We start from the raw sequence: 501,129 nt of genomic DNA on the forward strand, positions 1-501,129 counted from the left end.
ACTGGACCCTTAACGATCACGTTAATAATGACGAACATTTAGAAAGATTTGAAGTAGAAGGAAATGCCTTACGGCCCTTACCTACAATCGGTTTGCCGATGCTGAATACAAGATTCTTCAATCAAGTAGACACTATTATCAAAGAATTCTTGACTCCTATAATGCTCAGAAAGCAAAGAGAGAAGATGAATCAATCTGTATGTTACGACATTAACCAAATTACAGAATGGCATCATTTGATGGAGGTTAGGTATCATTCAAAATCTGTTAGAATTGAAGTAGAAAAAACTCTTAAATTAATTACATCTTTTGCATTTATAGGTGGAAACTGATGATAAAGAAATAGGTGTGGGAATTAGAAAACAAGAACGAGACACAAGGCAGGTTCTTTTCTGATCGTTAATATCAAATTTACCAACAGAAACAATTCTTGAAGTATGGAATATACGAGCAACTGACACACAGGGAATTGGGCATTATACAATTCTGCTTGACAAAGGTACACATCTATGTACCTGTCTTCTTTTAATTAATAAGGGGTTGGTATGTCGGCACTTTTTTCGAGTTGGCACCTACTCTAGAATTGCCACCTTCCATATAAGTATAATTCTGAGTCGGTGGTACCTTAATCCTGATGTTGAGCTGAGTGATCTTTTGCAACAATATCCCTTTATTCCAATATGTGATAAGACACAGTCAGAAGATGATATACCATTTCAAAGTCATGCTACCTTCCAACATTTCTTTTCCATTCGGATTGATTCATATGGTCCTCAATCGTCCCAATCATCTCAATTACCTGTAAAATCTAAAGCCATATATGCAGAATTATCTGGATTATCGAAGAAGGCTATTGACTATGCCACTAAAGCTGATATGCAGCATGAATTGTTAAATGTTTTCAAGGCCTTTATTTATGACGTACAGGGTAGACTGGAAGTCTTAACCGATATTAATAATCCTATCATTGTCAAGCATAAAGGACGACCTCCGAAGAGGCTAATATCAAATGTTGAAAAGAACTTACATAGAGAAAAGCGGGTACTAAAAGATATTGTCAATGTAGTAGAAGAACACTGTATTTCAAGTCATATAGAAGACTCAGCAAGCGGTACAAAAGGTCAGAAATGTAGCAAGTGTAAGCAATATGGACATTACGTGAAGACATGTTCAAATGTTATTTAGGCGCATTTATTGCGCATTTATCGTCAATGCATTTGTAGTATCGTAAACGCGTGCATGTTATTTTATTGGTGTTATAATAAAGATATAAAAAAATTAGTCTGTACATTTAATGTCACGTGAAATAAGATTTATATTGAATCACGTGACCCATATTCATACACTACGTGTACAACTAGAAACTGCCATCTATTTATTACATTAAATGATTTATAGAAATAAAAACAAAGTATAATATATATAATAGTAATTATTTACATTTAATTATATAATATTAAAGGGTAATTTTAACCACCAATCATATCATTCACATAATTTATGATTATATTTATTTTATTTTATTTTATTTTTTAAATGTTGAATCATATACCATTTTATTAAAATATATTTGGATTACATAATAATCACAAATATTCTATGAATGATACTTCCAGCTTCAGACTAGTCCGATCAAACATTAAATGATTATATTTATTAATTGTATGATTAATAAAAAAATATTACAATTTTAAATATAATTTATAATGAAATAATATGTTATAAAGCTATTAAAGTTAAATATAATATACAAGTAGAATTAAACATTACCAACTAAACAACATTCAATTAATAATAAAAGTTAACAAACAGAAAAAAAAAAAATTTGCAAGTTAATACTATTATGAAAAATATAATTTTTTTTACAAATATTATATTTAAATTTATAAAAGTTAATATATAAATAGGTTAATTTTATTAAACAACTTTTAATTAAAAATGTTAGCCATAATTCAAAAAAGTGCTATAACATAAAATTTTTATATGCCATAATTAATTAAGGCTATAAAAATCTTATAGTTGTAATTCAAAATTTTTCAAAAAATAATTAAGGCTAACATCTTTACTTTTAATTAATAAAAAAAGTCAATTTATTTGACCAAAGTAGTAAAATTGCACTCTAAATTAATAAATAGAAAATAAAAAATTTGCAAGTTAATATTATAAAAAATATGATTTTTTCTTCAGTATCAGATTTATACTTAAAAAAATTAATAAGCAAGTAGTTTTAACTTTACTAAACAACTTTTAATTAATAAAAAATATTAATTTTATTTGATTAAAATAGTAAAATTACATTCTAAAATTAGAAAACAGAAAAATAAAAAATTTAAAAATTAGTACAGCCAGCTTTCTTTAAATGTATTTTTTCTAAATATATATATTATATATTTTTTTTTTAAATGCAATTTCAAGTATATAAAGATTATATAAAATTTTTCTTTCTAAATGCATAACTTTTTTTAAATACACATTTTTTTCAAATTTTCATATTTTAAAAATAATATATTTAAAGAGAATTAACTGTATAATTATAGTAAAAATGTAATTTTTTTTTACAAATATTAAATTACACTTAATATATAAATAGATTTAACCTTGCTAAACAATTTTTAGTTAATAAAAAAGTCAATTTTATTTGATTAAAATAGTAAAATTATACTTTAAAATTAATAAATAAAATTAATAAATTCAGTTAATTGTTATAAAAAATATATATTTTTAATATAAATATTATATCTAATTTTATAAAATTTAAAATATAATTTGTTTACTTAAATATAAAAAGTAATTTTAAAATAGTATATTAAAAAAATTTAATAAAAGATATTATAGTCAATTTCTTCTATAGTCACTTTTATTATAGTTATATTCTACTATATAGTCATATTAGTTAAATATTCAAACCACTTTATTATTAAAATCTATCCTATATAATCACAATTTATCTATAGTTACTATCACACCTATCCTCAAAAATCTTATTAAAAAGAATTGTTTATAATCACAATTATGTAAAGAATATATTAAATAACTTGGTATCTAATAATTGTAAAAGGATGTATTATATTTTGTTAGAATTGTCTCACTGAGACAAATCAAATAGTAGTAATTTTATCTTTCTACAATTACTAGCTGATGAGTTATTCAATAAAATATTAAAAATCAGTATTATAATATTTTTTGTAAAGTTCTAATTGGTCCAGTTCTAATCCAGTAATTTGGACTAAAAATTAGGATTGGTATAGTTTGGATTGATGCTTCAACTTGGACTGAAATATTTGGTCTGATCTGATTTAGTCCTGAATTATAAATTTAACCCAGACTGAATTAAATGGGTTAAGACCAGACTAGACCAAGTAATTGTTTTCACAATAGTTTTATATTAAAACTATTGTAATTGTTTAATTATTAAATAAAAAAATGTTGCAAAATGTTTTTTTTTAATATATTATTATAAAAAAAATGTTTTTGCAGCATTTCTATAATTAATTTAATGAAAAAATATTGCAAAATATTTTTTTAAAGTAATTTTAATTAAAAAATGTTGTGAAATATTTTTTTAAAATAATTTTAATAAAAAATGTTATGAAACATTTTTTTAAAGTAATTTTAATTAAAAAATATTTTTGCAATATTATTTTAATTAATTTAACAAAAAAAATTGTAAAACATTTTTCAAAATAATTATAATTAAAAAATGTTTTTACAATATTTTTTATTATAAAACTGGACTGGACTGAATTAAATAACTGGTCTGGTCCAATCTAGTCCTAGATTATCTTTTAACATAATCTGGATTAGACTAAAATAAAGCAAGTTTTTTAGTCTGGTCTTGAATTACTCTCCAAACCAGATCAATCTGAACTATTTAAAGTTTTAATTTTTTGATTTATATTTATTGCACTTATTAAATTGTTTAGTACCTAGTGATTATAAAAAGATGATTAATAATAGCTTGTTAGAATCGTCTTATAATGATGAATCTGATGGTAGTAAATTCATTCTTTATGATTAATATTAATGGAGTTATTATTCAAAAAGACAAAAATTATTTTATATTTTTTAATTTCAGAAATTGATCTAGTAATTAAATTTCGATACATTTTATACCATTAGAATCATCTTATTATAACAAATCAAATAGTGGTAAAATCATCTTTTTATGTTTAATATTGGTGAAGTTACTACTTAAAAACCATTTAATATTTTCAATTTTAAAAATTAATCTAATAATTAGATTTTGATATACTTTATATCATTAGAATCATCTCATTAAAATGAATCAAATAGTAGTAAGACCATTTCTATTAATATTGGTAGAGTTATGAAATAATAAAGTTCTTAAGTATAATTTTAATTAAAATTATATTAATTTTTGGTTAGAATTATAATATATATATATATATATAATTTTTTATATAATTACATCTCTTTATAGTTATTTAATATAGACTGTTACATATTTAAAAAGAGTTAATTGTATTAAAAGATATTTAGCAAAATATTTGTATATTTGAAAAAAAAATTGCCAAAGTTTACTAGTAATAACTAATAACTGTTGCTATACTAATATTATAATATACTTTTAATTAAAATTACTAAAAAATCTAATAAAATACTAATTAGTATTATATTATAAATTTATTACTAATATTTATCATTACTAATATTATTTAAAAAAAAATTTTTGTATATATATTTATTATATAAAAATTGTAAAATGTAATATAAAATTAATAAGATAAAAATCATTGAAGATGAAAATGAAATTAAATATTAAACATTTAAATTTTACTAATTACCTTTTTTATTAAAATAAAAAAAAAATACTAATTTAATTATATAAATGCAAAATAAACTAAATTATAATACCTAATAATATTAATCATCAAATTACTCATCATACTTATGAATGAGTATTCTACATATATACTGTTAAGTAAATAACTATTTAAAATAACTATTTAAAATAATTCATCATAATGTAATACATATTGTTTTCTATAACAGTTATGTCATGACATTTTTATATTTTTCTCTGTAAATCAAATAATTAAAGTTTTAATCTGATTACCTTATATTTAATTTTATAATCTTTATAACTAGTATCCTTTGATTAAACATCCTATTTAGATCATAAGATCCAAGCATATTATAAATAAATCTTGAACTGATTAGTTGTAAGAATTATTGTATTTACTTTTTTCATTATATAAGTATTTTGAAAAAGTTAGTCCTATTTATAATACAGGTATTGAGATATGATGTTGGCAAATATGTTTTATATTAGATATTTTTTTACAAATATAATATCAGATAGAGATCTTTATTTAATAATATTATATATATTTATATTTCTAATATAAGCTATTTGTAAATTAATAAAAAATAATAAAATAAATAAAAAACTTAAAGTAAAAAATAAGAGAAAAAATATCTAGAATTTTTCAATATTTTTTTATTAATTAATAAAATAAAAAAGTATAGCTTTTTTAAATATTTTTATATTAAAAATATTTTATAAGTATTTATCAATTAAAAGATTTAATATTATTATAGGTTGGTATTTATCAGTAAGTAAATAATACTAATTATTTATTTGCAATAATAAATGTAGCTTTATTTTTTAAAAATTAATTTTGCTTTTAAAATAATTTGAATATTATTCCTTTAGTTTTAAGATTTGATTTATTATATAATACTATGTGAATTTTAATTAATAGTTACATTAATTTGTTAATTTAACATATTTGATTTATTACATCAGGAAATTTGTTTAGGCGTAATTTAGTGTAATATTTCGAAGGTGGTGTAAAATTTCGAAATATTACACTAAAAACGTAATATTACAAAAGTTTACGCTCTTAAATTTGAATAATTATAGTAATTTAAGAATATCTCGCTATCTGCTGATCCAATCAAGACGATCTATAGCTCATTGGAATCAGCTCATCAAGACGAATCGAATGGTAGTAAAATCGTATCTTTACGTTCGATAGATGATTTTCTATTAATTTAAAACTTTACTGCATACTATAGAGCGTTCTATCAACTGTAGAAATGCGATTTTACTACCATTCGATCCGTCTTGATGAGCTGATTCCAATGAGCTATAGATCGTCTTGATTGGATCAGTAGATAGCGAGATATTCTTAAATTACTATAATTATTCAAATTTAAGAGCGTAAACTTTTGTAATATTACGTTTTTAGTGTAATATTTCGAAATTTTACACCACCTTCGAAATATTACACTAAATTACGCCTAAACAAATTTCCTGATGTATTACCTTTGAAGCTAACAGAATTAATTATCAAATTCATTTTAAAGCATTTTCTATACTTGAAATTCTGAAATAGTTTTAAAGGAATTGAATAAAATTAGAGAGTTCAGGTGTAAGTGGAGAATATTCTATTATCTTTTTTAAAGGATATAAAGTATTTATTAAAAATATTGCCTAAGTAATTATATGGGATAATTATAGTTAATCAAGAAAGTAAATGTTTTACTTGTAATTTGCAAGTACTTTTATTAATAAAACTATAAGATTAAAATGAATACTATACCATTCCGAAATTAAACAACCCCGAAAATAAGCAACCCTGGCCTGCATTATGGCGGAATTATGACTACTTTTATCCGGAATTAAGTTCAAAAAATGGTTGTTTAATTTCGGAATGATATGAATGATATGGTAGGTAAAAAATATTTCAAAAAAGTAGAGATACTTGCGTATTAATTTTTGTAAGTTTAGCGTGAAATTATAGGTGGTTTTAATAATATTAAGATGTATTTTTGTCTTTTTTTTTACTTTTTAAGGTCTAACTTGAATGCTTTAGTTAACAAAAAACTTAAAAGTTATTTAGCAAGTATTGATATTATTTTTCATAAAACTAGTTTAAATATAAGAGTTATAAATTTTTTTTTGTAATAATACTAGAATGCATTATTTTAGTAAAAAATTTCAGTGTCAATACAATATAGTAGCATTTAACAACAGTTAATAGAATGTTATTTTTTAATCCTGTCATTAATTCAAATAAGCTTTTTCTTAATAAAGTGACCCTTTTTAGTTTTATTATCTTTAACTGGCTATATTACTAATATGTACAAAATTACATCATATTTTTTATTTTTTAAATATTAAAGTATATAAAAATGTATAAAAATTTCACTTTTTTTAAAAAAGTTTAAAGGTAGAAAGAAAATATTTTTTGACGCGAAGATAACTGTTACACGAAAATATGAGATGATAATTTTTGAACCAATCAATATTTGGGGGGGGTATAGATATTATCCTAGACCCGGGGCCTAGGTTAAGGACACTCTTTTCCATATACTTCTGAAATTTCATTTTATTATGTTAATATATTTGATTTTTTTTAAAAAAAAAAAATTGGTAAAAAAAAAATTGTTTAGTGGCCAAGAAAAGTTTTGTAATGTGGTCGATGAAAGAGAAATTACAGGTTTTTCTGAAGATCAGATAATTCTAATGTTTGTTTTACACGTAAGAGATAAATACCAAATATTTATTATTTACTGGTAAACTACAATTTCGTTAATGATAGGTCCCACGGTACATTTAGGGCGAGTGCCAGTAAAAAGAACCAAATTATAAAAAAAAAAAATTTTTATTTAAATAATGAATATTCTGAATTAATTGCTCAAATTTGTATTGATTGGTTACTATGCTAAAAATTAGAGTTTTCACCCTTTTTCTAGCACTCACCCATTTTATTATAAATCCTAAATTTCAATAAAATTTTCCGTAGATATCTAGCATTTTGTTTGTAAAAATCAATCAATCTTATAAACAAATATTCTATTTGGAAAAAATGGACAGAAAATGAACCAATCAAAAAGATTTCGCGATAATATTTAATAATTTTTTGTCATACGTTTCACCAGCGTTAATAATGTCCACAATGCTTCGAGATATCGAGATATCTAAGTAAAGAGCACATTTTGGAACCTTCGTGTTAGGATTTCGAGAAAAATTTAAAAGTTTACATTATATTACAAATTCCACAATCTATATTTGAAATTGGAAGATTTATATCCGTGAAGGACATAACCTGATACAAAATAATGTTCCGTCACTTTAAAAAACAGGATAAATTAAGCAAAAGAATTTAAAAATCAATTAAAAATTTATATGACAATCCAAAACTGTTCATTCATATGCCAAGACAAACACCACACGAGCACATGTGAAGATGATCACTACTAAAATTAATTAACTAACTATCAAAGAAATGAGATGATGTTAATTTCAAATTGTATTCTCAATAGAAATTATGAGATAAGCATTTATTAGTAATTCAAATTCTAAACATTCTCCGAATTTTTAAAATTTATATGCTCAAATTAATAAATGCACGTACAAATAATTTACATAGGTAATACATCTGTATAATGTCATTCATTAACGTAGTTAATATACTCGGATTCTAAAAGTCGGTTGCATTAGTGATTCTTGGCATACTCTAAATAAATATTATCAGAAAAAAACTGGAAACAATTTTTTTATTGGGTATTTGTATAAATCATCATGTATCATGTACGAACCCCAATTTCGATTACTGTTTCGATTAATCAATTTAATTTTTTGGCTGCGTTTACTGCGTTTATGTATAACTACGTGCTTTTTTTTGAAGCATCGTTGAGGAAATATTTTAGATCAAAAAAAAAATAATAATAATAATAAATGACAAAAATAAATGAATCTTATAAACGAAAAATTAAGAAAAACGGGTAATGCCCAGAGTAAAAAAATTTTAGTCTCATATATAATTATGTTTATTAAATACGTATAATACGAGGTGAAAAATAGCAAATAACGTTATAAAAAAAATACAAACATAAGCCGTAATTTAATCATAGATGTAGACACATATAGATTCATTCTTATATTTATACTTTATATTCATATTCATATTAATTATTTTTTTGGAAAATTAATGACTTTTACTTCCTTTTCTAATAAAATATCTTGTGCAGATTCGAGAACAAATTTTACTTCGATCTGATGCCAAACAACAAGAAGACTTTGACATACAGACCATCTGACGGTGTCATTATTGGGAATATTTATTTTCATTTCTATATAATATTCTTGTTCAGAATCTGCAGCTAAATTAACCATATCACCATCAACTTCCTCCAAAGAAAGATCAACACTTTCTTTTGGTCTAACTAAAGATCCAGCATTCTGTAATTCTGTATGTTGTTTTAGTCCAACACTAACTTTCTTAATTTTAACACGTGAATTTCGAATTATAATCTTAATTGGAACATTAATAGTTTCACCTCTAGTGAATATTTCACGTTCAATTTTTATATCATAACCAACTCCATATTTTTCCTTTTCAGAATTCCATAAAATCATATCGGATTTATAAGGAATTTTTCCATACCTTGTAATTGGAATTGTAAATTTTATAACTTTTTTCTTTCCTTGTAATTTTAAAAGATTGGATTTACGATGAATAACGACAACAACGCGATAATAGATTCTGGCAGATCCATCGTCATATTTAATTGTAGTTGAAGGAGGTAAATTATTTTCAAGTTTAAAAGAAAAAGGTAATTCCAAATTCTTTATAATTTCATAATTATCTTTTCCTTTATCTCCATCATTTCGTTCTGCTTCCCATATATCGAAGGAATAACGAGTGAATTCATGTTGTTCTGATTGAACAACAGATGCTGTATATCCACGACCACTAGGTTGATATTCTGTCCATAAAATTTCTTCTTTACCAGAAAATACTAATTCAATCCTTTTTGCTACTAATGGTTTTGAGGATGGGTAATTGAGTTTTAATATTCCCGCGACCTTAGATGATTCAAGTCCTAAAAGTCCTTGTTGGAATGAATTTTGTCTTGGTGAAAAACTTAAACTTACTTTATCTGAATCGTTGGATGACATTTTATTCCAGGAAAAAAAAGGGGGGAAGAATTTCAACGAATACTTAAATGAAAGAATGAATGTGAAAAAGAATGGTCGTTACTTTAGCAGCAACTCAACTAAATTTCTTTAAAAGAAGGTAAAAAAAGAAGAAGAAAGATGTATTTATTTATATATATAATATTTTTTTTTTCTGATCAATTTATATAGTGATTTCAATTTGAAATTGCGGAAGTATTAGGAGTGTTCTGTTTCATCTTTTAATGAAATTTTTTAGGGGGTCAAAGAAAGTTTTTGATTGTTTTTTTTTTTGTTTATCAAATAAGGTTTTGTAATACGTAAAATATGTATATGATAACAGGTTTTTTCCGATCAACAATTCAACAATGTTAATAATGCCCAACCTTGATTTATTGGGCATTAAGTAATAAACGGTCATTGTCATTTGTCAACGTAGTGTCTCGTAATGTGTTAAAATTTTAAATAATAGGTTAAAAAAAGTTAACATACCTCAAGGTAAATTGGATTTACACGTCTATTTTATATCTGTAATGAAAATACAAATAAGCTTATATTCGTTTGGATTATTATATTTTCCGAATATTCTCCGAACATATTAATAACATACGTCATAACAAAGTTAATTTTTTAAATTATTGTTTACAAAACAAAATTATTCTTTTCTTAAAAGAAAGGTAATTAAAAAAAAAAAATTGGGAATTGAATATTGAAAAGAAAAATCGAAAAATCAAAAATTAAAAATTTTATAAAAAAAAAAATTATATAATTAAGAATGGGCGTAATTTTGATAGGTAACACATCAAATACACGTTGTCCGTCAATTGGATAATAAAACGGTAACACGAAATGTCCTTGATATTTTATTTATAAAAGCATCAAAAAAATAACAATTAGGGATTCCATTTCTTAGTTATAACACTTTCTAATAGCATTTTTTTTCGCTCTATTATTCTAAGTTCACCAATACGCTCAATAGCTCAATAGATATAATTCAAAAAAGTAAAATATTAGTTTTTTTTATCGGAGTTTATTTGGTCAAATATCATAATCTTAGAGATTTTAAGTTGTTTTGATAATCAATAAAGGGGAGGGGTTTTATATTTTAGCTAATTGGCATCTTATCTTAATGAAACTCTAATTTACTCTATTCAAAAATAGTTACACTAAATTTAATGAATCAACTAAAAAAAATTATTTTTTTTTCAAATTCCTGAGAAAAAGTTTAATAAAAAGGGAATTAAAGTTGAAAATTTTCTAAATATTGGCTCATATACAAAAACAATATGAACAATCGTTAACATCGTATTTGTGTTTATGTACATCCTGAGTAATTGAATTATACTATAATTGTTCGTATACATGATGATGATCTTGAAATTTGAGTTTGTTGTCTAATATTATTCTTTCATTGGTTTGTTGATTTTACTTAACAAGAAATATCAAAAATTTCAATCTTTCATCTTGTAATTCTGATCTTTTTTAATTTGTCAGCATTAATATTATAATATTTATAATATTCCAATTTAGTAGTATCATAATATGCCATGCATAACTTGTTTAATCATTCGCCTTGATGAATATTCAGATCTCCTCTTAAAAAATATACTTAGCTAAACTTCGATCTCAGCTTTTTTTTTTTAAGCAATAAAATATTCTGGGTTAAACCCAATTTTACCTGATTTAAAAATAAAGTTTGTATACATTGTCAAAATTAGCCTAATTTTTACCGTTCTTATACTAATTATAGCGATCATTTATATTTTACATTATTTAGAATTTTACCTTTCTTATACTAATTATAGTGGTCAACTGGTCATTTAATTTGGTGAAGGTGGCTGAATTATATTTAATACATAATTTCAAAAGGGTTTATTGTGTTAACTATTATAACTGTTGTAATTACTTGAATATATATTTAGATTGGTTCGCGAATGGTTCAATTAAAAGTAATTGTGTAATTGTGTAATCCAATTTAATTTATTATATTTATTGCACGGTTTTAAAGTCTATTTTGAAATTAAAGAAACGTGCAAACTCCGACATTCTTCTTGTATAAAAACTCTGATTTTAAAAAACTCATGAAAAAAAGGGGAATTATTTTTAAGAGTTTATTTATATGGAAATGAATTATTAATAAATTTATGTTGAACGCAAAAATTGCTTTAAATAGTCATATAAAATTGATACGATAAAAGACATCTCTTATCTATGTCAGATGAAAATCACTCCATATTTTATCTCAGTAATTAATATGGCTATAAAAATAAAATTTAATCCCATTAAATTCCTCTTATTGAAAAAAATTTAATGAATACATATTTTATTGAATTTGCTAAAAACAGGGTATGTGGTTTAAATTTTTTGAAATTCCCCTGAAATAAACAGTAGTGTATGGCCGATACGTAGATTGACTAGATTGTGAATAACCATGTTACACAGGCATTTCCATTGCCACTTTTCCGTTTATCGAAAGAATGGCAAGAATGAATGATCAATGTTCATAAACTTCCAGTCATTTTAATAAGAAAATCGTATTGTCAATTAAGCGAGTTTACTTTATTACATCTAAAGTGAGTACGACAAAAATGGGATAATGCTTAGTAGTAGATATGTTGTTTAAATCCCTTCAGTTATAATGTTAATCAGAAAATCAATTCAATTATGAACCACAAAGTAGTTTAAGAGGAAAAAGAAGAAAGAGAAGAAATCGAAGAATTCCGGTAACGGACATTCCAAGAAAACACAAGGTTCGCTATTCTAATAACAGAAATAACATTTTAGCGGAACTAATCTCTGTCACAGTCAGGAAATAAAAGGACTAGTGTACCCGTTAAGTGTTCTCTCTTTCTCTACTATTGTCTAAAATACCCGGGTATATATTTCCATCCTGTCAGTACTAGAAGAATTAATATATGAAAATTTTTTAAAATTTGATTTATAATAGTTGTTAAATATGATGATTTTGTGGAAATTAACTAAATCCACATATTAATATTTGATATATTGAAACGGGTATTTTTGGGGATTGGGGTACGTCGAAAAGGAGGAAGTCTTTTAATCAGTGCTATGGGTAACTGTTATATTCTTTTTTAGGTTAGTTTACCCTCTTATATTTTATTCTTTTGTATTATTTATTGACTTCTTTTTAATTTCAGGGTTAGGCCGTGCCTATTGATGACTCATTAAAGGAGCAGGCGAGGCGGTCGCTTTTCGGCTATATATTAGTTGATAGTGTATTGTTAGTAGTTACTTTCATAAGGATTTCGCAACCTATTGTGTGCGATCTTTGTTTAGAGATACCAAAAGTTCGGTTATCAACCCGATCATACCCGGATTTTACCGATTCGGGTTCAATCCAAGACCGATCGGTTAGCCGTCGGTTCTATATATAAAAAAAAACCGATAAAAAAAACAGATCGGTTAATTGTATATGTTTAATATTTTGATATTTTTTATTTTTTTAATTAAGAAAATATTTATTTAAAAAAATATGATTTTAATTTTTATTGTTTATATGTATTTATTTATTTTACAAAATGAAAGAAAATAAAAATCTAAAAATAGTAAAACCTATTAAACACTAAGTTTCTATAATCCTTTAAACTCCTTCCTAGCCCATATACTAATGTTGACTATACTTATAAGTTCAATAATTGGATTTTATTGGATTAATAAAATTATTAGGTCCAATAGTTCAATTAGTGACGAAGTCTTTATAATCCAATTGATCCAATCCCCATCATTACCTTTGGTTATATAAGAATTATTTACTCATATTTGAATTATTTGAATTATCAACGCGTTTATCACGTGATTTTTTCGCAAAGTCACATAATTGATATATTGCAAAGAAAAATTACGTAAATTAATACCCCAAGCCTTTTAAATTTTTACCAAAACTTTACGTAGTCTCAACATATCAGTCACAATTCGTACTTAGCACAAAATCAAATTCCTCTCGTCTGAATTGTGGCATTCTTCATCGCCTGTTAATATAGATCCAATCATTCTTAAAACGATATCATATGTGATTTAGATCAATTTTTAGCGCTAACAAATGATTTTGCTTCCCATACAAATTTCATCTTTTATACAGATGGCTTAGTTAGAGCTTTGAGATCATGCGAATGCTCTATGGACTATGGATGGATTTAATGTAGTAATAATGCTCCCAAATATAATCTACTTTAAAGGAACTACTATATTTTTTTCCTTCTTCGACAAAAGCTGAAATGATGGCTATATGTACCGCGTTACGGTTCCTTCGAGCAGTCACGTACGCATCTCTATGGATGGATTTAATGCAGTAATAATGCTCCCAAATATAATCTACTTTAAAAGGAACTGCCATATTTTTCCTTCTTCAACAAAAGCTGAAACGATGGCTATATGTACGTTACTGACGACAGTCGTGTACGCATCTTTACTGACTCAACTAACTGTATCGATACTTACAACAATTATCAAAATACTCGACGCTCGCAAATTAAAAAAGAAAATCTTTCTTATAATTAATTTTAATTTTCACCTTTTTTCAAGAGAAACATTTACTACTTTACCTCCATGAAATCAAAGCACACTCTTATTTAATTGATCCGATTATTATCAATCCAAAATTTTTCACTAGCAAGTCTCTGGGGTTTGTTGCCTGGAATCATCTCCATATTACAGTAGACTAAAACGTTAGGAAATGGGCCAACATTTTGATACAAGCCAAAATATTCAACGGTTTCCTTAACAATTTCTTCATCACATCCTCTCATAGCATCAACTCAATCGAGATCTATTGATTGGAATTTAATATACATTTCAATCATAATCTTTCCCACATGTGAAACGTTTATCTCGCAGAATTCGCTTAAAATGAAAAATGCAATTTATCTACTCCACAGCTGATGCCCTACAGCATAATTACCTTGATTGTATCCCACTGGTCCTATTCAATGCTCGAATTGTCAGACACCAATCAACATATAACTTTATGTCCTGCATATAAAGCTAACAGTTAAAACGTAAACACAAAGATTTACTCACACATGTTACTTGAAACACAATAGAAAAGATAGAATTAATTCAAACAATTTGCACATTTAGATACTATAGAATATTTAAACTCAAATTTAGATCTGATCTTTCTTTTGATTCATCACCTAATTCCATTGCCAGACCATTTCCTGAATGCCATTTTTCCGAATATATCTTTTTCTGAAGTCAATTAACTGAATACTAATTTCTGTAAACATGACATAGCGCCTTTATCTTTACTAGATTTATTAAAAACATTTACAATTAAACGAATCATACAATTAAAGAAATAAAAGAAATAATAAAAAATTAACTAACTAAAAATAAAGCTATATAGTCTCCTAAAAAGCTGTTAACGTAAATTACAAATCAAAATATAATTATTAGTACACTAACACTTCCTAGATCATCCCCGTGATATATTTCAAACATAGTAGATGCCAGTAGAAAATAGACCCTTGCCTACATCGGGACCTGATCCCAAATGGCGATTCTTTTAGCGAATTGGGGAAATCCCGAAAGAAACGAAATATCTGCAACTCAACGCTGATCCTGTAATTCCCGAAGGTCTGAACTATGTTGATTAGATAACGAATCGTGCACCCATTATTAAAATCGATACCCAATCTGAATACTAATTTCCAAACTGGACCCTTCCTGAATATACAATCCGAATCCTTATTTCCCGAATCCCAATTTCCTAAAATACTATTTTCTGAATCCTGAATCCCGATATTCTGAATTCCAATATTCCACATAAATTGCTATTTTTAAAACTTTTTTCCAGATAATAACATTTGTAGAATTGCTATAATAATAATTTTTAAATTTAGAAACTTCGGAAAATTATAGATAATTATCAATACGTAAAATTATATTTTATAAATAAAGTGTTTTGTTAGTAATTTTTCTATATTTATTGCGAAATTAACAAATGTTTAGTAGTAATTGCTAACTTCAATTTAGGGATTGGAATCGATTTTGCCAAAATCGAATTAATCAAAAATCTATTTAACTCAACTATCGAATAAAAAATCAAAACTATAGTGCCGGCCAGAATTACAAAATTATAAATCACATGACTTGCACAGAAGTTTTAATTCTGACCGGAATTATAAACCTGGCCAGAGCCACCGATCACTAATTATTTGTACGATAAACGTTTTATTTTAATGCAAAATTATAAAAGTTTAATAATTAAATGATTTATGATAAATTTATGATCATTGGGAATTTTCCTGCCACAAATTCCAATCGATTAGAAATTGAAAATCAAATTTTAGATGCGATTAGTCAAAAATCGATTCTAATTATGGAAATCGATTCCTTCAATTTCCAAAATGTTATGGCACTTTAATAATATCATTGTCATCTGATCTCCTTGAATAGATAGATATATTGAATTATGATGCAATATTTATAAAGAATATGTAATAAAATTTAAAAAAATACAGTTTATTGTTATGTTTCAGGAAATTGTCCATTCAAGATATTTCTGTAACCTAATTTAGCATATTTATTTTACAATTATACAGGCAGATGGCAGCTTCGTAACACAGTTTTTCTCTCGTTTAATAAAGATGGCTGAGGCTACGTGGCAAAATCGTTCTCAGAATTTCAAACCTCGAGAACGATCTTTGAATACTAATTTACTATCATATCAAATCACGTGATAATAATTCAACGAATGACGCCATAATATTTCACAACCTCATTTTTAACTCGCATATATCAGATGGACATCAAATTTTTTACATGGTATTCACAGATGAAATTTTTTTTAATAATATAGACGTATTAGATTTTTTCCTTTTAATTCTTTTTTTATTCTCATGTTACTTAATTTTATTTCACTCTATCCCTGGTGTGTGCTATATTCGTTCTCATAGTTCGTTATAGCTTTTCCTTTCCTCATTCTTCCACCAGAGGAATGCTGATGTTCAGTTTTCTATTATGTACTGCGACAGAATTTATATGTATATCTTCTAATAGTCTGTGCTGGCATTGTTTTTCTCTGTGAAATAAAAATAAAATAAAAATTACGTAATCAGCGAATTGTATAAGCACTTTAACATCTCATATAGATAACTTGACGCATTTACCCAGCATTACATATTAATCCTAAAAATATTAAAGATGCCCCTATGACCCCTACATGGAACAAGTAATATAGGTCCAATTGATCGAGATATTAGAAAATGGAAAGAAACGCTTAGTAACAGCTATATATTCTCTCCAGACTAGTCCAGAATAAAACCTTTTGACTCTATTTTCATATTTTTCCACTTCCGACATTGACTGGTCATACACCTATCATAATATACTTAATACGGTTACGATACATTTCGCCGAAATCCATTTCACCGAAACCATCTCGCCGAACCGAAGGGATGTTTCGCCAAAAGGACATTTTACCGAAAGTGCATTTTATTGAATCCATTTCACCGAATCATCCACTTCGCCAAGTTCCATTCACAGAATTCCATTTCGCCAAAGGGACATTTCGCCGAAAATGGTAGCAATTAAAAAAATATTCATCGCGCAATGAAGATAAAAAACAAATTATTTTTAGAGAACTTTTTTTTTCTAGGATATTATCACTTTAACATTCAAGTAACTGATATTAATTGTTAAACAATATATAAATAACTTTATTTTCTTGAAAACATTTATTTACGAAAAGTACGTAAAAAAAAGATTAATGTATTATAAACCAACGAGATAAATTTAATAAAATCATCTAATTCAAAAATTTTTGACTAGAAAAGATTTTATTTAATATAAAAACAATAAAATAACCAAATGGAATAAAGAATTTTTCGACTTGGTGACATTTTACAACGCAATTACCCTTCAGTTTAACCTATCACCGATATATTGTGCCCAATTTGTAAATCCGTAAAAGATTCAAATACGCGCTTCAGTTTTTGTCCAGCACTCCTACCTTAACTCAATCAGATTTAACAAGTTTGTTCACAAATGTTACCGACTCATCACATCTCATCCATCTATTTAGTCCCACACGAATTAAAACAATAGTGACACAATTCATGTCTTCTATTCTTAACAAATACTTAATGACGCGTTCCAAAAATGAGAACGAGAAAACAATGTTAAGCAAAAACATAAAAAGCATTACATACGAAAGGTAAAACAAATAACCTAACAAAAGAAGACAAGTACAACGTACGCCATCACAAAATATGATCATAGATAATGCAATTCGACTTACATCATATACTATTACTACAAATTTTTACATTCGAGAGGTTGGATGTCACATATATTTACTTATCCTGACATTTTTATTTAATGATAATTATATAGATTTTTCTTTTTCCTCTTTTTTTTCTTTTAATGTATCTTTTTATTTTCTTATTTTACTTGGACTCCTTTAAATATAGTACATATTTTGGCTGAGCCTATTCGACTTCAAAAATAAAAGGTAGGGCTGTTCCATGGAGGGATATGGTAGTATATTATTCTAGTGTTAGAATACAGATCTTTATTTTGTACTCCGCTCAGTCCGCTGACTTGTCTATATATAAAAAATATAAAAAACAAGAAAAATTATGTAAATTTAAAGGACTGATAAAAGAGCGAGCACTCCGGTTTAATTATTTCGGATGGTCGATATAATAAGGAGAACCTTGTCCTTACTTTATATCTATTTATCTATTCCTAATTTCATAAAATAAAGAAATAAAAATAATAGAATAATCATAACTAATATAATAAAGTTGGCCAATAATGGGCGAGATAGTGAATTTCCTATTCCGGGAGCTGGTAAAGGGTTTATTGACAAATGATTTTGCTGGGAAAAAAAACGAAATCGAAAAAATAGGCGCCGGATAGTGCACCGGGGTTATGAGTGAATGGGACAAAAAGTAAAAGCGGGGTAGATGTGGGTAAGAAGCAATAATCTTTGATATATTTTTTTTATTCAAATTTGCAATCGATTTCACGGTTCAAAACCGCAGGTTTGAACCGAACCGACCGTTGGCCCCTAAACCTTTCTTTATTATAAAAATAAGAATTAAAAATAAACAATTCAATTATGAACTATTTGTCTTGTTCGCGGTACCCCCATTATTTTACATTATATTAATTTCAAATTTAGACTAGAATTACTTTTTAATCGGATATCGGTTATCAGTTTATATTGACGAGACGCTTGACCATTCAATTTATAAAACGTTTATACATAAATTTATTTAATTTTTCTTTTTAAAAAAAAAATAAAAAAAAAAGTCAAAAGAATACATTTATGCATATATCTATCAAACATGAATTGCAAGAAAAATTTAATGTTTAAATGATGATAAAAAAAAAAATTCTAATTTTTTTTTTATTAATGCTAATATTATGCTAATTCCTCTAGTAATAATTAAGGTAAATAATTTTTTGTAATTAAAATGAATTTATATATAAATTAATTAATTCAAATTTAATAATGATGAGAATAAAACTGTAATAATGGATCCAACAGTGAAAGGAATGATAGGTGATGATGGACTTGCGCTTACAGATGGTGGAAGTGATTTACCCGGAGTAGAACCTTTATTAGTACTATTACCATTTTTACCAACTAATTCTAAGTAAGGGTTATTATCACCAATACATTGAGGTACAGTCATAATCTTCAAATTTGGTACTTTAACAGCTCTATCAATAATTTGAACTGCAGCGTCAACAGTTTGTGGATAAAGATCATGTTCGAGAACAATGAACCCGGTTTTCAATTTAGGGAAAGTTTGCATCCAAGTTTCAAAGGTATTTAGAACAAAGTCGACTGTCTTAGGAGGATTGGAAGTTAAAGTCCAATCATTACTATCGAATTCTGGAACCCAAAGGACGGCTACAAAAATAATAAAAAATATGTTTATATTTGATAAGATTTTCAGTATATGATATATTATATATTCAAATATTTTTAACATACTTTTCAAACCAACAGCACGAGCAACAGCACGAACACGATTATCAGTATCACCATATGGAGGTCGCATATATAGAGGAGTAACACCAACAACATCTTTAATAGCCTGGATAAAGAAATGGGAATTATATTAAATGTTAAAATTCAAAAATTATATTAAAAATTTTGATACATAACAAGAAAAAATGTGAACCTTCATAGTCCATTTTAATTCAGCAACGATGGCTTCATTTGGAAGGGAGGTAAGTGCCGGATGAGACCAAGTGTGTACTGCGATATTATGACCTAAATTTTTTATTATAATTATTTAAATTTTTTTTTAGTTATTCGATTAAGTAAAAATTTTAGAAAGAACAGGGGAGATAACCATACCAGAATCAAAAGCAGATTTGAGAATTTGAGGATTGTTAATAACACGGCTTCCTACTACGAAAAATGTAGCTTTAATCTTATGCTCATTCAATTTGCTTAATAACTTGGGTGTTGACTCTGATGGCCCGTCGTCATATGTTAGCCCCCAATCACCAACATTTGGACAAAATGCAACATCATCTTCTGCAGTGAATTTTTGACAAGTCCAAGATCCCTGATCTGGTTGAATTACAGTTGGAGGGCCACACTGAGCCTGTTGAGTATTAATTTTACCACCATTTGAAATTGGAAGATTTGGAACTTTTGATAGATCTATTTCTTTTAACCATGCTTGGACTTGAGGGCTGCTAGTGTCTGGTATTTTATCAGCAGTTGGATAGTCATTAATTGAAATTGGAGGGGGTGCAGCCGGCGAACTCGGGGAAGCAGCTTGGGGGGAGGCTTTTACCACACAAAAAGTAGCAAAAGCGATTGTAATAATAGGAAATATCTTCATTTCGAATGAAGTATATTAATTTATAGAATTGTATATATTGAAAATAATTAATAAAGATGAAATAAGTATTTTTTTTCTTCTAGAATGATTTTATTGTGTTGCCTTCGAGGGTGAAGAAGAGTGTTAAAGGAGAGAGTTGAAACAAGACCAAGTATAGGTCTTAAAGAGATATATAATGAATTTGAATAAGGGGAACTAAAAATTTGAATGCATAAAAGGAGAAAAAAAAAACCACAGGTTCTTTTTTGTTTTTTTTATTTATTTATATTTTGTTTATTTCTCAAATAATTTAAAAAAAAAGAAATGGTAAAATCAGGTTGTTTGTACCTTATATAAAATCATTTGAAAAAATGTGCAGTGTAAATATATCGAACCAATCCAAATATGGATTTCTGTTAGGACCCGAACTTTTTATGTTGCACTTACAATTATTTCTTAACAACTTTATTATTGGAAGAAAATCAATGCAAATTTACTTGATTAAAGCATTAAATCATGGGCGTAAATTTTAATTGGCGAGCTTGCATTCAAAAATAAGATAATTGGAAAAATCGAAAGAAAAGTTAAAATTAACTTGCTCCTAACCTAATATATTTATGGCTAATAAATTATGAATTAATTATTATTATTACACACAATTGCGCTCACTGAAACCTTTGTCGATTAAATTTGTAATTTTGAACACAAAGATTTTTTTAAAAAAAGAAACCTTTTTTTTTTGTTTGATAAAAAAAATATTCCATGTATTTCTTTAATTGGGAAAATAGTAACGATAGTAAACGTAATATTAACATAAAATATAAATATTTATGATTTGTGCTATAAAAACTATTTTTTACACATGTTTAATTCCACGCTATATATATATATAACCAATTAATTATAATTTACTGTGTAAATTATATGGTTCGGCTGATATGTATTACAAAAAAATATATAACCAGAGAACTTTTTATATTACTTCTTTCCCGGAGAAGACTTATTTAAAATTCGGGTTTTTGCATATAAATAAATAGATGTACCAACAATTAATGCATATTTTAAGGTAATTAATTTCGGCATTTCAGATTCGGTTATTCTCGGGGCTAATCTTTAATGCATATATTAAACAAATGTACTCCTTAGATTAATCGTGCATTATGTATGCATTTATATATATATCATAAATAGAGAAATAACCATTTTAGATTTTTGGGAAAAAAATTGTATATTTTGATCCTGAAACATATATAAAGTTTTGAAGAGAGTTTTAGATTTTTTTTACAAATGTGGGTTTAAAACATTATCAAAATGAGAATATTTTTAGTAATTGAGTTAATTTGTAACTAAATTACAAACTTATTAGTAAAGACGTTTAAGGACTGTAAGGTGTAACCGAATAAAAGTAAATAAATATAAATGCATGATTCATGATTACGTATTTTTCAATCATAAAATCAAATTATTATTTAAACTATTGATTCTTTGACTAGAGAACGTTTTAGTTCTATTTAACAATTGATGGATATTAATATGAAATGGTTTGAAATTATCACATATGATGGAAGTATTATATATTAGATTGAATGATTTGTAATTGTCCAAAGAATTTATTAAATCATTTTACGAGTTATATATATAATCGTTTCTAAGAAATTTTTTGACGACTAAATTTTTATTGTATATATTATATATACGGTAAATATAAAAATACAGAGTTTTCTGAGTTTTTTTAATGTGTATGTGTTATGCTATATATATATATACATTTATTACTAATCATGTCTGTGAAGTCTGCGAATCAGTATTGTTATTTAATGAATAAGAAGGAAGAGTAGATGTTTGATTTGTAGGTAAATTTGGTTCATAAGAAGGAGGAGAAGAATCATATCGAGGTTGTAGAGTTTCAGAATCTAGATATCTTGAAATTTCTTCTTGGTGTAAAAGTTCAGCGACTAAACAAGATTCTTCTTCTTCACTCATCATATTTTTAATTTTTACTGGAACTTCTAAATTAATATTATGTCTACTAAAAATACCAAAATTAACTTTAATTTTAACCTTATGAGTAACTTCAATATGAAAACTTTCTTCTGACCAATTAAAAATACTAAGACAATCATCAGGTATTGTAAAATTAATATCCATAATACATTCATTATATTGAGTTTCTTTTGAAATTGGAATTTGTTTACCCTTTATAATCTTTTTCCCCACATTTTTACGCTTCTTCTTAATCTCTGATTTAATTGTGACGGCAGTATATTCTTTTAAACTTATTACAATATCTTCTAATGAAACTCGAGCATCGAAAAATGTTAATTTCACTCTAACAATAATTGGATAACGAGGACCAAAAACTCTATCATTTAAAGAAATTTCATATCCAATCCCTTTCTTTGGTTTATCATTTTTCCATGTTATAGGATTAGGTATTGAAGGTGGTAAACTATACCGATCGACTATATAAGCGCATTGTATAACTTTTGTTGAACCTTGAAAAGTTTTAATATTTGGTTTACGCGATATTATAGCTCTAAGACTATATTCAATCTTTCCTCGATCTTTATTTACTGATAAACTTGAAGGTATATCATTAGGTAGAGGAATTTCAAAAGGTAAAATCATATTCCTTATTTCTTTATAATCATTATTATCACTTTTCCATAATTCAGTAGTAATATTACATATTGAATTTGTTCCATAATTTAAAAATTTTGGTCCAGTATCATGTAATTGAATAAATTCTGCTCCTGAAAATGATAATTTTATCTGTTTTATATACATTGGATCATTTGAAGGAAAACTAAGATGTAAAAAACCAACGATTGATGTATTATTAGTAATACCAAGAAATCCTTCCTGAAATGATTTTCGTCCCTCTTGATAAGAAAAATATATTGATGGTGTAAATTCTTTATATAAAGAACGCGGGGGTCCCTTGGGTAAACTAGGCATTCTGTTTTTTTGAAAAAAAAATGATGTTTTTAAATAGAAAATTTTGTTTATATGAAAAATATATATGTGTGTGTATAATTATAATAAATTTTTTATGTGAAAAAAAAAATAAATAAATCTTTTGTGAAAAATAAATGTTTATATGTAATAAATATTTTTTTGTGAAAAAAAAACTAGGTAAAAAAAAATAAATCTTGTAAAAAAGATAAATCTTGTAAATAAATCTTGTAAAAAAAAAAATCTTTTTTGTGAAAGATCTTGTTTTTTTTGTGGAAAAAAAAAATGGATTTTATTATAAAAAAAATTTTGGTATAAATATTTAAAAATATATATATATATTTATTTATATTCTCAACTGATTAAGAAAAATGATGTTTTATATGTAAATTTTCCCCATAATTGAATTTAAGGAAAAAAAAAAAATCATTTTTGAAATTGACAGTTTTCAACCCGTTTAAATACGGGCATATCGTTTATCAAGATTTCATGCAGTACACCCCATTAATCTAATCATAAATTGTCCATATCCGGTATTCATAAAAGCCCCCAACATCCCTTCAAACGTATCATGGGTATCGATGATTTGATTATTGATAATGCCAAGATTTTTCACGGGACATTTTCGTAAATAACATCACCAATCATAAATACATTTTTACGGCTTTATTGAGGCCCGGTCCCAAATAAAAAAAAATATAAAAGAGTGAGAAATGAACGGGAATGAGATTTTTCATGAAAATTATTATATTTTTTAAATATAAACAAATCTTAAGACTGGGCGAGTTTTTTTTTTAAAAAAAAAAATTTTTAGTATTTGCTTGCTTTTTTTGGTATTTAATATAAAAGCGAAAATTTTGGCTTAAAAAGTTGAATTATAATGTTTTAATCAATGCAAATTACAAAGGATGTACTGAATATTACAATAAAACATCATGTGAAAGTGAAAGGAAAAAAAGGATATTATTATTTAATGAAACTTACTCATTTGGTGCTTTTTCTCTTCTTTTTTTTGGTAACTCAAAAAAAAAAAAATTTTTAATTTCATTATGTAAATCAATAAATATTAATTTCATATCTAAAAACAGGTTTCATTGTTGAAAGAATTTTTAATTCAAATTTTTCTGATTGGATAAAAAATTTTTAACAAGTCTTAAAGAAACCCATCCATAAAAACCCCTTTCTTTTTTTTTTCCTTACCACATGATTTTTTTGTTGCTCAAAAGGAATTACGCCCGTAGCTTTTCAGCGTAAAATTTACTGATTTAATCCTGATTGTCTCACGAACTTATCTTTTTGTTCCACAGGGAGGAATCTACTCCCCGTTATCCATATATATGCGAATTATGCGTAGGCTTAGGGTTAGCCGTTAGTGTTGCAACAATGAATTATTTTTATAGTCTCATTTGTCTCCCATTATAAAAGGGTACTGTAACGCATTGAATGCTGGTCAAAAATGATTTTTAAGCAAACCTTGTTCTTAATACATATATATTACGATTCTTTTCACCTACTATTTAGATTCATAGTGAAAATCATGTCTTTTAGATATATTAGATCATTGAGCCTTCAATCTATTTGCTTTACTGTTTCATCTGTCATCCGTAATGTTTAATTTGTTAATTAACGATAGTAACATTAACTAATATATATCTTTAATAAATTATACATATTTATTCAATTTATCCGGATCGTAATTTTGAAAACTATATCATACATATTTATTCAATTTATCCGGGTCGTAATTTTGAAAATTATACATATTTATATATATTTATTCATGTCGAGCAAATCAACATAACCGAATTTCCCATCAGTTAATTCTCCTGAAACACACAATTTCCTGAATCTCTATTTCCTGAACCCTAATTTCCTGAAAATCTAATTTCTTAAAATCTCAATTCTCTGTATTCTCTGTAAAAAAAGTAGATCCGTTTTCATATACCACTCTTTTTTCCGTAAAAGACCCATATTTCCGGAATTAATAACTTTATATCACGAAATTTATCGAATTATTTACATTTTCCGTGAATGGATCCGTGAAAGGCACATTTTTTACGAAGTTTTTAAGAAATAACGGATAAAATTTTTTATAGGGAAAATTCCAAATGAATCCCAAACCGGGGAAGCGATATTTCGCATATGCGAAAAAAATATTAAATCCAATAATTTTATAATTATTATAATTAAAAATCCATGGTCGTCTTTGTCTAAACTATTTCGGTTTCATCAAATGAGACTAAATATTTCGGTTTCGTCAAATGAGACTGAATATTTCAGCATCATTAATTCGGGATGGCAACCTATTGTAACACTTTTAAAAACCATATAGTATGCGTATTTTTGCCTGCTTTACAAATTTAATTAGTATATCAAAAAGGGTTTAGAATACTGTTTTCGGCTTTTATATGAGGATACGATATTTCGCGGGTACGATAAAAAACAAAACCCATTTTTATAATAAAATTTATAATTTTATATAACTAGAATTAAAATTACTACATAGTTTAGTAATGACGAAACCTAGGCAGGCATCACTATCCTGAATGGATAATTTCTGAAATATAAAAATAAAATTTATCACGGTATGACCTTTTATTTCTTTAATAAAAACATTTAAAAGATATTCAGTAAACATTTAAAAGATATTAAACATTTAAAAGATATTGCATAATACGTAAAATCAAATAAATGGATTGTAATCAATAAATATACAGTATATTAAATCTTTATATTTATTATTATTATTTGATCCAAAATATAAAATCTTTTATAATAAATCTTTTATTAATATAAATTGTAAAGCAAAAGCTTTTAGGATTTCATTAATAATTGTATAATAGTGGACGGAACTCTCTTTACGTCTCCATAGAACCCATATAACAAATTTTCTTGATATACTGAAATGTTTATTTTTTAAAGTGTTAACTTCTTAAGACATTCCAATTATATGTATGATTGTTGTATAAGTTTTAAATTAAGTTTTTTAATTATTATAATTATTATATATTCATTATATGCTATTCAAAAATTGTATCACTCATTTATTTGAAGACGGTGAAGACGTATTGTTTATTGATCTGTATAAATACCAAAAGTTTCTAAATTTCGAAATTTAAGAATTATGACACATACTGTATTTACGTGTTTTTTTTTATTCCGTGTTATTTCCGCATATTCACGGAATTTTTATAGTCTAAAACATGGAAAATTATAAATGTATCATATTCATGGAGTTTTTACAGAAATTATGGACAAAGTTTTAAAATGATTTCTTATTTAGTAGCCCTTTTAGCCGTGTAAAAAAAGTCGATCCGTTTTTATATTCCATCTTTTTTCTTGTAAAAGGCTCACAATTTATACAATTAAAATAATATTAGGATGGATATTGGAATTCGGGTATAGGTGTCGTCAAAATTGATTACGGCATATGAAGCTTATACCGTAATACCATTCTACCACAATAAATTATTGAATGCCAATCTTGATATTTTATGGCCAAAATTCCCATTTTTGCCGTAATGCCATAATTATAAATACGACATTTCAACGACACCTATAAATTCGGGATATTGAGATTTTTGAATTTGAGATTTTAAAAAAAAACTTTATTGAGATTTAGCTCCTGAATGAAAAGGGTCGCCCAATACTATGAATCTAGTTTTACAGTTTTTAAAAAAAAAATTAAATAATATTTTATTTAAATAATGTAAGAAATAAGATAAAATGGTATAACAGTTTATTTTTTTTTTTTGCGATAGGACTAAATATTTTCTACTATAGCAACTACTCAATTTTGTTGAGATTTAAAGTTTTTAAATTGAGATTTTAAAACTTTAAATTAGATTTTCAGGGTTCGGGAAATAGGGATTTCGGGAAATCGTGTTTCGGGAAATTAGGAATTAGGGATTCAGGGAATTGATTATGTTTCAGGGAATTTGGAAATTGAAATTCAGGTAATTCCTCATATATATTATAGGATGATTAAAACAATAATCATTATGTTTGAAGGGTTTGAACTTTGAAGGGTTTGAAGGGTTTGATTGGGCCCGTTTCATAAGGTTTCATGCAATTAAGTAATTTTATAAATACTGTATGTTTAATACTTTTTTTTTTTTTTAATACACTCCCGTTACGATCCAATAATTGCTAAACGTACACAGTGAAATTCGATATATCGGAATCTCGATATAACGGATCATAATTGGGTCTGGTCATAACGTATAATTAATTTTAAAATTAATTTACCCTCGATATAACGGAATTCTTGATATAACGGAATTCTTGATATAATGGGAATTCTTGATATAACGGAATTCCTGATATAACGGATTTTTGACAAATTTTACTAATGGAACGGATGGTTCCATTATATCGAATTTCACTGTGTATTTGTAATGAGATAACCAACATTTATATATGTACATCGTTGTATTGTTGTGACGTATGACATAAATTTGGCCAAAATTATCCTAAATTCACCAGAATTAAAAAATTAAAATTTTTTTAAAGCGGAGCTACGGACAAAGAGAGATTTTTAAGCAGTTTTATAAAAGTAAAATTGATCTTTTACTTTATTTAAAAAAAAAATATATAAAAATATAAAAATATATATATATATTGGTAACTATGATAAAGAAATCGTGTACATTAGAAAAATAAAAGGATCAACAGAATCAACTCATCGCTTAATAAAAAAATCCCCCAAAAATTTGATTGTTAATGATTTTGTAACATAAACCCCTACAGGCCAGGCCCTTGTATTTAACTATAAAAACAATTTTTTTTTTAAATCTAAACCATCTTTTGAAAGATATATCGTCATCTGTTCCGAATTCGGATAATTATTATTCAAATGATTCCGGATAAATTATCCGATCCGATCGGATAAATGGTTGTTAACAGATTGTAAATAATAACAATACGCTAACTGTTAATACGCTCTAAATAATAATAACAATAAGTTCTAAATAACAATACGCTCTAAAAACAGTTACTGAACTAATAATGGTGCAAAACAAAAAAATCATATGATCTTATTTCATTTAATATGTAGGCATATTTTTAGCCGTCGAATTTTATATATGTGAAAAAAAAAAACTTTAAAAAAAATTTCGGTATATAGAATATCCAAAAATGGACAAATTAATTTTACCAAAAAAGTTTTAGTCCTTTTGGCGCTTTCTATATGACGGCAAAAATACTACATTTTTTTTTCTGCGATACAAATCTCGGGACGTGTCACTGTTACCGCAGCACATGATCAATTCTCCAACCCCTCATACTAGTTAATACTACTCCTTGCTACCTCAATTTACCTATATATGTAAATATTATTTATTTATTTTATTTATTTATTTATTTGGAAAGTTTGAGGAAAATCAATAATTTTAATAATTTTAATAATTTTAATTATTTTTCGATCCTTTTTAAAAAAACTTGAATGATTGTCGATAATCAAAATAAAAAAAAAAACTTCCTTCCTGTTACGTATTGTTTAAGGAAATAGTAGATTTTAAAATCATTCGTTACCCCCTAAATAAACTTTAAATCACTTCAATCAAATATTTTCCCCTAATTCCCACCTCCTTTAATGGAGTAGTACGATGACGAAATGAAAAAAAAAACAGCTAATAATCACGTGATTTTAATGATCAGTTATAAAGTTATAAACAAAATAAAATAAAATAATAATCAGTAATCAGGTATAAATGATTTCCTTTCTCCCCAAAAATTATATTTTTTTTGACCTATAACAAGTTAATTACTTTTATTTTTTATTTTCATTTAAACCATTTTAAATAAATGATTTTATAAAAAGATCACGTGAAGTAAAATGTCGTATATCAAATTCAATTATCGGCACATCAAAAAAGTGTAGAATGAAAATGTGAAACATTATTGACGGGAAATTTCTATATCTGTATAGTTTATAATACTCCCTTTTACTTCAAAATAGATTTTCATAGTCCATGCGTTTTATATACGTTATATATAATAATGTATATACATACATATGATTATTAAAACTCATGTCAATTCAGGAGATATCAAGGATTTTCAAACTTTCAAAAAGTCCGGAAAAATCAAGTTTTCATCATATTTTTGACGCGTAAATTCACAAATTTATATAAATATTTATTGATATATTTATTATACATCATAAAATTACTAAAAAATCGAAGATTGCATCATATGAAATTTTTTAAAAAAAATGAAAAAAGGTAAAAATTGGGCAATTCTTGAATTAAATAACGTAATTCATGGTCGCAGTAAAAAAAAGGCGTCGATCATTAATTCATTAATTAGAAAAAAAAGAATTTTTGGTTTAAAAAGGGTAGTAAAAAATAAAATTATTATAATTATATAATTAGTTTAAAGATAATTAATTTATGGCAAAAAAAAGTTTTAGAACGTAATACAAAATAAATTTTACTTTCCCAATCATTATTTCAAAAAGTATTGTTTCAACCAATATATGGGAATTAAAAAGATAAGTCTTACCTATTTTTTCTTTTTGTCCTTCCCATAATTATTATTATTTTTCAAAATATTAATGTAAAAATATTAATAATGTATCATTTTTTAATTCTTCTTTTTTTTTCTTACAATTTTTAAAATTCAATATAAAATAGGTTCGGGGAAATAATTTATGATGACCATACAATTATTTAAATAACGTTACAAAAATTAAAATTGGATAATCAATCTCGCATAAGGAATAAAAAGTCATTTGTTCAGCTCTTAGATTACACAGAAAAATAAAGAGAATTGATTTCATTGGTGTCTTTAATTAAATTTTTATTTATCTTTTTTTAAAAAAAATTTCCATGTAATTTTTTTTTTTAACTCTAAATGCGTTCATCGTTGTTTGGGTTTGTTGCGTTGTTTCGAACACAATATTAAAAAAAATAAATATTTTTTTTTTTTGACATTTTTTACACAAAAAATTAATTGGTGTTCATTTCTTTACCATATGGGTTTCATAACATAATAATAGACTTTAATCGAATTGGTTAACTGTAAAATAACCGTTTAATCTTGCTAAAACTAAATTAGGAAAAAAAAAAGAAAAAGGAATCTAAACGCAAAGCAGGAGAATATATATAAAAAAATTACTTGTTCGTTTTTCTTTGATCAGAACGAAAAACAAAAAAAAAATAATAATTATTATTATTTTAGCTAATAAAAATTCAATTACACGATTGTTTGTACACATGTAGTAATAATCCAATGTTTGAATGCCAAAACACCAATGGAAAGTGGCGCTTATTTAAAAAGTGAAGATCACTTCTGGAAAATGATAGCAAAAGTTTATAATAAAATATATATGATGATAACATTGGAATAAAATATGACGATTACGCCATTTGTACTTTTATACAAGACTTTATTCTAAAAATAAAGATTTTTAACATATATAGATATCAACATTATTAATGCTTTTTTTGGCTTTTCGGAGTACTAATGATAATGATTCGTTGTGTTTCACTCCGATTAATTATTGAAAATTTCATGCCACTCGGCCGGAATGATAATTGAAAGCGGCATGATTGAAAGGAAGAAACAAGAAAAAAAAAGAAATTTTTTTTTTTTTTAAAGAAAATTATTTTATACATTTTTTATGTAAATAACTTTAAACCATTTAACTTTTAAATGTCGTTTGTCAATCGTTTTGTTATATTAAAAAAGGTGCTTATAAACCGCGGCAGGGAGTTACTTTTACCGTATTGAATTTTCCCAATTTATTAATTTTCAAGTATATTTTACTTTTTTATTATTTATTAATGTTGATATTTCAAACTATCAACTATCAACACCTTGCATATTTTATTGTTGATCCTTCTTTTTTATTTACAGTATATGTATATTTATTTATTTATACATTACGTATTGTATTATAATTTATTGATTCTTTATAATTGCCATATAAATTTTTATTTTAAAACATTTTTCATTCATTATAAAAATTTATGTACTCTATTATAAAAAAAAAAATTATTTCGGCCTAATAGATCCGCATTTACTTACCTCAAACATATAAATATGGCCCATTCTTCTAACTTTGATTCTTCACAAAATTTCGAAAAATAAATTTTCTTTTTAAGTTTCGGAACTTTTGTTTATTTATTACGAGATATTATTTTAACGTCTCTCTCTCACAAAAAAAAAAAAAAAAATTTAAAATTTAAAATATATTTCTTTTATTTCTTTTTACTCTTAAAATTTTTAAAATGGATACAGATTGGTGCATCATGTGTGATTCTCATTGCAATATTCCCGTAAGTATTAGCAAAAGAAAGTTGGTTTTTGGTTTTTTGTGTGCATCTTTTTGATTTCTCAAAATATTTAAATTTTTTTTATTTTTCTTTTATTTTAGGGAGCAATTTATTGTTCAAAGGAATGTGAACTTCAAGATCGTTTAAGTGCATATCCATCATTGACTTCCAGCTCGTCAATTTCAACTCAATATTCTTCTGGAGTTAATACAAAATTTGAAAGAACTACATCAGTTAAATTTCCAACAAAATCGGCTTCGATTCAATTTCCAAAAGTTCAACAACTTCAACAACAGCCAACATTGTTTTATCATCGCGGTCCAATGCCTCGTTATAAGCACACTTCTTCAAAAGCGTGTGCCAGTGCTAGTAACGTACGCGATAGAAAAGTGACCAAATCTTTATATGTTCAATAATTAATTTTTTTTTTTCATTTTTTCATAAAAATCATCACTTTTTTTTACATTTTATTTTTTTTTTAAAAAAAAAAAACTTCATCCATTACATCATTGTTTTTAATATTTCATCCAAAAATTTTTTTTTCTAACGCATTATTTTTTAATATTTTTTTTTTTCTCTCTGTTTTGGGAGTGAACTTTTTTATTTGTCCATTTTATTATTTAATTATGTTTGGTTGGAAGGCGAGTTTTTTAGGTTTATTTATTTATTTTTTTTTTCTTTTAAAAAAAGAAAAAAAAAAAAAAAAGTAAAATTATTTGTACATAAATCAATTTGCTTTATTTGAACAATTTAGAAAAAACGAGACAAACAACTTTTATTAGCTCTCTGAACTTTTTAAAAAAAAAAGCGAAGAAATTATACATTTTTTAAAAAAGACATTTTTTTTTAATGAATATTTTTTATTTACTAAAAAAAAAAAATTTTCCCTTTAATTATTATTATTATACATAGAAAATAAAAATATTCATTGTACATAGAATTGATTTAACTATATTTTTTTTCTTTTTCTTTTTTTTTTTGTTATTTTTCTTATTAGTCAGATTTCTCCCCCCCTCACTATTTTTTTTTTATCTTCTTAGCATTTAAAAAATTTTTATATATAATAATTATATATACGGGCATATTTAAAAAAAAAAAGCAAAATAATTAAATGCTTAATAAAAAATGAGAATTTTTTTTAATAATAATAGTATATTTTGATCTCATGAGTTTTGGGGGCTGTCATTTGGCTGTTATTTTTTTTTTAATTTAATAATAATAATAAATTTATTATGATAAAATTATTTAAAATTATTTTATTTTATAAACTTTAAAAATTTCTAAAATAATAATTATTATTTTCGTGGCGCAATAATTGTAACAAAAACAATTTTAATAATCTTTTGATAATATTTATTATTGTTTTTTACTCTTTTTTACTCTTTTTTTTTTACCGATTTATATTTTATTAACCAAGAATTACGTAAATCGTTATAAAAGAATCGTACTATTATTTATATTACCTGCAAAAAACTTGTTATATTAATTTTTGAGCGAGTCATACGCGCTTTTTTCCTTTATACTTTTGCGTATCAAAGGGTAAACAAAAAAAAACTTTTTTTCCCTTACACAAGGTTTCCCATAAATTTGGCAATCCTTTTTTTATTTTCAAAACTATAATTGTCAAAATTTTTTAAGTAAAAAAAAATCAGGTTTTTATTATATATTGACATATTAGGATGGGTAATACCATACTTATACATTTATACGGTTAATATGAAATATGAAAATTCATTTTATTATATATACAGATATGAAACAGATCGATAATAAAAAAGGCTAATTTTGGTTTCAAAATAAAAAAAAAACAATGAAATATATGTCGATGATGACCCGGATGGCCTGATTTTTAATCATGTGATGTATTTATTTTTTTTTATAATGCCACGTTTTAGTTTAACAAATGTTTTTGAATAATTGCTGATGTAATTACCTTAATTTAGAAAGTTCCTGCCCAAGTTAATTTATAAAATATATTATTATTGTCTCTATTCATCTTATTCAATCTACTATTCAATCTATTCAATCTATTTCATGCCAATAATGCACTCCACAATGTATGATTAGTTATAGAGGAAAACCGATAAAGCGACCAACTCGTGAAAAAAAATGGGACCGAATATGCGATGAGTCATAATATCAATCTCAAAATAAATATTCTCAATATGTTATGACTCACATTCCTTATAATGTCATAATTTCATAATCTTAATGAAAATTATATCCAAATTAATATAAACGATCCTCTTTATTTATCTTAGGTTCTAAATACGCCTTAATGCAGTAAAATGTTGTAGTTTATAGCGGTTTTTTTTTTTTATACATACATTTAATATAAGCATTTGATACGGTTAAGGGGTGGCAAAAACCTGTTTGGCGTACAGAACTATTTTCATTTACGAGTTTATAATATCATCAAAAATAAATTTTAATTTCCTTATTATGGTATTTTTTTTTTTTAAATATACAAATTTATTTTATATTTGTTTGTTTTGGGGGAGTAATTGCAGGAGAACTTCTGTTGTGTTGGATGTTGGATGATTTTTATTTTAACATATTTAAACAAACTTTGGCATATTTTTTTTAAAAAGAGATATTTAAATTTTTTTTTTTCTTACATGATTTACTCCCGCCAATTGTGGCCCCTTCACCAGAATAACAACAATGATCGATAACAGATGCAAAATAATTCTATTACTTTTTTTTTTTATTTTACCGATCTTTTAAAATAATTTTGTTCAAAAAATAGTTATTAAGTTAACTTATTAAGCCATATAATATAAATGAACGAATTACGATTTAGGTTAAGTGTGATCTTTCATATCAGCGAATCAATTTTGGATAGATGAAAAAAAAAATTATATTATTTTTTATATATATTTTTAAAAAAACCATCGATTAAAAAAAAAATTTAAAGTTTTTTGATTTTTTTTTGACTATTGTTTTCTACTGTGTAATTTTAATTTATTTGACTACTTGAACAGAATTACAGATTACATATTAGTACATACTACATACAATACGTACATAAAAAAAACATTAAATATATTTTTATCCCGTCTCACAAAAAAAAAAATGTAAAAAAAAATATTGTAAAAAAAAATAAAAATTGTAAAAAAAATAAAATTTGTAAAAAAAAAAAATTGTAAAAAAAAAATTTGTAAAAAAAAACATTGTAAATAAAAAAACATTGTAAATAAAAAAAACATTGTAAATAAAAAACATTGTAAATAAAAAAGCATTGTAAATAAAAAACATTGTAAATAAAAAATACATTGTAAATAAAAAAAATGTAAAAAAGAAATATTATAAAAAAAAAATATAATATTAAAAATATCGTAAAATAAAAATATTGTGTAAAAAAAAAAATATTTTTTAAAAAAAATAATACTTATATTACATTGTAAATAAAAATATTGTAAAAAAAAAGTTTTTTTTGATTCCATTTTAGATTTTATACGGTTACTAATTATATCTTATTTATTTTATTTATCTTATTTATCTTTTACTTATCTTATTGAAATGGACATATATATTTTTTTTCTTCTTTTTTTTCTTTCTTTCTTCTTTTCCTGTGTTTCATTACCCCGAAAATAATTATCCTTATAAAGAATCTACCCATGTTCATAAAAAAATAATTATGAACACGTTTTTTATATTGCACACACTATACGCACTATACACACTACACATAAATGTTTATATTTATATTTATATAATATACATTATTTTTTTTATTATAATAAGTTTAAACTTTTTAAGGGAAATTAAATTTCAACACATGATATTTCTTTGATTGTTGTTATTAAGGTTTTTTCTTTTGTTTTTCTTTCAGAAGAAAGAAAAAAGAACATTGTTAAAAAAAAAATAGTTTATAAATAGGCAATATAATAACAATATGATTAAATAGTGTTGATTTAAACTAAAATAAATATAGTAGTATATCTCTTTTTCTGCTATAAACCCTAAAACGGCCGTTTACGGTCCAAAATTTTGCCTGCAATTTTTTTAGCCTAAATGCTTTAAATGCTGCTAAATGTTGTTAATTATCCTTTATTTAAAAATTCTAAAAATCAAAAAAAGGTTAGTATAAATTCTTGTCCAATCATATTGGGATTCATCACAGTGTTAATCAAATGACGAAATGTCGTGAGACCATCACAAATCTTGTTGATTTAACATCTTTTTTCATGCATTAAATAAAAAAGAGAATTATTGAGAATAAAATACAACATGATATTTTTTTTTTTTTTTGAGTCGTACAAAATAATACGTGGGAAAATGTCACCTGGTTGATGCGTTTTAGAATTAATGCATCAAAATGTTCTGAATTTCAACTGTTTATTATATTTGATTTTTAATACTACAAAGAAAATGAACATCTTTTACATCTTTTTCAAATCAATTAATGCTTTTATATTTTTTATTACTGGTTCAATCATCATGTGTTCATGTTTGAAATACAAATGATATTCAGAAGTTATTTTACTAAAAAAAAAATAAATAAAATAACGTAAAGATAAATGCATCGTTACATTTTATACATAAAAATCATGGTAAATACTTTTTTTGATTTGCTCGATTTCAATATCAAATTACATAAAAAGTTTATCAAGAAAGATATTATTTTAGAAGAAACGATAAGCTATTATATAAATATCGTGATACGTTAAATGCAGATTACATAACTTGATAACGGAAGATGCATACTTTAAGAGAACAAACTTTCCATAAGTTCATATGCTTATCTAATTATTTTATTATTTATTAACCTAGTATGAATTTCATTTATTCCGAATATTTGAAATTTGAATAAAAAAGTACTGGAATATTGAAAATTATCGAAAGCGAATCAATTTTTTTTAAAAAAAAATTAAAGTTAGATATGATGCAAATAATTTTGATTTAATCTGATTACATGTTATTGGTTTATCTTGACTGGTTATCTATTGGTTGTTTAAAAATATACCTCAACTTTAACATGTTTATACCGGTATTAACCTTTAACAAACCCTTTTTATTTTTTTTTTAAATATGGGGACTAATTTTTTTTTTAAAAAAAAAATATTAAAGTATTAACCTGTTTTAAATATTGATAATGAATTTTCAGAATTATGTTTTTTTTAAAATTAAATATTATAATTACTGATTTACATATTATTGGTATTTCTTTAACAAACCCTTTTATTTTTTAAATATATAGTAACTAATTTTTTTTTTAAAAAAAAAATATATTTATAATAATTAAAGTATCCTGTTTTTATATAAAATATTGATAATAAATAAGATTTAATTCTAAATTTTCAGAATCATGTTTTTTAAAATTAAAGTAATAAACTAAATTATAATTACTGATATTTTTTGACAAGTTAACATCTTTTTTAAATAATTTTTTTTAAAAAAAAAATATTAATAATAATTGAAGTATTAACCTGTTTTTATATAAAATATCAATAATAAATATGATTTTAATTCTAAATTTTCAGAATCATATTTTAAATTGAAGTAATAAAATACAATATCTTCCATATTACTAGTATTATAATTACTGATCTTTTTGACAAATTAACAAACTCTTTTTATTTTTTAAATATATATTAACTAATTTTTTTTGGGTTAGTTACATAATTCAGTAAAGTTCTTTTAAATGAATAAATAAATATTTTTGGGAAGAAAAAGTTTGAGGTTAAAAAATATATATTAATAATAATTAAAATTTTAATCTGTTTTTATATAGAACTGAATACTGTTAATAAATAAGATTTTAATTCTAAATTTTCAGAATTAAATTTTCAAAATTAAAGTAATAATAAAACTTTTTATAATATTAAATTTAATAATAATACAAAATTATATAAAAATATACCATTATATTATTTATATAATAATTAATAATTAATGGTTATTTTACTATATATCATAAGTTAAAAGAAATTTAATTAATTGATTTTAAACTGAATAATTAGATAAAATTTAATAAATAATTTTACTTTAAATCTATAGTTAGAAAAATTATTATTATATTAAATAATAATAAGTTAATTTAAACTTTTAATTACCGTATACTGCATATTGTGGACTATAGTACCTCCCATGTATAGTATCCCTTTTGAAAAATTTCATAGAATTGTATAATACCCAGAGGATATTTTACAATTATCTCGTGATCCAGTAATCAGATTTGAGCCATCTTTTTTTTGTTTGATAACTCTCATTGAGCTCTTCAAATAAAAAAAAGATCACTCAAATTGGACCAGTAGATCATGAGATATTTGTAAAAAACAGAATTTTTAAGTTTTGTTTAATACTCAGGGGTATAGGGTCAAACCTCTGATTTTTGCAAGATATCCAGGTACTGTAGTCTGCTATATACGGTATATATTGCAATCTACAGTACTCTGAGTATCTTGCAAATTTTAAAGGTTTAGTTCTGTACTCCCTCTACTATTACATGAATTTTTACTATTAATAAAAGGTGTTTAAACTTATAAAATAATTAGGATATTGTTACACATCACACCTAAAATATTTGCTGGATTATTTAAATAATAAAATTAATGGAGAATATGACTTCTTTTTTAAGGGATACTATACATAAGAAAGTACTATAACCTGCAATATATGGTAAATTAAAATTTTTAATTTAATAAACAATTCAATCAACTTTACTTTCAGTTAAATTTAAATTAATTAATTAATTTATAATTTATATATTACAATATTTTTTATAAATATATTTTTCTTAAAATTGTATATAATTTTTTAAAAATAATGCATTAAAAAATATTTATATTTATTTATAAAGAATAAATAATTGTAAATTATATGGTGGCTGTCACCTATAAACAACAATAGTCCGAAATTTTGAAATTTATTTATTTATATTGTGTAACTTATGTTTTAAAGTACTTTGTTAAAATATTAATTGCCGCGTGAGCGGCAAAATTTTTTTTTTGCCATATTACATGGAATTCTTGTGGATTTCCATGGAATTTTTGTAAAATCCATAAAAATTACATGAAAACTAGTCCGAAATTTTATATTTTTATTATTGCTACTTATTAAAATTATCCAACTTTAGCCCATAATATTAATTAAAATTCTTATTAAATTCTATAAAATAATCTGATAGAAATGTTCAGTACATGTTGCTATATCATTTTATCGGTTTAGTTTTTTCTTTTTACTATTCAATTTACAATTTATAAAAATTTGAAGTCACTTAATATTAGTGTGGTTTATAGGTGACAGCCACCATATAAATTTGAAATTGAATTAAAAAACTGTATTATAAAAAAATACAAGAATGCAAGTTTACTTTCATTATATAAAATCAATATAAAAAAGTGAATTCCAATATTGTAACTCACTTTTGTTATATAGAATCAAATAGTTTTAAGTTAACAGGTCATTCAGATTATATTAATATTATAATCTGAATTAATGCTAAATTGTAATTACTAAACCTGAATTAAAAAACTCAGGTCAATCTATTAGGTTATCTGAATTTAGTCAACCTATTTAAAACTTTATAATTTTTTATATGTTTATAATAATAATAATATTGTTTATATTTAACTTTATTTATTTAAAAGTATTATTAAGAATTAAATTTATTTTAAAAGAATATATATAATAAACTAATATTACTAACAGCTATTTAATTAGTTGTAATAAGTATTATAAAGTATAAAATATTATATTATTATTATATAATTATTAATCAAATAAATTTTACTACATTACATATTGGCTAATAAAAGAAGTCTCTAAAAGTTTGGGAAATATTTTTGTAATCAGTTAAGAGAGATTATCATAAAAATTATCAGCCAATAAATTAAACTACGCCTACTTCTGATGTTTATATTTACCACTTTACATTTATTGTAATAATTGTATATATTCATGTCAATATTCTAGAAATTTATTTCACTTTCAACTATTTTTATTAAAAGAAGCAATGGTTAAGTACCCATTTGTTATAAATAATATAAAAGATAAATAGCTTTGGATAATTATATGAAAACTATTAATGAAGCAAATAGTGAAAAATTAGGAATTTATTAGTTACTACTGAAAGCAACAGTAAAAATTAAAATAGCAATATTTTATGAAATAAAAAATAAATTAAAACAATATGCTAAATATATGAGTTCTTATAGAGTAAGAATTAAATACATAAAAAGTAAATTCTTTTGGATTTTTAATGGTCATATACATTAATATAATTAAAAATCTGGTAATTACAAGTGTATATTTCATGATGAAGAGGCTTATAATATTTTAAGTTAGATTTTTAATAATACTAATTGAAAGGTAAAATATTTTAGTTATTTATAAAAAACATTTGTATTAATTTATGTACTATCTCAAGATAAAAATGATCCCAATTTTCTTTAATATTCTGATGATATTAATATAATAATAAAAGCAGATCTACTTTAAGAATTTGATTCAAATTTACAAAAAAAAAAAACAAAACAAAAGTCCATTCAAGTTACTGTAAAATGGAAAGAGAAAATTAGTTTAGATGTATAAAATATAGTAAATTCTATAGATTATATATTAATATCTTTTATAGTATCATAAAAAAGAGTAATTTAATGTACAATATTGTAGATGCACATAAATATATTATAATAAAATTATATTTCCTAGCATATTAGTAAATTAGTAAAATATTTAAATTAAAAAATATATCTATATTTTTTTAATATAAATATTATATTATATTACCTCCATTAATTTCTAACTAATTTATTATATTCATAATTTTTTAGTTTTGGAAGATTGCATAAAATATCATTACAATAATAATAAAGAATTCTATTTTCATGTATATCATATTGTTTCCATCTTTTATTATAAATATCATTGTTAAATGTAATATATATTATATAAAATACAAATTCAAATATTTTGATAGATCATAGTATTTGGGATAATGGATTAGGAGAAACAATAAATTAGATGTAATTTACATAATAATATATATAATAAAAGGAGGGTTAAATATGATTCTATATACTGTTGTGAAAAGAAGTTTAAATATATAAAAAAGGAAATGTTTTTTTAAGTTTTAGAGAATCAGATTATATAATATTAATAGTTTTATGAGAATAATTAAAGCCTAATTTCTCCAATTAGCCAATATGATTATTTTAATTTTAACCATTTTAACCTATTTTTATCATTAGTATGTAATAGGTGAAAGATTAAAAAAAAAAATATAATTATACTTATCTTATATTATTCATTAATTTTAAATGCATTTTGTAAACTCATATATGCTTTAAATAGAATCATTAATGAAACTTAATTATATTTGAATATTTTTTTAATATTTCTGAACCAATTTCAAATACTAAAATAGTTTCTAAGATTATACTAGTATTTGGGCAAAAAAGGCTATTAAATTCATATATCCTTTACTGTAAATTCTAAAGAAAAGATCTTTAAAATGGATTTTATCTAATTAGCAATAGTATTTACTGAAGCTAGTATATGTAGTTCTTTTATAATGAGAAAAGTGCATATCTTTATTTATATTATTAAAATAATTCAATTAAAATTTATCTGTAATACTTAAAAAAAATATAATAAAAGTACCAGAATGGTAATTGTTTAGAATAGCTATTATGAGTTTTTTTAATGTAATAAATAGTAATATGATGTATCCCCTGCTATTAAATTTTATAATAAATGTATGCTTAACTTTTTTTTTAAAAAAAAAAGGAATAGGCATTAAAACAAAAGTATTTGAATTATACTTGTAGCCGAAACCTTTTCACGTGATTTTCAGCCACGTCTTTAAATCAAAATTAAGTTAAAAAATGATAAAAATTAATCTTTACATCCAGCCAAAACTATAATATAAAGTCTTTGAAGTTTCGGATGGATTTCTGGATAGTTTTTAACAATTTATTATAATTAAATTACTGAAAGTCCGAAACCCTGTCCAGCTTCATAGAGGTTTCAGCTACATGTATAATTTGAATTATATAAAATAATAGCCAAAAGAGGATAATTTACAAAATAATTTCTTATTATAATAAATTAAATAGTATAAAACTAATTTTAACTTAGAGTGGTTTAATCTAGATGATTTAACCTACTAGTAAATTTTATATAATTATATAATTTTGCCCAAATTTTTTAAAAAAATTTATACATTCATTATACTCTATAATATCCAAATAAATAAAATCTATATAAAGTGAAATGAATAATAACAAAAATAATTTTTTTTTTATAAAAAAAAAAAAGATTGATGTAAAATATAAATTCTGGAAGGTGATTCACCCAGGTTATTTAACCCAGGGGCAAGTTAATTAAATAATAGTAATTTTAAATATTTAGTATTAATATTAATTAGAAAATGAAATTCCATTTAATATATTTATAATTATAAAAGTAATGTAAGGAACAATACAAATTTTTACAAATTTAAAATTAGTTTTTTTAATTGTACTTTTAAATAATAAAAATATAATAATAAAGTTTTCGGCAGTTTTCAGTTATTTAATAATATTGTAAATAAAATAATAATAATGTTCGCATCTGCAGGAGGTTTTAACGGCTTAACCTTAATTACGTTTTTGTAATTACGCGAAACCTAACTAATAAATAAGATTCATGGGCATTAAAGAAAAATGTAAACTGAAATAATTCAAAATAATAAAAATTCTATTGGATAGTATTTTATATTAATATTATTTCAATACAATTTATTTTAAATTGATTTTTTAAAAATACATCTTGTATTCAACCGATATTTTTTTTAATTATAGATTTAATATATTTAGCAATTCTTTTAATTCTACTTATGTTTAAGGCAATTATCTATTAAAAGAGCATTAATATTTAACGGTTATACCCGTTTGGTATTATCAATTATCACATGATGCCAGAAAGAAATCAGCTAATATGCGGCGCATAAGGAGTTTTACCTCTCAGAGTTACCTGCTAGAATTAATTTATACATAACTTTCGGTATCATGCTGATTAAATAAATTAGTTATTGCAAATAGTTTGTCGATATAAAATATTTGCTTAATCTTACAAAAGGATTTGTTTCAAGTTAAATATAATTTATCTTACAAAAGGATTTGTTTCAAGTTAAATATAATTTTTGTTCTCATTATCGAAAGTGGTAAATGATTCCATACCTCTACGTTATCTTTTTAATGATAATTCAGCTATTGATGCTTCATTTACATACATTTACATATAAAAAGTCCAATTGCAAATAAGAAATCACATCTTTGAATGGAGACGGTCATATAATTCTAAGCCGTAAAAAATCACAACAGATCGAAAATATAGAATACTTATATTTAGTACGACCGCATGATTTCAAAATTCCAGAAATTACTAGCATGGTGAAATAAAAGATTTTGATTTGTCATAATGATTGCCAAGCTTTTAATGTTGACAAGATGATGAATATACAAATATGGCGAATAATAAATTTTTACTCATCAGATATTCAGATTTACGATAAAATAAATGAATATGATAATCATTACCAAAGCGAAGATATGAAAATTAAAGCTTTTTGACACGAGTAATCTGCGTAGGTCAATCCCATAATTTTAAAATTTTATACAAGTAATTATAGAATGCTATGACTAATACTCATACTTACCTGGCGCGGCATCTCTGTTATCAATGAAGGCAAAGATGCGGGTGGTGGCTGCTGGCATTGCACTGCGCCAGAGGCTATTGCTCCGAACACTCATAAAAGTGTCTCGAGCGCACAATTTATGATTGTTGGGTGATCATGGTTCGCCGGGATTACCCTTAAATTCTATTTAAATAAGCGGGTTGGGTGATAAGTGATAAAAGGAAAGTGATGAAAAATAAAATAAATATCATAAATATATATATTTGTAAATAATGCAAATAAATTCATTGTTTGTACAAATTCTTTTTTGTGAAATTTCTCCTTGTGGCCCTTGTGGTCCTTTGTTAATTTAAATATAAATTCCATTGAAATTGAAATTATCCTTTAATTTTCTCATTCTTCGTTTTCATTAGTTTTACTATAAAGTAATATGAACTAATACAAGTCTTGATTCACGTCATTTTTGTCACAATCTAACTCCTAGTCAATCAGGTGATAATCATTTTCATGTGTCATTATTTATTCATTCATTTTCAAAACTAGTTGCTTAAATAAAATTTTTCTCGTTTTTTAGTGAATTCACACGATCTTTCAAATGACGAGCACTAATAATTTATGTAAAAGTAATTCTGAGAGCGGTCTATTCGAGGAAAACTCTTGCGGGAGTTCAAGTTCTGTAGAATATGAAGGAATGAAGTATAGGTGGGAGCAATTTAGAAACACGACTGAAAGTAATGATAATTTTGCGGAAGAATTTATAAACGAAGCAGAATCTGAAAAACCGTCTCAAGAACCTAATATTGAGAGTAATGATGATAACGTATCAGAAGATAAAATGTGTCGTATATGTTTTGCTGGAGCCGAAGAAGAAAGTAGTCTTGGTCGTCTAATTTCGCCGTGTCTATGTAAAGGAACTATGAGGGTAACTATAATGATAATTTTATTTTACACGTTTTTTTAAGTATTTATTTTAATGCATTGACTTATATTATATCAATTAAAAGTATGTTCATGTGGAATGTTTAAATCAATGGAGATTAAGAAGTCAAAAAAAATCCAGTTTTTTTCAGTGTGATGAGTGTAAATACAAATATGCGTTCCGAAGAACAACAATAGCTAAATTTGCTACTAATGAATGTAAGTGAAAAAAGTTACAAATTTATTTATTAATTCTTGAATGGGCAAATTCTCACTAATTAAATTTGTTATAAATACTATTATTTTGAATTGTCCAATAAGTTGTTCTTACACTTGTTACATTATCATTCTTTGTATTTTGTGTTTTCATGGGAGGTTTTCTTGCAAAATTTCTCCTTTATCTTTATCCTATCTCGGGCGATTTCGAAGATGATAATGATATTGAAGAAGATGAAGAGCCATTATTTAAAGAACCTATAACAATAGCAACAATATTTACTATTGACTATCTTCATGTCACGTTAGGGTTTATGCTTGTGGGTATTATAGGATTTATACAATTATTATTTTCTATAATGTGGTTTGGTCCAATTCCTTCATGGAATACGTTTAGGTTCGGACCAACCGGAGGTAGTGTTGGAAGAGGACGAAATGATGGACTAGCGGGTATTTTTATAGGTGTTATTGTAGTAGTAGGCGTTCTTAAAGCTGTATGGGGAATGTATAAATTGGTTAGAGGAGCAAGTAGAAAATTATTGGAAAGAGTCGAATTAACAATTCTTGAAGTGAACGAATCGTAATTGCAATTTTAGCTATCTTTGCCTAAATTATGATCCTAAGTTATTTATTTATTTTTCATAAGTAAATTTCTTTATTTACACTTCAAAACAATAATAATTGCAATTTTTGTTAAGTAATTTGATAAATATTTTACTACATTCCTTTTTTTTGGAGAATCTAAAGAATAAATTTATTTTTAGTGATTAGAATAGTAGATAATCATGAGCATGTGATATTTGATCGCCGTATCACGAGCATATCAATATAAAAAAAAAAAGCATTTTTTTAGCTTTTCATTTATTTTTTTTTTAAGTTTAAAAATGGCAACCACAAATGATAAAGAAAACTTTGTTAATTCATTAATAATTAAATATGTAGATGCATTAGATATTGAAAGAGCATTTCAATTAGAATCTGAAGGTTTTAACATTATTCAAATATTATTTTTAATAAAATAATGAATAAGGCCTTTTTTTTTCATAATTTAAAAATTTTAACATAGGATATCCACCGGAAGAAGCAGCAACGTTAGAAACATTAAAATATCGACAAAAAGTGGCACCTAAATTATTCTTAGGCGTATACCTTCCATCTTCTTCTTTATCACCCTCACCACAATTAATTGGTTACATTGTATCAACATCGACATTATCTGAAACATTAACTCATGAATCAATGACTTTACATGAAAATGAAGGCAAAACTGTTTGTATACACTCTGTTTGTGTAGATAAACGTTATAGAAGATATGGTGTTGCTACTAAATTATTAAAAGAATATATAAGTTTATTAAAGAAATCTGATAACGAAGTAAAATATAAAAGATGTGCTTTATTAGCTCATGAATATTTAATACCCTTATATCAAAATGTTGGATTTAAATTAATCGGAGAAAGTGAAATTGTTCATGGTAAGAAAATAAAAATATATATTATATTTCTTTTCATGGAAAAAAAATTGTTAAAAAAAATAATTACAATAATTTTTTTTATTATTATTATTAAGGACCTGAGAAATGGTTTGATTTAGTTATGGAATTTTAGGAATTAATAATTATTTCTAAGTATTAAATACTTTTGTTTAAAAAATAACATCTCTTTTGTTTTTTTTAATCTGTTTTTTGTCCCTCTTTTTCTCCGATTAAAGTTAACCAATTCATGTATTCAATTTTAACAATATCTTTAACGGATGAATTATCCCTTATATAAAAATATCTAGCTAAACGAGACTCAATAATTATTTTAAATATGCCTAAAGGTCTAATTATTTTTTCTAATAAAATATACCAAAATATTGCAAAAGTTAAACCAAATATATTACCAACTATTACTTGTTTTGTTGTATGATAAATTAAATATACCCTAAAATTGATGATAATTGATGATTTTTTTAAGTTCCCTGTTTGTGAAAAATTCAAGACAGAAAAAAAAATAAATTACCTTGAATATGAAACTAAACATGAAAATATTATTAGTCCAAGAATTATTGGAAATTTCCGAGAATTATTATGGAAAGTAATTCTATCATATTGGTAATAATAAAAAAATTAAATGAATGAATAATTATCAAATCTTTTTATTTAAATCAACTTACTTGTAATACAAATAAATACTAGCAAAAGTAGCAAAATAAGAAATAAATTGAGCATGAGAAGATGGCATTCCATATCCTGAGCCAAGTTTATCTATATATACATATATTAATAAAGTATTTCTTTAAAAATCCATCATTTGTCTTTAATTATACATGCCATTAGGTCTTTTTTCCTTTATCCATTTTTTCAATCCAAAATTTAACATTTCACAAAATAATTGACCAAAAAACATATTAATCATCATCAATTCTCTTCTAGCAACAATAATACTAACATAACTTATTAAAATAATTAAAGGTGATAAAGTTATATACGCATAAGTATATGAAAGTGGGTCTTTTGGATTAAATTCTACATGTGTTAATGAAAGTGATGATAGTGATTGTTCTGACAATGGTTCTTCTAAATGATTATGATGCGACATATTGACTCAAAAGATAAAGAAAGATTAAGGGAACAGAATTTGGGCCTTTATATAAATTAATTTGTTGTTGTACAAGTAAATTCATTCACGTGCCAAACTAATCCGTTCATTTTATAAAGTTAATCTTCACGTGATTCACTTAAAAAATAGCGTCCTTAATATTTATATATCTAAGAAAAAACGTATATATACATCCATCATTTTAATATCATTATTCTTGACTAAATATCCTATAAGACCTAATTGTCCTAGAATTATCATTGTCTATATCATCACCTAAATCCGTCGAGCTAAAACTTCTCTTCATACCTTTAACTCGATTTCCCCCAAATCTAACCGCTTCTAGCCTTCTCGATATATCTTCATCGGGTATAAGAGATAAACCCGATGCAGATACAGATACAAAAGATGAAGATTCATGAACTCCTATGTTATTAATATTATTTGTAGTATCAGCTTGAGAATTAGACATACTAGAAATTTCTCTGTTGTCTACATTATTGATATTTATCCCATCAACATTAAAAGGATTTAAATTATGATAAACATTTTCATCGTATGTATAAATCATATGATTTCTTGTGTTAGAGTTACCACTATCATGTGTAGATACTCTAGAGCATGAAACTGGCATGTAATTTTCATCAGCAGTTGAGTATGAACTCGTGTCTTCTGATGTACGAAATATTGGTGCAATTGGATATTCTCTTTCTTCACTATTGTCCGTATTTTGATCTATTTGATTTGATGCATTTAACGCAGCCTCAATTTCCCTATGTGGTTGATTCCCATATTCCATATGAGACCCAGAAATTTTTCCTTCAATTTTGATATATCTCTCAATTTCTCCACATAAATAAAACGGTTGAGGTTGGTATACATCTTCTGTATCTAAATCACTAAAATGGGCATTAAATTTACATTTTAACGAATTAATGAGACATACCACTCTCTCAAAAGATTTTCGATTAATTCTGATATCTACTGGATTATTGATTTCATAACGATCATTTTTAAACCTTGGTATAGTTAACCATGATTCAGATACAAATTCATCATCTGATGTAGTTAAATTAATGACTTTTAAATTTTCTGGTGCAAACAAGAATCTAATAGTATCATTCTTACAATTTCGAGGCCAACATTCTTTCAAATCTTCCGAATTAATTGACCAGTGATTTTCCTCTGATGAAGGATCTTCATTAAGTGGAATCAATACTTCGTTGATTTCAGATGTTTTATGAGATATATTATTACAAAAGATATTATGTTTTGATTGAATCGAACGCATTCTCCTATAAACTTCAAATATCACCAGGTCTTCTTCAGAAAGACTATCTGATTCTTCAATTATAATCCGTAATGAACTCACATCCACTGTTGTCCTAGAAAAAATATCTCGAATGCTTGTCGAAAATATAGTATACATTTTTGGACTTTCCATTTGAAAGCTGTCAAATAATTTGCGATATAAAGTAACCAAAATACTTAAAGCAGGGGTGTTTTTTGTTTTAATAACAAGTCTATCCCGGTGCACAACAAAAGTTAACTCGCCATTGCATTTAGACAGTTCTTGCATCAGTTTATAGAAGATAGGCAGCTTATTTTCTGCAACTTTTGCAGAGAAGGTTTGAATAGGCATATTTGAAACGCGTAGAAAGTTATAGTTATGTACTAGGGTAACCAAAAACGGGCCAAGTTATTGATATCGAATCAAGAGATTATTCAACTTCCGCGTTTAGTGAAATATTCAAACATTAATCATGATAATCATGTGATATAACAATAACATATGATATAACACTGATTGATATTTTGTCACATGGCCGTTTCATGAGGTTGGCCCGAATTTTACTAATTCTGGTGGGATTAAACCAAAGGATTGTTTGTTCTAAAGACAGAATTTGGATCTACATTTTCGGGGAGCACAAGTTATGTAATATTATAACAAACAATTGTATTATTTCTTTATTCGTAAATTGTAATATTGCAGAAATTGCATTGTCTTTAAATTTAATTTCCTATTATTCTGGAGATTATTTTATTAATACATCGATTTTTATGGAAGTAAAATTAATAAGGTTTTTTCCGTACAAATTTAAACAAATCTAGCTGTAACACCAATATACTATTTTCAAAGATAAAAATTATGTTATTATAATATTGTTAAGACTTAAGACAATATTAAAAGAATTGATACTTTTTTAAGATTATCTCGTAAAAACCAATAATAATTACACATCGTGACAACATGAAACCAATAAAAAGCGAGTAAAGGAGAAAAAGCGAAAAAATAATAAATAGAACAATGTAAATTATAAAATGTGATAATATTATTGTTCGTGCATACAATGAATTTCTGGCGTTACGTACGTAAATCATTATGGTGAACAAGCTACTTTAGAAAAATAAATAGGGGCGACTAGCTTCAAAGTAACTTAATCACAATATTACAATATATATTGTTCAATGTTGTTTATTATATATATATATTTACCCAATTATCTCATTATAGAATATCAGCTAAAGATATAATACTTACCTTAATGTAACCCTATAAAGAATACAAAATGTTCAAAAAAAATATATATATAAACAAATAATACCCTACATACTTGCATATAACTATAATTTTATGATTTATATAAAGAGAACATTATTCTGTAACGAATAAATATCTTTCTCTCTAAACTCTCTTTTTTTCAATTTTCTTAATTATTCGTAATACATAATACACAAACTGTGCTGACCACGTTTATCTTATAATCTTTGTGCATTTATTTTTCGATTTCAAAAGAAATAAAGAAATTTAACATTACCTTCTTCAAAGAAATAACCATGATTGTTTCAATCCCAGCAGGTAAATATTTAAAAATATTTGTATCATTTGATCAAATTGAACGAGAAAAAAATCTAATTCTTTAACTTTGTATTAGATTACGATCTTTTATATATCGTATATCATTTCCGTCCACTCATACAATTATCATTACTTTTCATTCTCATAACATTCTTCTCATGGTATTTTCGTAAGTATCAATCTTTTCTAAAAAATGAGTTTCGTTTCTACGCCACAATGAATTTATTTGAGTTTTCTCCTTCTTTCCTAGAATTGATAATAATGGAAGTTTTGCCAATAATTTCTTCGTCGAAACATATCATGATTAAACTAAAAGCACAAACAATACCCCAAAGACAAATCGATTTTATAAATAATCACCCAGATGAAAATATATTTCGATTTGATAATATTATCAGAAATTTATGGCCGATTTCGTTAGTAACATAACCATTACTATAAAAACTATTTTATTTTATTAATGTAATACATCATTTTTATATATTTTATATATTTTATATTTTTTTTGTATATATTCTTTTTATTTTATTTTTTATTTTTCTCTATTTTTTATTTGAGTATATAATATTATTATAAATAAGCAAATAAATATGTAAATTAAATGATTAATTTTTTTGATTAAATAAATTTTGATAATTTTTTGATCAAAAAAATTTAAAAAATGGTAAATTTATTTGAAATTAGTTAATTTATAAACTCTTGTGAAAGATATTTTATTTTATTTTATTTGAATTTTGAAAAACGGAGCGAAAAATGAATGTTTATCGAAATTTCTTTTTATTAACAATCTATTTGGTATTAACCATTAGTCCAACTACTTTAAACGAAAAAACGATCATACATTGTAATTATAAAACCTAAAAAATAATGCCGTTTCTACTAACATTGATAACACGATTTCCCAAACTATTTCTTCAATTATTCAAGATGATGATTTATATCAAAGTCATTTATCCTGGATAACATCATCTCAACAAACTGGAGATCCGAGGTTATGTTGGTTTGTTTGAACCAAAATTTGTCGATGAGATTTTGAGTAAAAGAAACGATGTTGAATTAATTATTCCGGATAGGGAAGTACAAGTTACTTATGATTTACGTGGTGATAATGATAATTTTAGCTGTAGTTTAGAGAAAAAAATTGGTACAAAGAAGCAAGAAAATCCAACATGGGTGAGTTCCATTTATTTTTTTTTCGTAATTATATAAATTATATAATTCAAATATATTTTTAGAATTTGGGTAAAATTGACCAGCGTAGACTGCCTCATACATGTTTCTAGCTACAGGAGGCAGTGGGGTGAACATTTATGTAATCGATATGGGAGTACTTTCAATTCCGTTTATCTTTTGATATAATTACAATGTTTTCTATAATTTTTTTTTTTTTGTAGTGCGAATAAATATTAATCAGAAGGAAGAGCTTCGTGGGGCATAAACGTTCGAAAAAATGCTTCAGATGTCGATGAATACGGGTATATTTGAATATTTGAATATAGTGAATGTATTCTTTTGAATAACTTAGACAATTTTTTTTTTCTTTTTTTTATGTTACGACTTACGTGTACGCAGACATGGAACTCATGTTGCTGGAATTGTATGTTAAAAAAAATTTTTTTTTCTATTGATTAATCTTGTTCTCATAAAATTTATTTTTCTACATTTAAAGATTGCCGGTAACGCTTATTATAATTTAACAAAAAAAAACCAATAATCTTATTTGTTAGGTGTGATTTAAATTATTAATTAATAAACGTTCATGGAGTTGCCAAGCTTGTTAGAGTTATTGCTGTTAAAATACTTGGCAAGGAAAGAAGAGGGGCCTGGAGCGATGTATAACAGGGTTGAATTGGGTAGCTCAACAACATAAAGCCGATTCAAGAAAACGAACAATTGTCAAGTAAAATACTTTAATTGATATTTCTTCTAATGATTAGTATCAAACGTTATTATCAAATTTTTATTATTGTAGTCTCTCGTTAACGGGAAAATATTTTCCACTAGCAAATGCAGCTATAAGGGCCTTTATTGACCTTGGAATTCATGTGACAGTAGCAGCAGGAAATTATTTTGGAGAAAATTCATGTTATTCTTCAATCTTCACCGGCTTCAACACAGGAAGTTATTACTACTGGTGCTACCGGCATTGACGATTTAATTCCGATTTTTAGTAATAGTGGTCTGTGCGTAGAGACCTATTTGCCTCAGGTAATATATAAATAACTAATATTCGTGTGTGTTATAACTTCAAATTGGTTTGGTATTAATGGAACTAAGACAATGTCAGGTACAAGTATGGTTTCGCCACATGTAGCTGGTGTTATAGCTTTAATTATCAGTCAACGAGGTAATATGGCACCCGCCAAAATGAAGGAATTACTTAAATCAATGGCAACCTATGGTGCATTAAAAAATGTTGAACTAACAGCTTCTAATATAATTCTATATGTAAATAAATCAATCTAATATCATTATATAATATATATTAATTTATTTCAAGTTAAAAATTTTTTAAGTAGATTCTCTTAGTAGTAACTTTTAACCAACCAAGAACTTATGCAAATGATCGATTATAACGTAAAAAGTATCATAAGAAAAACGTATTAACCTTTGAAAAAATGTCCATAGATCCCATGACACAAATGAAAATAGTTCATACCAATAAGGAAACCGCCAAATCATCTGTCGTTCGAGTAAATAAGTTAACAATGAATTCTTGCTATTTATTTATATAAATTTATTACGTATTATTATTTATTATATATTTATTATATTTGAAAGCCCTATAAATAAATTTTATACTTAAAAATATATTTAAATAATTTATACTTAAATTATATTTAATTTATACATAATAAATTTGCCCATTTAAGTATATTTTTATATATTTAATTTATACTAATAAATTTTGCTCATTTCAGCATGTTTTAATAAAAATTTTTTATAGGGAAGTCAGCAAATTTTTTTATAGGAAAGAAATTTGATTATGATTCATATTGGCGTGAATTTACATAGTGGTCAATAACTTTTTAAGTTAGACGTGAAAATTAGATCGTATTGATCGTAACAATGCATAAAAAAATGCATAAATTAAAAAAGCTATTCTATTTTATCACCAAAATTTGTGAAGTACGCCAAAAATCAGATTATCTTATTGTTAAATCTCCCAATACTCGCCTTTTAATGATGTCATTTTGATTTCATTAAGTGATATATAAAATTCGGTAATAAAAAAATATTTGCATTCATATTGCATTTTCAAACAACACAATGCTCGAGTCTCTCGTTGCTAACGTGTTGAACCGTTTTCTTGGAGCTTATGTCTCCAATCTTGAAGTTAACCAACTTAATATTGCAATATGGACAGGCATGTCTACAAATGTGGTCTTGCATTGAAGGTTGTTAATTTACGTTATATATTTATATTAATTTTTTTAAACGTCTTCCTTTAAAAAAGGTGACGTCGTATTAAGAAATTTACAACTAAAGAAAGAAGCTCTTGACAAGTTTAATTTACCTATTGATGTCTTAGAAGGTGTGATTTTTTTGAAAAAATTAATAAAATTTAAATAAATTTAAGAATTTATCATGAAAATTTTTTAATGTGAAATATTTTAGGATACCTTGGGGAACTAACACTTAATATCCCTTGGTCGAATTTAAAGAATAAACCTGTTAAAGTTTTCATAAATAATGTTTATCTCTTAGCGGTTCCAAAAGCCGAATCAGAGGTTAAGATCAAAATTTTTGATTTAAAATATTTTAAATTTTGCTATTGATAAATTATTGTCGTTAATAGTATGATACTGAAGAAGATGAGAACCGGGCTCAACAAGTTAAACAAGAAAAATTAGCAAATGCTGAATTGTTAAATACTCAAATAACTGAATCGACAGGTGATTAAATTAACATATATGATTAAAAATTTTATTTAAAGATCTTATAATTGATATAACACTTCTTTTTATATACAAAAGAGGATGATCAAAAGAATCAATCTTTTATAAATCAGCTCGTTACAAAAGTTGTAGATAACCTTCAGATTTCAATTAACAATATTCACATTCGTTATGAAGATAAACTGAGTGATCCTGGTGTACGTTTAATATTAAATTTACTTGGATTTTTATTTTTGATTAAACTTTAGATTTGCTATATATTTCTCTCTTTTAGCATCCATTTGCCATAGGATTGACTCTATCTGAATTTTCGGCAGTATCCACTGACGGTAATTGGAAGCCTACATTTATTGAAGGAGAGACTAGTACTATTCATAAGGTAAAAAAATGAATAACTGAAGACTAAATTTTTTTTATGATTACTTAAATTTTCTTCGTGTTTTCATAAGTTAATAACGTTAGGGTCTCTATCCATGTATTGGAACACGGATTCGAAATCTTTGGCCGGTCACAATAATGAAGCTATCAAAATATTTAACAACCTGGTAATGTTTATTAATTATTGCTGTAATTTTTGTTCTGAATTGCTCTTATTAAATAATGTTTAACTTTATTATAAAATAATAGATCGCGTCCGAAAAAAATATACCAGAGCATCAATATATACTTAAACCCGTCTCTGGTACCGGACGTGTAAGTGCTTTTAATAATTCTGGTTTTCATAGTAATAATGATTATTCATTCTCATGATTCGCAATTGTTCTTTTATTTCGCGTTTTATAGATTATATTAAATAAAAATTTTGATGTAAATAAACCAAAAACTATCGTGACATTATTATTTGATGAACTTGGATTCGTCTTAGACGATGAACAATATAGGGATGCTTTATTAATGGTTGACTTATTCCATTTTTATCTACGGCAACAACAAGTAAGATGCATTACGTGTTTAAGTCGTTATTTATTAAAAGGTACATAACAAATAACATTCATAATAACATTTATAGTACCGAAAATTTCGACCTCCAAAAGAAATAACTCCTAAACAAGATCCTAAAGCTTGGCTGAGATTTGCGGGTGAATGTATTCTGTCAGAAATTCGTGAGCGCAATAAGAAATTTACCTGGGAGTATTTTGCTGAACGTCGTGATGATAGGCATTCATACGTTAAATTATATAAAGACAAACAACTTGATAAAATAACACCGGAGGTTTGCGATTAAGTTTTAAGTATTATGTAAGATACGTATATTTTTTTACCGATTGTTAAACATAATTTATAGGATCAAAATGCGTTGAATTCTCTCGAACGGAAACTCAGTTATGAAGATATTCGATTTTACAGATCAATAGCAAAATCACAATTAAGGAAGGAAAAGGCATTAATTGGTGAGTATATAATATTCTTAAAAATGTTAGAATTGTATACGAAATTCTCTAATTTCATTAAAATTATTATAGCCAGAAAACAAAAAGAAAACGCATCGCAACAATCATCACAACGTGGTTGGTTAGGTGGTTGGTTGTGGGGTGGATCACAATCTGATGTAAGAAACTGTTTCATTTCATCTTAATCATATTATGTTTACTTTTATTTATTACATTTAATTTCCCTTAGGCAGGTGAAGAAGAATCAATATTAACTGACGAACAGCGACAAGAATTATATCAAGCAATTGATTATGATGAATCAACTGCGGTGCAAAATGCCGTGGATTTCCCTAAAGAGGTTTTTATATATTTGTAATTTTACCGTAAATTTATTTACTTTATGTTCATTCCCTTTTTTTTTAATACTAATTAATAGTGGATAAAACTTTCACTCAAAACAAAACTTAAAACTGGATCTTTTACTCTGAAAAAAGATCCTCATGGTAAAAAAACCAATATTCTCTGCGTCAAGTTTGATACAGTAACAGCGAATTTCATCCAACGTCCGGAATCATTTCAAGCTGAAAGCGCTTTGGGTAGTTTAACAGTATTTGATGGGTCTACCGAAGGAACATTATATCCTCAAATAGTTAGAGTAAAAGATTATACTACTGAAGCTTCTCAAAAAGATTTGACGAGGAATAATCGTGCGAGTGATATTGGATATGATGAATCACAGGATCCATTTTTTCAATTAGTTTTTGAACAAAATCCTTTGGATGGTAGAGCAGATAATGGTGTTTCAATGAAAATGAGACATTTGGAGATTATTTATAATGTAAATGCTGTTGAAGCAGTTATTGACTTTTTTAGACCTCCAGAACAGCAATTGGAAACAATTTCAGCTTTAATAGTAAGTTTCTAATTGAATGTTTTATTTGTAAAAGTGAATTTTTAAATATATGATTGATATTAAAATTCTTCATCTGGGTATATAGGAAGCTGCAGGGGATACCTTTGAAGGAATTAAAGCTATCACTAGAGCTGGATTAGAACATGCGTTGGAGGAACATAAGACTATAGACGTAAAAATTGATATGAACGCGCCAATTTTTATAGTTCCGGAAAGTTGTACTAAATCAGATGCTCAAGTAATAGTATTAGATTCCGGTCATATCAGTGTAGAAAGCAACTTGGTTAGCAAGCAACAAATCGCTGAAGTTCAGGCAAAAGCAAGTAAAAGTTATAGCGAGAAAGACTATGAAAAGTTACAGTCTTTGATGTACGATCGTTTCACAGTGCAACTTTCTTCGACTCAGGTAAAAAAAAAAATTTTTTTTTTTTTACCCAATAAACTTTTTAAATAAGTTGTTAATTTAATTTATTTTTTTATTAGCTCTTAGTTGGACAATCTGTTGAGCGCTGCTTAGCTCAGATTCGAGACTCTGAAGCCAATTATGGCCTTCACGTTATTGATCGTATCAATATGCAATTTAATGTTGAAATGTCAATAATACGGCATGCATCTAATCTTACAAAATTCAGAGTTACAGGACACTTACCTTTACTAAAAGCTAATTTTTCAGATAGAAAATATAAGATCATGATGAATATAATTGAAAAAGTTACACCAAAGAGTACGAATGAAAGTACTGAAAGCATCCAATTTCCTTCTGATAAATTTTCGTTTAATGATGTAGTTGAAGATGTCTTAAAAGACAAACCAAAGGGGAAGAAAGCTACATTAAGTAAAAATATGGCAAACAAAGCTTTAGCATGGAAACAGAGAGATACTATAGTAGAAAAACTTGGTTTAAAAACTTCACAAGATTTAGTAATAGATAGTGCTAGTGAAGGGGAAGAAGAGAATGACGAGTCTCATGAAGATAAACAAGAAGAATTCTTTGACGCACAAGATACAGACGTATATTGAAGAATTTTTATTATTAATAATTATATGATGCTATTTTATACTTTATTTTATTTGATTACTAATTGCCTTTTTTTTATTATTATTATTTTTCAAGGACTCGAATAATGCGAAAGTCAATCAACGAATATTTGAATTTGTTTTTCGCGTGGATAAATTTACGGCTACTTTAAAAAAAGCAGATCCAGATCCGAATAAACCAGAAGTTGCGTTGGTTGATATGGTCTTGGAACATTTTGGGCTGAATTATGTTCTTCGACCATTCGATATGTCTGCTGAAGTTGTACTTAGGTCTCTTAGTATTGAGGATAAAATTTCAGTCAACGCTTCAGAATTTAAACATATAGTTTCTTCTGAGGGTTATGGCAATGCTCAGTCTGAAGATTCTAAAGATCTTGTTCACATTAAATATTTTAAAGTTAATCCAAAATCACCAGAATATATGTCAAAATTCGAAGGAATTGACCAGGGTGTTGACATTGAATTGTCTACGATCACTGTTATTATCTCACGTGAAAGTATTTTGACATTATATAGTTTTATATTGGACACTTTCACGTCACCGCCTACATCAACCCCTACACCAACACCACAAGCCGTTGATGTTCAACCTGGTACAGAATCAGAAGAAGTCCGAACACCACAATCAAAGCCTTCCACTATTAGAGTAAAGGCTAAACTTAATAGTATAAGGTTTATACTAAATAATGATGGCGTTAGACTTGCAACGGGGTTATTATCACTTGCGGATGTTGCTGTTCATTTAAGACAAAATACTATTCGTGTGGGAGCTCGGTTAGGCAATTTCTCACTTTCAGATGATATGGCTAGTGTAGATAGACCTGAATCATTGCGTCAATTGCTTACTATTCAAGGAGAAGATTTAGCCGTTTTTAAATATGAGACATTTGACGAAAAAATGCCAGGTTTTCCTGGTTATAATTCGTCAGTTTACTTACGAACTGGTTCTGCAAGATTAACTTTCCTAGAAGAACCTATTAGATTTTTGCTTGAATTTGGCAGTAAATTTGCTCAAATGAAAGGTCTTTACGATTCTGCTAGGAACGCTGCTGTTCAACAAGCGACACAATTACAAGAGAGTGTTTCGAAATTTCATTTCGATATTGTAATTCGAGCTCCAATTATTCTTTTCACTAATGATACTAAGTCAAAGGACAATGTAATAGCAAATCTTGGTGTATTTTCTGCTTCAAATCAGTTCATATCTAATGAGTCAGGAAAAGGGGAACTTACTCAGATTAAAGCTGAACTTCAAAAGATTAGGGTAACCTCAGAGTTTGTTTTACCTGATGGAAAGAACCAAACTTTACAAATAATTGACGATGTTGATATAAATTTCAAAATTTCATACTCTGAACATGTTAAAGGTTCAGTTAGACCAGATATGGAGGTTAGAAAGAATTATATTTTTGTATTAATACTGTCTTTTATTATAGAATTTTAATTGTAAATACTTTTTAATAGATTATTGGAACGATGTCCGATGTTAAGATGTCTTTAACAGAAAAACAATATAAATATTTATTTGATCTATCAAATACTATCCCTCGGGCTTTTAGTTCTATTGAATCTACAAATGAAAGTACTTCCAATTCCCTAACAAGTCCATCTCAATACTCTAAAGATTCAAGTGCATCAGGAACAAGTTCATCGCAAAAGGACGAAGAAGTAGTTGAGCCTTGGACAACGATCGATCTTATATTCGATGTGAATCAAATATATTTAGAAATTTTTTCCAGAGATGATTCTCAAACGAAATCATTATCAGATACAAGTTTATCGAAATTTTGCCTAAATAAAACTAAGGTTAAATACAAGATGTTATCAGATAAGTCTATGGAGGCAGAACTCAGTCTTCAATCTGCCACTTTGAATGATACTAGAACAAATGTCCAAAATGTATATAGAGAGATATTACCAGCTGTTAACAAAGAAACTGCACAATTTTCTGTTACCGTTTCAATATCTGGTGTTACTGAAAGAAGCATTGTTGCTATCGTCACTGTTGATAGTCCACGGATAATACTTACTCTTGATCATTTGTTTGCTACCCGTAATTATTTTATGAGCGCATTCGAAGGCTCAAAAACAAACCAAGCTGTATCCCAATCTCAACAAGAATCGAAGTCTATTAAGAGTCCACAATCAAATGTTCCATCATTACCACCTCGTCCGACAACTGCGCAACCTCAAGTTACTACCAGTTTAAATTATCGTGTGAACGTTACTTCCGCAGAAATTATCCTATTAGCTAACCCTGATTTGGCTAATACTGAAGCAATTGTCCTTTCTGCTAATCAGATAGTTGTTACGCAACAACAAGTTTTGGCACTTACAGTTGAAAAAATTGGCATGTTTTTATGTAGAATGGATAAGAGAGCTGATTCTCTTATACGATTTATTGACAACTTTAATTTTGCTATGACCATGGATACTAGAACTTCTAGACCGGGCCAACAACTTACGAACATTAATGTTGATATTGGACCCCTTACATTGAGACTTTCATATAGAGACGTTTTACTAATAACATCAATAGTAAATAAAGTTTCAGAACTCTCATCACAATCATCAGCTCCACCTCCTGAAAAAGAAACTATATCTGGACCAGAAATTGATGCAAATGTCCCGCTTGATAACGCGGTATCTAAAAATTTTAATTATGATTCATTAACTGCAGCTAAAAAAGGTGGTAATTCAAAGAAGAGCCCTAGTGTTTTACAGACTTTAATGATGACTCGAGAAACTGTAAGTAGCTGTATTTTGGAATTCCGTTTAATTATTATATTTATTTAAATACCCGCTTATATATATATATATATATTTTTTATTACAGCTTAAAGCAACCTTTCATGGTACTCGATTAGTTGTTATTGGCGACGAACATAACATACCTATGATTGATGCAAGTGCGAATCAATTTTCTGTAGACGTAACAGACTGGTCATCACAGGTTTGATGCATTTACTTTTTTCATTTTTAACTATTTTATTATTTTAGCTTTATCCTGATTCTTTTTTTAATCTTCAGATGAGTGTTGATGCCACAGTTTCAACTTACATAAATTATTTCAATTTGACCAATTCTCATTGGGAGCCGTTAGTCGAGCCATGGAATTATAGTTTACACGTAAGTTATATTTTGGTAATTTGAAATCCTATATATATTTGATTGATTGTACATTTGAGTTGATGTAATTTTGTGTTTAGGCATCAAAAAATTTAAATCCAGAAAGTATGGTGATTGATATATCCTCTCAGAAACGTTTAGAGATAAACATTTCACATATTTTTTTGGAAACGATTTTTACAACTCTTTCCATAGTAAATCATGAAAGCGAGGTAGATTTCTATTTATTCATTTTTAAGTATTAATTTCATTTAATTAAGCTTAATTTTATTGGCTTTAGCATGTATTGAGTGCCACGAGAGGTTCGCGAACCCCATATAAATTAAGAAATAGAACTGGGTATAATATGCACGTTTGGTCTATTTCTTCGGATGATGCTACAGATACTGAAATTAAAAAAATGGACGATGAACAAGACCTGAATTGGAGGTTTGACGACTGGCGTAAAACGCGTGAAGTAAGAAAGAATATTATTTATTATCATTTAATTAAAAAATGTTATTAAAATTTTAAATAATTATAATTATTATAATTGTAGACTATTAGCTTTGCAAAAAATATGCTAGGCGTCCAATTTGAAGGTGCAATATGGGAATGCATTAAGGAAATCCCTGTCGATAGGGAAGGAGAGACAATGTACATATTACGACCAAAAGTCAACAAGATATCCCACCGTTTGGTGATCGATGTAAAATTAAAAGATAATATAAAAGTAGTAACTTTCCGATCAGTTCTCGTTATCGAAAATCGTACGCTTTTAACAATTGAAATGTTAATTGTTGACGAACATGGCAAAAATGTTGGCAAAGTTTATCAAATAGGTAAACTTAATAATTATATGTAGTATTGTATTTTATTAGAGTTACTGATTTATATTTTATATTTTATTATTTTTCGATTAAAAAACTAATGTTTAGCACCTGGTGAAGATTGTCCTGTTCCTATAGAACATGCTTATCATAATCGGCTTAAGATCAGACCTGAAGGTAAAAGAATAGAACGGAATATCTTATTGATTTAAGTGATTTGTGATTAATGTCTTATTTACATTGTGCTTAGGCGGGTTTGGTTACAATTGGAGCGTCGAGAGTTTATACTGGCAAGATTTCGTAAAACGTAATCCTATGAAATCTATTACATGTGAATCTATAGAAAATGATGTCCCATTCCGTTTCCAAGTATTTTCTAGATACAAAAAGAATGATCCTCTCGTCAAGTAAATATACATAGTCATGTATTCTTGAAATATTTAGAATAATAATATATTTATCTATTTTACAGAGAGTATCCTTGTATGGCTATCCGGTTAAGTGCGCCGATACAAGTTGAAAATCTGTTACCCTATGATTTCACATTTAGAATTGTTGATAAGACTACAAATCAAAATTGGCCTGACAATTATTTACGCAAAGGAGCAATAACTTCTCTACATACCATTGAGTTAAATCACATATTATTACTTAACATTGACATACAAGACTCAGGTATATTGTACTTTTAGTATTAAGAAAAAAATTAATTATAGTTATTTTGCTAACATTTTTCATCTTTTATTTAGGTTACAAAGCTAGCGAGTTTTCTATAATTAGCTCTCCAAATTCCGATTATTCAGTTGAGAATATGTTGACACTTGAAGATTCAGAAGGTTTAAAATTAACCCTTCGAATTCATTACACGTTAGTAATTGTTTATAATCAATATCTTTATTGTAATTTGTTGGAAAGGCTTTCTGATTTGTAAACGTTTTTATCAGAGAAATTCCTGATTCCGGAGGAGCGTTCAAATTTAGTATATATAGTCCATATGTTATGATAAACAAAACAGGTCTCGATATGGTTTTCAAGTCAAAATCACTTTTAGCGTCTGCTAAAATTGCTGCTGGTCAAGGTTAGTTGTGTATAATATGTTATATATACATACACACAACAATTTTTAATATTAGTAATTCATGAACTATTCCATATATTATAGGTTCGTTATCCAAGAAGAAAAATGTGGTACGTTTTATTACAATTTTTTTGCCGCCTTATTTTGTAAATAAGCTTGTTAAATTCTTGTCATTATTTGTTTTAGGTTGCTCCGTATATGTTTTCTTATCCAAGCGATGAATTACGAAATCGTGCTTTATTAAAAGTGGGAGATTCTGACTGGAGCGAAGTAATTATATATAAAAAAAAAAAGTTTATCAAAATAATCGAATCTCATTACTGATTTAAATTTTGTTTTGCAGCCTTTAAGTTTTGAAGCTGTTGGTACATTTATGGAAATTTCTATACCTTCTGCAACAAAATCTGAAGAAATTCATTTGGGTGTCAGCATTCAAGGAGGCAACCAAAAAGTAAGTTTTAGAATTAAAAATGATAATTTATTAGGTGGGACTATATTTTATAACAATGAAATTTATATTATTTTATAGTACAAACTGACTAAAATTGTGACTTTCACACCGCGGTTTATTCTCAAAAACAACTTGAGTGAGGACATCAATTTCCGTGAGCCAGAATCAACTAATGTTATAACCATTAAATCCAAAGATCGTGCTCCACTTCATTTCTTAAAAAAAGGAAATGTCAAACAGCTTATGCTATGTCATCCGGGATTAAATAATCCTTGGTATTTAAATTTTAAATTGTTGGTTTGTTTTACCTATAATTATATAAATAACTTCTCAAAAACACTTTCAATAGGTCTGCTCCGTTTAATATTGATGAAGTTGGAAGAGTTCATGTAAAGGTTGGAAAATCGGATGAAGTAACTGATTTAATTAGAACTGAAATTTTACTTGAAGATGCTACAGTTTTTGTAATATTAAACAAAGAGGAAGGGAAGTGGCCATACCGTATTGAAAATTATTCAGATGTTGATGTTGATTTCTATCAGCAGGTTGGTTTATTTTTCAAAATTTTAACTATAAATCTATGAAATGATCGGAACTAAAACTCTATATATTGTAGGATCCGAACCGTCGTGATTTCTTTGGCTCAAGTACACCTCAATCAAATATATCAAATGTAAAAAAATATCATCTTCCTTCTGGAAATGCTACTCGTTATTCGTGGGATATGCCAGCACAAAAAGAAAAACGTTTGGTCTTAAACGTTAAAAATGTTGAACGGGTGGTTAATATACAAGAAATAGGTTCATTAATGCCATTCAAATATCCGGTAATTTTAATTATCAAATAATTAACAACGTTAAAAACCGTTTATTTTATTTACGTTATTGTTTCAATTTACTTATAATATGGTTAATTATTTAGGTTGACGGAGGACATCGCGTAATTTCTATAGAAGTAGCAGCTGATGGTCCAACTCAAGTCTTGTTGCTTTCTAATTATAATCAATCAGAAAGTATATTCAGACCAAGGGCTCCATCAATCTCATCAGTATCCAAAGATGATTCTAACGCCGGTCGAGAAGCTTTTGAAGTGGTTTGTGTTAATAATAATCTAATTGAACCAATTTGATATGTTCTATCTATTTACTTATTTTAAAATTTGTTTTAATCGTCAATATTTAGATTGATGTAGACTCAGTCACTACACTAAGTTTCCAGATCAGGTTAGAAGGTATTGGTATTTCCGTGATTAATAAACGGATGCAGGTATATAATCTATCAAATTATAATATATCAATATATGTAATTATATTACTGATAAACTTTATTTTCAAGGAATTGATATATGCTTCAATGCGCGGGTTGGAGTTTAAATATAATGATTCTACGTTATATCAATCTGTCAACTTTCTTATTAAATGGTTACAGGTTAATATGAGTTTCATGCTTATTGTAAAAATTCAATGTCGTAAAGATATTTATCAATTATTTTCCTTCCTTCCTTCCTTTCAAAAGATTGATAATCAGCTATATGGCGGATTATATCCAATAATTTTATACCCATCGGTCATTCCGAAAGATGCAAAAGAGACAGATGCTCATCCGGCTTTTCATGTTTCGCTTATTAAGGCAAAGGATGAATGTAAGTTCCTAACATTATTCTTTTTGTAATCTACCATACTATCTCTCTAATAATTTGCATTAATTGTTATTAGCGCATGGTGTCATCTACTTTAAATACTTTTCCTTGTTGTTGCAAGAAATGACCTTCGAAATTGATGAAGATTTTCTCTTTGCGTTACTTGAATTTACAAAATTTGCAGGTTCAAGCACTAATGATGAAAAAGAAGCGTAAGTAATGATATTTATATAAAGCTACAATTATTTATTTTCTTTATATTTAAATGATAATTCATTACAGACAACTTATTGATGGAACGCTTGATATTCCTGAGCCAAAATCAACCGAAGGAGATAATCAATGGTACTTTGAGGTCTTGCATATACATCCGATGAAAATTAATATTTCATTTGTTAGAACAGAACGCATAAATGTTGAAAATAAGTATGTAATTTTTTTATTTAGTTTGATCTCTTCTTTATGGATAATGAGCACTTTTTAAATATGATAAATTGTTTTAAAGGCCCCCACCACGTAATCCTATCATGTTCTTTATCAATGTTTTGACGATGGCAATTGGAAACATTAACGTAAATATCTGAGAGTTTTCTTTTTTAGCTTTAAAAAAAATATATATTAATTGCTCGATTTTACATAATTAGGATGCGCCAATCAAACTTAATGCTCTCGCCATGGAAAATGCGCGTGTCAGTCTTCCCGTATTAATTAATCGTATCAATCGTCACTACGGTGAAGCTTTTATCTACCAAGTAATGTATTAAAGCTTTTTTTAGATTAAAAATATTGTGACGAAAAATTCTAAAACTAAATACTATTATACAGGTGCATAAAATCATTGGCTCCGCCGACTTTTTGGGTAACCCTGTTGGCCTATTCAGTAATATTAGCTCTGGAGTTGTTGATATTTTCTATGAACCATACCAAGGATTTGTGTTGAATCGACCCCAAGATCTTGGAATTGGGCTTGCAAGAGTAATTATTATATGAATTAAAAAAAAACCATTAAGATAGCAGAATAATGAAATCGTATTTTTTTAGGGTGCAACGAGCTTCTTCAAAAAGACAGTGTATGGTTTTAGCGACAGTTTTTCCAAGGTTACAGGAAGTATAGGAAAAGGTTCGTATTCTAAAGATAGTTTTTTTTATTATGACTATCTAAGATACTTAATTTTAGTTAAATTACAATCATTTTAGGCCTCTCTGCTGCTACTTTGGATAAAGCTTATCAAGATCGACGAAGAATGGCTCAATTTAGAAATCGACCTAAACATGCATTATATGGTGTCACTCAAGGAGTTAATTCTTTAGCAACAAGTATTACAAGTGGTATTGAAGGAGTAGTAGTAAGTTGATCCAGATAAATTCGATCCTTCCTTATTTCAATTGACACTAATTTAATATTCCAATTAGCGTAAACCTATAGAAGGCGTTGAAAAAGAAGGTGCAGCAGGGTTGCTCAAAGGTGTAGGAAAAGGACTTGTTGGGTAATTATTTAGAATTGCTTGTATTCAAATACATATACACATAATATTTTATTAATTTTAATTTTAATTTTTTATTTAAGTTTCGTGACAAAACCCGTTGTGGGTGTGTTTGATTTTGCAAGTAATGTAACAGAAGGTATGTCATAATCGAGATGATTGTTTTTTTACATTATTGATAACTTATTCGTTAATGTATATAAAGGAATTCGAAATACCACCACTGTCTTTGATGAAAATGATATTGCACCAGTGCGATTACCACGATATGTTGGGCGGGATGGAATATTAAAAGTATATATATTTTCACACTTTATATTATTATTATTTTTTTTATGTGAATATCTGCTAAAACTAAGTATCGTAATACAGCCATATGATCAAAGAGAAGCTTTAGGACAATCTTGGTTGAAAGGATTGGAGAATGGAAAATTTTTTAATGAAGAATATACTGCTCATCTTGGTAATTTACATTATTGACAATTTGCTATTTTATGTTGTTTATATTAATCATGATTTTTATAAATAGATCTTCAAGGAGACGAACGTGTTGTAGTTCTTACACGGTCTCGTATTATGCTTGTAAAAAGTAAAAGACTAAAAGTAGAATGGGAAGTTTCATTTTCAGGTAAGAATATGCAAATCTTACAATTATAGAATAACAAATTATTTAACTTTCTAATATATAATTTTTAGATCTCCAAACTATTTCATTACAACCTCAAGGTATTTTACTTAATTTGAAAAAAGCGCCAGGACCATTTATTCCAATTCCTGATCCTGAAAGTAAAAACTGGTTCGAAAGAAAAATCGAAATGGTAATCAATGAATACAATGCAGAAAAAAAGGCTCTTGAGTAAATAATTTATTTAAATAAATAAAAAATATACATTAGTTATATAATAAAATTTTTTATTTCTATTTATAATTATAATGAATTTTAAATAGAATATATACAGATATAAACTGAATAAATATCTATATTTAATGATCAATTTAAATTTACAATAAATATCTGAATTGAATTGTTATAAAATTTTTTATTTAAAAGAGTAATTTAATACTAGCTAATTCAAATTAGCTTAATTAGCAAATGATTTTGTACACTATTTAATCCTCTATATCCTGCAAAGTATCACTTAATTTTATTATTTATTACATAAAATTCTTAATCCGAGACATGAGTATTAAGGTGAGGTGTTCATATGAAATATATCTCAATTAGACTTGTTATCTACCATATCTATACAAAAAAAATATCAAAGAATCAGTAAAAGGTTAATAAATTTCAAGTAATCTTATATTTAATAACATACTTCTGGAATTCCCATTCTCTGTTATCTAAAGGACACACTTGCCGGGTCTTTAACCAACGAGAAATGCAATGAAAATGAAATGCATGGTTACAAATTCCCCAAGCTCTATTAAAATAAAAAAGAAAAAAGAATTCAATAACATAATCAATTATTATAAAAATACAACATACAAAATCCACATACACTGTGCATTCTTCACTGGTCGCAGACGCTTGATTTGCTTGACATTCAATGCCTTTAAATTATTAGGATAATTAGCCATAGCAGCAAACCTTCATTAACACAAAAAATTGAAACAAAAATTTACATACAAAGATCCATGATATGATTTCGACAAATAGCACAGTTATCAACTACAATATCTTTAGGAAAGGAGAAAAAAAATTATATTCATACTCATATCGTATTTCTGTTGTATTATGAATACTTACCCCAGGCCCACAAAGCAACGGCATTCCACTGAATCGAGTAAAGTTAAAAAATCATTTAGTTGCAAAAAAGTAAAATATAAAAGTCCTTTTAGACTTTAATAATAGAATCCTTATGTGGAATAACAAACTCCGAATAAGTAAAGAGTAATGGACTATACCTTCTTTACTTCAAACCGTTTCTTTCCTGTATCTTTAGCTTTTCCACTAGATCTAGAACCAGCTGGTTGATCAATATCCATTGGAGTGCTCATTTTTTTTACGAATTAGTTTAAAAGTGCTGGTCAAAAGTCAGTCTTGTATTTAAATATTTCTTACGGTGAGTCACATGGTTTACTTCTCAATTTCCTTTGTAGGCAAATTGTGTAATCACATAATCGGAATTAATTGAACAATCACGTGACTCTGGGAAAGTCGATCTAAACACTATCGCGACATATGATATCTGATATTTTGTATTGTATTCTTTATCTCCGGTTTTAGCGTAAGCTTTTTTTTTCATTCCTCTTCTTTGAGTAAATAATTTCGCACAGAATAATCATTTCTTCTTCAGTGATTTCTTCTTGTTCAAAGCAATTCCTGCTTGCTAATTTTCATTTACAACTATAACTACCTGTTTAGATAGTCCTATCTTCCTCCTAGAATAAAGCCAATATAAACACAGAATTATAAGAATAATAAGTAAAAATTTTCTTAAAAATCTTTTGAAACCTAACTAAATATAAAGGTAGATAATCTATTATCAATAACTTGAAATACTTCATATTCCTCTATTTCAAAAGTTAAGCAATATCTTTGAAGTTGGCTGTAGAATGAATATTCTTCAGGGTCTAATAACTTCTTAACTCAAATAACATCATATTCGATGAGTATCCAAATCTCGAACGACTTTATGAACTTAGTCTTTTCTTCTTAATTCATATTCATTGTCATCGGGAAAGAACTGTTTGAATTGATCAATTAGAATATTCAGTTCCTTATTGTACCATCAATTGACTAATATCTCTCATTATATATTATTTATTGACTTGTGTCTTCACTATAATCCATACTTGTCTATTGTTTCATCTCACTTAGTTGACTCGTTTCAAAGAATTGGAAAGTTGAAGTTTCTTTGGAAAGAGACTGAGACTGGTAATTTGATAAATTGCACTAGGTTGTGTTAATATTTACTGCAAATTGATATATTCTGAAATCATAAATGTAATTGTAATTGTCTTTGACCATTGCAATTTGCAAGTACTTTATTAAGAATCATCTAACTAAATTTACTTTAAATATCGAAATCAGGCAATTTTAATTTTTTTTTTTAGTATGAATCATATTAATAAGAGAGTCTTTTTTTTCGAGAAATCTTGGCACCTCATAATTCAACTATTTTCATTAATCAGTCTGTTGAATTCTTCGAGCCTCATTCTCACCTGTTCTTTAAGGAAGATTAACTGACTTCTGCACCTGGAAGAAATCTTTTTTCAAATCAGCACTCTCTTGAACTAAACCAATTCTAAATGTCAAATAGCCATTCTTTTTTCATGGTCTCAAATCTAGAATATGATTCAGATGTAGACTATTAGTTCGCACTCAACTTCTCATAGATAAACTGATCCATGGCCGAAGGTGAGTCAGAGAAGAGCAAAAGGTTTTTTGGTTAAACATAGTATGAGAAACTTGGAATAATACCGAAAAAGATTATTTGGAGCAGATTAATGAGTTAAAAAGTAAAGGACCGGGTGAATTATCCGACGAGCAAAAAGAGAAATATAATTATGATAATTTAGAAACGGAAAGAGATGAATTAGAGAAAAGAGAACTTTGGAGCAGAAGTTTTAAATTTAAATAATAAATTAAAAATGAAAAGCCAAGAAATCACTCAAAAGGAAAACGAGATTGTCCGACCGAAAAGAGTTTAGCCTTTAGTGAACTCCGACAAGAAAATAAAAATTAAGAGGATTATAGTAAGAAAGTTAACCAATTGGACGAGGAACAATTAACCAGCAATAAATTAGAGTAGAATAAGAAATTACGAGAGAGAATAGAAGAGAATTATAAAAAATATATGGTAGACTATCAAGAAGCTGGCGGATCTTTTAGCTACCGATTCAGTGTTGGATTTGGACAATGTCCAATTCAAAAATTACATTCAATTGGACAATTGGGTGTATGTCCAGATCCAATTGGATAATGTTCACATTAAGTTCAAAAAGAATATAAAATTATTAAAGTTGATTTAGATTTAATTTTAGGGAAGTGGAAATTTGATAAAGAGTGGGAAGAAGTTTGTGGAGAAGTTTGAGCCGTGAATTAACCAATTTAGAGAAAGAAAAATTTAAAGGACTTCTTGATGTGAAGCGAAAAGTTGGGAGTAATATTAAATATTAACCATCTGGTCGAAAAGTGTAAAAGATAAGGACGCTTTACTAATGGTTGTCATTCCATTTCTATCTACGGCAACAAGTAAGATGAATTACGTGTAAGTCGTTATTTATCAAAAGAAACATAACAAATAACATTTACAACACTTAACAAGTTTATTACTGCCATTCATATATCTGGTAATTCTGATTAACAACTTTATTTTATTTGCGTTATCATTATGGTCCCAATTTGACTGTCATAGAAGTCGACCCGAGTCAGTCATTATCGGTTACAAGTACTTATTATTAAAGTAGATGATAATTTAATAAAATCCTACAATTACTGAATAAAATGCAAGGTTGCGAATATTTTTAGGAACCCTAATTATAAAAAACTATTTTATTAATTATTAATTTATAAATTTGTCAGACTAAGCTGTTTTAACTAAATTTCATATACCACAAATCATAGCGGCATTATTTTGTCCCCCCGTTTTTGTTATAAATTTTGGCTGTGTCAGTTAAATTTTATTTTAGTAAAAATATCATATAAGTATAAAATTAGCATAGATTCTTGGATTATAAAGCAGTTTTTAGACCCTAACTCTGATACCATATTGTATATTGAGTATTGACCTACAAAATAGAAGATCCGCCATTAAGTGTTGTATCACAAATTTTATATAAATAGACTTTTTTTCCTAATTTTATCTCTTGGCTTATACAGGCAACGAGCTTTTCCGGTTTTGCCTCGGGAGTTTATAATATTGGGCAATTATCATATAATATTATAATATCTGATATTGTAGATATAACATTTGTTGAACAGGTTAATTATCAAGCAAAAAACATAAACGAAAGAGATTCAATGTCTCAATCTAAATTATCAATATTTTAAGAGACACACAATTCTTAAAGAATTTTTCTTCATTGTAGCTAACGTTGACAAATTAGTACTAGGTTTTACTATTACAGTGAAACAAACAGAAAACCCGATTTTTTTCATTCATTTATATTTAAATTTTGTTTCATGATTTTTAGGAATTAATTTTTGTTGAAACGCAATTATTACATCACGTAGAAGTTAATTATCGGATGATTGCCATTTTTTTTAATAATAATATTATTGCGCCTGATATTAAAGCATAGGTTTGGTACTGGTTTGGTTCAAAAAATTATTTATAAATAAAGAAAAAAGAAAAAAGAAAACTTTGACGTCAGCAAAATATATATTAGTCTCGTGATAAGCTGCCAAATTTGTTCAATATTGTTTGTTATATGGGTTATTACACTTTGAGTAAATGAAAGCGAATTAGCGGGACATACTACACAAGCTTCATCTACTCTACGCTTAATATTCTTACGAATACCTTAGTAACGAATAGTTGTATAAGTTTTTACAATATGGATAATGACTCTAATGATGCAACTACCTCAACGACACCAGTTTCTAGAGGTCAACAGAGGTCTGCAGTATTCACTTCAGTTTTATCTTCTGGGCCAGCGTCTTCTCTTGCAACAACGTCCGTAAGGGCAACTGCATCAAATTCAAGACAAGTCAGGCAGAATTGGTGGGGATATATTGTTGAGAACTTTAGATCTATATCTAGAACCTCAAAGGTTTTATTAATTCTGAATTTAACAATGGTTCTAATTCAGGTATGTAAATATCTTGTACAAAAATGCTATAAGTATTAATGGATTGGGTTAATAATACAAATATATATATTTTTAAAATGAAATTAGGTTGTTGTAACTATAACAGTGCTTGTAATTTCACGTCATCAAGAATGCGATAAACCACTAAGGCTGTTTCTTATCCTATACATTGCTCGTGTGATAGTAGCTTGTCCAGTCAATGTATATTTGTATTTAAATCCTAGAGAAAATAGACGTGGTGGGCAAAATCCAAATGAAAATGAAAATCAAAGAAGGGATGGATGGGTTGACCGGTAAGTAATTTTATATTTATGTATTTTTTTTTTGTTTAATATTTATTCTGATAATATTTATTCTAATATTATTTTAATAAACGTGAAAATTGTAGACTAAAATCTTTTTTAGACCTTTTTGCTACTTTATGGTTTATTATTGGCAATTACCTACTTTTCACTACCGTTAAATGTCAAAGCACTTCACCGCCAGTGTTTTACCTTTCTTTGACATGGGTTATTGTTGGTTATATTATTATTACCATTCCAATATTACTGTGTCTGGCTGTTATATTCTGTCTACCATGTGTATTAGTGGCAATGAGAATGTTAAACGTTAGCGAAGCTACTGGAATGAGTGGCGCAAAAGATGATATTATTCAAAAGATCCCTTTAGTAAAATATAAAGCATCTGTAGAAGAATCAACCGATACTGTTATAACAATGCCTCCACAAACCTCAAGTATGACACCAAGTAATGATGAAACACAGCCACCAAGACAAGATCAACCACGTAAAAAATCTCGGTTTAAACAACTTTTTGGTAGCAATCGCAAGGGATCTTCAACTTCTTCGGCTCCAACAGTTTCACCTCCTTTTCCTATTCCAAACTCCGACGATGCAGTTTGCTCAATTTGTTTAGAACCTTATGAAGATGGTGTTGAATTAAGACGTTTATGGTGTTCACATCATTTTCATAAAGAGTGTGTAGATGAATGGCTTAAGTTAAATAAAAAATGTCCGATGTGTCGCGAGGATGTAGAAGAGATGGCTGCAGAACATAGTAGTAAGAAAGGGAAAACTACTATCACAAACACTAATAATAATAACACTGCTGGTGAAGGTAGCAGTACCAACACTACTGGTCAAGTAAATATCAAACCTTAATAAAAGGAAGTCGAAATAAACAAATGTTAATTTTTTTACAACATTGAATAATAATATAATAATCTACATTTTATTATATCCATTTTATCTGATTTATAATCAAAAGAATACTAATTTACTTTTATTGTAATTATCATATCATTATATCTTATGCACATATCTTATGCACATACACATTTGTAAAGTAATTAAAATGTAATATTTTTTTTTTTGTGATAAATAAAAAATAATGACAAAAGAACGATACGATAGATTGTATCATATAATATTAAAATTTTCGTGTTTATTATTTAAATGATTTTCTTATACATTGAAACTATTTACTTTATAACGAAATACAAGGTAATTTTATAATTACAAAGTAAGCTAAAATTACTTGGCGTTTTCAAATCTTGCAGCAACAGTTTTCCAGTTAACAACTTCCCAAACAGCTTTCAGATAGTCAGGTCTGGCATTCTTATATTGCAAGTAATACGCCTATAAGGAATTTTAAAATAAAAAAAAAATCGTAACGCTTCAAAAAATATAAAAAAATATGCAATTTATATATAAACATATATAAACATACATGCTCCCAAACGTCAATTCCAAGAAGAGGCACGTGAGCTATTTGTGGATGGAGTTTATTAGTTGCTTTAAGATATAAATAAGTATTCAGAAAATAGAATAAATTTCTTACTTGTTAATGGATCTTGGTTTGGAAGGGTTACGATTTCCACACGTTTTGTCGTTTTGTTATAACCCTAAATAAAAAAACCGTAAGTTAGCTTTAAAAAAACGAAAATATTATATCTTTAACAAATACTTACCAACCAACCCCATCCAGAACCTATTAAGGTATAAATGTCTAGTTAATTTTATTCATTAAACTCAAAAACTCAAAATAATGAATGAATCAAACCTTGAACAGCAGCAGTTAAAGTATTAAATTTGCTGATGAAGTTCTCGAGAGAATCAAATTCTTTTTTAATGGCACTAAGAAGTTCGCCTAAAAAAAAAAGATTCTTATTATTTAGAAATTTTAATAAACTCATAACGTAAAGTCGTAAACTAAATATACCATTTGGAGGTTCGCCACCACCTTCCTTCTTGGGAGCAAGATTCGCCCAAAATAGAGAATGATTGATGTGTCCTAATGAAACAAATAAGTTAACAGAGAAAGAAAAATATCAAGTCAAACTTAAACTTTACCTCCACCGTTGAATTTCAACGCAGGTTGTAACGCTATCTGAGAAATAACATCTTTGTCTTTTAAGGCTTGCTCAAATTTTTCTTCGGCCACGTTCAACCCATTAACGTACGCTTGATGATGCTTTTCATGATGAACTTTCATTATATCCGCTGAAATAATAGGTTCGAGAGCCTAAATTTCATAACAATTTGTCATGGAAGTAGAGAAGTAAGACGCGAAAAAGTCTAGTTTTCTCTTTTACATATTTTACATATCCATTCACGTCAAAAAAAACTGTTTACGTTATAGTCATAAGGAAGGTCCGGAAGCGTGTACTTTGACCTCTTAACAGTAAAACTAGTACTACTTCGAGCTAAGGTCGAAGTATAGATATTCTGTACAGCGCGTGCCGGAAATGCTAGACGGAGCATTTTCGTTATTTTCGTTTAATAAATTGTTTAATTGCGAACAATTAACGATATGTTATAATTCTAAAATGATAAATATTACATCATTATTAGGTTTAAGATAATCCACCAATCAAATATCATTTAAAATTATCAAAGAATATCAATCTTGATCGATCTTAAGATGAATTTAGACTTTGGATCGTATCCCGTTCGTTTAACATGTTCACCAGAAAAAGGTCGTTATTTTCTTGCAAAGTCAGATATTAAAGTTGGAGAAGTTGTTTTAAAGGTTCATTATAATTTATAAAGTCGTTGCCTTTATGCTTTGCGCGTTAATTACTCCAAATATAACAAAGAATTTTTTTTTTATCGTAAAGTGCTTGCCTCTTGCAACTGCGCCTTTCGATAATCACAAAAAACGGTATTGTTATACATGTAATTTATATAATTCCTCTTCAGCATTTTCATACCATTGTGTGTCATGTGATCAAGCTTACTTTTGTAGTTTAGAATGTTACAAAAATGATTCAAATGTATTAGCAAAACATGAATTGATCTGTAATATATCAAGAAAAATTGCTACATGGAGGGCTGATAAACATATGAAAAGTGTAATTAGATTATTAGTACAAATATTGCTTGAATATTTGTGTGAAGAAAAAAATGATGATAATGAACCTAAAAATGATATACTCAGAAATTATTTCAAAGATTTTTTGTTGCTTAAATCACATTATTCGGATTGGTCAACCAATTTAAAACAAGATTGGATGAAACATAAAAAATTTTTATTATCAATATTTAAGTCATCAAATTTGATTCAAGAAAATATTGAATTTGAAGAATTTTTACACATGATTTCGAGAATCGAAAGCAATGGATTTGGAATGTACTATCAATCTAAAGGAAGAGAAATTTTATTTGGAAGAGGTAAGATGATTTTGTTTTATAAAGAAATTTCGGTAACGTATATTTTATTTATTTTATTTTATTTTTTAACTTTTTAAGCTATATATCCATTTGCGTCATTCTTTAATCATTCTTGTGACGCGAATTGCGATGCCCTTCAGCCGAATTATAAAGGTGAAAATAATCAAGTGGATAATGCAAATTCCGAAGGATGTATTGCTATTGAATCAGTACAAACAGACATCAACTTGAATACATTAATTAAAAAAAAGGAAATATTTCGTAAAGTGGAATTTATAGCACTTCACAATATCAAAGAAGGTAATGTAAAATATAAAATACAAGTGACAAATTGAAATTTAATAAATATACGTTAAATTTACTCTTAAACGTCAATTAGGTGAAGAATTAACTATATCGTATATAGAAGATACTCATTCCCCGTTACAAGCGAGAAGACAAAAACTTATGAATGATTATTATTTTTTGTGCAAATGTGATAGATGTAAATCTGAAGAGACTAAAATAAATGGGAAAAGATTTAAGGGCTTGAAGAAATATCGTGGAAATAAAGAATTTCAATGAGTCTTATCAGGTCTTTCTATAATATCTTCAAGTCTTTCCCCAAGTTTAACTATATTTCCTCGAATAACACGAGGATCATTGTTAAACATTTTTCTTAATTCGGTTATCACTACTGGGTTGGTGTCAAAATGCATAAGCCAAAAACTATTCAAAATGTAAAAATAAATTAATAGTTTTATAAAAACGTATTAAAACCAAAAAAAATTCCTTAACGTACTGTCCACGAGTATGGTATACTTGGTGTCTGCGTATTCTCTTTGCTAATGGCATTTCGCCCCAGTTCTCAAAACCTCTTACAACTCCACCTCGTTCAAGAACATGTTTTGCTGAATTTCGGACAAGATCTTTAAAGTTTGCCTTTTATCATATTAATGTTTATAATTAGGTTTATAATTAGGTTTATGAGGAGTGACTTTAATGGAGTAAAAAGTTATATTTTACCTCCATTAATCCCGCTCTAGTTATACAAAGAAGTTCATAAAACATCTTTCAATATTTAAGTGATATAATTTGAGTGAAAAATAAAAAATTTTATCGAGTGGCTTAGGAAAATTGATTATGCTGTGCAACCTACATATAGCAATTTATGTTATCGGATTTTTTTTTTTGACAATCCTAAATCCTTAATATAATGACAACTGCAACAAATCAACTTCTCCCACTTGGTATGTGTTATCTTTTCAGGTTCCAAATATTAATTGAAAAAGAAATGAATTGACGTTATTAACGTTTAAAATTTTATATTTTGTTCTAATTACGGGAATACGTTTTTAAGAATTGATCGACAAATGTATTGGCTCTAAAATTTGGGTCATTATGAAGAGTGAAAGAGAATTCACAGGAACTCTGTTGGGCTTTGACGATTATGTCAGTATCCTTTTGATTTGTTCGCATCATAATTTAAATAGAGATATATATTTATTAATTTTTATGTGACAAAAATTTTGATCAATATGTCTTTAACTTTGATTTATGCGAATTAGATATGGTGTTGGAAGATGTTACAGAATAGTAAGTTGTAAAATTATTGTATGTCTCTCCAAATATTTAATTAATTGATTTTTCTTTTTATTTCTTAATAGTGAAAATACGCCAGAGGGCCGTAAAACCACAAAACTTGACAAGATCCTACTGAACGGGAACAATATAACTATGGTGAATACAATTATTATTTTACTTCATTTTTGGGCTTTTCTTATTTGGTTTAATTTTTTTTATTTTTTATTTAAAAAGCTTATACCCGGTGGTGAAGGACCGGAAAGTTAGGAAAAACGTCAAATATATCATTTGATATTTAGAAACATAGATGTAAATGCACTTTTAAGATTTTATATAATATTGAACTGCATAATTATTTCTTTTATACTGATGACATGGTTCGCAGTATTAAAAATGTACGCCATAAAAATTCCACGTCAGATTTGATAAATTTATAATAAAATAAAAAATACCATTTGATCATATGACTTTCTTAAATGTTTTAAACTCGCCAACTAAGTACTAACCATATATTACTATGATCACGTGCTCGAGCCTTTTATAAAAGATTATGCCAAATTAGTATCTGCGAGATTATCGCTTACATTTTTTAACATAAATAAAATGTTACTGTTCGAATCAGATAAGAAACAAATGAAGCAAAAACTTCATGTTCGATATACTGAGTTTCAGGCTATCGTTCTGTGTGGTTATGGTAACAGGTACCTGTTTTATTCCACCAAGTTATTCGAGTAATTTTTGTTGGCCTTAACGAAAAAATGTATTATAGACTTTATCCACTTACTGAGGATAACAATATACCTAAGGCTTTGCTTCCTTTAGCCAATAAACCAATGTTACACTATGTTTTGGACTGGTTAGAAAGAGCTGGAATTACCGGTATGTAAATTTCCATAAAATACCTTTAATCATTCGATTATATTAATATTTTGCGTTAATTTTCAACAAGAATAGATGTAATAATTATTTCGGAATCAAGCGGGGAACATAAAATTGGACATTATATTAAAGTTGTCTATGAAGGAAAATTGAAACCAATTTTAGAAGTGGTTAAAGAAGATGTAGGGACTGCTGATGCGTTGAGAACGATTAAAGATAAAATTAAGGTCTTTATTTTAATATCGTTGTTTGCTTGCATTATTGTTGCGATAAATTAACTTTTATTAATTATATTCTTTATTAGAATGATTTCGTCGTGATTAGTTGCGATTTGATTCTTGATTTACCTCCTCACCAATTCTTGGATCTTCATCGTACTCGAGATCCTACTTTTACAGCACTTTATTATGAACCAAATAAATCAGAGGGTAGTGGAGGAAGTGGTAATAATTATAAGGACGATAGTAAGTTTTTTCTTTTTTTTCAAATTATCTTTATTATATTTGTTTAAATAGAAATTAATAATTTCTTATTGAAATTCAAAGAATCTAAACAATTTGTTGGAGTTGATATTAATCAATCACGTCTAATTTATGTCGCGTCTGAAGTTGATTTAGACCAAGAATTTTCCTTGCGTATGTCACTATTGTGGAAGTGCGTACGTGTATTTCATTTTATGAAAAATAAGGATGATTAGCTGATGACTAACTGATAGTAACTTAATAGGTTTCCGCGTGTAAATATTCATACTACTTTACAAGATTCTCACCTTTACATTTTTAAACGATGGGTAATCGATCTAATTGCGCAGAAAAAAGCAATTTCTAGTGTTCGAGAACATTTAGTCCCGTTACTTGTAAAATGTCAATATCAAAAAAATTTATTAGAGAAAGAAGGAATAGATAAATGTATGTACTCGATGTTGCAACTAAATTATAAGTTAATTGAATTTAATTTTAATTGTTTTATTAATGGTCTTTAGTTATATTTGATTAAAGTGGCCAAATTACAAGAAAATCACCAGAAAATTGCTCTTGAATACTCTGCTACATGGGATGAAAAAGATAAGGAACCAGTTTACTGTCAGGTTTATATATATAATACTGGATTTTGTGGACGTGGAAACACTGTACCAAAATATTGTGATTTGAATCGCCATGTATGTTGAATTCTTAACAAATTTTTAGAGTGTCGAGATCTTCAATTTCTAATGTAATTAAACTTTATATCTAAAGATGACGAAAGTTAGCACCGAATCGCGCGTTTCTCCATCGGCAGAAGTGAATGCAAAGACTCAAGTAAGTTAAAAGTTTTTGCATATTTTTAAGACTAACCAGTAAGTTGCTAATGATTTATTTAAAGGTTGGTTCAGATTCACTTGTTGGTAACGATACTAAAATTGATGAGCGAACCTCTATTAAACGGGCAACTATCGGTTCACATTGCATTATTGGTAAAAATGTAAAGATTTCAAATTCTATACTAATGGATGATATTATCATAGAGGATAAGTAAGTATATTAGTTTTATTAATTAATATTAGTCTTATTAATTATAAAGTTATTTCTTGAAAAGTTTCTAATTTCTAAATCAATCTTATTAATAGTGTTAGATTAGACGGATGTGTTGTTTGTAATAATGCTAAAATAATGGAAAAGTCCGTGTTGAAAGATTGTGAAGTTGGTGGTGGTTATGTAGTAGTAGCAGAAAGTACGTATCATTTTAATTTTTTTATTCTATGATTTACTACATTATTTGCTGATATAATTATACACATGTTTTAGCACAAGCAAAGAACGAACAACTTGTCGAATTCCGAGATTTGAGTTAAAAATTTAATCACGTGATACAATTTAAATTTATAAATTAACGATCAATCAATAAAAATAATTGTGAAATAATTTTATTTACGTTGTTGCTAAAAATAAAAATTCTATCACGAGTGGCGTATATAGTCGATCGAGATCGTCGCGCCAAATTTCTTGGGGTTTGATCTTGGCTCCCAGTCTTATGTTGACTTAAACTAGTATATTAATGGATTCCCATTTTGATCATAGAGTATTATGTTACCTAAATTTTTGTGTTTGAAACTCTTTATATCTCTTTATTTAAAAATTGTTATACCTGACAAAAAACCGAACATTATTTCCAAGTTTTTTTTTCTGCATTAGATGTTAAAAGTTTTAATATAACAAATTTTTCAAAGAAAAAAAAATATCGTTAAAGAAAAAAATAAAGAATAATGGAACACCAGTATCCAGAGAAGGGGAATTATGACCATTCTCAGCAACAACAGTATCCTCCCAATTCCTCATTAACGACTGTTCCATATCCAGGACCAGAACAACAAGGTCCTCCTCCAACAATTATACCGGCAGAAAACCAGCAATCTTCTTATACGTATGCTGATACCTATTCTCAGCAACAACAACAGCAATATATTCCTGCTCCTACAATGCCAGAAGCTAATCAAAATAATAATGAACAATCGATTTCGTATCCGCCATCCTATAATAGTAACCAGTACAATCTACCACCTGAGGCATCATATAATAATCAATATAATCCACCACCCGAGGCATCTTACCAGTATAATCCATCATCTGAAGTATCTTATAATAACCAGTATAATCTACAACCTGAAGCATCTTATAATAATAACCAGTATAATCTACAACCTGAAGCATCTTATAATAATAACCAGTATAATCCATCACCTGAGGCACCTTATTCTTATAACAATAATCAGTATAATTCGCAATCTGAGGCGACATATAATAATAATCAGTATAATCCGCCACTTGAGGCGTCTTATAATAATAACCAGTATATTCCACAACCCGAACCATCTTATAAAAATAGCACGTATAGCTCACCACCACCACTGGAACCGTCTTATAATACTTCATATAACTTACCACCACCGCAACCACCGCAACCACCGCAACAGACATCTTATAGTAATAATTCGTACAGTTCAGCCCCTGAACCATCGTATACTGTACCATCAAATCAACCACCAAATCAACCACAATCTTATAATAATAATGTTTATTCTAGTTCTTCTTCAAATGCTTCCCCATATTTAACGAAACCATATTCTCGTACTCAAAATTATAATAACGCACAGCCATCAAACGTCTCTCCGTCTTCAGCACAACCTTCAAATTATGACGATAAATCACCAAGACCTCCAAAAAATTATTCACCATCAAAACCTATAACAGGACCTGATTATTCATCATCATATACGGTTGCTCCAAATCAATCGAGACCAGTACAGGATCGTTTACCACCCAGTTATGGAGGAACAAAACGTCCGCGTCGAAATGATTGTGCGGATTGTGCGGATTGTTTTTCAATATGTGGTTGTATAAGGTGTACTTGTACTGTAATTACTTTTATTTTCGCCGCACTTTTTATAGCTGCAGGTATTTTCTTAATTAGTTATTCAAAAATTTTACCAGGAAAATGTCAAGGTATTTGTGACCCTACAAATGGAGGTATACAAAATCCCAGCAATTTGCCAGGCAATGTTGACAATTCACTCGATAAAATTAACAATGAAATTAGTAATGGTACTCAACAATGTTCTAGTTTATGTAAGGATAGTGTTTTTAAAATTCTATTTTATGGTGGGATAGGGTTTATAGGTCTTGGTTCTATAATAGCTTTAACTCAAATTTTATGTATGTGTTGTAGAGTTGGTTCAAGTGGTGGAAGAGGTACAGGTTGTTGTTATTGTTGCTGAGAATAACTAATTGTTTATATGTCAAATTCGATTCCAAAAAGTTATATCTATTTTTGTTTATTTAAAAATTTATTTTTTTTTAAAAAAAAAATTATATTTCATTTATATAATGAAACAAAATATTTGAAAGGAAAAACTACAATCTGTAATTTTATTTATATTATATATAATAATATATGTATACTATCATAATATTTTGTAAAAAAGCAACTATTGTATTGATCTGTTTAATTTTAGAATTAGGCCTAAAATTTTGCATAATGCTAAAATTCCAATAATAATTAAAATGTATCAAATCATAATAAAATTGTTATTATTGATTTGTATCATAAAGTTAAAAAAGTAATTGACTAATAAAAGAAAAATTTAAATAATTAGTATGGCTAAGTATATACAAAGTTATTATTTGAATATACACAAGTGATCATTTGAATATACAAAATGTATATTCAAATAACAATAAAAGTGGTCATTTGATTAAATAAAAGTTGTTATCTGATTATCATTTTATCATTTGAATATAAAAAGTATATACAAATCACACTAAATAAGATGACCTTTTTGGGTTGTAATTTTTTAATTGTAACTATTTAGTACTGTAATTTAAAAAGGCGGATTTACAAAGATTTTTCATAATATTAATTATATAACCATTCACAAATAAATTTTGAATTGTAATAACTGATTACGTAAAAGGTTTGACCAGCAGAAAATCATGGCAGTATTTTCACGAGGAAACCATGTGATAAAATATAATTAAACGAAGTTTTTGGGATGATCAAATTGTTTATTGCAGTTTTTCTTCGAAAAGAATGGATAAAAATACGATTGATTCAAACGATACTGAACCCAAGGAAGTTTGTCTCTCATTTACAGGTAAAATTCTTAAATTTTATATTAAAATAAGTTCAAACTAATATTAATTTTCATTTCTAAAAAAAAGGTGGAAAGGATAGTACATTAACATTACACTTAATATCCGCACAACCATCAAAATATAAAGTAACATCCTTGATTACATTCACTCCTCCTGCAACCACAAGACCATTTTTAGCACATTCACAACATTTAATATCACTTCAGGCAAAAGCACTTTCACTTCCTCATTCATTTTTACCAGTAACACCACCATATTTGGAATCATATCGTTCTTTAATTATTTCTCGAAATGTACCATATTTAGCTACAGGTGATATATTAGATGTATGTAATCAATTTATGGATCGTGTGGTAGAAAATACTAATGTTAAATTACTTCGCCCATTATGGGAAAGAGACCGAAATGAATTAATGAACATAATATTTTTAAATAATTTTGAAATATTAATTACTTGCGTTAATTTAAACAAAATCAATGAAAATGTGGCTAGAAAAATGGTTGGCAGTATGTTGACAAGAGAACTATATGAAAATATTATTTTAAAACAAAATAATGTTGATGCATGTGGTGAAATGGGTGAATATCATAGTATGGTACTTAACGCACCTTTATTTAAAAAGAAAATTATTATAAAAAAAGGCGAACAAAAATTATCCGATGATGGAAATTTTTTATATTTTACAATTGATGACTGCGAAATAATTGATAAATAGAGGCACTGTGTTACCGTATAACATGTGACTTGTACAATCAATAAAAGAATAAATTTTAATTGCGTTTTTATACTTTATCTGTTAGAATTTTCATCATGTCATTTTATTTTGCTATAGTAGGCACAAAAGATAATCCTATTTACGAAGTAGAATTCGGTACTTCTGGAACAAAAGCTGCTGGTCTTGACCCGAATGCAAAGGTGATACTTTCGTGGAAATTCTTTATTAACAAAATCTTCGTTTAACTCTATATCAAATTCTTTTTCGTGCAAAATTATTTACTTAGTAGAAAGATGAACATCGTCATTTAAATCAATTTATTATTCATTCTGCTTTGGATCTTGTAGAAGAGTTACAATGGAATACTAATGCCATGTATGATATATAATTATTTATTAAAAATTTTTACACGTTACGAATATTTAAATTTATTTTTTATAGGTATCTTAAATCTGTAGATAAATTTAATGAATGGCATATTTCTGCTTTCATTTCGGCTGGAAGTATCCTTTTAAATTATTATAATGTCGTAATTCTATGAATCATGTTAGTTTATATATTTCTAAATGGTTAAATATATAGATATCAAGTTTATGTTATTACATGAATCTAAAAATGAAGATAGCATTAGAAATTTTTTTAATGAATGCCACGAGTCGTACATAAAGGTACATATTTGGTAATTTAAAAATTTATTATTTAAATATTGTTATGTTAACTTATATGTTTTTTTTTAATTATTATTTAAATAACAAAAAGATATTAATGAATCCATTCTATGAGATTAATTCTCCTATCACCTCAATTGGGTTTGATACCAAAGTTCGTTATGCTGCTAAAAGATATTTGTAAAAATCCAAGGATTTAATGTAATTTTAATATTTCATTTGATTTTTATTAAATATTATTTAATATATTTTTTTAAAAAAAATTTTGTTTCTCCATTTTTCCCAAATTATAATTCAGGTGAGAATATGAAAATTTTACTTACCTCTAAAGAAATAAAAAAACTATTAAAAAGATTAACAAATGATTGAAAGACTAAATAAAATGTCATTCAATACTTATGGTGCTAAAGTAAGGACAATAGGGTAATTTCGCTTAAGCAATTAATTAATTTATGCTAGAAGATAAAAAATTTTTTTTTTTAAAAAAAAAAGATTAGAGTTTAATACGAAACTCACCTATCTTAGAGATCATCGTAAGCTATTATTTTACGTTTATGTCCTTGTGCTCTTGGATCTAACGGTGATTGCGAAGGTGGAACTGGAACTAAAAATATGAACTTTTAATTTAACCTTATAGATTTCAATAAATATAATTTGATGATAATACCTGTACTGTTAATTGTTGTGGCATATTGAGATGAACCATTCATATATGGAGCTGTTTGAAATGAATATTGAATTCCGTATGCAATTTGTTTAATGTCATTCTGCTTAGCAGTTGCACCATCTATAAAGGAAAATAAATATATCAGGCAATGTGTATTATAACTATTTGTCTTATGTTAACTATATAAAAAAACCTGCATCACTCCAAGGAACATTTCCGAACCCGTTTATATTTCTTTCTGGTCTTTTGGCACGATTTACTAAAAATCCACATATAATTTAGCATTCAATGTTTAATAAAGAAACTTAATTGCTATTATTATTAATTAAATACCTTGTATATAGCCTGAACCTAACAATGTTCCGTCCATCTTACGACGAGCTTCAGTCGCGTTTTCTTCGGTATCAAAATCAATGAAAGCGATACTGTGCGTATATTTAAAAATAAATAAATAAAAAACCGAAACAAAAAAATAAATGATGTAGGACTCACCCCTTTTCAGAAACCATATTAATATTTTCTATATCACCGAATCGTTCAAAAGCCATATGTAATGCACGTTCAGTAACATCCTTAAGTTCGCCGACGTATATTTTTTTGGTGTAAAACTCGGTGTCAATATATTTACTTGCTACTTTATATTGCTACAATATCAAAAAGGTTAATTAGCTACAATTATAATAAAGATGGTTTAAACAACGAAGAAAAACATACATCTTCATAATTATTATTTGACCATCTCCTTCCTTCTGTTTCATTGTTTCTATCCAACGACCGACGACGTCTTCTGCTGTTACTTCGCTTTCGCTCATACTCCTCCTCACTATCTGAAGAACGACGCGACCAAGTCCTAGACCGTTTCCGATCTCTATACCTATTACCATCATCATAACGATAATGATCCTCTCGGTCACTATCTGAGTATCTGTTGTAACTAGATCTCCTCGGAACATATCGATCATAATGAAGTTGGCGACCGTGGTCATTTCTTGGATGATAATGACTTGAGCGGGAATCATAATAGTCATCAGATGAACGTTTCCGCGAGGAACGTCTGCTACTACTACTATATCGCCGTGATTCAGATTTATAACGATCATAGTCACTGTAATCGCTATGATCATGATCATCTTCACGTTGTCTACTATCACGTCTTAGCATGCGACCGAACTCGTCTACTTCAACCTTTTCACTGTAATATTAAATTAGATTTATAAGAAAATTAGCAATCGAATAGGTTAACATAAGGAAATCATTTTTAATCTTTTGTAAAGCGATCAAAACAGTGGTAAACTGACTTATCATTTTCTTCGGTTTTTTTTTTATTTTTTGTTTCTGAACCATTATCTTGTTTATTTGTAGTGGTAAAACTTTCTTCTTTATCAGGTTTACCAGATTGTTGTGAGCCATTTCCTTCAGCCTAGCAAGCAATTGCAATATAAGAACGTTAAAAATTGGATCAGGAATACACAAGGATTAGAAAATTGACTGTAATTAATAATAATGACGAAAGAAAACATACGACCACCATTTTTATGTACGGCAATACTCCCGAAAAAATAGGTTTGGGCTGGTGGGCGTTAACTTTCAAAATAGAGTTGTAAAAAAAAATAAAAGTAATATAAATACTGAAAAAAAAATTTTTTTAAAAAAAAAAATCTACGTTTCACAAGAAAATGTTAAAGAAACATGTGCCTGATTTTTTAAAGTATTCAATTTTTAACACGTAATTTTAAACGTAATTTGACGTAATAAAACTAGAATTAGGAATAGTTCTTGACATTCACGCATAAATACTAATTCAGGTTCAAAATTTTTTTTCCATTTATTCATTTATTTCTAATTTTTGACGAGACTTTTTTTTACATTCACAAACATGACTCTTTACTATTTTTTGGTTTTCGTTTTATTAGTTGTTGAGGTATATTTTTTATTCTTTATGTTGTTTATTATATATATATATATTTAACTAAGCAAGTTTTTCTTTCGTGCCTAAGTGTTTGGCATTTGTAGTTTTAATCGTAAGTGTTAAGCCGATTAAATTAAGGTTATTTATCTTAAATTATCTTTTGAGAAGTACTTACCTCATTATTTTAACAAGCTACCTTTTCCACGCGTGTGGAGACGCGCTGTTTTGCGATGGGTGTCGAAGTCAGATTTGGTAAAACTCGGACATATTTTAGTCAATTCCGCGCATATTAAAGTTATGTATTAACATTTCTTATTTATAAGGTTGCTAGGTCCCAAATCGCAATAAAATTCACTTTTATGTAAGTTAATAAAACGTTTTTTTTTATATTTGATCTGTTAACTTATCACATTATTATTTTTCAACAGCGCTGTTTTGATCTTATTTATAGGTAAGTGACAGAATCATAATTTTAAATGATTCTTGAATTAATATATACATACTATCGTTATTTAGATGCCGCCAACCGCACGTTTAGTGTCCAGAATCAAGAAAAAACTGATATAAATGATACTAGAGCAGAAGTTGCACATCATGCTAAAAAATTCTATAATCAACGTAATATGTAAGTTACCTTGTATTTGAAAAATAATATATAGATTTAATGATCTTAATGATATATTTATAATTTAATAGGTACTTGACAGGATTCACGCTTTTTTTGTCGTTGTAAGTATTACTGTGAATTTTTTCGCGATCCAGGTTCAATTTTAAGTTACATTAATATCTTACTTTGATTAACACTTGATAAACAGGATTCTTAATAGAACATATGTATTGGTTGTAGAATTGTTGGCGGCTGAAGATAATCTCGAAGTCATCAAAAAACAGGTCAGGTTAAACATATGATGAAGTAAAAGTCTATAGTTCGTATTTTTATTAATCTCTTTAAACGTTATTAAAATATTTTTATAGGCTTCCAATCAGTCAAAAGAGCAATTACGTTTCGGAGAAATCGAGGAACGAATGAGGAACGAAATTGAAGCTTTATCGAAGGAATTGGAGGAGGAAAAAAAGAAAGAAAGAGATTTTGAAACTTTAAAGAAGCAAGCAAATCAACAAGCTGATGAATATAATAGACTAGCTGACGAATACAATAGTCTTGAGAGACAAGGAAGTTCTGAAAGCAAAAAAACTAGTTAAATATGAATCTTATTGGGCAAATTAAAATTATTGCTAACTATATGAAGATAGAGATAATAACCCCTATTTCATCGTTGTATACTCAATATCACGCAGTATTTGTATCTATTTCAAATTCAAATGATAAATAATATCAGTACAAAATTTGAACATTATTATGAAATTTTTTTTTGCATTATACATACATTTAGTGTTTCAATAAAAATTTAGGTTGAATAATTAGCAATAACTATTATTAAGGAAGAAAAAAATGTTTTTAAATAAATTTTCCTCTTTTTATAAACTATCTCATTTAATCTTAACCGTTCATAATATCCTGGTATGACATGATCCTACTCAGTTTCACCTCCAATTAAAAATTATATTCGGCCTTATATTATTTGTTGATAAAAAAAATTAAGCACGACTAAAACTACTACTACAAAATGATTTTCTACAAATATTCATTCGACTTCAAGTCTATTGATTCCAAATAAACGAACTTTATGCAATTGGGGTAATTTTGCTATAATTACCACTGCCAAAAATGTAAAATTGACCAAAAAAGTAATTGCATCATAATGTGTATAATGTGTACTAAGTAAAAATCTAAAGAGGAAAAAAATTAATAAATTCAGATTTAAACTTAACAAAATTAATATATTTAACTTGCTTACATACAATCCAATTGGTAAAGCTGTAAGGTATTTTTTAGCGGGAGTAAATTGTGCTCCATTATCGATTTGTTCCCATAATGTTAATCCATCATAGGCTCCCGAATTAAAATCGAATGGAACTCCTTTTACCCAATGAAACATCACAAAACTGCCCTAAACCCAAAAATTAAAATAAAATTAGTTACAAAATTGAGGGGAAAAGTTTTCGTAAGAGAATAATATTTACGAGCATATATGACAGATTGGTTAATGTCCAACTAGTTTCAGAAGATACTCCAGGAACACTACTAAGCAAAATCTTGACGCAAATAATCAGAATAATATGAACTAACCAAGCACCTAAATGATAAGAAATTAGACAATTCAATCGAAATGAATAAGTAAGGATCCTTCAATTTATAAAAAAAATGCAATAAGAATCAATCGATAATTTAATGAGGAAAGAATAAAACTTGTTCATTATAATTTTTTTTTTCTACCTTTATAGTACACCCAATTAGAATTTAAGTTTGGTAGGGCAAATTGGTCTTCATCGTAAGTAGTTGGTTTTTCAGTAGTAATAAAACTTCTTGATCTACTTCTCGCCATATTCTTGGAAAAAAAAAATAACGAATATTTCTTACAATAAATATTTATAAGAAAAAAAAAAGTTTAAAAGACACGTAAAGAAAAAAAAATAAAGTTACGATAAGCCTATTTTAATAAGTAGAAAAAGCTTAAATATTCAGGAACTTCCTATTAGAATAACTATGATCGGTTTGGAAAAAGCCCGAACAAAAAATATTACTGAATGAACATTACCCAGGATTGTTGATATTTATCCTAATACGCAAATGTATCATTCTTTGATCAGGTGAAAATATGCAACTCTAATAAGATAAGGTTGCCGCATTCAACATTGTCACATTTGTACAATTGCTTAAGTAGACATTGATCGGCACACATCTTTTACACGTCTTTTTTCAAATGAGTAGTTACGAACCAACCGATATCCGTCAACGCGCTGCTAAAACAATTGAAATACAAGAACCTTTACTTGATGGTGGGGATAGTAATGTTCAACAACGTATAAAAAGGCCAAGGCCTTCACTTATTTTAAGAATATTAATTGCAATAAAATGGATTATTATTGTTTTTATTATTTCTTGGTATTTTGACGCATTGCAAGGTATCAATCAAGTATTAGAAAAAGATACTTTGAAAAGGTTAGAAATCCAGTTTCTTTCATATTCATTTTTAATGATTTTTTTTTAAAAAAATTTTTTTCTTTACTTTTTTTTTAGAAAAATATTTTATATATCATTATTGGCACTATTAAGCATGTTATTGATTTTTATATATCTACAATATTATATTCCATTTACAAAAAAAGCTTCACCACCAAAATATTCATCATGGAATACTGATGATACTTTAAAGAAATTTATTCCCATAGCTACTTTTATGGGTTTAATAGGTGTTGTTGGTTTATTGTTTAGTTTTTGGCATATTTGGGGATTTTTTGGTACCCCTTTAGTAATATTTTCTGCATTAAAAAGTATTATTCATATTATAAATATTCTTTGAGTAAAATAATATTTGGTAATTAATATAATATATATTCATATCTATTGATTGCATATTAAGTTACAATTATATGTATTATATTCAACACTCGAATCCCACATTTTTGAGCGAAACTTTTTTATAATAATATTTCAAATCAAAATTTTTCGTCAAGCTTTGTGGGTATACTTAAATCAATTACAAAGCATGAAACGCGTCAATAAGTCGTGTATTCAGTTATCAAAATTGATATATTTATTAATCACCTTAAATATAAAATGTAATATCCTTTATTCCTTTAATGTTTATAAATTATTTTATAAATAAATATATACAATTAATTGTTAATTTTGAGGATCAAATATGTATTGTGTATGGTGTATTAAATATAAATTTTGCAAGATTAAATGTATATTAGTATTATATACATATATTATATATACATTATTCTTCACTGAACAGTTAAAATATGCTTTTTTGCCTCGGAAAATTATACATTTTTTCTCTCTCATAACTTTCTATTATTTTATTAATCGACATCGCATTATCCTGCGCTTTTTACTAAAGCAATAATATATTAATAACAAAAAAGAAACACATTAAATTTGAAGCTAAAATTATTCATTGCTTCATATTTTCTCATGAAGAAAGATTGTTTTCATAAAATATTATGCATTGAATTGTGCACAATTATTAGTAATAAATATTTGATTCATTTAGATGGGCTGGCCAGTAGCAGTTGTCATGGCTTTGTTAGCCTTTGCTTGTGCTACAGCCGCAAGCTTTTGTTGATGGCCGGCGGAAACGACAGGCTTCCTGACCGACCTAATTTCATCGGACGCGAAGCCAGGAATACGTATATTCCAGTTTCGTTCTAATAAAAAGAGGTAAATTAGAAAAAAAGTGATTTATCCTAATTTTATTATAATCAAAGTATTACTTACCCAGATGAAGTTGAAGATCTTTTACCTCCAACGTGTCCGATTTGCGATGTTTAGCTAACAAACACGCAAATGAGGCCACTGACGAAATAAATTCGTCTGCAATTTCGAGAAGCATCTATCAATTATACATATTAATTATATTAATTTAATATTAAGTATATAATGATATATTATATATTATAAATAACTCACCTCTTCAACTTCAGGCTCTAATCTCTCTTTTGGATCTATTTGATCCACTAACTGCTGAACTTTTCGTTTTGGCAAAAGATGTCGAGCCCCTGCACTTTCCGCATCAACATCCATCGCAGCGGACGCGGGTGTTTCAGGAAAGCTCGCACTGCTACCAAAAACGCTTGCAGGAGCTTTGCCTGCCTGACCTTGAGGTATTTTTCCAACAGCTTGACTATTTAATAGTGTCGATGAAAGAATATTCGTACTAATGGCCGGAGCTATCGGAGGAACTTGTCGAGGAGCAACATTTGATGTCGATATTATAGCCGAAGATTCCGCATCAATTTCCATCATATCTTCATTTGATCCTTGTGATGGATGTTGCTGCAACTGCTGTTGCTGTGTTAAAGGAGATTGTGGTGGCATCGGTCGTTGTCCAAGTTGATGTTGCATACCCGGAGATATCATTGAACCATCCTGAAGCTGACCAGTAGCCATACTCGTAGAAGGATAGATAGGTGATTGCATTTGTACCGATGTCGTAATAGGCATCCGATTTTGCCCTAACGTATTCATTGTATTCATCGGCATCGTCCTTGGTGATGATACATTTGTTGGAGATCTGATTGCTTGGGAATTCATAAATGATTGCGAAGACATATGGGGAACTGCCCCTTGAAATTTTTGTGGCATAGTTCTTAGAATATTTATTTCTTGTTTAACCGCAATATTAGGATTCTTTTCGGCTATTAATTGGTGTGAATTATGGATATTTTGATATTCTAAAGGTCTAGTCTGTACAATTTGTTGTCTATTTTGATGATGATGTGCTTGCTGTTGCTGCTGCTGTTGTTGCTGTTGTTGCTGTTGTTGTTGTTGTTGTTGTTGTTGTTGTTGTTGTTGTTGTTGTTGTTGGTGCTGTTGCTGTTGCTGCTGCTGCTGCTGCTGCTGCTGTTGCTGTTGTTGTTGTTGTTGTTGTATTGTATGTTGTTGAGGTCTTTGCACTGATAACATTGGAGTTGTCGATGACATTGCGGTTGTAACAGCAATAGGACGAGTTACTGTGTGTGGAGAAGAAATAGACGTTGAGGTAGAAGATGTCTGATCTTGCGTCATCGATAAATTGTAACTTGTTGCAGGTTGGTTATTTTGATTGTTTATATTGATTTGTTGTATCGCGCTCATCGTATCCTCATACTTTTTAAACATTTTCATACCTTCTTCAGTTTCAACACCCAATTGGTGAGCCTGATTAAGATAATCAGTAGCCATTTGATTTAAATATTGAGGTAATTTCGAATCTTCAGAATTACTTTTTTCGAAAGGTGCTGTTTTAGTACGTCCACCTCCAGTACTAGCTTTTCTTGTAGTAGTCGCTCCTTTTTTTTTAGCATTTCCTCTAATTACTGCTGCTCCACGTCCCGCTCCTACAGCTGTACCTACAGACATATTTGGTTGTATTTGAGGAGATAAAGACGTTTGCTGTTGTGAAGAAGGTTGTATAGAAGGCTGCTGTTGTATTGAATTTTGTATAGGTGTTTGTGGTTGTTGCTGTATTGAAGGCGATTGTACAGGTTGTTGCATTTGATGTTGTGGCGATTGTTGCATTGAACCTTGTGGTGTCTGTTGCATCTGTGGTCTTGATTGTTGTGAAATTTGTTGTCCTTTCATCTGAAGTTGTTGGTTTTGTAAAGATAACAGTAGTTAAACTTGTTGATTATTTTTGAAGAGTAATCTTGTAGACAGATTTGAAAGGTTTTTTTACGTTAATGGTTAAAGAAAAAAATAATCTTTGTGAAATGCTCTCCTTTTTAAAGTCACGTGATAATCGCTGTTTGTGAACGGAAAATGAAAAAAGTTATTACTTTTTGAAGAACAAAAACCTATGCTTAGGGTCCCGTCTTCCTTGATTCGACTGAACACTATTAAAATTGATTAAAAATGTAAATAAATCATTCTTAAAATGTTTACAATATAACGAGATCATGTGATGAATATAATTTTTTTAGTTAAAACTTTTTATTACTAATATTAATTTTTATTATAGAAAGTTAAATGTACTAATAAAAAATTTTTTTTTAATACAAAAATAAGTTAACCTATAATTGTAGAAACTGTGTATTAATTTTCTTTCTTATTTTGATATCATATCATTTTAATTGTTAATATACTGTACAAATAAGATATTACACAAAGTAAAATCCTCCAAAAAAAAGTTTATTAATGTTTAAAATCCCAAATCCTAATTTCACAATCTTCACTTCCCGAAACAATCATCGTATCACCTAATGCAACACAATTAACTGCACCTCCATGTCCAACTAAAGTATGCATGCATTTCCCTGAATCTTTATCCCAAATTTTTACAGATTTATCATGAGCGCCACTAGCCACTCTAAGCTTATCGGCTGCTAAAGACCATACACCTTCAACATGTCCAAATAATGTATTTATACATTTTCCTGTTTCAAGTGACCACATTTTAATCGTATTATCTAAAGACCCCGAAATAACAATGGGTTCGTCAATTTTATCTGGATCATTGCATTTTGAACGTTCTTTATGTGATGTGTTGGCAGAAGACGAATTAAATACTGAACATAATACGGTAGGTTGAATGCATTGGATTGAAGCGACATGAGTTTCTTGACTATCAAAAACTTTAGTACAGGTTTTGGTGATCAAATCCCAAATACGTATCGTTTGGTCATCAGAACATGATAATAATTGTGATTTCTGATAAATCACAACACAATTAACCCATGCCGTATGTCCCCTCAAGGTTGTACATTTACTTGTAGAGAAATTCCAAACCTTGATTGTATGATCAGCAGAACCACTAGCAACAATACGATTGTCAAAGTGAAGCGAAACAACTCCATCTGTATGACCTTCAAGTGTGTTAAGACATTGACCTGTATGATAATTCCATAACTTTAAAGTGTGATCCATTGAACCGGTAATAAGCTTTACATTATCAAACTGTAATGCTTGTACACAACGTGTATGTCCTTTCAAAACATGAATTAACTCTCCAGTATCAAGATTCCAAACACGAACAGTCTTATCAAGGGATCCAGTGATAAGACGATTATATTCCTCATTAAATTGAAGACATAATATTCCATCAGTGTGTCCTTTTATTGATCTAACAGTATATCGACCCTTCCGCCAATTGCGTTCAACAACAAGACGTTCACTATAAACTTCTTTCCATGGTCGAGTTTTATGAGGTTCCAACGTTATAAAAGGTATATCAGGATATAAAGGTATTGTTTTGTCCTCAGATATACGAACACGTTTTACTTCTCTTATCTCATCCTGTGAATCGTATGATGGTGTATTCGGTGTTGAAGGATTAGTATTTGAAGGGGAGGATACAGGTGAAGTATGATGTTGTAAATATTTCATTGAATTATGTGCGTCAGCAGCAGAAATACACGTTGTAACTACAGGTGAATCAATGGATGTTTCATTTAATGCAGATCGTTTCCCGTTTCTTTTCTGTTTCTGATCCAAGAGAGGTAAACCCCAACCACACTTGTAACATTTTTTGTCTATGTGTTGTTCACATAATTTATGCCAAACTACATCATCATCTGCCATACGTTTCCATGTTTTGGATACTTGAGCAGCTTGACATAACGAGATTGCATCAAGATAAGAAAGGATTTTAACAGAAATTTCGCTCGGAAGAGCTACAATAAAATCAATACGAATTAAATCCTTTATATAATTAGAAACAAAGGATAATTGAGTAAGACAACATTGAGTCAATATTCCTTGTAATATTACACAACGGTTCTGTGGAGGTGCCTCAGAAAATGTTTTAAATATATGTGCAATTGAATCTTGTTCTGAAAGGGATAATTTTGAAATTTGCTATAATTTTTTTAAAAAAAAATTATTCAAATAATAATTAAAATTAGAGGTGAATAAAATAATTTATCAAATAAAAATTTTATAAAAAAGCGGGAATAATACCTTTTGTAATTCTTCATTAGCAAGTTCGTCAGCCATTCTTTCTTTTACGAGATCAGGACGATGACGGTAACAATAATAATTTCTAGGTCGTTCTTGTTTATTATATGCGTTTTTTATTAGAGAAGGATCGAGTTCAAGTTGTTTATTATAAGAAGAATCTTTAACTTGAAGTCTAGCAAAGTCTAAATCTGCGGTAAATTCTTGATTTTCTTGCATAGTTAAAAAATATATATATATGGTTACTTTTTATATAAAAAAATAATGAACAATAAAGACTATGACTATTGATAAAAATAAAAATAAACAAAACTGTATTATTCTTAAAAAGAAAAAATAAATAGCGAATTAAAAAATTTGAGAATAACAAATAGTTGATCAATATAGTACGTGAGCCAATAGGTAAGTTACCTAATATAAAAAATTAGGTAATAGAATATCTTGCGTCAGAAACATACCACTTTAGATCATTACATTCCTATACTATATAAAAAAAGAAAATTCCTCATAATAGAAACTCCTAACCATTTAAACCCATTTATCAGATTATGATAATTATGCATGCTATTGCACCATTTTGATGCCATCTTTATAATGGGAAAAAATAACCATATTTATTATTTTAATGAGAGAAAAATAATTATTTTCTCATAATTTTAAATATTGTAAATATTGCAATTTCCCGCGAAATCCTTAACATATTACAAGATATGAATATATTGAAAATTTGTAGATAGATATCATTCTATCAAGCCTTTTTTCTATTTCCAATAAAATGATAAAACTGTAAATAGATGCCCGTCACAATATTAAAAAGGGAAAGCTTTCAAAGTATTAGCCACTTTAAAAAAAAAAGCCGTAAATCCGGTCATATGTTATTCAAATATTCAAATCCAGATTCTTCCATAGTTCCATATCACCTCAGAGACAAAGAAAACGTAAATTTATTTATTTTATCCTAATTTGTTTAATCTAAAATGTGATGGCTTAACTCAATGTAGATCATTCAGGTTATCACACTAATTAATTAAGGAGATTTTGATAAGAAATTGTAACTGAAACAATAACAAAAAATCTTATGACCATCCCAACACTGCCAATTATCAGATCTTTTTTTTTTAAGATTATAATAATGAATACCGACACATTTTGTTTAATAAATATGTGAATGTGCTAAAATATTACGTTAGTATATAATATTACTTCATTATCCAAGCTTGGCGTAGTATATTCTTGAGAAGATCCGAATAGGTCCACCCAATACCACGTGCGGACAAACTAACTAAGCTATCTTCGATATCACGTCCGGGGCGTCCGGGTCCTGTTATGTTCGGTTTCATATTTAAATCAAACAAATAAAATGGCTTCCCTTGTGCTATCCTACGACAATCAATGCGAATCGGAGCTAATGATTTTATAATCTGGCCAGCTCGTTCACAATCTCGCACAACCTTTTGATAGGTAGGATCTTGTAATTCCACACTATTTAATAGTTCACTATTTTCCACCACAGCCACAACACCAGAATAAGGAGCAACACCATTGTGATGATTAAACCGTTTTACTGGTGGTAAGTGCCAATGATTATCAAAATTGGTACTTTTAAAATTAATATCATATGTACCAGGAGGCATGATAACAACAGTTATTTCATCTCCTTCCAAATATTGTTCAAGAATTAACGAATCTCCAAATTCATTAGTTTTAGAGGATAAAAGCTCTTCAGCATGTGCTTTGAGCTGTTCCATAGTATCGACTTTTTTAACACCTTGGCTTCCTCGTCCACGTATAGGTTTAAGAACAAGAGGGAAATTAATATTCTCTTTATGTAAAATCTCCACGGTTAAGTCATTTAATCCGTAAATACCATTCCGATTTTTGTATCCAATAAGAATTGAATTTGGAACTGGAAGTTCATGACTTCTAATTAAATTATTAGTTACCCATTTGTTGTCATATTTTTGCGCTGCCTCAGGTAATTGGCCAATAATTTTAACATTATATCTAAAATTCAGTGGATGAGCATCAAATAAGACGGTATTCGCCCAAACTGTCTTTGCTCCTTTTGAAATAGCGGTATTTATTCCTTCCTCTGTATCAGGGAAAACCCAATCCATATCTGATGAAGGATAAGGATTATCTACTGGAGTGACCATAGGTATGCTATTAGATTTTAATGAATAAGCAATATCTGCTCCGCTATCGCTATAACCTCCAGGTTTCAATGGTTTCCGAGATCCATCAATTATAGGAGGTTTCAATGCTTGATATAATATGGCAACCGGAGTAAATTCCTTAAATTCAGGGTTATATATAAAGTTAAACTGATATTTAAATTCTAAGTATTTCTTTTCGATTTCTATTAGATTTTGATTTAATCTAATACCTGTACTTATTTGATGTTTGAGGTTAGGAGTTTTCCGATCGTTTTTATTATTATCTATTAAATTTCTAACCGAAATATTGGCATCACTATTTATCCAAACTCTATGCATTTTTCGATTTCCTATAAATGCATCTTGACCATACAAAATCCTATAATTATCTAATATAAGGATTTGATTCTTCTCATCAGGAATGACCTTAATTTGGAATTCTGGGTTCATATGATAATTTTGATGTAGAAATTTTATGGCCTCACGAGACCAATCTGGCACAAATACTTTTGAATCATAACGAAAATGTACTCGAATACTATCATCTGACATTCTCTCGTAAACAGGAAAACTCGAAAAGGATTCTCCGTTTTGACAAAAAGAAATACATCCAGGTCTCATTAAAATCTCGGCTAACTTTGGTCTTTCATCCAATATTGATTCTAGAACCTTCTTACTATCAACAAGTACGAGTTCTCCTCCTTTCACATTATCCTCAACATATTGAAGTAAAACCATTTTAGGAGGGCTCATTTTTGTACTTTGAAAAGCTTCATCCGTATGTGGAAAAATCACTTCCTCAATAACATTATTTTCAACATGAGCATGAATTGTTCCTAGAGCCTGAGAGACAGTAATGAGAGTTGAAATATCAGAATCCCAGACTTGCAAAAAAGATATGCCCTTATCCTCTATCGCGCTTTTAATATTTAATACAGAATCATTGAGCTTATCTAAAGAATGGCAATAAATTAGTGGAATTTGCTCCATTTTTACATTTTTTATGAAGAAAAAAAAAGTCACCAAAAAATTAAAAAAAAAATTAAATGATAATCATCGCTTATCTCACATGATGATCGGAGACATTTAAAAATCAATTGTAAATCTTACCTAATCACTTACGAAATTAAAGTTCGTTTGATAGTTTATTCCTTCCCAAAAAGAAGTCGTCAGTTTTGAAACGTCACATTGTGACTACTGGGGGGTGATGATTGTCTTTAATGTCTTAATTACCACCGAAAAAATTTAATGTTGCATTTCGAGCCGAAGAACCAAATTTGTCTTTACAATATGCGGTCAATATACCAAATTAACGTAATGAATAATTACGTAATTCTGAATTAATTTACGCAATTAATTTATAAGAGTATGGCGTCTACTATCGAGTTGACGTAATATTTTGCATAATATCTTCCACCCATTAGCCAACGTCTTTTAATTAAATTTTTTTTTTTTTTTTTTGACTTACCATATAAATCTCAGTAAATCGGAAGTTTTCAACTTGAACTCTTATCTTATTATGCAATCATGCCGATCTTGGTAGACCGTTATTTTTTGCCAGTAAAAGGGAAGATAAAAATATGTATAAAATAATTATTACTTTTTATATAAAAAACGTAAAAATTTGGCATAATAATACAGTTATTTAATGGGAGGGCAAGTCACACCTACAGGGTGAACGATATTTTTACCCAATAATTATAATTTATGAATATAAATATAATAATTTTTAAGGGGCGGAAAATGTAAAAAAAATCTTTTTTTTTTTTGAGAAATAAAGATGAATGCAACGAATCATATTAGATATAATAACTTCATAACCAATCAAATATATTCCTGCTAAGGAAAAGCCGGGGGTGATTTTAATTTGTAAAAGTAGATTTTATATCCGGGTTAAACTTTTTATGGATACAAAGTTACAAACAAAATAGTCCCGGTAATTTGAAAAAAATTTTCTTTTTTGAGAAATTAAACCGTGATTTACACAATTAACATTAATTTACATTTTACATGATTTACATTATTGTACCACCACGCGTTCGAAATCGTCTGTGCATATTAAATATTCTATCTTTCAACGCGCGTTAAAAAATTGATAAAAGTAATATCAAGTAATTTATTTATAAATTGAGTAAATATCTAAAACCTTAAAATATAAATAAGTAAAAATTCTTAGATATAAAAACTTAAGATTACTTACAATATCTAATCTTGGGGGAGATTAACTAAAATTATTAATTAATTACTAATTATTATTAATTTGAAATCTATTTTACATTACATTACCATAAAAAAATTGTGGGGTAATGATATTTATATGATATTTAATGATCGAAAATAAAATTGGGAACTTAATCCTAAATTTATATTAACTTTAAAAAGATATAAATTTATCTTTATATAGAATTATAGTTATGCATCATTATTTATAAATATAAATATACCCGTTTTTGATTCGTAACTTCTTTTTCACATGATTAGCACAACATATTTTATATATGTAAGTGTGTATATCATATATAAATGCATTTGATTGAAGGGTTTGATTTTTCCGATTTTTCCGATTGAGAATTTTATTTAAAAAATTGTATTCTTTTCTTTTTCGTTATTATTTTCAAATATTGAATCTTTTTGGTACAAGTTATATGCTATTTCTTTAGCAAGAAAATTTATATTTAAAATTACCTTATCCTTATTTTTCAAAGATGGATTCTCCACAATTTCGTTATTTAAATAAAAAAGAATTATCTTATATTTACGAAGGAAATTCTAATAATGTAACACTTTCATCACTTTTAACACTCTCTCATCCTTTTAAATATTCTCAAATAATTCAATCAATTAAATTTAGTTTAAATAGAATTCAACAATATTATCCAATGACGAGATCATATATTTCAATGAAGAATGATAAATGGTGTTTCTGTGAAAAATCATTTATAATTCCTTCTGATTCTTCTTCTTCTTCTCCTATTCCTCAAAATTTTCCTCCTAAACAAATTTCTTCGATCGTAAAATCTGATATATTACAAAATGAAATACCTTTTAATTGGATAAAAATATCCTCTTCAAATGATACTATTTTAAATACATTAGAAAATTTATGTTCACAAGAAATGACAAATGATTTTATAGTAGAAAATAATTTGTGTAGATTCACTTTAGTTACAAGTGAAAATTTTACAAATCCTTCAAATTCACAAATTATTGATACTACAAAAGAAGTTGGTTTTGTATTTTGTTTCCTTCATACGGCATTCGATGGTAAAAATATATTTACCATTACACATGATTTTATTAAAGAATTTAAAAGAATTCTTTCAAATTCTCAAATTAATATGACCTCCGATTTAATTATTGAACAAGAATTAAAAGAAGGTCAAATAAATAATTTAATTTTACCAAAATATCAAACTTTTTATTCAAATTTAATATTTTTTAAGGAAATATTAATTTTAATTGGTTGGTTAATTTATATGAAACCACATAACCTTCCATTTTCAACGTCATCATCATCACAAATTCAATCTCAATTACAATCTGAGAAATCGGAGAAATTTTATCAAAGTAATCAAACAGAAATTAAAACGATTACATATTTTCATACATTAACAAAACAAGAAACTTCAAATTTAATTAAATTTTGTAAAAATCATAAATTTTCTATCACTTCATTATTATCAACTTGTATATCAGAAATAATTTCAACAAAGAATGGTTATAATACAGTATTAGGAGGATTAGCTGTTGATTTAAGACAATTTTTAAATATTTCTAAAAAAATCAATGGAGCATTTAATTCTTCTATATTAATAAGACATCCAAAAGTTGAACATTTATTAAAAGATGAAAATTTCGATAAAAAATTTTATATGAAATATTTAATTAATAGAATTATAATCACTAATGATTCTATACAAAATTCGATGAAATCCGGTTTTATTTTTCATAATTTAAAATTTTTAATTAATGAACCTATTAAGAATAATAATAATAATAATAATAATAATATAATTATTAATGAAGGAGAGGAAATCAAAAATAATTCAATAATCCCTTTAGGTTACGTGTTGTCTAATCTTGGGATTTGTAATCAAAATATTTTTGATAATGATTCTACGGATAACAACATTATTACTGATTGGAATAATGTTTTTTTATCTTCTACTGCAAAATCATCCAGGGGTAGTAATATTGAAGTAACCACCTTAACTTTGAATGATAAAATGTATATTTCTTTTTGTGCTTGTTCTAAATTTATTTCAGATGAGGATTTAAGAGATTTTGCAAATAATGTGCTTGATTTAATAAGGTTCATATGTGAATATATTTCAGAAAAAAATATTGTAAAATAGTTATACGAAATTTTATTATTATTAGTTTTTATCATGTGATTAATTATTTTTGACCAATCAGAGTACATAATAAAGAGTTATAGTGTTTAAAAAAAAAAAATTACCCAAACATTTCGTGTAGTCAAAAAAATGATCACTGGGTCATGTATCTCCCAAAAAATGTCTTTCTCGAAAAATATCCTTCAAGTGAAGTGACAAAAGGTTAGTGTAAGATTAGTTTCTATCAATCGTAATATAAGCACAATTGTGTGTACAACGATCTTTCCTTAAAAATTTTTCGAGATTTCGTTGAAGGAATTTCTTGTGCGATAATAAAATTTCAAACTTTAGCTTTAACACGATTTATCAAATCATTTAAATCATTTTGATAAGGTTTTGGCAATAGTTACATACAAATTTAAAGATTTAGAAATTTGAAAATGAAATGATATCATGAAATAATTATTTTATTAAATTTTTTATTTATAGAATGCTATTCCGCATGTTATAATTTTGGCGTATAGCAGGGATTACACTTAGAAAGGCTTCCTTAAATGATCTCACTGACGCGTAAGTTTAACCTCTGTCAATTTCTACACAAAAAAATTTTAATTCGTTGTATTCCAAATATTTTTATCAAAATACACCAACATTTGACAGAGGATATATCAAAATTAGAGAGATATTTAAGTATAAAGAACTAATAGATATAAAGATTTAAAGATAATGCAATAGTGATATAGATGACATAGATGAGGTTTATTTATTTTATATTTGTTTGTGAATTCAAGTATATAATACATTTTTATTAACAAAATTATCTAAATTTAAATCTATCAGGATAATCCATAATAAATTTAATGAATTCATCATGTAAATTAGGCCATTGCATTTTAATATAATATAGAATATTATCTTTTTCATTATGTCTATTAGTTATAAGAGGGTGTAATAAAGTAATTACAGTTTTTAATGTTGGTTCAAATCCATTTGATATAATATCAACTTTAAATACTTTGATAGCTTCATCAAAAGCTTTAAAACGACATAAAGCTTCTATATAAGAATTAAAATGATTTAAATTTAATATATACTTATCATTTGAATCATTTATAAATAATTTCCAATGTTTTTTTAAAGTTGTAATGTCACCATAAATTCCAATTTGATCCAATAAAACTGAAATAGCAGATGATAAAACTTCACCAGAATATTTTTCATTTAATTCTTCCCATAATTCTAAAGTATTAGATAATTTACCCAATATTCCATATGAGAGCATTAATACAGGAAAATTCCTTATTTTAAAATCTTCATCAGTAAATTTCATCAATTCATTTATCCATTTATATATACCATCTTTATCTTTCTTTTTATTATAATAAATTAATAAAAGTCTAAGATAATATGAATATTCTCGAATATTTATAAATTTAATTAATTCCAATAATTTTTCTGATTTATTTATCATTTCATTTTTCCAATATGATCGCATTAATAAAATAAAAGCATGAGCGGGTGGAATTATTTTTAATTCCATCATTTCTTGTAAAATTCTTTCCGCATATTTCAATCCATCATTCCAAAGAAATCCCACCATTAAAAAATATCCAATATCTGAATTAATTTTAATATCTGATTTTTTTATCATATTAAAAATTGAAGAAATTATAGAATTTTCTATTTTTGATTCAAATAATCCTTTAAATAATTCAAAAAGGATTATAGGATTTGATTTTATATTTTTTGTTGGTATTTCATGATAATATTTTATTGCAATTTTAACTTTTCCTTCTTTAAAAGAATCTTCTATTAATTGTAAATTCTTAAAACCATTTTGATCTAATTCTTTTTCAGCATAAACTGATATCATATCTCTATAAAAAAATGTCAAATTATTAATATTATTCCTCCTTTGTTGTAATATTAATAAATTTTTAAAAATATCATCATTAAATTTTATTCCACCATCTTTAAAAATTTTATAAATTCCTATTATAATATTTTCATTATAATCATTATATTCTTCAATAGTTTGTTTAATTAATAAATCATTAAAAAGATTTAAACAAATATTTTCATTTTTAATTCCAGATGATATCATTCCTTTTAAAAATGGTTTAATTAAAGAATTTTTTTTTTCAGATCTTATTTTTGAATAAAAATTTGTTATCAAATCTTTTAATAAATCATCATTTAATATTATATTATTAATACGATATAAATTTATATTATTCCATAATAATAAAGAAATTTTATAATTATTATAAAATTTTTTATAATCTTTTTCATAATCTTCAAATAATTCAATAAAAACGTGAACTAAATCTATTATTATTTTATCTTTTTGATCAATAAATTTTATTAATTTCATTGCTGTTTCCACTTTTTCATCTTTTATTAAAGAACTTAAAATATTTCTACTACCACCTGGTATTAAATCAACATCATAATCTCGATAAAATTGTTTACTTGTAACATATAATGATAAGATTTTATTTTTTTCTTCTTCAATTATTGCTTTCTCAATTCCATCTTTTAATTTTATTAATATAATTTTTAATCCTTCTTGTCGTAATCGTTTTCTTTGTTTCATTTGTTGATGTAATGATTCTTTTCTATTTATTATATTAATATTTGTTATTATTGATCTCGTTATTAATGAATTTTTCTTCTTTATAATGTATAATGATCCTTTTGTATTGTAAAACTTTTGTGAAAAAGTTTTAACAAAACCTTTAACTAAAATATAAGAGAATGAATTCATTTGAAGAAAATAATGATTGAAGAAAATTGAAGAAAATAGTGATTGAAAAAATGAAAAAAAAAATGAAAAAAAACACGATCGATCTTCATAAATAACGAGTTAGGAAGATCTATTCCTTTTTTGTTATAGTCTCATATTTTTATTTAAATAATAAACATAAACAATGATTTACAATCTTACAATATTTAGAACGATACATTCGATACAATAAAAAAAAAAATACAATAATAATTTAATAATACAATAAATTAAAATGAAATTTTAAGAATTCAATGAAGCAATAGCATCAACTTCAATTTTAACGTCTAATGGTAACCTAGCCACTTCAACGCATGCTCTAGCTGGACGCGCTTCTCCAATAACCTAGTAAAAAAAAAAATTCATTTTACGTTATAAAAGAAAGATAACTTCAATTTTTTAAAGTCAATGGTGTATCCAACAGATTTTTCAATCGTTTATCCAATGACCACATCTGATATAATATTTTAATACGAACCTCTCCATATGCTTTATTCATCACATCAAAGTCATTCATATCTTTGATATAAACCGTTGTTTTAATTAAATTTTGATACGAACATCCTGCCGCTTCTAATACTTTTCCTAAATTTTTCAAAGTTTGAATCTAGGAGAGAAAGTATATATATATATATATATATATTTAAAAACTATCAAAAACATATAAAAAAAAAATTACCACGTAAATCTGAAAATTTACCGTTTGTTCCCTAATATCTTCGCTAACAATTTTGCGTGTTTCTGGATCAAGGGGAATTTGTCCAGATACATAAACAAATCCATTTGTTACGACAGCTTGAGCTAGACCAAACTCATAGTTAGTTAGTTATATCATTTGATAAAATAACTAAAGTAAATTATTATTAAAATAGTTAAATTACAATAAGGTCCAGCGGGGCTAGGAGCTTTATTAGTAGAAACGTAATTAATATTTGTGCTCATTTTAATAGTGCGAGATTAAATTTCTTGAAATTTTTTTTCGTTCCTTTCTTTTTTTATGATTTTTTTTTTATAATGAATTTCTTATTATGTTTGTTACCATCTCTCATTGAGTGAATGAAATGGGTAACGCTAAATTCGGCTTCGTAAATAATCATTTTACATTATCATGTTTGTTTATTTTATTGATTCAATAACCTTCTTGTTACGGAAAAATTAAACCTCGATATGAATCTTTTTTAATATTTATTATCTATCTAAATTCAATTTGCATCTAAGTAAATTTGGTCCGATTACTTTTTACATAATTATTGAATAAGCAGCTTTGATATATAATTTTGTCCAAAAAAAAAATGGCGTTATAAAAACGCCAATAATTAATACTTTTATGTTAAAAAACTTGTAACTGCCCAACTTTATTCGAAATTCATTTTTATTTATTTATTTTATTTATAACTAATTAAAATCTAATCAAAATAACACACACACACAAATATTCAGAGAAAAATAAAATAATATAGACAGGTGTAGAAATAGAAATTTGTAATTAACAATTAAAAGGAAAAAAAAATTTTTTTTTTTTCTATAGACTTCTTTCACTTGGTGAAGATATTTCATTTTCGGAACTTCTAGACGAGCGAATAGTTTCCGATGCAGTAATATATCCGCTTGTTGAAAATTGACTCATACAAGTGAAGTAAACATCATTATCGGTCGAGATTTCATCCGATTGTTTTGATTTCTGGGTTTTACTATAACTGAGTGGAAAAGGAACATATCCTCCATACTATTTATCAATTAGTAAAAAAAAAATTTATTAGTTACTGTGTATGAGAGTTTTGTATATCAAAGTTGCTTACCTTAATGAAAGGATGATTCTATTTAAAAAGAAAGCGATAAAATTAAATAAATAAATATGTATTTTAAATATAAAAATATAATAAAAAAATTAAAGCGATTCTTAACTAATGCTTCTTCGACAGGTAGTCTTTCGTAACTATCTTTATTTAACAAAGAACGAACAAGGTCTTTGGCTGTCTCACTGACTCTATCCCATCTCGGAGAATCCATAGAAATTCTTCCAACTCGGATCTTTGCGGCTATTTCACCTTGTCTATCACCAGTGAAAGGATAACTTCCACTTAAACAAGCATATAAGATCACACCAGTACTCCACATATCAACAGCTTTGTTATACGATCGTTTATTGCTCGATTCGAGAACTTCGGGAGCAACTATTTTAAGGAAAGTTAAGTATATTCATAAAAACATATTATTGTATGAATTGAAAAAAAAAAAATTATTTACCATATAAGATGGTTCCACATCTGGTTTGCATAGTAGAGTAGTCTATATTAAGCAATTTTGATAGGCCAAAATCAGACACTTTAATTCTTAACCCTTTTTTGCTTGGCATTAAAATATTTTCAGGTTTTAAATCCCGATGAACGATTTTTCGATCGTGAAGATACTAAAAAAAGGATTATAAGATTAATATAACGTTCATACTTTAATTTACCCTACACTCAAACATTACCTTGATCGCACTTAATAATTGCACAAAAACCATACGAATTTCTTCTTCAGACAATAATCGACTTTTGAATAGATCGAAGAATTCTCCATCCTCTACACTATTAATTTTAAATGTTACGTTTGATTATTGAGATTAATATAAATAGTACTTAAAATATTACCACTTACTATTCAATAACAAGATAGATCTTTTCGGGTTCATCAAAATATTCAAAGATCTTTATCAAGTTCTCCTAAAAAAAAAATTATATAAATTTATATTTAATGACCCTTCATTTATCAATGATCAATATATATAATTATTACTTACATGTGCTAAACCATTTAATATTTGAATTTCAGATTGAATCATCTTAATCTGTGTTTGAACTTCTTTACTAAATTTGGGTTTTTCTAATACTTTAACCGCATAATTGCTTCCGTCACATAAACGTTTCGCAATGTGAACAGAGGAAAAATGACCTCTTCCAAGTAAACGACCAAGCCTATATACTTTATCAAATTTCTTAATATATTTATTTTTATATATATATAAAAATAAACTTAAGTATTATAAAAGATTGTAATGTATTTTATTTGAATAAATAATAACTTACTCCATTAGTCCTGAGATTAACAACGTCAAGTTCATCTATACAAAAAAAAATTAAAAATATTATAAGTAATAAATTATGAAAGTTAGGAATAAGTATAATACTTACAAGTGTAAAGACCACTTGCTACTCTTGACCCGGGAAATGATATCTCAGAACGGTTTCTAATCACTGCAGTAGAAGAATGTTTATCGTCACGTTTTATTAAGACTCCATCTACCATCGTACCCGAGTTGCTAATATACCGATATGGAAGAAATGTTTATAATGATACCGATCAGGAAACCAAAAAACGCTATATAAAATATTATACCTAATATCTTCAAGAATAATCTTTGTTGATGTTACGTCAGTAGAATCAGTAAAATTTTCCTAAAATCGAAAAGAAAAATAAACTAAAACATAAATAAATCATTATTTCGTCATTTATAAAATTTTATTGTTAAATTTTTATATTACTTACAATTCTTATAAGGCAATGACTATCGTTTATGTGTGGGTCAATTGGTAGTTGCTAAAAGTAAAAAATCATTTAGAAACATAATAACATGAATGATTTTATAATAAATAAAATAAATTTATGTTACATGGTGAGTTGGAGCACTATCAGGGAATTTGCCGAGACAGTTAAAAGTTTCGGTAAGAAAGATATAAGGTAAATGTAAACTATCCAAGTTGTTCACTGGTTTAAGTATTGCCCAAGTATTTTGTGGATAACTTATAATTCCCGGGTCGCGGTTCTCAAGAACAAGCGTGGTCGGACGTTTCGGCTTCCTCGTGGCATTTCTCGAAAGTGCCTTCGGTGTTTTCGAAAATTTTGGCATTTCTGATAAATAATAAAATATTAGGTTATAAATACGCGTCATTATTTGAAAAGAAAAATAAAATTAAGTACCTTTTTAACACAGTATATCAACAAAAAAAAATAAAATAAAATAAAATAAAATAAAAATAAAAATAAATAAAAAAAAAGGGGGGTCAATACAAAATATTATAGAGGATGAGAGAAAAAGAAGAAATTCAGATAAACCATCGAAAAGATTGTAACTAAGCGGGTTATTTTATATTCACTCTTCAAGTGGAATCTATGATAACAAAAATATCATCAGAACCGTGGGAATCAAAATCAACTCAAATCAACAATCACCAAAACTGCTATATAAGGAATGAGTCACTATACTCTCTCTCATAGGTACGAGATCACTAAAAAGACAATGGACAATCAGCAATTTACTTTTATGTAAATGCTAAATAATATGGTATCTTTCTTTATCAGGAATCCTAACAGTTTGTTTATACAGATAAGTCCGATAACAAAAAAAATGTTCTCTTGGAAGTTGGAATTTTTTCTCCTTTTATAATGATTATTTTATAAAAATTTTTCATTAAGATGACTTTCTAATCGTAATACTTGATTTGTTTGACTTACCTCTTTATTAAATATGACATTTTATCGGCAAACAAATTTGTTATCAGATACCGTTGTTTGAATTCAAATACCGATTGTTCAAAAGTATATTGTACTAAATTCTTATTTTGGTAAGTATACAAAAAATAAGGAAAATCACGAATTTCCTATCTTATAAAGAAATAAGGAAAGTCATTGGTACAGTATTACATAAACTATTCCTATCTCATCCACAATCATATTTTTATGGAGTAATGAAAAAAAGCGAGCGAAAAAAAATTCAACCGATAATTCCGGTAATTTCTTGAGTAATTGTTTATAATCATATAATCGTAAATATCATTAAATATTAATAAATTTAGAAAATCATTTTTCTGTTAAATTCCATAAAAAATAGTTGATAAACCTGTAATTGTCAACTTTTAAAGTTTATTTGTGATGCTTATCTTGAAAATTCATCGTTTGTCATGAGTCATTTCACCGATGATCTGATTATCTATGATCGATAACTGAAAAAGATACCGATATGATACCGTATTTTGTATGTGTGTTTGTGTTTCATACGTAATTTCAACTAAATGTTTAAATGGTTATTATATTATAATTTTTTATTTTAATGTAAATTGCAACTTGGTTGATCTTTTTTTAATTTTTAATTTTCGTCCCTGATATTCTCTTTTGACCAGCCTTTTTTTTTCTCTCACCAACATCTAGATTACTATTAATCTTTTTTGGGTTTAACCGGGGACATCGGATTTTCTTTTTTGTTATATCATTTGTCGTTTGTTTTGTAAATATTACCCCATAATATATATAATTAACACATGTCGATCCAGGAAAACACCCCTTATATTACTTAACGTCAAATATACAATAGTATAATGAGTCAAAAAAAAGTAATAGAAATCATGGAATTTGGGGAAAAAATCATGCGAAAGTTGTAGACAAATGGATCATGAGAACAAAAAAAAAATCCTTTTAAAGAACAACGGTGATATAATATACGAAAATTTTCCGTGTTACATTCCCAAGTTTGGTTTAGTTGATTTTTAATCAGAAAAAATCATTTTTCTCATACAACCATTTCCTATATAGATTCAATAAAGATTATCATTATTATATTCATTTTTAAAATAGTGTCAATCACTTTTTTTTTTTGACATTGGCGATTCTTTTTATAGTGAGTAAAGGTGAGAATTTTTTTTTATCTTTGAATATGATTGATAGATAAAAAAACAATCATTATAGAAGTATTTATATATTTAAATTTAACCTTATTTATATGTTATTATTTATATTTTAAGTTTAGTTTAAAGCAAATAAATAACATCATAACTGAAATAAGTTTTTTTGTAAATATTATTTATATGTAAATAGGAAATGTAATATAAGTAATAAAGAATCAAATATTGTAATTTTAGTCTAATTTGGTAATTGGGTTTATATTAACTATAATTAATCAAATGATATTTAAATCAGAATAATATTATAAAATTATATTTTAAAAATATTACTTATTGTTATTACATATGAATGATAATTGGTTTTTACATAATATAACAGATAGATATTAACTAATCTTTACTAAAATTTAGCAACTAAATTAATTTTTTTGCAATATACTTTTATTTTACAATTTACATCATTTATATACTTTGAAAATAATTACATTTTATAAAATTTTATAAAACTAAAATTAAGTTAATTTTAACCTTTAATCTTGATTTTTCAAATATTAAAATAGTTAAATTAGATGTTAAATGATCATCTATAATTATTAAAAAAATAATAAAAAGTATTTTGAAAATATTTTAATATTCAATAATTAGAATTTAATAATTTATAATTCATTTAAAAGTTTTAATTAAAATAGATCAAATAATAATAAAATTATATCAATGGTATCAATATTGTATTTTACTTTAAATTTTAGATATTTTTTTTATTTAGATTTCAATATTTTTTATATTATTAAATTGAATTTTTCTAATTATTATCAAAGGTAATGATCACTAATAACTTGAAATTATGATAATTGGCCAGTATTAAAAAAATATAGTGCTGGTAAAAATTGATAATTTTAGCCAATAGTGATGATCATTCCTGGCAATTTAAAATAAAAATCTACTAAATTTGATTTATTAAAAAGAATTTAAAATATTTAAATTTTTATAATTTAATATTATATTATCAAATATATTCTAGTAATATTTAAACAATAAAAATGTAATTTAACTAAATATCATATCCCTTAAACTGTAGAAACTAAAATTAATTTTAAAAATTTTTGAATTTTTAAAATATCTTAAGATCTAGTAATCATAGAAAGATGAAATTATATTTATTAGATTCCTCTTATTAAGGCGCATTTAATGGTAATAAAATCATAACTCTAAAATTGATAAATAAAAAGTTATATTAATTTATAAATTTTTAGTTTAGATTTTATAAGTTATCTTGTCATATAATATTTGTAGAAAGATAATTTTATTTCTATCAGATTCTTCTCATTAAGGCACATTAAATAGTGGTAATTTTATATTTCTAAGGTTAATGGATAAAAAAATATTTCAATTTAAAAATTTAACTACTATTTGTTATAATTTGTTGATCATTTACTTTTAAAAAATCATTAATCAAATTGAACTTCTTTTTGATTTTTACTTAGAAAATACTATAGAATTTATTACAAAAATATTGGTTTACATAATAAAATATTTTAAGGTATTTAAAAGTGTCTTTAATTAAAAAATAAAATTGCAGGCAAATTTGGTTGCAAAATAGTTTAAGGGATAATTGACTAATTTTAATATTAGTAATATTATTTTACAATTATTTAAATATATATATATTGTTAAATTTAATAAAATTTGAAATTTGGAATTGGGATTTAGAATTTGGAATTTAAATTAATTAAAATTTGAAATTTGGAATTTAGTACTATATAAAAATTTGTAATTTATTAAAATTTGAAATTGGCAATTTTCAATTTAGATGACAAGAATCCCAAATATTTAATATATATTGTAAGTTATAATGGATTTTTAATCAAAATCATCTTTTTTTACTAAAATTCAAAAAAACATTTTTTACAAATATTTTGATATTTAGTAATACAATTTTAATGAATATTTTTTTTAATTCAATAAAAATTACAAAAAAAAATTTGACTATTAAATGCTAAAATATTTGCAAAAAATAATTTTTTAAGTTTCAAAAAATAGGCTAATTTACTAAAAATATGATTTATGATTTTAAAAGATATTCAGAATTCTGAATAATATATATATATTTGAAATTAATAATTTTAATTTTATATATAGCATTATTTATTAAGAAATAAAAATCAAATATTAAATAATAATTAATACAAATTTGCATATATAAATTTTTTATAAATTATATTATATGTTATAATAAAATTATATAATTTATTTATAAATATTATAATTTGATTGATTATTAAATTTGATAAGAGAAAGTAAAGTAAATTTATATTAAACTGAATATTATATAATATATGTAATTCTCTTAATATAAAAATAAATTTTTAAATAATTACTAATCATTACAAAATAATTACTAACTATTATAAAACAAATAAAACAATTACTAATCATTATAAAAATAATTACTAATCATTATAAAATGATTACCAATCATTATAAAAAATAAATACCAATTATGGTCCGGTGCAAAAAGATTTGTACATCACTAAAAAAGGACAAGATTTACGCCAAAGAAAAATTTTGTAAAACTAAACATAACGGGCTGAGATTTACATATTTATTAGTAAATAATTGCCCGAATTTGCTGATAAAAATTTTTTTTATTGTATGATACTTCCTTCTTCCTTAAAATGAAGTGGCATACCACTAACAGACAACGAAAAACTAATGATAATAAAGTATGCATAATTATCTTCCAAAGGCTAATTTTACAAAAGAAAGTCATCTGAAGCTTAAATTACGCAAGTAAGTTGCTGAAACACTAATTGTACCAAGGGTACAGTTGGGAGCATTGCATTAGACTGGAATAAGTACAGTGATTGCACATTTACACCACATAAAACACTTTGGATGGCCTAATCCAACTTCAAGCATGAAAAACTGGAAGTCAATATTGTTTTTCAAATGAATTACAAAAACTAGAACTATTGGAACTGGTTTAAATGCACAAGAAAATGGTACTATTTTCTTGCATTAAAATAGCAAAACAATATGATCATGAAGTTTTTATATGTCACCTATTATTATGAACTACAGCCAATTGAAAGTGTTTAAGCAGTTGTAAAAGGTGAAATTGTAAGATCCTAAATTATTTCCTGTTTGAAATACACTTTTAAATGCATTAAAAAATGAAGTCAACTTAAAGATTATAATGAATTTTAGAAAAAAGTGCTTAAAATACCAAGGCATATTTTAGTATATTTTGAGGCTAACGAAAATGTCCAATTAATTAATAAAGAATCTAATAATTATAGTGAATCCAATGGTGATGCACAATTTGGTGTAATAATGATATTATAATATTTCTGAATATATACTAATAAGATTTATATTAAAAAAAATGAAATTTAATTTATTAAAAAATTTTTTATTGACATTTATTTTGATGTACAAATCTTTTTGCACCGGACCATATTATAAAATGATTATCAATAGCCATTTATAACTAAATAATATAATTATATTATTTAATTATAAATAGTTTAAATTATAATAAAATAACCTAAATACAGTTAAACCTTTATATAATCACACTCCATATAGTCATATCATATAAAATTCCTCTATATAATTACTAAGGGTGCAAACTTAATGACGTAATGTAATTCTTAATTAAGTCACATCATAGACGTAACTAGGACGTAACTTTAAGAAAAGCATAAGTTTGCATCAAAGTGATTTAATTACTAATTATTTTATAATAAAATGTATAGACGTAATATTATATGACGTAACTTAAGTTAAGTTACGTCATAGACGTAATTAGGATGTAACCCTAAGGAAGAGTTAAGTTTGTATCTCTAATAATTACACCTTTGGGAAGTACCAATATATATAATTAGTATATAAAAAAACCTTTATATAATCACATCATAGTAAAACCTTTAGTCACTAATTTTTGCAGAACTGATTAGGTAACTATATAAAGGTCTGATTGTATAATTAAATAACCTAAATATAATTAAATAAATTAGATATAACTAAATAAACTAAATATAACTAAATAATTTAAATATAATTAAATAATCTAAAGTAATAACCTAAATGTAATTAAATAATCTAATTAAATAATTTAAGTATGCCAATTTTTATACTTTTTTTATTTTTTTTACTAGTATATTTCTTACCTTTGAAATTGCTTTTCTTTACCTTTTCATATTTATTATTTATAATTATGTAATTAGATAACCTAAATACATCTATGACAAATATATCTGTTTTTATTATATATTATACATTAATAAATATTTTCAATTATAGTTTGTGCTAATAAATGCTTATATTTATTCATTTATTAAATAAATATCCGCTTATTGGTAATTATCTGTAGCCATTAAAGTTTCAGATTGTTAAACACTATTAACCTTTCTTTATATCCTTTTTTATTGCTAAAAAGTTAATTGTATTATCACATAAAAAAAATATTGGTATAATAATTTGATGTAAATTTACATTTAAATTTAATTAGTATTATGATATAATTCAGGCTGATTTTTAAAACATATAATTTAAGAAATTAAATTAACATAATAATAACCTGACAATACTTAATACTCTCCTGCCTAATATTATCATAATACTAATAGATCATAGTATTTTTTTTTATTTATATTGTATTTTTTATATAGATTTTTTATTGTCTTTTTAAATATTCTACTAATAATATATTTTTCACTTTTTTAAATGTTTCAAAAAATGAAGTATTTAATCTCTTAAATTTATTATATATACTATATATTGTTTTATTTTATTCTTATTTAATTCAGTTATTTTATCTTTTATTTTTATAATAAAAAGATATATAATACTATATCATTCATATGGGCTGATTTGTCTACCTTTAATTAAAATATTAATTTTATTACATTTTTATTATATAAAATACTATATAATATACAGTAAATTGGAAATGAGTATTAAAAAATTTTTATTTAATGTTATTATACCATAATTTGGTAAATATAAAGCTCCTAACGGTTCGGGCTAAACCGGGGAACCGATCCGAAACTGGCTTAAAATTCGGTTCGGTTCGGTTCGGGTATTAGAACCGAAAAACCGGCAATTCGGTTCAGTTTAATCTGATTTTTATAAAAATGCGAAAAATCGAATAGCCATCCATCTAGTGATCGTACAAAGTTGAGCCATATATCATTGGATTCGTCTCGACGAGACGCGTCGAATGGTGGTAAGATCATGTCTCTAGCATCGATAGATCACACGTTAACCCACGCTAAATGATTTATCAATAATTGGAATTATCAAGCTATCTATCAATGCTAGAGACATGATCTTAGCGTCATTCGACGCGTCTCAGTGAGACGAATCCAATGAATATAAATTCGTCCGTGTACGACCACTGGATGGCGAATAATGTCAAGTTTCGCATTTTTTTAAAATTTTCGAGCGTTAAAAATTAAAAATTCCAATACATGAATTTATTCGCCGTCCAATGGTCGTACAAATATGAATTAGGACTTATTGGATTCGTCTCAATGAGACGAGTCGAATGGTGGTAAGAATACGTCTCTAGCATCGATAGATAGCTTAATAATACCAATTTTTTATAAATTACTTAGCATGAATTAACTTACGATCTATTGATGCTAGAGACATGATCACACCACCATTCGACTCATCTCATCGAGACGAATCCAATGAGTCCTAATTCATATTTGTATGACCATTGGACGGTGAATAAATTCATGTATCAGAATTTTTAATTTTTAACGCTCAAAAATTTTAAAAAAATGCGAAACTTGACATTATTCGCCATCCAGTGGTCGTACACGGACGAATTTATATTCATTGGATTCGTCTCACTGAGACGCGTCGAATGACGCTAAGATCATGTCTCTAGAATCGATAGATAGCTTGATAATTCCAATTATTGATAAATCATTTAGAGCGGGTTAACGTGTGATCTATCGATGCTAGAGACATGATCTTACCACCATTCGACGCGTCTCGTCGAGACGAATCCAATGATATATGGCTCGACTTTGTACGATCACTACATGGACGGCTATTCGATTTTTCGCATTTTTATAAAAATCAGATTAAACTGAACTGAACCGCCGGTTTTTCGGTTCGGTTCTTACGGATTTCGGCTCTAATCCGAACCGTCTATAATCCAGACCAAACCGACCCATTCGGAGCTTTAGGTAAATATTTCTTTTAAATTAATATAATTCTTAGCACTTACTATATATGTTAAAAATTTGTATCTCAACTTAAAACGTAAATATCTCCAGATCTAGTGATCCAATTGGCAAGCTCTTTTTTCGTTCATATAGACCAGATCAAAGGCTTTCCAATGAGCCTAAATTTATAAAAAATGGATCAGTAGATCCCAAGATATTTGCATTTAAGCATGTTAAAAAAGTTCATACCTCAACTTTAAACGCAAATATCTCTGGATCTAATGATTCAATCGGCAAGCTCTTTTTTCGCCTATAAAGTCCAGAACAAGGGCTTTCCAACGAGCCTAAAATTATAGAAAACGGATCAGTGAATCTTGATATATTTGCGTTTAAAGATGGTAATACAAATTCTGACATAAAATAATTATTTTTATTGTTTGAAAATATTTATTATGATACCATCTTTTATATGATATTTTTATTATACTTTTATAAACATTTATAGCTACTAAGGCTATATAAATTTTTATTTTACTTTATATTTTATTAAAATATACTTACTTTTTAATAATATATGTTAAAAATTCCATATATATGAGAAATGGGTTTTTTATTAGTGAAATGGGTTTTTTCACAGCTCTTTTACATTTAATAATTTAAGCTTCGCAAATGTAAATTTTTGTTCAACTTATTATTTAGTCAAATGATCATCAATCAGATGATTTTTTGGTATTACAAAACAATTTTAAGTAACAAAAATTGTGAAAATCAATCAATAATTCTTTTTAATGCAAAGTAGACAAATCAGCCCATATGTTAATTTGGAATTATATAAGTACAAAATTTTTCACCAAAAATATAATACTTTAGCATATTTCTACATAATGATAGTCATATATGTTAGCAATTTTAATTTTAAGAGAATTTCTTAAAAGATTTTGCATTAATGAGAAGATTTGTTATAAAATAATCTTATTCTATATATAAGTTTAATATAAATATAGTATACTATAATATAAAAGCTTTTATTTATACTTACTCTTGACTTCTACTTAATAATCTAATACTTACTTCCTCATTATATCTTTCATATAATTTAATAATTATTACAGTTATAGTTGAAATTTATATACTTTTATAATTATATTACCTATATAACTATAGTTGGATATCATATTTTTTATAATATTTTTATATTCCTTTTATGTTATTTTAAATTTCAACCATAATTTATATACTAATGCAATTTATTTTTTTTGCAATTATTCCAGTTTATTAAATATAGTGAAATTGTTTGAAACTATACAAATTTATAATTTATTTGTTTATTTGAAATAATTGATTTAACAAATTTAGTCTTGTTTACTATTTATAGTAATAAGCATATTAGGCATTAATAATGTGATTGATAGACTTATTGAGCTACTAAAATAATACATAGCAATTGAACTCTTTACTTGAAATAATGTAGCAAACAACCCTAAAAATTAAGTAAAAGTTTAATCTTTTTAATAAATATATAAACAAAAAAAATTTACCAAGTAAATAAATATATAAAAAAATAAAAAATGGTATATAGAAGAATTTGGTAAATATACAAATGAAGGAAGAGTTTAAATTTTTAACAAATATACAAATAAAAAAAAATTATCAAGTAAAATAAGGGCACTGTCAGATATTCTTTGCTGAAACTTGGAGTTTACAATCGATATTGATTAGATATTGCAATGATATCATTACGATATCATTACGATATTTTGATAAAAAATAGATTCGACGTCGTTAAGTTAGTCGTAACTATATTTATTCGACATTGATTAGTTCGATATCTCTGCGATATCGCAGCGATCATTATGCGATGTAAATATTATCACGTAATCACATCGTAGTGATGTCGTATTAACATTGAATTAATATTACAAAAATATTTGACATTTATTTGATATCGTAACCATGTCGTATTAACATTGAATTAATATTACAAAAATATTTGACATTTATTTGATATCGTAACCATGTCGTATTAACATTGAATTAATATTACAAAATATTTGACATTTTATTTGATATCGTAACCACATCGTAGTGATATCATATTAACATCGAATTAATATTGCAAAAATATTTTACATCTATTTGATATCGTAACCACATCGTAGTGATGTCGTATTAACATTGAATTAATATTACAAAATATTTGACATTTTATTTGATATCGTAATCACATCGTATTGATATCATATTAACATCGAATTAATATTCAAAAATATTTTATCTATTTGATATCGTAACCACATCGTAGTGATGTCGTATTAATATTGAATTAATATTACAAAATATTTGACATTTTATTTGATATCGTAACCACATCGTAGTGATATCATATTAACATCGAATTAATATTGCAAAATATTTGACATTTTATTTGATATCGTAACCACATCGTAGCCATATCGTAGTGATATCATATTAACATCGAATTAATATTGCAAAAATATTAAAAATATTTTACATCTATTTGATATCGTAGCCACATCGTAGTGATGTCGTATTAACATTGAATTAATATTACAATTTTATTTGATATCGTAACTACATCATAATAATATCATATTAATATCGAATTAATATTACAAAAAATGTTTTACATTTATTTAATATCGTAACTACATCGTAATGATATTATATTAACACCGAATTAACATCACAAAAATATTTTTATTGTAATATATGTTTATTATTTATTATACATTAATAATAATAATTTTTTATTAGTGGATTATTATGGGTGAGTGGAGTACGTTTCTTTTCTTCCTTTTTTTTTATTCTTTTCTTCTCTTTTTTATTCTTTTCTTCTCGTATGTGAGTGGATGGATACGTCATTTTCAATTTTAAAATATATATATATATATATATAAAAAATAAAAAAAACAATCATGATTAATAAAATGTACTCTTTGTAAAATATATTTAAAATTTAATACATAACCTTGGGATAATAGTTAGAGCAGGTAATTCCGGGATTTTGTAAAGAATAATAAAAATGATAATATTTTTAAGTTAGTTCTTTCTTTAAATTTTTTTGAAAGTGTTTTGTTTCTTAAAATCATAATATTGTAAAAAAATGCTGGTTGCTACGACTGACGGACAACGACAAATTGTCAGGCTACCCCCGGACAAAGTAATTGGAAGGCGGAAAATGCCATAAATATCCAGCCCTATTTTACAACATTTTCTTCCAGGCTAAAGCAAATATTACAAAAGAAATTGCAAATATATTTAACAAGCAATAGATACATGGCCGTTGAAAAATATATTCACACTTCATATTGTAATACCACAGTCTAACAAAGAAATTGCAAATATATTTAACAAGCAATAGATACATGGCCGTTGAAAAATATATTCACATTTATACCACAGTCTAACAAAAAAATACTCAAACCACAACATATTGTAAAAAAAATATGAAAAATACGCGTATATCCTATTTTCATACCTTGCTTAACAGCTCCACTATTTATTTAAAAAACGGCTTTTTTCTCTTTTGTATGTGGGTAGGTGGGTACATTTTTCCTTTCTTTTATTCTTTTCTTTCGTATGTGAGTGGCGGGTACATTTTCTTTTCTTTATTCTTACTTTTATTCTTGCTTTTCGTATGTGGGTGTCTTACTATGTTGAATATATAAACTAAAGTGTCCCAAAGTATTGTTAATATTGTAAAAAGATAATTAAAGTATACTTTAAAAAGAGACGAACTAAAATACCGTAAAGTATTAATATAAAAGACAAGAGAAAAGCGTATTTTTGAAAATAAACAAAAAAAATCTCATTAATAAACGCGAATTTTAGCTATTTTTAGATATCACATGCATGATATCACATGCATGTAATTAAAGTGATTTTAATTGGTTAATTTTAATTTATTATTACATCATGCATATGATTTTATTGGTTAAAATTTTATACGATACAAATTAAAATAATTATTTTATTATATTTATATAATTAATATAATTATATGGCTGTAAAATAAAAATTATTTTTTATCCAAATTCTATTTGTAGTATCAATGATTTGGTAGTTGCACCTTTTACGAGATTACGATTATGAATAAAATGTACTTTTTGAACGTTATCTATTACAGTAATTGGAAAAATACGTCTCCATTTATCTCCTGTTCTTGGAGACGGTAAAGTGGACATTTTAATACTGAATGTTCAACCATAGTATCTTCAAACCAATCTACAACAATAAATGCATAATATTTGTTATTGTTACCCTTATTCGTTGAAAGATACCTTTCGATTATTGCATAAGATTCTTCGCTGATCTTCTTCATAAATTGTGATAAAATCATCGAGATGTAGGTGAACTTTTGAAAGGATACCATTTTCTTCTTCAATCATATATGATGCAAATTTGTACCAACTAATTGAAGAGTTTATAAGTGCCGCCGCCAAACTTCATATCCACATAAGATAAAAACAATTCAGTTTTAAAATTATGTAAAGTTAAAAGAAGTTTATCACGTTCCTGCTTTGGCATTCTTTTTTTTAATGAAATATTGGAAATAAAGTTTACTGGAGATATAACTAAATTAAAAGATTAGTAAATATAAATATCAAACATGTACTATTATATGCAATAAAATACTTACTTTTTGTGTATCATCATCGTAAAATGCCTAAGAAGCTTGTTCTAGTTAAACGGTTCAAAGAATATTTATCTTCTGTAAACATACCAATTTAAAAATAATTGTCCAAAATTTGAATTTGTAAATCCAGTACAAGATCTATTAAATCTTGGATCAATACCACCATCTGCTAAATGTCGAATTGCAAATAAAGTATTGTAACGCTTTAATAAATCTAAATCTATGTTTTTGCAATTAGTTTTTGGTACCATCCCCTTAAAAATACGATGGACCATTTCTTTTATACCAACTTGGGTATTAATAAGTGTTCCAAAGGTTTTACGTACATCAAAAGATGCATATTAACGTGTATGTTTCGTAAATTAACAAAATTTACAAAAACCTATAAAAAGTAAAATATTGTTAATTATTTGAAATTATTCCACATTTCAATATCAAATTTGTAACTATACCTTTCGAAGGATTGAAAACTCTTCTTCAAGACATTGTTGCAATTCCTCATAGCTATCTGATGTAAATTTCTTGTTAAAAACCGCTTTCATAGTTTTTGCAACATGTATCCAACAAGATATAATAATTTTTGGAACTGAACTAACTCGAAATGCATCAATTCTTTATTAATTGCACGGCTGTTTCATTACGTTTCGATACTTCGATTCTTTTAAAAACTGGTTTAACAAAAATGGCATAATCATAGCTAATCTAAGTAAATCCGACATCATAAAACTATTGTAGTGAGTAATCGGATTTGTAAGCGACTATCTTTTTGGAATTTCAAAATTTTTCCAAATTTCGATAAAATTATCTTCTCCCTTCGTGAAAATAATTCACAAGTTAATTTTAGTAGCGTATCTTTTCCTGCACAGTACGTGATAAACATCCGCGGCGTCTGTAAATGTCTTTCCTTTTTAATTTATCTAAAATACTAGGTAATGATCGTAAACCATATTCCGTACGAAAGTTGATCTCTTCTTGGCATTATAGTCTCATGAAATTTTTAAGATTTCTTCGTCTGTAATATGATGATAACGTAATGTTGTTACGATATCCTGATTGTGAGCACTCAATGATTCTTTAGTAGTTTTACAAGTACGACAACCCTTATTTGCATTACGTCTAAATTTATTTTTTAAACAATTTTAATATTGTCATAAAATTATATTATTATATTATTAACTAAGTTGAAAAAATACCTTAGTTACTCCTGTCATATCGTTACCTTGAGGTAAATCTGCCGTAACAATGCCTAAACCAGCAATTATCCATGCATCTTGTCCTTGGACAGTCATCACCTTTCCTTTCTCTAATTCCTTCATTTCTGAAATGAATGGTATCATAAATTCGTCAAATTTTCCTCCAAATGGGATAAACCCAATAACAAAATGGTTCTTTATTAGCTTTCTTTGATGTGCTGGCATATTTCCAAACTGTACATAAACACCACCTAGAGAATGGTATACATTTCTAAATGTACCAAAATCATCGTAATAAAGATCTAAAAACAGCTTATAGATTGGCATAGATGATGATGGTGGATTTCTAATAGAAATGTAATCAGATGGATGTAGGTATGAAAGCTTTACATTACGAACGTGCCAACGGTCATTACATTTATAAATTATTTCACTAATCCGCAATGAACCATCAGGAATATTTTGATGTTCGAAACATCATCAATATAGTTACTTTTTCTAAAATTTGAGAAGTCATTATAATTAAAAATGGTTCGTCTTGTAACCATACTTCACGGTAATAGAATGACGTTGTCTTGGTAACCCTTTTAAATTTCCGGGTAAATCACTATATTCCAAAATTTTTTGAATTCGTAAAATCGATAATATCCATCATGATTTTTTAAAATTGATCTTAATCTTCCAAGTTTTTTTTGACCATTATCATCATGATAGTAAACAAAATCACCAGATCGGTACAATACTATTTATTAAAAATAAATAACTTTAATAAATATTATCAATGATAATAAATTATAATTGTATCAAAGTGTATTAATTTATAACCTTCTGATATTAATATTTCGTGTTGTCCAAAAAGTGGGGATTCCCCCCATAAATTTCCATGCCAAAATTCTGATTTTTCTTCAGAATTAATGCCGGGTCCAAAATACATATGCTTCATTAGCATCGGATTATTAAGAACACGCCATATAATTTCACTAATTGAGAGTTGATACGAAAGTTTTGATCCTCGTGAGGTTGATGGAGTTTTTTTGGTGAAATTTTAATAGACTTTGTTATTATTGGTAGGAGAGGAAGACGTTTTCTCCATGATTGGAATCTTCGGATATTTTTTACCAGCATGGGTAGGTTCAAATTGAGAATTGTGAATGATATCGACAAGATCTTCATATGCTTTCGTAGAAACATTATGTTTCTGAAGCCAGCAAAATAATGCCGTAGTTGTATAATTATCAAAGTACGGTGCAAATTGACCATTGCGAACGGTATCTTGTCTTCATCTAACGCTTCAACGATTTGATGTATTTCTTCCTCTTCGTTATTACGTTCCTCTTCATCGTTATTACGTTCCTCTTCATCGTTATTACGTTCCTCTTCATCGTTATTACGTTCCTCTTCATCGTAATTACGTTCCTCTTCATCGTTATTACGTTCCTCTTCCACTTGATTATTATTATCATCATTATTACCTTCATCCTCCTCCTCTTCGTCATTGTTTTCATTATTATCTTCCTCCTCTTCCTCCTCTTCATAATTGTATTCGTTATCACTTTCTTCTTCCTTTTCAGTATCAGATGAATTGACATTATCTTGCGAAAATATCATCTCATCATTGTAGTCTTGAGGATTAATTGATCCATATGCATTATCGTCATCATTAATGTCTTGAAAACTTAAATCATCTTTATGATTATACTGAAAGTCCATGTCATCGTTATCATTATCAGGTGAACGTACAGGCGAACGAATTGCCACTCTCTCGTCAGAATCTGTTGTCTCATTAGGTTTGCTGTAAGAAAACCGATTTCGAATTCGAATTGGCTCTATTGGCTTGTTGTGACTATATCGTCTTCTCATTTTTATAACAATTTAAAATAATTCAAATTTAATTAGAACATAATTACCAGTGGTACCACTACCACAGTATCTGTTATAAATTCAATTAGAACTAAATTTATTAAATACTATTAGTGTGTCGGCAAAAAAAAAATGCAATTAAGTAATCAATTCGGTTAAATTACTGCCGATTTGGCTACACAAAATTTAGGGTCAATTATACCGGTTAATGACAATTGGTATGACAAATAATATTATCGAAAATAGTCATTTATTGAATCAGAAAATAAAATAAAATATATAATAATATAAAACATAATAATAAAATAAAATAAAACATATAATAATATAAACATAATAATAATTAAATAAAATAAAACATATAATAAAATAAAACATATAATAATAAAATAAAATAAAACATAATATTAAAATAAAATAAAACATAATAATAAAATAAAATAAAATATATTAAAATAATAAAATAAAAAATAAAAAATCAATGACGTCGGTGAGCAGCGCGCTCGGTGAGTAGGGGAGATCGAGAACGAGAGCGCCTCCTGCTCTCGGTGAGAGATCGAGAACGAGAGCGCCTGCGCTCTCGGTGGTAGTAGGGGATCGGGAGCGAGAGCGCCTGCGCTCTCTATACTCGTATGTCCTACGATCCATCCTATTTCTCCGGGCGGCCCGACTAATGCTTAAAACAAAGCAAGTATTAATATAAATGCAATGAATTAATGAAAAAATCAGTTAAATAATAAATACTTACGCTCCACTCTCCAAAACTCGTCAGAGAGTTCCTGGTGGAATCTCTCGTCATGCAAAGTCGGGGTACGAGTGGGATATCCTTCAGGATTTCTGTTTATTAATCTCTCTAAATTCTCGTACCCCGACTTTAGCGCATTCCATTTCTCTCTACATTGTTTTTTAGTTGGCCTGAATATGTGGTTGTTTCGTATATCACGAGCAATTCCACGCCATAATTGGTTTTGGTTATGTAACCTCGTTGTGGTGAATAAGGGCTGATAGGCCCGACGACGCTGAATTAAGGTCAAAGCAGCGTCATCGGGCCATTGAATGTATACTGGAAGATTTGCGTTTAAGTTTAATGCTGCCATTATTAAATATTATTAGTTTGATGGGGAAAATGTCAAGAAAAGGCTCTATATTTATAATAAATTTATTATGATTTCTTTGAGTTTATTTTTACGATCTTGTCTAAATTTTTTAGTTCTAATGCAATCATCCTTAATTAATTTATTTAACATTGAATACACACATAATTTTTTTTTGATTTCTTTGAGTTTATTTTTACGATCTTGTCTAAATTTTTTAGTTCTAATGCAATCATCCTTAATTAATTTATTTAACAATGAATACACACATAATTTTTTTTTGATTTCTTTGAGTTTATTTTTACGATCTTGTATCAGTTCTAATGCAATCATCTTTAATTAATTTATTTAACATTGAATACACACATATTTTTTTGATTTCTTTGAGTTTATTTTTACGATCTTGCCTAAATTTTTTAGTTCTAATGCAATCATCTTTAATTAATTTATTTAACATTGAATACACTCAATTTTTTGATTTATCAATTTATTTTAAAAATATAATTATAGTAATACTGCATTAATTAATATATATAAATAAAAATAAATAAACAAATTCTATTAATAAAAAATGAGTTAAAATGTTATCTTTATACTTTATAATTATAAAATATAATATTTTAAATCACGCATGTCCTTCCTTGATTATATTTCATATTACACTGCGATGATATATTACAATTATACTGAATTTTAAGCTAACCTTAATTTACACCGTAACGAACTTAATTCGATCTTAATTTACTCCGTTTTAGGAATATTATCGAACAATTAAACAAATGATTAGTTGCACATGACTTGTATTATTTGAATAGTTGATACTTTATATACCGATATTTGATTACACCAATATGTATTAAAACTCTTTCCTATCAGTAATTTCACAATTTCAATCAATATATCAGTATTTTTCAAATATCGTTGTAAGTCTACTACTGTAGATCCCATCTATTTTTTATGTAATCAATCCAGAGGCTTACACTAAATAGATATGGCTTAGTTAGATAGGATCATCACATGGTTCATTGGCTCAGTTATTTTTCCGTCAAGCATCCAGGATCTTATAAATTTTTTTTTCTTTTTTTTCGCACGTCATCGTATCACACATAAAAATGGAAATTCAAAACGTAATATTCCATTAATTTCTTCTCACTCCTTTTCTTCTACCGATCATTTTTCTTCTCACTCCTTTTCTTCTACCGATCATTTTTCTTCTCACTCCTTTTCTTCTACCGATCATTTTTCTTCTCACTCCTTTTCTTCTACCGATCATTTTTCTTCTCACTCCTTTTCTTCTACCGATCATTTTTCTTCTCACCTTTCCATTATTTTTCTTCTCATTCCACGTATAGCCTGAAAAATATAATAAATTTGAAACCGTAAAATCGATTTGAGGTAATCTTCCATGTAAAAAAAAATTTCACTGAATGAAATTCGATATTGTAATAATTTATTTATATTAATTAAATTTAATTTTCGATCTTCTAGAAATCATAATTTTTAGTTTTCCCATCTCCTGATATTTTTAACTGATCCTGCATTCTACACGATACACAATGATATTAAGATCACGTATATTTTCCAATTAAATACTACAATCATAATTACAATAGCTAAAATCTCAAAATTATATCATGATAACCTCGCCCTTTTTTTTGTTCATTCAATATTTATCATCTACTTTTTTGAGCAAGAAAGTTGCTCTACATTTTTTATTCATTCATATTTTCTCGATAAATATCACCTACTTTTAAACAAAAAGGTTGTTCCACTTTTTTTTCGCTCATATTTTTTTTTATATTATGACGACTAAACGTAAATTACCTAATAAATCGTCTGATGATAATCAAGAAATGGAAGTTGAAGGAGGTATGTAGATATAACTCTTTTGTAAATTTATAGTAAGTTTTGCTTATATAGTTATATGTAAGAAGAATAATTAATAAATACCAAAAATATGTATAATAGGATCGAAAAGAAAACAAATTACGAAAAAAAGAAGAGATATTGACATTGAGAAAGCCAATCAGTTGATGAAAAAAAGTAAAAATAGTAATAAAGAAGCTGCCGAATCTGCTGATAAAGAAGTTATAGTAGTAAATGAAAAAAGAAGTAATGATGATGATGATGATGATGATGATGATGATGATGATAATGATGATGATGAGAGTAAGACGGAAGATCATAAAAAACCCGAAGTATTTCAATCAAAGTCAAATTTAGAAATAGTTGCTTGGCTCGTCGACCATCCGGAAATTTTAAGATTGGCACTAGAAATGAACAATACGGATGTTGCTATCTCATCATCCAGTAAAATTACGGACGTAAGTATTAAATTAACATGATTTTATTATGTCTAAATCTTTTAAATAATGTATTTTTAATATTTTAGGATAAAATTCGTCTATGGGACGAAAGTGTCAAGTGTCTTTTTTTACGTGCAAGAAGTCCGCGTGGTGAAGTTTTTGATGAGTTGATAACAAAAATTTTCAAAATAAAAATACATTCGAACGAAGCTAAAAGCTACCTCGAAAAAACCCGAAAATTTTTTATCAATTTCAGAAATAAGTTTAACCAAATTATTTTAACTTCTGTAGAAGAATTTAAAGAAATAAGAAAAAACAGGTATTTATTTAATTGTTTCGTAGCTAACCAAATAGTGCTGTTTGTATTAATTATTAATTTAATTATAGAGCATCTACTGGAAGTTTATCTCAAAAGGAACTTATAGATTACGTTGATGAAGAATTTGTCCAAAAGATTTTAAGCCGACAGCTTGTAGCTGTTAATATTTCAGAATTAACAAGAAATGGAGGATTCAATACCTTGGTTGATTTCGTAAGAGAAACCTTTAAGGTTTCATGGAACGGAAAAAATTTGTCCGCCGTTAAAGAATTAGATAATATGACCAAAAAATTAACGATCCCTTCTAGGAGCGGAAATAAGATCGTTGATTCTTTATCGGTAAGTTATTTTATTTATACTGTACTGATACTTCATATCCTTTAATCATAGTTATTAATAATAATATTAAATTATACATAGTTATAAATCTTAGCAAACGCTCTAATTTTTTTATAAAATTATGCATTTTATAACGATATTACATTGAATAAATTTAGTAAATTTTACAAGCAAATGATAATATGAAACATCATTATTCTAAACATTATACCATAATGTCGAGTGATAATAATATAAAATAAAATGGATGTATAAAACTATAAAATGTTTGTCTAAGATATAACATTTTCAAGTTTAAAAAGTAATTGTTGTTTTGTTAAAAATGGAATGGTTATTATATGACGTTTCTTCTTTAGTATATACGGCCTAAATATCTCTATATATTTGACGTTCTTATACAGATCAAAAAGAATACATTTGCGTAACATTTGCGTAAAGTAAGAACTTTAAAGTTTAAGCCAATTCTGACTGGTAATTTACAAAATAACAAACACATTTCTTAAAAAAAAATTCTGAATCAGAATACTTTTCCGGTTTCCATCTTCGATTCTGCAAAAAATTGAAAAGTTCAGGTGATAATTTAAGAAATATCCACCTATAAAGAGACTAAACAATTATCAGGTTGATCAAGTTCGTGTAATACCAAATTTAATAAATTGTCTGATTAAATGATCGCGTATATTAAATGATCGCGTATATTATAAGGCTATAAGGCCTATTAATTCCTAAAAAGTCAATTTAACCACTATTTTATTTAACCGCTATTTATTTGTACGTTTTTTTTTTTTGAAAAAAAAAAACTTTCTTTCTGAAAGTAGAGTCTTCCTCCTATACCGTTTGCCGTCGTGCATAGTGTGTTATAGGAAAAGGCGGACTTGAATTATATAGGTGTAAGCTTATGTTATATAGGCGTAAAGCTTATATAATTAACGCAACGAAAATCCTTTAATCGAAAGGTTAAAATAGGCATGATGGGATATTCTCATATATCAGGAGCTCTGTCTGTTCGAAGTGTCGTTTTATATATAATTAAGTAGGCTTAAGTCGTAAGTAACTTTTTTATAACATTGATTATTGGAGAATTAAGTGGCAAAAATAATTTTTAGTTTGTAAGACTTTTAACTCCATACCAACTTGTGTGTGTTTGGCGTGTAATTAATTCCCTAACCCTTAGACCCACTCGTGGGTTAGGTAGGTTGCTTTGCACTTCTTGCAGCCTACCTTATAATGGGTTTTAGGTCCACGTTTGCCCATTTAAAATTTATTAAACAGGATGTCATTCGTCCAAACACATTGCAACGTTTGTTGATGAAGCTATAGTTGTCTAATAAAAGTTCGCTTTGCCAGGCAATTTATGGTGGATTCAATGGATCAAATTACAAACAACAATAATGCAGTCATATGAGAATTCCAGGCCAAAGAATAAGGGTGAATTGTCAAAGTTGAGAATATATTTGTATTTTTTTTTTAAAGCCGTCATTCTCATGAACTTTTTCATTGTATCCCTAAATTCAATGATTTTGGTAATGATGAAACTGCAGTTGTTTATAGGGGTTTCCCGCCAAACTTCTGAGGTGAATTTATGTCTGGTGTTTTCGAATATACTTATCCTTTTTGCAATAGAGTCGTAGCGAGTCTTCTTAAAGCGTACCTGTGACACCCCATCCAACTTGGGCAGTGTCGCTGAATCTAAAGCAAGGTACCCGGTTAATCCTCAACTTTGGGTTGATGAGTTATGATTCTGGAGTATTAAGGCATAATGTTTTGACTTACATCACCAATTTAACTCATAATTCTAATTTATTGAATTAGTTTATTATAGATTTATTGATATTTTTTTTATCTGTTATATAATATTTAAACTAATGTATACTTTATCTGTAATTAAAATTGTTATTGTAATAAATAACCGGTAACTTAAATCTATTGAAATTAACTTTTAAATTAGATTACAAATTATTAAAATATTATAAAACGATATTTGATTGATTTGATATTTTTATAGATAATATCATTTTGATATTATTTTGATACTGAATTAATATTAAAATAATATTATATTGATATTGCATTTATTAAAAAAAATCATTATTGTTATAACAATATCAAAATGATATCGTTTCGTTATTTGTCAATATCGATTAGATAATTATAAAGTGATATCTTTACGATATCATATTGATATTGAATTAATGTTAGAACGATATCATATTAATATCGTATTTACTTTCTATTTTTCATTATTGTTATAACAATATCGAAATATCGATATGATATCGATTTGATGTTTCGTCAATATCGTTATGATGTCGATTAGATAATTATAAAGTGATATCTTTACGATATCATATTGATATTGAATTAATGTTGGAACGATATCATATTAATATCGTATTTACTTTCTATTTTTCATTATTGTTATAACAATATCGAAATATCGATATGATATCGATTTGATGTTTCGTCAATATCGTTATGATGTCGATTAGATAATTATAAAGTGATATCTTTACGATATCATATTGATATTGAATTAATGTTGGAACGATATCATATTTATATCGTATTTACTTCCCATTTTTCAAAAAATTCATTGTTGTTATAACAATATCGAAATGATATCGATCTGATATTTTTTCAAACAAATATCTTTACGATATCATTTCGATATATTGAATTAATATTGAAATGATATCATTGCGATATCATAATGATATCATTTGCAAATCGATATCGCCACGATATTTATTTAACATCATTATTATATCAATTCGGTATTGTTTAAAAATTCAAGGTTTCTGTAAAGTTACCTAATATCACTTTAATATAAAAGCTTACCTCCCCTCCCCTAGGTAAAATATGTTATATATAATTCCTTATATAATATTATATGTAACCTAAGATCTTTATTTACCCCCTTCTCCCTAAAATATTAAGTAATATCTGACAGCACCCTAAATATACAAAAAAATAAAATGGTTATATTTTAAGAAGATTATATTAATAATAATGAGTCATAATGAGTTATAATATAATTAATTATACTATGGATTAGATTTATTATTAATAATTATAAATAATTATTAGTAAAAAGAATTTTTTAAAAGTTTTTAATGTATAAAAGGATTCCAAAGTTTTCGATAAACACACAAATGAAAAAAATCATCAAACAGAATAAATATTTCAAATATTAAAAGTATTATTATATTGGCATTAATAAATATTTTAAATATCAAACATATTATTAGAAACCTTTTAAAATCTAAAAATTATTATGGCATTTTTAGAAATTTACACTATTTATGATTATATTATGTGGCAAGTTCATAAAAAGTATCATACTGTTATTTACATTATACGCATTATTTTTTGTCTAGTTCAAAAAAATGATAAAGAAATGTTGAATAATTCTGGTAAAATATTTAAAAGAAATTATATTATTATTCATTTTAGTTGAATTATTTGTATGAAAATGATTATAAATTATTTCAAAATTTTTATTACTTATATTAATTTATTTTCATTCTTCATCAAAGCAAAAATTGATGAAAATTCTAACCCTAATAATCCAGCCTCGACGTTGGATGATGATAATCTTGAAGATCTTTCACCTACATTAATATATGATCCTAATATAGATTACGAAAGACTTGTGTGTGATTCTATTTATGAGGAGCTCAAAGGTGATCCATATATTGAAGAAATGATGAAGATAATTAGACAACAAGAAGATTATGAAGAAGATTATGAAGAATCGTAGTCAAGTAGGTGAGAGAGTAATAAAAAGAAATTTTTCAACAACATGCATATAAACTTCAAAATAATTTAACAATAATATATCTATATTAATACTTAACGCTTCACATAAAAAAAAACAGATTAGTTAAAAAACTTATATATTAAAAAATTTAAGGGGCAATTTGTAAATGATATATAGTAAAATGTAAATCTAAAAATAACTATTATTATATAAAAATATATTACAATATATATAGTAATAACAACCAGTGTTTATTTTTCACTGTGCGGCATATGCGCAGCGCACATGATCAGAATTTTGTGCACACTTTTTTTAGAAAGAATATGTGGTATGTGCACAAAAAAATTTGAAATATACTTATATAATTGGGTGTATATATGTATTACAGTACCTATTATAGTAGTATAGCTATACCACTTTGCCACATAGTAAGACTCAATAAATTGTGTGCCATCTGCACAATAACTTTTTATCAAAAAATTAATACTGATAACAACTATATATGATAATAGTATTTTTTAGTAACACCTGATATTATAGAATGTAAATAGATTGCTTCTTAAAAAGTAAGATATTTTAATTTAATAAAATAAAATTAGTGCTATTTGAAAGTTCAAAAGTTATACTTTTAATATATCATAAAAAAATTATATTTTCTCAAAATCTTTAAATTAATAACAAATTGTGAACAAATTTGAAACATATTAAAAATTTTTATTTAATGCTAATTTTTAGTAGTACAAGATTTGTAATTAGTAATTGATGATACTGATAACTATTATGATTTATATATAATATATATAATAACTATTATATATTAAATATATAAAATTTTGATAATACAGAATTTAAACACTCTGAATTAGTCCCAATTTTTGTAGCTATTTTAATATGCTTAAGAGTCTTTCTTTGTATTATTATTTTTTTTTTTTGATTTCCATTTTTTTTGTAAACCATCTTATTCTGACTTTTTTTGTAAATTGTTATAATTTGTAATTCATAATATTTGATATTTTTAAGTTCTATCTTTTTAAGGTTATTTTTCATTTTATTATTACTCTTTTTAATATATGATTTCACATCAAAGAGAAGATAATGGAATTCACTATAACTACTTTTAAATTTTTCATTATATCTGTTTATAACTCTTTCTTGCCACTTTTCAATAATCTCATAAATATCATTAATAATATTTCATGTGGATTCTTCAAGACATTTTTCTACTTTATCTTTATTGATATTTAAAGTTAAGTTCAGCAAAAATAATTGATTTAATACAAATAGAAAGAACTTGCATTTTAATATTCTGCCATCAATTTCAGTTTCACCTTTATCTTCACTTCTGTTTCAATCACCACCACACTTACCTATTGTTTTATTCTTCTCTAAAGCAATAAAAACAATTATTAATATTTTATATATTTATGAAAAAAGTTACTTTTTATCAAGTTGTATCTTTTTTCTAATCCTTCTTTAAAAAATAAAGATTTATAAGCATGGGTAAAAAAGCAGTTCCTATTTGTATACTACTTTCTTTATAGAATTAAAACAAGTTTGATAATAATGTAAAAAGAGAATTAACAATATATTTGAATAAACTATTTCAATAAGAGAATTCCAACAAGCTATTAATTATCTTTTTACAATTACTGAATGGTAAATTATTGTACAAAACAGATTTTGATCAATTAGAAAAAAACTGAAAAATGGAATTAAACTGAACCATTTGGAACATTAAATATTACATGAAAAAATATGAAAAAAAGACCATGCCTTATTTGTGAATTTTCTACTGCTTCTACTACAGGATGCTATTCCAAACATTTTGCTAAATTCTACTATGTACTGAATTATTGGATAAGGCAGAAGTATGGGGTGATGTAGTTTACTTTAGTAAATATCTGGTTAAGACCCTTCATCCCAAAAGACTACTGAATTATTTGCCAAGGAGTGAGCAAAAAATATTATTCCATTTATTAGTTGATTATTATATAAAATTTTGGCAGACACAAGGATAGAAATATTTTTTAATAATATATACTGATAAATGAAACCTTCTGCAAAATTATATACAGTAAAAGGCTTCACCTACCTGATTTATAATCAAATAGTATTAGTACATATCAAATAAGTCCTGAATATCTTCTATGATTTGCATGATATTCACTAGTAAGATTATCTAATATTAATTCATGAGAGTTTACTGTAACCATATCAAATATCTTCATCATTTTTCCAATAAGTTTCTTCACCCATTTGATATGAAGGTAATCTAGGAGTATCTTTACTATCAAATGAACCTACTAGGTGATAATATCTATGATTCTTGTCTATAGTCTTAAATTTCAATCCATAGGTTACATGTAGTGTTGAGTTCAGTAAACCAAGTTTTGCCTGATTTGTTTTCAATCCTGATTTTTTAGCTCTGCACAATGCATCTGTATTATCAAATACCTGAGCCATTTTGAAACTAAATTCTAGAAATGTGATATCGATTCAGGAAGATTCAGGAGAATTTAAATGCATCTTAATATCCTTAGGTTTATATCTAGCTCTATCATCAATTTCTTTAGCTGGTGTGCAAATCCTTAAAAATTCTAGGCAAATTCGATGCCTCTCAAGTAGAGTTCCACAACAGATAATCACATTTTGACAGTTGTACGCTCATTTAATTAATATAAAAGAGCATTTTTTTTTAGGGATATCCTAAGAGCATAATACAGTATATAATTTAATAAATAAACTTTCTCTTCAAAAATGAAAGTGAGGAGAAATTAGGAACAGATTAAAATATCATCCAACAGATGAAAATTTCAATCCATCTAAGATTTCACCCCATTTATTTTATGTTCAATTAATTAAATATTGCATAGTCTGATCACCTTACATTGAATGCAGTTCCTAAATTATAAATTATGAAATATAAATGTTTCTTTCCAAAAATAAATGAGAAGAGATTGATCATCCGTCGGATGTCAGATTGGAACTCTACTCTCAAGTCTCAGCTCAGGTTGCAGTTGTAAGCTTATTCTTTCTGTAATCTTTATGGGAAATAGCCTCAACAGCTGTTTCATTATTAGTACCGCATCCCGTAATTGCTTATAAGCTCTGAACCATTTCATATGATTATAATTCCCATATTTTAAGATGAAATCTTCGGTCAATGGTGAAATCTCATACTGAGCAATTTGTAATGTGATGTCGGTCTATAGACTGTATCTCTTCTAAAGTCTTCTTTGGCTTATTCTTCAATAATTCAGCAGTCTCATGATTGATTATAGAAGCATTAAATATATCTGGTATCTCCTCTGCTTTAACGATAGAGGAATTTACTTTCACCATTAAATTATTGTGCCAATTTTTCATTTGTTTTGTAACTTCTCCAGCCCAACGCAAAATATTGCATTACCGTAATTCCCATTTTCCAATTCATCTATAACCCCTTCTTATGTAACCTTCCTTTTTATAATCAACTCTTCCATATCTTCTCCTTTACTGAGTCAACAATTTTTGGAACAAGCCAAAGTTTAATCTTAAGTGTGATATACTAACGGGTTAATGATTACAATTTGTTTTAATAAATTGTAGAATTTAAAAAATCACAGCAATAAGTAAAATACATGAAATCTAGCTATTAAACTTGACAAGAAGTGCGCATCCCACAATGCACATCCCACAATGGGGACCCATCCTTCGACTTAAAAAGCTTTATAAACTGATGAGAAAAAAATTCATTTGATATTGATATTATCAGATACAAATATTCTATCATTACACGTCAATTGTATAATTCAGCGCATTATGAAGTTGATATGTTCGAATGATGAAATTGTCAAAAATATACTCGCGTTTTATTTGAAAAAAATAAAATAAAATAAACCATAAAAAAAAAGATGAATTCAAATAAGGTTCATCTTATTGTTCACGGTAAAAAAACAATTGCGAAATTTAGATACCTCCCCTATTAAACGATCATTTCCTAGTTATTCTAAATTCAACGAGTATCTACTCCCTTCTACTGAAACATGATCAGCTCCATAGGTACTTTCTAAGTATCTACGTAAAGAATTTGAACCATCAATACATTCTTCAATAACTTGAAATTCGAATCGTTTAGTATTAGTGATCCTTCGAGCTGAATCAAACCCTCTACAAAATGAATTTAATGCTCCCTCATTTGTAAGAAGCGGAGGTTTCACATTGAAAATGACAATTCCAGAATTATTAGCAGTAATAGAAACAAAATTTTCTAATTCTGCTAATATTTCTTCAGATTCCAAAGTTTTACGTAATGCTTTAGCAATTGCGCCAGCGAATAAACCAGCGAATAAACTACCTCCTACGCCAGAAGCAATAATCCCTCCAATACCCAAACCAGCAGCGCCAACTGATTGTAAAATCGCTACAAGGCTACCAGCAGCAACAGTTCCGCGATGTAAGGACATCATCCATGCTGCGATAGATCCAGCTGCAATACCAGCTTCACCGAATCCTATTGCACCTACTATTCCGCCAACTATTGCTGGACCTGCCAAAAGACCAGCTAGTGCAAAACCTCCCGTCAACAAAGCAGTCTTGTGTTCAGAAAAAAATTTCTTGGCCTTATCTCCAAAGTCTTGTTGTGGTTGATTAGCCTGAGCTATAAAGTTATCTTTCTTTAGGGAGTCGATAATAACTCCTTTGCATTTATCAACGTCAGAAATATCTGATAGTCTTGTCATTTTCTTTATAAACCTTTAACGAAAGAGATATGAATAGCAAAAGTAGTACTCAAAAGTATGTAGATATAAAAGGATTGTTTAATACCTATAGTGAATAAATTGTAAAAAAATTTCGATGCAAAATCTTATTTCTCGAATATAGATTCTGTTTCACATCCTATAAATTGAGATGATTTTCTTATTCTGGAAATTTCTGTTTTCCTGAAATCTATGTAGTACAATCAACGTTTGATTGATAAACCCGTACCGTGTACGCCACGTACTACCGGACTCGCGGAATTATATCTTTATATAATCAAAGCTAATAAGTTCAACTAGACTTTTTATGTACAAAGCAGAGTTGTTTTACGTATATACAAAAAAGCTTTCAATGTGGCTGGCATTAGAAGTTTAGCCACTCTAGTGTTTCGAGCGAAACTAGTTTTGCCTAAATAATCTACAAAAATCATTTCCAAATTTTGGTTTCGGAAGTTTCGGATAGTTTTTGGCTTATATTAACTTGGGACGAAACGGATTTTGAAAAATAGTTTCGCCCGAAACTATAAACCACTTTAATACTTAAAAACGTAAAATTATTTTGGGGAAAAAAAATTTCGATCAGAACAAAATTCTGATTTGAATTGATTATGATTAAAAAATTCACAATAAAGGGATTTGTCATATGGAAAACGCCCAATGTTTTTAAGCGTGTGCAACATCAATTAATCAACGAAGTCCATTTATAAGTCTATATTTTTTTTTGATTTTTTCAACATTGCAAATGGTAAATTAAAATAATTAACAACCGAATTTCGCAATCTATCTCAGGAACTTCAAAGAGTTCAAAGTTCAAACCTTACCACCATAAATTTTGCAAAATCTTCAGAACAATGTATTCAAAGATATCAAACTTCGTAAATAGAATTCGTAAATATATATGATTTTAATCAGTTATTAGATAATTATTATCTTATTCATTTAAGGATACATGAGTTATTTATTGTACGACTATTTAATTCTAATCAAAATGTGAATCTAGAACCTCTCTCAATTGGTTCCGACATATTCAGAGCATTCTGTATATTTTTTTATAATCAACAAATTGACGTTCTCTTGAACTTTTACTGTATGCTAATAAACGGAAATGTTGAAACCATCGAGAACGATTGGAAAGATACTTTAGAGTTATATTAATATATACTATGAATCAAAGTCTGGTTGAAATTTTGTCACTTGTGTCAGTTCTTCTCGTTCTTTATTTATTCTGGGGACATTTAGTGCTGGTATACATTCAAACCTTTATATAACGATATGTCGGGATATATAAGAAATTTTTAATTTAGGAAATATCGTTATATCAAAGTTATACCGATAATATGTCCTCATATATAGAGTGGGAAAATAAAATTTTATCGGTATATCAAGTTTTTAATAGTATATCAGTACATATATCGAATATCGGTATATCGAGGTTAGACTGTATGTTACATTTGTCACATTTGAGAAAACACCACTGGTGATAAATAGTATACAAGGTCTATATGACCCTCTTACTCAGTCCCAGGTATATAAAAAACATAAGATTTCTCTCTCTAAATGCACACCTTCTCTAAATGCATATTTTTCAAATTTTCATTATGGTCCTAAGGGGGTGCATTTAGAGAGTGTTGACTGTAAAATAATTATTAATCATTACTAATTAAAAATAAATTTTTTTTATTAAAATATATTAAATGGTAATATACTGTATAGTTTTATAAATTGTATTTATAAGCAGATCCAATTTTTAATTCTAAAAATAAGTCAAAAATAATATTTAAAATCATTTTTGGTGTTTTAATTAATTTGTAAAGTAGATAAAATTACACATTGTACATTTTTAAAAAATTTTATATATTAAAAATTTCTTTTTTACAAATTTTTATTACAGGATACAAGATTTAAGCATCATACAGGATGGTGAAATATACATTTACTCTAAAAATATATTATTTAAAATATCTTAATAAGATGAATTTAATATTAAAGTTACAATTCATTTCTTTAGTTATTTTAAATATTCTTGAAATTTCAATATTTGTTATATGGAATGAGATGGGATTCAATATGGCAAAAGTAATATATATATATATATTGTAACCAACTTTTACAATAACCATCTAGATTTATTAGCAGGCTAAATAAAATGATCAAATCATTTCTACCAATAATAATATTTTACCTACCAAAAGACATTAGATCAGTTTTGTAACTTTTCCGGCGTCATGCAAAATATTGCATTACCGTAATTCCATTTTCCAATTCATCTATAATCTCTTCTTATGTAACCTTCCTTTTTATATCAACTCTTCCATATCTTCTCCTCTACTGAGTCAATAATTTCTGGAACAAGCCAAAATTTAACCTTAAGTGTGATGTACTAACGGGTCAATGATAAAATTTTGTTTTAATAAATTGTAAAATTTAAAAAACTGTTTTTTTTTTGTTTTTTTTTTACTTTAGAAAGACAGTCACAACGGTTAAATTAAATAAATCACAGCGGTAAGTAAAATACATGAATCTATCTATTTAAACTTGACAAGAAGTGCGCATCCCACAATGCACATCCCACAATGGGAACCCATCCTTCGAACTTGAAAAACTTTATAAACTGACGAGAAAAAAATTCATTTGATATTAATAGTACGTGATATTATCAGCAGATATAAATATACTATCGTTACACGTCAATTGTATAATTCAGCGCATTATGAAGTTGATATGTTCGATTTATGAAATTGTTAAAAATATTCTCGCGTTTTTGAAAAAAATGAAATAAATAAATAAATCATAAAATCTCGCGTTTTATTTGAAAAAAATAAAATAAATCATAAAATCTCGAGTTTTATTTGAAAAAGAATAAAATAAAATAAATCATAAAAAAAAAGATGCGATCTTATTGTTCACGGTAAAAAAAAAAACAATTGCAGAGTTTAGATATCTCCCCTATTAAATAATCATTTCCTAGTTATTTATTCTAAATTCAACGAGTATCTACTCCCTTCTACTGAAACATGATCAGTTCCATAGGTACTTTCTAAGTATCTACGTAAAGAATTTGAACCATCAATACATTCTTCAACAACTTGAAATTCGAATCGTTTAGTATTAGTGATCCTTCGAGCTGAATCAAACCCTCTACAAAATGAATTTAATGCTCCATTATTTGTAAGAAGCGGAGATTTCACATTGAAAATGACAATTCCAAAATTAGTAGCAGTAATAGAAACAAAATTTTCTAATTCTGCTAATGTTTCTTCAGATTCTAAAGTTTTAAGTAATGCTTTAGCAATTGCGCCAGCGAATAAACTACCACCTACGCCAGAAGCAATAATCCCTCCAATACCCAAACCAGCAGCGCCAACTGATTGTAAAATCGCTACAAGGCTACCAGCAGCAACAGTTCCGCGATGTAAGGACATCATCCATGCTGCGATAGATCCAGCTGCAATACCAACTTCACCGAATCCTATTACACCTACTATTCCGCCAACTATTGCTGGACCTGCCAAAAGACCAGCTAGCGCAAAACCTCCCGTCAACAAAGCAGTCTTGTGTTCAGAAAAAAAATTCTTGGCCTTATCTCCAAAGTCTTGTTGTTGCGGTTGATTAGCCTGAGCTATAAATTTATCTTTCTTTAGAGAGTCGATAATAACTCCTTTGCATTTATTAACGTCAGAAATATCTGATAGTCCTGTCATTTTCTTTATAAAAGTTTTATGAAAGAGATATGAATAGCAAAAGTAGTACTCAAAAGTATGTAGATATAAAGGATTTTTAACGAAAGTGATATGAATAGCAAAAGTAGTACTCAAAAGTATGTAGTTGTAAAAGGATTGTTTTAATACCTAAAAAACAATGATAGTGAATAAATTGTAAAAAGAAAAAACTTGACAAATTTATAATTTTGATATTTCTTGTATATAGATTAGCTCATTGCTGTTTCACATCCTATAAATTGAGAAATGAAACTGATGATTTTCTTATTCTGGAAATTTCTGTTTTCCCGAAATCTATGTAGTACGATCAACGTTTGATTCGGCTGTCTTGATATAGCAGAACTCATGTTTCATACGCCACGTACTACCGGACTCGCGTAGTTATATCTTTATATAATCAAAGCTACTAGACTTTTTATGTACAAAACAGAGTTGTTCTACGTATAAATACAAAAAAGCTTTCAATGTGGATGACATTAGAAGTTTAGCCACTCTAATGTTTCGGGCGAAACTAAATAATCTACAAAAGTCATTTCCAAATTTTGGTTTCGGAAGTTTTGGATAGTTTTCGGCTTATATTGGGAGAAACTTGGGCGAAACGGATTTTGAAAAATAGTTTCGCCCGAAACTATAAGCCACTCTAATAAGAGGGTAAAATTATTTTGGGGAAAAAAATTTTCTATCCGATCAAAATTCTGATTTTGGATTGGTTACGATCAAAAAATTCTGAACAAAGGGAGTAAATTAGCTTTAGTTTTTAGTACAGAAATATAGATGATGTAATCAATTAAAATTAATTAATTGCATGTATATAAATCTGATATAATAAATTAAGTAGCAATTTGGTACAATAAATAGGGATTTGTCATGTGGAAAACGCTTAAGCGTGTACGTGCAACATCAATTAATCAATGAAGTCAAGTCTAGTCTTAAGTCTTAATAACCGAATTTCGCAAATCTATCTCAGGAACTTCAAATAGTTCAAACCTTACCACCATGAAATTCGCGACTCAGTTTCAAAATCTTCAGAACAATGTATTCGAAGATATCAAAATTCGTAAATATAATTCGTAATATATTTATTCATGTTATATGATTTTAATCAGTTATTAGATAATTATTATCTTATTCTTTTAGGGATACATGGGCTATTGTACGACTATTTAACTCTAATCAAAATGTGAAACTCGACATATTCTCAGAACATTAGAGCATTCTGTATATTTTTTAAGTTTATAATCAACAAATTGACGTTCTCTTGAACTTTTACAGTATGCTAATAAACGGAAATGTTGAAACCCATCGGGAACGATTGGAAAGATACTTTAGAGTTATATTAACATATATGAATCAAAGTCTGGTTGAAAAATTTGTCACTTGTGTCACATAATCTCGTTCTTTATTTAGTGCTGGTATATGTCATATTTGAGAAAACACTCTGGTGATAAATAGTATACAAGACCCTCATAGTTCCAGGTATATAGAAAACACTAAATGCACACCCTCTCTAAATGCATATTTTCAAATTTTCATTATGTGCATTTAGAGATAGTTGACTGTAAAATAATTATTAATCATTATAAAATAATTACTAATTAATAAAATTTACTAATTTATCTAAATTTTTTTTATTAAAATATATTAAATGGTAATATAGTTTTATAAATTGTATTTATAAGATCCAATTTTTGATTCTAAAATAAGGTAAATTTATGTTACATAATTTAACAATAAGTCAAAAATAATATTAAAAACCATTTTTGATGTTTTAATTAATTTGTAAAGTAGATAAAATTACACATATTGTACATTTTTTAAAAAATTTTATATATTAAACTTTTCTTTCTTACAAATTTTTATTACAGAATATAAGATTTAAGCATCATACAGGATGGTAAAATATACATTTAATCTAAAAATATATTATTAAAATATCTTAATAAGATGAATTTAATAAGTTACAATTCATTTCTTTAGGTTATTTTAAATATTCTTGAAATCTCAATATTTGTTAAATGGAATGAGATGGAATTCAATATGGCAAATGTAATATATATATACATTGTAACCAACTTTTACAATAACATCAAGATTTATTAGCAGAAAATTAGGAAATCATATATATCCTGCAGGAGTGCAGGCATCAAATCATTTCTACCAATAATAATTCATTTGTTTTGTAACTTCTCCAGCATCATGCAAAATATTGCATTACCATAATTCCATTTTCCCGATTCATCTATAATCTCTTCTTATGTAACCTTCCTTTTTATAATTAACTCTTCCATTTCTTCTCCTTTACTGAGTCAACAATTTCTGGAACACGCCAAAATTTAATCTTAAGTGTAACGTACTAACGGGTTAATGACTACATTTTGTTTTAATAAATTGTAAAATTTAAAAAACTGTTTTTTTTTTTTTTTTACTTTAGAAAGACAGTCACAACGGTTAAATTAAATAAATCACAGCGGTAAGTAAAATACATGAATCTATCTATTTAAACTTGACAAGAAGTGTGCATCCCACAATGCACATCCCACAATGGGGAGTTGAGGACCCATCCTTCACTTTATAAACTGACGAGAAAAAAAAATTCATTTGATATTAATAGCACGTGATATTATCAGATACAAATATACTATCGTCACACGTCAATTGTATAATTCAACGCATTATGAGGTTGATAATTATGTTCAATTTATGAAATTGTCAAGGAATAAACCTACTAGTTTAGGACAAAATATTCTCGCGTTTTATTTGATCGCGTTTTATTTGAAAAAATAATAAAATAAATTATAAAATCTCGCGCTTTATTTGAAAAAAAATGAAATAAAATAAATCATAAAAAAAAGATGCGATCTTATTGTTCACGGTAAAAAAAAAAACAATTGCAGAGTTTAGATATCTCCCCTATTAAACGATCATTTCCTAGTTATTTATTCTAAATTCAACGAGTATCAACTACTCCCTTCTACTGAAACATGATCAGCTTCATAGGTGCTTTTTAAGTAACTACGTAAAGAATTTGAACCATAAATACATTTTTCAACAACTTGAAATTCGAATCGTTTAGTATTAGTGATCTTTCGAGCTGAATCAAACCACCCTCTACAAAATGAATTTAATGCTCCATTATTTGTAAGAAGCGGATTGAAAATGACAATTCCAGGATTAGAAACAAAATTTTCTAATTTCGCTAATGCTTCTTTAGATTCCAAAGTTTTAAGTAATGCTCCAGCGAATAAACCAGTGAATAAACTACTACCTACGCTAGAAACAATAATCCCTCCAGTACCCAAACCAGCAGCGCCAACTGATTGTAAAATCGCTACAAGGCTACCAGCAGCAACAGTCCCGTGATGTAAGGACATCATCCATGCTGCGGTAGATCCAGCTGTAATACCAGTTCCACCAAATCCTATTGCATATACTATACCGCCAACTATTGCTGGACCTGCCAAAAAACCAGCTAGTGTACCTCCTCCCGTCAACAAAGCAGTCTTGTGTTCAGAAAAAAAATTCTTGGCAAAGTCTTGTTGTTGTGCCTGAGCTATAAATTTATCTTTCTTTAGGGAGTCGATAATAACTCCTTTGCATTTATCAACGTCAAAAATATCTGATAGTCCTGTCATTTTCTTTATATAAGTTTAATTAAAGAGATATGAATAGCAAAAGTAGTATGTAGATATAAAGGATTTTTATAAAAGTTTAATGAAAGAGATATGAATAGCAAAAGTAGTACTCAAAAGTATGTAGATATAAAGGATTTTTATAAAAAGTTTAACGAAAGTGATATGAATAGCAAAAGTAGTACTCAAAAGTACAGTATGTAGATGTAAAAGGATTGGTTTAATACCTAAAAAACAATGATAGTGAATAAATTGTAAAAAGAAAAAACCTGACAAATTTATAATTTTGATGCAAAACTTTGTTTCTCGTATATAGATTAGCTTATTGCTGTTTCACATCCTATAAATTGAGAAATGAAACTGATGATTTTCTTATTCTGGAATTCCTGAAATCTATATATGTAGTACGATCAACGTTTGATTCGGCTGTCTTTGATGAAAATCTCTCATGTTTTCATACTCACGTACTACCGAACTCGCGGAGTTATATCTTTACAATCAAAGCTACTAGACTTTTTATGTATAAAACAGAGTTGTTCTACGTATAAATGCAAAAAAGCTTTCAATGTGGATGACATTAGAAGTTTGGCCACTCTAGCGTTTCGTGCGAAACTAAATAATCTACAAAAGTCAAGTTTCGGATAGTTTTCGGCTTATATTGGGAGAAACTTAGGCGAAACAGATTTTAAAAATAGTTTCACCCGAAACTATAAGCCATTCTAATAAGAACGTAAAATTATTTTGAGTAAAAAAATTTTCGATCTGATCAAAATTCTGACTTGATTAAAAAATTCTGAACAAAGGTACAATAAATAGGGATTTGTCATGTGGAAAACGCTTAAACGTGTACGTGCAGCATCAATTAATCAACGAAGTCCATTTATAATTCTATATTTTTTTTTTTAATTTTTTCAGCACTGCAAGTGATAAATTAAAATAAAGTCTAGTTTTAACAACCGAATTTCGCAAATCTATCTCAGGAACTTCAAGTAGTTCAAACCTTACCAGTTACTACCATGAATTTCGCGACTCAGTTTCAAAATCTTCAGAACAATGTATTCGAAGATATCAAATTCGTAAATAGAATTCGTAAATATATTTATTCATGTTATATGATTTTAATCAGTTATTAGATTATTCATTTAGGTTATCTTATTCATTAGGGATACATGGGCTATTGTACGACTATTTAACTCTAATCAAAACGTGAAACTCGACATATTCTCAGAACATTAGAGCATTCTGTATATTTTTTAAGTTTATAATCAACAAATTGACGTTCTCTTGAATTTTTACGGTATGCTAATAAACGAAAATGTTGAAACCCATCGGGAACGATTGGAAAGATACTTTAGAGTTATATTAATATATATAAATCAAAGTCTGGTTGAAAATTTGTCTATTCTGGGGACAAAATTTAGTGCTGGTATTTGTCAAATTTGAGAAAACATCACTGGTGATAAATAGTATACAAGGTCAATGAGATATTGAATGACCCTCTTACTCAGTCCCAGGTATATGTAGAACATATAAGATTTCTCTCTCTAAATGCACATTCTCTCTAAATGCACATTTTTCAAATTTTCATTTGGTCCCGGGGGGCATTCCCTATAAAAAATTTTTCAAAAAAATGATCACGTGTCTGAGTTTCTTCGGAATAAAAATAGAAAAATGATATTTATCGGAGTTTTTTCCAGAAATTTTTTTTATAGGTTGACTGCATATTTCATATTATATACATAGTAATAAAACTTGTAATTTCGATCGATTTTTAGATGTGTGAAACAAGCAGTACAATACTGTAATTTATTCGATTGTATAGGTTTTACATTTAGAGAAAAATATATAATGCGTGCACTTAAAGAGAGTGCACTTAGAGAGAATTAACTGTATCAGAAAGAAGCTGGTCGGGCAGGTCAGCCAATAAAATAAAATGAATATGTAGGATCATATACAGTAAATTTCATAAGTTACGCGACACTCGGCAAATTTTGATGCGTGATAAAATATATCATAACAAAAGATATAAGATTATACTTAGTCAATTACTTTATTTAAAAAAAAATTATTTAAATAATTTATAATTTCTATAATTTGTGATTGGTTTAATCAAAAAGAATTAATATGTTAAAATTTAAATAGAATTCTGAATAAAAAATAGTTGAGATAGATTAGATAGATTCTAATAAAAAGTTAAAGATTTTTTTAATAGATTATTTTGAAAAATAATAACTTTTTACTACTTTAGATATAATAAACTAAAATTTTGAAAAGGTTCTAATTTTCCTTCTTAAATATAAAAAAAACAAAGAAACTTATTGAATATTTTATAGTGTTTAGGGAAGTGATAATAATAAGTTTTTTTATCCTAAAGAATATTCAATAGATTGCTTTATAATAAGTTTTGATATAAAAAAATTACACCACACTGAATTGGTTTAATAAGGAAAATAGAGAAACATTATCTTACAAGGCTTTCTATGTAAGAAGATCTGACCATTAAGAAAGATATGACAAACATTTGAACAGGATTTAAAATACATAAAGGATACCTTAAATATGATAGTAGTGAAGCATTTTGGAATTTCAAAAGAATAGTTATTTGCAATATTTGCAGTGTAAAAGTTATTTGCGGTATTTATCTCGTTGAATAGCAAATTTGAGCGTTTTTATAAGCCTTGTAGTGAATGATTGATGACAATTTTTGTAATAGTTTTACGTGTTCTACTTGACACAATACCAATGTGGTAAAACATAGAACCTAATACAGTCAGATCTCGATATACCGATATTCGATATACCAATATATATATTATAAACTCGATATAACGATAAAATTTACTTTCCCACAATTTTCATAATGGGACCCAACATATCGTTATATCGGAGTTTGAATAATTCGATACCTTAATATTAATCTGACTACTACGTAATAATTAGGTACAGTATCTCTTTTTAGATCTCTTTAACCAAATTCCTTGATTACACGGGAAGAAAGTAGTTAATCCAAAATCTGTTACAAGTGTAACTTCTTATGACTATGGGTTTCATTAATTGACATGAATGAATGTAATATGTAATAATGTTACGCGCTCAATAGATAGAAAAAGTAATAAGTAATACCTTTGCCGTTTAATCGTTTAAATTTATTTAATTTACAAATGGACTAAATGGACTAAATGGACTAAACGACTAAAAAAAAAGAAAGAAATACGTATATACTGTGTATATATATATATATATTATATACAAACTAAATATTATTTGGGATAATTTTGATGATTATTATTAACATTATCAGAACATTCATGACTGGATCTTGGTACTTGAGCTTGATTCGCCTCCACATAATATTGCTGTTCCCCGTATATTGCATTATTAAAATTATAAGAATTATGTTGATTCTGATCCATCGATTGTTGCTGTTGTTTTTGCTGCTGCTGCTGTTGTTGTTGTTCATTTTGTTGAGGTTGATGAGCTAATGGTGGTGGCATTGGAACTGAAGGGGAATATAATTCCTTTTCATCATTTTCATTAACGACATTTCTTCCACTAATGTTAATTCCTCTTCCTTTTGATGCATAATAATCTGATTTCAATTTTGCATAAGCACGGGACTTTATCTTTTTTCTTCTGATGACACACAAACAAAAGGCCAAACTCGCTAATAATGTTACCAATGCGCTAACGCCGAGAGCAATTAAAAGTTTATTTGGACCTCTCGCTCCTGATGCTTCTGATGGTGTTTTTGTTAAAGAACTTGATTGTCTATAAATAAAAAAATTCAATTAAAATTTTTTTTTTTATTAAAAAAAAATAAGAAATAATTTTTATACTTTGGTTCTTTGAATTCTGTTCCATATTTTTTACAATCATTTTTATAATCATCCAATGGAGATACGGTCGCATTAACGGTTGGGCTAGACAAACATGTCGTACAATTTAATAATAAATCATAAAATTCTTTATTACACCAACATTTCGCTTCATCAGAGTCTATATAAAAGATTATATTATGTATTAAATATGTTATTGCACAAAAAAAAAAGAAATTCAAGAACTTTCATTTCACTTACTTCCAACAAAATAACTAACGTTTTGAATTGTATCAGTATCATTTAATTTGGGAGGCATAGGTAATGTCTCACCACAAGGTTTTAATAAATCATTAATTTTGATACAAGGATTAGCAGAAGAATGACAAATTGCGGCATTATTTGTTTGAGCCATGATCAAATTATTTGAGGGGAGGATTATCGTTAGAATTAAAATTAAGAAAATTGCAAACTTTTCTAATAAAAGAGACATTTTGTGATAATAATTTCATTAAAAGTAATTTTAAAATTATTATTATTATATATATGTAATATATATAATGAACAAAGAAAGAGAAAGAGATTCTCTTTAAAAAGAATTCAAAAAAAAAAAATTTCAAATGAAATAACTTTTATATACTGTATAATCAATCTAGTTAAATCTAGTTTATTGAATAATTGTTTGATAACAATAGTAACGCAAAATTTTTTTATTTAGTAATTTATACTAAAAATAAACTTGATTTCCTCAAGATTGCCTTTAAGATTTTACTATCAGCAATTTCACAATGACATAATTATCATGAAAGTTCTAAATTTGGTAAAATCATTACAAATTTATAAATGAGATGACCATAATTAATAGATACCATAACTTGTTATGGTTTGACCAAAAATGAAAACTTGTTCAACTTCTGTTAGTAAATACACTGAAATCGTTCTTTTTTAATGCATTCAATAGTCATTTAGTATTCATCCATTACCGCATGGTAAAATTTTTAAAACAATGATGTTTTAAAATATTGTAACACTGTTTGTATGTAAAAAAAAAAAAAAAGGAGACTCCGACACTCATTGTTAAGGATAAGCTTTTAAAAAATTCTTTCTGATTGGTCATTTTTGTAAATAACTAAAATAAACGCCAAATTAACTTGATTCAGAAATGACTGACGCGATAGTGTGTAAATTTATTATTTTCTAAAATTAATTTTCTAACAGATAAAGTTGATCATAAAATTTAAACTAACTTGAATAGTTAGTTACATTGGCCCGGGGAATATAGTTAGTTACATTGGCGGGGAATATATAAGAGTATTGAAATGTTAATACTATTTAAAATTTCTATTTAAACTATAGATGACTTCATATTTATAAAAGTTAAACCAAATATATTACAAAAGTTATTAATGAACTAAGCAAAATAATTGAATTTCCTAACCGATCAGGATCAGGATGAATTAATGATATTCCATTACCAATTTTACCAAACAGTGGTGGTCTAATAATGGGAAAAGTAAAGTATTTAATGAAAATTCTAAATTTTATTTAAAGAGTTTAAGAAAATTTTACTTACGGTTTTGTACCAAATGGAACTCCTAATTGTTGACAAGTTTGTTCATATTTGGAAAGTGGCTCAACAAAAATTTTATTCTTTGGAGAAGAATAACATTCTATACACTCTTTTAAGTCATTATAATATTCAATATTACATTGACACGGTGCTAGCTTAGGATCTAAGTTTATTAAGGAATAATATAAATTAATTAATTATTAAATTTAAAAGTAAATTAATTAATTAATTAATTAATTATATTTGTACTTACCATCAATTTTAAACGTTCTAGGATAAGTACCACTCAATACGTGATCAGGTTCGTCAATTCGACCATCACAAGAAATCAGTGAATAATTGGCATTAAAACAATTACATAAGAAAGGTTGATTCGGTATTGGTTTTTGTGTTTCTGTTGGTTTTGGTGGTGGTGATGGTAATGGAGGTAGTGGCTGTCCTTGTGGCGGAATTGGTGGTAATGGTGGCGGTGGAAGTGGTGATGATGTTTGTGAAGGTAGTGTTGATGTTGTTGATATCGGTCTATAGAGTTTAAATATTAGAATTAATTTTGATTATTAAAATTTTGATTATTAAAAATTATATGTCACTTACGGTGGAGCTTTACCAAAATATTTTCCACAAGTTACTTTAAAACTATCAAGGGATTCTACTGTAATACTAGTTCCGAGACCTTCAAAACATGTCGTACATCTTGCGAGTAAATTATAAAATGGAACATTACATGCACAATCAAATAAATAACCATCTACATTATTATTTTTTTTTTTAACCATAAAATAATTAATTATATTATGCATAAAATGTAAATAAATAAATATATATATATATATATATATATATAAGAAAAAAAAAGAGTTAAACCATTTTAAAAATGATTAATGACCATAAATTTGATATTGAAAATCAATTGTGCCATCTAATGCTTCAGGAGGTACTGAAATGATGGATCCATGACATGGTTTTAACGTAGAATTTGCAAGTAAACATGGATCATTTGCACTTCCGCATGCTGAATCTTTTATACTATAAACATTATTCGTAAGGAATTGTATCACAAAAAATAATAAAATTGATATATTTAATAATTTCATATCCTTAAAAAAAAAACAAATTCTTTAAAATAATTTTAAGAGAGATTTCATATATATATATAAATAATAAAGAATTTAAAGAAAAAAAAATAAAAAAAAACGTGCAAGTAAAATGTGATATATATGTAAAAAAAAAATTTCATGTTTCAGAATTGTTAAAGGTACTATACCAAAAAAATGAATACAAAGATTTCCTGTATATCAATCCAAATAACGACAAATTTGTGGTTTTGGTAATTTTTATTGAAATTATAATTTAATTATTATTTACTTTGTACGAATGCAAATCAAGATTTATGTCGGAAATGTTTCCAATTATAATTTTCCAAATTTAATAAAAATTAAAACAACATTGTTATTATTATGACTGATCGGGGAATATTTAAGTAGCACGAAAAAAAAGGAGTGCTTCAGATTTTTATAATTACTGCGCTTTTATTGTTTTTATTCGAATAATTAGGTTTGAAAGGTTTGAAAGGTTTGAATAAAAAATGTCAAAAAAAAAAAATGAAATTCTACTTATGGAAAATAAAAACTTTATTTCATTTAATTTGACAATTACGTAAAATAGGCGATCCAAATTTAATATATGTATTGTGGATTGTGGATTTCTTTTTTTTACTTTTAACGGAAATATCGTAATGTGAAAAGAATTTAAGGTCATCTATTGTTAGATTAAAATGTCAAGCACTTATCTTTGACGGTTACATTAATAATATAATTATTATACGATAAATTAGAGAAATCCCTTATGCTCTCGGATTTTACCAAAATTTATAAATTTTAGTAATTTGATTAATTTGATCATATTCTCCAAATATTTGCACAATAAAAGTAATAAGTAACCATGTGAAAGTTTTCTACCGGGATAAAAGTGGAACTTTCTTCCGGTTTTTCGATTACTTGGTAGCCGGGTATGCCCGCCGGACAAGTCCGTGACTTCGTGTACAAACATTTTTTGTGTATGCAAAAATGGAAAAATGTTTGGATGAAGAAATCCTCGTTTTATTACGGTTTTCATGTGATTAAAACTTGGATTTACGTAGGAATATTTTACTCAATTATTTTGTCTAAGTCATATTATTACTTATTGTTTTTTTTTAAAGAGTTTTTGTTATAATAAAAGAATAAATTTTCTACAAACTCCCCAATAAAAATAACTCCTACCCACTCAACACTGCGCAAAGTATTGTCCATTCTAAAGAAATGTGAAATGAGGAGGATATTTTTATACAATTATCGATTATGATCGCAAGATGAATCATATTCTCGATAATAAAAAATGAGGTAAATCTCATTTTTATAATTAATTAATTAAAAATAATAATAATATAATAATATGTATATATATTCAAGTATATTTTATAACTATTCGAAAATTCTATAATGAAAAAAAGTTTTTTTTTTCTATGAAAAAATCTTTTTTAATAATTCTTTCTAAAATTATATTGTTGTTGCATTTCATTATTATTAACTCTACCATTTTCAATTGAAATTTCAGTTAAATCATCATTTTCAATTGATTGAGTCGGAGATTGAGTCTGAGATTGAGTCTGAGAATGTTGTTGTTGATATACTTGTAATCGAGATATTATACTCGAATCATCAGTTAAATCAACTTGTGAAGCTGATCTATCAGAAACATTTTTAATTTTAAGTGATTGTCTTCTTTTAAAGCAACATTTATACATAAAAATGCCCAATATAATTAACGCAGGTATACCAAGAACTACACCCAATATTATATAAGATGACAAGCTAGTTGAACTATTAGAATAATTTGGTATATTAATATTTATTTGAGGGTCGTTTGATGCATCTGTAGGATTATTTGTTGGAGTTGTTGGTTGTTCTTTTCCTGGAGAACCTCCTGTGAATGGAACCCCAAAAGTGGCACATACATCTTTATATCTTCCCAAGTCATCTACTTTTATATTTCCGTTATTACAAGCTGAACAGGCTCCTAATTGATCATATGTTGCTTGGTTACAATAACATTTGGCTTCGAGGGCTAAATATTAAATTATCATCATTTTTTTAAAAAATAAATCTTTTAATGAAAAAAAAAAAACATTTAAAAAATTGTTTAAATTCTTACCACCAAACTGAACAATAACGGTTTCTCCCGGATTAGGCCGTTTGAGGGAAGTATTACATGGTGATAATGAAGCATCTACTTGTAAACATGCTTGACAATCCGCTTGTGCGGAAACGTTTAAAGAATGTATTGATAACAGTACAAGTAATATTATTATTATTCCTCGGGCTGACCACATTTTTTTTTTTCGATAGTTAATGTATCGATATAATAATACTTCGAAAATTGCACACTTTATATATATTTATAATTTTTTTTTTTTTTTTTTAGTTGTTACTTTTTTTAGATCAGATATTCATTCACACCGAGATTGTTTCAATAAAATGTCTCTCAAATTTCAATACCAATAAATTAATGAAATCATTATTTATTATTGTTGCGGTTTGTGTTTGTATTCATGCAGTGGTACGAAATTCACTATGATCCTTTTGGTCTTGAAATACATGTTAATACATCATGCATAGCATCTTATTATCCAAATAGCTTTATAACGAATTAAATAACCAATATTAATTTATAATCTATAATCATGAATTCTAATTCGCATGAACTGATTATAAAACTGAAAGTCAAAAATAAAAATTATCCGGAAAAGATATTTAATAATACTTAATAAAATTTTTACCGTAAAGTTTCATCAGGATTTTTTATAGTTAGGCTAAAAATAACATTTTGTATTTTAATATCCATGTAAGGCAAGGGTATACCTTAATAAACTTGCATATCAGTTGTTTTACTACATTCTTGAAATCGATTTAAACATCATATTATACAAAATATTTTTTTTTTTTTTTAATTATAATGCTAGTTATTAACAAATTGAAAAAAATACAATAAATTTTCTTGGTTTACTATTTTTATACGGATTTATAATATTAAATAATAAAAATTAATTATTAATGTTTTATTGGTTTATTAAATAGTTATTATATAAAATAACAATTAGGAAAAAAAAAATTATGAATTTAATCTTAAAAATTAAATTTAATTTTTTTTTTCTATTTTGAGATATTCTAGAAAGAGTATTTTTAAATCTAAAAACTTTAAATATGATTAAGGTAAAATTGTATCAATATGTAGTTTAGTTATACATATATTAATAAGGAACCATTCAACATCACTTAAAAAAAAAAGATTAAAGAAATTATATTTAAAAATACAAAAAAAAATATTACTAAATTTCACTATTTTAAAATTTTTTTTTAATAAATCATATTACAGTTAATTTTTTAATAAATAATGTTGAATTTCAAAAAAATTTAGTGAAAAAGATTCTTTTAAAAATATAAATATTGTGTATATTTATTTAATATTTATAAATTATAATTAATATTACAATTATTAACCAATGCTAGTAAATGCCATATTTTTCCAATATTAAGCATTCCCTTTTTGCAAAGATTTTGTGTGAAAAGTTTGGAAAATACTTAATTTTGACAGTTTTAGAAAATTGTCTTTAAATATCTTTAAATCAATTTAAAATTTGTTTAAAAAATTTTGTAAAAAATAAGTTTTGGTAGTTAAATTCTTTTATTTGTATATTTTTTCAATAATAATGTAATTTAATAAGTAGTTAAAGAGGTGCTTATTTTCAGTTTATACACTCTAACCTTGATATACCAATATTTAATATACTGATATACTAATAAAATTTTATTTTTCCACTATATGTGAAGACATATAAATATTAGTATAACTTTAATATAATGATATTTTCTAAAAATTTTATATATGTCCTGACATATCATTATATAAAGGTTTGACTGTACTTGATATTGTATAAAAAAGGGATGCTAAATTTTGGAAGGTGTTTAATATTAGAAGTCATATAGTAGCCAATTCTATCTAATAATTGTATACTAAGGGTGATTTTAATGCTAATCGGCAGTAAAATTCATCACATTATGTGATACGGTAAATTTTACCATATTTTTAATTTATTGAAAAATTCTGTAATTTTAGTATTATAAAATTTTACAATAAATACAATTATTTTATTAAACATGTGTAAAACCTTTTTTTTGAAATTTTATTATAAATAAATAAAATTGCATTTAAATTGATAAAACCTTATATTTACTACATTTTTTTCATGTATTAAAAACCTATATTCATTACATTATTTTTGTATTTACTACAATTACCCTACTGATTACTATAATAAACTAATTATACCAAAATATATATATTAATCAATATTGATTTAGACATTTTTTTGATAATACTTAGGTCTCTCACATAATAAATACTTGTATTGTTGTCTTAATATTTCATTTGTATCCTATACATTATTATTGATTTTACTTGTAATTTCATGCATAACCCTTTTATCATTTAATATCTCTATAGCACTTTTGATTCTTTTTTACATGAAGCACCTCAAGTTTTAGTAACATGAAGTTCTATAATTTCATCAATTAAACATTATTGTAAAGGAATTATATTATCTTGATCATTACTTCTTATTTTTAAATTATTATTATTTTGATTATTACTTTTCATTTTTAAATTATTATTATAGCTTTTTTTAGACGAAATAAAATTTTTCAACAATTGAATCAACTCATTATCACTTTTAGTTTTTAAAGCAACTTTAATTGCTATTTTAGCAGTTAAAAATACTATTTCAAATCAGTTTCTTTGAGGAATTATTTACTAAGAATTTTTCTTATGACTAGATTTTTAAATATGTTTTAAACTTTAAAGAGTGAAATTCACTTTATAAGGTATTGTATTATTGATAGGTGATATGTGATATTTCTAAATTAAGCATATCTGCAGACAATTGTTACTGTGAAGGAAGTGAATATGCTAGGCATAATATATTAATAAAATCTACAAAGAATAGATATTGTATTAAATAAAATGGTATTCTGCAACAAACAAATAATTTTATAAGAGCCTGATTGGCCATTTGTACTTTTGAATTAGCTATTTTAAGTGAATCATAATGTTTGTCAATTCATTGTTAATTATCATGATTGCTCTTTATTTTTTTTGAGGATCTTTCATTATCATTGATTAAATTATTTAAATGACCCAAATTTCCTCGATTTTGAATAATGTTTATATATTTTTTTTGATTTGATAATCAACTTTAATACACCGAAGACCAATATAAGTCTCAAGTATACTTCTCAGTAGAATTAAAAAGTCAATGTCAAAATATTACGGCATAGCCAAAAACAATTACATCAGTACAAATATTTACTAATAAAACATATAATTACGGCGAATTATGGTATTTTAATTACGTCTGTCATAATTTAAAAATTCAATTCTGCTAATAAGTATAGTCTTAAGTTCATCTATTTTTACATTAGCCTTCTTTTTCCAATCATATACTTTACACTTAGCATCACAATGACCTTGAACTCATGCGCCAATTACTATAAAAAAGGTCCAAACATCATTTTTCAGTCTTTTTAGCTTCCTTTTTTTTTAGATATCTCTGCATTATTTGTATCATCTTTATTATCAGTATTTGGCACTAAAAGTTCTGCTGCTGCCTGTTTAGCTATCATTTTACCTTTTAAAATGGTTTAAATGGTTATTCACAAAATTTATTCATTGTATTCTTTATTCATAAAATATGTATTTATGGTAAGACGAATTTTTATTGGTGTTAATAAATGTCTTGATTTAGATATTAATATTTAATGCCATTTTTGAATTAGCGTAATCAGGTGATTATCAATCAATTATAAAAAAAAACTACATGAAAATAACTGAAACAATACCAAAACTTATTAAAATAAATAAGAAATAATCTTATACAATAATATAATTAGGTTTTATTTAATTTAAGTATCTTTTATTTGCTCAAATATCCTGAAGTACTGATCATTTACAAAAAAAAAAACTGAAATAATTGGTAATTGTTTCATTAGCCAGATAATACTGATGTTTTGATATTTTATTCACAAACGTTCAATTCAGTTTGCGATTGGTTAAAATGGGGTGGTTCAATACAATACATTGATATTTTCTAAAAAGTCAGAATAATAGGATGGGAAGAGTATTTGAAATTGTTAACAGCTTTATAAAGGAAGGAGCGAAGTTTGAAAAAGAAATAATAATTCAAATTAAGTCCAAGAATCTATATCGGTACTCCGGTAATGAAAGTATTCTATAATTTATCAAATATATTGATCTCAAATAAATGAATATTTAATTTGGATCTCAGTTATAATATCTTAAAAATCCCTTACCCATCTAAATATCGCGAATACCAGTTGTCTACAAAAAACATAAAATAATTAGTAATCATTTCGTTAATAAAGAAATGAATCAAAAAAAATGAACTTTACTTGCTCAAATATTCTGAATACCGATCGTCTATAAAGATAAAAAAAAAAACAATTAGTATTAAATTATTTCATTAAAGAATATTCAAAGAAATCCCCTCATCAATTACCATAAAATTAAGTATCTCAAAGTACCGATTGCCTACAAAAAAAAAAAAAATAAACAAAACAATTAGTAATTGTTTTGTTAACAAAAGAAATATAAATTATTTTAAAAAAAAATCCTTATCTAGTCAAGTATCCTGAAATATTAATCGTCTACAAAAAAGAAAATAAATGAAACAATTAATAATTATTTCGTTAACAAAGAATTTTTTAAAAAGAACTCACATCTGTTCAAATATCCTTGTCCAAAGACTTGAAAATTCAGCCGTCTAAAAAAAGAAATATCAGAACTTAGTAAATGTTCTATTAAAATAAACAACTAAGATAAAATAATAAATACCTTACTGAAATTTCTACATGCTTGTTCAGACTGTCTAAAAAATGGAAGGAAACGAATGTTAGTAACCTTTACTAAAAAAAACAAATTAAATTAAAAAAATACTTACAAAGGAGTTTGAAGAAACCAACTAAAAAAAAATGAAACATCAATAAACGTTTTATTAATGTTTCGTTAAAAATTATAAAAAATTCAAAGTTTTACCTTCAAAAACCTATATAACTGGCCTGAAACTTGTATAACAAAATTTTTGAAATTTAAAACAGGTTCTAGGCTTGTTTTAAAAGCTGTGATAATGGAGGTTCAGAAATTTGTTAATAGGAAGAATATTATGTGATTTTAATCAATAAATAGATTTATACAGTGCAGAACCTCTATAATAGGAACTTAAAAAAATTTAAATAAAATTTGATTTTATAGTTGGATTTTAATTTTATAAAAAAATTAAACTCTATTTATTAAAAGGAATTGATTTATAAAATAAAAAAAAGTCTCAATTTTTTCAGAATATGTAAGCATCACATGATACATATATTAACCAATCAGAAATTAGGATTTTATAAATTATATAATATAAAATTTATATAATATATTTATTTATTGTATTTCATTATAAACTGATGAATTAGGTATACGATGATGAGATTTGTATTTTATTATATGTATTTTTTGATCAAATTAAAGTAAAATTACTTAGTTTTTAAATTTTTTCATTTATAAATTCATCTGAACTGTCTTTTAAATATTTACTTGATGGTATATAATTATCATTTATAACATTAAATTGACCTATATTTAAATAACCTTATTCATTAAATTTTTTTTTGCAGTTTTAGAATTTTTTTTCTTCTTGACATATTTAAAAAAAAATCTGTACATTAAATGTGGCTAAAAAAACCTGTAATACAAAAATTTAAACTAGTCACAATTTTGACTAAATTTAATCAATATATTTAAATTACAGATTTTTAAATAGCTAAAACTTAACCAAAATTTAATTTAGAAAAAAAATAACCAATAATTTTTAAAGCTAATGGTCATATCTATAAAAATTATCGGTTAAATTTTTTACTTTAATATAAAAAAATTTTTTTTTTAGAAATTTATAATCAATCAATGGTTCTGCACTATAGTAAAATCAGTTGATTTTCAGATGCAGTATTGTAGTTATTTGTGCTTCTAATTACAGTCAACTCCCTCTATAGTTACTCCCGTTATAGTCACATTCTACTATATAGTCACACCAGTTGAATGTTCAAAACACTTTATTATTAAAATCTATCCTATATAGTCACAATCTATCTATAGTCATTATCACACCTATCCTCAAAAATCTTATATTAAAAAAAACCGTTTATAATCACAGTTATATAAAGAATATATTAAATAACTTGGCATCTAATAATTGTACAAAGATGTATCATAGCTTGTTAGAATTGTCTCACTGAGACGAATCGAATGATGGTAGTTTTATCCTTTTCCTTTGCTAGTGTTTACGGCCAGACCACCCATTGCCTCTTATGAGACTAATCTCGGGTCGTGTCCTATCATCTTCAATGGGCAACCATTATACCGAGTACTTAATTCCTCAGGTAACAGCATCACTATAGAAGACATCCCCCATCGGGCCATTATAGGCTGATCTGAAGCTAGGTACACGCCGCCTACTCATCCTATACCCATTGCACTGATACCGATACTCAATTTATTTAACGACCTTTAGAGAAGCATCTACTTTCATGGAGGACTTTCGACAGGTAACATCAACCATCTAGTACCCTTCCATACCACCATTTTAGGTACTAAGTCTCACTCAAAGGCCACTACAGCCCGCGATTACCTAGTACCGATAGTACAGTTGTTTACCCCAAGTGGTATACTTTGTAGCGACCACTCGGACAGGAAATGCAGGCTTCTGTCCAGGATCACCCCTTATGGTGGGTATCAACCACTAGGGATCACCAACGGACCCCAAGAAGTGGGGAATCGAACCCCATAACCATGCTACCTGTTCTGCGCACGAACACCTTGGTTGGCTTAAGACCTAACAGAAGGTCAAACTACTACTAAGACATTGCACCCTCAGCTTTACCATCTAGGACGACCATCTAGCCATTACTGACCCCAAGTGGTATCGTGAGCCGACCACCTAAACATGCCCCCAGCTCATGAGTAGCTGACCTCAGGACAGGACTGCGCACATACCAATGGCCTCATAGTGAACGTTATAAGGACACCATAACCCTTAGTTGAAATGTGCGGCCTAACCGTACACACTAATTCACCATGATGCAGTCCAACTACACTAATCCCTGTACCTTCACGCTATTGGTTGTAGCATCCGCAGTAAAATTCTTTTTATTTCCGTGGTCATGGGAATCGAACCTGCGACCTCACCATACTCAGGCTTAATGAGGGTCTCAGCGACTAACCTACCGAGATAGGGTGATCAACCCTAGTTTTATCCTTTTCCTTTGGTAGTATTTATGGCAGCACCACCCATCAGCTTCTTATGGACTAATCTCTATCGTGTCCCCTATCATCTTCACTGGGCAACCATTATACCGAGTGAATTCCTCAGGTAACAGCACCACTTTAAGGACATCCCCCATCGGGCCATTTTAGGCTGATCTGGAAGCAGACACGCCGCCTACTCATCCTATATCCATTGCATGATACTGATACTCAATTTATTTTACGACCTTTAGAGAGCATCTACTTTCATGGAGGACTTTCGACAGGTAACATCAACTATCTAGTACCATTCCATACCACCATTTTAGGTACTAAGTCTCACTCAAAGGCCACTACAGCCCGCGATTACCTAGCACCGATAGTCCAGTTGTTTACCCCAAGTGGTATACTTTCGTAATGACCTATTCTGGATATAAGGAGTATTACTGTTCGAATCAGCCCCCATGCGGTATCAACCACCTTGAGGATTACCAACCAGGATACAAGAAGTGGGGAATCGAACCCCATAACCATGCTACCTGTTCTGTGCACGAACACCTTGGTTGGCCTAAGACCTAACAGAAGGTCTAACTACCACTAAGACATTGCACCCTCAGTTTTACCATCTAGGACGACTATCTAGCCATTACTGACCCTAAGTGGTATCGTGGAGTGACCACCCAGACAGGAAGTCCCCCCAAGGTATAGTAGTGACCTCAAGGACAGGACTGCGCACATGCCAATGGCCTCATAGAGAACGTTAGAAGGACACCATGACCCTTAGTTGAAATGTGCGGCCTAACCGTACACACTAATTCACTATGATGCAGTCCAACTACACTAATCCCTGTATCTTCACGCTATTGGTTGTAGCGTCCGCAGTAAAATTCTTTTTATTTCTGTGGTCATGGGAATCGAACCTGCGACCTCACCATACTCAGGCTTAATGAGGGTCTCAGTGACTAACCACCGAGATAGGGTGACCAACCCTTAGTTTTATCCTTTTCCTTTGCTAGTGTTTACGGCCAAACCACCCATTCACTTCTTATGAAGGCTTAATCTCGGGCTACCGTTGTCCTTATCATCTTCACCTAAGGCAACTATTATACCGCAGTCTTAATTCCTCAGGTAACAGCACCACTATGCGGGAAGACATCCTCTATCGGGCCATTATAGGCTGATCTGAAGCTAGGTACACGCCGCCTACTCATCCTATACCCATTGCACGATACTGATACTCAATTTATTTTTTAACGACCTTTAGAGAGCATCTACTTTCATGGATGGACTTTCGATAAAAACAACATCAACCATCTAAGCACTTTCCATACCACCATTTTAAGTACTAAGTCTCACTCAAAGGCCACTACAGCCCGCGATTACCCAGCACCGATAGTACAGTTGTTTACCCCAAGTGGTATGCTTTGTAATGACCAACTCGGACAGGAAGTAGCAGCTTCTGTCCAGGATCGCCCCTTATGGTGGGTATCACACCAGGGGATTACCAATAGGGGACCGAAGTGGGGAATTGACCTATAACCATGCTTCCTGTTCTGTGCGCGAACATCTTGGTTGGTCAAGGCCTATGAAGGTCAATGCAAGCTAAAACGTTGCACCTCCGCTTTACCATCGAGGACGACCATCTAGCCATTACTGACCCCAAGTGGTATCGTGGAGTGACCACCCAGACAGGAAGTCCCCACAAGGTATAGTAGTGACCTCAAGGACAGGACTGCGCACATCCAATGGCCTCATGAGAACGCAAGGACACCACTTGACCCCTAATTAAATGTGCGGCCTAACCGTACATACTAATTCACCATGATGCAAAAAGGTTCCCAACTACACTAATCCCCTGTACCTTCACGCTATTGGTTGTAGCGTCCGCAGTAAAATTCTTTTTATTTCCGTGGTCATGGGAATCGAACCTGCGACCTCACCATACTCGAGGCTTAATGAGGGTCTCAGTGACTAACCACCGAGATAGGGTGACCAACCCTAGTTTTATCCTTTTCCTGTGCAAACAGTCTTATGACTTTATCTTTTATTTATATTTCAACATCGAAAAATAATCAAACATTATTATAAAAATAAGAAAATAAACTAATAAAAAATAAAAAGAGTAGCTTCACAACTCATACAAGTAAAGAAATCTAAACTAAAATAAATTAAAGCAAAGAGAAACTAAACTATTACAGAATCGCATACCCCAACTTTACCCGAAGGCAAATCAGTGCGAATCAACTATCCAACATCCAAAATATCAGTCCGTTACCAGAAAGAGATCCTAAGAGGTTGAACTGTTAAGCGGCGCAGAAAATCCAAGTGCGAGATCCATGATCCACTCCGACTATGTAAGAGGAGGACCAAGCAGATCCAGGAATCCCGGTAACTGTCGCTGTTAAGAGTTGCGATTTGGTGGGAGAAGTAGCAATAGGAGAAGAATTTATAGATTTTACTACTCAGCAAGCTAGTCGAATTAATCTTTAACCGAAGTTTTATGTGTAAATTCTGGCTGACATAAAATGTTGTAAAAGTTTGTAATTCAATAGAGTAAATTCATCAATCGCTAAAGCGCTGTATATAAATTTCCGATACAGAATAATAAAATTTGTATTCATAAAAAAGTAGGAAGAGAAAATAGAAAAGCTTAAAATAAGCGTAAAAGAAGTGAGAAGAAGAATGATTAAAAGTAAATATTAAAAAAAAAAAAATCAGCGCAATTAGCGCATTAAAAAAACAGGGTGAAGCAAAATCGGCGGGTAGAACAGGTGTTCGAAAATTAGAAGGAGCAGGGTAAGGATGTGAATCAAACCAAGGTGCACAAACATCCAATAACATTAAGATATCACAAGGTTTAACACGACCTAGTTTGAAAGAAAACCGTGTATCACTATTCCAAAGATGTGAAAATGTCGAAGAGGAAGCCGATTTGGTGATAATAGATTGGATGGCATCTCGAAGATACTTCTTCGATACCGAGGAAGTGTTGTGCTTGGAAATTAATAACCAGAGGAAATTGTGAGAAGGTACATAAATGGAAGCACTATACGAGAGTATCCTTCGGACCATATCAATAATGGAACGACTAAAGCCAAGAGTTTTAAAATCTTGATAATCAATAACAGGGCAGTTCAGACCAACAAAAGGACCAGAGGTGGGTTTGTCAGTAATAAAATGACTTCCAACTACAGAAGAGGGATTCAAAACCACTTTTTGGATAGAACCTGTAAATTTAGAAGATACAAACGCAACTGAAGAGTGATGTGAACGTTCGTTCAAACAGAAGGAAACATCAGGGCGCGAAGATACGAGATTACGTATATTCTGGACAATTGAGTAATCAGTAGTAGACATAGTCAAATGATAGGAGGTAGGAGGAATGACTATAGCATGATCCTTAGTGGCCATCTACATGGAAGAGTCAAGAAGATCGGGCTGAATAACATGTCGTGAAAATTTGCTCCGGTCTGATAAAAGGTCTTTGTGGCGTTCTTGACGGGCAAGTTGTTTCTTCGAAGGGTGGGAAATGGATTTGTGAGCAGAGTATGAGATAAGAGTTCGTGCAGAAAGTGTACCACTGTCATCCTTAAGAACATGATGAAAAGCATAAGATTTGCGGTAGGAAAAGTCCTAGGCGTCGGGAAGTTACATCTTTATAAAAACCATCAGCGTGTCTTTTGCAGACACTACATAGCAGTAAAGTGAAAAAAAGGAGAAGGAGGAGGAGGAGGAGTGTGAACAAGTTTTTTGTCATGAATATGACAAGCATGACGAAAGCGAGACATAACATAGGCGGCAGGAGTCTTGCAAAACGGTCAACCAAAATAAAGGCCAAGGTAAAAGCAAGATTGATGATATCGAAATTGAATAAAGGTACGAGTACGTCTATTATTACGATGAGAAGATGACCAACGGGCAAGAGAGGTAACACGTTGTGTTAATAAAAGCTGGCGTAATCTATTAAAATATTTACGTCGAGCATGCGAGGGAATACGGTTTTGTCGGTAAAAGAAAAAGGTTAAAAATTTTGATAAAATAAATTTCAAATTAGGAGAAGGACGATCAGATGTAAATTGAAATGGCTCAGTAGTTGAAAGGAGAGGAGAATTGGTATGAATCGAATAACAATTATCCGAATCAGGAGTGGGGTCCAAAAGGAAGTAACAGTTGCCTCGTCGAATAGAATATAAACGATTAGAGCCAATATTTCGAGCAGGACGTATCCATCCATCCAGGATGGTACGTATTGTGAAAGTGTAAGATAAACACTGTACATTATCATGAAGGGGGGCTGAAGCAGAAGTTGCAGATGAAGATCCCGCAGGTATACTATTTAGAGAAAGGACCGGAGGAGGAACGTTATTGTCATTATCAGCGGTATCTACTAGAGCTGAAATATGGGGAGTTATGAGAGAGGAGTCTAGGAATTCATTTTGAAAGGGACTTTTAGGTTGGGAAGGACGTGATAAAGGTGGAACCAATAAACGTATTGTAGAAGAGGATAAAACCAAACGCGCAAAAGACAATTTTGTCTTAATTTTCTGTGCGCGTTTAAAGGATGCAGGGGAAATCATAGAGGATACGCGTTTACAAAGAAATTTAGGAGTACACCGTGGAGGGCGTAAACTATTAGTGCATCGCATAGAAGGGGTACATAAATCTAAGATGAAATTAGGATCAGCCTCGTGTTTAGAAGCCCAAATAGCTAATGGAAGAGGAGGTAGATCATCATTCATTGGATCATCATGTGATGGATGATCGTCAACAGGGGGGATAGCGAAATCCTTTTTTGAATCCGCAGTAGACGAAAGAGAGGTCAAACGTAAGTGTAAAAGGCGTTTTTGTTCAGAAAGAGAGTCGTCTAGTAGGCGAAGGGGGCCAAAAGCGAGGTAAGCACGTGACTTGGCAGAAGAGTTGTCAGGAAGAGAGTTGAAACGAGCAAAAAGAACTTCTTGTTTAAGGGCGCACTTAGCGCAAAGGTCCTCAACTTCGCGAAGTTTAGAAAGAACTTCATCCCAACTCAAAGTTGAGAAGTCGTGAGAAGAGGCCATAGGCCTAGATAAAAATAGGAAGGATAAAAATAAAAGAAAAGGTAATAAAAAACTTTAGAAAAAATTATTTTTATTATATGTAAATAATGTCGTGAGGGCAACGGGAGAGAGTTAGTTTTATCCTTTTCAGTTTTATCCTTTTCCGATCACTGGCTGACGAGTTATTCAACAAAATGTTAAACATCAGCATTATAATATTTCTTGATTTACGTTTACTGCGCCATTTAACATTTTGCTAGATTTCTCGGTACCTAGTGATTGTAAAAAGACGATTTATAGCTCGTTGGAATCGCCTCATCGAGACGAATCGAATAATGGTAAGCTCATCTCTCTGTGATCAATATTAACGGAGTTATTACTTAAAAACCATTTAATATTTTTTAATTTCAGAAATTGATCTAGTGATTGGATTTCAATGTATCTTATACCATTAGATTCGTCTCATCAAGACGAATCGAATGGTAGTAGTAAGATCGTCTTTCTAGGATCAATATTGACAGAGTTATTACACAAAAACCATTAATATTTTTTTAATTTCGGAAATTAATCTAGTGATTGGATTTCGACGTATTTTATACCATTAGAACCGTCTTATCAAGACGAATCGAATGGCGGTAAGATCATCTCTCTATGATTAATATTGGCGAAGTTACGATACAATAAAGTTTTAAGTATAATTCTGGCTAAAATTATGTTAATTTTTGGCCGGAATTATGGTATACAAATATAAGAAATTTTTTATATAGTCACATCTCTTTATAATCACCAAATATGGACTGTTCCAAATGTGTGACTATAAAGAGAGTTGACTGTATCAATTTTGTAGTATCATGCAAGTTAACTATTGGTTTATCTGTGTAATATGCAAAATTTATAATTAATTACATATTTTTTGTAATTATTTACGCATTTCTGTAATTAATTACGTATTTCATAAAATTGGACAAATATTTTGAAATATTTACAGCAATTAAGAAATACATAATTCCTTATTATGAAATTAATTTCAGCTACAACTATAATAGTTCTATGTAATCAGTATAATGTATGATCAACTACTTTTTAAGTTTCATAACAACTATTTGATGAGCATTTGGGGTCTTTGCAATAGAAAAGTACAAAACTCAAAAAATATCAAAAATTGAATTAATATTAAATTTGCATTTATTTCAGTAAAAAAAAACATAATTAGCATATAAAGTAAAATTAAAATTTTTTTTTGAGTTTCATACCTTTCTATTGCAAAGACCCCATTTATATGATTTATGCCAAATGGTAAAGTTATTTGGATCTCTATCTTTATCATAAGTTCCATCTACTATTAAGATATATTACTGGTAGAAATTTCACTTTTATATGAAACTTTACCTTAAGATTTGCTTAAATTTTATTGGTTAATTAATTAAAATGGAAAAAAACATAATAATATAACATAAAATTTTCTTTTATAGTAGGATCTTTAAAGAGTTTTATATATAAACCTTACCTTAGATTATAGTATAACCTATTTTAATAGTAAATGGAATCCTATTGCAAGTAATAAAAAAAAATATAAAATTTAAAAAGCTATTACCAAATTATTTAGCAAATAAAATTATAAAATAAAATATAAATTTTAAAATAATTTTAAAAGTAATTTAATTTTTTTTATTATTAAAAAATATTAAAATTTAAAAATAAATTTAAAAATAATAATTATAATTAAGATTATTTTAATGCTTACTGAAAATGATTTTTATTGTATGATTGTATCACATAATTTATAATTATTTTATTAAATTCATTTTTGAAAAAAATACAATTTTTAACATATCATTATGTAATCAAAAAAATTAAAAAATAATAAAAAGTACAATATATTTATATAAAAACATGTAAAATTTCTTCTTTTTCTAATATATATATGTTATTTAAATTATTTTAGAATGCCATAATTATAATTTGAGATGTCATAATTCATTTAATTTACTATATATAATTTACTATGTAAAGTGCTAAAATAATTTGAGATGCTGTAATTGAATTTGGGATTTTACTTATAATTACAGCAGCCTAAAATAATTTGAACAATATATATATTCTAATGATAAATATTTTATTATGATTATTGAATAAAAAATAATCAACAAATCAAGTTTCATTAGAAGTAATAAATTACAAGAAAAATGTTTAGAAAAGACTTTCACTCACCATAGTACAATAGTTTTTATATAGATTTTTTAAAACCCTTTAATACTATACATGTATAAAAATAAATTTTGAATTAAAAAATTAATTTTAATTTAATTGTATTAGATTTAAAATTTATACTTTATCTTATATATATTATATAATTTTAAATTTTTCTAATTATTATAAGTGATAATTACTAGTATTACTGAAATTATAATAATTGACTAGCATTAAAAAATATAGTACCAGTAAAATTTAATAATTCTAGTCGATGGTGATGATCACTTCTGATGATTTAAAGTAAAAATCTTTTAAAATTACACTAATTTTCTTTTAAAAAAAGTAATTTTTTAATTATTTATAATTTTAAAAAATAAATAATTCTTAATAAATATAATAGAAAAATATTTAATATTATTAAATTAATTTTAAATATTTTTATAAAGAAAATAACAAGTTGTAAAAATATGAAAACAAGTTAATATTCAAAGTTTACTGATAGCAATAATTACTATATCAGTATTATGATATACTTTCAACTAGAATTAAAAATCTAATAAAAAACTGGTTAGTATTATATTATAATTTTACTACTAATGATCATCACTATTGGTGATTTCAATTTATAATTTTATAATTAAAATATTTAATAAAAAATCAATTTTATAATAAAAAATTGTTTAATTTTAAAACTATATAATATGTAAATATTTTTTAAATAATATAATAATTACCAATTTGTAATATTTATAAAGTATTATTAAATTTACTGTATCAGTTTTGATAAAATAATAATTATTAGTATTAATAGTCTAATTTATAATAATAAATTTCTATTAATTAAAAAAACTTGATAAAAAAAAGGATTATAGTTATTTTTTATTTTTTATTTTTTTTATTAATCGCTACATATTTATTAAGTAAAGTAAAGAAAGTATAATTGTAAATATAAAAGCAACTAAACTAAACTTTTAGGACAAAATAAATTACTTATTATTCTATTTGAAACCTTATATATATATATAAGACTATAATAAATTACCAGATTTCTTTAAAATGCTTAGTAATTTTCATATTGCATGAAAGTTTATAAATTTCTGATAAAATCATTCAAAAAATTTTTTTTATTTAAAAGCTAGTTTATTGTAGAATGACTCATCTAATTCCAAGTAGATATACCAGATCCAATCATTTATGCTTTTAAATTATCTAATATTTTTTTGATGATTTTTCTATTAATTAATTTAAATTAATAAAAATTAAAAATTAAAATCCATTAATCCTATTAGTTTCTTTAATAGACCAATTTATATAAATCCAAAAAAATTAGGTAATATAAATAATATTAAATTTTCAGCTTAGATAATCAACATTTCAGTATTCCAGTTCTTTTAAAAAAAAAACTAAGAGTAAAAACACCAAAATTTTAGGAAAAAAAAACTAAAAAATAAAAAGAAAAGTTATAATCCTTAGAAAATCTAAAGGAAAAAATCAAGTAAAAAAAAGAAAGAAATCCCAAATTGCCATTTATTATTACTACCTTTTAAATATCAACTGATAATAAAGAAGAAGCCTACTTTCCAAATGATTATTCCTACTTTAACTGGTACTTCATAAAAAGATTTTTGTAACGCTTTCAAAAATAAAGAAACTAATGGAAAACTTTACACTAGTGTAGAATTCAAAGTCCAGCCATCCAGTATGTAATTATTACAACTTTTAGAAATTCAGTGAAAGAAAAGTTTCACAGAAGTAAAAATATTTTTAATAAGAACTGTTTCAAATTAAGTAACTTTACCAAAATTAAGAGAGTTTAAGGTTTATTTAAATTTTAAAAGAATTCTCTTGAAGTCTTTAAAAACTACTAAAAGCACTTTACAACTATTTGAATAAAAAAAGTTAAACTTTTTCTTTAGTAACTTCTACTGGAAAATGGCCAAATAATTGGCTGTTATTTTTTAATTTAAAAGATAAATATATATTATATTTATAATTAACTTATATTTTTATGCATTTTTTTATTATAAATAAGTAAATACATTATATTATAATATAAGTTGTAAAAACTATTTGAAATTTAAAATTATAATAGTTTGTTACTATAAAATATAGTTTAATATAAAATTTATTAAGCTTTATTGATAATATAATAGTAATAATACAATATATTATTTATTTTAAATTATTTATAATAATAATTTAAATGCATTTTTATAATTTTACATATTATAGATAAACCATTTTCCAATTTTACAAAAAAAAGAAACAAAAATAATTTTATTTCTTAATTGACATAATTAATTTAGCAAAATGTTGGAATTTTACATCAAAGGTATTAAAGGGTACTTTATTAAGCTTTTGAGTTTAATAATAACTTTTAAACTAGAATCTAAATACAATATAAAATTCATAAGAAAATATCCATGTAATTCATACAATCAATATTTCATTTATTAACTAAAGATTTTAATTCTGGTACAATATCTTCATGTATTAATAAAGCATCAATAAATCCTTTTGCGGGTCCATTGATTAATTTAGGTTCACTCTCATTTTTTACCTTATCATCAATCTTTTTTGATCCATTCTGAATTACTTTACTATCAATATTATCACTATCAGCATTATCCCTATCTTGTTTAAATATAGATAAAACAAATTTGGTAAAGTCTTCAATTTCAACTTTTGTTCCACCTACTCCTTCCATACCCCCTATTCTCTCTTCCGAAATGATAGCATCCATCATAAGAATATCATTAGTGCCATCAACATTATTATTGATGCCAACAATTTCATCAATACTAACATCAACTCCACCTACATTCTGAGTATCTTTTTTAATCATCATTAAAATGGATAAAGTCATAATGCCTATAGAATAACTTTGTGTGTACATATCAATCTTTTTTTCTAATATTGACGGTAAAAAATCCATAAAAAATATTTTTATAAGTGTTTTAGGATGTAAATATTCATTCCAAGTATAATATATTGGTAATGTTAACAAAGATGCCCCTAACTCGGCTAAAAAAAATGGAAAGGTTATCGTTTTAAGTTAATGCGATCAGAAGAAAAATTAGCAATAATATGAAAGCAAGATTTTGTAATTACCCGCACGTATTCCCATTCCTTTCTTACCGGCAGACAACACCTCCTGTAGAATTATATATATATAATAATATTAATTTAAGATCATTTTTTATTTGATTAAAATAAAAACTTAAAATTCTTCACACACCTCAACAATAAGATCAACAAAGGTCCTAGGGCCGTTAATTTCTAAACAATTCCTAAATAACTCAATATCTAAATGATGTGGTCCCAACCAAGAAGATGGATTTATAATAAATTCATCAAACAAATTATTAGCCGCTCCACCATTTCCTGTGATATATTCATACTCTGTATTAATATCATTATTAAAATAATTTTCTGATAAAAATATTTCATAAATTAAAGAAGGTTTATGTCTTCCTCCGTATATTATCGATTTAAACATCATTTTAAATCTATAATATAACTTTTCTGCTGGATGTTTTGTATTTCTCCAATCTAAAATTACAAAAAAAGAGGAATTAGAAAATAAAACACAATATAGAGTATAAAAAAAAAATAAAAAGAATTATTACTTGGAACCATCATTATTTTTGCTATCTTATTACGTATAATATTTTCCGTATCTTCTATACTTGGTAAGCTGCCATTTTCTGATATAATATCAAATATTGATAATAATTTATTTCCAATCAATTTTATAATTGAATTTGGAAATGCTTCTTCTAGTATTAATCTGTTTAATACTTTAAATGAAATTGAAGATTTTCTAAAAAAAAAAAATCTCACTTTTCACTTTTTTTTTTAAAAAAAAACAGGTCCTTAATAAAATTAAACTTATATTTACCCTTTAAACAAAATATCATCACATAGCGATTGACATACACCAATTAAGGCATATGACATGTGTGGTTTAACAAAATGTGTGAATAATGGTTCAAGATTTATCATTGCAATTTCTATGTCTTCCGTTACTACTTTTTTTAATGCTTCTTTAAATATTGTTGGTGATAATTCTATCAAACTTCTTGGACTAATCCTAATTAGGAAAATAATATATTAAAATTATAAATAACAATAATAGTAATAAAATTGAAATGAAATCGAATGTAAAAAAAAAATTTTTTATTACCGAATCAAATCTTCGGGGATTTCTTGACTTGCATCAGATAATGTCGAAACCAATCTTGTTATTATGCTTTTTTCCTGATCAAGTGAATCTATATCATATGTACTTCCTGATTGTATAAGCCATTTATAACAAAATCCTTCATCATCATGAAGAACATCTTTAATATTTTTATGAAACTATAAAATGAAAAAGAAAAAAATTTCTTTTTAATAAAATTTTGTAAATCAAATTGAAAATTCAAAGTTTTTGATTTTTTTACCTCATATCTATCAATCACACTAATTAGAAATAAGAATATTGTCCCGAAATTTTCATAATCATGAAGGAGGGACTCTAAAAAAGTAAAAGATTAATAAATAAATATATGAAAAATCTATAATGAATTATTTATACATACCCTTTGAATCTGCCTTGCTTACCCATGTATTACATAATCTTTCTAAAGATGAAATAAATTCTGAAGGATGCCGATATAAATGAATAATATCAAGCAATGTAGGAACATCCATAAGAGATCGACAAAGTGTAGCTAATGGAGCCACTTCTAGTTTTGTACTCCATTCACTCATTAACTATAAAAAAATAAGTCGAATTAAGAAAATATATGTTTTTTTAAAACCTTTTAATCTTTTAATAATATCGTACCTTAAATATCGTCTCAACTCGAGATTCTTGATGTAAAAAACTTGTTGTGGCGGTTGATACTAAATGATCAATAATTTGTCTACTTGGATCATCTAATATATTTCCTGCTGTTAATCCAACTGTATCTCCCCCATCTATTTCATATTCAAGTTCTAAAAACCTATTAACAAATTCTTTTCTTACTAACTTTCTATTTAAACATACTCTCAATATATCAACTGTTATATCTGCAGCTCTAAATTAAACAAATACGATAAAATAACAATTAATGCATACATATATATATAATTTATTTGAAGATATTAAATTCTTACTGGAATATGTCATCTTCCACAAGTTGATTACATGCATTAATTAAACCTTTAAACCCAAATAATTGATTTATAACACATTCATGACAATCATACTACAAAAATTCATTTCTCATTATTATTGAATAAAGACAAAATTTTTTTGAGAAGCCACATTTTACTACTTTACCTTATTTTCTTCAGAATATAATAAATTACCATTTTTAAATTTATTAGATTTTTTTAATTCTAACTTTTCAATTAATGAAGGTAATTTAACTAATACAAAACTTTTCCATAATAATGTGTGTTGTACCCTTCCTGTTGATGTTTTATCACATTCTTCAGCTAATCCTGTTAATGCTGACATCCATAATTCTACATAAAATTCATGATCACAAGAAACCTATGTTTAGTATTAATTTTTCGAATTATGTTAAAAAGTTGAATTATTATATTGATTGAAAAATAACTTTTTTTTAATAAAGAAGAAATGTAGATACCTGAATATGTTGCAATTTCTCTAAATATTCGACTGCCATATCATCTGTCATAACGGGTCTAGTTTGTACCTTTAAAAAAAATATACTTTTTTTTTTAAAAAAAACATTCACATTCTCAATATGAATAACTAACATAATTTGAAAATAAAAGTCTATAAAAATTCATCAAAAAAAATTTACCAAATTATATGCAAAAAACATTATAGATATTGATGGTATAGCAGGTGAATTTATCACTCCATTTGATTGATTATACTTCATCTTTTTTACTTTGCACGAAAAAGATAAATTGAATTCATCAATATTTTTTGTTTAAATAATAATTTACTTCCGTGACACAAAATGTAGATCAAACTGTATTGGGAAAAATAAGTTGTACAAAAAAGTAATATATAATAAAAGGATTAGGATTTAGGACTGATAATTCTCTATATTTACAAACATATTAAGTATTTTATTTTATTTCTTTTAATTAAAAATCAATACGTAATGACTGTGTCAGGTCACTTCAGTTAATTAAAGAATTATGATATTAATTCAAGGATCATAATTTAAAATTTTGTTTTTTGAGAACCTTTTCATATTTAAAGAGAATAGAGAGAGGGATGGGATCTCTCCGTCTCTCGTATGTAATAACACTATAGTATTTGTAGTTATGGTTAGGGTACTGTCAAGATATTACCTAATATCACTTTAATATAAGAGCTTACCCCCAGATATGTTATATATATAATTCCTTATATAATATTATATATAACCTAAGATCCCCTTTCCCCCTAAAATATTAGGTAATATCTGACAGTACCCTTATAGTAATAATAGATTTTACATTTAATTGTTAAGATCGCATTGCTAACGGTAACTTTGGAGAATTACTTTTACCATGTAAAATACATGGACTGTAAAACCACATACATTAACATGAAATGTGGCAAATGTGGCTTGAGTCATCCAATTGGTCCAACTTGTGAACCACGATTAACCGGATATTTACTGGATTGTAAATTAAGTAAATTAAAAGAACTTTCTTTTTAACAAACCGAAATTAAAATATTCCAAATATGTATTTTTATTAAGGAGGATAAAATTTTAAATTAATTAATCATTAATATCTGCATATATAATTATTAAAAATTTACGAAGCACAGAAATGGTCTGATATTAAGTTATAAGTTAAGGAAGGTGATAGAATAATAGAATAATAAAACAAATGTAGTACAAACTTTTATTATGAGTTGAAACTTAGGAAAAGTATAGTTTCAAGTTATAAGGACTTTATTAAATAAATCCTTTATTTGGAATTAACGGACTTTATTAAAATTAATGAATGAATAAATAATAGGTTCAAGTTAATTTAAATGTATGAACTTCATTCTTTATTTAGAGAAATGGGCCCGAATTAATAATAATAAATATTGGGAGGGGAATTTCTATTATTTATTTATTCATATTACATGTCAAAATAATTTTTTGATGCATTATGTTGCTCCCGATCATAAACAATTCAAACCTAACTAGGTTAGAGTATTCGAGATAATTAACCAATTTAAGTTAGGAATGCATTTAAATGAATTTGTTCCAACCATACTCATTTTTCGGCCTTAAATATTGACCGTCAAACAGCTTAAGGTAGACCGTAAGCATATCAACCAACAAACAACCATGGAAACTTGACAAAATCCACGGTGAAATATTTATTCACAGTCAAAGACTATCTTGATTTCGTATGGGCTTAGCGAAATGAAAGATTTATCATTATCAGTATTGTCACTTTTTCCGTGTGGTTTACATCTTACTTTCGAAGCCACTGTGCTTGTCCACTAAATAAAATTGCATTTGCAAATTGCAATCCAATTGCTCACTCGAAAGATCCGGGAGTAACGGAACACGTGGGATGAATTGTTTGGGTTTTCCCCCTCTTTTTTAATCAATTTTTGTCGTACAAGTCATGTGATAATGGCAAAAGAGATGGTACAACGGGTACGGTACATACGGTACGTCGGTACGATATTTTTTGTTTACAGAATACAGATTCATCGTTTGTTTATCTTTGAAGAATTTTCCATGCGTATACCAATAATTTTATTTATGAACTTAACCATTGTTTTTCTTGTGTTGCCATTATTGTAATCTCACATACAGCTCTAAATGACCTTGTTATACGATATGAATGTTATTATTGATAATAATAATAATTTAATAATTAATAAATAATCAGTCGGAGTCCATTTACCGAATGGTGTAGATCAGTATATAAGATATTTATAATATGGTTAAATTTGATTGAACTTTATTTATATATTTTAAAATAAACGCTGCGCATCATATCGTTGTTATCGTTGTTATTATTATTATTTGTTCAAAACTTGATCGGTGATTAGGAATTGAACTTTTAGGATAAATCGATCTATGCCTGTTTTGCCTTTTACGGATAATAGAAGATCTTTTTAGTTAAAAAAGGAGGCTTTTTTATACCGTATTATCTGCGTGGCTTTTTCTTTTTTAAATTTTATTTTAATTTATTTTGTATTACATATTCAAATTTGTTTCGCGTTTAAATTGTTACGTATCCGATTGTGGCCGTGCAATAAATTTTGTTTTGTAAATAGATCCGCTCATGCTTGGTGATAAGCCAAAAATATTATATACATTGAAACAGGAAAGTATATATATATATATATTACATTTGAGAATTTTTTTTTAAAAAAAAAAACTAAATTGAACTTTTCCTTCTATTTTTTTTTAACGATATAAAAAAATAAATAAAAATACAAAAAATAATAAAATTTTTTAAAAGAAATAAGCCATTTCTATCTTATTCTAAGAATAAATAAAAATATAATCAGTTTTTTAAGTAAATTATTTAATTATTTACTTGAAAACGAGAATAAAATAATCTTTTTTGTGTAAACGGTCCTAACTAAAAGAGTAGCGAATATTAGTTTTTGAAAAATGACAATGACATTAAAGAAATATAATGTAATTATATATTTTATAATATTATTAAACTTAGTAGTAAATGTGGTAATTGCACAAGAGAATGGAGCAAGTCCAACAGTTAGTGGTGAAGCTAAAACAATACCATCATCAACTGAAGGTACTGAAAATGCTGTAGAAAGTTGCATAAAAGACACTACATGTATTAGCGCTAATGATACTTTAAAATTATGTAATGGACTTATTAAAACTCCTGATAAATACATTGAGGAGAATATTCGATCTGGTGTTTACAAAGTAGAAGGTAAGTTAAAATCAAATTTATTGATTTTTTTTTCTTTCTTTCGTATTAATAATTCTTACCTTTCCTTAGAACGCAGTTTAGCTAAATGTATGTGTAATCAACCATATTATGATACGTTATCGAAATGTTTAGAATGTTTTGTTAATGCTACAGGAACAGAATTTAAAGTTTCACCTGAAGAAGAATATAAGAAACAATGTGAAAAAATCGGTGTCACTTTCACTCAAACCATGTAAGTATTTTCCTTTTAAAATGTTTACTTTAAAAAAGGCGAACTTAACATACTTTCTTTGTGCAGGCAAATATCATCCGGAATTTCACCAAAATATAAATGGGGATTAGTAGGTGGTATAGCTCTAGTGGTTCTTGGTTTAATAGGATTTGCTACATTTAAACATTACAAAAAGAAAAAATTGACAGAAAAAATTTCTGCCGAAGGAGGTGGTAAATTAAGTACAAGTAATGATAAATATCCTCCTCCCCAGTCACCCTCAGTTCATTTTAGATATCAATATGGTGAATATGCACCACCAGCTGACACTCCTTATTATCCTCCTCCACCCGGTGGTCAGGATGGTCAATATCCACCACCACCACCACCACCACAACAACAACACCATGGAGTCCAAGGTGGTCAAGGTGAACAATATCCTCCTCCACCACAACAACATGAAGGTGGTCAGGGTGGTCAATCTGATAGTTATTATGAAGGTCGTTTCTAGTTTAGATTCCTTATCAACTATTGATTTAAAAATTTTTATTTTCATATATATAAATAGATGTATTGTTGATTTATTATTAATAAAACCATTTATTATACAGCCAAATAAATAGCTTATTGATAACATAGTTATGTTAAAAAAATTCGCAGTTCGGTGATATTCTAACTTGGTATAGTACTCTTCTTCTCCTTTTTCTATCTTATTTTAATACTACGCCAAGGCCCAATGGGTAACCGGTTACGTCATTCTTGGCTACATAATCGGACTCATCGGAGTTTCAAAAAAAAAACTTAATATAAATATAAACCCATTTGCAAACATTTTTTATTACTGGATAAATTTAGTTTAAAATGAGTCGTCCACCGCAGCCACCAGCTAAACAAGTACCTAACTCTACCCAAGCCTTGGTTGGACAATTATTAAGTCACCGAAAATTTTTTGTAATATATATGTATTTCTAAATAATAATAATAAAAAGAAGCATTTTTAATAAACTTTTCTCTTTTTTGTAACGTAGGAAAAAGAAAATTCTCAAGTAAAACATTTAGATAATACTTCGATTTCTTCTAATTCTACTGTATTCTTGAGATTATGTGATGATATGGAATACATAATTGATAGTGCTTGCACTAAAATTATGATCGGTAAAGTCCTTTTTTTCTTAATAAAAAAAAATAAGTAAATAAAATCATTTATTTTGAAATAAATTTCCCTCTTTTTTTTAGAGGAATGTAAAAATTTGAAATTGACTGTAAATGATAAAATTCTTACTTCTATTATCGAAGTGTGGAAATCCGATAATGTCAATATTAGTGTAAGCAGAAATTACGTATATTTTTTTTTTATTATTTAAATTTATGATTTCTAATTTTTTACTTAAAATTATTAAATAAATAAATTTATAGTTAAATTCTCAGGTACAAACTATCCAAATTGATCATTGTAAAAATATCAATTTAAATTATAGTAATCCAAATCATTTTTATTCTGCTGTTTGGACTACTACATCTCAATTCTCTTTAAAAATTTTTGAAGATGGGCAAGGTAATTAAATGCTAATTATATCATTACCTGTTTTATTTTTTTTAAAAAAAAATTTTTATATTTTTTATCCATTTTGTCAATCATTATTAACTTTATTATATATATATATATATTTATTTACTTGATTCTTTTTTCAAAAGAAAAATATACTTTTAATAATGAAAAGGACAATTCTTCAGAAGAAGAAAATGAGGAAAAAGAAAATGATTCTTTAAAAGATGAATTAAAACAAAATATTATTAGATTAATTGATAATCAATTAGTTACTGAAGAATTGGTTCGTGCTGAAAATTGGTTTCCTATTACTCGTAGGGAATGGGGAGAATGGAAAACTAAAGCTAATGCTAATGCAGAAAAACTAAGACAAAGTAAAGAAGCTGAAATAAAAAATAATGATGAAGCAACTAACTAATCTATAGATTTTATTTATTTTTTTTTATTTGTTAATAAAAATTTAAAAAATTTTATAAATAATTAAATGTTTATTAATTAAAAATTTTTGTTAACTGAAATTATTATACTTTTTTTTTGTTACTTGCAGCATATTTAATACTTTATTAAAATAAAAAAAATAGAAAATTACAAATACTGAATAAATTACATAGAGTGAATTTATTTACCGCACCCTGCGTTATAACGCATCCTTCCTTTTTTGTAAATTGTTTATGTTGATCTTTAGTTTATATACTGCACCCCCCTTAAAATGGCAAATAATAAACATAAAAATATATATAAATTTGTAACGCAGGGTGCGGTAAATACATTATTTCAATTACATAATATCCTAATTTATTAAATACTAAACTACTCATTATCTTATGGAGAAGATTTTATATATGCATTGTTAGATGAAAACTCTAACTTGAAGAGTAAGGTAATTGTGTAAAGCAACCTTTCTTAGAGAGATTTTTTCCATTTGGTCAACACCAGTAAATGTTTCACAAAATTTACTGTAACTGCAAAATGAAATCTTAGAACCAAAAAAAAAATCATAAGAAGTAGAATAATAAAATTTAGAATAAAACAATAAAAAAGAAAAAAAAGAAAAATAAAGTTAATAATAAAGCCTTTCTATACATTCTAAAAGACTTAATAGTCTATGCTTTTGAGCATTAGAATTAATGCAGTTTCCTTAATATTGATTTAATTTTTATCAGAATGGCCAGTTTTTCTTTGTTAATGTCATCCAAAACCTTATCTTTATTAATTCTAGGCATCTTGACCTTTTTATGCTTTTTATTCACCTTTTTATTAGTAGTTTTATTTTTGCAAAATATTGAGATTTATATTTTGATTCTACTTCTATTACAATTTACTTTTTGGTGATCAATTACAGTCTTTGTTTAAGTTAGGGAAAAGCATCTTTTTCAAACATTAATATAATTTTTGTCTAAACTAATATTCATATTAATAATCTTATCCATAGCTACCTATAATTTGTAACATGTAATTAGTTTTCTTTTTTCCTTTTTTTAGATAATGTAAATGTTTTACAATCAGCAAATGCAATAAATAACAGGATGGATTGTTAGAATTTAGTATAAGAATGATAATAGAATTAGAAAGAATATTTATTGATACAGTTTGAAATCTTTCTCACTTTTTTCTTTGTTAAAAGTTCAGTTTGCAAAATACTATCTAACCAGTAATTCTCCTAATAAAACTGTCCAAACTCCATTATTTCAAAATTTTATAACCTGTTTGTTAAAGTCTATTGATACTGTAATAATATAACTGTTGCATATTTCTTCTAACAATTATATAAGTTCAAGTCTTTAGATTATTTAGAATCAGATAAAGGGAACATTATAAACTGTTAAAATTATTTTACTTTAAACTATATTTTTATTATGATAATTATTTACTTTAACCAAAAAGAAAAAATTAACAAATAGAAAAAAAAATTTAAGAATTAATACTACTATTATAAAAAAAGTGATTTTTTTTTTACAAATATTATACAGTTATACTTAGAGTTATTATTGAAATATATTTGCTGGTGCAAATAGGATTGAATTGAATTTGGATCTAAAATAATTCAAATTCAATTTAAACTAAAAATATAATTATGGCCAAAATTACAAATTTATAATAATTTTATAAATTAATTTATATAATCAGTCATTTTATAATTATTAAAAAATTATTTAATAATCACTTAACATTTATAATATTATTTATTAAATATAATTTAAGTATTACTACTGATAGGTTTTGTAAAAATTACCTTTAATAAATAGTATAAAATAGTATAATATAATTGACTACTTTTTTATAAAACATTAAAACTTTAGTTTTATAATTACTTTATAATCTATATAAGGTAGAATTAATTAATATATACCTTTTCCTTTCCGCCTCCATTTTTATTTGTTCCTCTACTTGGAATTTTTTTAAATCCTCTAATTCTTTTTTTATTTGTACTTTTTCCGTTAAATAACTACTAATTCTTTCATTTAATCTATCTAAACTAATTGGATGATAATTGCCACAATCATAGATTAAATGTTTCAATAGTCTTTCTCTAGAAACTTCCCGAATTTCCTTATTAGTGGTGGCTGAACGACCTTTTACTGGTGGATTATCAACATGAATTAACTTATTACATTCTCTAATTAATTCGGTTAATTTCTCATTTTCTTGACTAATTTTTTCTTTATCCTCTTCACACCTTCTTTCATCCTCAAAATCAGTAAAGCGTGTTCTTACAATAGTGGTATAATTATAAATATCTTCGTTAAAAATAACCTGCTTTAATAGATTGTAAGTTTCTATTTCTTCCTCGGTAATTCTTCCTCCAATTACTAAAAAAATTTGATTTAATCCTTCTCTTACTTCGTAGCAGGCTTTGGCTACTTTGTTTAAGACATCTTTTGATTTTAGTTTGGTATCCCCAATTCCTACTGTATCAATTACTCGGTATTTGATTCCTTGATACCCAAACATTTCTAATTCTAATTCTTTTGTTTCGCTAACACTATCTTCAATTTCCCTAAATTTGTTTGTTCCACTAATTACATTAGCAAGAGCAGACTTGCCATTGCCAGTGCGGCCGATTAATAAGATATTTCTTACTTCCGACATAATATTATATTTTAAAACTCGTTTACTAATATTTATTTTTTTAAATAAATGGTAAAGACAAGAAGAAAGCTGATATTTTTTAATTAGCAGATAAAGGATCCATATAAGTACAAAAAAAAGAAATTGCATTCGTAAGCATTTATTTCATCCGTTATCGTAGACTGATATTTTTGTTAAGAGTAACAATAATACATGATTATGCATTATTGAGCGGAGTAAAAAAATACGGTGTAAATGAAAATTTTTGTAGTAAAGCTTAAATTTATACAAAAGTTAATTTATGATGTTATAGATCAAAAACTTCATTAATTAGTGAAAATGGTCTAATCATTCGGTCCTGTGACCGATATAGGCACAGTCCCACATCTTACCGTTTGATATAAATAAGCTTTATATTTAAACTTTCTATAAATTTCATTTTATGCCACTTTTATAAGCTTTATTTAGACTTTTCCTATAATGATTTTCATTTGTACCATTTTTTTTACTCCACCTTATTCATCAATTATGTATAATCATATATTATTGTCATTAACAAAAATATAAGTCTAGACTGAGCGATAATATATATTTAATGAGATGATGAAACGATTCACGTGATTTTGTGATTTCCGCTATAGAAGATAATATGCAAGATTTGGATATAATTACATTAAGTAATCATCACTACATATAGTATAATGCGTAGCGAGTGACATAAACGCGTAATAACACGATATAAAATGTGTTTAAAATGCCGAAATGGTTTCAATCGTATTATCATTGGATGATTGGAAGTGTTAGAAGAAGCAGCTTCAACAATGCATGTTATACATGTTACTATGTTAGTAAATCGAAAATGATTTCAAGCTATACTATGTTTTGAAAAAAATTATTGAATATCAACTAGATGATTCATTATATTCAATATTATTTAAATGATTTTTAATTTAAAGAATTCTTAAGGATGAATGGAATAGATGAAATTGAAATATTATCCCATCTCAATCTTTAATTAATTATGGTTCGCTTAAAATGAAAAATATGGAGAATTTATAGTATAAAAGATGATACTTATCATCATTTAATCGAACAAGAAATAGAAATTTTAAAATTAATAATTAGTAATACTTCAAAACCTTTTAATTTTGATACTATATCGTAAATCATATTCTATACTGTCTTTTCTATATCAATCAATTTCAAGATTTCAATAACAGAAGAGGCTCCGTCATCGCGATACACCATCAATAGATGTATTGATTATCACAATTATGTAGGAATGTTGAAAAAATTGGTTATTGAATAAGAGAATTAATGAGAAATCATTATACACAAGGAGTTTTTTAAAACATTATGTAGTGATTCATCAAATTGATTTAGAAAATTGTCAATTAAATAATGGATAGACAATCATTGAAGAAGCCAAAAGGAAATCCTTGGATTTTTATATCCCTTTTGATGTTTATGAAAATTATTATTATAAAATATCAGGAACAGGGCATAATGGGAAAATTTCATGGATAATTGAGATTGATATTTTTTATAATAATTCGATGTTATCATTATGGGATTTCTGTAGAAAAATTGGTAAAAACTGAATTAATTATACTAATTCTTACATGCATTATTTATTACGATTGTAATAAATATTAACTTTATTAATTTATGTGAGGATTTACTAAGCTAGGAAATATAGAAATTCAATAATTGCTCTATATATTCGTAAAAACGTGAATAACCCTAGCCTTTTTCCCCTTTCTCATTTATTTTACCCTCGTCTTCCTATTCTACTTTCATTTTCCTTTTTTCTTTATCCAAATATTAAAAACTTTTATATAATATAATAAATCGCACAACTCAACGTTGTGAAATAACTTCACGTCAACTTGTATAATTTATTAAATTTAATCAATTGATTTCTACTTATTAGCACTTATTCATTCAACCAATAAATCCAATAAATCTATTTGTTTTGTTTCAGCAATTATAGATTTTAATTTTTTACACTTTTAACACAAGAATTTGATTTTAAACAAAACTATTTTTTTTAAGACTTGACTCTAACTAATTAATATTCCATTAGTTACATCATTGTTTTGTTACTTTTATTCTTCAATCTTAATATTTCTGAATTCTATGAATGTTCCAATGACTTAATTGCTTCTAAAGCTTGAGCACAACTCTCTATGGTATTACAAATATTTTTTATATCTGATACATCTGAAGTATTTCAATAGAATACTTAATTCCTTAAGTCTTGTTGATAGAGTCGAAACACATTTTCGTACCACATCTTGCTGATGTTTATCATTTTGTTCCAAAGTTATATTATTAGTGTTGTTATATGAAAACTGAACTTTTTTCCAAGTTGTTGAATCATAGACTGAATTGTTGTATACAAAAAAAAGAAAAAGAGAAATATTAAGAAAAACAAGGAATATAGTTAAAAGGAAGAAAGAGACAATATAATATTTTTTGATGAAATTCATTTTTTAGTCGCTTACTCGCGTTGAACTAATATTTTTAATCATCAAAAGATTCATATTTTAATTCTAATTATCATATATTTATTTGTATTCTAATCTTTATTAATCAATAAGGGAAAACAATATCATACCTCAATCTCCTTAACATCAATTTGATGCTTCTTTTCATTAATTGTATCATTCATAGCTGAAGAAGAATCAACTTGTAATGTCGTCAAATTATGTCTCGAAGAATAATATTCTGATTCATCTATATAATAATTTTGACAAATGATACAATATTTTCTTTTATCACGGGATTAATCAAAGGTACCTAAAACAAACGCAAAAACAATAATATTAATAATGTTATAAATAACAACATATTATGAGTGTATATATATATATATAAGTATAGCTTACACTGTAACAGGATCAATTAAAGCCCATTCCTCGTAATAAATTTTGACCAATTAAATGTGAAGTACGTTGTGATTGATCACGTTGAATTTTTAATTGTTGAAGCTCATCATTTTCATCATCCTTCATCAAATTGTGAAGATGGCTGCTCCATTGATCATAGTTGGAAGTGGATAAATGTTAGGTTGTTTTGTTTGTGATTTTAATTTCCCCGGTTCTTTATCACACAAAACGCAAAACCATATTGTACTGTCTTTAGAACGAAATAAAGGAACCTAAATTAAAGAATTTATATTAATAATTATTAACAAGAAAATATAAATAATATTAAATAATTAAGTACATGGCAATTTGGTGTAGAACAGACTGTATCGGTCAGGACCTGATAATATTTCACGTGAGAAAAGTATGAGCAGGCAAATATAACTAAATACTAACGAATAAATAAGAAAAAAAAAAAACTTACCAACCAGATAAAATATATTTATCCATAAGGTTTGAAACGTGTTCTATTCCAGAATCCATGCTCGCATGCTAGTAGGAATATTAAGTATTGAATCTAGAAAATTGTTCATATAATGTGAATTCGGTTACACTAATTCGAGTTACACTAGATTTGATCAGTTGATCCAACAATTTCATGTGACCTTTATAAATATTTCATCTACAAAAATTTAATAAATTAATAAATTGACTTTAAAGAGAGAGGATGATGTCATTATCATTAATCATTATGATAGTATTAAGAAAAGGATAATATATGGATTAAAATTATTATGCTTTGCTTCGCTCTAAACTTTTTTATTTACTAAATAATATTGACATTAATAAATGTTGTATGTTATATTATTATATACTGATAAATGTATAGATGATTAATTATTATATAATAATAATAATATAAATTTTAAGAAAGTTTTCTGATCTGCTATTCTGAATATCATGATTCAAATTTCAAATATAGAATCACTTCTAACATTATTTCTTATATAAGTTAAATATTCTTTAGTTCTCTAAAATAAATTGATTTAATTTATTAAGTTATTATCAAATCAAGTCAAATCAAGTTAAATATGAATCATCAAATCTTACAAGCAAAAAAATAATTATTAGTAAATTTATATTAAAATTTATGTTTTTTAGTAAGTTATATAATATATTATTTAAGTTTTAAATTTTATTTTAAATGAATTTAAATTGATTTAATAAAAGCAATTAATAATTTTAAAAAAGTTTGGTGCATTTTTTTTGAAAACCACTGTAATATAACTGATATTAAAAAGTTCAATCTAATTAAAAATTGAATTTTTGCTTTTTAATACAATTGTACACTTATAAATTACAATTATATAACAAGGATATTATAAATAGCTTTAAGGTACTAAAATTTTAATATATTTTAATAATTAAGAAATTTTAACTAATATTCTGAAAAGGTCAGGTTAAACTTAGATTATTGATTCAATTCATATTTAAAAGTCAGATTAGAATCATATAATTTAATAACCTATAACCTATATGAATTTAATCTAACCCATCAAGTCAAGTTATATCTTTACTTTAACCTAACAACTCAAATTTTTTTATTATATTTTTAATTAAAAATTTAAATTTTTTTTATATTAAATATAACTTAATAGATTGAACCTAAATTATTTGAATCAAACTATAATTAAGTTAAGTTAAATTCAGGTTATTATTTTTATATTTAAGTTGAGTTTGGATATATTTTAAAATCTAATCTAACTCATTTTTTTTGGAATACTAATTTTAATTTATAATATTTGATTTTACAAGTACAATATTAAAATTGCTTCTTCAAAATTATATTAAAATTTTTAACTTTTAACAAATAACAGGAAATAATAAACTTTCAATTAATATTAAAAAAGCTATTAAATATATGGTATTAATCTGAGATAAAGTTTTTTTAAAATTATATTTAACTGCTAAATAAAATGTGAATTTTGTTAAATAATACAAATTTTTATAATAAAATTAAAGAAATAAGCATAAAAAATAGAAAAGAATAAATATAGAGAAAATTCAAGATTTAATTAATAAGTTTGAATATATACACTTTCTTATTACTAAAGAATATATTAGATTAAACTAAAAGAATAAAATTGCCAGTATACCCCTATCTAAAGAAGTTGCTATTTTTAAAGAAAATAATACTATGTTTGACAATGAAAGTGATAAAAATATTATTTTAGTAATAAATTTTAATGTCTTAATTTATTTAATAAATTTTTAACTATATAGAGCAAAATAATAGTCAAAATATTTTTGATGAAATTTTTTTTCTAAAAACAATCAAATTTAAATTTATTTGTTATAAATAAAAGTAATAAACTCAAGTCAAATGACATTTATAATGATAATATTATGAAAAAGATGATGATAATATTATTAATATTGAATTTTAATAAGTTTGATTTTTATAATCATAAAAATGATTAAAATTTTATTAAATATCAAATTGATAAGAATAGTCTTTACAAATGATATATGATAATATTATAATACTTGTATTATACTTGATTAAATAATAGTCATTAAGTAGAGTTCTAAATGGGACAGAACAGGTTATAAGTTAATTGATAAACCTGACCTGAAATTTTTTTTCAGATCAGATTAGGTCAAGTTATTTCAGATTATTTATTTAACCTGACTTAAACTGTAATCAGGATTTTTATTAAAATATTAAAAAAAAAAGATGCAAAACATTATTTTTTAAAAGAGTAAATTTATTCATCGCACGTGCGATGCATCGCCACTTTCCTTTTTTGTAAATTATTTATGTTGATCAACCTGCTTATACATCGCCACTCCCCTTAAAATGGCAATGATAAACATAAAAATTTGCATCGCACGTGCGATAAATAAATTATTTCTTTTTAAAATATTGCAATTCACTTTTTATATTAAAATCATATAAAAAAATGAATCGCAATATTGCAACTAATTTTTTTTATATTGATTTTATACAATAAAAGTAAATTATGATATTAAGATTTACTTTTCATATTAATTTTATATAATATTACTTTTTATATATAGAATCAATATAAAAAAGTGAATTCCAATATTGCAACTCACTTTTATTATATAAAATTAATATAAAAAGTAAATCATAATACTACACTTTTGGTAGAACTCTTTCCGCTAAATGTTTGGACCATATTTTTTGAAAAATTTTATTTTATTTTTTTTTTCTTTTTCGCTTATCATTTATACACTTTTTATTTGTTTTATATACTTCAAGCAAAGTTTTGACAGCAAGAAAACCCATAGTGGTTTATTTAGTATTAAAAAAAAAAAACTTTATTTTTTTTCATTTCTTTTTATCTTTTCATTTTCTTTTTATTTGTGATGTTCCTGGATTCAAGACCAAAGTTACCTGCCAAAATTAGGGAGTTTCAGCATGTCAAAATTGTCGAAATTTAAAAATATTACATTTCACGTAATAACTCAGTATCCAATGATCGTAGAAAGATGCATTATAACTCATTGGAATCGTCTTATAATGACAAGTCAAATGGTAGTTAGATCATCTTTTTACGATTACTAGATGTTGAGATATTGAGCAAAATGTCAAAAATTGGCATTTAGTATTTTGTGATACTACGCCATTTGACGTTTCACTCAATAACTTGGCATCCAACGATTGTAGAAAAATGCACTATGCTTAGTTGTAATCGCTCATAACGACGATGAATGGTAATTAAATCAGTGTTGGGTTTTAGACTTGTCCAATTGGTTTTTTAAATTGGACAGTTTTGGACAGTCCAAAACTATCCAAAAGTTTTATGGGTTTTGGACTGTCTAAAACTGTCCAAAACTGTCTAAAACCTATATTTAATAAGACTAAGATTATCTTTTTTTTATAACTTCGTAATATTTTTTTCTTTATACTCTGCTTATAAGTTATAACCTTACTACATTTACACTTTAAAGTTTAAACTTAATAATATTTTAACTTATGCCATGTGGAGTGCTGACTGTATACTGTTCTTTCTACATATGTAACAATTTTGAAAAAAACTAATTCAGGAGGCAAAGACCGTCAATGTATTTGTAATTGTTGTGCTGAGGTTTTAATAAGGTTGCTTGCTGAAATCAAGTAGTTTAGGCCAAGGCCGAAACTTTTTTAAAACCGAAAGTTTAGGCAATTAAAAGTAAATTTGCCGAAATTATACAATGCCGAAACTTTTACCGAAAGGCCAAAATTTGGCCGAAATTATTGGCCAACATTAATACTATAGTTCTGGCCGGAATAATGATCGACGTGTAAATTTCCTTTTATGGAAATTTGTGTAACATTTGTGTGACACATTTCTCCGATTTTACTGGGAAACAAGATTTCCTTTTTTGGAAATTTGTGTAACGTCACGTGACACAATATCATAATTTCGGCCGAATTTTAATTTTGGCCAAAATTAAGACCGAGTTTCGGCCTAATTTCGGCATTTTCGGCATTTGATTTGATTGGCCGAAACCTTTCGGAATTTCCTTTTTAGTTTCGGCAGGCAACCTTAGGTTTTAAAAGATGATGCCAAACCTATAGTATATAGAAAAGAGAGAATTAAAAAGCATTTAACAAATTGTGAATATTTTTGGAACAAATATAAAGAAGAAGCAAAGAAAATACTTGGAAATTGTGATATTGATGAAGAAATGCCACCATCTAAACATATACGTATTGATGGTAAGCATATGTATTTTTTTTTAAGATTTTTAAAAAATATGTTTATTAATTAATTATTTGATTGTATTTACAGATGATAGTGCATCTATTTCAAGTTTTCGTACAAATTTTACGTATTTATCATTTAATTTAAGTCACTGGTCATCTGAATCTTATTATCAATGATCAATCATGCTGTATGTGATCTCAATAAATCCAAAACTCCTAAATTCCATGATCTTTTAATTAGAATGACAGTATCTAATAGCTGGTCGTTTCAATGGGTTAATAATTCTTCAACATATGCTCTTTTTCATTGGTTAAATCTGAAGTTAAAGTTGTCAAATCGAAAGTAACTAGCTGGTCCAATATTAAATCAAGCTATTAAAAGTATTGAACAATTACGCAAAGAAAAGTTAAACTAGATACATGAACAAGCTGGTATTACTCTTTCATTCGATGGTTGGAAAAATATTGTAAATCAAGAATTACTTGGAATTATGATTATATTACCTTCTGGTGAAACTTTGATATGGAAAGCAGTAGATATAAGTAATCAAAGAGGACGTGCAATTGATGTTATACCAAAAATAGAAGAAATATTAAAAGATTTAAAGGAACAATCAATTAAAGTAGCCGCATTTGTGAGTAATAGCGCTGCGGCATATGCTTCAGCATGGTAAAATGATTGTGTATTTATTATATATTAATTAATTTATTTATTTTTTTTAATTTATTTAATGAATTTTTATTTTATTTAGACAGCAGCTTCGTCTCAAATACCCTCAATATGTGTTTTTGCCATGCTTTGTACATCAATGCAATTTAGCTGTTGGAGAGATTTTTAAAGAATCTAGTATTTTGAAAAATGCATCTACTAATGCCATATATTTTATTGGAAAATTACGAAATATTCAACGAGAACTTTACTCAAAATATTATGCAATAATAACTAGCGATACAAAATAGAATTCTTATTATGAATGTTATTTAAGTTTAATTCGGATTAAACAGGCATTGAGGGTAAGTGAAATTTATTAATTTTAAATATTAAAAAATTAAATACTAATTTATTATTCTTTAATAGAATTTAGTTACTCGTTATGACTTATGAGCCTCCTGAAGAAACTTTATCAAGATCTACTGAATTATACCTTCCAACTGATATCTGCCAAATAATTATGGGTGATTTATTTTAGTCCCGTATTTCACAACTTGCAATATTGATGAAACCTTACTGTGGAACACTTGATAAATTGCAAACAGATAAGGCTCGATTGCATGATGTTGCTTTATCTTTTAGATATTTTATTAAATTTTGGGAGTAAAATACAGATCGATTCTTGTCTAAAGGCATAATTTCATGTCTTGAAAAACGTTAGAATGACTGAAAACAACCTATACTACTACTTTCTCTTGTACTTCATGTCTTCATCCCAAATATCATCTTGACAAATTTAATCCTGACTTAAAAACAATCAATTTTGTAATAATAGGAACTTGGCTTGATTATTATTATAAAGCTTGGATATCTGAAAAGCCAACAAAACTACTTGTACAATTTGAATCTTATTGAGTTAAAAAACCACCTTTTAATAATGAAACATATGAGCAATTTAGTGATGATGTTTTGGCATATTGGTATCATTGTTCTACAATGTGCAAGGAATTAGGATTTATAGCAACAAAAATTTTCAGTATTTGTGTAAAGCTCAGGCTCTATAGAACGATTATTCGCATTTATGAGATTTTTGCATACTTCTTGAAGAAACAAATTAAAGGCAATATTATTTTATTTTTTATATATTATTGATATTTACTAATTATTTTTTTTTATTTATTTAGCATGAAAGAGTTGTAGCTATGGCTCAACTTCAAGCAGATATTCATCAAACTGAAAATGAAAAAAAAAATAAACGTGAATCTGAAAAAATAAAGGTAAATATTGCGCCACCAATTATTGAATCAGGTGAACAAGAAACTGGTATGGTCCGGTGCAAAAAGATTCGTACCTCACCAAAAAAGGAAAGGATTTACGCCAAGGAGAAATCCTGTATAACTAAACATATCGGTCTGAAATTCACACGTTTGTTAGAATATAACCATTCGAATCTGCTGCTTAAAAAATTTTTATTATACAATGCTTCCTTCTTTCTCAAAACGAAGTGGCGCACCACTAACAGACAATGAAAAATTAATGATAATAAATACGCATAATTATCTCTCTAAGCGGTTAACTTTCCAGAAGAAAGCCATCCGAAGTCCACATTACGCAAGCGAGTTGCAGGCCTGGGTGTTGCAGAAAGTACAGTTAAGGCGTTGCGTGGCAGACTGGAATAAGCGCAATGACGGTACATTTACACCACATAAAACACTTGGACGGCCTAAATTTCAAACTGATGATGATGTTTCAGAACTTTTGCGTACAAAAATTTTGAATTCCAACAAAACTGCAGAGCAAGTTTCCACACCTGTTCTATGTCAGTTTCTTTCTGAAAATGGATATACATTTTCTAAGTGGAAGTTGCTTTGGGTACTTCATCATTTGGGCTATTATTATGGCCAAGGAGAGCGAAGAAATATTCTTCATGAGTCACCAAATAATGTTGCATTCCGTTGTCGCTATCTCAGGTTTCGTTTTGCCAATTTGGAAGGCCAAAATGATGTTCCACATCGTCCAGAAGTTTTCCTTGATGAATCATATTGCCATTTACATCATATTTCACGCAATACATGGGTTCCTCATCAAGGGGTTGTCTTATCACCTGGGCATGGTCCACTGGTAGTAATTTTTGGAGCGATTATTGTATTCTGAAATGGGTCCAGTAACAAATTACATGGTGAACTGGTTCCAAACTCTGTTCATATTTGGGATCCAAGAATTAAACCACCAGGAAACCGGGGACGAAAAAGAAGCAATGCTGAAGAATGGAATGATGTTCCCAATGTTGTCAAAGATGCCAATATTGTTCCGAATCAGATGGATTACCATGGGAATTTTAATGCAGAAATTTTTGAAGATCTTTTTTCGACACTGTGTGAAACACTTCATGAAAAATACGGACCGGTAAATATCCACATGGATGGGGCAAGTTATCATAAACGTCGGGTTGAAAATATTCCAACTTCAAGCACAAAAAAACAAGAAATAGTGGAGTGGCTAACTGCTCACAATATTTCTTTTTCTAATGAATTACGAAAACCTGAACTATTGGAACTGGTTCAGATGCATAAGGAAAAGATATCATTTACATGTGTTGAAATAGCAAAACAATATGGCCATGAAGTTTTTTATACGCCACCATATTACTGCGAACTCCAGCCAATTGAAGGTGTTTAGGCAGTTGTAAAAGGTGAAGTTGCAAGGTCGGGACCGCATCCAAACTTATTATCAATTCGAAATACACTTCTGGACGCATTTAAAAATAAAATTAATTCAAAGGTTATACTCGGATTGTGGAGAAAAACGCTTAAAAATGCTAAGGCATATTTTGAGGCTGATGAAAATGCAAATTTAATTGGTGAAGAATCAGATGATTATAGTGACACCGATGATGATGTATGATTTAATGTAAACAATGATATTATAATATTTCCGAATATGTACTGATAAGATTTACATAAAAAAAAATAAAGTTCACTTAATAAAAAAATTTTTTATTACCATTTTTTTTGGTGTACGAATCTTTTTGCACCGGACCATAATACAAAATAAAATAAAACTGAAAGAATACTTGAGGATTTACAAGAAACATCTAATTACGCTAACAATGAGCAGATTGGACTGAACGTCCGAATGAAGGATCCCGATATTAATGGAAGAAGAAAGAAGCGAGAATCTGAATGTTACAGAGGAATCATTAAATTGTAGTGATAATGATCTATTAAATTCATATATCCACCCTGCTATTAATGCTGATGTAAAGTGGAACTTACAAGATCTTTTTATTAAAGAATTGGAAAAGCTAGAATTTATATCTATATCTTCAGAATTTTAAAATTTAGTAACGCTAATATAAATTTGTAATTAATATTTATTTTATATAATGTTTACCAGAATTAGTTATAATTTTAGCTCGAATTAATTTAATAATCACGTGATCTGTCCAAAACTTGTCCAATGAAAAAAGGTTTTAGTTTTAGACAGGTTTTGGACAGGGGTTTGAACAGATGTCTAAAATATCAAATTATCCAATTGCCCAACACTAGTTTTTTACGATCACTGGATACCAAGATAATATGCGAAACGTCAAATGGCGTAGTATTGCAAAATATAAAATGCTAATTTTTGACGTTTTGCTCAATATCTCGGCATCTGGTGATCATAAAAAGATGATCTAACCACCATTTGACTCGTTGTTATGAGACTATTCCAACGAGTTATGGTGCATCTTTCTATGATCATTGGATACCAAATTATTAAGTGAAATGTAATATTTTTAGAGTTTGACAATTTTAACATATTGAAACTATTTCAGCATTTCAGCATTTTGACAGGTTTTAGTTTCGACATTTCAACAATAGCCTATAGAGTTTCGGCAGGCAACTTTACTCAAGACGGTCTGGAGAAGTGTATCGCCCAGAATAAGCAAGCTTAGAATAACGACAAGATAAGAACACTTTTAAGCTACTTTTATTAAGTGGAATATGAAACTTTGAACATGGAAAAAGCAACCAACAAACTCCTTATTAATGAAAATTTTGTGGAATTTTTATTAAACAATACTCTTTATATCAACGAGCTCTCATTTTTTGAAATACTTCGAACCATGGCTATCAAGATGATACTCTACAATACAAGAAACACCTGTTTAGAGTTTACTTTTGGGATACTTTCGCCTAGTCACTTGGAATGCTTTTGAACGTGACCTTTAGCAAGCATATTTTACCGCCTTATCGTGAAAATAACATAGCCATCAACACTGATTAAGCAACAACAAAAATTACCAATCAAAACACCTTCTAAAGACTTCTGAATTAGATCATGTACTTTATTTAACGCGTTTTTTACTACATTTCAAAATCTTTCAATGGCACAACAAACAATTACCAATTACGACATACCCTTCTCCTTTTATTCATATTCAAAATAGTTAACTAATTACAGCTTTCTCAACGATTTTAACAGTCTCATTTTCGGCTTAACGTTTACCTGATACTGTGAAACAAATTGTGGATTTATTTTTAAACAGATACGCGTACGTAACCAGCCTACATCTTTAGTTGTTTCTTCGCTCCAAGTGTATACTTTTCGTCAAAATGACAAAATACTAATTAAATTTATTTTGATAGATGTAATTAATTCATAGTAATTTTATAATAAATAGTGAATTGATCTGTTTGCCAAAATATGATGTAATTAATTAGCGAAGAAGTATACTTCAGGAAGAAGAGGGATCACAACAAACTTACCAGGTAGGCCAGGATTCTTGTGTTTTTCTAATTTTTTATATAGATTTTTATAATTTCTTACAGTTTAGTTTTTTGTTTTTCTTTATTATTTATATAATTTTTTGGATAGAGCTTTCAGTCAATGACTACAAATTGTTATGATATGGAAAAAGCTACTAGTGTTTGAATCTTTTAGCTGTGTGTCTAAACATCCTATAGTAGATATCTCAGCTTGTTACAATTTTTTAACCTCCTTCTGCAAATGGAATTTAACTCACTCTTGACTAGCATTATCCTATAAGCGTATGGACTCTTTTATCTATTGCAAGTTGGTCTTAAAATATGATCGTGCGTTAGTGGGATCTTATGATTTGAATAGATGGAATTGCCCAACACCAGAACTAGTTAATTTATGGGAAAAGGGATGATCTGGATTGGCTATTTTCTATTATTTTATAAGAATCTCAAAAATTATTATTTTTTTCTTTTTTTTATTTTTATCTGTAATGTAGTGGGTCCCGTAATTGCCTTGTGAAAAAAGAGGGCATTTATGCTAAGATAGGACGTTTCAAATACTTCTTACCTTTTGAGTGAAGCGTATTACTTGACAGTGCATACGTGAGGTGCTTCAGATATGACGAGTAATTTGGTAATTAATAATATTAGTTTAGATTTAAGGTTTTATTTACTTTTGTAATTACTTTAACATTTATTTTAATAAACTATCAAATGTATTGCGATAAAAAAAAAAAATAATAATAATACCACACTTTTATTATATAAAATTAATAGTTTAGGTTAATAAGTTATTCAGGTTATATTGATGTTACAACCTGAACTGATGCTAAATTGCAATTGCTAAATCTGAACTGATAAATTCAGGTTAATTTGTCAAGTTACCTGAATTTGGTCACCTGTTTGGAACTCTATCATTGAGTAACAAAAATATAGAAAGTATTTTATAAGTTCATAAATTATAATAAATAATAAAGAATTGAATATAATTAGTTTTATTTATTATTTTTTTATTGGTTTATATTTAATAATAATAGTGCAATAATGCATTTATTATGTAATTATATAATTTTTTTGATATAGTAATAAAATTTTATTTTTATTTGTTATACACTATAATAAATTTTTTTGCTATAATAAATTTTGATTTTTAGCTTATAAAATTCATTATAGTAAGGTGAACTGTATATATTATATAATATACTAATTTATAATTTGGAGGTAAAGAGTATTAAATTTCATTTAAGGTATTTAGGATGAAAATAAATTCAAATATATTTATATTTAAAATTAGTTTTATTGGTTATTGCAGTATTTCTAATAATTTAAGTTATTAAATATTGGTCTATAATAAATATTTTTATTTATTCATCCAATAACTATTTATTATAAATTGCAATATTACTATTGTAAATATGAAATAACCCATTTTTATACATTTTTTAAAGAAAAATAAAATTTATTTATAAAAGAATAAAAAAAACAGAGAATAACTATATTTAACTAAGGACTATATAATTCCTAGTTTTCCCCCAGTTAATATTAGCAACACTCTCTAAAAAACAAAAAAATATATACTGTATAATGTTTTAACCTAAAGTCTATAAATTAGTACATTTTATAAATTATATATATATGTTTAACCAATAAAAATGGACCATATTTCAAGACCATATTTCAGTACAAAATCTAGTAAAAAAAAGTTTCTTTTAAATATAAAAGAAAAAAGAATTAGAATTTGTTATCTGTCTTTTACTAAATTTTAGTTCACTTATCATTCCATTATTTTAATTTTTATAGGAATTATTATTATTTTATTATTTTCATTCATAAAAAATAGTAGTTTCTCCCTCAACCCATTTTTCTGCTTAGTCAATAATTAGTTTTTAAGAAATGCGACATTTATCACGATTATTAAAACTAAAAGGATTTTGTTCTAATTGAAGTACTTTTTTAGTTTGAACTTCAATTTTAGCCTCCATTTCAGCTAACCTCTGTTCGGATTTCCTCTTTTCCTCTTCATACCTTTTCCTTTCCGCCTCCGTTTTTATTTGTTCCTCTGCTTGGAATTTTTTTAAATCCTCTAATTCTTTTTTTATTTGTTCTTTTTCCGTTAAATAACTACTAATTCTTTCATTTAATCTATCTAAACTAATTGGACGATAATTGCCACAATCATAGATTAAATGTTTCAATAGTCTTTCTCTAGAAACTTCCCGAATTTCCTTATTAGTGGCGGCTGAGCGACCTTTTACTGGTGGATTATCAACATGAATTAACTTATTACATATTCTAATTAATTCGGCCAATTTCTCATTTTCTTGACTGATTTTTTCTTTATCCTCTTCACACCTTCTTTCATCCTCAAAATCAGTAAAGCGTGTTCTTACAATAGTGGTATAACTATAAATATCTTCGTTAAAAATAATCTGCTTTAATAGATTGTAAGTTTCTAATTCTTCTTCGGTAATCCTTCCTCCAATTACAAAAAAAATTTGATTTAATCCTTCTCTTACTTCGTAGCAGGCTTTGGCTACTCTGTTTAAGACATCTTTTGATTTTAGTTTGGTATCCCCAATTCCTACTGTATCAATTACTCGATATTTGATTCCTTGATACCCAAACGTTTCTAATTCTAATTCTTTTGTTTCGCTAACACTATCTTCAATTTCCCTAAATTTGTTTGTTCCACTAATTACATTAGCAAGAGCAGACTTGCCATTGCCAGTGCGGCCGATTAATAAAATATTTCTTACTCCTGACATAATGTTATATTTTAAAACTCGTTTAATAATATTTATTTTTTTTAAATAAATGGTAAAGGCAAGAAGAAAGCTGATATTTTTTAATTAGCAGATAAAGGATCCTATAAATACAAAAAAAAGAAATTGTATTCGTAAGCATTTATTTCATCCGTTATCGGATTTTCATAGACTGATATTTTTGTCAAGAGTAACAATAATACATGATTATGCATTATTGAGCGGAGTAAAAAATACGGTGTAAATGAAAATTTTTATAGTAAAGCTTATACAAAAGTGGATTAAAAATAACATAAAAACGAAATCTACATAAAAGTTAAACAAAGCTGTTATAAATTAATGTTCGATCCAAAACTTCAAATCATTCGGTCCTGTGACCGATATAGAACATATAGTCCCACATAAAGTGTTACCATTTGATATAAATAAGCCTTATATTTAAACTTTCTATAAATTTCCACTTTTATAAGCTTTATTTAGACTTTTCCTATAAAGATTTTCATTTGTACCATTCTTTTTTACTCCACCTTATTATATCAATTATGCATAATCATATATTATTGTCATTTAACAAAAATATCGGTCTAGAATGAGCGATAATATATTTGTCGGCTGTAATGAGATGCTGAAACGATTCACGTGATTTTGTGATTTCCGCTATAGATGATATGCAAGATTTAGATTTATTGAAAGTGGAGACAATTCAAATATATGATAATCGTAAAACATTGTTATAAATATGTTAAGTACATATAGTATAATGCGTAGCGAGTGACAAAAACGCGTAATAACACGATATAAAATGTGTTTAAAATGCAGAAATGACTTCAATCGTATTATCATTGGAAGAGTTAGAAGCAGCAGCTTCAACAATGCATGTTATGCATGTTAGTAAATCGAAAATGGTTTCAAGTAGCTATACTATGTTTTCGAAATAAATTACTGAATATCAACTAGATGATTCATTATATTCAATATTATTTAAATGATTTTTAATTTAAAGAATTCTTAAGGATGAATGGAATAGATGAAATTGAAATATTATCCCATCTCAACCTTTAATTAATTATGATTCGCTTAAAATGAAAAATATGGAGAATTTATAGTATGAAAGATGATACTTATCATCATTTAATCGAACAAGAAATAGAAATTTAAAATTAATAATTAGTAATACTTCAATTCGTCACCTCCTATTAAATGAATTACATCGCGATACACCATTAATAGATGTATTGATTATCACAATTATGTAGGAATGTTGAAAAAATTGGTTATTGAATAACAAAATTTGAGAGAATTAATGAGAAATCATTATACAAAAGACATTGTTGAATTTTTTAAAGCATTATGTAGTGATTCATCAAATTGATTTAGAAAATTGTCAATTAAATAATGGATAGACAATCATTGAAGTCATTAAAAAATTGATAACACCAAAAGGGAAATTCTTTGATTTTTATATCCCTTTTGATATTTATGAAATTATTATTTTAAAATATCAGGAACGGGGCATAATTGGAAAATTTCATGGATAATTGAGATTAATACTTGATAGTTTTTTTTTTTATAATAATTCGATGTTATCATTATGGGATTTCTGTAATAGAAAAATTGGTAAAAACTGAAGTATAATTAAATATCCTAATTTTCTTACATGGAATACATGCATTAGAAATTTAGAATAAATAAAAAACTTAACTAAATTTTATATTAAGATTATTATTTATTACGATTGTAATAAATATTAATTTTATTAAGCTAAGAAATATAGACAATTCAATAATCGCTCTATATATTCGTAAAAACGTGAATAACTCTAGCCTTTTCCGCTTTCTCATTTATTTTACCCTCGTCTTCCTATTCCACTTTCATTTTCCTTTTTTCTTTATTCAAATATTAAAAACTTTTTACATAATATAATAAATCGCACAACTCATTGTGAAATAACTTCACGTCAACTTGTATAATTTATTAAATTTAATCAATTGATTTCTACTTATCAGATTGTCAATACTTATTCATTCAATCAATAAATCCAATAAATCTATTTGTTTTCAGCAATTATAGATTTTAATTTTTTAAAATTTTACACTTTTAACACAAGAATTTGATTTTAAACAAAACTATTTTTTTAAGACTTGACTCTAACTAGTTAATATTCCATTAATTGCATCATTGTTTTGTTACTTCTGTTCTTCAATCTTAATATTTCTGAATTTTATGAATGTTCCAATGACTTAATTGCTCCTAAAGCTTGAGCACAACTCTCTATGGTATTACAAATATTTTTTATTTCTGATACATCTGAAGTATTTTTCAATAGAATACTTAATTCCTCAAGTTTTGTTGATAGAGTCGAAACACATTTTCGTACCACATCATGCTGATGTTTGTTATTATCAGTATCATTTTGTTCCAAAGTTATATTATTAGTGTTGTTATATGATAACTGAACTTTTTTTCCAAGTTGTTGAATCGTAGACTGAATTGTTATATACAAAAAAAAAAGAAAAAAAGAGAATTATTAAGAAAAACAAGGAATATATATAAAAAGGAAGAAAGAGACAACATAATATTATTTGATGAAATTTTCTTGAAATTCATTTTTTAGTCGCTTACTCGCGTTGAGCTAATATTTTTAATCATCAAAAGATTCATATTTTAATTCTAAATTATCATATATTTATTTGTAATCTAATCTTTATTAAAAAATAAGGGAAAAAAATATCATACCTCAATCTCTTTAACATCAATTTGATGCTTTTTTTCATTAATTGTATCATTCTTAGCTGAAGATTGTAATGTCGTCAAACTATGTCTCGAAGAATCAAATTCTGATTCATTTAAATAATAATTTTGACAAATGACACAATATTTTCTTTTATCACGGGACCTAATCAAAGGTACCTTAAACAAATCGCAAAAATAATAATATTAATAATGTTACATATATATGAGCGTATATTATATATAAAAAAGTATAGCTTACACCGTAACATGTCTCATTTGGACAAATTTGATCAATTAAAGCCCATCCTTGTAATAAATTTTGACCAATTAAATGTGAAGCACGTTGTGATTGATCACGTTGAATTTTTAATTGTTGAAGCTCATCATTTTTATCATCCTTCATGTTATCAAGATCAAATTGTGAAGATGATGGCTGCTGAATTGAACCTACTTTATTATTAAATTTGTCATTATCATCAGTTCCATTAATCGTAGTTGGAAGTGGAGAAATGTTAGGTTGTTTTGTTTGTGATTTTAATTTCCCCGGTTCTTTATCACACAAAACGCAAAACCATATTGTACTGTCTTTAGAACGAAATAAAGGAACCTAAATTAAAGAATTTTATATTAATAATTATTAACAAGAAAATATAAATAATATTAAAATAATTAAGTACATTGCAATTTGGTGTAGAACAGACTGTGTCGGTCAAGACCTGATAATATTTCACACGAGAAAAAGTATGAATTAGTAACTGAGCAGGCAAATATAACTAAATACTAACGAATAAATAAGAAAAAAAAAACTTACCCAACCAGATAAAAGATATTTACCCATAAGGTTTGAAACGTGTTCTATTCCAGAATCCATGATTGCATGCTGTAGAAATATTAAGTATTGAAATTCGAAGACTAGGGCAATCTAGAAAATGTTCATATAATGTGAATTCGGTTACACTAATTCGAGTTACACTAGATTTGATCAGTTGATCCAACAATTTCATGTGACCTTTATAAAAATATTCATCTACAAAACTTAATAAATTAATTTTTAACAATCACCCTTCTGAATATTTACCTTTTAAAGAGAGAGGACGATATCATTATCATTAATCATTATGATAGAAGAGGATAATATATGGATTAAAATTATTATGCTTTGCTTCGCTCTAAACTTTTTTATTTATTAAATAATATTGACAATAATAAATGGTGTGAAATTATTATATACTGATAAATGGGTATAATGGTGGTATAAATGATTAATTATTATATAATATAAATTTTGAGAATCTGCTATCATGATTCAGATATAGAATCACTTCTAACATTAATAAATGTTTGTGAGTTATATTATTATATACTGATTATAATGGTATAAATGATTAATTATTATATGATATAAATTTTGAGAAAGTTTCCCGATCTGCTGTTCCGAATATCATGATTCAGATATAGAATCACTTCTAACATTATTTCTTACATAAGTTAAATATTCTTTAGTTCTAATAAATTTAGGTACGGAATCAATTGCTGTTAATCTGTAAATAACATCTTGAATTTTATCAAATAAATGACTAGTTATAGGATCTTTTCTATCAACATTATCAGCTATTGAAGTCATATATTGAGTCATTGGTTGACTTAAATTAAAATCAATATTAAGTTCATGACGAGAATTAGAAGCCAAAAAATCATTATAAATTCTAAAAGCATCTACAATTAAATCTTCTTGTTTAATTGGATCCCCATTCTCATTAATATTTGTACTATATTTAGTTTTAAAATTTTGAACTTCTAATAAGAATAATAAATTTTCTTCACATAAAATAGATTTTGAAAAGTCCATAAAAAGTGAGCATAAATTTTTATCATCTAAAATTTGTTGAAGTTTTCTAAAACTTGAAGGATGCTCTTTATTATTATTATTATTAACTTGATTTTCTTTTAATTCATTTTCTCCTAATTTATTAAATGTTTCTTGATTTTCCGTTTTAGAATTAAAACAATTATTTACATTTTCAGCTTCTGACAAAATTGATAAAGTTGAAGTTCTAGAGATATCATACTTCCATAAAGCAATTTGTTTACCTTTTTCCAAAATAGTATAATTATTAAATTTTGAATATTTTAATTTTGAATTATCATTCTTAGAATCATTCTTAGAATCTTTCACTTCTACATTATTATTATTATTATCATCAATAGTTTTTATAAGACCTCGACGTATAAATTCAGTTATGATTTTCTTTGCTTCTTTTTTTGAAATTAAAGTTGTAAAATCGCATAACCAATTATAAGCAGATAATCCAGAAAATGTACGATGTGTTTTATTATTAAATTGACGTTCTTGAAGTTCAATTCCAAGATTACGATCAATTGAAGAAGTAGTTTCATTTATAACATTTGGTTTTGAACCAGCAAACCTCCTAAAAACTGATTCAACATTTTGTTTTGATAATGTAATTGAATCAGTTTCATGATTTCTTTCAACAGCAAATAATCTAATTTTAGTAGGTTGAGAAGAAAATATTTTTAATAAATTAGGAACAACTTTTAGATTATTTATTGATATGAATCTTTCTAAAATATAAATTCCTTTTGGAGTAAGACCATAAATACTTTTATCTTTAAATGATCGATTATTAGGATCCGATAAATTTTCAAATAATCTTGCATCCATAAATGTTTGGCACGCAGCTTTTGCTGTACCTTTTGACATTGTAAATTTTGTGATAGTAGCGGTAGTTACAATTTTTGAAGGATCCTTTTGATCTGGCATACGATGTGTTCGAGTTAATTTTAATGATCCTAAATTTGCTATAGCTGCTTCTGTTGTAAATGAATTTGGATAATTTCCAGATGAATTTTGATGTGATTCCAATGGTATTGAAATAATCAATGTTGAAAACATATCATATAAATCCTAAAATATGATCAAATCTAAAATATAATTCAATCCATTTTTACGGGTTTTTTCATATTGAATAAGTAAAAAAAGAAAACACACCTTGACGAAAGGTCTCCCTGACTTTGTAGTTTCCATCACATGAGATGAACGCATTCGTTGAACTTGAGGCACTTTAGGTTTAGACTTAGAAAACGACATAATTGTATAAAAAAATTTTTATTTTTTTTTCTTTTCTAAAAAAAAAAAGAAAGAAAGAAAAAGAAATGAAAAAAGAAAAAGAAAAAAAAAACTAAAAAAATTGAGGAGATAAATATGTAAATATATTTATACTTTTTATTTTTATACACTTTATATTGTGTGTAAGAAAAAAAAGTTTATTTTAAATAAAGTAGCTTAACGTGTCTCGCAAAATTCCTTTTATATTTATTTAATTTATTTTATGTAATGTAAACAGATTTTCAAAGGAAATTCTTATCAGTTAGTGTTACTATCATGCTCAAACAATTACTTCTCCTTGTAAACATAATTAAAAAATTGATCTTTTTCGTTACCTTTTAAAGGCAAGTGGTAATTTCGGTATACCAAGTTTGTAATTACACAACTTCCGATGATAATCAATAAGCATACTATATATATATAATCTTTGTAAATTAAGAATAATTATGGTTCGATTTTTAATATATATTCATAGATGCATTTATAACAATAAATTATTATTCTTACTTAACAATGAAACTATAAAAAGAAAGATTTTTTTTTGAATTAAAATTATTCATATTATATACTCTCGAAAATCGCTGTCAAAGCCAAAGTAGCTAAGCTTAATATAAAGAAAAAGAAAAAAAACGCGGTAAAATAAACGGTAATAAAATAATAATAATAATAATATAAACATTTAAAAAAAATCTAATTAAAATCGGTTAGCGTCTCGTATGAATCAATTTAACCATTCCTTATAAAGGAAGTAATGTTTTAAATTTATAATTTAAAGAAACAACATGCATATTTTTTTAAAGTCGTAATATGTCATAATCTACGAAACAAAATCATGGTGAGTAAGCATTAAAAGACTTGCACTGAGCTTGAGCACTTAAAATTTTTTCCGGGTCGGCGCAGAGTATTTATTTCTCTCATGAGATTAACATACTGTACATATACGATATCCCGGATTGCCGAAAATCTGATTTCATGTTAGTAATCGAAAAAAAAAAAAAAATTTTCCTTATTAACAAAATTATGGAAACTATAGTTCCCCAGAATTGCCCTTGAAATTAAAATTTATATTTATACGTCGTGTAACAATTTGGATGATTGGTGGCCGAAAAATAAAATAAAATTATAAATTTTTTAATAACGTATTGAGAAACGATTTTTTTAAAAAAATATGTCGAATTTCGTCATTTAATACATTTATTAAATTACGTAAATATCATTATATTCCTTTTTTTGATTTCAGGAAAATAATATAATATTTTCTGGTTATTTCATTTAAGGTAATGTAACACTGATTTCTCAACCAATGAGCATAAGAACGCTTGATCATCTATAGGCATGAGTATCTTGTGATTGCGTAATTGATATTCGAATTAGCGCATGATAAATAAATAATAATAAATAAGGAATTTTGATTTTATGGGCCATTTACAGTACTCGTATCGTCATATAAAATTTTGTACAATTTTATTTCTATATCACGTCATATGATGTTAAAACGAATTCATTTGTTGGAGTAGCCGACATAAAATTAACTGACACCATTTTTTGCTGACATCAATTTTACCAATATGCAACTTCATTTCACCAAAGTGACGCTACTCCAAAGAATTGAAAGAATTAAATGTATGATAATTTCGATATAATGCTAAAGGTTTAATTTTGATATCTTTAATTTATATTGGTCAATTATGATTAATTCTAATAATTACATAAAAAAAAAAAGTAAAGGAAATTAATTGAAAGATAAAAATATTTCATCATTTCTCACGGAGAAAAAGACGTAATATATATATATATATTATTTTTACATTATATTAAAGATTAAAGGTATACGTTTTAAAAACTTTGATAACTTTTAAATCGAAAAAAATTTTAAAATTAAATTATTAAATATCTTAAGTTCCTTTTAAAAAAAATATTATATTACGAATACATTATTAAAATCTTTTTGGTTCAGCTTCCTATAGGATGAATCCTAGTTTTATGACGGGTTTCTCTTACTTATAATTCTTTTACGTCGTGAATTTTTCGAATTTTTTTCATGTTCATTTTGCGATCGTTTTCGAAATGGGTTTGTTCTTGACGGAACAAAATTTAATGGATATGGACTTGTTTCGCGTTTTACATGACTAATCAAAATGTTAAGACTTTTATAATGTTGAGGTGCTAAAGAAAAAAAAACCATGCAAAATGAGTGATTATCGAAGTAACCGAAGAAGGAGAACTGGAGATGTCAGTATGAATTTAACTTACAGATTCTTATATTTAATTCAGATTCGTCCTTTAAATTACTTGCCAATACGATACTAATGTTAATTAATATCAAACAGAAAATACTATCAATATTAAATCTCATAGTTCACTATTTGCAATAAAAAAAAAAGAAACATATTTTAATATATTATATATATATAATCTTTTTTATATCCATTTAAAAAGAAGCCTCTAAAATGGAATTCACATGGGATCATTTATGTCGATCATTACGTGGCTATGGCTTAGTTTTAGGAATGTGTAGCCGTGAATTGATAACACGTATAATGTGTCGTGGCACTATTCACAAAAATAATGAAATTTTTGTGGCGGAGGATAACTATTAACAATGAAACCATCACGTAGTATGTATGCTATGATTCAGTGAAACTAGACCAATCGGATTACTTAACTCCTTATTAAGGAGGATCTCAGCATCCCGTAATTAAATTTATCAGTTAATATGGTCGATTAAAATGAGCGGTAAGATTTTTTATGGCGATTTTTAAAGTTAATCCGTAATTGGGTAATCATACACCATCAATTAATAGAATTAATGATCCTTTATGTAAAAACAAAAGATTTATCGCTTTTTTTATTATAACGCATATAAGAATTGAAAGAATTGAAATATTTAATTATACCTATAGATTTATATTATAGAATCACAAAATTTTTACGTTCGTGCAACTTGATTCAGCTTTTTACGAGCGAAATGAAAAATATATTGAATTTTTCCTCATATTATTTAATGGGATGTTTTTATGATCCTTTCGAAACGGAAGAATAAAATATAACGGATTTGAGATTTGTTTTTCTTATCAAGAAAAATGGTGGAATTATATAAGTATGTTGAAGTGTGCTAAAAAAAAGACGTAATAATATATGGAAATTATCGAAATAGTCGAAGAAAGAATATTAACATATATAAAAAATTATTTAATCCATCTTTTAAATTAATTATTAATGCTTAATTATAATTATAATCATCATTGAGCATTTTATACGATAAAAATATATTGTATTAATCATATAAACAAATAAAAATTAACCATTTAATATTGACATAAATTTAATCAAAGAAATCCTATAATGTAGGCGCAACAAGTATTTTATTTCTTAAAATTGATTTCACTGAATTAACAAAAATGTACACATCTGAATCGATTGTAATTGATTAACTTGTAATAAAGACGAACAGATTTTATTACATAATTCAAGAATTATAAATATGAAAAATTTTAAAATAATAAATATAATAAAAAATAAAAAAAAATATAATAAAATATAATAAAAAGGTTTTTTTTTTTTTGGGAAGGGGGAAGCTATTCACAAAAAATCATCTACAAATTTATAAAGAGAGAATAGGAAAGGGAAAGGAGGAATGTACTAATTAAAATTCTTTATTCTACTACAAATCTAATATTTTCAGAAATATTTAAGAAAAATTTTTTTTTGAAAAATCCGCTTTCTTCATCTCGTGTTGCTTCTTTAGTAGTCCTTCTTCTTGTGTTCCTTCTTGTAGTAGTCGTCCTTTACATAAGGATTATAGTAAGGATCGTAGTATTTTCCACCTTGTTTGTATGGATCATAATAATCGTCGTGTTTCTTGTAATCATTCGCTTCGGCTGAGGCGTCTCGCTTGTAGCTGCTCTTGTGGTGCTTGCTGTATTTATCGTAATCATCGTAGCTATCATAATCGTCGTATTTGTTGTAACCACTGGCGTCTGCTACGGCTGAGGCGTCTCGCTTGTAACTGCTCTTGTGGTGCTTGCTGTATTTATCGTAATCATCGTAGCTATCATAATCGTCGTATTTGTTGTAACCACTGGCGTCTGCTACGGCTGAGGCGTCTCGCTTGTAGCTGCTCTTATGGTGCTTGCTGTATTTATCGTAATCATCGTAGCTATCATAATCGTCGTATTTGTTGTAACCACTGGCGTCTGCTACGGCTGAGGCGTCTCGCTTGTAGCTGCTCTTGTGGTGCTTGCTGTATTTATCGTAATCATCGTAGCTATCATAATCGTCGTATTTGTTGTAACCACTGGCGTCTGCTACGGCTGAGGCGTCTCGCTTGTAGCTGCTCTTGTGGTGCTTGCTGTATTTATCGTAATCATCGTAGCTATCATAATCGTCGTATTTGTTGTAACCACTGGCGTCTGCTACGGCTGAGGCGTCTCGCTTGTAGCTGCTCTTGTGGTGCTTGCTGTATTTATCGTAATCATCGTAGCTATCATAATCGTCGTATTTGTTGTAACCACTGGCGTCTGCTACGGCTGAGGCGTCTCGCTTGTAACTGCTCTTGTGGTGCTTCTTGTGGTATTTATCGTATTTATTATAATAATCGTCATAATCCTTGTAATCATGGGCTTCGGCTTCGGCGTCTCGCTTGTAGCTACTCTTGTGGTGCTTGCTGTATTTATCGTAATCATCGTAGCTATCATAATCGTCGTATTTGTTGTAACCACTGGCGTCTGCTACGGCTGAGGCGTCTCGCTTGTAGCTACTCTTGTGGTGCTTCTTGTGGTATTTATCGTATTTATTATAATAATCGTCATAATCCTTGTAATCATGGGCTTCGGCTACGGCGTCTCGCTTGTAGCTACTTTTGTGGTGCTTCTTGTGGTATTTATCGTATTTATTATAATAATCGTCATATTCCTTGTAATCATGGGCTTCTGCTAACGCGTCACGTTTTTGAACTAAATTTATTTTTTTAAACAAAAATACATATTCGCATATATTAATTATAAGAATAAAAATATAAATATAAACATATTTCAAATCAAATAAAAAATTCTCTTAATTTTACCAGGGCTGCCATTAGTAACAGTGCTGCCAACGGCAAGCAATGCCAACATTATAAGACTGAACTTCATCTTTATTTTTTTTTCTTTCGAATTATTATATTTATTATATTTTTTTGAATTCGAATGAACTGAAGAAACAAATTGGTAGGGAAGATACGTGGGGTTTTTATACAAAATTTTCAAAAAAAAACTTACTAAGAAAAAAATATTTAAGTTTATTTTTTTTTTCCCCCCCCCATTCAAGGAACGCCTGATTTCTCAAAAATGAATTTTCCGCGGTATATTTTCATTTTGACGGATAATAAAAAAAGTAAAGCCACTTTAAAACAAATTGGTAAGTTTTACTTTTTTGAATCAAAGCCTCCATTTGTCAAAAAAAAAAACAAAAACATTATACGATTCCCGATACACACGTTCAATCTTAAGATCCATAAGCCTCAATAATTATTAAATTTACCGAATTTACTAAGATTGCATTTAAGTAATTAACCTTAAATCAGCATTAACCTGTTCATCAAAAGTATTTGATAAGCTTAATAACAAGTCAATTATGGCTTGGATTAGGCTTAGATTTACATTAATTAGATTCATCGAAAATTGATTGACTGCAGATATAACCTTATTTGTAGTGAATTTAATAAAGCGGCTTAAATGACGCGAAATTTCAAAAGAGGACTAAGATAACCAAAATAATAATTGTATTACGAATTTCGATCAATGAGAAAATAAAATTATGATAATTTTCCACAATTTTCAAGATAAAATCAAGATGTTGAGAAATAAATTATGAATTTGAATAATTGTGTTTATTTTTAGCCACATCTTACGATCTGCGCTCGATTTTGTATTTGTGGCTTTTAAAACATCCCGTACAATAAATAAGTAATATTGTTTATTAATATATTAATATTATTTTAATCCTAACCGAATCTCATTCTTTCGATTAGAAAATTCTATAATTAAAATTTTTTCTTTTGGGGAATTTGTAATCATAGTAAATTTTGAAATTTTTTCTTTTGGGAATCTGTAATCATATTAAATTATAATTGGGGCTTGCTTTATTTGGGGCTATGAAAGAACAATTATAGTAATTTGATAATTAATGTAAATTTAGAAATTTTAGCTCGTTGAATGATTGAAAATTTCCGTGAGGCTTTGAGTTCTATTTTTAGAAATGCGATTGGCATGACGTTTACATAATGGTGTAACCTATGATTTTCCTATTGTTAAACCTCTCAACGAGGGAAGTTATACACGATAGAAAATAAGATATTAATTATATTTTACAGAAGATTATACATACAATGAAATGCAATGAAAAACAATCAAAAATGCTAAAATCTTAATATTTTATTATTTCATTACGTAAAAATTCGTTTATAAGATTTATCATGTGATAAATCGAGCGACAATCGCGATCTTTTGCGTTTCATACGCAGAATTTCAAACACAGCCTCATATTTTCATAAAAAAGCCACATATTTTCATTGTGTTAATGAATTTTTTTTTTTTGCCTTGGTAATACCAGAATTTTAATTAATATAACGTGATAAATCATGCGTATGAGTTTTTTTTGGCTGGGGGAAGAAATTTCTTTAATTTAACCCTAAATAATAATATAGATTAATTCACGATTTAAATCTTGTAATTATATCTTAACGAATGAAAGTACTTTATTGAAGTAAGAATAATCATATTTTCTTTTGTTTTACTTTATGAGAATGTAAAATTTTTGATACTTGTTTAATCGATCAAAGTTTTTAGAAATCCAAAATGATTTTTCGAAGGACGCGTTTAAAAGGCATTTATTGATATAAATCGTCATCTTTAATGAACAAATAGATCTTTTTTTATGAACAAATCAATTTAGATAACCCTGCCGATGATTGGATGAGAATGTGTTACGTAATTATCAGTATACGACGTAATTATATACGTAATAAGTAATACGTCATTCAATAATTAGCTCTTAAACTTACACAGTGAATTAATTCATTAATATTAGATATTTTACGAAAGTGGTCTTTAGAATAATTACTAAGCATTATTTCAATCATGTACAAATCCATAGCGCAGTGTTGGGTTTTGGACTTGTCCAATTGGTTTTTTTAATTGGACAATTTTGGACTGTCCAAAACCAGTTTTGGACATAGTTTGGACATAGTTTTGGACAGTTTAAAACTGCTCAAGAGTCCTAATATTTATTAACTGAAACTAAAAATAAAATGAAAATATAATGTTAAAATGTTAAAAAAGTAAATATTTAATATAATTAAATAATAAAAATTAATGTAAAATCAAAATAATATTAAAAATTAACATTTAAAGATTTTTGAAGTAATTTAATAATTGAACTAAAATTAAAATTAGCCAAAATTAGTCATAATTCTGGCCAAAATTAAATTTTTTGTCATGTGATCTGTCCAAAACCTGTCCAATGAAAAAAAGGTTTTGGTTTTGGACAAGTTTTGGACAGGTTTTGGACAAATGTCCAAAACGTTCAATTGTCCAATTACCCAACACTGCATAGCGGATGTCTTAATATAATTATCTTAATAATTCAATTAAAGAATTTATCGATGAGATAAATCACTAAATACACCGTTAATTGTAGTTATTTATTGAACATTTTAATGAATGGACAAACGATTCAAATTTCATAAATTTTGGGTCATTTGGCAAAATTGATGTCAAGAACTTGCCGGTACAGTACATTGAAAATAAACACATGAAATTTGGCCAATCAATTCAACACCATTGCACTCTCGTTTTTACTGGTAAAACATTCGCGTATCAAATACACAGAGCAAATCACGTGTATATTTTATTTTTTTCTATTTGCCAACAACCCGACAACCAGGCAAGTTAACTTGCCAACTTATGGAATTTTGCTGTGATTCATAAAATGGAATGATTTATGACACTATTTAAATTTTAAGAGGAGAACAATTGTATCAAATATCAATTCACGCTACATTACATGTTCATCCTGAAATTTCTCAATTTTTGGTGAATATTCTTTATTATATAATTAAGATTTGTATCATTTTTGTAATTCGGTCTTCTAGCGTGTACTTGAGTCTCGGCTTTTGTCTCATATTTTAAAAATTATAGAATTCTTATATCATGTTAGACGGTAACTACCTTTTGAATGTCTTTTTCATCCAATGGGATTCTGATTCTTAATAATTTATTATTATAAAATCGTGATGATGTTTAAAAGTTACAAAACATAATTTATTATTATTATTAAACATCAGACTACTAATTTACAATTAAAAATCAAAAAGAAAATAAATAATTCATTAGTAGATATTCTTGAATCTTAAAAATTATCATTTTTTATTCTCGTGATCTGATATTATTTTGACTCCGAGTGCAATAATCTATATAAGGTATATTAGTTTATTGGTTCTCTACCAATAAAAAATGGGTTTTTTAATTTTTTAATTTTTGAACCTATAATTACAAAAGTCAAATAAGTATTGTTTTTATACCGCATTAACAAAAATCAGTGTAACACGCAGCATAGCATTAAAATAGCATTAAAATTATTAAAATTGCATATAATTCTATGCAATATCAATTATTTTCATATATTTTTTTTTTTAAAAAAAAATAAAATTATTTATTGAATAATTTAGATTTAAATAAAAGTTTCTGCTTTCTAATTATTTACAGATATGATTGAACCAGTAAGTGATAAAGAATAAATGACTTGAAACGTACTAAATTCTGAATTTTTAATCGACGGAAAATCTTTCACATCAAATATTTGAAATAAAATGTACAACAACGTACAATGCATAGTAAAAATTTATGAATGCATTTAAAATGTAAATAAAACTTCCTTTCTAGAACGATAACATCATTTTTTAATGGTCCACAAAAAACACACAAAAACAAATGGCTATCGGTAACTTTTGGGCAGAATTATAGCATTAAATGAGGCGAGAATTCATAATCACGTGAAAGCAAGAATATTGTACAAGAAAATACAGATAACTTTATTCCCATTGATTGATTGGCAATCAGGTTCATTTAATGGGAAACTGATGGTAAAGTTTTGATTAAAGCGAATAAATACCAAATAAAGTTCGTTTCGGATTATCAAAATGTTCACTGTACGTTCAATTTTCCATTAGTCTAACGATTCAATTAACTAGTATGATAAAATTAAATTAAATTATCTATATTGTATTATTGTATTAAATACCGCAGTTGATTTCAGGAAAAAGGTACAAGACAACGTAAACAGCAACGGCAACAAGAAGAACACCTCGCAAATATTCTTGAAGAATTCAGTAATTCACAATCTTAGGATATTAATTATCTATAATAATTGTTACAAATAAAATTTAATTACCTCTTCTTACTCTTCTGCAGGAAACGAATATTATTATTTATTTATTTTCAATAAAAATTTGATCTTTTTAATTAAAAGAAATATTCGTAATAAGGGTACGTGTATTTGCGAGATTAGACCTTGTGGATTTTGTAAATAAATACACTAACAACATGTATTACAGTACATATTACGATATTATATAATAATATTTTTTTTAAAAAATTATTTACAATTTAAAGAAAAAAAATTTTTTACAAATTTACAATCACAACAAATTATCACCCAAGAATTTACAACGTTATGATTTACTCATAATATTATGGAATCTGATATAACATCCATAGCATCGTAAAATTGACCGGATCTTGAATCATTGATATCGTATGTACTGAACGAACTGATTTCGATATCTTTAATAATTAAAAAAGAATCATTAATCGTTATAATTTATTAAATGAAATATAACATCTTATTATTTACCCTTTAAAAGTCTTATAAAAGATTTATTTTCTTGACTAAGATAGATCATTGTTAAGAGTATAAATAATGTTACGGTTGAAAGAAAATATCTGGTCTTTAATTTAAACATTTTTTTTTTCGAAAGAAATGAAATAAATGAGATGATTTCTTAAATTTCTCTATTTTAAATAAAACTACTGTCGGTGTGCACGTTTAATTTATAAGGCTTGTGCACAAAGCCATTTTAAGAAAATCCCACACACACAAGCCTTAAAACCGGTGCATCTTTTTTATCTAAGCCTCTATGAAAAATCATTATATCATTATCACTAATATTTAGTGCAATCATAATATTGTAATATTAATCATATCATATGAAAAATCGTTAATCACTTTTTTACCGGTGAAATGTAACTTTAGTTCCGGTGTTATTTTGTGCAAATTTTTAGGTATCATTTAGCCATAAATAATTTTTAACGGATTTGAAATTCCAGTATTTCATGTTTAGTGAATGGTGCCTATTAAAATCAATTATAATTTTTAATGAATTCCTTTTTAAGGACGAAATTATCCTAATAGATTTAAAGTAAAACTTTCCATCAACGTATTATGATGTATTTCAAATTATCTTAACTATTTCTAAAAAAAAGTTTCGGATTTTGGACGGTTTCTCCAATTCCGGCATTTTGAAATCTGCAAATCAGATTCTTTATATTCTCTAATGCAAATCATGTGATTAATTAAGTGTTAATTTTGATTTTTGATTATCTGTTATCAAATCTTTTTTGTTCGCGTAATGTCGACAGGTAATTAAGTAAAAATTATTCTTATTATAATTTTATATTAACCTTTTCTCGTTTTAGATAAGCTTTATGTTTTGGTTGTTGGTTCCGGAGGTCGCGAACATGCTATTGCTTGGAATTTATCTCGTTCTTCTCGGGTAGAACGAATTTATGTAGCGCCAGGTTTGTAGACTGTATTTTTTAACGGTGTTTGTTTCTTTTAGAAAATCTGTTAATAAATTATCCTTTAATGCTTCTCAGGAAATGGAGGCACAGAAAGTGGTATTGACAAAGTATCTAATATCAACATTGGCGTTAGCGACTTTTTTTCCCTGACAAAATTTGCGCAGGAAAATAACGTATGAATTTTATTTTATTTTTTTTTTCTTGTTTTGTGATGAAGTTTGTAATTGATCATTTTATTTTACAGATCAATTTGGTTATACCAGGTCCTGAACAACCACTTGTTGATGGCATCGAGTCAGCCTTTAAGAAGAGTAAGTTTAATTGACATTATAATACTTTGATTAAATAATCTAAACAAAATAAAAACTCTCGGGTTATCATCAATTTTTTGAAATAGTTGGAATTCCATGTTTTGGACCTTCATCTAAGGCTGCTATGATGGAAGGATCGAAGACATTTGCAAAGGATTTTATGAAAAGACATCAAATTCCAACGGCAACTTATGAGGTTATTTTAGATCAAATGATCCTTTTATGCGTCATTAATTAAATTGTATTCTCATGTTAATTTATTTGTAGAATTTTTCAGATTACGGAAAGGCAAAGGCTTATTTGGAATCAGTATCTCATAAAGTTGTCTTAAAGGTAAAAAAAAAATGGTTCTTCAACCTAAAAATATTCATTAATATATAAAGTTTTTTTTTTTCGTTCTCAAGGCTTCGGGTCTTGCTGGTGGTAAGGGAGTCCTAATTCCTGCCGATAAACAAGAAGCATTGTTTGCATTGAAAGAAATAATGGTTGATAAAGTATTTGGATCAGCGGGTAATGAAGTAGTTATTGAGGAATTTCTTGAAGGTCAAGAATTAAGTATATTAGCATTCTCGGATGGTTATACAATTGTCCCTCTTCCTCCTGCTCAGGATCATAAACGTATTTTTGATGGTGATCAAGTGATTATTCCCGTTTTATCTTCAAAAAATTTGTATATAAATATCTTTTAATTCTTTTTTTTCGTGGAATTATTTTTGTAGGGGCCAAATACTGGTGGAATGGGATGTTATTGTCCAACTCCTATCGCTATTCCTGAACTTATTGCTCAAATTAAAAATGAGATCCTACAGCCTACTATAGATGGCATGCGACGTGATGGTATATCTTTATTTTGGTAATACCTAGAATTTTATGAGAATTCATTTATGAATAAAAATTTTTTTTTTTTAGGTTTCCCATTTGTTGGTATGCTTTTTACTGGGCTCATGATAACAAGTTCCGGGCCTAAAGTGTTGGAATATAACGTACGATTTGGAGATCCAGAGACTGAAGTTGTCTTACCACTTTTAAGTGATAAATCGGATTTGGCAGAAATTATATTGGTAATATTGATTCTTTTAACAATCAATTAAATTATTAGATTTTAACCTGTACTCTAATCATAGGCTTGTGTTGAGAGACGATTAGACTCAGTAAATATTGAAATTAAGCCGGGTTTTGCGGCTACTGTAGTTATTGCCTCTGACGGATATCCCGGAAGTTATCTCAAAGGAAAAGAAATTACTTTTAATGATGTTCCTTCTGGTAAAAAAATAATTTTCTCTAGTGCAGTTCATTTTTGTCAATAATAATATAAAAAAAAAAAAGAATTCATCATTTAATTATTCAGATACGATAATTTTTCATGCTGGTACGAGCATTAAAGAAGGGAAACTTGTCACATCTGGTGGTCGCGTACTTGCAGTGACGGGTGTGGCGTCTACATTAAGAAATGCTGTTGATAAAGCATATGAATGTGTAAAGTCTATCAGTTTTGATAAAATGTATTTTAGAAAAGATATCGCTCACCGGTATAGAAATTTAGATTGATTCTATCCCATTTATGGTTTACGTACATATACTTATAATTTTTTAATTAGTGCCTTTGCGTATTTATCCCAGCAACCTGCCAAGGATAATGTAATGACGTACGCGTCTGCCGGCGTTTCTATTGATTCTGGCAATCTTCTTGTTAAAAATATCAAATCATATGTGAAAAGTACTCAACGTCCAGGTTCTGATTGTGAAATAGGAGGCTTCGGTGGATTGTTTGATTTGAAAGCCGCTGGATTTAATGACCCAATTTTGGTATCTACTACCGATGGGGTGGGAACTAAGTTAAAAATAGCTCAGGCAATGAATTTACATGATACTATCGGTAAGTAGTTTTTGGATGTGTAGATAAATAATAATTATTAATATTATTAATTCTATTATTTTAATCATTTAGGCATTGATCTTGTCGCTATGAACGTAAATGATCTTATCGTGCAGGGCGCGGAACCATTACTTTTCCTTGATTATTATGCATGCGGTAAATTAGAAGTTGAGGTCGCACAAAATGTAGTGAAAGGAATTGCTGATGGGTGTCTTGAATCTGGATGTGCTTTAATTGGTGGCGAAACTTCAGAGATGCCCGGTGTATATAATAATGGTGAAATTTACTCTAGCGTATTGAACTAATTATCTTGTCAAATTCTTATTAAACATTTTTTTTTTTTTAGGCGAATATGATTTGGCAGGATTTGCAACGGGAGCGGTAGAACGTAAAAATGTCCTTCCGCGCATATCTGATATAAAAGTCGATGATGTTTTAATAGGAATCACATCATCCGGTTTACATTCCAACGGATTTTCGTTAGTCCGTAAAATCATCAATAAGTACAACCTTGAATATAAATCACCATGTCCATGGGATTCAACAATTTCATTAGGTGAAAGCCTTCTCACACCAACAAAAATTTATGTTAAACAATTGCTACCTGTTGTCAAGGAGGGACTTGTAAAAGCAATGGCACATATTACGGGTGGAGGGTTTATAGATAATATACCGAGAATTTTGCCTAAAGATCTTGGAGTTTCCATAGATTCAAACGTTTGGGAATTACCAAAAGTATTTAAATGGTTGAAAGAAAATGGAAATATACCTTCAGGTAAGATAAGTGCTTTTGAAATATTTAATTAAATTTGACAAATTGATAAATTCTCAATACTTCTAATATCTCATAATCCAATAGATGAATTGTTTCGAACATTTAATTGTGGAATTGGAATGGTGTTAGTAGTTTCATCTGATAATGAAATAAGAGTTAAAAAATTACTTCAACAATACGAATCGAATGTTTATACAATTGGACGGGTTGTAACGAAGCAAACAAATAATGATAAACACGTTGTAATTAAAGGGATTTAACAAATAATTTTGATTTAAATTTTAATGACTATAAAACTATATGTGATTATAATGTGATATAATAAAATATATAAGACACGGAAGAAAAATTATTAATGTATTTTCCAAGTTATATTTACAAATATAATATTATGCAATTAAATTTTATTTATTTTTTTTTTTATGATTAGCTATTAATGAAAATATTTTTTTTTTTGGTTGATGATTTATGAAAACGGATGAATGTGATTATATATGTGTGTATAAAAAAGATTATATATGTATATCTCTAATGATAACAATTAATTTTATATTCCCATTATTAAAATTATAAACTCAAAAATTATTATTAATATTATCCATTGAGAGGACGACCGTATTCTTATAGCAGCATTTGATTTAAAAGAAACATCCATTCCTAGGGAATTGCAACTGCCAGCATCACCATAGGTTGAGATAATTTTTGAATCAGGGCATCTAAAACCAAAACTGGCAGGACAAGATCTAGTTAAATTATAACACAGATCAACACAAGGAGCTAATTCCATATAAGGTTGATTAATGTTCATGGACTGGTCAGAAATTTTTATACGAGGTCGGTCCCTTAATTTACCATTATTTGAATCTTCACTGGCACAACGTGGAATTGTTATAGCGCAAATCCAATTTTTATAAGCTTCTTTACAATCATTACAATTTCTAATTAATGAATATTTTGATTCAGTGTCATTACAAGGATATTGATCTATTGTTAAAGTGAAATTATTAAAATATGATTTAGCAAGATTATCATATCCAATTGCTAACTCTGCTTCAGTATTTTTAGAAACTGTTTTTGGTACAGAATAAAAAACTCCATCGCAAAATTCCAGATTTTTTATTATTACACAATTACTTTCTAAAAACAAAAAAAAAAAGAATTATTATATTTATTATATATATATATATATAATATATTTTTAAAATTAATAAATATACGAAAATAACTTACGAGATTGTGTTTGAAAATTAACAGGCGTAAAAGTTTTAATACCATCAGTTGATTCTTCTGTGACCAATGCGGAATATTTTGTACCATTTTTTAAATTATTTAAAAATATTGAAGTTTGATATTTCCCATATTTTTCACTTCTCGTATATGTGACATTTGTACTCCAGCCATTTTCCTTGTATGCACATGATGACATTGAAATTCCATTCACACGTGTAGATTCAACAAAATAAGTATAATATAAAGGTTGTTCTATACTAGTAGAAAATGTTCTAAGTAATGCATTATTATTATCAGTATCATCGAAAAATAATCCATTTTCAATAGGAGTTTGATGTACAAATCCTATATATATTATAGTGTTTATATAATTAAATATAATTAAGTAAATTAAACATAATTAATAATAATAACAATAAATTTAATTAATCTTACCTTTAGAAGAAGCTCCAATTTCAAAATAATAATCATTAAGATAATTATCAGATAATTTAGGCGCATAAACTCCTACATATACACCATCATAATTTCCTTTTGATATTGGTATAGTAACATTTAAATAACCATCTTTTAATATATATTTGTGACCATAACTATCAGGACCAGGATTTTTCGATTCTGTTGAAATCCAGACTTCTAATTGATTAGCAGGAGGCATTTTCGGATTTTTAATCAAATTTTGTAAAGGAGCTTTACAAGTGGTTATTGTAAAAAAAATATTTTCATTTAATAAAGTAGTTGAATTTGACAATGGGAAAGGACTTTTAATATCATCTTTCACATTTTTTCCTATTTGATATACATAATTAATAATTGAACCCTGAGGTAATTTTTCAATTTTTTCAGTTCCTAACTTTGCTATTATCGTTGTATTTGCTTGAGCTTCAATGGTAGGTATTATTAAAAAATAACATGTTATTATGAAAAATAAAGATATTATGTATTCATAACTTTGAAACATTACAAAAAAAATAAAAATAAAATAAAAATAAAAATAAAAGTTATAATATATATTAAAAGAATTTATTATTATTACTATTAAAAAAAATATTATAAAGGAGGGAAAATGAGTTTTTTTTCTCAAAAAAAAAAAATTTCAAATCTACGTTAGAAGAAAAAAAATTTTTTAAAGAGCAAATATAAATAATGTAAGGTTCAACAGTTTATTCCTATAACTTACAAATTCAAAATTAGGTTCAACCAAAACAAATTGATCATTTCCACATTTAATATAGCATTGTGAAACATTCTTAATTGCCAAGATTCATAAAATTAATTATTACCAGTTTTTGATGATCAAAGGATCTTCTAATTACATGTCACGTATTGTTTTCTCAATAAAGAAATTTCTTTAACGTTGGATCCGTTGCTTGAACGGATATTAATAATTTTGAAGATCTTTCAGATTAATAGATAGTTACCTGCAGATTTAAATAGTTTAGCGGGAGTCATTAAGTCAATGATCATCTATAATGACAAAGTTTTAAAATTTTATTTTCGTAATGTTGTAGTAATTGACTTAGAATTTAATATCCGACGGATATCCGGATTCCGGATAACGGATATCCAAAGTGTAATTTGTGTATAGCGAATCTATTGCTATATATAAAAAACATCAATTCCGCAAAGAATATCTATTCCCAAAATTTTTTGCTTCAAACACTTATTTGTAACTTTAAATTACAATTTTACTGAAAATTCAAACGGATAACGGATCCAGTCTCTAATTACGTAAAGTGTTGATCCAATCTTGAAACGCAAGCTAAGTGACCTATTCTGATTGCTAACTAAAAGTAAACAAATAGTCGATTCCATAATTTCCCGTATACAATAGGTAATGAAATGTACCATTATTGAGATCAACAATTATTATATTACAATGGCAGAGAGGAATAAGATGCTAACAAATAAAAGAAGAGTTTCAGAAATGTTATAATATCAATTCAGCATGTTTTTAATTGAAGATTTATTTACATTGAAAAGGACATTAATACATTATCAAATCTAAAACTACAAATTAAAAAATTAAAAGTAATTGATAGAAAATATTGATATGTCAAATATCAATCGATCATAAAAAATTTGCATAAAATGCTTACATGAGTCGTTGAGAGGCATTTATTAATTTGTGAAATAAAATAATTGAATGATAATGTAATAACCAATCGGAGATTAAAACAGTTCAACAAGGAATATCAATAATAAAGCGAGTTCTCGTTAACCAAAGCCGAGCAGTTCCAAAATTATGTAATAAATAATGTCCACGTGTTCATAAAGTGTCGGAAATAAAAATCGCGTTTGTTTGTAACTGCTTAAACTATCTACTTCAACAGGAACTTTGATATTTTCTGTATCCAAAGAAGAATCCCAAAACTAAAAATTTTACAGTGAATAATAGAGCATACCTATTAACTTCTTCTTGTTTCTTTTGAATGTTGCTTTAATTTCTCGTAATCCAATCAATGTGTTTATATCATTTCGTTTTGCTGCGCCGCAGTATGAAAAATTTCGGCATTGTTAAAGAATTTACTTCTTCTTATGGTGAGATGGGACCAATTTCCTGATCGGAGAAACCTAACGAAAAAGAATATGCAAGTTTTTAAGTTTTTGGTTATTATTTCCCACACTATATAAATATATATATATATATTATGTACCTTTCCTATTTCGGCTAAATCATCATTAATCTCGCTTTCAAGCAATCTGGCAGAAACTGATGGTCGTATTACACAGGAGTTAAGGAAATATTTACACAATGTATGACAAAACTGATTGTACAATGTAAATCACGTGTTTTAAAATCAACATAAATAAGGATATCAGTCACTTTAGTTTTTTTAACCTTTACTTCCGTATCTTCCTTTTGTCGCGCACGCAATTTTCTTTGTGGATGATATCGCTGATTTCCATCCATTGCTGCGTCTTTATCATTTTTAAGAACTATAAGTTTATTATAAAGTCGTTTAAAAAGTTTAAAAATTAAATTTCAGTACCGCTCGTTATATCGAAGCTTTCAAAATCTTCTTTCAATTTTTTTCTTCGTTCATCCATATCTGCCAACATTTGTTCTTTTAATCCTTGTTTCTCTGCCTATCAACAATGTTGTGAAAATAGGTAAAATAAAACTAATTAGTATAATAAAAGAAAATTATATATTTATATTTGCCAATACATATTTTATAAAAATATACCAAATAATCTTCTTCGACCTGTCGTTGTTCGGCATCAAACATTTTTTCTACGCATTCAAGTCTATAGTCTCTATATAACCTTGCTTTTTCGAGTGTCTGCTCGCGCTTATCAATAAGTTGCTGCAAACGTTCTTCATATTCCGGATGTGTACCTAAATACATATATGAATTAATGCGTTTTACGAAGTCCGACGCATTTAAAGAATTTATTTATTTATCATTTAATTCATAATAATTAGTTTTTTTAATAATCTTTTTACCTTCTCTCATTGCTTTTATATCTTGATTGATTTGTCTTATGCTTTCTTTAAATATCCTGTAAATCCAAAACAGAAAATTATTACAGGACGAGAGAATTCGTGATTGGTTTACGAATAATCGAACAACTTTGAAAGCGTAATGTCTAGCTTTATAATAACTCAGGCCAAACATGGCCTTTTCCAAGATAGAAAAAACAAAGAACATTTCATAAGACTTATACTTACTCATCCTTTCTACTAATAAATTCTTTTTGGAAACGCTCTATCCGGTCAAGTATCTCTTGTCGCTTTTTTTCTTTTTTCTGGTCAACTTGCGTTTCGCGGTGGTCTAATAAAAACGAAAAAGTTTTCGATTTCAAATAAAAAGAGAAGTAAAAAATAAGTACCTGACGTTTGAAAGCGTCTTATATATGGTTTAAAGTATTAAAAATAGGGTAGAAAAGTTTATTAGCGTCTAATTACCTTCGGAGGCCTCTCCCTCTTCTCGCTCATCATTGAATCTTCTCATGGACTCCTCATCGTCAATTCTCATGGGCTCTACTCCAAACTCCGAGTCACCGCCGTCAAAGGCCGTGTCTGTCATCATAGGGTCATAGTCCTCCGGAGAGTCAATTTCTGAAGAATTCCCCTCGAAATAATTTGGTTTAGTTGCGGTTTGACGTTTTGCTCGTTTTGAGTTAAGTGCCTTTTCTGAGGCTTTATGGGCGGAAGGTGGCATTTGTTGGAAAAGAAATATCTTATTTATTATTTAAGTCGTCCAGTTTTAAAATAAATCGGGATAAAGTTTTGGTTTTTTAAAAAACGATACAAAAGTGCTAAGTCAAACTACCATTAAATAAAAATGTTTGGTCTTTTTTTTAAAAATTACCACTAATAAAGGCTTTTTTCATCCAATCAGAAAATAACTTAATAACTAAGCCACCAAAATAAGATTGGATCAATCAGTTCGACTTTGTCGGTCTGGAGTTTTTCATAAAATTTCCTTTATTTCGTGATACTTTTTCAGATATATCTATGCTTGCAAAAGTCTATAAAAGGCCTGAATTGTATGTTTTATATCTTTATTGACAAAAATATCTACACCTTAACTTTGGCACAGAGATATTCTTTCGGAAAAAATGAATTCAAATACCAGAGGTCTCTAAACAATTTAACAGCATAATCTTCATATCATTACTTCATCTTCACTGTTAAAGTGAAATAATCGAGTTACCCACAAATATGGATTTTGTATATATTTGAGTTTCTGATTTTAAAAACATATATTTATATTGACTGCATATTCTAAGTATTCTTATATTTAAATTCAGTACTGAATTAATTTATTAGAAAAAAAATTAAAATTATTTTATTGCCAATATTAATTAAAAAATAAAGATAAAATTAATTACAGATATTAGATATATACTGTAAATTGCAAAAAAATCAAATTTTTCCTTATACGGTTCACTCTCATTATAGTGAGTGGAGATTAAAATTCGTTATAGTGAGAAATTCACTATACTGAGAATCATTTTATCATTATATAAGAATTCACCAGAGGGTATATTATATTTTACAAATTAATTGAAAATAATTATAAATAAATTAAAATCTAGTTTAGTTAACTAAATGAGATAATAAAATCAATAAAATGCAAATTTATTTTTATATTTAAACATTGATTATAACAACTAAAATTCAAATAATTACATTTTATAAAGTCAAAAAACCAAAGAATTATAAAAAACAAAAATAAATTACAGTATTATAAACCAAAATATTAAAAAACATGAAATTAAATTTGCTAAATCTAAATTTAAATATAAATTAAAAATCAAAAACAATAAATATAAATTAAATTCAAATATAATAAATGAAATAAAATTAAAAGTTTTAGCTTTTAAATATAATAAAACAAAGTTAAAAATAATAAAATCCAATTAAAAAAATAAGGACAGATAACTTTTAATATATAAGATTATAGTAAAAAATTAATTGGCTAATTTGTTATAATAAGAAATATTTAATACTTAATTAATATGTTAAGAAAAATTTATTATAAAATAAATTCATTATATTAAAAGTTAATTGTAATATTTATTATATTATATTTATTTATTATAAACTTTTACTTTTTTAAAAAAATTATATTAACTTGACTGTTAATTATTTGTTTAATATATTCTACTTTTTTTTATTTTTAATTTAAATTTTGATAAATATATGTTGTAACTGAAATTGAAATTTAATTGAATTTAAAATTCAGATATGGGAATTTCTGGAAAAGTTAATTGAATTTTAAATTCAAACATTGGAATTTTATTTGAAATTAAAATTCAGATATCTTAATTTCAGATAACCCTATAACTGAAATTTAAACATGTTAATCTTACATCTGAAATTCCAATTTAACTAAATTTAAATTCAGATACTTGAAGATTATATCTGAATTTAAATTTCAATTGGCTTTTTCAGAAATTCCTGTATTTGAATTTTAAATTCAGTCAAATTTTAATTTTAGTTACAATATATACAATAATTATATTTAAATATTTTCTTTAAATTTAAATTTTAATTTATTTAATAAAATCCCCTTTTTTTCTTAAATTTTCAAATTAAATAAATGATTAAGTTAAACTATGTATTTTTTTCTTATTAAAAATAATAGAATTAAATATAATAATATTTATATTATAGAGTTATTAGATACAAAGTATTCAATATAGAGATAGATATTAAATATAAATGAAGTACCTAATAATAGTTATATTTCTAATAGTTTTATGTAATTATAATAAATTAATCAATTTTACCCATATATAGCATATTACATCATTTATTACTTAGATATCATTTATTTTTAATAATAAATGATATAAATCATATAAAATTTTATAATTAGAATAAATAATATTTAAAGAAGAATAATTTATCAGATTTATAAGAAGATCAAATTGTAATACTTGATGATATTCCATTTGAAAAAATCTTATTTTATTAAAGTACTATAGAGTGGAAAAAAAAACTCATGATCAGATATATTTATTTACTAATTAATAATAACTTTTGGTGATATAGTTGCATTTATAAAAAGATAAAAAATATTGTTAATAATGTTATAATAAACCTAATAATAATATAACTAATTTTATTTTAAGTTTAAATTCATTAATTTTGAAAGAAGAAGGGGATGGATAAAAAGAAAAAAAATCAAATCAAATCAAATCAAAATCAGTATGGTTTAAATTAATAAATATAGTATCACTTATTTTTATTTTACTTTTATTTTTATTTGTATTTTGATGATTGCATTCTACTGGATAGATATAGCTTATGATAATTTATTTATATAATATATAAACTTAATATTAATAAAACATATAAAAATCATTAAAAAAAAAACATAAAATATAAACTTCTTTAACAATAATATAATATATATTATTTTCTAAATTGATTAATAAAAAAAAATTTTTTAAGAATTTAAAAAATACTAAAATAATTAAAAATTTTATAAAAAAAAAAGTAAGTATTGATTATTACTAAAAAAATTTAAAAAAAAAATTTAAAAAAATATTATAATAGTATTATAATAAATATATAAATAAAAATAAGAAAAGTAATGGAAGGAAAATTTTCAAATATAGTGAACAGTGGTCAGTTGCTTTAGAAAAAACAAGATAATATATAAATCAATTTATTAAAGATGGAAATAGGGTAATTTGGAAGGCATATAATAATTTCAAATTATATAAATACAAATATAGTTCTTCTTTTGCTTGTATGAGAAAGCATTTACTAAAGCCATACGATAATGATGATCCTATACACTGGTAAAAAAATGATTTATCCTACACATATCTTACACATATTGGGTACTCAAAATGTAGAAAATCATACACAAATAATACACATATCATACACATATTGGGTACTAATATATATATCATACATATATCAGATACCTGATAGGTATACTATATATATAAGTACCCAATATGTATATGATATGTGTATTATTTGTGTATGATTACATTTTAATACGATATATGTAAGATATGTGTAGGATATGTGTAGGATAGACCATTTTTTTACCAGTGATATAATCTGATAGCTACTATGGGAGGATATAGGTGAATTTCATAAGGTGATGGTAGGGTACAGGAGCAATCTTATGGATGGGGAACTGGTTTGGAGTTTTAAATAAATTAATTATACATGTAATGGAACTTTCTATTTTTTATATAATTAATAAACTCACAAATTGCACTACTTTGCAAAAAAAAAAAAAATAAGAAAAGTAATATATATTATATAATTATTAAAAAAAAGAAAAAATCTTATTATACTTAATAAAATTATATGATTATAAATATTATAATTTAATTAATAGGTTTAATCATTCTTAGTACGATCACAGAAATTAAAAGAATTTTACTGCAGACACTATTACTAATAATATAAAGGTACAGAAATTAGAGTAATTAAACTGCACCATAGTGAATCAATATATATAGTATAACTGCATATTTCAATAAAGGATTTTGGTATTCTGCTAATATTCCTAATGAGACCTTTAGAATGTTTATAATCCTATCTGAATAGTTACAATTATTATTAATACTTTAAGAGTAGAGTATCCTTTTTAGTTAAATTTTACTATAGTAAATGTCTACTGCAGTTTGTATTATATATTAGATAAAATAACTAGTTAAATAATTTACTGGTACAGTCAAACCTACCTCTATATACTGATATTGCTGTTTTGGAAAAAAGTATTGGTATATCGAATTATCAGTTTATAAAAAAAATTTTATATACCGATATTATTATAAATAATGTAATTAATATTAGTATAAAATATTTTAATATATATAAATTATAAACATACAACTTTAATCTACATTTTATAAAATTTAAAAAATTTATTAACAAAATTATATCAATTATATCAATTATGTATTACATTAGGAATTAGAAGCAAAATTGTATCAATTATATAATTACAATCAATTATATAATTACATCAAGAATTAGAAGTAGGGAAAATTGCGTAACTTTATTTATGTGATCTAATCTTAAATAGTTAATATATTGGTATATAAACTAGATCTATATATACATATAAAACATCAGTATAACAAAGTTTTTTTATTAATTGAAAAATAGTAAAATTAAAATCATCAGTATAAGCAAATATCAGTATATATTGTATCAGTATATAGAGGTCTGACTGTATATAAAATTAACTATTATATAACATTTAAAATAGCTAGTATGACCATGATAAAAATATTAAGACAAAGAAAAAATAAAGATAATAAATAAATCTAATATTATTTAAAATTTTAAATATCATATCTGATATATTTAAAGAGCCTTTAAAATGATTTATATTTTAAATTTGTTTAAAGTATATGAAATAGAAAACTAATATTTAAAAATAATAAAATAAAAAAAAAGTGTATATTTATATAATGGATATATTTTTAAAAATAAATTTTATATGGCCATTGTTGACTCAAAATTAAACTAGTAGTAAAATGAAAACTAATAATATTCTTTATTTTACATTTACCAGAAATAAATAGATATTCATGAAAATTTTAAAACTTCATATAAAAGTTTTAAACCAAAAATTTTAAATAAGAAGAATATTTTAAGTCAAAAAATAGAAATTCAAAATCATGATTTTTTAACCATTTTATATGAAGTTTTTTTTTGATATTTTGCTATATAGTAATCACTGATTACTTAAAGAAAATAAATAAATTTGTAAAATACATATATTATAAAAAATTTGTATATTATTTTATATAGAATACAAGATTTAAGCATTATGTAAAAGGCAAAATATATTTTATTTTTTATTTTATATTGATTTTATTTTAATGTTATTTGATTAGTTATTTTTAATTTCATTTAATTTTTTAATTTTATTATTTTATTTTGTTATTTTATATTTTTTGATTTTTTTTTATTTTACAAAATATGCAGAAATTTTATTAAATATAATATAAGTAAAATTAGTTTACAAATATATACAATGTCTAAATTTATTAAAAATTCTGTATTATTTATCATTCAAATAAAATATATACTTTATTAATAAATATTAATTTATATAAGTTGTTTTTTCAATTGAATTACTTTTAGCCTATAGATTCTATAATTAAAGATAGTAAACTTTAATTTTATTATTTTATTATATTTTATTATTTATTTATTTTAATGATTTAAAATTTGTATACATCTGTGTAATATATATATCTTATATAAAAGTAAAAAACTAAAAATAAGATTTTAACTTTTTATGACTCATTAAGTAAAATTATAAATTAGGCAAAAATACATATAGTAAGGTTGCTTGTCTAAACCTCTTTAAAATCCTACGATTAGTTTCGTCAAAATTTTACTATAGATTTATTATAGTTTCGGCAGAGTTTCGGCAGTTTCGGCATTTATAATAAGTTTCGGCAGTTTCGCCTTTCTCCAAAGTTTCGCCAGTTTTTTAATATAACTTTAATATAGTTTCGGCAGAATTTCGCTTTTCGGCGAAACGCCATCTTGCCTAAACCCCTAGGTTTCGGCAAGCAACCTTAACATATAGTAAATAAATTTTTAAGACTCTATAATATATACATAAAAGTTGTAATATAAATATTTAAAAAAATCAGGATTTTAATAATAAAGTCATGTAATAATTAATGATCAACAAATTTACTATATAAAATTACCAAAAATGGAGGAATGCATATATTAAAGATGGTCAACGATCCTAAAGACCATAATCCTTTCTGGTCCTACATGCAAAAAGACTAGACTGTGTAGAACGCAATCTTCCATTGGTCTTTCATAAATTTTAAAATTTATAATAATTCCAGCTAAAATTAAATGATCATCACAAAAATATCCTTTTTTAGATTCTTGTATAACTATTTTTTCCATTTTGGAAGGAAATAAAATTTCCTTTTTTGGACTTGTATAATATCACGTAATCATATTTCGACCAATCGCATGATCAGTCTTTATTAGGACCGTAGATTTGGGAAGATCGCCCCATCCAGTACCTGACTGCATGGATTCACGACTGACAGACTGATGAATCGATACTTGACCATCTTTAGCATATATGCACAAATATGCATAAATTTTATTTTATATATATATATAATTTTATATTATAATCAAATAGAAAATCCAATTATTTAATTAATTTATTATATTTAGCTGACATATAATTATACAAATTTGCTAATATATTAGTTAATATATTGTAATATCAAAATGCTTTAATACTTTAAAAATGAAGATTTATATATTTTAAATTTAAAGTATTGCAAGAAGATATCTAAAAAGAAAGATGCAATATATAATACAATAAATAAAATAAATAAAAATATAATAATAATCATATAATATATAATAATGATCAATATAACAAAGCATAATACAATAGATTTATAAAGATCATTTATATTGATAAATGAAAATTACTTTATAAAAAGATATTATTTCTTAACATTATTATAAGTGAAATTACTTTAAAAGGAGATATTATTTTTTAGTATTTTTTTTTTTTCCAATGGCAGCATATTTAAATCCTTTATTAGAATAAAAGTGTTCATAATACATTATACAAATAAAAATAAACTATAATAAACTAATAATCAGTAAGATTTAAAGCACTCGTTATTCTTGATTTACGAAGCATTACTTATTAAAGGCAATTTAACTATAAGAAAGCTTTTCTACGTCAAGCGCATAATCGTTCTTAGAAGGAATCCCTTCCTCTTAGTCTATATCTATAAGGAAATTTTAGCGAGATCCATTATGAAACAGCAAGAAAAAAAAAAGAGGATTTTTAACAAAAAAAGTAGGGTAAAAAAAAGGGTTAATATTTAATGTGTATGATAGTGAGCACTCCATAACTCTATTACTCCATATTTGGCCCAATCATCCTGTCAGTTGGCCAGTGATCTTAACAACACCTGAATTTCAGCTAAAATTGTAAGTTTATCATTGCCATCAAAATTCTTATTATTTGAAGTAGATTGCTTTTTTTTTTCAAAGAACTTCCCCTTCTTAAGCTGTCTATCATTATGGTTATCCACTTTTTGTGTAACATTTGGAGTCTTCTTTTGATTCTGCTTTTGAATAGAGTCTGTTTTCTTTGGTGGCTTATTTTTAGGCTGATTCAAGGTAGGCGAAAAATATATAGTCCAAATACCTTTAAATTCTTCAAAGTTAAATTCTATATCAAAGTACTTTATCCAGGCTTCCCCAAATGTTAAAATACACAATCAACTTTCTACGTCTATAGTTTTGAATAATCTTGAAAGTTAAAGCACTATCCAGTTGCGATAGCATTGATTGGGCAGGATTCTCTGCATTGTAAACAACATTATTAGTAACAGATTTGGATATATCCATAATAATAGCCTGAAATCTTTTTCGTTCTTTGCGTTGCTTCAAATTTCAGGATGCAGGGAACTATTTAACAGGCATTCCTCTAAATGAAACAGTCTATATTCCATTATTTCAACTTGTGCCATCACTCATTGAAATTGATGATAGACTACTACAATCAAATACTTCTTTTGCGTCTTGACTTTCGAATGCAATAACTTGATCCTATTTCTTTAGATTCGTAAGGATATCGAGTTGCAGCATGGTAGAGGGGATATCATAAATAACTATTTTATAAATGTGAGCCTTATTTTGTAGCTGTATCCAGTCGCGACAGCCAATCGAAATCTTTTCCAGTGTAAAGCTTGAACTTCTTCATCTTTTGCTGCTGCAGTTTGTCTTGTGTATTACTCTTCTTAAAAGTGTTTTGAGTGTTTCATTTCTCCTTAGGGATGGTGACGTAGATCAGGAATCATTGGAATCAGAATCTTTTGTGATTTCAGCATATATTACGCACTTCTTTTCTCTAAACTGTTGTTGTTTATTGCTCACATAATGCTTTTCCATTTTTCTCATAAAGCTTTTTGACATTTCATATAGAAGCATAACTCACATATCTTTGAAAGTATAGAAGAGAAAAAGAAAGCTGTCGAAGTCTTCTACCCCAACTTTTTGGAGTTCATCAGTAAAGGTTTTATTAAGGTTATTTAAATGCTTGTATGTTGCCAGTTCTATTTCTTCGAGGGTTTGACTAATCCCAGTTACACTAATAGAACATAGAATTTGCAGCATTTTTTCAAATAAAGTGTAGAATATCTCATTATCAAATAGGCTGAGAAGTGTTTTCATTCAAAGGTATAGAGATTAGTTGCGAGTGGAAACCATATTTTTGGTATTTTTCTTCAAAATATTATTGCTGAAATTTTGTAAAAAAAAATGGTCTATGCGATTGGTAGGAAGAGTTATTATCACTGGTAAAAAAATGATTTATCCTACACATATCTTACACATATTGGGTACTCAAAATGTAGAAAATCATACACAAATAATACACATATCATACACATATCGGGTACTAATATATATATCATACATATATCAGGTACCTGATAGGTATACTATATATATAAGTACCCGATATGTGTATAATATGTGTATGATTTTCTACATTTTGAGTACCCAATATATGTAAGATATGTGTAGGATATGTGTAGGATAGACCATTTTTTTACCAGTGTATAATTTTCATTTTTAGTATTATTAGTTAACACAAGATATATTTTTTTATTAAGTAATTATTAAATACAAAATTTTAATTAGTTTTATTATTAGTTTTATTTATAGTTATATAATATAATTAGTAATAGTTTGCATATACAATTAGTTAGTAAAGAATAATTTGTTATTTTTTAAAAATAAAAAACAGAAACAGAAATAAAATAACTATAAATATAATAAATATAGTGGTTTTAAACTTTAATTCAAGAGACTCTTTTTAAATTTGTAATCAGAAATTATTGATAAATAAAATATTTGATTTTGGTATTGTAAATTAATTCTAAATCAAATGTAATAAAGTGTTAAAAAAAGGTAATATTAATAAAGTTGTAGCAAATGATTCTTTACTATTTTCCTTTAGATAATATAACTTTTTTTATTTTAAATTTAAGTTAACTTATAACTTTTTATGTAAACATTTTTTTTGAAAATTTGATCAGTAATTTAATAGTACTTAAAAAATAAAGTCACCAGTTTATTTCTTTGAAATTTTATTTTTTCAGTATTGAAAGATTTATAAGTACTCTAATTTTATTGTTAAGTTAACACTATAGTTAAAAAAAAATTATATAAAATTATAAAATTATTATAATAAAAAATTAGTATTACTAGTAAAACTGATTGAATTTGGTATTAAACCAATTTTAATTTTACAATTTATATATAGAGTTAATTTGTAATACAATATAATTTGTTACAGTTTTACCTTTAAAGTAATGTAAAATATGTAAAATAATTCTTTTTATAAAAAATTAAAATCTAGATCTCCAAGACTCCGACTCAGGACCTGGTTCTAGGACCTGTTAACTCTAGACCAATTTAGGATCAAATTCAAGGACTAATTGGGTTTAACGAACAGACAAACACATTATTTATATTACACGATGTTCGTTTTGGTGCTTTCAGATAATTCTGTAATCATTTTTTTTTGGAAACATGTCACCTATTAATAATCCGCTTTTTCCTCGCATTACTCCTGAATCTCCTCGAAATCTTTCACTGAATGTTAAGTCTAATTCAGTACCTTCAGAAGACCAAAAGGATTGTACTTTTTGTAAAATTGTATCCGGTCAATTGCCTTGTATAAAAGTTTTTGAAAATGATGAAATATTAGCTTTTCTGGGTACAGTAAATTATCCAAATTTTTCTTATCTGCCCAACATTAAAAATTTTTTTTTTGAATTTCTTCCATTAATTTTAATTCTTTATTAGATGTTGCTCCGATTTCTAGAGGTCACACTCTGGTAATTCCCAAAACTCATATTTCACGTTTAACTTTAGCTTCACCTTCAATAATGTCTTCCTTGGGTTCTGTATTACCTCAAATTTCAAATGCAGTAATTCAAGGTGTTGGTACTAAAGATTTTAATATACTTCAAAACAATGGACAAATTGCGGGACAAGTAGTTTTTCATTTACATTTTCATATTATACCACGATTTAAAGAGGTTGAAAGTAGAAGCGGCGGAAGATTAAGATTAAGTAAAGATGAAAGTGAAAAAATTGGTAAAGATATAAGGGCAAAACTATAAAAGACATTCATTTAATCATAAAAAAATGTGGACAACAATAATATTATATCTCATTCGGCGATCAATATTTATTTAAAAGAAACCACAAATAAAATACAATAATTCTATCTTGATAAATACATATTAATATAAAAAAAGATTCTATTTTATCATTAAAAATTTCCACCAGCAGAATGACCCAAATTATCCATTTTTTGCATAACCGAACTCAACAGTGAATTGCCATTGACAATTTGAGTCGTAGCAATGACATATTCACGTTGTCCTTTATTTTTTTTTAATAGAAGATAATTTAATATTATAAACTAAAATACAATTAGTTAACATATTTAAAATGAAAGAGGTATTACCTTCATCTTGTTGTGCCATAAATCTTATTGCTGAAATTTCAGTATATGTGCATCCTCCCAAGAAAAATATGAGAGTAACACGTGGTTGCTGTCCCTGGGCAAATTCTAATAAAAAAAATATATCAAGAAAATCGAGAATCAATTGATTTTGTTCTTATTTTAGCATATTATAAACAAAACTTATGCTTACTTTTAGAATGAATGGCTCCATCATCAAGTTTCTGAACTTCATCGAATGTTTTACCTGGCAACATTTTCAAAGCTTCTTCATGTCCTTTCCACCCAACGATACCCTTTGCAGCACCACCAGTTCCAATGGGATTAGCTGCTGCATTAGCACCCACGGGATTACTAATTGGTGTCAGTCCACCTTTTGTTACACATTGTATCAGGCGTACACTCAACGGTGCGTATCCTGAATATACATACGAAATGTCTTGAGGGCTCTGCTCATCAACCTCATCAACAATTAGCTGAAGATGTTTTCTGACGTAGTTAAATTTACTACTAGCAGACCCTTGTTTAACAAACATATTTAAGCGTTCCAAATTCAAGAGTGTTTGAAGATGTTCAAATCCATAAGTCTTAAATATTATACACGAATAGTTAATTGAATAATCCTACATTTTGATTCTCAAATGAAATTCATGTTTACCTGTAAAATTTCCTTTTTGAAAAATTCAAGGCTCTTCTGTTTCAAACCACCATTCACTAAACTTAGTAGACATAATAATCTTAAAACTTGTAAGATTGGTACTTGCCGATTAATCATCTCTTCAATATGTTCATTTTGTAAATTTATCTCTATACCTGCAACCAAATCTAAAATTTTTTTTTTTATGAATTTTCATTCATCAAATTATAAAAAAAAATTCTTCAAATAAGGTATAATAAATGATTACTTTGTTGCACTTCGAGGGCTTTGTTAAATTCAGGAGTAACAGTATATGCCATAATTTCTTCAGCTATGCCAGTATCTAGAATAAAGTTGCTTAAGGTAAATATAAATATTTTTTTTCCGTATATTCATATAATAAAATAAGGATACGGGTCCTTAATGATTGATGTTCAGATTGAAGTCCTCCTAGCTTATTAATAAATTCGCGAATCTGCATAACTGTCTTGGCTTGGTGTCTCTCCTATTATTTAATGATAAAAAGTATATATATTAATTGCTATTGAGATTATAAAGATTAAGCTTTTGTCAGCGTACCTCGTAATTTTCATTAATTCTTCTTGCGACTCTGTTAAGGACTCCGCCCACAACAGCAAAATTCATATCTCTCAATTGAACAAATAGTCTATCACTAGAATTGAGTGGAATTTTTTTTTTTGGCGGGAGTGGAGGGTTGTGACGTTGTTGATGCGGCATTCGATGTTGATGTTGCTGCTGCTGGAGCTGATTTTTGTGAAGCAGGGCCAACAATAGCTGAATCAACTTCTACGTGTGAAGCTCTTATACCGAACACTTCATCTATCAACCCTTCGTAAGTTAACTGCGTGCAAAGAGGAGAAATGAGATCAACAGAGCGATCTAAGATAATTAAAGAATCTACGTTTTGAGATACTGATAATGTGGATGACGGGTCGTCAACAGCAACTTCTTTACGCATACGAAGCAACATGTCAGCTAGGTGCTAGATTAACGAATAAGAATTAATATACTAATATGAATAATTTCAATCGAATAGATGTAATCTTTCTTACTTTAGCACAATCTCCTTTCCCAATAACTCTTGGAATAAGCCCGAACTTCGTCTGGAGCTTCATAAGTGCTCTTGCCGCATAATAAATTGAAGTATAATCACCATCCTATATTTAATTTTTTTTTTAAAAAAATTCATAATTTTGTTCTAATATTACTTATAACCTTTGCTGTCATAAACAATAAAATACCAGATAGAGTTCTTTAAAGGTATTATCTAACTCTAAAGATAACAAATCATCTTCAAATGGTATTAAGTCAAGATGATATTCTCCGATCGTAATCTGTAAGAATCAACCCAGTTAAGGAAATTATTTGGCTTAATTAAGTTTTGAGATTTATAAAATTTTTATAAAGAAATATGAAATTGATGATTTGATTTAAAATAAGGATATCTCCAAAGACGCCAGCTTCTTCCAAGACTCTTTCACAAATCATAGTCCTTCGAGGGACAAAGAAAAGATTGTATTCATAATTTGATACAACATCTTTTTGATGATGAGCTATATGTTCTACGAAAACATAATGATAAACAAAGTCAAAAAATTATGGTCGATATAGAAACAAAAATAAATATACGAAATTTATACCAGCAATATATTTCATATAATTCAGTTGCGGGCGACATATATAAATCAAACTTTTTAGCTCAGTCTCTAAAGGTCCTTGTTGAAGATAATGTACTTTTTCTACTCCATGTTCCTATTATTAGCATCTTATTAGTTTTAGAATTTCAAATTACAAATACAAATTTATGTAATTTCTTGAAAATAACTACTTTTAATAAAGAAAACCCAGCTATCAAACTTAAAGGCCCACTGATATTTGGATCTAGCACTAAACATTTTTTTCCTCTAACCTATTTATTTTTCCAAATATGTAGTTAATAAATAGGTCAATTTATTAAACAAAAGTTTTTTATTTTGAAAATAACATACTGAATCTAAAACATTAGTTAATTCTTTTCTCGCCAAATCTCTTAAAGAATTAACGTTCAAAGAAGAATGTGTATTTCCCAAGTGAGACATTTTTCATATGTTCAAATTAATTCGCAAACAATAAATAATATAAATCTGGCTGGATCAACAAGATCTTATCATGATGGTGATTTGATTACTTTATTGGGATTTTATTATAATAGAATTTACATAAAACAATACAAAAAAAAACAAAAAATAGAATAATGCAAAATCTAAAATTTAATTTAATCATCATCATCGGAATCATCTTCACAAGGTTGATAATATGAAGGATATACATTTGTTACTTTATCCCAATACCAAAATCCATTAGATAACTTATGAAAATCGGCAGTGATACGCATTCCGGGCATAGCATAAATTCCTAAATCTGAATTTACACAGATATAAAAAGGTTCCGCAGTAGACACATCAAATTCACGTAACTTTATTTTCTTGAGATCAGTTTCTTGCGTGTTGTGTAATTCATTAGAATTTTGAAGGGTTTCATCTGCGGAAGCCTCCGATATATCCCTTTGAAAAGGTTCAACTCCAATAATTTCACATATCAAAGCGGTTTTAGAATCTTCTTTAACTCGGGTCAACTCTTCGACTGCATTAGCGCCAAATAACTCTCTAATGAGTTGTTTTCCTTCCCCCTTTGATATTCCAATCATTGACGCTACAATTTCTTCTCCATTCCAAGGATCATCAAGCATACCATATAATTCTCCTCCGAATAATAAAGAACACGCCTTGTTGAGTTTTCCTGGCGCATTCTGTGCGAGCGCTTTGCAATTTGGTAATTCTTCTTTTGCTTTGTTCGCGATTTGCAAAGCCGTTTGCATATCTTCTTCATACTCCGGACATACCTTATGGTTATGTAAATAATTTAAAAATGATATCACAACCTGAGGTCCTTCGCGAAATTGGTCCATTTGAACATAACCAGATTTATCGATTAAAAAGCTAGACAAGTAGACGCGAACAATGTACGTGAAGTTTACTTCCATGTCATCTGCTTCATCGTCAATATAATCTGTTGCGCGGCGTGCAGCAATTTCTTCTGCGTCTGCGTCTGCGTTATCGAGTCCATCTTGACCTAAGAAAGACTTAGGACCAGTGCTAATTCCTCCGAAACGTAGATAAGAATTGAAAACCTGATTCCGAGTAGAAGTAAATTTACGGTTCTTTTTATATTTCTGAACAGCTATTTCCACGCGATGTGTTAGTGATTTCGATCTATTCAAAAATAAAGAACATCACTTTAAGGTTAGTTTAAAATTTATATGGCGGATTGAACAAAATTTTGCAATTTCAACGTACGGATCATAGAGTCTATTCTCATCTTCTTCAATTGGTCCAATATCATGAAAATCTAAATTAGACTCATCATTTCCAGATTTCTTCTTCTTCTTCTTCTTCTTCTTCTTCTTCTGCTGAGGAATTGCTACGTCAACGGTCTCGCTGGTCGAAGCGGTAGAATTATTTGCATCATTTTTTGAATTCGTATCGTCTAAATTTTTATCTTCCGTATCTTCTTCTATTGTTACTTTGCGATCCACAGTTTTGTCAGTTGAAGGGGGATCATTTGTGCCATTAATCAAAGTTGTATCACTCTTGTTATCGTTTAAATTTTTATTTTCTTTTAACAAATTTCCTTCCGGATTCTCGTCTTCCTTCATATTCACAATTTCACTGGTTGAAGAGGGATCGTTTGTGTCATTGACCAAAGTCGTATCACTTTTATTTTCGACCAAGTTTTTATTTTCTATTAATAAGTTTTTTTCCGGATTTTCGTCTTCCTTAGTTTCGCCAGTTGAAGAGGCCATGTCATTAATTGAATTCATATCAATTTTATTCTCTTCTGAATCTTTATTTTTTTCTAACAAGTTTTGCCCCGAATTTTCGTTTTCTATTGTTACTTTTTTATTCTCCACATTAACCTTTGACGTGTTTTGGCCTATATCATTCGATTCTTTTGTGAGTGCATTTGTAAAAGCTTCTTGTTGACTTTGTTCTGTCATGGTTGACTTTAAAAAATTATTTAATTAAATTATTAAAATATTTATGAAAAAATCGTTATAATTTACCTATTTTTATTTTATTTTGTTTTTAAGAAAAAAATACCAGTCAAAAAAGAGCTTGCTAAGGTTTATCAAAAAAAAGTATCCCGTTTTATAGGTTATCTAAGCCCAAATCAATAGTCACATGTAATTGCCTAAAACAACTATAAATTACCCGATACCCAGCTTACCCCAATTTACGGAGAACAATTACGCAATTACATAAACATCTATTGATAATACGAAAAAGGAATCCTTACAAAAACATAGGTTAACTGTTATTGTAGACAAATTAAGAATTTGTATTACTGCGGAAAATATCACTACGAATCTAATTGGTCACGCAATGACTTTATGGAAAAACATCACAAAGACAAAAATCGGTACTTTTTATGAGGAACAATTGTCATAAATGAACAATTGCAAATTTATTAGTAATATTATTGGATAGGAATGTTTTTTCCTTGTCTTAATTTATTCTTCGACGTCTAAATTAGAAACTGAAAATCAATGTCGTCAAAGTCAATAACTTTGTCTCTGATGTATTTTGTTTGAGTATATATGTTCCGGAAAAATAAAATTCATATTATTTTCATTCACCGGATGAAAAATCTAATACTAGATTCGTAATACGAGCCTTGTTAAATTTATAAATTAATAATTTCTATCGGAATGGGAAAACATTTTCTCATCAAAGATTTACTTTTAAAATTTACGTGTAATCACGTGATTAGATTTTGTCTGTGCCTCATTCGCGACGCGAATGTGCGGTGGCAAAAGAGTGCTATTATAACCATAAGGAGAATAAAATTAGTATTGATGTATGATATACAATTATGACTCTATAAATTAATAGCTTACTTTGAATAGGTGCATTCCCTTGCCTCCACAAATGGATTTCACTACCTCATATTCTTTTCTTGGATTCAAAAATTTCTTTTTGACCCCACCTTGATTCACTCTTGAACTTGCACGACGGAACAGGAAGATGGAGACCGGCTCAGTCTCGGCCGTTCCATATTCGACAGGTTCGTCTGACCGCCAAGTATCTTCGTCAGATTCTTCGTCAGCATTTTGTTCATTGAAGGTTTCATAACCTTGGCCGACTGTCGTTTGATTACCAGATTCCACTTCGTGATTATGAACTTCATTAGTGGGAAGTTCTTCCACTTTCATACTTTGCTCTTCACCGCAATACTGACGTTCTTCTTCGTGAACAGTTCTCACCCGAGGCTGAGTAAATGTTGGTAACTCACGTCCAACTCCAGAACGCCTACTTCCCGGTGAAACATTTTGTTCAATCCCAAACGAATTATACATTCCCGACCTATTTGAACGAATTGGAGACCCAGGAAATGTTGGTGTCAATCCATTGTTGTTATTACCGCTTGGACTAGAGATGTTACGTGGGTCACCGAGTGAACGACTAGAGATAAATTCATCATTGCGGAATCCGTCATTGCGATCGTATATATCAACAGAACCCCCCCGATTAAATGGACCTGGATTCGATCTTAAAGAAGACATTTGAGGAGAATGTGGTTGAGGTCCAACATAAGAACCTCTTCGTGGGCTTGATTGTATCCCATAATCAGAACTAAATCGGCGCTCATTATATTCGGAAGAAATTGAACGATGTGGAGGTGAGAATGCCGCCGACGCTCCGGGAGAAGGTTGAGATTGTGGCAATGAGGGCGAAAACAAAAAAGTAGAGTTATTTCGAGGTAGTCTAGACGATAGCTCTGACTGTTGATCAAATGAAATTTCATCTTTTAAAGAAACTTCTTTATTAATAGAGTCATTTTCGTTAACGGTCGAAGTTTTATCTTCGTGCCCAATTTGAGGATTAATGTCTGAATTTGCCACGACACTCTCACCGTTTTCATTCAAACGGATCTTTTTACGAGGCTCATCCTCATCTTTATGAGGATCATAATCGATGTTTTTGTTACCATCATTTTGAGTCTGCCGATTTTTCCCTGTTTCGGGATAGTTCCATTGAGATTCACGAGTTTGTGTATTGAAATAATAATCTTTGTTCCTACTAGACTTGCATTTTATCCAGGGATGAGGAGGTAAAGAATCTTCATCCTCGTTTACTGGAACTCTTTTCGACTCCTTTATAAATTGGTCTTGAGGATCTCTATTTTTTTCTTCTTGCATATGTGCTTCTTGCGAATAATCCCGAATATTATCACGTTGATTGTCCATGAGAGTTTGAGCAGGTCTCTCAGTATCAGAACGTCGCGTAGATTCAGACCTACTTGTACGAGGCACTGGATCATCTTCCATATCCCGTCTTTTTTCCAATTCTCGTTGATGGCGATCATACAAATGCTTTTGCGGATCCGTTCTCTCAACGGAGTTACTCCGACTTTCGTGGTCATCACGAACTCGATCTCTCATATCCCGATCATAATCAACACGATACTTATCAATGTTATAGTCTCTTTCGTACTCCCGAAGTGATCGACGATCAGGTTCTTTTAGATGGTCCGATAAAGGTCTATAATGGTCAGGTATACCGACATTACGATCATGGGTGGGCGACATTCGGTCTTCTTTACGATTCGTTAAATCTCTATCCTGATCTCTATTTACTACAACTCGATTACCATCTTTAGAAGGATAATCTTCACGATGGCGTTGCTCTCTCTCTTTATCCCTGATACGATAGTCAGGAAGACGTTGATTGAAAGAATTTGCATCACCCCTTTGTTCCCGATCATAATAAGCCTTACGCTCATTAAGTTCGATGTCTTCCCTCTTTCTTTTATCAGGTCGATCATGTTCAGTAAGAACGTTAGGCTGGATATTTCGTTGTCTAGGTTCTTTATCTCGATTATCTTGGTAAACAGAATCATTTTGAGTTTCGTTCTTAGAGCGGACAGCTGGTTGCCGTTCATCTCTTCGAATTGGCTCTGGTCTTAAAGCTTGATCACGGTGGTAATGACCATCCTTCTCTCGATCGCGAGGTGGAGGATCTCTTGGATTTCTCTCAGGAATACCAACATTACGAGGATCATCGAGTCTACGAGCATTAGATATTCTTTCATCTGAACGCCGAAAAGTAACATCTATTTGGTCATTTCTGCGGAGATTTAATGAATCTCTATCTTGCACTTTAAGATCTCTAGAAGAGATTTCCTTTTCTTTTGACAAATCTCTGATCCTTGGATCGCGATCTCTATTAGACAAATCATCACGCTGTCGGGATATTCGATCACGATCTCTTTGGAAATCTTGATGCGGTTGCCATTCGCGAACATCATCACGTGGCCGAAGTTCTCGATCTTCTCTCTTAATTCTTTCAGGTGATCGTGTTCTACTTGGAGGTTTGTCGGAGTCGCTTGGAGATCTACTTGTAGCGCCTCGGATAGTACTGTTTGAAGAAGTTTCAGCATTAGGGGTTCGGCTACCATGATCATTTCGATTCCGTTCAAATTCGCGTTGAAATCGATCCCTTTCGTTTCGACGCGGAATATCCAAATGGGCTTTATCTTCCAACAAACTTTTATTATACCTATCTTGACGTTCTCTTTCTCGTCTATCTCGGTCGAAACTTCTGTCGTCATGCGCTCGATCAGTAGCTATTGCACGATTATATCTTTCTTCTCTTTCGCGTTCACGAATATCTCTTTCATATAGTCGGGTTCTACGATCATCTACGTGAGACTGTTGAATAGAAGTTTCCCGGCTGGGACGGTCATAGCTCCTATCAGAATTACGTCCATCGTCAGAATTTGTAGCACGATTACGAATTCTTGATGGTATTTCTTTGTTATCAATGTCCTTATTTCTTCCGTGTTCCTTTCTTTCACGATCTTTATATGAATCAGGAATAGGTGACATATTCCTATCACTACGTGAAGTAAAAAGTTGGTCTGATTCGCCAAATTCTTGATCCGCAAATTGTTCACCCATAAACGAAGGGTCTTCTTGATCTTCGTCTTCAATGCCCATCAAATAATCATCATCAGCTTGGATCGATACGACATCTTCTTTTGCTATATCTGATTCATGATCAGATTGCGCTAACCCAGAAATATGTTCATATACAGCATTATTTTGTTGTTGTACAATAAACTCGGTCGAACCGACAAAATTCTCTGACGTTTCATCATTCCCACCATCTTTAATCTCGTTTAAGACTCGTTCGGCATTTTGAACATTGTATTCTGCAGGTGACTGTGGTGAAATATCAGCTTTGGGCATTTCCTGAAAAGTTTTTGTATTATCTTCCATTTCCTCTCTTTGTATGTCCCTTGCACTATTTATTTTTATTTTATTTTTTTTATTAAATAATTAACGCATAATCAAATAACAATAAACCTTTAAATTATTTTGATCTACAACTCTTACTTTGAAGTTGAGGGAATTTCTGATTCCTGAAAGTCATCTTCCCCTACAGTTTGTTTTTGTTCAAGTTGTTTGTGTGAGTTTCTTCGTAGTGGTCTAGGTTCTTCACGCTTTCCACCTTTTACGGTATTATTGGGATTAATTTTAGAAATTGCCGTATTCCTCTTAGTACCACCCTCAGATTTATTCTTATCGTCCTGTGTTGATTCTTGTTTAGGTTCACCCTCTAACTGCTCACGTTCAGCCTTTAATATTTAAAGTAACAATCAATAAATTTGTGTCCAGCCAACATCCTACAATTATATGCCATTATACAGTCGTCATAATCACCTTCCGTGCGTCTGAAATTCTCCTTGATTTACGAGTTTCAATCCCAGACAGGTGTTCCTTAACTTCTTTTTTGATTGTGGGCTGTCTTGGTAAGGGCGCAGCGCCTGAATTTTTAGTGCCAAGGCGATCAAAAACTGATTGCCTAGGCACTTGTACCTGAGTAGTTTGTTCAACCGGTTGAATACGTTTTTTACGTTTGTTCGGAGGTTCAGTTGTTTGTATTTGAGTATTTGGTTGATATGTAGAAACACTGGCTTGAGTATGAGGTTGGTTATTTTTATTATTGTTTTTAGATCTGCGACCCATATTTACAATTTCTTAGCGTAGAAAATACGAAATTATTTTTTAATAATAATATATAAATAGATAACAGATATTAAGATAACAACAGTACTTTGGAATTTTCATGAGTCGATGTTCAAGTGAAGATCATACCTTAAGAAGCAAGAAAATAAACATGACCCCTCATTTAAATCATTTAAATCATGCAGGTTTAGGAGCAGGTTTAGGAGAATATATATTACGTAATATTTTTTCTAGGCCGTGCAGCGCTGCGTATACTAAAGTCTTGTAACATATAAAAAAAATCTCATAATATCGAATTTTACTAATTAAATGCCGTTTAACGGAGTAAATTTTATAAACCGTATGCCCCTTTTTAACTTTTATAACGATTTTTTTTTTCGAAGATATTTTGTGTAACTTACGTTTTACATTATAAATTATATAATATACCATAATATATCAAAATTTTCCAGGTTATACCAGATTTTCCCATCATATTAACGAATAGTCCTATAACGAGACGCCCACTTCGTAATATTGAGTTGACTGTAGCTTTTCTTGAATAAGACCCCGTGTACTATATACAGATGCAGGTGAAAGCCCAAAAATTAAATTAAAATTCTTCCCTGTTTGATTTAATTTATTTTATGGCTAAAAGCGCCACAAATACGATATAATGAGGTCACTGCTCACAAACACTTATAAAATGAGCAAGAAATCCAAATAATTAAAATAAAACCTCTCTATAAAAAACAAAAAACAATGCTTTCCGACAAATCAACTAGTGAATATATTAACGTCGTCGTCAAACTTGCTGAACCTACAAGTGTTTTTGAATTACATAAACTAGCTGCTCGATTGGCTGGAAAACCAGCTTTCATTTCTACAACCGATGAAAATCAAGATGTCTTTCTAGCAATCAAAGAAAGTACAACTTTCATTAAACAATACTGCCATCAACAATGGCTAAAAGAATTAAATTATCAATGGAATGGTGAAACTACACATCCTTCTGAATCATCGCAAGCTGGTGCTTTAGAAGACAGCATTCTTTATGATGCAGATATTACAAATTTCGATTTTGCTGGATATTTAAAGGTATAATGTTGTGTTTATATTTTCTAATTTTCGATAAAATCTTTCTAATTATTCTAATTATAATGTTTTAATAGACCAAGTTCGACAACTTAACTTTATCTTCTGCTGAAGTTGATCAGCTCATTAAAGGTATTGTAGATCTTATCAAATCTGAAGGTTCTACCGTACATGACTCTTGGAAAGGACAATACAAGAAATTCGATTTACAAGACAAATGTTGTGATTTTTATTTCACTGACACCACAATTCCTGATAAAAATGGAACTCCAATTTTATTAATGTATTGGTGTGCTTGTTTCTATTAAATTAAAAATTAAACGAGTAAAAAAAAAAATTAAATGATTAAACTTTTAACCCATTACCTGTTATACAATTTGGATCGGTGAACACGTATGACAATTTATAATTTAATTTACAATGTAAAAATTATAAATTATTTTAAAAAAAATGATTTTAATGAAAATAAAAAATATATATTTTTTTTTAATATTAAATTTACTTGCCTTTTTTTAAAATAAATGATTATATAATATAAAAAAACAATAAAAATTATTAAAATTATTTATCAGAAATCTTATTATATGTAATCCTATTGGTTAATAAATTAAGAAATAAGAAATAATACTAGTATAAGACTATATAAATATCTTTTCATATAAACTAATAACATAGTAAAATTCGCATTTGTATCAACTACAATAATGGCTCCATGATCATCACATAAAATAGAATTTAGATAATGCTTTACGAGTTTGATGAACTAAATAACACGTTTTGTCACACTCTTGACATTGTGAAAATGTGCATTCTCCAAATGCAATGATTAATACAATCCACATGATCGGCAGTACATGGAAATTCAATCAATTTTCACATTTCATTCCATCAGGATAAGTGGCAGAAAAATTTTCCCAATATAACTTCAAGTCCTAAGCGTAAAGGAATAGGACAATATGTTTGTTTTTCGAATTTTTTCATTAGAAAAAATCCACCAGTCACGTAAATATGGACCATAATGGAGTTCTGGCACAATACTACCAGTTGCAACAAGTTTTCCTGTAGTAATGTGGGATTTTGACATGGGGAAAAAAGATTTCTAGACGCGTTTTTTTATTATTAAACATAACGCCGTAATTTACTATATCTGTTCTATCGATCACATGCGGATCGGCAATTAAGTGGTGATTCGTCTAAGAAGTAGAGAACTTTCTTATTTGTTTTCAGGGCGAGGAAAGTTCTTGCTTTTATCTTTTTTGCCTTTCATGAAGTTGAAAAGAAATAATTTCCCATTTCTTAAGATTCCGAATAGTAATTTCCCATTAGTTCTTCTTATTCTATGCTATCTAGAACCCGAACATGCGTAAATGGATCCTGGATTCTAAAATGGAAATTTTTTTCTCTACTTTATTTGCGAATCACCACATAATAATTCAAGTGCGTAATAAAAAATATGCCAGAACTTTCGAGCATGACGCACTCTTGACCGGTTTATTAATACGCTAATAATAAATGACTGATACACAATCACATGCCCATATCTGTGAAATCAGCGACATAAAATCAATAGGTTCGTCTATATTTCCCATACTAGCATGTCTGAAAGTGCTAATTTAACTTCATTCATCTGTAAATGGTTAGGTACTCATTCAGATCCACAACACTTGGAAACTGAGGAGAAACTTAGAAATCATATCATTCAACACGACATCAATTCTTGCAAAAGATCAATTTCAGGAGACTCAATTTATATATGTCCGTGGAAAGGTTGCAATAAATATCAAAGTAGTATTATTAAACTAGAAGGTATAAAAATATGTCAAGTACTTTTTAGCTTTACTTGCTCCGTAGATTCTCTAGAATAATAATTATAATTTTATTTTGCAGAGCATTTACGTCAACACACCCAATAAAAACCATTCAAGGTAATCAATATTTTACCCGTTACCTTGTTTTATAAGTACAGAGGTGACTGAAATAATCGCGGTGACCTTTTTTTTTAGTGTCCAATTTGCAATTGTTTGCAATTTGGTTCTCCTGATGCGCTAAGTCAACACTTGATTATGAACCATATTGATAGCGTTGTAGACTTACCGATGATGAAAATGAAAAATTGAATTTAGGTATGTTACCACAATTCGATTGTAGTTAGAATTTACATCGAAGATGAACTAAAACCACGTATCTTTAATTAATATCAAAATAATATCAGACTATTGAATTATATTTTCTCTTGTCCTAACATATTTTCTTTTCTTGTTAAAGAAAAAGTCAAGGATAAAAAACGATGTTTATGTGAAGAAAGAGATGAAAAATGAAATTATACCAATAATTAATACCAAAAATTATCTTATCATGATGTTCTTGTTAAAGGAAGAGTCAATGAAAATAAAAACACGGGGAATCTTAATTTTTACGAACGTGAAAAGATCCTGTGTGATTATTAGATAAAGGGTTCAAAATTATCTAATTATTACCGGAGAGCCCAGTTAGTGATTATGATTATGATGATTTACCCATTGCGCCACGGGGGGAGGGAATTGACTGAAGCGGACGAACTTATGTTGAAGACAGTTTGTAGATTTTACAAACATACAGAAGCTGGCGAATATTTTACTAAAGTCTTAGAAATGTTGGAAAGCGAATCTTGAGCATGGATATGTTATTATTTAGTCACATTTACAGCAAAATATTTTTAATGAATTTATTAGAGATAAAATATAAAAATTAGTTTCATCCATAAAATCATGTCATGCATTTTTCAAATGATCTCCAAAATCTTCCGGTTGATCGGGAGCTATCTGCAATAACCTGAGGGATCTATGCAACTTATGAAGTTGTCCTGTAGCTGTTCTTTTTAGTTTATTTTTATGGATTCTTTTATTTTGAATCGCTTTATATTGAACTAATAAATTTAAATCTTGCACACTCATCCCCTCATTTCCAAGTATATCAGAAAGTCATTTCTTAATTGTTTCATCATTAGATACTAGACTATACAATTTATAAAACTGTCAAATTTCCTATCTTCTGCTAATCCATCGTTGTAGCATTCTAATACGATATTGTACCATTCGCCAATAATATGGCAAATATCGTTTACTGCTTCGAACCCTTTCTCTATTAGGCAAAAATATACATACTTTTTCTGAGAATTTTCAGAGCTAATTGCCTTGGTCCACGAATTTTGAGTAAGATTGGAATATTTGGTGGACGGACCTTGAACCTTATACCATGTAACAGTGTCACCTGATTACTGTCAATACATTTACCGTTTGTTTTTTGATAAATCTCGCCATTTAATAATAAAAAAAAGGTATTAGAATAATTTATCAATAAAAATGGATCCCAGTTTTTAAGTTTTTAAAAACAATTAAACAAAGACAGTATTATCACACCTTCTGGATTTCTCATTTTTATAAGTATTCTAGGGACTTAGAATGTGTGAAATCCTATTGTTTGGCATTATTACAATTATCTTTATTATTATTATAATCACTGGTTAACATATCAAAATCGGAAAAATTATACAATTACTGTGCAGTACGCATAGCTGTATACGACATTTTTATTTATTACTCCTTACATATTTTTTTGAATGATCTCTTTTCCCAAACATCAATCCCAATTCCATAATTTGATATATGTGGCGTAACTGCGGATTCACGCGCAGTGGGTAAATCGATAGTGTAATATTATAGGTAAATCCGTAAATGGCAAAAAAATAATTTTATATTACGCAATATTGAATCTTCTTAATCGTCAGACGGATACTGCACCATATAAAATGTTAGAAGAGTTCTACAGTTCAAAAGTTGCCAAGGAGTCACCATCAAGACCAGTGACGCCATCCATAGAAGGGCCTAAATTTCCTCCTTCCTTTTCACAAAATGCGAATGTTACTAATGTTAATTATGGCGGCAGTTTAGAAGAACAAAAGCAGAGTTAGTCTGTTTTTAACATAGGATAGCGTTTTAAAATTTTAGTAAAATTTAGCATTATGAAAGCGCTGTTGAACTTGTCTATTATTTTTTTTTCATCTCTGTAAATGCTAAAATATATTCCCTGGTTATTATTCCTTGTAAAATACACACGTTTAAAAATTCGAAATAAAATCTTTATTTTTTTTTCGTAAAGTAATACATGAAAAAGAGCCTGCTGGCTAAGAAAAAATGAAAGTAAAAAATGATAGAATAGCAGGGTGTTTCAAGGGAGGAAAGGCATGAAAGGACACGCCTGCTTGTTAAGCCTGCCCATATAGTGGCAGTTCCTTCCCCGCTACTCAGTGGTATATATCACATTAACATTAATCATAATATTCAGACATCTATTAACCGGTTAAAAAAAAAAATAGTAGCTCCTATAACGTATATTTGGGCTTTACAAAATGTAATGTATAGTCTGTATACTGTACGACAATTCCTGACTGCCACTTAATTTGTTTCGAGGGGGTTGAATCAGGTCGGGTTAACACATTATGCACTTTAAAAAAAAAATTTTATTTCTTTATTATACTGATCTATTATAAGCTGTTAAACATAAATTCTATTTGTCTTTTTGCAATACAAATAAAACTAAGTAATTTTTAAAAATCCTGACCTAATAATGTCATGTACACATTTTTTTTACGATCTCTCTTTTTCTCTCCATTCTTTTCCTTTAAAATATACTAAAATTAACAAACATAGTGTAAATAAATTTACTAAAATTAATATAGAAAATGTTAAACCAGTACCAACAGAATGATCTATTGGAGAAGCAGCTATCAACATGCTCGGAGCTACTATACATTTACAAACATTTGACAAAGCAACAATTGAAGCACTACTTTTTGGATACGAATCAATTAAATATGTTTCACATGAATTTGTTGCAATTTGCGATACAAAAGCTCCTGTTAAATAAAAAATAAACATCAAATATATAATTATCGAGAATAAAATTAATTGTTCAACTTACCAATAAACATAGCAACGACAGGATAGACAATGAATACTTCATATTCAATGAACCAGCCAAAACAAAAATAACATAATGGTATTAAGGAAGCACCCCACCAAGCTCCATGTAATCTCAATTCGGGATAATAACTACCATCACGTTTTTTAATATTCCGTTTAAGTAGAAAGTCTGATACTCTACCTCCAGCAAAACTACCCAAAACTAGTCCAGCACCGGGAGCCAAAAAAATTAATCCAATTTCTGATGTAGCAGCTCCATAAATTAAGTGAAATTTAGTTGGAATTAAGATATTAACCACGTAATGAATTGATATAATCCATATCCAATATAAAATCACTAATGTAACATTTGCATGACGTAATAATAAAATTGGTGCCAATGGATTGAAAACTGATTGAGAAGAATTTGTTGTACTAGATTTATTATATGTCTCAGGTAAAAAGATAAATATCAAGAAAAGTCTTATGGTCGCGAATATAGCAATAAACCAAAATAGCGATCTCCAACTTATATATTGAGTTAGAAATCCTCCTATCGGTGGTCCGATTACTAGACCAATAAAAAATCCGAGATAAAATACTCCAATAGCATTTCCTCTTTCGGTTGTGTTGTATATATCAGTGAGTGTTCCAACGGAAAGACATTGAACGGCTGAGACAGAAAAAGATTGGAGCATACGAAATACTATCAACCAATAAATATTATTTGCAAATGCACACCCAATACTCGTTAATATTATTAAAAATGCATTAAATAAGAACACTTTTCTTCTTGTTCCTTGTAAATCAGAATATGACGCCCAAAATAATGGCTAAAATTTAATTAAAATTTTAGATTGCGATTTTAATCTAAGTTTATAAGATAATATTATTTACCGCGATTCCGTTAACGTACAGATATGATGCTACAGCCGTGTTTACTAGAGTTTCCGTGGTATTTAAATCTTCTCGTACCATCAATATTGCCGGATTAAATGATCTGAGAGCATAAGAAAAATAATTCTACATTAGATTAAAGGAATTTGTAAATTGTATCAATTCTTATAATGTGAAATTTACAAATTTCCTATAGAACCAATTATACCGGTAGCCGATATGAGAATTAAAACATTTCTTTTTTTCTTCGCCGACCAATTTCTTGGGCTATCATCTACGAGCGATGCTGTTGAATCTGTAAGTAATACGTAATTAATATTTTCTTTCATAATTATTGTTAATTATTTGGTTTAAAAACTTGGTATTTTTTGCAAAAAAAGGACTATGTTTTAAATTAATTTAGTCGCGGCCATGAACTTCAATTGTTACAAGTGAATCTTCATATCCCAATAAACATCATAAAATAAACAAATTAAAGCCTCAAAGTGGGCTGTAATTATGTGACTAATCAAAAAAATGTCATTTTCTTAATAAATTATTTTAAGTGGCTTTACTACGATAAACAATATTCATGAATGGCGCAGGCGATAAACTTTTGTTATTTATACTAAGCCCTAAAGATACGCAATTCTTAAGATTGTTAAGTGACATTTTATTTATTTTTTTAGTTAATTTTAATCCATATGTGAATATTATTGTAAATTTATCTTTAGCTTTCTTTTTAATAATAATAAATATAGGAAAAATATAAGGAAATGTATATGTATGATGTTAAGATTTCGCATTCTGTAACAAAAAAGAAATTCTTAATATACAAACTTTTTTAAAAAATGTCTACTATGTGTATTTTCCCTACTTTGCAAGTTCACTTAAAGCAACAGTGATGGTTTTGAACAAAACTTTTTTTTCGGGAGTTTTTTCATTAAATCACGTGACGTATTTAATTCTGGCCAGAATCAAATGATCGTATACAAAATATCCTTTTTTGAAAAAAAGGCGAGATTTAAACATTACACATGGGGTGAGTAAAAATAAAAATTCTTCATTAGTATCTTCATTTTTGCATTTATTATTCTTTACTAATTTGATTCATAATGCAGATTTGTCTAAGAGAAGCTGTATAAATAGATTTGAATAATGGAATTGTTATATGAAGTTATATCATAAATAGATTTGAAATTAGTGGATTTGTTAAAAGTAATGAATCCATTATATGAGTGCTATATGCCTCCTAATATTTATACATAGAGTACTGTTAAAGAATAATAAGTGATTTGTAAATTAATGATATTAGAGTAGAATATAGTTTTTTACTTTATGTATAATTACTAATATTTACTTTAATAAATTTATAAATTTACTGCAATTAGCAAAAAAAAAAATAAAATAAAAGTTAAGTTGTTTATAAAATATATTTTTAGAAAAAATATTAATAATTTTTCTCTCAATATCAATTTTTTTTTAAGTATTTTTTATAAAATCTTTAAGCTAATGGTAATAAGTTGCTTTACAATAATATAAATATATTTTTTAGATAAGTTAACAATAAGAAATAGAAAAAAAAATAAAAAAATAAGTAAGTATTTAGTATTATTGGTAAAAAATTTTATTATTTTATATATTTCTACTTTTAAAAAATCTATTAATTAGAATTTAATAATTAAATTCATCTTAATGAAAAAAATCTAATGATAGTAAAATTACATTTTTAGTATTAATATTATTATAAAAAATACATTTTATTAAAAGATATTTGAAATCCTATATATATAATGTATAAATAAAATATTTTATAAAATTTACTTTAACTATTTAATTAAATAATAAATTCTGATATTCTTTTTGTTATTTTAATTTCAATTTATATTATTTCAAATCATTTTATTTTAATCTTTAAAAGTTATAATTTGTAATTTTATTTTTATGAAATATATTAGTAGTATATTGTTTACTTAAATTTAAATTTTATTGATAATAAGAATATTAATATTATAGTGCGCAAAAAAAATAATTATAATAAAAATTATATGTTGAAAATCTTTAATAATTCTTGCAATATACACATTCGGCAAATAATTTTACCTGGTTACACAGTAAACATACTATATATATATGCTGATCATTTTTTATTTACATGTTCATTTATGTTTTACCCATAGCAAAATAGCATATAGAATTTTTACGCAATATCATACAATGATAGCCACATTATAGGAAAATGGTACCCACAATGGTACAACGCTAAAAGTTTATACTCTTTAACCTCTATCCCATTCTTTACAATATACCACTATGGTGGTAAAAAAAAAATCAATTACTGTAGATATTTTCCAGTGTATAATTCGAAAAGAGTGGGAAGGAATTGAATTGGAGATTTTTATTAATTTAATTAAAAGTATGCCATCAAGATTAGAACAAATAATTAAGGGTAATGGCAATAAGATAAATTATTAATTATGCATAGTCAAACTTTTTCGCAATATAATAAAGCATATATGTTTAAATTTTTATGAATTTTCAATAAATATTTATTACACAAATAGATAAAATATTATTATAATTATTTTTTTTTGCGCACTGTATATTAGAAATTTAAATAATATATAAATAAACTAATTGTAAAAGTTGCTTATTAGTCATAAAATTTTTAGGCTTATATTTTTAAATAACCTATTAATCAGATTTTGGGTTCATCTTAATAAGAAGAATTTAATGATAATAAAATCACATTTCTATTGTTAATATTAACTAAATTATTATAAATTAAAAATTTGACTATATATTTACTGAATTAAATGAGAAATAGTTAAATAAGAAATATTCAGAATCCTATTATATTCTTTAATATTTTTTATTAAAGAATTAGTAGTAATACTTGTAAATATTTTAAAGTAAAATAAATATATAGTTGACAGTTAAACAAAAAAGAAAAAAAATTTGTAAAACCTATTATTACATAAATTAAATCAATTTGATAATCAATAATTTCATCATCATATAATTTTATAACTATAATTTTTTTACATATAACTGCACTTATAATAATAACAATTTTTAGATATATTAAAAAACCACTAAGTAGGAATATTAAATAAGCAAATAAAATATATAATGCTATTAAAAAAAAAAAAAGTATAAGTCTTAGTATTAAGTTATTTTTTTTGCTTTTTTGAATTTTTAATAAATTTTTACAGTTAATTTATTTTAATTACTATTATTATTAATAATAAAATATTTTTATAAATATTAACTTTTTAAGTTTACTATAAGTTATATATGAATTATTTGTATTATTTATTTCATGGGAAGTTGGAAATAATAGGGTTTTCTTTCTGAAGGGAAAAAAGCCCTATTGTTTTCCTTCCCAGAAAATAAATGGATAATCCCCTGAAGTATATCACTCATTAATATTAACTATTTTAACTATTTTAAACTAAAATTAATAATTTCCTGGCTATCTATATGAGACTGGAAAATAACTAAACAAAGATTCCTGGTCATTTATAAACTCAGCTAATCACTCGCAATTTTTAAAAATTAGTATGAAGGTGATCATGAGTGACACATAGTGCGACAAAAGATTAAAATTTTAATATTATACTATATTATTTTAATTTTTTTTTCTTTTAATTAATCAGCCAATAGAATTACAATAAAAAATAAGGTAAATTTTAAATATTAAAAATTTTATAGTAATTTTTTTTAAAAATAAATAAAATTTTTTTAAAATACAAATGAAAAAATCTATAATTTATGTAATTTTACAGATTTTTAATAATTATTATTAAAGTTAAAAATAATTGAAATTAGAATAAACTAAAAATAAAAAAAAATGAATTTATTTTTATTCCGATTATAGCCTTTGATATTTTTACTTTTAAATTGTAAATTATTAAAAATAATATTAAATAAATTTGTAAAGCAGATAAAATTACCTATAAATTATAATTTTAAAGGTTATATAAAATTTATATATTTAAAAGTTTTATTTTTTAAAAAAATTTTTTTTTATCAAAAATTATGTCACTTTTTTTTGAAATAATTAGTAAATGATTAGGGCAATGACAGATATTACCTAATATCAGTTTATTATAAGAGTTTACCCTCCCTCCCCCAGCCGTAAAGTTGCTGGGCGAAACTAAGTAGTTTAGACAATTGTTGAAATTGAAACTAGTTGAAACATTTTATTAAAAAATTAAAAATTTGTGAAACTGCGAAACTGATGAAACTGGTAAAACTGTAAAAGGTTTAGACATATTTTTACATAGTAATTAATAAAGTTTACCATTTATTATAATAAATTATATAATTTAATATAAATTTAATCAGTTTTGCAATTATAAAAATTATAAAATTTAATATACATTATATTAATTATTTAAATCATTATATATATTAAAATATATAGTAAGTTTAATTAATAACCAGTTTTATAATTTTACTTTTTATATATTATTATTAGTACAGTCAGATCTCTATATAGTTATTTAATCAATTCTATAAAAATTGGTAACTATATAGAGGCTTTTACTATGATGTAATTATATAAAGGTTTTTTTATATAATAAGTATATAAATTGGATTTTCTCAAAGATGTGATTATAAGGAGAAATTTTATATGATGTAATTATATAAAATGTTACTATATGGAAGTCTAACTATATTTATTAATAAGAGAAAATTTATTCATCGCACGTGCGATGACATCGCTACCCCCCATTTTATTTATCACGTGATAAATCCAATTAAAATATAGCACGATTATTGTGTTACAATAAATATAAACAATTTTATAGCTTCGTCGATAGTTTTTTTTTCTAACACTCTTTTTAAATAAAAAAAACAACCTGTTTTTTTGCTTAAAAACGCGTTAAAGTTGCTTCTTAACATTTAAAAATACTTTTATGTACTCAAAAACTTTAATTGTTCAATTATCATAAAGAAATTGGGTTACACAGCTCAAGAGTGATTCGTGAAACATGGAAAACGATAACACTCCACAGGTTAGTCAATTGCGCACATTTTTTTTTTGTGAAATACTACTGAAATACTATTGAAAGTGCTTAAAAAAAATTAATTTGGGGTAAACGGCATATGGTATAGAGTTTTAATAGTGTTAATTTCTTAACAATTAACATCAATAGCATTATTTATTAGTTAGATAGCGTTAAATGTACATTATTTATTAGTTAGGTGACGTTAAATAGCGTTAGATATATATTAATTAACGTCACAAAGCATTATATTATTGCGCATTAATTTATTGGTATTAAATAGCATTACTTTAATGTGCTTAACAGCTAACTTATTTATTAATCTATTAAATAGCAAGAAATTGAAACTGAAGTTGAAATTCCCGTAGAAATTATTCTTGGTTCAGAATTAGAAAGTCTTGACTCTACAAATTATCCTTCATTAACACATCCTATAGAATTATCTGTTAATTCAAAATTTAGTTCGTGGGAAATTGCTGAACATTATCTAAAGGAATATGGAAGGCAAAAGGGATTTGTAGTTAATAAATACCGAGTTGAATATATTCAATTATCAAACTCAACTGTTCAAATTCCCAGAAGAAGAACATTTGCTTGTGAATATGCTGGAAAGTACAAACCTAACTATAAGTCTAAGCAAATTGATCAACAACGTAATAAAGGGTCAAAAAAAACTGATTGTAAATGGCGGGTTCACTTGAGTAAAACTATAAATAATAATTTCATTCATGTAACGTCTATCCATCTTGAACACAACCACAAAATACTTGCTGATAATACACAATTTGCTACAACATTCCGAAAATTTAATCAATCTATAATGAATGAAATTGAACATGCAGTTATACATGGACGTTGTGATGCATATACTATAAGAAATCTATTACAACCATTATTTCCCGACCAGCTTTTTCTTACACAAGATCTTTCAAATGCAATTCAAAAAATTAAACGTGAAAAAAAAATAGCTAGAACGATGCTTCTCATTTGTTAAAATTTCTCCTTGAACGACAAAAAGAAGAACCTATGATGTTTGTTCAACCTTTAATAAATGCGGATAGTGATAGACTGTGTGGTATATTTTGGATAACGGAAAATCAAATTATTTTGTGGACGCGTTATTCAGATGTTATTTTACACGATAATACCTCTAACTAATAGATATAACTGTCCATTATCTCTATTTATACTTGTTGATAATGATGGTAAATCACGTTTAGGGAGGCACAAGCTTTTTTAAATGATGAAACTCAGGAAAGTTATGAGTGGATTTTACAACAAACGCTAAATGCAACAGGAATTGAACCAAAAGTTATAATCGCTGATATGGATCCTGCAATGGATGTGGCATGTCAAACTACGTACAAAAATGCGTATCACATACATTGCATTTGGCATATGACCCAAAATTTACCTAAACGTCTCGAAAAATAAACTTGGTGCTGCAGATTTTAAGATATTTTTTCATGATTTTTGGAAAACTCGCAATTCACTATGTGCGAGGTTTTTGAACAACGATTTCAAGCTTTATTAAATAACTTTCCCAGTGGCAGTGATTATTTACATGACCCAATATATTCAACACGCCATTCATGGGCACGAGCATTTACAAACAGAATATTTACAGCTGGTATACAGTCAACACAGCGTGTGGAGTCAATAAATGCCATTATTCATAAAGTTGTTAATTCTAGCTCTACAATGGCAGAAGTAGCTGAGGCATTAGATTCTCGAATGCAAAAAGAAGAAATAAACAAGAATTTTATAGCATGGAAATACAAATCAACAATATATCATCAGCCATTTGTTGTGGAAAATTTTTTTAGTAACGTTAATAATATAGTTCAAAAATATTTTTCACCAAGAATTGTTGGGGAAATACATAAACAAATGTGCGAATCAATAATTTACAAATGTGAAAAACTAGATATTAAAGATGCATTTGAGTTTATTGAGGATCAACTGGTGAGTAAAAAATTAAAATTATAGTAGAATGATATAATAAATGTTTAACTAGTACTATTATGTATATATTTTTAGGATCAAAATGAAATTCCCGAAAATCAAGAAAGCCAAGGAACGTCAAATGATCAAGAAGAAACCAATAATATTGAAGATTATTACGATTTTCGCCAGACATACTTAAAATCATTGTTAAATTCAGTACCAAAAGAAATGATTAAAGAAGTATGGCGTATCATTCCATATATGGTGCCAAGTTCATATCAGCATATTATTATTCTTAACGATGGAACCCATTTATGTACATGCTTGTTATTGGTTTCATATGGAATTATTTGTCGTCATTATTTTAAATTAATGATTGAAAATCCAAACGCATTATTCCATATAATGCTAATGCCAACAAGATGGCTTCTGGATGACGCTTGGAATCACATTGACTCTATTTTTAATGAAGCTTTTATCGGAACATCATCTAAAAATTTAAAGCCAATTCATGATGATAATATTGATCAAAGGATTTATCTTGTCCTGGCGTAATGTCAACGTTCGAAGTAGAAATTCGTTATTATACGCGAAAAAAAGTAGATTATGGTCGAATTATGGGACATTTTAAGAAAGCACTAAACTATTCATTTGATAATAACGATCAAAAAAATTTAGATGATATTATACTAGCTTACATTGCGGAAAAAGAAACTATTATGACTCAATTAGAAAGGGGAAATGTTCTTAAAGACAATAATACAAATAATCAATTAAAGTTGTCTGATGGTCGTACATATGATGTAGATGATATTGGAAATCCATTAAAACGTCAAGGAAAAGGAGACCTGCTACTAAGCGATTAAAAGCTTGTAATGAACAAAAAAATAAGGCGAGTACGACACAAAAATCACAAAAAGAGAATGTACTATATGAAGAAAATATTGAAAATTCAAATGGGCGTAAATGTGGTTTGTGTCGTAAAATGGGTCATTATGCTCCCAAAGTGTCCCAATAAGAAAAACGTATAATATTTTAACAATTAAATAAAGTAATAATTTTTACTGTGTATAAATAATAATTTTTTAGTACATGTAAGCTAATTTATTAAGAGTTGAACAATATACAAATACAATTCTGAATTTCTAATATTTAAACTAACCTATAAAGGATATAATCCCACGAAAATCCTTATCATAAAACACTATTCATACCCTTCGTTGATTTATAAAATAGTGTGTTGAATTTCATTTTGTTTATTTCTGTATAAGCAAGGCTGTACGTCTAATCTTTACATTATGTTAATATCTAAATAAAAATTGGGCATTAGTTTGCGAGTTCAGAATTTCATTGCAAATGCACAACCACGACTAAAATATTCATACTTGTTTGTATAAATACCTCTTTCTATACTCCTCTTTCAAACACTTCGGATGCAATAAAAGGTGGCTTATCTATTATATGTGGTCGCACAGATCTGTTGTGCATTTATTCCAAAATAAATCTCAAAAATATCAAGCGTTTCCTGATGAAAAGTTTTGCCATTATCATATAAAAGAAAAGCAAAAACTAATTCTTTAAATTGAAGTATAAAAACGTATATACTTTTAATAAAAAAAAGAATTTGTTTGATTGCTACTTGATTAAACTAATGAATTATATAAGAAAAATGATTAAAATCCAAGTTAATTTAAGTTATTAAAATTGATGAATAAAGAGAAATTTTACCTTCTTAAGCCACTGAAAAACACATCTAGATTCTTTAAAAGCAAAATCCATTAAAGATATTTGACAGAATTGCGTATCTTAGGAAATTCTTGCTATTTAATAGATTAATAAATAAGTTAGCTGTTGAGCACAATAAAGTAATACTATTTAACACCAATAAACTAATGCGCAATAATATAATGCTTTGTGACGTTAATTAATATACATCTAACGCTATTTAACGTCACCTAACTAATAAATAATGTACATTTAACGCTATCTAACATCACCTAACTAATAAATAATGCTATTGACGTTAATTGTTAAGAAATTAACGCTATTAAAACTCCAAATTAATTTTTTTTAAGCACTTTCAATAGTATTTCAGTAGTATTTCACAAAAAAAAAATGTGCGCAATTGACTAACCTGTGGAGTGTTATCATTTTCCATGTTTCACGGAATCGCTTGAGCCGCGTAACCCAATTTCTTTACGATAATTGAACAATTAAAGTTTTTGAACCTACTTTACTAAGACATAAAAGTATTTTTAAATGTTAAGAAGCAACTTTAACGTGCTTTTTAAGCAAAAAAACAGGTTGTTTTTTTTATTTAAAAAGAGTGTTAGAAAAAAAAACTATCGACGAAGCTATAAAATTGTTTATATTTATTGTAACACAATAATCGTGCTATATTTTAATTGGATTTATCACGTGATAAATAAAATGGGGGGTAGCGATGTCATCGCACGTGCGATGAATAAATTTTCTCTATTAATAATTATATATTTATTTATAAAAAATTTATTTAAATATATATATAATGTATTAATAATTATTTATTTTAAATTTTATTAATTAGAAAGTTTAGACATAGTTTAGACATTTAGCTATTGTCGAAACCTTTTGTCATAGTTTAAACTATTACTAATTAAAGTTTAGACTTTTGTCAAAAGTTAAAATGAGTTTAGCCAAGCAACCAAGCGCCAGGTGCATATATTATATATGTAATTTCCTTATATAGTATATATGTAACCTAAGATTTTTAATTACCTCCTCTCCCCCTAGAATATTAGATAATATCTGTCACTGCCCTTAGCATGATGTTATTTTTATATATTAAATTTAGAAAATAAAAAATTATTCAATAAGAAATAAATTTTTCAAAATAAAAATATATAAAATTAAATAAACTAAAATTATAAATAATAAATAATTAATTAAAATTAAAATAAATTAAAATCAATATAAAGTAAAAGTAAATTACACTGGTAAAAAAATGATCTATCCTATACATATCTTACATATATCTTATACATATCAGATATTCAAAATGTAGAAAATCTTACACAAATAATACACATATCATACACACATCAGGTATTTATATATATCATATACCTATTAGGATATATATACAGTCAACTCTTGTTATAATGAACCCTAGATTCCAGACCTTAACTTTGCTATAGGGCTATAGTAAAGATTTTAAGAGATTTGATTGGTTAATTTGTTATAGCAAAGGGAAATTTATTATAGTTGTCTAAAAAATTCACTATATCAAGGGTTCACTATATCAAGGTTTGACTGTATAAGTACTTAATATGTGTATGATATATGTATTATTTGTGTAAGATTTTCTACATTTTGAATATATAAGATATGTATAAGATAGATTATTTTTTTACTATTATTACAAAATTAAAATATAAAAAAAATACAATTAAAATAAAAAAAAGTTAAAAGAAATTCAAAAATAATTTTAAAAAAACTCAAAGAAAAATTAAAAAAAAACAACCAAAAAATTTTAATAAAAAAAATTCAAAAAAAAATTTTTTTAAAAAAAAAATCAAGAATCAAAAAATTTCCAAGAAAAAAATCCAAAAAAAAATCCAAAAAAAAACTTAAAAAATTCAAATAAAAAATATAAAAAAACTGGTTAATTATTATAAAATGTAAAGAAACTAGATTTCTGAAATTCAAAATTATTTAAGAAAAAAAAAACAGTTAATTAAAATAAATATCTGTTAGTATCTAATAAACAAATAAATATAATATATGGTTAAAAATTTTAATTTTAATTATAAAATTAGGTTAATTTTAGCCAATTTTCCATATTTTATATAATTATGATTTGTATTTTTTAATAGTGAATTTTTTCATATTTTTATAATATACTATTCTTTATAAGATATTTATTTTTGAAATTTATATTATTATTATTAATACAATTTATAATAAATAATTACTTTGTTTAATTTAAATATTTAAACAATTTTACAACTTATGCCTTTTTTTTATAATTTAAGAATCTAATATAAACAAAATATATAATTGGTTTTTTATTTAAATTTTTTTTTTTTATTTATTAAACAAAATCCACTTAAAATTTTACAAAATCTTTTATTTTATAATATAGCAACTTAAATTTCAATTTAAATTTCAATATATTTATTTCACATTAATATAATCATCCTATTTCATATATATAATAACCATTCAAACTTCTTTTTTCATTATATTATAAATATTTCAAATGTTTTCAAAAGATTTCCCTTTAATAGCTGAATACTTTGATAAAATGTTCTTTCTAACAAAATTTTCAAAAACTTCATCATAATCTTCCTTTACTTCAATCATACCAACTAATTCCAAATGTAAAGGAATCCTTTCATTATTTTTCCACATATCCAAAAAATCCCAAAGATTATATTTAGTAATAAATAAAGGATTTTTTAAGTATAATTTAAAAAGAGGATCAGGGGATTGATCAGCCAATAATTCCATTATTTTAGTATATTTTCTTCTATTCCCCTCACCATCATCATATTCAATTTGAATTAAAGGTTCTTTAATAAATTCCAATTTTAATATTTTTAATCTATCACAATTTAGTAATAATTGTTCAAAATCTTCGTATATAGTATCTTTATAACAAATTCCAAGAAATTCTATTAAAGGACAAAATGTTGAGATAGTTTGAATATATGAATGAATATGAGTATCAGGATAAATTGAGAATTTTGAATCAATATCGATTTTTCTCAATGAATTATTTCTTGTAGTTGAAATTAATTTTTGAAAAATGTGTAAAGGTTGAAGCCAAGGAACTGAAACATCATTATTATATTTGAGATAAAAATTTTCAAGATTTGGTAGAAAAGAATCACTCAAAGCACGTAAAATATTTGTTGAAGATAAAACTTCATTTTCTTCCTTGTGATGCCTTATTCCGCATTCATGATTTAATTTCAAGCTAAGTGACTTTAAATGAATCAAAGATTCGAATGTATCTTTTGGTAATTTCACTTCTCCTTTAAAAGATAAATGAGTCAAAGAATTTGACTGTGATCTTATTTCCTTAACAATATTGGTATAAATAACTCTCTCACTCATCACCATGTGAAATTCTTTTAAATTCTTTTGATTACTGATAAGATAAGCCAATCCTTCATTATCTCTATCAAATCTATCCACATTGATTTTTTGAATATTCCTACAAATTTTTGAAATATTTTTGTAAGTTGCTGTAACCAATTCCTGATCATATTTTTCTGAATTATCACAATCCAATTCAGTAATTCTTGAGAAAAACGTTTTTCCTATAACAAATAAATTAGTATCCAATTTGAACGGAACATTTTTGAATGAAATAGGGGAAGAACAATGATATATAAACAATTTCCAAAGATCATTAATCAAAGAATGTGCATCATAATAATCATCCTTATGATGAATCCATTCTTCACTAGTAAATAATAAATGTGCCATCATTTCAATTTCTGTACTATTAAAACAACGTATATAACTAACATAATCGAATAAAGGAATTTTTAATTTTGGTAACGAATTAGCTAAAATTTTTTTAATATGTTTTTTAATTACAGTAGTATCTTTTAATAAAGAACAGGAAAGAATTATTTTACAAAGTAATTTTTTATTTTTATTATGTAAATTTGGGTTAATGAATGGATTTTTCCATAAAAATGGAGCGGCAAGTTCACACCATTGTCGATTTACTAATAAACATGAAAATAATGTTGTGTGAATTTCTTTACTTTTATGTGTATTTGTAATTATTTCAAATATTTGCCAAAGACAATCTTTGGATAGTTTTGGATTTGAAAAAGACATTTTTTTTATTTTATTTTATTTTATTTTTTTTCCTAAATAGTAAAGAAGCGAAGTAAAGAAAAAGGAGAAAAGGTTAAACAAACGATGAACAATTGAAAAAAAAAATCAAATTTATCTTTTTTTTCGTAATCTGTATATATATATGTATAATAATACGAATAAATGTTTGTTCATCTGATCTGTGATGTATTCATTGCTAATTTTGCCTAATTACTATAATAGCCAATTTGCTAGCTAGTTTTGACATTCAATGATTTTCAATCGCTGCGGTAAATTCTGGTGATCATCTTTGGCGTCATATGCCTAATTATTTGATTCTTTTCAACTGATTGATATTTTTAAAACTTATAAAAACGATATAACTTTTTCGAGTTACAATCTCCTGAATTTATAATGTTGTCAATTTCTTATTCACATGACAATTGGATGATCGTTTTTCCGGTTGATTATTAATTATTATATAATTCCAGGGGGTAATATCATGCGATTTTAATTAAAAAAAATGCAGTGTGACTGGTTACACAATAACAATAATTAAAAATAAACAATAAAAAATATTTTTCTCGCCTTATTCAGTTTTACCGTATTTTTGAGAAAAAAAATGTATAATGAATTAAATGAACGTATGAATAAAATGTCTGTTAATGAAGAAATTATTACAAAAAGTAATGATGGTTGTAATGCTAAAAGCTTAATCGAAGATCGAATCATTCTTAACGTTGGTGGTATCAAGGTAACGAAGAAATAAAACAATCCTTTTTGTTAAAAATTAAAAAAAACTCTTCACCTTTTTAACTTATTTTTTAAAAATAAAGTATGAAACGTTTATATCGACATTGACAGCATATCCTGATACATTACTTGGAATAATGTTTTCGGAACGGAATAAAGATATGGTACATTCAACGAATGGAAATGAATATTTTTTTGATCGAGATGGTTATTTATTTCGATATGTTCTTCAATATTATCGAACAGGAAAAGTTCATTGGCCAGAATTTCTATCATCAAATCAAATGGAAAATAATTCATTTGTAGATAAAGGATTAAAACAACCCGCATCGCCAATAGAAGTAGCGGGAATAATATCATTAAATAACAAAGAAGGAGGAGTAGTGGATAATTTAACTGGATTAGGAGTAGGGAATTACGTATCATTACCATTCACAAGAGAAGAATTGGAACAAGAATTATTATTTTTTTTAATTCCAACAAGATCAGATGAAGAATTAACTGAATCCATATTACAGGAAGAATCATTAAATGTTACTACACCATTATTAACATTTGCAAATAAAGCAGTGGTAGATAATGTTAATGGATTTTTATATTCATTAAAAGAAGTGATGTATTCTTTGGCATCATTATTCGAGAAAAAAATCATGATAACATTTTATCACGATAGACGAGCGCCAGTATTTAAATTAATACCACCAAATCCAAACATTATTATGAACGAATTAGCGCCCTTTAACGAAAAAATGAAAACCATTTTAACACCTTATGCGGGAGTTGGATATACTTTATTAATGAATTTTGAAAACGAAATCGAAGCTTGGATGATTGAAGAAATTAAAGAGTTGAGATGGTTTATGGAGAAACCCAGTGGGTTACCTAATAGATTTGTTTTATATTTGAGTTTTAATGATAAATTTTTAAAACAGCAAATTTTAAAAAATAGTTTACTATCCAAAGTTGTGAATGGAGGTAATGCAAGTCAAAATTTAAATACAAATGTAAATGAGAATACTACGACATCATCTGCTACAAATGCAATGGGAGAAAGTTCTGGAGGTGATGCAATTGCAAATTCTTCAACAACATCATGAAATAAAGTAATATGTTGCAAAGGTAAGGTGAATTTAATAAAAAATATTTCAGATTCATTTACTTTTATAATATTAAATTTATTAATATAAATCGATCTATATAAATTAATCACTAATTAATTCAAATTAATTTTTCTTTATAATAAGATAAGTTTATTAAAATCTCTTGTAAAAATAATACAAAATAAAAAAAAAAAGAAACCTATTGTTAAAAGTGATATTATTTAAAATGGAAATTCTTTGATCCATTTACCTGAATCAACAGTTAAAACATCATCTTTAATAAATTTATCAATAACAACTAAATAAGGATGCAAGTCTTCTTTTTCATTATCTTTGATTTTTAAAGTTAATTTAATATTTCTTGGTTTCCATAATTCCAAAAAATAAGATAATTCATGAGGTAATAACCACCAAAGATTACTTAAATATAAATAATTTAAATTGATAGAAGACCAAGCAATTAAAGCATCTAATAATGATTTAGTTTGCAATTCCCTTTCCATATTATAATCATAATTTTCATCATTTTGTACTTTTAAGAAATCAAATTCAATAGAATTTAAATATTCAGCACTAATTAATAATTGTTTAAAATCATTCAGTAAATCACTAATATACCAAATTTTTAAATGATTAATTAAAGGACAATGATTAATTATTGATTGAATGAATAATTGTAATCCAATTATCTTTGAGGGAGGTCTTGTAGCATTAATTATTTCAAATTTCCGAAGCAAACCTTTTGTAGTTGAAATTAGTTTTGAAAAACAATCTAAAGAAATTTCAAAGGAATAATAATTTAAGTGAATAACAAAAAATTCCAACTTTGGCAAAACAGTTAAATTTAATAGACAATTAATATTGCTATATGTAGCAAATTTAATGTGTAATTGCTTTAAATTATGTAAAGAAGAGAGAAATGAATTTTGTGAAGAAAAATAAAAGTTTCCTTTGAATGATAATATTTCAAGTGAATTAGATTTAGTTGATAATGCCTGATTAATAAATCTTAAATTTTCTACATGTTGATTTGTAAATAAATGTATCTCTTCTAAATTATTCTGCGCTTTAATTAAAGTAGCCAAACCTCTGTCATCTTTATCTAAAGGATTAATCCTAATTTTTGTTAAATTATGACAAATATTAGCCAATCCAATAAAATTTTTATTTATAGATTGATTCATTTCATTTCCAACTACACATTCCAATTCATTTAACCATCTTAAACATTGTTGAGATCCAGGTAATATACTAATATTAATATTTTGAGGTAATTTAAGATATTCAATATTATTACATTTTTTCATAAATAATCTCCAAATTTCTTCAAATAAAATATAACCAATATTTTCTTCGTGTTTTTTATCAAAAATAACATTTAATTCTCGTTTATTTTCAATTAGCATTCTAGTCACATTTTCAATATCTAGACAATTAATATGTCTACAATAACTTACATAATCAAATATTGGATCTTTCATGGGGTTTTCAAAAGAAATTAATCCAAAAATATCGGTCAAATTTTTGTCCTGTTGTTGTTCACGATGATATTGTAACAAACATGATAAAATTGTTCTCGCGATAGAAAGTTTTTTATTATAATTGTTTTTTGATTTATTTGAATTTGGATTCCACGGATTTCTCCATAATATTGGTATAGCATTTTGAAAAAATAATTTATTTACTAATATACATGAGTAAAGGTTTTTATGCGTTATATGAAGATATTCTGATGAATCAACGATATATTCAAATATTCGTCTTAAACAATCCGGGTATAATTGAATTCGTGAATTCATAGTAAGAAATTTTTTTAAAATTTTTTTTTTTTACAATTTCTTGGAGAGAGAGGGAGAGGGAGAGAAAAAATGCCCACAATTGTTAACGAAAGATAAAATAAATGATGATTTATTGTAATTTACGGATGTGTAAGATTTCACGTTTTTTGGGACTTTTAATAATGAAAAAGTATTCTGTTTGTATTACAATGTGTTTGTAATTCTGCAACGTGTCACTGAATAACCCACGCGGTAAAACCGCAGTAAAAGTATTAGAAAATCGGCGCAAGACGAAAAAATGATTTGATGATAGATAATATCGTGACATAATATTTGGACACTATTTATTTTCCACAATGTATATGTTAACTTTGTTTAAATTAATTATCAAAAAGCGACCATACTCTCTATGTTTCAATGAATATATTGAAATAACCAAACTAGGAGAACTTTATCGAACCCCGATATAACAATCGATTCCAATTTAGGTATGACGCAAGATGAAAAATGATTTAATAACAGATAATATGACAAATGCACTATCCTATTTTTTTCACAATGCATATATTAACTTTGTTTAAACTCTATCTCTATGAAGTAACTAAATTAGGAATCGGACCAATATAATAATTTAGGTATGGTTCTTTTTTATAATTGTAGAAAATCGACGCAAGAAGTTTAATTATAACAAGTGCACTATCCAATTCATTTTGTATAATAATATTTTGGACACTATTCATTTTTACAATGCATACATTAACTTTAATTATTAAAGGCGATCATAACTCTCTATGTCTATTGAAGTAACCAAATTATGTCGAACCGAACAATCGATTCCAATTTAGGTATGATTCGACGCAAGATTTTAAATTATGACAAATGCACTATTTGTATAATATTATTTTGGACACTATTTATTTTTTACAATGCATAGATTAACTTTGTTTAAATTAGTTATTAGAATTTTTTTTTTTTTAATATCCGAAATACATTTCAAGTCCAGAGAGACCCTAAAAAAAACGCCTAAAAGAAAAAAAAACGAACTTTCTATCTCTATGAAGTAACCAAACCAGGAGATCTTAATCGGACCAATATAATAATCGATCCTTTAAGAGATTGGGAAATTGACGATAATGTTCGTCTTATTGTTAAATTTTAGGGTATATGATAATATGAGCAATATGGGCAATATCGAACTTTATGACAACTGACAACTAAAACTTCTAGTATCGAAATTGTCATTGGAAAGTTTCTTGCCCACTGCGATTTTTAATATATATGATAATTATCGTATAAAATACCCCGGGTATAAATAAACTTACCGGGGTATTTTATACGAAAAATGGCCTAATTCTCAGAATTAAATTTTTTAACCACCCTGGTGTGTTATAACGGGATACGCCGGGGTCTTTTAATCAGTACTACACGGTGTTTAAATTCCTTATTTTCATTAATTCATTAATATACGGCCGAGGAATTCGGTAAACTCAAATAGAATAATCTCGATCTCATATTCGGCCGGTTTGAAAGACAAACTTCGCCATCGGTATAGTTTTTCCGAACCGTGTTAATTTTGTCAATCACGTCAATCATGTCAATCATGTCAATTAAGTTAATTTTATATGACGTACATAATTATTTTTAGGTTATCGACCGAATTAATGTTGTTGATTCTGCAGTACATCACCTTGCAGATGGATTTTTCTTAATTCTTATTGGTTAATGTTAAATTGATAAAATATAAAACGGATTTTATTTTATTTTTTTTAAAAAATTTTTTTTTTTTTTTTTTCTGAAAGAAACACTGCAGATAATTTTGTTATATAAATAAACGCGTATTATTTATAAAAAAAAAAGAAAATTGAAATAACCGTGTGACGGAGTTGTAAAACATTTGCCGTAAGGTTGTTTGACTAGGATGTTTCCAAGAAAGAGCTAATTGAACAAAAAATTTTTTTTCTTCAACTATGAACCTTTAAGAGGGCTTAAATGCTTTCTATATGTAAATTATAGAAATGATTGCCTTTTTTTATTATGATCTGTTAAATGCGTTCAATTACTCATTGAGTCATTGAATCAATTACGTATTTCTCGCGTCATATATAATAAAATAGGGTATATCATCATCTCGCAACAAAGTCCATCCGGTTTTTTTTTTCTTATTGTGATTTTAAGATTTGATTATCTGTTTTTTTAATCAACGAAAAAAAGATTTATTATCAATATTTGGTTAGTAAATAACTCCATAATTATTTTATAATGGAAGGAAGAATAAAGTTTATTTATTTTGTTCCCGAAAATGATAAACTAGGCATTGAAAATTTATATATATTCTGCGACTAGATAATTGCCTAACCATTCCAATCTTCACTGATTAAACTAAATAATACTTCGGTAAGTGAATGATTTAACTTTTTGCATATTATTTTCAAAAAATAACCTATACATTTTATACATTCCTTGAATTACAAACAGCCTGTATGGGAAGTATGGATTACTCTTCCACTGAAGTTTTCGGCACTGAATTAACGGAGATAGAAAATAAACCTTGGTTTTCATCTCTCTTTTATTTAGACCAATGTATTCCTACAACTTCTTGTATCATGGGAAGTATGGATTACTCCTCCACTGAAGTTTTCGGAATTTTGTATCAAGTTGGCACTGAATTAACGGAGATAGAAAATAAACCTTGGTTTTCATCTCTCTTTTATTTGGACAAATATATTCCTACAACTTCTTATATCAATCTGGTTATTAATGATGAAATTAGACCTACGTTTTTATATTTTCACGGTGAAGTAGAAATTTATAAATTGTATTCAGTGTTTGCTTGCCTTCTACCAAACGAGTACATAAAGAATAGTACATTAAGCATTAAGAATGCCAGTGGTTTGGAAGTTGGATCGTGGAAAATATATGAGAATAATATTATCGACAATTATGGTTGGTATATAACAATCATTTTGCTACCTCTTTTACTTTTTTATATTAATTTTTCTTAATTCACTTAGATGTATCATGTGAATCAGTTGCACAGTCATTATCGTCATCCACAACACCAATATCGGCAACCACTCTTTTTTATCCTTCACCTCTTTCGGAAGCATCGACATCTCCAACAGCGTCACCAGATCCAAATACCGCATTGTTTTGTATTAATTGTGGAGTAAAAGAAACACCTTTATGGAGAAGAAAAAGAATGGAAAGATATTGCAATGCGTGTTGTCTATAGTAAGTGTGTTAATAATGTTTACTTAATTGCAATTTCATTTAAAAAAATTAATATATTAATATGAATTTCGCTTGGATTTCTTATTTAGTTTGAAAAGAAACGGAATCCATAGGAAATTGAATGGTAATAAAGTGCTTAGAAAAAAGAGGAAGAAAAAAAACCACTCTTGTGCAGAATGTAATACAAATTATTCACCTATATGGAGACATTTTGACGATAAGATCTATTGTAATAAACACGGACTTGCAAAAAAAAAAGATTATTCCCTACCTATTATAATAAAAACAATAAACACGGACTTGCAAAAAAAAAAGACAAACCCGATTATTCCCTACTTATCAATAAAAATTTAAAAAATTTAAAAAATTTTTAAATTTCTTCACACACATTTCTTTTCTTTCTTATTTTATATATATAATTTTTATATTCTATTATTAACAAATTTATATATGTTATATATGTTATATATGTATATACAGTATATAAAGTTATCAATTATTTTATAATATATTCAAATTCGTTTATTGGCAAATATAAATATAACAAAATCATTTCTTTTATATCTTAAGCATATATAAGCATATAAATTTTTATCTAAGACATCAAAATATCTTACTTTAAAATATGTTGATTTCAATATTAAGTTTAATATAAGATTTAAGAAAATTCTGATAATTTAAAAAACTATTACGGTAAAACACAAACTCACTACTCACTAAGTCAATACCAATTAAACTCGAGAAATTTACATACAGTAAATTTATTATTTTATTTTACTATTCACTTTTATCTTATGACTGACTCTATATAATATTGAGGTATCACCCGATTCTAACATATGTACCATATGTACATTAAAATTATTAAAATTTTATTTAATAAATATTTATTTCATGCACTGTAACGTATATCTGATATTGAAAAAATCGAAGTGCGTAAATAAACAACAATAAAAACAATTCAAATATTAGCCAATATATCTAACATATCAATAAATATGTCTAAAATTGTACTTCTGTACTTTCCAGCCCAAAATACAAATTATATCCACACTCGCGGCATTATTCTGTCTTGCGGAATATATCCAATAATCAATTTTATTCGCTTTTTTCTTTCAAAGTCTATATAATTTGTTTTAAATATTGTATATCTAAATATTGTTGTTTTACCATTTAAATGAATCCTTTGAGGATATCTTTAACGGAATGATAAATCAATTTACATGGAAAAATTTCTTTAAATAAAAATATCCCAAATAAAAAAAGGGGGAGGAGAGGGGATTTATAATGAAGAGTTTTCTAAACTTAAATTTGAATACCCAAATTTATTCTCGCTTTTAAATATCTTATTTTTAAACCAATAAAATCCGCAACATTCATAAAAGAAAATAAATCCATCATAAAATACCACTTTATTTTCATTATAAATACTATAAGCGCATAATAATGTTAAAAGAAATACACTAGAGAGAATTATTATAATTAAAATACAATGAGTTTTACATTGTTTTTCTTCTTGCAAATTATAATACCAAAATGATTCGTATTCATCATCCGTTGAAGATGTAGTTTGTAAAAACATTATTTTTAATGTGAAGATAATTTAATATTTATACGTTTGAAAGAAATAAAAAAATTTTATCTGAAATCAATTAATCGGATTACCCAAAACTTTAATAGGCTGTGTCGAACTATCAAAGCCACTTAAGGGAGCCAACCAATCAATAGCACCAAAAAATGTATTAAATAGCTAGCTTAAAACATAATTTTATCCATTTTCTTACTGGGAGAAACTTGTAAAAAAGTATATGAAAAGATTAAAAAAATGTGTATAATGTGTATTAATATAAATAAGTTGATAGAAAACTAGTACAGGACTTCTTAGTCTTGAATTAAATCACCAAACCAATAATCATTAGAGGGTCTTTTTCTTTTATCACCTAAAATTTCTTCAGATACTTTAGCTATTCTTAAAAGAGTGGCTTCATCGAACCATTTTGCAACAAATTGTAATCCAATAGGTAAATTATTATCATCATAACCTGCTGGTACCGATACTGCTGGTATACCGGAAAAATTAGCGAAAGTAACATACATCATTACTTCTGATACTGTTTTTAAATCTGCTTCTCCATATTTTAATGAATTCGGATAAATTTTTGGTGCTGTAATTGCCGTACTTGGAGTTAAAATTAAATTTACTTGTTTATTAAATAGATTTGAAAGACTGCGCATTAAACGTGTACGTAATTGTTGCGAGATAACTAAATATTCAAAGGATTAACATTTTATCGCTTTCAAAAAGAAAAATTTAAAGGCAAAAGAAAACTTACTGTAATCCTAGAAAGAAAGATTGGATGATTTTTTTTAGTAAGCGAATACATGAAAAGTGAGTTTTGCAAATTTTACAAATAATAACTTACCGATGCTGTTGCAAAATGAAATAAACTCATATTTAATCTACTTTCACAATTATATTTATGAAAATTTTCTTTATACTTTTTAGCAAACGTAGATATTTCCGAGCCAATAGTAAGTAAATGAGCTATACTTGCTTCTTCTAATTCGGGTATATCAATTTCAACAAAGTTTGCTCCAAGTAGCTTTAACTTTTCAATAAAATTATTTAACGCTAGAGTTATGGTCGGATTATAAACTTGTTTATTCCATGCTGTATATATTCCAATTTTCAAATCTGATAAGTCTTTAGTGTTATATAGACCAGATAATGTCGGTTTGGGTTGGTAATAAGTATTGGGATCTTCTTCATCTTTTCCTGCCATCACATAATACGCTAATGCTAAATCATTTGCGCTTGCTGTCATAGGACCTGACACTGCTACCGTGGGGGCAAGTGGAACTAAATAAACATAAAAGTATAAATTATTAATTTACGTTTCAGAACCTTTTTAAAGTTACTTTTACATACGTTCTCCTTTTGAAGAAAATCTTCCAAACGTGGTTTTTAATCCGTAAATACCACAAAAAGCAGAAGGAATTCTAATCGAACCACCACCATCACAACCAATCGCGATTGGACATAGCCCTGAAGCAACTGCAGAAGCACTACCGCTACTCGATCCACCAGTATAATGATCGATGTTATAAGGATTACGAGACGTGCACACACTTGGATTATTGCCTGTAATACTATTAAAAAGATGGATGAATTAATGAATAGATGAATAGATGAATTAAACAAAAAATATATATATACAAATATTTTATGAATCTTACCCGATTCCAATTTCGTGCATAGAAGTTTTCCCGATAATAATTGCACCTTTCTCTCTGAGCCTTTCAATAACAGTGGCATCCGTTTTAGCAATAAACCCTCGATTGATAAATGACGTACCAACATTTGTTTCGTATCCTTCCACATCTAATTCATCTTTAATTGCTATGGGTACTCCATCAAGTGGCCCTAAAGAACAATTATTTGCATATCGAGTAGTTGACGCAGTTGCTTGTTTTATAATATCTTCTCGTTCGTATTTTATAATTGCGTTTAGAGATGGATTGCACTTAAGTGATCCTTCTAATTTTCCAATAAGAATTTCGCATATCTTTCATTTGAAAAAAAAAATTTAAAATTTATATGTGTATGTATAAATATTTTTTTTTTAAAAAAAATTGTTTTTACTTGAAGAGGGGTTGCCTTTTTTGTAAGATATGCTTTACGAAAATCACTTGAACACAAAAATCCAGAAGAATAATTTTGCTGTGCACTCTCATTTTCTTCGAAAATTTCCAATCCTTCTACCTTCTTTTTAAATTAAATCAAAAAAAAAAAAAATTTTATCATAAAAAAAAAAAACTTTGCAATATACTAATGATTAACATTTTAGGGTAGGATACTTTAGTTTCTTCAATTCCAAAATATTCTTTTGGTAGAGGAAGTGGAAAATTAGTAGGACATTCATCAAGATTAAGTTTTCTCAAAGCAGAAATTCTATCCCAAAATAAAAATGATGCAAGTCCTGGAACGTAATCTAATAAAAATATAAAAATTCGTAATGAAAAGCCGTTTATATACGGTCCTATCATTCGTTTGATAATCTAAAATAATATTTAAAGGAACACATTAATTTATTTATAATTTATAATATCAAAATAACTTAATATTAATTATATTTTATTTACCTCAGGGTTTTCATTTTCTGAAGGCATTTTTTCTCAATCAAAAATTAATATTGTGCATCTTTTTTATAATTATTTAAATTGGAAATCTATAACCAAAAAAAAAAAATTATTGTGTGAATTATCCATGTGAAGTTCATTCCGATGAATCATCCATGTGAAGTTCATTCCGATGAATACTTGGACATAGTGAGACTGATAATCATGTATTTTTCCTAAGAAAATTTCCGAAATTTTCGGAATCCCGTGCAATCCGAAAGTAAATAATTTTACCCCTGAGAATCACCCTTTTTGGATTTAAACTGTGGCTTGTGTATAGACAAACAGTTTAAGAGCTGATCCGCCTACGAACGACAGAAATTACTATATAAATTCGGGGCGAAGTTATTATAAAAATGCCAAAATTGGAGGTCGTCTAAAGCGGGGGCAAATCACGTGATTCGGTGTAATTTTAATTAGATTAATTTTTTATAAAGAAAGATTAATAGAAACTTTAAAATCATAATATAAGCGTATTTTTATCTGCTTTGCAAGTTTACTTAAGGAAAAAAAGTGGATTATGAATATTGTTTTTGACTTTACATATGAATGAACGAAACTTTGCCGATCATATCCAAAAATGGAGGTCGTCTAAAGCAGGGGCAAATCACGTGACTTCGAAAAAAATTGTTTTCATAAAATAAAACTTTTTACCATATATTCAACCATTCTAAACACACATCCTAAATGCATTTTTGCCTGCTCTGCAAGTTTACTTAGAGCGCAGAGTAGGGTTTTGAATGCTGCTTTTGATTTATTTGACTTTTTCAATTTCGTTATCCATTTTTGGATATGATCGGCAAAGTTTCGTTCATTCATATGTAAAGTCAAAAACAATATTCATAATCCACTTTTTTTCCTTAAGTAAACTTGCAAAGCAGATAAAAATACGCTTATATTATGATTTTAAAGTTTCTATTAATCTTTCTTTATAAAAAATTAATCTAATTAAAATTACACCGAATCACGTGATTTGCCCCCGCTTTAGACGACCTCCAAAAATGGATAACGAAATTGAAAAAGTCAAATAAATCAAAAGCAGCATTCAAAACCCTACTCTGTGCTCTAAGTAAACTTGCAGAGCAGGCAAAAATGCATTTAGGATGTGTGTTTAGAATGGTTGAATATATGGTAAAAAGTTTTATTTTATGAAAACAATTTTTTTCAAAGTCACGTGATTTGCCCTGCTTTAGACGACCTCCAAAATTGGCTAAATTTTATGGGCTATAAAAACCACAGATCATCATGCTGTGGCACCCAAAATTCACATGATGATTCCTTAAATGTCAAAGATAATTTATTTGTTACTTTGAGGCAGCGTCAGATTTGACAGGTATGTATATATATATATGCGAGAATTTCAAGTCATATATTACGTTATTTTAACAAATATGAACACTTAAAATTATATTCTCATGTATTTTATACATTTAAAACTACTTGTTTTATATAATTCTAATATTTTCTCTTGCTTTTAGTTCACATGTTACTATGATCTCTTTCTATTTTCACAGAGTAACCTGTAAATTAATTTCAAATGGTGGAAGTTTTGGTATATATATTCTTATCTAGTTTTTCAATTTGAGTGCATCACACAAACTCTTAGCGTTAGTTTGCAAATTATTATTAGCTTTTTGAAAGTGTTGTAACAATAATATAAAAAAAAATAACATACAATTACCAGAACAATAGGTAATAATGGCTTTTTAGAAGGATTTATATAGCAGATAGGTTATTTTAAGTTAAATTTTTCATTTTTAGATCTTTTCTATTTGTACGTTAGTTACGCTTGTTTTTAGCCAAAAAACCATCACTTTGACAATAATATTTGAGTAATTTTCATGTGTGAAGCAATTTTTACTGAATAATGAATATTTAAGACATGGTAGGTGTCAGATTTTAGTGTTTATTGTGAGTTTCTATGTGAAAATTTTTTTCTCGATATTTTTCTTGGCATTTTTAAGTTTCATCACATGACTTGGTACCACAACATGATTTGTGATGATTTTGATTGGCAAAATTTGCCTATTTAGTTTATTTTTTGCAATAAAATTTCCCCCAAATTTATATAGTAATTTTCTGTTGATTATAGGCAGATCGGATCTTAAATAAAAAAAGCTGTACAACATATGAAGTAAAAAAAAAAAAAAAAAATTTTGGTCATGAGTTATTTACTTTTATTTAGTTTTATATATATTTATCGCCTTTTTCTTTTTAGTATGATTTAGCTTAAATAATAATTAAAAAAAGTGAATTTTAGAAATCTGTGATTACTAAGATTTTATTGTATTTTTAAATAGAAAAGGTGCAAATACAAGCTGAAAATGCAATAAAATTTTAGTAATCAGAAGTTTTAAAGTAAGTTTACTTATAAGTAACTTTTAAAGTATAAATGTTATACAAATTTTTAAGGAGTCACTTATAAGTAAACCTGAAACGTATGATCTATACATGTTGCCAAAATATTTCAGCTATTTCGCCCACATGACAAACTCTTCAAAGCAAAATCATCTGATTTCATAGATCTGGCTGAAATTAGACTTCAAATAGGTTAATCCGGGTCTAAAGAACCTATGAAAGAACTTTTGAGGAATTTTGACCAACTTACATAATTTTGGCAGGATTCTGGAATTTCAGACAACCTATATTTAATATATGGCCAAAACTTTAAAGTCCAATTCAAAATTATTACATATTATGCTGAAATTTTCTGAAGTCTGCTAAAAGTTGCTGCAGATCTGGCCCAAATTATCTGAGGTTTAAAAAAATTTATTGATATATTTACAAGTAGCTATATTTTGAAGCCAAAATGTGGCCGAAATTGAAAAAAAGTTTTGGCAACATGTATAATATGATCAGCTATTGTCTAAGCTCTCACCACCAATACGAAAAATGTGCTTGTATGTCTCGAAAGGCTCAGAAGAAGGAATTGAAAGAATCAGAAGTGGTTATCATCTTTACAATATCTGAATGCTAATATAAATGACTTAATTATTTCCAAATCTTTTTTAGATACCGCCAGTGAGTTCAGTAGTATAAATGACCAAGCAATCAAGACGCTTGAATGGAAGGCTGATAAACCATCTAATTTTGCTATAAAGGGCAATTTCAAGCATATCACTAATTCATTAGAATGGTATACAGACGTGCCAGTTACCTTGAAGAATAAAGAAGATAAAATGGTCACAGTTATTGGAAATTTTGTTCGTATTGATAATGGTGAAACAGAACCAATGCTATTTTTTGGTATGTCAAACATTTGAAAGGTTCAAGATGTCTCCAATCCAAATAAAAACCAGTTCCGCATAAAGTTACATGGAAAGGCATATATTATTCCAACTTTTAGCAAGTCTCCGGTAGTCAAGAATCTGCCAAAAAAGGATCAGGAATCATTATGCAAAGTGCCTCTTGACTTTCAGGTTTCAGCTAATTCTTCTAATCCAGAGAAAGACTTAAAAAAAGTGCATAAAGCTTAAAGAGCAACTATTAAAAACTGAGAAATGGCTTGACATGGCATTAAATGCAAGTAAAATTCTTGCAGAAAAATGCTCACAACTTATGGAGAAAAGATCAGATGTATAACAGTTTCTCTAGTAATATTTACTAATTTATTAAAATTAGATTCCTATTTAGATGTATTATCTTTAAAAAAATTGACCACTATGCTTTCAGTTTTTTTTGGAGAAGATTCACATTTTGGCTTTATACTATCCTTTTTTTCTGATTAACTTTATCTTTTCACCCACTAGATGTTGTATTCAGACTATCAGAATTTATATAGGAATTTGGACCATTCTCATCATTTGCATGATACTCTGTATGAATAATCCCATCTTCTTGTATATTAGTAGAGAAGGAAGTATCGTGTGAAGATTCCTGATTATTTTTCTTACAGTCTATCAGCAAAATCTGGTCAGATATGCTAACAGATTTTAAGATTTTATGCCATTCTTCAGTAGGTTTAGGAGACCTCTAATTATTAATTATTTTTTGATATATTATTAATCATATATGATATTTTTTGCACATAATATGCTGAGCATTTGGAATATTATTTTGAGTATTTCTAATTTCTTCGATAGCTTTAGATGTTATACGTCTGGCATCTAATCTAAGAAATTTACGAGTATGAGTTGTTTGTTTTTTGCTTATAGTTTACTAGAAATAAATCTGTATGATACTAATAAAAAACTTGTAAAAAATTTATTCAAAATTTATATGATATTGGACAAACATTAGTCTGGCATTAGTTTATTACATATATGATATATGTAGTTCGCTTTCTTTGCAGTATAGCATGCTATAATCATGATTCAAATAAAAATAGGTTTAAAATATATATACTTCAAATATTATATTTGTTTGAAACTAGTTTGTTATTAGTTTTTTATTGATTTGACATTAGTTTGATTCTAAATTCCCTTTTCCATATTCGAAAAAAAAAAATCATAAAAAACTTTGCCTTCAAATAAATTCATATGGCAAATATATATACGCTAAATGAAATAAATAATAGGACACCCTTGGTATCTGGCAATAAACTTGGAAATTCGCCATCTAATTGATATCCATTTAGCCAAACTGAGCTTGAGAACTAACTTGCTTGTGTAAAACATGATCTAGATATCGCTTTAAGCTCAGGTATTTAGCTTGGCACTAGAAACATTCTTCTGATGAAAAATAATAAGAGTTTTTCAGAGCACATATGCCAGCTTGAAGATGAGGTGAGAGAACTTAAAAATCAGATCATCTATAAAGATATTTCTTGCTCAAAAGCTGAGAATGAGATCTCTACAAAATTGAAAGAGATACAAGCTTTCCAATTAGAAATAAAAGAGTTGGAAATGAAGTATTTTTTAACTCAGAAAGATTTATCAGAAATGGATTCTCTTAGACGAGAGTTAGCACTGTCAAGGCAAAATGTTGAACTAAAGAATGTTAACTTACTAGATCTGAAGGAAGATGAATTAAGTGAAAAAAAGGGTGAATCAATGCGATTAAGGGATGAATTGACCTTAACGCGAATAGAATTGATGGATAAAAAAGAAGAATTAATGCAAATGAGAGATAATTTGTCCTCAATACAAAAGACATTATTAGAGAAAGAGATCCTCCTTCAAGAAGCTAATGATCATTTAGCTGAGCATATACATGAAACCGAAATTGGTTAATTTTGACATCTGAAATGGTCAAAATGGTCAAAATGATTTTGACTTAGGCCCTTCTAAAAGTAACCGTTCATAATATTTTATTAAAAAAAAATAAAAAAAAAGATAAAGATTCGTACTTACGAATCTTTATCTTTGGGTTTTTGTTCTTCAGAAGCCCACCGAACCTAAAAAAATAAAGAAAGGAACAGTTAATAAACCGTTCCAAAATGATATAAAAAAAAAATAAAAAAATAAATTTATAAAGATTCATACTTACGAATCTTTATCATTGGGTTTTCATTCTTTGGAAGCCCACCGAACCTAAAAAAATAAAGAAAGGAACGATTAATAAACCGTTCCAAAGTGATATAAAAAAAAAATAAAAAAAAAATTTTATAAAGATTTGTACTTACGAATCTTTATCTTTGGGTTTTCGTTCTTCAGAAGCCTACCGAACCTAAAAAATAAAGAAAAGAACAGTTATTAGTAACCGTTCATTAATAAAATTAAAAAAAAACAAAAAAAAATTAAAACCAAGATTTGTATATACTTATGAATCTTAGTTTTTTTCATTTTTCAGAACTCGGAAGTCCCACCCAAAAGCTGAACCTATAAAAAAGAAAGAAAAAAGAACAGTTAGTAACCGTTCATATTAAAAAATAAAATAAAACTCCAAAGTATTTGTACTTACGAATCTTTGGAGTTTCTGTACGAAGCCTACCCAAAAGCCTAACCTAATAAAAAAAAAAGTAAAAAAAGAACGGTTAGTAACCGTTCATATAAAAAAATAAAAAAAAAACTAGAAAAAGTGAAAGGGGAAAGGGAAAAGAAGGAAAAGGGAAGGAAGGGAAAGGGAAGAAGGGAAACAGGAACAAAGTGAAAGGGGAACGAAGGAAGGGAAAGGGGAGGGGAAATAAAAAAAGTTTAAAAAAGGATGTATAAGATGATCCTTTTTTAAACTTTTAATACGCGTAATGCATAACGCATAACGTTTAATTAACAAAATTAATAAATCGACCATAAATCATATATATCGAAATTTGGCCGATTTTTAATAATTTCCAAAATTTGGCCGAAATGTGTAACAGATCAGCCGATTTGTCACATAACCGAAAGTTTTGATTTCGACCAGTGTTAAAAACTATCCAGAAATCCATCCAAAACTCCAAGACTTTATATTATAGTTTCGGCTGAATGTAGAGATTAATTTTTATCATTTTTTAACTTAATTTTGATTTAAAGATGTGGCCAAAAATTACGTGAAAAGGTTTCGGCTACAAGTATATCTCATATGGTTCAATACCTAGATCTAATTCTCTCCAATGTTTTTGTAATTTTATGTCCTATGTCTTAATACGCTCTCTTGATTTTCGAGCATTTGGACTGATCCAGTTTTTTGCTTCTTTCTCGGTAATGTAGTCGATACCAAGTATTGGAGTTTTTTTTTTAGATTTTAGCTCAGAAACTAAAGTTGGGAACTTGGGATTACCACATGTGGTCTCTTCTTGTTGCTCATATTTACACTAGAGCTTTCTACCTGTGCTTGGATTTCGAAAACTTGGATAACCTGTTAACTAGCTTTTTGAATAGGCACTTGAATTGGCATTTGAATATAAGCTACTTTCTTTTGCTTTTGTAATGGTTTGCATGGATTTTTTTACTTAAGATGCTTATGAAGTTTTTGGGATGTTAAAGAATCCCACTTACTTCTAATAGAGGTTACCGTAAAATTTTTAAGATTTATATGTAAATTTACCTTACTCCAAATTTTCTTTCTACTAAGTAATTTCGCCAATCTTCCAGTTACCTTTTTAAATTATATGTAATTTTACCTTATAAATTCAGAAACATTAATAATTAAGTAATATTGTAAATTGACTTTATTGTATTTTTTAATTATTAGTAATTAGAAATATAACAAATTATCAGGTAATAGATTAATAAATGTGAATTATATTAATTATAAATTGTTTTTAAAATTTCAATTACCTCTTGCTGTTGAAAAAAGGAAAAAATCTTACTATCATTAATATCAAGTATAAGTATTTCATAATTAGTGGCATTAAAAGAAAATACCTTACCAAGATAATAAACAATATTTTTAAAGGATAAATACACAAATAAATTACCACCTGTAGATGATTGACATGTAAAGTAACTTCCAGATAAATGATGATAAAGAATAACAGAAATAAATGAAAGAGAATCTACTGAATCTACACCAAAACATATATAAGCATGCCGATCACTAATTTTTTGATATTTAGCTAGAATTCGGCCAATACAAAGTTTTTTACCTATATACACAATAACTAGTCCATAATCTTTTAATTGACATTCTTCAGATACGCTAGCATCTCCGAGATGTTGAATTATTGTAATAAATATAATTAATACCAATTTTAAATAGAAAAAATAATGTATGTATAATTACCTGAAATTATTCTAGGAATATTAATATTTTCTACATGTTTTCTCATTTTCCAGCGTTTAAGTCTTAGTCAGCTTTCAACATAAGAATCATTTTCTTGAAGGCTATGCACAAGTTCATTTGCAGTATTTCTTTCAATTCTGTTTCATAAACTTTCATTCAAATTAAAAGCTGTTCTGTTTTGAATTCCACACAAACAATCAACTCTTGAAAATGCATTATGAGATTCACGAATTATTAATACTTTTAATACATCCAGTTCATTATTATTATTGCATAAGAGCTCCTTAAGTTCAGCCAAAATTGTTGGTATTGTTGCACTTTTTTGGTGATTTAAAAGGTAGATAATCTCATTGGAATTGATTTTACCAAGATTATCCATCTGATCACTTGACCTAGATGCACATAATTCTGAATCTTCATTTAAGCCATCTAATTCATCATATTCACCAAAGATATTATCATCGTTAATATAAAAACGAAGTTCTTCATGTTGATTAATGAATGACGTCTAAGCAACTTCTTTTGCTATATCACATAATTGATCATTTTCAGAAATTAATGGATTAAAATTAATTGCAGTATTTACTTCTGCATATTCCTGTTCGGCATCCAAATGAGAATTATCAATATATACAAAAGAACATAGACTTGTTTTAGATTTTGATAAAGCAACCAATTATGCAAATTTTTCTGCATTCAAGTAGGTAATTCGAATGGCACTATGAATTTCATCTTGTATTTGCCATTGGCGTAAAAATTTAAGCACTTTGGCACTCATGTAAGGTTGCTTGTCTAAACCTCTTCAAAATCCTACGATTAGTTTCGTCAAAATTTTACTATAGATTTATTATAGTTTCGGCAAAGTTTCGGCAGTTTCAGCATTTATAATAAGTTTCAGCAGTTTCGCCTTTCTCCAAAGTTTCGCCAGTTTTTTAATATAACTTTAATATAGTTTCAGCAGAATTTCACTTTTCGGCGAAATGCCATCTTGCCTAAACCCTAGGTTTTGGCAAGCAACTTTACACTCATGTCATTTGAATTAAAATCGAAAATATATCCTGAACAATCAACAATATAATTTAGTTAGTCAAAACAGGTAATATCAAAATTCGAAATGATTATTAAAAAATCGAACTAACCTGTTGCTGAAACTTTTTCTTTTTTTATTCCAAAATCTCCAGTTCGAAGAATTTTATCACAATACATAACCCGTCTGAGAATTTTAAAAAATTTATAAGCAGTAAAATCTGGCACTACTTGATGTGCAAGCCCAAACACATATTCTAAAGTTTCCGTTCTGTGCTCCTATGGTAGCAGCAGATAATCTTTATAATAATCATGATGTGAAATAATTAACAAGACTAAGGATTCAGCGAGACTTTTAAAAATATGATAACTTTGGATCGAAATGAAACTTTTAGCTACGGAATACCATTCATTGGAAGTATTTTTACCAGTCTTTTTGATATGGGACTTCCAAAAGTCAAGGAAGAAGTAAGTACACATAACCATAATTATTCTAGTTTTATAACTAATCTTACGATTCAAATAAGCATCAAAAAGTTCTCTTATAAAGAATATAATGTTTTAGCTAAGCTCATTTTAAAATAAAGTTTTTAATCTTTTTACCTAAAATAAACAGATACACAAATAAGCTGAGTTTGTCTGAATCGATTGCTCTATTATCTTGACACATTCTGAGCAATTGTGAATGAAATACGCGAAATGCTGCACTATCATCCTGTTTATCAATGTTATAAACATCACAGATATGAAGCAGAATTTTCCTTTTCTGCAAGATTGCAGAATTGATCGTAATGAACTGTACTGTTTCCAAATGTGAGTAATCATATTCCATAATAAATCTGGTTCCTAGCTATCTTTTTGGCATGCTTCATGTCTTGCATACGTATGATTGGTCGATTGTCGAAGATTGGTACTTTAAAATTAATTCTATAAAGGGAAACTTTAAATTTGAGAACTCCATTTACTGAGGGATATTCCATTACTATTTGCTATGCTTTCATTTCTGTGATCGCACCATCTGCTCCAAAACTTACAAGATTAATATTGCAATGTGCTATCATTTCTATAATCATAAGCAAATGATTACTTATTTCCTTTGCTGTTGCATTACCTTTAATAGGTAATGCTGTGATCATGACTGATGGAATCTTAGATATTGGTATCTGGAATGTTTTATGAAATTTCAACTTTGGAAGCTTATTTTGACATTGAATAATAATAAAAAACAAACCTTAAGCAAAAAAACATAAATTTGAGTAGCAACAGCATTTTGTTCTTTGATTTTTTTCATTGTTTAATGAATATCATCATATGTTTTACATTTCGTCTGGTTAGCTGATAAAATGGAACCTATTATACTGTCAAACTCTTATGAATAAACTACCTTTGGTTGTAGTTTTGTACAGTCTGTTATAAGAACTACTGGTCCTTTCCATTGCAGTTCATTAGCAACCTTTGCAAATCGAGCAATATTTTCAAAGGATATTTCAGAATTCGTTAAAATATCCTGATCTTTACTGCAAAACCGTCTGAAAATCAAAAGATCAACCTATTTATTATACTAATATATTATTAAGGTTTGTAATTATAATGATATCTTGCCTAATTGAAGGTAAATTCGCACCAGCAAATGCTTGTCTAAATATTTCATATGTGCGAGATTTTTCAGAGATTAAGCTAAAAAATTGGAGTAAATGTTCACTATATCAGATTTCAGTTTTACGCTTTCTGGCTATTTCTAGTTCTTTTATTTGTACCATTAAATATGCTAATTCCTCAAAAGTCTTGTTCGTAGTAAAAGCTCTATTTCTTCTGAGTTCAGCCAGTTGAAGCCAAATTTCAGCTTCGTCAGAATTTGCAGATGCCTGGTACAATTTTCTCAGATTTTAGTTTTTAAACATTTTAATAAATTCAATATAAAATAACTATTTGGAATATATTTAGCTGTAATACTAGTATGCTGTTTCTGAAACATAATGAAATAAATAATTAATGTATTTAATATTTATCTAATATATAAATATATTAACAAACAGTATTGCAAATATTTACCATGTTGATAGCATCTTTAAGTCAGAGGTTAGCTGTAAGAGCCAAACACTCATCACATATGCCAGATTCATTTGTAGTAAAACTTAAACATTTTACGCTAAATATAGCAAGAAGATCCTTATTGATTTTCCACTGATAGTAAGCAAATAAATTTCTTTTAAGAATTAATTTTTAGGATTAATTTTATATTCACCAGTGGTTAATTTAAAATTAATTCACCAGGGGTGAATTTACCTCTGGTGAAATTCATCAGTAATATGATAATTTTAGTTTTATTTATATTAATTTTGTTTGTATTACATTTTACAATTTCATACACGTAAATAAAAATTTTTTTATGAATTTTTTTAAACTGTAACTTTTTTTCCAAACATACTAGTAAACCCATACAACTCAATTTCATAAATTAGAAATAAAATTTATAGAGAAATTTGTGTTTTTATAACATTACTAACTGTTTAACTTCTAAAGTTTTATATTTTTTATTTAATAACTTTAGAGTGTAATTTCACTACTTTAGTCAAATGAAATCAATTTCTTTTATTAATTAAAAGTTGTTCAATAGAGCCAAAACTACTTGTATATTATTTTTTATAAGTGTAGGTATAATACATATAAAGAAACCCATATTTTTCATAATGATACTAACTTTTAAAATTGTTTTTTCATTTATTAACTTCAGAGCGTAATTTTACTACTTTAGCCAAATGAAATCAACTTTCTAAATTAATTGAAAATTGTTCAGCAAGGTCGAAACTACGTGTATATTAATTTTCATGGGTGTAGGTATAATATATATGGAGAAACCAACATTTTTCATAATGGTACTAACTTTCGAATTTTTCTTTGTTCAGAAAGGTCAAAACTACTTGTATATTAATTTTCATGGGTGTAGGTAAAATATATATGGAGAAATCTACATTTTTCATAACGGTACTAACTTTTGAATTTTTTTTTTCTGTTTATTAACTTCAGCGCGTAATTTCACCACTTTAGTCAAATGAAATTGACTTTCTAACTTAATTGAAAATTGTTCTGCAAGGTCGAAACTACTTATATATTAATTTTTATGGGTATAGATATAATATATATGGAGAAATCTACGTTTTTCATCATGGTACTAACTTTTGAATTTTTCTTTTTTCCATTTACTAACTTTAGAGTGTAATTTCACCACTTTAGTCAGATGAAATTTACTTCCTTTATTAATTGAAAGTTGTTTAGCAGTATAAAATCTACTTAATACTTGTAGGATTTATCTATTTTTTATAATAATACTAAATTATGAATTATTGTATAATATATTGTTATATTTAAACTATATATTTTATATAAATATTTTTATTAATAAAATTATAATAAATTATGTAATATAGGTGAACTTTACCTTGGGTGAATTTCACCACTGGTGAGCATTAAAATCATTCTAATTTTTAATCATCATTTAAAACACACCATGAATAATTTTTTTGATTTGGAAATTTTTCTGAAAATAGTTCATATACAACGATATCAGGTCGTCGGCCACCACCATATTGTGAAGGACTTAAAAGAATATAATTGTGATACTTTTCATCTATTAAACCTGAACAAGCAGCACTGACACGTGGTAATTTGCTTGGTCTTTGTTCTTTTAACTTTTGATTTTTCCAAAAAAATTCTAATATTGGTTGTTTTGTAGCGGTAAAATTGCACAAACTACTTTTTGAGTGACTATCTAGATTATGAGCATAATAAGATTTATCAAGTTTAACCTCTTTATTACATACACACCATACAGTTGTTTTATTAATAACTTCCAAAAAATGTGTGTGTTCTTTTAATTTTTTGTAATGTTCCAATTTATCACAATTTTTAAAGATAATGTCATCAAGTGTATAGACTATTTTAGGCTTTTTTATTACTGATTTGTTTGCGGTACATTTTTTATAATGTTTTTTAGATTTTCTCATATTTGTTTTATTTACATATAATTTTGTAAATAATTTACAACTTTATGCGTAAATAAAATAAAATAATATTTAAATAAACGCGCTAGATAATCTTAGTACCTTATTAATCGTATAAATATTTGAAATTTTACCTTATAAATAAATGTAACATCTTCAAAGAATACATAGATTTTACCTTATTAATTATAAGTTACATTTTAAAAAAATGCATTCATTTTACCATATATTATCGGTTACATAAAAAAAATTTACCACAAAATTTCAGTTACATTTTTTAATGTTTAGTAAATTTACCTTATAAATTCAACCAGTTTTTTTTGATTTTTCTAAGTAATTTTTACCTTAAGCTTGTGAGTGACCTCTATTAGAAGTAAGCGGGATCCTCTAAATACTATATAACAGAAAATTGTTTTTAGATATATTAGAATAAGTATAAAATATAAATGAATAATTAATTAAAAAAATACACTGATTTTAGAAATAGAATGATAAAACAGCATATAAGTTTTATATATTTTAAAAAATATCACTATTCTAATAATATAATTTTAAGTAGTAGATATAAAATGAATAAAATGTATAGACTATAGACCTTTATTTTATATAATTCCTAAACTATATTTAGTTTCTTTTTAAATATACTGTAAATATTAATTTGCTTTTTTTATCTGTATTTTTAATTTGCAAAATTTTATCAGTTAATATTTTTTATATTCTTTGCAATTTTTTTACAATTTTTCTGTAATTATTAAATAACCATTTTATAAATATTTTATAACCATCTTGCAATTATTCAATGATATTTTTATAATTTTAATTATAATTTATAATTTTTATATTATTATGTTAAAAATATAAAATGGATAATATATTTCAGATTTTATAACTGAAATAACTGAAATTCAGTTTAGTTTTTTAATTATAAAATTACTGCAGAAAGTAAAATAAGAATAAATAATTAAAAAGTAATAAATAAAAAATATTATAAAATTTCAAAATAAGTAAATAATAAAAAGATAATAAAAAAAACTATAAAAGGGTAATATATGGTAATTAAATAGCAATTTATTTGAGCAATTTACTTGTAATTAAAGTTGCTAAAAAAACTAAAGGATTTTGGCAAGTTTGTGAAATGCTAAAATAGCAAAACTTTGCCAAAATTATATAAAAGTCTTATTAATAAGTTGGTAAAACTTTAAAGAAAAGTGAAACTTAATAAAACTTACAATAAATACCAATGCAAAACTGCTAAAACTTTACCAAAACTATAATAAAACTATAGTAAAATCTTAAAGAAACTAATTGTAGGATTTGAAAAAGTTTAAATAAATATTTTTACTTGTAATTAGGTAGCAATCTACTTATAAGTGATTATAACTAGATAATAACTTATTATAGTAATTAAGTAACAGTATATATACTATTACCCAGTAGTCTATTTAAATATTATTAAATAAAAAAAATATTACTTGAAAATAAAATATAAAACTTAATTTTAAATAATATATAATATAAAATGTTAAATAGCTATTATTTTAAATATAATTATTAAACCATCAAATTTTAAGTATACCATATAATCATATTCTTTAAGATTTAAAAAAAAAAAGGTTTAATTATAAAAATTATATATGAAATAATAAAAAGAAAGGTTTTATTAATAAGTTTATTAGTAATTTAAGATTAATGTAAATGTACTTATAAGTTATAAGGGAGTTGTGATTATAATATAGAGAATGACTGTATTTGTTTAACTATTATATAATTTATAACTATTATTATATATTAAAAAAAATTCTATTTGGAATTAAAATATACAAATTAATATAGATTACATATATTTCACATTTGAGATTTGGAATTATAGTAGCCAAAAATGTACAAAATAATTTAGATTCTTAAAATTTTTGGTATATTTATTTTAAGGTATTAAAATTATCTAAATTTACATTGGCTTTACAAATCCTTCTTTAAAATTTAATTCGGCCAACATTAATTGATCGACATAAAATTTACCCTTTTTGAAAACACGTGTTTGAACCGGGTACGGATCGAAACTTCCAAAATAAACACCAATTAACAATTTAATTTGTCTTTAACTATTAAAAGATTGTAATAAATTTTAAAGTTTATCCAAAGGTATAAGATGTGTACTTGAAGATTGAAAAGCTATTGAAACTACCAATTCTTCCAATTCTTCTAATTCTAGACAGACCTTTAAATTTCATTTCCAATAGAATTTAAAAATTATTGGAAAGAAAGAATTTGGAATTGGAAAGGATTTGGAGAATGGGAAGATTGAATTCCAATAAAAATAGTTCATTGAAAGTTTCACGTATTATTTCAGCTTATACTTTAGATTAAAACGGATTGACCATTAAATTATTATTATTTAAAAGTACAATATTAAAATTATGATATAAAAGATTGATTATAATCATGCAATTTTTTTTTATTTCTTTCTTTAATGATAATAACCAATTGTACAATTGTACGAAACTTTTTATTATTTTATTATTAATTTATGATTTGCTTCTACAAATAAAATTTCTCTTATACTATAATTTGTAACAATACCCAACTTTTATTTTTTTGAATCAGATTTAAAAAAAGAAAAAAATAATCAAAACAATTATCATCGTAATTTTTTTATTTATAGGTGAAATATTTTTTTTTGATTGTAAACTTACAAATTTGGGATAATCTAATATTGCACGCGATAAATGATTTTACCTAGTTAAGAAAAAAGTATAAATGTATATTCCAGAAATATCCAAAATTTACTGACATCAAAGAAAAAAAACTGCTTAATGACATAAAGTTTAATGAATAATGAAATTTGTGTAAGAATTATTAGTTTCTGCACGTTAAAAAAAAATTTACCTTTCTTGTAAAAATCCTTTAACTTAAAATTATTACTTTTTGACTTTAAAGTTTAAGTTCATGCAATTTAAAATTTCATTCTTATCCAATTATGGTCAATTTTAATAAAGAAGTCCTTTTTTAAATACCGAAAAAAACCTATAATCGTAGGACGAAATTACCTAATTACGATCATGAAAGAAAATCCTTGTCCTGGTGTTGATTTACAATGCATAATGCATATATATATTACGAGCATCTTTTGATGGTATCACAAACAAAAATTGATTGGTAAATTAATCCGCAGAAAAAAAAAAAGAAAGACATCCTTGTAAAAATCTAATCAATTCGAAAATTTACAATTCAAAAGTTGATTTAATTGGTGTTATCATATCTTCTTTAAAAAAAATTTCTTATAAATATGCTCCTTTTTTGCGCTTTTCCAGTTTTTCCTCAGAATAAACATTCATTCTTTCAGAATAATAACAAAAAGAAAGAACAATAAATACTTTATTCAATTTTAATCATTCTCCTTAAACAATTTCCTTAATCTCCCTTATTTTATCAACAAAATGAAAGGAACCACTTTAATCTCTATTACTTTGGCAATTCTTTATTTGACAACTCCATCAGTTTTGTCAACTCCCATCGGCAGAAGAGATGTAACTCCCCCAAACGCTGACTTGAATGTTCACGGAGTTCCTATTGTAAATGCTGAGGCTGGTACTAAACGAAAAGTAGGCGCTGGAGTAGATCCTGGCGTTAATTTAGGTACTAAAGTCGGTTCTAATGAAGAGAACGTGGATCCTAACGTTCAAGCAGGCACTAAACGAGATGTTGCCGTTAATGCAGATTCTAAGTTATTGAAAGCTAAAGTAACCAAGCCTGATTCTAAACGAGATGTTGCCGTTAATGCAGATTCTAAGTTATTGAAAGCTAAAGTAACTAAGCCTGATTCTAAACGAGACGTTGCCGTTAATGCAGATTCTAAGTTATTGAAAGCTAAAGTAACCAAGCCTGATTCTAAACGAGATGTTGCCGTTAATGCAGATTCTAAGTTATTGAAAGCTAAAGTAACCAAGCCTGATTCTAAACGAGATGTTGCCGTTAATGCAGATTCTAAGTTATTGAAAGCTAAAGTAACTAAGCCTGATTCTAAACGAGATGTTGCCGTTAATGCAGATGCTGGCGTGTTGAAAGCTAATGTTGATGGTGAACAACCTAAGCCAGAATCTAAACGAGATGTTGGTGTTGATGCAAATACTGGCGTATTGAATGGTAAAATTGGCAGTTCAAAATCCAATCCTAATACTAAACGAGATGTTGGTGTTGATGCAAATACTAACGTATTGAAAGCTAAAGTTAATGGTGCAAAACCCACCAAACGAGTTAATGTTGATGTAGATATTGGTGAACCAGCTACTTCTGGTACTCCTCAAATTCCCCCTCAAATTCCTCCTGTAAAACCCACCAAACGAGCTAACGTTAATGTAAATATTGATGGACCAGCTACTGATGGAGCGAAACCTGGTACTCCTCAAATTCCTCCTCAAATTCCTCCTAAACCTACTAAACGACAAGTTAAAGTTGATGCAGTTACTAAAGTATTGGACGCTAAAGTTAATAGTAATTAAAATGTAAAAAATCCTGGGACTAATACCGAAAAATACAGACCTGGATAATATTAGTTCAAATTGAAGTTAATTAACTGAAAGTAATAAATTCATTTTTATTAATTATTATTATTCCTACAGAAACCCTTTACCCTAATATATATATACTCGACTTAAATTACCATAATAATATAAATATTATAAATAAAATCAACGATAGAATTTTTATTAATTTTTCTTAAATGTATTTAATGTACTTTTTCTTTAATATTTTATATACATAGAATTTATATATATCATGTATTGTGATGTATGTGTTTTTTTTTTAATTAACCTTTTTTAAAAAAATAAATCGTGTTCTTAAATAATAAACATATTTATATAAATTTATAATGATTTTTTTACATTTCAAAATAAAATGTGAATTAATACATTTTTTTCGTTTATAATCTTGAAATGTTTTAATAGTATACCATTGTACAGTCCCCGGTGAAAATAATGGCGGTCAGTTTTATATAACACATAAATTTTATAATGAAGTTATGAAATTTTTTTTTATTTTCGGAAAGAGGAACATGTAATTTATTATTTAATAGTTGACTTCTGAATCAACACGTGATTCAATTTGATTTTGCATTCTATTATCTATTAACCTCGCAATTAATAACTATACTATTTACTATTTTCTTAAATTAAAGAAAATATTACTAGGAAACGGGAACCGTTGTAAGTCCGGAACGAAAAACTAAAATTTGCCGATTCATTGGGTGACGATCACGTGGCGGACAGAGAAACTCACGGGATCGATTTTTTTTCATAGTGCGTAAACATATATTGTCCTTCGCTTCGCTCCGGACAATTATTATTTTAGTTGTGGATTTTATATATTAAAAAAAAAAATTCTAAAAAGATTCTTACTTATTCTCAAAGAATTAAGAAATGGCTTATAAAATTGTTTCCTTTTTTTTTTGCATTACCATTTCTTAATATACTGCATCAAAAACAATCCAATGTTCTCATTAGAATTTGAGATATGGGCTTTTAAAAAAGAACAAGAAAAACTCATTATTGAAAGACATATATATATAATTTTTATATACTGTTGGCCACTGCATATAGTATCCCCGAAAATAGTACCCCCATGATTAAGGCCCGGGTACCCATGCTACCTAGTTCTTGAATAATACCCGGGGTATAACCTCTAATAATTTATCACTTTTCATATAATTTAATCCAAATATAGTACCCGGTTCCTCACGAGGTACCCGCGGGTACTATTCAATTTAAAATATCGAGTTCTTGAATAAGACCCTGGGTACTATATGCAGTGGCCAACGGTACCACTTCAAAATTATGGAATTTGTTATTTTATAACTTCAACATAATAAAAAAAGCTCACCAATAATCTAAAAATTATTTGATCAGTCAAAAATACAAATATTTCAAAGTTTTCGCCAGAAAATCGGAATATTTGACAAACAATTTAAAAAAAAATGTGAAATAACCATCATTTTGATTTTTGGTGGTATTTTTTTTTTTATAATATAGCTTTAATGTGGCATTTAGAATAAAAATATTTAAAAATTTTGGCATTTTTAATACATGTAGTAAGGAAGGGATATATTGGTTACAGGAATGCAAAAAAATTCCAGTTCAATTAGGAATTTCCTTAAAAATTTGATTTAAGAAAAAGTTACCAGTATTATAAATAGATTTAAATGTAATGAAAGCTATTTTGGGTAATAAATTCAATATTTGAAATTACTTTTTATTGTAATAGAAACTATTTTGGGTAATAAATTAAAAATAATGACCAGCTCTAAGGCCACATAAGTGATTGCCTTGGCCCTGAGAAAAATACTACAAAAAATTAAAAATAATGTCAATATTTGAAATTACTTTTTTTTTTTATTGTTTTTATAAATGAGCATTTCACTGTTCAATTTGATACTAAACAGAATAGTAATGAAGTTAAAAGCAGTATTCTTACCGCCATTCTTTTCGCCGGGGACTGTATGATTTAATATCGTATTCCCTACATATAATATATATGAAGGGCTTCGTAAAGCAAAAATAATTAAATTACTTGAGCCTGAAGGGTTTGAAAGGTTTAGAAAGGAGGATAACCCCTTCAAGGGAGAATATCCCATTCTTACTGGCGCAAGACCACTTCAGAGATGTTAGAGCCGTACAAGAATAAAGTTCGGCGCATCCACACGGATGGCGTAATATTGGCTAAAGCGTAATTCGATTATTCGAGCCAGTGTGCTTATTATCGATTTGTAATAAATAGTTATTGAATGGGGGAATAGAGATATCTATCAGTCGAAGACCGATATCTCCCCATCCAATAACTAAGTTATAGACTCATAGTTCGATCACTAGGAATACTGCGGTGACGGGTGACCAATAGGAATTAATGCTAATTTCAATAATATCAGTCAGTAAAATCCCGCATATTCCTAATCGACTGATTTAAAAGGATGGAATTTATATACAAGAAATTCAATAGTTTATTAAATTTACTTTCAACACTTAGAGAATCTGGACTACTATTAAAAAAGATGAAATCGTTAATTAATACAGTAATAAGATATAATTATGTTAAGATTGTGTACGCTGACATAATTCGACTGAAGAAAATGACAATTTTTTTGAACAATGATCTTTCCCATATTCATTATTCAATACTTTTATCCGTTTATCTAATGTTACTTTCTAATTGGAAAGAATCTGAATGGATACTCTAATATTATATTTGTGTTCTACAATTACAAAGTATTATTCCAATCGTAAATTGGCAAAAACTTCTCATGACAAAGTACAACTGTGAGAAAGTAAAAAGATGAATTAATAAGTACGAATATGCAAATCATTTAAACCCTAATTAAAATTAAAATATGATTTTTTTAAGGGATTTTTTTTTCCTGAAACCGCGTAACAGACCAACAAAGACACACGGTTGATATATAATTTACGTGTATGAATATTTAATAATTACACATAATCACACATATTGAGCACAAGTGAAACAATGATATTCTCTGACATCAGACAAAATATGATATGTGACAAGAATTTATAAATCTCGAAGATGGATTATAATTGAAACTATATTTTTATTATAAATTTTTTAAAATGGTAAAAATCCAAATTGATCAAACAATTAACTATAAATAACTTTACTGCGAATATTCAATACATTTGGGTGGAGATGGCGTCAAAAAACTCAAACTTAATGTGTTTCCAGTTTTTCATGTCGAAATTTATAGTATTGGTTCTAATAAATTATTTGCATGTACCGTACATGTATGTATGAATATAACGAAAATGCCAAGGATCGTGACAATCAAAAAAAATCCAAATGTTTAACCACATTTATTTTTTTCAAAACGCTAATACTTTAATGTACATAATTACTATTCCTACCGGAACGACCCTTTTTCGTACAAGTTTCAAAACCCTAAAGTTGGTACAGGTTTCAAGGGTATCCCTGATATACTCTGATTTAATTAAATTAATTGTCCATCATATTATGTAATTCGCTTATTTCATCTATCATTTTCTAATCATGTCAATCATGTAAAAATGAACTATACTTCTTTTTTCTATTCGATATTTACAACTTTTTTTTTTTTGCTTTTTTTTTGCGTACATTTGTTTAAAAAAATTTCAATGTTTTAAAATAAATGAAGGAAAGAATAACGTTGATTGATTGGATATAAAAATTCCAAGCTTTTTGTATCTGATTCCTCAAATTAATTAATTAAAATTCATTAAGATCATTGTGATACGAAATTTAAATTCCATTATTCCATATAATGAAGTAAACAAATAATGTATGTAATATCTTTTTTTTTAAAAAAAATAAAAAATGTGTAAAAGAACGTGACTCGATCATTTATATACAATGAGAAACACGCGAACAGCATTTTTTCCGAATTAAGTACAGAATACAGAATACAAACTTTCGATCTATTCCGATTTCCGATATCTTATAATATATATAGTAAAATATTCTTTTTTTGGATCTACGATGATTATAATAATAATAATAAATAACTCCGTTCTTTTTTTTAAAAAATAATTCAAGTTGTTTTCCCAATTAGTTAATAATCCCATTTTTCACCAAAAAGAAAAAAGAAAAAAAAATAAATTCCATGGAAATTAATTTCATAATATAATTCTGAAAAAAGACCCTTTTATGACTTCATGTAGATTTTTTTTTAAAAAAACACACGATTGAAATACAAACAATATTAGTGTTACTCACATTATATGTGTTTTCGGGATACACGCTTACATATCAAAAAAAAAATAATAACGATTTCTTAAAAGTCACACCAACAAAATTAAACCGCAGAATCGTTTCAACTAAGCTCGGAAAAAAAAAACCATTTATAAAAGATATTATATAAAAAACAAAAAATTAATTAATAGGTCAATTGACAATTCTTTATTTTTTTGGGGGAGAATTCCCTTCAAAAATATTGGGTGTGTAACATTGTTTCGCTCCTTATGTCAAATGATAATATAATCTAGAAATAATTTAATTGCATTAAAATAAAATAAAAAAAAAAATTTTCAAAGAAAAAAAATATTAACATTTCTTTGTACTTATTAAAAATTAATTAAATAACTCCGTCATCACCCCGCTATTATTATAATTATATTATACTATTTTATGAATAACGTGTAACATTTTATCATTTATCTTGAAACTGATTAAGGAACACAAAACAACCCTTTTAATTATTTTGTACCAATGAAAAATTGAATCTTTATTATTTTAAATAAGGAATTTTCTAAGATATCTGCAATTTGACGGTTAAAAAAAAACAAATAGGCCAATATAATTTATAATAATTATAAAACCTTTTCCCCTATAAATAAATATCATAATTAACTTTTTATATCAAACAGGGAATTTAAATGTTACACTTGTGAGATTTGTTTATATTATCCTAAATAATTATCCCAAGTAATTATCTATTCACGTGATATGATCGGCTCAAGTTTCGCCATTCGCTCATTACACCAATATGAAAAGGCTTATACAGTATATATAGTAATCTCATAGAAATTAATGATAAAAAAATTATATAAATACTCCAAGTTTGCCACCTTCCCATTTTCTTCAAAAAAAAAACAGTTCTTCAAAAAAGATAACTTATCTCAATTAATTTACAAAGTAATTGTTTAACCGGCTTAAACAACACAAATTTCTATCCTTACCTTTAAACCTTCATTTTTTACATCAAACAAAATGTTGAGCTCAAAAGTTATCTCATTTATCACCTTTTTCGTTGTTATAATCGCTGTTGTTCTTTCAGTTACCTCTGCCCCTGTAGCTGCTCCAGGTAATTTTTTATATTAATTAACTAAATGAGCAATTGATTTATCAAAAGTACATTCTGATTTATTTTATTTTATCTTTTTTTATTATATTAGTTGATGCAGATGAAGCAAATGGTAATCAAACTATTTTACAATCCGATTCTGTCCCCGTCGCTTCTGATGGTGGTGACATTTCACTTTACAGTGATGATGATGCAAAGAAAATCCCTGAAGACGTTGTCGACAAGGGCAACTCTGCCAAAGGAGATGGCAAAGGACAATAAGAATTTCTTACAGGAAGATAAACGCCATCCCTTATTATAATAACGACATAATTAATAATTACACATATAAATTAATTTAATAAATATTATGTGGTTCTTTTTTTTCTGAAATTTTTTAATATAAAAGGTGTAATTTTATATTATTTGTAATTTATTTTTTTTTTCACCGTCCCTTAGAAATTTAGTTTTTAATAAAGGATCTTTGTTTTAGAAGTGTAAAAAAATTATATTTTTTAAGTCCCACTATATAAATCTAACTTTTTAATTATAATTTTCTGTTCAAATAAATGATAAAATAAAAAATTTGAATAAAATAATATAAACCTTACATTTTATTTCTATTTGACCATTGTTGATGACGGGATTTATGTTGTTACACGATCATCTAAACATGTAATATTTTATTTTAAAAGTAATTTTTGTTCGTTTTTCGATAAAATTGGGTTTCGCTCCGCTTCCGCTCTGCAAAATTCTTTCAATGTTTATTCCGAGTTATTACTTTGTTATAATTACTTTGTTATAATAATTACTTTGTTCGGAAAAACTAATTGTAGTTAATAACACTTTACGTATTATTTCTTTTTATTTGTTCCAATTGGGCCAACAATGTGGCTTGGCGTTTTTGTAACACTATATACTAGCCTCATTAGTAAAATGATTATGATTATCTTAACACCTATTACAAACTATATTAGCCTCATTGGTAAAATGATTACCTTTTTACGTACTTATATTAGCCCCATTGGTAAATGATTACTTTTTACGTCATCTACTTAACACCTATTACAAACTATATTAGTCTCATTAGTAAAATGATTGCTTTTTACGTGATCGTCTTAACACTTATTACAAAAAAGTACAATCAAATTAATTTCTACTAATTTTACTAATAATAGAGTTGATTTAATTGGGATTAGATCTACATTTTTTTTATCATACAAAATTTGGGAAACACGTTTAGGATTTGATTCAAAGGTATTCGGTATTCCGGATCTTCTTAAAATGCATCAACGGATGGTCAAGTAATGGTTAATTAGATTAACAAAATTTAAATTTTAAAGTTTCGAGTATATATTATATAATCACTCACAATCACTCACATATATCTGAAACTCGGTAAAAACTTTTTTGAAACTTTTTTATGTGTAAAAAAATATTTACGTAAAATCGCGTTAATCAAATACGTCGATAATAATCATATTACATAATTTAAAAAAAAAAAATACCCATGTATTTATTTATTTTACATATTGTTACTTAAGAAATTATATTATTTTTATTACAAAAAAAAATCAAAATCATTCATAACCCTCCCTAATCACTATCGGATACTGCGGTATGATATTTTTCAACTAAAGTTAATCTTTTTTTACCACGTCGAAATTTTCTTTGATTAATAGATTTATAAGTATCAGTTCTACTAATACGAAATACTTCATATTCATCCACATTAAATCTAATATTATCATCAAAATTTGTTAAAGTAGTTGGTGAAGATGTAGTAACATTATTCGTAAGATTCCATTCATTTCCCCAAATATCATTTGAATTTGTTGAAGAAAATGATGCTCCTAAACCGAATGTAGTTGAACTCCATCTTTTTTCATCATTTGATGATGATTCCCCTGTTAAACTTTTTATAATAGTATCACAAATACCTTGTCTATAAGATTTTGAATTAGAAGAACATTGTTCATCTCTAGATAAATTTTCTACACACCATAAATCTCCATCTCCAAAACATGGTCCATAAGTAGCTGAATTCCAAATTGCTTTTTCAGGTTGTAAAATACGTGATAATTGTGATTGTGGATTTGATCCATAACCTAAAGAAAATATAAAACTATCTCTTGTTGTAATCCAACCAGATTGAGATTGCCATGAAGTTGGATTATACCCTCCAATAATATGATCCGTACCACTTATTCTCATTATAACTAAAGTTGGTCCTTTATTATCACATTTTTTATGAAATTCTTCAGCTGAAAATCCATCAATACTTCCTCTAAGTAATAAACCAAAATGATATTTTAAATTATTATTATTATTAATGTTATTATTATTATTATTATTATTATTATTATTACGTATTTGTCCACCTCCATCAATCCAATTTGCTATAATTGATATCTGTTCTTGTATTACGAGACATGATCTAATGGCATTATTTGGTAAATATGTTAATGATTCTTTTTGTACTCCTGTATAATAAAAACATTCTAAATCTTCATATAATGAATCTGGTAAACAACTTTTAAATGGTCTAACCATTTGATAAAATTCTGATGAATTAATTTCACAAAATCTAATAAAAGGTATCCATTGTCGTAATGTTTCTTCAAATTTATTAAAATCTTGACTTGTCCATTTAGTTATATCATTACTAAAATTTGGATGTTTTGATGTACACCATTTAATTATATGATTCCATATATTTATCTCTCTCATTTGAAAATTACGTTGTTCTAATACGAATTCTAATGTATCTTGATCTATAGTAATAAAATCATCCGCCATTAATAATACATCTGGTTCATTATTAAGAATATTTTGACAAAAATCTTGTAATTCTTTTGAAGCTTCTAATTTAACTGAAGTCCTATAAACAAATGCGAAACTTTGATGTAACCATAATCTGTGATGATTAAGCAAATGATCTTGCATGAGGTCATGTAATTCATTCATTAATAATTCATCAGCTGCTACCAATATCTCCAAACATCTTTCCCCTGATTTTTCTGCTAATGCCATTGTTCCAGTATAAATATACCTATATATATATATATTTAAAAAAATTTATTAAAAAAAAAATAATAATAAAATAAAAAAAAATAAAAAAAAATCCATATTATAAACCTACTCCAAAATATCACCAAATACTAATGCAGATATATTGGGTTTATTAAAAACTATTGCATCTCCTTCTTTCTTTACCCATTGACTTGATAAAGCAGTATTAAAATAAGGTGACCTAATTCTCAATATACCAGAATGTGCTCTAAAAGTTTTAATGATTGGTTCTTTACCAGCATATATAATTACATCATGATTATAAGCTTCTTTTAATAATTTATGAAAATCTCTTGAAAGAGCTCTTAACTGTTCAAGTGTCATTTTGTATAAAAAAAAATTTAATTGAGGGAAGAAAGAAGAGAAAAAAAAATAAAATAAATAAATAAATAAATAAAACCGAGCAAAATTTCGGGGATTTAAATTCATTTATATATAAAGTTAAAATATGACTGAATTTGGTAATTGTTTTTTGTATTGAAGGTGATAGTACGAGTACAAATGCAACAATTGTAACGTAAAAAGTATAATTGTAATACACACGGTTATTTACAATCTAAGTTTAATTTTATACCATAACGGAAAATGCCTTTACATATTTTGGGATGATTGAAAAACTTATGACTTACCATAAATTCTATTTCATTAGATTTATTTGGTACTCAAATAAACTTTTTGGGTAAAATTTTAAATAATTTCCGGATTCTAAAAAGAAGGAAACACAAAATCATTTTAATCATATTTAATCATTGATAAAAAAAAAAATAAACTAAAAATAGTACGATTATTAGGTAAATTTTTTTGAAACTCAGTAAAGAATTTATCCTGCTTGGTAGTCTATTATAATCTTTTTTTTTTTTTGAAAATTTTTTAAATTTTTTAAATTTTTTTTTTTTTCTTTTTTTAAAGAAATTTTTTTAGACAAAATTGACAAACAATTTAGAACTCGGCTGACGTTATAAAATTTTTGAAAAAAATATTATTATGAATAATCTATTTATTAATTGAACTACCCAAATACTCCTTAAGTACACCCAAATATTCCAAAATATTTCCATAATCAAGTTATTTTGTCGATTAATAACGTTAATACGTTTATTATAATGAAAGAATAAATTTTATTGTGGAAAAACATAAAAAAAAAATCAATAATTTGCAGGTATGACTTGAAAAACTTCATAATCCTCATCCTCAAAATAATTGCTAAAACCGATATCTTCATAAATAATACCAGGAAAAACGCTCCAATCTAATCCAGAACGAACATCCTTACTACCCCAACAAGGACCACCATTATTATAACAATAAATAGCTTTATCGTGTTTTTCTTTAATAACGCGTCCAATTTTTGCCGTATTCTTATCAGACCGATTTGATAATGTGAATATAAAACTTTCCATGGTCGATTTCCATCCTGTACCATTCCAATCCAATGGATTGTAACCTCCAATAATTCTATCCGAATTCTTTTTCTTTATGATTACAATATTTGCTCCTTTGTCATCACAATGATCATGAAATGATTCATACGTATCTCCATCCCGACTTGCTCGATAAATAAGTTTAAATTCGTAATTGGATGTATCTGAGATTTTTTCTTGTTTATCAATCCAACTGGAAAAAATTGGTGAGAGTTCATTTATATCCAATAAATTAGATTTCTTTTCCATCGAGGGAACTGGTTCATATACCGTGCCATTTCCATTTATTGTTTCTTTGGGAGGTAATTTTATTGAATCCATTAATTTCTCCAATCCGAGTTGATCTGCAGCTTCTAAAAGATTTTTTAACTCGGAAAATTGTTGTTCGTTAAAATCAAATTGTCCTGTGTACAAATATCTAAATAAAGGTATGCAAAGATATAAAATTATTAAAATTGCTATATATATATATATATATTTATTTATTATTATTATTATTATTATTATTTAATGATTATAATAATAATAATTAAGTTTTTCTTACCTCAAGATGACTGGCCAAACAGTTGAATGAATACTTGATTCTTCAAAATAATGTACGCCATCCTGTATTTTATTGGTATCCAAAGCTGTTGAAAAATATGGAGCTCTTGCCCTTAAAATAGTTGAATGAGCTTTAAATTCTTTTAAAGGGTCATCAGAACTTTTAATTATAACGTCGTATGGATCACCATTTTCTAATAAATTTTCAAAGTCTTGAATAATATCTGATAATGCCATTGAAGAAGATTCTGAATATTTTGTGTAACGTAGAAATTTTCAAGTTTTTGGGGATTAAAAGCGATTTTTATTTCATATTTATGGGTTTTTTTTTCAAATTTATTATTAGCCATATAAATTAATGATTTACTAGAAACTTTATTTTTGAAAAAATACTTACTGGTTTGGATTTAATTAAAAACTTTTTACTCGTTCAATGATATCTTTATAATCCACTTATTAGGAATATAATAAATATCATAAATATCATAAAAAGTTAAAAAAGTTTTATTTGTTTGATTTTGCATCACACGTCATGCCAAGGAATTTAATGATATGATCCCATTATTTCATTCTTTTATTCTTTATATTCCTTTTTTCGGTTTTTTTTTTTTGAAAAAAAAAAATAAAAATTTTTAATTCGTCAGCCAAGAAAACTTTTTGTATCATTGATACTAACTAAAAAATACTTATTACGCATTATCTCGGATCTATTTATTTATTTACTTTAACAATTCCAAATATGTCATTAATGTTTCTGTTACCCAGATCCCCCATTCCATTTGCGTAATGATGATCAAATTTTGCAAATTACTTTGAAGCTTCAAAAACATGCAAAAAATGGTTGCATTTAATCTTTCAAAGAATTTTTCACGTTTGATTTCTTTTTACATTTCTTTATCGATTTTTCTTGCAGTTTATTCTATCAACTATAGACATTTTCTGTTGAAAAAAATTTCAAATAACTTACGTAAATAAAGTACCCGAGTACAAAGACCCGAGTACAATTACCTTGCGATAATTTGCGATAATGAACATATTTGTAATCCTTAATTAGATATATTAGATATGATAACATATGTATTTGTATAATCTTTCTATCTATAATTACTTGTTGATTTTCTTAAGTGTACAAAAAAGATCCTTTGAAAGAACAAAGATTATGTAAATCGTGAAAGAGGGTGAAAATCTAATACATATATGTTAACAAGTGTAAAGTTATTTTATTGTGTGTTATTGTGTGTTCACTTTATTTGGAAATTTTGGAATTGAAATCATAATATTTTATTTAGGAATGGTATTACAAAAAAAAAAAGAAAAGTGGGAATCATGATTACAATAATCTCTAAAAATGATTTTCAATCTTTGTCCATACTATGTATACTTTTTTTTTTTGTGTGCCCGATTTTTTTTTTTTGTCGATCTGAATAAATTAAATAACAAACATAGTTAAGGTTTTTACACAGACACTTATCACGTGTAATTCGTGTAAAATTACTATCATTTTGATAATATTTAGTTAACGCCTAAACTTGTACTTTTTTTTTTGTTTTTATGGTTAATTAAAAGTTAACGATATTAAGTAAGCGGGAAAAGACGGATGGTTTTAATACTATCCGTTCCATGAATGGTTAATCTTATCAATTTTTAGTGAAACGATCAGGTGAATTTCATTTCATCATGGATGGGAAATGAATCTTTATTGGTGATTTAAATCTCAGATTGTATTTTATCAAAAAAAAAAAAAAAAAAACTGAAAATCGGTTTTTTACTGGTTCACTAAAATGGATCTTAGATTTAATTGGTAAAAAAATTTTGAATGGTCTTTTTTTTTTTATTATTTTCCAGTGCTAATTAATAAGTTGTCGTAAAGATATCGTAATATATCGTTAGATCGTAATAGAAAAAAATAATAATTTTTCAAGTGAACCTATATTTAAAAACCAATTATGTAATTATATATTTATTTCCTACGCTTATTCTTTTTCTAAATTGACGATACAAAATATTAGTATGTTTAACTATAACATAGAAAGAAAATATTTGATTGAATCACCTTATTCTTCTTTGCGTCAATTCTAGCTTGGATATTTTCTGTACGTTTCTGTTGTCTTTCGGCCATACTTTTGTTAACAGATTTGATACGTTCTTTCCTATAATTTATTCCAAGAAAAAATGTTTCATCAATAAACAATCCAGTGAAGAATAACAAATATGAATAGGAATAAAAATTTAATATTACCAAACTTTTTCGCTTTTCTTTTTTTTTATAATTTTCTTTTTAATGGTTTTTTTCAATAATTTAGGGTCATCTTTAACTTTTTCTCCTTCTGCCCTTTTAATTGCTTTGCTCCATGATTCTTTCTCATGTAATTCTACAGCCTTCATAAAATTTAAAGAAAATATCAACATATTAAAAAACATAATAAAATTATGTATGTATATACAAATAAAAATCATCAAGTTACTTTTTCAGGATCTTTTTTCTTTAATTCTTTCACTTTTTTGATTTTGTCTTGTAACTATAATTAAAATAAAATTAGAATGATATATTATGTATTTTTGAATTGCAAGAAGGTTCAATTTTACCTTATTTATAAGATGAATATCATCAATTTTTTTCTTTTTCTTCTTCCCTCCCGCAAAATCAAATTTAGTAAACGTAAACTGTAAATCACTATTTTCGTGCTGAAAATCTTCTTCAATATCATCATCACCTATTTTCCTTTTAATACCTCCACTCTTCTTAACATTAAGATTTTTCGTATTTTCATCCTTTTTAATATCTTCATTCTTCTTAGCATTAAGATTTTTCGTATCTTCATTCTTCTTAATACCTCCACCTTTCTTAACATCAAGATTTTTCGTATCGCCATCTTTCTTAATATCTCCACCCTTCTTATTATCAAGATTTTTCGTATTTACATCCTTTTTAATATCTCCATTCTTCTTAATACCACCCTTCTTAACATCAAGATTTTTCGCATCATCTTTTTTAATATCTCCGTTCCTCTCAATATCCTCATTCTTCTTGATATCTCCATTCTTCTTAATATTATTTTCTCCATTTTCCGCTTTATTGCTGCCATCTTTATTAATTTTTGATTGCTTTCGTCTTAATTTCTTTTCTTGTTTCTTTGCCTCATTTAAAGCTTTTCTTTTTTCATTTTTAGACGATTTAATATTATTCTGCTGCTCTGAAAGAATAATTTTGTCAAGACGTTCTGGAATCGATATTAACTTTTGTGGTTCTTTTTTATTTGATTTAGAAGGATGATCTAAAGTTTGTAAATTAAGATTAGTCAATGGATAATGTAAATAAATAATTATTATTATTACCAATTTTAGTTTCATCTTTCTTGTCGAATTTGTCATTGATATCGTTCTCAGAATCTGACTGAGATCTATTGTTGCTTCCTTTATTTTCACTTTCATCATCATCTTCCTCTTCGTCATCATCGTCGTCTTCTTTCGCTTGTTCTTTATCACTGTCATCTTCATTATCAACTTTGACATCATCATCATTATCTTTATTTATTTCTATCTTGTCTTCAACTATTTTATCATCGTCATTATTATCTTCGATGTTATCATCTTCATCGCCCTCTTCTTCATTCTGCCTTTTTCCTTTTTGTTTTTCTTGTCTAATCTTATTCAATTTTTCTTTTTGAATGTCTTGTACAGTTTTTAAATTATTAGGATCAAGCTTAAAGTCAAAAAATAAAAATAAAAAATAAAAAAATTTAAATTAAATAATTTATCATATAAAATTCAATTAAAAGCGGGATATTCTACCTTTTGTCTTTTTGCTTGTTTTTTCTGTTCTCTGATGACTTGTTTGGAAAGTTTTTTTCTTTTATTAGGTTGAAATTTATTATCTTCCTCCGTTGCTTCTGGCTTATGAAACAAATTAAAAAAATCAAAATCAAAATCAATTAACTATTATATAACGTTATAAAAATAAAGTACAAATTACTTTTATAATACTTTACATCATTCTTGAAATAATGTTTTGGAGGAATTAAACTTATCACCGAATCAATGAATTCACTATGTTCTTTTAACCTATCCTATATGTTATATATTTATAGTAATTCAATAAATTAAAATGTATTTCTTGTAAAAAGAAAAATTTTCAACGTTTTTTTTTTTGTTAAATTTTACGTTTTAAAATAAATTTAAATATATTACTTCTATTCCATCAAGTGTCCATGAAAATGGTATCATTTTTTCTCTGATTATGTGGAAGTGTGTGGGCAACTTTAATATATATATGTTGCGCCTCAGATCGATTCGCCTCAGATTAAAATCGTCATGTGAGGTGCATCAAATTTTATTTTCACGCTTTATTTTTATTTTTACTTTATATTTTCTTTTTAGGAACATTATTAACTGTTCCTTTTTTTTCTTACAGGAACTGCTATTTGGAACGGTTATTTTGGATTTTTAAGGTAGGTGACGCTTATATATATATATATATATTGTTTTTCTTTATAGGAATGCTATTAACCATTCCTTCTTCCTTTTTCTTTGCAGGAACCTCTCAGAACGCCATTTGGAGGTTGGAATAGCATGTGAGGATTTCTTTCGCCTTCCTTTATGTTTTTTCTTTCTAGAGATGCTAATAACCATTCCTCCTCCTTTTTTTTCTTTACAGAAACCTCACTGAACGCCATTTGGAAGTTGGAATAGCAGGTGAGGGTTTTCTTTTGTCTTTTCATTTTGTTTTTTCTTTTAGGAACGCTATTAACCATTTCTTTTACTTTTTTTCCATATAGTAACTGGTTGGAATAGCTAATTTGCAGGTGTTTTAATTTAAAAGTTGGAAAATTCAAAAAGTTTATTGTAAAAAATTAGTTTTTTATTAAATTTGAGAAATTTTGTAATAAAAATTATGTATCTTCTACTATTAAATTAAACCAATGAATTAATTTGACCATCATTATGAATTTACTTTTTTAAATCTAATTCTTTTATTAATCATAATACAATATTATTTTTTCTATTTCAAATATCAATCTTTTTTGTTTTCTACAACATAAACTCTTATTACTATATATCCATTTGATCTATATCCATTTGACTATACATATAAAACAAAGATTTTTTATTGTGACAATAAAAAATTGTCATATATAATATTATATAATTCTCAGACTAATTCTTGACACTGCAATGAGTATTCTGATCAATTCCTATAAAGAAAGGAAGAGAAGGAATGGTTAGTAACATTTCTAAAAATGAAAAATATATAAAAAAATTTTAAACTTACTTTAGAAAATGGCTGTTCTATGGGGTTTCTGTAAAGAAAAAAAGAAAAATGAACGGTTAGTAGCGTTCTTAGAAAGAAAAAACATAAAGGAAGGCAAAAGAAGACCCTCACATGCTATTTAAAGAAAAAAGAAGAATGGTTAATAGCATTCCTATAAAGAAAAACAATATATATATATATATATAAAACATCCACCCACCTTAAAAAATCCAAAATAACCATTCCAAATAATAATGTCCTAAAAAGAAAATAAAGAAAAAATAAAAAATAAAGAAAACTGGTAACTATCTTTATATCTTAAAGAAAAGGCGTGAAAATAAATTGCCCTCAAATCGAATCTGAGGCATCTCAGGTGATTGATGTTTCACTTCACGCACCTCACATGACGATTTTAATCTGAGGTGTGTGAACTTCGATTTGAGGCAAGAATCGACAACATATATATGTCATTGTGTAACTGATTTTTCACATCTTCCGCAGTTGTTCCAAGTCAAAAATTGATACATGACGATATATTTTTGTACAATTCACTGATTTGTGAATTTTATTATTATTAGTAGAATTGAGATAAATATATCTATTTAAGAGATAATTTAATAATATCAGATATAACTAGAATAATAAAATAATGTTATTCTGGCTTCAAACAAATGTGAAAAGACGGAGCCATCAAAATATCCACATTCCCTGAAGATCTATAGTATATAAACGTTTCCCTTTTTTATCATGGACTAAATCAATTACATGGTATAACTACTCAGAGTTTATCTGTTTTCTTATAATTACAAAAACAATTATGTGAAGGATGTAAATATAAAGTAGTGTTCAATCAAAAGAGTTACTCTCTATAGCTTGAATATACCAGAAGTTCCACAAGTACAATTTCAAGTTCATCTTGGGACAAAGAAGTTAATAGAGATAATATAAAAAGGTGAGTATTTTTCAATCCACCCGAAGTACTCTCAATTCTTTTATATAACTTTAGTTTTCTAAAGATAATAGAAGTAATACAATATGCTACAGAATGCTACAGACGATCTTTGTGATATTTTATCTGAGCCTTCTGTTGGAATACAACAATAGAGGATTGTGTCAAAATGATCAAGTTGATACAATTAAAAAGTTGATCAAAAGCAACACAGATCAAGTTGTGTGCAATAGAATTGAAAAAGTAGCACAAGCTTAACTTTTGATAAAATAACTGTGATGAGCCTTTATAAAATAAGCTGAAATAGAAGAACTCACAAAGGGAAGCAGTTGAATGTAGCTTGTATCCAAATTGCAGGAATGGATTTGAAAAATATATTAAAATCATTAATAGATGATTTTTTTTTTTGTATTAAATGTAAATAAAAAGTTAATTTCTTAATCATAATAAAAGATTTATAAAACAACTATTATGTATGTACTGTAGATAGTAATCAAAATTCACAATGATAAATTTTTCCAAAGTAAAACATATGAAAATAAAGTTAAAATCAAGATAGTTAAGTTCATGCTATTCTTTTAGTTTTTCAAAATTCTCTTGATTATAAACTTTAGAAAATGCTTTAATTAAAAGATTTTTTTATTTTATTATTATACTCAAAGGAAGCAGTATTAATCAAAAGATAATCTTTATCTTCAAACCTATTCTTAATAGTATTATCTCTTTTCACAATAAACTTTTGACTACAATTATTATGTTTGATATTGATATAATCTTCATTTTTAGAAGTATCACCTTGATTATTTTTTTTTAAAAAAGTATATTAAGGTAAAATAAAACATGTTTTAGATGATTTATAATATAAATATAATTATATGATCCAATAAAAATTTATGAAATAGAAGTAGTATCATTTTATTTTATCATATTAACTGTACCTGCAAAGTTCACAATACTATTAGATTTAAATTGATATAAATCATTGCAAATTGAATAAAAGAAATAAAGTTAATGCAATCATTTTAAAGTAGCAGTTATAAATTTACCTTAAATAACATCTGTTAAATATGTTTATACAAATGTTTTGCAAAAAATCAAATACAGTAATACCTTTCTAAGTATACCATTTCCTTTGAAATAACAGTAAAAAAATAGTAGAATGTACATTTAGAAAAGGTGTCAGTATATTTATAAAAAGTAAAATATTAAGAGCTTTATAAGTTGAAACCAGACCTATCATATACTTAAAAAGAATTTATATAGTGTATGTACTTATAGAAGATGTATTTAGAAAGGTGTTACTATAATGATATTATAATTATTAAAGTATTAGAGATAATTACACTTTTTTATATTTTTATTTGAATTTAAGAATATCACTTTATTGTTCTTTACAATCTTTCTATAGATATATATAAGTTGTACATTCTTGATAAAAAACTTAATATAAAAACAGATTAAAAAATTTAAAGCTAAAAATTTTTTTTAAATAATAATTAGAAAAATTACCTTAAACTGATATATTTATAAAAAATACAATATTTAAACTTTTTTTTAAATATAAAGTACTTTTTTTCTTTTTTTTTTTTTCTGCAATGCATTTGATAGTTTATTAAATAGTAAAATGATTTCAGATATTACATATAGTAAATAAAAAACCTAATCTAACCATCTAATATAATTAACTATCAAACCACTCGTCATGCTACATTGAGCATCCCACGTATGCACTGTCGGGTGAAGTTTTTGCTTAAAGGGTATAGTTCGTGTGAAACGGCCATTCTTGCATAAATGCCTCTTCTTATAAAACAACGTGCAAATAAAAAAAAGATTATGTTGATAAAGAATAAAACCCTGATATATAAATTCCATTCAGATCGATTCTTTCACAAAGTGTCCTCAAAGCGTTAAAAGAAAAAGAAGCTTTTTCTATCCAAGGATTATAGATCGGAACGCATTACAAGACCAGGACTGCACGAGTTTGTAGATAAAGTGAAATGTTCCCCATTTTTGAAATCAACTAGTGTAAGGTCTCATTTACCGTTTGAATGTTGCAAGGTGTAAAGAGAGACAGATTCTAACATTGGATGTTTGTTGTTATAACTTAATTTCTTGAACACTGTAAGCCAGTGTTGGGTTTTGGACTTGTCCAATTGGTTTTTTTAATTGGACAATTTTGGATTGTTCAAAACCAGTTTTGGACATAGTTTTGGACATAGTTTTGGACAGTTTAAAACTGCTCAAGAGTCCTAATATTCATCAACTGAAACTAAAAATAAAATAAAAATATAATGTTAAAATGTTAAAAAAGTAAATATTTAATATTAATTAAATGATAAAAATTAATATAAAATCAAATAATATTAAAAATTAATATTTAAAGATTTTTGAAGTAATTTAATAATTGAACTAGAATTAAAATTAACCAAAATTAGTCATAATTTTAGCCAAAATTAAATTTTTTGTCATGTGATCTGTCCAAAACATCCAATTGTTCAATTGCCCAACACTACTGTAAGCTGCCACCCATCATTAACCTCATCTAACCAGTCAAAGTAAACTCTATCCAAATTTTTAAGAAAACATAAAAAGATAGCACTATAATTAAATCTAAAAAAAATAACTAAACATATATAAAAAATGAAAAAAGATAAAAAAAATATATGAAATGTAGAGGAAACTATTTCTACCGATCACATGGACCATTTTTTAATGAAATTTCAGCAATAATATTTTTGAAAGACTTATTATAAAAAACGGCTTCTATTGCTAACAACTTTACTTTATAAGAACTTGAAGATTTCCTTAAGCTACTTGACGAAAAGATGTTCACTTTCTTACTAGAATAAATGTTGCAAGTTTTTAAGATGACTAGCGCAACTGGCATTTATCAAACTGCCACAGACTTCGAACCTGCTATATATAAACGTTTGGAAGGATTACAAACTACATATGCTGACGAGTTCTACGAACTGGGTGTACCTAAAGAAAACTTCAACACTTTCCTTTTCTTTACTATTAATTTCAAAGATGCGTATACATGCCTTCTCTATGATAGGGATCGGAAAAGATTCGATTAAAATCGAAACTATCGAAAATCGATAAGAATCGATTTTAAATCGAATCTCGAATAAAAATCGAATCTACTTATTGTGGCGCAGTTTCGTTAATTTGACCGTAAATTATTATTTGTTCATAATCGTTAATTTTTCGCCAAATTCATAATTCCGCCCGCGAATCACGTGACAGAACACAAACTTCCTAAAAAGGAAATTTTATCTCCCAATAAAATTCAAGTTGCTATCGCACAAGGTTGTACAAATTTCCAAAAAGGAAATTTGTTCGTCGATCACTGTAATTTTTTTGTAATCACGTGATATGTGTTTAAACACACATCTACCCCAGTATCGCCAGAAAATTTTTTCACCCCCACGTGACTTTGGCCGGCATTATGAGATTTGGCTGGAATTAAGAAATTAACCATGTGTCGAATAACGTGTGATGAATAGGATTTTAGACACTGAAAAATGCTAGGGTACAGAATCACTTTATAAAAAATGAGAAAGTGGAGGGATGTGACACGGGTGACAAATTATTTAGGGTCGCGTGGGGGTGAAAAAATTTTCTGGCGATACTGGGGAAGATTTAAACACACCTATTATAAATAGTATAAAAAAAAATCGGTATTTGCGAAACGATTAATCGCGATTAATCGATTTTAGAATCGATTCTAATAATGGGAATCGATTCCAATCCCTACTCTAACGACGGCAGCGATTACATAAAAAAAGAAAAGGCATCACGTGAGACACAAACAATAATAAATGCACCCAATAGAATTCTGGGAATACCAGATTTCACTCTGATAGATATGAAAATTATTGAAAAGCCTAAACACCAATCACTAGTTATACCTCCTGTAACACAAATAAAACTTAATGTACAAGCTTAGCCGTATACCCCAAGAGGAAAGAAGTGTGTGACATATGCCAATATCACAAAAGTGTTCCAGTTTTCGACAATTTCTATACGTCACCTTCCTTGAGGATAAATGGAATATCAATCTATTTCGCGAAAGGTAAATCTAACGCTAAATAAACGCAGCAGCAGAAGATTAAAAAGTCTAAGCTTACACTGAAGAAAATGATTTCAACTGTTATGACTGGATATACACCAGAAGATAAGGCTAATGTCTGTGAGATAGTTATTTATGATATCCACTCCACCATGCTATAACTTGATATCCTTACGAATCTAGAGAAATAGGGTCAGGTAATTGTGTTCAAAGTAAAGACGTAAAAGAAGTATTCGACTGTGACTGTGTCTATTGACTTCAACAAGTGAACTTTGACGAATTGGAATAATGGAGTTTGGACAGCTCTGTTTAGAAGAATGCCTGTATGATAGTTTCCTGTGTCCTGAACTCTGAAGCAATGTAAAGAACGTGAGAGATTTCAGGTTGTAGTTATGGATATTTTTAAATCTGTTACTAACAATGTAGTATACAATACGGAGAACCCTGCCTAATCGATGCTATCGCAATTAGATGGTACTTTACCTTTCAAGATTATTCAAGACTGTGGGTGTAGGAAGTTGATCGCGTATTTTGACACTTAGGCAAGCCTAAATAAAGCATTCAATACAGATTTTAACTTTGAAGAATTTAAAGGTGTTTGGACTTGATATTTTTCGTCCACTTTGAATCGGCCTAAAAATAAGCCACCAAAGAAGATGGATTCTACTTAGAAGTAGAACTAAGACAAGAATCCAAATATTTTGCAAAAGGACTTAGATGGACAGAAATAGAAGGAAAGTCTTTAGGAAATAAGAAGCAATCTACTTTAAAAAATAAAGGCTTTGATGGCAATGACAAACTTACAATTTTAGCTGAAATTAGGGTATTGCTAAAATCACTGACCAACTGACGGGAGGACTGGACCAAATTGGAGTTTTGGGATGTTAGAGTACTCGCCATCTAGTCTAAATTTTATTAATCCTTTTTTTTTACCCTATTATTTTTGTTTAAAATCCTTTTTTTTTTGTTTGTATTACAGTAGGTCTTGTTGAATTTTCCTAGGATTGAGACTAAGAGGAGGGCATCCCCTTTAAGAAAGAATAATTACACATTGGACTTACTCTCATAGTCCCAAATTCAGCCTGATAGTGCACACGTGGGATCCTCTTGTAAGATAATGAGTTGTTTATTAGTTACTAAATTAGTTTAAATTTATGTTGTATTACTCGTATATGTATTAACGTGAATTTAATTTTAATAAACTAATAAATGTGTTGCAGCGACAAAAAAAAAAATATATGAAATATAGAAGCAAATAAGAAAATCTGGGCGCTATAATATCGAATTTTGTCTTTATCCTTCTTTTTCCAAGGTGTGTAAGCACAGTTAAATATGAGGTCCAAGGTCTTTATCAAAGGTTGTTTAAAGAGAAACTAAAGGCAGTTAGTTCCACAATATTGGATAAAGGTTGGACTAAATATTACACCGAAAAAGCCATTGAAATTCCGTAAGAGGTAATCCGTTCCGTGAGTTATCCCAAAATGGAAGTTTTCTTCTGAGTTTTGAATTATTTGTTGTTGTACTAGCAGTTTTCATAAAGTATTTAAAAACGCGTCAAATTTGCGACATGTTTTGATCCAAAATGCTTCGGGTGGTGTTCTAATTGGAAGTCTTGTGACTTGACGAATAGGAAACGCCAGTGGGTGTGAGTAATAAACAATAGGTATTGAAAAAGGTGTAGAAGGAGTTAAAGGCAAAATTTGTTCGTATTATTTGAGTAGGCTAGTTAAAGTCTCCTGAAGGTATTTTTGTGTGAAGTGCTTATGGTGTCGTAGAGCCATCACGTGTTTCTTGATAGCCTGATCGAGTATTTTGAAAAATGATACTGTAGTCTGTTGGTATAAAGAAAATTGTTGTGAAGAAAATCCACAAAGTCCTTGTTGTTCAGGAGTTCATTGATCGCTCTTTTCATGTCCAAGATTTAGATATTCCACTTATAAAAGGTAGTTTAATATTATTCTCATCTTGTCGTAATCTAAAGCTTGCTTGTTCTGGGTGATACGCCTCTCCAGACCATCTTGAGTCCAGGGACCCCACAAAGAAGAAAACCGCGTAAGATAGGAAAAAATAATGAAAAAAAAATTGTATTTAATACTAAAATAAACCACTACAAATTCTTTGCTGTCAAGGTTTTACTTGAAGTATTTGAAATAAAATAAAAGTGTATAAACTATAAGTAAAAAAATAAAAAAATAATAAAAAATATTATTGAAAAATTATGGTCCAAACGTTTAGCAGAAAGAGTCCCCTTAAATATAAAGTACTGTGATTCAAAATAAATATTAAACTATTAATAATACAACTCAAAGGTAATGTATAGTAAAATGCATTTTTAGTAAGGTTGCTTATCTAAACATCTTCAAAATCTTACGATTAGTTTCGTCAAAATTTTACTATAGATTTATTATAGTTTTGGCAGAGTTTTGGCAGTTTCGGCATTTATAATAAGTTTCAGCAGTTTCGCTTTTCTCCAAAGTTTTGCCAGTTTTTTAATATAACTTTAATATAGTTTCAGCAGAATTTCGCTTTTTGGCGAAACGCCATCTTGCCTAAACCCTTAGGTTTCGGTAAGCAACCTTAATTTTTAGTAATAACTCAGTCAATATTAATGCTAAAAATGCGATTTTATTATCATTAGATTCATCTCATCAAGACAAATCTAACAAGTTTAAATTATTTAAAATCCAATTACTGAATCGCTTAAAAATAGGGATATGTATGATAAGAAATTTAAAAATATTCTTAAAATACATAATTCTGACTAGAATTAACATATAGCAAATTCTAATATGAGTTGTATAAGAGATGTTCAGGGTTTTATAATACTATTGAAGCAATACTTTTAAATATAATAATATAGTAATAGTAATAATTTGAACTTATATAATAATATAATATTTTATAACTAATAATTAGTTTAATATCTTTTCTGGTTGAAAGGAGGGAAGGAATAATTTAAACAAATATAATACTTAAACATATCAAAATTTTCAGAAGTTTTGGTAAAATCAGAAATATTTGGTACATTCAATTTCAAAAAAGAGAGGGGGTACTTTAAACATATATAAAATAATTTTCAAAAATAAAAGGAAGGAAGATGTTAAACTAAAAATTAATGTGAAATAGCTTTATTAGAAATATTTTATTAAAATAAATTAATAATAGTAATTTCATATTTTTATAATTGCTAGCTAGTAAGTAGTAATAAATAATTCAATAAAATATTAAAATTAGTATTATAAAAATGGAATTAAAAAATTGGCTACAAGTCTATAACAATTACATTAAATAAAAAATATAGATTTTATTAATAATGAATTATATGGTTTATTTTAATAATATTTAATAGTTAATTTTCTTAAAAGTAAAAAATACTACTAGAATTTTAAATAATATAATAATATCAAACTATATGAGTACTACATTTATTTTTGTAAATTGAACCATTTATTGATATTTTTTATTATATACTGAAATTGTGATAATTTAAAGAATAAAATTCTTATCATATTATAAATGTTTCTTAGATATTTTTGATATTATTTTTACCAATTCGTAGTTAATCAGTTTGACCATTTTAGCCTGACTTTGGCTTGGAGTCAGACATATTCTTAGACAATTGAATCTGTTTAAGGACATTATCACTGCCACAGTCAACAATTACTACTTATTTTGCCCAATAAAAAATAAACACTTCAATTGTTCATAATAAATAGCCAAAAGTCTTCTTTTTGAAAATCGATTCGCTCATCGTTATTTCAAATGTCTGAATCGAACAATTCTTTAAACAAAGAACTTTCTTCTTCAAATAATACTGGGGGAGATAATAAAATTAGAATATTCATTCGCTCCCCGACAACACCTTTACCTGACGGTTATTCTATATTAACTAATATTGATTCTTCGGTTCTTTATTTGAAACAAACAATCTTCGAAACTCACCCTTTAAAACCTGTGGTCAGAGATCAAAAATTGATCTATAGAGGAAGAGTATTAAGCGATAATGACCTGATTGAAAGTATTTTGAAAGACGGACTAGAAACAGACCAAACCTTTCATTTGGTCGTTAAACCCTCCTTCCAAGCTATTGCTGAAACGACCGGAATACCTATTTCCCCTCCTAATTCTCATTCGTCTTCTCAAAACATTAGATCTCAAGATTATACTCAATTATTACAACAGCAGAACGTTGCTGATAATGCCCAAAGTACTGGGCACTTTTATATACCTCAAAATTATGCTCAATACAATTCACAGAATCAACAATTACCGGCAACTAACCTGCAATTTCAATTTCCAATGGGATATTATTATGTTATGATCAAGTAGGTTCTGATTAAAGAATAAGAATTTTTTTATTATATTTCTTGATATTAATATGTATATGTTTTTTTATTAGTGGATTACCTTATCTTATGCCAGTTCAATATCCATTTCCTTATACGTATCCATATATACAAACACAACCACAGATGGGTGGACAAATTCAACAACAGCCACTTGTTGCTCCAGTGGAAGAACAACATCATGATAATGCTGCAAGAAATCAAAGAAGAGCTGCCACGTTGTGGTTAGTTGTTAAACTTGGTTTCCTTGTATATATTTTTTCGCAAAATGCTAGTGCGGAACGAATGATTTTGTTATATATTTCTGCTTTGGTTATTTTTCTGTAAGTAATTAATTTTCACCATAAAGCTGTATTTATATAGACTATAGTATATTGACGTAAATTTTCCTCTAGGTACCAAACGGGTCGTTTGCGAATAGTACGGAGACGCAGAAGAGTTTTAGTACCATTTCAAAATGAGTTCTTTGGTAGGTAATAAAAATTTTTCAATATATTATTATAGCAAATATATTAAACTCTTTCTTCGTATTTGGAAGTTCAACAAATGGCACAAGTTCCAGCTGTCCATAATCAGGCAGGAAATCAACCAAGGCCAGATGGAAATCAAAATATTTTAAATCAAAACAACAATACATCATCATCGTCATCATCGAATACTACTTCCTCCTCATCAAGTAGTAGTAATAATTCTACAGATAACAATAATACACCATCAACATCAACAGCCGAACAACAGAACAATATGAATGATAATGTAAATGGAGCAAATGAGATTATCGTACCGCAACAAGAGAATGGACGATCAATTACTTTGCAGGATATTGAACATGCATTATGGACCTTTGTGGCCTCTTTAATACCCACAAATGTTGCTCAACAGGAAGAAGTTGGGATGTAGATAAGGATAGAGATAGATTCAAAGCATTGCAATTTTGTTTAATAATCATGCAAAAAATATTCGATTGTACAATTATTAGAGATTGTACATGAACAAAGAAATTACATTCTTTATTTGTAATAAGATATAATTACATATTAGTTAATAATAAAATTATTATAGAAGCAATAATAGTTATTTATATTAAATTAAATATATTTAATTATCATTCATGACATTATAGTAATGTTTTATCTGATCTGTTCTTTGTTACTGAATGAGAAGAGACAGGAAATAATTTAATTTGTCATTAATGTAGGAATATGGAAACGAATAAAAATTTTTGATACTTGCGTTTTTCAAGATTATTTAAAGTGGATTCTGAGCAACTGGTAAGCTTTTCAATTGGTTACTAGTGTCTTCAGAGAATGATGGATTAATTCATAAAATTCTTTCTTTATATGAGAAAAAATCCGTACCATTGATAAAAGAAGCCAGTTTCTTCTCAAATATTTGATTTGTTTTCTCTTGGGCAACTTCATTTTTCAAAAGCTCAACGACAATCAAATCATGCATTTGCTATAATATTTTTAGTAATATGAGTAAGGTTAATTTGGTTTTAAATATTAAATATTAATTTTCTTACCAAATACTTCTCTTTTTCAGATCTCAATTTCTTTACGATAGAAAGCTTTTCATCCTCTAATTCCTCAAATTTGCGTCTATATTCATTAACTTTATCCTCACTGAATAAAAAGAATTTTATAAATGTCGATAAACTAAAATAATGTTACTTTATGATAAATATAATAGTTACATTTCTTTTTTTTGACGTGAAACTAGTTCATTGGTTAATCGGGACATATCTTGAATAATTTTTTCGCATTCATTTGATATATGATCTTGTTTACTTTTAACCTTATTTTCCATACGATCTATGATAAAAACAATATATTAAATAAGTACGGTAATGAATCCTATTTATTCAGTTACCATGAAAAGCTGCAAAGATTTTAACCATATCTTCTCTATCAAATAGGTAAAATTGATTTTATTTAATAAACTAGTCAATAGTTATTTGATAAGTAATTTGTAGTAAAATTACCCATCCTGGTCAAGACTGTTATTAGAATCATCCTCAAATGCTTTTTGTAAACTATTATGACCCGAATATTTTTGCGACATACTGAATTTTCATTTAAAAATAAGTCGAGAATAGATTGAACAGTATCCAAGGTGCTTTATTTAGGAGGTATAGGAGGTAAAGAACTTTTGAAAAAGTTTGTGAGCGCAACCATGTTTATGAATAATCAATCGGCTGAATATTATTGGCGGTTGAGATCGCAAGCAAATGATTAGCTATCAAAATCTAATAACGCGTAAATTACCAGAGCGCACCTCAATATTATGAAAACTTCGAAGCCGCGTTTCGTACTTTTCTTTTCTAAAATTATTATATGGTAAATAGAAAATAAGAATATATTTCTAGTGTCAAGTTTAACTCATTTAATAAATTATTTGGAAATAGATAATGGACCAATATACGAGAAAAACTTCTTTGCCACAACGTAGAGCCACTTTAGCTAATATTGCGGATTCAAACCAATATTTAGCTAGTTTAAGGCAACAACAACCAATGTCAGCCATTCGTCAAAAACGTCAGTCAAATTTTCCTCAAGCTGGACGCGTCTCAAAAGTTGTTTCCGAAGTAGTAAATCCAAAAGGTTTTGGGCGTGCTGGAAGAAGTTCTATTAGGTGATTATACTCGACTTTTAAAAAATATTTCTACTCTTAATCACATGAAATTTAATTATAAATATTTTATAAAAGGCCGAGTTCTGCTTTACAAACTATACCACAAGATAGAATAAACGACAATAATAATGTTAGACAAAAAGACTGCCGTCCGTTACGTGATAAACAGTACCAAATGGAATCAATTAATTTAATTATTGATTTTTTAAGAAATTCTAATTATCCTTACCCAATTGAACAAAGAAATTTATCAAGCCCTATTGCGAAAGATTTTCTTAATATTTTTAGATTCTTATATAATCGTTTAGAACCTTATAAAGATATCCTAAAAACTGAAGACATTGCTGGAGCTTTAAAAGCTATAAAGTATGAATATAATATTTTCTTTTTTGTCATAATAAACTTTAATTCTTCATTTAATATTATTTAAAAGGTATCCATTTATTCATGATGTCTCAAAATCTTCTTTACAAGCCGTTGGGAACCAACAGACTTGGCCAATACTTCTTGGTATGTTAAAGTGTTATATAATCATTCTAATAAAATTTTATTAGAACTAATCCTTGTTTTTTTCTAGGAATGTTAAGATGGTTGGTGGAGGTTGTCGCTGTAAGTATTGAAACGGTTAATTTCATAAAATTAGAATAAAGCTTACGTAAATGATTATTTAATTTATTTAGATGTGGGAAAGAGTCGAAACATTAGAAAATGATCAAAATGTGATGAGTTTAGAATTTTTGTTTTTTAATTATCTTGCTGATTCATATGAATTATTTCTTAATGGAGCTGACGAATATCCTGAACAAGATGAAGAATTATCAATTAATTTTGGTACGAAAAATTTATTTAAGAATAAATATATGATTTCTACATGATTAACATTAAATTATTAGAGCGTATGTGTGAGGAACTCATCAAGACTAATGATGAACTTCAAAGTGCTGTCAATGAATTAGAAAATGAATTAAATCGAATGAGTGAAACAAAAGTAAGAAACTTGTTTTTTATATACATATAGAGCATATAGAGACTATTGATAAATTTTTTTAATCAGGATCCATTAACTGAAGTGAGAAATGACAATCAAACGCTTCGTTCGGATATGGATAAATTTAATAGTTATACAAAACATTTGGAAGAAAAGAAGAAAAAGCTTAGTGAATCTATTACAAAATTAGAAGATCAACAAAGGACAATTGGTAACATTAATTAATCTATTTGTTGTTTAAAAAGTTCATTATATTAAACTAATAAGCATACGTATATATTTTAAAAAAAAATTTAGAGCTGGAATTAAAACAAAATGAAGAAGAAAAAGAAAAAATACAAAGACAAGTTGATTCTCAACCAATATCTCCTGATGATGTTGAAAGGATGCATAAAGAAAGTGAACAAATAACGAATAAGCGTAACGTTATAGCAGGGAAAATGAAAGAAATTAATAAACTACAGTGGGAAAAAAAATTAGATGTTGAAAAAGAAATTATTGAATTAGAGCATTTAATCCAAAGCCATAATTCTAATCTATTTAGAATTGGTCTTTTACCTTCGTCTTCAAGATTGGCTAATGGAGAAAATTTTGAATTATCAATTAATGTCGAAGCTGATAGAATCGAAAAAATCATTTCTTTGGATTTGAAAGATACTGTCAGGGTAAGATATAAAAATAAGGGTATTTTCTTTAATTATTTACTTAATTAATCATCAAATTGGTTTAATTTTAATAGAACAAACTTGCAGAAGTTCGAAAAGAATTTATTAATGAACTTGATAAAACTCAAGAACAAATGACTCGTGCTAATGAAGATGTACAACATTTAATTGATGACATTGGAGATAAAGAATCGGATTTACATAACTTGGAAGAAACTAAAAATTCTCTTTCAAAACAATTTGATGAATTAAAAGAATCTGACCAAAAAGAATACGATAATTTAGTTAAACGAATTGTTGCTTTTGAACAAGGAGTTAAACAATCGAAATCTAAAGGAAACTCTAATTATATTGAATGTAAACAAAAACGTCAAGAAATTCAGATTCAGTATGTATTTAATATTAATAATGTGTCATTCGAGTCTTTAATATTTTTGGTTCGTAAAGGAACTAACTAAAATCATAAAAACTTTTAGTTATGATCATATTTCTAGAGAGTATCATAATGCGAGAGATGCTGCGATCAATGAATTTAATCAGATTAAAAATGATCAAGTGCGTAGGTTACAAAATATTTCAGCTGCTATTACTAGTCTGACACAGTTATCTAGAGATTATTTGAAAGACGTAGTGAAGAAAGAAAAGCATCAAAAAGTTCATAGTTGATTTTTTTTGGACTAATAATCTGGTACGTTTCTTTAACATATTTTATATAATTCATTTTTCAGACTATGATATACGTAATAATTCAACTTAAAAATGATCAGATCCTATTACATTATAAATTATAAATTTAATTTCTTGCTATCACTGTCTTCATTAAAATAAAAAATGGTTTAATTAATATCTAACTATTAAAATAGTTGGTATAAGCCTCAACTAAAAAGTATTAATGTATACGTATTAAATAAAGTATAAAGTAGAGTCATGTGTATTATTATATATTGTATTAAATACAATTCTATAATATATATGTACATATTTTTTTTTTAATCTAATTGTTCCTGTTCTACCTCGCCGGGAGATGTAACTGTATTCTTCGTTGATTGAAGAACAGATCCTTCTGGGACAAAAAAATCAGACAATCTCATAGGTCGAATGTTCACTTTCTGTACAAATAAAAATAAAATATTTAATAATAAATTAAGAGAGAAAAGCATTTAATTTTTTTAATTTTTTGAAATGATAATATACATCAGGGTCAATATCTGTCAAATCGCCGTCTGATGTAGAATGGCTACGCATATATTCTCGTATTGGTATCATTGCTGCGTTTCGACATGCCTCTTTCAAATCACTGCCTTTAAAATCGAATAAAAATAAAAAATAAACGACTTATTTAAGAAGAAAGGTTAAGTATAGATCACATATAAATTACCTGAAAAGTTAGCAGTTTTCGCTACTAATTTGCCAATGTCGAAATTATTCTCCAAATGTTGATCTTGAAGCATCTAATTAATTGCAATAAATAAACCTTAATATATGCTAATAATAAAAAAAATGGCATGATCTTTGACTCTTACAATATCTAAAATGTTTTTTCTTTGTTCTTCATTTGGTAAACTGATCGCGAATCGTTTTGGCATACGACGAAGAATAGCATAATCTATATCATTCGGCCTATTTGTAGCACCAAGAACCTAATTATATTTACAAGCCATAATTATTAACATTCACTAAAATTTAATTCCGGGCTTATAATTAAAATTAATTAAATACAAAATAACTTACGATTATGCGTACGCTATCATCTGTAGTTAGGCCATCCCATAAACTATTTAGAAAATTTTAGAATTATTATTTAGCATATAATTAATTATGCATCATGAATATTAACATTCGAGAATTCCCACCTCATAAATTCGGCCTTCATCATTCCAGTAACCTCATGATCACTACTTCGCCTTTCTCTCAAAAATGCATCAATTTCATCAATAAAGATGATACAAGGTTCTAATTTTTTCGCAACTGAAAATACAGCTGATACAAGTTTATTGGATTCACCAAACCATTTGTCCGTTAATGTTGATACATGAAGATTTATAAATGTGGCTCCAGATTCACGTGCAAGAGCTTTTGCAAGCATTGTTTTCCCGCATCCAGGTGGACCATGAAGCAAAACACCTTTAGATACGCCCAACAATCCGGAAGGTGAAGTGAACAAGTGTGGATAAGTTAAAGGATATATAACCGATTCTCTAAGGGATTGAATAATTGGATCAAGTCCTATATTTTAAATAAATTTTAATTAAGATTGACAAAAAAAAAAATAATGTAATTCAAAACAATTACCTCCAATCTCTGAAATTAATTGAATTTTAAGGGAAATGATCAGTAAAAAAAAACAATATAAAGAATATTACTAAAACCAAAAATAAAAGCATAAATTACGTTTGAAATTAATGGAAATTTCTTCCGGAAAGATTACTTCGGACAAGATTACTTCTTCGTACTCATTTAGTTTCATGTTTTTTCTCTGTAACGTTTAATCAAATATTCAATTATGATATCACTAAACAGTATAACAACAGTAACACTTACTCCTAGTTTTCCTAGCACTTGTTCACTTTTTGCCTTAGCTTCTTTCTTTTTATCCTTCATGGGATCTAAACTACTAAGCACATACTTTACGGCATAGTAAAGTGCAACCTGAGATATTGCAAAAACCACGACTAATAAATATAGAGTAAGAAGGAATTAAATTAAAATGGCAACCTGTGATCTATATTAGATCATAAAAGATAGTTTACCATCGAAAGCATATTTCTTCGCGGTTGGTGGCGGCATTTCGTAAAACTAAAACTATCTTAGATCAACTATAAACTGTTCATTCAACAAATTTATACGGTAGCGCTGCCGCAGATCTCACGTGATTCTAAAATTTCGATAGATCGCTATAATTTCAAACTTAGATCCTACTCTCGATTTTTGGTAAAACATGGGTAATGTTACAAACGAAAATATTATTAATTTAAATACTGCTATTACTTTTGAAGCTGAAACATTCCGAAGGATTCAACCCGAAGAGTACTTACGTAGATACATTCAACAGCATGTTAGACCCGATGGTAGATCCTTCAATCATTTTCGCAAAACAACTGTAAATTTAAGTAAGTTTTTACCTTTATTTAGCTAAAATTCCACATTAAATAAATAAGTTGACGTGTTTCTTTTAGGTTGTATAACAACGGCTGATGGCTCTTCAATGGTACGAATAGGAAATACGACTGTAATTTGTGGTATTAAAGCTGAAGTATCAGAACCAAATGTAAATTTTCCTAAAGAAGGTTATTTAGGTAAAAATATTTTTCTCCGCAATTCTTATTCATGCACTTTAAATTTTCTATTATTTATTCCTTTAATGTATTTTATAGTTCCAAATGTCGATCTATCGCCCATTTGTTCACCTAGGTTTAAGCCTGGACCTCCGAGTGAACAAGCACAGGTCTTGAGTGAAAATTTAAACAAATTATTAAAAAAGTATTGAGCTTAAATTATTTATAAGATTTATCCTTTTGACCATTTTTGCTGATTGTAATACTTTTTTTATAGTTCGAAAGTAATTGATTTAGAAACATTATGTATTGAAGAAGGGAAAGCCGCATGGGTTTTGTTTGCAGATCTTGTTTGTGTAAACTATGATGGGAATGTATTTGACGCGTGTGTAATTGCATTAATGTCTGCTTTAATGAATGGTAAGCGCATTAAACATATTTAAAGAAAAAAATTCAAATATTAACCTCATATAGTCTTGTAGTGAGACTTCCTGAAGCAGTCTATGAAGATGGTATAGTAAAGGCTACTGAGGAAAAGACAATTATTCTTGGCCTTATACGGATAACTTATTCAGCATCGTTTGCCATGTTTGATGGGTAAGTGAATTATATTTACCTTAAAAGTCATTTTAAAAAAACTTACATAAGAATTCCACAGACAACATTTATTGGTTGATCCGAATGAAATGGAAGAATCAATCACTAAAGATGGAATTACAGTCGTAGTTGATGAAACCGGAAAATTATGTAATATATGGAAAACTGGATCTTCATGCTCATCAGAACAATTAAAAACATGTATATCAAAAGCTCGTGATAGATATGCAGATATAACTTCAATCATTGAAATAGCAAAACAAGCTATTAAGAAAATTGAATAAAATTATTTATTTTGAACTTGGGAAATGAGAAATGCAAGTTCCAAAGCTACATCTTTAATTCTTTTTGACTGATCATTTTCAGCTCCAAAATGGCCTCTTTCCTTATCAACTTTTAAAATTAACAAATTATCATTTTTATCTATTAGTTGTTTTATTCTCATTCTAGCTACCCATTTTAATGGGTGCCAGTAACTAACTCTTTGATCTTTCATGGCTGCCGTAACCAATATTGAACATGTTTGTTGTGATTTTATAGATGAAATATTATCATATGGCGCGTAACTAGCAAGATACTCATAGGTTTCTTTATTCTCAAGAGGATTTCCCCATTCGTTATACTCTATTCGAGTGAGTGGTAAATCAGAATTTAACATACTTGATAGCGGGTCCAAAAAAGGAACTCTCAAAATGATTGCGCGAAATAGATCTAAGAAACCAAATAAAAATATACCAGCTTTATTCAAAGAAGTTTAGAATATTTAAAAAAAATTCCCCTACCTGGTCGCATATTAAAAGCAGCTCCTGCGAAACAAGAAAAAAATATTAACTTAGCAATATATAATATTAGCGTAGTTAAATCTTACCTAATAATAATCCTCCGGCACTAACACCTATTGACGCAACAAGAGATGGATTTGAATATCCAGTCCTAATAAGATAATCAATTACCGAAATCAAATCGGTAATCGAATTTTTCTTGTTCATCAATCGTCCTTGGTCGTACCATGTGCTACCTAATTCTGAGCCTCCCCTAAATAAGAAAAATTTATAGACAAAGATAATAATTAAAATATTCCAAATAGTTTTTACCTAACATGTGCAAGCGCAATTATCCAACCTCTTTCTAACAATGAAAAATGTTCAAGTTGAAAATCAGGCTCAATGGAGACTCCATAGGTCCCGTATGATCGAATTAGTAATGGATTTCTACATAAAATAGAAATTGTCTTAATTTCATAACAATGAATCAACAATTAAAAACAAATAGTACTTGTTATCCAGGGTCAAAGATTTTTTATGTAATAAAGTAATTGGTATTTTGGCACCATCCAACGCGTTTGCATAAGTACGATAACAAGTGTATAAGGCGGGATCAAAATCTGATTAAATTAATAAATTACCAAATAGTTACTAAAACAGCGCGTAAGAGACATCAATACCTACTATTGATAGGATTAGATCTTACTGAACGTAGTCTCCTAGTTTCCATATTATATTCATATGTTGATGGGTGAGCGAATGGAGAGTCACAAGTAAATCTTACAATATCAGTATCATAATCCTGAATCATAAGAGGCATTTATTTATTAATAAAATAATATAATTAACATAGTAAACTTGTAAACTCACAATGTTTGTTTCTGGAGACACCACACAAAATTTTGTTGGTAATTCAATTTGATGCATATCTTGCGAAACGAAATTGTAGCAAAGAATTATAGGCAATCCTTCTCTTTTTGCAAATAATACGGCAAATTTCTGAAAAAAAATTATAGAAAGAAGTTGTTAATTTTTATTTTATTTTTTATTTTTATCTTTTTTTTTTTAAAAAAAAATATATAAATAATAAATAAAAAGAATTTACGCGGAATATATCAATATCTTCTATTTTTTCACTATCTTTAACAGTGAATATAGTTTCCCAGTTTTTTTTGTCACACTTTTCAAGACTCGCACGGACCAATTTGAAATTTCGTGCATTATCAGCATTCGTCAAAATGTACAGAAATTCCTTATTATACGTTAATAATATATATAAATAATTTATTTATTTATTTATAATATAACTTTTCTTTAATTTACACGTATATAATTCTACTTACATCATGATGATCAACGTAATATTCTAATCCTATTGAGCGTGGTTCAATAAGTTTTAGTTCGGGAAATCCTTTAGAAAAATCATGATACGCATCAAAAAGTCGTACTTCAGAAGTAGAAAAACCATTCGAGTTTAACGTAATAAAGGACTATAAACCCATTAAGAATTTAGTAAATTGAAAATGAGACAAAATAAATAAAAGATGAACATAACCTTGTCCTTTGTAACTGTAATATCAACAAATGATGATTTATCCTTTTCTTCATATATAAGAATATCATCTTGTGGTGAACTTCCAATATGGTGCGCATAAACTTTGTAAGGTCTGAGTTGTTCATCTGTTATGGTATAGTAAATAATCTTACTATTACTTCCCCATACAAAATTAAATATTTTTTTTAATTTTTCATCATATATTATTGAATTTTCATTCAAATTTTTAAAATGTAATACACCAGTTTCTTCGCCCTCTTGTTCTAATAAGTAAGCAAGCTTTCTATGATCAGGTGATATTAATAACGATCGAATATGTTTATTTGTTTCTCTCAACCATTTCGAGTCCAATAAAACCATTTCAGTTGAGGGAAATCCCTTTTTATTACGACAATATTTAAGTCCATGTTCAGTTAATATTGTATAATATTCATATTCGTCCGCATAAATTTTTATAGGTGCCATAGTTCCAGTTCCTTGAGTAATCAATTTTTTTTTCAATTCCTATACGTTAAAAGCGCGTATAATTCATCAATGTATATTAAATTTATGATGTAATATGTAAGAATTCTTACGTAAGTTAAACGTTGTTGTAACAATTTGGTGCCTTTCATAACGGATTCAGTATATCTATTATAAATATAATTAAATAATTAAATAATTTATTTGTTGAAAATTATATTTACGGCATATTTAAGAAATTGCTCACTCATTTTCAGCTTTAATATATTTTAGGACATCCTGGAAATGATGAATTCGTGTATTAGAACTTGTTATCATATTTCGCGTCTTTATTAAAAAGTAATATCATTAGTTACGTGATTTTTGGGATTCTGCATCCATTGAAATTCATCGCTGCGTTTAATTCCAAAATACATCGAATTGACTGGTATTTGTTTCGGAATTGGTGGTTTATAAACCTTTCTAAAAAGAAGCGACGAAATTGTCAAGAAAATATTTTATCGGAACTAATATCACTTAAGTGCTATTACCTTTGTACCAAATTAATGAAGTTATTAATTGTAAAGGAATGAAAGCCGCGTAGCTTAATTTCATTGTTCTACATAATTAAAGAGAATTTAATTAAAAAGTATTTATGCACTGTTTGAATTATATATCATTAATTGTGCACCTTCCTTCCATTGGTGTTAATTCCTGCATTGTTGTTAATAAAATTCCTAAACGTATTCACGTAAATGCGCATGGGTTCTATGATTTTTTTAAAAACGCGAAAAATGATTTCCGTAATCAGATGATCAACATGTTGAATATAGAAAAAATGAATATATGGAACAGATGTTTTTAAGCTAAGCCACAAATCATTTGTATCATAGTATTATGATCGATATCATCTAAGCGATCGATTGCATAACTGATAAAATGTTGAAATACTTTCCAGCCTTAATGATTTAACACAGCCACGTACAAGTCTCACACATATATATACCTGTATTAATTAAAAATTCCTGTGTAGAGAGAGACATATATATATACACACATATATATATCTTAAAATATGTGCTTAAACGCGTCGATTTATTTTTATTAATTTTATTGGTATTTCATTAGTTAAAAGTTTTGTATAATTTCCTGAAAAAGAAATTTTTAAATCTAACACTAGGTCTTTTATGGCATAGAATAATCGTTTTTTCTTAGCTGAATATACTATCTGTTGATTTCGCCATGAAAAAAAGTCGGTTTAATTCTATATTTACTAAACGTCCGACAAAATGTTGTTGTTGTATCCCATTCCGGCCGGGTACCATTATTCTATGCATTTTATTATTTGTACGCATATTCATATAAGAAAGTGCTCTGGTTTTTCTGAATAGCATATATTGATGTCGATAATTTGTACGTGTTTTACAATAGATAAATGGAATTTGGAACGCTTCAATATTTCTTTCTGAAATTGCTGGTAAATATAATCATTTAATTAGTTCCCAAATACATAAGCATTAATTTTCATCATCTTACACAACTTAGCTTATTCGCAGCATACTGCAAGGGGAGTTCCGGTTTTGCTAGGACTGTTTTATTTTCTTGTTGTCCCAATATCAATATTTGGAATATACGTAACAAGTAAAGTAAATAAGTTGATTTATTAATTCTCTACAGCACCTTTCTTATTCATTCTAAGTTTTCTTCCCTCCTCTCTTATTTAATAGAAAAATGAAAAATTAATAGAATGGTTTTCAACATTATTTTGGATATCATTATCGTTATTATTAGTTTTACATTTAATTGATTTAATTTTATTTTTTACATGGAAAAATGATGTAATTAGTGCATGTCAAAATGATTTAAGTTATTTTGTTCCTTCTAATTCTTCTACTGTTCAAGTTGCTTTTGATCCTAACGCTTTTACTAAAAAACAAGTTGACGATGCTTGTGTACAAGCTGTTAATTTATCTTTATCTTGGAACCTTTTTGATTTTATCGTTTTTAAAGCGATTGTATATGTAAGTATTTTACTCTCGTTATTTTATGTTCATAATGCAAACGTCGGTTAATACATACTATTTTTTTTTTAAAAAAAAAATTAGTTTTATTTTGGTGCAGTAGTTAGTGCTTACAGCAAAAACCCTACACAAATACCAACTGATGTCAAAATAAATACAAATCCTGACAAAGAAAAAAATGATAAAATGGCTTCAGGAAAACAAGAACTTTCTTTAGATGAAGTAAAAGGTGATTCAATTAAACCAAATGATAGTATAAAGTTAGTAGGCACTTCTCGTACTGACTTTTCTATATAAATTACAAAATTAATTTAATATTTGGAAATATAAAATGGTTTATATAAAATTTATAATTAAACTGGTTCAACAGGAGTAAATTTAAAGGAGTAACAGAATCTTAGGGCTCGTTTATTTGTTTGTTTATTCAAATGTCATTAGAAATGCAGCAATTAATCTAGCCGAAAACTTTATAATACAATATAAGAATAAAAAAATACATTTGGAAAAAAATACCTATGAAATCATATCTAGATAATGCAATAAAGATATAAGAAGATTTCCCGGATCCATTCTGAATTTCCAAAAATTAATAGCTTTCCAACCAATGAAAAAGTTAAGTCATCCGTACAGAATTATTTATCATCTTTCCTCAGTAATATTGCCTTCAAGATCGTATATGTGAATATTAAGTTTAGAACAATGATCTTTTTTTACACTATCGAAAAATCGTTTCTTTACTAACTTTTCACAACCCATTATATTGACATCCATTAATTGGTGCCACTTAATATCTTGAATATTATCTCCTGTAACAGATGGAAAGTATGATAAATGAATATAATTAAGATGTGGGGTGGTTCTTGCTACAACATCCAAGAAATGTCCATCATTCTCGAAATCCCTTCCTTCTAATGCCAACACTTTCAAATTTGGTGTATTTTCCACAAGATTACAGAATAACTTCTGATCTTCCTCTCTCAAAGGCATCCACAATTCTTCTAATTGTTCTCCACAATTATCTGCCAAATATTGAAGTGACTTTGTATAAATTTCTTCCCAGTTGTAGTCTGTAATATGTGGTGGTTCAATTTGAAGGTTCTTGATATTTTTCCATGATGTTAATAATGTATAGAAATCTTCCGGTGTCTCTTTCCAATCACAACAATGAACTAATGCGCGATCTATTTTTTTACAATCGCGAAGTGCTCCAATAGTTTCTTGATTCGCGACATGCATCATTAAATCAACTTCTCGAACAGTCCCAGTAACCATTGAAATAATATTGCTAACAGACGGTAAATTGAGTGTATCATCTTTATTGGGCCCACGTAACGCGGATGTATGAATTTTAACTCTCCGAACGGATCGACACGATTCTGATATATCTGAAAAAAAAGTATTCATTACAGGTGGAAGATCCTCGGAAATATGATCCGTGGTAACGGAGTTGAATCTGACTGCAAAAGTATGCATGTTAGGTACTGTTTTAGCAAATTTTACAATACCGTTCAATTTCTCACTTAGCGTAGACTCTGTTTCATTTTGTTTAGGATCATAATCATATTCTATATAGATCTGTCTGGTATATTTACCATAACCTTCTTGGATTATCCATTGAAATAGCTTTTCCCAGTCTCGTTCTGCGTCAAGTTGAAACAATACTTTTTGCCATATTCTCGGTACAGCTATTTGACGCCAGACTGAACACACCCTAGAAACTCTAAAAAGATCTGACTGTTCTTGTGAGAAATGATTGTCAATCGCATTGGGTATTTCCGACTCATATACTTGTTCGTCTATAATTCCTCCCCATAAATATTCAAATATTTCAGTAATGAGTTCAGGAGGTAACTTATGGTTTGGTCGTAAAGTTTGTTGTTTTGGCTTTTTTTTACGACTACTTGTTCGTGGCATTTTGAAATAAATAATAAGAGGGAAACTTTAAATACAATAAAATAATAAACGGACACCAAAATGTTGTTTACTGTAATAGTTAATCATGTGTAACCTCTTCGATCATCATAAATTGAAAACTTTTGACGTCATTAAATTTCATCTCTGATCATTATCATAGTTCGCAACAATGTCTGTACAAGATGTCGAAATGGACACCGTTGACGAAGTTGTTGATGCGCAAAAAAAAGCGGCAGAAGCCGATGCTTTGGTTTTGGCTGGTACACATTTTCATTCACATTTTTTACGAAAACATTTTGAAATTTGATTAGAACTAATACCGATTCACTTGAATTATAATAGATTTGAAACAAAACTTTGTCCTTCTTGAGCGTGCAGTAGCTACTTTTGAATCACGATTTATCACAAGAGTTTTAAGAACTGCCGCATCCATTCGAAAGCGGTTGAATGCAGAAATTTTGTCTCAAGCGATTCGAGATGTTTATCCAAGAGGTCAGACAATTCTAATAAACCAATTTGTATAGATCACGACGAATTTAGCTCTTAAATGAGCGTAACATTTCTCACGAAAGGTCATCATCAATATGATTCATGAGAATGTCACGAAATTATTCGTTTAATATAATTGTTTGCCTAACTGAAACCATTAACCTTTGAACTTTGAAATAGATGCTGTTGATAAAAGAAGACTTCTGAAATTCTTGGGAAAGGTAAACATGTTAATTATTCTTTCTTTCCTTCTTTCCTTTTAATTTGTTAAAGCTTTATTATCATGAAGGACTCAGGAGTTATGGATGTTGATTCGGATGACACGACAAAAGATAATCCACAAGTTTTACCCGAAATTGACCTTTATCTTCATCTATTGGTGATGATATATTTGTTGGATAAACAGGACTATTATCAGGTTAGTAAAGTTAGTATACAAAATTAATTTGGATTTCTAATTTATAATTACTTCCTATAGGGTATTTTACTTTCCAATGAAACAATCCATAAAATTCAAAATTTGAATCGTCGTACATTGGATCAATTGTCGGCGCGTATATACTTTTATTATGCACGTTTTTATGAACTCACTGAAAAATTGGCAGAAATTAGACCGTATGTTTAAAGAATGCAGTTTTTTCTTAATGTTCGTTCTGTTAAATTGATTTAATTACTATTATTTAGTGTATTGTTAGCCGCCCAGCGAACAGCGACTTTGCGTCATGACAATGATTCTCAGGTAATTAATCTATTATGTATGAACTTAAAAAAAAATCGGTTTACCTGATTTACAGAAAATTTGACATATACATTTCAGGCTACATTGCTCAACCTGTTGCTAAGAAATTACTTTTACTATAATCTTTATGACCAAGCTGATAAACTTGTCAGTAAAACGACTTTTCCCGACACTGCAGGAAATAATCAACAAGCTAGATACATGTATTATTTAGGTAAATAATATGTAGTAACTTTAGCGAAATGACTTTTTTATAAATACTAATATCATTTATTTCCAGGTCGTATTAAGGCAATACAACTTGATTATACGGCTTCACATATGCATTTGAACCAGGCTATTCGCAAAGCACCCCAGAATACAACTACAGCTGGTTTTCAACAAGCGGTAATTATTACTTCTCTGTTTGCTTTTTCCGTGAGAAATATTAAAATAATTTTGCATATTTATAGGTCTATAAACTGTCCATTATTGTTCAGCTTCTCATGGGAGACATTCCCGAAAGATCCATATTTAGGCAACCGGTTTTAAAAAAGCCATTGGTTCCCTATTTGCATATCGTCCAAGGTAAATTTTATGTGATTTAAGAAAATTTAATTTAGCTGTAATTTTGATCATATGTACTCTTTCATATGGTAGCCGTGCGTATTGGTGACTTGTCAACATTTCAAGAAACATTGGCCAAATATGGGGATGTTTTCCGCAAGGACAAAACTTTTACCTTGATACTAAGGTAACATATATACTCGTCTTGGTGTAAAATAGAGTTTTTTATTGTTAAAAATTAAATTTTATAAATTTTATTTTTTTTATTTAGACTTCGACATAACGTGATTAAAACAGGTATTAGAATGATAAGTCTGTCCTACTCTCGTATATCTTTACGTGATATTTGTTTAAAATTACACCTTGATAGTGAAAAAGATGCCGAATACATTGTTGCCAAAGTATGTTTCAGATATTTTATAATAAATAAAATACATGATATATTAACATATTATTACTTTTTTCAGGCTATTCGAGACGGTGTTATTGACGCTATCATAGATCATGAAAAAGGATTTATGAAATCAAAGGTAAATAATATTTCGCTATTTCTATATCAATAATTTTATAAGTATAATTATTTGATTTAAAAAAAAAATTTCTTTAAAAATATAATTTAGGAAAATGTTGACATTTATTCGACGAATGAACCTCAGAGTGCTTTTAATGCTCGTATTACATTTTGTTTAAATCTTCATAATGATTCGGTAAAAGCAATGAGATTTCCACTTAACGCACATCGTAAGGAGTTGGCTTCCGCTGAAGCACTTCGTGAAAGAGAAAGAGAACTTGCAAAAGAAATTGCAGAAAATGATATGGATGATGACGACGAAGTTGCGGATTTTTGAGAATCCGATGGTTTTTTTTAATTATGTATAAATTTTGTCTTGATAAATTATGATGCATTTGCAAGATGCATAAACTTGCGACATAAAATAAACAAAATGTTAAAATATATTAATTATAACTATAAATATAATTAAAAATAAAGTTCTCCCAAATTTAGATGACCAATCTACTCGAATATGCGTAACTATGATTATATCTTAGCTAAGTTTATTAAAGAAAAAGTTTGCACTCAATTTTTTATTACAAAAAGAGCCGTATTAGAATTACTCTTCATCTACGAAAATTTTAATTTGTTTTGCATCAGCATCCATCATTTCTAAGAGTAATTCTGACCGGTCTTTAAGATCTCCCATATCTTTTTGTTTCAACCATTTTTTCAATTCTTTAAGTCTTTTACTAATTAAGTCATCAGCAACCACATCCATCTCTTCATCATCTAATCCATGAACGATAACCACCTTTCCCTGTTTTTCTTGTCTTAATGTCTTTGCATTTACATAACTTTGTAATATTGAACTTAAAAAAAATATATGACGCCATATTGCAACTGGTTCCGTTAAATTTCTGGTGTACGGTATACTGTATAAAAATATTTTTGTTATTTTCACTAAACTTAACGACGATAAAATTAGTTTTTTTTCTTTTTTTATATTACTAAGGTCGCTATCAAGAAGTGCTTTTTCAATAAGCTGATATTTAAAAGTATTAGACAATAAAGTCTAATAATTAAGTTCAAAGAATTAGTTTATTTAGAATAATTACATTAAAGTTCAATTAGTTATACATACTTGTAGAAATGATATCATTCGAGACGGTTCGAGTAGATTTATTTGTAGATACATTTCATTTTTCAATGAATCACGACAAATATGACCTGCATATGAAAGAATAATAATCTATAATAGAAACAAATTATTATAAATACATTAATACTTAAATTTTCCGTTCTTAAATTAAATTTCAATATAAAAAATTTGGTACTTTTTTTTACCAATAACATAAGTAATTTTTTACCTGATCTAATAATCTTTGTGACAGACGAATTGCTTCCATCGGTATTTCTTTGGAAAATACCGATGTTATTAGAGAATCAATAACAATTCTAAGGTTCGTACGTGATCTTGTAACTAGTCGTAATAGTATGGAAGAAAAAAACTTTCCTAATCAAACAAAGAATGAATATTCATTAGATAATCTACCTTCAAATGTCCAATAATACGATGTTAACGTAATCTCTCTTACTTTGTTTAATTCGCATATCAATCTCAAATACGTTTACGATTTGTTCAAGGAATAGTAAAATTCGGGTAGACTTTGAATTATTTTTTTTAAAAAAACTTATTAAATAAAATTTTAATTAAAATACGTATATATATATATATATATTATGCCTTACCTGGTCGTTGTCATCAATATTTTGCGTTAAAGAATTAAATTTATCTTTGATAAACGCCCAAAAGCTATCATAACCTACTGGCCATACTTCTTCAGGATCTGAATGATTTTCGAAATTCCAAATATTTTCAAATGCAATTGATCCGGTTGTATATAACACATGTTGTAAAATTTTATAAGATTTAAAATTAATGTCTTTATCAACTTTTGGGTTAACAATGATCTCCATCATTTTTCTTATATGAAGTCTTCATAGAAAGAAATGTAATGTTATTATTGCATTCAAAAGACTTTGAAATATTGAAAATTTGCTTACTTTGGAGGATAAAATTGTTCATTTTGAAAAGAATCCAAAAGATCAAGCGCTGCGGTATCTTTTTGATAAACAAATCGTTTTTTCTAATCAGAATTTCTCTTTTAGTATTAATAAATTATAAAATAATATTTACAGTGTTCTTCGTCGAGACAATTTTCGATCAATGATTGATAAGTATTTGGCATTATCTTTGAATTTGTGGAAAACGTTTTTATTGATTTATTCAATTTTTCATATGACTCTACTATTTCAGGGTATACTTTCAACATTTCCTCTGCTTCTTTACGAACGCCTTCTGTTTCTTCAGTTTCACAGAGTAAGAAGTACAAATTACCCTCCTAAAAATATAAATGCAAGAATATAAGTATGAAAATATTTTTGATTTTATCTCTTTAAACCTCAATACCTCTTCTTTTCTATCGGAAATGTATGCCATTTTAAAGTAAAATTTTCTTCTGGTGAGAGACAAGAACGCGTTCAAAAGGTTTTTATACACCGGTGACCAGCTTCTGTGTTACCAGCTTTGTAAAAGATGCTGCGGTAGGTTGGTAGCTGGCCCGCGCTAGCATTTTTTCCGCGTTTAGACCAGTGTTAGACCATAACAAAATGTTATTCAAAAAAGAAATATTCAAAAACGTATTTTTACCTTTGAAGAATTTTCAATTCCGTCCGTACGTTTTTTCTTCATATCGCTATTGTCCAAAACTTAAAAGTCCATTTCTTAAAAATAAAAAACAAAAATTTTATTCTACATTACATAATGATACTATTTATGCGTTATCAACTGCGCAAGGAAAAGCAGGAATTGCAATTATACGCGTTTCTGGACCTAATGCTTCACAGGTTGTACAGTTTTTAGCTTGCTACGATAATTCATAATTTAACATTCCAGAATTAAATTTAAGGCCGCTATAAAAATGACTTCTAAACAACTTATTCCTCGTAAAGTCACAAGAAAAAAGATTTCTCATCCCAAAACCGGTGAAATTATTGATCACGGTTTAATTTTATGGTTTCCAGGTGAATTTTTATTAAATCTTACGCGTTCGAATTATATATAGAATTATAATTTATTTTATATCTAGGGCCGAATAGTTATACCGGAGAGGACACGGTTGAATTTCATATACATGGTGGCACATCTGTTGTGAGAGGTATATTAGATGCATTAGGTTGTATAGAAAATTTCAGACATGCAGAAGCTGGCGAATTCACGCGTAGGTGCGAAAATAGTTGATTTATCGTTTTTCTCAATCTCATTTGATTGATACAAATGAATACCTAAAAAAAAGAGCCTTTTATAATGATAAATATGACTTGACGGAAATTGAGGGTCTTGCTGATTTATTAAACGCAGAAACTGAGGCTCAGAGAAGACAGGCACTGCGACAAGCTCAGGTATGAAACATACTGTATGTACGCAATAATAATCTTGCGTCTAGCGGTCAATTTCCTGTTATATTAATTCTAAAGGGCGGGTTGAAAATTTTATATGAAAATTGGAGAAAACAATTGATCGAAAATACGGCATTCCTGGAAGCTATTATAGATTTTGGTGAAGACGAAAATATCGAAGATGGAGTTTTGGAACGAGGTAAAATTGTAAATTAAAATTGAAAAAAAAAATTTCTCATGATTGTTAATATTTGTAGTGACGGAAAATATAAGAATTTTGAAAAGTAAGATTTCTGAGCATTTAAATGATAATCGTCGTGGGGAAATTTTGCGAGATGGTATACACGTGACAATTTTGGGTCCTCCGAATGCTGGCAAAAGCAGTTTCTTGAACTACTTAGCCCAAAGAAGAGCAGCTATTGTATCACCAATTCCCGGAACTACGCGTGATATTATTGAAATTTCTTTAAATTTTGGAGGTTATCCAATTATAATTAGTGATACTGCGGGTCTAAGACCCTCAAATGATGTTATTGAAATTGAAGGAATTTCAAGGGCAAAGGATCGGTAAATGAAAATAAAGATATTATTACTATTATTGAAACAAGGAAGATAAAAGGCAAATTAACAATCTTTATTGCATATTAATTTATTGTAGAATAAAGACGGCCGATATCAAAATACTTATTCTTTCCAGCTTAGAAATAATGAATTCTATAAAATGCGACAATAATTATTTCTATGATATAAGTTCAATAATTAGAGATACTGTAGATGTTGATACATATCTTGTTCTAAATAAATGCGACCTGATAGAACACAAGCCAGATCTATCAAAATTAAAAGAAATATCTCTAAAGTATATATCTACAAATTATATTTGGTGCCTGTCATGTCTCACAGGGGAAGGATTCGATGAGTTCCAAAAGTCATTTATAAATTCTCTTAAAAAGAAGTAAGGATAAAATTTCTAATTTGTGCCAAGCAAATTTCATGTTGTACAATTCTAACTAAATTAAATAAATAGATATGATTCATCCACTTCTCAAGTCGCTTTAATCACTCAAGCTCGACACCGCGAACACTTGAGAGATTGTCTAAAGGCGCTGGAAAACTTTCTTGGTATTTTCATCAATTATATGCTTCATCTATTAAATTCTTAATACTGATGTTATTTATTTTATATGTATAGTACTCAATGATATAGTATTAGCCGCTGAAGAATTAAGATTCGCAACTCATGCACTGGGAAAAATTACTGGTCGAGTTGACGTTGAGGAGATATTAGGAGTTATATTTCAACAATTTTGTATCGGGAAATAATAAAATTGAGATCATTTAAAGGATGATATTATTCTAAAATTTCTGATTCTCTTTCCCTTTCAGCGGCTTCTCTCTCTGTTGCTAATTTTTCTATTTTTTCGATTTCCTCTTTTGTACAAAGTATTTCTACTTGTCTTGTCGCTAAAGCAGTGTTGTGGTTAACTTTTTCTAATTCCCATAATGATTTATCGAGTTCTCTCTGTGATTTTCGAACACTTTCATTTAATTTTAATTCCGCCTCTCTCAATCTTTGTCCTTCCGCTCTGATTTGCGCCAACTTTATCAATTTAATCGAATTAATAAAGTATATAAAAAATTATTAATTATAGAATGAATCAAAATACCTTTTCCTCAAGTACTGGTGCGTAAGCAGGAATTTGCACAAGTTTTGGAGGATGTGAAAAAATATTTGGTGGAGGACGGTGAGATGTGGGAGGAAATGGTGGTCCAGAATATGGACGTTGATATGGTTGATGTTGCATAGAATTTCCTCTTGTATAATTATTATAGCTAGGAGGTCCATAATCTCGATTGGGTGGTGGCCTAGGATATGGGTTATATGAATGTCCACCACGATAAGAAGGTCTTCTGTCATAAGGTTGAAGGGGAGGTATTGGTGGTCTCCCATATGGTTTTGGATCTCTCGCATTTCCACCATATGGAACCTGTCCCCTAAACATGGGTTGTGATTCTTCTTCTCGTTCATCGTATCTACCCGGAAGCATTTGTGGTTCTCTCATCGGATAATCTGAATGACCACGAGAAGACATGTAGTGAGAACTTGAACCATAATCCCTTTCCGAAGGATAAGAATTAATGCGGTGAGGTGTTTGATCTCTTGGACGGTTATAGTTTGGTGGACTATTTCTACGTTGATCATTAGTTCTATCCATTATCCTTAAATTAAAAATGAATGCGTTTTGAATTCAAACAAAAAAAAATAAAATAAAATAAAAATAAAATAAAAAGGAGAATTGAATTTTTTATTATTATTTTTTTTTTAAAAAAAAAAAAATGAAAACTGATCGACATTCACTTGTGGCCAATAGAGTAGAGAGTAAAAGCATAATCCCGTGACCTCAATTGCAGATCTTGATAGTAGTGTACGTCATCATCGAAATTGTCGTACTGTAGTACGTACTGTACATGGACCAAAATAACTTATTTACATTATTACGAACATAAATATGGAAGATAAACTTTTCACGAAACTCTCTCAAAATTTACTCGAAATTTTAAATGATGATGAATATTATGATATTACTATTGAAGTTGGTAATGGGCCTTATATAAAATTATTTCGTGCTCATATGGTTATCTTATATTATCGTTCTCCTTATTTGCGAAGAATTTTGTCAACAAATAAAAAGAAAAATGATGGAACTTTGGCACATATTAAGTTACCAAATATTTTACCCGAAACTTTTCAGATAATCTTAAGGTATGGAAGAAAGAATTCAATTATAATCAATTAATATGATTTCTAAGTTTATAAATACTTTTATTTAGGTATATTTATAGTGGAGAAATTTCTTTGAAAGAATATGATACTTCAGATATCATTAAAATTTTAGTTGCTGCTAGTGAACTTAGTCTTCAAGAATTAGTCCTTTCTTTGCAATTATTTTTGATTGAAAATGAATCAAACTGGATGGAACTAAATTTTAACCTGATATATCAAACAGGTTTTGAAAATAGTTCTTTTTTGGAACTTCAAAAATATTGTACTGATTTAATATCCAAAGAACCAGATAAGATATTCAAATCACCAAATTTCTCTTCAATTCCGGAAAAACTTTTGGTCTCACTTATTCAAAGTGATAATCTTCGAATAGATGAAATTCACATATGGGAATATGTACTTAAATGGGGTCTTGCTCAAAATCCGGTACTTCCTTCTGAACTTACAAGCTTTTCAAAAGAGGATTTCAATGCTCTGAAGAATAGCTTGCACCAATGTGTTCCGTTTATCAGATTCTATAATTTAACTTCTGAAGAATTTTCAGACAAAGTATTACCTTATAAAAAAATTTTGCCAAAGGAATTATATAAAGATTTATTGAAATATTTCTTAAGTCCTAATAATCAATCAATTAAGGAATCGAAAAGAAGATTACAAAAAGAATCTCTTAAGATGAATATCGTAGAAGATTCCCTTGATAACATTAATTATGGTGGCGAAGAATCAAAATTTGATATTAAATCTCACCGGGCAACTGAGTTTGAAAAGAAAGAATCAACTAGGAAAGAGAAAGTCGAGAATAGCGCACCACATATAAATATTAATGCATTTAGTCAAACGCAATCGCAAGCATCTCAAATATCCACTGCTTTTGCACAACCCACATTTGGACAAAGCGGTTTTGGTTTTGGACAACCAATATTTGGTCAATCAGGGTTTGGATCATCTTCTTTTAGTAATATTACACTCAAAATTCCAAGTGGAGGTGGTTTTGCTCGTTTTGCAAGGTACTTTGAAAAGTTTATTTTAAATAATTAATTTTCATTATTTAATTTCGCAAGATCTACTTAAATTGTATTGTTTATTTATTTTCAATTTTACGTTACGGCAGAAGCAGCAGCGGTTTTGGCAGTGCATCAATTACTTCAAAATCGGTGTATGATATTATATATATATTTTTTATTTATTTTTTTGTCTTTAACTCTGTTTATTAATATAATGTCTTTTTTTATTGAAGCGATAAACCACCCAACACATCGTTAGATCCAACTTGGTTTCAAATTCGTAAATGAATATCTTGGAGCTTTTTATAATTATATCTGTTATATTAAAAGGAATTGTAGTGATATTAACAAGTAATTAATATATTAATAAAAAAAAAGAGAGAATTACCAAAAAAAAAAATCAAAATAATATTTCCATTAACCTTTCCCTTTCCAAATGTGACAGAAGTTATGCACGTTACAGAATTTATTATGTATTCACCGGGTAAATCTTGGTTTTAAAGAAATACGAAATTTGGCGGAATTCGTACAGTACATTAAATATTTCGTTTATTCACGAATATAGTTTGAAGTTGTGAAGACATAATGACGAATGTTTTGCTCAACGAGTTAGCTAATTCAGATGAACCCTTTTACCTATTCAATACAGCGGAGCGCAGTCCACTCGCATCCAGAAATAACAATGGGGACGAAAACTTATTTTGTTTATTGAATTTGCATATTATTGAAACCTTCATCAGTTAAAGTTGATCATCGGTTTTGTAATTAAAAATATGGCAATAATTTAATAATTTGTTACTAATATTACTTATATGCTTATTTTTTTTTTTATTATCATAAATCGCTATATAAATCTCTAAGAATAAGGATCTTATTGAAGACATCGATTAAGTATCTTGATCCAAAAAAGCGCTTTTTGCATTCAGTCATTTATGAATAGATTGATTTGATGATAATGACGTAAAAAGTACATCAGATCTGTTGATAAGATCGACGAATCCATCTTTCTGTGAATTAAAGAATAAAATTTTACTCTTCTATTCCGTAGAAAAAAGATCTCTTTATAGTTCAAATAATTATCTTAGATTCAATTTTTTATTTAAGGAAATGTCTTGGTTTCAAAAGACGGTTAATTTAAGATCAAAATCTCGAGGATGTCATTTAATTACTAGAGAAATTGAAAAACAAGTCCCTGAAATTGAAGAATATGAAATAGGGATGGCAAATATTTTTCGTAAGTCTATTGTTAGTATTTATTTAATTTTGGTCAAAATTTTATAATAATTTATTTTTTTTTTCCTCACAATAAAAGTTCAGCATACTTCTGCTTCACTATGTCTCAATGAAAATGCTGATCCTGATGTAAGAGTAGATATGGAAATGGCATTGAATAAAATAGTTCCAGAGAATTTACCTTATGTTCATACCGATGAAGGTCCTGATGATATGGTAAATTTTGTACCACTCTCGTTACATGTTTTCTTTTGAAGTTTTTTTTGTTCGTTCATATGTGATGTAAATTATAGCCTGGTCATGTTAAATGTGCTCTTGTTGGCGCTTCTTTAAACATACCAATTACAAAAGGTAAATTGAATTTAGGAACATGGCAAGGGTAAGTCAAATACATTGATGTTTTTTTCTTGATAAATTCTTTGAACTCCTTAACAATTCTTTTTTTTTTAAGCGTTTGGTTATGCGAACACAGAACACATTCTTCTGGAAGGAGAGTAGTTGTTACCTTACAAGGTGAAAAAAGAGCTTAAACTTTCATTATAGAAAATCCTTATTATAGAATATCAAAAATTTAAAATTTTTTTTATGTAATTGTGAAGTTTGATAGTCTCCTTGAGGGATGAATGGTAGAATAAATAATATATGATTTAAAATTGGTTAGTTTGCTAATGGAAAATTAATTTTGTTCGTGATACCCATTTAACCTTGACCAAATAAAATGATAATTCTAAATACTTAGCATTCGATTATTACATTTGCACTTTGAGTTTTGTCTAGTAAGGATTTGAAAAAACTTGATCTCTTAAAAATGAAGTGATCGTTTTTATTTATTCATCCAGTATACAAAAGAAGAATTTTTACATGTTATTTTATTTTTTTGAAGAAACAAGAAATGTTTCGGAAATTGATTATTCATTTTACATGTATCTTATTCTTATACAATAGAATGCTAAACTATTTCAAATGCTATATATATTTACATGTTGAATGCTATTTTGCTATGTGAATATAGATTGTTTAAATTTTTATTAAAAGTTGTTTGTATATTTTCTATTCTTATTTAAAGGACAATCACATTTTGAATCAAACACTTGCTTTTTTAAATAAAGTATTATAAATGCCAATACTCTTAAATAAATGCATCACATAAAACTTTTTAACTTTATAAATAACTTTCAGATCAATTTTTAATAATATTAGTACTTTAATTTTCTTTAATTATTAAACTATTATAAATATTCTCTAATAAGATAAATTAAAATTCTACTTATTTCTAAATTTAATAAATAAATGATACTTTTTTTTATAATTAGTAATACATTTATACTTTTCGTCAAAATGACAAAATACTAATTAAATTTATTTTGACAGACGTAATGTATTTTGACAGACGTAATTAATTCATAGTAATTTTATAATAAATAGTGAATTGGTCCGTTCGCCGAAATACGACGTAATTAATTAGCAGAGAAGTATAAATACATTCTCTTTATTTAATATCAAAAAATTGATAATATACAAAAAATGAAAATAGCCAAAACACAATAAAAAAAAAGTATTTACATCATAACTAACTATTTTAGTTTAAAAGATTTAATTCGTAATCCACCAGTAAACCATAAAACTTGGCTATTAAATTCCGGTGAAAGTTATATATATTTACTAATAGCACGAAATCTACAGTTCCACCAATGCAAGGTACAAATTACTAAAATATTATATGAAAACTAATATTATAGGCATAAAAATATGCCATTTGGCTATCTTAATAATAAAAGACTGGTAAAAATTTTAAGCACCAAAAGACACTTTCATAAGAGCTGAAAATTTGAATTTGAAAAAAAGAAAAATTTAGTATTTTAAAATTTTAAAGATAACTCATCATCTAGTGGTTGTAGGAAAATAAAATTTAGTTCATCGAATTTGTCTCATCGAAACACATCTAATGGTAATAATTTTATGTCTCTATAACTAATGGAAGGCAAGTTATTCCATATTTTTTCTCCAGAATCGCAGATTCTAAATTATTGATAAAAATATATATGAACTTATCACCACCTTTTAATAGTCAAATTTTATGCACAGGTCAAATGATGAAGAATCAGTAAATTGAGAGCCAGTTAAGAATCGGGACCAATCAGGTTTTTGATTCTTAACTGGCTCTTATTTTTTTTATCATTGAATAATCAGTATGCCGATACTTATATATATTTTATCCTATTAAATATTGATAATTCTTAAATTACAATTAGTAAATAATTGACAACAAATTAGTATTCCGATTATTGGCAAATAAAATTCTGACCCGTTATTAATCTACTAAAAAGCATCGGTAAATCATCAAATAATAATTGGTTATATGCGTAATATTTATTATTTTAATAAAATCAAATTTTACATATATTCTTAAAAATTTAAAGCTCTGATTTCTTTTTATGATACTTTAATAAAATAATCAAATATGCTACTACAAACAATTAACACTAGCTAGTAAATCTAAAATTATTAAATTTTTCTAAATTGCTATTAGTGAACTAACGGGAATATACTTCCTAATATATTTGTAATATCACACTACAATTCAAAGAAAAATTTCCCTTCTCACATTTTTTCGAAGCATGCAAGTAAACCTATATGGTTGCAAGTATTAATTTCATCAACCGAATTTCACCTTTTTTGCAGCCATCAAAGCCAAATAAACGATTAAACTTGTCTATAAAATAAATAATAATTACAATAAACAATTTATTTTAGAAAAATATTAATAATAGAATATAACAAAATAAAATTACTTTCTAGTTTTTGTGTCATTCTTCGTGCTAAATGCTCTAACAGTAACTACTTTAAAAAAAAATCTACAAATATCAAATTATAATCATCTAACTCCCATTTTGTTTGATTTCCAATTGCCTGACTTTTTAACATAATCTTAACATAATTTTTAACAAATCTAAACAAAGAAATATCTTCTTAATAAAAAAATTTTTTTAAAACAATATCCGAAGTATAACAACCAATCACCAATTTAAATCAAATTTACTTCATTCCACGATCAATAGCTCTACTTAAATTACCAGTTTGATGAGATTAAATTGATGAAATAATAAAATACAAAAAATTGATATGATAACAATGAAATAAATCTAAATAACAATTAATTACAATAAAGAAGTTTTAGCAATAAGAATTTTTTCGGCAATGAGTCTTTGATTGTCTGAAAAAAAATTTCTTTTATCTCTATTTAATTACGATCTATTTAATTTAAGTAATTACAACTAATCTAAATTGTCTTGAGAAACCCTCAAATTCTTGAATAAATGTTATTCTATTTCAATAATATATACGTGACTACGTGAGCATATCTGAAAGAGATAAGCAAGCCATATTAACATAAGCAGAAATTATACTCAAGTTATTAATAGCTCAAACAAGAACATATTAACATCTCTGAATTGACATACAATTCTACCAAACTCTATATCATCACTTATTAGTAATCTACGTAAAAAGTTCTTTTTAGCAAAACTATTTTCTTAAATCCATTCAGTTTTGCCTTATCCTGATAATTTAGAAGAAACATGAGTAATATTCTGTCATAATTTTCTATAAATTTCTCTTATTGTATCAGTATTTAACTGGTTTGTTGCATGAACATCTAATGAAAATTAATCTAAAATATGATGATGCATTCCAGTTTCCTTCATTAAAGAATACTTAGCGAAATAATTAAAAAATATTTCAAAAAAATAAAAATTCATAAAAAAAAATTTAAATCAGATTTGGTAAGTCTGAAATTAATTGTAATTAATATGCATATCGTATCAGCAATTGGTGGTGTTAAAAAAAAAATTTTCAATTATCCAGATTCAAAGTACCAAACCTTACGCCATAACACATAATTTTGCTGAAAAATATAGAATTTTATAAAATTTAATATATCTTCCTATTAATTGGTATTACCGATATATATTTTTTTTTGCCTACTGTAAAAGAACCTTCAATAAATCGACCTAATATACTGTGCACCGGAATAATACAATCTCTACTATGTTCGAAAAATTCTTTTTTCCATAGTTCAATATTGCAAGATTCAATTTCATCATTAATTTTACAGTGAAATCTAGTATTATGGTTATTTGCTAGACGATACCACCTAACAAATGCTAAAGCATGTTTCTTAGATCCTTCCAGTAAATGTAAAGTATGTTCAAAATAAAATTGAACAATTCTGGGATAAGTATCTTTAGTATTTCCATGGGTAAATTGTGATAAAATTTTAGCTGATGTGATGTGTCTTTTTGAATATGATGATGCAAATACTTCTGAGCCAAGTCGTAATCGCCCATAAATATTTACCTTTGAAAGTACTGGTATAGCTTCTGGACTGGCAACATGGATATTTGCTAATGCTACAAAATCTTTATTTTCATAGGCATTGTAATAATATTCAACCAACAGATCTAATATTTCTTTTGGTAGGTTTGTATTTATTCTTTTAGAATTAAGAAAAGTACCCAGAAAGGATTCAGAACCTGTTCCAGCCATTTTTTCCACATTTCTGGATATAGATAAAAATTTCTGGTAGTCTATTTCATCAAATTCATCTTGAACTGCAAGACTACTACTAGTTTCTTTTAATGCTATTAAAGGTAAACAAGCCGATAAATGTTGGTGATCTTGGACGCACGAAGAAAATTGATCAAGAAGGGAGTTATAATGAATTGTTTTTAATAATTCTAGCTCAATTTTTCTGTTACTAGTATGATACGAACCTATATATATGAAATAATAAATAATTAATAAATATGAAATATATAAATGTAATAAATTTATAAATTTAGTTAAATATAATTTTTTTTTTAATTTTAAAAAATCTGTTAAATATTTTATTTCGTTTTTATTATAGTTTTTAAAAGGTGAAAGTATTTAAAAGTAGACTGGTTTTTATTGTACTTACCCAGTAAACTATTCATTCTTTCATAACTAAAACACCAAAATGCATATAACAGTTCATAGTCTAAAGCGCAATGGCAAATATGCAAACATAAATGTAAATTTGGAGAAATTTTTTCTGGTCCGTAATTTTGCTTGATAAGTTTTACCATTGTTAAAAGCCGTTTGTGTGCCTCTTCTAATCCATTTATTGATATAGTTCTGCATACAAGTATATTATACACGCGAACAAAATTGGCAAGAATTGCTCAATCTGATTTCCGAAGTAGATCCCAGGTAATTGTAGTTGCGTACACAAGGATAAAATTTTTCCACTGATTTGCAGTAAACCTTGAAAATCCTTCTCCTGTATCAATTCTATAGGGGATTCTGCCAATATCTTTTATTAACTTAGCCCTATTCTGCATTATTTTAAGGTCTTTTTGTGTTAATCATTCTTCTTCAATCCACAACCATAGTACAATCCATTTAGCGATACCCAAAAATAAGCAGTGCATGGGATCGATAATGAGAAATCTGACTGAATCAAAATAACTAAGCCGATACATTTCTGACCAACGCACTGAAGTATTACATACGTGAAGACTTCTAGCATCTTTAGTTTTACATTCCAACCATTCCTGTGCATTTTTTTGAACTTGGTTGATATCTCTTTCAACAAACCATTTATCAATATTATCGAATCCACCAAAATTTGGCTGATTTTGATCATTGAATTGTGTTTTTTTTAAACATCTATGTTCTATGACAGGCTACACGTGCTGATATGTAACCACAGAGCTTTCTTGCAGCTGGAATATCACAAGAGCAGCATATTACTGCAGCTCGAATTGGCTTATTAGTGCTTTTATATATTCCTGATAGTTCAATCCCATTCCATAATTCTAGTAATTGATCAATTATTGGAGCCAAATAGTGATTTATATAGTGTAGGCTTGGTTCATTTGGTCCGGGAATCAAAGCTATTGTCAGAATGTTTGATGGTTTAAATTTTTCATTTCGTGAAAGGTTACATATTACACCATATATGGCTCCCACACTATAATTGGCATTATTGAATGGCCGAAACCAATCAATATTTAACATAATACCCAAGTGTCTATCAGCCACTTCTTTCCGAAAGAAAGGTAAATTTTGGTCTTCATCCCAAAATATTTTCCAAACTCGTCCATCATAATTATCATTTAAATATTGAGGAACATTACACTGATCTGCCTATTTCCTGCATGAACTCTCAAATCCTTTTCGATTGTACATCAATTGTAATTGGTGTTTTAAACTGACAATTGGAAAAATTAAAGAAGGCTCTCCATTTATAGTGTGAACTGTCTTAGTAAGTTTCATCATACATTCATTTCTTTGATTTGCCATTGGATGATTTGGCAAGTCAATATATGTACAATGACTTTTAATAGGAACTTGAGTAGGTGTGGTAGTTGATACTTCTGCTATATTATATAATTTACAACATTTTTCACATGCTGCATATTTTATTATATGAACACATACACCAAGTATTTTGCATGCCATATACAGTGATGTAGGAAAAGATTTATATGTATTTGCGTCCAAAAGTACCAAAATATATCTAAAAAATTTAACTAAAGAATCGGTAGTGACGTTAGATAACTTATGCCTTTCTTGGTATAATAAAATCCATAAGACAATCCAATTGAAGCTTTCATTAAAATCAACAATAGGTACTTCGATATCATCATATATATCATCTGTTTCTGGTGCATCAAACCCGCTAGATGAAGATTCATTTGGATTTTCTTCAGTAAAATTGAGTTCATCATCAACACTTTCACTATTATCACCATCGGCATCACCATCATCATCATAATCAGAAATATTCTGTTCGATGACAACTATTGGATATGTTATTCCACCACTACCAATATCCTTTTGTTTTCCTTTTGGTTTATCTTTCGGTAATTTCTTGGGAAGGAATGTGTAGGTTTTTCTTTGAGAAGGTTGATTAGATTCGATCATCATCTGATCATTATCATCAACTTCCATAGAATCCAGTCTATCTGGCAAATCTACTGATTCATCTAGACTTGGGTCATTGGTCGAATCTTGATTTAGGTCTGTATTTTCGATAATTCCTCTTGGTCTAATATTCTTTTTTAGTTCATGACTTTTTTTTGTACGCGAATCAACTAAAATTCCCTTACATTTATCGCAATTACAAGGAACTTTCCTTGTTTTACTTTTATTAGGGTGATTATTATTATTAGAAACCTTTACAAAAGATTTTTTTATTTTTCGATATGTTCTTGGCATTGCAAAATTCTTATTTTATTTTTATATGATAATTTTTCAATTCTTTGAAATAATAAACGAAATATTATATCCATTAATAAATATATTTTATTGAAATGTTGATTAAATTCTAAAAAAGGAAAATAAATTGTAGTCTAAATATAGTCTAATTTTGAATATATAAAGATGCATCATGGATTTTAATTTGATTTTTTTTTTCTAATTCTTCGTTAGATGATTGATTTCTAAATTAATTATTGACCAAAGAAAAAAAAACATTGTAGAAAAAAAGTATAAAAAAGAATTTATTAATTTTTTCTTTTCTTTTTTTCCTAAATTATTTTCATTTTTGCTCTTTTGGTAAAAATGCGTAGGCGAAACCCGTTTAAGATCAATAAAATTAGCCAACAACGTTTTTACACAAGTTCATATAATCGTCATTCATCAAGAATGAATATTTCAAAACATCGCCGATATTCATCAAGTCCTTCTCCAGAAAGGAGGAAATATACTTGACATTCTCTACTGGGAAATAAATATTCAAGTTACTCTCGTTACTCATCACAGAGGTAAAAGTTTCCTATCTGTAAAAGCATGAATTAATAATCTAATATAATTACTTTAAAAGTGATGTTCAAAGAAAACGCTTACCAAGTACTAGAAGGGTCATTTGTTTAATATTCGAAATAACTGCTCATCAACTTGGGAATATGAAAATGGTCACTCATCAATCAATAGGGATTCAAGAGAACATGATCGCTCATCAATCATCAGGGATTTAAGAAAACGTGATCGCTCAAGGGATTCGAGAGAACGTGATCGCTCAAGGGATTCAAAAGAACGTGATCGCTCATCAATCATCAGGGATTCAAGAGAACATGATCGCTCATCAATTATCAGGGATTTAAGAAAACGTGATATTGGTCGTTCATTAATCATCAGGGATTCAAAATCGCCAAAAGGATACGATAGTGGTATGATTATAATTTGGTTTTTTGTAAGGATCTTTTTTTTAACTAATAATGATATTAATTTACAGTGATTGAAGCCTTAAGTAGAGCTGTCAGCTCATTTACGGAAGAAGTTTAAAGCATTAAAGCAGCCTCTCAATCAAAGCCAGATCAATCAAGACATAATCGGACAGAATCACCTCTGGAACCAGAAGCTGGCTACTATCGTTATGCTCAAAACGTTCTTGAAAATATGGATGAAGAACAATATAAGAATTTTCATGTAAGTTATTTTTTACTATAATCACTATTTCTTTTTTTTCTTAAATATTACTAACCTTTTTTTGAATTAAGGATGAAGTAGTGCAGATCTTGAGTGGTCTTGATGACACATTACAACTGGACCATACTAAAAAATGAATCGATATTGCCTGACATGTTGCAAAAAATACAATGAAAGAGATCGATAAAGCTATGAAAGGAAGATTTCAATACAAAGATACAGAACTGAAATGGGTTTTGCAACAATTGCATCGTCACCGTCATGAAAATTGGAGGATTAATCTTGATCCAGAAAAAGCAAAGTCAGAAAAAAAAGAAAAGGAATCAATTCTCGTAGAGGCGATGTAAGTACTTCGGTAAACTAGTTTAGCAAATTAAAACTTGTTACTAATCGATTCATTTACTTCAGATAGAAAAAGGAAAGACGCCAGAAAGGTTTGACCCACATGTTTAACGCCAAAGATAATTTACTTAGCAAGTTTAAACTATCATCTTTATCTTGGGACGAATTCAATGACGATTGTGAATTATTGATGAATGAAGGCGAATTCCATAGCAATGAAGTGTCTGAAACTGACGATGAACTTGCCCAAGAAGAAGTCAATATGAATATCTGACCAAAAAATAAAAAACAACAGATAAACATGTTCTTCATGTTTATGACAAACCCTGGAGGTCAAGTCGTATAAGTAAATTGCTTATTTGCTTCGAGTTTGCGTAATTCATCATTTTATCGATACTGATTATTGATTTTTTTTTATTCAATAGGTTCGTGAATTACTTCGTCTATCTGATAGCGTTGGCGAGAAAATAAGTCATGTAAAAGTTTTTTGTCACCGTTGGTATGAAGATAAAAAATGGTGCGATAATTCTAAGCCACCTGAAGATACTCCGGAATGGACAATCTCTTGATCATATGATAACAATGATGATCATCAATCAATGATTAGTTTTGGTGAGAAGGAAAATATCGAAAATGAGTAAAAGGACGGGAAAAGAATAGTATTGTATTATATTATTGTTTGTATAGCTTAATATTGCTTGTATATAATAAATAATAATAATATTTTATATTAACAATTTTCGGTATTAATATTGGTAAATTGAAATAAATAATACTGTAAATATCAAATGAAAATCATGTATAAAAGAGGATACTATTGGGTTTGATATTTATATAATATTTACCCGATTGGTAAACCGATTCTTCATTAATTAAAAATGATATTTATAAAGAATAGTTTACCGATATTGTCCAGAATTTAAACATTAATAGGCAAAGAATCGGAAATGATCATCAGACTATTATAGTAGTACAATCTATGAAAAATCAGTGAAGAATCGGGTTTATGATTCTTTACAGATATACCATCATTTGACCTGTGTCCAGTAGTTCACCAAAACTGTCATGTCTTCCTATCAATTTTCCAGTCTTCTTAATAGTGAGCGTATTTTGGCAAGCAATGTAAGCTTACCCGACTCACTACCGTCTAAACCTTTCTTCAAATTCTTAAAAGTAGAAGAATTGTTTTTCTTTCCAGAAGGTTTGCCCTCCTTTTTCTTGTTATTTGTAGTATTTAGTCCAACCTTGTTATCCGAGTCTTGGTTCTGCTTCTGATTACGGCCACTTCTTGATTATTGATTACGACTTTTAGATAGTTGAGGGGAAAAGTATCTAGTCCAAACACCTTCATATTCATGCAAGTTCAACTTGGTATTCGTGATTTTATCCAAATCTGCCCAATTTTTGTAATACATGATGAGCTTGCGGGTACATTTTTCCTGAACCACCTTAAAAGCTTTGCATTCCAAATGTGAGATAGGTGATTGGGAAGGGTCTGAAGGGTATAGCATTAATAAGTTGATGACAGTTCCAGGTAAATCTTTCACCACAGCCTGAAATCGTTCTTTTTCCTTTCTTTGTTGAAGATTCCAGTTAGCAGGATACCATCGGACAGGAAAACCTCCTAAAGGAGCGGTCCAGACTCCTTGATTCTATAGATTCATAGCCCACTCATTGAAGTCAATTGAAACGGTGACCGTTAAGTATTTCTTCTGACGTTTAGTCTTGAAAGCGATCACGTGACCCATTTCTCAAGATGCTGGAGAAATTCGAGCTGAGTCCAAGTGGAGGAGATATCGTATAAAGTAATTTCCCGAACATTGTCCTTCAATACTGGATCATATCCGGTCATTACCAATTGTAATTTTACTGATTAATAATAAATAATATTAAATTATTATCATTATAATAATTTAATATTCTTTGTTAAATATAAATAAAATTTATTTTTACATATTTGAGTAAAATAATATTAATGATAAAGTATTGAAATCTGAAAAATATATATATGAAATTTTATCATCTGAAACATTAAGAAAGTAAAACTATTAGGAAAAAATATTAAGCATTAAAATACTAGATTGTAATAGATTGTATTTTGTAATAGATATAAAAAAGATATTTGGAAATCAAGAAAGAATAAATAAAAAAAAAATCTATTATACAAGAGTTAGTTTAAAGAGATAAAAAGAAAATCTTAATAGGTTATATAAGTATTTTAGATAGAAATACTTAGACTATAAACTTATTAAAAATATCAGATTAAATTTCAAATGGAAATTTAAGTCTATTTTGAAATGATTATACTAAGAAGATATTGATTATCTATAAGAACTGGTTTTACTACTTCACTTTTGAATTTGTTGAATACAGTAGATCTTTGTTAAGTATAATATAAGAATCATGCCATTTGGTTTAAATAATGTTAATATTGATAATATTAAATCTGATAAAAGTTTACTAGAGATAAAATGGATATTAACCAAGAATTGAAAATGACAAAAAAAGATTGAAAACATGAAAAATACTGATTTATTTAACATCTGAAAAAAGAGAAAAGCTAAGAAAATAGATAGGAACTGTAAAGTAAATGTATAATAAAATTCTTGAAAATGGTGTAAAATAATGGAATTACTAATATAAATGTTATATAAGAGTGTTATTTAAATAATAAATGCTTCACTGAAGAATTTTTATAAGTAAAAGAAACTTTTAAAAAAGTATATTTGTATGTAATTTAACAATTAATAAGCATATATAAAATGAATAAGAAGTTGTATAAAAATAATTTTTGAATAAAATACTAATTAAAGAAGAATTAAACTGAATACAAACCATCTCAATTTTTGCCAGGGATTGGAAAAGAAATAGAGGAGAATATATGTTTCTAAAGAGTATTACTTTAGAATGATTATTAGAAATTAATAATATGATTAACATAACTATGAATCATCTGAGACATTTTTACTTGTATGTTTCCATTCTTTTGGATATTATTAATAACTAAGATGAAAGGTACTTTTACTAAATCCAGGTATTTACATGTTTATAACAGGTTATAATCCTATTGTCAATTAATTGAGTGGGATAATGGTTATTGACAAAATATTTAAATTGTTCAAGAAATACAATAAATTACAAAGTGACAAGGATCTTACTTTGAAAAGAACAAACAAGAGAAAGAGATTTCAATTGAGAAAAAAGATGCTATGAATCATATAATGAATCCATAATTTGATAGATGAGTGCAGTGTTGGGCAATTGGACAATTTTGGACAGGTTTGGACAGTTTTGGATAAGTTTTGGACAGGGTTTTTGACAATTCTCTTATGTCTAAAACCTTTAAAGTTAAAAATTGTGTCCAAAACTCATCACTGGATGAGTGCTATCACCAGCTGGCCTGATGGTTATGTTAGAATTACAAGATCATTTTGCTACCTGAATTCAAAACATCATATATTGTGCTCAAGAATAAAAAAAGATCCAATTGAGGATAGCCCACACAATGCTAACTTGGTTACATTTCAGATTTTGAATGTTTCTTTTGCACAAGCTAAGAGAGTACAAGTATTGCAAGGTTATCAAGTGAGGGGTACACTTCTAAGACATGTGGGCATTGCGGACAAATCAATGACAAACTGGGTGGTTCTAAGACTTGATCGGGATGCGAATAGGGTGAGGAACATCTTACTCAAATTGTTAACGAAGGGTCAGGTTTTGGCCTGATATGACTAACTCTATTTATTCATGTTGGATTCAATTTCAAGGGTGGTCTTATCATTTATGGTTGTACGAAGCCCATTCTAGCTTTTATTCTTACCTCTCTTCTCGAAAAATCTTTGGTTTACAAATGAAAGAAATTGAAATTTGGGAACATGTATTAAAATGATGCACATGGTATATCTTATTCTCGATTAGCTCAGTTTGGCTTCACAAACTTGAACCGCAATAGTCCAGGGTCAAGAAATTAATACTCATGATAGCAATGTTAGGATCATGCCGTTAGTTACTTCCTTGACATTAATGGTCATATAATTCAGAAATTATGGAGGAGTGCTACTAAATTTTTGACGGAAAAAATAAGCAATTTTATTTTATTATTAACTATGATATTAGAAATTAATAATTTTTCTTTAAATAAGTTAATTGTTTTAATAAACTATAAATTTCCGAACTTTTCTTCTTTCTATAAAGGTATTGTCTTTTTTTTTGATCTTAAATCGTCAGTTGCTTTAGTATTCTTAACACCCAATATTGCTGAATTATCTATTAAAATCATAAATTATTTTAATACAGCTTTATAATAAAATAATAGGATAATAATACTTATACTTACGCGAAGATTCGTCTAACAGTCTATCCGCTAAATCACGTACAATTCCACTTGTAAGATATTTTGTAGACACTCCTCGTGGAATTAATGGTTGAGATAATAATGACTTCAATTCGAGCTTCATTGATCGAATTTTTTCCTTAATTTGTTTCTGATTTCCTCTATTAGAATCGTTAACGCTAAATAAATGCAAATTGGTTACTTCGTTGTTAGAACTATCAACCTAACTTTATAAATACCAAGAACTTACATTTCTTCATCATCTAAATCAATTTCAAATTCTTGGGCGGTTTTTTTTAACCAATCATTATCGTGGTTCATCTATATTAAAGGAAATCAATAATTGTACATATATGCATATATATAATTAGATATTTCGCACCTTCTGCATTTTGTGTTCATCTTGATCAATTTGTCTTGCCAAGTTAATTCTCTGTTTCATTGAATTTAAAATGCCTCGGTCAACAGGAAAGTCTGCTAAGCCGTCAACTAAAATAAAGAGAAAATATATTATTTATAAAATATTTGTTGTTTTTTTTTCTAAAATATATTCAATCGGTTTTATTATATTTGAGTTTGTGGCAAACCTGTTGTTGGTGAAGTATTCATTATGAGAGTATTTAAGAAAATTCAGCGCCAATTTCTTACCCTTATTTAATTTCAAACACAACTTCTGATATAAACTTAGTTCTTCGGGACTACACAACATTAAGCTTACACCTTCTTTCCTTGAACGGGCTGTACGACCACTTCGATGAACATATATCTAAAAAAAAAAAAATATTAACACAATGAATAAATTAATTATTAAAAAGATTTAGGAAAATAATTTACATACATCACTAGAACGCGGTAACTGATAGTGTATTACATGTTCAACCAACGGAATATCTAATCCACGAGCTGCGACATCACTAGCAATCATAACGGCTTTAGGGTTCTGCTTAAATCTGTAAATATAAACGCGTTAGTTAGCCGTATAAAAATAATAAATGGTTCTTACAGTCCTTCACGTTTACCTATCTAAATTCTTTAAACGCTGCCTTTGTTGCATTTGTGCGTGAAGTCCAAAAACGTCGATATTTAATAACTTAATTACTGGTATAAGACGTCGAATGCAATCAATACTGTTAACAAAAATAAGGGTCCGACCAGGATATCGCGTAATAAAATAATACGTATATATATCCTAAGAAGTATAAATATTAATAATTGAATATTAACAAACAATTTAGTAGAATCAATAATACACCTTCTCTTTGGTCAGACAATCAATTTTGGATTCTTGTAATGTTTCAGCAACCGCATCTTCAGGAGTAATATCCAGAAATATTGGATTTGAATCATTAAATTCAAGCCGATGCATTAATTCAGCTTAATTAAATTAAATTATATTATTAGATTTTTATATTTTTGTAATTGATTTATTAATGGTTATAAATAAAAGAAAAAAAAAACCATTTACTCATTGTTCCTGTGGATTCTTTATTTATCTTTTTCGATTTGTATTTCTTTCTCTTCAAATCTTCTTTCAATTTGTTATTGAGCGTAGCAGAATACACAAAAGTCTGCCGAGGAGTAAGTTCTAATATTGATAATTAAGTATCAATAAAAGAAAAAAGGATCTTAATAATAAAAAATTATTACCATAAGTGCATTCCTTTTCTTTAATATCATTTTCAGCCCATTCATTAGTGTTACTGTCAAATAGTTTATATTAATATTATGTAATTTAATAAAAATCTGCAATATAACTAAAAATAATTAGCTTTTTACTTTCTAGTCCTCGATAAAACAGTTAGAATATGGTTTAACTCTTCAAAATGGCCAATTTCGAGCATTCTATCTGCTTCGTCTAATACTAAAAATTTTATGCGTCGCAAATTACTAAGGTACGCATCATTCTGTAGCATAAACCAGAATTTGATAGGATCTTAAGTATGAAAGAATTATACGCTTAAATAAATTTTAAAATATTAATTAAATAAACCTCAGAGAATAATTCCCATAAACGACCAGGTGTAGCGACAATAATATTTGGATGTTTTGATAATAATCGCTGTTGTTTCTGTGTAGACATTCCTCCCACAATTGTTATAATCTTTCGATAGTAATTTAACGTTAATGTTTTTTTTTTGAAAAAAAGGTATAGCAATAACTAATTCTTACTTTTATTAGAGAATTTTTACTAATATGTTGAAGATGGTCTCTAATTTGCATAGCTAATTCTCTTGTAGGCGTCAAAATAAGCCCTACAAGCTGATTCGAGTCCTTTACTTTCTTAAATATGTACTCTAATATAGGTATTCCAAAAGCAAGTGTTTTTCCAGAACCAGTTTCAGCAGCACCTATGACATCACGGCCGGATAAACTAAAATGAAGTGTTTTTGCTTGAATTGGCGTAGGTTTATTAAATCCGAGTGATTTTAACTCATTCATAATGATAGGAGAGAGATTGAACTGATTCCATGCGGAAAGATCGATTCCTTTTAATGAATGTTATTAGCTAATAAGCCTATTAATAATTCAGAAATATGAATTTTCAATATTATACCTTCCATAGCATTCTGATCCGTTCCTTTTTCGTCCTGAATACTATTAATATTTGTGCTGACACTTTCTTCCATTTTTGAATCATTATCAATTTCGTCCTCATCATTCTCATCATCGTCCTTATACTGGTCTATATTATTATCAAAATTATCATCTTGTGATCCTACATTTTCTTCGGATTGCTTGTATTCTCTTATATTTTTATTCCTTATTAAAATACTCTCATCAAATGTATCCAAGTCATAATACTTAGATGACTCCTCTTCTGGTAATGGTTCCTCAGGTTTAGCGCATGGGCTGTCACTTTTTGCATTTGATAATCTATTACTACTTTTTACTTTCTGTTAATAAATTATGTTATTCAAGAATTTAATCATAAACGATAAACAATAATTTTGTTTCGCTATAGTACTGACCTTAAATTTAATCGTTTTTCCTTGTGTATCTTTATTATCATCATACTCAACATCAATATCATCAATTTCCTCTAGGCATAAAAATCCTCCTAAATCGTCTCCCATAAAAATTGAATCGGGATAATTCACTTCGGACCATTCAAGAGAATTAAGTTCAACATAACCATCGTTTTTAATAAAATTATCTTCTTGGACTGCATTTTTTCGTTTACGTTTTTTACTGATCGATGGTACTACTACTGAGAAGTCTCCTTTTTCTTGAGCAGGTACTGGAGGAGGATTTGATAATGATATCTCACGCCATTCCTGTTCTGGTAGGTTATTCAATCTATCATCCTGCTTTTTTTTCTGTCTACGAGCACGTTTTGCGGCTTTTTTGCTTAATTTTTCTGCAATTATTGCTTCAGTATCTTCAGCTGGAATAAATTGGCCTGAAAAATTAGCCTTAGGTCGTATACTTTTTTCACGTTTCATGGACAACAAAAAAAATTTAAAATTCACTAAATTTTTTTGATTATCAAATTTTCAGTTTTTATTTTTTCTTACTGATTGTTACACCAACAAACTCACCAATTTTCACGTGATTTTGTACATTAAATGAAGTTTCCCAATGCTAAACGGACTAAAAATTAAAAATGTCAACAACACAAACTTCCGCATCTTCTAACAAGGTAAAATTTGTATTTATTTACTAAAAGTTTTGTGATCTGCTAAAATTTTAAATTATTCAATTTAGTTGGACGACAAACGTTTATATATTGGAAATTTAGATTCTTCAATAAATGAGCAAGTGTTACTTTTAAGTATATTAGGATTCAATTAATTATCAATATCTAATTGTCTTCTTTATTTCACAGATATACTGTTGTAAAGTTATTTGAACCTTTTGGAAAAATAACCCATCTTGATTATCTCTTTCATAAGAGTGGACCAAAACGCGGTCAACCAAGGGGTTATTGTTTCTTGGAATATAGCAAAAAAGAGGTACGTTATTTTGTTTACATTGTTCCAACTTCAACATAATAAAATAAATATTAATTGCTTTTTTAAAAAAATTACAAATTATGTGTTCTGTATACCGAATTGCACCTAGGAAGCCTTGAGAGCGATGACAGCTATGCATTCAAAATTGATTAAGAACCGATCCATGATAGTGACCTTTGCATATGCAGTAATTATATCAGTTTTTAACCTCATTTTTCTTTTCTTATAGTTAATAAAAATGATTATTTATATACTAATATTAGGCACCTGAAAATTATGATGGTAAACAATTGGGTGGTCTCAAGAAACGACCTTCATCATCGGTTAATAGGCCAACGACAATTTCTTTGTTAAAAGCACATAAGATGATCAATGCTAGGTTAGTTTGTAAATTGATACATCTAAATATCTAATAATTTAATGACACATATTTATATTTAACTAATGCCGTTTTTAGTACTGATTCAAAGATACAAGCTTTAGAGAGAAAATTAGCGCAAATGAAACAAGAAGATGTATCATCAAATATTTCTACAACAAAATCGTATTCACAACCTTCATCTCCACAACCATCTACTTCATTTTCAACAGAGAACATAAAGGTAGAAAGGAACTTATCAGCACCAACTTCACCATCAAGAACCACAACTAAGGGTAGAGGGAAGAGATTCAACCCTTATGTTATTCCTAAAAGTGAAAAATAATTCCTGTGTTATATTATTATTAAGTTATTCTCTTTTTAAATAATATATAGAACAAAAATATTTCAATTTATTTTTCTGTGATCATTCCCTTTCAAAGAATTCACTGCATTTTAATAGATTTAATTATTTCCTCTTTGGTAATATTTCCAAGTTCTTAGATATATTGTACTTAGTAATTTATCTTACGCATCAAGAGTTTTTTAATGGCTATTACAATAAAATGACAATTTTAATCAATGTTTAAACTGGAATTAAAGCAGTGTCTTTTAAAAGCTACTTTAAACATCATTTTTTAAGAATGTAAATGTAATATATTCGAATTTTAATAAAAATAAATAAATAAATAAATAACGATATTATAATCTCCATTTTGATCGTAATCTTTCGATCACTTATGTACATGATCTTTTTTGATCATCATAGAAAAATTCAAAATGATTCAATTATACAAAAATTAATACATCTCGCTATTCATATAAAAAAAATTTATAAAATGTTTTAACACACATATATTTGATAGAGATTTTATGGTTTTTACAATTGAAAAGTGATAACTATGCTACTTAACGTCTAGTTTTTCAACAAAGCCAAAAAACTTGTAAAAAAAAATAATTATTATTTTTTGATGTAGTACTGCATAAGAAAAACAAGTTGATTATCATAATATACGCGTCAATTCGTCGAATCGGGATTACATAATAGGGTGCTCTATAATATATACATATATAGTTTCCATAACTTTTATTTTGCTTTCGCTGTTTGCATTTAATAATCAAAAGCGAAAAAAAAATATTACTATAGTAAAATGTCAGAAATTTTTAATTGTTCGCTTGACTATTATATTACTGAAGAAGGTGCAGTGCCTTTGCTTCCTTTCGCTACACACGTGTCACTACAAATTATTGATACTTTACCATGGAATACCATAATTTTACAACCAGAATCTAATTCACAAGAAGATACTTTTCAACTAATACAACCAATATTCTTTCAATCACACATACAAGAAACCTCGTGTCCTGAACAACAACAAATACAAATGAGTGAGCCCACAGAATGTGATAATAAAGAGAATGTCACAGAGCAAGAAAAGAAGATTAGGATATTAGAGTTTACTTGTACATATTGCAATAAACTATATCGAGGAAAGAATGCGAGGTCTATATTACGGCGGCATCTCAAAACCAAACATAATATTAATCCACCTCGAGGTACAAGATGGGATAATGATCCTAATAGGCCGAAAACTGACGAAGAAAGGCGTTTGAGAGTGTTAGAATCAAAGAAAAGGTAAGAAGATTAACTCAAAAAAAAAAAAATATATTACTAACTCGCGCGTATCTCGGAAAATTTTGCGCGTCTTTTAGTATAATCAATTATTAGAGATCATCAATTCCCAATTTATGCGAGATCATATTGATTATTCATTTATATATATATATATATGAATCGTGATTGTAAAAAATAGGTGGGCTCAAAAATCACGAACAAAGAAAAACCTTGAGAAAGCATCATCACCCTATATAAAACAAGAAAGTATTGATGAGATTCCCAATAATGACAATTCAGATTCAGATTTGGGTAATCATGTCGATACAAATTTGCTTTTTCCTGGTTTTGTAAAACAAGAAAGTATTAACGTGATGCCGTATCAAGTAATTAATTCAGATTTAGGAAACTCGCGGCAAGTGGATAATGAACCGGATTTAATTTGTTCGGAATATATAAAGCAAGAGCGTATTGATGATTATGAGATTCCAAATCAAGTCAATATTGTTGAAGGGGTCCCAAATCAAGTCGATATAAATTCGGAGAATCAAATCGATATGAACTTACTCTATGATGCTGGTTCCATCAAATCAACTTTACTGTGGCTAGGAGTCTCTGCTGAATCGGATTCTGGTCGTATGGGTTATTCTGATGGGAGATATAATCAAGAACAAAATAATTTTTTAATAAAAGAAGAATGTGAATGAATTTGTTAGCCGTTCATATTCCAATGATATCTTTGAAATTGTGTTGGAATTTATTTTGTATTTGATTAAATAAAAAAATGTAAAAGGGATTTGTTGATTTAATAAAAAAAAATATATTTTTTAATTGAATATAATTTTTGGATCTTGATTAATCAGTATTATATTTAGAACAACCCATTTTTATACATGACATACTTGTTCCAGGGGTTTCAAAGTTTAAAATTTAACTTAAGGTTAGCTGTTAGGACATGTATGTATGATCAGCAGGGTAACGTAAACAATTACATATTTCACATGCAATCCATCCATAATTAGAAATTCGCGGATTTATCATCTTACCCATACATGTAAACACCATCGTGACGTTACGTGATGAAAGAATGCTACAACATATATGCACAATGCAACTAAAATTGACTAAAGTGCATATTGTGTATTGTGTCAACCCATGTAACACAAATATTGTGATATATGATTATGTGAATAGTAACTTATTTCCTCAGCTTCGATTGCTTTTACATATTCAATCTTTCGCATATTCTTCATATTCAATCTTTTCGACTTATCAATATGGAGCCACCAATCGTTTATTACCCTCGTTCCGAATACATCGAAACAGTATGTTGTTTACCATATATGTTTTTTTTGTAAAAAAGTATTTTATAATTTAATTTAATTAAATGATTGATACTATTGCATTTTTTTTCGGTAGGACACCGGTAATAAAGTAAGTCGTAAGTCTGTAATCTGTGGAAGTCAAAATATCATACTGGGTGGAAAGGTAATTCGCGAAAAATATAGTTTTGTTAATGAACTAAAAAAATTTTTTTCTTTTCATTGTTATTTAACAGTTGTCATTCTCTTGTATAGACTATTATCCAAACTGAATGCGTTATCAGAGGGGATTTGAGACGTACTGGAGGTGGTCATGCTGTAGTTGTTGCCATTGGTAGATATTGTCTTCTGGCAAGAGGAAGCATTATTCGACCCCCGTATAAAACATACAAAGGGTAATTAAAATTTCACATTTGATCTAAAATAAAAAAAAATGACATTAATTAACCACTTTATTTATTTTTGGTTTTTTTTTATTATTAATTTAATATAGAATATTCAGTTATTACCCTATGAAAATAGGAGATCATGTAACTATTGGAGAAGGAAGTATTGTTGAAGCAGCAACAATAGGTTCTTTTGTACATATTGGAAAAAACTGTGTAATTGGTAGATTTGCAATCATAAAAGATTGTTGTAGAATTGAAGATAACACAGTAATACCACCAAATACAGTTGTGCCTTCTTTCTCAATTTACGAAGGATCTCCTGGTAAGTTAATGTATATTCTTTTTTCTTTTTTTTTTTGGAACTCCGTTAATAATTTATTATTGCATTAGGCGTATTTGTCGATGAATTACCAGAATGCGTACAAGATCTTTATGAATCAAAGACAAAAGATTATTATGCTAAATTTCAACCAAAAGATTGAAACGATAACCATCGCCGTCCGAATCATAATAGAAATTATTATCATCAAAATTTAGATAATTCAAATTTTTCAACAGGACAGCCAGCGAATGACAATCCATTTTTACTTAACATTTTATTAATGTTTGTCGTAATTGTACAAGCTATATTAGTTCGTAAATTATTCTTTGATACACCACAGTATGCAACAAAGGCAGCACCATCAACATCATCTACAACAGCATCATCCTCTCCTTCATCAGCATCTTCATCGGCATCTTCATCTGCTACCCCATCCACAACAATTGAAGTTGCATCATCTTCAAGGACAACAACAAAGACAATAAATAATAAAGCTTTAATAACATTGTCGCCCATTAACCTCTAAATTAATTTTACTTTATTTCTTGGCTGTTTTTTTTTTTATTTCTAATATTGTAAATTCTTTTTTTTTAATGTGCATTTTTTTTGCATTTATTTTCATTAATAAAGCGAAATTCTATTGAAAGTGTTGTTTTAAAAACGTGTGAAAATGGTATACAAAAGTTTCAATGGGATATACTTTGTATTATCAAAAAATATAACAGTATAAATAACCTTTCTTCAAATTGAGTTTTGTGGAAACTGTCAAAAATCTCTAAAAAAAAATATAATCTACCAATCATAACAAATTAACTAAAAATTCATAAACCATTTCGCCAAATTCTCTATGAATATTTTTATCATTAGCACCTATAATCAGCTCTGGTTTAGCATCCACTAAAGCAGCTTCAATTTTAACTGCTAATTTATCAGGTGAATATCCATCAACGATTGTAATCTTACTGGTTAAGATATAAAAAAAACAATTAAACCTAATTATCGTATAAAATATATATTATATTATATATATAACACTTACACTGGGCGTCTCCAATATTCGGGTTTCCATTCATTATTCTTTTCTTCTTCATTAAGACCTGATATTTCAGCTTTCAATAAATCATTAAGATCATAAGAAGATTTCTTCTTCGTAAAAGCTGATGAAGGCACTGCTGGAGGCATATCTTTATATATCATCAATGCTGGTGAATCTAAATACCATTTACCAGCATTTGTTACAATATCATTAAGACCTGTTAAGGTATTTAAATTTTCAAGTACTATTCTTAATAAAAGTAATTTAATTTCTCTAGTAAGTAATTCCTGAAATTGTGTCAAATTTCTAGTTTTCATATCCATATGTGATAAATGAAGAGTCAATGTTCCAGGAGATTCCAATGTGAATCGAATGCTATGACTATAAAATTTGAAATATTTTAATAAACAATTAAAAATTTAAAAACTATATAACCTTTAATTTACCTGTAATCGATAATTACGATAACTGATCCAGTAAATAATGAGAATTTATCATTACCAATCTTTTTCCACACTTCTTCTATCAACTCTTTACCTTTAGAAAGATTAGATATAAAATGAATTTGAACTGGTACACCCCCATCTCTTAAGGGCTTGGTAGTTGAGTTTAAAATTTCTCGTAAATGAATACAAAAGAAGTGATATTTAAGTAGGTGAAGAGGTTGAGTTAGAATTTGAGCATATCCATATCCACTGTTTAATAATTTAAAAGAAGAAATGTTATATCGACAAAAAAAAAATCTAATAGCGAATTGGCAAAGAATCTTTTAATATTTACCTATCTCTATGTACACCTCTACTTCCTTGTATTACACGTTCTTGTTCCCTAATAAAGTTTCGCCGATGAGACCTCCGAATCAAAAGATCCATGGCTAATTTTAATACGGTACACATAGAAGGTTCTGGTGAAATAGTCCTTCCAAAATTGTTATCCGTTTGAAGTACAGATGTCCAATCATCATCTGTGGATCGAGTCTCCTCTTTCTCTTGTATTGTGTCAGTATTAGCCTATAAAACAAGGTGATTAACCTTACAATTCAGGGATCGAACGTATTATAATTCTTTGTAGTATTTACCCACTGAATTGTCAAATCTACACCAGGGTAAACTTGAAGGCAGACTTCATTTTCAAGAAGTATTACACTAGCATTAGTCATTACACGTGCTTCCTTAACTAACTAAATAATTATAATTAAATATTAGCAATGTTACATGTATACATATATATATTGACTACATATATCTACTTTAACAAAGAATCTTTCTAAATTTTATTTCTTTTATTTCTCGCTATATTTCCTCAGTTATCTTTAGTATTTTTAGTTTATATCTATATTTAAATATAGATAATAAACTGATGAAGCCGACTCTGTTCTCGTCATCTCTTTCTCAACAATTTACATATAATAATATCTTACTTAATTTAAAAATAAAGGTAAAAAGCAAGGAATAAATGTGACGAAACATACTTGTTCAAACAGTTCAGCCTCAAAGACGGCTTCCTGAGCAGCCAAAAGTTGTTGATGAATATTTGAACCTTCGATTGATTCAAAGCGAAGCACTAAACAATTCTTAAATGAGTATTATATTCACTTAAATATGAAAAAACAAAAACAAATTAAAACAATTCATACGAGAATTTTCCTGCACGCGTGGTCCATCATAACCTGGGGCTTCAGAGCTTTTACGTAAACGCAATTTAACTATTCCTTTAGCTTTTTGTGGCAGTGAAATTGCAATTTGTTTTTCATCCGACGATCTCAGAATTTGTGCTGCAGTGTTTTCCATAAAACTAGACCCAGCTGAATCAAAAACGCGAAAATGGATAAGATTTCAAATATCAACAAAATTGAACCATAATGATAATAATAATAATATTAATTATATTAATTTATACTCAACCAAGTTGATAACCATAACTAACAAAAATCTGAAGACCAACGTTTTTTTCTTTGCCGCCACCACGTTGTAAAGTCCAATGATGTTCCCTTAAAGATACTGCTTCGTTCCAGAATGTTCTTTCTTTTTCTACAATGTTGCCCAGTTTTTTGGCTGCCGATGATATAATCCCAGCAGCATGTTTAAGTTGCTATTCAAAAATAATTATTAATTAATAGAACAATTAAGATGTAATTAAATAAATTAATAGAAATTACCTTGCGTTTCATTCCCAACATCAATTTAAAATTCTGAAATTGAGAATGTTTATTTAGTTGGGGAAGGCTATGACCATAATTTTGTATCATACCAGAAGGGACTGGTAATGGATTTGTCGGATGGAAATTTGGTCGAGAATCAGATAAGATTAAATTCAATACATCAATTCCTATACCAATGTCATTATGTGATGCACTATATTAAATAAATTCAAATCAAATTTTAGTTTTATAATGTAAGTGAGTTTTAAGTTTTTAATTCAAATAAAAATCTGAAAGATTATACAATAAAAAAAAAAGGTCATATTCACGCAACAGCATCCTTAATGGTATTTTTCATGACAGAGAGATTAGTAGCTTTATCATCTGCTTTTGATTCTTTTTTCTCTGAACTTTCTCCCTTTTCCAAGGATTCAATGGTCAAATTACGAAAATCTCGCTCTTGCCATAATTTTTTTACTTGTTTTGAGAGTCTTTCTGTCGGAGTCTGCTTACTAAAAAAAACAATGAAATTGTGAATTAAAGTATTTAGATATATTATTAAATATAAATAACGAAAATTACATACGGAAGATAGATTTCTTCTCCCTGATTCGTAACGTCAAATGCAGGAGGTTCAATTCGAGGTTCAATCAATATTTTTTTATCCATTTTACTTCGAAAAGAATAGAAAGATTTTTCAATATTAATTTAGTCAACACGGAAAAATTTTTGACTGGAGAAGAGACAAAAATAATGATTTGACTCCTATTTCAATAATTTTTTAAAAATACGTTCCACAACATATAAAAAGCACTTAAATTACTTTTTGATGTTCGTTATTTTACCTAAAAATTAAAAAGTTATTATGACTCGCAAACGTAACCAACAAACTAATGGAGGACATAATAGAGGTTATACCGAAATCATTAGTCCTTCTATGAAATCTACAAGTAAAAAGTATTAATAATAAACTTTTTTATTGATTACGTTTTTTTCTTTTAGGAGGTAGAAATTGGAATAGAAATCTGACAAATAGTTCTAGTATTATATTGGACACTTCAATTGCTTCAGATCCCGATGAAGCTGCAAGACGCGCAAGGCGCGCTCAACGTTTTGGTGAATTTTTAGAACCTCAACAATTGGTACGAGAAGACTTTTTATTACACAGCTCTTTAGAGTAACTAGCGATCGCTTTTGATTAATTCTTATTATCCAGGTTGAGACTAAGTTTGATGCAAAAATTGGTGGTGATATTAAAAAGCCTCCAATTCGTAATGAGGTAAAATCTGTTACCTCCACACCAAAAAAATCTGATGAAGACCCATTTTACACAATGGAAGATGTAGAATGGTTTTTGGGAGCGTTATGTTATGCTTTGAGAGTGTCAAATCTTATTTCAAATTCTCCCACAATTCCTGGTCAAAGAAAACGAGCTCAAGATTTTTTTATTGATAGTTCACCGCCTGTTTGTTTGTTAGATTTGAGATATGGAAAAAATTTGGAATCTGTAGATGATAATTTAGATTCAGTAGATAAAGAAGTCAATAACCTAAGTTCATTAATTAGTGATATAAGTTTAAATTAATACTACTACGATCGATTAACTTTCAATCCCTGTTTGAGAACATTACATATGTATTTATTAATTCATTATTGATTGTAACAATATAATTCTTTTTCCTTTATTTAATTAAAATTAGTATTTTCAAACATTTTTCTTTTTTTTTACTTGTAAATTATAAATATACACTCTTTTTATTCATTAATAATTCTCGATGCTGCTTTTCTTAATCTATTCATAACGGCTAAGCCTTCTTCCTCCTCTGGTATACCTTCGACAATTATACAATCTACATTACATTCATCCAAATGTCTCAATCCTTTAAATAATTCTTTTGCAATTTGTTCGGGATGCATCGAATCGCCCAAAGTATATTCTATTATTCCTTGTGATAAAGATTTGTTATTTTCATATTCTTCCTTTGAACTTATGTACGATGTTCCTGTTGCCAATATTCCAATTGTTAATTTACCATTTTTTCTTATTTTTTCAATTTCCCTATCCATTACATCACGAGATTTATGTTTATCATCAATGTCTACCAAAATAACTTCAGCATCAGGAGAATAATGTCGATATTTCATTCCAGGTGTTGTAGGACCCATTTCAAGTTTTTTATCAACAAAATCTTTTTTATATACTCTAAGATTTTCCATTCCAGGCATCTTATATAATGCTTCAAATGTTATTCCACCGGGTCGTAATATAACTGGTCCGTGAGAACCTATTGCATCAAAAACAGTAGATTCAACTCCAAAATTACATTGTCCTCCATCAATAATTAATGGTATCTTACCATTCAGATCAGTGAACACATGAGAAGCTAAAGTAGGAGATGGTTTTCCTGAAGTGTTCGCCGAAGGAGCTGCTAATGGAAATTCACATAATGATATTAAAGCTCTCGAGATTGGATGTGAAGGAAATCTAACTGCAACTGTTGATAAATTACAAGTTACTTCTGAAGGTATTAGTAAAGATTTTGGTAATAAAATGGTCAAAGGACCCGGCCAAAATTTTTTAATGATTTGTTCATAAATTTCTGGTATTTCGCCAAAATTATTATTATTTTTTGGTAATAAAGCTCTTAACATTTTTAATGAAGAAACATGTACAATTAATGGATTATCTGCAGGTCTATTTTTTACCGCATAAATTTTTTTTATTGAATTTAGTGACAAAGCATTTGAAGCTAAACCATAAACTGTTTCTGTTGGTATAGAAATTACATTATCTTGTTTTAGTAACTCTACGGCCTCTTTTAGAATTGAAAGAGTATTCGGATCTGAAACACTAAATTTAGGATCTTCGATGTCTTGAGAATAAAAATGTATCGTTGACGGATCAATGGTTTTTATTTGTGTATTCATTATAGGAACGTATGTTGAATAAGAGGGTTTAATAAAATTAATTGGTTTCAGAAAACGAGAATGTAAAAAATGTCTAAAGTTGAAACGGAAAAAAGGAGGAAATGACATTCCTAGATCAAAAAAAAAAAAAAAAAAAAAAAAAAAAATTCATTGAAATCATTGTGTAATCCGATCATTTGCATATAAAAATAGGTCATAAGCGGAATGCTCTAATTCCGATTTTTCTTTTTCAAAAAGAAATTTTTTTTCGCGTTTAAAACCGCGATTTTATAATTTTTAGCTAATCAAACTTAATAAACATGTCAGACGGTCAAGAAAATAATAAAATTTCATCCTCTGAAGATGTACTTGATGAATCATTTCATACTAATAAAACTGTTACTAAAAGATCCTCTACACTTTTAATACCTCAAAATAAGTTTAAACGCAAGAAACAAAAACGTATTGAGTGGACGCAAGAAGAATTGGAAGAATTGGAAGAAGGGATGGAAAAATTTGGAACCAATTGGACTCTCATATTAAACATGTCATCTGGACCTTTGAAAAATCGAACGAACGTCCAACTCAAGGATAAAGCGAGAAATGAAAAACGAAGAAGGGAAAGAGAAGGAATTCCACTTGGAATTTTTCAAAAGGCTACAGGATAAATATTTGAAGAAAGTAATTTTTTATTGATAATTTATTATCTTTATTACTTTTTATTTCATATACAATATGTTATAATATATAACTATATTATTATTTTTTTTTTTTTTTACAATAGATTATATTTCAAATATTGAATATATTGATATTCCATATATTTCATATAATAATCTTTTTTACGTTAGGTAAATTAAACTTTGCGAGGTGTGCGGATTTAACGTGGTGATTTGGTGATTTATTCTAAATGTATAGAAGGAGTATAGAAGGGCAGTAAGTAACAAACAACGAATTTTATACATTTAATAAATTACAAGTTGAGAAAACGAATTATACAGTATATCAAATAATAACGCTATTGACCTTATAAGAGAAATAAGGTTTTTATGTCCGTTGGTGAATGGTGACTAAGATTTAATACCCGACATTCTTTCGAACCTTGAAAAATTCTATTTTTTAAAATTTCTTTGCCAACAAATTCTTTATAAATTAAAGAAAATTTATTACGGAATTACTAATCAAAGTGTAAAATGAATCTAAATAAAGGTTTGTAATCTAGTGATTTAGATAACGGCGTGAGTTCACGTGTGGATGCATTTTTTTTTCTTGTCACCGATGTTTTTTATCTTCATAAATATATGACAAGTAAAAAATCCTACTTAATTGTCACATAGATGATTGAAACTAATTGGTAGATTTACTTTGCTCATCCATCGTGAAAATAAATACAAGCTTAATCCTAAAAAGAGAATTATTCCGAAGTCCGTTGGCTTGATACTTATATAATAAAGTCCAAAAAAATGATTTTTTTTCAAAGAAAAAAATAAATAAATAAATTCTCAAAGAATAATATTCAAATATCATATATACAAATATTTAAACATTTATAATGTTCTCGTGTATTTGTCCAGCTTGTTTAATGGAGGAAGTTATCCCTCCTAAAATAACCAGCAAAAAAGAACGAAACATGAGATCAGGACATCCGCTAACTCCGTCTGTATCATATTCTTTTCTACAATCTTGGGAACATGATTCATTATTTACATTTGATAAATATACTATAAATATTTCAATAGGAATTTCATCATCTTCAAGCATAAGCAACGATTCAAGTAGTAGTGATAATGAAAGTGAAAATAGGTTTATTGAGAGAAATAAAATTAATGAAATTGATCAAAAGCCTTAAATTCATTTATTACACTTTTTAAGTTAATTTTTTCATTATTAGATTGTTTTATATACAAATAATATAATATATATTGATTTTTTTAAATTTATATTAAATAATTATTTTATTCTTTTATGCAAAAATTAATTTTATAGATTAAATTTTATATAATATTAAATAATAAATTCATAATCTTCCAATCCTCAAATACAATTATTTTTATAAGACAGTAAACAGTCAGAACTCGATATAACGAACCCTCCTTTGGGTCGTTATATCGAATATTTTATAAAGCAAATATTTCTATTATACCGATTTATATATTAAAAAGTATAAAAATCGGTACATCTAAAAAATATATCAATATAAAATCACGTTTATAATAGGCCAGTTCATAATTGATTGAACGGTCGGTTGCACTAAAAATTCAGACCAATAAAATTTAACTGTAGAATGATCAACTGACCGTTCAACGTGAACCACCAAAAACGTAGGTCGTTTTGGTCGAGTAGACAAAAATACTGACAAAAATAAACAAAGCCATAACTATTGGTTGCCTTATGTTTATCAATCAAACCAATTCAAAATTGAACTTTGATCATGAGATTAGTGTAACATGACCAAAAAAGCCGATCGAACAATTATGAACTGGCCTAATATCAATAGTTCAATACAATGTTATCATACCAGATACAGAAACTTGTAAATAGATACATCGAAAATTGAGACTCAGAGATATCAGGCGTTGAATAGTGCCGGCCGAGGCTAAGTTAATTCCGGCCGGAATTAGGATGGTATCGGTTTATATAAAGTATGACTGGTTTATGATTAACTTCGTTATATGCAAAGTCGATAAAATTAATTATAGATGGTTTTGGTATAAGAATAAGGTTCATTATATCGAGTTATGACTGTATATACTATATTGTAATATAATTTTCATCCATGGTGTAAATAGTTTTACTTCCACTTTACTCTGACATGAAAAATTACCCAACTTCATTTCACCGAAATGCCATTTTACGACATGAAAATTACTCGATTTGCCATCGCTCCATACTACGTTTTCACATGATATATAATTATTACTTATTCAGTAAAATTTTTCGTTTTTTAGTGATCAGTAAAATGGATGAATACGCTTATTTTCTTGAAGATATCTAGACGCTTAACTGAACATCAAAGTTTAAATATAATATACGTTTCAACGAATTACTATTTTGCCAATGCCCAATACCCAGCATCGACATAGTATTGAAATGATCATGAATTTTTGCCTTTAAAGTTTTTTGATACCAACAAATATTTTCCCAGAATCCCTTACGAGAAGCGTGGCTATCAAAAGAAAGTGTAATTCATTAAATACTATTGAAAAATTTCATCAAAACTTTACTATATGCGAATAAACTGTTTAGTTTAATCATTAAAATTTCTTAACAGTATAATTCTGTTGTAACACACGTCACGTAGATCAACTCCCATCAATCCACAATAATTACAATAATTACGAGGTGTTTTTCGACCACGTCCACCAACTTCTGTAACTTTTTCAAAGTGCTTACAGTTGGAATAAGTTACAGACGTCTTCTGATGGTGGTCTTCCACGAGAAATAATTTTAAAAAAGCTGTTTTGTACCCCGGGTATAGCCTATTACCAGGACCCCGGAAAATGCTTATATATGTAAGGTACCAAGGTGCTTAGCCAACATAGTAAAGTTTTATGATGTAAGAATTTTATAATGCTTAATTTTAAGAAAATTTTATACTATGTAAGATAATTAAATTGCATATTTTTGGTATTATTTTAAAATACTAAGAGTTTTTAGTTGCTTATTTTTCATATTTATATAACTTTTTAAAATATTATATATTGAATTTATAATTAATTTTTATTTATTTTCACTAACGGTGTGTGTTAATTTTGTACTACATTTCACAATTTTATATAAATACATAAACAAAAATTTTTTTTTTGATGAAATTTCATTTTTTTTTTCAATGTTTTATTAATTATCTGTCAATAGTATCTTTTGAATTTTTATTAAACTCAGTGTATTATTTTTAATATAAAATTACTATATTATACATGTTTATTTTGTTAAATAAAATTACTATAAATATGTTTTACTTTAAAATATAATTTCACTACTCACCGCTTTGGTTATATCAAATTATCTTTTATGTTTAAGTAAGTTTATTCAGCAAGTTAAATCTACTTGTATTTTAAGGCTAAGTATGATATTTATATAGAAAAGCATATTTTTTTTAACGGTAATAACTTTTAAATTTTTCACTTTTTCGTTTATAACTTCAGAGCGTAATTACACCACTTCAGTCAAATGAAATCGGTTTCTAAATTAATTGAAAGTTGTTCAGCAAGGTCGAAACTACCTATATATTAATTTTCATGAGTGTGGGTATAATACTTATGGAGAAAAGTGCATTTTTCATAACGGTACTAACTTCCGAATTTTTCATTTCTCCGTTTACAACTTCAGAGCGTAATTACACCTCTTTGGTCAAATGAAATCGACTTTCTAAATTAATTGAAAATTGTTCAGCAAGGTCGAAACTACTTATATATTAATTTTCATGAGTGTGGGTATAATACTTATGGAGAAAAGTGCATTTTTCATAACGGTACTAACTTCCGAATTTTTCGTTTCTCCGTTTACAACTTCAGAGCGTAATTACACCTCTTTGGTCAAATGAAATCGACTTTCTAAATTAATTGAAAATTGTTCAGCAAGGTCGAAACTACCTACATATTAATTTTTATGGGTGTAAGTATAATACTTATGGAGAAATTTACATTTTTTGTAATAGTATTAATTTCGAATTTTTCTTTTACTGTTTATTAACTTTATTAATTGAATATTGTTAATCTACTTGTATATTATGTTTAGTTTAGCTTCACAACATATTTAAAATTGGATTTAATAAAATATATTAATTAATAAATATATTTTATAAATTATGTGTTATAATAAAAATTTAATTAGGTTAGAAGATTGATTTGCTTATTTTTATATAATTTTTAAGGTTAGATATCAACAATGCTTAGCGATCATAGTAAAAACCTATGCTTAGAGCTACTAATAAAAAATATTTTTGGGACCTTACCTATATAAGTATTTTCCAGGGTCCTCTATTATCTGGGTACAGATTTTTAACCCGTACCCCTCAGAATTTGATTGGTCCACACAATAGAAAGAAAAATTATTTTTCATTTATTCACTTAAGAAATTTTGCACGATGTTGATCTCAAGAATACAAGCTTCGCTTCATCCGTTGTGTAGTCAGGAAGGAAAAGTCAGCGCATCATTTTGTCGTTTTTCATTCCCAATAAAATATTTTCTTAAAGCAACTTTTCCTCTTCAGTGAAACCAAAACTATTAATCAGTGTTCTGAGAGTTTGTATTGCACTAGTGGACATTTTTTCGGTTCGATAAGTAAGAAAAGATTTGCAAAACTGAAAAAAAAACCCTGATATATCAATCTGTGCGACGATCATTGATCAATTATGCAACTAACTATCACACCATAAAAAAAGGGGGAATCTTAACCTGTTCCAGTTTACACTCTTTATCCTGTGCCCCCTTAAAATGATGGTTGTATTCTTATAAGGTTAAGCAGATAGAAATAAAATCTGAAACCAGCAAAGAATTTTTACATTTTACTCGATAATTCAAAAATTCACAAACTTGAAAAATTAAAAATCCAGAAACAATATTAAAAGTCAAAATGTATGATTTGTTTCAAATAAATATTTTATTTATTAATTAGCAATTTTTACTTTTAAATGATAATCTAGGACACGTTTCAAAAAAAAGAATTAAAAATGGGATTGAAACCACTAGACCTTCTAAAAGGGCTGCATTAATATCACTTCAATAAAGTACATCTCAGGCTAATGAAGAAGAAAAGGAAAATAATTCTCAAGGTTTAGCTAAATACAACTTTTTTTAAAAAAAAATTTCCAAATTTTATTTGTTAATCAGGAAAAGAAAATGATCCTATAAATTTGTTACATTCAGAAAGTTTGGCGATATTCTTTAATTATGTTTTTTTTTTGTTTAATAAATATTTTATTATTTTATATATTAAATTAAAAAAAAAACAATTTAGGTAAAGAAGATAATTCTATTGATACAACACCTCCTTCTTCATATTTGTTACTTTTTTCGAGAAAATTAAGTACAGTCAGACTCCCATATAGTCACCTAATTGGTTCCCATAAATCAGTGATTGTATAGGGGTGTGCTTATATACAGGTACTATATCTTAATTTTGGCCGAAATTAGTAAATTATAATTTATAAAATTATGTGATCACTACGGATATTTCCTTTTTTGGTGATAGCCATTCCACAAAATTTTTTTTGCCAATTTTGTGTTGGAATGTCGTGTAACATTAATTCCTAAAAAGGAAAGAAAAAAATTATATGTTTCGTAATTCTGGGCGAAATTGCTTTTTGGCCGAAATTATGATATGATTAATAGAGGTCTAATCACTAATAGAAATGATATATCCATTTGGGATTATGCGGTGATAGTGATTATAGTCAAATTGTGATTATAGAGGGGTAATTTGATAGTATTTAAAACCGTTTCTCAAAATCGAGTTCTTATAAAGAGGTGTGACTGTATAGGGTGTGACTGTATGGGGGTCTGACTGTATACAAATACTGATGTTAAAGTTAATTATTTAATAGGTAGCAAATGTCCTTTTATTCTGATTTTTTACTCTATCCTCTTCCATCAAAAATTCACCTCTTATTAAATAAATCGCAAAACTAAATGGTAAAAATCGTTAAATAATTAAAAACAAATTGAATTAATTTATTAGATAAGATTGGTTGTATTTAAGTTTATGGTAGCAAAAAGTATTTTGTATGGAATTGTATAGCATACCATTGCATTTAATTATTAAAAAGCTATTGTTCTTAGTATCAAAATGGCACAAATGTCACCTTAGAAAATAAAATTTGGTAATCTCTACACTTGGTATGTTCTCATAGAGATTATATATAAGTATAAGAATAAGGTGGCTTATATTCTCGTCTCTTTGTCATGTTTGCCAATAATACTGAATACTTACATAATCTTGTGCTTTTCTTTCTTGCTTCTTATTGTCAAACCCGCCCAAAGAACACATTTGCGTTACCTGTAGATCGACCTATTGATGGTCAACTCGATATGGCTTGACTTTTTTGATCGTTATTTCGTGACTTACACTTCTTTCCTGGCTGTATTATCTTGTCTTCAGGCTAAACAAGGGCTCTTTCACCTTCCCTTTATAATGAAAATAATGAAACGTTAAAATGGAGAAAGCACATGAAAGGTTACCTTTGAATCTTTTTCAATAGTGAAATATTATTCGGTTATGTTTCATAGCTTTTTTCTTTATCATAGAGTATCATGATACTGTTACAACTGGTCTTAAAGTGAATAGCCCCTTGGTTGGAGCCAATCCTGAAAATTTTCTCAAGGATCAACAAATGAACCTAATCCTTAATGGTTGACCGCTTGCTAACACTGGTCCTCCAATTACTATTTATAATAGTGCCTTTAGCCTATTCCTTAATAATTTTAGTGATGAAAACCTGGAAATACCTCCTGATTTTTTTGGGATGGGCCGATAAACTTATTCTTAATGCAACAAAAATCAATGAATATGAGGAAGAACATAATGAAAGAATGAGAAAGATATTTTCAGAAAAATTGGGCACCATATTGGTTGAATATAAAAAAAACAGACAAAAATGCAAGAGTAATGGAGTGCTTACAACTTCATTAGGCACACTTATTGCTTATTTGGAAATATTGGAAGGAAAAAATGAGATTGAAACAGACAAAAATGATCCTATTATTCAAGAAGCATTGTATTATAGAGATTACTGGTCTCAGGATAATGTATGTATAATTTAAATCCTTAGATTAATGCTATGCAAATCTATGTGTTTATGTAATTGATATTTTCCATCCAAGTTGAAAAAATCAGAAATTGTTGTTGTTTCCATCTTTCATTATCACCGTGGCCGGCCCATGGTTTTATATTCTTGGAGGCGTCTTCCTTAACAGGGCAGTAGTTGAACTATTGACGGACTTCATTCCTCTCGCAATAAATTTATGAGTTTTTGATAAAAAGAAACAAATTACTCAACTTTTTTATTCGCTATACCAAGCACTTCGACTTCTTAATAATTTTTACCAAAATTTAGGTGTGGAGAGATCGGTAGATCATCAATTTTTTCCTTATGTTTGCCAATTCCAATCTGATGGAAATAATATTATTTCTTTCACTGACATATATGAACTATCAGATGATCCTACAAGAATAATCTGGAAAGGTACTGATGAAAATGCAAATCGATTGTAATAAAATATATGTCCAAATACTGTGTTGCTGCCCATAACATCTGTGCAACTGCTGATTTCGCCCCTAAATTATTATATTGCAGTGATGACGCTGAAGCAAGAGGATTTAGGATGATTATCATGGAATACCTTGATGGTACTGCACTTGACCAAAGATTTAATAAAGGAGATACCATAGATGTGTCTCATAGTTTGACTATTTATAGAGATGTGAAGTTTGCTATTAATGAACTACATAATAAAAACTTTGTGTTTGCAAATCTTCGCCCTCCAAACATTCTGATCTTTGGAACAGGGAAGAACTGCATACTAACCTCATTGACTTTGATTGGTGTGGAAGACACGATGTGGACAGTTATCCATCATCAATGAATGAGGATATACAATGGCCTCAGGGGCAGAACCATGTGCCTTACTCAAAAAAGCTCATGATCGTTATTGGCTTGATGTGTTGCGCGAATTTTTTAGGTATGTTCTCTTCCTCTCATTTAATTTTCTATGCATAATATTGACTTTATACTTTATGTTTCAGTCTGTCAGATGATGAAGTTACGGATGAAGCACTGGCTTGAATTTGATTTGGGAACATAGTAGAGTTTGGGCTACAACATTTACATTCACTGCTAATTTGTTCATTATATGTAGGTATACAGTCTGTCAGATAAGGTTGGTTGCCATAAGTAGCGATTATTATATATTGAATTACAACCCTTAGCGGTTGTAATATTGTAATATTATAAACGTAAGCTGTAAATTGGCTGTAAATACTACACTATTGTGGTTACTTAAAAGATGGTAATTCTCTGATAGTCCATTTAAATTCCGTATTTATATTGCTGAAATTACTGAAAGAATCCGGATTGCTACTCAACCGGTTACTATTCCGAAAAAATTCCTGAATATTTACGGAACCCAAACAAAATCACGGAATTATAACGGAAATATTCTGGAGTGTCATTTTTTATAGGGTAATACTCCTACATATTTTTGTGCTACTGCATGATATTCACCAGCTGATTTCAAATACCATTCAAATGATTTCGTTTCATTTTTATCTGTTCCTATTCCGCTTGCATAACAAAGTCTTAAATTACATTGTTTGCTAGGACATCCCGCAAATGCTGATTCAGGTACCATTCAAATGCTTTTGTTTCGCTTTATCTGTTCCTATATCATATTGGTAACAACCTCCCAAATTAGTGTGTACTTCGACACATCTTGATTTCATATACCACTTTATTTGATCTTTATTTTCTTTATTTATTCCAATACCATTTCCATAACAATAACCTAAATAATATTTCAACATTTCCACCTTCAACTGATTTCAGCAGGTATCATTTAAATGCTTTTATTTTATTTTTATCTGTTCCTATACTATTTTCATAACAATATCCTAAGTTACATTGTCCTTCAATATTTCCACCTTCAAATAATTATATTATTATTTCTTAATAAAATAAATGAATAATTGTCACCTTTAATTAAACATAATTTGTTAAAATCTTTATTAAAAGAAGAATCATTTTCAATTTCATTATTAATAGATAAAAAATATAAATTTATTGCTTTTTCTTTATCTATATCACAATCAATACCAAAAAAATCCTATAAAACTTGTGAACCAAAATTCATTATCTTGAGAACTTTTTCAGGATTTTTGTTGTTACTTTCAAGAATATATTTTATCCATTTATTTGAAATTTTTTCAAAATTATTAAAAATCTTGTTTCAATAATTTTATAATAAAAATTTTTTAAAAAATTTTCACCATCTCTAAAATTATTAATATTCTTCATCGCAATATTTATTTTTTTTTAAAAAAAAAAATACGGAAGCAAGCTTGTGCAAGTCGGATCTAAACTTAATTAAATAAAATTGCTTGCTTCGTATTTGGTTGATACGTATTACGAAAAATATCCGCCATTGTGAAATTCTGAATTTGAATCATCAAAAGGAAAGATCACATGATTGTTTCTGGGACATCACCAACATATCTTGTTCTTGGTATTCCGCCAATTCGGCATTACAGCGGTGTAATTGATTACACCCAAATGGCAAATGTCGAAATTAGTTACACCAACGTAAGGCGCCGTAATTGTGACTTGCTTTTTTTATAATCATGTACAGAAATTGTAACAAAAATTTTTTTTCTTTAAAATTACATTTTTTAAAAAAAATTTTATCAGATGATTTTTTATAAATGATAATGATATAAATATACATAAACTACGCAGTTAATCTTTAAGCATAATAATTTCAACCAACAAAAAATTATTTGAACAATTCGACAATTTACAATTCGGCATTACCGGCATCACGCACAGCATTACGGCAGCGTATCAAACATTACAATAAAGTAATTATTACGTCACCGTATTAATTCGGCATCATATATATAAAAAATTTTAGTTAATTTAATCTTCAATAATCATCCAATAAATATAATCTAATTTATCCTTTGCTTCTCTGATTCCATTATCTAATGCTTTTTTATACCAATAAATTGCTTTATCTTTATCTTTATCAGTTCCAATACCGTAATTATAGCAATCTCCTATATAATTTTGCGCTATTTCAAATTCATTTTCAGCAGACTTCAAATACCATTCAAATGCTTTATTGTCATCTTTAGCCGTTCCTATACCATTTGCATAGCAAAAACCTAAATTACATTGTCCATTAGCGCATCCTGCAATAGCAGATTTTGTATACCATTCAAATGCTTTTTTGTTATCTTTAGCCGTTCCTATACCATTTGCATAGCAAAAACCTATCCTGCTATAGCAGATTTTGTATACCATTCAAATGCTTTTTTTTCATTTCTATCTGTTCCTTTACCATACTTATAAAAATTTCCCATATTATTTTGTGCAGTTGAGTCATTTTCTATTGCAAGTTTTAAAATTCTTTTAAATTCTCTTTCATTTTTGTTCAGAATGATTTTAAAATATTTATTTTCAGACTTTAAAAACCATTTAAGTGCCTTTTTTTTATCCTTTCTTACTCCTTTTCCATCCATATAACAAATTGCTAAATTATATTGTGCTTCTAAATCACCCTTTTTAGCTAACTTTAGGCTCATTGCTAATTTATTTTGTTTATAATTGATATCTAAAATAATATCTTTATAATAAAATAATGATAATAAATATTTTCCAATAATTATATTTTTATTTCTTAATGAAATAAATGAATAATCGAAATCTTCAATCAAACATAATTTATTAAAATCTTCATTATAAGAAGAATCATTTTCAATTTCATTATTAATAGATAAAAAATATAAAGTTAATGCTTTTTCTTTATCTATATCACAACCAATACCAAGTTGATAAAAAAATCCTATAAAACTTGTGAACCAAAATTTACTTTCTTTATGATTTTTTATTATCTTAAGAACTTTTTCAGAATTTTTATTGTTACTTTCAAGAATATATTTTATCCATTTATTTGAACTGTTTTCAAAATTATTTAAATCATTTGTTTCAATAATTTTATAATAAAAGCATATTAAAAAATTTTTTAAAAAATTCTCATCATTAAATTTAATATTCTTCATTTTTAATGTTTTTATTTATTATTTTTTTTTAAAGAAATATGGAAGAAAAAGAAAGCTCGTTGCATACCATTATTTTATTTAAATTAGTTTAGTGATCAACATAATGCACTTGTATTTGGATATTTCAAAAATATTTATCTAATAAGGAAAGATCACATGATTGTTTCTGTGACATCACACTTTGGTAGCTAGTCCTAATTTAAAAAAAATAAATAAATTTTTTACACTCAATAAGATAACAACTATTTAATAGATGATTAATCATTCTATTGGCAACATTTCTTAGATGCGAACGATATAATCTTTCAAGTCCGAAAACTATGGTGCTAAGGTGTTTACACGTGACGTCTTGGGAAATCGTTGTTAACACATAAAAGTCTGAGTCCATTTAGTGCTAGTAGTTGTAGCGTAATTTTACTACTAAGATAGTTCAGTTCGAAGGGTGGGGTCCTACATAACTGCTTTGACTACCTTGTGGGATGAGATACGTAGTTCCAATTACCTGAATAGCTTCTGTAGTTACCTAGTATGCGCATGTTGTTAATGTAATAGATAACGTTCACTCCTCTTCTAGAAATAAAATAAAATCTGACTCCATTTAATAAATAATAGCCCTGTCTAACTTTAAAAGGGATAATGTATATTGTCTAATTTATCCTTTACTTCTTTGATTCCATTATCTAATGCTTTTTCATACCAATAAATTGCTTTATCTTTATCTTTATTGGTTCCAAAACCATAATTATAACAATCTCCTACATAATTTTGTGCTACTGCAAATTCACTTTCAGCTGATTTTAAATACCATTCAAATGATTTTGTTATATTTTTATCTGTTCCTACTTCATTTGCATAACAAAACCCCAAGTTATATTGTCCATTAGGATATCCTGCAGTTGCTGATTTAAGGATCCATTCAAATGCTTTTATTTCGTTTTTATCTGTTCCTTTACCATGTCGATAATAAATTCCCAAATTATTTTGTGCCATTTCATTTTCAGCTTCAGCTGATTTCAAATACCATTCAAATGCTTTATTGTCATCTTTAGCCGTTCCTATACCATTTTCATAGCAAACACCTAAATTATATTGTCCATTAGCGCATCCTGCAATAGCAGATTTTGTATACCATTCAAATGCTTTTTTTTCATTTCTATCTGTTCCTTTACCATATTTATAAAAATTTCCCATATTATTTTGTGCAGTTGAGTTATTTTCTATTGCAAGTTTTAAAATTCTTTTAAATTCTCTTTCATTTTTGTTCAGAATGATTTTAAAATATTTATTTTCAGACTTTAAAAACCATTTAAGTGCTTTTTTTTTATCCTTTCTTACTCCTTTTCCATCCATATAACAAATTGCTAAATTATATTGTGCTTCTAAATCACCCTTTTTAGCTAACTTTAAGCTAATTGCTAATTTGTTTTGTTTATAATTGATATCTAAAATAATATCTTTATAATAAAATAATGATAATAAATATTTTCCAATAATTATATTTTTATTTCTTAATGAAACAAATGAATAATCGAAATCTTTAGTCAAACATAATTTATTAAAATCTTCATTATAAGAAGAATCATTTTCAATTTCATTATTAATAGATAAAAAATATAAATTCAATGCTTTTTCTTTATCTATATCACAACCAATACCAAGTTGATAAAAAAATCCTATAAAACTTGTGAACCAAAATTTACTTTCTTTATGATTTTCCATTATCTTAAGAACTTTTTCAGAATTTTTGTTGTTACTTTCAAGAATATATTTTATCCATTCATTTGAACTTTTTTCAAAATTATTAAAATCATTTGTTTCAATAATTTTATAATATAAGTTTTTTAAAAAAATTTTTAAAAAATACTCGTCATCTCTAAAATTATTAATATTCTTCATTTTATTGTTTTTTTTTTGAAAAGAAATATGTAAAAAAAAGAAAACTCGTTGCATACTGTATAATTCATTATTTTATTTAAATTAGTTTAGCGATCAACATGGCTACGCTCGTATTTGGATATTACGTATAACGTATTACGAAAAGTATTTATTTACGAGAGCCAAAAGAAAAGATCACATGATTGTTTCTGTGACATCAACGGCATTATGACTGGTGCAAAAATATCATTCTTAATAGATATGCAGGAGAATCTTGATATGCATAATATATTTTACAGTAAAGTCTATCAAGAATAATACCTCATGTCTATCAAGAATGATACTTTTGCGACTTTGGTTACTATCGATGCTAATTTACGTAACACATTTTAAAAATAAATATATATATAAAATAACAACTATTTTAATAGACGATTAATCATTCCATTGGCAACCTTTCTCTTAAACGCGAACGATATAATCTTTTCAAGTCCGAAAACTACTTTAAGAGATGGTGCTTACACGTGTCATCTTGGGAATCGTTGTTAATTTTAACATATTATAAAAGTCTGACTCCATTTAATAAAATTTTTTAAATAATAGCCCTGTTCTAACTTTGTTTAAATATATTGATAATAATGATAATTTACAGTAAAGAAACAAGTTATATTTATGAAGAATTTATGAAAATATATCTAGTAATTTATCCTTTGCTTCTTTGATTCCATTATCTAATGCTTTTTTATACCAATAAATTGCTTTATCTTTATCTTTATTGGTTCCAATACCATAATCATAACAATCTCCTATATAATTTTGTGCTACTGCAAATTCACTTTCAGCTGATTTTAAATACCATTCAAATGATTTCGTTATATTTTTATCTGTTCCTACTCCATTTGCATAACAAAACCCTAAGTTACATTGTCCGTTAGGACATCCTGCAATAGCAGATTTTGTATACCATTCAAATGCTTTTTTGTTATCTTTAGCCGTTCCTATACCATTTTCATAGAAAAAACCTAAATTACATTGTCCATTAGCGCATCCTGCAATAGAAGATTTTGTATACCATTCAAATGCTTTTTTGTTATCTTTAGCCGTTCCAATACCATTTGCATAGCAAAAACCTAAATTACATTGTCCATTAGCGCATCCTGCAATAGAAGATTTTGTATACCATTCAAATGCTTTTTTGTTATCTTTAGCCGTTCCTATACCATTTGCATAGCAAAAACCTAAATTACATTGTCCATTAGCGCATCCTGCAATAGCAGATTTTGTATACCATTCAAATGTTTTTTTGTTATCTTTAGCCGTTCCAATACCATTTTCATAGCAAAAACCTAAATTACATTGTCCATTAGCGCATCCTGCAATAGCAGATTTTGTATACCATTCAAATGCTTTTTTTTCATTTTTATCTGTTCCTTTACCATACTTATAAAAGGTTCCCATATTATTTTGTGCAGTTGAATCATTTTCTATTGCAAGTTTTAAAGTTCTTTTAAATTCTCTTTCATTTTTGTTCAGAATGATTTTAAAATATTTATTTTCAGACTTTAAAAACCATTTAAGTGCCTTTTTTTTATCTTTTCTTATTCCTTTTCCATCCATATAACAAATTGCTAAATTATATTGTGCTTCTAAATCACCCTTTTTAGCTAACTTTAGGCTCATTGCTAATTTGTTTTGTTTATAATTGATATCTAAAATAATATCTTTATAATAAAATAATGATAATAAATATTTTCCAATAATTATATTTTTATTTCTTAATGAAACAAATGAATAATCGAAATCATTAATTATACATAATTTGTCAAAATCTTCATTAAAAGAAGAATCATTTTCAATTTCATTATTAATAGATAAAAAATATAAATTCATTGCCTTTTCTTTATCTATATCACAACCAATACCAAGTTGATAAAAAAATCCTATAAAACTTGTGAACCAAAACTTACTTTCTTTATGATTTTCCATTATCTTGAGAACTTTTTCAGGATTTTTGTTGTTACTTTCAAGAATATATTTTATCCATTCATTTGAACTTATTTCAAAATTATTAAAATCATTTGTTATAATAATTTTATAATAAAAATCCTTTAAAAAATTTTTTAAAAAATTCTCATCATCTTTATTCATCATTTTAATGTTTTTTTTTTTATTTTTTTTTATTTTTTTTTTAAAAAAAAGAAATATGGAAAAAAAGAAAACTCGTCGTATACTGTATAATTCATTATTTTATTTAAATTAGTTTAGCGATCAACATGGCTACGCTCGTATTTGGATATTACGTATAACGTATTACGAAAAATATTTATAACTTTGGTAGGCATTTATAGTTAGTTAACTCATCCAAATGCTGGTCACTATCGATGCTAACTAATTTACGTAACACGTCTAAAAAATAAATATATATATAATTTTTTTACATTCAATAAGATAACACTCTTTAATAATTCTATTGGCAACGTTTCTCTTAGAAGCAAACGACATAATCTTTCAAGTCTGAAAAGATGAAGCTTATACGACGTCTTGGGACATTGTTGTTAATTTCTTAAATAATAATCTTTTCTAATTTTAAAAAGAAATAGCTTAAACTTATTTATTGTAATTTAAAAGAAAAAACTTAAAATATATGTAAAGAATTTACAAAATTACAAAATTACATCAAGTAATTTAGTGAATACCTAATAAAATATCATTAATATATTCTTTGCTTCTTTGATTTCATTATCTAATGCTTCATTATACCAATAAATTGCTTTGTCATTATAAGTTCCATTACTTTAATAATAACAATCCTCCTATATAATCTTGTGACAGATGATTTCAAATACCATTCAAATGGTTTTTTTTTCATTTTATACTGTTCCTTTACCATGCTGATAACAATCCCATAAATTATTTTGTGCCATTATATTTTAATTCTCAATTGATTTCAAATATCATTCAAATGCTTTTTTTCTCTGTTCCCTTACCATATTTACAATAAATGCCCAAATTGTTTTGTTATATCTCCATTTTCTGCTGATTTCAAATACCATTCAAATGCTTTTGTTTCATTTTTATCTGTTCCAATACCATTTGCGTAACAATATCCTAAATTACATTGTGCATAACTGCATCCTGCAATGGCTGATTTTAAATACCATTCAAATGCTTTTGTTTCATTTTTATCTATTCCTTTACCATGCTGGTAACAATCCCCTAAATTATTTTGGGCCATTATGTTTCCATTTTCTACTGATTTTAAATACCATTCAAATGCCTTTGTTTCATTTTTTTCTGTTCCTATACCATTTGCATAACAAAATCCTAAATTGCGTTGTCCTTCAGGACATTCTGCATTAGCTGATTCAAAGTACCATTCAAACGCTTTTATTTCATCTTTATCTGTTCCTTTACCATACTGATAACAATCTCCTAAATTATTTTGTGCCGTCTCATTTCCATTCTCAGCTGATTCTGAATACCATTCAAATGCTTTTATTTCATCTTGATCTGTTCCTATACCATTTTCATAACAATATCCTAAATTACATTGTCCTTCAATACTTCCACCCTCGGCTGATTCTAAGTACCATTCAAATGCCTTTGTTTCATCTTTATCTATTCCAATACCATTTTCATAACAATATCCTAAATAACATTGTCCTTCAACATTTCCACCATCAGCTGATTTCAAGTACCATTCAAATGCTTCTATTTCATTTTTCTCTGTTCCTATACCATTTTCATAACAATATCCTAAATTACATTGTCCTTCAACATTTCCACCATCAGCTGATTTCAAGTACCATTCATATGCTTTTTTTTCATTTTTATATACTCCTTTACCATTCTCATAACAATATCCAATATAATTTTGTGCTAACGGGTTATTTGCTATTGCAAGCTTTAAATCCCTTTCAAACTCTTCCTTTTCATGTTTATTTAGTATGTCTAGATATTTACTTTGTTCAGATTTTAAAAGCCAATCGAAGGCTCTTTTTTCATTCTTTTGTATTCCCAATCCATCCATATAACAAATCGCTAAATTATATTGTGCATCCGAATTACCTTCTTTAGCTAGTTTTAAAAGCTTTATTGATTCATTTTGATTACTATTTTCTGTACGATGATTATAATTAAAGCCTTCTATATCTAAAATAATATCTTTATAATAGAATAATGATAATAAATATTTCCCAATGATTATATTCTTATTTTTTAACGAGTTAAATGAATTAATATTTACTTCAATTAAATGTAATTTATTAAATTCTTCATTTAAATTATTTTTTTCAATTTCGATATTAATAGTCAATAGATATAATTCTAGCGCTTTTTTTTTATCTAAATAATTTCCAATACCAAATTGATAAAAAATTCCTATAATACTTGTAAACCAAAATTTACTTTTTTTATGATTTTCCATTAATTCAAGAATTTTTTTTGAATCTTTATTATTTATTTCAAGATAATTTATTATCCATTCACTGAAAATATCTTCAAAATTATTAAAATCTTTCATTTCAATAATTTTACGATAAAAATCTTTTATAATATTTTTTAAAAAATCTTTATCATCTTTGGATAAATTAGTATTCATGTTGGTATTATTATCTAACAAATTTGACGACATTAGTATTTTAAAAAAAAAAAAAAAAATTTTTTTTTTTTTTTATTGATTTAAAGTTCTTAAAACGAATTACAGTACATAAAGAAAGTTCTAAACTTTTGAAACTTTGAGGATTGGTTAGTACAACATTTGTGCCACCTCCTTATTTTTAAAACCTCAGCATGCTGTATTGCTGTAATATCCTTTTAAAACTGATCTGCATTCACGAGCTTTTAATTCAATTTTTCCTAACAGGATTTCCGAAAAGTAATTTTGGCTTGCGTTTGGGTAAAAAAATTTTACTATTGTAAAATTCCGGCTGACATTAATTAAAATGCGTAGATCTAAAAATATATCTGAAAGAATGCATCGACTATCTTTTTCTATATTAATTCTTATGTACCTGCTGTGATCAAAATAAATACATCATCGCTTCCATTTATTGAGAAGTTGTTTGGAAATTTGAATGATGAATTCACGTGAAAATGTACAAAATAAAGACATGAACAATGATAATGTTTTCCTATAAATATACATTAAATATGATATATATCTTGGCATCCAATTATTTAACCAAACAAGTTATACTCAATTAAAAGCTCTATTTGAGTAGAATCTAATATTAGCTAAGTTATTAATTTTTTTTTTTGTAAATTGTCAGGTGAAATTATACCAAAATAAAGATGATTCTAATGACATTAAAATAAAAATTATTATTGATAAGGAGTTAAAAAGGTCCCATACTCTCAGCACCTTTCAGATTTTTGAATAATAAAATTTGTCTAACTATAAAATAAATAATGATAAAATTTTGTTGTTACTTAAAATTCTTTAAATTATGATATAAAATAAATAAACAAATAAAGTCATACCAAATTTTGCTAAACTTTTACAATTTTTTTTTTGAAACTTTACTATCCGCATGATGATCATTGAAATTGGAGGTTGTGAAACAAATATCACGTTTTTCAAAGTTAGAAAGTATTGATACAATAAAAACAATAAAACGTAAATTCTTAATTCTGAAGAGAGATTGTCCGTAAATTGTTCGTTATTTGCCTTAATTCTTACAAATGAAATTTTGTGTGCAACCAAGTAACTTTTCGACGACTTGAACGTAACTTACGTTGGGTCATCTTGTCTCATTCGTAAAATAAGCCTCTCTTCTACAATTAACGGTGATTTGTTAACTAAAAGAAGAAAGGAATATTACAAAACGATTTTAAGTAATAACATACTAGAAACAGTATATACGTTCATAACTAATTAAAAACGTGAGAAGAAAAGTAAAGGTAATAAAAATGTGCCATGTCATTATTTCGCATATATCAACAAATGGATTAATTAAAATTACCTATTATAATCAAATTAATGGGCCATATGAAAGAACCATTATTTCATATGATACCTTTACACAATTGGGTATTTGATGAATTACACGATTTTTGCGAATAACTTGCTTCGCAGTGCGATTTTACATTGCTTCTTCTGATTTGGATAAAGAGATTTTTCCTATAAACTAAATGAAAATAAGTAAAGGTAATAAATATTAACCAATGGCTTATATACCTGTGAAATTCTTACGTTTTATCATAAGAATACGCAATATTACAGTATATTTCAATTTAACTCCTATCCACTTCACTTACAAGATAATTCCAAGGTCCTTTGATAATTATAGGTTATTGCTCATTTTTAAACGCTTTATGTTTTTTAAATGTTTTACGCGCTTATTCAGTTTTTTATATGAGGTGAAGCAATTATATGTAGTCGGATTCTTAAATTTATATTAATATTTAATGAATTGGATGGGAAGATAACTTATACATACCGAAATAAATGTGCCGTTTTACTGGTACTTAGTCCAAATTTATCAATTAATATCTAATTTTATCTTATTCATTATGAATAAATAAATTTTTAAATTTAAAAAAGATGTGACTAACTTCTTTCCTGATTTTTTTTTCATTCAAAGCATTCAAGTCTAAAAATTAAATTTATTCGGTGCTTGATTTCGTTCCGGGCATTTATTAAGGTAAGACCTGATATCCATTCAAAATAGTATTTGATGATCGTACAGTATATTCTTTTGTATACCCTAGCGATCAAGCTTATGACCGGATTATTGATGATGATGAAATAGTAGTGATGCTAAAAAAGATTATCATTCGTAGAATGAACGAACATTGTAATAAAGGATGAGAATAATGAGAATACAAGAGGAGTAGGAGTAATTTCAGTAACGATACATTAACAGAAACATCAAATATGAATATTAGTAATCTATATCATAAAGCTTCTTGTATAATATTGTATAAAATTTTTTATAATATAGTGATATACAGTCTACTCGTTTTATAGCGAAGTTGGTGGTTTGGTCGGTCAGGCCTTCGTTATAAGAAAATTCGTTAACATGATATGAAAATCTGGAAATTTGGTACAGTATATTGTGGTAAATTGTACAATATTTATATTACATCTACCTATTTATTAATTAACGTTACTGTGTTAAATTTTGGATCCCCTTCACCATAATAAAAGCTATTCGCAGTACCCTTCCTAATCTTTTCCCTATTGAGCTCACGAATTTCACATCTCACTGTTTCAAACGTATAATTCAAAGAATCCTCCTTCTCTTTATTCAAATCCCAATTTCTTCAAGGATGATGACCCTGCAAAAAAAGTCGATCCGTTTTTATATTCCATCTTTTTTCCGTAATTTCCGGAATTAATAACCTTATATTATGAAATTTATCGAATTATTTACATTTTCCGTGAATAGATCCGGGAAAGGCTCATTTTTACGGAGTTTTTACAGAAATAACGGATAAAATTTTTTATAGGGTGAGTTGGACAATGGACTAGAATTTCCGGATGAAGGGCTTACATGTGATCGGTTCAATTCATTCTGTTGATCCAAATTCCTGTTGTCTTTGGGTGGACAATTGCGTAACGTTAGACAATTTCATTTCGGAGTGCTTTGATATAGGTGATATAGGTATTGAATTCAGATTTCATTCTCGAAATCTGAAATTATTAATGTAGGCTCCACCGATAGCATTAAGTTTTGTGGTTATGTTATTAATTATTGTTAAAATTTTCTGCGTCTCCAGAGTAACCAGCATTACGTTAATTAATTTTTTTGATTTCTGCAATAAGCTGAGTTCCGCAGGAGTTCATTGGCGATTTTATTATGTCCAAAAAAGCTTGTTGGAAAATTTTTTCTGATAGCATAAATCAAGAAATATGCACCAAAAAGAATTAAAAATAGAAATCGATGTGTAAGGCGTTGTTTGCAACATGAGTGCAGACATAATTTCAGTGTGAAAAAAATACCAGTTAGATTAAAAATCAAGTCAGTTTTGCGTTGTTTTTTATTTAACTTTATGAATCAAATTATTGATTTTTTTTATAGTGAGGAGTTTGCTTGTCAAGACAGTTCTGTGATTCTTTATATATACGCTTCCATGCCAAGGAATTTGTATTTACTCATCGTATATATATCGAATGTAGATCTGGAAAAATGATATCATGTCCATATCCCTTATTTCTGAAAAAAGAAATGTTAAGATCTAGACTTGGTGCCTGTACCTAAAGACGAAAAAAGTTAGCGCATTCCCGTAGCCCCATATCCTCACACGGTAACTGTTCAAACAATGAATAATATTTATCGTAAATGCTTTGGCTTCACAAGAGAAAAGTTTTATTGGTAAATATTTTATTAAAATAATCGTTTGACAGCTTTTCTATCCTTAAGTACAGGATGTATGTTTAAGCAAACCTACATGAATAAACTACATTATAAAGTCATTCCCATTCCTATTCACTTATTTCATTTGTGTCTGAAGAAAGAGAACTAGAATATCTCAGTAAATCGTTTATGTGAGTATAGTGTATCGATAAAGACGGTAGATTTTTTTTTCTGGCTCTTTTGTATATACACGAAAGGTCTTTCCTTCGTTTGTGGCGCAGTTCAGAGTAGGAAAACTTCGATGATAAAAAAATTTCAGATTCTACTAGGACCCTGAATACGATTATATCACGCTATTTATTTTATATCACCTTCGTTTGTACGGATTGAATTTTTAGTACTATTTAACATAAGTGTAACATTGTACGGATTCAAGGTTTTTGTACTGATTAACTTAGTAGTATCTAAACTTGGGTGCCGAAACTTTTCGGCTATATGCCGAAATCCCAAATTGTTGCCGAAATCCCAAATCGTTGCTGAAATCCCAAATTACTATTGGTCAAATTGTCATATGATGTTACACAAATCCAAAAAAAGGAAATTTTGTTCCCACACCATTCTTTATTAACTAAAAGACAAGAATATAAAGACTTCTTATCATGTTCAAATATATTAAATATCAAAATTGAAAATGGTCACACAAATTTCCAAAAAAGGAATTTTCTTTGCAGATCATTTCAGTCTGACCGAAAATAATTTGGGATTTCGGCAACAATTTGGGATTTCGGCAACGATTTGGGATTTCGGCAATAATTTGGGATTTCGACAATAGTTTGGGATTTGGGATTTCGTTCGGCATATGTCAAATCCCAAATATATTTCGGCATATGTAGGTTTCGGCACCCAAGTATAGTAGTATCACAATGACTTCTTCATAGTGTATTCAGGGGCTCTATTCTACTCGTCGGATTCATAAGAATAATTTTCGCAAAATTAGCGCAAAATTGGCCTTCTGGAAATAAAATCATCAGGAGACACAAATTTTATACCCATATATGTGTATACCCCTATTTCTACTCCCACGATTTGCAAAAAAATTCTTAGGAGAATAAAGTGGCGTGTAGTTACACTGAAATTATTTTCTTACTGTTCTAGTACAGTCCGACGATCTTTTTTAGTGCAGTCATGCGAATTTCGGATTCAGTTACTTACCAGTCCGAGATAGCCATGTTGAGTCTTAGTTTTGATTGTATTTTTTATAAAAATACATTTCTAATCATTTTATTTAACATCCATATTTGAATAAAATCATTCTACTACAAGGTAATTATTCATTTAATAAATCATATAAAATGTGAAATTCATTCATCTGACATATGATAACGGGTAGAACTTGTAAGGTTCCAAATTCATATGCTGCACTAAAAATTGATATTACTGCACCCAAAAGGATCATCAGACACTTTGTAAGAAAATATATATATACAGGTCCTGTTCTTTGCAGCTAGCCTACTAACACAACTCTTTACTCCACACTCTAATTCTGTTTTATTCAACATGTTATTCTTTTTTTATTGGATCCTCTACCTTGGAACCTCAGCCTTGATCTGGACTACCGCCCAAGCTCGTCCACGATCATCTCATGGTGTCATAAAGCGTGAGCTAGGTCACTTTGAAGAACGCTACATCAACACCCTGAACTACAAGCTACATAACGAGACCGTCAAGTTGATCGGTTATAAGAAAATCAAGATCCCACTTGAGGAAATCGATGCGTTCGAAGACCACTGCTTCACGAACTATGCCGAGCTGCAGAAATTCGATTCTAATTTCTATGATTAGGCTTCGATTGAGCTCCGCGTCTACTTCCCGGTTGCTGGTGCGCTAATCGAGCATCAAGGATCCATGATAGAAGCTAACGAGCTTGGTGAATTCGAAATCAAAGACGTCGATAGCGATTACGTAGTGCTTGGTCGGAAACAATCAGGTCGCGTCCAAGGCGTCCAAGGCAACATCATCAAAGACGGCATCATCTACCTCGCAGACCAGGCCATCCAACACACCAAATCGGCAATGTTTTCGTGTATGACTTTGGATACAAGAGCCTTGACCACAACCACGATCACTCTCACTCCAAGCGTAGCAGCGGCACCTGTATTGAAAATCATGGAGGAGAGAATTGCAGTGACGCGTACAATATTCATGAAGGGCGGTGTCCGGAGAATCACCAAGTGTGCATGGATTATAATGGGTATTTCACGGATTGCAAGAAGGAGAATAAGTACTTATATTTTACCGGAAGTGATTGCTATGTTTCTCTTAGCAAAGGAAACTGCTGGAATGAAATTATGTAGGCGAACGGTAATAATTATATATTATTAGAATAAAATATTATCTTATTCAGATATAAGAATAAAGTATTTTTAACAGATTCTAAAAAATTTTTTTATTTATATTTATTACCTTTTAAATTTTCATTCAATAATAATTTTAGTCAACTTTTTATAATAAAAAGATGCATCATACATATTTTAAATAAACAAATTTTTCGATTCAAAAAATTTTGAAATTTTTTTTCTTTTTATTTGACCTCCTCAAATAATTGAAATAATTGCCGCAGCTATATATTTCTTATACTCAAAACATGGATTTCAATATGCTATATGTTAATTAATTAATTAAAGTAAATTATTTTATTAGTCAGAAATCATATGAAATCTTTAAAACATGAACGCTGCAAAGAGCAACACCGCATTATTGGGAAGAATTTTTTAAATGTGTATCATTATAAGGTTGTCTGTTCTACAGTTTAAGGGATAATTAATTAACTATAGCCCGATAATAGGAGCGCTATCAAGGAAAATGAGATCTCGGGAATTTAAGTTTATATCTTATTTGATCAATGGTATATGTTTCGAAATCAAATTTGATTACTTATTATACATGATTTCAGATTTAAATTTCCAAAGTCTTATTTTCTCTTGGCAGATATATATGTTCCTGGAAGTGAAAAAGTATAAAAGTAACTTGTCTGCTAAAATATGCAAAATTAAAATAATATATTTTCTGATTCGAAAGAACACATCTACTGCATATAAATTATGACCACTTTATTCTCCTTTGAAGCACCACTACCAGTTTCATTTTTCATAGCCGGCCCGTTTATTCATGTAATATTTTATGAAAGTGTAATAGAGGCCTTTGAATTTTTTCGTTAAAAAAACATATACGTGTTATTTGTTAACAATACACATAAAAAATAAATTACATGACGTGATCTATTTTAAGCATTACTCGTTATTGCTAAGAAAAATAAAAGTCTCACCAATTGATTGTGACATAGCACATCAGACTTCCTTCCTATAACCGAAACCTATTTGTCACATATGTATCACATGACAATATATGTTATTACTCACATCCTAGCCTTTCATAAGATTATTAATTCCGGAAATATGAGCCTTTTACGGAAAAAAGAAAACGGATTGAAGAAAAATTTTTTTATTAATACAATGATAGCGTGACACACCACGATAAAAATAAATACAAATGCGGTGGTTACCAGAGGTAATCCACCTTGGTACATGACGTTACTACGTTTCCATTCTAATATTCTATCTATTTATCCGGTTTTACCGGTTCCTGCGATTCGATCCGGCTAATCAAACACCCATTTGATTTGCTCAACCAAGTCATTGATGATAGGCTACAAGTTGTCATGGATCAATAATTAGTAACGGAGAGGGTGACAACGAACTTAACAACCTGGACGAAACTAACTTGATTATTACCCAATCCAAAACAGTTGATACAATTCCGTACATTCCCTAGCCCAATCAACAGGACCTCTGCCATACTTCCGGAGATTTAGTACTGAGGATAAACCTTTATTTCACCTCCATATGTTGATGCCATACCATAAATGACACGGGAAATTCAAACGGGTAGCTTCGTTGGCGCTAGTGATGTGTTGAGATGTTTGTGCAATCTCAAAAATTCCCTATAATCAAATTCGGATATCTTCTGGCGTATCCTTAACACCTCCAACTAAAGTAGGTAGTTCATTATAATCGTCTGCCTTCAAGCCGAAGAGTGCCTTCATCTATCAAACCTCCACGAGGAGAATGGCTGTTGTGCTATTTGCGGAAATACATGTTAGTATCTGTTGTGTAAATATCACGAAAATAAAATCCAACTAATGTGAAACATTACTTATATGTGTCCACGATAATTGAGAGGCCTACTTTGAATCCCTGAGACCAGATTATACACACTAAGTCCTCATCATCGACCAAACGAATAAGTTTCTTTCCATTCTCACGATTTGCTCGTCCTCAGTTCCATCAGGAAAAGTAAAACAAGTTCGAAGCCTCGTCTTCAAAGCTGATAAGTTATTTGACCACGTGTTATAAGTAATGCCATTAGATTATTAATACTATCGGTATGTTGATTTAATAAAAAAAATAATAATAATAAAAAAAGAAAAAATCGGTATGTAGATTTAATTTGATGATAAAAACAATGTATAATAATACTAACAAAAACCGACTAAATATTGTTAAGTGAACTTATTAAAACATTCACTATTTCTTCTTTTCTCGCAATCATGTTAATTGGTTGAATGCAGTCACATGTATACTGCGGCCCCAGACTTTAACCGTTATAACAGTATTAGAATTCATTAATGGATATTCCAATTTCGACAATTCATTTCAACAATTCATTTGGACAATTCATTTGATAATTTTCTTTCAAATATTTACGTATGAAGATTTTAACATCGTACTTTAAATCGAAATTTAGGCACATCAATTTTGTCATTTGATATTAAAAAAAAAAGTTCATATTCACGTAAAAAAAAATAAAATAAAATATTTATTATAACGATAAATACATAAACTTATCAAGTATGTTATTAATAGATTAATAGATTTCTATGAGAAAGTATAAATTAATAACTATCCTATAAAAAATTTTCTGAGAAAAATTCCGATAAATGATCACTTTTCTAGTTTTCATCAATTTTCTAAAAAATTTTTTATAATATATTTTTACTTTTTCACAGAAATCTATCAAAAACATACTGAAAGTAATAATTTATACTTTCTCACAGAAATCTATCAAAAATCCTGGAAATTCACTTTCAGGATTTTTTGATAGATTTCTGTGAGAAAGTATAAATTATTACTTTCAGTATGTTTTTGATAGATTTCTGTGAAAAAGTATAAATTTTATACTTTCAGTAGGCGCATTTGGCGGCCTTTGGAGGTTATCCTGGTATGTTTGTCCCGTAGGGGAGAGGTAGGGAGGCACATGTGCCCTGGGGAGCGTAGCCACAACCTTCCTCGACGACGGTGTAAAAATTATTACTTTCGGTATGTTTTTGATAGGTTTCTGTGAATAAGTATAAATTATTATTACTTTCATTAAGTTTTGGTCTGTAAGCTAATCCTTGATTTCTAGGAATAGCTAATAAGACATATTCGTAATCTGAATCTTGTAATGGTTCATAATCTGCCATATTTGATACTTCGTTTGTATTTAGAAAATTATGATCTGACGTATTAAGATAATTGTATTGTTGCGCGTTATTGATTTGATCCATGTTGCAATTAACATTATTGATTTGATCATAATCATAAGCGGATGGTGTAGGAAAGTTTGTTGAAATAGACGAATAATTGGTGGAAGAAAACTCAGTTAAACCCGATTGTATATTATTGTCATCAAATCCTGCATTACATGAAAATAGTTCTTGTGATTCCAAAAATGATGATGATGTAGTCGGAGTGATAAGTGAAGAAGGCGAAGATATCGCCGGAGAGTTTGATGGAAAAGGGGATGGTGTATTAAGAAAATATGATAGAGAAGGCGAAGATATCGCCGGAGAGTTTGACGGAAAAGGTGATGATGTTTCGGTTGATAGAGAGAGCATAGACGTGACCGGAGAAGAGTTAGACGGAAAAGGGGATGATGTATTAAGAGAATATGATAGAGAAGGCGAAGGCATCGCCGGAGAGTTTGACGGAAAAGGGGATGATGTTTCGTTTGATAGAAAGGGCATAGACGTAACCGGAGAGTTAGACGGAGAAGTTGAATATATATCCAGAGAGTTTGATGGAGGAGGCGTGGATGTAATCGGAGAGTTAGGCGATGATGACCCGTTTTCTTCATAATTTACTGCTCCTTTGTCATACCAATTCTTCGCTATTCTAGCACAAGCTTCATACAATTCTTTTTTTTCTTTCGGTTCACGTTTCCAACGATCCCTGATTTTTGGCAATCTATGTTTAGCTTCCATTTTATCAAATTCTGGTAGATTATAATTATCTCTCATATATATAATGAAGGAATTTGGCGGCTTTGTGTGTTTTCCAGTTCTTTTTTTAACAATCCTTGGATTTTTAGAGGGAGTCAATAATTCAATTATATCAACGTTGAATTTATGATTTGAGCGAAAAACAAGTTCTTCATCGTCAATTTTTACATTTAAATTGAAGTTAATAGGTACATTAGGGTCAGGAGGATTTATTGTAGACGAACCCTCATATGCAAGGAACTTGTATTTTTTAGTCATTTTTTTTTGGATTTTTTGTTGAAAAAACGAAAACGATTTATCTTTGCTTTTATGTTTTATTCCACAATGTATAATATTGTTCTGGTTTATTTTTTTTTCAAGTATTTATTTCAAAGCCATCGGAAGTTGTTGATCATTTTATTGACGTATAAAATTTTAAAAATGTTTATGTAAGAATGTGGCAATAAATTTTGCTGATCGTATTTTTTTTTGCTTTTGAAGGCGAATTTCCTTTTTTTCCATCCCTGTTTTGTTTTGAATGTTTCTGACAGCGGTTTTCCTTTTTTTGACTTTATGAAAAAGTAGATAAAAATCAATCAGCCTTTTCCATATGGCAAAGGGATGTTTATCATAATTTTCATATTTTTTTTGTGTAAAATGTGTTTCTGAAGGCGATTTTCTTTTTTTTTGTCTAATATTAAAAAATGTGGAATTTTATGTCCGGTTGTTACAAATCACACTTTTTTTTATATTGCTGATCATATTATCTTATTGCTATTTTTGTTTAAGTTTGAATGTTTCTGAAGGCTTTTTTCTTCTTTTGTCTAGTATGAAAAAAAATGTAATGATTTTTTTGTAAAGGATTTTCCATTAGAAGTTAGGAGAACAAACTATTAGGGCTTGCGTAATTACCGATAACGTCATATGTTAACACAAATTTCAATGATGAACCGATAATTGGTGCACTCTTCTTTGTAGATCATACACAAAAAAAAAGAATTTTAGAATGGAAGCATTTAAGATGATTAATATTCTATTTTTTATGTGTTACTTTGAAAAACATCTATTATTTCTTTGTACGCACTAAATTCATCTCTTATTTAGTTAGTTGCATTTAGAAATCATGGATTAAGAAGAATATTTAGGGAGGAGTTAATTGACATAACTATTGTTGAAATGGGACTAAAAATTTTGTCAATTATAATAATCTGACGAAACTTATAAAATAAATAAAACTTAAACCTGGAATGTTTCTTTATTTATTCGTATCATTAGTATAATGCCGGATTGCTAGTATCTCTCCTATATTTATTTCTATTTGAAGATACTGTTATAGTGTTATACGAAAATTTTATAACTGATAGTTATAATTTGCATTTATGTAATTTAAAAAAAAATTATTGAAATCTTCATATTTATATGTTCATATGAAAGAAAAATTGTTCTTAAAGTTTATAATTAAACTTTATATTAATAAAATACGAAAATTAATTATTTAAACTTTTAATATTACAGTATATATTCGAGCGCTATGTTTATTACTAACAAACACTGTCGCACAAAAACAACAGCTACGTCACGGTCGTCACGTCGTCACGATAAATAATACAAGGTATAAATGATACATTTTCATTGGTCAATCGCACGGCGTGACAGACAGAATTCTGCAATCACGTTTAATTGATCTGATTGGGCGTTACGTAATACCAGTGGTTATATGAATAAAAATGGACTAGAAAAATTGTTAAGTTTTGTTTATAATATTTGTAAAAATAAATATAAACTTAATGATTTTAACCGCCTAGTATTCCGCATAAAATATAAAATATTCTTTCAAGCGTAACCCTCAGGTATGTATAATGCGCGGCTTAGGAATCTTAAATTTGGTAAAATTAGGATAATTTGTAATAAAAATATTATTTTCAATTTATATTTGATAAAATATTATTCAACTTAACCTTTGCTTCTTTGATTCCATTATGTGTAGCTTTTGTACCAATAAATTGCTTTATGGTAGAACTTTCCTATATATTTTGTTCTGCATTTCCACGCACCTTCAGCTGATTTTAAGAACCATTCAGATGCTTTTGTTTCGTTTTTATCCACCCCTTTACCATAATTATAGTAAATTCCTATATTCAATTGTGCCTCTCTGCATATCCATTTTCGGCAGATTTAAGATTCCATTCAAATGCTTTTTTTTCATTTCATAGCAAAATCCCAAATTACATCCCTGAAATAGCAGATTTGGTATACCATTCGAATGCTTTTTTTTTCATTTTATCAGTTCCTTTACCATAATTATAACAATTTCCCAAATTATTTTGTGCTATTGATAACCATTTTCTGCTGATTATCTAATAATATAATGGATAAGTAATTAGAATTAAATGGACTTAATGATTTTATTTATCGATTTTTAAAAGTTTGCCAACAGTATGATTAACATAACCCTACACCTATTTGGCAAAATTGATTGGATGAAATTGAAAGTCATGTGACTGCTCAAAAATTTGGTATGACGTTATTCATATTTTCGGCCAATCAGAAATCTTTCACCGTCCCTTCTAATTGGTAGAACTTAATTGAAATTTTAAAGAATAATAAAAGGTAATAATTTTTTTTAAATATACTTAGTTCTATTCATACATAAATACTGAGAATTTATTATTATTATTATTATTTTATTTTGATTTAATTTATAGTTAGTTACGTTACTTCTAATAAATGCACTAAAATGGTTTTCCATTTATAGATCACGGGTTTGTTTTCATGTCGATCAAAGCAAATAAGTTACTTTGTGGCTTTTTCGTGTAAATCAAAAAAAAGTTAGTTGATGTTTGTAATAGGTTACTTGTTGTTTTTTTTTATAACACTCGATTTATTAATTTATAGGTTATACCATACAAATTAAGTAAGAACATATTCTTAAAAGAATATTCTATTTTCACAATTATAAATAGCGAATGTTTTATAAATATTAGACAGTTTTTTTTAAGTTTTATACAAGTTAAATTGATAATGAATCAATTAACAAATAATAATAAACATGAAATTTCAAATGACACAACTTTAAAAAAAGCCAAAGTTGTACCAAAACGCAAGATAAAAATATTATGTAATGAATGCAATCAAAGAAGAGAATTATTAAACGAAAGTCATCAAATTTGTCACATTTGTTTTAAAGCAAAATCAATATATGAACAAAGTGGAAATAAAATTATTGATGACTTTATTAAACATACATTAATTAATGATGATAAATTTGCTGGTAAAATGATATTTGTTCCTTATGATCGATTCAAAAATGTAAATTTTATTGCTGAAGGTGGTTTTAGTAAAATTTATAAAGCTATTTGGATTGATGGTCCAATTCGTGGTTGGAGTAAGAAAAATCAATATTATACTCGCGTTAAATCTAATTATGATGTTGTTCTTAAAAGGCTTAATAATTCTAAAGATATCACTTCTAAGGAGCTTAATGAGGTGAATAATATACTGTATATACAGTATATATATATATATATATATTTTATAAATTTTATTAATAATAATCCAAAATATTAATTAAAATAAATTTTTATTATATTTATTAATTAGCTCAAAGTATTTTATGAATTTTCTTTAAAATATCAAACGACTTACAGCAATTGTGTTGGTAAATATTTTGGAATTACTCAATATCCTATTACTCAAGACGTTATGATTATTATGCCATATTATCCATTAGGTGATTTGACAAATTACATAACTAATGACTTTTATGATATTAGTTGGAAAACAAAGTTGGATAAATTAAAAAGTATTATAAACGGGCTTATTAATATACATGATGCCAATATTGTACACAGAGATTTTCACAGTGGAAATATCTTTTTTCGTGATAAATTTCCATATGTATCAATAGGTGATTTGGGAATAAGTAAATCTGCAACTGAATCTACAGATGATAACGAAAATTATGGTATTATTCCTTATATGGCACCAGAGATTTTTCGAGGTCAAAAATATACCAAAGCTTCAGATATTTATAGTTTTGGAATGATTATGTGGGAGTTTATGACGGGTAGAAGACCTTTTTGGGATAAAGTTCACGATACAGAACTCATAATTGAAATATATAAAGGTTCAAGGCCACCAATTGTTACAAATGCGCCTGAAGATTATGTTGATTTAATGAAAGAATGTTGGCATTCAGATCCAAATAAAAGACCAACAGCTTTATATGTATTTGAAGTAATGTGTAATATTTATAGTAATGAACGAAAAAATAAATCTAGAATCATAAAATCATCAGATATTGGTCCTGTAAAAATAAATAATCCAGGTGCTATTTATAAAAGTAGACCTATAAGTAGTATGAGTAGTATGATTCAATCTGCGATATCTACAAGAACTTTATCTACTGGAAGTTTAACAAGTCAATCTATAACTTCAGAAATTGGTAAATAAATGATTGTTATTTTTGTTATTTTTATTGAGTAATTTTATATACAGTATTCATTATTAATTTTTATATCTTTTTTAAGATAAAAGGAAGTTTGTAGATAATCGAGTTGAAAATGATTTGAATGAAGGTTTGATGAAAAAAAAATAAGAATTTTATATAATTTATGTATGAATTTAGTTGTAATCAATATTATTAATAATATTCTTAGGTAAAAGTAATAAAAAGATTAAATTAGTCGAAAATGAAAATAATGGTAAATATTTATATTTATATCTATTTTTAAATACCGCTTATTATAAACACATTTTTAAATTTAATTAAATTTAAATTTAGATTATCTTACAGAAGAACTTGAATTGGATATTAATATAAATCCTGAACAAAATAACAATGAAAGTAAGTAAATATATAATATAATTTTAATGAATATTTGTTAAATTCTCATCTAATTAATTCTCTTAATTTAGAATACATTACCCAAGAAATCGATTTTGATATTTGAATGTATTTAAAATCAATCGTTTAAAATTTCTGTAACGGTAAATATTTGTTGTCTAGGTTGTACGAAATTATTTATATTTCATAAATTTATAACTTTATTTATTTTAATAAACGTGAATAATAATGTATAAAATAATCGTTAACCTAAATTATAAGAATAAATATTAAGAGTTTTAAAGAATTATAGTATAAAATATGTTATTAAGGCGATTCTTTTCCATCTCTATCGAAGAATTTATTCCATATTTTTTAACTGAGATCCAAGGATGATATTAGGCGTACAGTTAATGTTGATTGGAATGTTTCGTACTGTTGGTATAAGAGTTAGAAGGTGTGGAAGTGAGAATTGGGATTGGTTTGGAAAGGAGAGTTGAGATTTGGTTTTTCGAGTAAGAGATTACCTCTCTAGTTCCGAACTTGAATGCAGCAGAAATTTTTAATTGGGAGATCAAATGGTCTATCATGTTTTTCACGCATACTGTAGCTAGTGGAACGTGCTTATATCTTCGATCGTGTTGAAGTGAATAATTCCGTGTCTGAAAATCATGAAGTTATGTCATGTTAGTACGAAAGAATACTAATAAGTTTAACAAGCTGCAACGTTGTATAGTAACGATTTTTTGAACAGGTGATATTGAATAAAGTAAGTTTTAGCGTTGATAGATTTCAAAAAAATTAAAAAGGTCCCCTGCAAGAACACTACGAAGGATACCAGCAAGCTTATGGAAAAATTGTTGTATAACGTGTGAAAATGCATATGACTTGGTGGATATCCAATTTTCTAATTTTCTATTTCTTTCTTGGATACATTTACTGAATTACCGCTAAAATACATACTCATCATGTCTGACTCGCCAGCCTTTGCACGTAGTTTTTTCTGTAATAAACAAGTGTGGAGAGTGAGCAAGTTGAGTGAATAAAGATTGAAAATTTTTTAAAAAAAAGAGTGAGTGAGGAGCGAGTGAGTGAGTGTGAGTGAGTGAATGAATGAATGAATGAGCGAGTGAGTGAGTGAGTGAGTGAGTGAGTGAGCGAGTGAGTGAATGAATGAATGAATGAATGAATGAGTGAGTGAGTGAGTGAGTGAGTGAGTGAGTGAGTGAATGTGAGTGAGTGAGCGAGTGAGTGAGTGAGTGAGTGAGTGAGTGAGTGAGTGAGTGAGTGAGTGAGTGAATGTGAGCGAGTGAGTGAGTGAGTGAGTGAGTGAGTGAGTGAGTGAGTGAGTGAGTGAGTGAGCGAGTGAGTGAGCGAGTGAGTGAGTGAGTGAATGAGTGAATGAATGAATGAGATGAGCGCTTCCAATCTTCTTTAAACTGTCATAAGGAAGATACATAGCTTATTCCTCTTCTAGAATAAACAGACCTTATGATAGGAGTTTTACTCTAAGAAAGAAAAGCGAAAATAATAACCTCTATACTCCTCATACACGAAGGAGTGAGTGAGTGAGTGAGTGAGTGAATGAATGAATGAATGAATGAATGAGCGAGTGAGTGAGTGAGTGAGTGAGTGAGTGAATGAATGAATGAGCGAGTGAGTGAGTGAGTGAATGAATGAATGAGCGAGTGAGTGAGTGAGTGAATGAATGAATGAGCGAGTGAGTGAGTGAGTGAATGAATGAATGAATGAGCGAGTGAGTGAGTGAGTGAATGAATGAATGAATGAGCGAGTGAGTGAGTGAGTGAATGAATGAATGAATGAGCGAGTGATTGAGTGAGTGAATGAGCGAGCGAGTGAGTGAGTGAATGAATGAATGAGATGAGCGCTTCCAATCTTCTTTAAACTATCATAAGGAAGATACATAGTTTATTCCTCTTCTAGAATAAACAGACCTTATGATAGGAGTTTTACTCTAAGAAAGAAAAGCGAAAATAATAACCTCTATACTCCTCATACACGAAGGAGCGAGCGAGCGAGTGAGTGAGTGAGTGAATGAATGAATGAATGAGCGAGTGAGTGAGTGAGTGAATGAATGAATGAATGAGTGAGTGAGTGAGTGAGTGAATGAATGAATGAATGAGCGAGTGATTGAGTGAGTGAATGAGCGAGCGAGTGAGTGAGTGAATGAATGAATGAGATGAGCGCTTCCAATCTTCTTTAAACTATCATAAGGAAGATACATAGCTTATTCCTCTTCTAGAATAAACAGACCTTATGATAGGAGTTTTACTCTAAGAAAGAAAAGCGAAAATAATAACCTCTATACTCCTCATACACGAAGGAGCGAGTGAGTGAGTGAGTGAGTGAGTGAGTGAGTGAGTGAGTGAATGAATGAATGAATGAATGAGACGAGCGCTTCCAATCTTCTTTAAACTGTCATAAGAGATTTTTATTCTAAGAAGAAAGGAAAGCGAAAATAATAACCCCTATGCTCCTCACGCACGAAATAATAACTTACCAGAAGACATGGACATCTTTTGAAGTCGCGAGAATAAACTTGAGAGAGTATATTTGAAGGCGCGCGCGAGAATAAATTTGAGAAAGTATGAAAGTATATTTGAAGGCGTGTTTGAAGGAATGAGAATAAATTTAAGAAATAGTTATATTATACAAATATTTGATATTTATATTCTTTCTGAATACATGACGTATTTCGCGTGATGTACCATTACGTAAAATGTGGCTGTGATTTACTGATTTACTCAGATGACGATTATTTTTTTACTAGATACGCGTTTCTTAATCAAAAACGTCACTCACTATACTTAGGAATTATAATATACGAAGTATAACATTTATTTGATGTTATTAGTATCATGTGTTCTTTCACGTAACACAATCTCACTATTCCAAAAATGAACGAGACTATCACGGTTGCTTATTTTACCGAAACTGCGCACGCCTCACAGTACGAAGTCGGCGTCCTTGTAATATTCTATATTATAATAATTAATTGCACTAATTGAAAACTCGGTTTTATTTAATAATCTAAAATAAACACTTTGTATATATTTAGAATACAATTTGGAGGCTGCGCAGTGCATTTAAAGTGTTAAATTTAATTTTTGCAAAGTTATTTAGCTTGAAAAATTGAAAAAATTTGGAAAATTCCAAAAAAAAAGAAATTTATATAGTTTTTATATTTTGACAGAAATAACAATTTTTTTAATTAATTTTTTTTTTAAAGAATATAGTACAAAAGTGTATATAGAAAATTTAAGACTTCTATCTGATATTTTTATTTAATAAAAAAAAAGTGGCGCAATTTTATGGCCAAAATTTAGAACATTTGCAATGTTTAAATATTTCATTCAAAAATTTCAAGTTTGTAATATTGTAATATTGAAGAACTAATACTTGTAAAAAAATCTAACCTCATAGTTTTTTTGGCAAAAATTCCAAGCGATTTTATTAAAATTGATAGACTTATCTATAGGGAAAAAAAAAATTTTTTATATGTTTTAAACTTTTTGCATTTCTAGGCGGATTTGTAAGATTTTGAATTTTGTAAGAATTACATTAAATGCTTAAATAAAAAAGATAATACTATAAAATTTTTCAAGTTAAACGGGTAAAGATTGACGGAATTGTCTATATGGAAAATTAGCGTTGGGGAGAAAAAAATCCCATGTTTTAACGATTTTTTTACATTTTTAGGTGGATTTGTAATATTTGAATTTTTATTAAAATTATTTAATTATTTTAAATATTTGAACAAAAAAAGACAAAGAATTTTCAGTAAAAAATTTTATGCGATTTTGGTTACAAATTGATGAACTTAATCTACAAAGGAAATAAAGACTTCGATCAGCAACTAATAAATATTCACATTAATAATAAATTATTTTTTAATTTGCTTAACCAGCAGCATAATAGTTCTTATTATTATTAAACTAATAAGGAATATGCGAGTTTTAATATACCCAATATTTGATAATAATATTGCTAGTATTAGTGTCAGCATTAATAATATTATTTCTTATTGGACACTGCAGTATTTCTAATGACCGAGCGAACTTATTAAGCCTATCTGTTGAATTATCTGTTAGAGTTAATTTGATTGGCCAGGTCGGTTCTGCATTTGTTTGCGTGACAAACTATAATATATTCTCAATATTTTTTTTTTAAGGGGTTCACCAATAGGATTTTTTATTCTGAGAAAAATTGCAACCAACCGGAATGAACTGACCTCTTGAATGGGATATCGATCGTAGACTATTCTCAATAATTATAAATGGCGTAAGGATTTTCTTTGGATTTGATATATTCAGCTGAATCTGTTTGTACCACTTGATCGTCTTGATTTTCATACTTTCGTTTTTAGCAGTTGGACCCACCTCGGATTTATTCCGAGTTACACCTTCATAATGTGGGTTAATATTTTCATATTATTAATATTAATAACTAAATTTTATTCCGATAATTTTCTTTGACCACTTCGAAATAATATCTTTATCATCTAATGAACCAGCGTTCAAATTTTTAAATAATATTTCCATAATTCAAATATAATGTTAAAAGTCGGTTATCTTCGTATTTATTGCGGCAAGTACGTTCCTTATAAAAAGTTCTCGGAACAAAGAAGAATAACGGAATCATTCCCTTTCCTTATTGAAGTAATTGCCGTTATTGTAAAGTCAATAATATGTAATTACGATATTATGATGTAATTTGTTTCAACAATTCCCGAACCTGAACCTATCATATTTAATTACAGTAAATTACATAATCTAAAATTCATCTAACGAAAATAAACATGTGTAAAAACAAAATTTTTGGTGATCAAAATATTTTGATTTCAGTTACATTTAGTACTAGTAACAAGAATTTTAAAGGAACACTGGACGATTTTTCGAATTTTATAATAAAAAGTTTGTTAACTCAATGAAAAATTTGATATATTGCACGTGATCGCACATGATCTGAAATTCTGGATTTCAATGTAACAATTGTAACATGATGTTTCAAATTAATTAAATTTAAATTTTCACGAACTTTATTTTAAAAATTGCGCGTGACACAAATAAACTAATATAATGTCAAATGTTTACATAGGTAGAATTTGTTTTTTATATTCCAAATTTCGGCAAAATAAATAATAAATATAAACATATTATTGAAACCTAAAACATAGTACGAAAATATTACTAAATGTTCATAACAAATTTTTTTTTATGGAAAAATATAATAAAAATTTGGTACACTAAGTTTTCACAAATTTCTATTGGAGTAAATTTACTTAAAAAGGAAAATTTTCAAAATTTGACGAACAAGTACGTCAAATCTAAGGGTCGTACCAATTATGCATATTGCTGTAATTAATTTTAAAAAAATATCCACTAACAATTTATTTATTTATATATGTTTTTTTATTTAATTAATATCATGTCTTTGTTTCTATATGAATATAAAAACCTTAAATTGTGACATCACGTAAAGTTATTAAAAATTACTTTCTTTTTTTTTCTCTGTTATCTACTGCGTAGTACATCATCGCGTTGCGTGAAATAATAATATCTGCTGTATCATTTTATAATAATCTTTATTATTTCTTTACAAATTTTTATTTATTTATTTATTTATTTTTTACAATGTTATCCAACTTATCAGATAAACCTAATATTTCAAAAGATGACGACGAAATTTTCTTAATAAATATTTTAAAAGATTTTTATCGTAAAATCACCGAAACAAATGAATTTGATAATTTTGAAGAAATGGCGAGTCAATGGATAGAACACGAACTTGAAATTAATGATAAAAATCCCGAAAAAATTCTTGAATCAATGAAAAATCATAAACAAAGTAATTTTTGGTTCACTAGTTTTATAGGGTTATTTTATCAACTCGGTATTGGTTGTAATATTGATAGAGAAAATGCGACGAAATTATATTTATTGACTATAAATAATGATATTGAAAATAATTCATTTTCAAATGAAGATTTAAATAAAGGAATTGATTCGTTTAATTCATTAAAAAATATAAATATAATTATTGGAAAATGTTTATTATCATTATTTTATAATAATATTATTATAGATTTAGAGGATTCTGGTAGCGAAAAAGATTCTGGGAGTGAAAAAGGTGTAGATAAAAACAATGATCAAAAGGAATTTACAAACCTTCTAAAATTAGCTAAAAATGGTGATTCAGAAGCTCAATATAATTTGGCTATTTGTTATATGGATGGTATAGGAACACAAAAAGATGAGAATAAAGCGTATAAATGGTTGTTAATATCTGAACAAAGCAAATACCCAATTAATCTGAGAGTGGATAATTATCAAAAAGGAAAATTTGAAAGATATTTAAAACTTGCAATAGAAAATGATTCAATAGCTCAAAATTATTTAGGACATTATTATCAGAATGGTAAAGGAATGAATAAAGATGAAAAAAAAGCGTTTGAATGGTATTTGAAATCAGCAGAAAATGGAAATACATTAGCGCAAAATAATTTAGGATATTGTTATGAAAATGGTATAGGAATAGATAAAAATAAATCACAAGCATTTGAATGGTATTTAATATCTGCGGAAAATGGAAATGGATTAGCACAAAATAATTTAGGAGTTTGTTATCAAAATGGCAAAGGAACAGATAAAGATGATGTAAAAACATTTGAATGTTACTTAAAATCAGCTATTGCAAAATGTCCTGAAGGACAATGTAATTTAGGATATTGTTATTCAAAAGGTATAGGAACAGAAAAAAATAAAACAAAAGCTTTTGAATGGTACACGAAATCTGCTAATGCAGGATGTGCTAAAGGACAATATAATTTGGGTTATTATTGTGCAAATGGTATAGGGACGACAAAGAATGAACTTAAAGCGTTTGAGTGGTATTTAAAATCAGCTAAAAGTGATGATGCAAATGCACAGAATAGTTTAGGAGATTGTTTGCAAAATGGAATAGGAACGAATAAAGATGTAAAGAAGGCATTTGAATGGTATTTAAAATCAGCTAAGAATGGAAATGCAATTGCACAAAATAATTTAGGAAACTGTTATCAAAATGGTATAGGAACAGATAAAGATGAAAAGAAAGCATATGAATGGTATTTAAAATCAGCTATTGCAGGATGTGCTAAAGGACAATGTAGTTTAGGATATTGTTATTCAAATGCCGTAGGAACGGGAAAAAATGAAATGAAAGCATTTGGATGGTATTTAAAATCAGCTAAAAATGGGAGTAAAATGGCACAAAATAATTTAGGAGATTGTTATAAGAATGGCATTGGAACAAAAATAGATGAAGTAAATGCATTTAAATGGTATTTAAAATCTGCTGTTGCAGGATGTGGTTTAGGACAATATAATTTGGGGTATTGTTATTCAAATGGTATAGGAACAGAAAAAAATGAAGTAAAAGCATTTAAGTGGTATTTAAAATCAGCTATGAACGGAAATTTGATGGCGCAAAATAGTTTAGGAGATTGTTATGCAAATGGTATAGGAACAGAAAAAGATGAAGCAAAAGCACTTGAATGGTATTCAAAATCAGTTGAAAATAAAAGTACAATAACAAAAAATAAATTGGATTACCAGAATACAAAAGGACTTGATGCAAGCTGTTGCAGTGTGTGCTGAGAGAAAACAAATCGACCCGATAAGAAATTCAGGCCAGCACTATAAGTTTTAAAATCTTAATTCCAGCCGAAATTGTTTGACGATCACTTACTCCATTTTTTTTTTGATAAACTGATAGTTGGCCCGATAGGTATTAAAAACACTATTGACATAAGTTCGCTCAACTATAAATAATAGTATAAAAGTAAATTTGTTTTCATAATTTTTTATAATCATAAAGATCAGTATATCCAGGATTTTAGGTTATATAGTAATCCGCGATACTGTATACTGTATATCATGACTTCAAAAACTGGTAGTCGGTGCATCGATTGCTGTGTATATTTTAATAATCCCATTACTTTAAATTGTTAAATTAGTACTATTAAACTTTATAACTTCTATTCCAATAAAAGTGATCGTCAGTAATTCCGTGCTATATATAGTGAAATTATTTTTTTAAAAACTCATAGTTTTCATAAAGATGCTGTAATTAATATATTACTTTATGTTTATTCATTTTAATAAAAATCTTAATTCTTGTAACCTGTAAGCATAAATTTTTTTGAAATATAATTTAATATAAATTTTCTTTTGTTTCTTATAAGTGAAACAAATATACTACACCATATAATATCACCAAAATAATTATAATGCTGGCCAAAATTGGAATAACGCGGGCCGTGTTTACTATTAAATAATTTATTTGGTCACGTGAAATTTATAATTATTGATTTCTTTTTTCAAAAATGTTTATCACGATAGTAATAAAAGGCCATATTGGGCACGTTTTACACGAAACTTGATATTCTCGTGCATTATTTTTTTCCTGATTGATTTTTTTTGATAATTAATTGTAATAATTAAACATATTCAATTACAAGTATGATATCAATTTATTATAGCATCTACTATATGTTCAAGAATATTATGACAGTGAAGGCAGAAGAACAGAATTTCTCCTGGGTTAAAGGTGAGGGTTTATCATTAACCTTACGATAAGCCTCCTCCTCTATAAACAAGTAGCAAACAGTGTTTGTCTATGTGGGCGAGTCCCTCCACCTGTTAAGTGACAAAAAGAGGGAGTTTTCGGTATTAAGATGAGATCTATCTCTCAGTGCTGTGAATGGTACTGATGTCCACATTATATAGTCTGGGTATGAATATAAATTCATTCGTCTGGCATAAGTTATTTACATTTATATCACAAGAATTGTATTCTGATTTTTTAATTTTAATGATGTTTCTCAGAAATATATGCATACTAAACGAATAATTTTAATAGGCAGCCAGTGATCAATTCATATGATTTCAGATTCATTAGATAGACCTTGATTTTCTTTCAAATGAATGTATATGAAGTTATTCATCACATATTTAAAATCTTTATAATATTGTAAAATCATAAAAATCAAAAAATTGAAATATAACTAAGTAGTTTTCTAATGTAAATTCATAATTCTCATCTAACTAATAATTGCATTTTGCTAGTTAATATTTAAAACTCCCTACCATGTTTATTGTTTACTTGTTTTAATTTAAGATCTCTAATATTATTTTAAAGAATTATTAAATAATTGGACTAGTGTCAAATTACGCAGTTACACACATTTTTATGTCTCGTAATAAATGATATGCTTTCACATTTCTGTATTATTATGTCTGAAAGCTCATGTAAAATAATGAGATATTGTTATTGAGAAACAATTAATCGTCGCACAAGTACCCTATAAAAAATTTTTCAGAAAAATGACCGTGTCTGAGTTTCTTCGGAGAAAAATGATCATTTACCGGGGTTTTTGGGTCGTGGCTGCTGACCTATGATTGTCTATGACAGGAATGGAAGACGCAGGTTCGATCCGTCCAGCCAACGGATGCTCTATGAATTATACTGCGTGGGCCTATACCATAGGCCTAGAAGGTGTAGAATCGTAGCCCTAGGTGCGTAGATTATGGTATCACACCGACTTCGGTCACAACCGGGTTACCAACCAATGGTAAACTACTTCGGTAGTCGACACCCAGGGGAAGCAATCCTATCCTGTGCTACCATTTATGTTTAGTAACCCACTACGAGATAGGTCCTTTTATTTCTTGTCTATCCTGGCTTGGGAATTGTGAACAAAGAGAATGTGAGTGGCGAAGTAGTATAAATATAAACTAAGCTTTGCTTAAAACTAGTTTTTTATAATTCTAGTAAGGGTCCGCTCCAGTGATTTTTATCGTTGGTTTGGACGAAGTTCTATAATGTTTTCCGCTACTTGTATTCGTTAGAATAGTGATGTGATTTTCATTGTATTCCTCCTTACTTAACATAGAATAAATAAATAAATTTATTCAGAGTTTTTCCGGATTTTTTTTATAAAGGTAGTCACGTCCATTTTATGTTAGCTTTACAGTACTGTATAAATGTAAAGTAATCACAACTTATGGAGGAATGAAAAGAATTATATTGAGGAATTAATGTATTACTATTATGTTAATAAAACACTCCTTAATTAACCGTCTGCGGTTCACATGCATGACTGCGCACTAAGAGACTTTCATCATTTTTATTAGAATCTTTCGTAAATTATTCGATGCCGTTACCTGATCCAATCCCAATAAAAAATATTGTCCAAACATTGTGTGGTTTTTTGTTCGGAAAATCGACCCCGTTCCGAACATTTACTTGACATTTATTGGACATTCATCATGATATTGTACGTTTTTTATGTGGTTAAAAATTCACAATCTCCGCATCTTGTATTAAGTTGTAACAAATATTGTATAATAGCGTGCGAGTGTCCGGAAAACTGACCCCATTCCGAATATTTATCGGGCAAACATTTTTATAGGGAATATGGTCGTACTTTATTCAATTTGGACATGTAATTGATTTAAACGAAAGTGAAGTGAATGTAAAGAATGTAAACGCAAAATCAATAATTCTCTTAGAACTGCGCGGTCTGCGCGTATATAATATATTACATTAGAACAAAAAAGATTATCCAAATTATGCGCATCATATGCATTACGTGCATCATGCGTATGAAGGGTCTGGTGAAAAATCCCGAATCTTTCAATCCCAATGTCATGCCCCCTTACCCTGTAAAAAAACTCGATCCGTTTTTTATATTCCATCTTTTTTCCGTAAAAGGTTCATATTTCCGGAAATAATAAACTTATATCACGGAATTTATCGAATTATTAGCATTTTCCGTGAATGGATCCGTGTAAGGCTTGTTCTTACGGAGTTTTTACGGAAGTAACGGATAAAATTTTTATAGGGATAACTTAATACACAGAAATGGATTGATTCTACTAAAAATGAACAGAGCTATTTTTACGTATTGAGAACATTGCTTTCATTATACGAGAAAGCTCTTGACTCTTGTACACAATACGATTTGGTATAAAATTCCTTATTTATCGTTTATTAATTTTATCTCACTCGAACCAATCTTATATTACACGTAGAAAGTTACGTAGTAATATTGTATAAAGTAGACAATTGAAATTTTAACTTCTAGATTAAAATTCCATTGAATTTCTTATTCATAATCTTTTAATTATCTTGAAAATAATCTGATATTATTTATTCCACGGTTCCTAATAATACTAATATATAGTGTTAAAATATTCCTCGTTTTAATATAGATCTTTTTCAGTTCAAAATAAGTTATTTATAAACTATTGCCCAATTTAATTTTAATTTTGGCCAAATTTATAATTCCGGCCAAAATTAATGAAATCAAGTATATTTAAATGAAACCCTTTTTGGTAATCATATGGATTGATTCTTAGTTAGGAATGGGAGCGCTCGTTCGGTTCTTTGGCTCTTTACGGTAAATTAAGTCGTATACAATCTTGCCAATCATATAATTCAGTTCGTAACGATCAATTAAAATAAAAAATTTAATTTGTGCATTCCGGTAAATGTAATCGATTATCAAAAATAGCATATATGAAGGAAAGGATTGCCGAAAAAACTCGTTTTTAGCAAACTATTACAGCTGATTTCATAATGTACGGGACACTTGGCAAATTTTAAAGAACTCGGAAATATTCGGTAAAGCTTTATATAAAATAAAAATACGCTAATTTTGGAGTACTATTCCGAGAATGGTGGTATAAATTTATCTTATTTTGAACTTTACCGAATATTTCCGAGTTCTGCTAACCTAACTGCTAAGTGTCCCGTACATTATGAAATCAGCTGTAAATAAAAACGAGAATGGGAAATTGGGAATTACATTATCGGATACGACTACTTTTTTCTGACCCGATTGTGTTATAAAGATGTATTTATTTGGCATGTACAATGAAATTATATATATATTGGTAGATCATCAGGTGGATGTACAAAATGTTGTGCCACATTTGGTCGGTCTTTTGCCCAAAAAGTCGTCAAAAAAAAAACGCTCTCTTTATTTAATTTAAATTATATTAATTAATTAAAGTTATGGATAATACAATTTTTAAAGGTGAAGAAACTTTTTTAAAAGATATTTTAACAGATTTTCATTGTAAAATTAATTTTATTGAAACGAATAATATTAGTGATTTTAAAGAAATTTCGAGTAAATGGATAAAGAACAAACTTCAAAGTAATAATAAGAATCCTAAAAGAATTTTTAAAGTAATGGAAAATCATAAAGAAAGTAAATTTTTATTTACAAGTATTATGGGATTTTTTTATCAATATGGTATAGGTTGTGAATTAAATAAAAAAAAGGCTATAGAATTATATTTATTAGCTATAAATAATGAAAATTTTAATATATTACATTTAAATGATGAAGATAATAATTTATTTTTTATAAACAAAAATATAATTATCGGAAAATATTTATTATCATTATTATATTATAAGGATATCATATTAGATATTAATCGTAAACAAAATGTATCAAAATTTTCAAATCTTTTTAAACTAGCTGAGAATGGTGATTTAGAAGCACAATATAATTTAGCTATCTGTTATATGGATGGGATAGGAACGCAAAAAAATGAAATAAAAGCATTTGAATGGTTTAAAAAATCTGAAAAATATGGATATCAAGTAAATCAAAATAACTATGAGATGAAAGAATTTGAAAGGAATTTAAAACTTGCAATAGCAAATGATCCAATGGCACAAAATTATGTGGGATGTTGCTATCGAAATGGTGAAGGAGTAAATAAAAATGAAAAAAAAGCGTTTAAATGGCATTTGAAATCAGCTATTGCAGAAAATGTTGATGGACAATGTAATTTGGGATTTTGTTACGAAAATGCCATAGGAACAGATAAAAATGAAATAAAGGCATTTGAATGGTATTTAAAATCAGCTGAAAATGGAAGCAAATTTGCACAAAATTATTTAGGAGATTGTTATCAAAATGGTAAAGGAACATATAAAAATGAAAAAAAAGCATTTTCATGGTTTATGATGTCGGCTATCGCAAAATGTGCTGAAGGACAATGTAATTTAGGATTTTGTTATGAAAATGGTATAGGAACGGCTATAAATGACAAACAAGCATTTGAATGGTATTTTAAATCAGCTGAAAATGGAAATGCGGTGGCCCAAAATAATTTAGGATATTGTTACCAATATGGTAGAGGAACTGATAATAATGCTACAAAAGCATTTGAATGGTATATGAAATCAGCTATTGGAGGAGATGCTAGTGGGCAATGTAACTTGGGGTTTTGTTATTCAAATGGCATAGGAACCGTTATTAATAAAACAAAGGCATTAGAGTGGTATTTAAAATCAGCCGAAAATGGAAACAAAATTGCACAAAATAATTTGGGTATTTATTACCATTATGATAAAGGAACATATACAAATGAGAAGAAAGCATTTGAATGGTACATGAAATCAGCTATTGCAGGGTATGCTAAAGGGCAATGTAATTTAGGATTCTGTTATGAAAATGGCGTAGGGACAGCTAAAGATAACAAAAAAGCATTTGAGTGGTATTCTAGATCTGCTGAAAATGGAAATGCGTTAGCACAAAATAATTTAGGCGATTGTTATCAACATGGCATAGGAACATATAAGAATGAAATAAAAGCATTTGAATGGTACATGAAATCGGCTGTTAGCGAATGTGCTGAAGGACAATGTAATGTAGGATTTTGTTATGGAAATAGTGTTGGAGTGGCTAAGAATGAAACGAAAGCGTTTGAATGGTATTCTAGATCGGCGAAAAATGGAAATTTGATAGCACAAAAGAATTTAGGATTTTGTTATTCAAACGGTATAGGGACAGATAAAAATGAAGCCAAAGCATTTGAATGGTATTTGAAATCAGCAGAAAATGGAAATGCAACGGCACAAAATGATTTGGGGGATTATTATAAATATGATAAAAATGAGACAAAAGCATTTGAATGGTACATGAAATCAGCTATTGCAGGATGTGCTGAAGGACAATGTAATTTAGGATGTTGTTATGGAAATGGCATAGGAACTGATAAGAACATAGAAAAATCATTTATATGGTATTTAAAATCAGCTGAAGGTGGAAATGCGACAGCACAACATTATATAGGAGATTGCTATTATTACGGTATTGGAATTAATAAAAATAATGACGAAGCAATTAATTGGTACAGAAAAGCTTCATATAACGGAGTTGAAGAAGCAAAGAATAAGCTAAATAATATTCTATCAGGTATTCAACATTAATTATTACAATTTTGCGTTAGTAATTATTTAATTATTTATTAAACTATTTAACATTCTATATATAATACTTTGATATAAAAAACTGATTTGAATTACTAATAAATATCGCGCATAAAGTGCAGAGCGTATCATATAATGTTGATGAGCATTTTTTAATTTCCCAGAATAAGCGGTAAAAATAGAACATAGAAGGATATGACATATTGTAATAACAATCCTAACTTACTAACCAAAGCATAACTTCGCAACCAAACAATATATTAAATTGTAACCCCGGTTATGAAAAGGAAGACCATGTGTACTGTAAATATTTTAAATAGTGTATATAAAATTTCCAGGAAAATTTTACGAGGCTTTAAAATATGATTTATACGCTAAATTTATAAAAATCGGGTTATTATTATTACAATGATTCTATTTGGACATAATATAGATGTAACATATTTTTCTGGATCTTGTGATCCATAAATCTATGATAATCAAACTCTTATTGCAACAACAGTTGTTAAAGTGAATAATAGTCAGGATGAAATTATAATTTTTGGTATATCATTTTTACCGTTTTTCGTTCTACTCGTGCGAATTTTATTTGATGTTCCGAGTTTTAATTTACCTTAGGAGAACCAAATCAATAAAATAAAGAGATAAAGACACATTTTAACTATCATTATCAAAATGCAGATTCATAATTTAAATATCAGTATATGTTTAATGTGAACAGATCGGTAATCTTGATAAGAAAATTATATCAAAACCACCAAGAGAATGTTAAATATTTAAACATGAGAAATATCAATTCATTTAATATGACAATTGTATTCACAAGATATAGAACGAAACAAACTATTTTTCGTTCCTTATTTAGTTTTTTTTGAACGCGTGCATCATAATATTTGTTTTGTTGAACAACAACCCGGGCTATAGACTAGTTCAACAAAAAAATAATAAAACATCCGATTCTTTGATAAAGTATTATCTGTTCAGATTCGAAAGGTGTTTTGTAACTTGTCAATTCGCCAGAATAATATCGCTAAGCTATATATATCAGATTTTTGGTTAAATCATACGAATGATCATTAAGGATTTTTAGATCTATGTAAGGAGTAACGCCATATGCTTTTTCTTTTTTGTCGATAACTGATCCGCATAGACGTGAACGTCCAAAATCTGTGATCTTTATCGTACAGTATGTTGATGTACCATGTCCCACATAGTTTAATTATATTCAGATGGATATCAACATTTCCCAATAAAAAAACCTAAAAAAAAATAAAATTACGATTTATTTTACATATGGATAACAAATTTCCTCTTAAATATTAAAAAGTACATGTAACTATTAACGAAATCTTTTTAATTACATACGTTGTTGTTGTTCCATTTATTTGATACATATATATATATATGTACAGTGTGAACCAAAGAAAACCGATAATCTTTGGAAAAATCTCGAGTTCTTGAAGGCATCATATCCAATACATATTTTAAAAAGTACAATAATTTTTATAATTTGTAGACCATGTTATATTACTTTATTGGATTCGGATCATTTACATATACAATTTACAGAAATATAAGCTATCACACCATCAGGCTATGCTTTGATCTGAAACCGCACCATATGTTGGAGCAGAGACTTCGTCGTTACCATCGTTACTAATGAGTCTACCACTTCTATTATTTTTTTCATAGAGTTTTTCATAATAAGAAAAGAGTGCAAAGCAGAAATAAACCTATTGATGCAAAGCAATCGTTAGTGAAAACTGTATACATGAAAAATAAACCACCTAAATCATTAAATACCTGCATAATATCAGCGAAAACTATTAATAACGTAAAAAGAACTCTGAGAGTTATATAAATGGCAACACAAGTTTCATAATTTGATATTCTTTGACAATAATCTGAAGGACTATAAAAAAAAATTGATATAGTAAAAAAAGTGGTCACTAGGATGTCAATAATTACCGCGACCAAATAGTAATTGACAAAAATTGTAAAATATAAAATGTTATCCTGAATTAAAGCAAAACAGACATTAGCGAAGAATTTGATAACCTTAGGATACACTTGGGATTATGAAAATTTACCAGAATTATACCGACGAATCCGAAAACACTAGCAATAAGCCTGAAAATATAGAAAAATGCGAGTCTTGTGTCATAACTAAAAGTGACACAGGAAAGATTGAGAAACTATATTGTTTCGTAGAGACAGAGGTAAGTACAATTAAGAATTACAAAATGCTCCCATCGTTTTTGCAAATATGAACTTACAACTGCAAAAGCGGCAATAAAAAGGACACCCGATCTAAATACACATGGAGCGTTATGTATGTTTATTCAAAAATCATAAAAATTTTGTACAATTTCTTCTTACTTAAGATTGATACAACAACAAAAGTTGTTCATAGTCAACAATTTAATTGTTAGATTGATACAAAACGATTGCTAAAGTTCTTGAAATGACGCAATGTGGCCATCGTCAGACATGTTTTGTGCGACAATTTAAAGGATCGGATGACTTGATTTTAAATGTGCACAGTTACACAACATAAAAAATGTGCACAAATCATTACTAAAATAGATAAATTACATATAAAAAAAGGATATATTATATAAAAATTTGTTAGGAATTTCTTAATTTAGTAATAAATCTACCAACTCATGAGTCAATGAGTCATGACTTAAAATCTACACACTCTCATTTGCAAATAACTTAGTCACGTGCTGGCGCGAGTTCGGACAGATTTTATTTGTCACCGTTATTTGTAACCTGCACGTGACCTAACCTGATGTTCCATCTGTATATTATGAAATTGTATGCACGATGCAGTCGATGCACGGCTGCAAAAATTTTGGTGATCGACATATTAAACTAGAGATAACCGAACTGGTTTCAACCAATTATCAGTTATATTAAGCCAGCTCTAGCTGATTATCAATTAAATCAAACCGGTTTATAACTGAATAAAAATTCGAGTCAAAACGATGAATCGCTTCTAAAACAACCGGTTCCAAATTCTACTCTGAGATTATCTTCTAAACTCTAAAGAATAGTTGAAGCTAAAATAATTTCTCTATTAAAATTCGTGAGTGAACACTTGGCGAGCTTAAATGTATACGTATCAAAGCTGAACAACAAGGCAAACAATTTAGTTATTATAGTACCTACGATCACGTGTGAGACGTGTTTAAACTTTTAGACTACCCAATATTATTCTGAAATCATTTTTTTTTCGTTAAATGTTATACAATTACATAATTACCTTTACTGAGAATATAATACTAGGAAACGGTGAGTCCGGAGCGATAAAAAATTTTTTTCACAGAATTTGGTGACGTGATTTTAAATGAAAAAAAAAAGAATTAAAGACAAATTGGTTTATTATGTAAATTCGAAGCTAAATTTTAATGATAATTACGTATAGTGATTTTCATGTGATGTATGTTACATTTACAGAATTTGTGAAACCATTTTTTAGTATAAAGTTGTCACTCTCGCTAAAAAAAGCTTTAAATAAAAAAACTTGTTAAATTTAAAACAATTTAAGCAATAACATCATGACTAATGAATTCTCAAATTCTGAAAACTTATTTCCTGCTTATAATCAACATGAAGTTGTCGAAAAACTTGAAACTGGTTTCAAAAAATTAAATGATAAATTTATAAATTTATTAGAAGAAAATCAAAGAATTAAACAACACAATAAGAATCTTCAAGAAGAAAATCAAGACATTTTACGTATTAATTTGGAATTAAATGAAAAAAATCAAGAAATTTCACGTAATAATTTAGAATCAAATAAAAAATATCAGGAAATCTCACGTAATAACTCAAATTTAATTCGTATTATTAAATAATGATTTAAAAGTAAAACTACAAGCGAGAGATAAACAAATTGAAAAACTTCAAAATGATTTAAATTTAGAAAAACAAAAAAAAAGAAATTCAACGACTTGAAGTAATTTCTCAAAATTTGGAAAAAAATTTAAAAATATTGGAAGTTGACGAAATTGATATTAATACTATTAATGTATTTAAAGAAAACAATAAACAAACAAATTGTAATATTAATAAAAATCCAACAACCGCTTTAAATTATAGTAAAGGTATGTGGTAATGAACTTTTATAAAAAAAATTATTAATAATGATTAAACAAAACTAAATCGATTTCATACACTTTAAAGGATTAGATGATATTAGAATTGTGGTCGGACTAGATTTTGGGGTAACATATTCTGGATTCGCTTATTGTCATGTTATTGATGAAAATATGCATACAAATGATAATTGGCCTTGGGGAGTTACTGGTCAGTTCAGAACAAATACAGTTCTTCGATATGATGATGAATTTAATAATGTGTTGTACTGGGGTGCTCGAGCTTTAAAAAACAGAAAACAAAATAGCGAACCCGTTAAATTGTTCAATTTATACCTGGGTGACTTACCAGATAATTTAAAACCAAAACTCCCAATCGATTACAAAAAGGCTATTACTGACTATCTTAGAGAATTCGGAATGGTATGAATTATACTGTAATTCCAATATTATTTTAATTTTAATTTTAAAATTTCTACCTTATTTAATAATAATTTTTAGTTCATTAAAGAAAAGATTTGCCATTTGGATGGATTTGACTACTTTGAAGATGTATTGTTAGTACTTACAATTCCTGCAGAATATTCAGGAATGGATAAGGTTATTATGAGACAATGTGTGTATAATGCGGACCTCATTAAAGATAGAGATTCAGAAAAACTGCAATTTACTACAGAATGTAAGTGGATTTTAGAAATAAGGCCTTTATTAATTTAATGTGATTAATTTTTCTTTATTTACAGCTAAAGCTACCGCATTAAATTGTGTGAAAAATTATTTTAAATGTGAAATAGGAGGCAAGTTTTGATTATTAATTATTTTAATTAAAAGAATATTCAAATAATACTCATTCATAATTTTTAGAGACATTTATGTTTGTTGACTGTGGTAAATATACTACAAATTTGACTACTCGTAAGTTAGTTAGAAATGATCCATTGCATATAGATAAAGTTACAGTACAGATTAGAGACTTCTATGGTAGTAGATTGATTAATGAAGAATTTATTAAATTTTTACGTGAAAGACTTGGAACTTGTACCATAGATCTATTGAAAGAAAATAATTATGAACGATTACAATACATGGTCAAAAATTTCTATCGACGTATAACAAAGATCTTTTACAGGCGATGATAAGAAGTTTAATTATGAACTAGACATTTTATATGAAGATCAAAATTTGCTACGGCATGTCAGTGAAGAAATTAAGGAAATCATGGAAGAAATAATTGAAATTAAATATAATGACATAAAAAAAATGTTTGATCCTATTGTTGATAGAATTATTCGTTTAATACATATACAACTTTTAAATAATAAAGAAAATTGCTCAACCATATTTTTAACTGGGGATTTTTGTGTAAGAAAATATTTACAAAATAGAATAAAAGAAGAATTTAGTCATCAAGTGAATAATATTTCAGTTCCTGCTCTCCCAGAAGTAGCAGTTGTACGTGGAGCTGTAATTTATGGATTATCAACTATTTTGTATGGTACTGAATTCGATGGCTTAAAACTTGTTATTTCCTCAAGACTCCTTAAATTTACTTATGAAATTCAATATAACTGGAAAAGTAGTGATGATTTTACTCATGATGGAAAAAATTGTAAATTTAAGACTTTAGTCAAACGAGACACTGAAATTACACCTGATCAAACTTTTTCCTTCAATTTTAAACCTGGGTCCAAGCAGATAAGTGAAAGTTTTGCAATTTACTATACACAAAAGTACAATATAGGGTACTGTGATGAACCAGGAGTAAAACGACTTGGGATATTAAATATTGACCTTTCAGGTAAATTTACAATTATTTTTTTCAATAATATATTTAGTGAAAATTGTATAATTTATAATCAACTTTTTTGTAATCATTATTAGACGTACGTACAACTTGATAGTAGAAGTATTAATTTCGGACTAACCTTTGGTCAATATGAAATTATGCTTCTGCAAGGAATGAACTTAATAGACAAGAACATATGGCTACTTTTTGTTATCCAGATGATGATTTTTAATTTTACTGTATAAATAATTCAATTATTTCATATTTGGCCATAAGTTTTCGATTAGAATAGTACTTTTAATTGGTTTATCAAACATTTTAGTTATACTTATGAAAGAAATCTGAAATTCATGAAATGCACAGTTCCTTTTAAACTATTATATCAAAATTGATAAGCGGTAGTAAAAGAATTAGTGTTTGCACCTTTAAATTTAATTTGTAGTATACAAGAACCTTGTACTTAACCTCCGTTCGGATCTAAATCTGGTAAGTTATTAATTGATTTACAGAACAAAGACGATACGATGTTACGATGTTTGGCATCTATTTATATATTTGAAAGGTTAATAAAGATCAACAATCTACTTTACAGTATAAAGAAAAAAATCAATAATTTATAAGTAAATATAATATTTACTAAATAATCATATTACAGTATTTACTAATAATAAGCGATTTCTCAAAATAAAAAAATAAATTTTATATGTGAAACTTGCTTAGAAAATTTATAAATATTACTATTTCGGTTTCAGGTTCATTCCATAATCTTTGATTGCAATTATGGTTATCGAAATTTTACTTCCTAAGACGATAATTATAAACGCTTCGATCTTGGTTATTTGCTTAGAATGAACATCATGTAACATATTCATCGACCAGTAAGAATAGTTGCATGATGCAAGTTGATGCTGATTGTGTATAATCCAGTTAACCAAATTGAAATTAAAATCAGATATTACTTCATAAAGTAAGTTCACAAAAAAAAGGAATGCTAGTAATTTCTTAATTTCGGTTTTAAATAAGTAGAATTTTATTTGTTGTCTGTTGCGTTACCTAGGTTTATTTAAACTTTTAATAATATTTTTATCGCTTGTAAAAATTTTCATATATTACTATTCACATAAGGGATATCACCTTTAAGATACAAAGACAAATTTTCTTATTAAAGTATTTCAAAAAAAATGAAATAAAAAATATTTCTTTACAAGACGAGTAATAAATATAATCATTGTTATTGATGAAACTCAAGTTTACAAATAATTTTATGGGTTCAGCGGCTAAAATTGAAATAAGTTAGAAGCTGCTAGTAGCCGCTTTTGATATTGTATTACAAGAGATTATCTTTGTGAATTTCGTTTTATATCATTGTAATGGTTCAAAAAAATGTTGAGATTGATCTGAAAATTACGTCCATTTACACATTAATATTTTCCACAAATCTATTTTAAAAAATTAAAATTATTACAGGGTATGTAACATTTAACATTTAAATGCATTGCGTAATTATGATATTATATATTATGATAAGATTTTAGCATATTGTTACTCAAAGTAATGACAAAACAATATATTTTTTTATTATGCATTTTTGATGTCAATATAACTGTTGAAGATTTGAGTTGTTGCTAGGATTGATAGCAATGAGTAATTCTGAATTCACAAAGGCGAAGAACAAGATGCATAAGTTGCAGGGCAAACAACTTGAAATTTCATATGATAAAAGAATTACTCGGCAGATCCCACAAGATGATATTTAATAACATGAAGATTACAGTATTTCTTTTACAGTTTAAAATTTCGCTATTACGTATAAATATTTAAATATGTCAACTTTTAGTCCGCTTTTCGATTATCAATGGAAGAAGATTATTGTCAAAAAAATAAATTTATCCCAAGAGAACTTAAAACCTGTCCAGAATATGGTAAACCCAGAATCTCTTTCGGATGGTGTAAGGATTGTGAAACCAATTCCATGAAGGAAAACTTTCTTTATTGGACATCTGAGAATAAAGAGATTGATGAATTAATCCGTTATACTCAACTTAATGCCCCTCAAACTTGTGATTATTTGGAGTGGATCCCGTTCGAAAAATTTGAAATGGTAAAATACATTGGTACTTTGGACGGAAGGACCAAAGATGGAATTGGGATGATGTTGCGCAAGAGTGGGCTCGAGCGGGTCCATGACTGTTGCTTTGAAACGTCTTGATAGTTCAGAAAATTTCGAGTTCTTTCATTAATCAGGTAATTAACGTTAAATACGGTGGTATACCAGTTGCTATTTTATTTTTTATGAAAGAACATATTTTTTTTAAATATCGAAGATTTTTATATATGGTAGATCACATGATAAGCAAAACAAAATCCTATTGGTTGAAAGTAAACGATTGATATCATGTGCATCGTTTCCCGTCCGCGGTCCGCTTTTAAAATTGATTTACTGATAAATAAACTTTGCTCAACAACACCTCTTAAATATCAAATTATACAATATTCATAATTCATTCTGCATTCTGCATTTATTTTTAATTTCAAATTAAAGCATATCGCAAGTGTTTACAATTGGATTTATTGGCTGACACATTTGAAATTACGACATCTAATTATATGATTGTTATGAAATACTACAAAAACGGCAACTTGTATCAATACCTTGATCGTTCCAATGGAATCCTTTCTTGGATTAATATAATCGATACATTATGGGAAAACGCTAGAGGGCTTAAAAAGATTCATGCTGAAGGAAAAGTCTTCATGGATTTACTTGACGAAAATTTTTGATAGGTACTCGTATTGCTGATGTGGGTCTTCACGGTCCATGTTATTACCATGAAAATAAAAGCATATGTGGGGTTTTACCATATACAGTACTACGCCGGAAGTTTTACGTGGTTAAGATTATAGTACTGCTTCTGATATATATTCATTTGGTATTACCATGAATACATTTTCAACTGGAAAAGACCTTGGTATAATAGAGCTCATGATATTAATTTAGCAAAAAGCATTTGTAATGATGAAAAGCTTGAAATTCCAGAGGATACACCAAAATTTTATGCAGAATTAATGCAACAATGTTGGGACGATGATCCGGAAAAACGTCCAAACGCTTCTTACTTGAATAAAAAATTAGGAGAATGGATCACTTTAATTTGTGAAGTTGAAGAAAGTATATCTTGCCGACGGACGCGTTTTTAAATCTCATATTAACGATATTCTATTAGGACGCAATAAAAAAAGGAAACCCAAATGATCATTTAATTTCTAATATAATAATTATACATGTCAAGATACATATAAATTCGTTTTTTAAAAAATGAGACATTGCTCGAATCAAAATGAACTAACTTGATATATAAATAAATACACAATACAATTTTTTTTAATATATAAAGGTTTTGACGCTATTTCAATCTCAAATTTTGGTTTAAAATTTTTTATTATAGAAATCAAAATCTGTGCGTCGCATCAAATTAAGTATGAGAACCAATTTCTTAACTTTATATCGACTATTAAAAACTTTTTGAATTTAAATTTTAAAATAGAAAACTAAAGAAGGTTCTCATCCAAAATCTTATTTTAACCCTATATTCTAAATCTTAGATTCATCTTTTAATCCGTTTCAATAATTCTATCCAATCATTTCTTATTATCTGTATATACTAAAGTTTGTTAATTAGTGAGAAATGTAAATAGGATAGTATTTATTTTGTGAATTTAAATTGAAATCCCAAATGATTTTCGCCCTAAATTTGTTAAAGAGCCTCTTAATATTTTCAAAAAAAAAAAAATTAAAATAAATTGTCAAGATCTTAGACTAGAATCGAACTAGTCAAAGCATAGACATGCTCTCCACCAGGATAAGATTTTAAAAAAATTCTGTTTGCTTAATCTTTTAAACACAGGAGAAAGAAAAGAAACAGTAAAAGAAGAGAAACACCTTAAAATATGGAAGAACTCTAGAGATATGACCTCAAACACCAATCGGCAAACTCAGAGAGATGCTATGGCTGACCAGCCGGAAGACAAGGGCATATGCTATGGGTTTATCACGTTTCCAATAAACCAAGGTCGTCTACAGTCACATTATGTATATCATATTATACAATTGTCTAGAAAGTTCAACCATCTTCATTATACTGGTGACCAGATGTAAAACCTAGACATCACCAGAAATAACGGGCGTTTTTACTAATAAAACTGCAAAACAAACTCCTTTTGTACGAGAGAGATACCTCGTTACGCGTGACGACCAGATGTAAAACCTAGACATCGTCAGGAAATGGGCGTTTTTACTAATAAAACTGCAAAACAAACTCTTTTTATACGAGAGAGTACCTCGTTACGCGTGACGACCAGATGTAAAACCTAGACATCGTCAGGAAATGGGCGTTTTTACTAATAAAACTGCAAAACAAACTCTTTTTGTACGAGAGAGATACCTCGTTATAAAAAAAGAGACCTTGTAAAAAAAAAGAAAAAACGAGAGAGACCTCGTTGTAAAAAAAAAGAGATCTCGTTATAAAAGAAAATGTTGTTATAAAAGTAAAAGAAAATATTTAAAATATAAAAACGTCGTGTAAAAAAAAGAGAAAAGAAAATTTCGTTATAAAAGTAAAAGAAAATATTTAAAATATAAAAACGTCGTTATAAAAGTAAAGAAAAAATATAAAAAACGTCGTGTAAAAAAAAGAGAAAAGAAAATTTCGTTATAAAAGTAAAAGAAAAATATTTAAAATATAAAAACGTCTTTATAAAAAAAATATAAAAAACGTCGTTATAAAAGTTAAAATATAAAAATGTTGTTATAAAAGTAAAGAAAAATATAAAAAACGTCGTTATAAAAAATATAAAAAACGTTGTTAAAAAAAAATATGCAAAAAGTGGTTTATTTATAAAAAAAAATAATCAGTGGGTTATATCGATCCGGATTTGATCTAAACTGATCATATTTTTGTTGATCCGATCGGATTACGGATCATGAATCACTACCAATAGACACAACGAGAAAAGATGCGAAATATGCGGAAGAAATAACCACACAACAACGCAATGTTTTTTCAAAGGGAGAAAAACTTATACGAGAACTACTGGAAATTTCAACGCAGGAGGAAGAGGTTATAAATCAGGATATAGAAGATTTAACAACAGATACGAGAACAGAGAAAGGTTTAGATATAAGAAAGATAACGACAACAACGGCAACAGATACAAATACGAAGGACGAAAATATAGAAAAGGAAGAGCTGGAAGATATGATAGATATGATGGAAAAGCTGGATATCAAAAAAGAGAGTATAGAAAACAACAAAGTTAGATAACGATGGACACACAAAATGAAAGGAACATTTTATATTTGGACAGATTGATTGGATTGATTTGATTAAAGGAGTTATTTGGCTGATCCGCAGGACTGGAGAAATTTTTGCCGAAACCGTGTACCACCTTATCTCCTTCAATTTGTATGTTGCGTATGTTGCGTAACAATTGTTACGTAACTATTATAAAAAGCTATTCAAAATATAAGTAACTCAGAGACGTATCGTCGTATCGCGCAATTTATCAGATATCAATATCAGCAGTTCATCATGCACCATGAGTCCATGACTAATAATAGTTACCTAGCACTTTTAATTATTTTAATTAATATACGGAAAAATGATTAACAAAGTAACGCGCGGGTTACGCTTATGCTTAAAATTGCAATAACTCACTACACGATCTCAATAAATTGTCATTGCGTAACATTTAGGCGGTAGTATGTTCTTGTGTATGTATTTGTTACGGTATTGTGCTTTATTGCTTTTTAGATATGAAACTTTAACCGGTATGCTTTCGATCTTACACTAAACTTCTTTTTTATCATTAAAAAGTTAGAAATTTTTTTATAAAATTAGTATTAATTTCGTCTATAATATAACTAATAATACCCACCCAAAGGCTATTCATGTTCCTATAGTATTTCGGTACGATTGGCATCGTACCCATTGTACCTGTACATAATTAATAATACCTTACTTATTATATTATATCGTACCATACTACTTTACTATATTCATGTGATTTACGCGTTCTTCATAATAAAATGTCACAAATTATTATTATGGTTTTGAAATGAGGCCGCTGCGGTAAATTTGATACATTCGCTTTTTTGATTAACATTAATTTTTTTAATGTATTGTTTTTATTTTTTTTTACTTAGTAGAGGATTAGTAGCAAAGGGACTAGAGGTAGACATTAAAGAGAAACTGGCAGGTTAGCTTTATGTGCCTGATCTATCATAGAATAATAAGTTATACTCTTTAATTCCTATTTTATAGTTTCTCCTATGTTATGAGTTATGGCTTCTTTTTATATTTCCGGGTACAACTTTGGATTTAATGAAGATAATAAATTTTATATTTTTACAATTTACAATTTTTTAGCGTGTATAGTATTTCTCCAAAATGTTTGATATTAAATGACGTGCTATTTAATTTGGTGGAACTTTTTGATAAGCCACGTCTCCTTCATTTTTTTCCACGCTTCAAAATATCCTTTTGTCATACGATTTTTTTTTAATGTTTCACGTCTCAAGATAATGGAAAACGGTTCAAGCTATAACCAAGGTAACTGAAAATGGTGTTAATTATTATTATGATAATTTGATTAAGGTATATTCATTTTTTAAACAAACATATACGTTACGCTAATTTCTTTTCTTTTTTTTTCAAAGTTCATTCAATATATTATAAAATAAAAATAGAAAATTCTACCTAATTTACAATGAATCATAAAGTAATTGTTAAAAAAACATTTACACAAAGAGAAGTCTTTAAGTATATTATTTATTTTGACGTGATGCTTTTAAACTGTATTAGCGAAAAAGTTATTAATTATAATGCAGAGATTGAAACACAGGCATATTGGGATTGGTGTGAACGACATCGATAGGATCTCAAGCCTTGAGTCAAGAAATCCCCAATCTTCTAATGATACCAGTCAAAATTATAATATATACAGAGTTTTGATGGCGAACGATTAGTGTTTTGTTTTAGGAAATGTAAATCATAAACTAAGTATTTTTAGAATAACTTTTTGCAAGTAAAATTTCTTGAAAATCAAAATCTAAGGATTACGAATAAATTAATTTTTTTATTTGAATCTATTTCATCTCAAAAATTATTTAATGTTTTATTAGCAATTCTTCTTTTTTTACGTATTCAGTTAGTATACTGTATATACAATGCAATCATCACCGTTTTTCGTTTGAAACGTGCTGTAATAAATTTATTATAATGTATAATTGTATTTATATATACATATTGAAATGATATTGAACGTATGAACGTATCTTTTTATAAAAAATTATACTATTTAAAATGCAAAATGAAATATAATTTTTAGAACTTTACATATGTTAAAAAATTTTTTATAACATTTCTTTTAAATTTTTCTCTTTTTTAATTGTAACTTTTTTAAATTTTCCTTATGTAGTGGAAGGAAAAGTGGTTCATGCATAGAACCTGAAAGACAATTTTTTATGTATCCTTCAATCGTTCCAGCCAGGATAGGAATGAAATAAATGTTTGTAGGTGGTTTACACATAATTCCTCCAATGAAATTATTTAACTCGTCAATTCCAAGGACCATGGACCAGTAGAGGGTTAGAAGTTGTTTCTTGCTCCCTTTGTTTAACATATACAACTCGGAGAGCAGTGTCTAAGTTAAAGTTGACTAAAATCAAAAGATAACATTTTAATAAAAAAAATCATTCGTTTATTTATTTTTTTTTAAAACAAAACAAATCACTTAAATATTTGATACTATTTATAATATAAAAGGACTTAATCTATAAAATCTCTATTTTTATTAACCATAGTCTTTTTACCTAAGATTTGTTGTCATTTAATATTTTGAATTTTTACGAATTCGTACGATTCTGTACATAACCTACTACAAAAATATGTATATATTGTAATATCTTGTAATAAATTAAAATCCAAATAATCTTTGATAACACTGGATTTTACTCAATAAATCATAATTCTTTTAATTGTTCATCTCTAATAACTTTAAATTCAACTTTCAACATATCTTTTTCAAATTCATATAATTGTTTTATCGCCTCGTCTCTTAATGCAAAGCTGATATCATCAACCGTCACTTCCATTACATTCCATAGCTGAAAATGATTTGACTGTTATGTAATGAATCTTTCCAAAGGCCAATAATAAAGGTTAAAATGATGTTGATGTCGTATCTAAAAAGAATGGAAAAAAGTTATATTAGAGTAAGATATAAATTACGTAAAGAATTAGTAATATATCTAATATTACTTACATCCAGTATAAAGCATTGATTAAACATAAACTATTCGAGCAAAAGACATAATCAGCAAATGAAAGACGTTGAAAGTTGTTGGTTGCTTTATCATTGCATCATGTAATGTAATATATCATCAATACCGTATAATTTTATCGTTGAAGTTGCAGAATTTTTATCTGCTATGGCTAATTTAATAATTATACTATGGCAGGTCTGCAAATATTCCCTAATGTTGCTTCACTAAACCATCATCTAACGAAAAAAAATTTAATTAGATAAAAAAATTATTTAAGACGGAAAAAAAACGTATACTTTGATCACTTTGTTCTTCTACCTTATTAAATCAGAACCTAAATCTTCCTATCCATGATTATGCATAAGAATTTGCATTGATGTCAATGCATATGCAAGAATTAAAATTATTCATTATATCAATAAGAGATTTTAAGCCATTTCGGTTTAAAAACTTGTTAGAGAATTCTATTTCATAAAAAAAAAAAAAAAATTGATATATTATACGTCTTATCAAAACAATCATATCTGAGCTTGCTTACTTTGATGTTCAATTTTAGAACTTTATCATTGTAGAAGAACCTAATTTTTCACAACTTTCAACCGACTTTGATCAATGGAATTTTGACCGTTCATTCTTTTTTATTTTCTAGCAGAGATTCTAAAATGAAAGGGAGACTCAATTATTTATTTATTTGATCCATTTATATACAAAGAAAATTAATTCCCTCATCGGTAATAAAGGATAACAGTTTCTTGTATATTGAATTGTTCAATACACAGTTTTGATAATTTTTATATAGATTTAGCAACATAACACATTTTACAGTTTTTTGGAATATGTTTTTTTATGAAAAACGATGCGTTGAGAAAAAAATTTTAGAATAGTTTTTTTTTTAAGTCACATGTTTGTACCATAGATTAGATACATAGCATAAAAATAAATCACGTTTTATCTATCTATTTAATTTGCTAATAATTTAGTTTATGGTAAAAAGATTAAAAGGAAAATTTTGATTCAAAGCGAAATGAATATTACATTAATAATTAATTCAAAATATAAATCACTCATATAAGATTAAATTTTGCGTTCACCCTTCGCTCCACTTGAAAAGATAATTAAGGCTCTTCTATTATCTTTTCTAAATTTACGATCAAACAATGTAAGTTTTAATGAGTAAAAAAAAAATCAATTTAATATCAATATGCATACAAAATAATCGTAATATTAATTTTTTTGAAATCGTCTAACATCATGTTAATTTAATGTTTGAGTAATATTAGCTATTTTAATAGGAATATGATCGTTCCGTCAGGCAAATATTCGGTTCACTAAAATCTTTATCAACTAAAAATAGATAAAGAATATAATTTAAACTATTATACAAAATTTGTGTCGAAGTGAATAATTAATAAATGGTAAATAGTTCAAAAGAATCTGAAAAATATATTGTAATAAATATGTGAAATCTGTGTAGTTGCTACAGATTTGCAACTACTTTTCACTGTAATTGAAGCATTATTTAATTGTTTATTTCTAAACACTGATAGTTTAATTCCAATTCCCATTTATAATAATGATAATGGAAGTTCTGTCGAGTTTGGTAAATTAAAATACCCTTTTGCAATTCTCAGGGAATTTCTCGGTGATAAGAAAGATGTTAAAAATACTAGCGATATAAAACTTTGGAGAGTTAATGTCAAGAAAGAAAGATATAAAAAGTGTTTCTACTGAAGAATACGTTGTACAAAAGCTCTAGTTTTAAAAAATTGAACCACTCTTCGTCGAACATTCAACTCTTCTTGAGACCATGACTGCGTATATCGTTATGATTTCCATCAAAGGAAATTCGGACACCATTAAGCAAATCGGCCAAACTTTCCAAGGTAAAGATTCGAATCTTGTGTTTACGAACTGGGAGGGACCTGCTTTAACGCGAAAAAAAAGAGATCAGACCAAATTTGATGCAAATATCTGGTTCGAAAAAGTAAAAACCAGTAGTGGGGATTATGGTGAAAAAAACTCTAACAAGTCTCTTACTTATTATTGGTGCAAGTTCCGATGTTACTTCTATCTACGAGTGGATACAACAATTTAGGACGGTAAAAACTGAGTATGTCTTTTAGTTTGTTATCTTTTCAATTATGAGTTTCTTAGCTCCTCTGGCTAAAATTGAATTGACCTTTTAGCTCGTTAAAACCTTTGGTAAAGACTTTGAACTTCATCAACGTCTAATCTACTATTACCGGAAAATGTTTTGCACCAGTGTCATCTGCATTCTATATGAGAGAAAATATAATCTTAGTGGTAAATGATTCAGTTTATTCATAATTAGTATTATATAATATTCTTGGAATAATTTTCAAATTAATTATTTACCATATATTATTCCTTTTGAAGTTGAAATTTCTTCATTCTACCAGTGATTGTAAATCTCCGCATTTACCTATTATAAGAAAGAAGAAATTATTAATAGTGTGCTAAATTTTATTTAATGGTAAAGAAGACATAGCCAATTCCTCCTTTAGAATTAGCAGACTTTATCAATAACAAAGTAGGATGTTATTTGCTTGAGTTGGTTATCAAGTGAACAAGAGAAATAAAAAAAAAGAAAAGAAAAAAAGGGGAATAAAAAAAGGGGAATAAAAAAATAAAAATAAAAATAAAATAAAAAGAAAAAGCAGGTAATTTCATAGGAATTACCCACTTTGCTCACCCTTACCCAACCCAAACAAATAAATCCAGTACCCTCCTAAGTAAAATTTGTGAACTCCCCGACTCGATGAGTTATCCGTTCTAATTTTAGCTTAGGAAGTTACCCACTTTGCAAAATAAAAAATACACACCTCTTTTAAAATCTACTGAGCCATTTCACACTCATCTAGAAAACCGGTAATGAAGAGCTTTCGTCTGTTGTCTAGTGCTGTAACTGGTAAATATTCGCGTTTCGCGTTTTTAATACTTGATACGCACTCTTTTCAAGAACTCCATAAGCGGTACTGCGGCATTGATATTACGGTCTAGTTTTTGACAAGGTAGAAAATAATTTCCCGCTACTCGGAGAAAATTATTTTAAAATTTTGAATGGGCGTATCTCTAAGAAAATAAGTATATAAAATAATAAATATTTACTATTAGCTTTGATCAAAATTTTAACTGTCTTGACCCGCGTCAAGACTTGCGGTCTTCGCTAAGAAGTGCAAGGAGAAAATTTGAGACTTTCGTCTTACCTTAGCTTGAATGAGGTGACGACAATAAGCTTTTCAAGCATTGCGTGGCAGAGAGCTGCTTAGGTTGCGCTCCTATTTCTCCTATTGTACAGGTAGCTTGGGCTGTGTGTGAGTGTGTATGGTGTTCTGAAAATGGTTTTGGAAGTATTTTTTTTTTTTAGAGAGAAAACTGGTGGTATATATATATGTTGAGGGTATATAAAATCGCGACGTGAGTAAAAAAATGACTAATATTGATCGAGTGGCTTTGTGATCAATAGATTGGCGTAATTATATGTCCGACATGATTTATATTTTTAAATAATTTTATATTAAGATATTGATATTGTGGGAATACAGTATGATGTCAAAATCATTGTACTACATGATCATGCGGTACTATTAGTCATTTTTCATATCGCGAAAGGAAATATAAAGTAAATATTTAACTTGCATTATTTTTAAATAACTATGATAATAAAGAAGGCTATTATTTATCATTTCTGAGGATATAAGATTACTTCTTTCTCGCGTTGCGGTTACCACACCACGGAAAAGAATTATACCGATCGCTAGATCTGATAAATAACCCTCATAAAAGTTTTTATTAAATGTAAATCAAACAGCAATTGATTTGTTTATTTATTTGTGTATCATTTTTATGAATAAATTTATTTTACCAAAAAGTTTCGTAAACTGAGAATTCGTTATATTGTATATTTTATTCATTAAAGAAATTTTTTAAACATTAAATTTCTTTACGCTATTACTAGATATATTTTAATCAAAAATTATATACTATCCATGATCTCAAAGTCACCAAGTTCAACTCCATCTCGTAATCGACGAACCAATTCAGAACGAGCCTTATCTTTCAGTTGCGTTTGAGTTCGGCGCTCAAGAACTTGACCTTCACTTCCATATTTCTTTTTTATATTTGTCCAAGATTTACCATATTGACGTATACCTTCTTCAAGTGCATGCAACTCCCGTTCATTCCATTTAACCTTAACACGTTTTGATATTCTTTTAAACTCATTTCCGCGACCAGGATTAGGATTATTCGTTACTCTCTTTTTACCACGTTTCCTTTAAATAAATAGAATTTGAGAGTCATATAAAGATATATTTATTAACAAAATAATGATAGAATATGACAAATAATGGCCAACCTAGAACCATCTTCAGGTTGTTCAGTAGATGATTCTTCTGAAGATGTTTGCCTAAGTGATAATAAATATTATTTGATGCTAAATGTTAATAAAAGGTATTAATATTAAATGTACTATAAGACAGATAGCTTACATATAATCTACCGTTTGTTGTTCTGGTAATTGACTTATTGAAGAACTTGATGAACGACTCTCTTTTGTTTCTTGTCTAAAAATATATTATGTATTACCAATAAATTAATATCTATGAATAAAAATTTATCGCACGTCAAAATTTGCCGTTCATACCTTGTTGTTTTTCGACTTAAAAAAAAAGCAAAAAAAGCAGTATTTAATAAGTAAAAAAAAAATAATAAATAAGAGAAACTCGACGAAGTTATTAAAAAGATTTTTTCTTACCTTAAATCATCGGTAAGTGATTTATCGTTATTCGGTTCTTCAGTTTTTCCCACGCTATTTACAGATAAATCATTTTGATCTTTACTACTTAGTTCGGTCACTTTCGGATCCATGACCGATTCTAATTTAGGTATTTCTGAATAATATCGTAATATTTAATTTTTGCCAAAAAAAAAATAAAAAAAATAAAAAATAAAAGAAAATTCAAAAAAAAATAATAAAAGTAAAAAACAGGGAACGTAATGTACCTTGCATAAGATTGAAGGATGAATAAATGTATATGCAAGTGCCACGTACAACGTAATTGCGTAAATGACCTTTTCTAATTGAGGAAAAATAAAATTGTTATTTATTACCAGAATAGTATTGTGTCTGTTATCCTTGTTTGCGAAAAGGAACTTTGGCGCATATTAAATTACTAAATGGTCCATCTTAAATGTGATTTTAAAGCAACATTTACGTAATGTTTAATTCGAAAGTATTAGGGAGGAAATCCATTAGGAAGAATAATATGTTAAATTAGCTATTTAGGTTTTTTGTATATATATAAAGTTTCGTAGTTTACGTGATTTATATATTCAAACTACAATTATTCTTTAAAAACACGTGATTAAATTTTAATTGTCATATTAACCTTTTAAATACCTATTTAACATCAGTAATTCCTGCCAGTTGAATACATCACTACTTATTTCGACCGGAAGATTTTAAAATCTTAGTCTACCCTTTCGTTCATAGATTACAGAATTTTATTAACAATCTCTATTTAAAATTCATCATAAAATAACTTCTGAAATTCTTCAGATTAATTGTGTAAAAAATTGACGGAAGAGTTTAAGATTAGATTCTGGTCTCAATCCTATGACAAATCATGGTGAATCTATAAATATCACTCGTTTGAGTATATTCCTTTCCTCTTAAAATTTCGGGAGCTATAAACCTACTTTAATATACGTAAAACGAAAAAAAACATATTCATTTTTTTGTATTTATTAAAAGTACATAACATTAAACATATCAAATATGTAATTTATTTAATTTGATAGGTTTAATTTATTAGGTATATTATCGCTATTGAATCCTCTAGGCATTGAATTTATTAGGTCTACTTGATGGTGCCATATATAGGGCTTAAAAATATATATAGTAGTAGGGTACATAGTGCCTAGACATCACCGGGCGTTTTTACTAATAAAACTGTAAAATACTTTTGTTCGCTCGTTATGCATAACCTTATTTTAATATGGAGAGCGGTTATTCTTATGCTGGCATAATTTGAGAAATAACAGACCATCTCCTTTGATAGTAAAACATGATCTTGAAGGTATAAGTGAATCTATAATTATGAGAATATGCGATTTATTCAAGTTAATAAGAAAATTTGAAGTTGATAATGTGATTAATAACTGATTTAAATTCTTGCATCAATAAAGATCCTATAAATGTATTTTTTTTATATCTGAAGAATTAAATAGTACAGTGGTTAGATTGTGAGATAATTAATAGTATTAGGAGGTGTTTGGTTCGATTCCTAAGGTGAGTAAAAATAAATATAATTTAATTTAATTAAAATAGTCGTATATATATATAGTATGTGTTAATATACAGCGTGTTTGACATTAATAATAAACAGAATTCATAAGGAAGTTAATGATATGAAACGTGCGATATAATCATTTAGAACACTATTGTGCAACCTATTAGGATCATACCGATTATTTTTGCCAATAAAAATGAGTGAGATAAAATTAGGTTGGGAGAGTAACATATCAGTCACCCCTATGGTGACCGATATTTTTACTCCATCCAATAACTTTATTATACAAAATTTGATTCAATTTTTTTTTATTGGGCTAATTTAATTATTTTTTTTTTTTAATAATGTTGGAAACTCCTAATAGATGTTAGATGGTATTATCTAACCCCTTTTACCAATAATTCTAACATAGGGACAATCGTTCAAATTTTGAACCCTTCAACGACCACACGCCAAAACTAAAACCAGGCAAATTAATCTGGCCATACAAAAAAAAAAAAATTTTTCTTACTTTATTAAAATTAAATATTGATACTCGCAGTTGAAGGATACTCACACATGAATGATCGACGTATTGTTTTCTTTGAATAATCATTTCAAAGAGTAACTTATTTGAATTCCTTTTAAAATTTATACGTATATATTTCAAAGAATAGGTACATGTATTGTTGTGAAAGTAAAAATTAAATATTTATAATTTCTCTTAATTGATAAGTGCAAGAATTATGTCAAGTTTAATGGCATTTTCTCACTCTTTGATTCACTAACTCGAATTCAAAAAGATCCCTTCTGGTTAACTTTTATTTTTTTGAACAAATATTTTTATTTACTACTTTTAATAAAACTTTTATGTGAAAAATAAGAGACAAGAAATTTTAGGGTCATTTATCGGATCTAGCGATTGGTTTAATTATAGTGACGTTCTTCCATAGTGCGGTAACCGCAATATGAGAAAGTAATCTTAATAATCAGGTAAAAAGCCTTGTTTTAGCAATGTTTTATTTTGTGTGAAGTCATCTTTATTTTTTTAGCATGTCAAAAAATTTATACTAGGAGAAATGTTAAGAATATGTGAATCTTATACTGAGCAACAAATCACCGTTGGTGCCTGTAACTGCAGCATTTGACAAATACAAAAAAATCTCTAAAAAATCTCTAATCATTTCTGGTTATTTTTCCTAATTGTGATCATCTATAGAATTTTTTGAGATTCTTAACATTCCAGTTAGACTGAAGTTATATATTATTCTGCAAAAAGATATATAGAATTAGGCGGCGGTGGTGGCAAATATTTTGATATCCCAATTCTGTTATGTATATTCTCCATTCAACATGTGACTTGGACGTATCTTTCAATTATGTATTGATTATGTGCGATAAGATTTTACAGTGGGGTTATTGGGTTTTAGTGCGATTTCGTTAGGCTTCCGTCATTGTCTAAACTTTTAAAATAAAAAATAAGATTTTACGGTGCATGTAAATATGTAATACAATATCAAAAGCCTTTATTTAAAAAATTATTTAATAACAAGCCAAAATTAATGTGGCAGAGAAATTAATAAAAAAAAGATAAAATAAAATTAAATATTATTTAATCACTTACTTTCGTAAAAGGCTGAAACTACCTTGGAAGAGACGTTGTCATGTATTCCACCACCAATAACATATTCTCCGAAATGCACTATAGGCCGATGGTAAGACATGGTTGATTTGGTCTACAACAGTACAACTACGACTATGATATTAACTACAAAATTATACCAATTTATTTTGCCAACTATAGTAATTTAATATTGCCGGCCAGAATTAACAAATTAACGATTATAATTCTTGATTTCCCGATTCAGAAAACAAATATTTAAGGTTTACCAATCACAAGATTAGCCCTTTTGGGTTTATTTTTTTTTTCACAAAAAGAGAAAAAGATAAAAAAAAATCAATTATAATGAGCGATAATAAATTTTTATCAGAATTATCCCAAAATTTACTTGAAATTTTGAACGATGAAGAATATTATGATATTACAATTGAAGTTGGTAGTGATCCTAACGTGAGAATCTTTCGAGCTCATATGGTTATTTTAAACTATCGTTCTTCTTATTTACGAAGAATTTTATCAACAAATAAAAAGAAAAATGATGGAGCTCTAGTACATATTAAATTACCAAATATATCACCTGAAATTTTTCAAGCAATAATAAGGTTAGAAATTATTAAATTATTATTATTTTAATAAATTTGATTATTAAATTTTTTTATTTAGATATATTTATGGAGGAAAATTTCTTTTTGGAGAATATGATACTTCAGATATTATTAAAATCTTAGTTGCTGCCAATGAGCTTAATCTTCAAGAATTAGTTAAATATTTACAAACCTCTTTGATTGAAAATAATTCGGACTGGATAGAGAAAAATTTTAATTTTATCTATCAAACGAGCTTTGAAAATAATGAAAATAATTCTTTCTTGGAACTTCAAAATTATTGTACCGATTTAATATCCAAAGAGCCAGACAAAATTTTCAAATCATTAAATTTCTCATCAATTTCAGAAAAAATTTTGATTTCTCTTATTCAAAGTGATAATCTTCAAATGAATGAAATTCAAGTTTGGGAAAATGTTCTTAAATGGGGACACGCTCAAAACCCTGAATCTTCTGATCCTACAAGATTGTCAAAAGATTATTTCAGTGTATTAAAGAATACTTTACAACATTGCATTCCTTTTATTAGATTCTACAATTTGACTTCAAAAGAAATTTTAGATTCGGTAATACCTTATAGGGAAATTCTGCCTGAGGAATTATATGTGGATTTGTTTAGAACTTTTTTAAGTTTACATCCTGATAGCATGTCAATCGCTAAATCAAAACCTCGTAAATTAAAAAATGTCGATTCAAATATAATTACATTTAAACACGCCGAAATAATCTCGAAATGGATTGACAAGTTAAGTACTACAGATAAGTTGACATCTTCATATAAATTCGAATTAATACTCCGTGGTTCTCGTGATGGGTTTTCACCTGGTAAATTCCATGAGATCTGTGATAATCAATCTTGCACTGTATCAGTCATTAAAGTGAAGAATAGTAACGAAATTCTTGGAGGCTATAATCCAATTGAATGGAAGCATGACGAACGTGTTTATGGCACTACTAATGATAGTTTTATATTCTCTTTTGAGAGTGTTGATAGCGTTGAAAATCATATTTTAAGTCGTGTGAAGAATGAACAATATGCTATATTTAATGTACGTAATTGCGGTCCATTATTTGGTAATCAAGGTGGTGATCTTACTATATGGGGTGATAATTTTTATGAAAGGAGTTATTGTAGAAAACGCTCTTATAAAAAACGAATAAGAAAAACTGAAGATGCGTTTTCTGTAGAGGAATATGAAGTTTTTCAAATTATTAAAGAAATGGACGGTTAACATTCTTTTAAGAATTTGTCCAAAATTTATCAGATTTCATGGAGTTATTTATTTGTTTTTTTCCTGTATCATTAAAATTGTAATCAAAACAAAAATTAGAAAAATAAAAAATATGTCATGACATCTTTTACATCCATGGAGCATCAATATCAAATCTTTGGTTGATTTTCAATTTAACTTATTTAACCTATGTCAATCAGTGAAACTGAACAAAGCTGCTAAGACGAAAATAGACAAGTGGTCAGTTTGTTTCGATTTTACCTATGTCATACCTTTATGTTGAACGTCTATCATTTTATATTTGTCTAAATTAACAAGCGCTGATCACCTACATAATTTTCAGAAAATGAGCGTTTGACATGATTGATAACACTGTTTATACTCTAATATTCAAAATAATAATCACGCCAATCACTTTTGCCAAGAAAAATCTTTTATTAATACACGCAAAGATAAATACAAAGTTCGGGACATAACCCGTGATACATGATGGAGTTTCTATACCAATGATTAATCCTATCGTACAGTCTAACTAACCACCTGACATTTCCGGCTCAAAAAGCTTTCTCTTCTTTTTTGTGTTCGCCCGACTTGCTATCCCGAAGTCAATCAGTTATCGTTAATTAGGATGTTTTCCTCCCGAATGTCATTGTGGAGGATGCCATGCTTGTGGATTGCTTCTAACCCCTTAATAGCCCTTGTCTTTTGCCGTTTCGTTATTTTATGCTCGTTTAACATAGTACCGACAATGGTCATGCCGATAACGAAACTCATACCTCCTCCGTAATATCTATAACAGATCAACTTTGGGTGTACTTGCCTTGAATATCAGCGAGGTCTTTATAAAGCAATCGTATCGCCACGAAACTCGCATAGGAGTGTTTTACCACTTCGCCCTTCATGTCCTTAAACTTGAAGTCCGTAAAACCATAATTTTGTTGATTTACGGGAATGTTAGAAGACGATTGTTGATTTGAAGTCTGTTGATTTGAGGAGCTGGAAGACGATTTCGAATGTGATCGAAAAGTACGTGAATTATTGTCCCCGTGAACTGACACTATCTAGTACTTGAGGATGAGGAGACTTGGGATTCTCTTTCGCTTGTCGAGTTAGGTAAGCATATAAGTACTGGTGGAGATTTGGATTGCAGTGGAAGGGTTTTTGAGATCCAGAGCCGTGTGCTCTCGGCGCAGAAACCAGTGATTATCGTAAGTGGTAAGAATACCATATCTTTGTTGAATCACCATTCTAGCCTTTTCACTCGCTTGATAAAAATCGGGAAAAGTCTGTTCTTTGATATCTTCCAAAACATGCTTTCTCTTAGCTTCAACCACCAAAATCAATGATTTTACGAGATAGTGTGTTGAAAACATTGATAATTAAGTCGCAAATGTCTTTCTGTTGATGTAGGATAAAACACAAATTTGGATTTAATAAGTATTTAAATTCTTTTAGGAAACAAGATTATCTACACTTGCCTATGGATTAGCCCATAAAGCTGAAAAGCCAACGGAAATGATTGTAGATTTTTTATTTTTATCAGATGCAGTTAACGGGCGCCAATGGTGACTTGTTAGCTCACATATTGTCAACATATCACCTTGTATAAATTTTTTGACATGGTAACATGCTAAAAAAATAACGATGATAACAATTAATATGCTAAATTATTTATTTAGTCACTTCATACAAAATAAAACTTTGCTAAAACAAGGATTTTTACCTGGTTATTAAAAAGTAAATAATGAATATGTCGTCTTTTTTTTTTGACTTCTTTTTTACATCAGGTAAACCTTTTTTTTAATTTTATTTATGTTTTATGTCGTGAAATTTCTATTTTTGTCTTCTTTTTTTAGGTCTTCTTTTTAAGAAGCGAAGGAAGAAACCGTGGCTGTTGCGTTCAGTTATAGATTATTTTGGTGAACTAGAAAGAAAATAATCAACAACTAAAAAAAAACATTATGAGTCCGGAGCGTGACGAGCATAACGAGCATAATCGTTTGTTTTGACGATTTTGATGCCAATTTATCCAATCAGAAATAATGCGACAGTGACGCGCATAACAAATGGAATCCTCACGTGATTTGTCAATTTTTAGTACATAAAGTATAATGTTCTTCACTTCGCTCTGGACAATAATTTTACCTACAGATTTGCCAATATCAGATCATGTTATAATATAAAATCTAATTTATCTAAATATAAAACAAAAAAATATATTGTTATATTGATTTAATCCTGTTGCAACGCAACAGGCTACAGCTAATGTCACCCTAAAAGGAAATCAATTTTTCAAAATTTACGATTCTCAAAAATTTTCTTGTATAGTGACACCTTGGTAGTACACAACATACATTTGCCAAATCTCATGGTATGAGCTACACACTAATATTTGAAATCTTTGGTGTTTTTCCTCCATGCTTTTTTTCTTCTCTCGAATTCCTATTTTCTTTAAGGGATGAATCAGATGATGGACTAGAACTTCCAGATGAAGAGTTGGTACCAGAGGTACCGCTTTCATGTGATCTGTTTGAGGCCTGCATAATGTTGAATCATCTCATTTTGGAGAGCTTCTGGAAATCTCAACAAATAATTATGGTTGGATCAATTCTTCAGCCAGGACCAGATTCTTTAAAATAGGGTACGTTCTAAAAATATAAATGTAAAAAAAAGATTTCTTTTTAATGCATAAATTTCATACCATAATATTACAGTTGATGGAATGATGGATTTTGTTACGAAAACATTATTACAAGATTTTTCATGTTTAAGGGTCTTTCACCTATATCTACGAAAAAACGTTTTAGAACGTTAAAAAAGCATCTCAATCTTTTAAAATCGGTCTGTGCTGTAACTACAATAAAGTAGAGGAGCTTGTATCACTTTGGGACTAAATAGCAATTTGCATGGATCCCGGAAAAGTCCAATGTTGGTAAAATGATGATTTAAAAATAAAAATGATATATTCTTGAAACTTTTCATAATCATGTGTCATGACAAAATTCTTAATTCTTGTAATAATTCTAATTCAACCAAAATTTAGATAACAAACTCGCGAATCGCAAGGCCTCCAAATTAAGAAATCTGGTTCTACTTCTACACCACTCATCAATCAACATGGTTTAATCAGAAAATACCAAAATTTGAAATATTAACAACTAAGAAAAAATGCTGTCGCTATTTCTAGTGTAATGGTGATGATGTGGAAATTGATATTATACCATCTCTCCTAGGCATCAGATAGCAAAGTACAGAATGCGAATGATGATAATGATGATGGAGTGTTTAAGTTTAAGATAGCTTGGTAGTGATCAAGGATTATAAAAACCTCTAGTGGTGTGCAACTAAAATGCTCAGATCAAAAAAACGAATTTGATGATGATGATGAAAGGGTAATCAACTGAAGTTCAAGATGAATCAACAGTGCGTGATCAGTACTCCTCTTACAAAAATTGAAAAGATATTCAATAAAGCTAGTACAATGTTTCCAGAATCAAAAAAAATACTTCAAGGTGAAGAAATGTGCAAACTTGTTTTTACTGGCAATTTACTATCTATGACGTGAAGAAGCTTAAGATTTTGACAACATCACGAGGGTTGTGCCTAGCTTTTTGTTGTAGTCGGATAGATTCAGGACCGGACTCTATGCTTTTAGAATTTATTTATAGATAAATCTCAAAAATTCCTATTACGAAATTTTGTTGCAGTTGCTCACCTAAACGCTGAAACCGCCATACAATTATGAATAAAATATATCATCAAAATCTTGTGAAAGATAGTAAAGGAGATCAAGTTGACCAATATTAATTTCAAGTTGCAAGAATGAAATTCTAAAGCAGCAAAAGAAGTTCAAAGTCACATTCGAATTCCACATCACCATTCATTATTGAAAGTGATTACAACTAAGTCTAGTAAGCCCATTATAACTGTTGATATAAATGATTATATTGAGTTCTTGATGACAATGATGTATCATTTTTAATGAAAGATTGTCTCATTATTCAACCTTTCGTAGGTAGAAGAAGTGACGTTGTGAAAGTTGGCAGCCACAAATTGGTGATTTGTTAGCAATTTTATTTTTCAATTAAAACTTTTTTTTTTTTGCACAAAGCTAATCAAATTGTAAACAATTATGTACTGTAGCAGCAAATTTATGGTATAATCCAAATGAATCTTCAAATGATTTAGTGAAAAGTCCAACAGAAATAAGATTCAGATCAGAACAATTATTGGTTTACAAATAATTATTTCATCAAATTGGTAAGACAACTATCAACTTTGTCATCAACCGCTTTTTGAATGAGAAGATCAAGTCAAAATGATGAAATTAGCTGACCTAATGATACTTATGTAAGTGAAATAATTACCGGAATGATCAGAAGTAATATTCGTCTTTCTTAAAGATATACATTTATTATGATCTTCTATCAATATCTAGTAGATTTATGTAAGCATTTATCAAGTACTTGCAGCTCCTATTTCAAATCTCTCAGCAATTAACACGGAACTTATCTCACAAATGTAATATTGCATTGAAAGTTTACATGGACACTCTTGTTTGACATTTGATACACGCGCACTTGGAAGGATTTTTGGGTATTATCATTTGTCGCTTATTATAGCTTTGGTATATGTGCATTTTTTTTAAAAAACAGGATTCATGGTAAATTATGATATTTTATTGTTTTAGATCTTTAAATGTTTAAATAATTTAATCAATTTTTATCTCTGTATTTTAACTTAAATTCTCACATTTTAAATAGAAAAAAATAATGGACTTAAGAGTTGAATTTTTGTCTTCTTTAACATTAGATATTTTTGCTACAGGATCATTTTTAAGAAATTAAGGCTGTAAAGCAGGCCTTCTTAAATCACTACTGGTTAAACTAAAGGAGTTGTCTATCAGGTAATAATATTATTCTTTTATGTGATTTTTTCTTATATCCATGTTTTTCTTTCAGAATCTGAATTAATTAATAATTGATTTTTTCATCAAATTGCACTTTGGTGGTGGTAGCGGTGGACCTCCCATGGCTCCCGGTGGTGGTAACGCCACAATATTTGAGGAAGATGGAAGCGGAAATGGAAGTGGAGAGGTGGAGGTGGAGGAATTTAGATTTGAAGATATTTAATTTAACGATTTTTTAGAAAATCGTTGAGAAATTCTCCGAAGAAATTCTTATTAAAAATTTATTTCCAACTAGATAGTTTTAGATTTTTAACATTTCCGGTTAGAAACTTCTACAAAGAATTAACGGTTGTAATTTTAGGATCTTTATGAAAGAATTCATTAGTTAAATTTTGTCTACAATTTTATTATTTGGAGTATATATATAGTGAATAATTTTCTTGAACTATTAGGAAAAAATTGATATATTATAACAATCCGACGAAACTATATACATAAATTGTCAGCAAGCGAGTTTTTATATAAGATATGTGATAAATGTAAGAAAGTAAGAAGAATTTTAAAGGGTGTCAAGATTTGCCATTGTTGTCACATAATAAAGAGGTTATTTAAATCAAGCGGAAATAAATTATTGACAACTTTATCAAGTAAGTTAATTATGTTACAGAATATGGAAAATTGGAATTGGTTTCTTATGATCAATTCAAAAATATAAAATTTATAAAGCTATTTGGGTTGATGGACCGATCAATAATTGGAATATGATTCGTTATGGTATTTATAATATTGTTCGGGAGAATAATTATATAGTTGTTCTTAAAAAACTTAAAGGTAACATCCATGGAACTGAATGAGGTACAGGATATGCGATATTTTAATCTTTGTTCAAATGGAAATGTAGATATATATAACACTAGTAAATATTTTGGAATAACTATAGATCCCTTTACCAAAGATATTATTATTGTTATGAATTATTACAATTCAGGTAATTTGATACATTATTTAAGTAATAATTTTTATAATATTAGTAGTAACTTGAAAGATAACTCTATAAAAAATGTTTGTCCGATAAATATTCGGAATGGGGTCAATTTTCCGGACACTTGCACGCTATTATACAATATTTGTTACAATTTAATACAAGATGCGGAGATTGAGAATTTTTAACCATATAAAAAACGTACAATATCATGATGAAAAAACAAAAATATTTCAGTAATCTTAGTATAACCAGTTTATTACACCTTATTTATTAATATTGTAAATAATTATTAATTATATAACTATAATGATAGATACATAAATCATCGTATTTTTGAACTATAATATTATATAATTTAAATTCATTTACTTCTTCTTTAAAAAAAAATAATTCGTCTTCATCATTATCTGATTCTAAAATAGCCAAATATTTAACCCTTTCCTTCTTCAAAATATATTTTTTTATATAAAATAAAATATTAATATTATTAATATTTTCATCTTCATTCACCACTATATTTCTAATTAATAATTTCTTAATAAAAGTATTTTGTGAATTTTTTAAAAATATTTCCAGATCACTATTATTAAATAAAAGAGTCAAACATAAATATTCTAATTTAGAAGGAAGAATCTGTCCTAAATTTTTTAATACAGTTGAACTAAATTCATTATAAACAGTATCATAATCATAAAAATTCACTTCAATAGTAAGATAATTAATATTATGTTGATTATTTTTAATGATTAAGTAAATATTATTATCATCAAATACATTAGAATCAAAATATCTAATATTTTTACAATTTTTCATAATAATTTCAAATAATTGTCGTTTTGATCTTGGTTCATAATAATCGTCTATTATATCAACAAATTCCAATCCAAAATTTTCTAAATAATTACCAAATTTCTGTAAAAGTAATAATAATGATTCAATACATAATATATGTGTTATTTCAAAGTTCATAATCAAAGTTCTCAATTTAAAAGGTTTAGTAACCTTAATAATTTGTTGAACAAAATCAGAATTTAAATAATTACAATAAATAAGATGAATAGATTCTAAAACATTTAAATGATCAAAAACCTCATATAAAATATTAATTATAGTTTTAAAATTAGTGGAATAAAATATAATTGTATTTAAAGTATTTGAACAATTAGAATTTTTTAATGATAAAAATGGATTATATAAATTTAAATTACTAAAAATTCTAAATAAAATTTTTTTGAGATTATGTTGTGAAATAATTATTTGTGTTAAACATTTTTCAATTAATGAATAATTATTGATACTAAAATAAACGTTAAAATCAAAAATAATCGATGAAATTGAATTGCAATTAGAATATAAAAATTTCAAAAGTGGAATAATATTTTGAAATTGAATGGCACAACCATTTAAATTTAAATTTCTGATATTGCATATAAGATTTGGATTTTGTAAAATCAAATCCATATAATCATAATTATTACTCATTTTAAATTTAAAAGAATATATATTTCCTTCATTTCCAATAAACACTTCAAATAATGACCTATAAATTATATAAATTAACTTATCATTATATTTATCTACTAAAGTATTAACCCAATATTTAATAGAATAAAATATTTTATCTGTATCCAAGTATTTAATAAAACTAGGATAATTGAATAATGTATTATTCGAAGGTACTAATAAATTATCATTAATTCCATATTCATCAAATTTTGCTTTACTATCTTCATTTAAAAAGCATAAATAAATTTCAATAAAACGATAATTTTTAGGGGATTCTATTGAAAATGGATCTTCCCATAATAATGGAATTGTTACCCGACACCATAATCTATTAACAAGTATACACGAATGTAATGTTTTATAATCATTTATATGAAAATATTGTATGATTTTATTTATTAACTCAGGTAAATCTCCTAAAAATATTTTCGAGCATGCCATGTTGGTAAAGGAAAAAAGGAGTTTTGCTTTTCACTTCAAAATGAAATAAATTTATCAATTTTCGGAATTGTACAACTTGATTAGTATTCCATAAAAAGGCAACAATAGGACCAAAAATAATATGTATTCTGCAGATTGGCGGATTTGTCCTTATTCTGGTCTGCCGATCTTTTTTGTTTGTTACAAGCGTACAAAAAATAATCTCACATCATAAAGACATCATAAAGTAAATTCTTGTTAGAAATTAAATATTTACAGAAATAATTGAAATTGAAATTTTATATATAATACCCGTATGAACCTTTTTGATAAAATGTTTTCTTATTCACGTGTATAAGTGACGCAAAATCAAAAATTATTTTAAAAAAATTTATTCCTTTAACTCGCCATCATGTTGAATAAGTCCTTTTAAATTCCATGTATTCAACTTGTAGCGATATCACGTAATAATAGTGGCTTATGATGAGATCTCTGAAAGCTTTAATTACACATAGTAAATATGTTTCAACATTTGTAATATGATTATAGTATGAATAATAGATAAATAAAATATTTTTGTTTAAATATTGCTATAGTATTATAATATTAAATTCTTGTAATTTGCTTATTTATAATTTAATATACTAAACCTTATTGCCGGAGAGAGCACTCTTAATATGTATTAATGACCTCTATTGTTTATAGAGGAGGGGCTTTTCTTAAGGTTAAACATATGTACAGTACATTATATACATAAAAATTTATAAGAAAACCTATTTATCGAAAAACAGGCCCACGCAGCCACGCTTATATTGAATTAAGTATCACGTGTATCACGTGATTTAATATTATTAACAACGCAATCGCAACGACGTACTTTTTTTTTAAATTTAAAAAAAGTTCACTTTTATGTTCAACGAACTTTCTCTCTCCCATTCTCCTTTTCCCTTCTCTCGTAATTTCCCTTCCCCTCTTTTCATTTTCCCCCTTTCTCTCTATCTTCGCACTTCTCCTTTCTCTCACTTTTTTCTTTTTTTTAGACGGAACTAAATTGGGATCTTTTTTTGTATGATTTCTTTTGCTAGCGGTTTGATCTTTTTAGATGATCTCTTCAATCTCTTTGGGCGTTGATTTCGGCGAGGAGGGGATAGTTTTGGACTATTTATTTAACGAAAACAAGAAAAATTTTGATTTCATTTATTTTTATATGTATAATTATTTGGATCCGTGTTATTATTATCGAAAAAATAACGCAGCACCTCTTGGTATCTATTTAACTAGTAAACGGGAACCGTTGTAAATCCGAAGCGAAAAACTAAAATTTGCGATTTCATTGGATTACGATCACGTGGAGGACAGAGAAATTCACGTGATCTTTTTTTTTTTCATAGTGCGTAGACACGCATCGCTCCGGACAATTAGTTATTGTTCAATTCAATCGAAGACGGTAAACATATATATAGTAAACTCGAAAAACAATATTTCGTTATACTCAATGAAATTTTAGTTTTTATAACCACAATAGAAGTCTTTATTAAAAATATTATTTAGACCAAAATATTAAAAGAAGAAATTTATTCAAAAATGAAAATTATGGTAAATAATGGATGGTTTTTTTTATTTTATTTAAGTAGTATTTCATAAATTAATCAAGATTTACTAGAATATTTTATGAAAGGAATCGAATTAGCGATTAATCAACTTCAATTAACGGTAAGTAAATAAATATATTTATGTTATTTAGGCCGCTCCAACAAATAGTTTCGTTTAACATCACATGGCATAAGAAATTAGGGGGTGATCATAATAAAATTTTAAACATACAAAATTTTTAACCAATCATGTGACTAATAAAGCTAATTGACTAATAATATTTAATTACAAAATGTTTGTTTTGGCAAAAATGGGGGGAACGAAATTATTTATTGGAGCGGCCTTACGAATATAAATGATAATATTAATATTTTTCTTAAATTTATAAAATATAGAATATATCACCGAAAAAAATTGATATCGATGTTAATAATCTTTAAATTTATTTTGTATTAACAAATTGTATTTTGATTTATTTATTTATTTATTTTTTTAATTCTATATTTAATTCGTAATCCGTCTAAAAATTAATCAAATACGGGAGAAGTATAAAATCATAAAACAGATCTTTACATGAATTTTCTTTATCAAAAGTTGGTTTAACACCAATTTCTACTTTAGTATAGAGTAAATTTTACTTTTTGGGACTTTGTATAATATCATGCACCATATGCACCAATGCATAAGTAGTCGTCTGTATTGTTACACGGGAATCTAGGATTATAGTGAAAAACTTTACCACATATAAAACATTTTTTATTTCTTTAGAAAAGGTGTCAAAACTTTGAGTAAATATAGCCAACTAATGCATTTATATATTTACCTTAATATTTAAAAATATATTTAAGAAATACATACTTGCAGATCACGAATTAATTATTATTTTATATTATAGTGAAATAAATATTAATAAATCAATCCTTTCTTTTTAAAATTAAATTTTTATGTTGTGAGCGGCCTCGTACACGTAAATTTCGCCGAAGCCATTTTGCTGAAGGGATGTTTCGCCGAAGGGACGTTTCGCCGAAATCCACTTCACCGAATTCTATTTCGCCGAAGCCATATCACCGAATGGAAAGAAGTCATAGATTGGTGAATTTCATGATCAGAAATAGATTTGAACATTAGATTATAATTATCATTTATGATTTTGAAGTTTTTTGATTTTCTGTTGATTTTTTAATTAATTGAAGAAATCGATAATCAGTTTTTTTTTAAATAAATATATATATATATATAAACATATTATACAAATATTTTGTGCATACAAGCATTATATGTTATTAGAAGACTATAACACAAAATATAATTACTTTTTCGTGAATATTTAAACGTTTTCAGGAAAATAAAGAAAATAAAGAAAATAAAGTTATTTATTTATTACGTAGTAACAATTAATATCAGTTACTTGAATGTTAAAGTGATATTATAGAAGAAAAGTCACTTAAAAATAAAAATTTAAACGCTTATTTAATTTTTATTTTTATTGTAAAAATTGGTGACGTGGCAAAAGAATGTAAAAATAAAAACTAAAAAATGAAAATATTAAAGTATTCAATCAAGAATTAAAGATATTATTCAACTTCTTTTATTTTATATACATTTGTCATTTATATATTCGAGTTGTAATAAGAATATCTATTAAGGTTCCTTAATAAATAGATAAAAAAAAATTTTTATTTTCATTACGCGATTAATATTTTTATAAAAGTGATAATCGCTATCATTTCTATTATTTTCGGCAAAATGGTTTCGGCGAAATGAAATTCAGCGAAATGGACGATTCGGCAAAATGGTTTCGGCGAAATGAAATTCAGCGAAATGGACGATTCGGCAAAATGGTTTCGGCGAAATAGAATTCGGTGAAATGGCTTTCGGCGAAACGTCTCTTCAGCGAAACATCCCTTTGGCGAAATGGACGATTCGGCGAAACAACCCTTTGACGAAACAACCCTTTGGCGAAACGACCCTTCGGCGAAACATCCCTTCGGCGAAATTGCTTCGGTGAAATGGAATTCGGTGAAATGGACTATTCAGCGAAACGACCCTTTGACGAAACGTCCCTTCAGCGAAACATCCCTTTGGCGAAATGGCTTTCAGAGAATTGTACCGTTTCTACCGTAACCTTATTAGATTGGTCACGAATTTATATTTTTCGTGAAACAACAAAAAAAAAAGGAATATATAAACAGTATTTTATTATTTAGACGAGACACGACAGACACGTGACACGTGCACGAAAATGATTTTTGAAGGGCGATAATTCGATAATTAATCCATGCTTAAACCCTTAAATTCATTTTCACAATTCATAATCTTCACACAAGATAAATTATTATTGGTTTATTTAAAAAAAGGGTTTGAAGTAGATTAATGTTACGTTAAAAATGTTAAAAATAAATTCATAAGCGTTTATCTCCTTTTAAAAATAGAAAAAAAAAAATATATTGTAAACTAAATGACTAAATTACAATTGCATGGCGAAAAAGAATTATTATAAATCTCATACAAGGGGTGAAACCGTAAACGGTAAACCTACATTCATATAAAGAACGGTGTAGATTTTTTTTTTTTACATGTAATATCTTATAATACGATATGCGCTAAATTTTTAAAAAATAGATGAAATGAATGATTGGTTCGTGAACATCTTGAACATCTTATAGCAGAACAAAGGGAACTTTAAAATTCATTATCATTATTGTATATGTAAAAAAAAAAAAAATTTTTGCAGGCGGGTATTCATTAATAATTATTTATAAAGATCGTCATCTTTAGACTAATTTCCATTAACCAATAGTAGATCATCTGTGGTTGTATATTACGTAATTAGACATCAAAATGAATCAAATGAACGATCATTTGACCGGATACACTTGGTACATAATAATAAATAAATTACCAATAACCTTTTAATTTACAAGAAAAAAAAAACTACAAACTAAAAAAAAAATTTATCTCTAATTAGTATAAATTTTCTATATGTAAAGTTAGTTTATTTCTATTTCAATAATTGATTAACATAATTTAATTGTTTGAAGTGTTTGATCTTTTTACCTTTTTTTTTTTTTAAAACGTGATACCCTTTTTCGCCAGATCTGGATTATTTTTTCGGGAATTTCTTCAAAAAAGTCCGAATTTTTTTGCGTACAAAAAAAATAAAAATTTCGTCAATAGATGGAAGTTTCCGGTGGATTGACGTGATTTGATTGATGAAAATTTTAAACCCGTTTCACACTTTCCACATTTCTCTCTCAACATTTTAAACCTCTCAACACAAATATTTAATTGGTGACAGTTATCAAATAGCTTTCCTTTTTTGTATAACAAATCTTTTTCTCTCAATAGCCTAAAAAAAAAACGAAAATTCCGGATCCTTACGTAAAATAGTAGAAAGTAATTATCAAAAAAAAACGAAGAAAACCCGGAATATCCGTTCCGAAATAAAAAAGATCTTCGGTAACACCACAATAAAATTAAGGGTTCATCAATATAAATTCAATGGAAAAATTTCGGAAAAACTTCAAACCACCTTAAAAAGAACATTTATAAACAATTAGTAATAAAATATCAAAAAAAAAAATAATAATAAGGTTAATTTTCTTTTAGGATTAAATAAATTGAATTTTTCTATAATAATAAATATCCTCTTTTTAAAAAAAAATTTATTATATTAAAACATGTATTAATATAAATTTGTACGTAATTTGTGTTTAATTTATTTTTCATATAATGAGAAAATCATACTCTTTTATGTTGGTTTGTCATAAGGATTTTCTTATCACAACATGAAACATCATTTAAAAATTTTTTTTTTCATACATAAATTATTTACATTACATAAATTAAATTAACAAAAAAAAAAATTATGTTAGGTTTTACAATAACAAATTCATTGTGTGATGATCCTAATTGATTCAACATTTTATGCATTATTTATTATATTGATTTAACGTCATGGGCGTTTTTCGGGAAATCAAAAAAGGAGAATTTTTTTTCGGTTATAAATAAATTTTGTTCATTATTTCATATGCATTAATGGGGAAACTTTATAATAAAAAAAATAATTGTTTACAATAAACCCACATTTTAAATTCTATAAAAGGAAAAAAAATAAAAAAAAGAGTTTTATAACGTGGTATTTTAAGGAAAAATTTAAGGAAAATGGGGCGTTTTATTTTTATTAGGATTAGTCATTTTTTTTTTTTATGCACAGAACGTAGGTTCTGGAATTTTGTTTGTTTTGGATTAACTTGTGTGGGAATATATATAATTTTTTTTTTCTCTCTATCCTTCTTGGCCGTCTTGGCCGTCCAAAAAAAAATTCATTTTCTATAAAAAAAAAAGAAAAAAAAAGAAAAGAAAAAAAGAAAATAGGAAAAAAGATACTTTTTCATATTAAAAGACTTATTCTACTGTAAAATTTAATGTATTTATATATACATATAAAAAATGTTATTATATAATTTTTTTGCTATTGTTAAAAAAAAAAAAATTTTTTTGTCGATCATAAACTCCGACTTGGCTCAAAAATAATTTGTGCAACAAAAACAATTAAAATTACACAGTACATAATATAAATTTTATATCAAACAAGGGGCATTCAAGTATATATGTAGTAAAGGGTCATTCTATTTTTTTTTTTAAAAAAAAATAAGTTTGTTATTTTAAAAAAAGAATGTCCGTGTAACTTACGAAAATTAAATACATCCAAAAAAAAATTTTATCTTAACCAAATTTTATTCTCTATTATCCGATTAACCAAGAACCATTTTTTCTAAAAAAAAAAAAAAAAGAATTTTTAAATGGAATGAAATTTTTAGGCATTAAAAAATTTAATACATTATAGGTACAAAAAAATCTATTAATAATAATAGTATAGTTCACGCCAAACTTTTCAAATGCATGCATCATTTTTTTTTAAAAAAATGTCAGAGGTCTGAAGCTTTGCGAAACCTAATTATGGCAGGTCTAAAAATACCAAAAAAATTCTTAAAAATTTCCAAATTTGGAAGATAAAATAAGCTCAATAATAATTTTTTTTGATCGATCTCATGATAAACTAAATTCGTTCATTTGCATAATTTTATAATAAATATAGATAATTAGTGGACTTTCAGTTCCTCGAATAAAAAGTTTTAATTATTTAATATTTAGGTTCTTAAAGTTGGTTTGTTTGTATTGTTTGTTCATGACAAAACCGGGGAGTAAGAGTACAATCATCCTTATAACACAAAGTATACTGCAAAAATTAATGGTAAGCAAAATCTCCGTCTTTGTACAACATAATCGAACTTTAAAAATAAATGGTCTGAAAAAAAAAAACAAAATATATTACAAAAAGCCACCAATAAAAGATTATGAATTGTTTTTATCAGGGATGCGTTTAGACTTAATATGTAGAAAAGACTTGTAGCACAACATTTGATGATACATGAATTTAAATTGGCAGGCAAAACACTGTAATAAATTGCAAATTATTTGTACGAATAAATAGAAAAACAGAGAAATCCAAATGTAGCTGAATCCGTATTGTTGGATATGCATCTATTATAACATATATAAATGAACTGGTATTGGAATTTTCTTTTCTTTTTTTTTCTTTTTTTTTAAAAAAAAAAATCGCGTCCTTAACACAAATTTTTTTTTTATAACATCATCATCATGGGAATTAAGTATTCTTCGCAAAAACTAAAATTTAAATTACCTAAATTATCTAATAATAATTATGATAATAATAATAATAATAAGCAAAAATCTAACTCCATGATTATGAATAAAGAAGAAGAAATAATTTTAATAAATGACGACGATAAAGATTTAAAATTTTATTTCAATAGTGAAAATAATGTTCATAGGCAACATAATCATACATTTTTAAAAAAATATTTATTTAAATGTAATATTTCTTCTCCTGTTAATGAGAATTTAATTAGTGGTGGTATGGTTTTGGATATTGGGTGAGTTGTCATAAATTTTTTTAAAAACCGTTCCTTAATTTTACGAGTAATTAATTATGTTATATATATAGATGCGGACCTTCAACCTTCTTATTAGAAGTTGCGGGACAATATCCGAATAGTAAATTCTTTGGTATTGATATCGAACCTGTCTTTCCGCAAGAGGTAAAAAATTATTTTTTTTCGCTCTCAAGTTTATTTTGAAATTGATTTTTATGTAATTGTTTTTTTTTTAAAAATAGATAAAACCAAGTAATTTGGAATTTAAATTAGCGGATATGTTTCAGGGTTTACCATTCCCTGATAATACATTCGATTTAGTGCATTTAGAAACAATATTGTTTTCTATAACACCAGCACAATTAGATTTTATTATAAATGAAATGGTGCGAGTAACGAAACCATCTGGGTATATTGAATTTGTTGAAACTCACATGACTTGTAGAAATAAAGGCGTGGGCGAAAATTTTGGCCTACTCTTAAGTGGATGTAAGTACACTAAGAAAATGTTTATTATTTTATTAATTTTTAAAAAATTATTAAAAAACTGAAATTTTTTTTTTCTTAATATTAGTTGAACTGGTAGCAAATTCATATGGAGCGGATCCAGATTTGGTACTTACATTACCACAACTATTAATAAAAAATCCAAATATTGAAGATCCTAATGTTATTTTCAAAGAATTAGTTTTGGGTAGAAATGGTGGTAAATTAGGTGTAATAATACAAGATGTTTTTAATTGGTTTAATAATTCAAGTGAATCATTTGTTAATGATGCTTGTAAACAATTAAAAATAACGAAAGAACAGTATTTTCAATTGGTAAAAGATGCTTTTAAAGAAATTGATAGTACTTTTCCTGAAACTGACTTTATTAGAATATATGCTCAAAAAAAATAATTAATTAATTATAAATTTAACTTCCCCATGTAATGTAATGTTTGTTGTATTTTATTAATTTGGACGCGTTTCTTTATAAATTTATTGCACAGTACATACTGTAATTATATTTTGAATGTTTAAATGTTTTGAATTTTTTCTTTTTTTTTTAATAAAATTTTTTACGTGTATCGTCTGTATCTATATCGTGAACGCCAAATTTACTTAAATGAGAAATAATTTTGCCTATCAGAGAAATAAAATAATTATTCTATATATAGGTTTAGTCACAGGGTCCTTCAGGTTAACCAATACGATTTTCATTATTTTTAATGAATATCCTTCTTCTTGTCCGGTTTATTACTTTACTGTATAGGTGACTGATCAGTTTCCTTATTTTGCAAAAGTGATAACGGTATGGGTTAAAGGTTATTCCTTCTTAGCGTTAACCGACAAGTGGCTTTGTTTTTTTTTAAAAAAAAAAAAGAAAAAAAAAAATTTAATTATTAATACTTTATTGAAAAATTACAAATAAATAAAGAGAACAATAAGAATAAATGCATGATTTAAAATATTAATGTTTTTTCATAATAATAATTGGATAGAGATAAGATTATCGGGCGTTCTGTAAAATTTGAATGAAGTCAATGAAATAAAATTTATAATCTAAACAATTAATATAACGGCTCAATCCTTAATAGATTATAAAATAATAATAATATTATTATTATAGTAGTATATATACTATATTGTATGTTTATACAGCATATATATATATTATATATATACATTACACATTTATGTATAAATAATTATTATAAATGTTTCAAATAATAATTATTTACGGAATAATCCGTTCTATATAGTAATATAGTATATTATATTGTATATTTTAATATTTTATCTCCCCTGCTAGAATATATACCCGAGTTTTTCATGATTAAGCGTGAAATTTTACCTTTTTCTTAATAAATAATAGATTTTCTTTTAATATCCGAAATTATTATTATTATTTTGATCTCTTTTAAAGTAAATATATATTAAATAGTATATTTATACTTTATATAGTTAGATTTTATGTAAAACATAATATAATCCTCCCTATCGGTATTTTATTCTCTGAATAGAACGTATGATACCCGGTACGGTTTATGATATTTTTATTTATTTAAAAAAAAAATTGCCGGATTTTTATTTTTCATCCGTAATAATTTTGAATCATAACCTTAAACGAAAGTTTAATAAAAAATTTGTAAAAAAATCATTTTTTTTTTTTTTTTACTTTGAAAAAATAACTTGATTATAATATACGATAATTATACTCGCTTTGAAAGAAAACATAAAATAAGAATTTCAACGAACAAGAATTTTTTATGATCTTTTTAATAAATGATCAGCAATAACACTTGAAACTCTAAAAAAGTTATTAGGTAATATTATTATGTAATATGACATTTAAAGGCATTTTTTATTACGTACTATATGTCGGATAAAAATACGCGAATTTCAATAAAAGTTACTGTACTTTTTTTAAAAATCATTTAAATTATATTATATTTATTTAATATGAAAATAAAATTTAATTCTAATATTTATTAATGAGGATTATTAATGTGTACTCTATGTATTACTTGGAAGATTACATTTTTCTTCAACTTCAACAGTATCGTTTAATAATGTTCATAATCATCTTTTAGGTCATATTGGTCATATTTTCATGTCCAAAATTTATGTAAGTAAATAACTGAAAATGTATAATTTTATATTTAAAATTAAAGAGCGTGCGGAAATATTCAGTTAAATTTCAGAAGTAATGAGTTGGTACATTACTAACTTTATATCAGTTAAAATTTAAGACTCGAAAAGCGTTTGAAGTAATGAGCAGCAACAATACGTTAACCTTCCAGTTGGAAAGAAGGTATCCTTTGGATTAGGGAATAAAATCGATTCTACCAAAACAGAATTAATCGAAAAAAAATCAATTCTAAACTTTCAGCAACTTATATATCACGCGACTTCGGATAAATAGTTTAGCCATCGGCTACACGGTCACACGAAGTTTGTAATTCTGGCCGACATTATTAAATTGGCTCGAATTACTTTTTATCATGTGAAATTCGGTTAATCGATCTACCATATTATTTAAGATTTTCAATATTCAAGTTAAGAAAAATCACCAACACTTCAGGAAGAGAAACACTAGTACGTAGTGTTTCTACGCATGCAACATCATCAGATGGTGAACAATTTGTAGACGCGCTGACAGCTCCACTTTCAACGATACCTAGAAGCAAAGAGGAACATGAAGAACTTGACGAATTAAATAACAAATTCAGTGAGAGATTAGATAAAATGAAGAACAAAGAAGAGAATAACCAAGAAATAGTGACATCATCTGAAGAAAAGACAAGTTTAATAAAAACAAAAAACGTGTTGTGACAACACAGGGACGAAGAGAAGACGAATCCGATAGCGATTAAGTCATATTAAAATAAACAAATTCGTCCTTAACGAATAACAAATTTTTTTTAAGATTAGGGTCTTTGGGTTTGCTCTCAGATTTGGTTGAAAAATAGTACGGACAAAATAACAGGAGTTTTGGACGAAATTTGGAGACATTTCTATCAAGAGCGTAGATTTGGGGATTCTATTTCTTAATTATCTATACCAATTTCAAATTTTTTTGTTTTAATTTTAATTTGTTTTTTATTAGGAGATATGCAGTTTACACATGTGAATGGTTTATTTTTTAATTTTGTTTTTATTTTAATATCTGAAAATTAGAAAATCGAGAAAAAAATTTTAAAACCATTTAAAAATTTAGTAGCGCTTATATACACAATTGATAGATCTTAAAATTTTACAAGTATTAATTTTTGATTTATTATAGTTTTTAGACTAGATTAAACTCAGTTATAGAGGGAAGTAGGTCTTATCTGCTTTTTTCTAGATGTTTTGAATTTTATGTAACTAACCTTATATAAATGTTCATAAATAAAAAACGCGTTACTGTTTTTTTTTTTTAAAAAAAAGAAACACTAGTACGTATGACCGCTTATTCAGTAACCAATGAACGCTCTATCAATATTTACAGTAAGTTAATGCATGATAATATTCCTAGATAATTTTGTACTTTTTACGATTTCATCTTCAATTATTTCAAAAATGCATATAATGTGAGCCATGTTATTTAAAAAAGGAAGAAGGCATATAGCCCTTGGCGGTTCGAACCACCGATTTTCGCTTTACATCACTTTCGTTTGATTTTACGGTAAACTCCCATATTTTTTCTGCCATTGCATATCCTTTTTAACGAATGCTTTTGTTTTACTTTTATAGTCTATATCATACCCTATAAAAAAAAATTTTGGGAAAAACTCCGAATGATCATTTTCTAGTTTTTATTACGAAGAAAACTTACACGTGATCATTCTTCTGAAAAATTTTTATAGGGATCCTATAAATTTAGAGTTGCGATCCGTCAATCCGTAAATAAACACATTTTAACCATTTTATGAATATTAAGTCAAAAGAATTTGAGATATCTTATGAATATCTATCAATACATAATATAATAAAAAAAAAATTGTCTTCAGAAATAAAGTAGAAAGAAAATTGAAATTCATCCGGAACTGATAAAAAATCAATCCGTTTTTATTTTCTCTTTTTTTTTTGTATTAAATAGTAATTTTTTTAAACTACTAGATTGTGCATTGGGATGTAATCTAATAATTTATTAATCTTTATTAATTAAAATCCGTGTATAATTGCTAAAATGTGTCCTTTCGAATTCATCCGGATCGTAATTCTACCTATAATATATTTATTCTTATTGTATTCTTATTCCATCTATAAGTTAAATTGATGTTATATTATTTAAATTGTCATTTCATTGGAAGGTTTAAAGGGTTAATTTATTTTGTTTTATTATCAAGGTAATAGACGGAGATAAATGTAATTATAGATGTCATTTTAGAAAATCTTTTTTTAAAGTATCCTTTTCAATTTTATTATAATTAGCCAATAAATAAAAATGGTGCTGTTCTTTAAGTAAGACCTATCTAAATAATGGGTAACGAGAGATCAATTTACTATTATCAGCTCTACGCATCTCTTCAGAGTCAGAATAATATAATGCTGCCTGGCATTACCCAAAAAAGAAAGGATCTACACTCATTTTAGATTTTACGTGAACTCCGTATTGTTATGTGTCAGTTCTTGTGTGCTTAAAAATAAGCGGTATATGGGTTTTAATTAATTTTATTAAAGATTTTTAAGGACTGTTCTAAAGAACTACTTTTTTATAATGCGCATTTACACAGTCTTTTTATAACAAATTTTTACTAAGAAAAATAATATCTAATATATTAAATTTATGCTACATATGCTATACATACTATATATACTATATATGCTATATACCCTATATATACTATATTATCTATATATACTATTTATTCTATATGTTCCCTATATACCATATATTCTATATATCGGACATATATAATATATCGAACATATTCGACATCTACTACATTGATCGGCATCACGGGGTCAGTTATATCACGTGATTGCTGCGTAACATTTTACTACTCCCCGTTCAAGTTTTCAACTCCGTTGAAAATTTGAAGAGCCTTAGTTACCAATTTCTGAAATTCGTTTTGGCTAACCTCTCGGAGTAATGTGGGTGTTATTCGGGTCGTGCGCATGATTTGTTCGACTCCCAGATATTCGAATAAATAGAACATTCGAGTGACAATAGTTCGGTAATGTTCCATTAATTGTTGTCAGTAATAGTTTCGTTGCTTATTATCTTTAGTTTGTCGTTCCAACAATTGTCCTAGATAAAACAAATTAACTAACCATAGGACTCTGTCACCAACTCGCTTAGATCTTTCTGTGGCTTCATTCATTAATCGGAACTTTTCCTCGAAGTTCATATTATCTTCATATGGTTTTGGATAAGGAACAACATATTCTGGTTGAGTTTCTCGTAAATCTTTCAATATACACTGATATGGAGTCATTTTTACTTTAATAATTTTAACAATCCTCAAAAAAAATCTTCAATATATATATATATAAAAAAAAATTATCAAATAAAAAAAATAAATTTCACAAATCTTCATCAACCGGTACATCAATTATCTATTGATTGTCTAAATAAGAGATGATCGTCATATGCACATTCTCCAACAATTTAAAAATTCCTTACACAAATTTTCATGGTGTTACATTCCGATGCTGGTTATACGGCTTCAAACGTTCCGAATTGATGGGATCTCTCAAAATTTTCCCATCTAAGGTTCACAATTTATAGGCACTGTTGCTTAGAACCTCATGGATATAATACGGTCCTTTCCAACGTTCCTGTAACTTTTGTTTTCCTCGTAATTGACTCTGATAAAGGAGAACTAAGTCACCGATTTTAAACTGCACGTCATGAAGAACACTATCGTGACGTTGTTTTTGCTTCTGTTGTGATTGGTGTATTATGTCTTGTGTTAATAGCCGTTCTCCCATAACTTCCCAGTTAATGTATGAATTTGATTAAAAAGGTCTTGCTGAGTATCACTCTCAGATATATCAACCTGAGTAGTCCGGACGGCAAACTCAATTGGCAATATAGCATCTCTGCCATACATTAAATAAAATGGTTTGTGTCTGGTCGTGTTATGCCTTTTAGTTCTATAGGCAAACAATACTGATGACAAATACACGTCCCAATCATCCTTGTTTTCATTGGCATATTTTGCCAATGCTTCACATAACATTTGGTTAAATCTTTCTACCAATCTGTTCATTTGAGGATGATAAGCTGTTGATAGTTGGTGCTTTACTCTGAGCTTTTGGCAAAGTGAATTCAACATTTCATTTACAAAGTGGATTTCACGATTGGTAAGGATCTCTTTTGGACATCTGTGCCGGCATATTATGTCTTCATAGAAAAAAGACACAACAGATGAAGCCTTTGTATTTGGTAAAGCACGAGCTTCCGGCCATTTGGTAAGATATTCTGTGGCGACCACTATATACATATTTCCTTTTTTCGTCTTTGGGAATAGTCCGACGATATCCATGCCGACTCTATCAAAAGGCTGTCCTATTTTTATCAGATGTAAAGGTTCATTTCTCTGATTTTTACCCCTCTTTTGGCATTCATCACAACTTTTGACATAGTCCCAAATGTCATTGAACATTTGGGGCCAGTAATATCGGATTTTTATTCTTCGATATGTCTCATCAATAGAAAAATGACTGGCCAAAGGATCTGAATGTGAGTGATGTAATATACTTTCAACTTTACTCTCTTTGACAACTTTTATTGTCTGTTTGGGTTGTCCTTGTTTTTCTTATACAATTGATTGTTCAATATGATAAAATATCTCAATTTTTGTTTAATGGCAGCCCGCTGCTCTTTGGTTAGGTGTGTTGGCATAGAATAGTCCGTTAAAAATTGTACGAGTGAAAAATATATGGATAAATCCATTCTGTCAAATCAATATGGGTAGTCCGTAAAGTGGTGTCAATAATGCATGTCTGATGTAAAAAATATTCAAACGTAATACTCCTTTTTTAGTGTTTAATCCGACTAAGTGTATCTACGTTTGAGTGTTGTTTTCCAGGGCGATTTATGATTTCCAAGTCATAGCCATTCAATGTTATTAATCATCGTCCAAGTTTGCCAACAGGATTCGTCATTTTTAGGAGATATTTTAACACCGCATGGTCTGTTACTACAACAAACTTTTGGCCATGCAAATAATGGTAGAAATGTCCGATAGACCAAATAACCGTAAGACATTCCAACTCTGTAATACCATAATTCCTCTCATGCTTATTTAGAGTCCTGCTCACATAAGCAATTACACACTCGTTATTATTTTTATTCTTCTGAGCTAATATAGCTCCTAATGTAGAAGCATCCGTGAATACCATAAATGGTTTTTCAAAATTTGGGTAAGCTAATATCAGTGGGGTCGTTAAACATATTTTCAAATTTTCGAAAGCCTTTTGTTGATCACTTGCCCAAATGTAAGGAACATTCTTCTTTAGCAAATGATGTAAAGGTTCAGCTATTTTTGAAAAGTTTTTCACAAACTTTCGATAATAAGAAGCTAGCGCTATAAACTCTTGAAGTTGTGTTAGATCCTTCAGAACAGGAAATTCTTTAATGACTATCAACTTTTCAGGATCGGTATGAATGCCCTTTCGACTTACAACATGTCCCAAGAAGGGTATTCCGTCTTTAAAGAAGAAACACTTTTCCAGGCTCAACTTTAATCCAGCCTGTGCTAATCGTGAGAATACTTGTTCTAAATGTAACAGGTGTTCTTCAAACATTTTTAACACTACATTGATATCGTCGATATAAAACACAACATACTGCCAAAGAATATCTCGCAGGACTGTATCCATAAGACGCTGAAAGGTTGCCAGGGCATTATATAAGCCGAACGGCATAACGGTGAATTCATATATTCTGAATTTCGTAATAAATGTTGATTTTTTTTGGTCCTTCAGATCCAACTCTACTTGCCAGAACCCACTTGCCAGGTCTAATGAAGAAACCACTGGGACCCTGACAATGTTTCCAGCATGTCGTCTATCCTAGACAAAGGGTAACAGTTTTTTTTCGTTACCTTATTCAATTTTTGGTAATCAACGCATAATCGTTTTTTACCATTCTTTTTCTCGACAATTACCATTGGCGAAGTCCATTGACTATTGGACGGAATAATTAATCCTGCCTTCAAAAGCCATTCAATTTCTTCTTTTATAAAGATCTGATTCTGGTATGATGTCCTATAGAATCTTTGCTTGATTGGAACTGCATCTTCGGTATCAATACAATGTTTAACTATTGAAGTTCGACCAAAATCATCCAGTTGCCAGGCAAATAAATTCTTATGCCGATTCATGAATTCTTGAAATTTTTGTCATTGTTCATTATCCAAATTTCCCGTATGGAATTTCCCCTTTTCAACTTCCTTATATTGGTAGTAACATTCGTTCTCAACGAACGTATCATCTTTCAAAAGCTCTTCGATTTCCTGAGTTTCCTCTTGAGTGATAAACTGCGTATTGCAATACATCTGCTCTTGTAAATTTTCATCATCATCAGTCTCATACTCCTCTTCAGATTCTTCTATTACATCTTCTTCGGTAACTTCCTCTTCCTCTTCTTCAACTCCGAAGGCTTCAATGCTAACAATATGATGTGGTGCTTCTTGACATTCAGTTATAACTTCAAGTACTTTACCCTTCCATTCAATTACCATTTTATTATTGTTATAATCAATAATGGCTTTTGTTTTCCGCAACCAGTCATTTTCTACAATAGCAGAATAGGAGTCTGCTTCCGTGACAATCGCATCCATCGGTATGATACATCCTTTTATCATTAAAGGAATATCAGATACTGTGTCCAATGGCCTTCGTCATTCTCTATTTACATTTACCATTACTGTTTTCAAGGCTCAGGTTATCTTCATATCCAAGTCTTTCAATAAGGATAAAGATATGATGCTTCCTGCTGAGCCCGAATCCACAATTAGAGGGAACTTTATGTGATTTATTGAAGCATCACAGTATAGTGCAGACATCTTGTCATCATTTGGTCCTGCTGTATTTACTTGCATCAAGTCCTGCGTCTCAGGAGCAATTCCTTCTTCTAAGGTCTCATTATTTATTAATTTCTTTGTTGGTCTTTTCTCTTGTTCCTCGTCCTTCTTTCGAACAACTGGCTTTCTTAATTGTTTGGCTATGGTTAAGCCAAACTTTGGATTCAAGGCCAGTAACTGTCCATTTGTAATATTTGCGGGTTGATCGAAAAACTGTTGCAGTGTGTAAGGTTCAACCATTCTATTGATCAGGGCAACAACTGGTACTTTCTTTTTAGGAGGCCTCTAGACCGTTCTCTTTGTTTCAGCATTTTTAGATTCGGTAGATTGCTTTGCCTTATTCTGCACCATCTTTTCTTCATTTTCCGAATCATTCTTAAGTGTTGCTTGCAATGGGTTTAGTCTAATCTTACTTCTAGTAAGTCGAGTAGCCGGTAAGTTTTGAGTAAGGTGAGATTTGAGGAAATTGTGATTTGGTGAGTACGTTCACCCCCATGAGGTATGCCATCTAGTTTAAAGATTCTTCCTGAGGTACCAGCTGGGCAAGCAACTGGTGAATCTGGGCGATTCCTTCACTCACACTATTCGTCTGCTGAGGTGTAGTGCGATTATTATTATCATTACCACCAGTATTGTTATTACCGTTATTGTTATTAGCGGGTGCTGCATTATTGTTTCAGTTGGAACAGGTTCTTACAATATGTCCCGGTTGTCCACAGGAATAGCAAGTCACTCTAGATTGTATGGCTGGATTTTGTTGCATTTAATTGTTAGGCTGTGCAGCACTTCATTGATCATTATTGTTTCGATATCCTCTATTTCTGGAGTCCAATTGTTGTACCTGTTTGGTCAACTCTTGAATTGCCTTGCATAAATCCTCCAACTGTATATTGGCGCTGGATGGTGCGAACTTATTCAAGTATACACTAACAGCATGTTAATCTTGATGTGTCAATTCGTAGGCTTTCACCCTATCTACTGCGACATTCCAAGTCTGATCGTTATGGGGCTTTACAGTGATATATAGGTCAGGCAACAGTCCGTTGACAAATTTCTGAGCTTTGATAGCTTCTGGGTATACAAAGGCGTTTGTTTCCACTCTTCGGTATAATTCTTGTAGAGCTGCAGCGTACGTATTGATGTCTTCTCCAGGCTGTTGTCGCTTCTGTTCCAATTCTGTAGTCCAAATTTCAATCAGGGTTTGTATTCTAAAAGCGGCAAAAAAATTCAGAACAAAATCGGTATTATTATTATTGCCGGTCTATGCAACAATCTTATTTGGGTTATTATTTGGTAAGATTGCTTGTCTAAACCTCTTCAAAATCCTACGATTAGTTTTGTCAAAATTTTACTATAGATTTATTATAGTTTCAGCAGAGTTTCGGCAGTTTCAGCATTTATAATAAGTTTCAGCAGTTTTACCTTTCTCCAAAGTTTCGCCAGTTTTTTAATATAACTTTAATATAGTTTGGCAGAATTTCGCTTTTTGGCAAAACACCATTTTGCCTAAACCCCTAGGTTTCAGCAAGCAACCTTATTATTTGGTAATGCTTGATTGGCATTCCACTAAGTGGAGGTGGCTCCTTTAAGATAAGCCGGCACAACCTCCAATTTTTGACTATTTGCAATCCCATTTGCATTGCACGCTCAGGTAAAGTCTTCTAACTATGCTACTGGATCTTGATTCCCCATAGAAATATGGTAGTTCGGCTACCTTTCCTTTCCGGCGAGGTGGATTAGTGATCGCCTGGGTATTTCCAGCCAATGCGTTATTGGTATTTGGCAGAGCTTGAGTCAAAGCGGCTATGGCAGCTTTCAATTGCTGGAAATCTTGTTGGTTTGGTTGGGCCATATTATCAGGCTGCTGAGCTATTGATTGTGGATTATCGTTTACAATTTCTTCTGAACCAGGTGATGTTGAAAACTTAATTTTGCTATAATTATAGGCGATTATGAATAAATCTAGGCAGATTCCTTGGGTAATGCTGTACATGTTCCAAATTTCTTGTTGTAATGCTTCAAAACTTAGAGCAGGTGTGTCGGAATATCTAATACTAAAAATTAAATCAATTATAGCTATCCAAATGTCATTTTCTTCGACGTACGATAGCTCCTCTAAATACTGTTGAGTGTACCGAGTATAGGTTATGGCTGGGTATTCTGAGCTGTGCCAGTCCCAAAAGGTACTAAAGTTGTCAGATAATAACAGTTCAGGTGGGTAGCAGTGGATGCAGGATCGGTCACGATAATGATAGGTGATATTAGGGCTTCTCAGGTATTGATGTAATCTATCGTGGTTAATATTCCTTTGAAAATGCGCTACAAACATACACTTTGGGTCGACAGGGATGTTAAGGTTTCTGGCAGAAGGCACCAATTGTTATGTGTCAGTTCTTGTGTGCTTAAAAATAAGCAGTATATGGGTTTTAATTAATTTTATTAAAGATTTTTAAGGACTGTTCTAAAGAACTACTTTTTTATAATGCGCATTTATACTGTCTTTTTATAACAAATTTTTACTAAGAAAAATAATATCTAATAAATTAAATTTATGCTACATATGCTATACATACTATATATACTATATATGCTATATACCCTATATATACTATATTATCTATATATACTATTTATTCTATATGTTCCCTATATACCATATATTCTATATATCGGACATATATGATATATCGAACATATTCGACATCTACTACTAAAGCTCCGAACGGTTCGGGCTAAACTGGGGAACCGATCTGAAACCGGCTCAAAATTTGGTTCGGTTCGGTTCGGGTATTAGAACCAAAAAACCGGTGGTTCGGTTCGATTTAATCCGATTTTTATAAAAATGCGAAAAATCGAATAGCCGGCCATCTAGTGATCGTACAAAGTCGAACCATATATTATTGGATTCAGATCGACGAGATGCGTCGAATGGTGGTAAGATTATGTCTCTAGCATCGATAGATCACACGTTAATCCACACTAAATGATTTATAAATAATTGGAATTAGAAAGCTATCTATCGGTGCTAGAGACATGATCTTAGCACCATTCGACGCGTCTCAGTGAGACGAATCCAATGAATATAGATTTGTTCGTGTATGACCACTAGATGGCGAATAATATCAAGTTTCGCATTTTTTTTAAAATTTTCGAGCGTTAAAAATTAAAAATTCCGATACATGAATTTATTCGTCGTCCAATGGTCGTACAAATATGAATATGGACTCATTGGATTCGTCTCGATGAGACGAGTCGAATGGTGGTAAGATCACGTCTCTAGCATCGATAGATAGCTTGCTAATGCTAATTTTTTATAATTATTTAGTGTGAATTAACTTACGATCTATTAATGCTAGAGATATGATCTCACCACCATTCGACTCATCTCATCGAGACGAATCCAATGAGTCCTAATTCATATTTGTACGACCATTGGACGACGAATAAATTCATGTATTGGAATTTTTAATTTTTAACGCTCGAAAATTTTAAAAAAATGCGAAACTTGATATTATTCGCCATCTAGTGGTCATACACGAACAAATCTATATTCATTGGATTCGTCTCACTGAGATGCGTCGAATGGTGCTAAGATCATGTCTCTAGCACTGATAGATAGCTTGCTAATTCCAATTATTGATAAATCATTTAGCGTAGGTTAACGTGTGATCTATCGATGCTAGAGACATGATCTTACCACCATTCGACGAGACGAATCCAATGATATATGGTTCGACTTTGTACGATCACTAGATGGCCGGCTATTCGATTTTTCACATTTTTATAAAAATCAGATTAAATCGAACCGAACCGCCAGTTTTTCGGTTCTAATACCCGAACCGAACCAAACCGAATTTTGAGCCGGTTTCGGATCGGTTCCCCAGTTTAACCCGAACCGTTCAGAGCTTTAGTTATTTACGTACTTCAAATTAAACGAAGTATATCATTACTATTTTAAGTTAAGTATTCCAAATTTACCGAACTTCAATCTAAAATTGAAGTAAACAAATAAAATTTTTTTTAAGAACTTTTTCTCTAACACAAATTTCAAACAAATTTAGAAATCATACAATTTTTGTTTATTAAATGTCATAAATTTTAATAAATCTTACAATAATTATATGTTTAAACTTTATAAAAAAATAAAATATGTTTAAATATAACAAATACTATACAAAAATTAGACAATTATTACAAAAACTAAACAAAAACCATATGAATTTTTTACGATGACTTTTTACTGGGATTGATCATTAAATAATTATATGCAAATCTCTTTGGCATTTAAGAATTATCTTGTATATACAGACCTATTCTATAAAGACATAATATTTTTTTTATTTTTATTTCACAGAATAAACTCAATAAAGTTTCAACAACGATTACAAAAAATACTAAATAACAGAATCAAAAGTAATACAAATATAAAACTGTAAACGGAGATAACTTTGTGACATAATAATATTTTTTTTCTTGATCTAAGAATCACGTGATTTTGTAGCTTTCGACGATATCGGCTTCAGTATGTCCAGTTGTTACAATATTCTGGATATGCACACTATAGTTATTGACTGTATACATCATCCAACCTAAAGAATAAATAGCTTGGAATCAGTCAGTAAAGGTTACCTGGGTGATATATGGTTAATTTATCTGGTTAAAATATCAGATCATAAAAATCTCAACAATCATTTTATATACTTAAACGATTTAATATAAATTGTTCCTTAATTCTAGCTAGAAGAAAAAACTTCAATATACAGAACTTCAATGTATTTAAGTCAACGTATTCCTCTATTTATTCAATATAATGTTTTAAACGCAAAAATTTCTAAGATAAATATTACACAAAATAAGTATGTACATTAGGTTATCGTAAAAACCAGGATGTTGTACATTTAATATCATACATATGATGTGTACGTTAGGCTGTTAGGAATACTCACCTCAAAATCGGTGTGACGAATAGTTGTGAAGTCTGGTGAGAATATTGAGTGGAGTATGGTGACATTTGGCGTCGCAATATACGGTATGGCATATACATGCCACCCAAATTATTTTGGGCTGCCGTAATTATAAGTAAAATTCCAAATTCAATTATAGCATCCCAAATTATTTTGGCACTTTACATAGTAAATTATATATAAATTAAATGAATTATGGCATCCCAAATTATAATTATGACATCCCTAAATAATTTGGGCAGCATGTATAGTATGGCATTCTAGGCTAGCAGTCATCTGACCCACTTTAGCTGTCAGCTGACGCAAATCGACAGCGGACACATAACATTTACACAATATAATTTAATCTGCTCTTATCATTGCAGAATTTTTGAAAAAAAAGAAATTTTATTTTATTTATATAAGTGCAGATTTAAGGGTCGCATTTCACAGACAATCATTCCGACAATTATCTCACCTTTCATCGACAGGTCACTTCACAGACAAATGTTTCTTATGGTCAGTGCAAAAAAGATTGGTACCTCAAACATTGCATAGATAAAAAAAATTTTATTATGTAAGTATTTTTTTTTTTTAAATATTTTTTTATTTTTATTTTTATAAACCACGTGAACTCGAATTACAGTAAGATAAACAAGGGTAGTAAAAACCAGCCTAACGTTATCTAAAGAATTTCTGTAATCTAAACCGCTATAAGACAGTGTCACATTGGGGTGGAATAAGAATGCCAGAAAATGACAAGAAAAGATAAAAATAAAAACGCACAGGGGGCCAGGAATATGACTATATAAAAAGGGAAGGGAAAAAGCCTAAGCTGAAAAAACCCTACATCAGGAAATTTTTTGGGGTGCAGATCAGCGCAGATCTGCAGGTGACATTTTTGCGCAGATCTGCGACCCTGTCGGCAGTCTTTGAAAAAAAAAATTCATCAAAAACTGCGCAGAATTTCAAGAAAATAAAGTTCTGCGAAAATCTTCAAAATTAAATCTGCTGCAAGAAATTCAAGAACAAAATTCTGTGAAAAAATTCAAGAACGAAGTTCTGCAATAATTCACAAAAAAATAAATTATTTACTAATCGTCACAGTCATTAATATATATTGTATTTTTTATTATGTATTTTTATTTACTAATAAATTTGTCAAATAAAATTGCAAAATTGAATATAGCTAAATAAATTTATAAAGTTAAAGAATTTCAAATATAACTAACTGAAATTAATAAAATACAATATAAAAATTGAAAAAAAAACCCAATATATGCCAACTTATTAAAATATAATCATCTTTCAAATGTATTTTAATGACATATATCTAAAGTATTCATCCAAAATTTAAAGAACTTTGAAGAATACCTTCAAAATTCTCTTCAGATATCATCTAAAAAGTTGCGAAGCTACAAAAAAAAGAGAAAAAATTAATTTCGTTAAAAAAAAAAATTTTATTAAAAAAAATAAAAATTTAAAGAACTTCGAAGAATACCTTCGAAGTTCCATTCAGAAAACACCCAGAAAGCCATAGACCTACAAAAAGAGAATACCTTAGTAAAGTTTCATTAGAAAAAAAATTAAAAAAAATTGAAGTTTCAAAAAGAAATGAAACTTTTCAAAACTCACCTATCCAAAGGTCGCAACCGATACCAACAAAATATAGAAAAAAAATTGAAAAAAATTGAAGTTTCAAAAAGTTAATGTAACTTTTTGAAACTTACTACAGGTTTCGTTTCCAAAGGTTGCAACCGATACCTACAAAATAAAGAGAAAAAATTAAAAAAAAATTAAAGTTTCGAAAAGTAATGAAACTTTTCGAGAAAAAATGAAGTTTTGAAAAGTAATGTAACTTTTCGAAACTTACCACAGGTTTCGTTTCCAAAGGTTCCAACTGATACCTACAAAATAAAGAAAGAAAATTAAAAAAAAAATTAAAGTTTTGAAAAGTAATGATACTTTTCAAAACTTACCTATTCAACCAATACGTTTCGAAAAGAACGAACAAAACTTTTTGAACTCACTTATTCAAAAATCCCAATTTCCAACTGATGATACCTACAAAATAGAAAAATAAAGATAAGAAAAAAAAATAAGTTTTGAAAAGAAGGAACGAAACTTTTCGAAACTCACCTATCCAAAAATCCCAACTGATACCTACAAAATATAGAAATAAAGTTAAAAAAAATAAAATTTGAAGTTTTAAAAAGAATATGATTCTTTTCAAAACTTACCATCCAAATGTTCCCGCCAACCGATATCTACAAATAAAGAAAAAAATTTAAAAAAAAAAATAATAGAGTTTTGAAAAGAAGAACAAATTTTTCAAAACTTACTACTCCAAAGATCCCAACCAATACCTACAAATAAAGAAAAAAATTAAAATTAAAAAAAAAATCAAAGTTTCAAAAGAATGAAACTCTTGAAACTTACCGATGCAAAGTGAAGGGTCTCGCCGATACCTAAAAAAAAATAAAAAATAAAAAAAATATTAAATTTTTTTAAAAAAAAATGAAGTTTCGAAACGAAACTTTCAAAACTTACATGAAGGGTTTCGCCGATACCTAAAAAAAAGAAATAAAAAAAAATATTAATTTTTTTTTAAAAAAAACGAAGTTTCAAAAAAATGAAACTTTTGAAACTTACGTGAAAGGGTTTCACCGATACTTAAAAAAAGAAATAAAAAAAAATATTAATTTTTTTTAAAAAACGAAAGTTTCAAAAGTTTTAAGAATGAAACTTTTTGAAACTTATGTGAAGGGCGCCGATACCTAAAAAAAATAAATAAAAAAAATATTAATTTTTTTTAAAAAAATAAAGTTTCGAAAGTTTAAAGAATGAAACTTTCGAAACTTACCGTGAAGAGTCTCACTGATACCTAAAAAAATAAATAAAAAAAATGTTAAAAAAATCTTTTAAAAAAACAGTTTCAAAAGAAAAACTTTCAAAACTTACCAATCCAAAGCGAAGAGTCTCGCTGATACCTAAAAAAAATATTAGAAAAGATAAATTTTTTAAAAAAACTTTTTTAAAGCTAAAGATTATCATTCGGCACACAAACCATAATTGACTAGTCTGATCAACTTTATCGATTTCTGGTTTATATCCGATTGGTAATGATTACTGTAATAATACGAACTGACAAATATACTCCAACAGGACCCCGATATATAGTAACAAAAAGTAATGCATTTCGCATTATTTTAATATTTTTTAATAGGAAAAAAGTGCGAAATGCACTACTTTAACAAAAAATGGTGAATTTCGCACCATTTTATTAAGAAAAAAAAGTGTGGAACGCACCATTTTAATAAATAATTGGTGAGTTTCGCACCATTTAATTAATATTTTAATATAAAAAAGTGCAAACGCACCATTTTATTAATATTTTAATAGAAAAAGTGCGAAACGCACCATTTTAACAAAAAAATGGAGAGTTTCGCACCATTTTATTAATATTTTAATAGAAAAAGTGCGAAACGCACCATTTTAACAAAAAAATGGAGAGTTTCGCACCATTTTATTAATATTTTAATAGAAAAAGTGCAAAACGCACCATTTTAACAAAAAAATGGAGAGTTTCGCACCATTTTATTAATATTTTAATAGAAAAAGTGCGAAATGCACCATTTTAACAAAAAAAAATGGAGAGTTTCGCACCATTTTATTAATATTTTAATATAAAAAAGTGCGAAACGCACCATTTTAATAAAAAAAATGGAGCGTTTCGCACCATTTTATTAATATTTTAATATAAAAAAGTGCGAAACGCACCATTTTAACAAATAAATGGAGAGTTTCGCACCATTTTATTAATATTTTAATAGAAAAAAGTGCGAAACGCACTATTTTAACAAAAAAATGGAGAGTTTCGCACCATTTTATTAATATTTTAATAGAAAAAGTGCGAAACGCACCATTTTAACAAAAAAATGGAGAGTTTCGCACCATTTTATTAATATTTTAATAAAAAAAGTGCGAAACGCACCATTTTAACAAAAAAAATGGAGCGTTTCGCACCATTTTATTAATATTTTAATATAAAAAAGTGCGAAACGCACCATTTTAACAAATAAATGGAGAGTTTCGCACCATTTTATTAATATTTTAATAGAAAAAAGTGCGAAACGCACTATTTTAACAAATAAATGGTGAGTTTCGCATGATTTTATTAATATCTTACTAATAGAAAAAATGTGAAACGAATTATATTAGTAACAAAAATTTTTTTGAACTAAGATTTGGATTTGCGTAGTGTTACTATGAAAAAAAAGTTGTGTAGAGTTAATATCGTAGTAAATGCATGCCGATCATTTGTGAGTTATCTTAGTATTATTCGGGGTTCTACTCCAACCGGCAATTGTGTTAAATTAATTAGAGTTAATCAAAATGATAAAATTGCTGATATTTCAATGAAAAATAAAAGCAAAAATCTGCAAAATCGCAGATTACCGCAGAATTTTTCTAATAAATCTGCAGAAATCTGCAAAATTGCAGAATTTTGCTGATTTATAGATAAAAATATTCAATTATCTGCGAAGTTGCAAAATTTGCAGAACTTCGCAGAAATGCGTCAAAAAAGTGCAAAAAAATGCGGAGATCTGCTAATTTCGCAGATCTCCGCAGTTCTGCACCCCAAAAACTTTCCTGATGTAAGACGCCGAAAAAAGAAAAAAAAATGAAACCCATCTCCTACTAGCACCATCACCTCCTAAAAAAAACACCACTTTTACCAACCGTGGATCTTAAATTAAAAAAGGGTTAATGGAAAGGCAACAAAAACGTACATCGATCCTACCGATCCTATAATTAAGTAAAAATTAGTAATTCAGACTAATTAGGATTATGCATAACCACTTTTTTTTTTATTTAAATATTATCAGTATGTATTGCGATAGCACGTCTGAAATGTGTGCCAGGTTGACGGCGCAGTGTAGCGCAGTAATTTCAAAAAGATTTAAGTTAAAGATTTTCTTTTTAATGTAAAGCTTTCAAATTTACACATTAGATGTATTTTCATCTGTTTTACAAAATTCACTTATAAATGGAAGGAGGTTTTGGAAGTAGATTTTGACTTTAGTATATAACAACCGATTTTATCGTCTTTGCTGATCATTTCCAAAATTGGATTTGTCGAAAGAACAGTTTTTGTTAAATAACTCGAAAATGGCCTTCGAAACCACCCGTATATGCTCTAAGTAAATTTGCGGAGCGGACAAAAATACACCTAATGCAGGAATTTAAAGGTTTTATTTTAAATAAAAAAAATTGCAATTTAATTTTTTTGGAAAAATCGCTGCGCCACACTGCGCCATCAACCTGGCACACATTTCAGACATGCATTGCGATATAAATATCACATCATGTCACGTGATCATCATCAGAAATTCATCATCATTTAATTGTAAATTTTCATCGGACTCAAAATATTCCTTAGCATTTTCAAGAGCTCTCTCTAAAATCCTACAATAACTTTTGAAGAAAATTTTCTTTAAATACATTTAGAAGTGTATTCCTAACAGATAAAAGGTTTGGGTTAGACTTGAGCGTGCAATTTCACCCTTTACAACTGACCAAATACCTTCAATCAATAGGTTGGAGTTCACAATTATGGTAAGGAGGGTAAAATTAACTTCATGTTCATATTGTCCTGCAATATTAACACAAGAGAATGGAACCTTTTTTTTGTTTATTTTAACCAGCTTTAAAAGTTCTGGTTTTCTTAATTCATCAGAAAAAGCAATATCATGAGCATTTAACCATTCAATTGTAATTTATGACGTCCGAGCATTTTGTGTAGTGTAAAGGTATCGTCTCTATGGCTTTTCCAGGTTGAAACCGCTCTCTCAACTGTACTTTCCCCTATGCCCAACACCTCAGCAAGACAGCAACACGCTTAAGTAGTGTAACCTTCTGATGATCCTCCTTTTTAGTGTTAGTCCCAAAAATAATTGTAAATGTTAATTATCAGTCATATTATCACATTATCAGCGATCATTTTGCCAATCATTTCAATTATCTATTCGATATTATCTCATAAAAAAAATATGATTATTGGGCTATTTTTCTTGCAAATTCCACAATGTATAAAACCAAAATAATTTTTATTTAACCATGTTCATGCAAAATTGATTGAGAAATGATGATTTGAAAATTTATATTTATTACATAAATTAAATCAATATAATTGCAAGTATTAATTTGGCCATAACTCGTGGATTACCTAAAATTAGTTCGGATTACTTCAGCTATTAGTTTTAAAATAGTTAAGCTATAACCTATAAAAGTTTCAAGTTTCGGTCTAACTTCTGTGGTTTCGGCCGAAGCTTTAAAGTCACATATCACCGAAATTACTATATGATCGGTAAATGATCGGCAAGTGATATAAGGTAAAAAAATATTAGTAAGAATCAGTCATTGTAATATATGGGAGGCGGTCAGTAGAAAAGGGGGAAAACTGCCCATTACTAATCACATAATGAACAATCATTGTCTTACTAAGTTTTATCATAGTGGTAATTTCCCCCTTTTCTACTGACTGCCTCCTATATATATATTTTTTTCAGCCCATCTTGTTTTGGCCACACAGTATTTTTCTTGGTGTAAATCCTCTCCTTTTCGGGTGAGGTACCAATCTTTTTGCACCGGCCCATACCGATTTGATTTATTCACTTATATTAGAACAATTCCGACAATTCCGTAACAAGGAAAATTAAAAAGAAAATGCAATCAGAAAATCACGTAAGTTATAATTAATAATGCAATAGAAAAATTTTATTATTTTGTGCATTGTTTTGCATCAACTAGGTATGTTTTTTACCGGTTAAAATTTAAAAATTACCGATTTATTTCACTATGAAAACAATTTAATTCAATTTATAAATAAGGTTCAATCTGGATAACAAGGAACAGGCTTCCGATTTGTCCATGTGACGTTTAGAATTAATTTCAATATCATGGAATAATTTCACATTTTTCCGATCTAAAAAAAATTTTTTTTTTTTATATATACCATACTATATCAATATTAAAATGTAGTATGTTGTGATGATATGATAAATTATTTATCTGTGATTGTTAATAAAATTTTGCTGCATAATTATGCATACAAATATCATGAAAAAAACTATAATCATAGTACTCTAACTCGCTCTTCTCTCGCCCTTTCCCTTTATCACCTTCCTTTGCTTCAGTTTAGGTTTCAGAGGGCAATTTATATTTTATAATAATCTATTATAAGAAAATAAAAATGAATCCTTTATATATCTGGAAAAAAAAAATTTTTTTTCTCCTTTAAACGTTTCGTTTTTTTTTTAAAAAAAAATGATAAAATTTACAGACAATGATCAACTGATTTTTGATCCTACGCCAAATTTAAAATCTAGTCACGCGCCTATTTGTTTTATTTCTTTTAATAATGAAAATAAATGTGGTAATTGTAACGTTGAATATTCTGAGACGCCTTTTTTCAAACAGAAATATTGCAAATATTGTATAAAAAAGTTTATTGATAATCCTAGTAAGTGCCTAGATATACAAATAAGTACAAATATTAAATATGAAAATGAATCGATTAAAAATATAGATTTTGGTACGCCAAGTTTACAAAAATGGTATTTTAAACAAATAATTCCATCAACATATTCTTTAATACGCTACGACACTTTTAATGGTGAGATGATCGAGTGTGAAAAAAACTGTAACTTATGTGGAAAATTGATGATAATTTCGAAATATAATATCATATTTACGTTATGCTCTTCTTGTTATTTAATATCTTCTGGATGGATAGAATCAGCGTTGACTAAAGTACCTATTCCAATTCTTTATTTACCATGGTGGGACGCTTCTGATCAGTGCGTCGTGTGCGATAAAGTGTTGGAATTTAAACCCGAATGTCTAAAATGGTGTTTACATTGTTATATAATTTACACAGGATGCAGATACTGTTTAACAACAAATATTATTTTCGGGATTACAAATGAATCTCAGTGTAGAAAATGTGGAAGAATAACAAACTTAACTATTGATACTTCAAGTATTAATAGCGAAAACTTATATATAGAAGAATTTCTTGTTTCTACAAGATTAAATATTAATAATAACGATCAGATTATTGATTGCATAAATAATATTAATAAGGATTATGAAAATTGTAATCCGTTGGATAAGTATAATGATATCAAGTATGAATTTAAGAATGCTTTATCAAAACCAATAATGGAATGGATACCATATTCTCAAATTACAAATTGTAAAAAAATAGCTGAAGGAGGGTTTGGTATTATTTATAAAGCAATTTGGTTAGATGCTAGTTCACAATATGATGATTTTTTAAGTAATAGAGAAAAAAATAAAACCGTGGCTATAAAAAGGTTTTTAAACTCACAAAACATAAGCAAATATTTTTTAAATGAGGTAAATTAAAGTTTATTTATTCTTATAATTTGATGATACTACACGTTTTTATTGATTTATTTATATGTTTTTTAGCTAAAGTCACTTTATCAATGTTATAACAAATTTGATCATATAATTAATTACCATGGCATTACAAAAGATCCTGAAACGAAAGATTATATGTTAATAATGAAATATGCATCAGGTGGTAATTTACATGATTATTTACAAAAAAATTTTAAGGAGGTCACTTGGAATAAAAAGCTTTACATCTTGTGGCAAATTTCGGCCGGGTAAATATACATTTTTTAAATATGGTAATTATTGTTTTCTTTTATATTTAAAAATATACATTAATTGATTTTATTTTTTAGACTTCATACTATTCATGAGGTAAATTTTATACATCGTGATTTTCATAGTGGAAATATATTGTTAGAAACTGAATCATCTGGAAAGTGGAAAATCGGAGATTTGGGATTATCACAACCCGCAAATAGTACTTCATTAAATAATGAAATATACGGAGTAATACCTTACATCGCACCAGAAATATTCCAAGGTGTTGCATTTTCAAAGAAATCTGATATATATAGTATGAGTATGATTATGTGGGAACTTACGACGGGTTGCAAACCTTTTGATAATATTGAACATAATACGGAACTTATCTATAGAATTATTGATGGAAAAAAACCCAAAATTACAAATGATACTCCTGATTGTTATGCTAATTTAATGAGAAAATGTTGGGATTCTGATCCTTTAAAAAGACCTTCTGCAAAAGAAATTCTTGAAGTTATTTATGCGTGGGCATTTTTACAAGAAGATTATGAAAATTTCAATCAAGCTGAAGTAAAAAGATTAAAATCAATAGAATTAAAGAAGCTTGGCCCTGAATTTACTGAGAACCCTCATTCAAAAGCGGTTTATAAAAGTAGATCATTGAACTCTTTTATTTCATTTGATAATTCATCTCTGATAGGTCCACAAGGTGCGTATTATAAATGTTACTACTGTCTATCTTCTAAAAGTATGAAAGATTTAATAATAAATAGAAACATACTTTTTTTTTAGAATATATCTCGAAAGAATACGAGTATGACATTAATAATATTTAAAATATATTAGTTTAAGAAAGTGATCCAAATATCGTATCAGAACTCTGATATTTCCATAATAATAAAATTAACGATGTATTATACTTTTATTGAAATACAGATGGGCGTTATGGCGGCACTTTATTTTGATGCTGGATGTCGTATTCTACCTAATAAAAATAATTATTTTAGACGCCAAACTTCCTATTGTTATCATTCTGATTAGCGACAAACTACATTGTATTTTCTTTTGATAATTCGTTGTTCTTAGAGCATTAAAGTTTCTAGTTCAGGCATTTTGTACTGGTTTCTAAATTTTAATAGTTTATATTTGTATTTACAAATTTAAACAAAAACAAAAAATGACATTCTATTTTAAGAACGATTGCTTGTTTATTATATTTTATTATTACTTCATATTAAAACGATTCACTTTTGAAAGTGATTTATAGATAGTACAAATATTGTTTTTATATTTTGCAGATAATTTTACCAATAAGGGAAAAAAATGCAACTAATATGTGCAACTTAACACAAATAATAATTATGAACAAGTGAAAATTCTGCTGCGTAAACCATATACATTACGCTATCGAAATTATAACTAACTGTGACTCAGATGTGGCGCCGATAATATCGTATTTTGTTGTGTTACAGCCGTTACGCGACTCACGATTTATTATTTTACTATTGATATCACTATTGATTAATCATTGACACGTTTGTAAATAATTATGTATAACGCCAACGCCAACTTTCATAAGCTTAACCAATCAGAATTTGAGGATAATACAATATATATAACCTATCTATGCGAAAATTAAAATTCTCAAGCCTTTTTTATTTATTTGCTGGCAATATAAAAAAATGGCCTATCAACGTACTATTCTTCCGCTCTATTACAACCCAGGCCTTTCACCATGCAGCAGCACTGTATGGTTTCTTACTGGGTTTCTTTTCGGTACTTTGGTTGTGTTGGCCTTTGGAAGGCCATCACTTTTTTTATGATTTCTTTGATTTTCTTTTTACTCTTTTTTATTTAGTTCTAGATTTTTATAAATCGGAAACTGGACAACGAATAGTTATTTATATCAAGGAATTATACAATAACTATTCGGACTTCTGCTCTATAAGGAACTTGAAAGAACTAATGGAAAGGGGAAATCACATGGTACCTTCCCTTTTCAATTGGATTTTTCAAGAATATCCTGAGTCAGCTGGACGTTTTTTCAGAAGGTTTAATCTGATTGCACTTAATGTGATGTATAATAAAATATCGGATTACCTTTTGGATTGTGTATGTACTAATTTAAATATTTATATTTAAAATTAACTTATTTAACTAATCTACTAAGTTTATCATATTTGCTTTTATAGGCAGCTGATTTCTTACTTCCTAACTGGATATTCCTCAAAGACTGGATGAAGGGTATGACTAAAAAAGTTTTGATTTATGTATATACTAAATTTATTATTCCTCGCATTTTTTCTTCTAGGTTACCAAGTATTTTTAGAAAGCATAGATTAACTCCTGAGGACATGGTTTAAATGGATCTTTTTCTTTAATAGAGCAGAATTGTCCAGTTTCTGATTATTCTTTTTTTTTATTTTATTTTGCCTATTATTCGTTTGATACCTGGCTTATGATTGGGGCAGCATCCAGGAAATATTTAATTTTGTAATGTTAAGGAATGTATTATTTATTATTGTATTTTGAAGGATTAGGGGTTGGACACTTCAAATTTTGATTTTTGGAAGTGACAGAGTATGGCGAGATAGGGGCCATATTCAATAGTTTTGAATTAATAAACAGAGGTAATTTTGCAATGTATGAATTTTAAAATTTTTTTTCAGTTTCATAAGTGTATCCGATTCTTAATTAGCCAGTAGTACTTATTCGTTTTTTTAATATAAAAAAACAGAATAAATTATTAAATAAGGAATTAATTTATCTAGAATCAGAAACTTCTGCGTGGAAGTTTTCAAGTTTCTAATTATAAAAATTATGGATTTGTAAGAGGAATATCTTGATGACTAAATATGGGACTTCGTTATGAAAAGATATTTTTGGCAACAAAGACTTTATCAGTCTCTCGTTGAATAACGCGTATGGAGTATATTGACTATCACACATGCTACCATATCACACCGTTGTGATCATAAACAAACAAGCAAGCAATTTAAAAGATTTTCATGTAAAAAAAACTAAGCTTTTTTGGTAAAATATTTTGTTATTATTGAATTAATATAATTAATATGCAATTGCTTTAGTGGAACAAGAGTACTTACTACAAGTTTAATGGGCAATAAACTCAGTCTTAAATAACCCCTAGTTACCCCTACTGCTTTAACGTCATAACCTCTTTTTTGGCTGTTGGTTCAACAACAAAAATCAATAAAACAGTTTCCACAAAAAATAATAAATAAATAAATATCACTACTGAAAAAAAGCTAATATTTACACTCTATGGGCATTGTTATTACCTCTCTATGGTGATAGATTAATCCTTCCATAATATGTCCTAGCCCTGTAAACAACGTCTATCCATTTTTTATATTCCACCTTTTTTCGTAAAAGGCTCATATTTCTGGTGCTTATATCACGGAATTTATCAAATTGTTTCATTTTCCGTGAATGGATCCGTGAAAGGCTCATATCATTTTACAGAGTTTTTACAGAAATAGCAGATAAAATTGTTTATAAAGGAGTGCATATACCAAACAAAACCTTCCAATATTTCAATCTAGGGTCTAAATGACAGACAAATGAATATATACATTACTGACGTGTTAGTGCACAGATTTTGATAAAAATAAGCCTTCAGATTTTGGAGAATAAAATTAAATAAAGCTACAAATTGTTAAACAAAATGATGACAGAGCCATACTTTAATTTTAAGTTTTAATATATCTCTTAAGTGGTACTAGTAAAATTGTTTTCTATTTCACTACAGTGACTACACATTTTGAATATAAACCAATAATTAGCCATTAAATTAAAGTGTCATATGATAAATGAAAATCGCAGCCAATAAACTGACCATATGCTTATTGACCTGATCAAAGGCTGAGATAATGGGTTAGACGCAATCTACATAGTGGGACAATGAGTTAGACATGATCTACATGGTTACTGTGACTTACCTAGTAAATTTATTAATTGTGGGGCGCAGTATTATATTTAAGAATTAGTGTATAAATTTTTGTTAAGTAAAATTATATAATGTTACAGATTTTAGCGTCTGGAATGACGTTAAACTATAGAATAAGTAATATTGGGGGTTTGGCGTCCGAAATAACGTTAAACTAGGGATTAGGGAATAATACAGAAAAGTACAAAGAGGTAAAATTACAGAAGGGTTAAAAAGATAAATGTTACAAAAAGATGAATATTACAGGAGGAATATTACAGAAAGAGGAGACTTATTATAAGATTATCAACATATAAAAAGGGGTGATATTTGATGCTGAGTGAGAAACGACATGAATTTTTGGGATTTTATTTTTTTTGATATATTTAGTTATACTAAACCAAGCGTAATTATTTATATTACTAATAAAGTACTATTTTGTTAAAACTAAGGTGGCAACGTGATTTATCACGGGCTTAGGTCTTACACTGTACATTTCATTTCACCGAAGGGACGTTTCGCCGAAAATGTATTTTATCGAATCCATTTCACCGAATCGTACATTTCACCGAATTCCATTTTCACCGAATAGACATTTCACTGAAAATGGTAGTGATTAACATTTTTATAAAAAAAATTCATCGCGCAATGAAAATAAAATTAAATTATTTTTAGAGATTTTTTTTCCAGGATATTATCACTTCAATATTCAAGTAACTAATATTAATTGTTAAGCAATAAATAGGTAACTTTATTTTCCTGGAAAAATTTATTCACGAAAAAGTAAGTAAAGAAAAGATTAATGTATTATAAACGACGAGGTAAATTTTATGATCTGGTATAAAAACAATAAAATAACCAAATGGAATAAATAATTTTTCTATGAAATGTCCATTTGGCGAAATGTCCATTCGATAAAATGGCTTCGGAGAAATGGAGTTTTGGCGAAACATCCTTTTGGCGAAATATCCCTTCAGTGAAATTGCTTCGGTGAAATAGATTTCGGTGAAAAGGCCGGATACCGATCTACATAGTTATGGACATTTTTTTTTTTTAGGAATATGAGAAGAAAATAAATTTTATTTCGGATATGCAGTATACAATATAGTCGATTACTGAAAAAACTAATTGGTTGGCAATAACTCGGACAAAATTAAATAATTTCCACTAGCATGAATTTATTACAAAAATAAGTGAAAGCGGCATGAGGTATCGGTTTCAATAATAAGTGGTTGTACATTATTTTAATAATTATAGCTATTATTTACTTTTTATATTTACACTTTTTATATACCTACCAGAGATCGATAATGAATTAATGTAGTTTTCTCATTTCTATGAAAATAAAAAATACAAGATAAAAAATTACACAAATATGGCTAGCCGCCATGAAAGCCAAAGGTATATAATTTAATTAGGTATAAAATCGATTAGAAAATTACTGTATCTGAATCCCACTATTAGTCAATCGATGTATCAATTTCAATTCCTAGTTAAATAGCATCGTGAATTTTGAAAATTAATCGATCACCGTTTTTCATAATGATAATAATATTTTTTTAGAGTAGGAGAATTATCACGTTATGCTCACATCTTTTTATGTTAAATTTACTTATTTTTACCAAATTAATTTTTTGTATATTGTAAATAAATTATTTCTGAGCATAGATTGGTTTTAGTTGTTTGCAAAAAAATTTGTCTGTTAATATATTTATCAATAGTTCAAAATTTTATGACAACAAAATATAAAAATTATTACGATTATTATGATTATTTGATATGATGATTTTTTTGTGGTTTTTATATTATTAAACATCAAGAGGAAGGAAATATCACGCAATAAACTTTCAATTGAGTGTATCATTTAGTTTGAAATATGTAATTTCGCAGGATTATCTAAATGTAATTAAAATACTGATGTTTTCCACCTCATTTTGAAAATGAAGTAATAAAGTGATTTTTAAAACATAATGTTATACAATTGAAACAGATATCATTAAAGTTTTTTATCGTATTGTGAATGGGTATGAAGTAATATAAGTAATATATACTAATTTATTTTACTTTTTCTTATCTTTGATTAGAGTCATTAAGTGGGATGGCTTATTTTAGATGCAAAAAATATATTTATAAATTGAACACCTAATTTAATGAATGATGCGAAAATTCAAAAATTATGTTTCGTTAATATTTAATAAAAAGCTTATTTACTGATCTTTTAAGACTGTCACGTTATAGCTGATATCATACTACTATACTTTTTAAGCTTACCATATTTTATATAATTCAAAAATTTAGTATTTTTGTGATAAATTGGTATGAATTTTATTTCTAGATATATAATATCCCATAAAAATAAATAAAAATGAAGAATAAAAAAAAAGAATAAATGATGACCTATAGGCTTTAAGATAATTTAAATATAATATTCAAATATCAAAATCGATTTCTATCCTATTATTAAATAATAAACATATTAAATTGTAAATTATACAATAGTATTTACTTTATTTGTTACAAATAATCAAAAGAATTTTACCATTATTTTTATTTTCAATTAGCTTAATCTTTTTAATAATTTTATCTGAAAATATTTCATTTAATTTAGTAAATATTAAATTCATTTGTATTTATATATGAGTTTTGACTTTTATCATTCATACCTTCATCAAATCTACTTTCAATTTGATTATCTTCAAATTTTCTTTTATCTTTAAAAGAATAAAATTTATTAATATTACCTAAAATTATATTAAAATGATTATATTTAGTTAGATAAACATTTGCCACTAAAGATTACATTGCCTCTTTAATGACACGAAATAAATCTAAATAATAATGAAATACAGTATTATTACACTTTTATCAAGTAAAATATTTAATGTTGTATTTACCAACTTCTGCAGTTATAGATTGGCTTCTTAAACTTCTTGTGAACATTGCAGAAAGAATCATATCACTTAAAGGTCTACTCTTATAAACAGCACCTGGATTATTTTCTGCTATAGGCCCAATATCCGGTGATACTATAATTTTAGTTGTATTTGGGTTTTCACTAAACCATATTCCTTTAATTTTTCGATATATATCTTCAGCTGTTGGTCTTTTCTTTGGATCAGAATTCCAGCATTCTTTCATTAATTCAATATATCCTTCAGGTGCATTTGTAACAATTGGTGGTCTTAAACCATCCCATATTTCAATTATCAGTTCTACATCATGTATTCTATCCCAAAAAGGTCTTCTACCTGTCATAAATTCCCACATAATCATACCAAAACTATATATATCTGAGGCTGTAGTATATGTTTGTCTTTGAAAAATCTCTGGTGCCATATAAGGAATAATACCATAATTCTCTGTAGAATCTGTAGATTCGGTTGCAGATTTACTTATTCCCAGATCACCTATACATGTAACTTCATTTTTAAAAAAGATATTTCCACTGTGAAAATCTCTGTGTATAATATGTGCACTATGGATATTTTTAAGTCCATATATTATATATCTTAAGTTATTCAACTTTGTATCCCAAATAATATTATAAAAATCATTACTTAAATAATGTATCAAATCACCTGAATTATAGTATGCCATAATAATCATTAAATCTTTAGTAACAGGATCTTGAGTAATTCCAAAATATACACTAACAAATCCAATATATTTAGAATTTAAAGAAAATTCATGAAATATTTTGAGCTAAATAGAAAGTTTATTAATTACTTATCACATAATTAGGATAATTAATAACAAGCAATTACCTCATTAAGTTCTTTAGATGTAATAACTTTAGAATTATTAAGCTTTTTAAGAACAACCGGATGATTTTTTTTATTCATAAAACTTTGCTTTTTTTTACTCCATCCATGAATTGGACCATCAATCCAAGTAGCCTTATAAATTTTGCTAAAACCTCCTTCAGCAATAAATTTTACATCTTTGAATTGATCATAAGGGACAAAGACCATTTTCCCAACTAATCTACTACCAGTGACTAGTGTATGCTTGATAAAATCGTCAATAACCTTGTTCCCACTTGGTGTATATACTGATTTCGCTTTATAGCAAACATGGCAAACCTGATTATTTTCATCTAAACGTTCCGTTTTTTGATTACATTCATTGCATAATATCTTTATTTTGCGATTGCGATTAGATGTGTTGTTTGATAATAAAAAGTCATTTTTGTGTTTATGATTTAATAATTGATCCATTTTCAAATAATCGCTAATTTTTTTTAAAAAATACCCTTCCAGTTTGAAGCGTTCAAGAAAACTTTCTAATGTGTATATATAAACATTTTGTAATAACTTGTGTAACTTCTAATATAAAATTCTTTTTCTATAAATTTCATTCCTTGTAGAAATTTCTTATTATTATAAGAATTATGGAAATGTTAAGCAGAAAGTCCAAATAACAAATCTAAAAGTGTATTTGGAAAAGAATTTTCGAATGAACTTTTTACAAGAATTCCGGAATTCTATAGATTCGGTATCACGTTTCATCAATTAGCCTCATTAGTGATCATGTGACATATATTTTACGTAATTATTTATTAAAATAGTAATTTGGCGTTCATACAAATGACAATTCAAGTTCTTATATAAAAAAGGTATAAATTTCGTAAATAAATTATCATCATTTTTCAACATGTGAAAATATTAAAAAAAAAACCATTACCTCAATGAAAAAATTAAATTATTTAACATTATGCTACAAATTGTAAAATTGCTAAAATTGTTTTAAAATTAAACTTGGAAAATTTGAATGATAGTAAATATTATTATATTATTGCAAATGTTTAGTATCCTTACGAATTTTTTTTTTTTAAAAAGAGTTTTCGTTCTTGGCTAATAAAATCAAATTAAAATTTTTTCAGTTACCGTAATTATACAACCAAATATATATGACACTTTAATAATCAGATTCTAAATAACGAATAATATGGTAAGTAGCGTAAGCTTTTACACAAAAGATATAACAAATTTATATACTCAATTGAATATAGTACATTATTTTATCAGTTTAACATCCATTATTTTATTATTAAAAGGTTTATATTTTCCCTCTCACTCTTCTATTCTTGCATATTCATTTAATTAGTTCAAATTTTTTAATAATACCCAACTTTTGGTATTTTTCAATTACTTCCATTATTTCGGTTTTAACCATGATTCCTCCAATAGTAAAAGTAATTGATCTAAATGGTACACGATCTTTCCAAATAATAAAAAAAGATTCTAATTCTTTTGATTTAAACATTTTAACATCTTCTATATGCAATTCATGAAAATTTTTTGGTGAAAATTTAGAAATAATTTTCAACGCATCACTTACTTTCGTGCGCGTATATAACTTAACTTTAAGTTTTCTAATTGTTTACAATTATTTAAAATTTCTTTTAATGTCTCTACTTTACCAATTTTAGTATATAGATATTTTAATTTTAAACAAAATTATGCTATATCTAAATTTAATGATGTATCAGTTTCAATATATTTACAAAAACAGCATTCAAGACATTCTAAATTCTTTCCATTATTTTCTAAAAATATATTTAATGAGTTAAATGATTCTCCATATATTCTTAAAACTCTTAATTTTGGAAGAATAGCATATTCTAATTCATAATAATTTCTACTTAATAAAAAGAGTTCTTGTAAATTTATCAATTCAGTAATAAATAATAATGGCTTTCCATCATAAATTCCATCACTTAAATAAAATTTTGTTAAGGTATTATAATGCTTCTTTAATGAAGGAATAAGTCCTTTCCAGCAATATGTATCATTACAATTTATTTTTAATTTTTTTAAACAATTTTGTGAATATATTAATTTCATTAATTCATATTCACTTCTTATATGATCTCCTCGATAAAAAATATGTAATGATTGTATATTATGACATACAGTTGATAATAGATGAAAAAATTTTGATTCTATACCACTTGCACAACTTAATTTTGTAAGATTTTTTAAACAATCTCTTGCTCTAGGAAAATTAATAAAACGTATATTATATGGAATTTTTGTATCAACTTTCAATATATAATCTAATCTCTTTAAATTATTAATCTTATTCATATACATTTTTAATATTTCTTTTATTACCAACTTTATCGACTTTTTCATGCCTTTTGATTCTTCTGATGTTTTTGATTGTTGTTGATTTTTAAAATAAGATATTATAATTACACTAATATCACCAATTGAAAGTGATTTACAAAATGATACATAATCAAATAATGGAGGTTTTGAAGTTGGAGTTGGAATGATAATTCCTTTACTATATAAAAGGCATTTTGATGTATTAGGAAGACAAGCAATTAGAGTATTTAAAATTTGTAATGATGCATCTGATTGAAGTTTGAATTTCCAAATATTTCTCCATAAAACTTTGACAGTAACTTCACAAAAAAAATAATTAACAAATAAACATGGATATAAAGTATCTTTATCATTCTCTAAAAATTCTAAAACTTCTTCAATATAAATTTGATAAGTCATTTTGTTTTTTTATAGAGTAAGAATTTTAAGGATAAGAATATAGAATAGAATGTATAGAATAAGTGTTTTAAAAAAGTATGATATAAGAGTATAGAATAAGAGTTTAAATAAGGTGAGAGTAAGACATTTATTTACCACATTTATTAGTAATATTAAAACATTCTGACATCAATATTAGATAGTATGAGTGATTTGTAATAGAATAGGTAATATGTCATGCTAAGTCGAAATTATTAGTTCATGCCGAGTCATAAATGATCTGTGTTTATCAACATGAGTAAAATTTCATAAAAATATATTCCATAGTGACTCTAAGAAAGTCCACTTTTTTATATACATGCAAAAAAAAGACTTGCAATACAATCGACTGACAGTGCAACAAGGTCTGATTAAACCTTCCCATCTTTCAATAAATTTGATACTTTGCAACAATAACCAACATGAATTAATTTAATAGCTGCTAGTGAATTTGGATTTGGCAAACTACTATAATACAATCAACTCAATTGTTATTGCAAATTTTGGTTCAGTATTAAGAAGGAAAAGAGTCCAAAGATGAGTTTCTCTGGGTTTGTGATATATTTGTTTTCAACACAAATTTCAACTGCGGATCACTGAAATCGAAAAACATAAGGATTTAAGGTAAGTATTTCCATTGTATGGTTTCTATTTGCTTTATGGGCGTGCTCATTTTTAAGTGTTATGACATAGGGGTTTATGTATTCACAGTACATACATATGTTTATATATTTGAAAAAATAAGTAAAAAAAGTACGTTATTTTTTTTAAAAAAATTCTTCATACATTTAAGTTCATATATAACAAAACTATGTTGGCACATTGGCCATTTGGCCGGGGTTGGCCGTTGGCCATTTGGCAGTTTGGTGACCAAAATGGCCAAAAAAGTTTTGGCCGCGGCCAAATGCCAACAAGGTACTAATACCTATCTAGTTATTTCTTTGGCCGTTTAGCATTTGGCCAGGGTTGGCCGTTGGCCATTTGGCCATTTGAACAGGGCGGACATCCCCATATTATCACGATATTGCCGATCATTTTGCCGATCACTTGTCCAATATTATCACATTAAAAAATACCGTTGAATTAGTTTTTTCACAAATTCTACATAATAATGTATAAAATTTTGATTTTATTTACTTTATTTTATTTATTGTTAATAAATTAGTTCTTAAAATAATTCATAAAGATTTTGTCAAATATCAGACATATATTAATTTTACAATAATTGTAAACATTTATTTAATGATAACTTTTGGGTTATCAAAAATTATCAAGTTTTATTTTAGCCATTGATTCTTGAATACCTAAATAATATACTGTAAAAGTTTCAAGTTTCGCCCGAAGATCTGTGGCTTCGCCCGAAGCTTCAAAGTCACGTTAGCAGATGATTGGCATATATATAGCATATATATTAATTATTGAAAATTTGACGTAAAATCTAACTTTGGAAACACACCTTATTTTGCCACAATACTTTTATATTAATTTATTGATAAATGAAACTATTAAATAAAATAATTTAACATAAATTGTCAGAACATTTATTGCTTGTAATAAAGCTTCAAATTTAACGATATCACTTATATCATGATCGGCAAGTGATCGACATTGTGATATAATGCATGTCCGCCCTGTTGGCCATTTGGCCGTAGCAAAAATAGCCAAAAAAATCTTGGCCACGGCCAAATGCCAACACTGATATACACAATCAAAATAATGGTAATGCTTCTTAATTTGATCATATCTTCATAACTATTCCAATTAGAACATTACTTTTTATACCAAATTAAACAATGGAATGCTCATTTAAAAAGCAATGAAAAAAAAAGTAATTTCAAATAAATACTAACATTATTTTTATTTTATTAGTAAAATAGCTTCCATTACAATTAAATTTATTTATGAGTGTTAACTTTTTCTTGAAACAAATTTTTAGAAATATTATAATTGAATTAGAATTTTTTTTGCATTTCTGTAAGTACATATATTTTATTATTCAATAAATATTTAGTTTGTCCTCTATTTGTATCAATATAGGTTTCAATTTGATTCTAATAACCTTGCTATTAATAATTATGCTATTTTCAAAATTATTTTACTATTTTCTAAATAAATTGAGAAATGGCTTGTAAAGTTTTTTCTTTTTTTTTTGTATTACCATCTTCTTAACATACTGATTCAAAACAATCCAAAGTTCTTATTATGATTTAAGATTTGGGAATAAAAATATTTAGAATTTTGGCATTCTTTATAAAAAAGATAATACTATGCTCCCCAAGCTAAGTGGTCATTACTAGTGCTTCGATCCATTTCTAGTCCATCCAGATGAATCCGGATGAATCCGGATTTTTTTTTCATCTGGATATCCAGTTTTGATCCAGATTTTGATCCGAATGAAAAATATCTGGATTCATCCGGAATCCGGATAGAAAAAAAAAATTTTTTCTAATATTTTTTATAGATTTTGTAATAAATAAATAGTCTATTAGTTTCGCAACTGATAAATAATTTTGTAATATACAAATTTTGTCATGAACAACGATAAATTGATGATTAGTACTGGTAAAAAAATGATTTATCCTACACATATCTTACACATATTGGGTACTCAAAATGTAGAAAATTATACACAAATAATACACATATCATACACATATCGGGTACTAATATATATATCATACGTATATCAGGTACCTGATAGGTATACTAGGACCCCGAGCAATATATATATAGGTAACAAGAAAGGTCAAAATTTTTATAATAGCTCTACGCAAGGTTTTTATTAAGATAAATAAGCAAACTCAACATGTGACTTCACAAATTGCCCAAAAATAAGCAATCTAACCATATGACTTTATAATATTATATTTTACAAAAATTATTTGATCAAATTTTCTCGCATTTATGATTTACAATTTCACTTTTTTCAATAGTAATATCATCTTAACTAAAATATCCGTCTTAGTAATTTTTTTCATCTCCCATTAACTTTTGCATATTAGCATAATACCATCGCTTATATAGTTAAATGTTATACAATACATTATTAAATAATACTAAATTTACTCAAAATTATAATATATGACTTTTCAAAAATTCTGTGAAAATAAGCAAATGAAAAATATGACATTGGCAAAAAATATCATTAATTTTACGCAAATCTAACCTCTAACTGTGGCTAAAATAGCATGTGACTAAGCAAATGATATTGTTACCTATACATATATTGCTCGGGGTCCTGGTATACTATATATATAAGTACCCAATATGTATATGATATGTGTATTATTTGTGTATGATTTTCTACATTTTGAGTACCCGATATATGTAAGATATGTGTAGGATATGTGTAGGATAGACCATTTTTTTACTAGTGTAGTAAAAAATTATGTATTTATTATTAATTTATTTAATATAATTAAAGTGAAAATTATTTTTACATTTTTATTAATCTTATTAAGTAAAATCATAATTTAAGAAGCGATATTGTTTTTTAAGCCTGATTTTATCATAATTTGAATAAAATTTGTAACTCAGGCCAAATTAATAGTGCCGGCCCAAATTATGATAAAATAAGCTAATTCAAATTCAATAATTAAATCGGAAAAAATGCTACAAAATTTAAAAAAACCTACCAAATTGTATTAATAAGTACCATTATCTCTAATATGGATCGTCATATGCAATCTAAAAAATTTTATATATGAAATCTGATCCGGATTCCGGATTTCACCCGGATTTCTGACCCAGATTTCAATCCAGATCAAACCGGATATAATCCGGATTTTTTTTTGTGTAATCCAGATGACGGATTTCATCTGGATCGAAGCACTAGTCCTTACTGTTCATAGACCTTTAGTATATCACTGATATCCTAAGTTATCCCAAGCTTGCAAAATAAAAGAATACACACTTTAAGTGGTTCTTATAAAAATAACAGTAATGATATCTATTAAAAGATGGATAAAAGAAGGTACATAGTTAGTTCCTTTAACAACAACAAACTTAGGACAAACTTAGGAAAAAGATGGTATTATGCTACCCAAGTTAAGTGGTCCTTACTGCTATAGTCCTTCAGAATACCACTGATATCCTAAGTTACCTAAGTTTGCAAAATAAAAAATACCACATTATGGTGAATTAGTGTGTACAGTTAGGCTGCACATTTCAACAAAGGGTCATGGTGTCCTTCTAATGTTCCCTATGAGGCCATTGGCATGTGCGCAGTCCTGTCCTTAAGGTCACTACTATACCTTGGAGGGGACTTCCTATCCGGATGGTCACTTCATGATACCGCTTGGGTCCTTTAGGGCTAGATGGTTTTTAAATGGACAAAAACCAATAATAAAGCAGTAATGATATCTATTTAAAGAAAATAAGATATTGGTTAGCACTTAGCAGTGTGAACTTTTATTTTAAATAAAGGAAGATACATAGCTAGTTCCTTATTGAGAACTAACAGACCTTTATTAACAATAAACATAAGATAATCTTAGGAAAAAGATGATACCATGCTACCAAAGCTAAGTGGTCCTTACTGTCATGGTCCTTCAGAATACCACTGATATCCTAAGCTATCTAAGTTGCAAAATAAAAAATACACACCTTTTCTTTTAAATTCAGTCAGTTTCTCAGCTTTTTTTAAAAATTTAAATGGACAAAAACCAATAATAAAGCAGTGATGATATCTATTTAAAGAAAATAAGATATTGGTTAGCAGTATGAACTTTTATTTAGAATAAAGGAAGATACATAGCTAGTTCCTTATTGAGAACTAACAGACCTTTATTAACAACAAACTTAAGATAATCTTAGGAAAAAGATGATACCATGCTACCAAAGCTAAGTGATCCTTACTGTCATGGTCCTTCAGAATACCACTGATATCCTAAGCTATCTAAGTTACAAAATAAAAAATACACACCTTTTCTTTTAAATTCAGTCAGTTTCTCAGCTTCTTTTAAAAATTTAAATGGACAAAAACCAATAATTAGGCAGTAATGATATCTATTTAAAGAAAATAAGATATTGGTTAGCAGTGTGAACTTTTATTTAGAATAAAGGAAGATACATAGCTAGTTTCTTATTGAGAACTAACAGACCTTTATTAACAACAAACTTAAGATAATCTTAGGAAAAAGATGATACCATGCTACCAAAGCTAAGTGATCCTTACTGTCATGGTCCTTCAGAATACCACTGATATCCTAAGCTATCTAAGTTGCAAAATAAAAAATACACACCTTTTCTTTTAAATTCAGTCAGTTTTTTAGCTTCTTTTAAAAATTTAAATGAACAAAAACCAATAATTAGGCAGTAATGATGTCTATTTAAAGAAAATAAGATATTGGTTAGCAGTGTGAACTTTTATTTAGAATAAAGGAAGATACATAGCTAGTTCCTTATTGAGAACTAACAGACCTTTATTAACAACAAACTTAAGATAATCTTAGGAAAAAGATGATACCATGCTACCAAAGCTAAGTGATCCTTACTGTCATGGTCCTTCAGAATACCACTGATATCCTAAGCTATCTAAGTTGCAAAATAAAAAATACACACCTTTTCTTTTAAATTCAGTCAGTTTTTCAGCTTCTTTTAAAAATTTAAATGGACAGAAAATAATAATGAAGCAGTAATGATATCAGGAACAGGTGCAATTGAAAAAAATTTTGCATTTTGGAAAAAAAATATTTTGAAAGAAAATTACTTTTGCATTTTGGAAAAAAAAAAATATTTTGAAAAAAAATTACAAAAAAAAATTTTACAGGTCTTTAAATAAAAAAAATTTGACCTTGCTCATTTTTAATAATTATGAGTCAATATTTCATTATCTTTATTGATATTGTATCTTACATTTAAAAATGACTCACTGTTAAATGATAATCTTTCTATTGTTTTTCATTATTACTCATAGTTACACCAATATTTTTTATTAAACAACTCATAGTTAAATGATAATCTTTCTATTGTTTTTTCATTATTACTTATAGTTACACCAATATTTTTATTAATAACTCACAGTTAAATGATAATATTTCTATGTTTTTCATTATTACTCATAGTTACACCAATATTTTTATTAATTTTTTACATGATTACTATATATAATATATATATAATAAGTGTCCAATTCATATCATGAAAGTGACAATTTCAAAAACTTTAGCTGAAGAAATATTTTAGCTAAATTTTTTAATCACTTAGTTATAGCGAAATACTAATTTTAGCCAATATATGGATCATTTTTACTTAATTTGTTGACCAAAAATAAAAATTTACTAATTTCGATTTTGTTATTTTTTTTTATTTTAAAAAAAAGCCGTTAATAAAAAATCATTTTTTTTTGATCCTAATGAAGAAAAGGAATTGTTTTTTACTATTTTTAATAGAAAATCATTTTTTTTTCGATTTTAATAAAGAAAAGGAACAATTTTTATCATTTGTTAATAAAAAGTCATTTTTTTTTCAATTTTAATATTAAAATTTTTCTTATTTGTTTTAGAATTTCATATTTATAAAATTTTCTCATGAAAAAAATTTCATATCTATTTTGTAACTACCTTCATAAAGAATGACATTATGAAAAAAATTATTACAACTATTTATAAAAAAAAATCTTCATATCTATTTATGAAAAAAAAATTATTTGTCTATCATATTAACAGTATTCACTAAAATATTTATTATAAATTGTTTTTATTTTATTTTATTAAAGAAAAAAATTAAATTTATTTACTAATTTATTTATTAGAATTTGCTTACTAACAAAACATATTTACAGAATGATTTACACAATTAAATTAACTATGATAAAAATGCCATATTAATATATTAATAAATTAGTAATAACAGATAATGAAAAATAAACAGAAAATATTAATTAATAATCAAATAAGACATTATCAAACCTGTTGCAGCAGTTGATCCATTTGCAACATCCTAAAATAAGGTTGTAAGACCGAACCAAACTATAAAAAAATATATTTAATCTAATTTAATAAATTGGTAAGAATAATAATTAATGAATCAAAAAAATCCCCCTGTTATGAATTAGTTGCAGTAGCTGATCCGTTCACCCATCCTGATATGAAACTATAGGGCCAAACCTAATGTTAATTAATAACCACCTATTATTGAATTTTCTGCAATAGTAGAATAATAAAAAAAAATTAAAATTTGTTGGTAATCTTGTAGTAAAAAATAATAATAAATAAAAGATAAATAAGAAAGAAATTTGTTCGTCCATCCTGACATGAAACCATAAGGACGAACCTAAAATCATGAAAGAAATGATATAATTTAATTAAATTAATAAATTGATTCACAAAATAATATAAGAATGAAAAAAAATACTAATAGTATTAATAATTAATAATCAAAAAAAAATTCACCCATTGTAGAACTTGCTGTAGCAGCTGATCCAGCTGATCCATTCATCCGCCCAAAACAAAAGCCCACCTACCCTATTAAAAATATTGTCCAAACACTGTTCGGTTTTTTGTTCGGAAAATCGAACCGTTCCGAACATTTACTTGACATTTATTGGACATTCATCATGATATTGTACGTTTTTTATGTGGTTAAAAATTCTCAATCTCCGCATCTTGTATTAAATTGTAACAAATATTGTATAATAGCGTGCGAGTGTACGGAAAATTGAACCCATTCCGAATATTTATTGGACAAAAATTTTTTATAGGGCTAAAATTATAAAAAAATGTATAAAATTATTTATTAATAAAAGTGTGATAAAAAATCAATTAAAATTAGCTAGGTAATTTGCAAATATACCGATCTGCTAATTTTTACCGAACTCAGCCACTAACTCAGCCATGATATTCTTTGGCAATTCCATTAGTTAGAGTTATATAAGTCAAATAATCTATACCATTGTATCATTATTCTTTATTTTGATGCAGATACAGACAATGTTCATGAATAATAGAATTAATGTTGAGTGTCATAACTCCGTGTTATTTCATTGTTACTTATGAAATAGTGAATGATAGATTAAACAAGCATAGCATGTATACAATATGTAAAATTACAAAAAATTGTGGGATTTATGAAGTGAATCCAGGTATCTTATTATCTGACAGAAAAATATCTGCAAAACTAAGACAATTTGAGGAATGGTGTAGTGAATTTACTTCAATTTAATGATGTGATATTAAGTTGTGATTTCGAGAAATTTGAGACATATAATAGCTCTGTTTTCATCATGAGAAAAATGAGAGAATTTGGTAGAAATTTGTCATATTAAAGATATATATTGATATATGCCTTGGCATCCAGATTACTTATACGTCAATTTGAAAAGTAGTCTTGGTTATTTCTGCCTTATAAAATGGAACTGCTATAGTGTCTTCTAATTCATCCTCTAATTCCAACTCGTCTACAGTCAATGTCATGTTTGGAGATCATATGAACCAAATAAATCAATTGAATCATGTACTAAATGAATCAAAAATAATATTAATTTAACTATTTTTTTTCAATACTTTAATTTTAGGAGGAATTTATATAAATGTAGCTAAATTAAATTATACTTATTTATAATTAAAAAAATCTTGCTTTTTAATTACTATCAAATAAAATTACTGACTCTGTCATAAAGTCAGATTGTAAGTAAAACTGATACTGATACATGTTACAATTCTTTTATTATTTACTCAAATATATATTATCCAATTTATTTAACTCAGCTCACTTATGCCCAAATTGCTCTAGTTAACATGTTAAATTAAATTAATTCACGAGCTTATTTTACTTAGTCATTAATTTTAACTCATAATACTTTAATTCAAATGCTTTATTTATTCTCAAATACAATTATTATTGTAAAGTTAAATAAAATAATAATGCTCTAACTATTAAATATTAATAATTAGTAAATACACTAATTCATTAAACTAGATAAATTCATCACCTGACTGTAGAAGGTTATTTATGCTTTATAAAAAGAAAATTTTAATGAAAGCCTAATTAATAAACTCTAAATATAGGGAACCATATGATAAATTGATAATTAGATGCAATATTACTTTATTACCGTAACATTATTTTTTTAATCCGGTAAATGGTTGATTTTAAAATATCTATTAAGACTTTGCTTGTCCAATTTGTTCAATTTTAATTAAATATTTCACCCTTTGTCATTAATAATTTTCGAGTTGGTTTATCATTCTCATAGTTCTCTGGCAGAATCCAAGACTTAAATCTAAAATATTATATTCCTTTGTCAAAGTTCAATGACTTAATAAAAAATTAGTTACGTTCTAATTATAATTCTTAAATTAAATGAAGCTTACCATAAAAATTAGAAATCTAATCTAATAATTTTTTTTTTAGAAATCGTGTGCATTAAATTTATAATTCATCATTATTTTTATATTGTCCCACTACGTTCTCGGACAAAAAAAATAATCAACATATAATTTATATATTGATTAATAAATAAAATGATTAAGAAAGTCAAAAAAAAAAATTTTATTATTTTACGCTATTGTGATACATCCCCACGTGAATTTTCTGTCGGTTGACTCCGCGAGCGTAGAATGAACCAAAATAACGTGTAGATCCTTCCTTTTTTGGTTAATGATAGGCTTTATATGACGGCATATGACTTAATTAATTACCGTCACAGTTACGTCTAATAAGTTTGCACCTTTTTATGAGTACGTTACCTATTTATATATTGCATGAGTCCGTACCTATAAAATTATTTATTCTTTGATGGAACTCTTTTATTCTTTGATAGAATTCTTTTATTTTTTGACGGAATTCTTTTATTCTTTGATGGAATTCTTGTTAAATCTCATTCAAAAATTCTTCCGAAATAAGCGTCTAGGTTATTTACTTGCAAGAAATGAATGCATAGAATTTTTCATGAAAATTTGGAAAAAGAATTCCGTGTTAAATTTTACCACAAATATATATATACTAGAAAGTTTTCTTGAACGTTACAAATGAACGAAATTTTTATTTTAGATAGTTTGAAATAATGGAGCAACCAGTAAGTTATAAACATAAAACTGATATTTTAATATCGGACAACACACCTTCAACTCAGCCGACACGAAAATCACAAAACATATATAAGAAATGTAATGAATGTAATATAAAAAGAAAAATTTTTGATAAAAGTCACGAGATTTGTCACGTGTGTTACAATATAAAGAAAATACTTAAGCCTAAACAAAGTGGAAACAAAGTTATTGACGATTTTATCAGATATACTCAAAGTAATTATGCCACTATAGATGATGGTAAAATGGAGTTTATTCCTTATGATCAATTCAATAATATAGAATTTATTGCTGAAGGAGGATTTAGTAAAATTTATAAAGCTACTTGGGTTGATGGTCCTATCAATAATTGGGATGAGATTAAAAATAATCATTGGAATATTACTCGTAGAAAAAATTATACCGTTGTTCTCAAAAAGCTTAACAATTCTAAAAACATTGCGTCCAAGGAATTAAATGAGGTATAGCACATTTAATAGTTTTAAATATTCAATACGATGATGATAAACTAATGATTTTTTTATTTAGCTCAAGGTATTTTATCAGATTTTTTCAAATAAGAATGCAAGTAAAAGTTTTATTAGTAATTATTTTGGAATTACTCAAGATCCTATTACCAAAGATATTATGATTATTATGCCATATTATAATTCAGGTGATTTGATACATTATATAAGTAATGACTTTTATAATATTAATTGGAAAACAAAATTGGGTTATTTAGATAATATAATATATGGACTTAAGAATATACATGAAGCAAAAATTATCCACAGAGATTTACATAGTGGAAATATCTTTTTTAATTATATCTCTGCATATATAGGTGATCTAGGAATAAGTAAATCTGCAACTGAATGTACAGATAATAGCAATGAGAATTATGGTATTATTCCTTATATGGCTCCAGAGATTTTTCAAGGGCAAAAATATATTACAGCCTCAGATATATATAGTTTCGGTATGATTATGTGGGAATTTATGACAGGTAGAAGACCTTTTTGGGATCGAAATCATGATACAGAACTTATTATTGATATTTATGATGGTTTAAGACCACCAATTGCTACAAATGCACCTGAAGAATATATTGAATTAATGAAAGAATGCTGGCATTCTGATCCAAATAAAAGACCCACAGCTGTAGATATACGTATTATATTTAATAGTATGTTTAGTAAAGAATATTATGGTAAAACCAAAGTTATAAAATCATCAGATATTGGACCTGTAACAATAAATAATCTAGGCGCCGTTTATAAGAGTAGACCTTTAAGTCAAATGATTCAATCCGCAATGTCTTTAAGGAGATCAAGAAGTCAATCTATCGGTAAACATTTTTATTATATTGACGACTGTTTTATTGTAAAGAAAATTCTAACTTTTTTTAACAATTACTTAGATCCATTTTATTATTACCAGAAAAATAGCAAGGCATCTGCTGGTAATTACTCAGTTTACGTTTAATGTGACGCTTTGTATTATTATTAATAACATTATTCATTTACAGATAAAAGAAAGGTCGATAAAGGTTTTGTTGAAGACAGTAATATCAACGGTATGATAAAGTTAGATTCCATGCATAATTATCTAATAAAAATTGATAACTCAGTATACTTTATTGGTCTTCAACTATTTTAATTTTCATTTACGATTTTTTTTTAAAAAAATATAATTAGATCAAAGTATTAAAAGGAGAAAATTATTTGAGAATGAAAATCATGGTAAATAAAATTTTATTTTTACATAAATAACATTTTTATTATTATGTAAATTCTATAAATCAAAATAAATTTAAATACTTTTTTAGATTATTTTACGAAAGAAATCGAATTAGATATTAACGCAAATATGAATCAACAACAACACAACGGTAAGTAAATACTCTATGTTTTTCTTTTTATTTATAAATATATAAATAATAGTTTTAATTTTTTTAATTATAGAAATAGAATATGTTACCAAGGAATTTGATATAGACATTAATAATATTGATGAGTCAAATTTATAGTATTAATATTTATATTAACATGTAGTTGTAGTGTAATCCGGTTAATTTAATTTAATAGTTGAATATTAGTCTCAGCACAACGTGACCTCGTAACTGCGGCACTATCGTGCCTATATATTTAATATAGCAAATAAAACGAATTTTCTTTACTATTAAGTTTATGTATTCGTAACAAACCCAATTTTTTTTCATAAATGACATAAATTTTACGTTAGATACTCATGCCACTTTAAAGGTTTGGTATAAATATAATTTTTATTGGCTCAATGTGAGCACAAAATAATTTGTATTTATTGATTGTATAAGATTTCAAATGAAATAATTCTAATATTTTTCGCGAATTTATTTTGAATCGCTATTTTTATAATTATTTAATATGATTTTTCTTGTAAATAAAGAGATTGATAATTCACTAATAAGAAAATATTTTATTTGATGGTCATTAGCCATTACTAACTTCAGACGTAATAAGGTTGGTAGCGTATGTGTCTATTATGTATTGCAATGAAAAAAGTTGACTCCTAACTTTCTAACTTTGATACCCTAGTTGTTCTGGCACAGCTGAACCAATGCACACGTGATTAATAATGATTGTCATGACGTCAGAATAAAAAAGAATTGGTTTTTTTTAAAAAAAATAAAAAAAAATAAAAGAAAAGAAAATTATTTTTATATAATGATATTTTAAAGAATGATGAATTTTATGATATTACAATTGAAGTTTATAGTAGTCTTACGTTAAGATATTTCTCTCATATGAATATATTATAAATTTTCGTTCTCCTTATTCCGAAAAATTTTATCAATAGTAATGGAGCTTTACTACTAATATTCTACCAGAAATTTTCCAGATATAAGATTTAAAATTTTTAAGTTATGACGGTTTTCTAAATTTTTACAATAAAAAATAAACTATACAATTAAAATTATTTATTTTTAGTCTTTAATCAATTAATAATTGTTTTAATTAATTAGATTAAAAAGCAATAAATAAATAAATAAATAAATAAAACAGTAAAATAGTAAAAACACATTAAAAATTACCTTGAACTGTGCGCTAGACTTTTCTAAGAAAGTCATTCTAAGTCTTAAAAAAAAGATTTCAAAAAATAAGAGAACAAAAGAAAAAAAAATAGTACACGAAAAGTGGATGAAAAAAAGATTATCTGCGATAAACAAACAGATTAAATATATGCGTGACAAAATCACGTGAAAAAAGAACTGTACTGTACGGAAAAAAAATCGTACAATGATTATTCGTACAGTACAGTTTAGCTGATCGTACAGTACAGTTTATATGTATACCCCCTAAATATTATTAATAGTATGAGTGTCAAAATAATGCAACTTTTCTGTCCTTTATTTGTTATCTACGTTGTCAATTAAATATTTCTATCTCGCAACCTAGGGAATGATTAGATTCCTACACATACTTAACACTATTGAATT

General features: G+C 27.5%; 141 protein-coding genes across 149 annotated transcripts; 63 read left to right on the top strand and 78 right to left on the bottom strand.

Moving 5' to 3' along the window:
• Nucleotides 1–8,774: 8,774 nt before the first annotated feature.
• OCT59_020738 (uncharacterized protein) lies at nucleotides 8,775–10,634 on the bottom strand. The gene has a single exon (XM_025321503.2). It carries the CDS (start codon nucleotides 9,932–9,934, stop codon nucleotides 8,945–8,947), a length of 990 nt encoding a protein of 329 aa, XP_025168732.1. The 5' UTR covers nucleotides 9,935–10,634; the 3' UTR covers nucleotides 8,775–8,944.
• An 8,508-nt stretch (nucleotides 10,635–19,142) lies between these two features.
• OCT59_020739 (uncharacterized protein) lies at nucleotides 19,143–21,096 on the bottom strand. Its single transcript, XM_025321502.2, has 4 exons — nucleotides 20,271–21,096; nucleotides 20,092–20,183; nucleotides 19,902–20,004; nucleotides 19,143–19,817 (listed from the first exon to the last, which is right to left on the bottom strand). Exons 1-4 carry the CDS (start codon nucleotides 20,764–20,766, stop codon nucleotides 19,396–19,398), a joined length of 1,113 nt encoding a protein of 370 aa, XP_025168731.1. The 5' UTR covers nucleotides 20,767–21,096; the 3' UTR covers nucleotides 19,143–19,395.
• Nucleotides 21,097–22,249: 1,153 nt separating this feature from the next.
• Nucleotides 22,250–23,829, bottom strand: OCT59_020740 (uncharacterized protein). The gene has a single exon (XM_066149374.1). It carries the CDS (start codon nucleotides 23,701–23,703, stop codon nucleotides 22,525–22,527), a length of 1,179 nt encoding a protein of 392 aa, XP_065990285.1. The 5' UTR covers nucleotides 23,704–23,829; the 3' UTR covers nucleotides 22,250–22,524.
• Nucleotides 23,830–31,774: 7,945 nt separating this feature from the next.
• Nucleotides 31,775–33,244, top strand: OCT59_020741 (uncharacterized protein). Its single transcript, XM_025321500.2, has 2 exons — nucleotides 31,775–31,982; nucleotides 32,081–33,244. Exons 1-2 carry the CDS (start codon nucleotides 31,935–31,937, stop codon nucleotides 32,393–32,395), a joined length of 363 nt encoding a protein of 120 aa, XP_025168729.1. The 5' UTR covers nucleotides 31,775–31,934; the 3' UTR covers nucleotides 32,396–33,244.
• A 10,747-nt stretch (nucleotides 33,245–43,991) lies between these two features.
• Nucleotides 43,992–45,599, top strand: OCT59_020742 (uncharacterized protein). Its single transcript, XM_066149375.1, has 4 exons — nucleotides 43,992–44,097; nucleotides 44,180–44,527; nucleotides 44,610–44,742; nucleotides 44,845–45,599. Exons 2-4 carry the CDS (start codon nucleotides 44,201–44,203, stop codon nucleotides 45,321–45,323), a joined length of 939 nt encoding a protein of 312 aa, XP_065990286.1. The 5' UTR covers nucleotides 43,992–44,097; nucleotides 44,180–44,200; the 3' UTR covers nucleotides 45,324–45,599.
• A 24-nt stretch (nucleotides 45,600–45,623) lies between these two features.
• OCT59_020743 (uncharacterized protein) lies at nucleotides 45,624–46,617 on the top strand (the record flags this gene model as incomplete). Its single annotated transcript, XM_025333866.2, has 3 exons — nucleotides 45,624–45,723; nucleotides 45,806–46,213; nucleotides 46,309–46,617. The coding sequence occupies 3 exons, from the start codon at nucleotides 45,624–45,626 to the stop codon at nucleotides 46,344–46,346; spliced, it is 546 nt and encodes a 181-aa protein (XP_025168727.1). The 3' UTR covers nucleotides 46,347–46,617.
• On the bottom strand, nucleotides 46,268–47,336 carry OCT59_020744 (uncharacterized protein). Its single transcript, XM_066149376.1, has 4 exons — nucleotides 47,054–47,336; nucleotides 46,897–46,987; nucleotides 46,743–46,823; nucleotides 46,268–46,664 (listed from the first exon to the last, which is right to left on the bottom strand). Exons 1-4 carry the CDS (start codon nucleotides 47,319–47,321, stop codon nucleotides 46,412–46,414), a joined length of 693 nt encoding a protein of 230 aa, XP_065990287.1. The 5' UTR covers nucleotides 47,322–47,336; the 3' UTR covers nucleotides 46,268–46,411.
• Nucleotides 47,337–47,347: 11 nt separating this feature from the next.
• On the bottom strand, nucleotides 47,348–49,048 carry OCT59_020745 (uncharacterized protein). The gene has a single exon (XM_025321499.2). It carries the CDS (start codon nucleotides 48,961–48,963, stop codon nucleotides 47,533–47,535), a length of 1,431 nt encoding a protein of 476 aa, XP_025168725.2. The 5' UTR covers nucleotides 48,964–49,048; the 3' UTR covers nucleotides 47,348–47,532.
• Nucleotides 49,049–50,041: 993 nt separating this feature from the next.
• OCT59_020746 (uncharacterized protein) lies at nucleotides 50,042–52,647 on the top strand (the record flags this gene model as incomplete). The annotated part of the gene is made up of 8 exons (XM_066149377.1): nucleotides 50,042–50,181; nucleotides 50,258–50,350; nucleotides 50,432–50,597; nucleotides 50,991–51,025; nucleotides 51,109–51,181; nucleotides 51,255–51,354; nucleotides 52,237–52,389; nucleotides 52,459–52,647. The coding sequence occupies exons 1-8, from the start codon at nucleotides 50,160–50,162 to the stop codon at nucleotides 52,645–52,647; spliced, it is 831 nt and encodes a 276-aa protein (XP_065990288.1). The 5' UTR covers nucleotides 50,042–50,159.
• An 804-nt stretch (nucleotides 52,648–53,451) lies between these two features.
• On the top strand, nucleotides 53,452–66,992 carry OCT59_020747 (uncharacterized protein; the record flags this gene model as incomplete). The annotated part of the gene is made up of 51 exons (XM_066149378.1): nucleotides 53,452–53,548; nucleotides 53,639–53,716; nucleotides 53,800–53,912; nucleotides 53,981–54,077; nucleotides 54,159–54,277; nucleotides 54,355–54,459; nucleotides 54,530–54,625; nucleotides 54,708–54,773; nucleotides 54,864–55,013; nucleotides 55,090–55,293; nucleotides 55,366–55,471; nucleotides 55,544–55,629; nucleotides 55,701–55,811; nucleotides 55,890–56,366; nucleotides 56,452–56,772; nucleotides 56,850–57,377; nucleotides 57,481–58,794; nucleotides 58,869–60,152; nucleotides 60,241–60,357; nucleotides 60,435–60,533; nucleotides 60,614–60,745; nucleotides 60,814–60,990; nucleotides 61,072–61,354; nucleotides 61,451–61,519; nucleotides 61,593–61,749; nucleotides 61,815–62,017; nucleotides 62,092–62,209; nucleotides 62,287–62,420; nucleotides 62,505–62,530; nucleotides 62,607–62,690; nucleotides 62,764–62,871; nucleotides 62,950–63,146; nucleotides 63,221–63,416; nucleotides 63,488–63,697; nucleotides 63,793–63,963; nucleotides 64,053–64,136; nucleotides 64,206–64,298; nucleotides 64,386–64,512; nucleotides 64,586–64,721; nucleotides 64,792–64,935; nucleotides 65,015–65,081; nucleotides 65,154–65,261; nucleotides 65,335–65,484; nucleotides 65,551–65,629; nucleotides 65,707–65,855; nucleotides 65,923–65,996; nucleotides 66,077–66,132; nucleotides 66,199–66,287; nucleotides 66,366–66,456; nucleotides 66,523–66,621; nucleotides 66,690–66,992. The coding sequence occupies 51 exons, from the start codon at nucleotides 53,452–53,454 to the stop codon at nucleotides 66,851–66,853; spliced, it is 9,543 nt and encodes a 3,180-aa protein (XP_065990289.1). The 3' UTR covers nucleotides 66,854–66,992.
• OCT59_020748 (RING-box protein 1) lies at nucleotides 66,956–68,018 on the bottom strand. Its single transcript, XM_025321498.2, has 6 exons — nucleotides 67,899–68,018; nucleotides 67,741–67,768; nucleotides 67,621–67,671; nucleotides 67,493–67,544; nucleotides 67,310–67,414; nucleotides 66,956–67,236 (listed from the first exon to the last, which is right to left on the bottom strand). The coding sequence occupies exons 1-6, from the start codon at nucleotides 67,989–67,991 to the stop codon at nucleotides 67,224–67,226; spliced, it is 342 nt and encodes a 113-aa protein (XP_025168723.1). The 5' UTR covers nucleotides 67,992–68,018; the 3' UTR covers nucleotides 66,956–67,223.
• Nucleotides 68,019–70,808: 2,790 nt separating this feature from the next.
• On the top strand, nucleotides 70,809–73,180 carry OCT59_020749 (uncharacterized protein). Its single transcript, XM_025327974.2, has 3 exons — nucleotides 70,809–71,750; nucleotides 71,838–72,043; nucleotides 72,139–73,180. Exons 1-3 carry the CDS (start codon nucleotides 71,496–71,498, stop codon nucleotides 72,908–72,910), a joined length of 1,233 nt encoding a protein of 410 aa, XP_025168722.1. The 5' UTR covers nucleotides 70,809–71,495; the 3' UTR covers nucleotides 72,911–73,180.
• OCT59_020750 lies at nucleotides 73,163–74,555 on the bottom strand. 2 transcript variants are annotated; one of them, XM_066149379.1, is made up of 8 exons: nucleotides 74,384–74,555; nucleotides 74,102–74,273; nucleotides 73,971–74,042; nucleotides 73,812–73,898; nucleotides 73,724–73,739; nucleotides 73,590–73,653; nucleotides 73,479–73,516; nucleotides 73,163–73,387 (listed from the first exon to the last, which is right to left on the bottom strand). In XM_066149379.1, exons 1-6 carry the CDS (start codon nucleotides 74,510–74,512, stop codon nucleotides 73,617–73,619), a joined length of 513 nt encoding a protein of 170 aa, XP_065990290.1. In that variant the 5' UTR covers nucleotides 74,513–74,555; the 3' UTR covers nucleotides 73,163–73,387; nucleotides 73,479–73,516; nucleotides 73,590–73,616. The 2 variants fall into 2 exon arrangements, with proteins under 2 accessions (XP_065990290.1, XP_025168721.1); XM_025321497.2 differs by having other exon boundaries at nucleotides 73,720–73,739.
• Nucleotides 74,556–74,669: 114 nt separating this feature from the next.
• Nucleotides 74,670–76,005, top strand: OCT59_020751 (uncharacterized protein). Of its 2 annotated transcripts, XM_025321496.2 has the most exons (4): nucleotides 74,670–74,780; nucleotides 74,869–75,421; nucleotides 75,500–75,721; nucleotides 75,801–76,005. In XM_025321496.2, exons 1-4 carry the CDS (start codon nucleotides 74,673–74,675, stop codon nucleotides 75,983–75,985), a joined length of 1,068 nt encoding a protein of 355 aa, XP_025168720.1. In that variant the 5' UTR covers nucleotides 74,670–74,672; the 3' UTR covers nucleotides 75,986–76,005. The 2 variants fall into 2 exon arrangements, with proteins under 2 accessions (XP_025168720.1, XP_065990291.1); XM_066149380.1 differs by lacking the exon at nucleotides 75,801–76,005 and having other exon boundaries at nucleotides 74,670–75,421; nucleotides 75,500–75,789.
• On the bottom strand, nucleotides 75,591–76,530 carry OCT59_020752 (mitochondrial 37S ribosomal protein bS6m). Its single transcript, XM_025321495.2, has 3 exons — nucleotides 76,427–76,530; nucleotides 76,203–76,342; nucleotides 75,591–76,129 (listed from the first exon to the last, which is right to left on the bottom strand). Exons 1-3 carry the CDS (start codon nucleotides 76,469–76,471, stop codon nucleotides 75,979–75,981), a joined length of 336 nt encoding a protein of 111 aa, XP_025168719.1. The 5' UTR covers nucleotides 76,472–76,530; the 3' UTR covers nucleotides 75,591–75,978.
• A 62-nt stretch (nucleotides 76,531–76,592) lies between these two features.
• OCT59_020753 (RNA-binding protein lsm5) lies at nucleotides 76,593–77,459 on the top strand. The gene is made up of 5 exons (XM_066149381.1): nucleotides 76,593–76,650; nucleotides 76,761–76,856; nucleotides 76,969–76,996; nucleotides 77,068–77,140; nucleotides 77,219–77,459. The coding sequence occupies exons 1-5, from the start codon at nucleotides 76,617–76,619 to the stop codon at nucleotides 77,249–77,251; spliced, it is 264 nt and encodes an 87-aa protein (XP_065990292.1). The 5' UTR covers nucleotides 76,593–76,616; the 3' UTR covers nucleotides 77,252–77,459.
• A 95-nt stretch (nucleotides 77,460–77,554) lies between these two features.
• OCT59_020754 (uncharacterized protein) lies at nucleotides 77,555–79,694 on the top strand (the record flags this gene model as incomplete). The annotated part of the gene is made up of 11 exons (XM_025327973.2): nucleotides 77,555–77,685; nucleotides 77,754–77,863; nucleotides 77,939–78,090; nucleotides 78,168–78,327; nucleotides 78,409–78,517; nucleotides 78,590–78,771; nucleotides 78,862–79,022; nucleotides 79,099–79,161; nucleotides 79,226–79,374; nucleotides 79,470–79,573; nucleotides 79,648–79,694. Exons 1-11 carry the CDS (start codon nucleotides 77,588–77,590, stop codon nucleotides 79,692–79,694), a joined length of 1,335 nt encoding a protein of 444 aa, XP_025168718.2. The 5' UTR covers nucleotides 77,555–77,587.
• Nucleotides 79,695–79,798: 104 nt separating this feature from the next.
• Nucleotides 79,799–82,245, top strand: OCT59_020755 (uncharacterized protein). Its single transcript, XM_025333864.2, has one exon. It carries the CDS (start codon nucleotides 80,106–80,108, stop codon nucleotides 81,612–81,614), a length of 1,509 nt encoding a protein of 502 aa, XP_025168717.1. The 5' UTR covers nucleotides 79,799–80,105; the 3' UTR covers nucleotides 81,615–82,245.
• A 154-nt stretch (nucleotides 82,246–82,399) lies between these two features.
• Nucleotides 82,400–83,284, top strand: OCT59_020756 (uncharacterized protein). Its single transcript, XM_025327972.2, has 2 exons — nucleotides 82,400–82,490; nucleotides 82,558–83,284. The coding sequence occupies exons 1-2, from the start codon at nucleotides 82,427–82,429 to the stop codon at nucleotides 83,205–83,207; spliced, it is 714 nt and encodes a 237-aa protein (XP_025168716.1). The 5' UTR covers nucleotides 82,400–82,426; the 3' UTR covers nucleotides 83,208–83,284.
• A 3-nt stretch (nucleotides 83,285–83,287) lies between these two features.
• OCT59_020757 (uncharacterized protein) lies at nucleotides 83,288–84,283 on the top strand. Its single transcript, XM_025309566.2, has 6 exons — nucleotides 83,288–83,407; nucleotides 83,497–83,582; nucleotides 83,649–83,710; nucleotides 83,790–83,875; nucleotides 83,967–84,076; nucleotides 84,174–84,283. The coding sequence occupies exons 1-5, from the start codon at nucleotides 83,303–83,305 to the stop codon at nucleotides 84,057–84,059; spliced, it is 432 nt and encodes a 143-aa protein (XP_025168715.1). The 5' UTR covers nucleotides 83,288–83,302; the 3' UTR covers nucleotides 84,060–84,076; nucleotides 84,174–84,283.
• Nucleotides 84,076–86,144, bottom strand: OCT59_020758 (uncharacterized protein; the record flags this gene model as incomplete). Of its 2 annotated transcripts, XM_066149382.1 has the most annotated exons (9): nucleotides 86,071–86,144; nucleotides 85,841–85,962; nucleotides 85,257–85,734; nucleotides 85,035–85,186; nucleotides 84,876–84,967; nucleotides 84,740–84,801; nucleotides 84,543–84,662; nucleotides 84,392–84,479; nucleotides 84,076–84,279 (listed from the first exon to the last, which is right to left on the bottom strand). In XM_066149382.1, the coding sequence occupies exons 1-7, from the start codon at nucleotides 86,071–86,073 to the stop codon at nucleotides 84,582–84,584; spliced, it is 990 nt and encodes a 329-aa protein (XP_065990293.1). In that variant the 5' UTR covers nucleotides 86,074–86,144. The 2 variants fall into 2 exon arrangements, with proteins under 2 accessions (XP_065990293.1, XP_025168714.2); XM_025321494.2 differs by lacking the exon at nucleotides 84,076–84,279 and having other exon boundaries at nucleotides 84,397–84,479; nucleotides 84,736–84,801; nucleotides 86,065–86,136.
• Nucleotides 86,145–86,327: 183 nt separating this feature from the next.
• Nucleotides 86,328–87,885, top strand: OCT59_020759 (uncharacterized protein). The gene is made up of 9 exons (XM_025327971.2): nucleotides 86,328–86,463; nucleotides 86,540–86,563; nucleotides 86,644–86,703; nucleotides 86,775–86,812; nucleotides 86,880–86,902; nucleotides 86,968–87,076; nucleotides 87,148–87,180; nucleotides 87,267–87,342; nucleotides 87,427–87,885. The coding sequence occupies exons 1-9, from the start codon at nucleotides 86,419–86,421 to the stop codon at nucleotides 87,652–87,654; spliced, it is 636 nt and encodes a 211-aa protein (XP_025168713.1). The 5' UTR covers nucleotides 86,328–86,418; the 3' UTR covers nucleotides 87,655–87,885.
• A 25-nt stretch (nucleotides 87,886–87,910) lies between these two features.
• OCT59_020760 (uncharacterized protein) lies at nucleotides 87,911–89,147 on the bottom strand. Of its 2 annotated transcripts, none has more exons than XM_025327970.2 (5): nucleotides 88,997–89,147; nucleotides 88,790–88,901; nucleotides 88,537–88,649; nucleotides 88,315–88,463; nucleotides 87,911–88,242 (listed from the first exon to the last, which is right to left on the bottom strand). In XM_025327970.2, the coding sequence occupies exons 2-5, from the start codon at nucleotides 88,896–88,898 to the stop codon at nucleotides 88,098–88,100; spliced, it is 516 nt and encodes a 171-aa protein (XP_025168712.1). In that variant the 5' UTR covers nucleotides 88,899–88,901; nucleotides 88,997–89,147; the 3' UTR covers nucleotides 87,911–88,097. The 2 variants fall into 2 exon arrangements, with proteins under 2 accessions (XP_025168712.1, XP_065990294.1); XM_066149383.1 differs by having other exon boundaries at nucleotides 88,002–88,242; nucleotides 88,311–88,463; nucleotides 88,997–89,110.
• Nucleotides 89,148–89,261: 114 nt separating this feature from the next.
• Nucleotides 89,262–90,216, top strand: OCT59_020761 (uncharacterized protein). Its single transcript, XM_025321493.2, has 2 exons — nucleotides 89,262–89,515; nucleotides 89,594–90,216. The coding sequence occupies exons 1-2, from the start codon at nucleotides 89,277–89,279 to the stop codon at nucleotides 89,874–89,876; spliced, it is 522 nt and encodes a 173-aa protein (XP_025168711.2). The 5' UTR covers nucleotides 89,262–89,276; the 3' UTR covers nucleotides 89,877–90,216.
• Nucleotides 90,124–92,738, bottom strand: OCT59_020762 (uncharacterized protein). Its single transcript, XM_025309567.2, has 3 exons — nucleotides 90,992–92,738; nucleotides 90,800–90,914; nucleotides 90,124–90,729 (listed from the first exon to the last, which is right to left on the bottom strand). Exons 1-3 carry the CDS (start codon nucleotides 92,642–92,644, stop codon nucleotides 90,572–90,574), a joined length of 1,926 nt encoding a protein of 641 aa, XP_025168709.2. The 5' UTR covers nucleotides 92,645–92,738; the 3' UTR covers nucleotides 90,124–90,571.
• A 239-nt stretch (nucleotides 92,739–92,977) lies between these two features.
• OCT59_020763 (uncharacterized protein) lies at nucleotides 92,978–95,246 on the bottom strand. The gene is made up of 2 exons (XM_025331225.2): nucleotides 94,958–95,246; nucleotides 92,978–94,855 (listed from the first exon to the last, which is right to left on the bottom strand). The coding sequence occupies exons 1-2, from the start codon at nucleotides 95,171–95,173 to the stop codon at nucleotides 93,194–93,196; spliced, it is 1,878 nt and encodes a 625-aa protein (XP_025168707.1). The 5' UTR covers nucleotides 95,174–95,246; the 3' UTR covers nucleotides 92,978–93,193.
• A 287-nt stretch (nucleotides 95,247–95,533) lies between these two features.
• On the bottom strand, nucleotides 95,534–98,100 carry OCT59_020764 (uncharacterized protein; the record flags this gene model as incomplete). 2 transcript variants are annotated; one of them, XM_066149386.1, is made up of 2 exons in its annotated part: nucleotides 95,534–96,124; nucleotides 96,684–98,100. In XM_066149386.1, the coding sequence occupies 2 exons, from the start codon at nucleotides 98,098–98,100 to the stop codon at nucleotides 96,108–96,110; spliced, it is 1,434 nt and encodes a 477-aa protein (XP_065990296.1). In that variant the 3' UTR covers nucleotides 95,534–96,107. The 2 variants fall into 2 exon arrangements, with proteins under 2 accessions (XP_065990296.1, XP_065990295.1); XM_066149385.1 differs by having other exon boundaries at nucleotides 95,534–98,100.
• A 1,715-nt stretch (nucleotides 98,101–99,815) lies between these two features.
• OCT59_020765 (uncharacterized protein) lies at nucleotides 99,816–102,368 on the top strand (the record flags this gene model as incomplete). Its single annotated transcript, XM_066149387.1, has 5 exons — nucleotides 99,816–101,422; nucleotides 101,587–101,666; nucleotides 101,934–102,014; nucleotides 102,105–102,201; nucleotides 102,285–102,368. 3 exons carry the CDS (start codon nucleotides 99,816–99,818, stop codon nucleotides 101,966–101,968), a joined length of 1,722 nt encoding a protein of 573 aa, XP_065990297.1. The 3' UTR covers nucleotides 101,969–102,014; nucleotides 102,105–102,201; nucleotides 102,285–102,368.
• On the bottom strand, nucleotides 102,186–104,211 carry OCT59_020766 (uncharacterized protein; the record flags this gene model as incomplete). Its single annotated transcript, XM_025321489.2, has 1 exon — nucleotides 102,186–104,211. One exon carries the CDS (start codon nucleotides 104,209–104,211, stop codon nucleotides 102,262–102,264), a length of 1,950 nt encoding a protein of 649 aa, XP_025168704.2. The 3' UTR covers nucleotides 102,186–102,261.
• A 97-nt stretch (nucleotides 104,212–104,308) lies between these two features.
• On the bottom strand, nucleotides 104,309–105,195 carry OCT59_020767 (uncharacterized protein). Its single transcript, XM_025321488.2, has 4 exons — nucleotides 105,111–105,195; nucleotides 104,930–105,030; nucleotides 104,708–104,836; nucleotides 104,309–104,574 (listed from the first exon to the last, which is right to left on the bottom strand). Exons 1-4 carry the CDS (start codon nucleotides 105,169–105,171, stop codon nucleotides 104,473–104,475), a joined length of 393 nt encoding a protein of 130 aa, XP_025168703.1. The 5' UTR covers nucleotides 105,172–105,195; the 3' UTR covers nucleotides 104,309–104,472.
• A 388-nt stretch (nucleotides 105,196–105,583) lies between these two features.
• On the bottom strand, nucleotides 105,584–108,211 carry OCT59_020768 (uncharacterized protein). The gene is made up of 13 exons (XM_025321487.2): nucleotides 108,193–108,211; nucleotides 107,885–108,123; nucleotides 107,761–107,811; nucleotides 107,611–107,669; nucleotides 107,406–107,533; nucleotides 107,301–107,335; nucleotides 107,015–107,209; nucleotides 106,873–106,937; nucleotides 106,706–106,802; nucleotides 106,477–106,639; nucleotides 106,135–106,403; nucleotides 106,029–106,046; nucleotides 105,584–105,955 (listed from the first exon to the last, which is right to left on the bottom strand). The coding sequence occupies exons 2-13, from the start codon at nucleotides 108,119–108,121 to the stop codon at nucleotides 105,752–105,754; spliced, it is 1,521 nt and encodes a 506-aa protein (XP_025168702.1). The 5' UTR covers nucleotides 108,122–108,123; nucleotides 108,193–108,211; the 3' UTR covers nucleotides 105,584–105,751.
• Nucleotides 108,212–122,969: 14,758 nt separating this feature from the next.
• On the bottom strand, nucleotides 122,970–123,784 carry OCT59_020769 (uncharacterized protein; the record flags this gene model as incomplete). Its single annotated transcript, XM_066149388.1, has 2 exons — nucleotides 122,970–123,122; nucleotides 123,182–123,784. 2 exons carry the CDS (start codon nucleotides 123,782–123,784, stop codon nucleotides 122,970–122,972), a joined length of 756 nt encoding a protein of 251 aa, XP_065990298.1.
• Nucleotides 123,785–124,509: 725 nt separating this feature from the next.
• OCT59_020770 (uncharacterized protein) lies at nucleotides 124,510–124,881 on the bottom strand (the record flags this gene model as incomplete). The annotated part of the gene is made up of 1 exon (XM_066149389.1): nucleotides 124,510–124,881. One exon carries the CDS (start codon nucleotides 124,879–124,881, stop codon nucleotides 124,510–124,512), a length of 372 nt encoding a protein of 123 aa, XP_065990299.1.
• A 1,799-nt stretch (nucleotides 124,882–126,680) lies between these two features.
• OCT59_020771 (uncharacterized protein) lies at nucleotides 126,681–127,929 on the top strand (the record flags this gene model as incomplete). Its single annotated transcript, XM_066149390.1, has 5 exons — nucleotides 126,681–126,747; nucleotides 126,847–127,202; nucleotides 127,271–127,503; nucleotides 127,572–127,842; nucleotides 127,924–127,929. The coding sequence occupies 5 exons, from the start codon at nucleotides 126,681–126,683 to the stop codon at nucleotides 127,927–127,929; spliced, it is 933 nt and encodes a 310-aa protein (XP_065990300.1).
• A 3,310-nt stretch (nucleotides 127,930–131,239) lies between these two features.
• Nucleotides 131,240–131,602, top strand: OCT59_020772 (uncharacterized protein; the record flags this gene model as incomplete). Its single annotated transcript, XM_066149391.1, has 2 exons — nucleotides 131,240–131,255; nucleotides 131,379–131,602. 2 exons carry the CDS (start codon nucleotides 131,240–131,242, stop codon nucleotides 131,600–131,602), a joined length of 240 nt encoding a protein of 79 aa, XP_065990301.1.
• A 1,569-nt stretch (nucleotides 131,603–133,171) lies between these two features.
• On the bottom strand, nucleotides 133,172–135,271 carry OCT59_020773 (uncharacterized protein). The gene has a single exon (XM_066149392.1). It carries the CDS (start codon nucleotides 134,063–134,065, stop codon nucleotides 133,817–133,819), a length of 249 nt encoding a protein of 82 aa, XP_065990302.1. The 5' UTR covers nucleotides 134,066–135,271; the 3' UTR covers nucleotides 133,172–133,816.
• Nucleotides 135,272–135,411: 140 nt separating this feature from the next.
• On the bottom strand, nucleotides 135,412–136,457 carry OCT59_020774 (uncharacterized protein). Its single transcript, XM_066149393.1, has one exon. It carries the CDS (start codon nucleotides 136,321–136,323, stop codon nucleotides 135,586–135,588), a length of 738 nt encoding a protein of 245 aa, XP_065990303.1. The 5' UTR covers nucleotides 136,324–136,457; the 3' UTR covers nucleotides 135,412–135,585.
• A 2,643-nt stretch (nucleotides 136,458–139,100) lies between these two features.
• Nucleotides 139,101–140,211, bottom strand: OCT59_020775 (uncharacterized protein). Its single transcript, XM_066149394.1, has one exon. The coding sequence runs from the start codon at nucleotides 140,040–140,042 to the stop codon at nucleotides 139,314–139,316; it is 729 nt and encodes a 242-aa protein (XP_065990304.1). The 5' UTR covers nucleotides 140,043–140,211; the 3' UTR covers nucleotides 139,101–139,313.
• A 2,578-nt stretch (nucleotides 140,212–142,789) lies between these two features.
• On the bottom strand, nucleotides 142,790–143,938 carry OCT59_020776 (uncharacterized protein). Its single transcript, XM_025325647.2, has one exon. It carries the CDS (start codon nucleotides 143,690–143,692, stop codon nucleotides 143,018–143,020), a length of 675 nt encoding a protein of 224 aa, XP_025180093.1. The 5' UTR covers nucleotides 143,693–143,938; the 3' UTR covers nucleotides 142,790–143,017.
• Nucleotides 143,939–146,791: 2,853 nt separating this feature from the next.
• On the bottom strand, nucleotides 146,792–148,100 carry OCT59_020777 (uncharacterized protein). The gene is made up of 3 exons (XM_025316591.2): nucleotides 147,766–148,100; nucleotides 147,526–147,685; nucleotides 146,792–147,457 (listed from the first exon to the last, which is right to left on the bottom strand). The coding sequence occupies exons 1-3, from the start codon at nucleotides 147,995–147,997 to the stop codon at nucleotides 146,950–146,952; spliced, it is 900 nt and encodes a 299-aa protein (XP_025180094.1). The 5' UTR covers nucleotides 147,998–148,100; the 3' UTR covers nucleotides 146,792–146,949.
• Nucleotides 148,101–148,654: 554 nt separating this feature from the next.
• Nucleotides 148,655–150,168, bottom strand: OCT59_020778 (uncharacterized protein; the record flags this gene model as incomplete). The annotated part of the gene is made up of 5 exons (XM_025316592.2): nucleotides 148,655–149,002; nucleotides 149,078–149,237; nucleotides 149,328–149,596; nucleotides 149,669–149,822; nucleotides 149,961–150,168. 5 exons carry the CDS (start codon nucleotides 150,166–150,168, stop codon nucleotides 148,882–148,884), a joined length of 912 nt encoding a protein of 303 aa, XP_025180095.1. The 3' UTR covers nucleotides 148,655–148,881.
• Nucleotides 150,169–150,689: 521 nt separating this feature from the next.
• Nucleotides 150,690–152,473, bottom strand: OCT59_020779 (uncharacterized protein). Its single transcript, XM_025316593.2, has 2 exons — nucleotides 152,267–152,473; nucleotides 150,690–152,179 (listed from the first exon to the last, which is right to left on the bottom strand). Exons 1-2 carry the CDS (start codon nucleotides 152,442–152,444, stop codon nucleotides 151,593–151,595), a joined length of 765 nt encoding a protein of 254 aa, XP_025180096.1. The 5' UTR covers nucleotides 152,445–152,473; the 3' UTR covers nucleotides 150,690–151,592.
• Nucleotides 152,474–163,287: 10,814 nt separating this feature from the next.
• On the bottom strand, nucleotides 163,288–164,523 carry OCT59_020780 (uncharacterized protein; the record flags this gene model as incomplete). The annotated part of the gene is made up of 1 exon (XM_025325648.2): nucleotides 163,288–164,523. The coding sequence occupies one exon, from the start codon at nucleotides 164,521–164,523 to the stop codon at nucleotides 163,288–163,290; it is 1,236 nt and encodes a 411-aa protein (XP_025180097.2).
• Nucleotides 164,524–169,123: 4,600 nt separating this feature from the next.
• OCT59_020781 (uncharacterized protein) lies at nucleotides 169,124–172,580 on the bottom strand (the record flags this gene model as incomplete). The annotated part of the gene is made up of 13 exons (XM_066149395.1): nucleotides 169,124–169,719; nucleotides 169,807–169,849; nucleotides 169,934–170,247; nucleotides 170,325–170,518; nucleotides 170,597–170,788; nucleotides 170,882–171,057; nucleotides 171,141–171,214; nucleotides 171,279–171,453; nucleotides 171,527–171,761; nucleotides 171,841–171,932; nucleotides 172,007–172,222; nucleotides 172,320–172,388; nucleotides 172,500–172,580. The coding sequence occupies 13 exons, from the start codon at nucleotides 172,578–172,580 to the stop codon at nucleotides 169,142–169,144; spliced, it is 2,439 nt and encodes an 812-aa protein (XP_065990305.1). The 3' UTR covers nucleotides 169,124–169,141.
• Nucleotides 172,581–174,996: 2,416 nt separating this feature from the next.
• On the top strand, nucleotides 174,997–176,387 carry OCT59_020782 (uncharacterized protein). The gene is made up of 3 exons (XM_025316595.2): nucleotides 174,997–175,560; nucleotides 175,630–175,792; nucleotides 175,859–176,387. Exons 1-3 carry the CDS (start codon nucleotides 175,272–175,274, stop codon nucleotides 176,280–176,282), a joined length of 876 nt encoding a protein of 291 aa, XP_025180100.1. The 5' UTR covers nucleotides 174,997–175,271; the 3' UTR covers nucleotides 176,283–176,387.
• Nucleotides 176,388–176,614: 227 nt separating this feature from the next.
• On the top strand, nucleotides 176,615–177,835 carry OCT59_020783 (uncharacterized protein). Its single transcript, XM_066149396.1, has 4 exons — nucleotides 176,615–176,926; nucleotides 177,008–177,096; nucleotides 177,188–177,326; nucleotides 177,467–177,835. The coding sequence occupies exons 1-4, from the start codon at nucleotides 176,884–176,886 to the stop codon at nucleotides 177,736–177,738; spliced, it is 543 nt and encodes a 180-aa protein (XP_065990306.1). The 5' UTR covers nucleotides 176,615–176,883; the 3' UTR covers nucleotides 177,739–177,835.
• A 1,798-nt stretch (nucleotides 177,836–179,633) lies between these two features.
• OCT59_020784 (uncharacterized protein) lies at nucleotides 179,634–180,410 on the bottom strand (the record flags this gene model as incomplete). The annotated part of the gene is made up of 1 exon (XM_025330300.2): nucleotides 179,634–180,410. The coding sequence occupies one exon, from the start codon at nucleotides 180,408–180,410 to the stop codon at nucleotides 179,634–179,636; it is 777 nt and encodes a 258-aa protein (XP_025180102.2).
• Nucleotides 180,411–182,715: 2,305 nt separating this feature from the next.
• OCT59_020785 (uncharacterized protein) lies at nucleotides 182,716–183,406 on the bottom strand (the record flags this gene model as incomplete). Its single annotated transcript, XM_066149397.1, has 3 exons — nucleotides 182,716–182,775; nucleotides 183,010–183,128; nucleotides 183,346–183,406. The coding sequence occupies 3 exons, from the start codon at nucleotides 183,404–183,406 to the stop codon at nucleotides 182,716–182,718; spliced, it is 240 nt and encodes a 79-aa protein (XP_065990307.1).
• Nucleotides 183,407–188,467: 5,061 nt separating this feature from the next.
• Nucleotides 188,468–189,166, top strand: OCT59_020786 (uncharacterized protein; the record flags this gene model as incomplete). Its single annotated transcript, XM_066149398.1, has 3 exons — nucleotides 188,468–188,646; nucleotides 188,963–188,990; nucleotides 189,062–189,166. 3 exons carry the CDS (start codon nucleotides 188,468–188,470, stop codon nucleotides 189,164–189,166), a joined length of 312 nt encoding a protein of 103 aa, XP_065990308.1.
• Nucleotides 189,167–190,107: 941 nt separating this feature from the next.
• Nucleotides 190,108–191,307, top strand: OCT59_020787 (uncharacterized protein; the record flags this gene model as incomplete). Its single annotated transcript, XM_066149399.1, has 2 exons — nucleotides 190,108–190,741; nucleotides 190,862–191,307. The coding sequence occupies 2 exons, from the start codon at nucleotides 190,108–190,110 to the stop codon at nucleotides 191,305–191,307; spliced, it is 1,080 nt and encodes a 359-aa protein (XP_065990309.1).
• A 3,856-nt stretch (nucleotides 191,308–195,163) lies between these two features.
• On the bottom strand, nucleotides 195,164–196,191 carry OCT59_020788 (uncharacterized protein). The gene has a single exon (XM_025316598.2). The coding sequence runs from the start codon at nucleotides 196,136–196,138 to the stop codon at nucleotides 195,260–195,262; it is 879 nt and encodes a 292-aa protein (XP_025180104.1). The 5' UTR covers nucleotides 196,139–196,191; the 3' UTR covers nucleotides 195,164–195,259.
• A 1,882-nt stretch (nucleotides 196,192–198,073) lies between these two features.
• OCT59_020789 (uncharacterized protein) lies at nucleotides 198,074–199,773 on the bottom strand. Its single transcript, XM_066149400.1, has 5 exons — nucleotides 199,680–199,773; nucleotides 199,546–199,584; nucleotides 199,128–199,475; nucleotides 198,872–199,045; nucleotides 198,074–198,620 (listed from the first exon to the last, which is right to left on the bottom strand). The coding sequence occupies exons 1-5, from the start codon at nucleotides 199,737–199,739 to the stop codon at nucleotides 198,357–198,359; spliced, it is 885 nt and encodes a 294-aa protein (XP_065990310.1). The 5' UTR covers nucleotides 199,740–199,773; the 3' UTR covers nucleotides 198,074–198,356.
• Nucleotides 199,774–200,309: 536 nt separating this feature from the next.
• On the bottom strand, nucleotides 200,310–201,977 carry OCT59_020790 (uncharacterized protein; the record flags this gene model as incomplete). The annotated part of the gene is made up of 2 exons (XM_025308437.2): nucleotides 200,310–201,794; nucleotides 201,879–201,977. 2 exons carry the CDS (start codon nucleotides 201,975–201,977, stop codon nucleotides 200,310–200,312), a joined length of 1,584 nt encoding a protein of 527 aa, XP_025180106.1.
• Nucleotides 201,978–203,630: 1,653 nt separating this feature from the next.
• OCT59_020791 (uncharacterized protein) lies at nucleotides 203,631–204,367 on the bottom strand. The gene is made up of 2 exons (XM_066149401.1): nucleotides 204,249–204,367; nucleotides 203,631–204,161 (listed from the first exon to the last, which is right to left on the bottom strand). Exons 1-2 carry the CDS (start codon nucleotides 204,349–204,351, stop codon nucleotides 203,977–203,979), a joined length of 288 nt encoding a protein of 95 aa, XP_065990311.1. The 5' UTR covers nucleotides 204,352–204,367; the 3' UTR covers nucleotides 203,631–203,976.
• Nucleotides 204,368–205,315: 948 nt separating this feature from the next.
• On the bottom strand, nucleotides 205,316–207,197 carry OCT59_020792 (uncharacterized protein). 2 transcript variants are annotated; one of them, XM_066149403.1, is made up of 3 exons: nucleotides 207,061–207,197; nucleotides 206,855–206,950; nucleotides 205,316–206,648 (listed from the first exon to the last, which is right to left on the bottom strand). In XM_066149403.1, the coding sequence occupies exons 2-3, from the start codon at nucleotides 206,918–206,920 to the stop codon at nucleotides 205,740–205,742; spliced, it is 975 nt and encodes a 324-aa protein (XP_065990313.1). In that variant the 5' UTR covers nucleotides 206,921–206,950; nucleotides 207,061–207,197; the 3' UTR covers nucleotides 205,316–205,739. The 2 variants fall into 2 exon arrangements, with proteins under 2 accessions (XP_065990313.1, XP_065990312.1); XM_066149402.1 differs by having other exon boundaries at nucleotides 205,316–206,950.
• Nucleotides 207,198–212,661: 5,464 nt separating this feature from the next.
• On the top strand, nucleotides 212,662–216,151 carry OCT59_020793 (Bifunctional purine biosynthetic protein ade1; the record flags this gene model as incomplete). The annotated part of the gene is made up of 15 exons (XM_066149404.1): nucleotides 212,662–212,671; nucleotides 212,729–212,830; nucleotides 212,909–213,006; nucleotides 213,078–213,144; nucleotides 213,231–213,340; nucleotides 213,412–213,477; nucleotides 213,549–213,782; nucleotides 213,864–213,981; nucleotides 214,054–214,205; nucleotides 214,269–214,407; nucleotides 214,493–214,673; nucleotides 214,743–215,020; nucleotides 215,093–215,296; nucleotides 215,367–215,795; nucleotides 215,880–216,151. The coding sequence occupies 15 exons, from the start codon at nucleotides 212,662–212,664 to the stop codon at nucleotides 216,053–216,055; spliced, it is 2,364 nt and encodes a 787-aa protein (XP_065990314.1). The 3' UTR covers nucleotides 216,056–216,151.
• A 100-nt stretch (nucleotides 216,152–216,251) lies between these two features.
• Nucleotides 216,252–217,986, bottom strand: OCT59_020794 (uncharacterized protein; the record flags this gene model as incomplete). The annotated part of the gene is made up of 3 exons (XM_025316601.2): nucleotides 216,252–216,932; nucleotides 217,026–217,370; nucleotides 217,461–217,986. 3 exons carry the CDS (start codon nucleotides 217,984–217,986, stop codon nucleotides 216,343–216,345), a joined length of 1,461 nt encoding a protein of 486 aa, XP_025180110.2. The 3' UTR covers nucleotides 216,252–216,342.
• Nucleotides 217,987–219,551: 1,565 nt separating this feature from the next.
• On the bottom strand, nucleotides 219,552–221,323 carry OCT59_020795 (uncharacterized protein; the record flags this gene model as incomplete). The annotated part of the gene is made up of 8 exons (XM_025316602.2): nucleotides 220,939–221,323; nucleotides 220,702–220,804; nucleotides 220,477–220,532; nucleotides 220,217–220,368; nucleotides 220,019–220,115; nucleotides 219,846–219,947; nucleotides 219,683–219,747; nucleotides 219,552–219,599 (listed from the first exon to the last, which is right to left on the bottom strand). The coding sequence occupies exons 1-8, from the start codon at nucleotides 221,192–221,194 to the stop codon at nucleotides 219,552–219,554; spliced, it is 879 nt and encodes a 292-aa protein (XP_025180111.1). The 5' UTR covers nucleotides 221,195–221,323.
• A 7,099-nt stretch (nucleotides 221,324–228,422) lies between these two features.
• On the bottom strand, nucleotides 228,423–228,891 carry OCT59_020796 (uncharacterized protein; the record flags this gene model as incomplete). Its single annotated transcript, XM_066149406.1, has 2 exons — nucleotides 228,423–228,650; nucleotides 228,727–228,891. 2 exons carry the CDS (start codon nucleotides 228,889–228,891, stop codon nucleotides 228,423–228,425), a joined length of 393 nt encoding a protein of 130 aa, XP_065990315.1.
• Nucleotides 228,892–231,049: 2,158 nt separating this feature from the next.
• Nucleotides 231,050–231,793, top strand: OCT59_020797 (uncharacterized protein). Its single transcript, XM_025310662.2, has 2 exons — nucleotides 231,050–231,268; nucleotides 231,358–231,793. Exons 1-2 carry the CDS (start codon nucleotides 231,082–231,084, stop codon nucleotides 231,675–231,677), a joined length of 507 nt encoding a protein of 168 aa, XP_025180113.1. The 5' UTR covers nucleotides 231,050–231,081; the 3' UTR covers nucleotides 231,678–231,793.
• OCT59_020798 (uncharacterized protein) lies at nucleotides 231,722–233,306 on the bottom strand (the record flags this gene model as incomplete). Its single annotated transcript, XM_066149407.1, has 7 exons — nucleotides 231,722–231,942; nucleotides 232,028–232,132; nucleotides 232,218–232,611; nucleotides 232,683–232,849; nucleotides 232,930–233,004; nucleotides 233,076–233,166; nucleotides 233,241–233,306. The coding sequence occupies 7 exons, from the start codon at nucleotides 233,304–233,306 to the stop codon at nucleotides 231,830–231,832; spliced, it is 1,011 nt and encodes a 336-aa protein (XP_065990316.1). The 3' UTR covers nucleotides 231,722–231,829.
• A 28-nt stretch (nucleotides 233,307–233,334) lies between these two features.
• Nucleotides 233,335–234,760, bottom strand: OCT59_020799 (uncharacterized protein; the record flags this gene model as incomplete). Its single annotated transcript, XM_025323272.2, has 7 exons — nucleotides 233,335–233,664; nucleotides 233,735–233,839; nucleotides 233,924–234,016; nucleotides 234,138–234,244; nucleotides 234,323–234,434; nucleotides 234,511–234,591; nucleotides 234,671–234,760. 7 exons carry the CDS (start codon nucleotides 234,758–234,760, stop codon nucleotides 233,335–233,337), a joined length of 918 nt encoding a protein of 305 aa, XP_025180114.2.
• A 72-nt stretch (nucleotides 234,761–234,832) lies between these two features.
• Nucleotides 234,833–236,841, bottom strand: OCT59_020800 (uncharacterized protein). Its single transcript, XM_066149408.1, has 2 exons — nucleotides 236,018–236,841; nucleotides 234,833–235,933 (listed from the first exon to the last, which is right to left on the bottom strand). Exons 1-2 carry the CDS (start codon nucleotides 236,716–236,718, stop codon nucleotides 234,937–234,939), a joined length of 1,698 nt encoding a protein of 565 aa, XP_065990317.1. The 5' UTR covers nucleotides 236,719–236,841; the 3' UTR covers nucleotides 234,833–234,936.
• A 306-nt stretch (nucleotides 236,842–237,147) lies between these two features.
• On the bottom strand, nucleotides 237,148–241,752 carry OCT59_020801 (uncharacterized protein; the record flags this gene model as incomplete). Its single annotated transcript, XM_025316604.2, has 4 exons — nucleotides 237,148–237,541; nucleotides 237,619–241,027; nucleotides 241,120–241,361; nucleotides 241,447–241,752. The coding sequence occupies 4 exons, from the start codon at nucleotides 241,750–241,752 to the stop codon at nucleotides 237,506–237,508; spliced, it is 3,993 nt and encodes a 1,330-aa protein (XP_025180116.1). The 3' UTR covers nucleotides 237,148–237,505.
• A 741-nt stretch (nucleotides 241,753–242,493) lies between these two features.
• OCT59_020802 (uncharacterized protein) lies at nucleotides 242,494–243,134 on the top strand (the record flags this gene model as incomplete). Its single annotated transcript, XM_025316605.2, has 2 exons — nucleotides 242,494–242,829; nucleotides 242,904–243,134. 2 exons carry the CDS (start codon nucleotides 242,494–242,496, stop codon nucleotides 243,132–243,134), a joined length of 567 nt encoding a protein of 188 aa, XP_025180117.2.
• A 1,204-nt stretch (nucleotides 243,135–244,338) lies between these two features.
• OCT59_020803 (uncharacterized protein) lies at nucleotides 244,339–245,144 on the top strand (the record flags this gene model as incomplete). The annotated part of the gene is made up of 6 exons (XM_066149409.1): nucleotides 244,339–244,396; nucleotides 244,468–244,649; nucleotides 244,714–244,751; nucleotides 244,830–244,845; nucleotides 244,907–244,949; nucleotides 245,092–245,144. The coding sequence occupies 6 exons, from the start codon at nucleotides 244,339–244,341 to the stop codon at nucleotides 245,142–245,144; spliced, it is 390 nt and encodes a 129-aa protein (XP_065990318.1).
• A 2,165-nt stretch (nucleotides 245,145–247,309) lies between these two features.
• On the bottom strand, nucleotides 247,310–248,992 carry OCT59_020804 (uncharacterized protein; the record flags this gene model as incomplete). Its single annotated transcript, XM_025323470.2, has 4 exons — nucleotides 247,310–247,720; nucleotides 247,786–248,599; nucleotides 248,664–248,766; nucleotides 248,847–248,992. The coding sequence occupies 4 exons, from the start codon at nucleotides 248,990–248,992 to the stop codon at nucleotides 247,452–247,454; spliced, it is 1,332 nt and encodes a 443-aa protein (XP_025180119.1). The 3' UTR covers nucleotides 247,310–247,451.
• Nucleotides 248,993–259,744: 10,752 nt separating this feature from the next.
• Nucleotides 259,745–261,442, bottom strand: OCT59_020805 (uncharacterized protein; the record flags this gene model as incomplete). The annotated part of the gene is made up of 1 exon (XM_025316608.2): nucleotides 259,745–261,442. One exon carries the CDS (start codon nucleotides 261,440–261,442, stop codon nucleotides 259,841–259,843), a length of 1,602 nt encoding a protein of 533 aa, XP_025180121.2. The 3' UTR covers nucleotides 259,745–259,840.
• Nucleotides 261,443–262,039: 597 nt separating this feature from the next.
• OCT59_020806 (uncharacterized protein) lies at nucleotides 262,040–263,454 on the top strand. Its single transcript, XM_025316610.2, has 3 exons — nucleotides 262,040–262,175; nucleotides 262,258–263,293; nucleotides 263,419–263,454. The coding sequence occupies exons 1-2, from the start codon at nucleotides 262,044–262,046 to the stop codon at nucleotides 263,269–263,271; spliced, it is 1,146 nt and encodes a 381-aa protein (XP_025180123.1). The 5' UTR covers nucleotides 262,040–262,043; the 3' UTR covers nucleotides 263,272–263,293; nucleotides 263,419–263,454.
• Nucleotides 263,455–263,495: 41 nt separating this feature from the next.
• On the bottom strand, nucleotides 263,496–265,073 carry OCT59_020807 (uncharacterized protein; the record flags this gene model as incomplete). Its single annotated transcript, XM_025325650.1, has 1 exon — nucleotides 263,496–265,073. The coding sequence occupies one exon, from the start codon at nucleotides 265,071–265,073 to the stop codon at nucleotides 263,496–263,498; it is 1,578 nt and encodes a 525-aa protein (XP_025180124.1).
• A 2,459-nt stretch (nucleotides 265,074–267,532) lies between these two features.
• Nucleotides 267,533–268,637, top strand: OCT59_020808 (uncharacterized protein; the record flags this gene model as incomplete). Its single annotated transcript, XM_025308438.2, has 3 exons — nucleotides 267,533–267,995; nucleotides 268,064–268,283; nucleotides 268,373–268,637. The coding sequence occupies 3 exons, from the start codon at nucleotides 267,533–267,535 to the stop codon at nucleotides 268,635–268,637; spliced, it is 948 nt and encodes a 315-aa protein (XP_025180125.2).
• Nucleotides 268,638–268,786: 149 nt separating this feature from the next.
• OCT59_020809 (uncharacterized protein) lies at nucleotides 268,787–269,950 on the bottom strand. The gene has a single exon (XM_025316611.2). The coding sequence runs from the start codon at nucleotides 269,863–269,865 to the stop codon at nucleotides 269,566–269,568; it is 300 nt and encodes a 99-aa protein (XP_025180126.1). The 5' UTR covers nucleotides 269,866–269,950; the 3' UTR covers nucleotides 268,787–269,565.
• Nucleotides 269,951–270,164: 214 nt separating this feature from the next.
• OCT59_020810 (uncharacterized protein) lies at nucleotides 270,165–272,453 on the bottom strand (the record flags this gene model as incomplete). Its single annotated transcript, XM_025310663.1, has 8 exons — nucleotides 270,165–270,547; nucleotides 270,617–270,623; nucleotides 270,707–271,143; nucleotides 271,213–271,433; nucleotides 271,521–271,849; nucleotides 271,927–272,049; nucleotides 272,142–272,342; nucleotides 272,427–272,453. 8 exons carry the CDS (start codon nucleotides 272,451–272,453, stop codon nucleotides 270,165–270,167), a joined length of 1,728 nt encoding a protein of 575 aa, XP_025180127.1.
• Nucleotides 272,454–275,354: 2,901 nt separating this feature from the next.
• On the top strand, nucleotides 275,355–275,725 carry OCT59_020811 (uncharacterized protein; the record flags this gene model as incomplete). The annotated part of the gene is made up of 2 exons (XM_066149411.1): nucleotides 275,355–275,406; nucleotides 275,475–275,725. The coding sequence occupies 2 exons, from the start codon at nucleotides 275,355–275,357 to the stop codon at nucleotides 275,723–275,725; spliced, it is 303 nt and encodes a 100-aa protein (XP_065990319.1).
• Nucleotides 275,726–277,135: 1,410 nt separating this feature from the next.
• OCT59_020812 (uncharacterized protein) lies at nucleotides 277,136–277,633 on the top strand (the record flags this gene model as incomplete). The annotated part of the gene is made up of 1 exon (XM_025329790.2): nucleotides 277,136–277,633. The coding sequence occupies one exon, from the start codon at nucleotides 277,136–277,138 to the stop codon at nucleotides 277,631–277,633; it is 498 nt and encodes a 165-aa protein (XP_025180128.1).
• Nucleotides 277,634–280,188: 2,555 nt separating this feature from the next.
• OCT59_020813 (uncharacterized protein) lies at nucleotides 280,189–281,252 on the bottom strand (the record flags this gene model as incomplete). Its single annotated transcript, XM_066149412.1, has 3 exons — nucleotides 280,189–280,554; nucleotides 281,070–281,104; nucleotides 281,186–281,252. 3 exons carry the CDS (start codon nucleotides 281,250–281,252, stop codon nucleotides 280,189–280,191), a joined length of 468 nt encoding a protein of 155 aa, XP_065990320.1.
• Nucleotides 281,253–281,435: 183 nt separating this feature from the next.
• OCT59_020814 (uncharacterized protein) lies at nucleotides 281,436–281,657 on the top strand (the record flags this gene model as incomplete). The annotated part of the gene is made up of 1 exon (XM_066149414.1): nucleotides 281,436–281,657. One exon carries the CDS (start codon nucleotides 281,436–281,438, stop codon nucleotides 281,655–281,657), a length of 222 nt encoding a protein of 73 aa, XP_065990321.1.
• Nucleotides 281,658–282,061: 404 nt separating this feature from the next.
• On the bottom strand, nucleotides 282,062–283,127 carry OCT59_020815 (uncharacterized protein; the record flags this gene model as incomplete). The annotated part of the gene is made up of 4 exons (XM_066149415.1): nucleotides 282,062–282,235; nucleotides 282,457–282,621; nucleotides 282,830–282,937; nucleotides 283,125–283,127. 4 exons carry the CDS (start codon nucleotides 283,125–283,127, stop codon nucleotides 282,062–282,064), a joined length of 450 nt encoding a protein of 149 aa, XP_065990322.1.
• A 1,430-nt stretch (nucleotides 283,128–284,557) lies between these two features.
• OCT59_020816 (uncharacterized protein) lies at nucleotides 284,558–285,076 on the bottom strand (the record flags this gene model as incomplete). The annotated part of the gene is made up of 1 exon (XM_025310664.1): nucleotides 284,558–285,076. One exon carries the CDS (start codon nucleotides 285,074–285,076, stop codon nucleotides 284,558–284,560), a length of 519 nt encoding a protein of 172 aa, XP_025180129.1.
• Nucleotides 285,077–288,393: 3,317 nt separating this feature from the next.
• On the top strand, nucleotides 288,394–289,962 carry OCT59_020817 (uncharacterized protein). Its single transcript, XM_025308439.2, has one exon. The coding sequence runs from the start codon at nucleotides 288,511–288,513 to the stop codon at nucleotides 289,570–289,572; it is 1,062 nt and encodes a 353-aa protein (XP_025180130.2). The 5' UTR covers nucleotides 288,394–288,510; the 3' UTR covers nucleotides 289,573–289,962.
• Nucleotides 289,963–294,628: 4,666 nt separating this feature from the next.
• OCT59_020818 (uncharacterized protein) lies at nucleotides 294,629–295,512 on the top strand. The gene is made up of 2 exons (XM_025325651.2): nucleotides 294,629–294,911; nucleotides 295,003–295,512. The coding sequence occupies exons 1-2, from the start codon at nucleotides 294,818–294,820 to the stop codon at nucleotides 295,170–295,172; spliced, it is 264 nt and encodes an 87-aa protein (XP_025180131.1). The 5' UTR covers nucleotides 294,629–294,817; the 3' UTR covers nucleotides 295,173–295,512.
• Nucleotides 295,513–296,486: 974 nt separating this feature from the next.
• On the bottom strand, nucleotides 296,487–297,923 carry OCT59_020819 (uncharacterized protein; the record flags this gene model as incomplete). Its single annotated transcript, XM_066149416.1, has 1 exon — nucleotides 296,487–297,923. The coding sequence occupies one exon, from the start codon at nucleotides 297,921–297,923 to the stop codon at nucleotides 296,487–296,489; it is 1,437 nt and encodes a 478-aa protein (XP_065990323.1).
• A 938-nt stretch (nucleotides 297,924–298,861) lies between these two features.
• Nucleotides 298,862–300,480, bottom strand: OCT59_020820 (uncharacterized protein). Its single transcript, XM_025325652.2, has 3 exons — nucleotides 300,324–300,480; nucleotides 299,928–300,174; nucleotides 298,862–299,801 (listed from the first exon to the last, which is right to left on the bottom strand). The coding sequence occupies exons 2-3, from the start codon at nucleotides 300,161–300,163 to the stop codon at nucleotides 299,108–299,110; spliced, it is 930 nt and encodes a 309-aa protein (XP_025180133.1). The 5' UTR covers nucleotides 300,164–300,174; nucleotides 300,324–300,480; the 3' UTR covers nucleotides 298,862–299,107.
• Nucleotides 300,481–301,886: 1,406 nt separating this feature from the next.
• Nucleotides 301,887–304,163, bottom strand: OCT59_020821 (uncharacterized protein; the record flags this gene model as incomplete). The annotated part of the gene is made up of 9 exons (XM_066149417.1): nucleotides 304,115–304,163; nucleotides 303,916–303,993; nucleotides 303,719–303,820; nucleotides 303,263–303,629; nucleotides 302,513–303,201; nucleotides 302,392–302,445; nucleotides 302,166–302,305; nucleotides 301,980–302,076; nucleotides 301,887–301,910 (listed from the first exon to the last, which is right to left on the bottom strand). The coding sequence occupies exons 1-9, from the start codon at nucleotides 304,148–304,150 to the stop codon at nucleotides 301,887–301,889; spliced, it is 1,587 nt and encodes a 528-aa protein (XP_065990324.1). The 5' UTR covers nucleotides 304,151–304,163.
• Nucleotides 304,164–313,912: 9,749 nt separating this feature from the next.
• OCT59_020822 (uncharacterized protein) lies at nucleotides 313,913–315,664 on the top strand. The gene is made up of 4 exons (XM_025316614.2): nucleotides 313,913–314,523; nucleotides 314,598–314,867; nucleotides 314,940–315,013; nucleotides 315,083–315,664. The coding sequence occupies exons 1-4, from the start codon at nucleotides 313,961–313,963 to the stop codon at nucleotides 315,442–315,444; spliced, it is 1,269 nt and encodes a 422-aa protein (XP_025180136.1). The 5' UTR covers nucleotides 313,913–313,960; the 3' UTR covers nucleotides 315,445–315,664.
• Nucleotides 315,665–315,792: 128 nt separating this feature from the next.
• Nucleotides 315,793–316,608, bottom strand: OCT59_020823 (uncharacterized protein; the record flags this gene model as incomplete). The annotated part of the gene is made up of 6 exons (XM_066149418.1): nucleotides 315,793–315,842; nucleotides 315,903–316,002; nucleotides 316,070–316,169; nucleotides 316,241–316,358; nucleotides 316,417–316,451; nucleotides 316,529–316,608. The coding sequence occupies 6 exons, from the start codon at nucleotides 316,606–316,608 to the stop codon at nucleotides 315,793–315,795; spliced, it is 483 nt and encodes a 160-aa protein (XP_065990325.1).
• A 272-nt stretch (nucleotides 316,609–316,880) lies between these two features.
• Nucleotides 316,881–319,497, top strand: OCT59_020824 (uncharacterized protein; the record flags this gene model as incomplete). The annotated part of the gene is made up of 11 exons (XM_025325654.2): nucleotides 316,881–316,883; nucleotides 316,952–317,178; nucleotides 317,254–317,544; nucleotides 317,612–317,688; nucleotides 317,756–317,787; nucleotides 317,859–318,009; nucleotides 318,072–318,166; nucleotides 318,233–318,377; nucleotides 318,464–318,831; nucleotides 318,906–319,219; nucleotides 319,308–319,497. The coding sequence occupies 11 exons, from the start codon at nucleotides 316,881–316,883 to the stop codon at nucleotides 319,495–319,497; spliced, it is 1,893 nt and encodes a 630-aa protein (XP_025180138.2).
• A 151-nt stretch (nucleotides 319,498–319,648) lies between these two features.
• OCT59_020825 (uncharacterized protein) lies at nucleotides 319,649–321,645 on the bottom strand. Of its 2 annotated transcripts, none has more exons than XM_066149420.1 (10): nucleotides 321,582–321,645; nucleotides 321,373–321,480; nucleotides 321,223–321,307; nucleotides 321,124–321,132; nucleotides 320,685–321,057; nucleotides 320,563–320,605; nucleotides 320,355–320,471; nucleotides 320,210–320,282; nucleotides 320,026–320,132; nucleotides 319,649–319,940 (listed from the first exon to the last, which is right to left on the bottom strand). In XM_066149420.1, exons 1-10 carry the CDS (start codon nucleotides 321,591–321,593, stop codon nucleotides 319,821–319,823), a joined length of 1,047 nt encoding a protein of 348 aa, XP_065990326.1. In that variant the 5' UTR covers nucleotides 321,594–321,645; the 3' UTR covers nucleotides 319,649–319,820. The 2 variants fall into 2 exon arrangements, with proteins under 2 accessions (XP_065990326.1, XP_025180139.1); XM_025325655.2 differs by having other exon boundaries at nucleotides 319,650–319,940; nucleotides 321,373–321,503.
• A 117-nt stretch (nucleotides 321,646–321,762) lies between these two features.
• Nucleotides 321,763–323,043, top strand: OCT59_020826 (uncharacterized protein). Its single transcript, XM_025309246.2, has 6 exons — nucleotides 321,763–321,941; nucleotides 322,008–322,127; nucleotides 322,206–322,311; nucleotides 322,384–322,526; nucleotides 322,589–322,703; nucleotides 322,765–323,043. Exons 1-6 carry the CDS (start codon nucleotides 321,770–321,772, stop codon nucleotides 322,985–322,987), a joined length of 879 nt encoding a protein of 292 aa, XP_025180140.1. The 5' UTR covers nucleotides 321,763–321,769; the 3' UTR covers nucleotides 322,988–323,043.
• OCT59_020827 (uncharacterized protein) lies at nucleotides 322,990–326,226 on the bottom strand (the record flags this gene model as incomplete). Its single annotated transcript, XM_066149421.1, has 15 exons — nucleotides 322,990–323,414; nucleotides 323,486–323,509; nucleotides 323,572–323,738; nucleotides 323,798–323,914; nucleotides 323,979–324,087; nucleotides 324,152–324,269; nucleotides 324,338–324,466; nucleotides 324,573–324,719; nucleotides 324,811–324,957; nucleotides 325,023–325,526; nucleotides 325,598–325,652; nucleotides 325,732–325,763; nucleotides 325,841–325,946; nucleotides 326,015–326,082; nucleotides 326,155–326,226. The coding sequence occupies 15 exons, from the start codon at nucleotides 326,224–326,226 to the stop codon at nucleotides 322,990–322,992; spliced, it is 2,220 nt and encodes a 739-aa protein (XP_065990327.1).
• A 283-nt stretch (nucleotides 326,227–326,509) lies between these two features.
• Nucleotides 326,510–327,989, top strand: OCT59_020828 (uncharacterized protein). Its single transcript, XM_025316618.2, has 6 exons — nucleotides 326,510–326,579; nucleotides 326,660–326,810; nucleotides 326,895–326,940; nucleotides 327,009–327,109; nucleotides 327,191–327,484; nucleotides 327,569–327,989. The coding sequence occupies exons 2-6, from the start codon at nucleotides 326,706–326,708 to the stop codon at nucleotides 327,779–327,781; spliced, it is 759 nt and encodes a 252-aa protein (XP_025180143.1). The 5' UTR covers nucleotides 326,510–326,579; nucleotides 326,660–326,705; the 3' UTR covers nucleotides 327,782–327,989.
• Nucleotides 327,845–329,433, bottom strand: OCT59_020829 (uncharacterized protein). The gene has a single exon (XM_025316619.2). The coding sequence runs from the start codon at nucleotides 329,396–329,398 to the stop codon at nucleotides 328,124–328,126; it is 1,275 nt and encodes a 424-aa protein (XP_025180144.1). The 5' UTR covers nucleotides 329,399–329,433; the 3' UTR covers nucleotides 327,845–328,123.
• Nucleotides 329,434–329,567: 134 nt separating this feature from the next.
• Nucleotides 329,568–332,143, top strand: OCT59_020830 (uncharacterized protein; the record flags this gene model as incomplete). Its single annotated transcript, XM_025316620.2, has 13 exons — nucleotides 329,568–329,658; nucleotides 329,741–329,890; nucleotides 330,068–330,108; nucleotides 330,177–330,305; nucleotides 330,366–330,502; nucleotides 330,572–330,626; nucleotides 330,705–330,840; nucleotides 330,907–331,013; nucleotides 331,079–331,193; nucleotides 331,266–331,359; nucleotides 331,444–331,573; nucleotides 331,640–331,702; nucleotides 331,793–332,143. 13 exons carry the CDS (start codon nucleotides 329,568–329,570, stop codon nucleotides 332,018–332,020), a joined length of 1,476 nt encoding a protein of 491 aa, XP_025180145.1. The 3' UTR covers nucleotides 332,021–332,143.
• On the bottom strand, nucleotides 332,012–334,189 carry OCT59_020831 (uncharacterized protein). Its single transcript, XM_025331922.2, has 8 exons — nucleotides 334,139–334,189; nucleotides 333,866–334,070; nucleotides 333,733–333,790; nucleotides 333,418–333,664; nucleotides 333,264–333,333; nucleotides 333,036–333,181; nucleotides 332,810–332,917; nucleotides 332,012–332,740 (listed from the first exon to the last, which is right to left on the bottom strand). The coding sequence occupies exons 1-8, from the start codon at nucleotides 334,166–334,168 to the stop codon at nucleotides 332,285–332,287; spliced, it is 1,320 nt and encodes a 439-aa protein (XP_025180146.1). The 5' UTR covers nucleotides 334,169–334,189; the 3' UTR covers nucleotides 332,012–332,284.
• Nucleotides 334,190–334,338: 149 nt separating this feature from the next.
• OCT59_020832 (uncharacterized protein) lies at nucleotides 334,339–336,450 on the top strand (the record flags this gene model as incomplete). Its single annotated transcript, XM_066149422.1, has 9 exons — nucleotides 334,339–334,575; nucleotides 334,638–334,752; nucleotides 334,818–334,953; nucleotides 335,025–335,130; nucleotides 335,206–335,326; nucleotides 335,385–335,694; nucleotides 335,786–336,082; nucleotides 336,155–336,249; nucleotides 336,320–336,450. 9 exons carry the CDS (start codon nucleotides 334,339–334,341, stop codon nucleotides 336,448–336,450), a joined length of 1,548 nt encoding a protein of 515 aa, XP_065990328.1.
• On the bottom strand, nucleotides 335,743–337,378 carry OCT59_020833 (uncharacterized protein). The gene is made up of 2 exons (XM_025310665.2): nucleotides 336,795–337,378; nucleotides 335,743–336,727 (listed from the first exon to the last, which is right to left on the bottom strand). The coding sequence occupies exons 1-2, from the start codon at nucleotides 337,341–337,343 to the stop codon at nucleotides 336,479–336,481; spliced, it is 798 nt and encodes a 265-aa protein (XP_025180148.1). The 5' UTR covers nucleotides 337,344–337,378; the 3' UTR covers nucleotides 335,743–336,478.
• A 259-nt stretch (nucleotides 337,379–337,637) lies between these two features.
• OCT59_020834 (uncharacterized protein) lies at nucleotides 337,638–339,204 on the top strand (the record flags this gene model as incomplete). Its single annotated transcript, XM_066149423.1, has 4 exons — nucleotides 337,638–337,891; nucleotides 337,960–338,919; nucleotides 339,024–339,068; nucleotides 339,150–339,204. 4 exons carry the CDS (start codon nucleotides 337,638–337,640, stop codon nucleotides 339,202–339,204), a joined length of 1,314 nt encoding a protein of 437 aa, XP_065990329.1.
• Nucleotides 339,205–339,902: 698 nt separating this feature from the next.
• OCT59_020835 (uncharacterized protein) lies at nucleotides 339,903–340,823 on the top strand. Its single transcript, XM_066149424.1, has 4 exons — nucleotides 339,903–340,150; nucleotides 340,229–340,365; nucleotides 340,443–340,528; nucleotides 340,601–340,823. Exons 1-4 carry the CDS (start codon nucleotides 340,024–340,026, stop codon nucleotides 340,677–340,679), a joined length of 429 nt encoding a protein of 142 aa, XP_065990330.1. The 5' UTR covers nucleotides 339,903–340,023; the 3' UTR covers nucleotides 340,680–340,823.
• A 3,182-nt stretch (nucleotides 340,824–344,005) lies between these two features.
• On the bottom strand, nucleotides 344,006–345,254 carry OCT59_020836 (uncharacterized protein; the record flags this gene model as incomplete). The annotated part of the gene is made up of 3 exons (XM_066149425.1): nucleotides 344,006–344,053; nucleotides 344,506–344,921; nucleotides 345,107–345,254. 3 exons carry the CDS (start codon nucleotides 345,252–345,254, stop codon nucleotides 344,006–344,008), a joined length of 612 nt encoding a protein of 203 aa, XP_065990331.1.
• A 1,063-nt stretch (nucleotides 345,255–346,317) lies between these two features.
• Nucleotides 346,318–347,391, bottom strand: OCT59_020837 (uncharacterized protein; the record flags this gene model as incomplete). 2 transcript variants are annotated; one of them, XM_066149427.1, is made up of 3 exons in its annotated part: nucleotides 346,377–346,381; nucleotides 346,452–347,195; nucleotides 347,283–347,391. In XM_066149427.1, 3 exons carry the CDS (start codon nucleotides 347,389–347,391, stop codon nucleotides 346,377–346,379), a joined length of 858 nt encoding a protein of 285 aa, XP_065990333.1. The 2 variants fall into 2 exon arrangements, with proteins under 2 accessions (XP_065990332.1, XP_065990333.1); XM_066149426.1 differs by lacking the exon at nucleotides 347,283–347,391 and having other exon boundaries at nucleotides 346,318–347,124.
• A 609-nt stretch (nucleotides 347,392–348,000) lies between these two features.
• OCT59_020838 (uncharacterized protein) lies at nucleotides 348,001–348,740 on the top strand (the record flags this gene model as incomplete). Its single annotated transcript, XM_066149428.1, has 4 exons — nucleotides 348,001–348,035; nucleotides 348,109–348,344; nucleotides 348,491–348,603; nucleotides 348,675–348,740. 4 exons carry the CDS (start codon nucleotides 348,001–348,003, stop codon nucleotides 348,738–348,740), a joined length of 450 nt encoding a protein of 149 aa, XP_065990334.1.
• A 33-nt stretch (nucleotides 348,741–348,773) lies between these two features.
• Nucleotides 348,774–349,514, top strand: OCT59_020839 (uncharacterized protein; the record flags this gene model as incomplete). The annotated part of the gene is made up of 3 exons (XM_066149429.1): nucleotides 348,774–348,946; nucleotides 349,078–349,201; nucleotides 349,371–349,514. The coding sequence occupies 3 exons, from the start codon at nucleotides 348,774–348,776 to the stop codon at nucleotides 349,512–349,514; spliced, it is 441 nt and encodes a 146-aa protein (XP_065990335.1).
• A 723-nt stretch (nucleotides 349,515–350,237) lies between these two features.
• Nucleotides 350,238–350,797, bottom strand: OCT59_020840 (uncharacterized protein; the record flags this gene model as incomplete). The annotated part of the gene is made up of 2 exons (XM_025325656.1): nucleotides 350,238–350,597; nucleotides 350,690–350,797. The coding sequence occupies 2 exons, from the start codon at nucleotides 350,795–350,797 to the stop codon at nucleotides 350,238–350,240; spliced, it is 468 nt and encodes a 155-aa protein (XP_025180151.1).
• A 2,217-nt stretch (nucleotides 350,798–353,014) lies between these two features.
• OCT59_020841 (uncharacterized protein) lies at nucleotides 353,015–356,742 on the bottom strand. Its single transcript, XM_025316623.2, has 15 exons — nucleotides 356,248–356,742; nucleotides 355,833–356,172; nucleotides 355,448–355,764; nucleotides 355,269–355,379; nucleotides 355,055–355,182; nucleotides 354,926–354,978; nucleotides 354,744–354,863; nucleotides 354,531–354,652; nucleotides 354,298–354,467; nucleotides 354,117–354,228; nucleotides 353,927–354,044; nucleotides 353,661–353,767; nucleotides 353,529–353,599; nucleotides 353,282–353,457; nucleotides 353,015–353,211 (listed from the first exon to the last, which is right to left on the bottom strand). Exons 1-15 carry the CDS (start codon nucleotides 356,719–356,721, stop codon nucleotides 353,132–353,134), a joined length of 2,499 nt encoding a protein of 832 aa, XP_025180152.1. The 5' UTR covers nucleotides 356,722–356,742; the 3' UTR covers nucleotides 353,015–353,131.
• A 140-nt stretch (nucleotides 356,743–356,882) lies between these two features.
• On the top strand, nucleotides 356,883–357,935 carry OCT59_020842 (uncharacterized protein; the record flags this gene model as incomplete). Its single annotated transcript, XM_066149430.1, has 6 exons — nucleotides 356,883–356,918; nucleotides 356,984–357,033; nucleotides 357,105–357,231; nucleotides 357,341–357,418; nucleotides 357,495–357,610; nucleotides 357,689–357,935. The coding sequence occupies 6 exons, from the start codon at nucleotides 356,883–356,885 to the stop codon at nucleotides 357,933–357,935; spliced, it is 654 nt and encodes a 217-aa protein (XP_065990336.1).
• A 748-nt stretch (nucleotides 357,936–358,683) lies between these two features.
• On the top strand, nucleotides 358,684–359,946 carry OCT59_020843 (uncharacterized protein). The gene is made up of 2 exons (XM_066149431.1): nucleotides 358,684–359,225; nucleotides 359,404–359,946. Exons 1-2 carry the CDS (start codon nucleotides 358,741–358,743, stop codon nucleotides 359,909–359,911), a joined length of 993 nt encoding a protein of 330 aa, XP_065990337.1. The 5' UTR covers nucleotides 358,684–358,740; the 3' UTR covers nucleotides 359,912–359,946.
• A 466-nt stretch (nucleotides 359,947–360,412) lies between these two features.
• OCT59_020844 (uncharacterized protein) lies at nucleotides 360,413–361,896 on the top strand. The gene is made up of 5 exons (XM_025316625.2): nucleotides 360,413–360,529; nucleotides 360,624–360,692; nucleotides 360,782–360,921; nucleotides 361,020–361,237; nucleotides 361,306–361,896. The coding sequence occupies exons 1-5, from the start codon at nucleotides 360,482–360,484 to the stop codon at nucleotides 361,395–361,397; spliced, it is 567 nt and encodes a 188-aa protein (XP_025180155.1). The 5' UTR covers nucleotides 360,413–360,481; the 3' UTR covers nucleotides 361,398–361,896.
• On the bottom strand, nucleotides 361,442–361,893 carry OCT59_020845 (uncharacterized protein; the record flags this gene model as incomplete). Its single annotated transcript, XM_066149433.1, has 1 exon — nucleotides 361,442–361,893. Exon 1 carries the CDS (start codon nucleotides 361,751–361,753, stop codon nucleotides 361,442–361,444), a length of 312 nt encoding a protein of 103 aa, XP_065990338.1. The 5' UTR covers nucleotides 361,754–361,893.
• On the bottom strand, nucleotides 361,839–365,185 carry OCT59_020846 (uncharacterized protein). The gene is made up of 11 exons (XM_066149434.1): nucleotides 365,000–365,185; nucleotides 364,743–364,925; nucleotides 364,432–364,627; nucleotides 364,178–364,364; nucleotides 363,910–364,077; nucleotides 363,745–363,836; nucleotides 363,352–363,453; nucleotides 363,054–363,283; nucleotides 362,720–362,968; nucleotides 362,277–362,654; nucleotides 361,839–362,199 (listed from the first exon to the last, which is right to left on the bottom strand). The coding sequence occupies exons 1-11, from the start codon at nucleotides 365,080–365,082 to the stop codon at nucleotides 362,037–362,039; spliced, it is 2,031 nt and encodes a 676-aa protein (XP_065990339.1). The 5' UTR covers nucleotides 365,083–365,185; the 3' UTR covers nucleotides 361,839–362,036.
• Nucleotides 365,186–365,278: 93 nt separating this feature from the next.
• OCT59_020847 (uncharacterized protein) lies at nucleotides 365,279–366,111 on the top strand (the record flags this gene model as incomplete). Its single annotated transcript, XM_066149435.1, has 3 exons — nucleotides 365,279–365,324; nucleotides 365,416–365,555; nucleotides 365,630–366,111. The coding sequence occupies 3 exons, from the start codon at nucleotides 365,279–365,281 to the stop codon at nucleotides 365,996–365,998; spliced, it is 555 nt and encodes a 184-aa protein (XP_065990340.1). The 3' UTR covers nucleotides 365,999–366,111.
• Nucleotides 366,066–368,249, bottom strand: OCT59_020848 (uncharacterized protein). The gene has a single exon (XM_025309245.2). The coding sequence runs from the start codon at nucleotides 367,447–367,449 to the stop codon at nucleotides 366,169–366,171; it is 1,281 nt and encodes a 426-aa protein (XP_025180158.2). The 5' UTR covers nucleotides 367,450–368,249; the 3' UTR covers nucleotides 366,066–366,168.
• Nucleotides 367,559–368,320, top strand: OCT59_020849 (uncharacterized protein). Its single transcript, XM_025316627.2, has 2 exons — nucleotides 367,559–368,001; nucleotides 368,105–368,320. The coding sequence occupies exon 1, from the start codon at nucleotides 367,641–367,643 to the stop codon at nucleotides 367,986–367,988; it is 348 nt and encodes a 115-aa protein (XP_025180159.1). The 5' UTR covers nucleotides 367,559–367,640; the 3' UTR covers nucleotides 367,989–368,001; nucleotides 368,105–368,320.
• Nucleotides 368,321–368,776: 456 nt separating this feature from the next.
• OCT59_020850 (uncharacterized protein) lies at nucleotides 368,777–369,318 on the top strand. Its single transcript, XM_066149436.1, has one exon. The coding sequence runs from the start codon at nucleotides 368,873–368,875 to the stop codon at nucleotides 369,167–369,169; it is 297 nt and encodes a 98-aa protein (XP_065990341.1). The 5' UTR covers nucleotides 368,777–368,872; the 3' UTR covers nucleotides 369,170–369,318.
• A 5,430-nt stretch (nucleotides 369,319–374,748) lies between these two features.
• OCT59_020851 (uncharacterized protein) lies at nucleotides 374,749–375,903 on the top strand (the record flags this gene model as incomplete). Its single annotated transcript, XM_066149437.1, has 3 exons — nucleotides 374,749–375,066; nucleotides 375,302–375,528; nucleotides 375,615–375,903. 3 exons carry the CDS (start codon nucleotides 374,749–374,751, stop codon nucleotides 375,901–375,903), a joined length of 834 nt encoding a protein of 277 aa, XP_065990342.1.
• Nucleotides 375,904–376,045: 142 nt separating this feature from the next.
• OCT59_020852 (uncharacterized protein) lies at nucleotides 376,046–376,668 on the bottom strand (the record flags this gene model as incomplete). The annotated part of the gene is made up of 2 exons (XM_066149438.1): nucleotides 376,046–376,303; nucleotides 376,513–376,668. The coding sequence occupies 2 exons, from the start codon at nucleotides 376,666–376,668 to the stop codon at nucleotides 376,046–376,048; spliced, it is 414 nt and encodes a 137-aa protein (XP_065990343.1).
• A 1,280-nt stretch (nucleotides 376,669–377,948) lies between these two features.
• On the bottom strand, nucleotides 377,949–379,093 carry OCT59_020853 (uncharacterized protein; the record flags this gene model as incomplete). The annotated part of the gene is made up of 2 exons (XM_066149439.1): nucleotides 377,949–378,312; nucleotides 378,378–379,093. 2 exons carry the CDS (start codon nucleotides 379,091–379,093, stop codon nucleotides 377,949–377,951), a joined length of 1,080 nt encoding a protein of 359 aa, XP_065990344.1.
• Nucleotides 379,094–379,717: 624 nt separating this feature from the next.
• Nucleotides 379,718–380,989, bottom strand: OCT59_020854 (uncharacterized protein; the record flags this gene model as incomplete). The annotated part of the gene is made up of 1 exon (XM_066149441.1): nucleotides 379,718–380,989. One exon carries the CDS (start codon nucleotides 380,987–380,989, stop codon nucleotides 379,718–379,720), a length of 1,272 nt encoding a protein of 423 aa, XP_065990345.1.
• Nucleotides 380,990–381,649: 660 nt separating this feature from the next.
• OCT59_020855 (uncharacterized protein) lies at nucleotides 381,650–383,119 on the bottom strand (the record flags this gene model as incomplete). Its single annotated transcript, XM_066149442.1, has 1 exon — nucleotides 381,650–383,119. The coding sequence occupies one exon, from the start codon at nucleotides 383,117–383,119 to the stop codon at nucleotides 381,650–381,652; it is 1,470 nt and encodes a 489-aa protein (XP_065990346.1).
• Nucleotides 383,120–383,960: 841 nt separating this feature from the next.
• Nucleotides 383,961–385,602, bottom strand: OCT59_020856 (uncharacterized protein; the record flags this gene model as incomplete). Its single annotated transcript, XM_066149443.1, has 1 exon — nucleotides 383,961–385,602. Exon 1 carries the CDS (start codon nucleotides 385,599–385,601, stop codon nucleotides 383,961–383,963), a length of 1,641 nt encoding a protein of 546 aa, XP_065990347.1. The 5' UTR covers nucleotide 385,602.
• A 5,571-nt stretch (nucleotides 385,603–391,173) lies between these two features.
• On the top strand, nucleotides 391,174–391,650 carry OCT59_020857 (uncharacterized protein; the record flags this gene model as incomplete). The annotated part of the gene is made up of 1 exon (XM_066149444.1): nucleotides 391,174–391,650. One exon carries the CDS (start codon nucleotides 391,174–391,176, stop codon nucleotides 391,648–391,650), a length of 477 nt encoding a protein of 158 aa, XP_065990348.1.
• A 2,887-nt stretch (nucleotides 391,651–394,537) lies between these two features.
• Nucleotides 394,538–395,865, bottom strand: OCT59_020858 (uncharacterized protein; the record flags this gene model as incomplete). Its single annotated transcript, XM_025310668.2, has 1 exon — nucleotides 394,538–395,865. Exon 1 carries the CDS (start codon nucleotides 395,843–395,845, stop codon nucleotides 394,538–394,540), a length of 1,308 nt encoding a protein of 435 aa, XP_025180164.1. The 5' UTR covers nucleotides 395,846–395,865.
• Nucleotides 395,866–398,587: 2,722 nt separating this feature from the next.
• Nucleotides 398,588–400,518, top strand: OCT59_020859 (uncharacterized protein; the record flags this gene model as incomplete). The annotated part of the gene is made up of 7 exons (XM_066149445.1): nucleotides 398,588–399,052; nucleotides 399,167–399,530; nucleotides 399,864–400,010; nucleotides 400,096–400,143; nucleotides 400,225–400,269; nucleotides 400,350–400,412; nucleotides 400,484–400,518. The coding sequence occupies 7 exons, from the start codon at nucleotides 398,588–398,590 to the stop codon at nucleotides 400,516–400,518; spliced, it is 1,167 nt and encodes a 388-aa protein (XP_065990349.1).
• A 5,527-nt stretch (nucleotides 400,519–406,045) lies between these two features.
• OCT59_020860 (uncharacterized protein) lies at nucleotides 406,046–408,049 on the top strand (the record flags this gene model as incomplete). The annotated part of the gene is made up of 1 exon (XM_066149446.1): nucleotides 406,046–408,049. One exon carries the CDS (start codon nucleotides 406,046–406,048, stop codon nucleotides 408,047–408,049), a length of 2,004 nt encoding a protein of 667 aa, XP_065990350.1.
• A 4,423-nt stretch (nucleotides 408,050–412,472) lies between these two features.
• OCT59_020861 (uncharacterized protein) lies at nucleotides 412,473–414,689 on the top strand (the record flags this gene model as incomplete). Its single annotated transcript, XM_066149447.1, has 1 exon — nucleotides 412,473–414,689. One exon carries the CDS (start codon nucleotides 412,473–412,475, stop codon nucleotides 414,687–414,689), a length of 2,217 nt encoding a protein of 738 aa, XP_065990351.1.
• A 1,503-nt stretch (nucleotides 414,690–416,192) lies between these two features.
• Nucleotides 416,193–417,173, bottom strand: OCT59_020862 (uncharacterized protein). The gene is made up of 5 exons (XM_025308440.2): nucleotides 417,069–417,173; nucleotides 416,966–416,999; nucleotides 416,780–416,884; nucleotides 416,493–416,705; nucleotides 416,193–416,422 (listed from the first exon to the last, which is right to left on the bottom strand). The coding sequence occupies exons 1-5, from the start codon at nucleotides 417,098–417,100 to the stop codon at nucleotides 416,279–416,281; spliced, it is 528 nt and encodes a 175-aa protein (XP_025180168.1). The 5' UTR covers nucleotides 417,101–417,173; the 3' UTR covers nucleotides 416,193–416,278.
• A 1,079-nt stretch (nucleotides 417,174–418,252) lies between these two features.
• Nucleotides 418,253–420,923, top strand: OCT59_020863 (uncharacterized protein; the record flags this gene model as incomplete). Its single annotated transcript, XM_066149448.1, has 3 exons — nucleotides 418,253–418,517; nucleotides 419,657–419,830; nucleotides 420,901–420,923. The coding sequence occupies 3 exons, from the start codon at nucleotides 418,253–418,255 to the stop codon at nucleotides 420,921–420,923; spliced, it is 462 nt and encodes a 153-aa protein (XP_065990352.1).
• A 1,510-nt stretch (nucleotides 420,924–422,433) lies between these two features.
• On the top strand, nucleotides 422,434–422,787 carry OCT59_020864 (uncharacterized protein; the record flags this gene model as incomplete). The annotated part of the gene is made up of 1 exon (XM_066149450.1): nucleotides 422,434–422,787. One exon carries the CDS (start codon nucleotides 422,434–422,436, stop codon nucleotides 422,785–422,787), a length of 354 nt encoding a protein of 117 aa, XP_065990353.1.
• Nucleotides 422,788–425,452: 2,665 nt separating this feature from the next.
• OCT59_020865 (uncharacterized protein) lies at nucleotides 425,453–425,899 on the top strand (the record flags this gene model as incomplete). Its single annotated transcript, XM_066149451.1, has 2 exons — nucleotides 425,453–425,464; nucleotides 425,645–425,899. The coding sequence occupies 2 exons, from the start codon at nucleotides 425,453–425,455 to the stop codon at nucleotides 425,897–425,899; spliced, it is 267 nt and encodes an 88-aa protein (XP_065990354.1).
• Nucleotides 425,900–432,801: 6,902 nt separating this feature from the next.
• OCT59_020866 (uncharacterized protein) lies at nucleotides 432,802–433,842 on the bottom strand. Its single transcript, XM_025316631.2, has 5 exons — nucleotides 433,679–433,842; nucleotides 433,568–433,582; nucleotides 433,413–433,487; nucleotides 433,280–433,330; nucleotides 432,802–433,196 (listed from the first exon to the last, which is right to left on the bottom strand). Exons 1-5 carry the CDS (start codon nucleotides 433,789–433,791, stop codon nucleotides 432,899–432,901), a joined length of 552 nt encoding a protein of 183 aa, XP_025180171.1. The 5' UTR covers nucleotides 433,792–433,842; the 3' UTR covers nucleotides 432,802–432,898.
• A 3,265-nt stretch (nucleotides 433,843–437,107) lies between these two features.
• OCT59_020867 (uncharacterized protein) lies at nucleotides 437,108–438,781 on the top strand. Its single transcript, XM_066149452.1, has 2 exons — nucleotides 437,108–437,417; nucleotides 437,479–438,781. Exons 1-2 carry the CDS (start codon nucleotides 437,161–437,163, stop codon nucleotides 438,650–438,652), a joined length of 1,431 nt encoding a protein of 476 aa, XP_065990355.1. The 5' UTR covers nucleotides 437,108–437,160; the 3' UTR covers nucleotides 438,653–438,781.
• Nucleotides 438,782–439,761: 980 nt separating this feature from the next.
• On the bottom strand, nucleotides 439,762–440,025 carry OCT59_020868 (uncharacterized protein; the record flags this gene model as incomplete). The annotated part of the gene is made up of 1 exon (XM_066149453.1): nucleotides 439,762–440,025. The coding sequence occupies one exon, from the start codon at nucleotides 440,023–440,025 to the stop codon at nucleotides 439,762–439,764; it is 264 nt and encodes an 87-aa protein (XP_065990356.1).
• Nucleotides 440,026–441,025: 1,000 nt separating this feature from the next.
• On the top strand, nucleotides 441,026–441,292 carry OCT59_020869 (uncharacterized protein; the record flags this gene model as incomplete). The annotated part of the gene is made up of 1 exon (XM_066149454.1): nucleotides 441,026–441,292. The coding sequence occupies one exon, from the start codon at nucleotides 441,026–441,028 to the stop codon at nucleotides 441,290–441,292; it is 267 nt and encodes an 88-aa protein (XP_065990357.1).
• A 12,437-nt stretch (nucleotides 441,293–453,729) lies between these two features.
• OCT59_020870 (uncharacterized protein) lies at nucleotides 453,730–454,925 on the top strand (the record flags this gene model as incomplete). Its single annotated transcript, XM_025316633.2, has 4 exons — nucleotides 453,730–454,025; nucleotides 454,097–454,190; nucleotides 454,268–454,514; nucleotides 454,600–454,925. The coding sequence occupies 4 exons, from the start codon at nucleotides 453,730–453,732 to the stop codon at nucleotides 454,923–454,925; spliced, it is 963 nt and encodes a 320-aa protein (XP_025180175.2).
• Nucleotides 454,926–456,781: 1,856 nt separating this feature from the next.
• On the top strand, nucleotides 456,782–457,343 carry OCT59_020871 (uncharacterized protein; the record flags this gene model as incomplete). The annotated part of the gene is made up of 2 exons (XM_066149455.1): nucleotides 456,782–456,822; nucleotides 457,052–457,343. 2 exons carry the CDS (start codon nucleotides 456,782–456,784, stop codon nucleotides 457,341–457,343), a joined length of 333 nt encoding a protein of 110 aa, XP_065990358.1.
• Nucleotides 457,344–459,691: 2,348 nt separating this feature from the next.
• On the bottom strand, nucleotides 459,692–459,931 carry OCT59_020872 (uncharacterized protein; the record flags this gene model as incomplete). Its single annotated transcript, XM_066149456.1, has 1 exon — nucleotides 459,692–459,931. The coding sequence occupies one exon, from the start codon at nucleotides 459,929–459,931 to the stop codon at nucleotides 459,692–459,694; it is 240 nt and encodes a 79-aa protein (XP_065990359.1).
• A 9,928-nt stretch (nucleotides 459,932–469,859) lies between these two features.
• On the bottom strand, nucleotides 469,860–471,676 carry OCT59_020873 (uncharacterized protein; the record flags this gene model as incomplete). The annotated part of the gene is made up of 14 exons (XM_066149457.1): nucleotides 469,860–469,886; nucleotides 469,973–470,013; nucleotides 470,202–470,235; nucleotides 470,345–470,378; nucleotides 470,502–470,535; nucleotides 470,611–470,634; nucleotides 470,712–470,738; nucleotides 470,814–470,837; nucleotides 470,911–470,939; nucleotides 471,022–471,041; nucleotides 471,124–471,143; nucleotides 471,335–471,355; nucleotides 471,433–471,461; nucleotides 471,621–471,676. 14 exons carry the CDS (start codon nucleotides 471,674–471,676, stop codon nucleotides 469,860–469,862), a joined length of 420 nt encoding a protein of 139 aa, XP_065990360.1.
• Nucleotides 471,677–475,800: 4,124 nt separating this feature from the next.
• Nucleotides 475,801–477,998, top strand: OCT59_020874 (uncharacterized protein; the record flags this gene model as incomplete). Its single annotated transcript, XM_066149458.1, has 4 exons — nucleotides 475,801–476,895; nucleotides 476,971–477,170; nucleotides 477,651–477,871; nucleotides 477,955–477,998. The coding sequence occupies 4 exons, from the start codon at nucleotides 475,801–475,803 to the stop codon at nucleotides 477,996–477,998; spliced, it is 1,560 nt and encodes a 519-aa protein (XP_065990361.1).
• Nucleotides 477,999–478,844: 846 nt separating this feature from the next.
• On the top strand, nucleotides 478,845–479,525 carry OCT59_020875 (uncharacterized protein; the record flags this gene model as incomplete). Its single annotated transcript, XM_066149459.1, has 3 exons — nucleotides 478,845–478,938; nucleotides 479,021–479,274; nucleotides 479,355–479,525. The coding sequence occupies 3 exons, from the start codon at nucleotides 478,845–478,847 to the stop codon at nucleotides 479,523–479,525; spliced, it is 519 nt and encodes a 172-aa protein (XP_065990362.1).
• A 4,383-nt stretch (nucleotides 479,526–483,908) lies between these two features.
• On the bottom strand, nucleotides 483,909–485,370 carry OCT59_020876 (uncharacterized protein). The gene is made up of 2 exons (XM_025331111.2): nucleotides 484,873–485,370; nucleotides 483,909–484,810 (listed from the first exon to the last, which is right to left on the bottom strand). The coding sequence occupies exons 1-2, from the start codon at nucleotides 485,323–485,325 to the stop codon at nucleotides 483,974–483,976; spliced, it is 1,290 nt and encodes a 429-aa protein (XP_025180179.2). The 5' UTR covers nucleotides 485,326–485,370; the 3' UTR covers nucleotides 483,909–483,973.
• A 1,197-nt stretch (nucleotides 485,371–486,567) lies between these two features.
• On the bottom strand, nucleotides 486,568–487,620 carry OCT59_020877 (uncharacterized protein; the record flags this gene model as incomplete). The annotated part of the gene is made up of 1 exon (XM_066149460.1): nucleotides 486,568–487,620. The coding sequence occupies one exon, from the start codon at nucleotides 487,618–487,620 to the stop codon at nucleotides 486,568–486,570; it is 1,053 nt and encodes a 350-aa protein (XP_065990363.1).
• Nucleotides 487,621–497,644: 10,024 nt separating this feature from the next.
• On the top strand, nucleotides 497,645–499,680 carry OCT59_020878 (uncharacterized protein; the record flags this gene model as incomplete). The annotated part of the gene is made up of 8 exons (XM_066149461.1): nucleotides 497,645–498,130; nucleotides 498,198–498,324; nucleotides 498,658–498,999; nucleotides 499,072–499,113; nucleotides 499,180–499,227; nucleotides 499,349–499,393; nucleotides 499,480–499,542; nucleotides 499,616–499,680. The coding sequence occupies 8 exons, from the start codon at nucleotides 497,645–497,647 to the stop codon at nucleotides 499,678–499,680; spliced, it is 1,218 nt and encodes a 405-aa protein (XP_065990364.1).
• Between the last annotated feature and the right edge of the window lie 1,449 nt (nucleotides 499,681–501,129).

This window comes from Rhizophagus irregularis, chromosome 3, assembly GCF_026210795.1.
Source record: "Rhizophagus irregularis chromosome 3, complete sequence".
Lineage (NCBI taxonomy): Eukaryota > Fungi > Glomeromycota > Glomeromycetes > Glomerales > Glomeraceae > Rhizophagus > Rhizophagus irregularis.

Coding starts and splice junctions, on each gene's coding strand:
- OCT59_020738 (XM_025321503.2), bottom strand. CDS start 9,934: ATGTCATCCAACGATTCAGATAAAGTAAGTTTAAGTTTTTCACCAAGA.
- OCT59_020739 (XM_025321502.2), bottom strand. CDS start 20,766: ATGAAGATATTTCCTATTATTACAATCGCTTTTGCTACTTTTTGTGTG. Junction 20,005..20,091: donor AATTAAAATGGACTATGAAG/GTTCACATTTTT, acceptor TTCTTTATCCAG/GCTATTAAAGATGTTGTTGG. Junction 19,818..19,901: donor TCGTGCTGTTGGTTTGAAAA/GTATGTTAAAAA, acceptor TTATTTTTGTAG/CCGTCCTTTGGGTTCCAGAA.
- OCT59_020740 (XM_066149374.1), bottom strand. CDS start 23,703: ATGCCTAGTTTACCCAAGGGACCCCCGCGTTCTTTATATAAAGAATTT.
- OCT59_020741 (XM_025321500.2), top strand. CDS start 31,935: ATGGATACAGATTGGTGCATCATGTGTGATTCTCATTGCAATATTCCC. Junction 31,983..32,080: donor ATTCTCATTGCAATATTCCC/GTAAGTATTAGC, acceptor CTTTTATTTTAG/GGAGCAATTTATTGTTCAAA.
- OCT59_020742 (XM_066149375.1), top strand. CDS start 44,201: ATGACGAGCACTAATAATTTATGTAAAAGTAATTCTGAGAGCGGTCTA. Junction 44,528..44,609: donor TATGTAAAGGAACTATGAGG/GTAACTATAATG, acceptor ATCAATTAAAAG/TATGTTCATGTGGAATGTTT. Junction 44,743..44,844: donor TAAATTTGCTACTAATGAAT/GTAAGTGAAAAA, acceptor TTGTCCAATAAG/TTGTTCTTACACTTGTTACA.
- OCT59_020744 (XM_066149376.1), bottom strand. CDS start 47,321: ATGTCGCATCATAATCATTTAGAAGAACCATTGTCAGAACAATCACTA. Junction 46,988..47,053: donor AAAGGAAAAAAGACCTAATG/GCATGTATAATT, acceptor ATGTATATATAG/ATAAACTTGGCTCAGGATAT. Junction 46,665..46,742: donor TGTTTAGTTTCATATTCAAG/GTAATTTATTTT, acceptor CATCAATTTTAG/GGTATATTTAATTTATCATA.
- OCT59_020745 (XM_025321499.2), bottom strand. CDS start 48,963: ATGCCTATTCAAACCTTCTCTGCAAAAGTTGCAGAAAATAAGCTGCCT.
- OCT59_020748 (XM_025321498.2), bottom strand. CDS start 67,991: ATGAGCACTCCAATGGATATTGATCAACCAGCTGGTTCTAGATCTAGT. Junction 67,769..67,898: donor AACGGTTTGAAGTAAAGAAG/GTATAGTCCATT, acceptor TACTCGATTCAG/TGGAATGCCGTTGCTTTGTG. Junction 67,672..67,740: donor CGTTGCTTTGTGGGCCTGGG/GTAAGTATTCAT, acceptor CCTTTCCTAAAG/ATATTGTAGTTGATAACTGT.
- OCT59_020749 (XM_025327974.2), top strand. CDS start 71,496: ATGGATAATGACTCTAATGATGCAACTACCTCAACGACACCAGTTTCT. Junction 71,751..71,837: donor TAACAATGGTTCTAATTCAG/GTATGTAAATAT, acceptor AAATGAAATTAG/GTTGTTGTAACTATAACAGT. Junction 72,044..72,138: donor AGGGATGGATGGGTTGACCG/GTAAGTAATTTT, acceptor TGAAAATTGTAG/ACTAAAATCTTTTTTAGACC.
- OCT59_020750 (XM_025321497.2), bottom strand. CDS start 74,512: ATGCTCCGTCTAGCATTTCCGGCACGCGCTGTACAGAATATCTATACT. Junction 73,899..73,970: donor TGGTGGCGAACCTCCAAATG/GTATATTTAGTT, acceptor TTTTTTTTTTAG/GCGAACTTCTTAGTGCCATT. Junction 73,654..73,719: donor GTTCTGGATGGGGTTGGTTG/GTAAGTATTTGT, acceptor TTTTTTATTTAG/GGTTATAACAAAACGACAAA.
- OCT59_020751 (XM_025321496.2), top strand. CDS start 74,673: ATGAATTTAGACTTTGGATCGTATCCCGTTCGTTTAACATGTTCACCA. Junction 74,781..74,868: donor TTGGAGAAGTTGTTTTAAAG/GTTCATTATAAT, acceptor TTTATCGTAAAG/TGCTTGCCTCTTGCAACTGC. Junction 75,422..75,499: donor AGAAATTTTATTTGGAAGAG/GTAAGATGATTT, acceptor TAACTTTTTAAG/CTATATATCCATTTGCGTCA.
- OCT59_020752 (XM_025321495.2), bottom strand. CDS start 76,471: ATGTTTTATGAACTTCTTTGTATAACTAGAGCGGGATTAATGGAG. Junction 76,343..76,426: donor CTAGAGCGGGATTAATGGAG/GTAAAATATAAC, acceptor ATATGATAAAAG/GCAAACTTTAAAGATCTTGT. Junction 76,130..76,202: donor GTATACCATACTCGTGGACA/GTACGTTAAGGA, acceptor CATTTTGAATAG/TTTTTGGCTTATGCATTTTG.
- OCT59_020753 (XM_066149381.1), top strand. CDS start 76,617: ATGACAACTGCAACAAATCAACTTCTCCCACTTG. Junction 76,997..77,067: donor TTGGAAGATGTTACAGAATA/GTAAGTTGTAAA, acceptor ATTTCTTAATAG/TGAAAATACGCCAGAGGGCC. Junction 77,141..77,218: donor ACGGGAACAATATAACTATG/GTGAATACAATT, acceptor TTATTTAAAAAG/CTTATACCCGGTGGTGAAGG.
- OCT59_020755 (XM_025333864.2), top strand. CDS start 80,106: ATGGAACACCAGTATCCAGAGAAGGGGAATTATGACCATTCTCAGCAA.
- OCT59_020756 (XM_025327972.2), top strand. CDS start 82,427: ATGGATAAAAATACGATTGATTCAAACGATACTGAACCCAAGGAAGTT. Junction 82,491..82,557: donor AGTTTGTCTCTCATTTACAG/GTAAAATTCTTA, acceptor TCTAAAAAAAAG/GTGGAAAGGATAGTACATTA.
- OCT59_020757 (XM_025309566.2), top strand. CDS start 83,303: ATGTCATTTTATTTTGCTATAGTAGGCACAAAAGATAATCCTATTTAC. Junction 83,408..83,496: donor GTCTTGACCCGAATGCAAAG/GTGATACTTTCG, acceptor TTTACTTAGTAG/AAAGATGAACATCGTCATTT. Junction 83,876..83,966: donor GCCACGAGTCGTACATAAAG/GTACATATTTGG, acceptor AATAACAAAAAG/ATATTAATGAATCCATTCTA.
- OCT59_020759 (XM_025327971.2), top strand. CDS start 86,419: ATGACTCTTTACTATTTTTTGGTTTTCGTTTTATTAGTTGTTGAG. Junction 86,704..86,774: donor GGGTGTCGAAGTCAGATTTG/GTAAAACTCGGA, acceptor CTTATTTATAAG/GTTGCTAGGTCCCAAATCGC. Junction 86,813..86,879: donor GCAATAAAATTCACTTTTAT/GTAAGTTAATAA, acceptor ATTTTTCAACAG/CGCTGTTTTGATCTTATTTA.
- OCT59_020760 (XM_025327970.2), bottom strand. CDS start 88,898: ATGGCGAGAAGTAGATCAAGAAGTTTTATTACTACTGAAAAACCAACT. Junction 88,650..88,789: donor TAATTGGGTGTACTATAAAG/GTAGAAAAAAAA, acceptor CTTATCATTTAG/GTGCTTGGTTAGTTCATATT. Junction 88,243..88,314: donor ACAGCTTTACCAATTGGATT/GTATGTAAGCAA, acceptor TTTCCTCTTTAG/ATTTTTACTTAGTACACATT.
- OCT59_020761 (XM_025321493.2), top strand. CDS start 89,277: ATGAGTAGTTACGAACCAACCGATATCCGTCAACGCGCTGCTAAAACA. Junction 89,516..89,593: donor GAAAAAGATACTTTGAAAAG/GTTAGAAATCCA, acceptor CTTTTTTTTTAG/AAAAATATTTTATATATCAT.
- OCT59_020762 (XM_025309567.2), bottom strand. CDS start 92,644: ATGAAAGGACAACAAATTTCACAACAATCAAGACCACAGATGCAACAG. Junction 90,915..90,991: donor TAGAGCCTGAAGTTGAAGAG/GTGAGTTATTTA, acceptor TATAATTGATAG/ATGCTTCTCGAAATTGCAGA. Junction 90,730..90,799: donor AGATCTTCAACTTCATCTGG/GTAAGTAATACT, acceptor TCTTTTTATTAG/AACGAAACTGGAATATACGT.
- OCT59_020763 (XM_025331225.2), bottom strand. CDS start 95,173: ATGCAAGAAAATCAAGAATTTACCGCAGATTTAGACTTTGCTAGACTT. Junction 94,856..94,957: donor CTAATGAAGAATTACAAAAG/GTATTATTCCCG, acceptor AAAAAATTATAG/CAAATTTCAAAATTATCCCT.
- OCT59_020767 (XM_025321488.2), bottom strand. CDS start 105,171: ATGAGCACAAATATTAATTACGTTTCTACTAATAAAGCTCCTAGCCCC. Junction 104,837..104,929: donor AAGATATTAGGGAACAAACG/GTAAATTTTCAG, acceptor TTTCTCTCCTAG/ATTCAAACTTTGAAAAATTT. Junction 104,575..104,707: donor TGAATAAAGCATATGGAGAG/GTTCGTATTAAA, acceptor TTTTTTTACTAG/GTTATTGGAGAAGCGCGTCC.
- OCT59_020768 (XM_025321487.2), bottom strand. CDS start 108,121: ATGCCAAAATTTTCGAAAACACCGAAGGCACTTTCGAGAAATGCCACG. Junction 107,336..107,405: donor AGCAAGTGGTCTTTACACTT/GTAAGTATTATA, acceptor TTTTTTGTATAG/ATGAACTTGACGTTGTTAAT. Junction 106,803..106,872: donor ATCTATCTTGTTATTGAATA/GTAAGTGGTAAT, acceptor TAAAATTAATAG/TGTAGAGGATGGAGAATTCT.
- OCT59_020773 (XM_066149392.1), bottom strand. CDS start 134,065: ATGGCTCAGGTATTTGATAATACAGATGCATTGTGCAGAGCTAAAAAA.
- OCT59_020774 (XM_066149393.1), bottom strand. CDS start 136,323: ATGACAAGACTATCAGATATTTCTGACGTTGATAAATGCAAAGGAGTT.
- OCT59_020775 (XM_066149394.1), bottom strand. CDS start 140,042: ATGACAGGACTATCAGATATTTCTGACGTTAATAAATGCAAAGGAGTT.
- OCT59_020776 (XM_025325647.2), bottom strand. CDS start 143,692: ATGACAGGACTATCAGATATTTTTGACGTTGATAAATGCAAAGGAGTT.
- OCT59_020777 (XM_025316591.2), bottom strand. CDS start 147,997: ATGTCTCTTTTATTAGAAAAGTTTGCAATTTTCTTAATTTTAATTCTA. Junction 147,686..147,765: donor CGTTAGTTATTTTGTTGGAA/GTAAGTGAAATG, acceptor TCTTTTATATAG/ACTCTGATGAAGCGAAATGT. Junction 147,458..147,525: donor ACAGAATTCAAAGAACCAAA/GTATAAAAATTA, acceptor TTTTATTTATAG/ACAATCAAGTTCTTTAACAA.
- OCT59_020779 (XM_025316593.2), bottom strand. CDS start 152,444: ATGTGGTCAGCCCGAGGAATAATAATAATATTACTTGTACTGTTATCA. Junction 152,180..152,266: donor CGTTATTGTTCAGTTTGGTG/GTAAGAATTTAA, acceptor TTTAATATTTAG/CCCTCGAAGCCAAATGTTAT.
- OCT59_020782 (XM_025316595.2), top strand. CDS start 175,272: ATGACAATGACATTAAAGAAATATAATGTAATTATATATTTTATAATA. Junction 175,561..175,629: donor TGGTGTTTACAAAGTAGAAG/GTAAGTTAAAAT, acceptor ACCTTTCCTTAG/AACGCAGTTTAGCTAAATGT. Junction 175,793..175,858: donor GTCACTTTCACTCAAACCAT/GTAAGTATTTTC, acceptor TTCTTTGTGCAG/GCAAATATCATCCGGAATTT.
- OCT59_020783 (XM_066149396.1), top strand. CDS start 176,884: ATGGAATACATAATTGATAGTGCTTGCACTAAAATTATGATCG. Junction 177,097..177,187: donor CCGATAATGTCAATATTAGT/GTAAGCAGAAAT, acceptor ATAAATTTATAG/TTAAATTCTCAGGTACAAAC. Junction 177,327..177,466: donor AATTTTTGAAGATGGGCAAG/GTAATTAAATGC, acceptor TTTTTTCAAAAG/AAAAATATACTTTTAATAAT.
- OCT59_020788 (XM_025316598.2), bottom strand. CDS start 196,138: ATGTCAGGAGTAAGAAATATTTTATTAATCGGCCGCACTGGCAATGGC.
- OCT59_020789 (XM_066149400.1), bottom strand. CDS start 199,739: ATGGATTCTGGAATAGAACACGTTTCAAACCTTATGGGTAAATATCTT. Junction 199,476..199,545: donor GTTCTACACCAAATTGCAAT/GTACTTAATTAT, acceptor TCTTTAATTTAG/GTTCCTTTATTTCGTTCTAA. Junction 199,046..199,127: donor CAAATGAGACATGTTACGGT/GTAAGCTATACT, acceptor GATTTGTTTAAG/GTACCTTTGATTAGGTCCCG.
- OCT59_020791 (XM_066149401.1), bottom strand. CDS start 204,351: ATGAGATTTAATATTGATAGTATTTTCTGTTTGATATTAATTAACATT. Junction 204,162..204,248: donor TGAATTAAATATAAGAATCT/GTAAGTTAAATT, acceptor TTTTTTCTTTAG/CACCTCAACATTATAAAAGT.
- OCT59_020792 (XM_066149402.1), bottom strand. CDS start 207,127: ATGAAGTTCAGTCTTATAATGTTGGCATTGCTTGCCGTTGGCAGCACT. Junction 206,951..207,060: donor TGTTACTAATGGCAGCCCTG/GTAAAATTAAGA, acceptor AAATAAATTTAG/TTCAAAAACGTGACGCGTTA.
- OCT59_020797 (XM_025310662.2), top strand. CDS start 231,082: ATGTCACCTATTAATAATCCGCTTTTTCCTCGCATTACTCCTGAATCT. Junction 231,269..231,357: donor TGAAATATTAGCTTTTCTGG/GTACAGTAAATT, acceptor ATTCTTTATTAG/ATGTTGCTCCGATTTCTAGA.
- OCT59_020800 (XM_066149408.1), bottom strand. CDS start 236,718: ATGACAGAACAAAGTCAACAAGAAGCTTTTACAAATGCACTCACAAAA. Junction 235,934..236,017: donor GAGAATAGACTCTATGATCC/GTACGTTGAAAT, acceptor ATTTTTGAATAG/ATCGAAATCACTAACACATC.
- OCT59_020806 (XM_025316610.2), top strand. CDS start 262,044: ATGTATAATGAATTAAATGAACGTATGAATAAAATGTCTGTTAATGAA. Junction 262,176..262,257: donor TTAACGTTGGTGGTATCAAG/GTAACGAAGAAA, acceptor TTAAAAATAAAG/TATGAAACGTTTATATCGAC.
- OCT59_020809 (XM_025316611.2), bottom strand. CDS start 269,865: ATGTTTTTACAAACTACATCTTCAACGGATGATGAATACGAATCATTT.
- OCT59_020817 (XM_025308439.2), top strand. CDS start 288,511: ATGAAAGGAACCACTTTAATCTCTATTACTTTGGCAATTCTTTATTTG.
- OCT59_020818 (XM_025325651.2), top strand. CDS start 294,818: ATGTTGAGCTCAAAAGTTATCTCATTTATCACCTTTTTCGTTGTTATA. Junction 294,912..295,002: donor TGCCCCTGTAGCTGCTCCAG/GTAATTTTTTAT, acceptor TTATTATATTAG/TTGATGCAGATGAAGCAAAT.
- OCT59_020820 (XM_025325652.2), bottom strand. CDS start 300,163: ATGGCATTATCAGATATTATTCAAGACTTTGAAAATTTATTAGAAAAT. Junction 299,802..299,927: donor GTTTGGCCAGTCATCTTGAG/GTAAGAAAAACT, acceptor ACCTTTATTTAG/ATATTTGTACACAGGACAAT.
- OCT59_020822 (XM_025316614.2), top strand. CDS start 313,961: ATGTCTGAATCGAACAATTCTTTAAACAAAGAACTTTCTTCTTCAAAT. Junction 314,524..314,597: donor TATTATTATGTTATGATCAA/GTAGGTTCTGAT, acceptor TTTTTTTATTAG/TGGATTACCTTATCTTATGC. Junction 314,868..314,939: donor TCTGCTTTGGTTATTTTTCT/GTAAGTAATTAA, acceptor ATTTTCCTCTAG/GTACCAAACGGGTCGTTTGC.
- OCT59_020825 (XM_025325655.2), bottom strand. CDS start 321,618: ATGCCGCCACCAACCGCGAAGAAATATGCTTTCGATG. Junction 321,504..321,581: donor GAAGAAATATGCTTTCGATG/GTAAACTATCTT, acceptor TATATTTATTAG/TCGTGGTTTTTGCAATATCT. Junction 320,133..320,209: donor GAAAACTGCTAACTTTTCAG/GTAATTTATATG, acceptor TCGATTTTAAAG/GCAGTGATTTGAAAGAGGCA.
- OCT59_020826 (XM_025309246.2), top strand. CDS start 321,770: ATGGGTAATGTTACAAACGAAAATATTATTAATTTAAATACTGCTATT. Junction 322,128..322,205: donor TCCTAAAGAAGGTTATTTAG/GTAAAAATATTT, acceptor TGTATTTTATAG/TTCCAAATGTCGATCTATCG. Junction 322,312..322,383: donor TTAAACAAATTATTAAAAAA/GTATTGAGCTTA, acceptor CTTTTTTTATAG/TTCGAAAGTAATTGATTTAG.
- OCT59_020828 (XM_025316618.2), top strand. CDS start 326,706: ATGAAAAAAAGTCGGTTTAATTCTATATTTACTAAACGTCCGACAAAA. Junction 326,811..326,894: donor TTCTATGCATTTTATTATTT/GTACGCATATTC, acceptor GTTTTACAATAG/ATAAATGGAATTTGGAACGC. Junction 327,485..327,568: donor TTTTTAAAGCGATTGTATAT/GTAAGTATTTTA, acceptor AAAAAAAATTAG/TTTTATTTTGGTGCAGTAGT.
- OCT59_020829 (XM_025316619.2), bottom strand. CDS start 329,398: ATGCCACGAACAAGTAGTCGTAAAAAAAAGCCAAAACAACAAACTTTA.
- OCT59_020831 (XM_025331922.2), bottom strand. CDS start 334,168: ATGGCATACATTTCCGATAGAAAAGAAGAG. Junction 332,918..333,035: donor CACAAAGATTATTAGATCAG/GTAAAAAATTAC, acceptor TTTCTATTATAG/ATTATTATTCTTTCATATGC. Junction 332,741..332,809: donor GAATGATATCATTTCTACAA/GTATGTATAACT, acceptor CTTAATTATTAG/ACTTTATTGTCTAATACTTT.
- OCT59_020833 (XM_025310665.2), bottom strand. CDS start 337,343: ATGGATAGAACTAATGATCAACGTAGAAATAGTCCACCAAACTATAAC. Junction 336,728..336,794: donor CACCAGTACTTGAGGAAAAG/GTATTTTGATTC, acceptor AAATTGATAAAG/TTGGCGCAAATCAGAGCGGA.
- OCT59_020835 (XM_066149424.1), top strand. CDS start 340,024: ATGTCTTGGTTTCAAAAGACGGTTAATTTAAGATCAAAATCTCGAGGA. Junction 340,151..340,228: donor AGGGATGGCAAATATTTTTC/GTAAGTCTATTG, acceptor TCACAATAAAAG/TTCAGCATACTTCTGCTTCA. Junction 340,366..340,442: donor ATGAAGGTCCTGATGATATG/GTAAATTTTGTA, acceptor TGTAAATTATAG/CCTGGTCATGTTAAATGTGC.
- OCT59_020841 (XM_025316623.2), bottom strand. CDS start 356,721: ATGAAACGTGAAAAAAGTATACGACCTAAGGCTAATTTTTCAGGCCAA. Junction 356,173..356,247: donor GAAAAACGATTAAATTTAAG/GTCAGTACTATA, acceptor ATTTATTAACAG/AAAGTAAAAAGTAGTAATAG. Junction 354,468..354,530: donor ATTGTCTGACCAAAGAGAAG/GTGTATTATTGA, acceptor TATACTTCTTAG/GATATATATACGTATTATTT.
- OCT59_020843 (XM_066149431.1), top strand. CDS start 358,741: ATGTCAGAAATTTTTAATTGTTCGCTTGACTATTATATTACTGAAGAA. Junction 359,226..359,403: donor GTGTTAGAATCAAAGAAAAG/GTAAGAAGATTA, acceptor TGTAAAAAATAG/GTGGGCTCAAAAATCACGAA.
- OCT59_020844 (XM_025316625.2), top strand. CDS start 360,482: ATGGAGCCACCAATCGTTTATTACCCTCGTTCCGAATACATCGAAACA. Junction 360,530..360,623: donor GTTCCGAATACATCGAAACA/GTATGTTGTTTA, acceptor TTTTTTCGGTAG/GACACCGGTAATAAAGTAAG. Junction 360,922..361,019: donor CCGTATAAAACATACAAAGG/GTAATTAAAATT, acceptor AATTTAATATAG/AATATTCAGTTATTACCCTA.
- OCT59_020846 (XM_066149434.1), bottom strand. CDS start 365,082: ATGGATAAAAAAATATTGATTGAACCTCGAATTGAACCTCCTGCATTT. Junction 364,926..364,999: donor GGAGAAGAAATCTATCTTCC/GTATGTAATTTT, acceptor TGTTTTTTTTAG/TAAGCAGACTCCGACAGAAA. Junction 364,628..364,742: donor ACCATTAAGGATGCTGTTGC/GTGAATATGACC, acceptor TATTTAATATAG/TGCATCACATAATGACATTG.
- OCT59_020848 (XM_025309245.2), bottom strand. CDS start 367,449: ATGTCATTTCCTCCTTTTTTCCGTTTCAACTTTAGACATTTTTTACAT.
- OCT59_020849 (XM_025316627.2), top strand. CDS start 367,641: ATGTCAGACGGTCAAGAAAATAATAAAATTTCATCCTCTGAAGATGTA.
- OCT59_020850 (XM_066149436.1), top strand. CDS start 368,873: ATGTTCTCGTGTATTTGTCCAGCTTGTTTAATGGAGGAAGTTATCCCT.
- OCT59_020862 (XM_025308440.2), bottom strand. CDS start 417,100: ATGAACAACTTTTGTTGTTGTATCAATCTTAA. Junction 417,000..417,068: donor TGTTGTTGTATCAATCTTAA/GTAAGAAGAAAT, acceptor ATGTGTATTTAG/ATCGGGTGTCCTTTTTATTG. Junction 416,423..416,492: donor TTTTCGCTGATATTATGCAG/GTATTTAATGAT, acceptor TTGCATCAATAG/GTTTATTTCTGCTTTGCACT.
- OCT59_020866 (XM_025316631.2), bottom strand. CDS start 433,791: ATGGATCCGAAAGTGACCGAACTAAGTAGTAAAGATCAAAATGATTTA. Junction 433,331..433,412: donor CAACAAACGGTAGATTATAT/GTAAGCTATCTG, acceptor ATTATCACTTAG/GCAAACATCTTCAGAAGAAT. Junction 433,197..433,279: donor CAACCTGAAGATGGTTCTAG/GTTGGCCATTAT, acceptor ATTTATTTAAAG/GAAACGTGGTAAAAAGAGAG.
- OCT59_020867 (XM_066149452.1), top strand. CDS start 437,161: ATGAGCGATAATAAATTTTTATCAGAATTATCCCAAAATTTACTTGAA. Junction 437,418..437,478: donor ATTTTTCAAGCAATAATAAG/GTTAGAAATTAT, acceptor TTTTTTATTTAG/ATATATTTATGGAGGAAAAT.
- OCT59_020876 (XM_025331111.2), bottom strand. CDS start 485,325: ATGGATCAATTATTAAATCATAAACACAAAAATGACTTTTTATTATCA. Junction 484,811..484,872: donor CATCTAAAGAACTTAATGAG/GTAATTGCTTGT, acceptor CTTTCTATTTAG/CTCAAAATATTTCATGAATT.